Consider the following 524,010-nt stretch of genomic DNA (forward strand, 5'->3'; position numbering starts at 1 on the left):
GGTGGTCGGAGCACTGTTCCCCCTCAACCAGGAATTGGAGAAATTGTCGTCATATTGTGCTGCTCTCGCCAAGGTGTTCCCTCCACCTCGTTGTGAGTGTTAAGTGCGGCGGTGAAGGTTTCATCCCGGCCGGGTTCATCTCGCCCTCTTCCCCTCCCCCGGACAGCGGCGTAGCGGCGTCGAGCGACCCCAAGTGGCCGAGCGGCGTCATTACACGGCCGGCAAACCGGCTGGACAGTGTCGGAGTGGTCATGTGTTGCTGTCAATGTGTTGCATTCACGGCCTCAACATGTTTTGGGGATCAGGAGAAAGTTTTTTTTTTTTTTTTTTAATTAACCTCGTTCGCGCCGCCGTGCTGTTACACAGGGTATTGCCCTTTATATAAACGTACAGTAATAACTTAATTAAATAGAAGGTAAAGAAACATTCGTGAAATCATGATTAAGATTTTAATCTTAATCTTAATTAATCTTTGCGTCTCCACTAGGTCCCCTATACTCAAACCCACAACCAAATTTGAAATCTAACACTAGGCTTCAAATCCTAATTTGAAACCCTAACCTTGCCATGAAATCCTGTTTCGAAATCCTATTCCTGTATTGAAACCTTACTTTGAAACCCTAAACGTTGCTTGACACGGCCACATTTGAGCATCCCACCCCACCCCCTTTTTGCAAACAAAATAAACAAAATCAGCAAAGGTCTGATTGTCAGCTGTCACTTAATAATTATCTTGAGCAATTATCCTGTTTTGTGGTGTGTGTTGAGAGGGATTTGTCCTCCCTGATTTGCTTAGAAAACAATCGGGAGCGACTATTGTAAATGTTGAACGTGTTCAATATTTACGATACGAAATCCTTACAATCCTGTGACTGTGACGTAAAACAGAACGATAGCTTGCATTTAATTACTGGACACAAATAGAGGAGCTCCGAACATCTGGTTGCGTTGAATGTTGTATAACGTGTCTCACGAGACATTCACCACATTGTAAAATGACACCGGGAAGAATTTGCAAGTGGAATATCGCTACCAGACAAGCTAACTTATTCTATTTCTTCTGCCGTGACTGTTTTTTTCCTTTTTTTTTTTTTTTTTTTTTTTTTTTGTGGCAGTCTGGATGCCCTGTGGCACCACACTGCCCCTTACAGGTCAGTCTTGGTACTACGAAAGACATCGCCGTTTGCAGTTTGCTTTTTTTGTTATATCGAGTTTTCCCACCTTAGACCGTTACCTCGCCCTGGTGGACTTTCAGTTGACTATAAAAGTTTTATAGCATATGTTATATTTTCATTTCCGATACCGCTTATCCTCACTAGGGTCGCTGGTATGTATGTTTATATATATTCACAATTTGTAAAAATTAAACATAAAAATTGGCTTATTTTACCTTGAAGCCTGCTCCCGGAAGTGATTGGCGCGCCTTCAGCTAGCTTGATGCAAGACGTAGCCGCCCACTGTCACAAGTGTCAACGAGTGAAACAAACAGCCGTCTCGTATTTAAGTGAACTAAATGAACATTATTCGGTCGCTGTGTAACCGTTTGGACGGATGCTCTTTAACATATCGACCACCGCGTTTATATTTGTCGCGAGTTGGTAAGTTTGACCCTTTTTATTTCTCTCTCTCTCTCTCTCTCTCTCTCTCTCTCTCTCTCTCTCTCTCTCTCTCTCTCACACACACACACACACACATACATATAAAAACCACATGAATGTCAGCCAATTCTTGTTCGTTGCCGTTAGTTGGGCTGGACTTCACTTTTAGAACGACCCGATTAAGTTCTATTGTCAGAATGATGAGACATGACAAAGTTCATATGGAAACTAAGTTTGTTTGATGGTTCATTATTTCACCATAAAAAAAAAGCCTCATAGACTACGCATTGACTACTTAACAGTATTTTCTTGGGTGTCAACATTTTATTTAAATGTTTTTTTTTTTTTTACATTTCTTTATTTTATTTTTTAATATAGTTTGATCATCTTTTTGTAATGTTACTGTTTTTTTTACATTTTTAAATATAGTATTGTTTAATGATTTATCTTCATTTAAATTTTACATTTATGTTTTTGATTAATTTTTAGAAATGTTCATTTCTTATTTTTTTCTAATCATTGAATTTTTTATCTTGTAATTTTTTTGTATTATTTCTTTTATTTTTATTTTCTATATTGTTTTAAATTCTATCACCATTTTCTGTATTTTATAAAAAAAAATCTTATTCATTTTATTTTATTTTTTGTGATATGTTAGTTGTTTACCTTTTAGTTTTTATATTATTCATATTATTTTGATCAGATTTTATACTGTACTATAATATTGATTATATTTTCTTTTCTAGGGTTAGGGATCTTTTATATATTTTTTTTGATAACCTTTTCATAGTATTTTGCATTTTTACATTGCTTGATTATCCTAGCCAATCGCAGGGCATATATAGACAAACAAATGTGTGTGTTCTATTTTTTGATGTTTTGTTTATGTACTTTTATGCACTTGTGTCCTGCCTATGCATATATATATATTTTAAAACATTTATGCAATTGCATGCCACAATGACAACAATACACTCCAACCCAGTATGCCGCGCATGACTCGATTGTTCATTGCGGCAGATTTTTTTGGTGAAAGGTCATTGTTTTATTTTGGTCACAATCCTATTTTCCGCTTGTCAAAATTGTATAATTTTCTTCAACATTGATGCAATCCCTCCTCTCCCCCTTAGGTTCAATGACTTTTATGATTCATACATACACATTTAGTATCATAAACAAATGGACGATCCCCAGTCGCAGAAATTGTGGTCATCTACAATCTATCACATCCTGCTTTTGTGGTAACCTAAGTACAACTAAATATGTAGCATGTCTGTATGGTGTAACGTTATTTACCATACTCACTCAATGTTGTCCCGTGTCCGTCATCACAGTGGCGAAGGCCCAGTGAGCGGTGAATGCGTCCGGCGCCCGGCTGCAGGCGGCCCCCTCGATGGTCTCTCCCACCATGAAGGCGATGGTGGACGCCGTGTGGGCGGTGTGGAGCATCGGGGCCTCCATCTATGACTACATCCACACCAGCGCCATGGAGGATCGCATACACGCCCTGGAGAAGGTCACCACCGTCCACCAGTGTGCCATCGGGCTGCTGTCGGCGGCCATCTTGGTGCTCTTCACCTACGTCTTCCTCAAGAAGCTTTGAGAGTGAAGCAGACTGAGGGATTCTAACAGTTGTAAGGTGAAATAATATTAATAATCTCGTTTTTAGGAACAAACTGGCTGCAGGGTCCATTGAACATTTATTGGATGTATGATGTCACTCTGATATCCTACTTTTAGTCATTTTTATTATGGACACCTAACTTGCTAATTAAATACAATTAAAATTAACCCTTAGGGCAGGGGTGTCAAACTCATTTTTGTCAAATCGTAATCATGACTTCCCTCGGCGGGCCGCTACGACTGAACCCATATAAATGAAAGATTACCACATATATTCTAATTACATACAGTATACACAACACATTGATGAATAACCAGTTTTGAAATCAGAAGCCTATAAAAACATGTTTTTCAACTATTACATTTCTTTTCAACGGTAGGATTGGAAAAAATGCTTGCAAATATCTCAGTGGTATTACACCAGAACACGATGAGCAATTTTGATTTGCTTTCGCGGGCCGCATAAAATGATGTGAGGGGCCGGATCTGGCTCCCGGGCCACCAGTTTGACACCTGTACCTTAGGGGATCTTAACCAGTAGACAAAATGTTCAGTGGTGCCTTGAGATACAAGTGACTCGACCTTGGTGTTTTTTAGATAAAAGCCATCATTTTGAGTGTTTTTTTTTTTTTTTTTGCTTTGACTTGCGAGACTTGATTTATCAAAAAAGAAGCTTAAGTTGAGAGTTGAAGTTTACTGTCAAACTGAACATAAAACAAAGAGAATTACACCTTTGTTAAACAATGCAAAATTACATTGACATGCATAGTCAGTTTTAGAAGCAATGGGTATTTGAACACAAACAGTGTGGGAACACACACGCTACAGATAATATAAAAATATGCAGGCATATATTCTTTATCCTCTACAAAGAATGACTACCATTAGAGTATCTGATTGAGTAGCAGTTTTCTCCTTTTGTGTCTGCATGACTGTATTATAATGCCTGTCGGTGGCCAAGGCAGGCACCCCAAAAGAAGCAACACAAGTGGATTGCAGCATTAAATCATGATGCACAAACTGCTTCGTTCTTTACATTCTATTGAATCATGTTAGTACTCTCTTTAAAGTACTATGTGGCATTTTTCCTTATTAAAAAGCAAACCATTTTTGGGGAGGCGGGCCTGGAATGGCCTACAGTGGACCCCCGTGGATTCGGAGTTTGGCACCTGTGGATTCACTTAGCCGCAGATGTTTTTCTTTTTCATTTTTTGTTTAAATTTTTTCTTTTTAGAGGTGGAACCAACTCCAGAAACACTGATTGGTGGTTTATCCCCAATTATTCAAGAATGTATTCAGTAAATAAATTCCATCCATTTTCTGTACCGCTTATTCTCACGAGGGTCGCGGGCGTGCTGGAGCCTATCCCAGCTATCTTTGGGCGAGAGGCGGGGTACACCCTGAACTGGTCGCCAGCCAATCACAGTGTAAATAAATACATGAATGAATAATTTAATGCAATTATAATAGGTTTCAATTATCTGCCAATTTTTGCTATTCGTGTTCCGGCCCGGTCCCTATCCGCCACGAATAGCGGGGGTCCACTGTAATGGCATTTACATTAATTTCAATAGGGAAAGATGATTTTGAGTTGTGACTGTATTGAGTAACAAGTGTGGTCATGGGAAGAATTAAACTCATATCTCAAGGCACCACTGTATGATTTCTGCAAAGAAATATCGCGCGAGTCGTAAATAACATGTACACACAGGCCACAACACTAGGTACACTTGCAAAACTTTACAAAGATAATGCTCGGTAAGGCTTGACACGGTCAGAGGGGTATTTGTGTATTATGTTTCTTATTGTGGTTTTACTTTGTAGTGGCGTACAACTGCACTTTCCATTATTCTCATTGAGCAAAATGAGACAGAATGTAATTTTTTAGACAATAAACATGTCAAATGAATACTGTACCTCTGACAATGTCGATTAAAATGAACATTATGTTTTGTTAAGGAAAGCATTTTACCAAATCCCACTTATTGTGCTGGAGTACCTAATGTCAAGGTAATTGCATCATTTTAAAAGGGATCATTATTGAAATACATTGTTGCTATTTTATCTGCCTGAAGGAATGTTACATCTTAGCTTCTGCAAGATGAGGATGGTATGGAAATGTAATTTTTATCAGTCTACTGATGGGGGAAGAAACCACTGTATCACTAAATTCATCCTCCTTGTGTTCAATTTAATAATTACAATGTACCTAAAATGCTTAGTTAACTTTATACTCAAGATGCTGTATGAGGCAATAAAGTGTCCTTAACACTGTCCATGTTTTTTTTCACAGCGAAGACTTGGATTATTATTGTATAGCATGTATTTTAATAGATTGTTCACGGTAATTCATTAAATCAGGGGTTGGGATCATTTTTCACTGTCAAGACTCTGGAGCCATTTCAGTTTTCAGTGGGGGTCATATTAAATTTCATATTAAATTTATTTTTACCATTATATCTTATGAACACTTGAGGTTTCAAATGTTTTTTTTCCAATATAATTTCTCTGAGGTTCTATTTGCTTTTACCATCGTATGACAGTCTGGATCAGACATTCTCAGATCATATAGGCTCTCCCACACGATTCTGTAATATAACTGCTTTACAATGCTCATTTCTGGATCGAATTATGTTAAATTAGAAGTGGCTTTAAAATGATGTGTTAGTATGATAGCTATTTGGATTGACTTCACAGAATTTAAATTTGATATTTTTATTTGAACAGGATCAAAGTATGCCTTTTTAATGACAAATTCCACCGGCATCGTTTTCCAACGTCACTCTATATTGAAAGTGTAAATGCATCTGGAAACATTTAGCCCCACTTTTCAGAAGATTTCTCTTGACAACTCTGGAAGACATCTGGAACGTGGACATCAGACTTAGCAAAACAGGGTCAAACGATACATGCGTCCAAGGGAAGGCTGTGAAAACCAGCCAACGTCTTCATGTGTTCCCTCAGGCTGACCAACTCCTGCTGATTGAACATGCCTCAACCTGCACTGCTTCAAATTGGACTCACAGGTGTCCAGTCTGCAGGAGAGTGTATTTGGAGGTAAACCTCTCCACACTTTCGCCCTCCAGAAACTTCATGGCTCTCCAGTGGATCTTGCCGCAGTTCTCTGGCTGGCCGAGCGGCCCCATCTCCTCTTGGATGTAATCTAGCCACAGATCTTGCAAAACACAGATGTCAAGTGTGAAAAAGAACACTCCGCTCAACTCTCACGAGTTTTTCGAGACACCGGCTGTTGTTCGGCCGGGTTTTCATCTTGAGTTGCGAGCAACAATTTGCGCTAGCCGTGGTGGCAGCGAATTTCACAACAAGCGGTAATTTTGCAGATTGGGAACAATTCTTCCGCCCGAAAAAGATGTCAAATGCTTGCTTCAAGCTGTTTATTTGGCACACCCAATTGAAATGCACTTAAAAACTAAACATAAACAAAGAGAATCACAAGTTGCGTGTTAACTAGCTTAACGCTAACTCACAATTCAAAACGCCGTTCGAGTGTCGTGGTGCGAATAAACCTTCAGTCATATTTCATCACAAGTGGTAGCAACACATGCGGACGGCGCATACAACTCTTACACGCACATATTATTCTTATATTCGATTCATATTATTTTATTGCAGTCTTGTTTCATTCTACATGGAGTATGTCCATTATGTAATATACTGCCCCCTAACCAGAATGAGCAGCACAATGCCTATCGAATTATCATGATGCACGTGATGTATGCAACTGTTGCGGGGAAATTAACGTCACACCTCTGCCCCCTCACGTGATTAAACCCGGAAGCATACGCAGGTAGTCTGCAAACCTGTGGCTAGCAGACTCCCTGTGTATGTTGCGATTGTTGACATGATAGTTTGAACAACATATTAGTAAGTTCTTTAAATAACCTTCATACTAAATCATGGCATATTGCAAATAACTGTTTAGACTGATAATACTGTCCATCTTTTTGACAAGAACTCATCTCACCTTCATCAGAGGAGCCAAACTCTTGCAGGACCCTCTCATAGTAGTCCCTCAGATTGTTCATCTTTGGGCTCTCCTGCATGAACAACACTACATTAACTCAAATCGAGTGAGACTTAAAATTCAGCTCGTAGATTCTCAAAGTGTGATAAGTGTACTAACTAGAGTTACGTGAGCCCCCTCTGGTGGTATGTGAAGAATCACTGAATTAAATGTTCTAATTGCATAATGTCACAGTGACTTAAACTGTTGTCGTTTTGTTTTTTGTTTTGTTTTTTTAAATCTAGTACATTTGTTACGTACAATTCAGTTGATTTTAACATTTAAGTACAATACATTTGCATTAACTGAATAATAATTTATTTCCTCTATATTTAAGTGTTTATGTTCAACCTATGCATAATGTTACAGTGGCTTAAAATAATACTAAATGTAATACTTTTGTAGGAATAAAACCACCTCGTTTTTAAATGAGCATTCACGTCCTCTACACTGGTGTATTTTAATGTTGGTCATGATGGTGGTACTTAACTATTTTTTCAGGTGGAGTAAAAAGTTTGAGAACCACTGATCTAAACGATTACTTTCACAAGTGTGTTTCGCTTTTTGTGTTTTCGGTGATGTCCCCTCTTAAGAAGGGTGCCGGTGATGGCAAAAATCTGAAATGAACCTTATCGCGACTTAGTAAAACATGAGTGATGCAATTTTTTTTAAATACCAAAAGGCCACCAAAAACACTAGGTGAGAGTATGACTCTGCAAACGCCCTCCTGTTCCCTCTACATTGCGTTCCATTCGGGCCTCTTCAAAGGGTGAGTAGTCTTACTTTATTTTAGTTTCATACTACAGCAATTTCTAAAGTTATTTTTACACTTTTATGATAGTTATAAACGTTATTTAAAACATTGCCTGTAAAGGTTTTATGATGCTGACAGTTTAACTTGGAATAAATTGTTTTACATTATTTCCTTTTGAAATGAAAACAGCTTGAGAGGAATCTAACGAGCTGGACTTTGTAGTTTTCTCTGTATTTTAAAAGATCACTTTCTTAACTTACGACAGAGTATTTGATGCACTCACTTGTTCTTTCTCAATCTGTATCACTTTGGTGAAGAAAGGTTTGGATAAAGGTCGGTTCTCCTGTAAACTAAAACAAACACACATTATTTCCCCCATTATAGTCTTTAATTTACATGATTGAAAAGATCTCTTTACTTACCTTGTGAAAGTCTTTCTCGCTTTCTTGTAGCCTCCAGTGGAGTATGACCAATCAACGTAGCGCTCTTTCATCTCCACGGCAACCGCCGCCACCGCAGACAGCAGACCTCTCTTGGAACAAGGAGGGAGAACAAAGTGTCCGGCGAAAGTATTATTGTATTGTGTGGATACTAATGGCTGTTCAGTGTGGACTGCCGTGTCTGGTGGATTTAATTTGAACCTTGAAAATGGCTTCAGTCTCCTCTGGGTTCTGGTTGGCTATGCTCCACTGGACCAGCAGCCGCCAAATTGGTAAGCTCTCCTGGTGGCCCAAGAGGACACAGTTCAGGAAGAACCATCGTAATAATCATGCAGACACATTTATGATAATTTCATTTTCATTTTATATACTGCCTGTTTAATGTTCAGGCTCAAAAGGAAGCTGGAGTCTATCCCAGGTGACCTATGGTCACTTCTAGTAAACTACATCCAGATGCATAAAAATCAGCTCTGTGAACCACTAAAGTAGCAATTACGACCAAATCGACTCAGTGTGGATTATAAACCATTGTTGAAGACTTGTAATGCGCATTTGAAAAATGCAGGCTCATCAATACAGCAGTGGAGCCACTTCAAGATGCCTTGGGGGCTTAACGCCCACATAAGTTGCAGAAAGTGTAGTAATCCTCCTCACGCCGCTACTGCTCACGCCAAGTCTTATGAAACCCCTGGCACAACAATAACAAACTCATCTCTTGGGTTTATGAAAATGTCCATGACTGTCAAATTTAAATTTCAGTTATAATCATTTAATATTCATTTTTGAAGGGTCTTTTATGTTGCCTACTGCTTTCCTGAGGACTGGAGGAATCGATAGTGGAGGTTAATAGGATGGAAAGGAGGCTAATTGGAGACACCTCTATCAGAGTTGCTGGTGTGTGCGTACCTTGGGATGGATGTGCGTGAGCGCATCCTGGAACAGCCGCCCGACATCGTCCTTCCCCAACTGAACCAGCGTCTGCAAGGCCATGCTCCACGCCGACACCGATTGGCTGTAGCGCCGCGTGGCTGCAATCGCGACGCCTGCCGCGCCCTCTGCGTCTCCTGACGAGAGCATGATCTGCAGCTGCCGGAGAACATTGTGTGAAGTGGGACAGAGAAGGGAATCCCAACGTGAGGATACTCTAACACAATTGTACTTGTCTTACCCAGTTCTTGTAATAATCCTCTTTCAGCAGTGATGAGTCGTGGGCGCGCCGCAGAACTCCCAGCAGCCTCTCTTGTCTCTGTGACATGCAACTAGCATTATAATCAATTTTTTATTTCGCTTATCCCGCTCAGGGTTACAGGGGGCTAGGAGCACCATGAGTTGCTCCTTGATTACCTTGTCCTTCAACTCTTGGACGTTTGTCTTCCTTTTCACCCTCTCCAGACAAAAGGCAACGTAGGAGGTCCACATGGGTTCTGCAGGAGGTAAGACAACATCACAAAAGAGGCGTTAAACAGTCAAATCAAACCACCTCAAAAACTAATTCCTGTATTTCCTCAAAAAATGGAATAGGAAACCTCAAATAGATGAGTCTTTCCCCTACTCAGGAAAATATAGCTAAGTAGCATTAATTGACTTCACTTTGCTCGAATATCACTGTGTTGTGGTAGACGTCCTTACCACGATACAAGCCACCTGCATAGCAGACATGGCATCTGTAAAGCTGAAGTTTAAGGTGGACTTTCAACATTAAAGGCGGGGGAGTTCATGGGGAGGTTTTACAGTTTATTTACTTCAGACACACACACAACAGAGTCGTACACAGAAAGACGATTTTAAAAAAGATAGGGACAGATCTACCTTTCAGTTCATTTTAATTGTTTAACATAAAATGACAAAAAAAATATATGAATGTTCATCTGGCCTTTAGAGACTTTCTATAGCATATTAGTGGTGTGTGTGAATTTTTGTCTATTCATCTTAAAGAAAATTTGTGAAGCCAGAGGACACACAATCTTTTTTTCTTGTTCATCCCAAAGGTGTTTGATGGGCTTTAAGTCAAGTTCTTCCACAACAAACTCATCCAAGCAAACCTTTATGGACACTGCTTTGTGTTCTGGGAACTAACTAGGAACTTCCCTAAACGGTTCCCACAAAATTAGACAATTATCCCAAATGTCTTGACAAGATTAGAGTAAAACCTCTAATTGCTCAATCAATTAGTTCATGATTAACAATGCGGTTTGCGTAGGTGAAGACTCTTACCAGTGTTGATTTTCTCGAGTCCTTGCTCGTAAACCTGACAGCATTGCACTTCTCTTCGGTCAACCTCCGAAGCGCGGCCCTTGGCGGTCCGGAGCTCCTCTCCCGCTCCCGGAGCCTCCAGCTCCCTCTTGGCCAAGAAGTCCCACGTCACGCTGTGGTCCAGAAATTTGGTTTGTAGGCTGCAAGACGAGGGGACAGGAAAGTCCAGGTGAGCTTCACCTTGGATGTTTGGGACAGACTGGGTTTAGTCGTGACTCACTCCTGCAGGATGACCTCTTGGAAGTCTTTGGTGAAGTCAAAAATGGATGCGATGTTCAGGAGTGAGATGACAAACTCTGCCTCTGTGGGACAAAAGGATATAATGGTTACTTAATACCGATAATATATTCATGTGAGAACTTAAAATATGAACCATGCCCACCTTTGTTTTTGTCTGTGGCATCATTGTACACAACCATCGCCAGTTTTCCACTCAGGATCTCTGCAGAAAACTCATATTCACCCTATTCACCAATACAAACAATGGGACTGTTTTTATTTTCATCATCCGTCTTCTACAGTGCATCTGACAAGTTTTCACTTTTTCCTCCCTGTTACATTAAAGTCTTATTGCAAAGTAGATTTTTTTTTCTTTACAAATTTGAAAACATTTTCTTTAATATACTATCGGAAGTTGTGTGTAGAATTTTGTGGAAAAAATTAATTTACAGTTGTCCCTCACTATATCGCAGTTAAATTGTTGTGGCTTCATTGCATCATTCATTCATTGTGTTTTTTTTTTTTTTTTTTTTTTTTTAATTCCACTTAAACTACCGCTCAAAAATTTGAGAACACCCCACTTTTTCCGGCCTTATTTTTCAATTGAAATTCATGCAGTTCAATTTCTCATTTTACTCTAAAATGAAAGCACAGAAACAGAACAAACTACTCAAGTTACAAGCGAAATCATGGAATCAATCTTCAAACAAAAATGTATTCTAAACCTTTGACTCATTAAAGTCGCCATCTTGGGCAGATATAACAGCCGAATACACTTTTAGCATCATAACTAAAACGTAAATCAAATATTCCTCAGAAAGTTCTTCCCAACTCTGCTGTGGAAGTTCCCATAACTGTGTGGCACTTGTCGGTTGTGTTGCTATCACTCTTTTGTCCAGTTTAGAAGTAAACCCTTAACCCACGCTGTTTGCACCTATGCCAGACAAGTGAAGTACTACACCATCTGTGATTATTTTCAAATGTACGTTTTAAATAACATTACTGACATTATTTTATCAATAATATTTAGAATTTATAACATTTTTAACATTTTTTAAATGACATTATAAAGGCTGCGGTCTCGCCCGCAGGACCCAGATGAGGAGATCCACCTTTATACCCCAGGCTGTTCTCCTCCTGAACTCTGGCCTTGCCAACAAGGACGACACACTATTTATTCTGAGAATAGTCAGTGCAATAATGTAAAAATACATCCTGTATATTTTTCCCTGATTTAAATTATGTTGTGAACTTTGTTTAAATAACTGTGCCGCTCTCTCCTACCTTAAATGCCACACAGGGCTAAAAAAAACATTTTCTGAATCTGAATGAATTTCCTAAATTGTATCTTTCGGGATTGTTACCCACTCACTATGTCAATCTGAGCTTGTTCCAGCTCTGCCTTCTGCTTCCTCAGCTTCTCACAGTGCAACAGCTCCATCCGGAGGTACTGCAACACATTATGTAATTAGCTCAGATGCTTCTTGGGACATCAAAACATGTGAAAATGCCATGTATATTCTTGCTCCGTACCTCCTGGTAGACCTTTTTGTTGCCTGGGTGGAAGCGTAGCGCCCTGAGGAACAAATGTCGGGCACTTTCTGAGGAATTCCTCTCTTCCAGTTCGCTCTTGGCTGCCATGATCCACAGTGCTAGAGGCAAAAAGCAGATCACAGGCCAAAATAGCGTCAACATGTTTTGCTCATACCTCAAAAATGCTGATTAAAAGGGATGAAGCCAAAGGGTACCTGGTTTATCGGGATGGATGGCCAGCATGGTGGAGAACACCTTGCTGAGCTGCCCTCGCGTGGACTGACGAAAGATACAAAGATCGCTTATTTACACCTACGTGATTTAAATTAATTGACAATAATTCATTTGTACGTACCCATTTCTTACAGAAGGCGACGTGCGAAAGCCAAAGCTGCACGTCATCCTGCAAGGGAAAGGTGTTTGTTATGCATTCACTTATTTATTTTTAGTCTATTACACACTGCTATTACAATTATGAGTTGCATTTTATCATAATAATCTTGTAACATTACAACTCTTTTCTTTTAAAAATAGAACTATTCATGTAATACTACAATTTTTTTTAAAATAAGACTTAATTATCATGTGTCATAAAAATGACGATTGCAAAATTAGACCTTCATTCGGCAAAAATTAAATTTAAATCATGTAACATAACACTTGTAAAAAAAATTATTTTAGTAAATGTTTGACTGCATTCAAGTAACAGTATGACTAAAGTTGCATGAGAATGGTGTAATATAACTTGTACAAATATAACGATTTTAATTGTAAAACTTTGTTTCTTAAGACTTAATTCTTGTAACATTTTGACTTAATTCTAGTAAAAATGAAACTTTCCGCTCTTAAAATTACCTTTTCCACAACAAACTTTAACCTTTAAATGACATAAAAAATTATAATAGAAACATCACCATTCTTGCAACATTACGAAAAAACTTATTTAAATGACTATATTCTTATAAAAATACGACTTTAATCTTGTAAAACGAAAATGCGTTTTCTTGTTCACCAATGAACTAAATACAACTATACTCATATTACATTTTGTTTCTGCTTAGACATTTTCCCCTTCTAAAAATAAGACTTCTGAAAATATTGACTTGTTCTTGTAATATTACAGTAATTGTAAAATTACGTTTTTATTCTCATACAAATATGACTTTTTCCTTTATCCATGAGCTTTTTTTTTTTGTGTCAATATCTGACTTGCCAAAGGAATCATCAGTGCAACGTAGTCAGATAATATTGCTTTGGTGGTCCAACATGGCTTTTAATATTTGATTTGAAAATACCTTCCACTTGTTTGTGGCCCTTCTGAAGACACTGTTGATTCTGTGTATGATGGGAAACTCAATGTCTTCCTTCTTGAACTGGTAGCGTATGTGCTGCGAAGCAAACATGGAGATGAGAAGCAGTTTGACAACAGCACGGATGTAGGCCTGTATATTGTGATGCTAATCATAATGTCATAATTATATAATGCGTCCACCAACCGCTCTCCTCTTCTTGACCAACTCCAGGACGTTGATTTCATACTGCAATTTAACATTGTCCATCAATGAAACTTTTCAACATCAGTGACATTAATGTGAGTGAATTTGAGGTAAGATCCCTCAACCTGTATGTATCCTATAAAGTCATCTTTATTGACGATCAGCCTGTGAAGTTTGTATTCCAGTGATGTCACCCTCTTGATGATGGCTCTGCAAAACACAAAGTTGTGCTCAACTTATTCATGATGATAAGTAAACCACCACCTCCACATTGAAAACCATTCATAATTCGTGAACATTGTCCTAAGTGTTTTTTTTTTACTTGACTTCTTTCTTGGTGAAGAGTCCGACTCTTTCCAGTTGCTCCAACTCCGGAATTCTGTCCTCGATTCGCTGCTGAACGACCTCCGCCATGTTGGCCCCTCAAAAGCGTCAGATTCACCGGTCTTTTGGTTTAAATTAATGAACTAATGTAAGGTTTGTTAATGTACTATCATAAAATCAAGTTCGTACCACGAGACAGCTAGTGTTAGCAACGAACCACTTCGGTCACACATGTCCGGAAGTTGTGATGCACCATACTTCCGGGTGCCTCATCAAATAGCTCCGACAGGAAAATACGTACGTACATATGTAGTACCGAATAAATTATAATAAAAATAATGGTTATATTCATATTAATAGACGTCTTTATATAAACCAGTAGTACTGTAACTTTGTTTTATACCAGGTACCATCTTAACAACTGTTAGCTCCCCAAGTACCACCATAATAGCCAACATCAAAATACAGTAACGTTGTAGGCCTACATGTTCATTAAGAACAAGGCAGATGTATTATTCCTATTATTTGGAGGGTTCTGCTGGCCACAAGGTGACACTCTGTCTCCGTGAAATACCCACACCCGCCTGCTGGCGTATAACAGACTGGCCTGGTGCCCAAATGGTACCCTTATCGCGGAAGATGCAAATCAGTCCTCTTTGAAGACTTGAACCTCTGCTGTAAACCTTCTTCTTTTCCTTTGGGCTTGTCCCTTTAGGGGAAGCCACAGCGTGTCACCCTTTTCCATGTAAGCCTATCTCCTGCATCATCCTCTCAAAAATCAACTCCCCTCATGTCTTCCCTGACAACATCCATCAACCTTCTCTTTGGTCTTCCTCTAGCTCTCTTGCCTGGCAGCTCCATCCTCATCATCCTTCTACCAATATACTCACTATTCTCCTCTGGACGTGTCCAAACCATCGAAGTCTGCTCTCTCTAACTTTGTCTCCAAAACATCAAACCTCGGCTGTCCCTCTGATGAGCTCATTTCTAATTTTATCTAACCTGGTCACTCCGAGAGCGAACCTCAACATCTTCATTTCCGCCACCTCCAGCTCTGCTTCCTGTTGTCTCTTCAGTGCCACTGTCTCTAATCCGTCCATCATGGCTGGCCTCACCACTCTTTTATAAACTTTGCCCTTCATCCTAGCAGAGACTCTTCTGTCACATAACACACCTGACACCTTCCTCCACCCGTTCCAACCTGCTTGGACCCGTTTCTTCACTTCCTGACCACACTCACCATTGCCCTGGACGGTTGACCCCAATTATTTAAAGTCCTCCACCCTTGCTATCTATTCTCCATGTAGCCTCACTCTTCTCCCACCACCCCTCTCATTCATGCACATATATTCTGTCTTACTTCGGCCAATCTTCATTCCTCTCCTTTCCAGTGCATGCCTCCATCTTTCTAACTGTTCCTCCACCTGCTCCCTGCTTTCACTGCAGATCACAATGTCATCTGCAAACATCATGGTCCACGGGGATTCCAGTCAAACCTCATCAGTCATCTTATCCATCACCACTGAAAACAGGAAGGGGCTCAGGGCTGATCCCTGATGCAGTCCCACGTCCACCTTAAATTCGTCTGTCACACCTACAGCACACCTCACCGCTGTTCCGCTGACCTCGTACATGTCCTGTATTATTCTAACATACTTCTCTGCCACTCCAGACTTCCGCATGCAGTAGGACAGTTCCTCTCTGGGTACTTTGTCATAGTATTTCTCTAGATCTACAAAGACACAATGTAACTCCTTCTGACCTTCTATGTACTTCTCCATCAACATCCTCAAGGCAAATAATGCATCTGTGGTACTCTTTCTAGACATGAAACCATACTGTTGCTCGCAAATACTCACTTCTGTCCTGAGTCTAGCCTCCACTACTCTTTCCCATGACTTCATTGTGTGGCTCGTCAACTTTATTCCTCTATAGTTCCCACAGCTCTGCACATCACCCTTGTTCTTAAAAATGGGCAGCAGCCCATTTTCCCTCCATTTCTCAGGCATCTTCTCACGCGGTAGAATTCTATGGAAAAAGCTGGTCAAAAACTCCACAGCCACCTCTCCTAGATGCTTCCATACCTCCACAGGAATGTCATCGGGACCAATTTTTCATCCTCTTTAATGCCTTTCTAACTTCCCCCTTACTAATCATTGCCACTTCCTGGTCCACCACACTTTGCTCTTCTACTCTCCCTTCTCTCTCATTTTCCTCATTCATCAACTCCTCGAAGTATTATTTCCATCTATCACACACTGCTGGCACCAGTCAACATGTTTCCATCTCTATCCTCGCTCATATTTGTTTGCCAACGTTTTAACCCGGAGGCCCTTCCTGACGCAACCCTCTGCATTTATCCGGGCTTGGGACTCTTGCACTGGCTTGTGCCCCACATGGGGCTGCTGTAAACCAAAGACAGGTTATTGTCTGAGAAGAGAAGGGAAACCCTAATAAACATACAAATGGCTGAAGGAATTCCTTTGATGTAGAAATACAAAGAAAAGATGGTTGGCTTGAATACTGATCTCAAAACATTTGGTTCTCTCAGAGGAATTCTGACTTTGGTACTATTTCAATATACTACACATGAAAAGTAAAAAAATAAAAATAAAAAATAAAACAAAAAATATATATATATATTGTACTGGATTTAAAAAATAAACGGACAATATGCATACCTACAAGCTTCATTGTAATTGGTTTGATTGTATTTTGATTTAAATGTTGTAAATTCTACCACACTTCATTGATCACTGATATATAAATATGGTAAAAATCATCCGTCGGTTGTTTGATACTAATTTAAACATTTATTCTGATTGGTTAATCCATACCAATCGCATTTTTAACACAATAAAACAACTAAATAAATGCATGACGATTACATCCCACAATTTTTGCTTACTTTCCTGATTTTTAAAAAAATGTATTATATCTCAAAAATATTGCTGGACTTTCACACTCATGTAGTATGCTGACCAAAATGCAGTTATTTAAATTGTTATAGTGATTTAAGTCATTTAGCGAGCGAGTGAGTTAGTTACAATGTTTAAGAACGCATTGCGAGAAATTCTTAATACACATTACATTTAATTGACAATAAAGTCAAATGTGTAGAATAATGCACTTTCTTCTTCTTCAAGATATTTTGTCGCACTTTTCACAACATAATCCACCGATGATGTGACGTTCGTCCACTTGAATGCTCGCTCCGTTTCCCGCAAAATCGCAGAAACCGAGAGCGGTTTAAGCGTCACTTCCGTTTCCCAGTAGCCAATCACAGCCGTGTATTCGCACAGTCTGGCTCCCATTGGCTGACCAACGAGCAATGCTCTGTTGTTCATTCCAAATTGAAGGGACGCCGCACGGCAATAAATTACTAATAGATGTTGATGAATGTCATCCAAATTATTAAATCCATATCCTATAGAAGAACAATACCGGTGGGTGTACGCGGCAATCCGGGATCGCTACCGGTTCGTTTACCGGTAAACCATGCTAGCATCGCTAGCTAACTAGCCAACGAGCAGCTTGTCGTCGCGTCCTGTTGGTCTTGATGGGCTTCCGCTGTTGATTCTTCCAGACTTGTGCTGGGGGCAGCGAGGCTAACAAATTGATGCCATCCGCCAGGGTAGGCTGTCTTTATTCAAATCGAATACACACCGAGTTGAATTATTTCGTCAGTATTAGTTTCACGCCGGACGAAAAAGAACAGCGACCCCAGCTAACTAGCGTGCTAGCAATGTGCTCTCGCTAGCCGCCGTGCTAATCGTTCGCCTACTGGTTTGCTTGCGGCAACTTTTGCGACACAGCCATTGTGTGTCGGGTCTTTTTTGGGGTGTTTTATTGTGGATATTATGTCCGCCCCTAGAATTCCGGCCACATTATGAGCGGGGCGGGTTGCAAAGCGAACGGCGCCGTGTACCCCGCCTCGTCGGCGATGTTGAACTCCGTGAAGAAGCCGAAGATGGAGCAGATTCAGGCCGACCATGAGCTCTTCCTCCAGGCCTTCGAAAGTGAGACTTCAGCCTTTGATACGTCGTTGTTTACTTTCATTTCACTAATATTTTGAATCAGTACTTTCTATTTAGCTCTAAGCACTGTGTTTATTTTTTTTATTAAAACTCCATGTTGACATGCCTATTTCATTTGGTTACCATACACAGTTGATTGTTTTTCCTCCCAGGCCATAACTGAAAAGTAGCATCTAATTGTCATTGTTCTTTTAATGTCAAATAGTTTATTTTATAATAATATATACTAGGTACGTTAACTAACTTTTTTTAAACCGTTTGAGTTGGTTGTCTAAAAAAAAGAGAGAGAGAAAAAGAGGGCCATTACTTGTTTGTATGCTGATGACAGAAAAAATCGTGAACAACTTGCTCAACTTTATTACTAGGAGAAATGATATAGTATTTCAGTAATTACCTTTGCCCTTGGTTTAAATCCTTTAAAGCATAAGTTAACGTGCCTCTTTCATTTGGTTATCAAGACCCAGTTGATTGCTTTTACCACAGCTGCATACCTGTAAAATGGTTACAGCTTGTTCCATTTTTTTAAATGTTAAAATAAACTGGCTACGTTTACTGGCTGCGAGTTGGTTGACTAAACAGATTTGTGTTACTGATTAAGTTGTTTGGATGTGACAGTAACAGCATAAGGGAACGCTTGACTTTTCCACGCTGAGAACTATTGCTTTTGTCAGTTTTTTTGTTGTTTTTTTTTTACTCTCAAAAGCCTCTGTATTATTCCCTTTTGTCTAGTCTTGATTATTTTCTTATTTTCCCAGAGCCAACACAGATATACAGATTTCTTCGCACTAGGAACTTGATTGCGGTAAGTTACAGACTTAGTTTTTTAAAATTATTTTAATAAATTGAAGATTTAAAAACAATTGAAACCTGATTTCTTTCTTTGTAGCCAATATTTTTGCACAGGACTCTCACATTCATGTCTCATAGAAACGGTCGTTCAAATGCTAAAAGGTAACCCCAAAAAAATGAATCTCAAGTGTCTCTACTGCGTTTTGTTTTCTAAGCAAAATTCCAAGTCTGTCTTTCTTTTTTGTTCCCAGGAAAGCATTCAAAGTAGATAACTTGTTGCAAACTGTAGAGAAGATGAAGGGAGAGCAGGAATCTCCCAGGTAACATTGGTCGATGAGATCTTTCAATGTTACTACCAATAAATAACTACATTTAGCTTAATTTCCTCTTTTGTGTGTTTTTAGCTTGTCTTCACATCTGCAATTAACTTTTACCGGGTTCTTCCATAAGGATGGTAAGTAGTCGTACAGATGGACTCAAAAGGATTAATATGTTGGCTAGATTATGAATGAATGTGAATTTTTATGTATTGAATAGGTATCCTCTGACTGGAAATGACACATGAAAGAAAGTAGCGAAAGACACAAGATGTGATAGATATAGTAGCTGAAAATATTTGGGATTTGTTTTCTTTTTTTACATTATGAAAATTACTGTACCTCAAATAATGGCCATTTATAGTAGTGTCCTGCCCAAATTAGTTGCCGGGTGAGACGTCTGCTCAAGACAAATGTATGCCTTACTCAAAACGACGTCTCCTTTTTCCCTATAAGGAAAAATGGATAACAATTATTTCATTTCATAGACACCGCCTTTCACACACAGACGAGTAATAAAGAGCTGAGTCAATTTGAACTCGCTTGCAAACCAAAACAGCAGCACCCAGTGAGGAATGTAAGCAGTCTCTCAGATGAGTCATGATTCATGTCGTCAAAGGTTCCTGCGAAGTATTAAAAATGATCTTGCGTTATGGCACTTTTTTTTTTTTCATATTAGATCGTGATAAATGAAAATGATGGCAATGTGATTTTGTTTTTCCCACTTGTAGAAAAGCCATCTCAGAACTCAGAGAACGAGCAAAACTCCGTCTCCTTGGAGGTGCTACTTGTCAAAGTCTGCCATAAAAAACGCAAGGTACGGCGTCACATTCAGCCGATTACGTCCTGTCATCTCGTTTATTTGTTCACTCCTCTGCTTCTTGCAGGATGTCAGCTGTCCAGTTAAGCAAGTGCCTACAGGTAAAAAGCAGGTGCCTTTGAATCCTGACAGCCAGCAAAGCAAGCTGGCCTCCTGTCCCTCCTTAGTGGTGTCCAGCAACGAGTTTGAGCCCAGCAACAGCCACATGGTCAAGTCCTACTCACTCCTCTTCAGGGTGTCGCGCACGGGCCGGAGGGATGCCAACGGCCTGCCCAACGGTGAAGCCAACGAGAACATCGGTAAGAAGAAGCTGCTCAAAGTTGACAGTGAAGGCTTCTATGATGCATATGTGATACCGGTGTGTTTGTGTGTGTGTGTATGTAGATGTGAGAGATACTCAGAGTAGAAAGAAGAGGAACTCGTCTCATAAGGAAGAAGGGGACACAACAGAGACATATGTTGCTCAAATGACTGTCTTTGATAAGAACAGGTACATTTGTAGATACTTTTCGGCACATTGACACTCACCACAACAAAGTCTTTTATTGCGTATGCAATTCCCTCTAGAAATATATTTTGTAAATACATTTTAATTTGAATGAATACATAACAAATACTTTCTATTTCCAGTGGTTCCTAACCTTGTTGCAAGTACTGAACCTGACAGGTTTTATACGTGCATTCACAGAGCACTTAGTAATTGGGAAAAAAAAATCAACTTCAAAACATATGTATATGTTACATTAGTGCACAAAATGACCGATACATCAGTTTCACACAAAATCAGTGTTCAAAGAACCAAACCGACAAACGAGGAATTTCGCACATTAGACAAAATCTTAACTTTAGTGGATATTTACTTAAAATAATTGTACATTTTGCTTTTGCCTTACAGCAGTAAGTACAGGAATGCACAGCTGCACCTTGGCAAGTGCCACCGTTGTATCATATTCGAAACAAAGTGCGTTCTTTTCGTTTTTAAGTCCATCATCTTTGAAAAGGCTCACAGCGATCTGTTGTAACAAACGGTATGAGTGTCTCAGAGTTTTCAGTTGTTAAATTATTCATCACAAACAAACCGCCTTCATATCAGGCTGCTCAATCGTAATAGCTAGTATACAAGTCTGAATAACACGCTAGGGCTGAAGCCCCCCTAAAATAGGCCTCTCGACGCCACTGCCATTCACCATTAGTGAAAAAGATTATAAAATCTGTTTAAGAATTAGAAAGGCTTCATCTCTCAAGCCTTATTTTTACAAACTGCTTGTACAGCTGGTACAGTACACCACAGCAAACCATAATAACCATATTGTTAAATTGCCGCCCTGTCCGTGTCAATCCAAACTGAGCTTTATCTTTCGAAAGGCAAGCTATATATATATATATATATATATATATATATATATATATATATATATATTTTTTTTAAACTAGTGTGTGAAATGGGAAACAACATTTGATTGTTTTCCGAATGAAGTGACCGGTTCGTGTAAATGCCTGTGCAGGAGGTTGCAGCTGCTGGATGGAGAGTATGAGGTGTCCATGCAGGGGATGGAAGACAGCCCTGTGAGCAAGAAGCGAGCTACGTGGGAGACTATTCTTGATGGCAAGGTGAGCGTTTGGCTCCTGACGACCACATCAAGGTTCTTCTGATTTTCTTTCTCATATCTAAGCACTGACCGTCATGTCTCCCCCTTCAGAGACTGCCACCGTTTGAAACATTTTCTCAGGGACCCACGTTGCAATTCACTCTGCGCTGGACGGGCGAGGCCACCGGGAAGTCCACAGCCCCTGTGGCGAAACCTCTGGCTACCCGAAACTCGGACTCCTCGGGGCCCATGGAGACCAGGACCAGTCACCACAGAGCCACACCCTTGGGTAAGACCTGTTCTGATTAAGGCGCTTATAGAGACAAATCCTCTAATAATATGAAGGGCTCATTAGCATTTAAAAAAAAAACTGTTATGCAGCTCCAATCTACGTTTTTCTCATGTGAAAATGAAAAACTGTATGATGATAAATGGTGAGCACCAAAATACAAATCGATAAAATATTTATAAAATTCTGAATAATGGGTAATAAGACTAAATTGGCCGTAAGTGTGAATGTGAGTGCGAATGGTTGTTGCCCTGCATTTGGATGGCGACCAGCTCAGGGTGCACACGCCTCTCGCCCAATGTCAGCTGGGTTTGGCTCCAGCACATCTGTGACCCTAGTAAGCGGTACAGAGAATGCCTGGATAGTAATAAAATGAGATTGGCAAATAGTGAACAATTCTTTAAAAAAAAGTGGCTTCAAGCTGTTTGTTGTTTACCTTCAAACTATTAACTAAACATAAAATCAAGTGAATTTCACATTGCGTATTTAAAACGACGACCCATTTTTGCCTTTGGAATGTCTGCTAGCTTTATGCTAAATCACGATGCAAAACGCCATAGGCTAATGAATAGCAATGACGGTAGCAGTGTTATAACCCTTAGAGCGACGCAAGAGATATTTGAACACAGACAGTGTAGCAACATGTGTCAAATGACAATCTAAAAATACTCGCTGGCATGTATTATTCATCCGCTGCGAAAAACAACTATTGTTACTGCAGCTTACTGATTAAGTTGTGAAACCTTTCTTTGTTTGTTCCTGTCTGTGTTATACTGGCCCTCGGTGTCCAAGACACGCACACCAAAAGAAGCACAATGTTGTGCTGGAACTGATTAATGGCATTCTCATTCATTTCAAAGGGAAAATATGATTTGAGAGAACTGTTTTGAATTTCAAATTAAATTCGTATGTCAAGGAACCATTGTACTTTCTTTGACTTCTTGATCAAATCGACAAGTCTTTTTTAAAATTGTATTTTCCACATTGTGTGGGATTTATTTTGTTTCTTTTAACTGATAGAAAGTTACCCAAAGAGTACTTTCATGTTTCAGTAAAACTGACTACTTGGTACGGTGTAGTTCTGTTTGGGATGCTAACATTACATTTTGTTCAATTCGCTCTATAAGAGAAAAAGTCTCCTTACATTTCATCTCACTCACATAATCGTTAGACCCCAAACCTAATGTGTAATAACTGTAAATGCTGATCCAATGTAATCCAACCCACCTTCCTCACTATTTCAGCTTGTACAGTCACCCTTTGATCACAACCATAATAGTTCAGTGATTTCGGCAGTGACATTATGATAGATGATCACTTACATGGACCACAGAAAGAGTCATGTGGGCCATTATATCAAATAGAGATACTATTGAGAAGCCTCACTGTGTTTACATTTGGATAAAGCATGTGTTTTAATGAATGGTTGAACAAACTCATCCATATATTCCTTTTTAGCAGTGAAAGAGTCGGCCAGCACAGATATCCACACAAGGAAAGAACTCGTCCCATGTGAGCCACGCCAAAAGTTACGGATATTTTATCAGGTAAACACTTTTGACGTGAGGAGCCACCATCTTTATGGCTTTCATCATCCAATTACTGGACGTCTTGTGACCTTTCCCCTGGCTTAGTTCCTGTACAACAACAATACGCGGCAGCAGACGGAGGCGAGGGATGACCTTCACTGTCCTTGGTGCACGCTGAACTGCAGCAAGCTCTACAGCCTGCTCAAACACCTCAAACTCTCCCACTCACGCTTCATCTTCAACTATGTGGTAAGAGAGAACAACATTCGCATCATTTGTTGGAATAAAAATGAGTATTGAAAAGTCAATGGGTTTTTCAAAAAAAAAAATATACTGCATTCAAGACTTGTGAGTATCAGACCTCAAATGTTTCAGTTAAATATAAAACAGATCATGGCTAACAACTGCCACATGCTAGTATTTATGCTTGTGAATAGAAAGCAGTCTTACCAACAGACCCAATCCTTTCCAGCAGTCTTGATGCATTTTTCAAATGCATTTTACTGAATAACTTTTAGTCAAGGGTGTTCCCCACCTCTCGCTCAGTGTCGACCGGGATAGACACGAGCTCACCCGCAAGCGTAATGAGGACAAGACTAAAAAATCGATGGCTGATTAAAAAAAAAAAAGTGCATTGGACCTCAAAGATTAGCTTACATTGTGCTTCAGCATCTGTTTTGTCATCTTGTGATCGATCTCCAATGTGAGCTGGACGTCGGAGGTTTCCAACTTCACAGCTTTGTGAAAAGCACCTTAGGGCGCGCACTAAAAGAGCACACAAGTACAATTGGTTTTGTTGTCTTACTTGACGGCTATATTACAGTATTTACTTTTAGTTTGACGCTGATAAGCCAACAGTTTAAAATGTTGAAACAATTTTCCTCATTGGAAACATGACATAAAAAGTGTGAAAATAAGTTAACTATTAATATATAAACATTAGTAAACCTAACGGTCACGCACTGCAGTTTTTACCTGTTTTGATGGCGTATTTTTTCTTTTCTTTTTTTTTTTTTTTTCTCCAGCAGTATTAGAGGTCTCAACGTGGGCATAAAAAGAGTTCCCGCCTTCAGTTTTGACCAATTTGATGCCACTTTTTACCTTACGTGTGAATGCATCATTAAACTGTAATGGAAAAACTTTGCTCCATTGGGTGGAGTAACTACAGTAAACCCACACTATTTACGCGGGATAGGGAACAGACCCTGCCACGAAAAGTGAAAATTCACAATTGATCCCCCCCACCCCAAAGGAGGATCATAAAGCACCATCAACACATGTCTAGGATGTGTTAGAGTTTATTAAAAATTAATCCTCACAGTAGATGTTGAATTGAACCAAGAATTTAGAGTCAATGATTTTAACTACAAGAAAATAAAAGCATGCGTAAAAATAACCATCTAAAAATTCAAAGAAAAAAGCATCATAGTTTGTATTTTTTGGAGTTATAATCTGACTGCTACAGACTGCATGTAGCGAGAGAATACAGTCGCGGCTCTTGGTCTGTTCATTCCGCTCTGAAATGCATGAATGTTCACAGTCACGAACCCGTGTTACATAAACAACTGCAATCAGTAGTTCAAGTATTTATCGTAATTGTCTTCAGATGAGACTCATCAACACTATTCGCTAGCATACTAGCCTAAATAACACGTTGGCGCAAACTGACGAGACGTCACACATGAGAAAACCTGTATGCGCACCATACCTTTAGATAAACTAATTTATCCAAATTACCTTCTGGCATTTACAGACAATAATAAATGTTAGGGAATACAGGCAAATTGTAACAGCAAAGTAGACTACACTGGCAATCAATATAATAATTTAAAGTTGTAATTAATTCGCTAACACCGAACTGTGAATATGGGTGGGGGTGCGGGGTGTAATTGTACACTCTTTTTCTTCTACTTGCATAATTTTTCACTTTTGTCCATTGAAACAGTGCAGCTAGGAAAACATTGTTCTTTGTTTTCGCTTTTCTTTAGGCAGTGAGGAGGATATTGAAATGCATGAAAACAAAAATTGACTTCGAAGATGTGTTTGTAATATTGTTTTCCTGTTTTTTCAATTTGTAGCCTCACCCCAAAGGAGCAAGGATAGACGTGTCCATCAACGAGTGTTACGACGGCTCATACGTTGGCAATCCTCAGGACATCCACAGCCAACCTGGCTTTGCTTTCAGCCGCAATGGCCCCGTCAAGAGGACCGCCGTCACCCACATACTGGTTTGCAGGTAAGCTGTTGACCACACCGTGACACCGAGTAGAAGCCCTGGGATCGTCATGTTATATGGTTACACTGTGTATTTCTTTTGCAGGCCCAAGAGGACCAAGCCGAGCCTGTCCGAGTTCCTCGAGTCCGAGGACGGCGAGTTGGAGCAGCAGAGGACCTACGTGAGCGGACACAATCGCCTCTACTTCCACAGTGACAGCTGCATGCCGCTGCGACCCCAGGAGATGGAGGTGGACAGCGAGGACGAGCGGGACCCCGAGTGGCTCAGAGAGAAGACCGCCACGGTGAGGAAGAGCTGCCACTGCCAGACATTTTGCGCTATTACGGCCACAGACGACTTAAACTGTTAGTGAATCTCATCTAAGGTTGAGCCAAAAATGGTTCTAAAAAGATGTAACGATTAAGTGGTTGTGTTGTGGCTACTGTACAGTCAACCCCCATTATTTGCGGGAGATCGTGACCAAACCCTGGCGCATATAGTGAAAAACGGCGAGTAAGAAAAAAAGGCTGAAAAAAGGTTTGTAATTGTCTATAGATGCCATAAAGTGGCGGTAAAGGACTTTTTTTTTTTTATTAGACAGGGTTATGTATGGCCTGACAAAATGAAGCTTCCCCATTCACTTTAACATAGTTGCTTTACACTGTGATAGCACAAGATGGCGCTAAAGCAATATTATTATATTAGGCTTTCGCCTGAGCACAAAAAGGTGAGTTTGAGTTTTTCATAACAGAGGACAGGCTCCCCTCAAGTATTGCTGATTGCCGTACCATGAATATGCGGGGGTTCACCTTAGTTTATTTACTCAAGTACAGGTAGCTGGCGGTGTCTACGGGGACGCCTTTATTTGTGCGAACGAAATTTTGGAATAATACGTAACAGTACTACAGTTTAAAACAAGTACAAAAATAAATAAAGGGAGTATATTGGAGAAATGCAGAACACAACTTTCAGTTTTGTTGTTTTGGTCAGCAACTGAGATCAAACCGGCTTAGAAGTTAACTTCAATTTCTGTGTGTGAACAATGGTGTCGATGAGCTGAGATAATTTTACTAACATGTTTATTTCCTTGTGGGGAAAAGGGAGACATTTATTTGAGGGCGCTATTAGTTGATCTGAAGTTGATTGTGCACCCCTGTTATTGTGACAGCCATTATTTGAGGAAATTCCATGAAATTAATTTTGACATTTGAACTTGATTGTGTTAAGACTAATTTCATTGGTGCCAGTTGTCTTGATTTGACAGCTGTCCGATTATAGATTATTATTGATTTAATAATCTTTTTAAATACTCTATTTGCCCAGCAACTGGACGAGTTCACGGACGTCAATGAGGGAGAGAAGGAGGTGATGAAGCTGTGGAACCTTCATGTCATGCAGCATGGGTATGCGGACACCAAATCATCATGTACACTCAGCAGCCCCAACATTAATATACCGTATTTTTACAACCGTAAGGCGCACCGTATTTAAAAGGCGCAGTCTCCGTTACGGGGTCTATTTCTGTATTTAACACATACATAAGGTGCACCGTATTATTGGGCGCAGGCATGGTAAAACATACGGTAGCATCCAAGCACGCTAAAATTTTTTTTTTAAAAAGGCAGCGGGAGCAAAACTGAGTTAAGTTGTGCTTTATTCATGTATTTAACAATGTACTCACGTTCTTTTTTGATCAATCCTCATCCCCAATTCCATCAAAGTCCTCGTGTTCTGTATCCGAAATACAGCTGGGCAAGTTCTCCATCAAACACGCCGGGTTCCCTCTCGTCATTGTCGGAGTCAGTCTCGTTGCCGCGCGGCTCCTCAGAAATGATGCCGGCTTTTACGAAAGCTCGAACAACAGCGCAAGCAGACACGTTAGCCCAAGCATCCACAATCCATTCACAAATTGTGGCGTAACTCGCCCGCCGCTGCCTCCTAGTCTTAGTAAAGCTGTGTTCGCCATCTGTCATCCATCGCTCCCACGCCGCTCGCAACTTCACTTTGAACGCCCTGTTTACACTGATGTCCAGCGGATGGAGTTCCTTCGTCAAGCCTCCCAGAATGATGGCAAACTCCGAGTTATTGCCCTCAGTCGAATGGTGACTGTAGAGACGCTTCTCCCGGCTGTTCTTTGCTCATTAATCCATTGCTCGAGTTGGTCTTCCAACTCGGGCCACCTCGCCTTGTTTCCGCGGAAACTCAGCTTCGTCTTCTTGACTTGGCGTAGCTCGTTTTCCTGCTTCCTCCACTTGCGAACCATGGATTCGTTGATCTTGAATTCTCTCGCGGCTGCTCGATTCCCATGTTCCTCTGCGTAACTGATAGCTTGCAGTTTAAACTGCTTCGTAAGCGTGTCTCTTCGTAGGTGCCATTTTCGGGGGTCCTAAACCAAACCGATGTTGTTTTGCACAATGCACATATACCTACTGGGGGTGTGCCTTTAGCGTCCTCTTTCATGCGCACCATTCCCTCTTTAATGGCCGCATGCTGTCCTCAGCCATGTCTGCTTTTCCTCTGTATAAGCAGCGTGTCGGTAGGAAATGCTCCCAGTCAGTCAAGCGGAGCGCTCATCACACAACAACATTTATAGATTTTAGAACCCGGTGCACACATAAGGCGCGCCGCATAATAAGGCGCCCCGTCCATTTTGGAGAAAATGTAAGACTTTTAAGTGCGTCTTATGGTCGTGAAAATACGGTACTATACACAGTACACTATATACTAATAATTAGTTTTAACCTATTGGTTCTCAACTGTTGTCACACATTTTCCAGTTGTCGTTAATTCGCGACCCACTTAAATAGACGTCAGGAACAATAAAGAGAATGTATTGTTAAAAAATAGCCTTTAAAAACATTTTAACTACACATTCTTACATGTTTTAAGTGATTTTGAGAGCACCTTATAAAGAAACTGACGGTGAACATTAGACAACTGCACGCACAAAAAGGAATATCTGGAGATTTCCCAGACATGAAAGCTGTGGTGTGGTCTATGTGGCAGCTTCATCGCGGACAACCAGATGAACCAGGCCATCATGCTCTTTGTGGATGACTGCGGCGCGCACATCGTCCGCCGTAACCTCTGCCGCAACTTCCTCCTGCACCTGGTGAGCATGCACGACTTCAACCTGGTGGGCACAGCAACCATCGACCGGGCGATGACGCGCCTGAAGCAGATCCAGGAGGAGCTCCCGGAGGACGCCGAAGAGAGGCAGGAGTGTGTGCTCCTCGCGGCGGCGGGGAGCTGCAACGGCAGTGCGCCATCCTCCAGTGCGGGGAAGCAGGGCAAGAGGACAAAAAGTGCTCTCACGGACTGATGCAGGCTTAATGCACGGCGGAACTATTAGTTGTCACGGGGGAGGGGTTTGTTTTCCAGTTTCCTCCCCTTTCAATAAACATTTCCAACCTTTTGGTGCTTAGAAGTGGTCAGCAGAGCGTCTGACTGCAAACAGACCAATATACAAGGTAAAAAAGTTTTTACAACTTGAACGCAACCAAATACGTATGAACGATGTAGAAGTGAATCACCCACATCACATGACATGACTTGGGTGGGTGTGAACAGATTGCAGGGGTGGGGAACCCCGCCTCATAAAATTATTTGATGCAATTTACCATCCAACCCCAAACAAATTTTTAACCCACAAATGCTCCTAATATATAAAATCATGTTTTTTCTTTTCATACATTGAGGACTGGACCCTGACAGGAAAAAGGTTCCCCACCCTTGTTCTAGTGCGTCTCTCCTAATAGATGAGGATTATCAGAAGTTGAAACTCAACTGAATTATACACATACATGATAACCTTTTGTTTTGAAGAAGAAAAAAAATGACTTAGCTGATTATTTTTTAGCACTTGCCGTTTTTGTATTTAGAGATTTTCCTTTTTCATAACCTCAGAGCTGCACCCAAAAGAGTAACGCAGCCTTTTTTCAGTCATCTGTGGAGAATCTGAAAATGGTGTGTTTTAGTATCACAGTTGAGACTGAGTGCAAGAAATGTCAATAAGAGACTATGTTTGGGATAAAAAAAAAATCATTATTATTTTTTTTTTTGCAGGATAGTAGAGTTCAAAGGATCACAATTACTTTTTAGTTTCAGTTCCGGATTACCAAAGCGGTTGTCAGTATTTTGAGTTCTGTTAGTGTTTTTTGTTTTGTTTTTGGCAGGGGGGAGTGGTGGGTATAAACTGACAATTATAGTGCATTACCAATCCAAATTTGGTATATTTTTGTTTATAAGTATGATTTGGTTTATTATTTTCATCTGGTAAAGAAAGAAGGATAGAGGGAGACTTCATCACCTTTTATTTACAAAACACCCCATTGAGAATCATTTAAAGAAATACACTCTTGATTTAGGGTTTTTATATTTAAATAAAAACATTCAACTTCATATGGGCTGCATTGTTTTAGTGAGCTTCCTGTGAAAAGTTCCACTGAACGCTCAGCCACATCTTCCAATAATTTTTAAATAATTCTTCCATTGCAAATATGTCGCACTGACTGTTGAGTTTTGAGGCGACGTTCGTCTCCACAACTGTAGGCGGCGATAGTGTGTCAAATACCATTTCGCTTCTGCAAGAAAGGTTGATTAACAAATATGCATTGAAGAAAAATGAGACGTTTCACCGTAATTAATTTTTAATGTCACTTGTCTTCTACTCGAACACTTTCTATATATATTTATAAATTAGCTAGCGGTAACTGCTGGGTCGAGTGTATAAAACGGCTAATGCCTAGCTTGGAGAAGTCTACGGAAGGAGAATGTTCGACGTAAAGGCGCCATGTTCAAAATGCTTCAAGTCTTTTTGACATTTTGGCGTTTTTATCATGCCAAAAAAACTGAAACGGACCAAAAAGAGTCGACACAATGTTTCTTGTGTTAATGAAGAGAAACCTCGAGCAGTCGAGGTAAGGGTGTTAGCTTGTCTGTTTCTGTTTACAATTTTTATCCAGCTACCTAGCTAATCTAGCTACCTATCTGAATGTATCTAATCTATAGCAGGGAAGCAGTAGAAGGAACAAATGTGGGCAGACAGAGTCCCCTCCTCAGAGTGATGCTGACTTGATGGGAATGGGTGAGAAGGTGCCAACACCTTCATCATCCCTGCAGCCGGGGAGAGGACATGTGCCACCGCCGCCAACGCTGCACAGCATTTTGCGGGACATCCAAGCATCCAACACAGCATTCCCGGTCCAGAGTGTGTTCGGAACGCTGCAGAGGAAAGCCAGAGAGAGGCTACCAGATTCTGGAATAAAAGGTATAAATCATTTAGTTAGGGGGTCAATTTTGTTTTCATTGAATGCCAAAAAAACAAAATCAGAGCTCTGTAAGTACATTGGTTTTAAGGTTGACGGTCAGGACAGTCAGGGAACAAAATGCAAAAAAATAAAAATTTATCGTTTGACATAGATTTAGTGACGGATGAAATGTTAAAAACAAAAAAAATGCTCGAAGTAAATTCTCCACCAAAGATTCTCAAAGTCAATCCTTAATCTTTTTTTTTTCTGTTTAGGAAAATCCAGTAGTTTTTTTTTTAAGGCAAAGAATGATGCAGACATCTGCAACCATAAAAGTTTGAGTTATTGTGCCATACAAAAATTGTCACATTTGGTATTGCTTTTTTCATGTTGCACTGATATTCACTTTCAAATGAGTTAACAAGCACTGCCAAAAGCATATTGCTAGCCGTGATGTCCGCTAGCCAGAGGTTGGGCTGCACTGTATTTGATTACGAAGTACAAGTGTGGCTAAATTGCAAGACAGTTACACTTCCTGTCCCTTTCCTAATATGTTCCGTGCGGGATGTTGTACATATCGGTACCATACTGAGTGTTCCGTCCTGAAAATTCTGAATCAAAATCCCATCACATTACGTTATTTCCACTGCATTTGATTATCATCATCAAACAAAATTTGAACAAAAGTCAAGGAACAAATCTTATTGGTGGCAAACTTTTATTGGCCACCTCAGGTGAAGTGTAGGGTCGGATCTGGCCCTCAGGCCTGAGTTTGACCTGGATTTAGGTGTAGAAGATGACATTGACAATGTGATGTTATCTTACCATTTGCGTCTTTCTTTATTTACCTCTGAAAGGAGAGAAGCACCTGGATTTAAAGAGGAAACAAGAAAGCTCTGAAAAGGGCTCCAAACACCTAAGGTCTAATATCATGACTACAGAAACTGCTAGTTCCAACCTCTCAACGCAGTTTTCAGTTGAAACGCGTCCCAGAGTGAGCAGGCTCAGCCGCACCCGGAGGCTGAAGCAACAGGTTGCGAGTGAAAGCGGGGAAATTCGCACAGATATGGAAAAAACACTCAAAACTATCCAAGAAGGTAAAAGGTAGACATTCTGATCAGTGTTTCCAATGATCGGGTTTGTGTGGTATCAATAATGTGTGCGCTAATGTAGTGTCCAGTTGTGCGGATGTGCTGTGGACAGACAAGTACAGTCCTCAGTGTGCAAGTGAACTTATTGGGAATAACCTCCAAGTGAGCAAATTGCACCGGTAAGTGCACATAATTAACAGACGCACTTAAAACTCTTCATGTTGGTAGAAGATCTATTGCACAGTACTTTATTTTTCAGTTGGTTGAAAATGTGGAAACGGCGGTCCGACTGCGCTGAGAGTAAGAGAATGGAGCAAATAAAAAACGAAGAAACGAGCAGCAGAAACATTTCCACACAAGGTAAAAATGTAAAAGACGTTTCTATTTATAGCTGGTCGACCTCCGACAACACATTTTCCCAGAAGTGAAAATCCAAATAATCGGTTGCGGTTGTTGACCTGTTGCTATCATAAAAGCTTTCAGAAACGTACAGGCAACATTTTAATTACCATTTGTACATTCCTAACTGTCCTAAAAGTAAAAAAGACGTTAACTAGTCCACTACTTAAAATTTCGTCATGATGACTTTAAATCACGTCTCTGCTTTTTTTTAAGTAAATATAAAAGAAGAAAAGTACGACTATATGATAAAATATGAATATAAAAAGTCAGACATGTTATTTGAATGCAGACTCGTGGGATTGTGGAGACTTCCAGGGCGAGGCGGGCTCAGAGGACCACGGTGAGCCGCCGCCGTGCAACACCATGCTGATCACGGGGCCTCCAGGCGTGGGCAAGACGGCGTCGGTGTACGCCTGCGCTCAGGAGCTCGGCTTCCAGGTCACCATCTACAGAGGCGTCATCGTACAGCTTTTATAAGACTTTCAAATCCCTCTCTTATGTGAACCCACAGGTTTTTGAGGTGAACTCCTCCTCCCAGCGTAATGGCCGCCAGGTTCTGTGTCAGTTGAGAGAGGCCACCCAGTCCCACCTGGTGGAGACGGCCGGGAAGGACCCACTGAGACCGGCGTACTTCAGCAACTACGGCACCAGAGGATGCTCACCTAGAAGTGAACATTTAGCTGGTAGGACTACGTACCAGGAAAACTAAAGTAGACTCTTTTGCTGCTATCCGTTCATCCATCTTCTATAGAACTGGTCCTCATTAGGCTCGCGGGTTGGCAGAAGGCGGGGAACCCCCTGGACTGGCCACCACTCAGTCGCAGTTCACATACTGTCTAGATAGACAGACCCAAGCAGTTACATTATCAAAAGTCCTGTAATATTTGTTGCATTAATTTCGCTGTTTATTTTCCAAAAATTGGTAAGATCAAATTTATTTTGTATATATTTAAATTCATTCATCACAATGAATTATTGGTTCACTGATTTATTGTAAATAATACAATAAAAAAGCTATAAAAACAGTAACTTTTTAGGTTTGTTTTTATTAAATAATCGGTAATTTATCATTACAATCATTATGAATAAAACAATCAAATAGGAGAAACAATTACTTTATTGTGAAAATAATTTTACATACACATTTCAACTCGTTTTTCCCCCCCTCGTTTATGAATGACTTGGCCCATCTGTCCATTTTAAAAATCACGTATGGCCCTTGAGCACAAAGGTTTGCCCACTCCTACTCTATAAGAACAACACAAGTGTAACCATTAAACCAGCATATAGCTCATGCAATTATTTATTTCTTTGCATTCAAGGCTTCTTGCAGGGGTTTAATTTGCATTCTTTTCTTTCGGAGGCACATTGCCACCTGCCCAAAAGGTGTCCGTCAGCTCAAAAAAGCAGACGTTTGGCCGCCGCAGACCCACAGGAAAGGAGAAGCCAGCCGCTGTCACTCTGACAAACTTCTTCAAGATGAAGGCCAAAGCAGAACACCTGTGCGGTCTGCCACCAGCGAAGTCGCCGCACGACAAACTGAAAAAGGGGCCCGAGCTTCAAACTGCGCCGCAGAGGAAAAAAGGAGCCACGTCGCTAATCCTGTTTGAGGAGGTGGCACAGTCACACCTGCAAATTGTATTTATTGTCTGTGAGGCTGCATGCTGAAGTGTTCTGTCTGCTTTGTCTCTAATAGGTTGATGTCATTTTTGAAGATGATGTTGGTTTCTTGGCAGCCATCAAGACGTTCATGACGACTACTAAGAGGCCAGTGGTTCTCACCACCAATGGTAACTAAATACACACACAGGAGACAGAACGGCAATTATTTCCTTTCCATCTAATATGTCGTCATACATTGTTCTCCATGGGTCCTGAAAGTAGCCTGCAAACACACATACAAATGAATATTTTTAGTCTTATGAGAAGTTTATATTTTCTATATACTAGTGGTGTGCATGCATGCTATCTTGTCATTAGATCCTAAATTCAGAGAGCGATTCAGTGGGAGCTTGGAAGAAGTTGCTTTCAAGAAGCCGTCGGCGGTGAGATCCGGTTGCTCCGTGCTTTTGAGCCCCGCTCAAGTCGATCAGCTTTTAAAGCAAGGTGCCTCGCAACAGGCGAACGTCTGCAGCTACCTGCAGCTGCTGTGTTTGGCCCAGGGCGTGAACATGGAAACGGACGACGTGCGAAGCCTCTTCACCCTCACCGGAGGCGACGTCAGACGTTGTCTCCTGCAGCTCCAGTTGTGGGTGAACAGTGTTCAAGGTTGCTGTGCGTCTCATTTAAATTAGTCACAACATCGTTTGGCTGCTGAAATCTGTCGTTTATACTTTTGGTTTGAAGGCACTAGTGTAGAAGCAGAAAACACCAGCCTTCCCCAACATAGTACAGGCTGCACTGCGAGCATGCTGGGTCTTCATCCTGTGAGTCAAAACCATCTGCTGAACCTTCTGAAGGTATATTGCGCACATTCTTTTTATCTTTGTAAATGTGGAATTTTAATACACTTCTATTACTGTCTCTCATACGCATTACATTGTGCATGTGTACAAAGTACAATTTCAACTATCAAGTATTAGTTTGTGTGTGATTCTTCAGAATCCGACATGGACTGAAGCTGGAATGAACAAGCTGGTGGAGAGCTGGAGAAGAGATGTTTCTCTACTGTACTCCAACATGGAGATGCTCACACCCATCGGGTCCCACCAGGAAATGCTTTTGCTCCGGTCTAAAATGAAAGCTGCAGACATCAACCCAGTGAGGGATGGACTTGGGCTTAGCAACATGATGGTGATCGGATCCAGTTTGACACTCAAAGGACAAATAAGCCCCTATTGTCCGAAAACAAGGCTACATCACAGGACCGAACAAAGTGCGGCCAATGTAGACTTGACATGTTTGAATGCTCTGGCTGACTTCTTTGACGTCATGTCGTACATCAATGCCACATTAGCAACAGCAGAAGTGTTTGATCCAGCTGCTCGCACAAGGGACTTTGTCTGGACTGGAGCTGACATTAAAGATAGTGTGTTAGATGAAACGAGCGAGGAGGAAGGACGGAGTCACAGCCAGGAGAGGCTGTTGGAAATTCAGGCAGCTGTGGAGAGTTTGGGGTGCCGCAGTTGTTGGAGTCGCATGTCGTACGTTTGGACGGAGACGCAGACATGCGTACCGGAACTTGGACGAACAGTCTCAGGGTCTTCCAATGGGATACACTTCGCTTGTCAACCTCCAGGTGACCCAATGTGAGTGTTCTTTAGTTCAACGTCACACATATTCATGCCTTTTGTAATGTTAGCACCAGAACTAGCTCAAACCTGTCAGACGCCGCACTGCTCTATTTTTATATTATTAGAACGAGTCATTGACAGTTTTTAAAGTTACTCAGTTCACTGTCTTTGTCATTGTATGATTTCATTTGGTTCCACTGGTATACCTTCAAGTGGCCAGTGAGCGTATAACGGCGTGTGCCTGTATTCACAGCATGTGCCAGAGGCGGTACAAGATGAGCCAGGCCGTGCTGAGTAGTCAGCCCTTCGGCCTGCTGGGAAACAGGCAGGCTGTATGCGTTGACTACATGCCCGCCCTCCGTTCCATCAGTCGCTCTATGAGGCAGCCAAACAAGGAGCCGGACAGGTGAACAAACGATTATCAGCTTTATAGTTTCTGATTTGATTGTTTAATTTACATGGCTCTTTGGGTTGATCAATACTCATTTCAATAAATGAAGTCAGCTACAACTATGACAGGAACTTCCTGTTTCCCCTGGTGAGTATATATAATCTGGTGTCTGCAAAAATGGTAAAACAGAGGATTTATTGCAGTAAATACTACAGCAGAATACTGTAATTATTTATACATACATTCTATTGTAATATACAGTATATTTGTGTGAAAATTAATAGACCCCTCATACAAATTCCTTATACTTAACTCTTTTTAGTTAAATAATCGTACCTACCCACCATATGAAGAATTAGGTTTTTTTTTTGTGCTTTTGCTAATAATTTTCTAAATGAATGTCAATTTCTCCCCCTCACGTAGGTGTGTACACTTCCTCCGAAGCTTACACCTGGGCCTCTCCAAGTCAACGCTCCAACTCTTGGCCCAAGATTTCTCCAGCAACCAATCAGGCAGCCGAAACAAAACTACCTCATAATTTATTTTCCACTCAGGCTATTTAATGTACACTTTACTGTAAAGATTATTTTCAAAACAGTCAATGAAATCATGAGCAACCATGGAACCTAAATAAAGATGTTCATTTTTACAGTTCAAGCACTGATGTCAGTTTCCATTCTTGCACAATGGACAAAGAAGACAATAATAAAAGGTTCCTGACAAGAGGTCAAAATAAAGTAGACACTTTTCACACAGTGTTTCAAGACACCTCGTTTTGGGGGGTCGGTTCTGTGTCATGCAGTGTACCAAGTATGGCTTTCATTGTGACTACCAGTGGTAGAGATAAGGCATGGGACCAAGCGAGGGCTACTCTGTGTTGCCAACTTAGCGACTCTGTGCAGTACCCAAATTAGGCAATTTATCCAGCCCCCTCTAGTGAAGCAATGAGAGACTGGAGACTGAAGACCCCTTCAGTCCAGGCTACAATTGAAGTGTGCGTGTTTAATTTAACCATATAGATCCTCGTTTGGCTTCCCTCACCCACAAAACGCAGGCACCAATACACTGGCAAATCAAAATTTTCAGATGTAGGCAGATAAACAGAATGAGTACTTCAATGTGCACTTTCACACTTGATGGGTAGGCAGCCACTACACAGATCAAACTGTTATACAGTAGAAGGAATTAATAAGTCACTTTTCATGTCATCTTTAAATCAAAGGTGGGCAACCTATAACCCAATTTACTATATGCAGCCCGCAACAGCACTTTATCCTAGAAATAAATAAAGTCTTAGACAAACTTTGTTCTGAAAAGCCCAAAAACAATTAACCACCAAAAGCACATAGTATATAATTAACATTTTCTGCATTGTGTTTTGTGCATATGTTCTGAGGATAAAAACAGAAAAAATGTCGCCTGGTGTGGCTATACATGGTAACGTTTTCCACATCCCATTTTAAATGGTGTGCATCTTTTAGGTTGAGGAGGGAAAAAAAAAAAGTTCTGAAGTCCTCAGGTTGCCTGCCGTATGTGTTTTTGTGTCTTGCCAGATCAGCGACGGCTAAGCAGAGGATTCTGTGAGGAGTTCGTAAAAAGCCACGGCCTGCAGCAGAGCGTCGCAGAGCTCCTCTCCCCCGCCTCTTTTGACGCTCATCTGAAACCAGTTCCTGTACTTGACCAGCAGCTCGGGCGGAAAGTTTATCCGCGGCATCTTCTGAGTCACCGACTCCGTCATCAGCCGCCGCACCGTCTGCGCCCCGCTGGTCCGCGACTCGCCCACCATGAGTCCGAAATGGCGTCCCACGGCGGTGCGCATCATGTTCAGAACTCTGTGAGGAGAAGGTGTGAGTTTAGGTGTCAGCATTGCCAGAAAGCCAACCTCGAAGCCAAAGTGCCAAACCTGGGAGGAATGTTGGTGTCCTGTGGGAAATTTCTGGGCTCCAGTAGTGCGAACAACATGGCCTCCACCGTCCTCATGTGCGCCATGACCGGGAACAGAGCCGTGTTCTGCACCGAGATGGACGGCTTCTCGATGATGTAGAAGTCCGCCGAAGGGAGGAGGGACACCACTGCTGACACCTGATGATCACAAAAAACACAATTTTCACACCACAAGCTAGTTCACCAATTAAATTATTTGGTTGTTGTTTGAACCAGACTCACATCGTTTAAGTAGGCGGATGCCATGTAGGTGCCCTTCAGGAAGTTTGGACAGTCCAAGTGCTGCCAGTCCATGACGGTCATTCCTCGGCCCATGTGTGCCCACGCTATCCGGTTAGTGGCGCACACTAGTGAAACGATGGAATTGGCGTCCTAGATTACACAATAAGATCATGAGAACGGCTAACAATTGAGCAACAGTATCTCGCCAATTCTCTGAGGGAAGTGGCCACTGGGCTCAGTTTCATTAGCAGGTTGCAACAGAGATAGAGACTGGAAGAGTCACAGAAAGGCATAGAAGTGCACACCCAGTTGGGGATTTTACTATTCAGCTTTTGTTAGAGAACAGTAAGTTTTGCAAAAAGTTTAAAAAGATTGAAATGTGTGATGATGTGTTTACCTCCAGCCAGGACCTGTCCACCTCAGGCCTGATGAACTTGGCCAACTGGATGCGCACCTTCTTCTCCTTCTTCACCGGGTTGAGGATGGACGCGAACACCACGACGGCGCTCTTGTGCTTGAGCAGCGGCACATTTACCACGCTCTCCAGTGTCTTAAAGGGTCCGTGTTTGCTCCGGTAGTCCACGATGTTGACAGATTTCCGCCCTCGGAGGAGCTTGACGCCCGCTAGCTCGGCGACCGAGGCGTTGTTGAGCAGCCTCAGGATGGCGTCGCGCTGCTCTGAAGTGTAGCACGCATCTAGAGGAGCGTCGCGTTCCTCGTTGTTGTCGTCCTCTTCGCATGGCGTAGAGATGCTGGCGTTCAGGCTCTCGATTCCAGCGACTGGGATTCTGCTCCTCCAGCAGCATGTGCACTGGAGGTAGCGTAACTCCATCTCGGGAAGGGAGCCCGGCCGAGGGCGGCGGAACAAGCCTGGGTGACCAGCATGCTGACCTGCACACGTAACATGAGCGATTTATCAGTGGTGGCAAGAGGTAGAAATACTATTTTATAGGTATCTGAACTTGACTTTATTTTTCTGATGACTTTTTATTTTCACTCCCAAAATAGAAAAAACGATTTCTGTATTTTCTACTCCTTACATTGCCAAAATAGGCTTGATATTTTTTTCAACCTTCGTGGATGACGACGTGACATAAACAGAGAATTGCCCTTGGGATTCTAATTAATAGATTGAGGATTTGTAAAGGTGAGGGAAAAAAGAGGGCCAGGAGCAACATGGAGGAACGTAAACTAGGGAGCATTAATGACGATGGCGTTACAGATGAGGAGATGCAAGATATTCCCCATCCGTAGCCTTATTTAAGAGAATTGTTTGATGTTGATGCCTCCAATAATAATATCTTCTGGCCTTCAAAAATCCTCCGTCTAATCTGGAAAAACAGGAAAGCTGTATTTTTTTTTGTCACCTGTCATCATTAGCTATTTTAGCATTGTTATTTATTTATTTTAGTCAGTTCACAACGGACCACGGTTGTTGTTGTTTTTTTTTTTTACAGCATGAACGCCTGAGCGAACACAACCATACTTTATGTTCTAAATGCAGACCGTGAGTTCTTTTCCCACCACTATTTATATCCACAAAATAAGAGTTTTAATTTACATTGGATTATTTTAGACAATGAGCGAACGTAAAGGTTGGGAACGTTTTGCACGCAGGGTAAATTACGTGTGTGAACTAAACAGCAAATTATCCACGTAGTGCAGTCACACAACGAGTAAAAGAAATATAACGCTACTTACGACTATGTGCAACAGACGATAAAACTCGCCTGGCAACCCACATGTTCGCCAGTAAAATGTTCTTATCGTGTTAGTTACAATTTAATTGAGACATCGCATAAGTATAAATTGTCCTTTAGTTGTTGTCCGATGCTTTAAAAGGTCCGTCTTAAACAACGACATCACATTACGTTCCAGAGTTTTCCCCCTCACAATAGTGCCCTCTTACGTTTTTTTTCCCCGTCGGAACTTTGAAGATTTTTGTAACTTTCGTTCGAATGCAAAATTCATATAAGTGCAACATTATGTAAGTAACCGACCGTTTACAGTGAAACCTCAGAAACGTGATCACGCCTCTGTACACCGCGGGCGCCTCTCTCACTTCCTTTCCCTGTTATTTCTGGACCTCGCCGTTTTGTGTGCAGAACAATAAACGTTGTGATGCTGCGCTGCAAAGAGGAACCGCTCGGCCACCGCGACGAGAAAAGATGTTGCTTCATCTGCTCAATTTGTGTTGTGCCTGTGCACATAGTATGTGACTCCGTGGGACGGAGGGCAACAGAGCCTTCACCTATGGCCGTCCTGGAGAGAAACAACAAAATCCTGCTGGATTTGACACGGCAGCCTTGGAACAGCACGTGCGCCGACTGTGGGGCTCCTGGTGAGTTTTCATTTGTATAAATCAGTGGTGTGGAAGCTTTTTCTTATCAGGGGCCATTTCACTCTTTACAAAGCCCCCCCCAATGGCCTAACTAAAGTTATGAAAAAGTATTCGCCATCAATTAAAAAAAAAAAATACCACTTGGGCTACTAAAACTAGAAATCTGGCGTGATTTATATTTAATACAGAGTATTTATCCATTGTCCATAGGGCTTGTCCTCAATTCAATTTACTTTTAATGAAGAAATTCCATAGTGGGAATATTTTCAAATACATCTGTAAATTAACATGCACATAAATTAGTAGTGTAGGTATAGTAGTGTGCAAAATTCTAGCTTTGTGTTTTAGGACAATTCCATTTAGGGGTTTAGAGTTCAAATTGTTGTAGAATGTGTTACTTATCGTTACTTTTTACAATTTGATACTTTCATTTTGTTTTTGTGTTTTTTGTGTGTGTGTATTTTGAAAAGATAATGTTTACCTTAGGAATGGCACTAAGGTACATTTCATTGGATGCTATATGATTTGTGACAAAAATGTGAAATTCACCCAATTTGGAAGTAGGAAATTTCCGCACGACAGTGACGATATGTATGTGACACGTAAAAGTATTTTGAAGCAGGTCACACTAAATACTTCTGTTTTCTGGTTGTATTCCGAGAAAGGAACTATAGTCAAATATATTCTGAGTAAGTATATTTGGTCATTATTGCCTTGCTAAAACTAATCATCTAATGGTGGCCTAAGGCTTTTTTCATACAATACTCTACTGTATGAGCTTCAAAAACAGGCACGCTATATTTACAGTATTTATAGCCACACTTTGGTCACGTTTTATACGATCACAAGAGGAAACGTTAGCTGTGACCTCAGTGTTCCTCTTGGCTCTTATTGTCACCACTGTCAGGGTTTGTAATATTCAGTATGTCTGTGTGAGAATAGGTAGTAGTCGTCACATGGTTTTATGGTTCACGGTTCTGATTTGCGAGCTCACCTTTGTCTGTTTTTAGTTCCCTTACCAACATTGTTTGCGCTTTTGCAGAGCCTGATTGGGCCTCTTACACGCTAGGTGTGTTTTTGTGCGTCAACTGCTCTGGGATGCATCGGAACTTGCCCTCCATCAGCAAAGTCAAGTCCATACATCTAGACCACTGGCAGGACTCCCTTGTAGAGGTCTACATTTCTTTCTTTCTTTTTTCTAAGCATGCACTTAGGCTTAGGTACTCTCATATAATAAACATAATGAATTTATTTATTTTATTTTATTTCTTTAAATAATGGCCTCTGCGCCAATCAATATAATAATAATAATAGTCACCTCTTTTTTCCCCTCAGGGAAAGATAACTATGGCGGAGGTGTTTTAAATTTTATTTGTAGAAATACAATTTAGTCTGCGGAATATAATATATAATATTATGTACATCATTGTGATGCATATTTTATATTTTATTTTACATGATACCAACTGGTAAATTGTCTTAATAAACCGGCATTATATTATTAGAATGCAATGTATGATAACATACAACATTATAATATATTATGTACAGTATAAGCCATTATCTTGTTAGTCATTATTATTTTGTCATTTGATTATTTATTGTGTTTTATGTTCGATATTTATTATATTCGGCACTTTGTTACAGCTGTGGTTGTTGTCTTTTGTGGTGCTCTATAAATAAAATAGAGTTGAAGCAAATGTCATTGGTTAGGTGTCATTATTTATTGGCTGATATATAGTACTATTTTATAGTATGTCTGTACAAATAAAAGCCTCCTCTGTAATAAAAGCATAACCTCTAATGCAATTTATTCCATGATATTGGTGAATTATCTCCTTACATTCAATATTATATAATGATAATATTCTAATAAATGTTTAATGACAGTTATTACTTTGTAAACTATTAAACACAATACATATGTTGTTGGGTGATAAATGATACATGCATATATATTTATGAAATGCATCTGTACAATTAAAGATCCTGCCTCTAATGAAAGCCTTACCTCTAATGAATTCTCTACAGTTGACTAAATAAACACCCTCGCACACTATTTAATGAGATATGGTAATATTAATTCCTTTCCATTTCCCTCAAGTTCCTCATCCTTATCAGCTTTTCCATCTCTCCATTTCATATATTTCGAAAAGCAGCAATTTGCCCCAAAATTTCGAAAAGGTGTGCATTGAATAATACATTTTTTAAAATATATTTATGTATTTTATTTTTGTGTGTGTCTTCAGGCCATGCGTCAGAGAGGCAACTCTGTAGCTAAAGCCACCTATGAGAAGTGTGTTCCTGCTTTCATCTACCGGCCGCAGCCGAGAGACTGTCTGTACGTGATGAACTTGTCATCATTAGCTCAGCGGAAATGAAAAGTGAAGGTTCACCAATGTCCGATTACAAACGCTGAAACAGGAGAAGTGCAGTTCTTAACGCAGCGTGATGACAAGTCACCATTAACAGGTTTTATTTCCAACTGCCAGGGTTCTTAAGGATCAATGGATCCGTGCTAAGTACGAGAGGAGAGAGTTCACGGGAGAAAAAGGCTACTTTCAACAATCTTATGGTGCAGGTAATTGTGTTACCGATATTTCTCTTGTTTTTTTCATGTATTTCCATTTCTTCATTGCACGTGTGTGTGATGTGTTAGACACCATTGAGGCGACACTGTGGAAGAAGGGCAAAGACAACAAGCAGTTTTTGAAAAGGATTTTCTTGCTGTCCCACAAAGACTTCACTCTCAGATACTTCACCAAAGAGGATGTGGGTACTGAAAGTGTTCTTGACAGATTTTAGTAGGATTTTCGAATGCAAATACTGCAATGTAATTTCTGCTAGTGGTGTTTATTTACTAAACTTCATATGGGAGGCATCGCTTTGTACAAATGAATTTTTGTAATAATTTTTTCATACAGGTATCTATTTTTGCAATAGTTTGGTTAATGACGATTTATTATTTAAAAAATAAAAAACATTTTGGGACACAATTTTTTCTCCGTTTTTGGACTTTAGCTCGTTTTTCGTACATTTGAAAATGGTCCGTGCCAAACTCAGCCGCGTCGCCGTGCGACTGGGCCACTCATTCGAATCGGGCGCCCACACAAAGCATCTCGTTAGCGATTAATCAATGTTTTTTTTTTTATTTTTTTTTTTCAGGGCCGATAGCAATCATTAGTAGTCAAGGAAGCCGATAGCCGATAATCATTTGCAGTAAAAGGGTAAATATAGGTGTCAAAATTTTGAAAAATACAAACTCCAAAATTTAACTTATAGTTAAAATGCAAGAAGAACGTGTAGCAAAGTACGAAAATGGCGAATAAATATCAGGACTGTTTCCTATTACGTTCTCGTGACAAACGTAATAGCGGGCAATGATTTATGCGCACATACGTGTACGACTTCTCTTCCGATAAGCTCTGTTGTCGTTCAAACCAAGTCTAGAGTCCCTAAAGCTGTGATCGGCATGAAGGAGCTGAATGCGGTTTTCCAGCCCGAGAAGCTCGGACACGCTCACGGCCTGCAAATCTCCTACTTGCAGGATGTGCGGACAAGGAACATCTTCGTTTACCACGAGAATGGACAAGTGAGACACAATTGCTCAAGCAATTTGTATTTATTTTTTTTTTTCTTTACGTCACTGAAATTCACCTATTGAGTCACATCGAGTGCTGAGGTTTTTCGTCAATATTTACAGTTTTAAATATTAGCCCCCTTTTAATTCATTGTCTCACATCCACACTTCTGCAGGTCATTGTTTCCTTTTTCAATGCTATTCGAGCAACACGCTTGGCTTACCTCCAGAAGAAGCATCCCACTCTTCGACAAAGTGAGGTGAGATAAATATAGCGATACATTTATGTCATAATGATCAACAGCTGCGACATGTTTATTGTGTGTTTATCTGCAAAGTTAATACCTCAGATTACGAGATCCTGCCTCAAGGAGGGACACATGGAGAAAACTGGCCCAACGGTTTGTCGCCGACCGGAAATGATGTGTCAAAAATGTTCATGATGTTATTTGTTGTCTTTTAATGTGTTGTTATATATTCTGTTTGTGTGTTTTGCAGCAGCGGGAGCCATTCAGGAAGAGGTGGTTCACTCTGTGCTTAATGAACAGAAAGCTTCTATACTATAAATCCCCACTGGTAATGAATACAGAATTCTATAGTGTTTTTTTTTTTTTTTTCTTTTATATATAAACTACTGAACCCACTTGAACTATTTTGCTAACCAAAACAGCAGCACCAAAACACGTTAAAGCCTTATCCCATCATAAAAAAAAAACTCGACATAAATCGCAATATACTGATTAAAAAAAAATGTATCTTCCAAAAATGAAAATAAAGGATTCCCCTTGGATATATTTCTATCTGCAGTTGAGTGAGTTTAAGTTTTAACGCTCTGCTGTCTTCTCCCTTGTTAGGACGCCACCGAGCTTGGCGCCGTCTTCATCGGCACGCAGAGCCACGGCTACTCTGTATCGGAGGGCGGCAGGCGCAGCGGCAGAGGAGGCCGCTGGCACCGTGCCGTCACTCTGCAGACTCCCCAGAGGCAGTTTGTGTTCATGTGCGAGCAGGAACAGGAACAGCAGGAATGGCTGGAGGCCTTCGGGAAAGTCATCGGTCAGCCGATGACAGCGGAGGACTACGCAAGTAAGACCCAAAGACGAGAGAAAGTGGTGCCGTAACTCAACTTTTTCAATAAGGAAAATAGCCCTCTATAATGTACTTTGATAAGAACATACAGTAGTATAACAATTAATTAGAATGAAAGAATGAAACAGTTTATGCCATGATGATTTAATGCTGCAATCCAATTCATTGTGCTACTCCTTCACAGTGACTTCACAGTAAAAAAAAAAAAAAAGTAATATGGTAAGAAACAGAAAAGAAAACCAATGAGAGAAATAAAACATGCTAAGGACTAAAACAAAGAGCAAAAAATAAACAGACGAAAGAGGGAAATTCCAATAGTACGTACAGCCCTATGTTAAAATACAGTCCATGTTCACAAGCTTGTTTTTGTTTCAGCCAAAGCACCAGTTAATATTTCTACTGCTGTTTCTCTTTGTAGATGAAGCCAACTTGAGAAGGCGCAAATGACCTGAAGAAGTTCTTACACCAACTCGCACCATCATTTTATATGGACTCAAGTATTGGGACACCTGGCCTATAGAAGCCTTGCTACAAAGTTGGATGCAAAATGTCTTGGTAAGATGACGAATTGTCATTTAAGGGTTGGGTGGAACCGACCAATGGTTTGCATGGACTCTTCCCTCTATGTAAATAGTTGTACATGTGTGATTTTTGTATTATTATGATTATTATTATTGTTGTTGTTGTGTTAGGCTTGTGCTGTAGCATCAGTGAAAGGTTTGTTGAGAAGAGTGACATGCCTGTCATTTTATTTCTGGTGGCTCGAATAAAAGCAATTTATTTAAAAAAAATAATTAATTCATTAATTTTAGAACTGTGAGGCAGATGTGCCTACTACCAGTCCACCATTCTGTTTCTTTTTTTTCTTTTTGTGACATACAGTATTTGTTTCTTTTCAAAATGATATGGGAGGTGCTGAATGAATAAAAAAAAATAAAAATCCTTTGCCTGCTTGATGTGCATTAAATTAGTTTGCAGTATTTTACTTTCACAACAAGTACTTTTGCACTGTTTCTTTTGTCTGTGATATTTTTATATTCAATCTATATTTTAAAGTTTTTTTGTGTGTGTCTCAACCCACAATTTGAGAAACCATAAGGCTGGAGACTAATAAATATCATAATACTCTAATCCACTTTCTACGTAGCGAAATCAGGATGTGAAATCAGTAGAGTCCAGGTCACGGGTGGGCAAACTTTCATGCTCAAGGGGCCACATTTGTTTTTTTTTAAAACAGACAGATGGTTGACAGTTTTTAAAATTAACAATAAATAAATTATAATTATTTACTAATATAAGTAAATATAAATTACATGTATATACTATTGATTATTTTATTTTTTTAAGTTTAGCATTTACAATAAATTGATTCATTTAATAGTAAAATGAAGACAAAATAAATATAAATAATTTATAATTAAGTACTTGTGGGGGGGCGCTAAATTAATGCAACAAAGGACTCTTGATAATGTAAATTCTTAAAGAACAGAGCGTGCGAGCCATACTTTGCCCACCACTGGACTAAATTATATATGTTTAAAAAAAAAATCAAAATAGAAACTCGTCATTTAAATCGACGTAGGTAGTGACAGAAACCTATTTTCGTCAAGAGAGAGGAAAGAGGAAAAGTCTTGCACATGTGTCCTCGGTAAACGATCTTCGGTTCCCCTCTCTCGATCAGCTGACTCGGAGGGGCGTGGCCAAAGAGCCTAGCGCGTTACCGCCTGCTAATGCTGTCAGAGTAGATTAGCAGCAGAGTGAGCTCGCCGTACTAACACACAGGCTCCTTGTGACTTCCGACTCACCACACAAACAGCTTATATTACGAATAATTCATTTATTATTATTATTTTTTTTTTTTTTACCACTTCCCGTCTCATGTTTCACATTTAAGTGACATGGAGCCAACCTAGCGGCTAGCTAGCTAGCTGTCTTGCTAGCCGGGATGTGAGCATCCTCGTTGCCTGCCCAAGGGAGCATACATGTGCGACACATTGCACGGCCGCGGCGTGGGTGAACGACACACCGGCGACGATGCGCAAGGACGTAAGGATCTTGCTGGTTGGGGAACGTGAGTGTACCTTTTCATTCATTTCCCTGCTGTGTGACGTCCATCTGCATTCCTATACGGTAACTGGATGTCTTGTGCTGTCATCTATTTCTCACAAAACGTGGGCATCCTATTCACTATTAGCAGTAACAGGACATTATTTATAACCTTGAGGACATGATCACACCCAAGTTAACACGCCTTGCGAAGATGTTCTGTGCAAAGTTGGATAGCACATGACCTCTTCAGTACATTAATTATAAGTAGTTTTACTTTACTGTACTACGTGTAAAACAGACGAATTGTTTCATGCACTGTTGCAACGGCACACGACACTCATTTTGATTTGGTTGTTTATTGATTTCTGCAAGATTATTCAAAAATATGTGGACAAAAGTGCGCAAAAAAATTATTTTTGTACATGCAACCAAAAACATTTGAATTGCCATTTATTCTGGTGTTTTTCTTTTTCTTTTTTAAAAGAAATTCCTTTAACAGTCATCTTAACTGTACTCTTATTGTTGCTATTCAATAAAAAGCATGTACTCTATTGTAGGTCAATTAAAAAATATAACCGAAAGACAACAAAATCAGAATGTCTGTCGCATAATGAAATTGGGGTGCTTGGGAGATGAAATATGCTAAAAAAAAAAAAGATAAATATACATATGGCATTTTATGGTGTACCTCAATTTTCCAGGGGCTTTAAAGGACATTAGATTCACAATATGCTATTATGTCAAGTATGATGATGGTATTTGGTCCGTGTCCAAAAACTTCCAGGGCAACAGATGGTGTAGTTTGGTGCAATGACTTCTAAATCCTCTTTTGTATTATTTGCTTCACAGCCAAGGTGGGAAAGACGTCTCTCATCATGTCTCTGGTCAGCGAGGAGTTCCCAACTGTGGTAGGGATGAATAACTTTTTGGGTGATTTACACTTCACAGAGAGCATGTGCGGCCATATTGGAAGAGATCAGTCTCACCGTTGAAGTGACGTGAATGTGTTCTGTCAGGTTCCTTACCGAGCTGAGGAGATAACCATACCCGCAGATGTCACTCCAGAGAGAGTCCCCACACACATTGTGGACTATTCAGGTCATAAAAAAACTTTTATAAACCACACAGGCAATGTTTTAAGTAACATTTGAACATTCCTAACTGTCGTGCAATTGTAAACATCACTGTATAATATGGACTAAAACTAAAATAAAGTGAAACAACATACCATTTGAAGGCTGTAATGAAGAAGGAACAAGACGCAGTATGTCGGTAAACTTATCTGGTTATTTTTCAAGCTTGTTGTTCCGCTTCACGCTAAATCTATGCGTTAGCATCTGCTCGGTGAAATGAATTTACGCGTGTAATTAATATTGAATTAACTGTGCTTTATTGGTTGTATTGTACTAAGCAGCCAGGCTGTTTTGTATGTTGCTATAAGTTTCATTTCTGGTTTTATGTTATCTTTACACTCGTCTACTTTGCCATCACTGGTGTCCTTCTTCACTATACTGTTTATCTTCCACGTGCAGAAGCCGAGCAGACAGACGAGCAGTTGTTCCAGGAGATCACAAAGGTCGTCTTTTTTGTTTGTCCCGTGTGGAGTAAAATTTGGGCGTCGGCAGACACTTAATGGCCCGCCTGTTTATTTTCCTATAGGCAAATGTGATTTGCATCGTGTACTCCGTCAACAACAAGACGTCGATAGAGAAGGTGAGTTCTGCTCCAGGTAATAATAATATTGATCATGATGCTCATAGCGGGGGTCTAGTGGCTAGCACGTCTGCCTCAGACACTTTTCTTCTGGATGGGGCCACAGAAACTTTGTGTGCGGTCATGTGAGTTTCACTGGCAAAATGGAGTCAAACTTTGCTACTGGATAAGTTAGATCGGTGAAACAGTTACGTGACAATGAGAATAAACGCTACAGAAAATAGATGGATGGATGCTAGTCGTTTGTTTGGAAATGTTATTGATCATGTTTTTTTGTTCTCTCCATCAGGTGACAAGCTACTGGATCCCCCTCATTCTTGACAACACGGACAAGGATAGCAGGTGCACATTTTGGCGACGTTTTAAAAGTGTACTGCGTCATGCCAAGAGTTGTTTCTAATAGTTTGCGTCGCTCATTAAGCTAGATAAGGTAAAAAAAAAAAAAAAAAAAGGAGAAAAGGTTCTCAGTATAATGCTGTCCTGTTCTTTACCACACCAAACTACAAGCACAATAATAAGCAAACTTTTATTTAATGTTATCAATCAAAACTGAGCATTAGTATCTTGGTAAAGGCAGATTTTCTTTTAAAAACAGCTTTTGTATTGGAATTACAATAGATGACGAAGGTGTAGCTAATCTTGATGCCGCCAGTGAGTGTAAACCCACAAGGTTGAAATGTTTATTTAGTAAATGACCAGCCAGCATGAAGTCATGTCTTGAAATTGCCTCTTTTTATTTATTTATTTATTATTATTATTATTATTTTTTTTACAATTGACAGGTGGTGTCTTTTGTCAAAATACCACAAGGATCAAGAATTACATAGACTTTACACATTCTATTTCTTGTCTTGCTGAAATTAGCATGTTCCTGCGGGCTTACGTTACCATGGCGACCAGGGTCAGTGCATGAGCCTCGCGACTAGAGTGGCTTCTACTTGCTAGAGACAATGAAAGCATGTTCACAGCACTTCATACACTACACTGTGTGTATGTGGCGTATGGACATCAAAATTAGCCCCATTGTTGCGTAACAGGGGGGCCGAAGTGTTAAATGGCTCACTTGCACATTTTGAGAAATTGGCAGACAACAAAAGATTAACTTGGTTGTTTAATTTTACACTTGATGGGTGGGCAGGCACTCCAGAGACCCAACAATTTTTATGTAAGCCAATCAAAAGTCAACCTTTTGTAATATGTCTCCTTTAAAATCAAGTTTTCCCCCCATGTGTGTTACTATATGTCCAGGGTTCCTCTCATCCTGGTGGGAAACAAGTCAGACCTGGTGGAGCACAGCAGCATGGAGACCATCCTGCCCGTTATGAACCAGTACAGCGAGATCGAGACCTGCGTCGAGGTGAGAAACATTTCTCACTGACGAGGCAGCGCAAGCGGATAAACAGTATCGACTTAATGTCCACTTATTTGTGGAAATTTGCTGTTCAAGATCGCTTTCGGTCCCTGTCCGCCCATGATATGTGGGGGTCTACTGTAATTATCTCTCGAGAACACAAGGACGTCCCATGCTGGGAAAGCCACGTCTTTACAGACTGAGCTAATGCTTTTCTTCTGAATGCTGTGTTAAATAGTATACAAAAGGAACTCAAAAGATTTCCCACCTTCGGTTCATCACCTGTGTCTACGCAGACGGGATAATCAGAGGTGCTCAGACGGATCCTGTGTTTTTAATACACTGTCTGGCCTAATGCACACACGTGGACACACACAGGGCAAGATAATGTTTGCATTGCGCTGTCACTTTGTATTCTCCCCCATGCCAAGTCAAGTGCAATTCCGCCAGCTTTAAAGCCTTCAAGGCTTATTTACTAGGCTTAGTTCATGTGCTGCAAAACAGTAAGCCTCCCTTTGAAAGCATTGTTCATCATTCTTATTTTTAGTGCTCAGCAAAGAATCTGAAGAACATCTCGGAGCTGTTCTACTATGCCCAAAAGGCTGTCCTTCACCCCACAGGCCCCCTCTACTGTCCAGACAAAAAAGACGTAAGTGGCACCGTTAAGTAATACATAATAAGCCAAGACTATATAGTTTACAACAATAGTTGAGCTCTCCGCATGATACAAAAATGTCTGATTCTTTCATCATAACACATTTATGACACTGTGACCCTGAAGTTTTACTTTACCAACTTCCTTGCAAAGTACAGCAACTAGATTATTACTAGCTTTTCCCCAAGCTGTGTTCTGGGATACGATGTGATGTCTATCAGCAGTCGTTTCTCTATGGTAGGGCTGGACATAGTATGATCCACTCCTAGCAAGAGTCCTGTAATATTTGTTGCCTTAATTTAGCCGTGGTCTCCTAAAATGGGATATTTAAAATGTATGCATTTATGTTTTATGAATTTTTTAAATTAATTTATCTAACTAAATAATTGGTTCATAGATTTACTATATTGTAAAAAAAAATAAAATAAAATATGTTCACATGCGTAATAATTTATGTTAATTGCCTGATTGAAAACAATTACAATTAAATTGAATTATTTTATTATGACAATTATATTACATATTTGCATACACATTTTAACTTTAAACTGTTTTTTAAAAAAAAAAATTTAACAGCTATAAATGACCTGGCCCATCTGTCTGTTTTAAAAAAAATGAAATGTGGTTCTTGAGCACAAAAAATGTTCCCACCCCTACTCAATTGGGTTGACTGTAAATGTCAATTCATAATAAAGTTGTGTTTTGGTCCCAGATGAGGCCACTTTGTGTAAAAGCGCTGACCCGAATCTTCAAAGTGTCCGACATGGACAACGACGGTATTCTCAACGATAATGAGCTCAACTTCTTTCAGGTGAATACACTCTTGGTTGTTATTATTGAGAAGTTGCATGTTTCCGACGAGATAAAACAATGAAAATAAACATTTTATTTTGCGTCCACATAGAAAACATGTTTCAACATGCCACTGGAGCCGCAGGCCTTAGAGGATGTGAAAAATGTTGTGAGGAAGAATTTGAGTGATGGAGTGTGTGACAATGGACTTACTCTAAAAGGTTGGTACACAAACACACACTACGAGTAGGTTATTTTTACTTCTGCCAAGCACAAAGCAAGAGTCAGCAGGTTATGTTCTTTGTAGCATTTGTTTTATGTTACCAGCTGACTCCATTTAAAAATAAATAAATTAATTAATTTTGGAGGGATGTGCTTTAGCTCAAAATGCAAATGTGGAGATCTGAACACAGTCAGTCATACATTGGTTCTTGAACTTTTTAGACCAAAATGTACTTTGCTCTCCAAATACCACCATCCTGACAAACAACATTAATTATAACTGAACTGTACTTAGGCAGTGATTCTTTTATGTAGCACTAGAGGCACCCAGGATAACACTAGTGGTATGCATGCCACAGTTTGAAAATCACTGATCTAGTAGGTTATTTGCTGTTTCCGCCACTGAGGGTAAAAGCACAATACGAGATGTTTTGAGTTCCAGTCGTTTTTGGTTTATTTGTTAGCTCTCAGTTTAAAACACAATTTCAACGGAACGTGGTTTGGTGGCTCATAAGCCAAGGAAGAACCCATTTAAATTTGGTTTTAAAGTAGAGATTTTGCTTTCCACTTTTTGCCATTTCGGCAGGATGAAACTGTTCCGACCGCACCTCGTAGCGCAAATGGTGGAGTCCCATCCATCTAGTCGTCACATTTCGCTGATGTCGTTAATCTGCATATGAACTGTGACGCTTCTTTGACTTCCCACTCCAGGCTTCCTGTTCCTCCACACACTGTTCATACAGCGAGGTCGCCACGAAACCACATGGACGGTGCTCAGGAGATTCGGATACGACGACGACCTGGAGCTCAATCAGGACTACCTCTTCGCCCCGTATGTCTTGAAATTATCATGAAGGGGGACTACTGTGAGCATTTTGGGCCTTTAGCCCAGTGTCCACAATTCTCTCTGTCAGTGTGTTTAGGGCCTTACAGTCCTTCTAGTGGCGTGTCAAACATTAATTTCCACTTCATGACCACCTTGCTAGCGTTTACCGTCAATGGCAAATTGATTACAGATTACAGTGGATCCTTGAGATACAAGTATCCACAACCACATAGCCTCCACTAGCTCAGTGCTAACATACAATGGGAAACTCCATACACACTGAGTTCAGAGCATGGTCAAGGAATGCATTATACTCATATCCCAAGGCACCACTGTATTTGATGCGCATGTCCATGCACATGCTGTGAAGACTTCGTAACTTCTACTAACAACCCAGGCTAAACTTAGTTCCTCCCTGACATACTGGGTGCCATCTTATAGCGTTATAGAAAGACCAAAAAAGCAATAGATTAGTTTTTCAGTGAATATCTTGGGCTCCACAGAAAAAAACACAGTAGGTGAATTTGTGAACATCGAAATACGAATAGGGGAGTTTACTGTACTCATCTTTTACTATTTTCCCTGCCTTCTTCTCATGTACTTGTTTCTTTGACATTTTTTTCCCCCCCCAATCGTGATATCGTTGCAGGCTGAAAGTTCCTCCTGACTGCACCACAGAGCTCAACCACACAGCCTACCTCTTCCTGCAGAGTGTCTTCGACAAACATGACAAGGTATAATCCTTGAGCGTTTGCTCTGCATGTTGTTTCGCTGCTGAAAAGCTGTTCAGTCTGCATTACGGTCAAGGACCTAAGTACCCCCCACCTACTGCAGCCAGTGCCGACTCCCTGCTGAGGCTTGATTTCACTTGTTGACAGGAGAATTAGCAGCAAGCTTAGAGGGGAAAGTGCGACAGAAGTGAAAGTAAATGACGCGCTGTGCTCCGTGTCATGTCAGGACCGTGACTGTGCCTTGTTGCCGGAGGAGTTGAGGGACCTGTTTGATGTTTTTCCCTACACGCCCTGGGGTCCTGACGTCAACAACACTGTGTGCACCAACGAGCAGGGCTGGATAACTTACCAGGGTTATCTCTCACAGTGGACGTGAGTGGCCTCATTTCATGATGAGCTGTATCTAACGCAGGTGCGGGGAAAGTATGGCCTGTGGGCCTCATACGGCCCGCTTCATTCTTTAATCCGGCCCACCGAACATTTGACATGATCAAAAGTTTTGCAATATGTTTCCACTGAAACATTATTTTACAACATGGATTAATTCTTTTTTTTTTTTTTGGTAAGTAATAAAATACAAACATTTGTTAAAATAAAAAAATTATATACATTTGTATCTGCATTTTATTTGTTTTTATTTTATTAAATAATTTGTGGATTTTGTATTCTTTATTTTCTTTTTAAATATTTTTTTATTATTTATTAAAACTTTTTTTTTTTTTTTCTTTAACTCAACTACAAATGGCTTGGTCCTTCTGTCCATTTGAAAAATCAAATGTGGCCCTTATGCACAAACTTGCTTGCTCACCAGTGATCTAACATTATTTAAAACTGTCATCATTATTTGTACTAAAACAGACTTTATTGAATTTTCCGTGTGGTTGTTAAAATTGGCATAATAATAAAAAAAATTTTACTTGTCTGTTGTATCTATTGTCTTAATTTGTGAAAAATTTTTTTTTATATTAAAATAATTTATTTTATTAATTTTATATTTATTTTTGAAATTGTATTCACAAATGATTTTTTCAATGTACTTCTAGTTTTTATTATTTTCTTAGTGCATATATTTCTATGTTCAAAGTTACTATTTGTAGCATTTTTAAAAAATGTTATATTTAACACTTAATATTTTTTTTATCACAAATTGTTGTATTTACTTTTTAAATTAACTTATTAGCTAACTTACCTATATTTTCTTCGTGGAAGTCCCAGTATTTGTATTTCATATTCTATTTTTGTGTCTTGCTTTTTAAAGAATTATAAAGTACTGTAATTTGTTTAAATTTGCTGTTATTTATTTATTAAAGTGTTTGTCCAGGTTAACAACTTATCTGGATGTGCAGCGTTGCCTGGAGTATTTGGGCTACCTTGGTTATTCAATCATTGCTGAGCAGGAGTCCCAAGCAGCAGCAATTACAGGTAACCAACACATCTTCAGGTTTTTTTATATATATATATATATATATATATATATATATATATATAAAATACACACACACACACATATATACATACACGATTTCTGTGCCTTGTTGAGACTTGCGGGCATGTGACGTGCACGGTACCGGTCCGAACTAATCCTGTGATGTGTACGTGGCGTTTGCCCCTGCAGTGACCAGGGATAAGAAGATTGACTTGCAGAAGAAGCAGACACAACGCGGCGTTTTCCGCTGCAACGTCTTTGGAGATGCTGGCAGTGGGAAGAGTGGCTTCCTCCAAGCCTTTCTGGGGAGGAACCTGATGGTAAACCACAAAAAGTGTCAGCCATGAGAAATTAATAAATAATAATAAAAGCCATTTGTCACCGTGGCTTGACATTTCAAAGTAATCTCATCCATTTACGTTAATGTGACCTATGTGATTTTTCTTATTATTGTCGTTTCAGCACCAGCAAATGATCAAAGAGGAACATAAATCCTACTATGCCATCAGCACAACCTTTGTTTACGGTCAGGAGAAATACCTTCTAGTAAGTGCGACTATAAGATTCATGGCCATCTTTTCCGCAATAAATATCATAACATAGCCTCAAATAATGGCTGTTCAGCTGAAAGACTTAAGGCTCACACCGAGCGACACGGCCGCAGCTGACTGAACTGTCGCGTAGTGCGTGTGGTTTGTTTTCATTCCTGTTCTGTACAGTACTGCATTTTTACAGTACAGCAATGTTATTAAAGTGTTCAAAGATCATAGTCTGTAGTATTTTTATGGTCTAAACTATTAATATAGGAAATTATAGCTTTATCCCTTACCACAAGTTATATCACTTTTTGGGGGCGTCAGTTATACGTTGAAATTCACTTGCCTGGCTTGGTCCTCATCACCGCGAATAGCAGGGGGTCCACTTTAGTGCTTTCATAGAACAATTTGGGAACCAATCCTCAGTTATTTGCTGAAAATCTCGTCTATTTGCTTCGATTCAGGCCAATCGCTGATTTCTTTTGCTTTGACTTGCGAACCCAGACCTAAGGTACAAGCGCTGTATGATGGCAGTGAACTCAGCTCACTCACAATAAGCAGCACATTGTCAAATAGTAAACAGTTCTTCAAAAAATGGGCTTCAAACTGTTTGTTGCTATTTTTTAATTGAAGTTTACTGCCAAACTACAAAATAAATAAAACAAAGAGAATTGAGCCTTGTGTATTTAAACCAAACACACAGCATAGCCTTTCAGTTCACTAGCTTAATGCTAACGCTAAATAACATCTATGTTGTGGTGCTGTAACACTTTCAGCTCCGGATTTAACACAAATGGTGTAGCAACAATATAATAGTAAAATCATATATTCCTTATCCTCTGAGAAGAACTACTATTAGTGGTGTACTGAAGAGCCTGGAGGAGTTGAGACGTCTCAATGAACAGTATATCCGTCTTATGCTTTACCCAGGTGGCCAAAGCGGGTATACAAGAAAGAGCAGGACAATGGCCACTCAATTGCTAAAGTGTGTCAAAACCTGTTTAATTCTTTTTATTTCTACTTAATTGTCATTTATAATCTTTTTTTATTATTTTTTTTTATAAAGTACATTATTTTGGTTGACATTTTCCTCATTAAAATGCACATCAGTGCAACAGTTTTACTTTTTTTCGGGGGAAGGCTGGAACGGATTCCTGACATATCCATTCATTTCAATAGGAAAATATGTAAATGTCTGTTTAGAACAAATTAAGCGAAAGTCAGCACTTTTTTCCGTTTTCTCAGCTTCATGAAGTGTTCCCTGACTTGGACTACCTGTCTGATGCCGACCTGGCCTGTGACATCATCTGCTTAGTGTATGACGTCAGCAACCCATACTCTTTTGAATACTGCGCCAAAGTCTTCAAGGTACAGTTTCCATGCCAACTGCTCTTAAAAAAAACAAAAAAAAACAACAACAACAAAAAAAAACAACCCTGGTTTGTTCAACATCTGAACTGGGATGTCACCCTCCCTTTTCTAGCAATACTTCATGGACTGCAAGATCCCGTGCATGATGATCGCGGCCAAGTCGGACTTGCCCGAGACCAAACAGTTCTACGGCTGCAGTCCTCTGGAGTTCTGTCGGAGGCACAAAATGCCTCCTCCGCAGTCGTTCACCTGTAACACCGCGGGAGCGCCTGGCAGAGACATTTATACCAAACTCAGCACCATGGCCATGTACCCGTAAGTACGCCACCAACACGTGTTGAATTGCAGCACAACAATGTTGTCGTCTCACAGGTAGCTGACGAATCAATTGGTGGTCCGCTTGAATGAATAAACGCAGCTCCTCAAATAGACAGCCCCCACAAACATGTCGGCGATACCGCCATGTGTCGCAGTAGTAGACATCATTATCGCAAAATGTGCGTGCCATCTGTAAAGCTGCCCTTTCATTTGGAGTTTTCAGACAAAGTGGAGCAAAAGATGCTAAGCATTTCCACACAAGCACAAAACAAATGAAAGGTCTGAACGTTATTATATTTTGTATATTCCACCAATAATTCCTTACACCTAAATGCCTGGAACACTGCAGTCGAGTAATTAAACGGCGCGTCGCACTACATCATTTAGTTCTTCCTTGCTTTAATTCCTTTGTTTTTTTCTGTCCTTAATATATTTCAATTTCTTCTTTTCTCTTTTTACTCACCTTTTATTCCTTTTTCTTTCCTTTTATTCCTTTTCCTTTCTTCTTTCATTGCAGTCCCTTCTTTTTAAATTTTTCCCTCCATCTTTTTTGCCTGCTTTGTTTTTCATGCTATCCCTTCTGTCATACCTTTCCTTCCTTCTTCCAATCCTTTTCATTCCTTCCTTTCTTTCTTCCTTCGATCTTTTCTCTCGCTCTCTCACTCACACACCCACAATATTGGTAGAACACCCAGGACAGCCTCATATTGGGTGAGCACTATTTTCACCTGACACTAAAACAACCAAAGTGTATTCCTCTACATTGTTTTATGTTATATTACAACTTTGTTTTGATTTGTCGTTGTCCCAAGACCCTGACAGTTTTGTTCGCAAAGAGTTGTGTAAAGGTACATTATATTTCACAACTGTACGGGAAGCCCCGGGGCACAAAAAACAACTGCCTAAAGTCTGACTTAACGCCCAACATCTTGCCCTCGTGTGCGCATCGACAGCCAGATAAAGATTGTTTGTTCGGGCGTTGTTGTTGTTGTTGTTGTCACCACTTTGCTGCGTCTCTCACTTGAGTTGACTCACTTCACGCTTCGGCACGCTCTGCTGCCTCGCGGCAATGTTGCGTTTTCCCTCTCAAGCGCAGCAGGGCTCTCGATCGATCCCCGTGGCGGCTCCCCAGCCTGCAGCCAGCATCAACGCTTTCGTTGAACTGGATTTTCTTGGACTTATCTATAACTGATGTCTTTATAATTATTACCCTTAATTCCCTTCTTTTGGTTGCAGCGCTGAGGAAATGTCTCCATGATGGTGTTTTTAAAGCTTCTTCCTGTGCCGTGCGTGCGTGTCGTGTGTTTTTCTCCTCAGCCACGCGCGACTGCGCTGCATGTGCACTTGTAACCGCTGCACCTTCTGCTTGTGTCAGAACCTGCTCAACTCCGAGCTGCTGCAGACGGTCAGAGCCAAACTCCACGCTGTGGTTCTCCGCAGGTCCTAACCCACTATCTTCTCTTTACTCGTCCATACGTCATTCTTTGCTTTCACTTCCACACTTCCAAACATGTTACTTCGCAAGAGAGCCTCCGCCAAGGCTTAAAAGGTTAAATTAATCATTTTTTTCTGGATCCGAGAGAACAAAATGTAATGATCGCTTACAATCTGATGAGATCTGCCAGAGATGTGCATCATAATGTAACAAGAATAAAGTTGTAGTAATATGAAAATAAAAATGTAATGTTACTACATAATGTTAGAATGTTGCAGTGCTACGGGAAGGAAATGGAAATATGAGAATGAAGTTGGAATATGTTGAACAAGAATAAAAAGTCCTATGAAGTCCTAATATAAGAATAAAGATATGTTGACAAAAATAAAGGTCTTCCAAAGTAAGAAATTCAATCTCAGTTTCTGACGGGCATCCAACAATGCAAAATGGCTAACAGAAAGAAGTATTTAAACAACAATGAGATTTTCTGGAAAAAATATATATTAGTAGGTTAAATTAAATTGGGCTAATTACTTTTTGACTGTCCCTTGTATATGCAATATTTATGTATTTATTTTGCTGGTGGACCTAATACTCTGACCCAAATACACAGAATAATTTTTTTGAAAGGTCTGTTTTTTTTAAGGGAATTTTTATTTTTGCTGGTAGAACTAAGGAATGTGCATTTATTTATTTATTTGTTTTTAATTCATCCAGAATCCAAATCAATGATTAATCATTGTAGACAGGAAGTTGAACACAACAAACACAAAAACAGAGCCACCTTGGAGGGGGTCACCAAGTATTCACTGTTCACCTGAAATTAGCATTAATTAACAGAATGTCATGTTTTTCTTGTCGACCATCGCATACTCTTTCATTTGTCCTTTTCCTCCATCTTTTTTTGTTTGTTTTTTACTAAACCTTTTTCCTTGTGTTCCCCAGCCAGCATGTTGTGTTGAAAGTGTTTCTATTTTGATTCTTCCTTTTATTGTCATTAGGTTTATATCCTTTTTGTTCTTCTGCCGACTCATCAAACTGTACTCGACCCTTTCTCATCATTTTGCTTTTGCAACCTCATGACCATCTTTCATTCTTGACATGTCACTGATGGATATTTTCCTCCACGTCATCCTGTTTTGCGCATCCCCCTTTTGTCATACACCTCAAAAGCAATTCTCTGAAGGCTATGATGATGACATCATACATTCCCACGCTTCTCTGTCTTTTGTCACAGGCACGTGAGCCAAGCGGACCTGAAAAGTTCCGCCTTCTGGCTGAGAGCAAGCGTGGGCGCCAGCGTGTGTGCCCTGCTGGGTTTCGCAATGTACAGAGTTCTGCTCAAAACGCGGTGATGCCTCTCATGACCACCCGCAAACTGTTCTCGTACACACCGTATGTACAAAAGTATTGGGACAAGCAATCAGCTCGGGGTGCGCTTGACCCGTTTAGAGCCTTAAAGGAAACGTATGCATTTTTTCCCACAATTTACAATTATTTTCAGGTGTTTTAATAACATAGCTGTGACATGGTTTGGTAGAAATACCACAAATTTCAAGATTTGTAGGTCACTTTGTACACCGCATTTCTTGTCCTGCTGAAATCAGCCTGTTATAGGAGTCTAACGAAGCCCTCATCCCGCTCCATAGACTGCTGGACTAACAGTGAGTCTGGATTTCGTTACAATATTAACTAGTAATTGCGTCCATAAGGACAATGAAAGCATTTTAACTCGTGGAACCGGCAGTTTGTACACTTCACTGTGTGTATGTGGCACAAGGACGCCTCGCCAAACACAAATATCGCACCGCATCGACAGCTCCACCGAGCGATCGAGTGCTGCTTATGTGCTTACCTTGCACAGAACCACCACTGGTTAATTTAACCCAACTATTTGTCTACAAACAATAAAATGTCAATTTCCCATAACATGTCCCCTGGGGGTGGAATGGTTTTTGAAAACCCTTCGGTTCGGTTCATAACACGCGTAACTCATATTTAGCCAAGATGGTGGCGCATATATGGCGCGCGCGTTATGAATCCTACGGTCTCGGCAGACGCGCCATCTGCTCAGTCCTTTCATCAGCCAATCATATTGCAGCGGGGCGCATCACCGGCGTTGGTACAGATATAGACTCGGTAGCAGTAATAGGCTTATGTAGTACTACATTGTCTGTATCTCTCCATCGCAAGAGCTCTGCTACATATTACAGTAGACATGGCATTCCAACTCGCTGGAAATTGCTGTGTTTGCGACTGAGGTGTTTTGATTAGCGCAGAAACTTTGCTTCACCCGAGGATACGCGATGCTCGCTAAAAGGTGGGAGCCATATACATAAACTGTTCATTCCTACACCGTTTACCTGATTTGGATGTAAATACCCTCAAATTAAAGCTGAATGTCTACAGTATACATGCTTGGATGGCTTTGGTGTAGAAGAACCCCATCACAAATGGTCATTACCCCAAAACATGCTCCCAAATCTTCTGAAAGACTTATCAGAAGAGTGGAAGCTGTCATAGCTGCAATGGTAGCGTTGCTTCAATTCTTCCTGTCATTTTCACTGGCAAGGTGTCCCAATACTTTTGTCAATAAGTGCATCTGCAACGGTAGCGAGCGATGCACAGCTCCTCAGTGGGCTTAAAAAAAAAAGTTTCAATATTTAATTTTCTACTTCAAAGTGTATTTTTTTCTGATTGTATTTGTGTGTAAAAAGAAAAAAATGATATATTCATATCGGAACAATGTAACAGGTAGCTGCTGATTGAAGCGTATGAAATGCTATAAGAGTGTGTTCCAATAATAGCTTTTTGCGGTTGCCTGGTGACTGCACTTGTCAAGCTGTGTGAGAGATGCAAAGTTATAATTACTGATAGTGTAAATATTCTAAATAAGGTGTGTGTGTGTGTGCGCGCGCGTGCGTGCGCGCGCTTGGCCTTCAGACTGGCTGACATGATACTTTAGCATTGATCGAAACTTTTTTTTTTTTTTTTTCTCCCCCCTCCTCTTATGGCCAAATGTGGGGATGGGACATTTAACGTGTACGATGTATGGTCATGCTCTACTAGAAACTTGCATGTTTTATGATTTCTGACCACATTCCATGCATTACTTTCCATAATTACTGTGTAGTTGAAAATGGTCCTTTAGAAATCTGCACTGAACTTGCTTGTCGCAGAAGATGCACCAATGTCAGTCCGTAACGTCCAACTTCTTGCCATGAGGTGCAGTTGGATCTATTTACCACTTCCCGCCTTTTGGAAAATTAACAATAAATACATCTCGTCAAATTCTTCTCGTCTGGTTCGACAACGTGTATGAGTGATCAATGCATCGGTTTTCAACGAATCGCCTGAATGTGGGCGGAAGCCGGAGTACTCGCGGAGCAAGATGTGTTAACCACTAGTTCACCCTGCTACCATGCAAATCCATTGTGGTTTTGTGTAGTGAAAAATATAGATACACAAAGTAGTGTGTTTAATATAAATTTACAAAAAAATACATGATACACAAATTGAACAATCATTTTGGGAAATACGTTTTTTTTTTTAAACTAAGGTTAGGGGTTAAAGGACAAAATGCAAATTCCACCCACAGAAAAGCAGGAGAGGAGATTCAAACAAAAACCTCAGAAGTGACAGGCAGACATGCTCACCACTATTGCACCGTGCTGCCCATGCACAATCATAAGAACTCCCAATACACTTGCTGCTATCACAGAGGTATTCATTTAGCAATTTGTTCATTATTGTGGTAGTTTTCGGTGGTGTGGTGTACAACTGTACTGCATCACACTGCGGTTTCTAAAAAAAATGTAACCCCTGGTGTAGCTCCTAAATAGTCAAAATAGACCTAAATCAAAAATTGTGCATGTTTTTTTCTTTCCCTCCAACACCAGATGGCAGCATTGTCTAATGGGGCGGGGGAAAAAATGCCACTAAAAGCAAATCAATTTACAGGATTATGCTGATGTTAATATTCAAGTCCCTGTTCTGGAGAAACCTGCAATTTAGCACATTTGCAGGTTATTCCCGTTAAAGCTTAATGATCTCAGAAGGTTTTGACACTCGAACCCATGCAATCAACACCCTCACATGTCCCTTCATCGTGAGAAAGCAACGGTGGGCAAAAAAAACAAAAAAATGTTGATATATAGTAGTACACAGTTATTTGAACATTGCATCAGATTATTTTCATGTCTCCCTTTTCTGGTTAACAGAAGCAAACATTTTTAATTACTGAGTTATAAATTAAGGCCTGTCTTCCCATGCACTCTTTCTGTTGTTCTTGTTAGTCTTTTGAAAACTACACGCTACTGTGTTTGATGCAAAGCTAAACTGTGCATGCAAATGAATGGGCATGCATTGCACACGTAAGAAAATCAGTCTTACTGCATCGCATTACTTATGTCTTTTATCCCATTCAGACGCTACTATGCTGCCATTTTCAAGCAACAAGTGCTGTTTTTTTTTTTACAGCTAGAACTAGGATGTGGTGTCACTATGCCGGTGTTGATGAACATACACATTGCTGAGCCCATCTTCCGTGCAACCCCCACAGGCAGACGTGCGTTTCCACCCCACTATTATGAGTATGGGATGTCTCCAGTTAATATATGGGTGCTTGTCTGAACAGTCAACACTTCCGATCATTTACTTTTTTGGGTGCAGCACACCTGAGGGTAATTTAAAACCCCCTAAATAACCTGGAATTTACAAGGATGGCCCCTCCTTACCTTTGAGCTTCTAAAGGAGGATTATACAGTATATGCAATTTAACGCTGTAAACGTATATTTTAGAATTACTTCATAACATAGAGTGACGCTATGGATGTGGGATGAACACACGAATGTTTTTGGCAAATACAATCAGTATTTATTAAATAATAATCTGAACAATGACAACAAAATGTTGTCAATTGTATCTTTTTCTCGCATTAAACATATTGAAGGAAAAAAGGGGGGGGGGGGGGTGAAATTGTATTTGGGGCCCCATTTATGTTTGAGCCGGCACTGCATTTACTACAAATGTTTGGTCATCTATCTATGCCAGTGGCGTATAGTGACAGACACAACAATCAAATGGTCTTCCACTAGATGGCAGAAGGTACTTTTTGTGACAGCCATATAAAATGTTTGCATTTGCTCAGTCAACACTGCTTGATAACATCATTTGTGGAAGGCAAATAGGAAATGCAGGAGTTAGTAAGACTCCCGGAAGAGTACTGTATTGTAGTTTTGATAAGTCGTAAGATAGCCATTTTCTCCCAATATAGAAAAAAAAACCACACTATTATGCTATTTAATTCACAATACAACAACATTGAACAGCAACAAAAGGGCCAGTTGACTTCAAGTGAGCGTGTAATGTGTGAGTGTGAGTGACAGTCAGCTGATGGAAGAAGGGTGGTGAGGGGAAAGCCCCCAATCCCGATTCCCCATTCCGATTCCCTCCCCTTCTTCCTTCGTGTGCGGAGCTCCGGAGCATCCCGGAAAGAAACCAGCCGACGTCGGAGGAGGACGCCTGGGTAGCAGACAACCTCTCACAGTCACCCCTCGTGGGACCCGCACAAGGTGGAGAAAGCAGACCCTCCAAGCGGCCAAACACGTAACAAAGGTATTGTGACGCACTTTAAAAAAAAAAAAAAAAAAACAAACAAAAAAAAAAAAAGGAGCTTGACTGAGTGTTTGCGCAATCAACCTGGTAAAAATGGTTGTACTGAATGCTGAACTCAATTAGTGTGACCTGGGATTCGGAGCTGTATTCGATGATGTAATTTTTCTTTTTTTTTTCTTCCAGACTCCTCGCTGCTGTTGCGCAGCATCCTAAACTTGGACACTTGCCCGCCTCTCCTAAGCAGGACTATCCCGCTTTCTCTACCGCGGCTGTGTCAACTTCCTCCAGCGGATGTGGAAGTAGCCTCTTGTCTGATGTTTTCTCCCGTCACTTGAACTCACCTCACGACGATGGCGGTCAAGTGAAAGTGACGCCGAGGAAGGAGCCACAGCGGGCGGGCGGGGGCGAAAGCCATGCGGAGTCGTCGGTGAGGAACCGCGGCTGACCGGAGAGGATGGCGGGAGGCAACCGGGAGCTGCCGGTCACCTCCTCCCCGGCGGTGGCGGCCAACGCGGAGGGAGAGGAGATCGAAGTGTTGGAGAGCACCGACGTTCTTCCCGTGGCTCCCGAAGACGTGAGTCGGCGCCAACTTTGCACGTGCACAAAAGTATTGGCACGCGCTCATTGGCTCTTTAATTCTGGCTGTTCACAAAGTCACTCTGCACTTATATAGATTTTGTTTTTATTAACATACACGTTTCAATCAAGAATAAAAGAAATACAGCTATGACAATGATAATGTTGAAATTGACCAGTTTTCTTTCTAATCACGGCAATCTGTTGCTAGCTTGAAATAGACTCGGTTAATTAATGCTGCGCTTTTCATTATCAGTTGCTTTCAGTAGTTGGACCACCATTATTTTGTATGCTTTACGAGAGCTTTAATTTTGTCCTGATGGCCTTGTGAGTGGTTCCAAGATAAATATTGTAACTTTAATAACGATAATGCGATTGTTTTGCTCATGATTATTCATCACAATTATTCATCATATTTGGGAAAAAATCTATATTTTTCAACACAAACAAACAAAAAAATCAACAGTTTTCAGTGAAAGTTAAACATTAAAATAAATGTATCATTTTAGAATAAATAAGTAATTAAAAAATACCCTTTAAATAAAAAATGTACCAATGGGTAACTCGCTAAATATGCTATTATAGTGTTTCGTCTTTTGCCCTGAGTTCGAAACACGTCCAGGCAACGGATGTTGATCCCATGATGCTCCTCATGTCCAATTATTGCTGTAATTTATTCTCTCAACGTGACTCGCTCTCATCAGTCCAGCGAGCGACTTTCGCCCCCCGCCGCACGGTGCGCTCGCTTGTTATTTCGGCGGCTTAATCAAGCCTTACCGTGCTTCCGCCCCCTGCTGGTTGGCTGACTACTGGTTGAGAAAGTGCTTGATTAAGATACACAGCAGACCCCCCATCTTACATGTAAATATCGCCGCTGACCAGGTTAATTTAACTGTGGCAGCCAAAAATGGTGATAAGGATTAAAGTTTGGTTAATTGTGCAGCACTAGATGATGGTGGGCTCTGCGGCATACTGTCAGAAATATCCAACAGTTTCTCCTCCTATAGCTTTGCTGGCCTTCCACTGAGATTCCGGCTGCAAGAGAGGACACATTACTAATTGCGACATGATTTCCATTATCTTTAACAAATGCTAAAAGCAGATAGTTATTCACTGTCACGAGAATGTAGAGCAGAGGTCCCCAAACTACGGCCCGCGGGCCGGATGGGGCCCACCTCCACATTTGGCCCGGCCCCCTGAACAATACCAGAGATGCATTATGATTTTTTTTTTTCAGTCTGGTCACGCGATCGAGACGAATACACGAATAGAACGTGACATTCTAATTCCACCCTTCTGCAGTCTGTTCCCCTATCTGAACCCCCCCTCCTGTAAAAAAAAATCCTAGACTCACCACCTATCAAATAGAACAGAATAATGGTGAAAAGGTTAGGAAAGAGAAAAAAATATTTTAAATGCATGGTATTTAACTTGCAGTGAACAAACGATTATTATTATTTGTCTCATCTGTCGAGAGGCGGTGGCGGTATTCAAAGAATACAATTTGCGCCGACACTATGAATCACGTCACAAAGACAAATATGAAAGCTTGGCAGGCCAAATGCGAGCAGACAAACTCTCAAAGCTAAAAGGTGGATTGTTAGTTCAGCAGAATACATTTGTACGTACTTCCTGACTTTTTTTCTGTGAAGGGTTATTAATATTTGGTTATGTGTTGCTTTCTGGAAAACAATAAATGTTTATGTTTAGCCACACCTGCGACAAACTGATCACCATCAGAGAAGGGAAAAGTTATGTGGCCCTCACGGGAAAATGTTTGGGGACCCCTGATGTAGAGGGGTCTTTTGTGCATATTGGGCATAAAAAAAGTGTATGTTGTAAAATATAAAAGTAAAAATGTCTCTAAAGCTCTGACTCTTGAATAAGTGCATACAAAAGAATTTACTTGTAAAAGAATAAAAAGTGCGCGTTAATTGTATGGTGCAGAGCATGCCAAAAAAAAGAAAAAAACCCTACCATTCCAGCCCTACTGTAAGACACGTTTTACAGTTATTCAAACCATATTGGGGTAAAAATCTGAACTGTATAAAAAAATGTGTTGAGAATGATCAACGATTTTCCGAATAATTCCGTATAAGTCATCTTATCAATATGTTTTGTTGGCAATTCTCTACTTTGCCCACCCTGTTCCAGATGTATGAACAACTAAAATATTCCCTGCGACATGCTCCAAAATCTTGGGCGTCACGTTCTTTATTCACAGTTTGAGTTCAAATTTGCTTTGAATGTGATCGCACAGTGGATTTCAAAGAGTCAAATGTGTTCCAAAACAACTGAAGGGGTGACGCCATTTAATTTTAGAAGTTGGAGGCAATACTCGCCCAAATGAGAGCAGCTCCTTGTTGTGATGCGCTCTCATATTATGTTTGGCTGCAGCTCAGCGAACACGATGATTAGGTAATAGCCCAGTGCGCACAGCATGTTTAGGATAGTATTTTTAGTATCATCCTTTCCAAACAGGTACTCGAGCCTCACGTCTAAATTCCCTCTTTCCCCTTCTCTTTTCCCAGAAATGGAAGGAGCTCTTTGACAAGGTATGTGCTGCGAGATGGCTCAACTCTTGTTTGCATCACGTGTTGGCGTTCATCCTGTGTCTGACCTCTGTGTTATCTGCATGGAGCAACACGTTTATTTTAGCTGATGAAGGTCAGCAGTGTGTTGATTTAAAGTCATCAGACATTCAGATTGAATGCGCATAAACAAATAGCACATGTTTGGACTGTAAATAACTGGTGTTATATTTTCCAAATGGTACGTTTGTGTGAACCTCTAAGGTGGAACATCATTTGTTCGGGGATGCTGTTCAACCTTCGATTTGTTCTGATTTCAAACCAGCTTGTGGATAGGAAATGGAAATAGTCTGTAATTGCATAGTAACTCACGATACCACGTAATCACTATATTTTACCAATGATAAAGATAATATCACAATCCAGTCTCCTTAAAAGACAGTCTCCTTGTTCATTATGTACAACCCCAATTCCAATGAAGTTGGGACGTTGTGTTAAACATAAATAAAAACAGAATACAATGATTTGCAAATCATGTTTAACCTATATTTAATTGAATACACCACAAAGACAAGATATTTAATGTTCAAACTGATAAACTGTTTTTAGCAAATAATCATTAACTTAAGAGTTTTATGGCTGCAACACGTTCCAAAAAAGATGGGGGCAGTGTTGCAGCCATAAAATTCGAAGTTAAGTCAAAATCTTGAGAGGTTCCACTATACGTATACCGCAGAGCTGCAAGACATTTCTGTTCGCCAAGCGGTGTCGGTTGACTTCTTTCTCAAATGTGTTTAGGTCTCAGCTCGCTCTTGCTCCCTTTTCATTGAGTCTCATTAGGCAAATGTATTTTTAGATTAAAATTGTGCATCATGCTGCTCGATTTAAATCCTTCTTTAAAAGCCTGCTGGCTCGCTAAAAAGTGGAACCGGTGCTTTGACTTTAGTCAAAGCAAACTCCTGCAGTGAGCAGTAGCGGGGGAAACACACACACTGTGGCGAATTATGTGTGTGTGTTTTCGTCATTGACCCCGATAATGCAAATAGGGTGACACGCACGCATCGGCCATGCCAGTTTGGTAATAATCTCAAGAGAGGGGAACACAGACCAGCTGATGCGAGGAGCAGGTTGGGCTGACAGACGGCGGACGGACCCCTATTACCGCACACACACACACACACAAACATGCACACAAACAGTCCTAGCTCACCCTAGGCGGCTGCCCTGGCACCTGCCTGTCCTGGGGCCTCATACTCTCCCTGAGAGGAAATTGTATGCATGAATTTAAGTGTGTGTGTGTGTGTGCACATGGGATTTAAAGGTGTGAGTCAGAGGCCCGTGTGAGACTCGGCCTCACTCAGACGTGAGGTCACATGGGATTACAGGAAAGGCAAAGACGATGGTGGGGTTCCCTTGTGTGTGGGTGTGTTGATACTCCATGAGTACACAAGAAGTCTTAAGTCTTCCTTTATGTGCCTTTGACATAAGTGTCAGTGTGAAAAAAGTGTCCAAATGGCGAGGTCGACGCCCGGTCTGGCGGCGTGTCGTTTACAAATGCGCCGTCGCTCTTTTATTCAACCCGGCTACCCTTTTGTCTCGCAGTGACTTGCTTCATTTGTCAAAGGGGGGGGGGGGGGGAGCGGGTGACCCTGGTGTGGCGCCGTCCTCGCCGGCATCTCTGAAGCGACACAGGCCGCTTGCCTCGTGTCTCAATTGTGCCAGTGAGGCCAGATAAGACGAACAGGAAGGAGTTTGATCAAAGTTGACACAATGCTACTGTCATGAACATGGTTAGGGCGACGGCGAGGAACGCAAGGCAAGAACATGGTGGACCCAATTGCAGGGAAGCAGGGAGGCAAGGCAGGAGTGCGGGAATCTCAAAATAATAATATTTAATCACAATGATAAAACAACTGGCGACTATGACATGGCAAGACATGTGACAACGACAATGAACCGACAAGGACTGAAAGAACCCAGGGAACTAAATACAAACAAATTGACGAGACAACGAGGAACACCTGGACAAGACACGAGTGGCTGGAGAGAGCTGATTGGTCGACACAAAATAGACGACAACAGGTGGACACAACAACCTAATGAGCACACGACAAACATGGAACACAGGAAAACATGGAACAAAACTAAACACAACCCAAACCAAAACACAGACCATGACAGCTACAGGGTTTTTCCTGGCTCAAATTAAGCAGGGTTGGTATATTCCGATCACTCGCGCGCATGCGTATGCCGTGCCCCTCACTGTGAGAAACAAAGACTTTTTCACATTATTTTATGTGTTTGTGTTCTTACATACAGTATTTCTTTCTTAAATCATACAATAAAATTCAAAATACATTTCACTTCCAGAGGCAGGCCATGTAAGTCTCCAATTTTTCATTTTGTAAAATGTCCTTGTGCACTCCTTGTAGTCCTGATTTGGCCCATCGATGGCCTCTCTGCAACAGAGATCCAAAAGCCTGGCTTTGAGTCTGTTGGGATGGGGGACTTTCACATTAGAAAAATCTAACAATTCATGTATTACAACATTCAAATTTTTCTGATTCAAGCATGATGGTGTTTTTATTTTTATTTTTATTTTTTATTATATATGCTCCATTACAAGTTTGAGTGCAAAGTCTTCTTATCTTACTCTGTTTTAGTACCAACCGTTTCTGGTATGGTGTTGCATTACTAAAGTTAAAATGACAACCAACATAGTGCAACATTTGTCAAATAGCAGTTTTCATGATGTCAGGTCTTTTAGAGACAGAGATCGACTCTAATTTTATATTGCTGACCAGTCAGAAGTATACATTTAGGCTGGATTTCATTTACACTTCATGGTTCAAAGTGACCCAAGCACCAAGTGGTGTGAAGGCCCTGTTGGATTCCTTTTGGGGACCTCAATGTGTATTTTAGGGTCATCAACACACGACCCCCCCACACTAGCGGCCTCTGGAAAGTTTTTAAAAAGTGTTTGGCCCAGACACCCATCAGACTGATCAAAACAAAATTCACAAAATTGGGTGGAGCTATCTATCATAAGAGAATGCACGAAAAAGTCGTATTGACCCATGGCCAAAATTAGACAGAAAAGTCTACCAGTTTTGTTTTGACGCAGACATTTTGCGCAAATTCCAGAGCTTGTAATTTCCACTAAAACCACAAAAATGAGCCCTAATCGGAAGAAGGTAAACTAACAACCTTTTTTTTTCCTACGGCATTTAATTTAGCCAGAGCATGTTGGAATGTTTGATGATCATTTTGAAGATTTGAAACGAAAAAGGGTGTGCGAGGGCCCATGTGTTTCTGCTTGCAGCTTTATTTTCCTTAGTTTGACCTTGGCTCAAGGCTTCAGTGTACTTCAATGGATCATTGGCGTTGACCAACTGGAATGCGTACTGTAGTCTAAAACAAATGCAGTAAAAGCCAATCATTTCAGAGTACAATAAATTAATGTATTTCCAACTCCATTGGTCTTTAAATCGAACAAACTTGCCACATGCTACAATTGACCTTCAAGATAGATCTATTTATTTAGAATAAGATGTTCAATCAATTCCGATGTCCCCAGTGTGTCAGATGGAGAGCACATTCCTGTCTGGTTTGTTTATGCGGCAGAGGCAAGACTGAATCCTCTTTGTTTAGTTTTTTCCAGTGCTCCAGCTTCTTTGTTTAAAGCAAAATCTTCCCCTTACATACTGTAATATCATTTTTATTTTTATTTTTTATTTTTTTTACTGACTGCACATATAAATAGATGGGTTTTCAGAATCACTGATTCTGGAATCTTATGTGCTGTGTTGTGCTGTTTGTGTTCCACTTCACCCTCTCTTTCTGTTTCCCAGAGGAGGATTTTGTTACTTTATGTGCTAACCTCTGCATGTTGGAAGTTTGAACATGAGCTGATCACAGACAGAGGTGAGCATTTAATTCAGCCAAACATGCAATCCTAAAAACAAAGAAAACCTCAGACAAACTGTTATAAAAAGCCTAGAAACAATAAACCCACAAATACCCCATTATATTTAATAATAAACAGTTGTTAGACCATAACATCAATAAAAATGAAATGGCCGTACTTCTATTTTTCTGTATGTTATGCATCAATGCGAAAAAGAAGACCTCTTTTGTGGCGTGCCCATTATACGTACGTAGGTCCGACCTAGTTGTCGTCAATAAAGTGCTGTATCATGTTGTTTTTGTGGGGATTTCTGGGGATTTAAGGATGGACCATAGCTCACGTCCTGGATTTTATCTGATAAACCGTATTAAGGTTGTTTAGATCACACCACCACGTGAAACGGTTCTGCTATCCTATTGTGAGGGAAGAATCGCTAATGGAGTCCCTTTGCGACTTGACACTACAAGTGATCTCGTACAAGTTGCCTCTGCACAGGCACGCTCATTAACTCATTCACTGCCAACCTTCCCAGTTAACATGGATGTTTAACTTCTAAAGACGTCAATGGCAGTGAATGTGTTAAAAGCAATGGGAGTGGCAGACGTAACCTGTGTTCCCGCTGTTAATGTAGACTTGCAATAGATCCAGGTGGAGCCTTGGAATTAGGATTATTGTTTGACAAAAACGTGTGTGTGAGAGAGAGGAGACTCTGTGTGTGTGTTGCACAGTTGCCTTCGTGTTGACAGCCACCATGCAGTGTTGGAAATGCCCCAGGCATGCACCCACACAAGCTTAGTGATTAAACACTTTCACATGGCTGCGTGTTTTCCACGAAATGGCTTTTCTTGCTTGATGACTGAGAGAGAAAAAAAAGCCTCTGAGCGTGAGTTGAGACCTTCTAGGAGAGTCCATATTGAAGGGAGTCTGTTCTCACAAGAACAAGTACAGGTCATGCAGTTTGTTTTGGGTTACTGGTAAAGCTTTGGATTGATAGAGTTAATTGGTTTGTTATCAGGAGTATGCAATAACTATCAGCCATAAAGAAAGAGAAAGAAGTCATAAAATCTACTCAGAATGAAAATGTGGATCAATCAGTTTTTCTTGTTCAATCGTTTGAGTCACGACGGAACCATTCCGCTCGCCCCAAAATACAAATGGAAGTGGAACCATCCATCTAATCAGTCTGCAACAACTTCATGAACTTTTATAAAGAAGCTTCCTAATGAACAAACTATCGAAAAAACAAACACAAATTACTCATTTCCCAATTGTCTTTCCATTCTGGCCATTTAATAAATGGGGCTTCATTTATTCCTCATGTTTTACATCATTTTCTATGAACCAGGAACTAACACACGGACAGACAAACCAGCACATATACAATTTCCACAATTTCTTTCACTTTTTTTTTTTTTTTTTTCTAGATTTGCTCTTTGAGTCAGCGGTTGGCTGATTCTTCACTTTAATGAGAAGATTTGATTTTGTTAACCTCCACTAAACCTGCATTATGTAAGTCTGGCAGTTATGTTTTGACGACCATTTGTTAGTTATTAGCATTACGGTGTCTTGTACAAAGGCAGAACCTATTTTAATTTGATTGAAGGCGATCCAGATAAATATTTGAAGTGAGCACTCTATTTTCACTTTTTTGCTGTTACAGTCAATTTGCATTGCTGCCAAATTGGGCAGTGGGCCACTAGATCCAACAGATGCCATTGTGCGTGGCAGTTGCTACACACTTTTTAATACGCTTTACTGCCACCTACAGGGCTGGAGTGCAACAATATCAACCGTGTTGTCAAGCGATGCTTTTCCCTCGCCCAGCAACTTTCACATTTGCTGCTCTTCCCAATGAACACGTTTCCTCTTCATCCATGTCATCTGTGTCACGCTGATATGCTTCTCAGCATGATTGCCATTGACGTGTGCACAGATGGCGAGGTCACACTCTGGTGACCCGCTCATCCAAAATTCCCAGAATGATTGAGATCCCAATGGAGAAGCTGCAAATTACCCGCATGGTATTAAAAAACAACAACAGACAGCATTTCAAACTATTTAATTGAAAGATTTAATCCGAGCTCGTTGTTCTCTGCTGCTGCTCCTCCACAGGGCCCTAAATAGATTTCCATACTGAAAGGCCGAGTTCCAGCTGGCGGAGTGTGAAAACCGTTTCCGCTTTTATGCTGAGGTAAAAATAGCCGCTGCGCCTGTTGATCGTTAAATGGGAAAAAGACGATGTGCCAGATCGGCGGTAATTGGCTTCACAGTTGCAACTCACAGCAGTGGCGGCATGAAATTGAAACGTTGCGCTAGGTGCAGTAGCTTGAACGTCTTATGCTTTATCCCTATATAAATACTGGACCAGTGTTCTCATGATAAATTACGAGGTCAAAACAAGGAGGGTTGGAGGTGGCTTGTGATGAAAGCAAGTGTATGCTTCTCAGTGTGTTGATGTCTGATCTCTTTCTAAAATTTATCTTACTTGAGATGGGCAAAAAGGGGGAAGCACGGTGGTCTAGTGGGTAGCACGTCTGCCTAACAGATCTGAGGTTGTGGCTTCGAATCTCGACTCCGACCTTCCCGTGTGGCGCTTGCATGTTCTCGGCGTGCTTGCTTGGGTTTCCGGTTTCTTCACTTGTTAGGTGGATTGAAGACTCAAAATTGTACATTGGTATGAATGTGAGTGTGAATGCTTGTTGTCTATATGGGCTCTGCGATGGACTGGTGACCAGTAAATAATATGTAATAATTTGACCAGAAAACAACTGCTTTGAAACCATGTTGAGGTTGACACTGGAGTAGCAACTCCGCCATTGCCATGCCAACCCAGGAATACCGACACTCCCAGTGGTCTATGACATTTAGTGGACCAGGGCACCACACATTAGTTAGCGTCAATGTCACTGGAGCAGTTTGTAAAACAAAATGTTATGTTAATTATTTCCAGAAATAAGATAACACAGCAATGTGCTTTATTGTTATTTTTTTTTTTAAATAATGTACATTATTGGCTTCTTTCATCCTTGAGTTACAATCGCTTGAGTTTATTGATGATACTGTTTCAGCTATTTTCAACCATTTTGGACACATTAATGGTGATGAAGTTTAAAGTTACAGATTGTCAAGTGGTTTGAGTTTGGGCCAAAAGACAATGCACGCGTTGGTCCATTCACTGTTCACATTGCTGGAACTGTAATACATTCCCACTGGGCATCGTTCCACATCTGTTGACAACGTTGTCAGTGCATGTTTGTTTAGCAAAGGTTCAAAGTCTTCGAAGGTCCGCATGGAGCCGCACAAGCGAAAGCGAACACATACAACACCACACATGGACCGCAGACTGCCAATTTGACATTTTACTCCAGCGACTTGAAGCAGGGTATCCCAATTTTTTTTTTATTTCTTGTACCTCGTCAGGCAGGGTTCCAAGTGTAGTAACTGAGTATTTGGTTGATTCGGTTGATTTTAAACCACTGCTGGCCTCTCATCGGTCGAGCAGATTCATCAATGTTGTAACATTTGAGGATACACTGCTAGAACTGGCAACAATAAACTCACATTTGAACTTGAACGTACCTTGTCACCAACAATCCCCAACAGTCACCAACAATAATGTGTTTGTGTGTGTGTGAGCGCGCACGTTAACTGCCTCGTTTGCGGCCCATTAGTGAACGTTCCACCGAGTGTGCAATGTGAGGGAAGGAAGTTTAGTCTAGCGAGGCAGATGGAACACCGACAGTCACCTTAAACCGAAGCAGATAGCTACCGGACCCTCCACATTTACACATCTTTGTTAGATTTACAATGCCAGATACGCTATCGAAAACATTTGTGGGCTTTTCTGATTGCTTTGTGTTGTGCTCATCTGTCCATCAGGCTGCCTTCCAGCAAACTGCCTCACTGGCACGTCACTCGAATCATAAAAGACTTTGTGTTTGTTTACATTTTATGGTAGGCATTTAATTCCTTTGAACGAGAAGGATATTACCTATAAACGACATAATCTGCAAACATAAGAACATATCGTGTCTTGGCGTTTGTATTTACATGATGCCTGTAAATGTTTTGTGTGCAGGCTTTGTTTCTTGGCACAACGTCCTTCTTGTTTCTTTTGGCAGAGGAGTTTTGGCTCTGTCATAGAGCCATGATATCATGTGACAACAAGACCTTTGTCAGAATCCTCTATGCCAGTAAAAACAGTTTGTTCAACTACAGTATGAATCAATTTTATTTTAAAAGTAGGGTTGGTAAAAAAAAATAAAAATGCTTGCAATATCTCAATATTTTTAAAAGTGAACCCAATTTGGAATATTGGTATTTTAGCAAGAAACACAAAGTCGATGGACACTCTCGCGAGCCACACAAAATTACGTGGGGGGCCGGATCTGGCCCCCGGGCCACCAGTTTGACACCAGTGCTCAATGCACTGAACATTGCTCAGATGGAGCACACAAGTGGCTTCCATGCACACGTCCCACTTTCACGATCAGAGGGCCCAAAGGCGCTGTTTATTGAAATTGTGACTAATCAGAAAATGGGAAAATAGCTCTTATTGATCCGGAAAAAGATTGACCTCAGATGCTTGAATTCGTTTTGCATGGCTGGAAGCAGTGACATGCCATGTACAGAAACAGCAAATGAGGTTTTCTACTTATTTTGTCTTTATCTTGTCACTTAAAAGTTGTCAAACTGGACACTGTTAAGACTAGTGGTGGGAATCAAAGAGTAGCCTGCGCTACCAAATTATGCAGACAATGACGATAGTATCACAATACAGAGATTCTGCAATAGTACTGTATATGTTTGCAGGTGCATCTCAAAAAATGAAAATATTGCACTGATTTATTTCAGTTGGGAAAAAGTGAAAATGAAACTCATATATTATAGCAATTCATTAAACACAGGAAATTAGTCCTAAAATATTCCTAAATGGAAAAATAATTCTGATTAATCCTTATGTACTATTCAAATTTCTTGAAAATGAGTATTGTATTTTTCATTAGCTTTAAGCTATAATTACCAAATTATATATACAAAAATAGTGAAATATTTCACTCTGTGTCGAGAATCTATGTTTACTTTTTTGAATTGAACTACTGAAATAGTTTGTTTTCAAATGAGATTCAAATTTTTGGAGATTCACTCATTTATTGGAAGAAATCTATGACACTTCGCTATATGCTGTATGTATATTCCGCTATACCTGAAGATAATCAGGTCTTCTTGGACATGACGCATAAAAAATTGTAATGAAATTACACTTCAGTCATAAGTGTATCATAAAAATTAAAAGCTGTTTATATGTATTTTAAGCCACTGTGGTTAGTTTAAATGGACAACTGTAAACGTGTCCACGTTCTCCTCATGCTTTCCTTGAGGGGTTGCCATGTTGGTGACCCCTGCGCTACAATAACAAAAATCCTTGATGTCTAAAATGTCAACCCCCAGCATCCCCACCATTATATCGACCCCGAAGACAAGTGAGCCACAGTCGCCAATGATTTGTTATTACAAGCCAATTTGTTGACCGACACTATCTCTGCTTTTCCAAGTTCGCCCTTTAGCCCCATTAGACGGCAAATAAATCACTATAGCTTTGCTTAACTGCTGCGGTAAAGCTCGCTGATCGCACGCGGGTCCGCCGCGGCCCGGCGGTATCAGCACGTCCAAGGTGAGCGACAGCGCTTAGTCATGGCGGCCCGACCTTTTGTTTTCCGTTCCTGTATCATCTTACAGGACGCGGCTGCCAAAATCCGACAGCGGTGCCAAAGTGCTGAAGTAGCTGATACGGAGGACCCACAGTATAGTACACAATACAGTATATGATTTTGACTTGATATGAACCAGGAATGGCCATAATAATTGATTGGTAATTGGTTAATTGTTCATTACAAATTTGATTTGAGTATAGAGAATTAATTGTTGATTAGCAATCGGGGCAAAATAGAATGCACTCATGGAGTTTGCTGTCTGAAGAAGTGGAACTTCAGTCAACACCTCCATTAAAGCAAAGACAAAGACAAACTGGCATCCAAAGTTCAGAACCTCCATTTTCTGTATTCTTCTCCATGTGCAATACAAAATTGCATATTAAACAACCAAAGAAAACACCTTTTAAAGCGTTTATCTCCAGTAGTTGCCAGAAGCGTTCGTCTCCACGTCCTTCCACTCCGAAAACGTAGCCACTCATCATGACTTTGTTTTGATAAACCAAATGTCGACAACAACGTTCCTAATGTCATTTTTTAAATTTTTATTTTTTTTACTGAGCACAGTCTAACACACACAAATCAAGAATGGACGGCCTTTGACCTTTGTGATTGCATGTTTTTAATGTTGAATATTAGTGCAATGCGACAGTCGTCGGAGGTGGAGGAGGACATGCAATATGTAAGTCTTGGATGCCGCGTATTTTTTATGTCATTTTTAATATGAATACCTGAGTAACTACAATTCCTAGGCAAACAAAATTAAATAAGCCTCATGTTGAAAATTATTATTTTTTTAAATCAAAATTCCCAAAGCATTCAATTTTACGCACGATCCGTGAAACAACACACGTAAAGTTGGTCCAGCTTGTTGAATTTAAGATTTGTACAAAAAGTGGCCACATCACTGAAAATGACTAGCTTTCCCCAAACTACTTATTTTGAAGTTTCTTTTTTGGAGCATTACAGAAAGGCTTGTGCTTTTCCCTGTCATCTATGTTTCAGGCTTGAACAACTCCTTTTAACTGTTGTTTTATTTTTTAACACATCTTGCTAATATTTCAGATCTTTTGATCTGAAATATTAGCAAGATGTCTGTTATTAGACTGTGAAATGATATCACTTTTTTTTTTTTTGAATTGGTATTTGTGCTTTAGGTAGTGAGGAAATTTGAAATGACTCAATGGACAAAGCGGTGTTTCACAACCTTTTAATTATTATAGTCTATGTAAGACAGCCTTTAACAAGGTGTTCGGCCAATCTTTTGAAGGCAACCATTATCAACTGAGGTTTATGAGAATGCCACCACTGTGAACCATCTTTTTTTCTGGAAGTTCTCTTGAGTTTCCCGCCAATGTCATTATATAATTTGAAAGAACTGCGTTCCAAAAAAAGGACATGACATCGCTCCAAGGATTATGGGAAGTGTGTTATGAATTCAAACGGCACCCAAGTGTGGTTCTTGTCTCAAGACCCATCAGGAAACATCTCACAGCAACAACGCTGCAAGTGAAAAGTGGATGGTCACCCCCACGTCCATTCATCCCTCCAGGTAGCGGAGGGCTTTTTATTGGGGATTGACAGGCACGTCAACCCTGAAGGCAACCTTGAAAATGTTCCCGACAACGCCACTTGCTAGCTACCCCCCCAACATGACTCCTGCCCCCCGTTTTCCCTTCTCTTCCACATTTGGAGAAATCAAAGCAGAAGGGGGAGCAGACTGTCGCAGCTCCATTTGCCAGCTATTAAGGTTTCTTTATACTCGGACGCCACTGCGGCTGTCCCGCGCGCAGTTTGCCTTTATAATCGAGCGCAACCCACGCGCGCAGTTTTGAAAATGTACTACAGTTCACCTCCAAGTCGGGGGTGTCGCTACGGCTGGTATTGGCTAGGACACCACAGGGTGGAGTTTTCTCTGCATTTTGTGGGCCATTTCCGGTAGCTGTTTTTACTTTCCTTTCAGTAACAAGGAACAAAGCAACAACAATGGCGACCGTGGAACAGCCTCTGCTAGAACAAATGGACCTAGATGACCAGATGATACATTTAATTATGCTGCAAAATCGATCGAGAAGGCGGCGGCGTAGGGGCACGCTGAGTACGTCATCACAGCATGTGACTAAAACGGACCAATCACGAGAGATGATCTCCGCAGCGCTCGACGCGCAGCAACAATTTTTGCCGTGCGGGCCAATTCATCGCTCACATGATGCAACGCGACCGCGGGAGTATAAAGAAGCCTCTAGAGCTCATAAATATACGCTGAATGGAGCTGCTGCCGTTATTGGTGCTGGGTTTTGAAGGTGCTGTGAAGAAGGGGGTGAGGGGTGTTGACCTCAAGGCAGGCCTGGAGGAAAACAAACGATTGAATGGGAGAGGAAGACAGCCAGAGAACGGCTCGTTAAACAAATGTTTCTCCCCTCTTTTTGTTCCCCTTGTTCTTGTCGTATAATGCCAGCCGGAGTGTTTGATGGAATGTTCGGCCTGACGGCCCTCTCACCACGCAGTAAATGGGAGGTTTTGGGCTCTAGGTCACCGATGTGGACTTGTCTTGATGCTGACCCGAGCGTGCTCTTTGCCCGAGTGACGCGGCTGCTCCATTACTGCTTTGTTTATGCATGTGTGCCTTTTGATGCTGCTTTCACAGTCTCTGTGTCGGTGAGAGTGACTTCTATTGCAAAACTTTGCCTTTTCCGAGAGGGAGGTGTGTGCGTCTTAGAGCAGACGTCGTGTTTACGTCACGTGCGTTTACGAGCGTGAACGCTTTAGCAAGCAGCAGCAGGAGGTTAAGTGTTTATATGAAGACATGCTGAAGTGCCTGCTGAGAGGCGCTCGGCTCGGCTGCGCCTCCCTTTCGCTACTCCAGACACCCCGAGGGGCTCCACTCCTTGCTCTCTCTCACACCTCCTCACTGTCCTTCCAAACATCAACTATCAACTAGCATTTTTAACAGTATTGCCCGGGTGTGTTTGTTTACGCAACAAAATGTCATTAACACAATGATAGCTAGTGAACAAAGACCTTTCTTTCTTTTTTCTTAAGCACATGATGACTTGCTGATGTGTCATACTGCCACAGTGTAGCGCCATCTTCTGGCGAGGATGACTTTCTTGATGTCTTTTTTTTTTGTGGCTGGCATCGGCAGCCTGCTTGAGGCAGCGCGCTTGGAATGTTTTATTCAGCATAGATCGCTCAAGCAAGTGGACGGCGACATTATTCACAGTCAAGTTGTATGGTTGGGGCGCACAAGTCAGGATGCAAATGCCACATCTTCAGCTCAATACAATATACAGTATATTATATGGCTTCCAGTGAAATAATAATAATAACATTATTGTAGCTTTCACCAAAGTCATTTACCGGTAGTTAGTTATTTTTATTGAATACAAAAAAACTGTACCATTAACAAAGTAACAATACTAAATGGTTCATAAATTGGTTAATAACTAGCTGGTAATGCTATTTAAAGCTGTAAGAATGGCAGTAGCTTATACGGGTACAGACAAACAGACAGGTGAGCTGCTTCAACTTGATAGTTCAAATAAGCTGGTCAAACATTAACTAAGCTGCATGTCGCTTATGTGTTTAAGTGAATGAAGAAATGAAGAAAATAAAGTACTAGACGATACATAGACTGCTTTTGGAACCAATACAAAATATATGATTGGGAATATGTTAGTACAGCTAACAATTGCAACTACAGATACTGAGTGGAACGTCGCTGATGTGCGAATATGTATGCTGTAAACTGAGCAAGGTTTTATGACTTGCTTGTAATTTTGTGGGGATTCAAATTCACTTGTTTGATTTTTGCCATCGTAACTTGGGACTTGCATAAAACTTGAAGTTAAAAATCCATTTAGGACTAATACATCCAGTATGTGTCTGACTCCCACCTCTGGTGAGCCAGCACCTGTGCTGAAAATTGCAGTCATGTGTAACTATTTATGATTTACAAATAGTTTTTGTTATTTATAATTTACAAAGTGTGTTTTAACTTCACAGTAGTAAGTTGAATGTCCACCGATGTAACCCTTCAGTGTATCACGGGGATTAGTTACGTCTCCAAAAAGCATTTTAATGAGCACTTTCTCATTCAGTCACAAGAGCGTGAAGCACTATTAGCGCGGGGGGAAATGAGGAGACGCCACTGTGGTGTGAATGACATGAGCCTCGATCAGGATTTTTCAGACACTCGTGAAAACTCACTTGATTTTTAATGCACGCATGCTCCTGTGCATAAGAGAGCGGGGATTTAATATAATACCTCAGTGTCTGACATCCAACTACACATCTTCAAGTAGCACACGTGTCAGGTGTATATGTGCACATATGGCCGCTTAGGGCATGGCGGTTGCTTGGTTACAGACCGAGGAAATGGTGCATGTATGTGATGGCCTCAAAAGGCTGTGTGTGTGTGTATACTGTATGTATGTGCGTGCATGAGCTCTAATCTGTCAAAGGAGACAGGTGACTCTGATTGGCTGATTTAAATCCTGAGAGAGACACTGTCAATCATCTATAGTCACATGACACACTTCTCCCATGTCAAAAAGACATACTGCATCTGTCTGAGAGAATTATCATTACTATTTGAATATTCACATGTATTTTGCAGGTCCTAATAGCAGTGCTGTTTAATTTTGAGGAGCAAAGAAAGAAGAGGAGATGCTGTCATTCCGTCTTCTGTATAACATTACTTTGGTAAATTGTAATGTAGTAAGTGCACTTGAATGAAATCAGGCTTCATTTTCTTCTGCGTCCATGCAGACAGAATGAGTCCAACTTCAGCTGATTTACTGAGACAACCCTGGAATGATTTTAAAACTTTGAAAAAAAATTCTTCCAGTTTGGTGCTTCAGTGATGCCGATGAACACAGAAATGACGTTATTACACATGGGTCCTTGGGTTACGACAGCACCAACATGGACATTTTGGGGTCACGATATTCGCTAACTAATATGTTGTCACGTGGCACAATAAGGCGTTCTTAGTTACCACTGTTCCTTTGTCCTTTAGATTGTTTTATATTTCTGGCCTAGAAGGGTTTTCAGACAAATATTTACTGTGATTATGATTTCCGTAAAGGTAGGTTAATGATAGGCTACAGGATGTTCCAATTTATGTACAAATTCAAGTTAAATTGCCACTCCAGGGAAGGAACTCACTTTGCCCATATACAGTACCCTCTAGAACATCAAATGGTGAAAATGGGGCACAGCCCACGTTTTGTTCAAATCAAGCGTTAACATTCATGGAGATCTGTTCTAATCCTTGATTGAGTCATAAATTGACTGAAAGGTGGGTCTCAATCCTTGTAACAATTATACAAGGTGTGCGCAACTGTTTAAAAAGTCTCGTTTGTTTTCCAAAATTAACTATCCATAGAAATGTCAGGTCATCTTTAAATACGCTTTAGTTTTAGGAATTTGTAATTAGTCTGTGATCACCATGCAATACTAAATATAAAATAAATAGATTATATCAATTTATAAAAGCTGTAAAATAAAACTTGTTCCCAAATCATGTGATAAAACACTAACAATATGTGGGACGTCTACTGATAGTACTGGATTAAGCTTTACACATTTTTTTACTAAATATTGTGAGAAGAAGTTGCCGTGACCGGTAAAGTGACATAGGATGGATCCATGAATCTAATGTAAACGACGAAAGTGAAATCATCATATCTGTCTTGTAAATCCTGCTTGAATTTCTTGTGTGTTTGTTTTGCTGCAGCTCTCCTGACTGCACGTGTCTGAGGCCCTCGCCTTCACCTCCGCATTCTCTTGGTGTGTTAATTGTGGCATTAACCGGCGCGGCTGTGACATTTTGGGAGCTATTAGAAGTCTCGCAGAGGCATTAGTCATGTGACATGCGCGTGGTCAGAGCACCGGCCGGGCCGTTCTGAAGGGGATTGACTGTGGCGCGAATGGCGAGCTGCTCTTTGTGCGAGTCCAAAGGCTTGACCTTTTCTTGGGGGTTCTCCGCAATCAGAGAGGTGATGTCTGGGTAATTAATGATGTGAAGTCACGGCTGCTCGTCACATCCCTCCTGTCGCACGTTTCCGTCTTTCGAGCGGAGCGGAACAGAATATCAATTTCTCTCCGTGCAGCATTCCTGCATCTTGACCTTCTCGTCTGAACAATACTTCGTTTGTCGGGATTACTCTGAATCCACTCTTTGTTGGAGAACAATGAAACAGGCCCCACTGGCTGGCAAGTTGGCAACAGTGCTGGCTTGAGCCAGGAGCTGTCAGGTCAGAGCCGCACTGCGCATGCGGCGGACAAAGTAACGTGCGTACTTCAATTGTCAACTCACTTGAGTCTCAGAATTAGATCACCTAAATCGACTCATGTATTGCAAAGAAGAGTCCACTGTGACATCGTACATGCCATTCAAGGTCATTTAAATGGAGGAAATCACAAGTTGAACTTTTCCAAACATACCCTTTCAAAGTACTTGCATTTTTAACCATATAAAGCTGAAGTGAGCCAAACAACTTGGTACCTTGACCTATCATCAATTTATGAATTTTCCAAGTTATGAGCCGTCAGTCATTCATTTAATTTTTTTTGTGCGCCAAAATTAGAGGTACAAACTAGTTAGCCCCCCACCCCCAATAATGCAAACACCTGCCAGACCATTCACATACACGCATGTTGATCTCTGCCTCCAGTGGAAAGAAATGAGGGAATTTCAGCTGGATTTGGCCATGCCGGTGGAGATAAACGACTCCCATCCGTCCATGACAACAGGTGGCCTCACACATTTGCCTGTGTTCATTTAACGTCACCCACCCTTCAGAAAGACTGACTGCCAACCCCAGTCCCTCCCATTCAGACCCCCGCCCGCTGACAAGCTGTCGGCTCCATTCAACTTGAACTAGTCTGCTAAATGAGGCCAAGTCTGCTCGCCGGCCCGAAGATAAGCCGCCCCGGACCAGACCCGCACGTTGTCCCTGGGCTTACGACAGCCAACAGCACTGATAATGTACTCTCTCGGCTGTGACAGATAAGGTGACAAAAAGTGTGTGTGTCTGCGTGTGTGTGTGTCTGCGTGAGAGACCGAAATAGCAGCTTGGAGCGCGAGCACGGGCCAGCGTTGAGGGTGAAGGGGGCGATTAACACGAGAGGGCCAATGTGTGTCCGTTGGACCTGCTAGCGACGCCCCTTTGCTGCAATTAACAAAGGGAACTAGCCTGCGTCTCATGTGCTTTCATCCTTCCTGACCTCCTTCCTGATTTCCTGGTTTCCTTCCTTCCTTCCTTCCTTGCGTTAGAGTTGCTTTTTATATTTTTGCCTCGTTCTTTCCTTTCTTTGTTGAAAACCTTCTTTTTGCCCTTATTTCTCTGTTCCTACATTCCCTCCCTCCTTTCGGACCTCTTTCCTACCTTCCTTCAGACCAAGGCATCTTCCATCCATCCATCCATTTTTACCGCTTAGCCGAGGTCAGGTCGCTGGGTCAGTAGCTTTAGCTGGGACGCCCAGACTTCCCTCTCCCTAGCCACTTCATCCAGCTCTTCCGGGGGGATCACGAGGCGTTCAGAGGCCAGCCGAGAGACGTAGTCTCTCCAGCGTGTCCTGGGTCGTCCCCGGGGTCTCCTCCCTGTGGGACGTGCCCGGAACACCTCACCGGGGAGGCGTCCGGGAGGCATCTGAATCAGATGCCCCAGCCACCTCGTCTGGCTCCTGCACCGATCCGCCTGTCGATCTCCCGTTCCACACTTGGGGCAGGATCTCATCCCCGACCTGGAGAGGGCACGCCACCCTTTTCCGACTGCGGACCATGGTCTCAGATTTGGAGGTGCTGATTCTTCCCTCGGACCTGCTTTTTTATTCATGCGCCCTGATATCCTTCCTCCCTTCGATTAAACCTACTTTTCTGCTTTCCGACCTTCCGTCACACCTGTTTTTTATTCATCCTTCCTTCCATCGCTTGAACCCGATTCTCTGCTTTTTCTTACTTCTGTCCTTCCACCTCAGACCTGCTTTTTTAAAATGTCCTTCCTGCCCTCCTTCATTCCATCCCTCCTACCTTCCTTTATGCCTTTCTTCCTTCCACCTTGGACCTGCTTTGTTCTTCTTTTCTTCCTTCCCTCCTGCCTTCCTTACTGCCTTACATCCATACCCCATTTCTTCCACCTCGGACCTGCTTTTTTTCTACTTTCCTTCCCGATCTCCATCCTTCCCTCCTTTCTGCGTTCCTTTCTTCATTCCCCCTCCTTCCACTTCACCTGCTTGTTTCTTTTTTCCTTCCATCCCTTCTACCTTCCACCTCAGACCTGCTTGTCATTTCCTTCCTGTCCTCCTTCCTTCCATCCCACCTGCCTTTCTGGCTTCCTTCCCTGCCTCCTTCTGTACACCTCATTCCTGCTTTTTTTCTTCTTTCCTTCCCAACCTCCTGCCTTACTTTTTGACGTCCTTCCTTCGTCCCCCCCTTACTTCCTTGCACTTTTAATTTTACATCCTGTCTTCCTTTTTTTGAACTACTTTTCTGCCATCCTTCCTTTTGCGTCCATCCAGTATTGCTTTATAATCCACTTGTGCTTTGTTCTCTATTTGCCATTGTTCACGGTACCCTAAAACAAAAAAAAACTGTTTATTTAGAATGTGCATATCTACTTTTGGCCCACCCTGTATATTGGCAGTACACCCACACTCCGTGCGTCTTGTCACGCCAGTTGCCCCGGTGATTAGCCACGGTCATGCCTGCCATCCTGCATCAGCCTGCAGGGGGATGTTACTATCGTAACACGTGGCATTTCCAATCGTAAGCAACGCCACGGGCCGCTGTTTTGTTTTTATGCTTTGCCCGTCACACTTGTCATGTCACGCAAGCAAAATGGAAGTCAGTCAATGCACAATATTTGAACCTGGAGGTAACTAGCACGTAGAATGAGACAGGAAATGCATGTCGACAGTAAATCATGCCCATGGCTGCCATGCACAGTGTAAACTGGGTCCTGCAGAGCTCCCAGCATGCATCCTGTCTGATGTGGTCAAAGGCTTCAGGGATTGCATTTTTGGGCTTTTTCTGTGTGTACTGTCAGCAATGCAGCAACTGCTCTAGCACCAATCCAAATGTGTGTTGGACCAGAGCCGGTGTGTGCAAACATTTGTGATCAAGGGTCATATTTGATTTTTAAAATTGACAGATGGGACAGATTAAATGTAGATGAGGTAAAAAGAAGAAAAAGAAAACAACAACAAAAGAACTTAAAACCTGTATGGGAAAAAAAATAAAATGCTTTTTTATTTCATTATATAATTCACTCATTCACTGCCGTGGACGTTTATATTATATTATTAAACAAAAATATTGGTGAACTGGAATCCAACCGTTTAATGCCACCGCCGAATATATTTGTAATTTTTTTTTTTCCATCAGGTCGGCGCAGGTCTCTCGCCCAGCTTGTCTGTGAAATTCAAACTTCTACATAACTGTAATGACAAACATATGTCAGTAGGCGTCAGCGTTGCATCCCTTTTGATTTGAGCTCACCGCAGCTTTTGAGTTGAAGATAAAAATTAGGCGGTGAATCTCGGCGTGTCAGGTCGATTATGAGGGCGAGAAATGCCAACATGTTGAAAGTCGAACAATTTTAGACACTTGACACTCGAACAGAGTATGGATAATTATGTATGGTATAGAGTATGTATTGCAGTCGTTAGTAAAAATTTTGTCGTGATCGTAAAAAAAAAAAAAAAAGACAATCCAGAAAGTGGGTGACGAACAGCTTGTAAAAAAATCACACACGAGCGGTGATGTGAGTCACTCAAGACACGTTTCTCAGTTGTATGTCAAGTTAATTAGCATTTTACCATCGAAAGTCTTATTGTTGTTTTATAGTTTGCTTTGTCACAAAAGCAAACAAATATTAGCCTCAAAGTCACTTTTCTACTTAACAAGTTTCCTTCCACAAAAACTTTTTTTCTGGTCAGAAACCGCTATTTTTGTTGAAACCACCCCATGTTCTACTGCTGATTACTAAAGAAAAGAAAAAGCTGGAAACAGGCTGTTTCTAGTGAAATAACCGAGTCTACTCTTTCTTCTGGATTGCAATTTGAGGAACTCTTCTTTGAAAATGAATTATTATAATCAATTAAGCTTTAAAAAAAAGATAAAACAACGGAATTTCAGTCTGTAGATCCTATTGTTCACACACGGACATGAAAATAGTTTAGTGTTGGGCTCATTTGAACTCCATTGCGCCACAGTGGCTGGTCGATAACCAGAACAGCAGCACCTAAGCACATAAACTGTTTTGCAGGATTTTGTATACGAGTGCAGGATAAAAGATGGTCTCGCGTGATGCGCCGATGACATCTTTAAGGATAGTTAGCGAGTTCCAGTAGATTCTGACATGATCGCTCCACAATGTTGTGTTTTTTGTTCTGGTTGGAGCTACAACTCATTTGTTCTGCCACGTCTGCCATAATAGTAAAAAAAATTTTTTTTAACTTCAGGTTGCACTTAACACTTAACTAAGCACTTAACATTGTCGTTGTTACAAATAAGAATCTTTCATGATAGTCAAATGTTACAGTATAGAATAGAAAATAGTCTGCGTTAAAGAGAAAAAAAAATTCACTTCACGTTTTTTATTTTCAAGAATAAGTTTTCAATCTATGTTGGAATTATTGAGCATGAGGTTTTTTTTTTTTTTTTTTTTTTTTATAAATATAGTTTCACAAGCTGCTTTGATGTTTTTTTGTATGGACTCGGTCAATCACCCGGAGGCGAAGATATTAACATTTCTGGTTTTGTTTTTGTTTCCTTTCTGTGTATTTCATTGTCGGCTGGGGATTTCTTTAGCCTTAGGCAAGTCCTTAATATTTATGTTTTTTTACAATGAAAATGTAAAACACGCGGCATTGTCTTCAGTATGCAATCCCTCACTGCGACCTCCGCCCAACTGAAAGACCCCCAGTGACCTCTGCCTCGCCTCACTGCAGTTTCATTTCCCAGGCTACAGAGATGCTCTCATTATGAATGCTTATTATGTTCGTGAATGTATTGGGTATTAAATCTGTGCATCTTGTATGTGTACTTGTTTCAATCTGAGGCATTGACCTTTCAATGTTTTCTAAGCTTCTTAGGTCACAGACAGTAACTTTGTTTCAAATAACATTAAAATGCTTGCAACTACAAGCTCTTTTAAAATAAATTCTGCAGCCATGTTGATACTGAAGTATCTTTGTGAAAGTATAAAAATGATTATACTAAATTAGTATATACTGCAATAATAATATTCATTGATTTTGTATAGCACTTGTTCTCATTAGGGTTGCGGGTGAGCTGAAATTTATCCCAGCTGACTTTTGGGTGAGAGGCGGGGTACACCCTGAACTGGTCGGCAGCCAATCCCAGGGCACATATAGTCAAGCTACACAACCTGGTAAACCTCGCAGGAAATTGGCGTTATTGTTGAGTAGATCGAGCAGATCCAGCCTGCAAACCGGCCTATTGCCTCTTATACGGGTCTCACAAACTGTAATGTATGTGCGTGTGTGTGTGTGTTTTGTAAATAATGTATGGCTGGGCTGGGAAACTATTAGTGTAGATAACAGCCAAATGTAATCAACTCTTTAATTGTTTTGGTGTCTGTTATTTGGATGTCTGAGAAACATAGTGACTTTGATGCGAGAGCAAGAGTAATTGTCTTTCACATTAATTGTGTTTTTTTGTTTTTTTGGGGGGGGGGGTGTAAATTTAAAATAAAATAGAAATTCCAAATGTTTTTTTGTATTATTTATACATATTTTAAAGCTGTATGAACCTTATTAATCTTCCCCACACTCTACCATCCTCTAATAAACACTTTCTATACTCATAATAAACACCCTTTAAACTATTAAACAAACAGTAATGCACAGTAGTACTGTACACTATTTATACTTTATTCCTTGTAATGTGTTTTAGTAACTTTTTCCATTTGTTTTGTTTTTTTTACAGTTTTAATTAAGCATTTATTACCCCCCAAAAAATGTAAAAAATCAGCATATACTCCAAATCCCGCAATATCACAAATTATGTGGGGTATGAATATGATAAAAAAAAAAATCTGTATTATGTTTTGGGATACCGTGAAGCTGTGTGAAACACACACGGCAATGTCCCACTTAGTTGGGTTCTGTGTGAAAGAAACAGGCAAACAAATGGCAGCTCTAGGTGATGAAGCTTTTAAGGGTTATGAGTGTGTTAATGTTTGTATATTGGGGGAGGGAAATGGGGGAGGTGTACTGCGAGGGTCTTGGATTGAACTCTAATCCTTTCACCATGGTTGGAAATGACCCCGCGCAGTCTCGGGTAAACAATATGACAATGAGAACACGCAAACGCACGCACACACACGCACGCGCATTGTCTTAGTGTGCCACTGCTTACTGTAGAAGTTTTTTACTTCATCTCGGGAAAATGCCTGCAGCAGAAACTGGCTGATTTACTGATTTAGGTTGGTTCTTTGTGTGGAACAAATCTTCACTTTCACTTTTGCATCAAGAAAGTGTGTACGTGTGCGTGTAAAGAATCGATGGTGCGGTGTGTTTGGTGTACTTTCCCGGGGACAATATTGTGCGAGTGTTAAGAGATGCAGTGCAAGTTTAATCATAGTCGGTCTGCTTTTTCTCATTAGGGAGCGAATACGTACATTCCGCCTCCTCTGCAGCAGATGCTAAATGTTTTGCCTGCTGTCCTCATGCCTGGTACAAGTGCACTTGCTAAGTGTGAATTTATTATTTTTTTTTAAATGTATTTTATTTATGCATACAGCAACAGCAGCAGTACAGTATGTACATCTCCCACACAAGATCAACACATTCTGTTTGCTGCCTGGTGTCACATAACAAACTGTGAATGAGAACTGGTTCACAGTTGTCAGCGTGGGCGTGGATGATATGAATAGCAATTTATCTGACATATCAGGGTGGGATATTGGTACAGCTGAGTTTAATTCTTTCCTTCATCACGTTAGTAACTTCTCTCAAATCATATTTCTCAATTGAAATGAATGCAAATGCCATTAATCCATGACAGCCTCCCACCCAAAATAACTTTTTTTTTAATGAGAAAAAATAGCACGCTATAGTATTGTAGTTTATAAAAAAAGAACAGAAGAGAACGTGTGAATACAATTCAAGAAAATGAAACGTTTTTTGTCACACTTTCTCCTTCAATTGTGCTGCTCATTCTGGTTTACGAGCCTTGACCACCTGGGGGCAGTATAAGACAGACATTGTACTGAAGGCTCAGCTCCTCTCTGACCTTCTCAGTACGACAGTAATATTAGTCATTCTTCGCAGAGGATAAATAATCCATGCCAGTGAGTATTGTTATATGATCTGTCTCCATGTGTTGCGGCACTCAACAGCGCCACATAGATGCTAATTGTTAGCTTGTGTGCCTATGGAGTTTCCCATTGTATGTTAGCATTCAGGTCACGGAGGCTTTGTAGTCATTTTAAATATACAACTTGTAATTCTCTTTCTCTTTTCACGTTGGATCGACAGCTCGTATCGACCAAAAAACTCGTAATTTGGGTCATTCGTATCTCGCGGTACCACTATATTTTACTATCACAACCTCGTAAGCAAATAATTTTAAGAGTTTTCTGTTCCACCCATGTGGTGTCTTATCGTAGGACTTTAAAGAAAAAAATCCCTCTATGTTGCCTTTAACATTTTTGGTCTTTATTTTTCTCAAGCTGCTGCAGCTCCCCTTTGACAACATCTGTTGTAGCATCTGTAACTCTTCCACTTCGTTCCCAAACGCATTCATCTATGACCATATTTACCAGATAAAAGCAATCAACCAAAGACAAAGCATTTGAAAGAAGAGTAGCCCTCCAAAGGCATAGACCTCCCCCAAGGCGTGAACATTTGTCAGGTCCAAAATCAAAGAGTATTTGTGTGTGTACACCACTCCCAAAGCAATATTGGCGGTGTGTCAGCTGTTGCATTGAAGTTCATTATTTCAGTTAGTCTTCAGGGAGCAGAACATGGCTGCTTGCCAAGCTCCGTGTTGCTGCCCGTTGTCCTGCTGACTCTTTCTCTCTTTGCTTTATTTGTTGCACTTGAACTAAAACTGATTGTGGGGTAACCGTGTTGCGATGGTAATTGCTGACAGTGGTGACAGTCGTAGTTTTTACATGGAAGCTATGGCGTGTAGAACAAATGCTTTTTTTTTGTTTCATCTGGAAATAGCTCATTAGTTATTGTGGATGTCTTAATGATAATTCAATTCCAAGCATAAATGTCCCCTAGTCATACCTTTCATGAAAGCATATGACATATCAGCTCCTGTTAATCAATCTGCCTTGTCTTCGTATGTGGGGTCATCTAAAGTACGACCCGGACAGTTCGGGCTTCATCAGCACAGAGCGCTTCAGGGACCTGTTGGCGACGCATGGCTCCGAGCTCGACCCCCACAAGCTCGAAGTCCTATTGGCCCTCGCTGATGGTAACTCTGATGGAAAGATCTGCTACCAGGACTTTGTCAACCTGGTAAGACTGTATTTCCTATTGTATTTCCTAATTGGATATGCTCGGTGGTTCATTGGTCATTTAGTCGTTGAGAATGTAACTCCTAAACTAACCAACAAAAGAATACATTGCCGTAGTATCTCAATCAATAGGGGGAAAAAAGCCCACTGGTTTAGTATTTTTGCATTGAGCCTTTGGTATTCCAAATTCAGTTTCGAGGTCCAAAGACGGTGTAATAGGAAATGAGCTTCTGACAGATGATACATTTTCCGTCTTACCTCACACCTTGCCCTACTTTCACTGACCTTGAAACTGCTGCCAACTGATGTTTGTCCAAAGTCCACTTCAAGCCATCTCCAGGGTACCCAATCCCAGTACTTTAGTCAAACATGATTCGCTCCAGGAAGCTGTTTGACCTTGAGTTATTTCAGACTTTCGCCATAGGAAACAGAGGTTGGATTTAAGCTTTCGAATTATTTTAAAATGGTTAATTGTTGCAAAAGGGCCAAACGTAAACTAGTCTCCATCCATTTTCTGTACTGCTTATGCTGTTCAGTTGACTTTGGGAGAAAGGCAGACAACCTGGGCAGTCACTGGGTGATCGTGAGTGTGGCACTGAGTGAGAATTGATTCCCTCCCAGAAAAGTCAGCTATCTGAAAACCTTGAGAAAAGAAACACAAAGGTTATGGAGAAAATGCTCCACTGAAGTCATTTTGTCTCATCTCACTCCGTTGTCGTTCGAGCTCAGGGTTTTTGTTTGTCATTTGGATCAGATTTTCCTTGGACTTTTTGGCCTATACTGTTTTGTCCATCCATCCATTTTCTGAGCCGCTTCTCCTCACTAGGGTCGCGGGAGTGCTGGAGCCTATCCCAGCTATCATCGGGCAGGAGGCGGGGTACACCCTGAACTGGTTGCCAGCCAAACGCAGGGCACATACAAACAAACAACATTCGCACTCACATTCACACCTACGGGCAATTTAGAGTCTCCAATTAATGCATGTTTTTGGGAGGAAACCGGAGTGCCCGGAGAAAACCCACGCAGGCACGGGGAGAACATGCAAACTCCACACAGGCGGGACCGGGGATTGAACCCCGCTCCTCAGAACTGTGAGGCTGACGCTCTAACCAGTCGGCCACCGTGCCGCATACTATTTTGTTTAATAGCCGAAACATTTGCGATTTAGGGCTCTCTTTAAGTCAGACATGGCATGCGTGGAAGAAGGTTAGACTGGGTTTCTGTAATTTGGTAGATAAACTAAAAACGCATGTGTTGTACCGGTCCGCGGCCCAGTGGTTGGAGACCACTGGTCTATAGGTTAAAAACATCCATTACATCGAACTACATCCAAACCCCAAAATATTCCAGACAAAATTGCATTTTTAATAGGACTACACTCTGGTGTTAAAAGCTATCAAAATTAATATAGCTATACAAAGAAAGCGCAATCAAACACTGATGGACTGTACAATAAGTGCCCGCTGTAAGCCAAGACTTATCAGCCAAAATCATTCATAAAACGCTGATCTATGAAAATATAAAGGCCATACTGTGTGTTGTTAAAATACAGTCATCTGGCCAAAGAGTAGAATCTGACACCTTGCAAAGTATTGAATGGATTCGCTTAAATCTTTCACTGAATCAGGACTCAATTCTTTGTCTCATTAAAATCTGGAACTATGCGCCACCATTGAGTCAGCTCTTTTTGTGCTAAATAGACAAAAGTGTTGAGACAGGCACCTTTTCATTTAGGTGACTGGGCCCCAAGACATTTTTGACAATTCAAGGCTCCCCGCTTTGTGGGAACAGTTTGGAAAAGGCTCCTTTGTGTTCTCCGTGCACAAAGCAAGGCCTGGATGGAAACTTTTTACACCAACTACCACCTAAAAATATACCTAGCTCTCAAAGTACCTCCATCATGACCAACATACGCAGTAGGACTATGGGTCCATACAAAATGAGAGACAGATTTTATCCTTAAAAAGTATATTTACTATTATTGTAAGGTACTGTAACATTATGCAGTTCGAACATTAACTATGTGCTTTAATATAGCTTAATTTAAAAAATGCTTAAAAATTGCTCCAATTTAAATCTATCGGTTAAATTAAAATTTAAATTTCAAAATTAATATTTGAAAACTAACAGTTATAAAAGATTAAATGTAAATGTATTGTACTTTAAACTTAAATAAAACGGAACTGTACTCAAGAAAACTGTACTGTACTTCATTAAAAAAAAACAACAACATTTAAGCAACATTATGCTCAGTTTAAACATTTAATTCAGTACCACACTTTAAGAATCACTGACCCAGGACATGCAGTTACTCAGATATTCATACAGTATTTCAAATGATGAATTTTGAATGTTGAAAGGAAGCATATTGTGCCATTTTCCCCATAAATTAAAAATCTCAAATGTGTGACTTGGGAATTATCGTACAGCGACAACATGGGTGTCATCCCGCCTTCTGTTCAATCTCGAATGCTAACTATGACTAAGAAAAATTGGTGCGTTAACTTCATCCCTGCATGTCGGCGCTGCTTTTTTTTCTGTACAGAACAGCGTGAAAATGGCAACTTGTCAGGCAGCGCTGAAGATGTGAGTGAAATGTCTCTTTGTTATGCCTGAATCAGACTATAAGACAAATTTGGTCTTTCACCTTATGTAGCCTAGCAAGCTAGTGCTAGCACTAACGTTTATATGTCAATATGCCGGTGTTCTGCTGAATCATGCTTTAAATTTTCGGGAAACATTGGTTTGTGCGCGTGAATAAATGTTGATAACGGCCACCGAGTCGGTCACAATACGCAATCCTATTGGTCGACGTCAAGGTGAGCTGTCGGAGAGTTGTCGTTGATATGTCACACTACACGGAAGATATCCCAAAAATCAAACATGCGAAACTTTTCATTTTGGCGTCGTAGGCCCAAAATCGTTGGTCGTGGATTATGTCCCATGACAACAAGTTTTGTCGTTTCCGACAAAATATATCGGACCCGATCTGGGAAATCACCTGCGGTCGCTAATCGGCCCAATATCGGGGCTAAAATCCTGTAGTCTAATCCAGGTCAAAGGAAACCAAACCTTCAATCAAGCTAACACACTTCTGCTACTATCATATTTTCCATCTGTCTTCTATTTCTTGCTCCACCATTTTTCGCACCTCTTATGTGATTTTTGCTTCTTGAATAAGCATTTATCGCCTCTAACCTTTTCCTCTTCTTCCTTTTCCCCGTCTTCTTTCACCAGTGTCTAAATGGGGCAGAGCGTCACTTTTTTTTGTGTCGTGTACAATAAAGAGAGGAATTACAGTCACTTCACATGGGACATTGTGGCCAGTCCTCACATTTTGGCATTTTATTCAAGTTGCTAGACTTGACTTTTGAGTTACGGAGTGTGTTAATGAAGTGCAATGCGATGTTTTTTTCGGGATCGAAAGCCAGGTGTGTGTGTGAGAGCATCTCCCTGCCTGCGTTGTCGCTGTTGTTCGGCCCCAAAGCAGCCATGGTAACTCCTAATCATTTTCCCACACTTCTGTTCTCCTCACATAAAGGCGGAAATAATTGGCTTCTGCTAAACTTCTCCAAACACTTATCCCTGCCGAGACACTAAAAGTCTTATGAAATAGTGCCCGAAACGCTTCTTGACTTTTTATTACTTTTTTCTCCAATTTCCCCTCACAATTAGTATTTTTATTCGATACCTTCTGTATTATATTCAAGATTTATCATAACGGCACACCTTTCCAATGTCACGCTTTTATTTTTTACTAGTGCCACTTGACAATAAGTGTATCTTTTAACATTGTTTACTAATGATTCTAAATAATAAATGCCAAGGGGCCATTTGGAGCCACAAAAGAGCCAAACTATATTTATGAAAATATATAATTGATACATGTTTATTATTGTATATTATTAGCATTTGTGCATTAAATGTTTTTGACTTTTTATAGCAGTTTCCTCTGTTGTTTTATTTTTTAAAAAGTAGACTCATATGCTCTTGTAGGCCGTATACTGATTTATGACCCCTGATAAACCCTAAAATTAATGTAATGTTACAGAATAATTTATTTTACTGCTTCTATTTGATATGTTCCACTGCCCTTAAAAACAATTTCTACTCTCTGGGGGCACACAAAACAATAGCAGAATTGACTTATGGGCCATGAAATAGAAATAAGATCGCGATCATGGAAGGTGAGGCAGACTGCAGGGGAGAAGTGAGGAGGCAGTTATTATGTTGTCATGGACACCGTTATAAAACACTCAGCAAGTTCAGCTGCAAGGCACATTGACGACAGCAGCACTGCACATCCTCACGAGGAGAAAATACCGTCTTTGGTAACTAATTGGTACTTTCAGTTTTTTTTCCCAAAAAATGAATAAGTTTACAGAGAATCTATGAAAGCAATGGCATGGCTCCACTGCGTAAGACTCAGTAGCCCACCCCATTAAAAAGGCCATTTTTGTTTGGAGTTGAACTCCTTGGAGGCAGACAGCAGTGAGGGGAAGGGTTTTTGTTGGTTGCTAGGCGATGATAATGGCATTCTATAGTCTGTGTGGCCTGTGCTCAGACTGTCGTGTTATCAGGCTTCAGTCATACATTGATTGGATCTCAAATGTTGACTGATTATAGTCCCCTCCAAATGTATTGGAACAGTGAGTCTGATTCCTTTATTTTTGCTCAAGAAGGAAAACATTTGGTTTTGACACCAAAAGATGAATATGAGACAAAAGGTCCTCCAACCCCCACCTCGTGATCCAACCAACCAAAAATAGTGGTCAGCCAACATTTTAGTGTACAACTATTGTCCACTTCAAGGCATTTGCTCAAAAATATATGCTTGGAAAACTGGTTAAAGTGAAGAAAATTTGCCATTTCGGTCCAGATTTTCTGCAAAAATAATAACGACAAATCCATTAGGCAAGTAACTTGAAGTAGACATACTTTATTTGCTTTTGTGGTTGCTTAAGTGGTTCAAGGAATTATGTTGAAGTGAAGCTTCTCGACTGAGAGATTAGCTTTGCATGTCGGGGAGGAACTAACTTTAGCCTGGGTTGTTAGGGAGATTCTCCATTGCCTGTTAAACACACAGGGTGCATTTTTTTCCAAAATCAAATCATCTGGAAGCCATTTATGTTTAAGGGTAAGATGGAGGCGTCACAGCGGGCGACTGGTTAGCACAAATCTGGGCTCGGCCTTTCTGTGTGGAGTTTGCATGTTCTCCCCCGTGCCTGCGTGGGTTTTCTCCGGGTTCTCCGGTTTCCTCCCACATTCCAGAAACACGCATGGTAGATTAATTGAAGACTCACATTCACACTGTCACTGAGTGGGAACTGAAGCCACGCCGTCTGTGCCAAGATCAGGCGAGCGTACCACGACACGATCAGTGAGTGCATTAAAACACTTCAACTCTGTCCTAATGTGTTTTTTTTCTCCAGATGAGCAACAAGCGCTCTAATAGTTTCCGGAGGGCAATCCTGCAGGGGGGCAGGCACCTCAAAGGCAGCAGTCTGCGGGATGAGGTCGGTCTGGGTCTTTCTCAGCGCCTGGTCCGACACGTCGCTTACGAGACGTTGCCGCGCGAAGTGGATCGCAAGTGGTACTTTGACAGCTACAACTACTGGCCCCCGCCCTGGCTGATTCTGACCATCACCATTCTTGAGGTAAAACATCGAGTTAGAAATGAGGAGAGACGGACTGAAATGCTAGAACAGTCGTTCTCAAACCTTTTACACCAAGTACTGTACCACCTAAAAAAAAATACTGAGCGCTCCAAGTACCACCAGCATGACAACATTAAAATACAGTCGCATAGTAGGCGTAAGTGTTCATGAAAATATTTTTGCAAGTCACTAACATATAATGTGACACAACTGTGAAACAGCTGAACTGTACTTGAGGAGTGGTTCTTTCACCTACCACCAGAGTTAGCCTGCGTACCACTTGTGGTACTAGTACCACACTTTGAGAATCACTGTGCTGTAAGATGTATCTTACAAACATTGGGGGTTACTATGGTATGGTGGTGCTATTAGAGGGATGCATAACTTTGTTTGTTCACATGTCTAAACACTGGATAGGATGCGTTTTGTTTTCCCATATTAGCTGGCACAGGAATACCACTTAAATGAGGAAAGAAGTACAAGTGAATAAGATTACACCAAATGCAGTTATTTTGTTTTTTTTTTGCTATCCATTAACTACTATGGTGACTGTTTAATTGTTGTATTAAACAACAACAAACACCTTTAGAGTTTTCGTCCTCTTCTGCTTAAATTTCACCGATTTCCTCATTCGAGGTGTACCGGTGCTTAGATTCCAGCTGACACACAAGAGCACGCATTCCCAAACATTGTTAAAGTGCCATGAGAAATTAGCCAATTCATTCACTGCCAGCCTTCCCAGTTAACATGGATATTTGACTTCTAAAGCCGTCAATGGCACTGAATGGGATTGGTCCAAAAATGTTTTATTTACTACAAAAAAAATTATCCTTGTTCATTTCTCCATGCCAGCTACGTATCATGTCAGGCAGGACAATAAAATGGTCTCCCACTAGATGGCAGAAGGGGCAGTTAATCTGTGTATCCACCTGTTGCCTTTCATACAACCGATTAATAGCTTTGTGTTCGATTTAACAGGCCCAGATGTTAATTTGTGAGTAAAGTAAGATGAGATCATCTTTTTTTAAATCTATTTTTAGCATATACACTTTTTGTGACATTTTTGTTTGGTAGTGTGCCGTGAGATTTATTTCATGTACAATATGTGCTCAATAAAGGCTGGGAAACACTGCACTCCAGAGAGCCTGGAAACTCAAGCTATGATGTATTATGATGTACAAGCGCTGATGTATTTGTTTTCATCACTACTACACATTAAGCTAGAAGCTGCCATGTTACCATGCCTACTTACAAAACAAAGCAGTCGGATCTTAGAAATCATAATGTCGCCTAGTATCCGTCCGTACTCAGTCTGATTAGTAAGGGACTTAGATTGCACGGGTGCATCGCCATGACAACGAGGTGGTTTCACTGGGGTTTTTCACTGTATGAAGTCGCTGTCTGTTAGTATTAAGGTTGCACAGCTTGATAATATTGACAGGCTCATCAGTCAACTACTGGAGTTTGAACAGGTTCTTTATGTACAAGTGGAACCTCCAAAGTGGAACTAAGCCCTACAATTTAAAGCTCAACCACCATTTTGTGGGGAAAAAAAATATTTCACGCGAGACATCAAGATCAAATATTTTTGGCTATGTGAAAATTTAAAGGATTATCAATGTGTTTAGCTTTTTCTTTGGCTTTCGCATGATGCCACCACAGTAGATTCCACTCGTGATGGTCGATGTGATAACCACAGAACCAGAAATGGAACTTGCTGCGACATAGGAATGGGTATAACTGTACAGTGTAATTTGAACAATACAATTAATTAATAAATATCAATTACTAACCAGATAGTAATGTAAATAGCATGTAGCTAAATGCAAATGACTGAAGAAGCTTTCAAACAAACAGGAGATTTTCACTGTCGGTGAGGCATCATTGGTGAGTATTTTTTTAACCTTATTTTGGTTGACTATCCGAATCTTAAAATGTTCTACTCTGGGTGTTAGACTATACTACTATATTTATCTCCTTTTTTAAGCCAACCGGTTGAGGCATATGCCTTGACACTTTGCTTCTTTGTCAAGGTTTCTTTCTTTGAAGTAGAAGTGACCAATGTTTGTATTCAGTTGTGTCTTTGTGATGTATAAGGAGATTTATTTAATTACAGGTAATATTTTGGCTAATATCATTCATTGTCAAATAACCGCTGCTGCCTGTATTTACTGCCCTAGGTATTCGTTTTCTTTTATTATGGCTGTCATCTGGATCGGCTGGTTCTGCAAGTGTCCAGCCCATCATTCCTTAAGAGTCCGCTACCTTACCACCCCCAGCTCCGGGCCCAGGCCTGGAGATACCTCACCTACATTTTCATGCACACCGGGTGAGTTGCACATCATGCGAACTACAACCCTAATTCCAATGAAGTTGGGACGTTGTGTAAAACATAAATAAAAACGGAATACAATGATTTGCAAATCATGTTCAACCTATATTTAAGTGAGTACACTACAAAGACAAGATATTTAATGTTCAAACTAATCAACTTTATTGTTTTTAGTCAATAATCATTAACTTAGAATTTTATGCCTGCCACATGTTCCAAAAAAGCTGGGACAGGGTCATGTTTACCACTCTGTTACATCACCTTTTCTTTTAACAACATTCAATAAACATTTGGGAACTGAGGACACTAATTGTTGAAGCTTTGTAGGTGGAATTCTTTCTCATTCTTGCTCGATGTACAGCTTCAGCTGTTCAACAGTCCGGGGTCTCTGTTGTCGTATTTTACGCTTCATAATGCGCCACACATTTTCAATGGGAGACAGGTCTGGACTGCAGGCAGGCCAGTCCAGTACCCGCAGTCTTTTACTATGAAGCCATGCTGTTGTAACACGTGCAGAATGTGGTTTGGCATTGTCTTGCTGAAATAAGCAGGGGCGTCCATGAAAAAGACGTCGCTTGGATGGCAGCATATGTTTCTCCAAAACCTGTATGTACCTTTCAGCATTAATGGTGCCTTCACAGATGTGTAAGTTACCCATGCCACTGGCACTAACACAGCCCCATACCATCACAGATGCTGGCTTTTGAACTTTGCGTCCATAACAGTCCGGATGGTTCTTTTCCTCTTTGTTGCCACTGCCAGCTGAAGGTTACTGAAAAAGAAAACATTAAACAAAGAGAATTACACATTATGTTCTTAAAACAACCGCGTAGCCGCCGCTACCTGAATGCTAACATACACTGGGAAATTCCATAGGCACACAGGCTAACAATTAGCATCTATGTGGTGGTGTTGTTACTCTTTAAGCAAAGGATATCTGAACACCTATGGTACTGCAACACACATAGAAAGACCATATAACAATAATCATGGGCATATATTCTTAATCATCTGTGAAGAATTTCTAATATTACTGCTGTACTGATCAGCCCAGAGAAGAACTGAGTCTCCATGTAGAGTAGAGCCTTGTACTGCCCCCAGGTGGCCAATAAATGTTTAATTATTTTTAATTGGATTTAATTATGTCATTACTGTATGTTTTATAAAATATAATGCTATAGAGTGTTAATTTTCCTCATTAAAAAAAACTACAAACTACTTTTTTTGGGGGGTGGGGTGGTGGGGGGCTGGAACGGATTAATGGCATTTTCATTCATTTCAATGGGTAAAAATGATTTGAGATATGAGTGTTTTGAGTTAAAAACATGGTCAAGGAAAGAATTAAACTCGGGGACAAGGTTCATACACTTCGTGTCCAGGCGAGATACCAACCCCATGTCATCCACATCAGTCCATCGTCAGCAAATCTTGCGAGACCGAGGTTAGCTATCCGGTGACGTTTGAACGAAGTAAGCTAAATTAAATGAACTCTGTTGCGTGAGTCAGTGATACCAGTCATAGCGGTTTGGCCTTAGAGGCCATCCCTCAGTGTCAGATGCCGTTATCTGGCCTGGAGGTGTTCTTGTGGTTTTCAACAGCCCCCCCAACATGATTAAAACCCCCCTTTGTCTCCTCCCTTATCATTGAACCATCTCCCAGCTGGTTTGTCATGCACTAAATAGATTATTGGCACACTTAGTGGAAATTGTTTGCGTGCTTGTTTGCTGGGAACGTTTGCACTCATTCCTGTTTCGGCTCTTTGTTGTGTGCTCAACGCAGCCAGAACACGGCGCTTTTATGTCGGCCATATTTACTGCTGCTTCCGCATGCGAGTTTGTCATTTATCTCTAAACAAACTTTAAACAGAGCTGGAGCTTTAATTCAGACTGCGAAAGCGAGCAAGTGCGACAGAAGAAGAGAGGCTGGATTATTGTGGCAGCTGCGCTTTTGGTTTTTGGACACAGCTGTGTGTGTCTCTGCTGCTAAATGAGGTTTGGAAGGAAGGACACTGCCGCTATGAAGGACGAGGAAACACAGAATAAGTGTTAATATATCTCCTGCCTTGGTTTGTGTTTCCACGTTTTGCGTGAACATGTGTAAAAACAATGTTGTTTGTGCATTGTGGTGCCTGAAAAAGCAAATACTTGGCTGGATTTACACTGCAGTTCCAAGGGCAGAATTCCGATATTATATCATTATTATATCAACTTACATGTACGTTTCAAGGGAGGCAGAAACAGATGAGACAAGCCACATTTGCAGGCACCCAAATTGGACGTAAGTAACTCCACCAAGCAGTGACAACACCGAAGTAAACAATATGCATAAGTAATGCAAAATCTTAAATCATAAATCAGGATAACCTCCACATTGCCACTCTGGCCAACGTTAGTATTTAAAGGGGAGGTTTGCAATGTTAAAACTGCTTGCAAGATTTAAATGCAGCGTCACTTCACCGCCTGTCTGTGACCAAAGCCATGCCGCTCACGAATGTGCACAAGAGCGATTCTCAAATTTAAAGAAAATGCATATTCCGCTTCAGCAAAATAGCAGCGCTAGCAATAATAAGCTAGCGGTAGGACTCTAAACAAGACAACTGCTACATTAGTGTAGCATGACTTATTTGTAATGTTGTGTTGTTAATTCCGCGTCGCTTCTGAATCTTCACAGCTGCCTTAAGACCCTTCGCTTTGCTTCTATTTGCTAGACTCATGCAAACGAAGGATGGACATTTTTTGCATTTTCCGGAGGTGAATATTTAGTCAAGCTCCTAAAGCCCAGAGTAACAGGTTAGTGCGACTAAACCCTTATGTCCTAATAATTTTGTGTGTTTGTGTGTGTGTGTGCGTGTGCGATAGGATTGAACACCTGAGCCTGAACATGGCCATGCAGCTGCTGGTGGGCGTCCCTCTGGAGATGGTCCACGGGGTGGTGAGGATTGGACTGGTCTACGGGTGTGGCGTGCTGGCAGGTGGGTGTGCCAACAAGCACTAAATGAGTTTATAGTAATGTCCAACGTCCATACATGTTCTTTCTAATCGTACACACTTACTGTACATGCAGAGAGAAAAACACATGGAGCTCTGTTTTTGGGACCGGCGTAAATCTGTCCTCAGGCGGGTTCGACCGGGTGTTGGTAATTTTGCAGACGGGTGCAAGTGGCCCATTTAAAAGTGGGAGGTCTGCGCCGCTGTGGGAGTGAACACAGCCGATTTAAAATCACGTCAAATCAAAGCAACTCCTCTCATTCCCTTTAAATGTGGCGCAATGACAGTCTCGTATGGCGACATCTTCTGTGTGTAAGAGAATTATGCGTAATCACAGCCATCCGTGCGTGACGCTAAGCCGGTCTGGCAACAGACAGTGTGAGCGGGTACCCTTGTTAAATACAGAATGAGCTGATGATAACTCCAGGTGACTTAAATATGTCCGCGGACCTCATCTATATATCCCCACCCCCGATCATTTGTATGCCGCCCCCCATAGCTGTGTCTGCCTGTGTCCCGATCAAAGTCACCAAATTGCGTTAGACCAGCGGTCTACCTACTGCGCCGGACTGAGACATGGTCTCAGCTGGCATAAGTTTAGACCGACTTTCTGCCACCAAATTGTCACTACGCTGGGCGCGTGTCAAAGGACACACCCTCGTTGCGCCGGAAGGCCCAGCTTGGCGCAAACCGGTCTGCTAAATTGGCAAACACGAGCAGCGAGTCTTGCACTTGCTTGAAATCAGGATGCTGCAGTTTTTGTGCTGCGCCATCTAGGAAAATAGAGCCCGTGGTCTCAACTTTCAAGTCAAATTGCTCGCCCCATCTGTTTGATTTTCAGCTGCCTATCATTTTCCAACCGTGCGTGTGCGTGCTTGTCTTCTGGACAGATGGCTCCGTGTCTTTTGGGGGTAGGGCAGTGCCCTTTCGAAAGCACCCCTCGACATGTACAGTATGGCACTGCAACAAGAATCATAGCAAACAGAGCTATGTCAACCACACACAAATAATTCACTCAATCATAGCAAACCAAAAATGGAATTTCAAGTTTTAATGAAGCTATTGTCCCCACATCCTTCCTGCTTCATTATCCTTCAACAACCACAGGCTATTGTCGTCTGTATATGTGTGTGTGTGTGCGTCTGTGTGTCTTACTGAAGTAGGGGAAGTGCCCCAAATTGCTGAATATGAAATGCTGCATTCAGGACTTTGATAAATATTCATGCAAATTGTCTCCGTCTCTGAATATATCCCACTGTGGTTGCGTGTGTGTGTGTGTGTGTGTGTGTGTGTGTGTGTGTGCGTGCGGTGTGTGTGTGGTGTGTTAGCGCGGGGGTCAGTGACAAACCCCCTGTGGATACCAGCTGAAGTGGCCTGTACAGAATTAAGGCCAGAGTGAAATGAGGAAACGCAGCATAAATCATGCACACACAAATCAGCTGTTTTAATTAGATATCGACCCCCAGTGGAGACAATGGGATGGCTGCTTGTATTGACCGTAATGTTTTTGGTTTGTTGTGTCTTCCTCTCAGACATCAACATGATCAAATAAACAACAGGGTAAATGTGTCGTCACATTTTTGTGATGTTTACTAGTCTGTTATTTCCATTTTACATTACTCACTGACAGCTGAATTTGTCATCCAGCTATAAAATATAATGGGACAGCTTTGTTCATGGGCATTATTACGAAAATAATGAATCAAGTGTTTATTTAAAAAGTCATCCATCATCAGTCATCAGCCATCCATCAATTTTTTATGCCACTTGTCTTCATTAGGGTCGCATTTATCGCAGTTGCATGGTAGACAAATTCACACTCCAATTTTGAGTCTTCGATGAACCTTGTTTTTCCGCATTACTATAACAGTTGGGTCTCGTTTTTCCCCCTGTTTTTTATATTAATTGTAATTTTTTTAAATGTCTATGTAATCCCATTATTGAAAATGTCTTTTTTTTAAGCCTGTGATAAGAAGATCTGAACAAGGATGGTCAGCAGACAGAAGCTCAGCTGCAGGCACATGCGTACACTGGGGGTCAGGGCAGAGGTCGTGGGCCAAGTCATGAGTCATTGACCGATCAATGACCCTCTGACTAATGCGCCTTTGTGCGACTCAATGAACTTGTATGTTGACAGCTAAATCCTGGGCTGTAAACAATAAACAATAAACAATAACAAACAAACAAAAACGTAACAGTCAACTGATAATACAACACTTAAAGTTCTCGTGTGGTTGCGTTGCATGCACGCAATTGTATTTTGTTAGATTCACTTGCGAAAACAATATTTGTTCATATATAAAGTGTGTTTTGAAAAACAAACAAAACAGGAGAGGCCTCGTGGGAAGTGATGAGGGAATGTACGGCGAAATGTCCTCTTTTGAGTGTTTGTAGGGCACCCATGAGACATGTTTTAATTTCAACTCAGGAGCACGAAGAAATAATAACAACATGAAGTACCGGTAATATTTTCTTGATGACAATCGTATGTTGTGATCTTCACTGAATATTTTGTTTTGCCAACATTAATTTGTGTTCAACCAACGAAATACTATTGTGTGGCACCTGAAATTATGAATGTTTGTTATATCTTTTATACATGTGCATCTCAATAAGTTACAATAATGTAGAAGAGTTCATTTATTTTTAGTCATTTAATTCAAGCAATGAAACTCAGATTATACAGATTCCACAATGACACCCTTCCTACCTAATTTCTATATTAAGAATAATCTATATCTATCTATCTATCTATCTATCTATCTATCTATCTATCTATCTATCTATCTATCTATCTATCTATCTATCTATCTATCTATCTATCTATCTATCTATCTATCTATCTATCTATCTATCTATCTATCTATCTATTTATCTTTAGTGAACTGATATAATATAAAATTAAATTACTGAAATAAATGACTTTTGCACCATATTTTAATTGATTGAGAAGCATTTATGTTTTATTTAGCTGTAGTGTTTTGGTATCATTTGACGGACATATTTGTTTATTTAATACCTCGCTGACGGATGTCAATCAAAACTTAGCATTATTATTACTGAGCGGTGTACCTAATGAAGTGTCTTGTGTATGTGTGTATGGTGCAATATAGAGAGACTGCGGCTTCCAGGGTCAAGAATGAAGTCTGGATCGCTCATCTAATCCAACACTAATTCAATTAGCTTCATATAGCTTAGCTCGCTAAGCTCCTCAATATTTATTTTTCTATTATTACAAAATGGACAGCCCTTTACATTTTCTTTTATAACAGCTGTGACAGGCACTGATATTGTGTCGATTGCTTTGTGTTTTTAAGGTGCTCAGTGGCGTATCCGCAGACTCTAAAGACTATGCTACTTGTATTATAATTTACCGCAAGTCCCATTTTTCGGTATAAAAATAACCAGATGCAGTTGTCTCACATATGATGCGTCTGTTCTCTGCAGGCTCTCTGGCGGTGTCCGTGACTGACATGACGGCTCCCGTGGTGGGCTCATCTGGAGGGGTGTACGCCCTGGTGTCTGCACACCTGGCCAATGTAGTCATGGTAATGTGTGTCCACGTGTGTAGATAATAATTATGAAATCGTTCACTGCGCTTCATCATCAAAGCAGCTTCTTTTGGGGGCCCATCAGCAGGTGCGGCTCTGTCTGCACATGCCATACATTCCATGATGTTTTGTGATATGAAAAGACTGTATGTTTTTGTAGCATAATGGTAATGTCTTAGTCTGTCCTGTCTTTCTTTTCTCTTTTTTTGTAGAACTGGTCTGGCATGAAGTGTCAGTTTAAATTATTCCGGATGGCCATGGCTCTGGTGTGCAGTAAGTCTGATTATTGACGTAACATTTCCACAAATAGTTAATTAGACGGTCTGCCTCAATTAATCACTGGGTGTGTCCTCTAATTAAACAAATAAGTGCCTCACCACAAATAAATGCCAACTTCTTCCCCTCGGGAATCACATGGTGACTGTAATTACCTGTTGTACAGTCACGATATGAACGTGGCACCTTCAGGCATCTGGAAATTGCACCCAAGGATGAACCAGACTTCCTGATATTTTTTTGACTTTCCCATGATGTTACACAAAGGAGCATTGTGTTTCAGGTGTGCCTTGTTCAAATACTTCCACAGACGTTTCTCTAACTCAAATGTTGTCAATAGGTTGACAACCTATCAGAAGTTTCTCAAGAAATGACATCATCATTTGAGTTTTCTCAAATTGTTTGAAACCATAGTAATCTTACTGTATGTAAACGTCTGCTTTTGAATAAAGTCATGACAAATTGCCTAGAAAAAAAAATTATAGTCTTTATTCTGGCATCTAGCAAATAGAGCTAATTTTGAAAGTAAAAATGAAAACTGCCTCTCTGACAGTGATCTCAGTGAATGTATTTTTCAAATCAATTTAGTTATGCCTTGATCTTGCTCTAGTAACTTTTAGATATGAATATGTATACAATGATATTTGAACCAATCTTTGATTAACAAAAGCATGTTTTTCTGTGTCTTTTGCACACACACATGCAGTGAGTGTGGAATTTGGCCGGGCGGTGTGGCTCCGCTTCTACCCGCCAGCCTTTCCTCCTTGCCCCAACCCCAGCTTCGTAGCGCACCTGGGCGGGGTGATGGTGGGGCTCACGCTGGGTGTGGTGGTCCTGCAGAACTACGAGCAGCGGCTCCAGGAGCAGTCCCTCTTTTGGATCTTTTTCTGCGTCTACACCTTGTTTGTGCTCTGCGCCGTATTCTGGAACATCTTCGCCTACAGCTTGCTCGACGTGCGGTTGCCCCCGCCACCGTGACACCCGTTCGTCCTTCTGTCGGTCAAGCAGACGACTCCCCTTGAATGCGGGATCAGTCGCAGTGGTTGACCTGATCTTCATCCTACGGCCAGTGCGAGGATGCTGCAACGCAAATGTCCCTTTTCTGCATTTTCATTCACTTGCTGCATTTCTAGAAGCCTTACAATACCTCTGCATGTAAAATCATGTGACCACACCTAATCCTCATCGTCCCTTACATAGCAGTCTAAAAAATGTGAAGCCGGAAGGAAGTCCGCCACTATTTGTCGTACCAATTCTATAATATAATATAATGTTCAGTGCAACTAGAATTTCACGCATCGTAGAACTTCCCTGAGACAAACCGTCGGCAAAAGTGGAGAAAACAAAAGTCAATCCTGCAATATTCCGCCTTCTGAGGTAGTATCAGAGCCGTAACAGGCAGCGATTCAGCAGACGTGTATAAGCTTGAAGATTTGTTCACGTGACAAAGAGACATCTAGACATTTCACCCACGTCTTCAAACCTTCTTTTACATCCAGTAAAAGCTGGCATCTACACGCCTTTTTCCTCTGGTGCCATTCTGTACGAGGACAGCACATTGGATAAGGTCATAATACTTTGTTCTTAATTTGTTTTTATTTTTGACCCTAGAATTTTTTATTGTTTTATTTTTTTTAAATCTCCATTTGTCGACATAGTCTCTGCTCCTTGCTGCACTCAACCCAATGGTGCCTACTCATGAAACTCTGAAAGTATGTCTGTGCAACTCTTCCTTTTGTTGTCATTGTGCGCTTGAAGGTTCAGTTTAAATGTTATGGTCTATTATGTCAGTGTCCCAATAAAACATGCTTTTTTTATTTTTATTTTTTTGTCTAAAAAGAAAAAAAATAATAATACTAATTTGGAGGAGTTTTCCATTGCACATCAGCGATAAGCGTTAGGCTACTGTAAGATGCAACATTATGGTAAATTTCAAGTTCATAGGAGATAACAGTTCCGTTTTATCTTCAGGCTTCTTTGTACTCAATATTATCTGAACCGCTTACATGTGTCTTTGACTTTTTGTGTAGCAACTGCACCAAAATGTGTGTATACAGCTCAATACACAAGCACAAGTGCCATTCAGAATTGTAAGTTTTTAGACATGATGCCAAACTGTTGTGTTTAGAGATTGTGAAAGTCAGCAAAGATGTTTTAATATTGATGGTGACCTACTATCTGTATTGTTACAACCAAAACAAACAAGAGCACACAAGTGTGACTTGACTGTCGAAACTAGTGTCGGTTCACACTTAAGTATGTCACGATGAAAAAGTGCGAAAAGAAATAACTACTCTGTCTGTCCTTGTCAAAGCATAATACAGTTGTGTAATTGACTTGAGCTGTCAACTGTACTGTACTTGTAACCTCGTTACTCTGGTAACTGCTTTGGACACCTGATTATTGTGTATTTAAACAGATTAATGTGTTTGCTGTTTTTACTCTGAGGTATTGGTATGTTGTGTGCATTGTGTGGTCTGTCTGCATTGTGTATAAATCTTGTATGCATCCCATTTAAAAGTGAGTTAAAAATAGTCTGCCTATGTATTGTCAGGGCTGTGATATAACTAATATAATACTAATATTTTAACATTGTGGATATTTTGTAGATATGTACAACCCCAATTCCAATGAAGTTGGGACGTTGTGTTAAATAAAAACAGAATACAATGATTTGCAAATCATGTTCAACCTATATTTAATTTAATACACTACAAAGACAAGATATTTAATGTTCAAACTGATCAACTTTATTGTTTTTAGTAAATAATCATTAACTTAGAATTTTATGGCTGCAACAGGTTCCAAAAAAGCTGGGACAGGGTCATGTTTACCACTGTGTTACATCACCTTTTCTTTTAACAACATTCAATAAACATTTGGGAACTGAGGAGACTAATTGTTGAAGCTTTGTAGGTGGAATTCTTTCTCATTCTTCCTCGACGTACAGCTTCAGCTGTTCAACAGTCCAGGGTCTCTGTTGTCGTATTTTACGCTTCATAATGCGCCACACAATTTCAATGGGAGACAGGTCTGGACTGCAAGCAGGCCAGTCTAGTACCCGTACTCTTTTACTACGAAGCCACGCTGTTGTAACACATGCGGAATGTGGTTTGGCATTGTCTTGCTGAAATAAGCAGGGGCGTCCATGAAAAGACGTTGCTTGGATGGCAGCATATGTTTCTCCAAAACCGGTATGTACCTTTCAGCATTAATGGTGCCTTCATAGATGTGTAAGTTACCCATGCCATTGGCACTAACACAGCCCCATAGCCCCATGGTTCTTTTCCTCTTTAGCCAGGAGGACACGATGTCCACAATTTCCCCAAAAATTTGAAATGTGGACTCGTCTGACCACAGAACACTTTTCCACTTTGCATCAGTCCATCTTAGATGAGCTCGGGCCCAGAGAAGCCGGCGACGTTTCTGGGTGTTGTTGATGAATGGTTGTTCCTTTGCATAGTTTCAAGTTGCACTTACGGACGTAGCGCCGAACTGTATTTACTGACATTGGTTTCCTGAAGTATTCCTGAGCCCATGTGGTGATATCCTTTACACATTGATGTCAGTTTTTGATGCAGTGCCACCTGAGTGATCGAAGGTCACGGGCATCCAATGTTGGTTTTCGGCCTTGCCGCTTACATGCAGCGATTTCTCCAGATTCTCTCAACCTTTTGATGATATTATGGACCGTAGATGATGAAATCCCTAAATTCCTTCCAATTGTACGTTGAGGAACATTGTCCTTAAACTATTGGACTATTTTCTCACGCACTTGTTCACAAAGAGGTGAACCTCGCCCCATCTTTGCTTGTAAATGACTGAGCAATTCAGGGAAGCTCCTTTTCTACCCAATCATGGCACCCACCTGTTCCCAATGAGCATGTTCACCTGTGAGATGTTCCAAACAGATGTTTGATGAGCATTCCTCAACTTTCTCAGTCTTTTTTGCCACCTGTCCCAGTTTTTTTGGAACGTGTTGCAGCCATAAAATTCTAAGTTAATGATTATTTGCTAAAAACAATAAAGTTCATCATTTTGAACATGAAATATCTTGTCTTTGTAGTGTATTCAATTAAATTGAACATGATTTGCAAATCATTGTATTCTGTTCTTATTTATGTTTAACACAACGTCCCAACTTCATTGGAATTGGGGTTGTACATACTGGAGTACATTAAACTGTTGTATACATAAATACAAAAGACTCCACCCCAAAGTGGTTGCCAGCCAATCTCAGGGTACATATAGACAAACAACCCTGCCTACTCACATTCACACCTATGGACAATTTAGTGTGCCCCTTTGCTCGGCCACTATAGACTTTTTGAACTATTAATAAATTGCCGTTATAATAGCCTTTAATGTCATTCTAATGCACAAACGAAATTGGAATTCCACACCTTGGTGTGATACGAAAAAAGAGAGAAAAGGCAAACACGACAGTACTCTGCAAATTAAATTAATACCATCGTGCAAAATGCAGTCGAAGCAATTAGAAAAATAATAAAAGGAAATACAGTAAAGACTGTACCTGGAATAAACGCAGTATTGATTGGAATAATGTTTGCTCTAACTGTAGTGTTTGTTGTGCAGTATGATATAGTACATTGTTCCTAAATAGTTCAAGTCCTAAATGAAAGCACCTCTGTAACGTTGTCGCCATCAAGCGGCCAATCGACAAACTACATGTAATCTCGCGAGGCTCTGCTCTGCTCCGGGTTTTTAGACACGCCCATACTGGCAGAGGAAACAAAAATCGTGTACAGACGGAATAGTACAAATATTATTAAACTACACTAACAATAATACAAAGCGTGTATTTTATAATTTAAAATAAACATACTTTTGGTACAGTAGTTAACGTGTCTATATATATATTAGTGTATATACACGTGTATATATGTATACGTGTCTTTGTGTGTCTGTGCGCGCGCGCGCGTGTGTGACGTCATGTGCGTGGAGCGACACAGCCTGCTTGTATTTCCTGCGCCCAGGCGCCATTTTCGGCGTTGTGGTTGAATTACAGCATGCTGTTGTCAAAGAGATAATAAGAATTCCACAAACTAACAACTTGCTTTTCAGTACTCGTCTCAATCATGGGGAGAAAGAAGAAGAAGCAGATGAAGCCTTGGTGCTGGTATCCTTTTGAACGGAGATCCAAATGGCGATTTAGAAGGCGAAGCGGTTCCGACCTAGCTTGACAAAAGGCGGACGGGCCTCAAGCTAGCTCGGACGCTTAATCGATACGTAGGCGAAGCAATGCTTATATAACGTTATTGTGTGCGGCCCAGTTGGTTTGTCTGCCAGTGTTTATTAATTTTATAGTATAGTAATAGTCACAAGCGAGCTACTTAGCGTAGTTCAGCTCCGTTTCCGTTGTTTCGTATCACAAACCGATGTTAGCGAATAGGTTGTTAGCCTTGTCGACTGCATGTTAGACGACATCAACTGCCAGCTCATTGACTTCGCGTTAAAGAGCGTATTGATTCAAAGTTACTATTATTAAAGTCTTAATTAGACTAACCCCTCCTCCCCCCCAAAAAAAACATTCAAACAAACCATTCAAAAGTTAGCAATGACTTCCTCATTCAATAACTGTGTGCTTTGGATTGCATGAGTTGCGTAATTCGAGAGCCTTCCTTGATTCTCTCATCTAAGGTACTGCAATCGAGATTTTGACGATGAAAAGATCCTCATTCAACATCAAAAGGCGAAGCATTTTAAATGCCACATTTGCCACAAGAAGTTATACACTGGCCCGGGCCTGGCCATTCACTGCATGCAGGTGGGTTGGCCAGTTCTACTACTCTTGTTGTACTGTACATTATAAGCTCACTTTGCTTCCATTACAGGTACACAAAGAGACTATTGACAGTGTGCCAAATGCAATTCCTGGTAGAACGGACATTGAGCTAGAGATCTACGGGATGGAAGGGATTCCTGATAAAGACATGCAAGAAAGGAGACGGACATTAGAACAGAAATCGCAAGGTTTGTTCTCCTTTTGGTGAACATTTAAGATGGCATTCTAAACTGGTTGGAAAATCAAAGCTTAAACCACACACGTCGTATTCCTTCAGATGGCAAGAAGAAAAACCCGGATGACTCGGATGACGATGATGACGACGATGACGAGCCTGGACCGTCAGTGCAGCAGGTGGCCGGAGTGCCGCCTCAGGCGGGTTATGCTGCGCCCATGGCTCAGCCAGGTATCCCCCCTGTGGCTGGTGGACCGGGGATGCCTCCTGGTGGATATCAAGGTCAGACAGATCAACTTAAAAGTAATAAAACAATATGAGCAGCCTGTGCCTTGCATCCAACATTCCAGTCACTTTTGTGAATGCTCTTTCCCATCATTGTTGCAGGAATGCCTCCAATGATGCCAGGTGTTCCTCCCATGATGCACGGCATGCCTCCCATGCACGGAATGCCTCCAGGGTACGATCGCAATTTTGGATTTTGCGTTGAATCACACGTTCTGTCATAAGATGTTTCGCAGTGGAAAATTTACTCAACTGAATGTCTCTTGCAGGATGATGCCAATGGGTGGGATGATGCCTCCCATGATGCCAGGCATGCCTGGTATGCCGCCAGGTTAGTTGCCTTGTGGTGAAGTGTTCTTTAACTTGCTTTATTTCTGCAAATAGTGGCCTCTTCTGTTTTATCATCTTCATGGAGGCAAAGCGCATACTTCAGAAAAAATCTCATGGCACACTATCAAACAAATGTTGCAAAAAAAATGCCATTTTGGTAACTTTCATCTTAATTTACTCACTAATGTACTTGGTGTGAAATCTAGGCCCGTCTAATTGAGCCCAAAGTTATAATTCTGTTGTACAAATGTCAGTAGGTGGTGACAAAGGCTATTTGGAACTTCTGCCATCTAGTGAAAGAACATTTAATAGTTCTGGGATAGCGACATTCGGTGGTATTTTTTTTTTTTCTTCTTCTCCTTCCTTCCCCCCCAGACCAGTGCCAGTATGAGTATTGACTCTTGAGTACTCACCAATACAGAGTGACAACATCAGTAGTACTTTTGATACATAAAATCTCAGTTAACACAATGACAGGGTTTTGCTCACAATTATCTTTCTTTCTGATGCACACAAAGTGTGTTAAACTGCCGCAGTGTAGCGCCAACTAATGGCGAGGTGGACGGACTTCTCAGAAGTTCTTGTCTTAAGTATTGGCAGTCTTCACGATTACCTGATACCTCGAAATTACGCTGGTATCAGCCCGATACCTGGTAAGCGCCCATCCCCAATTGCTGGCATAGAGAGAGGAACAAAAATTCATTTGTAATAGGTAAATCATTTTCAGACTACCTTGGTGAAATTGGATAATGTCCAGCTGCACACACGATGGTCTCTTGTGGTACACTGTATTTTTCACAGTGGTTGGAATTATGACAATGTTCCTTTTCGTACGGCGGTGACATAACCTGAATTTGTTTGCAAGTCAGAACTCGCTGTGTTCTATCAGTAACCTACGATAAAGCTGAAGTTAATTCTTACTAACAAGAAATAGTTGTATACATGCAAAACAATCAAAGGAAAAACAGTCAGGACAGCGCTAACTGAGCATGCCTTCTTTTGCAAGATGACTTTTTTTTGCCACTGTGCAAACTAGTTACTCGCACGCTGTCAAAACGTGTGACGGGGCCGTGTAAATCGAGGGCCCCCTGCACTTGTAAGTTTCCTATTGTGTTACTCTATGTTGCTGAGGGATAAGCCCAATTTTTCATCTTGGGTCTATCTGCTGTGCTCTCAGGTATGCCTCCGCACATGGCTCCGAGGCCAGGGATGCCCCACATGACCCCCGCCCCCGCAGCAGGAGTCATACCCAGTCGACCAACGGTACCGGCGGCCCAGCCCGCTGTCACCAAGCCTCTTTTCCCCAGTGCAGCACAGGTTGGAACCCTTCAACACATCCACATATCTCTTACTTGAAATATTCTGTAATTGATTGTCATGTGGAGGTTTTTTGAGTTATTGCTCGCATACTTTTTCCAACATCCAATTTTCCACATTTAGTCAGCTCGTTTGCCCCCACCACTCCCCCACACTATTCATGTTTAAACTCTTGTGATATGCCAATGCTGTCATCTCCTTTTTACCATGCTGCAGATGGGCACAGCAGCTGTTTCCTCACCACCTGCAGACCATCAGTCTGCCTCCTCTCAGCTGCCCTTTCCTAACGCACCACAAGTACGCTCACAGATCAGACTGTGGCTGGCATCTAGATGCATGTCCCCCCCCCACCCCCCCCACTCCGTAACGTCGTAAGCCGATCGATAACGGTGTTTGCCTCATGCCTTTGCAGCAAAAGTAGCGCGGTGGCTAAGGTTGGTCACAGAATAAGCTCAGACAACACCTGGCTGTGGTCTTGGTACCGATGCATGAGCTTTTTTAAGACTAACAATGATACACTGTGACAGTCTGCATCATGCGGCCCTCTTTAGACATGCATGAATTCTCTTTGTATGAATACTAAATGTATGCATATATTCATTGCTGTATTGGGATTGAAAACCTAATTGGAATAAAAATTCATTACGAGGTAAGGTTACATATAAGTACAGTGAACCATGTTAATTGCAGGGGAAAGTGATGGGTACAAATCTGTGATATAGAGAAACATTATCGATGGCCGAAACGCAAAACCACCTGTCTGGATGATGAAAACGGGGAAGGATTCTCATATTTCGTCTGTCTACGAACAGAAAAGTCACCTAATCAGATTCAGTGGGAAAATTTTGAACCGCACCTGCTATCTGCATCATATCAGTTTTCAGAATGGTGGTTTTGCTTTTCGGCCAACTTGTATTGCTTTTCCTTTCCCACATGCTTAAAACATTTAAATTCATTAAGATGCACTTAATCTGATGAAAACACTTTTTAAAGTGTGACTTTGAGCCTTTCCTCACTTTTTCACGGTCAAGAAATGGGAGACTCGTAATATAAACAAAAGAGACTTATCGTAGTTCTCCAAATAAGAGGCACAAGCTTCAAGCTGTTTGTCACTCCCAGTTGAAGTTGGAAAACTACTAGAGTTCGACATTTTTCCATTTTCTTTACCGCTTATCCTCAGACATTCGGGAGAATATTCTATGGAAGACGAAAGTTGAACTTTTTGGAAGGTGTGGGTCTCGTTACATCTGGCATTTGTGTAACACAGCATTTCAGAAAAAGAACATATCAACAGTTAAACATGGGAGTGGTACTGTGATGAACTGAGAATGCTTGTTACTGCAGGACCTGGATGAATTTCTCTGATTGATGGAATCATGAATTCTGCTCTTTATGAGAAAATCCTAAAGGAGAATGTACGCCCATCAGTTTGTGACCTCAATATGACACTTACTTGAATTCTGCAGCAGGACAACAATCCAAACGACACCAGCAAGTCAACTTCCATCCATTTTCTACCGCTTATCCGGGTCGGGTCGCGGGGGCATTAGCTTCAGCAGGGACGCCCAGACTTCCCTCTCCCCAGCCACTTCATCCAGCTCTTCCGGGGGGATCCCGAGGCGTTTCCAGGCCAGCCGAAGGATGTAGTCTCTCCAGCGTGTCCTGGGTCGTCCCCGGGTTCTCCTCCCGGTGGGGCATGCCCGGAACATCTCACCAGGGAGGCGTCCGGGAGGCATCCAAATCAGATGCCCCAGCCACCTCATCTGGCTCCTCTCAATGCGGAGGAGCAGCGGCTCTACTCTGAGATCCTCCCGGATGACCGAGCTTCTCACCCTATCTCTAAGGGAGAGCCCGGACACCCTGCGGAGGAAACTCATTTCGGCCGCTTGTGTCCGGGATCTTGTTCTTTCGGTCACGACTCACAGCTCATGACCATAGGTGAGGGTAGGAACGAAGATCGACCGGTAAATTGAGAGCTTCGCCTTTCGGCTTAGCTCTTTCTTTACCACAACGGACCGATACAAAGTCCGCATCACTGCAGACTCTGTACCGATCCGCCTGTCGATCTCCCGTTCCATTCTTCCCTCACTCGTGAACAAGACCCCAAGATACTTGAACTCCTCCACTTGGGGCAGGATCTCATCCCCGACTTGGAGAGGGCATGCCACCCTTTTCCGACTGAGGACCATGGTCTCAGATTTGGAGGTGCTGATTCTCATCCCAGCCGCTGCGAACTGCTCCAGTGAGAGTTGGAGCTCACGACTTCATGAAGCCAACAGAACCACATCATCAGCAAAAAGCAGAGATGTAATACTGAGGCCACCAAACCGGACCCCCTCTATGCCTCGGCTGCACCTAGAAATTCTGTCCATAAAAGTTATGAACAGAATCGGCGACAAAGGTCAGCCTTGGCGGATTCCAACCCTCACCGGGAACGAGTCCGACTTACTGCCGGATATGCGGACCAAACTCTGACTCTGGTCGTACAGGGGCTGAACATCCACCCCCGGGGCCCTGCCACCGAGGAGCTTTTTAACTACCTCGGTGACCTCAAACCCAGAGATAGGAGAGCCCGCCTCAGAGAACCCACACTCTGCTTCCTCATGGGAAGGCGTGTCGGTGGAATTGAGGTCTTCCAAGTATTCTCCCCACCGACTCACAACGTCCCGAGTCAAGGTCAGCAGCGCCCCATCCCCACTATACACAGTGTTGGTGGTGCACTGCTTTCTTGAGACGTCGGATGGTGGACCAGAATTTCCTCTAAGCCGTCCGGAAGTCTTTCTCCATGGCCTCACCAAACTCCTCCCATGCCCGGGTTTTTGCTTCAGCGACTAACAGAGCTGCATTCCGCTTGGCCAGCCGGTACCCATCAGCTGCCTCAGGAGTCCCACAGGCCAAAAAGGCCCGATAGGACTCCTTCTTCAGCTTGGCGGCATCCCTCACCATTGGTGTCCACCAACGGGTTCGGGGATTGCCGCCACGACAGGCACCAACCACCTTACGGCCACAGCTCCGGTCGGCCGCCTCAGAGAAGGAGGCGCGGAACATGGGCCACTCGGACTCGATGTCCCCCGCCTCCCCCGGAACATGAGCAAAGTTCTGTCGGAGGTGGGAGTTGAAACTCCTTCTGACAGGGGATTCTGCCAGACGTTCCCAGCAGACCCTCACGATACGTTTGGGCCTGCCATGTCGGACCGGCATCTTCCCCCACCATCGGAGCCAACTCACCACCAGGTGGTGATCAGTTGACAGCTCCGCCCCTCTCTTCACCCGAGTGTCCAAGACATGCGGCCGCAAGTCCGATGACACGACCACAAAGTCGATCATCGAACTGCAACCTAGGGTGTCCTGGTGCCAAGTGCACGTGTGGACACCCTTATGCTTGAACATGGTGTTCGTTATGGACAATCCGTGACGAGCACAGAAGTCCAGTAACAGAAGACCGCTCGGGTTCTGATCGGGGGGGGCCGTTCCTCCCAATCACGCCCTTCCAGGTCTCACTGTCATTGCCCACGTGAGCATTGAAGTCCCCCAACAGAACAATGGAGTCCCCAGCGGGAGCGCTCTCCAGCACCCCCTCCAAGGACTCCAAAACTGCTGACTCTGAACTGCTGTTTGGTGCATAGGCACAAACAACAGTCAGGACCCGTCCCCCCACCCGAAGGCGGAGGGAGGCTACCCTCTCGTCCACCGGGGTGAACCCCAACGTACAGGCCGGGGGGGCAATAAGTATACCCACACCTGCTCGGCGCCTCTCACCATGGGCAACTCCAGAGTGGAAGAGCGTCCAACCCCTCTCGAGAGGACTGGTACCAGAGCCCAGGGTGTGTGTGGAGGCGAGTCCGACTATATCGAGTCGGAACTTCTCGACCTCACACACCAGCTTCCCTGCCAGATAGGTGACATTCCAAGTCCCTAGAGCCAGCTTCTGTAGCCGGGGATCGGATCGCCAAGGTCCCCGCCTTCGGCCACCGCCCAGCTCACACTGCACCCGACCCCTATGTCCCCTCCCACAGGTGGTGAGCCCATGGGAAGGGGGACCCACGTTACCCTTTCGGGCTGTGCCCGGCCGGGCCCCATGGGTGCAGGCCCGGCCACCAGGCGCTCGCCTTCGAGCCCCACCAGGCCTGGCTCCAGTGGGGGGCCCCGGTGACCCGCGTCCGGGCAAGGGAAAACGAAGTCCATTGTTAGTCGTCATCATTAGGGGTCTTTGAGCCGTGCTTTGTCTGGTCCCTCACCTCGGACCTGTTTGTCATGGGTGACCCTGCCAGGGGCATAAAGCTTCAGACAACTTATCTCCTAGGATCACTGGGACACACAAACCCCTCCACCACGACAAGGTGACGGCTCAAGGAGGGGCAGAGTTCGAGAATCAAACCTTTCTCAGTCTTACCTTCGTCACTAGTGAAGCTATCCGCCTACCGTTCCGCTCCGGAGCCAGCGCTGTCAACCTAACAAACAAGCGTGCTCTTACAAGTGGGTCTTCTACACAACAGCCAATCAGAGGAAAGGGGGTGGTCTTAGCCAAATGTGGACAGTCAGACTGGGTTAAACAGAAGTGGCTGTCAGAGGAGCAGTTTCTGGACGCTCGTATGACAAAACCAAGATGTTAAAATGAAATTGATGTTTTTATACTGAGTCACTCTATGGAGGGCTAAATCCCCAAAATATGGGACCTTTAATGCTGACATATAATGTGAAATGATGTTGGACTAACACAAGTTAACATAATGTTACAGTAATTATACATTTTCAAACTACTACTCCTTTGACAGACACAGAGCAGCAACACATACAAACGGCATCCAACAACATTCAGAGGCATATTTTCTCTTTGCTCTGTGGGAACAGCAAATATCAGTCCAGCTTAATAGTGAACCTTCTTGCCTCTCCATCCAGTAGACCTCAGTTGTTCTCGGCATTTTGCGACACAGCGTGACACTACACTGAATGTGAGCAACTTGAAATTTAGACTTTCCTGCGTACTGTAAAAACCCACGAAAAACAATTGCTTAACAATCTGCGGTTTTGCGGGGTTCACTGTACTGCAATTCCAATTGTAAAGTTCGGTCGGCTTTGTGTCAACTGTGTAGCAGTTTCCTGTTACGCTGGTCATTGACTTGTTGTGTCCACGCAGGCCCAGCAAAGCGCTTCAGGAACCGCAGCAGCAAACCCCCACAGCGCCACCTCGGCCTCCTCCGAGCAGCCCAAAGCAACATTCCCTGCATATACCCAACCCTCTGTCTCCTCCTCCGCTTCCACTTCCTCCTCTAACCCCTCTAGCAGCACTGTGGCCAAAGCCCTGGCCCCAGTGCCCACTAAACCTGCCACCCTCTCCGCCACGAGTGCAACTAGTAAGTTGATCCACCCTGATGAGGATATCTCGCTGGTAAGTTGCTTGAACTCTCTTTTTTGCCCTTTCCACAGTAAGTAATTGACTGATACATATAATAGTATATTTACTTAGTTAAGGAAGGAAGGAAAGTTTGTGACATATTTTTACTATTAATGCATGCTAATGACAGTGTTTATTCACATAATCATATCTAGACAAAATTGTGAACTCCTAGTTTGTCGTGTTATCGCTGAGAGTTTCTCTTGTGCGCATGTTGTAAGATGAATCCAAGCTTGAATAGCCTCAGTTGTGTGCATTTGTGAACGTTCATTGTTGTGTGCTGTAAAGGGCCATGGCAGTGTTTCTTTCCGTCTAAATATCTGCTCTGTCTCGTCCCTGCCCGCAGGAGGAACTGAGGGCCCAGTTGCCCCGTTACCAGCGTCTCTTAGCCAGGACGGCTCAGGCCCATCCGGCTGCTCCCCCGGTGGCGGCTGTAGGCGGCATGATGGCCCCGCAGCAAGGTCTGCCACCGCAGCAGCCTGGCATGAGGCATCCCATGCATGGTTAGAAGTCAACTGCTTTAAACACACACTGGAACGCCGAGGTTCAGCACCATATGTTGCGGGACCACCGATGTCCGATGGATTTAGAATAAAAGTTTTAAATGGTCAATTACAGTAGTCCTCAGTTACAACGGTCCCGACATATGACATTTAGTGACACTTGGTACGCAAACTAGATTGCGGTGTGTTGTACGTGGTCACACAACACGAGAAGCAACACTGTTACTTCCGTATTGACCTTTTTTTAATTTGTTTTATATTAAATTTATTATATATTTGAAGTGTTTTCCTTACAAATATTTTCTGTTATTATGACCCAAATTACTGCGTGAGTGTAGGTTAGCGATAGACTGGCACGTTTTGACTTGAGTAGAAATGTGGGTCACGTCGCCACCGAAGGAATGCAACTTCGTTGTAACAAAAACATGTTTAAAAAAAAAAGTTACTGCTAGTAGTTGAAGGTGGGTAGCAAATAGTTTAGGTGTGAGCAAAGAATGAGCCACAGGGGCCCCGCCCTGCATTTAGATTATCAAGTCCTGTTATATTTCTTTCCATATAGTTAGCCCTTTTATCCCCTAAAATTGGTTAGTTAAAACATATGCAATTATTTTTTTATTCATTCTTTAAAATATTGGTAAAACAATTTTACAAGTACATTCAATTCTTTAAACAAAATAATTGGTTGATTCATTATAAAAAGAATCTTAAATACAAATTTGCATCAATTATTTAACTTTTTTTTTTTTAGAAGTCAATGTTGCCTCTTGAGCACAAACATTTGCCCATTCCTGAACTAGCCAGTCTGCTTTCACATATCTGGTGACAGATACTGAAGTCTTGGGAGATTTACTTAAATCAGCGTTAAATTCGTCAAAGTTTTTGTGCCCTTATAAGGCATGCTTTTCCAGAAAAGTACCATTTGATTGTTGTCGTTGCCCTGTAGTTATTTTCTGTGAAGTTGAATGAGAATGAAGCTTCTGTCTTGTCGAGCGTCAACACTGATCCGCTCCCATTCCGTGTGTTCTCTCTAGGTCAGTACGGTGCCCCCCCACAGGGCATGCCAAGCTACATGCCTGGGGGGATGCCTCCGTTCGGGCAGGGTCCTCCTCTGGTGCCCCCGTACCAGGGAGGCCCTCCCATGGGCATGAGGCCGCCTGTCATGTCTCCTGCTGGGCGCTACTGAAGCGGCAAAGCAACCACCACATTAGGTTTGAGGTTAATACCTTTCTCATATCCTTGTACATTTTCAGACCTAAGAGCAGTTAGGCCCGTGGTGGCGAAGACTTAATTGTTGTTGGCAACACTTGGACATTTAATGTAACTACACAAGTTCCAGACTGCTTCTTTTCTTTGATCACATATGTGAAGATAAAATTCTTTCCCCTCGTAGGTTTCACTCAGGTTCTTAGAGGTGAAGTGTGTTAAAGTCATTCATATTTCTGTTGAAGCTGCTGGACTTACATGAGCGTACCAACCCCTTACAAAGGCAAGTTTATCCTGTAAACCATTTATTGAATTTTGTTTATTTTGTAGCTCACTGGAGCCCCTCACAGCATGCTTAGGTGCTGTTGGACTTGCGTCCCCAACCTTGGTTGGTGAGGGTCTCGGTGACGATTCCAACTTTGTAGTGTTACTTATCTGTGGCTCATGAGTCTAGACTTCTTATTTCAGGTTTGTTTTAATAGTTTCCGCATAAAAGGTTACCTGTGTGCATCCTTTGTAAATGTTTTATCAAGCTGTTGTAATAAAATCCACCTTAAAACTGCAGTGCTGGTTTGTTGTGACGTACGTGAAGGTGAGTCACGAAGGTTTGTACCAAGTTTTGTATTTTTACACGCAACACAAAGTTGGCCATCGTTTCATTTTGGTGTCATCCATCAGAATGACATCATATTCCAAAAGACTGAATATTGCCATTAACCAAAGGCTATTGGCCTTTAACCAAGATGGTCAACTTGTGGTCCATACTAGTGCATGACAAAACAACTGGAGATTCTTGCCATAGAAGTGACTGAAAGGTGCTGAGAATGTACACATACTATCACTTTATGCTGAATGCCGGTAACACCCAGTAATACAGGAACTGCAGCAAATACCAGCTAGTACATAATTGGTTGTAAGGTGCAACCATATTTATCCTGACCTATCCAATAGAGTACAACAAATGGCTGTTTCCAGAAAAGAGCTGCACCTAGCCTTATTTACTGCAGTATGCGTGTTCCAGGGTAGTTTTGCGCTCTAATTAAAATGCTTCCTTATTCATTTGTCATGTTAGCCACCTGTTTTCTGTGCAGGAGTGCAATCAGGTTGGTGAAGTTCATAAGGACTTTGTCAATTACTGTGGTGGATTAAAAAGCTCCCTCCGATCACTTAACTGCTTTGTATCTGTTTGTCGTCTGTAGCACCTCCCACTCCACTTTTCAGCCTTGTACCCACTCAGCTGGCGCTACAGGCCTTTTAAACCCAGTAAGTACCCGCTGTTCATTGTACTGTGGGTCTGTACTTTACAACTACTGTATTTCATTTCACAATGCTGTATGATTCAGACTTGAGTCAGATGGCACAGACAGATGAACTGCTTACTCGCATGTTAACTGTACAGTCATGGAATGGACTTGCATGGTAAGTAAATGTAAAAAAAAAAAAAAAACAGTATTAAAGTAAACCATTTAGAAGTTTCAATGCCGTATCAGTGCAATGCCAATTTGGAAAGTATTCCAACAAAATGAGATTCAACAAGAAACATGAAAAAGCCACTCGGGGTATTTTGTTGTAAACGTGTAATGGCATCTTGTGCAAGTTGTTTTAAGGTGACTTTCAAGCTCTCCAAATGTGAAGTATTTTTACGTGTTAAGACGCATTACAATATATATATATATATATACACGTGTCAAGACCATTGTTTTACAACGTTCACAAATAAACTATGAAAATGATTGCATTATTCTGCCTTGTGTATTTCATAATTGTGGATGTTCAATCAGTGTGCCGCCACCCAGTGGAGAATGGGCGGTAGTGCAACCGATTAAATCCATGGAAGACCACAATTTAAGATTTGCCCGGTTATACATACATGCAGTGTTAATGTACAAGAACTGAAGGTTGGTCTGTATGCACGTGTAATGCGTATATATAATATATATTAACCCTAACCCAAGGCCAGATGCAGTCCACCACATATTTCATGTGGCCCGCGAAAGCAAATATGCAACTTTTGCGAGTTTTGCTAAAATCTGTACCCAAATTCCAAAGTGTCATAATAATGTTGAGATATTGCATTTTTCTGTTACCAAACCCTTCTTCTACAGTAACTTAATACTTAAACTATTATCCTTCTGATTTTAAAAGTAGTTATCCCTCAATTTGTTCTGTAATGGTAATATGATTTGGTGATTAAACATTTATATGGTTTCACTGTTCTAACGGCCCTCTGAGGGAAATCATAACTACAATGCAGCCAGACACAAAAATGAGTTTGACAACCCTGGGTTAATGTTTTTTTTTCCCCCTCCCTCTTGAAAAGTGACTGCTTTGGAGGTGACATCATCCAACCTCCACAGAGCAGGAGGGAAGATTTCACAATGTACTGTTTGCAAAAGATTTCATCAACATATTGTACAAAAGCTACAGTAGAACACGCAAATCACTAATTTGAGAGAACACTAGGAGGGCCAGGCTGAAATTTTACCAGTCGAGATGAGCCTCAAAGATGACTGATGAGATGAAGATCAACCTTTGCCAAAGCGATAGGCCAAAGTTACCAATTACAAACAAGCTCTTCTAACACAGACAGTGGAGGTAAGGTCATGAAAACAATTACAGCCCCCCCCCCAATTATAAAATATTACAGAATCTGAACACTTTTTTTAAAGACTAATAACTTGTTTGCTCTACCCACAGACAAATACTTTTGTTACTTGATGGAAAATGGTTAACATTGTTTTACAAGCTAAACCTAAATCACGCACAAATTCGCCACGTCTGGAAGACGACACGAACGCAACTTAAGCTTTCATTTTTTAGTTTCACTGTGAGCACACACCTTTCAAATAGTTTTATAACAATGCACATTCCTTTTAACTCTGCACATGCTTTTGAACTTGACACCCAACCACCTCTAAAGTGGAAAATTTGCAGACATCTTGATGGCATCTTCTTTCAGATTTAAAATCTGCATCTCGATTCTCCCGTCCAGCTCGTCCATGGCAGCTGAAAGGGTGCCATACATAGCCTAGAGACAGAAAATAATGACTAAAACCAACCAACAGCCATGACACGTAATCATTTCTTGTGGTCGTACCTGAGCCGCCTCGGTCTGTTTGCGGGAGACATCTTTGAGGCTCTGGATCTGAACTTTCAGCTGCTGCGACTCTCTGGAGATCTCTTTTATTTGGTCTGCCTTTTCCTCACGCTTCTGATGTACTTGTTTACACTGTCTGGATTATAGTTAACCAAAAACACAATGAAATATTTTTTTCAAATTAAAAGGGTTAAGCTCTATGATCAATTATCTCTGGCTAATTTCTTTGGCGTCTGTAGATTGAAAAAAATTTGGTGTCACATCAAAGATGAGACAAAAGTACAACGATTCACCTCTGTATAAGGTACACAATTTAGAAGAGAGCAATAATTCTAACCATCCACATTTTAGATGAGCAAAAGAATTGTAAAAATACTATGTGAGCTCCTAGTTAATAGTAGGAAATAAGATTCAATGTTTAGTTGCAAATCAAAGCCTGTACTCGATTGACAAACGTTTGCATTCGTCTTTGTGATGCTTTTCCAGGCCTTCGCCACAGCCTCTTTCAGTTGTTTGTTTTGAGGTGTTACTCCATTCAGTCGCCTTCTTAGCAGTTCCAACCTTTTTCTACAACAGACCACTATCCATAGTTGTGTGCTACTCATGTTTGTAATTTTGTTTTGGTTGCAGTCATTGCAAAAAAAAAATCCGCTTTACAAAGATAGGCTGTTGGAAGTGGAGGCAAAGAATTCAGTGCTTTTTGCGGTGGAGGCAGTTTTGAAGGCTTCACTGCCGACATGTGCCAGTCTGATTTTCAAAACTTCTTACAGACGCTGATGACCAATAAAATAATATTTTGTTCAGTCTCTCTTTGCAGCCGGTATCAAATGACACCGTGGCCGCCGCCGGTTGGGGTGAGGTCTTGACCAGTCCCAAACCTTGCGCATCTTTCTCCCAATGACACCAACTTGTTTCATTTTTAATCAAAGCTTCAGCTTTTCAATTACTTTCCGAAAGGTTAGTCTTGTATTTTAAATTCATAAAACTTTCTCCCAGAATTTTTGAGGCTCCTCGCTTTATTCTTTGTCAAATTTCAGCTGGGCCTTCCTCTTCTTTTTGCTCAAGAGGGCATCTTTATATTTGTTCATGTACTTTCCATTTTCTCTCAGCTACACAATTACTAGACTTTACACAGATTTTATCGGGCTGATCGGCTTTGTCATAATTCGCAGATCGGATCAATGACGTCATTGATCGTCTCTGCAAAAGACATTTACTATAAAGCTTCTTTATTTTTAGCCTTGTCGCGTGTCTTTTGACGTAGTACTGTAAATATCCGACGGCCAATGAAGTTATTAAAAAAAATAAAAAATACGTCGGCGGTGTGGGACAGACAACACGTCTGAGACAGGCAACACGTAATTTCCGGATCAGACTACACGACAAATTTGCTCTTTTACGATTGCACTTTCAGACTACTGCAATAAAATCATGTATTCCGACACCACCGCATCCCGTTTTGTTACGATCATTGGACTTTATCTTGTCAACTCAAATGCGACCGGATACACTCGTTACCGTGGCGACGACGAGTAGAGCGCGCAGACGGTATTATAAGGACAAAATGGGCAAAAACGTGTGTTGGTGGTCAACGGTGCTCAGGAGAGGAGAGGACGTTCGTTTAAGGCTTGCTCGAGGTAAGTTAACGTATTTTTGATACGATACGGTTCACAAGCAGGCAATAAAACGTTATGTAGCCTAGCAAGCTACTGCTAGCACGAACGGTTGGACGTAAACATGCCGCCGTTTCGGTGTGGGTGAAGTCATTAAAAATAAAGTCATTTAATTACAGTAAGTTAGCACCCATTATTTCTGTCCTGTGATGTTGGTTTGACCTGACTGATTAGAATACACGATTTGATTTCCAACCTTTATGGAGCCAAGGAACATATTTTACAATTGAAAAATCTCACGGCACACCAACAAACAAAAATGTCACAAAAGTGGATACATTAATGACTATTTACTTCCTGCCATCTAATAGAAGACCATGAATTTGTTCTGTCTGTCACTATGCCTCAGTGGCATAAATAGAGGAACAAAGAAACATAAGTACACACAGTAAATGAACAGGTCATTTAAATAGACACATTCCTCCATCTTGTGATCAGATCGGTTATCATTTCTTTAAACTCGCTGATCGGCCCCAAAAATCCAGATCGTGTAAGCCTAACAATTAGCCTTTAAAATAATTTTTTTTTAAAAAATCCATAGAAAGACGTTTTTTTTATGCCGGTTACACCGCTAACCATTATTAATGAAGACTTTATCAAAAAAAAAAAAAAAAAAAAAGTGAAACCGAGTGGAGGCATTCAGGGCTATTTAATATTTGAATAATCATCTAAAAGGCCCACCTTTTGCCAAGGTGTCATATCTGCCAGTCATGTGAAAAATGCGTGAGTGCAAAGAAAAAGTATATTATTCTAAAATGTTTTCAGTCCCCAGCAAAAGTAAATTTGCCTCACTTTTCAAATACTTACTGAGGGAACTGTACGTGTGAGCTACATAAAGAGAAAGAGATACAGTTCCCAGTATTACTAAACAGCTGATAAATATAAGCGTACCCCAACACATTCTTGATATGCTGCTCCTTTGCCTCCTTCTCCTTTTGCCTGCGGATGTTTTGTTTGATCTCCTTGTCCAGCTTCATGCCAAGACTTCGCTTCAGCTGCTCCTCCTCTTTGCACAGGTTCTTAAGCTCCTTCTGCTTTTTCTCATCCTGAGCCATGAGCTGTAGACGCTGCAAAATGTGTACGGGAAAAAAATTATCTTTTTGAACAAGGTCATCCCTATTTGATTTGAAATGGGATATATCCCTCCGACGTATCCAAGTGCATGGTCAACGGCTGACATGTAGCCTCCATAAAGATTAATGCATGGCAAACTGCAATCTTTTAGGGTCAAGTAATTTGTTGTAATAGTTGTGATGACTGAGTTTCCATTCGCAACAAATTCAACTCATATCTCAAGGCATCCTATCTGATTCTCCTTGACTCCTTCCTCAGAGAGCACACAATTTTATTTCCATTGTTATGCAGACTATACAGATCAATTGATAGAAGTAAAACTGGTGCAGTTTGTGGGTTGAACCAAAATTTAACTGGTTCAGCGTGACCAGTGAACTAACCCGGCAGCCGCACTTTAGATTGCCAAACTGGCCTTGGTGGTTCCAGGGTTATTCTTGATTGACAAATTAAAAAACTAATCTCAAATCAACAGCTACAGGACTGGAATTTAGGGGATAATAATCCCAAACATCCATTACAAGTGGTTTTGGAAATGATAAATGGATAGAGTTAAGATTCTGGAATGTCCTTGCCACAGCCCTACAGAACATTTGTGCACTACGCTTAAAATACTGCTCCATGCCAAAGAGCAAATCATTTGTTTTTTTATGGCTACAAAAAGCGTCTAGTGGAGGTGAATATAGTATGTATAAATTTGAGCCTGTATGTATAATTCCGACCCTGTGTGGATTAGACAAAAATCCCAAATAAACAAAAACCTAACTACCCTGGGCGCACTCATTGTACCCTGGCAAAAAAAAAAAAGAAACTGACCATAAATAGTATTTTTTTTTTAAGGAACAAGAAAAAACAATTTAAACCAAACTAGTATACAGACAGCTTGTTTAGGTTTGTGTGTTCGTACCTCCTCATACTCCTGCTTTCTGTCGTTCATGCCGATTTCCAGTTCTTGCAGCAAACTGTACATCTGCTGGATCTCCAGATCAGTGTGGGTCACTCTGTGGACCATGTTCTGGAGCTCCACTACAAACTCATCAGCTTGTTCCTAACATAAACACCAATCATACTTTCATCCATGTAAAAAATAAAATTGTTCTCATGCATCAGTCAAAATCGATGAGATCTTTGTTTTGCTGCCAAATAACTATTCACTCACAATAGCGCTTTTGATGTTCTTGACATCTTTCCTCATCTTCTCCATTTGGATCTTCAGCTCTTCTGGTGACTCAACAATTTGAGACTTGAGTTTGGTTATGTTTTCTTTTGTGTTGTTTACATCCATCTTCGCCTGGGCCTACAACAAAAATGAACGAATCTTCTCTGATGTAAACATTTTCAGTTCAGTGCAGGCTGTAACTTTTCCCCTCATACCAGTTTCTGTGTTTTCTCGGCAACTTTTGATTTCCACTCTGTAATACTGTCATTGATTGTATTCTGAAAAAAGATAACTGGGTTCATTTCACCTTGACTGACAGCACAATAAATGTTATGAATGCAGTCCTGTCACCACTTACCACTTCCTTGTATTCATTCTTGATGATTGTGTTCAGTTCAGAGAGGGCAGCGTCCAGTTTACTAGCCTCAGCCTGCTGCTCCGGTGGGATAATACTGAACAAGTGCACAAAGTAAAAGCATCTTCAGATACGAGATCACATCAGAAAGATCAACAGTCAGACCACAGGCTGACATACATTCACAGGTACAGGCAAGTTTATGCAAAGTATTAAATAAACAGAACACCGTGCACTGCAGGAGGAAGAGAGAAACATTCAAAGAACCCAACCAAAACTTCTAACTCTACACACCCACCTCCAAGTCTTGGAACATTGAGTGATTAGGCCTATTCACTTCCCCTGCACCCGTCAAGCCGGTAAGGATTTAAGTCTGGAGATCCACTCGGCCTGTCTGAAGCCTTCCGCTTCTCTTTCCCAATGGTCCCGTGTTGTTTTGGCAGTGTTTGGGTCATTTTTTTACTGTTTACCCAGTAATAGGCCGTGTCAGCAACATATTGAACAAAATAGAACTATGAACTATTTTGTTTTTGGACCGGTTAACATTAGTTCAAAATTTTGAATTAAGAACTATGAACTGAACTTTTAGAGAGTTTGCATAGAAAATGAGCTTCCCCAACACTGATCCTGTATTATTTCACATCGCAATATATATTCAGGTTTATAATATAATTATAAGTAAAAAAAATAAAAAGCATTGTCATTTTTTTCCAATATTGTGCGGCCTTAGTGCAAACACAACATTGCTCATCACCAAAAGAACACCATACCTACAGTGAAGCATGGTGGTGGCATTCATTTGAATATTTGGTCCATATGATCTTTTGACCAATTACGTCAAGCCTGTTGATTTAAATAAGATTTGAAGAATGCTTTTCGTTGAGCATACAATCCCAGAAGTTTGAAAGCCCCATTCAAATCTGTTATTCTCAGAGTAAATCCGTGCAGCTCATGCAAAGACCAGCAATGTCACTGAAATTGAAGCATGGGTAACCTGTAATGTGCACACTCATGTTTATAATATACGTATAGTGGCTCCCTGAGATACGAGTTTAATTTGTTCTGTGACCATGCTCTTATCTCAACACATATTTCCCTATTAAAATGACTGGAAATCAATTCATCCGCTGCAGCCCCCCCCCAAAAAATTTACAATTTTTTTTTAAACAAAAGATAAAGGTGCTCCTTTATCTTTATATTGTAAAATATTGTCATTAAAACATACTGTAAAATAAGAGAACGTAGAGCTCAACTAGTTTTAGTAAACGCCAACTGGTAGTGACAATGTACAGCTCGATGCCTCTTTTTTGAAGAATATTTACTAATTATATAAACCAACGTGCTGCTTGTTGTAAAGTCAGTAGAGCTTCCTGTTGCCACACTGCACTCGTTTCTCAAGTTTGGGTTTACGAGTCAAAGCAAAAACTTTCCACCAATCGACGGCCCCTCGAAAAACTCGTATCTCCACTTGTATCTCAAAGCATCATTGTATATACACACAATGACTTACCTCAGCTTTGCAATTTTTGTCTCTGCTTCTTGGACTCTTTTCGCATAAGTTTGTTGCATGTCCAAAGATGCCCTCTGACAAAAAAAAAAAACAGTAACACCGTTAGTCATTGTGAACATAGAATGAATCGGTTATTTCCTCAGTAAACAAAATACATTCTATGAACAATGCGCTAACAATGCCATTCTAAATATCAGTCAAGATGTATTCATGATATATACCCAAAAATTTAACATACTGGACATAGATCGTGATTATGTAGGAAGAATTTTGGATCATGCAGAAAATAGTTATAGGAGTTATGGAACCTAGGAAAGTGGTCAAAAAACAAACAAATACATTTCAATCAAAATCATTTTACTTAAATTGTACGGTAAACTCCCGCCTTTTTGCAGTTTGCAAATTCACCTATTTGCATTTTTCTGCAGCACTGCAAAATAGTCTGAATTCTTTTTTATTTCCACGCTGTATGACATTATTTGCTAATTCTCAAATAACACACAAAGACAGCAAAATATCAATACAGAATACAATACCTTAATACTGTAAGCATGTGCTTTTCTTGGTTAAAACGTGACATCACCCAAAATGTAATTTTACACACTGTCCGAGTGTTTTCATATACCGGTCGACAAAGCCACATCAAAATATACGGTTCCCCCCGAGGCAAAAGGAGATTTAACTCTCTTTGCGGTCATTCAATGGACCGTACTGCTAATTTATCATCACTGTAATATTAATCTTCTTATTACATAGCGAAGTTGAGAGAATTATTGGTGTGTACTGTACACTGTATTATGTGCTTACCTATGAACTGTTTAATTTTAAGGGTAGCTCAATCTTCTAAGTTGTCTGGAAGAGTTTAACATGAGTAACGTGTTTTGGGATCATAGTTTTTGGTATACTTGCGGTTTAAACTATCAACATATGCAATTAGAAATATTTCTAGGGGAGTTACTTTGCATCCTTAACTGTTGTAGGTGTTAAGGAACGTGTAAGGTAAAAAGGGAATGGCGAGCTAGAGAAATATTACATACAATTTTGGTTTGCTTTTCCGCCAACACATTCAGCCTCAGCTTCCTGAATTGGAGATAGTTCATGATGGCGCTCAAAATAAAAAGTGTTCTCTGTTTCTCTGAAAAGGAGGAGCAAAAGTAATATCTGGTTACATGTCATAAATTCACAAATCAGTAAATACAAAGCAAATTTAACAAAATATTTACAAGTTATACAATAAAAACATACTTGGTGCTAGAAGGTCATTCAGTGCAAAGTCATACACGAAACACATTGGCAGAAACTGCCGCCTAAAAAAAAAAAAAAAAAGAGTTACCGTATAAGTATTTCACTAAGAACATTTCATTCGCCATAACTGAAATTACAGCTACTCATTATAATGACATCTAGTAGAGCAGCTGTATCAATAATGCTGCCTTTACAAAGAGAACGCCAGTAGAAAAGCACGGTCACATACGACCACATTGTATCCCAGTTTATGATACAGTATATACAATATATATATATATATATATATTTATTTTTGTTATTTTAGCGAAATGAAAGGGGGCAAACTATTAGAAATACTTCTGTTTTTGTGGCAAACAAATGACGCAATGCACCAGTAGTTTGATTTGAGAAGAGAAACTCACATGCGAACGTAGACACTGATGATACCCGTTACACCTTCTTGATATTCAGGATGCTGAATGTTTTGCAGAAGCGGAACCTGTTGGAAAATGGACACAAAACTTGGACAACTTTACAATCTAACGTGCTGAGCAATGTATTGATTCTCACTTTTAAAAGCAGCGTTTCATTGTATTTTAGAGTAGAGCTCGATACAGTATATCGCAGACATACAGTATAAAGTAGACAATATCATACAATACAGTCCTCTATTGTTTATATCGTTAGATTTACCTTGCTGCTACGGAGGGAATCCTGTAATTTCTCTCTCTGCTTAGTCATACTTTTACTGGATAAATGGCAGGGCATACTTGGTTACTTGAATTTTAGTTGTATTTTAACTATTTGCAATTCTATTGCATTTTTTGCATCCATATATCACAGAGCTCTATTTGAGGATGTGCTTTGCCGGTTATTTCAGTGATTACAAAATACATTGACAAGCACGCACCTAAAAAAAAGAATATTTAAATAAAGACATCTCATAGATTTATTTCATTTTATTTATTTTTTATTGTAGTTAATAATATTACAATACTTAAGCTAGTGAGTTTTTCATTTTTAGACATTATTTAATGTATTACAGAAGTTACTTAACCCCCCCAAAAAATCATACATTGGGTACTGATCATTGCGCAGGGCTAACAGTTTGATACACACTGCTGAAATTTGCTCAAATTTCCTTTAATTCTATATGATTAATAATGATATTAATTATATTAATGTGAAGACACTGATCATGTTAATAATTTCTATAATATCAGCAATGACTTAACAAGGCAGGAAATATAAATATCAATATACAACACCATTTCTATAAATATCTGCAAGTCATTACATTTTCAAGTGGCACACTTGGACAATCTTCCTAGGAAATCACAATGTCCCATCACCGGTGAGACCTGCGGGCTAGTCGTGTGGTCCTTGTGGGCTACCTGGTGCCTGCGGGGGACCATGTTGGTGACCCCTGGCGTTGCATATTGTAATATCTCAGGCTCCGTTAAGGGCGGGCGCGGTGATTGACGGATGTGACGTCGGCAAGGATGAAGGGTACAAAGGGACATTTCAGATGAAAAGGCAAAGGGACATTGAGTCTTGGACGTGCATTCTGTTCGCTTGCTCTTTCATCTTTGCTGACGTTTGAACCGCCAATCACCAGGCCCACATTCAGAGCTAAAGATATTACAGTATGAAATGTTGAATCCACAAGTAAAATCCCAGTTGTTTTTTTTAATGGGGTCTTATTTCCCCCGCCCCTCACACAGGGGGATATTTGAGGATTACCATGACCTAGATGATTTCAAATTGAAACAGCATTTAACACCCTATGTATTTGGCTTTACAGAGATCAAATAAAATTTATTAATCCCACAGTTGGAAAATGTTCATCGTTTCAGCAGCAGTATTGGTGAATACAGGACATATTTAGATGTTCATTCATTTCCCTCTTGGGATGAACACAGTATCAATTTCTTGTTGAAATAAGTGAAAAAAAAATTGATGGCGAGGCGGAGACAAGGAGACAATAAATAAATGAATAAATAAAGTACTTACCATGAAGTGACATTCGGGTGTGAAACGAAAGAGCAGATGCAACACTCTCATGTAGACTGTTTGAATTGCTTCTGGCTGTGAAAACAATTGTGAATTTGTCAAATGTATTTAGGAAGTTTAACAAGAAGCATCCGTACATTGCATTTAAATAGACTTCCAATTGAACTTTCACCGCTAAATGTTGACTTGAGAGTCTGTAAGCAAAAGGGTAACGAGCATAGGAAGAAAAGACATGTTTATTGGAGAGCGACAACAGAACAAAACGCCCACAATAACAATAACAGTAAAGAACATAATCCAACTGTACAGTAGCACAACGTCCCATTTTCGTTTTCCATTTTGTGGCTCATTTCGCAGACATTTCACTTTTGACTTTTTCCTTTGGGGAACGTCACATTAGACTCCAGACACTCTTCTTGATGCTTTGCTTCGTCTGAACGACGCTAATTTACAAGGAATGTTTTTTTAAAAGGTCCCAAATCCATAAGGCAAACATAACGTCTTTATGCTCCCGTTTAACAGTTTGACGAGTTCAAGCGGAGCGGACATTGAGTACCTTCGGAGTCGGAGTCAGGTCGCTCTTGGTCAAGTGCTTCGCCTCTTCGCCAGTCAGGACTTCGAGGCGGTAAAAGTTCAGTATCACGTCCACAGTGCGGACGGGAACTGCGTTTTCCGACATCGTTGTTTAGTTTGAGTGAGGAAAACAAAACACGACAACCGCAAGCACGAAGCTACTGCTGAAATGCCGCCCAAATTTCAATTTCTTCTTCGTCTTCGTCGTCGTCTTCGTCTTCTTGTTCTTCTTCTTTTAATGTTCTGGCACATTACGTCTCTGGTGCCTACCGCCACCTAGTGTACAGCAGTGTGCAAAGGCACTTGGCAGCCTATGAGCACAGTCTTAAAAACAACAGCAACTATATCCATTTAATTAAGCCCGTATCATCAAGAAAAATAAATAAAGATCAGATTCTATTACTCGGCAATCCCTTCTTCCTTAATCAGAATCAGAATCAGAATCAGAATCATCTTTATTTGCCAAGTATGTCCAAAACACACAAGGAATTTGTCTCCGGTAGTTGGAGCCGCTCTAGTACAACAGACAGTCAATTTACAGAACACTTTGGAGACATAAAGACATTGACAAAAAACAACAACAAACAACAATTGTGCAAAAAGATGCAGAGTCCTCAGTTCGAATGGCTAATATCGCAATAGTCCGGTGCAATGACCATTGTGCAAAGGGCACTGAGACTTCAAGGAGTGTATGCGGTTTAAAGTGACGAGTAGTGCGATAATCTGGGACAATGGTTGTGCAAATGTTACAGATACTCCTCAATCAGTGTGCAAATGGAGCAGATGCTACTCTGGCATGAGTGGCCACTATATGCAAATAGTGCAGCACGGCGAGACAACTACAGTGAGTGCACGAGTAATACATAATACAGAAATGTGACAACGAACTCAAGTCAAAAAATTGCCAGCTTGTTGTAATGGAATTGTAAGTTAGCTGTTTAAGAAGTTGATTGCAAGAGGGAAGAAGCTGTTGGAATGTCTACTAGTTCTAGTTTGCATTGATCGGTAGCGCCTACCTGAGGGAAGGAGCTGGAAGAGCTGGTGACCGGGGTGGGGAGGGTCCGAGAGGATTTTGCACACCCTTCTCTTAGTTCTGGCACCGTGCAAGTCCTCAAGGGTGGGTAGGGGGGTACCGACAATCCTTTCAGCAGTTTTGATTGTCCGTTGCAGTCGGAGTTTGTCCTTTTTTGTAGCAGCACCAAACCAGACTGTGATGGAAGAACACAGGACTGATTCGATGACCGCTGTGTAGAACTGTCTCAGCAGCTCCGGTGGCAGGCCGTGCTTACTCAGAAGCCGCAGGAAGTACATCCTCTGCTGGGCCTTTTTGAGGACGGAGTTGATGTTGGTCGCCCACTTCAGGTCCTGGGAGATTGTAATTCCCAGGAACTTGAAGGTCTCGACGGTTGACACAAGGCAGCTGGACAACGTGAGGGGCAGCTGTGGCGAAGGATGCCTCCTGAAGTCCACGATCATCTCTACAGTCTTGAGCGTGTTCAGCTCCAGGTTGTGTCGGCCGCACCACAGCTCCAGCCGCTCCGCTTCCTGTCGATATGCAGACTCGTCACCGTCCCTGATGAGGCCGATGACAGTGGTGTCATCTGCAAACTTCAGGAGTTTGACAGTCGGGTTCGCTGAGGTGCAGTCGTTCGTGTAGAGAGAGAAGAGCAGCGGAGAGAGGACACAACCTTGGGGCGCCCCAGTGCTGATGCTGCGTGTGGATGAGGTGGCCTCCCCCAGCCTGACCTGCTGTGTCCTGCCCGTCAGAAAGCTGTAAATCCACTGGCAGATGGCAGGTGAGACGCTGAGCTGGAGAAGCTTGGATGAAAGGAGTTCAGGGATGATGGTGTTGAACGCTGAGCTGAAGTCCACGAACAGGATCCTCGCGTAGGTCCCTGCACTGTCGAGGTGTTCTAGGATGAAGTGCAGTCCCATGTTGACTGCATCATCCGCAGATCTGTTCGCTTGGTAGGCAAACTGCAGGGGGTCCAGCAGGGGACCTGTGACACTCTTGAGGTGGTCCAGCACGAGACGTTCAAAGGACTTCATGACCACAGATGTCAAAGCGACAGGCCTGTAGTCATTCAGACCCGAGATTGCAGGTTTCTTGGGGACTGGGATGATGGTGGAGCGTTTGAAACAGGATGGAACTTCGCACATTTCCAGTGATCTGTTGAAGATCTGAGTGAAGACTGGCGCGAGCTGGTCCGTGCAGACTTTGAGGCAGGATGGGGACACGTGGTCCGGGCCTGCCGCTTTGTTAATCTTTTGTTGTTTGAAGATGCGTCTCACATCCTGTTCATGGATGGTTAACGCAGAGGTCAGAGGTGTGATTCTGGTCGCGGGTGCGGCCGGGTTGGTGTGTGGTGTGAAACTGTCCTTTTCAAATCTGCAGTAGAAGGTATTCAAGTCGTTGGCTAGTGTGCTATTGTTCTCAGCTTGGGGGGATCGTCGCTTGTAATTAGTCAGCGACTGGAATGCATGCCAGACTGATTTAGAGTCGTTTGCGCTAAACTGTTTTTCCAACTTTGCTGTATAGATCCTCTTTGCAATGTTAATTTCTTTGGTCAGCTGGTTTCTAGCTCGATTATACAGGGCCCTGTCCCCGCTCTGATATGCGTCCTCCTTAGCTTGGCGAAGCTGCTTAAGTTTAGCAGTGAACCACGGCTTATTGTTGTTGAATGTGCGAAATGATTTTGTTGGTACACAGACCTCTTCACAGAAACTGATATAGGATGTGACAGGGTCCGTATATTGATCCAGGCTGCCAGCTGAATTTTCAAAGACACTCCAGTCTGTGCAGTCTAAGCAGCTTTGAAGTTCCATCTTGGCTTCATTTGTCCACTTTTTGACTGTTTTCACTGTAGGCTTCGCACATTTAAGTTCTTGCCTGTACGTCGGTATTAAGTGAATTAAGCAGTGATCAGACGAGCCCAAGGCTGCACGAGGTATAGCACGGTATGCGTTTTTTACCGTGGTGTAGCAGTGGTCTAAAGTATTATTTTCCCTGGTAGGACAGTCGATGTGCTGCTTGTATTTAGGGAGTTCGTGGTTGAGTTTAGCTTTGTCTTCTTTGTAATATGGTCTTCTTCAACTTGGCAAAGAACACATAAGCCATTGCTCTTCCCTGTTAACCTAAGTGTACTATTGAGACATGTATTATACTTGTATACATACAACCTCTTCCCTTCTATTTAGACCTGATGTAACTTTTTTTGCGAACCGCATGAAAGTACCGAGCATTGTGTTCTGCCTTCCATTCATGTTTGCCAACTTTTATTTTGGCATTGGCTACTCCTTTCCCCATACAAATGTTCATTCCAATAGGTTCTTTTTGCAGTGATTTCTTAGCATTTCAGTCATCCATTTCATTGCCTTTAACCACAACATGTTATGGAACACAACAAAATTGAACTATAATTCCTAATATTCGATAAAATATGTCTTGTCTCTCCCGTCAAACCCTTTTTTTCACTGAATTTCCTGATTCAAAGACGAGTAAAACTGCCAGTGAATCAGTCCATATCACAGATCGAAGCAGTTTGACTTCTTCAATCCATCTCAGAGAAGTTAATAGTCCAGTAAATTCTGTAGTATAAATTGAAACAAAAAAAAAAGCTTAATCTATGTGCTTATCATTTTTTAAATTCTGAGATATAGATTCGAGCAAGTATACGGAAACTGTCGCGGCGACCCCGTGACCCGAGAGACCAAAATATGGATTGTGCTCTCTCACCGGGAAGCTGCGTGGGAGACCTCTCCAGACATCCGTGACTACCAATGCACCCAGATGTCCCTGATATACATTCAATAAGTAAATATGTAACGCATATTATCTGCGTGTGGGTGCTCAGCCAGTGGCGCGAACGAAGGCCGGGGCCTGGATTCAAACCCCTCCCCGACCTCAGAACTGTACGGCGGATGGGCCAACTTCTCATCCACCGTGCGATTCCTGTCGCCACGACACAGTAGAATGCTTTTCAAGATCGCGTGTGTGGAAGCCGACAAGAAAAAAAAAATGCACATGAAACAATAGTGTGAGCTACAAGCATCTTCCTCTTTTGTTCCCCTTGAGGTTAGAAGGCGGAGCTTCTCGGTCTTGTTTAGGGTCGTTCTTAAACCCATTTTGAGGCTCTTTCATGTGTGCCGTCACGACTTACTTCTCTGCCATCTTTCTGCATTTGTAGTGGGAGGTTAGGCACTAAAGTGAAGATGAGCGCCATCCGCAACCTCTGGACTCTACTGGTGATTCACAGCGTATTCGGTGAGTTCCACTTTGTGTTCAAGTCAAGTTCTTGTTCTTGCGATTTTGGATGTGACAGAGAAGGGGAGCGACAACTAAAAACAACTTGGCGGTTCTCGGTTGGAGAGGGTGCAGACACAAGCGAGACAACAAGAAGCAATCACAAAAAGAACAATCGCAATAAAATTGTCTGTGTGAATAGAAAAGAAAATAGACAACCAGCAGCAACAACGGAGAACTATTTAATCCACAATACTGTATAATAACGTCTTGCACTTAGTTTTAGAAAGCGCAAAAGAAAGAGAACACAATACGCTAGAACAACAACACCTCCTTGTTTGTGAGGGCGCAGGTGGAAAAGAAAAAGGAAAGAGATGACAAAAAGCAATAATGAAGGATGACAATCGGAATGGCAACGACTTAACAGAGTATGCAATTTGAGAGATGACAGACAGAAAACACACAACAAAATGCAATAACAAAAGACAACAATAGCAACAACATTTGAAACTAGCAATGAGATTGCTCAGTTGGTGAGGGGACAGACACAAAGGAAGGAGAGAACAAAAAATACCAAAGGACAAAAACATACACAATACATCATCACATTGGCATTTCGAGCCCATTGCTGAAGCAGCCCGAAAATGAACGCCAGCACCCCTTAAACTTCTGATCTTAGAATCGCCCCTGCGTGTTCATCTGAGAAGGCCGACCGTCGCGGTGACTTTCCAAGTCCGTCGTCTTTACGTGTCCTTGTTGTGTCCTAAGTGTGCGGCGACATTCAGTTCCTGGAGAGGCAGGAGGGTGATTCAGTGGAGCTCCCCTGCGCCATCGAGCCCAGGAGCCGCTCAACTTTGGGCTTCTACTTGAAGCGCACGTGGCTTCACCCAGGCTCAGTACTCTTCAAATACACCGGCAGCGATGCGCGCGTGAACGCCGCCGCCGACGAACGCCGCCTGGCGGTCGGAGGTGACCCGAGCAGCCACTCTCTGACCGTCACCTTGTCCGAGCTGACGGTCAACGACACGGACCGCTACTATTGCGAGTTTGTGGTGGCCAACCCGTCGTCTGAGGACGAACGCGTGCCGGGAGACACCGAATTTTTCCTCCTGGTCAATGCCGGTGAGTGACCTTTGTGTGTTTACCTCACGGGTGTCCAAATTTTGTCCAGTAAGGGCCTCGCACACACTTGGGGGGAGGGGGAGGGGGGTGGGGGGTAATTGCAGAGTTACAAAGAAAGTTACATTTTCACAATTTCATGGTTGTTTATTGATTATGGCAAGGTACAGAATATCAGTCAAAAATTGATAAAAACCCACAATATAAAAGACTCCATCATTTCCACTAACAACCCATACTAAATTTAGCTCCGACGCGACATCCAAAGATCTTCAGTTGAGATACATATTTCACTTCAACGATACTTCCTCAACATTTTTTGTAACCCAGTGTTATAGTTTAGAGCAAAAAATAAATAAAAAATCCCCACCTTCAGAAATTAGAATGTTACATGAGAAACGTTCAAAAGCACCTTTTGCAAATAGAAATGAGTCAAGAATTGGCCTTCTGAAAACATATTTTTGTGTGTGTTTAATAAATAAATTCAACTACTTCAATAAATGAAAGTCTCTACGATATTCCAATGAATTAAAATGCAACTGTATATTCTGAGCATTGGTGGGTTAAATGCGGTTGTAGGCCGGATCAATTGCCCATACATGGCCCAAAGGCTGCAGGTTCCTTGCAAGCTTTCGGAGAGGCAGCAGTGCTATCTGCATAGCTGCAGTCCCCACTGTGTGAAGTGACAGACTGGTGTCATCTTCACCTCAAAAAATGCCACCCGCACAATTTGAATGCATGACTTTGGTCTGTTCTCGCAGACACGGGAACTATTTAATCAGGGCTACCACCTCAATCTTAAAAAATTATGGAACAAGGGTTGCTATCTACGAAAAAAAAAAAGAAAAGTATTTCACAAATGATGCACTACTGTCAGGTTATAATTCCAGTTATCATGGATTTGGCTCAAAAGTCTTTTTGTTTTTGTAAATTACAAGCGGACTCTTTCAAGGTATTGGTAATACTAAATGAATTGTATTAATTGTAGCAGAAGTTCAAATGATTTTGGCCGCACGTACAGCTTCTACTATCATTGCTTCCGTTGAGCCCACCGAGTCTAAGTTTCTGCCCCCTCCCCGGCGGCTCAGTGGAAATAGGGCGTATTGAGGTTTGTGCGGGGGGCTCGGCCGTCATCTCCTGTCTCCCCCCTCGCGGCGAGGACCTTCCGGTGGAGGGCGTGAGCCTGACGCGGCGGAGGGGCCGAGCACCCGCGGAGCTGCTCTACCACACCAAGCGGCACCTCGGTGACGGGCCCGCGTCCGCCTCCGCCTCCTCTTCATCTTCGCGCTTCCAGCTGCGGTCGGCCCCGGGCCCCGGGGGCTTCACGTACAACCTCACCCTGCGACATCTGCGGCCCGAGGACGGCGGCCTGTACAGCTGCCAGCTCCTCCTACGCGGCCGCCCCGACACTCGCGTCTCGCTAGACACGAGGCGAGCCGTCTTTGTTTCGGTGGAAGGTAGGTGACGATGACGCAGTGGGACCTGAACGCCGCGCCGCTTCCAAATTAACAACCTCTTAACATTTACCAACCGCCGTGATCAAAATAACACTTTTACATAAACTGGAACTTCCAACGTCCAACGCAATTTGCTCCATCGTGGTGACTTTCAAATTTATTCAAGTCAATTCATTCGGACTACTCGCAGAACATCCCGGGAGGCCGAAATCTGCGACCCGTCAGAATTTGTGACCCCGGGGGGCGATGTCGGCCACGGCGTGCGTCTGAGTGTGTTTGCGAGTTCGCCAGCAAAAGAGAAGAACACTTACGAAAAATAACAGCGTAAACTACGTTTCGTCCAATTTGTGACCCCAGGGACGATATTGTATGACCTCTTATTAAACCCGCGTGTCTGCTTAACCACACCTAACCCTCACGAAACAAAAAATGGTTTACGCTCGAAGCGTTAGTATTTTGTTGAGAACTTAAATGCACGACATGCGCGACATTGCCACCGATGGTCACAAATTCTGACAGCTCACAGATTTTTCCGCCACATAGGAGCCGAAATACCAACATGCTTGCCCCAATTAAGTCATTTCATCGTAAAACCTTTAACCGTACAGGCAGTGTTTTAAGTCACATTTTAGCATTCCTAACCGTGTAAAGACAAGTCACCCTATATATATTTGCTGTATTTCCCCCCCCGATCATAACAAAAGTCCATTTCAAAATCCTATTTTTGGTAGCAATTAAGTGAAATTGTATAATTTCCCACTGCTTTAGTTGCCGTCTTACAAGATTTTCTGCCGTCAAACGGGAAGTTTTTCCGGAACACTTTGGTTGGGTGATGTGGTGACGTTGGAGGTTCCACGGTCCTGTCAGTCCGTTTTCTTGATGATTTTGATCTTGATCCGTTTGGATGTCACTCACCTCCCAACACGAATCATTGCGCAACAGCTGTATCCTCTATGCACCATCATCTGTAATTGAGCCTCAAACTAGGAAGGAAGTAACTCAGCGGCTTTTGCAATTCCAATGAACTCTTAACCACCTTTCTTTTGTTTGTTGTTGTTGCAATCAACGTGTGCGATTACTTCATGTGCTTGGTGCAAGCTAAAAGCCTCTTTTTGTCTTCTTCTTCTTCTTCTTCAGGAGGTCCATGCGGCTGCTCCAACTACCCAACTCTGCTGTACGCGTTGTCCTCGGCGGTGTTGGTCCTCATCGTGCTCCTCATTTTAACGCTCATCTATCACGTGAGTGTTGTTGTGTCGTTTGAGGTGCAGAGGTGGCAAACGCACTCGCAGTCTGCACTTAAGTACAAGTACTTGTGTAAAAAACAAACAAACAAACAAAAACAACTACTGGTTCAACTCCTTTGCTCAAGCAAAGTGAGGCTCAGCTCCTCTCTCGGCTTCTCAGTACAGCAGTAAAACAATATTAGTCGTTCTTCGCAAAGAAGAAAGAATATATACCCGTGAGTATTGTTAAATGGTCTGTCTACATGTGTTGCAGCAACATCTGTTGGTTATAAGTTTAACGACACTGCCGCATGGAAGCTAATTGTTAGCCCATGTGCCTACAGCGTTTCCCATCGTATGTTAGCATTCAGGTAGCGGAGGCTATGTGGTTGCTTTAAATACGCAACTCTTATTCTCTTTGTTTTGGTTGGTTTGACCGAAGGCATTACTTACCAGGTGTCAATCACACCCCTGCAACCTCACGCTGACCTGGGATCTGGTTCCACAGCAAAGCATCTTATTCGTAACGGAGTGTTACTAACTTACTGTGAGACGAAAAGTTATCGATGTGAAGTTTTATTTTTCTTTATTGTTGTTTTATGCTAAATGGGTGTGTCCGTGGCAAGGGTTCCCGCAAGTGCGCAACAAACCTCTAAAGTCAGGCCTTCTATCTTGATTGTTTTCCCTCAGGCTCGGTGGTTTCTTATATATCCAATTAGCGGCACAAGGTGCTGCCACAGACGGAGGATTTTGTTTTCACAGGTTATATTTATCATTTACTAATGTCAAGATATAATAACTGTTTTCACAAATATGACAAAAAGTGTTGTTTTTAAATTACAATCTTCCCTTTAAGTAAAAACCTAAATTTTACTCATTTGGATAAGTTGGCAAAATGGAAAAAAAAGTTTTTTTATTAAATTTCATAGTGCTCATACTGGCACGGTGGACGACTGGTTAGAGCGTCAGCCTCACAGTTCTGAGGACCCGGGTTCAATCCCCGGCCCCGCCTGTGCGGAGTTTGCATGTTCTCCCCGTGCCTGCGTGGGTTTTCTCCGGGCACTCCGGTTTCCTCCCACATCCCAAAAACATGCATTAATTGGAGACTCTAAATTGCCCGTAGGCATGACTGTGAGTGCGAATGGTTGTTTGTTTCTATGTGCCCTGCGATTGGCTGGCAACCAGTTCAGGGTGTACCCCGCCTCCTGCCCGATGACAGCTGGGATAGGCTCCAGCACGCCCGCGACCCTAGTGAGGAGAAGCGGCTCAGAAAACGGACGGATGGAGTGCTCATACTGAGGAAAAAGAAAAAGCTTATGCCATCAAAATGTGTTGTGAACTGACTAACAAAAATGCTAAGTTCGCTAATGATATCAACAGAAAAAATACACTCTACCTCTATGTTTTTTTTTCCAGATAAGATAATTATTATTTTTTTCTTAACTCTTAAAGCTTTAAGATACACAACACATTCGTCACAAATCGTTCTTGGATCTGACAGGATCTCTTAAAGATTCAATATTCAATTCTATGAAGTTTGTAAAGTGTCATCTGAATAATATGAGCATCTATATATTTGTATTTGGGTTACTTGCCGCCGCTGATGTGGGGCACACCTGTTTGTTACGAGGGCGTCGCCGGTTCCTCTTCCTCCACTAACCGCAGCAGTTTCACAACTGTTATATCCTCACAAGCAACTTCTACTATGTCGGGTGTGAGAACTCAGATTTTTTTTTTTGTTGCACAAGAAATGAATTGTTTGTGCACCTCACTGATTTTGGTTTCAGAAACGAGCACGCACCCGAGCCGCCTCACGCCCTCCGGCGCCCATCTACGAGGAGATGGCCGGCGTGAAGACCCTCAGCACCAAGCTGGATGATTGCGAGGTGTCCGAGTACAGGAACTGCAAAAGGAAGAAAACCTGCCCGGAAAACCATTACGAAACTCCCATTAGGTCAGCTTTCTAAATATCACGAGTTCCTGGTCGTAATATTACTACTTTTTTTTCTTTTTTAAAAAGAAATACACAACTCACAAAAAGAGAAAAAAATATATTCTTTTTTTTTTCCTTTTTAACAAGAAATACACAACTCACAAAAAGAGAAAAAAATATATTCTTTTTTTGAGCTTTTTCATCCATCCATCCATCCATCCATCCATCCATCCATCCATTCTCTACCGTTTATCCGGGTCGGGTCGCGGGGGCAGTAGCTTCAGCAGGGACGCCCAGACTTCCCTCTCCCCAGCCACTTCATCCAGCTCTTCCGGGGGGATCCCGAGGCGTTCCCAGGCCAGCCGAAGGATGTAGTCTCTCTAGCGTGTCTGGGTCATCCCCGGGGTCTCCTCCCGGTGGGACATGCCCGGAACACCTCACCAATTTAATTTTTCAATCATATTTAAAGTTGTCGTGACGACATTTAACATGGGAAGGACGCAATTTAAAGTCACGGTGATGAGATTAAAGTCATCATGATGACATTTAAAGTCAACAATTGATGCGAGGATCCCGGTTAACAGTGTTAACAAATAACATCAACAATTGAAAACAGGCGGTCACGTGGGACTCGGCTGCTACGCCAGGATACGCTCACGTCAATTGTTAATTTTGATGTTAACTTTACATTAACCAGGATCCTCATGTCAATTGTTGACTGTAAATGTCATCATGAGGACTTCAAATAGCGTCCTGTCGACTTTAAATGTCATCATGCTGACTTTTGATCACATCTCAGCTATTTTTCTCTCTCTCATTAGGTGACCCTAATGGGCTGTTGTACAATTAAGATCTTTTAAAACATTTTAAAATCTTCTTTCAAATATTTTACATGCACTGTACGTTCTTTTAGTAAGCTGTCTTTCATTTCTGGACTTTGTTTTTAAATGGTTTTTTTTTTGCTCAGTTTTTAAATGGTTTTAATCATGTCATGTCATATGAAATGCGCTATCTAAAAACTGCCTTGAGATACGAGTGACCAGTCGGGGCTGTGAACTCAACTCACGTCACAATAAGCAGTTGGCAATAGATGGTGAACAATTAATAATAATAATAATAAAAAGAGAGACTTTGAGCTGTTTATTGCCATTCCCAGTTGACGTTTACTGTCAAACTAAACATCAAACAAAGAGAATTACACACTGTTTAGCAAAGACAATTTTTTCAAATTTTTCTGTGTGTCTTGTCTATTTGAGTTTGATTTCATTTACTATTTGATTTGATATCAATGTGTACCACACTTTGGTCGACATTTGTACTGTAGTTTTAAAACGTGCTCATGAATAAACTTGACCGTGTCCAAGAAATAATCAGCTCTTGAAATTAATATCTTCAGAGACAATGTAGTGCCATTGCCAATTATCATTAATATATTATTATTATTAAATTATTATGACCAACAGTGGCACTGCTATAATGATTGAAATAAGACCGGCTAATGATGGCATGAACAACCAATGAGAAGCCAACCGGTTCCAGCCAGACTGCGAGAAAGTCGTGAAATGAAAACATGATCCACATCATCGTGGATCAATATCTGCCAACTTTTTATTCATTCTATATTTATTGTACTGTAATCATACGTATTTTCATTAAAGTGCAATTAATATTTGTTTTCAAATCCTATCTGGAAGGTCTTTAAAAGCGAGCAAAAAACAATCAAGACTTTATGTACAGCTGTAGGTGCTGCCGTTTTGGTTATCAACATAGTGTGAATGGGTTAACTCTGAACAATAGTGTATATGAACTGACGAGCTGCTTTTATTCTTGATGTGGTCACCCAGCGACTATTTTTTTAAAAGGGGACACTGAGGAAAAGACAGCTTTAGGGGCATTCCCTAGTACAGTGGTTATACAACTTTTTAAAACAATTGCCACCTAAAAAGGTACCAACATTACCACTAAAATTAAGTATTTCACATAAACTAAATAAAAATTACAGTACCTAAAGTTTCAAAACATTTCTTAATTTTCTGCCAAGGTACAAAACTGAACTGTACTTAGGTAGCGATTATTTTTTCTCTGCGTACCACTAGCGGGAGCATGCTTGTCATATGTAGTACCAGTACCACACTTTGAGAACAGTACATTACATGACAAGAATGTGTATATTAAAAAAAAAAAAAAAAAAAAAAGAGGACAACATCCATTAACAGCCAAGAAAATGTAATTTTTATTAATATCGTCCGAAAGAAGTTCCATAGTCCAAATGGAAACCTTCCCCCCTCCGGTGCATGTCCTTAACAATCACATTCTATGAGGAGAAAAAGGAACATTTAAAAAGCCACAACTTTGTATTTCAGTTAGACATTTTTCCATTCTTTTGTGTGTGTGTGTGTGTGTGTGTCAAAGTAAAGAGAAAAAGGCAAAGTCCCCCCACGTAATCCTCCTCAAAAGACAAACAAACAAAATGCAAATCATGGGCTTCTTCTCAGGCCCACCCACAGTGCTTTAAGCAGAAGGACAAAGCTCTCATTGGTTAAGAAGGGTTGCACAGCACGGTGACGTCATAAGGGTTTGCTAACGCACGAGATGATAACGTGAGCACATTTAGTCAAAGAAGAAGCCGACATGAAACCCTGAACCCTCCCACTTTTTTTTTGTGCATAGATCATGATCCTTTTGCTTGAAATCTCTCTGCTGCTCGAAAAGGGTCGCACGGACACACGGAGAGACGATTGCAAACATCCTGCACTCACAAACTAACAAAAACAAACAAACAAATGTATTTCCATTGATCCTTGTTTTCAAATGTAAAGCAATCTCTATGTAAGATTTCACATGTAAAGCACTTTTTAATTCTCATTTTTCAAAGTTGATTCTCAGTCTTATTTGGTAAATATGTCACATGCTACAATAGAAATGTGTTGTTGTTGTCATCGTCTTGGTTGAGAGTCTCCCCCCAAAAAGGTTCAGTGCTTGCTTGAGAGGGGAAACAACAAACAAACAAACAAAAAAAAAGGAAATGACAGAGGTGTTGGGATGTTGGAATTCTGGCCTTCCTGAGACAAAATTCATGAACGTTTGGACAACAAGTGTGCAAGAAAAAGAGCGAACGACGCAAACGAACATGCGGGCCCAACTTGAAATTGACGACAACACTGATCGATCCCAGAGTTCTGAAAGTAGCATACATATCCTCATTTTGCAAGGTTTTCACGTCCATACTGGACGGAAGAGGATTTTCTTATTAAACGCAACATTCCTGTCATAGTAATTCCTATTTTCTTTGAAGGTGACAAAAATGAAATGCTTGTAAACGACAGGAACACAAACAATAGGCACCTCTGAAATGACGTCGCCTCCCTTTTCTTTCCATTTCTCCTTGATGCTACACTAGTCCTTCTACACCTAGCTACGGCCTTGCCTCTTTGTCTTGATTTTTTTTCAACATTTTTCTATATTTTTTCTTTTTTTTTTCTCTTGTAATTTATCGGAACAAAATGGTGCAATACCCAATGATAACCCCGCGTCGGGATTATTCCACAATAAAAGCCACTATAAAGTAGATTATTTTTTTTTTGTACAGATAGAATGAAAACAAATGAATTCCTTGAGTAAACATGTACACGTGAATTGCCGCCGTCGCCCCTCCTGTACGTTTTGACTACGATTAGCTGAGTGAGGGGCACAAGACACTCAGTGCAACATTAGAAGAGAACCAGACACCAACAACAACAAAAAACAAAACAGTTTCTGGCACACATTCAAACATCCATCGCACGCAAACGTAGATGACGCTTGCATTTCGTTTTTTTTTCTCTCCAAAAGATTGGTAACTTAATGCAATACATTTTCATCGTCTCAATGTTAGCTATCAGACGAGTGAGACCTTTACTGACTTCACATTACGCTATCAGCGCTCTGTTACCAAGGATTATTTGGGCCATCCTCAAAAAGGGGGGGGAAATAAAATAAAAAATTATCCAGGGCTTGGTAATCCACAATGGTTGAACGAAGGCAACCGGACATTGCTTGTTTGTTGAAGACGTTACACGTTATTTATCCAAAAGGCTTCATCAGTCCTAAATTTGAAGTAAACAGAAGTTCTCATCAAGTTGCATTTGTTTTCAGGAAAAAAAGTCTACTTTTATGAGACTGGTCATAATCTTACGAAGATAAAGTCAGATGTTTGATTTTTTAGACTAAACTCATAATTTTTCAAAAATAAAGCCATATATATAGTTTTTTTTCAAATAAAAAGTAGTAATTTTCCAAGAATAAAGCTGTAATTCTTTTTTAAGGAAAAAAAGTTGTAGTCTTACAAGAATAAAGTATCTTTTCGAGAATAAAGTTGTACAGTGGACCCCCGCATACTCGCGGTTCAGCACCTGCAGATTCACCCATTTGCAGATTTTTTCCCCAATAGTTTTTAAAAACAAAAACAGGATATATATTTTTTTAGAATAAACAGTCTAGTGTTTATTGCAATCTTACGGTTATATAGAACATTCCGTCTGTTGTCATCTTAGGAAAATTGTTTGATTTTTCCAACAGTAAACTCATACTTTTACAGAATTTGTAATCTTGCTTAAATATTATCTTTAGAAAATTAATAAATTAATGATCTTAGAAGAATAAAGTTGTAATGAAATAAATGACAGAAACTTATGATCAAGTCGAGAGAGAAAACAGTGATAATTGTACATAGGTAAAGTTGGTTATCTTCAGAAAAAAACAGTGGTAATATTTGACTTAATGTTGTAAAATTCCCACTTGTTAAGATCATGTGTTGATTCTCAAAAAAGTGAATTTTAAAAAAACAAAGCCCAACGAATTGTTTTGTTTCCCCCCCGCTGCATTACTATTTTTTTTTCTCTTGAGTGTGGCCCAAATACTCACTCATACTCCGTAATTCAAGTATTAAAGTTCAATATTATTTCTATGTTTTTTTTTTTTTTTTTTGATATGTGATTTAAAAAAATCTTTTTTTTTTTTTTTTTAAATTCGCAAATGCGCTACGCTGGAGGGGGGCTAATAAACAAATATACGCACACATATTACAGTACACCGGCTTCAACGTATACTGCATCGTGTGGCTAAAAAGCATAATGTGCAGAAATCAATGTCTGATCAAGTATTAGTTTACAACCAAATTGTTTCCTTCGCATATTTGAATGCACGTCCGTGTGTGGGGGAAAAATACGTATTGCTCATCTTCAGTTCAACCTTGCGTACACAAATGAAATGTTGGCGAGGCTACCATCTGAGGTGTTGATATATATATACAATGTGTACACAATGTGTATACATACACACACACACATATATATATATATGTGTGTGTGTGTGTGTGTACATGCATATATATATATATATATATATATATATATATATATATATATATAGGCTGTCAACCGATTAATTTCTTAAACCAGATTAATCACACTTTGTGTCTGCTCGCTCATCTTTGCCCTGGCGTGCACATATTGTGTAGTTTGCATTCATACATTATTAATGCAATCATTTTTGTGATTAATCATATGCATTAACATGAATTTTGACAGCCATATATACAACCCCAATTCTAATGAAGTTGGGACATTGTGTTAAACAAATAAAAACAGAATACAATGTTTGCAAATCATGTCCAACCTATATTTAATTGAATACACTACAAAGACAAGATATTTCATGTTCAAACTCATAAACTTGATTGTGTTTAGCAAATAATCATTAACTTAGAACTTTATGGCTGCAACACGTTCCAAAAAAGCTGGGACAGGTGGTAAAAAAGACAGAAAGTTGAGGAATGCTCATCATACACCTGTTTGGAACATCCTACAGGTGAACAGGCTAATTGGGAACAGGTGGGTGCCATGATAGGGTAGAAAAGGAGCTTCCCTGAATTGTTCAGTCATTCACAAGCAAAGATGGGGCGATGTTCACCTCTTTGTGAGAAAATAGTCCAACAGTTTAAGGACAATGTTCCTCAACATACAATTGCAAGGAATTGAGCGATTTCATCATCGACGCTCCATAATATCATCAAAAGGTTCAGAGAATCTGGAGAAATCACTGCATGTAAGCGACAATGCCGAAATCCAACATTGAATGCCCGTGACCTTCGATCCCTCAGGCGGCACTGCATCAAAAACCGACATCAATGTGTAAAGGATATCACCACATGGGCTCAGGAACACTTCAGAAAACCATCCATCCATTTTCTGAGCCGCTGCTCCTCACTAGGGTCGCGGGCGTGCTGGAGCCTATCCCAGCTATCATCGGGCAGGAGGCGGGGTACACCCTGAACCGGTTGCCAGCCAATCGCAGGGCACATACAAACAACCAACCATTCGCACTCACATTCACACCTACGGCCAATTTAGAGTTGTCAATTAACCTAACGTGCATGTTTTTGGGGTGTGGGAAGAAACCGTAGTGCTCGGAGAAAACCCACACAGGCACGGGGAGAACATGCAAATGCCACACTGGCGGGACCGGGGATTGAACCCCGGTCCTCAGAACTGTGAGGCTGACGCTCTAACCAGTCGGTCACCGTGCCGCTCTTCAGAAAACTAATGTCAGTAAATACAGTTCGGCGCTACATCCCTAAGTGCAACTTGAAACGCTACTATGCAAAGCAAAATCCATTTATCAACAACACCCAGAAACGCCGCCGGCTTCTCTGGTCCCGAGCTCATCTAAGATGGACTGACGCAAAGTGGAAAAGTGTTCTATCGTCCAACGAGTCCAGATTTCAAATTGTTTTTGGAAATTGTGTATGTCGTGTCCTCTGGGCCAAAGAGGAAAAGAACAATCCGGACAGTTATGGACGCAAAGTTCAAAAGCCTGCATCTGTGATGGTATGGGGCTGTGTTCGTGACAAAGGCATGGGTAACTGTGAAGGCACCATTAATGATGAAAGGTACATACAGGTTTTGGAGAAACATATGCTGCCATCCAAGCAACGTCTTTTTCATGGACGACCCTGCTAATTTCAGCAAGACAATGCCAAACCACATTCTGCACGTGTTACAACAGTGTGGCTTCGTAGTAAAAGAGTGCGGGTACAAGACTGGCCTGCCTGCAGTCCAGACCTGTCTCCCATTGAAAATGTGTGGCGCATTATGAAGCGTAAAATACGACAACGGAGACCCAAGACTGTTGAACAGCTGAAGCTGTACATCAAGCAAGAATGGAAAATAATTCCACCTACAAAGCTTCAACAATTAGTGTCCTCAGTTCCCAAACGTTTATTGAATGTTGTTAAAAGAAAAGGTGATGTAACATAGTTGTAAACATGACCCTGTCCCAGCTTTTTTGGAACGTGTTGCAGCCATAAAATTCTAAGTTAATGATTATTTGCTAAAAACAATAAAGTTGATCAGTTTGAACATTAAATATCTTGTCTTTGTAGTGTATTCAATTAAATATAGGTTGAACATGATTTGCAAATCATTGTATTCTGTGTGTGTGTGTGTGTATATATATATATATATATATATATATATATATATATATGCGTGTGTGTGTATACTGCTGACGAGAAGAGAGCTGTGGAGAGGAGGGCCTCTCGATGCTGGTGCAGCATGGGAAAGCCCCTTGTGACTTTCTGGGCGTGGTATTGGTGGACTATTGGGTCTGTCTGAGCTTCTTGGATCAAGGCAGTTTTACAGAAACAGGCAATAGTGATTTTTGCTCGTGTGCTGCAGGACGCCGTGTCCTGAAAGGTAGCCTTTGTCCCCTTTTTCCTTCTTGATTTTTAAGACTTTGTACCTCTCACCGACTCAGATACAGTGGAAATGTACAGTTAATCATCGAGCCCGCTTTGAGCGGGATGTCAACACAAAATAAAAACAAGATAAATACAGCATCCACATTAGAACTAAACAAATGAAATTAAATGAAACAATAGGCACCCCAGTCATGGGTCTATTTGTTCTTGGTGTTAGCAGAACGCGACGACCGGAGACGTTTCAGCTAGAAGTGCAGAACTTTAACATATAGATCCTTTTTTTTTTTTCCATTTACATTTTTTAAGTATTTTTTAAAGATTTTTGTGACAAACTTCATAAAAATGATGTTAAAATGTGATTCGTAGGTTTTTTTTTTTTTTGGTTTTAAAAAAATATGTACCCGGGATTACCCATCATCAACTGTGCACTGTAGCAAATTGGAACACTCCCCCTGTGCTACGTTAGCGTCTGGTTTGTCCCACAAGCAAACAAACAAACAAAAGAAACACAGTAATTTCAGGGTGTGATGCTGCTGCCCCTGCCGCCCCCCTGCCACCCCCCAAAAACGATTCCTTTAAAGAAGGAACACAAGTGCTGTGTTCAGCAAATTGAAGTTGGCACACTACATTGGGATCTTTTCAATGTGTGAGATGTGTGGACAAGGGAAGTGTGGCGAGAGAGCGAGAGCTGCATGGTGGTACTTGGTGTGTCCTCCCCCCCCACCCTGAGATCAAGTCTGGACACGGGCCTTTGATAGAGTCTTCCCACTCCACTTTAGTGACAGTGTCTAGAGAAAGTGGCGGCCATAGTGAAGTTCACAGTAGGGGTGGGAGGACTGCTGGAGTGAGGGGGGGTCTGCATGCTTGTAAAGGGCCCCAGCTTCTCGTCTTTTGCATAGAAACAGATAGAATGGGCCCTCATTGGGAGGGGTTGGGGCCTACTGGATGTGGCTGGTTTTGAGGGGAGAGGGGTTTAGCGTAGCAGCTAGGCAATGGGCAACCTGTGGGCAGGCGGAGCAGCTTGGACCAAAAAGGAAAAAATAAAAAATAAAAGACAAAAATAACACACCCCCAGACCTGGAAGTACTACAGAATACTGTCCAACACAAAGCATGATCAGCTCAAAAAGCAAAAGACAATCAATAGTATTGATCCTTGTTTTGCATTCAATACACAGGATGAGCACACAGAGGCATCTCTGAGCGAAAGTGTTTCTGCATATGAACAGTGAGAGGCTCCTTCAGGCAGCCACTACGTATGTTATGTTCGCATTGTGGACACAAATAACAACGAGACACAATCCAGAAATATGACTAGTAGATCTTCCAGCTAAAGTGATCTTTGTGTTTTAACAACTGAGAAGGAGCAGGGTTGGCCTGGTTATTTCCAGACAGAGCCCACGGAGGAAGTGCTGCTGTCGGACACCCAACGGGGCGGGGCGGTGGGCAGCGGACCACAGCAGAGAGGCACTCGGTGGACGCCGCCCATCCCCAACACCCCGATGACCACCCACGCTCCGTCTCCGGAGCGAAGAAGGCTTGGACATTTTGGAGTAACAGTGATATTCACTTGAATCGTTCCCGTTCTTCATCAAGACGATTTCGGGTCAGTCGTGTTTCCCTTCGTCAGAGCTTTCGTCTTGTTTTGATTTCTTTCTTTATTGAGTCGAAGCCACAAGCTCCTCATAAGTGCTATGATAAGACGCCATCCCATGTTTGTCCACGAGGAACACTCGTAGGTCTACTGCATTGGGAGAACCCATACACCCACCCACCCACCCCTTTTTTAAAATTTGGTATTGTGCCAGACACCCAGAGGCATCCAATTGGTTCCAGTCTCTTGTTGGCTGAGGGTGCGGCACGCAGACAGGAAATGTGCATCGCAGTCCAAGCTGCTGCTGCTTCTCCTTCTTTGCACAGATTTTCCAAGAGCGCTCTGGAGGGAATCCATAAAAAACGTCTTTCAAGTTCCAAAAAGCGACCAGCTCCGATGGGACGGACAGAAAGTTCTACGGTGTATATTGCACAATGTAAACTGTCACGTTAAAAAGGATTAAAGCCCACATCCTCTTTCCTGCGTTGACACTTCCAGAAACGGTGTAGAAGATTCCACAAAGCACCAGTGAGTGAACTGCAGGTGACCGTGAAGTTCTCGTCAGTGATTGGCCGCCGCCGCAGTCCCTCAGAGCTTATATATTGGGGGACGGACATCAGAAAAACGAACCAGCTGTCAGCGTCTGGAAAAGTGAAGAATCCGAAGAGCCGGGCCTCCCCTGGAGAGTTGGTCTCCAGTCACGTGGCGCTGGCTCAAGAGGTCAACAACTGTGCAAGATTCCGTCTGCTTCTTCAGTTTATCAACAACAACAAAAAGGCGGCTTAGAAAGGACCCGGAGAGCACTTAAGGCTAATATTAGTGCTGAGAAACAAAAAGTAACGAGTAAAGGTCACCCAACCACATCATTGGCCACGGGCATGCTGGGAATGGTCGCTTGCGAGACTACTCTGTTTCGGATGATTTCTTCTTGGAGGGAAAAGATAGATGGCAGCTTTGATTGCTTCTCCTAAAAAACAAAAAGGTTTCTTTGTGTCGTGTTTGAGTTAGTTTTTTAGGTTGCAAAATAAAGGAATAAAAAGTAAAACATCAAAGAAACAGAAGGCCTGGTGAGCCCTCAGTCTTCCGTTTCCTAATTCACAGTTCCAGAAAGTTTTAAAATGGTGCTGATTATCGCCACATGATTTGCTTGGGTTTTGCTCCTGTTGGTAGAACCTCAATGTAGTGGTGGTGCGGTACTGTACTGTGGCATCCGCCTACATGGACTCCCCACTCAGCAGATCTCCAGGCAGCAGGGTGTTAATGGGGGTGGGGCTCCTGATCCCGCGGGCATCCTCCCCACTAGGAGGCCCCCACAGGCTGGAGTACTGGGGCACTCCCCCCCAAAGCAGGTCGCCTCCGCTGGCCTTGCCTCCTCCTCCGCCGCTGCTCCATTGGCCCATGGAGTGGGACGCCGCTGCCCCGCCCATTCGATTCTGATTGGTTCCTGGGTTGGCCTGCCAGCTGGTGGTGTTGTTTGAGGTCAGCGACTGGCCTTGTGCAAAGAAGCGGTTTACCTCCTCCTCGCCAGCAAACTCTGCCAGGATGGTGGTGTTACCTAACACACACCTGACAAAAAAAACAACAATAAAAAACACAGGTCTGTGAACGAGCTGGAAAAGTTATTCATGTTTTTTTTTTTTTTTTTTTTAAATCTAATTTTCATTTGACTGCGAGCACATGGGAAACATTTTCCTGTGCAAGTATAATGAATCCATCCATCCATCCATCCATCCATTTTCCTTACCGCTCATCCTCACTAGGGTCGCGGGCGTGCTGGAGCCTATCCCAGCTTCGGGCGAGAGGCAGGGTAAACCCTGAACTGGTCGCCAGCCAATCGCAGGACACATATAAACAAACAACCATTCACACGCACATTCACACCTACGGGCAATTTAGAGTCTTCAATCAACCTACTGTGCATGTTTTTGGGATGTGGGAGGAAACCGGAGCACCCGGAAAAAACCCACACAGGCACAGGGAGAACATGCAAACTCCACACAGGCAGAGCCGGGATTTGAACCCCGATTCTTAGAACTGTGAGGCAGACGTGCTAACCAGTCGTCCACTGTGCCGCCTTCAATGAATCCAAACCACAATTATTATTGGGTTTTCCTCAAGCCATTTCGGGTTCTGAATGGCTATTCCCACAGGATGAGACTAAAATGCTTGTTTCTGCTACTAGGAAAGGATCGAGATCACTAGAACCCACAAATACAGCAGAACTGCCAAACACCCCAAAAGTAGTACAGTTCAGTTCAGGCTTTGGGGAAAATCTGTTTGAATTTTTTAAAAACTCAAGTTAATTAAGGTTTTATGGTGACAGTTTCAGTCTTAAATAAAATAATTGACTTTAAAAATGTATTTTGAAAAACTTTGAAGTCAATCAATGATACAGAATGGATTTTCTTAGACTTTGGTGGTTTGTCTGTATTGCTTTTTCCTGTAGGACCTCCCCTTTTCAGTTTATGGCACATTTGTAATGATGTGAAAGCAGTAAGAAACTCCTTGTGAATTTGGGTGTGATATTCCCAAAGAGCATCTGGCACTTACATGTGCAGAGACTTCTGGGCCTTAGCGGCCTCATCCTTGGAGCTGTAGCGCACCACGGCGTTCCCTTGGGTCAGGTTGAGGTGGAATGTGATCAAAGGGCCGTGCTGCATGCACAGGGTCCGCAGGGTCGAACCGTCAATCTGCGGAGGCAACAAAATATGCAGGAATGTGGCAGTTAGAAGAGACGTGTATGTAGATTTGTTCAAACAGGCGACCATTTAACCCTTTACAAAACATTAGCCAAAATACATAAGACTCAAAATCACATGGTCTTGCGGCATCCATTTTTACTGAGGTTAAAGCTCCCAAATATTGCTCCTCACACCTGCCAATAACTCAACTTTAACCAATTGTTTAAATAAATGGTCAAACGACACACTTACTTGAGGTGTGAGATTCCTCAGCACCAGCCAGCTGCTGGTCCTGTTGGAGCTGTCCGTACTCCAGGTGGTTCCCTCTGTTAGAATGAGGACCAAAAGAGACTCAAGATTCAAAACATTTATGAACATACATTTCCTATGAATTTTCCCCAAAAAGTCACAAGTGACAAGCAAAGCAATTCAGAGAAACAATGTTGGTATGAGGCCTCTATGAGAGCCGGTAAACCTCAGGATGTCATTTCAGCAGTGTGTGTTCGTCAAGATAAGCACCGATAGAGAGCAGATGTGATCTGTGCTCTTTGACCAAGTCTGATTTGCATGTGACTTAAGGTTTCATAGTGATCATGTACAGGAGAATTTGATGGGGAGAAAAAGTAGTAATAGTACTATTACTCTTATTATCATATTTGTAATGGTGTGTGCTCTGTGAACTAGAGCTCCATAGGTCAAAGTCTCAAGGTCTCTATTTTTTAAAATCTTTTTGCCACGCTCCTAAAATAAAGATAACTGAAGACGACAACCTCTTTTCTCAAGTATTTTTTTTCCTCCTTTTGCTCACCAGAGGCGTAAGAGCCGCTCCATCCTTGAGCCAAGCCCAGCGAGTTGCCCCCCCAGGTGGAGGAAGGCTTGGTGTTGGTGAGGCCTGGTGGGGGTCGCGATGGGGCAGCGGACCCGCGTGGGCCCTGAGGGACTTTCCACAGCTCGTGGGTCAGAGAGGCTTGGTTCTGGGTTATGGACCCCGTGGACCAGGTGGACTTCACGTCAGACAGTTTGCCTTTAAGAAAGCAACGAGTAATGTTAATCAAACAGATAAGGAATTAGGCCAGAGAAGCAACAACCATCTGGTAGTGTTTTCTGCAGCATATTTAAGCATCACTTCTTGAATTATCCTATTTGTGAATTCCTAAGAAACATGCGGAAACTGCTAACTGACAGTTGAGGTGAGGTCTTCCTTTTTGTGGTTGACATTAAAGCGGTGCAGACGGGTGTTAAGAAAGTGACTCAAATTTTGTTTATGAGGAAGCGACCGAGATTAAACGTAAAGGACGTACTGTGTTGTGGTGGCGTACCATCATTTATGTATTGTCTTTATTTCATTTAAAACAAGTTGACCCTGTGTTACTGGCTGTGCTGAATAGAGACTAGGGGTATCTTGTGTCCGTACCGCCATTCCTGTCACGCAGCAGGTATCTGTTGACGTCATGGATGTTGGTGTTGATGGTGGGACCGCTGGGGACGCTGCCAGGGGTCATATTGGGGTCATTCTCAGGGTCAATGTTCTGAAGGCCTTTCCATGGCACACCTGGGCAGAATTCTGACGATGCACAAAAAAAAAAAAAAAAAAAAAAGATGATCACAAATACTGTAATATAAAGAGCCCTGCTGTTCATTTGCCTTTGTCCTCACCAGGGGGCCAGTTAATGTTGGTCCCGTTGGTGATCTTTTCATTGGGGTTCTTGCCTTGGCCCCAGCTGTCTGGGGGTACCAAAGAGTTGGCGGGGGAGTCCGAGTTGGACATCAGATTGTATGGGCTGTAGGAATCTTCCAGCTGTGAGGGCTTCCCAGGGGGCCCCAGGGTAGAGGCAGCAGATATGGCACCTAGTGCATGGAAAAACACACATGACTTAAATCCATCCTTTTTTTCCTCTGTAAATTTAAGATAGGAATGCTAGACTCACCGTGTTTGTTGAGGTTGTTCTCCAGGTTTGAGGTGTTACCACCGAGGCTGTCCATGGAGTTGGAGTGCGTCCACTGGGACAGGCGGGACTGGGGCTGAGGGGGCTCTTTCATAGACAGACCCCCAACCTCGATGCAGTTTACATTCATGTTTGGATTCAGTCCAGCTGCACACAGGACAGAAGAATTGAAAAAGACCTACTTTTACAAAACATTCACTAACGCAATATACAGAATATGGCATATACTAGTCGGGAATTGTATAATTCTGTATTATATTGCATATAAATAATAAACAGCATATTTCAACAAATAGTGACACTATGCCTCAAGTAAGTGTTAGATGTGTCATCCACTTTCTTTTTTTTTTTTTTTGCTTCAGAAAAACAAGCGGCGCTACTAAGTGGCTGTTATCACATTTACTGTCACAGTGGCCATCTCAAGCATACATTGCTTGCAGAGCAGACATGGCGTCTGCAAAGTTGACGTTTATGATGAAGGTTACAGAGAAATTGATCTGCTAAGTAAACTTATTATTTATTTTTATTTTTTAACATATTATTTATATTATTTATTCTACTGGATATAGGCCTCATCTCTAACAAATACCGTATAAATATTCTCTCTTGCTAAGTAAATAAACTTGACTACTATTTAAAGGAATGGGTGCAACAACCACTTCACCCACAGTATTTATTTATCAATCAATCAATACTTCATTTGTAAGCCATTTTCATAAAAACAAAAATGCAACTCCAAGCGATTTACATGAATTAAAAATATAAAAATAAATCAATCCCACCCACTGGTTGTCCACATGGACACAGACACGTACACACGTTAAAAATTGTACCGTAAGGACGTAATAACCTGAGGCTGAGTACAGAGCATCTAGGTGAGGAAACACCATCTCAGGGATCCGTCTGCACCATGACTGGACTATAGGCTATGGCTACAGGCCACCAGGATGGAAACTACAGTGCAGCAGCGCAGCGAGAGCATGCACACATGTCGACTAGAGTATTATTTCCATTTATTGTTCCATTTTATTGGCAGAGAGAAGCCAAAAGTAACAGCTGTAGTAACAAACCCCGGCTTTCTGTTACCATGGCTACCGAGGATGTTGCCAGACTGACAGTGACAGAACCAATACAAATCTTAATTTTCTCTGTTAAAGACTTACAAAGAGAATAGGGGCTGTAGGCGTTGGGTGAAGACAGCGGCTCTTTGGTGTGCAGTGTGTCGGTCAGGCCCGGGGCGTGATGTGGGCCTGTGAAAGGGTCCAGGGTTGATTTTGCAGATCCGGAGCCTCCGGTGGGGCCACCGGGGGCATGCAGACCAGCTTGCGAGGAGGCGGAATGGGAGGGAAGCTGCTGCTGCTGCTTCATCAGCAGCGCCTGGTAGAGCTGACGCTGGTGCTGCTGGATCTGCTGCTGCATGTTGGTGATTGTGCGTGCGACCTAGGAGCGGACAGATACACAGCAGTGTAAAAGATGACGATAGGGGCAAAAATAGGAATGTGAAAAGTATCATTTCTAAAAAGAAACATCACTCACACACAAGCAACTACTGACGTAACAATGACATGTTATCCACTCATGTTGTTACGGTACTGAATCGATTTTGCATTCAGGTCATGCTTCAAGAAGTGGGTCACATTGATCATCACAGGATTTTTGTGAGTGGGTGCAGTGTTCTGACTGTTGACATACTTGCTGCTCTTGTTGTCGAATGGGACCGGAAACGTTACGTTGCGCCTGCATCATCTGCTGCTGGATTTGTAAACGCTGGTACGCCTGAACAAAAAGAGAAGCAAAAGTACATTACAGCTGGAAAAAAAAAGAAACGAGTCAATTGTTGTACATTGTTCATTCTATAACATTGACTTAGAAATTTAATTACACAAATGTCAATCTATTGATCAGAGGGACCGACTCACCATTTGCAGTTGCTGAAGTTGGTACAATAGGGTCATTTGTTGAGGGTTTATTGGTGAGGTTAAAAGTGCAGGGTTCAGACCAATGTTTTTTGCTGCAAACTGCAAGAGCTGTGCTTGGACCTGCAAGGTGGACCAGTAAATTGTTTAGATTCACAAGTAAACAAAATCAGCTTCTAGCAGGAAAGAGCGGACTTTGTTACATACAGGTGTGCATAAGGAGGACATCTTTATACCCGTGGTACAGTAGAATACATGGTTAAAAGGTGGGATATTTTAGGTACATGTGTATTTATGTACCTGAGGGGAGAGTAACTGAGGCACTTGAGCACGTAGACTTGGCATGGAGGAGCTGAGAGGTGGCACTGGTGGCTGAGGATGCTGCTGCTGCATGGCCCGGCTTTGTGCTGCTCCACTGCTGCCAAACATTCCACTGGTTATCTAGAACACAAATACATCATTTTTTAAATTCAAATTGCCAAGGAAATTAGCAATTATATGATTCTATCCACCGGTTTGCTAGGTTGACCTATTCAACTGTAACCTTGACTTTGACTGTTAAAATCGGCTTTGAAATGGACAACATTTGAGGAAATTCCCTATAGACATTACATATTCATGAGATCAGGACGGGCACTCGGAAGGGATGGGCAACCCAGAAACAAAAATGCCTCTAGCTATGATTGTCACTAATGCAGAATAATAGCCGAATACATACACTTGAACTGGACGGCGGATAAAAGAAAAATCTAATCTATTTGCATAGTATACTTATAGAAACACATTCTATAAAACACAGCCAACCAATCTATTTGCAGCAATTCATATACTAAGTCAGAACCAAGCAGCTAGCTATCAGGTTATTATTTTTCATGAGGGCCAAAGAAATACAAAGCTGTAAAAAGGCAGCTACTTCCACATTTCCAATCTAAATACCACTTTTGTTTGAGCTTCAAGAGTATTTTCTAGCAGTGATACTAGACTAAATTTGCTCTCAAGGAGCACTTGAGGCAAGGTCATTAAAACACAAGCGAACAATAGAGTAGAGAATATGAAAATAGTAGAATTTATGGTTATATTGCTTCTTGACAATGCAGCGTCATTTAAATGTGGTAACAACACCTGTCTGTTGTTCAAGTTTTGCATGGCCAGCCCCGAGTTGCCCGGTCCCAGACTCTGCCCAGGAAGGCTACTGTTGGCCAGGGGGAGCTTCAGGCTGGGGGAAGGCATAAATGGTGATGGGGTGGCATCGTCGGAAAGAATGCCATCCTGGAGCAGACAGACAAAGGAGTGATGAAGGGGACAAATAGTGATGACAGTATAAGGAATTTGTGATTATGTGTAACAATTAAAAACACTTTCAGGTTGTAAGTGAAATTTTTTTTTTATAGCTATAAAGGCCATCCAGGTGGCTTAATACCTTGTCAAGGAAGGCGTTGCGGTCAGAGGGATCTTTAGAGAGCATGGATGGTCGACATATCAGTGGCTTGTTCAGACCGTTGCTGTAATCAGAAATGCTCATATTGCGCTTGTCCAGGTCAGTCTTCTTCTCCAGCAGAGCGCCTGAAAGGAGAAAGTGTTATTAACTGTATTTGGAATATATGTACAAAGGCACACCCCTCGCACAAAAAAATTAACTCACTCATGGCCTGGTCAAGATTCATGTTGTTGCTCTTCAATGCCTCCTCAGCAGGATCTCGCTGTAACAAATTGACTAGGCTTACTGTATATACTTTGCATGTCATCAAAATATTTGCAGAATAATGAATCACACCGGAAAACCCATGTCAGTGAGCTGTTTGATGAGACGATTCATGATCCAGGTCTCATCCGGCTTGTTAATCATCTTCCCCTGAGGACGCGAGTGAATTAATATTAATAGTCCCACAATCAATGTGTGTGCATGTCAACATGCATATGAAATGTGTAGAAATGTAGATATGTACCTTGCTCGGGCCCTTCTTGGGTCCATTTACCCAAGAATTGCAGGAGGAGCTGCTTTCCTGTGAGGTGGGGCTGCTCCACATGTCCCCGTCCTCAGTTTCCCACTGCCCTGTAGACATGCCCATTTCATCCCCTCCGCTCCCCCAGCTGTCTTGCATAGGTTTAGGACCTGACGAAAGAAAAAAGCGTGGGTCAAAATCAAAGAAGAAAAAAAAGTGAGAATTTTATTCTATTAAATTCACAAGCAAATAAATGTAATGGAACCCAATTAAGTACAGCAGGTAGTTTTGAACTTTACCACTTGATGGCACCGTTTTCATTTTTATGCAATGCTTAAGAGTCAACTCCATGCAGCACTCTGCACTTAAGTCACCAAAACCTTTTTATGTGTGAAATTTCGTTTGATAGCTTCAGATTTTTAAGCCCCATGAGAGAAGGACCAGCCCACTAAAACCTTACAGTGAGCACCAATGTGCAATGGCAGCTATTTACCAGGCTTGCAAGGTGCAGTACAGGAGGGTCCGTTGGCCCTGCCATAAGGTCCAGAGGGCTCATGGCCAACATCTCCCCATCCGCCGACACCCCCTGAAGGCTTGCCCCAAGCAGAGGTGCCGTTTTCCACAGCTGATGTTGGAGCTGCAGGCTCTCCCCAAGCAGGCTCCGACTTAGGCTGAACACTTGGAAGCTCTCCCCAGCCTGCAAAACAGAGATGGGAATTTTCTGAAAGGGTAATTCATAATACACAGCGACCTTAAATGCCATCACAATCAAGGGTCCTAATTGTTAATTTGGAATAGTTTCATTGGCCTACAATTAAATGTACCATTTGCTATGCTACCTTGATGAAGGAATACTAATTTTAGACTTTAACAGTTATAAATGCAGTCTAACTGATTAACAGTGAGGGCAATGATGTCAATCAAAAAGAGAGGGGTTAGGGTTTTGTAGTAAAAACACTGACATGTATTTACAAGTATATATGTGGTCTTTGTCTTCAATAAGACACATTGGAACTGTGTGCAATATATTAAAATAACTGGACAGACTTAATTATGCATGTATGGTCATTAAGAAGTCTCAATACCCATAAGACTAACCACTTAACAATCGCCACGAAATAATTACTTTAAGAAATAATGCTTGGAATACCTAACAATCCCTGTCGATAATGGTTTTAATAGTAATTTAGTCACGTCATCTATTAATGACTGAGATAGCTACGGAGCCCCCCTGGTGCCAAGGTATGAGAAAAATAAAATTTGTTGATAATCCGTTCCCTCAGTTTAGTAAACTGTATGCTCAGTTTAGTAAACTGTACCCTCAGTTTAGTAAAGTGTACCTCAGTTTAGTAAACTGTACCTTCAATTTAGTAATCTGTACCCTCAATTTAATAATCCGTACCGTATCGGAAAAAATTGGATGTAGGATATATCACGACATGAAAATGTATACACAGAATTCACACCAGTAAGAATATAACATCCAAACAGAACTTACTTCACTTGACAGATATACGTACGTACGTACGTATACGTAGGTATACAGAGTTTAGTAAACTGTACCCTCCGTACATAGATGTTGTACTTCATCTCTTTTATTATTTCAACTAGCTTTAAACCATTCTAAAGCTAATGAGACCATACAAGAAAGTCCATGCATGAAGTCAGATCATGCAGTCATATTGTTTTACCTGGGTTAGCGAGAGGAGGTCTACCCTGGGGACCTGCACTTGGGTGTGGGACACAACTGTTGGGTGGCCCACAGCTGTTTCCATGATGTTGATGTTGGAGATGGCTCGGCGCATTGCCATGGTGAGGACGGTGGTGCATTGGATTGCCGTGGTGGTGATTGTTGTTGCCAGGGCCAACGGAGTGATTGTTGTTGGGTGTGATCATGCCACCATTCTTAATGGTGGGTGGGCCGCTGTTGCCTGGATTATTGTTAGGATTATTGCGATCCCACATGTTGACGGTCTTGCTGTACGTGCCAGGATCTCCCCAGGTGGATGTTCCATCATCAATCTCCATCTTCCTGCGTATAGACGGAGGGGAGGGCTCCTCCCAACCAGTAGATTCCAAGCCTGGGTCCTGTTTGCTGACATTGCTCCAGCTGGAGGTGTTCTGTTTGACAGAACCAGGACCTCCCCAAGAACCAATGCTACCCCCTCCTCCACTACCAGTGCTGCTGCTACTGCTTTCAGTCGGCTTGGTGGAGCCCCAGGTGCCCTGCACTGGGCCGTTAGCACGGGAGGTCTCTCCCCAAGAGCTGTTATTCACAGAAGAAGTAAGCTTACCACCTCCTCTAATTCCTCCTCTCGGATTTTCCTTCCATCCCCCATTTCCTCCATTTCCCCCTTCCCCTTCCCACATGCTGCTGGGGGACGCACTGTTCTTGCGCTCTGGTTCTCCCCAATCCCTCGTGTTAGAACTGTTGGCACCCCCATTACTACTTCCCCAACCACGAGAGCTAAGCGGGCCCTCCCCCCAATTAGTGGACTGGCGTTTTGTCATGTCACTGTCCCAGCTAGGGGACTTGTCCTCAGAGCCCCAAGATGTCATGCCTACATTTTTAGGTCCAGTGGTAGGCATGGGGTCTCCCCAGCCACTGGTGGTGCCATTAGTAGCTTCTTTCTGTGAATGTGGGGGATCACCCCATCCTGATGCAGTCTGGACTTGCTGAGGTGCAGAGGCTCCCCAGCCAGATGATTCTTCACTTTCATGTTTTCCATCAGATCCATGCCGCGGATTGGTACCAATGCTGGGGTTGACGGTACCTCCGTTCGTGCACGCAGACCCTCCATTAGAACTGGAAGTTTCAAATGTATCCGAGCTGCTGCTGCTTTTCCCATCATCAGAATTTGCTTCCTCCATCTCCCACACTGTGTGCTGTCGGATGGGAGTCTGTCCCCAACCAGTGTTACTCAGCACCCTAGGGTCCAGGTCCTGTCGAGGTAACACAGGGGTATAATCCATGCTTGAGGACCTATCTCTGTGGTGAGAATGGCCATCTCTGCTGTCCCCACTACCCTCACTTGCTGGGGCAGTTCCTGGCTGCTTACCCCATGAGCCAGGTTGTTGCTCTTGACCTGAACCTGAAATGACAGCATCAACAGAGTCCCAGCCTTTCGATGCATCGCCACCTCCTGAAGATTTCCCCCAGTCACCCCAGCCACCACTTCCATTACTCCCACCACCACTACTACCTTGGCGGCCCCATGCAGAGAGACCTGCAGGGGGAGTTGCGTCCCAGCCTGAGTCCTTGGGGGTGTCAGCTGCCTTGGTTTCTCCACTACCCCATACAGAGCTGCCTGTTGTGTCTCCATTAAGTTGGGATGATTCAGTAGGCGACTGACCTCCCCAGCCAGTTAACCCATGGACAGGGCTCATAGGCTCCTGAGCTTGTTGCTTGGTGTGGTTTGGTCCATCAGTGTTAAGGTTAGTTTCCATATTGAAGGACAAACTTGTGTTAGTTGAAGGGCGCTGCTGTTCATTTTCATTAGCACCAACCATGCTAACCCAACTTCCGCCACAACCGCTTGTGCCTCCAAGGCTCCCGTTCCCAATGTTTCCATTCCCATTGCCTGGTGGGTGAGATGAGGCGGAGACCCCATTTGGGCTAATAACACCACCACCCTCGTGACCGAGAACAGGCCAGGCAGATGGGTTGGCACTGGGATTGAGATTCAAGTTAAAACCGGGTGAGCCCCAGTGATTGGGCGTACCTACTCGCCCACTGTTCATTCCATCTTGTTTGGCATCTGAGCCCCAACCTCTGTTACTAGACAATGTGTTGGCTGACACAGGTCCTGTCATCATGTTATTGTTAGATTTGAGAGATGTGTAGTGGGCCGGCTGGCCTGTGGCACCTGTGGCCATACTCAGAAAAGTACTGCTGGCGGTAGTGACAGCGCTGACTTCTGTGCTGAAGCTAGCTGAGCCCAAGGGGCATTCTGGTGCTGCAGGTTGGCCGGGGTCACTACTGCGGCTAATGGAGGGCCAAGCTTCAGTGTCACTTCCGTCAATATTTCCTCTGTTCCAGCTGTTTGCACTGGAGATGCTGTCAGCATGCAAGGAGGCTCCCCACTGGCAAATCTGAGCAGCAGAGACACTCTTGGGAGATATGTCTAAATAGAAAGGAAACAAATGTTGATATACTTTAAAAGTGGGGTCGAGGACAACAAATTGAAGGATAAATTTAGAGAATGGAACAACACGAAAAATCAAAAAGGAGAGAAAAAAGGGAATGAAAGAAGCCCGCTTTCAGGATCTGGCACAATAAAAACGATGCAGAACACAATGTAGACGCAGTCCACTGTTATGTCATGTCACCTGTTGTACATATATCGTTGCCCTGATACAGTCAGCCAAACCGAACCAACTTTCCTCTTTTTCAGTCTCTCTTTCTATTCCAAAAGATTAAAAGATTCTTTCCTAACTCATGGGCTGCCCTAATCTGTTTTTATGTTGTGATCATCTCTCCCTGTCCATGCATTTTATCTCCCTTTGTGTCCCTACCTCTTTCCTTATCCTAATTTTTCTCCATCCTCTAACACCGAGGCACAGTAGTGGCACATCCGTCTCCATCGTGGCTTTGTTAGCTGGGGCACTAAAGGAAAGCCCAAGTGGAATGGTGCTCATTTATCTGAATGAAACCAAGATGGCGTCTCATCCATCACACCCAACACTCCTACTCCACCCCCAGCACACAATAACACAAAAAGGAAACACTTTTCCCAAACGCCTACACATGTATGTCTTACCCTCTGCATACAACAGCAATATTTATGTTTATTCTTAATAAATAGCTCTAGTTTATACATATGTGGTCAGAAACAAACACTAGGGACATTTACTCCAAACAGTAATCAAATTTATTACCAGTTAATTTATATTCTACTGCATACTAGAAATCTCATTAGCCCCAATGGCACCCCATCAGCGGAGGGGACTACTAATTGATCAAATCAGTGCTATAAGAGGAAAATTAATCAATGAGAGACAGCTAATCAATGACATTGTTAATATAAGCGGCAGAGAGAAAGACAAGCTATTGATCCTGCATGCATACACCACCCAAGTCACTCCCCAGACAATGGGATGCTCTTCAAACAATACAAATTGCTATCATTAATTTAACCAACACACAGTTCAACCAAGCATATGAAGCAGGAATTCCTCAACGAAGAGAGAAAAAGGAATATGTATTATTAAATAAACAGTGCCAGATGGTGACGGTTTAAAAAATAATATATTTAACTGTTTAACTGATGGAATGCCAAACAATAGAGACCTCAAATTTTCTTGCGTGTGTGTGTGTGTTTTGTGTGCATGTGTGGCTTTAAGATACAGTACAACATACATCAGAGTGGCTAGGAATTCAGTTTTTGCCTGCAAACATTTATCTTCATTTCTCAGGCAGCTTTATCGCACAAGGTCATCAGACTGATGGCGCATGCATATCCCCTAATGCTAGTACGCAATCAGTTGCACTAAAGAAAAAAGAAATACCGATCTTACAACAAAAGCAATCCGTCATTACATCTGTAAATGTGTGAGTTAGTGAGCCAAAAGGGTTTACTCTGCCTTATGACTCCATATTTATTTTGAGAGAAAAGCATGTATGTTTAAGGAAATAGACCACAAAAGTAACCAACATATCAACTTCAATCACTGATTTGATAGTTGGCAGGCTGCTTTAAAATCAGAATGTACAGAAAGCAACCAGACATCACCACACAGCTGGTCTTTTCAATTACCAACCAGTGTCTTATAAGTCTTACACGAAGAGACGGCATCATTAACAGCTATTGATGTTACTACTGTCTTTGATCTGTCAACAGTGTCTTAGAGGAGCGCTATTTTATCACTCAGCCAACAAACTAAAGACGCTGCCTCTTGAGAGTGTTCCTTGGGTTCACCCCTAATCCTTCTCTGTTTATTTTTTATTGTTCTAGAATCATTAGCACATTTTCTTTCTTGAAGGATTTTAAAATTGGTTACATCAATTGATCATAATCTGTAAGGATGGCATTTTTTTAATCACTACTATCACCTACAAACCAAAGAATGAAACTTCACCATTGCACAGTATCAGCTCGCCTCAGGTCTACTTTCCCCGGATTCCCTTGTTCCACTTCCAAACAGTACCACTGTAAAGGATATGGTATAATATGAATAACAGCATATTTTTCCTTCACTTCAAGTCACCTAAATATTTTCTTGCAACTCCCTCTCCCAACAGTCAACTCTGTGTTAAATTATTTCCATCCATAATATGCAAGTAATGTGACAGTAATGCAGTGTTGTTTCATTTTCAGTCCAGCTAAGAGGCCATTCACTGATTATGATTTACAAAAATAGGTTAAAAAGAAATCTAAACAAAGGCGCCCATTTTATTGCTCCTCATGCTCCCAACTGGGAACAAAGCTGTCTGCTTGCATGCATGAATGTGCAAGGTCGTGCATGCATCTCCGTGCCTGTTCTCTGCTAACAATCTGCACCAAAGCTTAGTTAGTGATCACCTAAAGTCCTCGGATAATTAGAGGACTGCCAGTGCATTACAACAGTATACACGCAATGAAAGTAAACGTCAATGCTGTAATGTGGATGGTAACAGACTTCCAAAGTGAAAGCAAGACCTAAACAAGAGATTAATTCTGATAAGACAAGATGTCGACATAGAAATGGGCAGATAGCCAAGAATTAAATGCCTCTCAAATGAAATGGAAGGAGGGGTGACAGTGAAAGGGAGAGTGGGGTGGTGTTGCAAGAACATCCAGAGGGGGAGGGTTGGTACTTGCAGCAAAGGAAAAACAAAGGAGATTAGACACCAAACTCCTCTTGAGTTAATGTGAGCATTCATTGAGGAAAACACAGGTTAGATCAGTCAATGTGGTGTGTAGCAGGAGTAGAGTGGACATTTAGTAGTCTTTTGTAACCTAATAGGTCTGATCCATTACTCCTTGAGGAGCGCTTGGAGCCCACTTGGACAAAGGCGCCACACTTGTTTTTCCGGAAGCAGCGGTGGGAGGAATAGTCACACGAGGATTTAAAACTCATCATTCAAGTCTGTTTACCTCTGCTAGGCAAAAAAATAAAAAATAAAATAAAAAAAATAAAAGAGCACAGAGTGATGGTGACTTCTCCGGTTTCACTGGTGGAGACTGGATTAATGAAGCCACCAGGAGCTTGTGTGCCTCTGAGTGTGCGAGAGCAAAATGGGAAATAAAAACCACTAGGGCTTCTTTTGGACCAAGTACTTTTTATAGTTATTTGATGACTTAAATCAAGTCAAATAGTTATGCGGCACTTACATTATTTAATATTGGGGATCAGAAGAAGTGCTTTTTATTAACTGGTGCTTCTGACATGATTCTAATAATGCACTGATTAAAACAATACGCTTATCTAGTTGCACTAACAGCATCTACATCTAAGTCAAATTTCAGCTGTTTAGGACCCTTTAAGGAAAATTCAAATAATTACTTAAAAAAATAATTTGTGGAATTCTTTACAAAGTGTTTATTGTGTTTGTGGCTTTTTTTAATAACTTAGAATGACAGATTTAAGGATTAAGTATAATTTTGGAAAAAAGGTGCGCAGACGAGGCGGACTAGTGGTTAGCAAATTCGCCTGACAGTTCTGAGGTTGGGGGTTAGATTCCAAGCGCGGGACTTCCTGTGTGGACTTTGCATGTTCTCCCCGTGTTTGCGTGGGTTTTCTCCAGGTACTCTGGATCCCTCCCACATTCCAAAAAATATGCTTTTTAGGTTAAGTGAAGAGTCTAAATTATCCTTAGCTGTGAATAGTTGCTTGTCTCTATGTGCCCTGCGTTTGACTGGCAACCAGTCCATGGTGTATCCCGTAGTCAGCTGGGATAGGCTCACATGCCCACGACCCTAATCAGGATAAGGGGTATAGAGGGTGGCTGGATCGATGGACGAATGAATGGAGTGATGGATGAGATGAGTGGCTAAACTGGTTATTTACGTTTACATTCAAATTGTCTGGAATTCCCCCATTACGTAAAGGCTTATTCAAACCCGATATATGCTCACTCTAACTTAAGCCACCCAAACAATAGAGCCAAGGGTCCTTGAAGCGCCTTATGGCTACATGCACTGTCTCGGCTACCACAAAACAGCTGTTGGGCTCAAGTTCCCACAAGTCTTAAAAGACCCCCACTTCAGCACCTGCTACTGGGCAAGACAGTCTGGCCTGGACTACTTAATGATTCCCAGTCAGCTGGATAGACCAGGAGGTAGAAGAGGCAAAAGGGTGGGGGCTGGGTTTCTGGTACCAGGGTTGTTTGTGTGTGTTGAATAACCTTGAATCTATATGGTGGTTCCCTTTCAGCCTTTAAAGCTGTTGTGTTATGTTTGGATAGACTGTTGGAATATAAACACATACTCTAGGTTGGTCTTTTTTTATTGTGTGTGTTGGAAAAATAGGAACTCTACACAAAAGCTTGATATAAACTGAACCGTGTGCGTGTGTGTTAACTGGCTTGCAAGGCAGACACAGATCTGAGGCGACACAACTAGGTCAGGCTAGTTTTCCTACAGCTGCACACCCATAACAGCAATGCGCCCGTTCGTGTGTGCACAAGTAGAAGGTGTTGGACAACCTGCGTAAAGCTGCTGCAATCTAAAACCTTTTGAGTAATCACAACCTCATCTGGACAGGTCAGTGAAAGTGATGTCCCAACAACGTAGTCCAGAGATACTGCAGAAACACTGAGGCTAAAGCATTCGACCACATGAGCTTTACTGCTTAAGAACACAGGTTTTAAAATTTAGTGATGATTTAGCCTTGCTCCTCTTGTGTCAACAATGCCTGTATCCAAATTTAGCTGAAGGAAGCCTTTTACTTGAAAGCTGAGCTCAGCCAGGAAATATGCAGCAGAGACGAGACAAATCCTAGGTCAGTTTGCCATAGAGAGTTGATGGTTGCTTGTTTACTAGATAGCTATAAAGAACAGCTGCCAAAAGTGTTATCACTACACAGGTGTTTTTGCACTAATGAAATAAATGAGCAGTAAATGATCACAGAAAAGCACTGATTAAAAACAAGAAAGAGAGAAATGTAGTGGCAGCTCAAAGATGCAAACAAATTCACTTAATCTTGGCAAAATTCATCTGACGTTCTGTACCTGTAATTCTCCAATGTTTATATTGAATATTTCTTGAAACATTAATATCCATGCAGCAGTAAAAGTACACTGCTGGTTGTTATAAGTACAAACGCTACTGAAAACGGTAATGCGGTCGTTTTCAAAAAATCTCCACTTTGGGGCCATTTTCAAATGTTTAGAATCTTCCCCAATGTTGAGAAAATAAAACAAAAAAACATATAGCAAAGACACACAAAAACTGAACAAATCATTTTTTTATACCGCCACATGACAACCACGTTGAAATTTAAATGAAGAAAAATGAATTAGAATAAGTGCAGAGCTTTTAGAAAGTGTACAAACCTGAGTGTTGTTTCCCTGCAGTGAACTCTGCAGAGTCTGGGCTAGTGCTGCTGGTACTTGTAGAAGATGAAGAGTAAGGTAATGAAGGTGACAAAGAGGAAGAGGAGGGTGTGAGTGCACTGAAGGCTCCTGCAGGCAGCGGCTGGCCTCTCTTCAGTAGCTGCTTGTGCTCCTGCTGCCGGAAGCGCGGGGGCACTTCTCTGGGTGGGTAGCGAGTGCCGGCAGAGGACGTCAGGCACTGTGGCTGAGGGGCAACCGGAATCTGGAGCTGGCTACTGCAGGAGGCGCGCTTATCATTTCCAGAAGAAAATGAGAAGGAGAGCGGCAGCGTAGGGCTGGCAGGTTGGCGGTGACGGGGTGTGCCGGGACTGGGCTTAGTGGGAGCAGGCTCTGGCACTGAATGGATGCAATATACACCCACACACACAAACACATAGACAAGACACAGGCAGGAAGAACGATATTAATTCAAGCGTTAGTTAGTACAGATATTGAATTAACCTGGTCAGTACCAGAACCATAGTTTGCAACGTTTCCACAGTTTGTGGTACAATTCAGTTTGGTCTGCAGGGAACAGTTCAGAACTGCCTTTCCAAGGATACTGCTGATGGGATGATATAGCTGCATTAGCTACATGAATAGAATGATACTATCACCATTACCACAGTATAATTTGCCAATGAATTTAACAAAGAAGAGGAACGTGATAGTGCAAAGTGTTGCGTGCTTACTATAATTGTTCAAATAGTGGCTTCCACTCTAAAACATTATGCCTCAATTAAAGGTTGGGATAATCATCTACATAAATACATGTTTTGAGTCATTCAGTATGACCTTGATTTTCTTTATTTGACAATACTATTAAAACTATTCCAACATACCAAGTTAGACAAAAGGCAAAAACAAGGCTTTGAATCGTCGATTGTCATACAGTGGTGTGGAAGTGTTTCCCCCTTTCTGCTTTTTTTTTTAAATTTTTTTTAATTATTATTTGCATGTTTGTCACACTTTGTTTCCCATGACCAAACAAATTTAAATATTGTGTCAAAGACAACACAAGTAAACACAAAATGCAGTTTTGAAATGTTTTTTATTATTCAAGGAGGGGGAGGAAAAAAAAAACCTACATGGATGGCCCTATGTGAAAACGTAATTGCCCCCCTAAACCTAATAACTGGTTGGGCCACCCTTAGCAGCAACAACTGCAATCAAGTGTCATCCAACATCCAATGTCACAGCGCTGTGGAGGAATTTTGGCCCACTCATTTTTGCAGAATTGTTGCAATACACATTGGAGGGTTTTTGAGCATGAACCACCTTTTTAAGGTCATGCCACAGCATCTCAATAGGATTCAGGTCAGGACTTGGACAAGGCCACTCCAAAGTCTCCATTTTGTTTTTCTTCCGCCATTCAGAGGTGGACTTGCTGGTGTGTTTTAGATCATTGTCCTGCTGCAGAACCCAAGTTCGTTTCAGCTTGAGGTCAGGAACAGATGGCTGGAAATTCTCCTTCAGGATCTTTTGGTAGACAGCAGATTTCATGGTTCCATTTAACACAGCAAGTCTTCCAGGTCCTGAGATAGAAAAGCAGCCCCAGTTCATCACATTACCAACACTATATTTTACTATTGGTATGATGCTATTTTTCTGAAAGGCGGTGTTACTTTTACCTCAGATATAATGGCAGAGTATTTTCCTTTAAGTTTTGGAAATCATCAAGATTTCTTCTGGCAAAATCGAGACAAGCCTTAATGGTCTTTTTGCTCAGCAGTGGTTTTCGCCTTAGAAGTCTGCCATGTGGGTAATTTTTGCCCAGTCTCTTTCTTATGGTGGGCTGATGAAAACTGACCTTAAATAAGGCAAATGAGGCCTGCAGTTCTTTGGATGTTGTTGTGAGGTCTTTTGTGACCTCCTGGATGAGTCGTCCCTGTGCTCTTGGGGTAATTTTGGTCGGCCGGCCACTCCTAGGAAAGTTCACCAATGTTCTATGTTTTCACCCTTCGTGGATAATGGCTCTCACTGTGGTTTGCTGGAGTCGCAAAGTTTTAGAAATGGCTTTATTACCTTTTCCACACTGACAGATCAATTACTTTCTTTCTCATTTGTTCCTGAATTTATTTAGGTCTTGGCATGATGTCTAGCTTTTCAGGATCTTTTGGTCATCTTCACTTTGTCATGCAGGTCCTATTTAAGTGATTCCTTGATTGAGAACAGGTGTGGCAGTATCAGACCTGGGTGTGGCTAGAGAAATTGAACTCAGGTATGATAAACCAGTTATGTTTTGTGGGGGTAATAACCTTTTCACATAGGGCCATGTAGGTTTGGATTTCCCCCCCTCCCTTAATAATAAAAAACATTTAAAAAAAAACCTACATTTTGTGTTTACTTGTGTTGTCATTGACTAATATTTAAATTTGTTTGATGATGGGAAAGATTTAAATGTGACAAACGCGCAAAAAAAATAAGAAACCAGGAAGGGGGCAAACACTTTTTCACACCACTGTAGTTGTGCATCCATGCTAATTCAGCTTTATGTGTCACCATCAAAGAAGATTAGGCTGTGCCAGTTCGTATCAGTACTATCTGCTTGTGTATACCGGCCATTTAAGCCAAGTGCCTCTTGCAGCTTCTTTGTTGATTGTGTTACCACCTCCCTAGCCAGTCACCTAATAGAGCACTAGTGTGAAACGTGTCATTGCAGCTGCTGACAAAAACATTAAGGGAAACTGCCTGCTCTGAGGTGGAGAAACTCAGGAAGTTAAAGCGGATGATGTTTTCTACTTGATCTGCATTCAGCACTGTAAAATCTATATACTAGCAGTGGGCTGAAGCAGACTTGTGACATACAGGAAGCTGCAAAGAACAGTTTGTTGATCTGAGGGTAAACAGTCGATGAATAGTTGATAATGTTTTGTGTAGTCCCCAGACAGAAAAGACTATTCAACACGACAGCTGAGACTGCTTTCACTCAAGGGAGGAAAAGAATGTGCATGTGCTTACATGAAGGGAGAACGCCTTTGAAAACCAACACAGTGGAAAATATACATTAGTTCAGTCAAGTTCAAGTCTTTGACGTCATCTGAGAGCAGTAGCCACGCTAGAGGTTCAAGTAAGTGGAGAGTGCAGAGGCATTCATTGTGCCTGCCAAGACCTTTAATAAAAATAATAAATACTAAAAATACAGAAGCTCTCGCAACAAATACAATACTAGTCAAGATACAGAAGGAAGATTGGAGGAAGAGCAGCAACAACAAGGATACAGGTATATCTAATGAAGATATACTTGATACACTGAGAGGGAAGACATGGCATTTCCCCTGCTCTTCTGTTGGTTCCCTTCAATCTTTGTAGAACACATAAATATTCAGTGGGCACATGTTTGTTACCAACTCTCCCTCTCTGGGATTTTAAACCCACATGCAGAGAAAGTGAGCTTCTCCATTCCTGCCTCCAGCAGTATCTGGCTGGCTGTTGGCCTGGAACTGCAGACGCTGACGCACATCTCTGATTAAATTCTGCTCAGCCCGCCTGACACTCCCGCAGCCAATCAGGCCGCAGGATGGTGAACACATGCCACCCGGCCACCCTTCCTCTTCTTCCCCCATGTCTCTTGCATTTGCAACTACCTCCTCTTCTGTTTTTCCATCACAGCTACGCCATAACCCACCTGCTCTCCCCCTCTCTCTTTCTCTATCTCTCCATCACCATTATTTCTGCCTCAGCCTGATGCTCCCTGCGCTACTCTCTCTCGCTCTCTCTCCCTCTCCGTGCCTTCATCCATTTTTATCCCACCCACTGCTCTGTGGTGGAGCAGACTGCATTGACTAAACAAGAAACCGCACATTTCATAACTGAAAAAAAAGCTAACATTTTTATCATGCCGGCTCTTTGATTCAATGTTGATCCAAAGAGCAGAGAAGTCTCCGGGACACAGTTTACAGTGTATCCTTATGTTAACTAAGTGAAATTGGGTGATCCCGGTCTGTTTGAAGCCGAGAAGCCGATTCGGGGACTGATTTAATTATTCCGGGACTACTTTAACTGAAAAGTTAATTCTGAGCTACCTAAAACAACTAGCGGAAGAGGAGGCCTTTACTACAGGTTTCTATATGCATGTCCTTTAATTATTGGTTGTATAAAAAAAATGCAGTGAATTTAGCGATGGAACCAACAGTTCCCTTCTTGTTTCCTCACCATCACATTATATAAGCCACTGCCTGAATAATTTAGCTGAGGCAGACAAGTGCAAGGCTTTGGAGCAGTTGCAAAAATAAAAAGTTCTCTAAAGTAGTAAGCAATCCATGATGTAAGATTGATGCATTTTATTTTTAAGTCATTCCATTGATTAAGATAATAGCTATACTGTGATTCATGATTGCACTTGACTTGAGCTGGTTTGTCTCAAGAACAAACTCCTGCTTTGCGCACCACTTTTTTTTTTTTTTTTTTTTTTAAACATGTGAAGGTGTTTTCCATATAAACTATAATGAATTACAACCCCCGATATAACTTGTGGACTTGCCTGGAAGGCAGTATCTTTAAGAATGCACGCCCTTCTCCTGGATATTAGGTAGCCAGAATATGTAAAGTGAAAAAATAGTACCTGCGAGAGTAACATCTCCCCTCTGCCCTGATAAAACAGAAGTATATTAAGCAAGATGTGTCTTTAATTTTGAGGAAGACATATCTTTTCTTAATTCATGAGGGCTGGGTAAGTGCTTTATAGAGGCTGAGCATCGCATAAAAAGGCCACAAAGGGAAAAATGGAGGAGAGAATGGAAATCCCTCAGATAAGAGCATGTCTATGAAAGATTAAATAAGAAATGTGAAGAGTTCACTCATTACACTTACTGCCAGTGAACGGGAGTGAGATTCCCTATAAATGAGATTCTGTTTAGTAAATTAAAGAGGCTACAAGCGTATTGAATCTGAACCACATTGAAGGAATAAAATCCTCTAGTTGAGTCTCTAACGGTGAAGATTCAACACAGGTATATTTTCCTTCACTCCCTTTGTTGATTTGGGTCATTGTCTTGTTTATTTTTGCAGCAGACTTGCAGAACTATTCATGCGCTGTGGGTGTCCTATGGCCCAAATCATAAATGAAGCTTTAATAAATTATGAAGCCGCAGCAGCCTTCGACTGGTGTCATGGAGTGCAACTAAACTACGAATATCAGCCTTTATGATCACAGATGTCTCAAATGTCTTGTTATATGTGGAGATTATGGTCATTTGCAGTCCAAATATTTCACAGGCGCTTCAAAGATTACCACGTTCGGTCAAGAGAACAAAATATAATTCGAAGCACTATCATGCAAATACGTGCCCTTTGAACAATGGTCATTGCACCGGACTATTGCGTTATTAGCCATTCGAACTGAGGACTCTGCATCTTTTTGCACAATTGTTGTTTGTTGTTGTTTTTTGTCAATGTCTTTATGTCTCCAAAGTGTTCTGTAAATTGACTGTCTGTTGTACTAGAGCGGCTCCAACTACCGGAGACAAATTCCTTGTGTGTTTTGGACATACTTGGCAAATAAAGATGATTCTGATTCTGATTCTGATAAATAATAAATTCATCATACCGTATTTCTGTAAATGATGGCCTGAGGGTGTTTATTTATGCAAATGCAGATTGAAGTCTATGTTTGTAGATACATTTTGGGAATAATAAAGTGAAGTTTTTGTGCTTTGTTGGTGCTGTTTTGATTAGCAATGGACTTCAAATGGGCTCATCATTTATTTGTGGATGTCACATCTGACCCCCAATTGTGGCAGTGCCTCTAAGATGGGCAAAAATACGGTATTTGTTGAGAAGAGCAAGAAACATTAACAACTGAATGGTCAAGTGCATGGCGACACAGCTTTAGAGGAAAGAGCAAGTGAACATAGAGGACGAAAGAAGAACGACATATTGCAGGGCACAGGGTGGCACAGAACCTCTGAAGTCTGTGATGTGCCAGGCAGTGCAGGTTCCCAAAGCTCTTCTGTCTATTGTCTGCAAAAGCACTTCATTATGCAGCCATGTTTGTAATAGTGGGGGATGGACAACATGTACAGAAATATACGCCCAGCACAATGGTGCCACCCCCCCAAGTCTATGATCATTTTTGTGTATAAAATTGTATATTATAATTATATATACGGTATTTGAGTGTGTGTATGTGTATATACAGTATATATGTATGCATATGCACATACTGTCTATAAAATCGTTCACCATGAAAATTTCAACCTTAACATCGTTAGGAAAGCTTTTTAAATCAAGGTTAAACCATTTCAGACTTACTATTTCATTGAACTTATACATATGTATGTCTACTGTGGTGAGGTTTTAGACACACATGGGGGTAGGAGTCTCTGAGGTCCCATCTGTCTGTATTAATAAAGTAAAAACTCCCTAACACGCTCACACCACATTAAGGCAAAAGCCTTCTCACCCCTCACCCTTCCTATAAAAAAGGCAGTTGCCATAGAGACTGATACTGTTGCCTCCTGCACCTCCATTTGCTTCTTGCGGCCTCATATGACCTTCTCCCATGCCATGCCTCCTCCATCCTCTCTGTATAATTAGTGCCCCGCAACCCCAAGCTCCATCTCCATACAAGGACGCCCATTTCTCTCTAGTGGGTCTCACTTGTTTACCTCTTCGACATATGGGGAATGGGAGCTATTGTGTTAAAGTGAGCTTCTGTGATAAACACTAAATTCGTTAGTCTTGATCTAAAGCGTGAGCCAAAGCGTCCAAACATTGTAGGAGTGCACACTGCATCGTTATCTGAGCAGAGTTTTTTTTTTTTTTAATGAATGTGAGTTGTTTGTAGTTCAAATATGAAACATAAAACAGGGATATCACTATTATTATTAGGTTACCATGCAACATTATTATACTACATGAGCTATAACAAAAATGCTGTCTTTTTAGAGCTAATAATGCTCAGTTTTGACTTTTCCAAATTATCTGAGAAACAAAAATCTTGTTAGAGTCTTCAAATTTGGAGATACATGCTTTTCATGATTCAGCTCCACACATGATTATTCAATTCATAACAGTTTATGGAATTTATCAGAAATATGCTGACATCATGTCACCATTTAACATGATTGTAATAAAACGGGGGGGGGGGGGGGGGGGGGGGGACGGACAGATGATAGGAATCCAATGGTGCCGCAGGATGGGAAGTAGAGGAATAATATAGTTTGTAGAGCGCTGGCATTTCCTTCAATGTGGTCAAAGCCCGCGAGGCGTGAGAAGAAACAGACTGACAGCCTTTGAACCTTTTAAACTTGTATGCAAACATCTCGGCCCAAGAACATGGGCGGAACTGTTATTCGTAGCAGGTAAGCCACAACTTAAATAATCTGCCAGACTTTTGACATGGAGCGACCTCACTATGCGAGGGAGGAGGAGGCAAGAGAAGATGATGGGGTAAGGGAGGGTCCAGAGGCATCAAATGGCCTCTCTTGTCAGCAGCTTGAGAGTGATTCTGCCGTATGAATAGACAAAGAGCAACGCATTGTTTAGGTCTGTGTGGCCCTCTTGTTTCCTGTCGCACTGACCCCAGCCTCTCCCTTCATCTCTCTCTCTCCTCCGCCACTCCACATGCATGCGGGATGAGTACACAGCAGAGGGAGGGGGCCCCGGAAAAACAATTATGCTTGGCAGTCATAAATCCATGGGATGCAATTCGCAAGCAAATCACTATTAATTCTTTTGAGTGTTTATAAATGTGGGTAAGTGAAGAGAAGAGCGCTGTCGATGCTTAAATAAATTAGCTTCTAATTGGATTGCGATTCATGAAATTCCCTTGTTGTGTTGACACAATTAATAGCATAAGAAATTGCAAATTAATCCAAAACGGAAACATGCACTTCACTTGTGTTTATGTGCGTCCCTCACTTTGATAATCATTAATGGTGCTATCATTGCATTAATGATGTTTCTCCCTGGATGAACTGAAACAACAGGAAGTAATGGTGTGTGTGTTGAAATGGAAGGTCGCAAATCATGTTATATACATTCCAGTAGAGCCTCTAAAGTTGAATGCCGTGGCAGTTGTACAATTCAGACTTGAAACAATATTTTGGGGGAAACTACAAAGTCACACAAAAGTTTAAAGTTGTAAACCACCATCATATATAACATTAGGTGGTAACTCAGTAATCAAAGAATTCTTTAGCATATCTTGTAAGACTTCAACTTGTATCAAAAGTTGTTTCTTTGGCCTTTCTTGGGGTAGCACCATACTAGTAAAGCCAAAAAGGGAAAATGCAATGATGACCACAGAACAGGAAATAGACATGTCCTGCCTGCTCAGTAAAATGTGGCAAGGTTTACAGTAACTTGACAATAGTGTAAAGTTATAAAGTGAGTAAGGTGTAAAGCAATCTGCATTTAGGCAAAGAGTTGTAATCTCACTCTCCATGTTAATTACTGCTAAGGTACAATTTATGTTTTATATATAGAATATACATCTATATTATGTTTCTATAGTACAATTTCTATATTTACAGTGGATAACTCATGTTTATAGTTGTATAACTGTTAAGCATGTTAAATTGTTTCTTAAGGAATTCTTTAAAGAATTGCCTCACCATGGGATACAGATTAATTAAATGTCCACTGTGTTCTTTTTGTTTTTCTGAATTGAAAAGAGTGGGATCAGCAAAAACTGCAAATGCGGGTTTTCTGACAATAGATGTATGGGAATGTGACACATGACATCGAGGTTCTACAGCAACTACTTCACAAATTGAATTTTGCTTAAGTAATGCATTTGCATAACTGTGATTCCTGGCAGGTTACGAGCATGCTATGTGCAAATAATTCTTGCAAATCCACTACATAAAGCATTTGCTTGGAACTACTTAATATGGAGGGGAGCAGAGAGTACTGGTATATCTTTTAATGCTGTATCTTTGAATAAGTGACACAAGGTTTGAAAAACCACATGTTCTCCTGATTCTCATTCTCTATCCGTCCCAGAATGCTTTTGTCCAGGTTGGGGGTAATGTAAAACAGACTGACTTGATTGTGATTGCAGTGGTGGCATTGAGAGATTGGGATGGAGCTGCGTGTGTTCCTGGGCCTGAATAATCAGTGGAGGTAATGGGGAACCAGGACAAAGGAGGATGGAGCCCCTGTATCAGCGGTCCATACATGTGTGCGTGTGTGTGTGTGTGTGTGTGTGTGTGCGTGTGTCCGTGATGGGGGTTGGAGAGGGGCAGTATGAGGCAGCCTGCTGGATGGAGCCCTATGCTGGTGCGAAGCTCTAAGCCTAATGGGGGGCAGAGAAGTTAATTCCACTGTGCTGGAGCTTTATCACATTTTCATACATATGAACGCGTCCAGCCAAGATCGATTACCACAAACAAATTGAAATGCTTGAAGACCAAAAAGGCCTGCAGAGCGGTGAGCAGGAAAGACGGGATGGGGGGAGGTGACGTGAATCTATGTTGTCTATGAATTTCTGAATTTACCGATATGGATGGAAAGACACAAATCACCCCTGCATAATGATTGCTACCTTTCTATACACACACCTCTATTATTCAGCTCCATGCATGAAAACAACTCATTCCAGTCAATAATGCCTTCCTTCCAAGAGACATGAGAGATATGAGGCAATGAGCAAAATCACAAAGGTGGCTTATTGGGTGATTAGTCTCCAGAACAATCCTACTTTCTTGATGTTTCTTTTCAAAGACACACCCAATGACTTTCTCATCCTCTAATTAAAAATATAAAATAAATGGCAACGCAAACCCTTTGACAGTCATACCTTCATTGAGTGTTGTTTGTCATATTTGAACAGCTCACTGCTTTATTGTGTTCTTCTAGATTTGCCATCTACCTCCCCCTAGTAGGGTTTCCCACATATACATGTATTTGTGGCGGGCCGCCACAAGTGAATTTTGGCAACCACTAATACATTTTGTCGCTATTTGTTCATCCTCGCTGTGAATGTAGCGTGTCTATGGGTGGCGGTATGCATTACCTCCGCCAAGACGCGCAGCTTGGCCTGCCAGAGAAGAAGAGGGCTCAAGACGAAGCGGACTGCCAGCGCAACTCATGAGGGACACGAACAGACGAAGGTAAGAATGAAGGGAAACAAGTAAAGCCAGAAATATGTCGCCAAACAAGTCCAGAAGTTCAAACAGGTTGAATTTATGATATATTAAGCCGTTAACATAGCTAGAAGCTAAATGTGCATACACAGTAGTAACTCGCGCTATGTTTGTATCGCATGCAGCGGTTCTGCTCCTTAGTTGACGCAAATGACATGTTATTCACACAGATGACTATTGAAAATTATTTCAAGTGAGCCTGTAGAGCAGGGGTGTCAAACTAATTTATGTAGCGGGCCACATTGTAGTTATGGCTTCCTTCGGAGGGCCATTATGACTGTGAACCCATCTAAAATATTGATGGATAACTAGTTTTCAAATCAGAACCCAATAAAACACTTTCAACTATTATTACTTTTATTTGAAAAAAGGTGATTGGTAACATACAATGCTTGCAATATCTCAACATTATACAGTAAAGACACCAATTTTGGTATTTTCACAAGAAACATGAAGTCGACACGTGATTTGCTTTCGCCACATAAAATGATGTTGCGGGCCGGATCTGGCCCCCGGGCCACCAGTTTGACACCTGTGCTGTAGAGTCTGCTAGTTCAGAAGCAACAGGTGAGACTCAGCACTTAACACAAGGCTGGTCCCAATTTATTTTCTCTTATGACTGCATCAGCAAACAATAAACAACTACTGCATTTGACCCAGAGTGGCTCTGAATGCCTCATTTTAAGAAGTCATCATGGCAGTATGTGACACAATTTAGTAGCTGCATTATACTTTCTGTTATTAATAAGCGTGTGTTTTTTGTTGTTGTTCATTTGGTAATTTTATCATTGCCATGTTTTAGGGATGTTTTGTCGATTGTGCAGAATGCTAAATGCTCCAGTGAAGAGTGCGAATGCTGCAAGAAGATTTATCACTTGTTACTTCTTTTGATTTCTTACTTATTTTAGTTCTTTCTGTATTTAAGTAAGCCATTATATTTTTATTGGAATTTCCTTTAAATTATTTGCTAAGTGTTTGCTACTACAGTTTAGATTAATGTATTTGTATTCATAAAGGTTAGCGAATGTAATTTTGTATTGAATTTCTTGTTAGTCGGTGTTTTATTAAAACTCAACATTCATTTCTTGTTAAATTTACTTTATTATTAGCATCCAATAAAAGAAAAGTACAGTATTCTATTAAAATCCAAATCAACCTAAATCTAACTATTTTTTTGTTTGTATACATCGATGCGCAAAAAGAGATCTGCCTCCTTCCCCGAATGCCACTGTGGGGAAACACTGCTCTAGTCTGCGCAAACATCAGACTGATCCCTTTGCGACCTTGAAAAGCCTTTTCTGCGTCACTCCTTTCAGAAACACTGGATACACTTGTGGTATTACAGTATATAAAACCCAAATGGGGATCATTTGTTTTGAAAATAAATAAAGAATAATAAGAATGATTGCGTGACTATCAGGTCTAGTTCCAGCAGTGATCCAGAAGATCATATGATATTGCATGTATTATAATTCAGTACCAAATATTTTGTCATCACCAACTAGTACTGAAAAAAAAAAAAAAAAAAAAAGGCAGCATTCCAAAAGCTGTTATTGTTGATATTCATACTGAACTGGAAGGAAAACATTTTTCAAATTCATACTTTTGATCAAGGCCTCCTTGAGGGCTATGTTATCTTGTTATTCTGAACTGTCTTCCTTGGAGTTATCACCGTTCGCCTGCTTGGAGGCAACGATTTGACTGGGTGAGATGTGTCACATGGGAGGAGTTTTAATATATGTGACCATACGTATTCCTTGCATTCATACAACCCCAATTCCAATGAAGTTGGGACGTTGTGTTAACCATAAATAAAAACAGAATACAATGATTTGCAAATCATGTTCAACCTATATTTCATTGAATACACTACAAATACGGTGGCACGGTGCGCGACTGGTTAGAGCGTCAGCCCCACAGTTCTGAGGACCGGGGTTCAATCCCCGGCCCCGCCTGTGTGGAGTTTGCATGTTCTCCCCGTGCCTGCGTGGGTTTTCTCCGGGCACTCCGGTTTCCTCCCACATCCCAAAAACACGCATGAATTGGAGACTCTAAATTGCCCGTAGGTGTGAGTGTGCGTGCGAATGGTTGTTTGTTTGTATGTCCCCTGCGATTGGCTGGCATCTAGTTCAGGGTGTACCCCGCCTCCTGCCCGATGATAGCTGGGATAGGCTCCAGCACGACCGTGACCCTAGTGAGGAGAAGCGGCTCAGAAAATGGATGGATGGACACTACAAAGACAAGATATTTAATGTTCAAACTGATAAACTTTATTGTTTTTAGCAAATAATCATGAACTTAGAATTTTATGGCTGCAACACATTCCAAAAAAGCTGGGACAGGGTCATGTTTACATCACCTTTTCTTTTAACAACATTCAATAAACGTTTGGGAACTGAAGACACTAATTGTTGAAGCTTTGTAGGTGGAATTCTTTCCCATTCTTGCTTGATGTACAGCTTCAGCTGTTCAATAGTCCGGAGTCTCCGTTATCGTATTTTACACTATATACATTAATGCGCCACACAATTTCAATGGGAGACAGGTCTGGACTGCAGGCAGGCCAGTCTAGTACCCACACTCTTTTACTACAAAACCACACTGTTGTAAAATGTGCAGAATGTGGTTTGGCATTGTCTTGCTGAAATAAGCAGGGGCGTCCATGAAAAAGACGGTGCTTGGATGGCAGCGTATGTTTCTCCAAAACCTGTATGTACCTTTAATGGTGCCTTCACAGACGTGTAAGTTACCCATGTTTATTGGAACTAACACAGTCCCATACCATCACAGATGCTGACTTTTGAACTTTGCGTCCATAACAGTCCGGATGGTTCTTTTCCTCTTTGGCCCGGAGGACACGACATCCACAATTTCCAAAAACAATTTGTAATGTGGACTCGTCAGACCACAGAACACTTTTCCACTTCGCATCAGTACATCTTAGATGAGCTCGGGCCCAGAGAAGCCGGCGGCGTTTCTGGGTGTTGTTGATAAATGGCTTTTGCTTTGCATAGTAGAGTTTCAAGTTGCACTTACGGATGTAGCGCCGAACTGGTTTTCTGAAGTGTTCTTGAACCCATGTGGTGATATCCTTTACACATTGATGTCAGTTTTTGATGCAGTGCTGCCTGAGGGATCGAAGGTCACGGGCATTCAATTTTGGTTTGCGGCCTTGCCGCTTACATGCAGTGATTTCTCCAGATTCTCTGAACCTTTTGATGATATTATGGAGCGTAGATGATGAAATCCCTAAATTCCTTGCAATTGTACGTTGAGGAACATTGTCCTTAAACTGTTGGACTATTTTCTCACGCACTTGTTCACAAAGAGGTGAACCTCGCTCCATCTTTGCTTGTGAATGACTGAGCAATTCAGGGAAGCTCCTTTTATACCCAATCATGACACCCACATGTTCTCAATTAGCCTGTTCACCTGTGGGATGTTCCAAACAGGTGTTTGATGAGCATTTCTCAACTTGCCACCTGTCCCAGCTTTTTTGGAACGTGTTGCAGCCATAAAATTCTAAGTTAATGATTATTAGCTAAAAACAATAAAGTTGATCAGTTTGAACATTAACTATACTGTCTTTGTAGTGTATTCAATTAAATATAGGTTGAACATGATTTGCAAATCATTGTATTCTGTTTTTATTTATGTTTAACACAATGTCCCAACTTCATTGGAATTGGGGTTGTACATTCACTATTATAGTGATCAGAAAAGCAGGCAGAAAGGCTCCTGAAAAGCACCCAAAAGTTGAGCTTGTCAAATTACAGGTATCAATAACGACAAAGTCTGGGTCTGTATATACACAATTGGGATTGTCAAAAATACTATTTAATCCATGTATGTACTGCACAGTATGCATTAATCCACTTTAACTTCTCCCTGAACCCAAAGAGAAACCCCCTTCTCAATTAAAAGCCCACACAAATACCTAGTCTATGTCTGCATTTAAATACAAAACCAAGGGTAAGTGAGGACACTGTTTTTTTAACCTTCGTCCCGAGGCATTACACATAGCTGAACGCCTTTCTCCATGCTTCTCTCGTTTGCCTTCACCACTTCTCCCCACCGCACCTTTGAGCCACAACACACAGTGTTCTGTCAGGATGCCCTCACGCTCGACTGCCTGCTGCTGCGGGCACACCAGACGTCACTCTGGATTTCACTCCACTGCGCTGTGGGTGTGTATTTTTGAGACGTAGGGATTTGTAGCACAAAACTATGAACGTGTGCATACTGGACGTGTGCAGCAGGTTTGGGCAAGGACACCAACATCTGTGTGTGTTTGATTGTGCAGCTTTGTGTTAGACAGTTATAGCTGGTTATTGACTTTTAGAATTAAAAATCCAGATGACTTGTACTCACCTTTGGGTTTCTGTTCAGCAGCCTACAGGGGAGAGAGAAATGGAATTGCTTGAAATAAATGTGGCAGGTGGGATGTTTAGTAGCAGTAGAACTGGACCAGATATGGAGCTGTGCCATCCATTGCAGCTATAAAAGCTTACATTACACATGCTGGAACAGACAGTGATCTTCCCCAAAATGTCCCCACACAGTCAGAAGCATAGAATTCTCCAAAACGTGAACAATGAATAGTCAGCGACCTCAAACCCCGACTGAGTGTGTCACTACCTCTCTCTTTTTCCTCATTGCTCATTAGTTAGACAAAACTGTGAGGAGATTTATCTACTCATAACTTCATTGAATGTGCATGTAAATCACCTTCTTCTGAGCGATGTCCTTCTTGATCTTTTCTTCTTGTTTTTTCTTTTTCTTTTCTTCCATCAAATGATTCTCTTTCTTGTGTTGCTTGCTTCTCTCAGCTGTGGAAAAAAAAAGAAAAAAAATAATGTAAACAAATTGACACATCATGAAGGCACAGTGGCAAGTTGTCGGTGCATGCATTCCAAACATATTTGTGTAAACTGGAAGCCCCTTCCATTTGATTCGCATTTCCATTTGTGTCTATCTGTGTGCATGCGAGCTTTATGTGTTACGGACACATAATATTATGGCATCTTAAGGTGATGCTACTTCATAAAATCAATCCTCACCACGTGGTAGTAACATGATACCACTGGGAGTGCTTATAAATGTTTCTTATCCAATTGGCAACTTAATACAGTTGTATACCACCAACACCCTCAAAGGTCTACTTAACTACTAACATTTGGGGGCAAAAGATGCCTTAAAAAGTGATACAAGAGCTGACTCTTCCCAAGCCGACAACAACTACAACCACAATAACCACATTGAAGATTTTTACAATCAGCCGTGTCAGTTTAAAATTGTGAACGGCATGAGGATGAATCCCAGAAGAGGGTGCGGTCATGAGGTAGTACAAACCTATTTGTGCCAGCAAGAGATGCTGAATAGCAAGTAGTTGAGTTCAGAGGTCATACTAATTTCTGGGAGCATAGTCAATAGCAAATTAGCAATGCTAATGTTGGCAGATGTGGCACTGAACACGTTGGAAGCTTCAAGGAGGAAACAAGGTCATCTTGACTATGTTAGATGCAACCAAACATTGCATTTGTCAACATCTTGTATGTGGATTATGAAGAAAACTAAGAAGCTGGCTTTGGCGTTTACTTATTTAAGATGTGGTGGCAATTACAGTTGGTGAATATTGGTTGCTCTTCCCGCGTGAATCTGCGGTGAATTCCTGCCACATCCTGGTTGGCCTATTGAATGATTTCGACACCCATGCTGCCATTCACAGTTTGACCATCTTTTTTTCATCTGTCTAATCACTACGTCTTAAATGATATCCTACTTGTGATATAGCTTTTCAATCTGCTGCTTGTGCAAAACAAATTTTAGTGCACATGTGAGGGAAAACTGCCGGACTTTATTGCGGGTGTTTTTCTTTTAAATGTGACAGCAGGGGCAGTTGGCTTTTTAGCTGACAAAGTAAATGCCAGGGTAGGCTTCCTCGCATATCCTTACCTGTCTGATTCGCTCTCGGTATTGCTGACACAAGCATCTCATCAGTGGTGACCCAGTACTGCATACTTCTAATCTCATAAACTGTGTACAAATTCAGTGCAACCGCTGAGGTCGAATATGAATCCTTCCTGAGGCGACAGTCAACCTCAGATTTGTTCATACTTTGAAACAATGGAAAATGGAAACCAAAATAATCTGCTTCATAGTCAAAGGACATGAACGTCACGGAATTTCAAGTATATATTCTTGTTTTTCTCCTCTGATGTTCTCTTTTTTGCTTAACACCCCTTGTTGACGCCAATTCTTCTTTTTGAATAAGTTGATGCCAACAAATAGCAAAGAAAAAGCAAACGTCCTTTCATGCTCAATAAATGGGGGTCTCCAAAGGGACTGAGACTACTTGTGTGATGTCATTTATGACGCCTGTACCTCTTAGTGTTGTAAAAAAAAAGACAAAAAATGCCAACGAAAAAGGACAACTAGCAACCAGAATTGATGCTTTGATCCATGCTGATGAGGTTTCACATGACATCATTTATGACAGCTGACCATTGACTTTAGAAGGATATTCCCCCCCACCCCCCCGACTATTTTGGTTGTATTTAAGAATACACACACATATATACATATACACATTTACAAAAATACATACACACACATACAAACGACATACAAGATAAAATCAAATACAAAAGTTTTGACTATAGTGACTTTTGACTATATTTCCACATAACGTCACACAATAAATGGACATCCTGGGAGTCCTTGACACAGCTGTAGTGAATGCGGTATGACAATGACAACAGTCTGTAGAGAATGATGAGGCCACAGAAACAGTCAAGCCCAGAAAGAGGGAATGCTTGAGATAGAGAGACGGCAGGGAGGCGGTGTGTCTGGTGCCTGTCTTTCTGTCAGGGATGCTAGGGAAAGGGAAGAGAGGGGGTGAAACAGAACTAGAGGTGGGCAGATGAGAGGAGGGGGAAAAACAGGCGGCGGATGAAAGCAGACAGAACAACACCAATTAAGAACGACAGTCGCCGGAGAACCAGACAGGGAGAAAAGGGGGAGCTGAAGCTGGAAGTGGGAAAGACAGAAAAGAGATTCCTCACTGGAGACATTGAAGAGAAAGAAAAAAGTGAAATAAGCATGATTGAGGCTGGCAGACAAGGGGAGAGAGCGAGACAAGAGGCGGTGGTGCAGGGAAGCACAGAAATAACCATGTGCCTTGATTATTAATGTCCATAGGATGGCGGTAAGAAGAGCGAGACGGTGCACAGACGATCGAAACCAAAAAGACGTTCACTGCCAAAAACAAAGACAACTTAGAAAGGCAAATACGCTACAGGGAAGACACAAAAGCTTGACGCGTATTCAAAGGCACCAACCACAAAGCAAGGAGGTAACGACGACAGAGGAGTGAAGCAATGTGATCCACCATTGCTACACAATCTGGTAAACCTACTCGCCACCGCTGTGAACATTTAGCCAAGCCAGACATTCCTGTAGTTTACAAAACAAACAAAGCCATGACTTTTATGATTGAGCATGGACAGGGACAGTGCTTACCTGTGAGACTATTTTACAATGGGAACATCCAAAGCCAAAGACAAAACCATACTGTGAGACCGGTTGACTTTTGAGCTGCTCTAATTCCCCAATTTTTTTTAAATTTATATAGCAAATAAGTTAAGGGATTTAATTTGTTCCTGGTTAGAACTATAGAAATTGTGTCATTTTGGGGATGATCCACGTTACATTTGGCACTTTACTGATGCATGCTAGGGTGAGCTTTCAAGATCTCTGGGGGGAAAAACAAGCCTGTAAATTCAACGAGCAAGGTCGTGGTTTGTAGCATTCTGCACATACCAGCTTCGCCTTAAGCAGTATGTAGTAAAAGTATACTACATGCTTTATTGCCACGAGACTAGACTTGATCAATGGATGCTGGGATTTGTTGACGTTGCTGAAGGTGGGCGGATAGTTGCGATGAGGGAAAGAATAATGTGGAGTTGGTGCTATAAATAACATCTTTGTGGATTCTTGGCTGGGGAAGAAGCCAAGTTGACATGAAACTTTAACGCGGTGGCAGCTCATTAAGTAAAAGAAATAAAATTATAATAATACAGCACGAGACCGAGCAGGATGACTGTTGCTGCTGAATTTGAGGATGTGTCCTTTTGCATGTTTGTCCTTTTGGACTGATTTATGTTTGCAGGATCGGCATTTACTGCCTGCATATTTCACACTGTTGCCTGTACGCTGTATGGTAAAGTTTTGAATAATTACCAAATGCTGACTTTTTTTTATTGACTACGTGGAAAGTATTGAGCTGTTATTTATTAAATGTTGTTTTTCAAATATAATGGGAGGGGGAATTGGACAATCTGAAGGCTTTGAAGTCTTGTTTAGATTCCAGTAGGGCTGCCACTAATAATTATTTTCATAATAGATTGATTTTTTTTTCTATTAATTGATGAATCAAATCAAACAAAAAAATAAATAAAAAAGTTCCAGCCCTTTATTAAAAAACAGGACATTATTTCAAATTGACAGGGCAGAAAATGCGAAAACATTATGATTCAGTCACTAGTTTGGTCCATAAGATGTCAGAAAATAGGCGGTAATGTTGATCGTTTTCTTCCAGCGTAAAATCAGGTTTGCAAATGTCTTATTTCAATTAAACAGAAAGATAATCAATCTGCTTTCATGGAGGGCTACAGAAATGTGAGAATATTTACTGTTGAGAGCCTGAAATTCCGAGCATTTGGACAATTTGAAGTTTAAAAAAAAGCTCTCGAAACAATTAATCGTTTACCAAAATTGTTTAAATGACTAAAAAAAATAAAAATACATTTGAGAATCGATTAGTTGTCGATTAAGCGATTAATTGTTGCACCTCTAGATTCTATGATTTTATTGAGCAGAAAAATGCTGCCCGCAGGAATTGTGCCATAGCAAGATGTCGCTCAACTTGTTGTTCAGCCAGCAGACAAATTGACTCTGAATCAGTACGGCACTATATTTGGCCTCAATTGCCTTACATTGTTTCATTTACATGAATAAAGTAATTATTAATTCGCACTCAACGGATATGCTGTGTGATTGGCACGCTGCTCCAAGTAAATAAATGTAATTGTTTATAGTGTCCACAATACTTTGTACGTCAATTTAAGTCCTGAAACTTGTTTATAAAGCTGAATATAGCGTGAAATTTTGTCACAATAATGAGATCCAAATATGACAAAGACAAACAGGATGTGTGCCAAGACAAATGAAATAAGCAGCTGAGACAGACTTATCAAGGTTACTTTGACACAGCATCCAGACACCGCCCACACCAAAACGTCAATTGTCTGACAATTCACAAGTTGAGAACAATGCGAGCTATAATCAAGCGCCTAAACAAACGGACACAAGAGCTTTTGTTGATTTGTTATAAAAACGTACCAATTCATTCAAACTGACCATATTATTGGAAACTGATATATAAATATACATAAAATGACGAACAATTGGAGGGTGTCCGATGGGAGACATTGTCATCTACAACCATGCATTGCCAGTTAACTGCACGGATGTTGGCAAAAAGAATAAATAAATAAATAAATGAATAAATAAAACAAAGCAAGGACCTATAGCCATAACCCTAATACCAGTGTAAGTGCAGGTGCTATTTCGACGGCCTTACCCAAGGGCTTTGTATGTGTGTGCTGTGGGGCTCAAGTCCTGTTACATAATGAGCAAGGCTGTCTAATGTTGGTTTTGGAGTGAAGATGGGAACATTTAAATTGGATGTCCCGCATATTCCCCGTCAGGCTTCTTCCATGTGAAGCCATGCGCCTTCCCACCGTGTCTCCAATTAGCCAACACGAAAGCGAGGGAGGGAACGGGGCCCCAAATAAACCTCAGCACATTGAACATTCCCCTGGAGCCGCGCCAACACTCACAAGCATCAGATCGCCAGGTCCCAGCTGCCCCCCCCCTCAGCCCACTCCATCTCCCTACTTCAATGCTAACCTGTCTTACCCCTGATGGGCCCCTTAAGCCCCTGCCCCCTCTATTGGCACATACGCTGGTGAAGAAGGATGTATAAAACAGGCAATGAAATATTTAAACCCCTCCCATTGACAGAAAAAGTTATGTTCAGGCAATGGTGTCTCTAAAATGTGATTATAGTGGACCCCCGCATCGTCATGGTTCTGCAACCGCGGATCCACTTATTTGCGAAATTTATTTGGGGGGGGGCAACCCTGAAACGGTTATTCGCGGTATAGCGCCGCTTATTAATTCAACTTTTTTTTGGGGGGGGGGGGGGGGGTCAATGCAATTATTATTACTTTTTAACAAACAATATGTAAGTTTTCAGTTCAAAATGAATCTTTACATAACAATAATTGATAATTTCGTCAATATAGTGAATTGTCAAGGACTGTATGTCTCCGTGCAGGGATACAAACTGTAAAGAACTCGACAGTTGTGTTTTTCCTCTGTATTCACTCCCGGCCTTTTTTTCATCACGGTCAAGCCAGCTGAAAAGTTGAAGTCAAGATAGCCACTAAAACGATTGTTAATGGTGTCTTACCGTGACACGCCGCCTCTCCGCCAACGTGCTGAAAGGGCCAACTCCAAATTAAAAGATTCATATATTGGACATCAATGCCATTTTAGGCTTTTATTTTGAAGTTGGCACTGGAGCCCAGTGCAGGAGCTTAATGAAGCCTTAACCATGCATTCGCCCCCTGGTGGCTGGCTGACTACGTTGCGGGCACTGCTGCAAATAAAGCACTTTTCATATGAAGCAGTGCCTATTTTAAATGTAAAAAAAAAAAAGAAATCACCAACAATCAGGCTCATTTAATCGTGGCAGCCAAAATCGAGATCACAATTAAAATTCAATTAATTGTGCAGCCCTACAATTAAGTGTTACTTTTAGAAATGTTTCAAATGGGTTGAGGGAATCGCTCTATGAGTGTCCTAAACTCCTGTTTTGATGACAACGAGCAGAATTGCCATAGCAGATATCTGCATTGCTAATCCGTAGGTGACATCCTGTTGTTCTTCTGTAGACAGCATGAAGAATTTCAGGTTTTCCTTCTCACGTTGTTCATCACTGTGATTACTGAGAACAATCTAGCCCACATATACTCCTCAATTATTACAATGTCCATATGAAATTCAACTGACAGGCATCTATTAAATTGTGCCCCCATACACTTGAAAATAGCCATTCACAGTTTAGAGGACGAGGTTAATGGCTTTTGACAGCCACAAATTGAATCCAGCTGATTCCGCTGTCAATGCCCCCCCCAGACTGGAGCAGCACCCTGCAGTGGTGTTAAGCGTCTTATCTATCAGTTCTGTGCCAGTTGTTTGAAAGATTTATAATAACGGGTTTGGTAACCACCACGGTCAGGTCTGGGATAAGGTCAACGACGGTGGGGAAAAGGATATAGACGACATACAGTAAGCCACTTTTCTGTATCGAGACTAAGTGGGATTTAGTGGCGCAGAGAGAAATGTCTCAAAGCACTTTTTGTTCGTTGGAACTTGGAGCCTCTTAGGAAATTGGCTAAACACTGCCAAAAATGTACAGCGTAAGAGTTGTGGGATAGTGTGGCACAGAGAAACAAAGTCTACTACAGCTTCCAAGTTGGCACCGTGACGGGAACAAGGAAAGCAACCTGAGGACTACACGGGGTGCAGTGTATTATTGGTAAAAGGTCAGAAAATAGGAAACAAACCTTGGGCATTATTTTCAGCAAATTACCCAGTTGTGCACTGATAAAACACAGCAAATGGAATGTTTTATTTTTTCCTTGAGATCCTGAAAATATATCCAAACAGCCTTCAGCACTAGCATGCTGCCAAAAGGGGGAGGAAAAAAAACAAAAGTACACACAACTGTGATTGATCTCATTTTTAACTCAAACGTCTTAAGTGTGCAATAACACATGCTGCCACAAATTAATTAAGCAATATTCTCTAGCTGTATAGTTTACAAACTCCCACTGATGTAAAAAAAAACATGCAAGCCTATTCTCAGACTCTAGGCAATTTGTCAAAGGATTCAACTGATAGACATTAAAGGCTTCTTTATACTCGCGCGGACGGCGACCGACCGCGCTGACGTCACTGTGGTTTTCCCGCGCGTGGTTTGCCTTTATACTCGAGCGCAACCCACGCGCGCAGTTTTGAAAATGTACTGCAGTTCACCTCCATGTTGGGGTGTCGCTACAGCTGGTATTGGCTAGGACACCACAGGGTGGAGTTTCCTCTGCATGTTTTTTGGCCATTTCCGGTAGCCGTTTTTACTTTACTTTCAGTAACAAGGAACAAAGCAACAAGAATGGTGACCGTGGAACAGTGTCTGCTAGAACAAATGGACCTAGATGACCAGATGATACGTTTAATTATTCTGCAAAATCGATCGAGAAGGTGGCGGCGTAGATGGTATGCAGAACCGAGGGGCACGCTGAGTACGTCATCACAGCATGCGACTAAAACGGACCAAACACGAGAGATGATCTCCGCGGCCTTCGACGCGCAGCAACAATTTGTGCTGTTCGCGCGTCAAGCTACACAGAGGGCCCGCGCAGGGCAATTCGTCGGTCACGTGATGCAATGCGGGCGTTGTCGGCCGCGGGAGTATAAAGAGGCCTTAAGCTTCTGCTGGGGATGAGACCTGAGTACTGGTGCCCCAACACTACCACAGGTGGGACAACTCCAGATTTCATTCTTAGGTACTCTAAACTTAATCACAGTCGATAACCTGTTGGATTCTACCATTCCTGTTTTGAAGACCAAAGTGCAGTGGACTTCTTTGCTGCAACCAGCGGTTGTTGATAATTCAGCCTTAACAAGTCTGCTGTCTCAAGAAGTACATGACGTCAGCTACAGATGAGATACATGCACGCACTGACGCAAACCTCCTCTTTTGGGACAACTCCACCACGCTGCATTATCAACATGACACAGGCAGAGAAGCTCAGAATATTCAGAGATTAACCATCCCAATTAGTTTACCAATTTATCCTTAAATGATTTTATATTAAATGTCAAATGCCATTAACTAGCATTGAACAAGGATAGGAGAATGAAAACGGAAGGAATAAACACTGCATTAACTATGCCAGATTTCACAAAGATGATGATGCCCTACAGACAGCTGGAAAGTCCCATTTTTGAACCACTCAATGTCATCAAGAATGCCATAAAAAGGAGGACTGACATACCATAACGATCCTATGGTTACCACAGCCACTAAATTTGAGCTGCAATCATTAATCATAAAGGTAGGATTTTATTCCCTTGGGCGGCTTGCTCAAGTGGACGTTACGTATGCTTGAAATCCAGATTGTAAGGGATTTACAGCAGACTCCTTCTTAACACGCGTAAGCTCCATCTCCTCCCCCTATTCTCTAGTTTATGGGCAGCAGAGGGCTCCTGCAACATCTTTTCACAGCCACCCTTTTATTTGCTACACGTCAGCTTTTGGGAGAGACGGGTGGGTGTCGAGTTAGGAGGACACTTGACCCTCGGAAAGAAAAAAAATGTGTGCGCGTCTGTGAGCCAGCTGGGTGTTTAGGGGCATGCGGGAGGTACCTCATGACCTGATTAGCAACCACAGGGCATTAACCAACTGTCAGGACCTTGAGGTTGAACCAAAAATGCTTGCACATGCCAGTAAAACAGCAGTGAGGCCGGAGAAACGCATTCCATTTCAATACATGTTTGTGTGTGCTCGCTTTTCACACCATTTTTTTTTTTTTACTTCATCGCGGCAAAGGTATGTGAAGATTGAGATATGACAGTTCTGACAGAAGATGACAGAGGAAGGGTATGGGGCGGGGGGGAATCGGGTGAAATTGAACAGGAAATTATGTCCTTCAATTAAGACACGCGAGGAGATATTAAAAGCTGTACTTAGGCGCCTGGGGATGCAGGAAAAGGGGGGTTGCAATGCAATGGAAGGCGACAGTTCAATCAGTATCTGGAGTCAATGTGGGGGAACAGAGGATGGGCGGTGGGATGGTAATGTTTAATAATGTACTTGGAATTAGTGTAGTGGAATGTAAAAGATACATGATGTATTACAGCTACATGAACCACAGACAGATTACACCATTTTAAAAAAGCATTCTGCATAAAATATGAAGGCTGCCACCATGCCATTGCATTCAATGATCATCCCAGATAAAGTACCCCCCACAAAAAAGGCACTTACCCTTTGTACAAATGCAAGTAAAGTAATGCAATGCCCCCTTTGCTATGTGAAAGAAACCATTCACATGTGCACAATGTTCTCCAGTTCCACTCAACCAATCACGGAAGAGCTCTGATATAACGCTCAAGTTTCACGTCCAATCGCATCCTACAAATATGTATATGCATTTAATGTAGTGTATCTGTACATAATAATACAACTTCCATTCAGCATCACATAGTTTGTTATTTCACTGATTCACTGAACCCCTGGATTCCTTGAAGCAATCACAATCTGTGTTCGGGCGAACACATACAATAACGCAGTGCATAACAACGAGTTTAAAATAATGTGAGGACTTTTGAAAAAGGGGGATGGAAAGCGAGAGGTAGTGAATATAAACTTACCTTGCGTTAAACACGACTTTGGCAGTTTGTAATCATGCCCCGGTGTCCTCTCCAAAGTTACCCGTAAAGCGATGGAGCAGATTCAGTCAAGACTTGGCAGCTTCGCCGGCGGTCGCCGTAGCAGCTTGGTGACAGGATAGCGAGGTAAACAACGCCCCCCTCCTCAGCCACATACACAAAACCACGATTTTCTAATATGCGGCTTGAGTGAAACATTAAGAAAAAAAATGCACTTAACGCTAAAACGCTATATGCGACATATAGCATACATATATAGGGGCGGGGACGAGGAAGATGCGTAGGCGACAACAACAAAAACAAACGATACGAATAACAATGACCTTTAAGACGCAGCTAATTTGTTGCAGACAACGTTGGCTGATAGAAGTTGAGTCTCGACAACCCCCCCACCCCCCAAAAAAAGAAGGGAAAAAAAAGAATGGCGCAGTTCTTTTTGTCCGAGCTAGCCGACTACCGTCCGAAAACCAGCCGGTAAACTTGGTTTAAAGTGCAAAAAAAATAAATGTTTTGTTTTTAGGTGACCAGCGGGACGACTTGTGACGCGCCGGCTACCGCGAATACAAAGTGAGAAGCGACTCCGGGAAAATACATTCTGCGAGGGTCCAGACGGCGCAGAGCACGGTCATGGCAGGCGTTTCAGGGAGCTCTCGGTGTCAGTGGTCTCGCAGCCATTTTGTTGAGACTCGCAAACACCGCAGTGTCGCTTCTCTCCTCCTCCCCCGGAGAGCAGCCAGACCAGGAAGCGGCTGCGGAAACGTCACGTCCGCGCAGCCAATCGGGAGATGCGACGAAACACCGTACCCGCCCACAAAGCAGGGAACAAGCAGTGTTTGGATGGATCCACTGACGTTTTAGATAAAAAAAATAAAAATAAAACATTAAAAAATAGATTTGTAGGGGCACACCACCAGGGGAACTACAGTACATCCCAACTGTCTGGTGTGCTTTTACATTTTTTAAAATCTTTTTATTTATTTTTTTATCTCCATGTCAATATTAGTAATCCCAAACAACAACAGTAATCAAAACCTCATCCATTCATCAATCAGTTTTCCATATAAATTATGAGATGGGAGTAAATAACATTTGTGCAAGTCAAGAAGAGTCCCCTCTAAATTTCAAGCAAGTCGAGTCAACAAGAAACACTAGATTCCGCTTGCTAGTTGTATTTTTATCTACAGGTAATTATTGTTACTTGCATGATCTGTTTTTGTTCGTCAGAGACACTTGTGTCACATGACTCTCTTTTCACCAATCCAACGCAAGTACTAGTAATAGTGACTTCATTTGACCAATCAAACCGAGCAAGGCAGTCACATGACTGCACACAGTACACCGAAGAAAGGTTTTCAAAGTGACTCATGAAACATGGCAGGAATCTATATTTACCTTACAGATAGGCCCCACCTATAACCCAAGTGAGGATAAGGAGTATAGAAAACAGCTGGATGGACTATGAAAAAGAACAGCAATATCATGCGCTGTCATCTCTTTAAACCTAAAATGTCGGCATTTCAGTCTACAAGAACTCCACTTAGAGCTTGAGAAATTTACAAGAGGCTATCTCGGTCTGCGTTTGCAAAATGTAATGGAAGAAAACCAGCAGGTCGACCGCAGTACGTGAATGCAAATTGCAGTTGCGGGCATTCAAAAGAGGCAGGGAGAAAAGGAATCTGAAATGAAGATCGAAGATAAAGCTGTAAGTTGGCAGAACTCAAATTGTTGTTGAGTAATGAAACAGATGTCAGCATTGCTGATAAATGTGGGACAATCCACCTGTCAGAGTTCAATATAATAAAATTATATATGATTAGCCTGATGAGCCTATTGTGCTGTTTCACATGTGCAAAAAAATAAAGTTTATTGAAGACTATTTCTTGTGGGTGAATTTGCCTTAGTTAGTTATTTATAAATAACAACAACAATTTTTTTTTAAAGTGATAACCACATCAACAGTGGCTAAACCATGACTGCCCTGTAATCTTAAAAAAAACAAAAAATACCAAATAGTGGCCAAATTGGCGCTAAAGTTATTGTACATGTTTCATTATGTATTTGGTTTTTAAAAACAATATAAAAAATTTAGCACATAGTTTTGACATTAAAAAAGGACAAGCCTCAATATGCCAGTTAGTTATATGCTTGTTAGTTTAAATACATACATTTTCAAAATGTTTTCCTAATTTTATAGTTATAGAAAAGTAATTTTTTTTAATATATAAAATTATTGTTGTTATTATTACTGTCACACATGCATTGCATTGTATATAAAAATAGCACTTTAATTAGTGTTGCAGCTATTGTTTACAATTATAAAGCCAGCATGTCTTTTCTGGTTCACATACTGTTTTTGAAATGTTGTTTTAGTGAGGTGGAGGACATCTGTACAGACAATCTCACATTTATTTTCATTTGCATGAAATGGTGGCTAGGTGTCATAGCATATAGATAAAAATAATACCAATGTAATAATGGTCTGTATTTCACCAGATACAGTCAAAGTTGTAATATTTTCGGCGATACTTATCACGCAGTGAAAATCCCATATAGTAACGCCGCTATCTCTAACGCTGGTTTTACATCTATCCCATTTGTTGTCTTGATTAACCCTCATTTATCATCACAAGAAGCTGTTAATGATAGAAAAATGAACACATTGCAATTACATTTGTCAGATGTCCTGAAACACATCCTTAATAATGAATGCTAATGGCTCTCTGTGTTAACGTGACGTGTAAAGAGGGAAATGCTGGCTAAAACCATTTCACTACCTTTTGATGTGTACTGTATATGAAATAATATGTCAGTATACCAAGACATAGTACATTACATTACTATTAGTGAGATTTTGATATGTGCGTCGCTAAAGACTTTTATTACTCATATGTCTCAAGGAAGCTACTCATCCTGTGAAGGTCATTTTCAGAGACATATATGACCTATAATACTTCAAAAGCTTTTCAAGTCAGTAATAAATGATGCGGATATAGTCATCAAATACAAGTAGTTGTGTTTAAATGTGAATAAATGTGATTTTCCTCACTGCACCCTAGCTATTGTGTGACACAATACCACTAAATATTATATTTCCACAAATAGCGGCCAGGGGCATTTAATTAGTCAACTGCAGATGGGGGAGCCGTCTAATAGGAGACACCTTTATGTATATTACAATATTTTACGTTACAAGTGAAATCTGAAGTTTAAAACAATATTTCAGAGCTAATAAGTTGCGAAACTCCACAGTACATAAACATGGATGCACACAACATTGGGGAGTGTTCACATGTCAATTGTTGTTAAAGATGTCCTCTCCGTGCTTTGGAAGGTGATACGGTTTTGGTTAGCAACAGAGTTCTCAGACATGCGAATGAAAATATAACGTCTCCGATGTGAGATAGTTATTACCAGTTTCTTTTTCTGATGGGAAGAGTGCTCGAGTGGGTGATGCAGTCGGAGACTAATTGCAGACTACCAAGCTTGTGGCATTTCATGTGAAACCATTCCAAATAGCGGCAGTTTGGCTGTTCCATCCAGAACTTCAGATTCAGATCAGATTCAAGCAGTTTTTTTTTTTCCCCCCATATTGTTCCTCTACCCAAGGCGACCTTTGTGAAGAATGTCTTGATCAGGTGCTGTACAGAGACATGGGGCCATAATTCCTGCCTATTCACGACATGATGGACGAGGTCACCCTTATGCCCCCGCGATCGCGTCTGCACACATCCTGGAGAAAGAAAACGTGGCCCCTGTCTATTCTTTACACTCCTTTCTCATGGAAATGAATGCTCGGCGTGCAGACTACGCTCACACAGACAGACACACAGAGTGCAGTGGGAACAGGTCAAGACTGCGCATTACAAAGGGGATGGCTGACCAGTGAGAACTTGCTGAGAAAAGCTGAGGGCTCCTGCACATCACTCTTAGAGACTACTAATGAGAAAAGCCAGGGGCCCAGGCCAAAAGTTTTTTTCTTCTCCGTTTCAAGGCAAGATGCCCAAAGCTTTTCAGACAGCCAGCGCCAATAGAATGGAGAAAGCAGATGTTCCGCACTCGAGGTTAAGAAGGGTGAGAGCAGAGGGGAATGTCATCAGGAAAAAAATAAAATAAAATAACGCCTTGAGGCACATGTAGTTCGTCGTGGATCATAAGCTACGTCAGTGAGTGCAGGAATTCATTCTGGGGTTTGTACAAACCACTTAAATGCATTGTCATGTGAGTAAGCTCTAAGCACTTGAAAGTTGCAAGCGTCATTGAGCAACGCATTACATGCTGAGTGCACTAGTATCTCCATTAATTGTTATTTATATCGCCTTCCTTTGACTTAGTGGGTGAAGATGGAAGGCACTTAAATTATTTTAACATTTTAAAAAACCTTCCTGGGGATTAACTTGAATATATGAAAATTAAAGGAATTAAAGGGAATAACCTTCAAGTTGATAAAACTACAAGCTGGTCTACATCAGAGAAGTTGAAAGTACTGGAGTTGAAAAAAAACAAAAACAAAAAAAAACCACCACAAAAGCAAATTATCAACAGTCACATTAAAAATGCTGTGTATTTTAATCAACATGAATTTATTTTTGTTGTTCCATGAATAAAAGAGTCAATTACCCTAAAATGCCATACATTTCCCAGCTAAACTCCTATAAAGAATTTTGCCCAAAATGTTTTGATCCATACCGTTAAAAATCAGATAACAGGAAAAGAAAATTACTCTGAAAACAGCACTATGAAGATTATGACATTTAATTATATAGTACCTATTATAAACAATTGAAGAATGCTTGGTGGGCTATAAACTGGGGTCATCTACAACCACACATTTGTGGTTTACGTGCATTATTTCTTTGTACAACCCCAATGCCAATGACGGTGGGATGTTGTGTTAAACATAAATAAAAACAAAATATAATGATTTGCAAATCATGTTGAACCTATATTTAATTGAATACACTACAAAGACAAGATAGTTAATGTTCAAACTGATAAACCTGATTGTGTTTAGCAAATAATCATTAACTTACAATTTTATGGCTGCAACACATTCCAAAAAAGCTGGGACAGGTGGCAAAAATGACTGAGAAAGTTGAGGAATGCTCATCCAACGCCTGTTTGGAACATCCCATAGGTGAACGGGCTAATTGGGAACAGGTGGGTGCCATGATTGAGTAGAAAAGGAGCTTCCCTGAATTGCTCAGTCATTCACAAGCAAAGATGGGGCGAGGTTCACCTCTTTGCCAACAGTTTAAGGACAATGTTCCTCAACGTACAATTGCAAGGAATTTAGGGATTTCATCATCTACACTCCATAATATCATTAAAAGGTTCAGAGAATCTGGAGAAATCACTGCATGTAAGCGGCAAGGTCGAAAACCAACATTGAATGCCCGTGACCTTCGATCCCTCAGGCGACACTGCGTCAAAAACTGACATCAATGTGTACAGGATATCACCACATGAGCTCAGGAACACATCAGAAAACCAATGTCAGTAAATACAATATGGCGGTACATCCGTAAGCCCAACTTGAAACTTTACTATGCAAAGCAAAAGCCATTCAGCAACAACACCCAGAAACGCTGCCGGCTTCTCTGGGCCCGAGCTCATCTAAGATGCACTGATGCAAAGTGGAAAAGTGTTCTGTGGTCTGACGAGTCCACATTTCAAATTGTTTTTGGAAATTGTGGACGTCGTGTCCTGCGGGCCAAAGAGGAAAAGAACCATCCGGACTGTCATGGACGCAATGTTCAAAAGCCAGCATCTGTGATGGTATGGGGCTGTGTTAGTGCCAATGGCATGGGTAACTTACACATCTGTGACGGCACCATTAATGCTGAAAGGTGCATACAGGTTTTGGAGAAACATATGCTGCCATCCAAGCAACGTCTATTTCATGGACGCCTCTGCTTATTTCAGCAAGACAATGCCGAACCACATTCTGCATGTGTTACAACAGCGTGGCTTCGTAGTAAAAGAGTGCGGGTACTAGACTGGCCTGCCTGCAGTCCAGACCTGTCTCCCATTGAAAATGTGTGGCGCATTATGAAGCGTAAAATACGACAGCGGTGACCCCGGACTGTTGAACAGCTGAAGCTGTACATCAAGCAAGAATGGGACAGAATTCCTCCTACAAAGCTTCAACAATTAGTGTCCTCAGTTTCCAAACGTTTATTGAATGTTGTTAAAAGAAAAGGTAATGTAACACAGTGGTAAACATGACCCTGTCCCAGCTTTTTTGGAACGTGTTGGAGCCATAAAATTCTAAGTTAATGATTATTTGCTAAAAACAACAAAGTTGATCAGTTTGAACATTAAATATCTTTTCTTTGTAGTGTATTTAATTAAATATAGGTTGAACATGATTTGCAAATCATTGTATTCTGTTTTTATTTATGTTTAACACAACGTCCCAACTTGATTAGAATTGGGGTTGTAACTGAATCACTACTCTGCATTAAATATAAATGAAAGAAGTGACTTCTTTCCAAAACAGCACCATCTGCTGGATGTGGTGGGCCAAGAAAGACGTTCTGATAAGAAAAAAAAGACAGACACAATTTGTAGGATTTGCAGCGGAAGCGATTGTTGACGTTTTGCTGTTTTCTTCCAGATTGTTCTCCTGTCCTTTGTTTTTCTTTCAAGTCAGCCGCCGCAGTCTGCACACACGTGCTTCCACCAAAACCACACAGTCATACACCGCACACATTTTCCCATGTGGGTGGGTGGGTGGATGGATGGATGGATCTATCTATCTATCTATCTATCTATCTATCTCTCTCTCTCTCTCTCTCTCTCTCTCTCTCTCTCTATCTATCTATCATTTTGGTCTCATATTGCAGATGCACACCCTCAGCTATGTCTTCAGTGGTTACATGCATATTTAATGCATGTGCTCTCTGGCTACATTTTGTCATTTAAACACATTTCCCACAGGAGGAAGAATCCCTACCCAGAAACCTTAATAATCACACGCGTTCATAAAACATTACCAGGAAAATTGCACAAAAAGAATCCCGGGAGCCTCTGCTTTTGTTTGAGTCAAAACATAGTTCACAAAAGAACAGCTGAAGTTTAGAAACAAATAAAAAACACACAAGGTTAAACTAAGCGTATATCCTTTATTACCTGCACATAAAATGCTTGGACTAAAATATATTTTTAAAAATGCAACACAAGTATAAAGAGAAACAAATGCAATGAAACTAATGACTTTTATGTACCGGGAACAGGAGATTAAGGCTTTCTGAAAATGTGCAATTGAATCATAACGCATGATTTGAAAGTTTGCCGAACATTCGATGCCAGCACTGAGCCCGAAAGCATCACTTTGCATGTGAACAATCAAAACGCAGACGGCGAGCTACTGCCGCTTGGCTCAAAGTGACATTTCCACGGGCTGAACTTGATATATGTAAAAAGGAACTGGGGAAGAGGAAGCGGGTGAATCGGTTTCTGCAGTGTTTCCATTTTTCAAGATAGGTGAAGCTGACCATTAGAGTGCATATCCTTCAAGTAGGGACGCGCATTTGACTAGATTTCTTTGATCAACTATGAGGAAAATTAGCATTTTTCTAATAATATATCTTTTTATGGGATAGGAGGCTCTCAGAATGCTATGCTCCTGTTTTCATGTCAGTGTTCCCCATCCATCCATTTTCTATACTGCTTGTCCTCACTGGAGTGGCGGATGAGCTGGAGCCAATTCCAGCGACCCTTTGGGCGGTGAGGTGAAAGTTCATATAGACAAATAACCATTCTCACTCACATTCACACAATTTAAGAGTCTTCAATTAACCTGACATTCATCATTTTGAAAATGAGGAAGTCAGAGTACCCGGAATGGTTCAAAATCAGGCGGGCCCAAGCCGAGATTCAAACCCAAGACTGTTGTTGCTTGGTGCTCATTTTTTTTTTAACCGACCCACCGATCTCACTGGACGATCTTAAAGATTTAAAGCATGGGACCACAAGATTATCTGGTTTGGCGCTGTTCCCTAGGTCAGAGGTCAGCAGTCATTTTTTGCACCACGAACCGGTTTGACGTAAAGACATATAGTATATTGTGGCAATCTCCTCCATTAAAAAAGACAACAGAAAAACGGTTTGCTCAGTTGCAAGGCAAGATATGAAAATGTGCTGCACTGAATACTTTCATTGACTCTCATACAGAATAAATGACATCATCCCACAACAGAGAAGATCCAATATCATGTCTCCAGAAACACACTGATGCACACAATGCATGCAATAACTGTTGTGTTGTTAAAAAAAAAGAAAATAAAATGCAGTACGTTACTCTTAGATTATGACCTTCACACAAATGCAATGTAAATGTTTCTAATCCCTTAATGTAATACCCTGTCTCTGGATGTTATATATTACATTATATGTGGGGGCGGCGGGTAGGACAATCTAGAATAAACAGCATTGCGAAAGTGAGGTGGGGTAACACACAGCAAATGCATGCGTGTGTGTGTGTGCGCATGCCTGCACTGTCAATGTGTGTGCGTTTGCTTGTCCATACGAGTGTGTGCAGCGCAGTATAGGACAGCGATTTGGAGCTGTGGTAATTTCCCCTGAGACAAGCAAGTAGGTAAAGGCCAGCGAAGGAGAGAGGGGGGAGGATGGAGGGAGGCTATCAGCGAATAATGAGGAATGATACAGTGGCGTCTTCACCAAAGAGGCCAACGCATTCGCCAAATCCAATGCGCCCCCCGCAGAGTAAAAACAGCTCCACATCGACTTTATAATATATTATTTTTTCGATTCTAAATCCCTTATCTTGTTAATTAGCCTTTTGCAACACACTCATTGTTTTTGTAATGAGTTCATCTATTAATTACAAGTCCTCCTCTTCCCGATGACCTTGCTTTATTTTGTTACAGTCGCCTGACCTTAATATTAGCACATTAAGCCCCACTTATCCTTCTCTGCCAATAGGTAATGTGAAATTAGCACCCAAGGAAGAAGGGAGGAAAAAAAAGCATCAATGTGGTTTCTACATCAGGTTTTGCGTGTTTGTGGGTGAGCCCCCGCCCCCCGACACCCCCCCTCCCCTGCACACACACACACACACACACACACACACACATGCACACACATTCGACACCCACTCCCCATTTACAAACTCATTATCATATTCAAAGACCTGGATGGATTTGATGGTGTTTTGGGAACTGACTGCTTCATCAGATTTATTGCACAATTAAGTTTAATTGATTGCCTTTATGGATTCAAAATGACTAATTAAGAGCTAACAAGTCTACTTTCTGTTTCATCCATGTGCTAATGAACTATGGCAAATGAAGGTAGTGCAACTGTCAATCAAAAAAAAAAAAGATGTTGTTTATTCAAAACTGACGTGGAATTTGTGGGTGTGAAATCGATTACAATGCTTACCTTTATAGATTTGAGGGGAAAATAAGTACAGTAGTAGCTGTTGTGTTTGGCAAGCCACTCCGAAAGCGCCACCAGTTCAAACAGAGACAACATATCTCGACCTTCAGGTGATCTTCACCAGATCAATACTATCATCAGCGCAGAAAAGCGGTCACAAATTTACTCAGCCTCCTATAACTACACCTAGACCACCACCACCAAGCCACACAGACACACTCGTCTGTCTTCCATTCTATATCACACACACACACACACAGAGACACACAAACACACACACACACATCGTATCCAGCGAGCTTCTGCTGCTCGTATTGATTGCCCAGCATTGACCGACTCGTGCGCACAAGACCATCACCATGTACACCCTCTTCGCTTGTTGACTTTATTTCTAACCGCCAGGATGGGATTGCAAGCTGCCTTAGAAATTGCATGTGAATGCTGAAATATGCTGCCACGACAACCGGAATGCCAAATCATAATAATAATAATAATAATAAAAAAAAAAATGAATAGAGTACAATAATGGTGACTCATACCATACAGGTAATATCACACAGAATATCATTACATATATGACTAGCTACACTGCATTTGTGACCAATGTGGGGGTTGAGCAGTACAGGGAATAAAATCAGAGCAATCTGATTAAAACATCAAAAATGACAAAGTGAATGTGAAGGTGAGTCACAATTCAGTTTTTAACATTATTAATTATCACAAAAGAAAAAAAAAAAAAGAAGTGAACCACTCTAAAACTTCTCTCACACTTAACCGTTACTTTCCTAACAAGTGCAATCCGCATATTTCATGTAACTTCCTGTGTATGTTCTTCTTTTCTCTTGTTGAGAACGCTCCTTTTATTGATAGAAGAGTTGCAAAAAAGCCAAAGAAAAAGCAAAAAGACACCCAGAATTATAGATGCTATGCTGGGGTTTGGAACTTCATCCATGATGCTGGTCCTTCTGTTGGAATTAGTGTCACACAAAGCCAAAGAAAAAGAAAAATATACAAATTCTTAACATTTAAATTCTCCCTGAATCAAGGATGATGATGTCTGCAGCATATCTTGGGTAACGTCATCCATAAATGCCCCGATCGTTTGGAAAAAGCTAAACTAATGCAGATTTTTTTTGATAAAGCATGGTTTTGTAAAATTTGATCATGCGTAACGAACTTTGTAGTTTTGTTTGACTTTAGGTGCATATATTTTTCCCAAGAACTTTGGTACACATTCAGAGGGTTTGATGGCTGCAGCAAAAGGTTAGACGGTGTGAGCAGGCGTAGGTTTAGACCGACTTTCTGCCACCATATTGTCACTGTACCGGCGGCTGCCTGTTAACGGACGCACCCTCACTGTGGCGGAACGCACAATTTGCCGCAAACCGGTCCGCCAAATTGGCAAACACGCACAGCGAGCAGAAAATTTGGATATGCCGGCATTTGTTCCCCGCCGCAGATGCGCCGTCTATGAAAATAGAGCCCTTAGTGGAACTGCATAAGCAAGAATGCCTTACACAAGGATGGTTGTTTCTCCAGTTGCATATATATACTGTATGTAGGTTTTCCATTAAGAGAAAAGGGCACAGTAGAGGCAACACAGAAAGGCCGATATCAGTCATCTAACACCGCAAGTCAGTTTTCACATCCCTTGGCGCATTCATGACGTACACACACACACACACACACACACAAGCACACGTACGCACAAATGAGCAAATCGATATCTAACTATCTGCGCGTGGCCCGAAGGCGACTGTTTCAATTTCGTGTAAATGTTGGTAGCATAACCAGAGGCAAGAGTTGATATTTCCAAGTCCATTAAGAATATGCAGTGATGGGGTAATTCACTACGTGCTCCACACAGGCTTTGAGGCAATGCAAAGACAGGGAGGCAAGAGAGAGATGTATGATGTGAAAAAATAGGAGGCAAGAGAGAGATGTATGATATGAAAAAATGGGAGGAAAGGTGGAGAGATTTGAATAAAATGGAATGGAACGCTCAAAAGTTGGACAGAACGATACTGGGAGTTTTGTCATCCTGCATGACGTCAGTATATCCTTACTAGACCTTAATTCAGACAGCATCAAAAGATAAAATCTGACTTTTTTCCCACTTAGTTTTTCGTGACCCCCCCTCCCCCCGAGTGAAGACTTCTATGTTAGCTTCTCACACTCGCAATCCATATGGTTGTGACCAAAAGGAAGGGTGTTTCATTTGTGTGTCACGTCTAACGACATTAGTGGTTGACGTCATTTGATTCTTGTGTGACAGTTAATGCTCTATCCTCATTTGCCATTCACATTAAGATAATGTTTTAACCAATTATATTTCACAACTGTTCGAGTTCGACCATTGCCTGTACAGGTAACAAAGCTTTTATGATGATGACAGTTTGGAGTAGGAGGTACAAACAGAAAAGCGTGTTGCTGCCTGCTGTCAACCACCTCAGCCTGGACGTCACTTTGATTAATGTCGCCTTCCTGCAGCTGACCTGCAAGGTCGGTGGACTAGCGGGTACTCGGCTACTTCCATTCGCTGCTTGCGCCAAAGGGAGGAAGTGGTTTGGTAAAGGAGGCGTCCAAATAATTTGCTCCCCGAGAGGCTCATTTTCTTCCCCCTCCTTTTTCTGTATATCTCTCATTTGAAAGCTCTGTCTCCGTCTCTCCTTCAGCTGCCCTTGCTCGCTTCCGCCGTGTATCGCTCATTCTCATCCATCTCTTTCAGTCTAGTCGAGCCCGCTGTCCACCTCTCTAATCTGAAATGCAATCGATGGCCGCTATAATAAAAAGGAGTTTGAGGATTCAGGAACGAGAGGGAGGTGGGGGGGACAGGCCCGCAAGGTGCCACTGGGGTCACCGACTGAAGGTTTTGATAAACACAGACACATTAAACACATCACTGCAACGCTTCCTCTCCTCCATCTGTTCACAGCCTCATGAATTGAGTTGTCCTGGACCAACAGATTCTTGGCACAATGGCGCGCTTCCTTCAAAGGTTGCTCGTTTTGCCAGACGGCCATTCCTGGCACGCGCCCGGCGGAGAAAGCGAGGGCGGGTCAAGGGAGAAGTGATTGTTTTATCAATGCCAACTGTTACCAGAGTCTGGTGGACCACTTTGCAGTTTCCTTAAAGCACAGTTGTTGTTTTTTTCACGCTATAAGACAGGCCGTAAGATTTAGCGAACAACTAGTTCCACGGCAATAAAGTTTGGAAGGAAGAATTATCCATGTATTGCGATAATGTGTCAATATTTATTGAAATAAACTGACAGCCGGCTTTTGCCTCGATGGAGTTGAGTTTCCGTCAAAACAAAATAAAAGGAGTGACGACTACCGGAGGAGCCATCACTTATCATAAAAGAAGGATTTCATTGGTCGTGCTGACGTTACATAGAGAACACCGAAATTCCAGAGACAAACTCGTCATCGAGCGCTCAACTGAACATGCTTGAAAGTCAAACAGCAAAAGTATCCATAATTGATGTTGTTCTATCGATATTGTACCATGAGATGTCCCAACATAGTGTAAGCCGTTTCGAGTTTACGAACGGTGTGCTATGAACTAGTTTGTTGGTTTCTCATTTGATCGTTTTATATTTATGGCCCATAAGTGTTTTTCATTGAAATATTTACCGCCATTTTGACATTACTACTGCGTTAGCGTTAGTGTTACAAGACTATGGTGCATTTCGACTTAAGTACAAATTGGGTTGAGGGCTTCACCGCAGGAACGGAACTCATAAACCGAGGACCTCCTGCACAATGTAGTATTTAGATAATGATCTTTTGTCGCATCCCTAGTTAGAAAGATACAAATCTCGAAGAAAATGTCAGTTCATGACCTGGATTACTAAATATTACTTTTAATAGCTCCCAATGATCCACGGGTAGGATAATACACTGCCACACAGGCAAGCTATTTCCATTACTCTGGCTTGTTTACAAAAACATTTGCAGTATGCTGAAGTCCCTTATTGATTTTAACAACATGAAAAGGTACCGTATGTCTATTCCAGATTGGGGTTGCAACATGAAAGAGTGGAGGATAAAAGGACAGGTGCTCTCTTCCACTAAAAGCCATGCACACGATTATCTTTGTTTTTGTGGAGTAAACAGCGTGAAAATACACAAACTATATTTTCTTCTTTCTTTTCCATTTCTCAGATACAACAGCTTCCACTCTTCTGGGAAGGCCTAACGTCATCCATTCATCCAGGCAGTTGATTGAGACAAGATTGAATCAAAATGGCCACGGCAGTCTATAAAATAATAAAATAGAGCACAGAGAACAGCAGCAATATCACTTCATCCCAAAACAAAGTTTCCTAATACAAATGTGTGTCGGTGGCTTGATCTTAGCTACCAGAAGGTTGGATGCTGACTCCCTGTGGCCCCTCACAGACCAAAAAATAGAAAATACATAAAAAGCATTCACACTCACATGCACACATATGAACAAGTCTTCAATGAACCAAAAATGCATATATTGGGGATGTGGCAGGAAACCAGAGTACCTCGAGAAAAAAACCTGCAATCACGGGAAGATCATGAATAGGCCTGAGCCCAGATTCCAAGTCTGGAACTCAGAACTGTGAGGCAATTACATAAACCACTACACATTGGTGGTAGAATAAGTATATATACATATATAAGTACGGTAAATAAAAATGCAATTTTTTGCAAACAAACTGGTATATTTTTTTGTTTCCTTTAAGCCTGTCTGCACGAAACAACACTATATATGTATGTGTGTGTGTGTGTGTGTGTGTTAGAGCCCAGTAGTATAATCAGAACCTTGAGAGTAAGCCCTGCTGTGCTCAGCCTATTTGTCTCACATTCTGTACCTACTATACCCCCACTTTCTTCCCCTTTCCCCCTTCGTCTAAGTTCCCCTTTGTAGACATCCCTGACACACACACGCACACACATACACACACACACTTGTGCATCATGAATCTTTCATGCGAGAGGGCAGTATAATCCCTGAGGCGTGTTGCCCCCCCACACACACACACCTCCATCACCTTGCGGTGAGGTTGCAGAGGGAAAAAGGAGATGGTGGCAGTGGGGAAAGGAGAAGAGAAAGGAGGGAGAGAGGCAGTGCTAAAAGGCAAATTGGAGGTGTGAAGTAGGACCCCCCCCCATTAGAATTACCTTCCCTCTTTTTGCTACTGAGGGAAGGCAGAGCGAGAGGTAACAATGCAGAGAGGTTTGTTGCATTTTCTCTTGCTCGCATGGGACTGCAGTGGAAAGTCAATTGACTTTTTTGTATTTATTTTTTTAAACTAGAACTTGCTATTCTGATGGGAAAACCACTATATACTTTGTAACCCCCCCCCCCCCCCCCCCCCCCACACACACACCCTGAGCAATTTTGTCCTTTAAACTCCCTTAACAGACACGTTTATTCACATGCCAGGTGCAGAGATAGCCAAAGGTTTGTTTCAGCCAAATACATTTTATTAACCCAATAGAACGTTATACCAAGAGAAGGTTGAGCACAATCCATTTTGCTTTAATTTGATCGTATATAAAATAAAGAAAATCCCAAAGGAAATAATGGTACCCATTGTAAATCCTTTATTGGCTGTACAGATATTGTATTGTACATTTTAACATTCTTCACAGCCATAAATGTGTAAAAATAGGTACACTGCTGTATAAAAAAGACTAAATAAAGCGAAAGTACAATAAAATAAGTCACGCTTTCATGCGAGAGCACAGAAGTCAGAAGATTTCTGAAAAGGCAAGTCATTCATCAGTGTTGAAAAGTGTAAAAATAAGCTAACCGCTGCACTGTCCAAAATAAATGATGTGGGCCTAGTTTTTGTTTAATCATATGCACGAAGGATGTGGATGCATGAAGCGATGACAAACACAGGAAGATTACGGCGTGTCTTTCGAGATAAAACACAGTTGACCTCGGTGGACATTCTGTTCTCTATATACCGTATGAATATAGATTGCGTTTTATAATAAGAATTATATTTATAATTTCATATCTATGGCTAGAAAGCCAATCATGGAGAGTCTCTGTCGCAGAAATGCAAATGAAAAGTTAAAAGAAAGGCCTCTGAAAACATCCACACACTTTCCTTATTCTTGCCCATTTCCTCTTCTTTGTGGCCATTCGGTTCTTCCTTGATAATCGCACCATGTTTTTGTGGTTCGATAAAAAAATATTATGCAGTAGCACATTATATTGTACATGGAGGTTCAAAACCCGATACAGGGTTGTAGTTTTTCCGTTGTAGCGCATCGGTAGATGTGTAGTGCTCAATTGCTCGGTGTGCAGAGAAGAGTCGCCAACTGTCATTTTTGCCATGCAATGGTCGACTTCAGTCCCGTTCGGCCGGGCATCTAGACGTGTGACGGGCCTCACCCAGCAAATAGGACAGAGATGCAAGTACCGCTTTTCTACATTGCATGTCCATTTCCTGTTCGATGATCATCGTGAGTTTTTTAAATTTATTTAGTTTTTAAAAAAAAATATTTTTTACACAGGAATTAGAGCAGTGACATACATTAAAATGCCATTTACCATAATCTTCTGACAAAGATTTGTCTCGTCTTTAAATTTTCCATTCCACATAAAAAAAACTGAGGTAATTGTAAGTTATTGATTTTGATTTTATTTTGTAAAAATGTGATACATATTTTGGAATGGTCATCTTGTGAGGTGGCATCACCCCCCCCCCCCCAAAAAAAAATAATGAATGCAGGAATTATTATTTAAGATGTATAATATGGTGTCCTAGCAGTTTCGTCCTTTAAGTTTTCATTTTGAGCTCTTTCTCAGCAGTCAAATAAGTCAGTTCATTGTATAATGGTTCCGTTTCATTTATGGAGGATAAGCATCAAGACAGGGCCAAGAGAACATTCAGACTTAATGAGTGAGCAGGAAATCAGACCAAAACACGTCGCTAAAAGAAGCTCAGGGATAAGATAAGAAAAACATAATTAGTGCAGCTTTAATATCAACACATCTCTCCTTATTATTGGCAGGACTTATCCATATCCTTGGTGAAAGAAAGTGTGTGCAATTCTCACACTTCTACAAAGACAATTATAGATTTTTGTACTTTTATTTGTTATTTGATCCCCGTCACCCTTTATTATCTTTGAAACCTCACTACTACTTAGGATAGAGGCTTCACATGATCAGCACAGCTACGGTTGTTCCTTTAATTATCTACCTCCAACCTCGTCAACACATCAGCACGCAAACATTTCCACCAGTCAGAGGAGCTTATTATGCCACCCACTATTGCCCCCCAGGCCCCAGATTTACTACGACACTGATTAACAAAGCTGTCCAAGGAGAAACACACAAGCAAGTGTGTGTGTATACAGACATATGCCAAGTGCGCGACTGTATTCGTGCAAGAGTCGGAAATCATTATTCTACAGTCCGTGCATGTGAGGAGCAAAGGTGGTATTAACAGCTTGCCTGTACAATCATCAGCTCACTCATTAGGTAGGTACTCTTGCACAATCTGATGAAATTCAATACAAGAATGCTGCCTTCACAAAAATAATCATGCCAATTTTCCAGTGGAACTGACAGGGACGTAGTAAAAAATAGAATGTTTATTATTGTGGTTGTAGTTTTGCGAGTGTATACATTTCATAGGAATACGATGATTCGGTATTAAGCGTATTTTCATTTAAAAAGTACAGATGTAACATGCATGCAGAGTAGATGACCATGATGTTTTCCAGTTGTGTAAAATACTGTATATATATTATTTCATATTTGCATAGGAGGTGTGGTTTTGGTTAGCAACTGTGTTCTAATGGGCTCAGTAGTTAATTGTTTATATAATATATAATATAGTTACAGTTAATACCTGTGGTTCTTCTGATGGGAAGAGGGAGAGATCTATTTGAGAATCAGAATCAGAATCAGAATCAGGGAGGCGATGACACATCCAGCGACTAATTCAGACACTGCGACTATTAAGAGGTTTCAATAATAAGATTAGCAACAATTTCCATTTCTTGCATAAAATTTGGTAAAACAAGAATGTATATAAAACATTTTGGGGGATAAATTCTGATGTGATAAAAAAAACAACAACTGGTAACATGATGGTGATTGGAGTGGCGAAGAGTTGAATTGCGTCATACTGAGAGCTGTTTTCAAATTATATCCACCCTATTTTTATCCATGCAGATGTAATAATGTTTGTACATGCATGCGGACAGCCAACGTAACTGCCAGCAAATGTAACTGTTTAATTGCTGTATTTAAGTGCCATTCCTATTACTCACGTATATTTTAATGAGTGTATTTTTTTCCGAGCCAAAGGTGAGTTTGAAAGTATCATAAATGCATGAAGTCTTTCGCAGGGGGCCAATAGGTGGACCGTTCCCCTCCATCCAGTGTCTTGGCCTCACTCCACTTACTGGCTACATTTCATCATGCATACTGCGTTCCGGAGCACCACCTACCAAATACAATTAAGGTGAGTTATGGCCACTCCATACAAGGAGCAGAAATGGTTGGGTGGTGTGTGTGTGGGCATATGTGTGTGTTAATGATGCGTATATGAGTGGAGTGAGAATGCATCACTCGGGCACAGCAAGTACAAGCGGCACACTTTGCTCGCGAGGGTGGCCACACGAGCATGGCTACAGTCACAGCAGACGCGTTGCTTTCCTGGGTGGAACCGAGCGGAGGGGATAAGAAAGGGGCGGTTGGGGGGGCGGGTGGGGGTGTTGTGATGAGAACGGGGGCTGTGGGTGGTGGAGGGTACAGTGCCAATTTCATGCCTGTGCTCATTTCTGCCTCTTCCAGCTGCACGCTCTCCCTTTCTCTCGGCATCTCTTCCCCCAACTGCTCTATATGCCCTGCACAGACACACACACACACACACACACACACACACACGCAGACTCACAATCCGCAATAACCTCACACCTCCACACCAATCTTCCTTGCCCTTCCTCCACCGGCTGATATCTGACAGCGCAGGGGAAAGAGGGATTTGCTTTCAAATAACAACCTAGAGAACATTTTAACCCAAGCTACAGTCGGGGAAAATAGCGGGCATAACGAAGAGCCACATACCAACTCAGCTATGGCAGAATTTGTATTTTTGTACATGTTCGGGGGGGGGGGGGGGGGGGGGGGGGGCAACATGAAAGAGACCTGTTTTTTCCAACAGTGGTGTAGAGTGCTATTTTGTATAAATTTTTTTTTTTTTTAGAAAAAAAAGCTTATTCAATTTTTTTTTGGGGGGGGGGCGGATTAATGGCATTTCCATTAATTTCAACAGGGAAAGATGATTTGAGATAAGTCTTTTGCTTTACAAGCGTGGCCCAGGAATGTATTTAACTCATATCTCAAGGCACCGCTGAATCATAATTATTAATAATAACGTATAATTCATTTGAGAAGAGTTGTCATTTCAGAAGTATTGTCAAGCTGGTCGTCCTTCGCATTTGAGCCAGTACCCAAGAAGTAGCTCTCAGTTTCAAAAAGGTTGCCGACCCCGGCTGCCAGTATTCATTTCTGCACATATCTGAAGAATGACGAATTGCATGAGCCCACTGACCATGGTCGAAATCTTTTTACCCCAATACAACAACCCATAGACATACCAATTACTACTTTCCTATCAGCCAATTATGCTGTTAACTTCCACCACTGCTAATCGCAATCTGGACCTTTCTCTGCATCATCTTGAGACTTGCAGATAGGCGCGATTAGTTGTTTGTCAGATTCTACAAACAATTTGCATATGGTGAATAATGAATGATGCCATGGAGTTCTATGGCACATAGACGAACCGCCCCCGAATGAACAATGACACCTTGATTTACCTTCGCAAAGATAACATTTGTTTAAACCATGCGTGTGTGTGTGTGTGCTACTCTTAACGACCCGAGCACTACCGAAGCACGCTTCCTAATTAAACATTAATTATACGACAATAGTGCTCGCAATTAGAATGTGGTGATGCCAGGCCGACATGTTGCCACCTGGGCTAATGTCAACAAAGCATCATTACCGCGGCCGCCTGCTGCGACTACGGCTAATGTAGACCTGAAGAAACAATCTGCTGTTGCTATAGAACCAAGCCGTGAGCCTTCTCCGTGTGTTAATAGGTGAATGCAATGAGGTTTACACAAGCAGACATCCGGCGAGGAATCGTCGCTTTTGTAGTCGCTTTGTTTTATGGTCGTATTGGAGTGTAGAAAGACGATGACTGTGAGAACGACACATTTGTTTGCAGAGACAGAAGATAAAGCCGCATGGCGCACACAAGAAGGATACTCGGAGACGCTCGCCGCGCAAGGAAAGAAGAGTAAACAGATGACGTGCACAGATGAGAGTGTGGAAGCTTGCCATTTAGGCTAAATTAACACGGGAACCAAATGCATGTTTATAACTATCTAGCATGAATAAATGAAGGGAATTATTTAATTATTTAATAATGGGGGGGGGGGGGGGGGGGGGGGGGAAGAAATCCATCATCATTGAATAGGATGCCAAGAATCAAAAAATGCTGTGATTGCATTGTCATTAACATACCAAAAAACATGCAAGGTAGGTTGATTGAAGACTCTAAATTGCCCGTAGGTGTGAATGTGAGTGACAAAAGCTTGTTTGATTCTATGTGCCCACCGATTGGCTGGCGAGCAGTTCAGGGCGTACCCCGCCTCTTGCCCAAAAAAAGTATCAGTTTCGAGGAAGTTTAAAAAAGCTAGAAGTTCATCTATAAGCACTACACGTTACATTGTTAGTGGTAAAAGAACAAAAGTGTTACTTTAAAATTTGTTTTAACACATGAACGAAGATACATACAGAATCAGCCTGTGGGCTTTTTGGGCCATTTCCTTCATCCCGCTGAGGTTAAAGGAATTTTCCCAAAGCAAGAATACATTAGGGAGGGATCAGGGTAAAAAGGTACATTATGACTAGCAGGGCCATTAGGAAAGGAATCTGAGATTATCGACGGCCGTGTATCTGGAGAGCAATCTCAGTTCAGTGAATAACGTGCAATTAATCATAGGTCAGTTAACAAATGATGGCGCGGAACACGCTGCTGTGCGAGCCGGCCCATCGTTTGGTTGTCCCTTAACGCTGGATCAGAGCGAGGCATGTTGGCGGGCGGAAAAAGTGGACTCAAGATGGAATGGTGGCCATTGTTTTTGACAAGCAGACATGTAGAAAAGGCAAAGACTGTGGCAAAGCATCAGGTTGGCAGACAGAATTACTGAGCAGTTCTGAAAAAAAAAGTCTTTAAGATATTTATTGCCACTCTCAGTTGATGTTTACTGTCAAACTAAACATAAAACAAAGAGAACGAGGGCCTACACGTTGCGTATTTAAAACAACCACATAGCTTAGCCTTTAAGTCTACTAGGATAATGATAATGTTAAATATTTATATTTGCAAAAACATTATATAATTAATATATATTTGCTAACCAGTACACAGTCTGCTTGAGAACTGAATCATGTTGCTAAATGAAGGTGCACCGTGTGCTCACTAAATGATAACATTAGTCAAAAATGTCTGCCCTGTCAGCTGGGAGCTCAAACAATGTTAATTTCTAACAGCATAACATTTACTTCATACAATGAATATGACGTTCGGTTGAATTGAAAACATTTTTGAGGTGAAATGAGGAAGTCTCAAAGGCACCTTATGGCAATATTGACTCAAACAAAGGTTTCTATGATGGCAAAAGTTTAAAATTGGAATAGATTAATTTATTTTATTACCTATAGGAAATAGGAACCTCTGTCACAGAACACTTAAATCGTAAATTACCCTCAAGGGTTAGACATCCCACTATCACGTCATAGGAAATTTGTAGAAAAGTCTACTTGAGCATCAAAAGAGAAAGCTGCTTATTGTCACCGTGGTCTAAAGCACTCACTGGCTGGGAAAATTGCGAGCGTTTTCCGGAGACTTTTATTAGCCAGGCTGCGCCGCCTAATGGAGCTTAGCGGATGGATTTCACGCAGAATGGTGTTCACTTCAATAGGGCTGTAACAACATGTAACTGACTACCGCTAAGAAGAACTTGTCCCACACGCAGAGAGAAGCTCTACAAGTGCACGTACGTAATGTATCTCTGCAACCGATAGCGATGTCAGCTCACTGTATTAATTGTTCAACAATTTACAGGTGGAAGACTCCCACGTTGTGATGATAACGGAGTACGATGTGGATAATTGTGAGGAGATAAATAATGTGGAGACACGAGAAAGCTGCAGAGTTTCAAGAGTAAAATTGCACTGCGAGAAAAAAGTTGTGAGAATAAAGTCAATTATTATTATTGATATGATTTGCTCTTGTAATGAAGTATTTTTCCTGTGAAGACTTCTTCTTTCTTTTATTATTTCTTATTATTCTTTTATCCACTTAAAATAATAATTAAAAAAAACTCTTGTAATATTAGAATATGATTCCAATCAAATAATCCAACTCTGACTTAATTGTTGTACAATTACCATTTTCTTTTCTCCTAAATTATGGATTTTTGTTGTAAAATTTCAGCTTTTTGCGGGGGTAAAAGTTCTGCTTAATTCTCACAATTCTACGACTTTCTTTTATGCTGATTTTATTTAATTAATTAATGTATTTATTTTATGCGATGTGACTAATATTCGCTCCTCTCAAATTAGGTTATTTGAAGACTTGAAATTGTTGAATGGTGTGAATGGTTGTTTGTCAACTGTATACATATGTGCCTTGTTATTGGTTGGCAACTCGTCATCATCATCATCATCCCCGTCATACTTGGATACCTTCCTAATGTTAGCTGACAACGCTATAGGTTACACAGGTGCATGCATTTGTTGCATAGATTTTCTCTGCAAGTGCCTTACACCAGCGTTTTGAACCGAGCTCTTGCATTGGATCTCTATGAGTGTATTTATCTGTGAAAGCAACAAATACAGTTTATAGAAACAAGGCTACACTGAAAAATGTCTGAATAGTGTGTTGGCAGTGGTCAATTCATACAATACATGACATGGTTTCTGACAGTGTGCAATAAGTTTATATGTCCACTTCTTTGTTTACCTCGATGCTGCAAATTGGGAGATGCCTATCGTGACAGTGACAGTAAAGCTCTATTCTATTCTGTTCTATTGTAAGCGCAGATATATTTCACTGCTTGAGGCCTCTTCCATCTCTCTTCAAGGATAGCATGTTCTCATTTCCGAAAGATCCTCTAAAATCAGCGATATGCACTATAGAACCAACAAAGAGGATAAAGGAGCATAATCTGATATCTGATATAAAATAGAAAGTTAATCCATGGCTATGTGACAGAAAGGAAGGCAGGGGATCAAAGACGGCGAAGGAGAAAGTGCACGACAGAGGTGAATGGGTGGAAGGAGGGCGGGAGGGATACAAGCAATGGAAAAATTCACTTCCACACTTGGCTGATCTAGGAAATCCTGCAACCTCGCAGCAGGCAAAGAGCAAAAGCAGATGAGCCATGTCTCTTTTCATCTCATACTCGCCACTCATCTTCCTTGGCCTTATTCGCCACGAATTCTTCTTATTCCTATCACACTCACTCCTTTGTTCTCTCCTCTCTCTCACTCACAATGCGGAATATTGTCCCCCCCCCCCCCCCCTCCCCCTTACATTTACCACCACACTAACCCTGTCTGACCCTGCTTGACACATGCTCAATTCCCCCAGTGGACTGATTCCACACATTCAGGCTGGCCAGGCTGTCATGTCAGTGCACAGAAAAGTGGTGCTCTGCATCAGGATTCGTGCGGTGGACTGGAAAGAAAAGGAAACGCACGAGTCTATGCCAACCGGAGATACACCTTCACAATCGGAAGAGATGCAAGACAAGAGCTGTATCAGAACTTATGATGTTAAAAAGATGATCATCTTTGGTTTTTCAACAATATGCAATATATTGTGGTTGCAGTGGTGTAGATTAATTATATAATATTTATCCTTGAAATATTCAAAATATTAGTTTTTTTTTGTTTTCAAGAAAGGTAATATGGTGAGCGCCGTCCAATGGTGGGTGTATCAGCAGCCGCCATTGATTAGAATGCTGTTTTTTTTTGTTGAATTGCGAGTTGGGTTTGGTCGCTGACTGTGTTGCATTTGATCGTTGGTTAGATTGGGTTTTATCACTGATTGAGTTTGGGTTGATTGCAGGTTGGGTTTGGTTGGGTTGGGTTTGGTTTGTTTGCTGGTTGGGTTTAATTGCTGGTTAGTTTTGGTTAGGTGACTATTAATTGCTGGTGGGGTTTGGTTAGGTTGCCTTTGATCAACTGTGGGGTTGGGTTTGATCGCTAGTTGGGGCTGGTCCAGTTGGGTTTCTTCGCCAGTAGGGCTTGATATCTGGGTCGGGTTAGATCGATGGTTGGGTTGGATTTGAATGCAAGAAGTGTGTTATCAAAGGTTAATTGGGTTACGTTGATGTTTGTGTTTGATCAGTGCTTGGATTGGTTAGTCAGTAGGATTACACAAAAGCTAATTTCCAACTTTGTAGAGGAAAACCCATCAAGCATTTGGTGCAAATCCAAATAAAGGTCATGGGAATTTATCAAAAATCACTTTCTGTACTAACTAATGGTTGCAGCCCACTTGCATTGAAGAAATGAAGGGCAGTTACCCACCAGATCTACCAGATGGAGCTTTTGGGAAAAATATAAAGCTTGCTGTGTGTTGCAGTTTACATGCACATTACCGCCACTTACAGGACTAGAGGGGAACAAAATTGCATACATGGTTTTCTTTTCATTCACTGCCATTATAGAAGTAAAAATATCCGTGTTTACCGGGAGGACTGACAGTGAATGAGTTAATAAAGTCAGTCAGGTGGACATGGTGGCTGGGGTCTGTGCAATTCTAGTTATGTTTGTACAGCCAGAGACTTTGATACAGCACGTATTAGATCTCATTACATTAAGGCTCGAAATTTGTGAATGGTATTCGGTTGCAAGTGTATATTAGTCTTTGATGCTACAACGCAAATTGCCCGATTGTGGGTGCTCTGATTGTATTTCACAGGCAGCCTGCCTGCCACTTCCTCGTCATAAAGACAACACTGCATAATAATAACTGAATGAGAGTCTCACCCATTACAAAGCAGGTCAAGTATGGATGAGCATGTACACTGTGTAATGACTTAAATGGCCAACAACAAGGACAAATTGAGACGCTCTAACAAAATAATTACATCTTCTAATAAAGCCGTAATTGTGTTACATTACGGCGAGAGACACCGACAATTTGCATCATTTCGTCGAGCGCCGGCTGCTCCGCTAACCTCTGACTGGCTCAAACAATGCTTATTATGCTTAGGCTGGCGATCAGGCGTGCACACAAACACGTAGACAGACAAAGAGATTGGGGGAGTGTTGAGGCGAGTCAATCTCTCCATTGAGAACCTGTAATTATAGACCCTGCAAGATAAATCAATTAACGCCAACATATAGCTTTTAATTTAATCTGGAGCTAATTAAAGTGAGGGGGACACGAGAGGGAGGGAGGTGGTCGGTGGTGTTTGAGGTAAGGTGTGTGTGTTAGGGTGTGTGTGTGTAAGTGCTGGGGGAATCGTCTTGGTCCCCGGCTTCATCGGAGTACGGTGGAGATGATTGAAAAGAAATCCGCTGGTGCTCGAGGTTCAGCCATGGCTGATGTTGGCTCAACATTATAAAACATCACCTGCAGCGGCCCGACTAACAGGTGACACGTTAATTGAAATAATTGAGGTGGATCCTGAGGGAGAGAAGAACATGGATGACAATGTGAAGCTTCTCTCCTCCCCCACCCCTCTTCTTTATTAATTTGAACAAATACAGTGAAAACTGTTCTACCACTTTCCAGCATCTGGTACCTGGGCCTTCAGTGGAGACTTACTCGACTTAATCCACCTCTTAGTGCCACCACTATCACGTTATAATGATCAAAACCGTCAATATTACACAAAATGCGTATTATAACAGCACACAACTTTTCAACGTACATCATTTGGAGCGGTTCAGAATCAATATTCATCTAATATCATGACATAAACAATGACGCCGTAATGCGACTCACCTTCATAAATAAGTAAAAACTAAAACAATAAAAGGCTGAACCTTAACTTTGAAAACACTGGAGTGGAACTTCCGATGTTTCTTCTTCTTCTCCTGAAGTGAGATACAGCACACTGATGATTCATGAGACATTAGACAAATTGTGTTTTTTTTTCATATTTCAATGAAAAGTTTAGCTTGGGAATTTTGGAAATACACTTAACGTGTATTAAAGAGAATGCATTTTATATATATGTTAACTTTATTAATGAATAGTATAGTACCTACTCATGTTCAAAAACATGAACGGGAAGAGAAAACATGAATGAGTTTAGATAAAATTGTTTTGTCCTAAGTTTTTTAGTTTTTTTTTTCCCCCAGTAAATTTTTAATGCAAAGCCTCTTAGTGGCCCCTTCTTCCATGTCTTTAAGGACAAAATAGATGCATTTTTAACAACCAAAAAGACAGAATATGTGTGTGTGTGTGTGTGTGCATGTGTGTGATGAGTCTGATATAACTGTGTGCATGTACCGTGCGCACCCAAGCGTATCTCAGACATCCCCTCCATAATCACAAGCTGGGATCTCGGCCGCTTGCGGCATTAATTCTCACCCCTGACGGAAATTGCAGTGTTCTTCAATTTAGCATCTCTGCGTTTACAAGGTGTTGTTTTCCGGATGCCCTTGATCGTCTATTTGGTCAGCTCCGCCCCCCTTTCCGCCTCACGCGGCGCACGCCAGGCGAATTGACGCAGTGCAAATGAGACAATGAAGACATAGAGATATGGGGGAAAAAAAAAAAAAAGAAAAAAATACGTAGAAGCATCGTTTGAAAACTACCACACGAAACCTCAGTTCAGCGGGCAAATTAACGTTTAATGGGTTTTCTTTGTAGCCCTCAAAAACGAGTGTGAAGAGATGTAAAAGAATATACAGTGGTACCTAAACTTACCAATTTAGTTCTTTTTCCTTTGCCCTGAGAAATCCCTTGCAATCATATTTCAACTACAGTTGTGTCAGTTACTTGTAGTTCTAAAACAAATGTAGACTAAAAATGTATTTGACCTCATAATTCATATACACAGGGCACAACATAAAAACAAGGGTAAAAGAAGAAAGAAGAACAAGAGTGACAGCGCCAGCATGCTCATTAGACGACTCCCATATGCACACATCACCACAAAGGTGCTGTAACATGTTTGAAGCGTACATATTGAGCTTCAGCCTCCCTCTGGGTTGTCTGCCTTCACTTTGGCGCAATTTCAACGCTCGCTGGCTGGCTGGCATCAATGCCGAGCACATCATTAGGAGCGAGAACGCGAATGAACGTGATGTTATAAGCAAACAATTTTGTCAGTGATTAAGACAAACTTGTGACACTTCAGTCACGTGTTGATTAATTTTTTTCCACCTCATTTTGCTGCAACTCCGTATGTATGTCAATCAACTGTTTCAGTTCAACAACAGGAGATTCTGACGAATTCATAGAAGTGATTCATCTACCTGTGAGGCCCCATTTACACCAACTTGCTTGTGCTTCTTATTAAAAGAAAAAGTTGGAGTTTGACAGGAATAACCAGAACTTGCTCTCTTGAGAATGAATGTGTTTGTAATGTATTTGTTAGGTTACTCAAAAAATCTTTGTTTTTTCCCCACACTAATGAACTTTTCTGCAGTACTACACCTCTAAAGTGCATGACGCAGGGGGTAAACGAGATATATATATATATATATATTTTTTTTATATAGTTGACTGATCGATGACGTCATTGTTATTTTTCTCAACTTGCTGTGTTCGGCAATGTGAAAAATAAAAATGAAAAAATAAATCGCAGTGCAAACTCCAGTCTCACTCGCTCACAGTGGCTGCTGTCGCACAAATGTTAAAAGAAAAAAAATGTCAAGGCAGAGAAGAAAAGAAATGGAAAGAGAAGCAATTGATGGGGGAAAACGAGAGCGGCACAGAGCAATGCAAGATAAAAAGGATTCTGTGGCATCTGTCCATGGGAGCGTACAGTGTAGCACCAGCCAACATGGCTCTCGTCATTTAATTGCTCTCTATATCAAAAGCCATATGGACGCAATGTAGTGTAGGGCTGCACGTATATTTTTACGGAGCACATTGCCGTCCTGGAAAAGCCTTTTCTGACCTGGGGCTGAAGGGGTAGGGGGATCATAAAATGTTCAGTCATTCCTTAAATTAGCTTAAACGCCCTTATTGAACACCACCTTCATGATTATTTTTTTGCCTTATTATAGATTCCCTTAGTGGGCCGCTCAGGGTCCTGCCAGGTCGAAGGATTGCTGCGCACGTGCGTGTATTTTAAAGAAGAAGCAATGCAGAAGCAGACAGCCTCCCCACCACACCCCGTCGTTTATAGACAGGGGGCCGTTCGCTGTTGCCTTGGTGACGATTGCTGGCAGCAGAAGGGTGGGGGTGGGGCGGTTGTAATGGCAAATGCAAAATGTCAATTAATGCATGCTGAAGATACTGTATGTGGAGATGTGAAAAGAGAATGAGTTTAAAAACAAGAAGGGAACAACTTGTAAAGAAAAATACACATTTTGAATACGATCGGAGAGCAGAGACATTAGGAGGTTGACGGACAAAGATAGCACAAGGTTACGGAGGATTATCAAGGCGGGGTGGATTGTCCGCACAGGACGAAAACAGCGAGGTGCTGACAGAGAATATCGCTGTGCATCCATTATAACACCTTTCTTCTGAAGATGCTTGCGTTCATTACTCCCCCCTTTCTCTCTTCCTCCCAAGCACTCAATCTTTCTCGCCCGCAACCTTCAGCTGCAGACTGTCTAACTCTAACCTGATTAAGTGGCAGCGACGAGGTGGCACTGAAGAGCAAAGAGAGAGAAGACAAGAGACATTCTCGTCTAATGGCAGCATTGATCGGCTTAAGTGTGAGGCCAGGGGAGATTATGGGATGGAGTTTGGTGCATCATGGGATTTCGGAGTCGACGATAACGGCCTGTAACCACAAGTGCTGTTTTGTATTGTTTATTTAAACGAGAAGTGTGTTTTGGGGGCCTTGAAATGCAAAGATGATCTTTGTATCTTTGTTTATTTAATTATCTATGCCCATGACGTATAGTGACAGGTATAACAAGTAAATACTCTTACATTAGATGGCAGACGGTACAATAAACCTGTGTATTGCCATTCATAGGACAGAATAAGTCATGGCTTCCTGCAATATTATCAGCATTGTGTTCGATTCAACACTTCCGGATTACACACTAAGTAAGTCAATTTGTGAGTAAATGAAAACAAGATCATCATTATTTCAGTTTTCATACTTTTTGTGACATTTGTGTTTGGGAAACGGAAAATGGATGGATAGGCCATGTCCTAGCATGTCAACACGGATGACGTTAGCATGAGTATTCAGTCAGGCCTTTGCAAGCAAAACAACAATGGTGGAACACACTGTACAGGCATTTCTACTCTGAAATTAAAGGTAAAGTTTGCAGTTAAAAAAAACCAAACAAAACACTATTTGTCATATGTGTTAAAACACTCTGTATGACTTGATGGTAGAATATTATTAAAATGATCTTTTGAAAATGCATCCCTCTCTGGGCCATTTTATGCCTATAATTTAATTTTGATTATTATTTTACAACTGGGCAAAAATATATATAAAAAGTATATTTTCTGAAATACATATAGTAGTACAATTATGTTCTTTCTACCATCTAGTGGAAGAGCATTTAGTTGTTCTGCCTGTCACTTAGTGTTGCTGGCATTGATGAACAAAGACACATTATATTTTGGACTAATTAAGTAAAATTGGATAATTTCCCACAGCACACTTAATGATCTATCACCACAGTGGTTGAGAATCACTATTTCAACATCTTTGGTCATTTTTGCAGGTTTGTGTTTTCCCCTGTAATAGAGGTAGGCAATGTAACCAAGTACCGGTGTCCTTGGTTTACAACGGTGATTTAACCTGACTTTGTATGTAAGTTCTGAAGTGTAAAATCACTGACCTATATGTAAACTTCAACTTTTAAATAACACAATGGAAAAAAAAGATATTGTTACAATGCTGCATAAATGTACCTTAAGTCTGTTTGCGTGTGTATGTACAGTTGAATGCAGAGGTCGTCATGCATGCGTACCCTCGACCGTGCATATCCGTCGTATTTGTATGCGCACATATTCAGCAGACATTTTAGGTAAATATATGCATAGGTGCGAGTGTATGTTTTTGTGTGTGCATCGTGGAACAAGCACACGGGATTTGAGTGGCTCACCAGACCTAAGTTGAATTAATGCCTCCCTAGTCCCTACCCCCCATGCCCATTTCCGTCGGCGGTCTCTTGACCCTCCCTCTCCCGCAGATGCATAATGGTCCATTCGGGGCTTTAGCGGCATGCATTAGCGGGGAGCACGGCGACACGGCGCCGGGCTGTATTTCCATAAGACTGCGACACGTACATATATTAGCCTCTTTGTGTCTGAGGGGGACTCATGTGGCGCTTCTCAGCACCCACACGCAGGCTCACAGACAGGACGCATGACGATATTTGCAACCTATTCTAGGCACATACAGTAAATACTGAACAAAAATACAAATGCAACACTTTTGTTTTTCCTTCCATTTTTCATGAGCTGAACTGAGGCAAATGGGGGTCACATCAGATACTGATTGGTTTTCTGATTGCTCCTGGACACCCCAAAGGAGTAAAACGAAACATTTTAGAATAGCCTTCGATTGTGGGCAGCCCGAGGCAGAGGCTGTGCAATTATTATGCTGTTTTATCAGCATCTTGATATGCCAAACCAGTGAGGCTGATGGATTATCTCAGCATCTGAGAAATGCCGATCAACATAGATTTAGGCAGATTCCTGAACAATATTTGAACAAAAAAATGGGCTGAGTTCAGCTCATGAAAAATGGAAAGAAAAACAAACGTCTTGCATTGGTATTTTTGTTCAGTGTACACACGTAGGTCGTGATTGAAAATGCAGCACCGCTGAATGCGGACATGCACGTTGAAGCAGCCGTTATAATTTGGAACAACATAACAGCGTGACTTGCAGTCAACTTTGACTTTTCGTTATATATCATGCTAACTTGGAAGAATACACAGATACACACACACACACTTTATAATATACAGTAATTCTGCATCCAGTAGATGAATAGGCAGATCAAAGCAAACTAAAGGAAAAATGTCTTTGTAATCAAATGATTCATCTGTAGTGTTAAAAGAGGGCAGAGAAGAAAAAAATTGACTTTGAATTGTAGATGTTCAGTTTTATGGAATAGCTCTAATAGTCACAAGTGCTTCAATTGCGATCAAGTATTATTATTAGGGCCGGGGCCTTCATTTGCATCTGATCTGGAAGACCCTGGGAGAGAAAGCGAGCATGGTAATGAACATCAGCATGTGCTTTACTCACATCAAACACCGTGTAAATCTTCTTATACAACACACATGTACGTGTACATGCACACGCACGCACTCACTTGTCCTCCCAGTGCAGATATCGGCAAACAGCTGACGTCGCTCTCTGCTGACCCACTTCCCACCGCGTCCTCTTCAAAGCGAGCAATACAAGAAAAGAAAGGATTAAACTAAAGAAGTAATTGAAGGCGGTGGTGGTGATCGGGGTTCTTTATTTAAGTGAGTGCAAGGTGCAGGCGCTTTCAGAGTACATATACCATGGCTTGAGGTTAGCCAGGGGACAGAAATGCAAAACCCTTCAATTCAAATTCCCATTCGGTTACAATTTCCAGATGCAGCCACTTGTTTTCATTTGGGATTCACACATGCTTGCCTGTGGCAGACGGCCATTTCATCTCACACACGCACAGATACAATGCGGCCGACACAATAAGGTGGCTGTGGTGCATGTGTTAGAATGCATATGTGCACATTTGGGTGTAGAAACAAGTGTGGCGGAAGGCTAGCGGAATTCCAGTGGGATCATTATTCCACCAGAAGTGGGCCGCAGGAACATTTGGAGCTGATTGGTTGGCTGACAGTGCAAACCCTGGGGCTTATGGGTATTGTAGTGCTGAAAAGGCCCACATTCTGCTTGGTCACACAGTTTGACAGAGTCTGACTCCAGTGGTGCCTTGCGATACGAATGACTCAACATACGAGTCTTTCTGGATATGAACTGTCGTACGGCTGATTATTATTTTTTTTGCTTTGACTTACGAGCGCAGAGCTGAGACTTTGGCAAATGGTGAAAAAAATCTTCCAAAAAAGCAGCTTCAAGCTGCTTACTGCCACTCTCATTTGAAGTTTACTGTCAAACTAAATATAAAATAACATGAATTACACCTTGTGTTTTTAAAACAAACACATAGTTTTTAGCCTTTCAGTCTGCTAGCTTAATGCTAACGCTAAATAGCATCTATGTCGCATTGCTATAACCCTTTAAAGGTCAGATGGCAAAGATGTTATAGGGTCAGTTAAAATTCATATTTGCATTATGTGTTATGTATTACATGCATGTAACTTCCGTTTTCAACCATAGTTTAGCTAAAAATCGGGGTTTTATGACGCATATTGAGTCCTCCCCAAACATACCCGAAGCTCAAGACACCGAGGTGTGGTTACTTTATCCACCGCAAGGGCTACCAGAAGTGACGTTGCAATTGCCAAACACAGCGCGCTACACACTATACGCAATGGCGAGCAATGTGTTGGAATATGTGAAGGAGGAGGATTTCGACGTACTGGACCACCCAACTGAACTTGGCATCATCAAAGCGTACACGTTTGAGCCGATCAGACAGTGACGACGACGAGCAGCCAAGTAGCAGCTGTGCAAGAGAAAAAGAGAGTGGCCGCTGGCTCCGTGTGACGCTATGTCAAAAGCAGTGACGTGTGGTCAGGGTAGGCAAGTGAGGCAGAGCCTCACTGCCCCTTGGTGGTCTTTCCTTTCCACTGCATGTGAATAGTAAAAAAAAAACCTTATGATTACATTAAATTTTTCCACTTTAGTTCTATGGTCCGTGCTTTACATTGATTTTCTTTTTCAATCCAATAATTTCAATGATTTCATCATTAAAATTGCTGAATTTTCATATTTCCTGTTCAAATGCATAGGAAGCGCAGCGACGAGTCACGTTGAGTCATCGCTCCCATGATGCTTCAAGAGACCACGCACACATCCATTCAGGCAGGTTGTGATTGGTCCGTGGCTTCACACAAGAGACATTGGTGTTTCCTCCTTACATCGCCAATAATATACGTTTTATCACACATGTACTGCACTTACTGACGTTTAACAGACTGTCTAATATAGTTAATTCAAGTGTGTGACATTTAGTCTTTCTTATTGACCAGAAAAGCCACTAAAAGTGCACAGTGGAGTCCTGGTATGTACGATGCCACAACCAGCATGTGGCAGTGTTGAGTTGAGCTTCGTAGAGCTCCAGACGTCACCAGTGCCTCACCAATCATGAACCTCACCGCACGTCACTAGTCAAAAGCATGTCTTTTTATACGCTCATGGCTTGAAATAATCCCACCCCAGGGGTGCCAATATTTTGGATCACGACTATACGTATTATATATTCATATGTTTCAGTGACACGGCACTAGCTTTTACATAGGATGCCGTATTCTTAAATGTAGTGTGCCCCTCGCTCGAGTAGCGTTATAACACGCCACACACAAAGTCTTTGCTGAAAACTATGTTTTTTTTCCTATTCCCCAGTGCATAGTAACCATAATAGAGGAGTAGGTGTATACAAGGAAATCCTCACCTTGTCTGTGCCGCTTCGCTGATGCACTGTGGCGGCTGCGAGATTTAGTTCTTTTGCTAGTGGTTGCGGTCCCGATGGCCAGACGAAAAAAAAATAGTTGGCACCGCAGCTGGCTTCAGCCTCGACCTCTGTATCCAATGCTTTCCGCTCAGTGTTTCTCAAAACACGCCGGTTCGAGTTTGGAATGCTTGCTAGGGACCCATAGCTGACCACGTTTCTTCCCCTGTCCATTGACTTTGCCTATCCACTGGCCACGTATTCCTTTTTCACTTGGAAAGCCAAAAAAAAAATAATCTTGCCGCTGCCTGAACCATTTGGACAACCAAATGCCACACAATAAACCATTGTGACATTGTTAAATCATACGACAACAAATACACAAGGCATGGAACAACAGCATGGAACAATAGCACACAACGACGAATGAACAGGATGTTTGGCTTGTGTGACGTCACCGCGCCGGAAAGAGACGATGACCGGAAGGCGCATTCGGCATTATATTTATCGATTTAACTGCTGTATATCTGCTATATAATCACTTAGAAATGGCAGCGGTGGTTTGTAAAGGGCTTCTAGAGTTATCAAGAACATTTTTTAAATCTTTGTCCTCTGACCTTTACGCAACTGGCAAGGATTATACCAGAATTCCGCCCGACAACGAAGATATACAATATATACCGTAATTACTTTAGTACTGATAGTAGCACCAACACAACATGAGAGGTGGCCTGGCTGGTTCAATAATATTACAGCCCAATGAAGTAGGTGATGCACGGTTGCCATGGCAATGAAAGCTATGCAATCCTTCTTATCCAATCAACCATCAACATGATTTTGAAGCTGTTATTTTTCAAATTACTACATACTGTTGCTTGAAATGACGGTTCTGTACAATTTCTCCTGAGCTTATTTTTGAGAGATGGTAGTTCAGCCAACGGGAGAACAAATCCACTTTCCGGTATCAAAGTGAAGAGAGTCTTAGATTGAACCGTGGCCTGTGGCAAACTTCCACTTTGGAAGAAGAGTGTTCATAGTAGTACGAGTATGAGAGTTGCCGCCGCCTACAGTGTGCGCGATAATGAATTCAACTCAGTAGCGAGTGGCAGAAGGAAAAAGAACAGAGCATCCCAAATCTGCTGCAATAAACCTCAATCATACGCCACTTAGGCTGCCCGTCAGTCAGTCAAAACACAAGCGTGAATCAACGGATTACAAGGGAAAATATAGTTGAGTGAGGTGAAATTGGGAGAGTCATTTATTTAGTTAGTCGTTACACTTAAAATCCTAGTAATTGACAAAGTATGCCACCATCCAGCAGGATGCATTTAAATAGAGGGGGTCGGACTCATTCTGTGTATGTTCTTGTGATGGTGTTTGTAGTCTTGAGCTTTTTAGATGCGTTGTACAAGAAGAAGAAAAAAGAGACAAAATTGTGCTTCATCTGCACTTGTTGCTGAGCTCGTGCCCGCAAGCTATAGGCAATAAATAAATCACCGGGGCGCAAATGTGAGATATTACCTTGCGGCGAAACAAATGGCCAAAGCAGGGACCACAACTGACAAAAAGTTCAAGGCGAAGCGTCTGGAAAAGGTCGACTGGCAACAACGGGAAGGGGTGGGGGGGAGTGGAATGAGCTGGCTGTGAATGAAATGCTGTCGGGAACATTGTGTTCCCTGACCTCCGTTGAAGGGAAATTGCCGAACACCTGATTGAAGTAATATCCGAGTTGATGATGACTTGATGACAGGGCTGTAATTAAAGTGTGAAGCCGTCATGCGGTGGTCTGCTTCTGGGGGTATAAGAAGGATTTTTTTTCTTCCTTTTTTCTTGTTATTGATAAAGCCAGCAGTGTGTGAGTTCAAAAAGAAATAAAGCCTGTGAAATGAATAACTTTAGAATAATCACAAGTAGTGCGACTGCAGCTATTTATTTCTGAAACTGCATGGCGCCATCACTGTGGGCGTTTTATTGTGAATAATAACAATATTAGCGGTATATTACAATTTACGAAAGCTGTACTTTAATTCATCTAAGAGACAATTTACGTGCTTTGGTACTGCTGATTTGGTTAGCAACAGAGTTCAAATGAGTACGTCAATGTCAGTGTGTGAACAAGGCAGTCAGTGATTGATCCCAACTTCAAACAACAATAATTAAAAAAAATGTCCTTGAAGAAAAGTGAAACTATTCGTGATGCAGCATATTTGTATTTGTTTGTGCGTTTGTTTGTTACTTAACAGGCTACTGCTTGCATTATGACTCCAGCGACAAATAATTTACTCTAACAGAGGGGAAAAATTCTAGAGCATCATTTTCCGATTTGTTTCTCTGTCGGTTGTTAAGTTGGGTACACACATAAGAAGTTGGATTCAAATCAGTTGTGTATCTTTTGTGTTACTTGCCTGCTACGAAATAAGAATTAAGACTATGCCTCTGGCTTTGGTGCTTGGCGGAGGTCAAAAAAGCACGACCCCACTGTTACATAAATGATAATCCAAAGCTCTGATGACATGAAATCATAAACACTTGCTCCAAGTAATTAATCACATTCATGTTATTTACACTCACACACATACACACTCAACTTGCTAACTCTGAACATGATTTACATCATTATGATCATGAGTGCCGTAATTACGTGTGCCGTTATCCCTCTCATTATTGATAGCAACGGCAATATTATTAGGCTGTCTGCTGGCGTGCAGGCTAATTACTGTGTTGCATTGTCCGGGTATGATGCTGTTCCTCCAGTAGCTCCGAGGTCAGAAAAGCATCAATAAGCTCCCACATTTACTTAATTCTGCCACTCATAATCTCCTGTAAATGATAGAGAAAGCCTTAATTCTTTCTCGCTCGCAATTTATTAGTGCCTGTTTGTGCTTCCGGGACCCCAGCAGTGTATTACTGTCACGGCTAATCCAATTACTGCATGCGTGCGACTATCGGGGCCTGAGGGGAAAAGCGGGGAGCAGGTAGGGATGGCAGACAGGGAGACGGTGCACCCCCGCTGAGGGCGCAGCGCATTAGGGAGCCTTTTTATCACCCCTATGATGGCCTGATAATTGCCGTGTGATGAAACGGGAACGTGGAGCATATTTGTGTGGATGTGTGTGTGCATGTATTAGGAAGATATTTGCATGTAAGGGTGCCTGCCTGTATAGAATAGTATAGACTAGGGATGGGGGGGGAGAATAACTCGGCTAAGTCGACTCTTCAAAAATAGGTTTCTGCCTCGAAGCTCTGTCCGCACACAAAAAAAAAAAAAAAAAAAAAAAACATATATGCCAGAATCAATGTTTCACATGGACATTTATTGCAGACAGATGCAGTGTTGGGCCAATGATGAACTTCGCCAAAAATGACAAAAGAGCATCTGTAAGTGATTTTGAAGACCTTAGATGTGTAATGTATGTTAAGTATGAGTAATGTACATGTAACATGATTAAGTATGAGTGAGCTGAATGGTAGTTAGCCTTTGTGACCTAAAATGGTAATCGGAAACGCGCTAATGCTAATCACGATTGCTAACCATTTAGCATTTTGCTGTCTCAAATTCTGTACACCAAACTTATACCATCCACTCAGTACCAATATATGCAGTTTAAGGATAGAAAGTCATCCTTCATGAATGAGCATAAAATGCATGCTAGTAGTTAAAAAATAAAGAAATAAAAAATAGTTTCAAAAAATTGTAATAGTGGTAGATTATTCGATCAATAATCAGTAGGAGAATCAATTCTAAAAAGATTCGATCGTGACAGCCCTAGTAAAGACACTCTCACTAGACAGATGCGTAAAAATATGGTAACCACTTAAAATGTGATTCCGCTTAGTTATATTCTGGGGAATTATCTTGTGTGTCATCTGTTTCAGGGTCAAACTGTTGCTGTTATCACAAAACCTTTATTAACTGTACAAGCGAGAGGCGGGGTACACCCTCAACTGGTTGCCAGCCAATCGCAGGGCAACTATAGGCAGTGTTGGGGAGCAACTAATTACATGTAATGATTGCGCACTTTAAATATAAAATTTATGCAACTGTAATCCATTATAATACTGTGAAAAAATGTGTAATCAAATTACAGTTGCTTTTGGAAATTTCCATGATTGCAATTTTAGTTACATTTAAAAAATAGCCACAAAAACTCAAGATTTTTTTTTAAATATCACTTCCACCTTCTAAAACTGTCGCTTGTGATTGGCTCTCTCTGGTCATGTGCCATTCTGCTGTACTCTCAAACATGACATATTTTCCCAAATATGACCTCAAAGCTCCAGCTTGTGGTGCAAGCTATTAGCCTTGTCTGAGAGTTAGGAAATGTTTCTATGGTTATAATCTCATTTTTAGAGAACACATCTAAGAGTCCTGTTGATGCAATCATTCAAAATTAAGAAAAGTTCAATTTCCAATTCCATGGTTAACTTTAGACTGTTTCTCTCACCAAAATGGTTAGTTGGTTACAGTATGTGTGACTTTGAGAGGCGCGTAGTTTTAAGATATATTTTTTAAAACTTATCAATTTTTGTTTTTATTTTCCACCCTGAACTAGTCACCAGGCAGTTGCAGGAGTTCTGCTTTATTGCACTCATAATTAGTTGAAAAATCTAGACTTGTGTCACAAAGAGCTTGTTTTTCTCCCATCTAAAATGTGTTCCCTCCTCTCGCACAAATAGATCCACTAAATCACCCGCTTTGTTGTATTAATGTCACTTTCACTGGTTCAGCACAATAACGCAGAGTATTTGCAGCACTTGTGACAGCAATTACAGCCGAGGCTTTAATTAAAGACGGCAGCAATCACACTCACGGGAACAAAAACAAAACAGGCTCTCACTGACATCACGTAGCACCAAGCCACATATTTCATCTCGCTAATTACGCTGTGATAAAAATAAAAGTAGACTTGTTTGTAGCCTTTAGACAGTTAATTCTACAGAATGACGGTCATTTTTGGATTATTTCTAAAACCCCGGGTAATATTGTTCTTATTTGGAGGAGTGAGTTTAAAAGGCGCACACACACACGCACTTATCTATCAGAGGGCATTACCGCTCACGTGGAAGAAAAGAATGATTTTTTTATTTTTTTTTTTTTTTTTTGGGGTGTGATAATCGATGCATCCATTCTAAGGGAAAGGGAAAGAAAGAGCAGCCTTGGATATATTTACATATGTTGCTGGTACCTTATTTTTTAAAACGGTTGGACGAGTGCAGCACGGTGAACTAGTGATTAGCGCTACTAAACGACCAGTGATGTACTCCACTTGGAACTTGAGAAACATCCAAGAGGCTGTCTCGGTCAGCATTTGCAAAATGTAAGGCTTTGTGGAATAAAAGCAGCCGGTCGACCACAGCTTGCGAATGCAAATTGCAGTTAGTAGGACCCAATGGAGCTCTCTGTTCTTCGCTGCAGAAAGGTTTGCAGGGAGAAAACGGAATCCCCGATGTATGCGCAGCACTGAAGCTAAAGATGGAAGTTGGCAGAAGTCACGTTGTTTTGGAGTAATGAAAGCGATGTCAGCATTGCAAGATATGCGGCTGTCCGCAAATTCATTTGAATCATTCCAGGCGTGCATTTGTTAGCTCCAAGGTAAGCAACACACTTGTATTATCTGCTGTTACCTCAAAATGCTAACGCTATGCTACGAACGTGTGAGGCATTGTTACTAATTGTGCTGAGCTTAATCTGCTACACTAATGAGGCTAGATACATGCTCCTGGTTGTAACAGTTTTTATTTATTTATGTATTTACTTATTTAGCAGACAACGGACGCGGCACAATCTTGTCGAGACTTGCATTATAACATTCCGCATTTTTCTTTTCCCACTAAAAGCAAACGACTTCAAGCTGCTACTCAAACATCATGAGCCACTTCAGCAACTGCATCAGCGACTCAGTCCTGTATCCTTATGGTTATCGGTTACGAACAACATTCCGACTTGACGTCTTTTTGTCTTCTTGGCATTTCATCTTCAAAAAGGTGAGCTTGAAAATATCAAAATGCAGAGACAGAAGAGCTTTCTTTAATGGAGATGTGGTATTTTCAAAGCCATTCTTTTGCCTCGACTCAAATGACATGAAGTCCCTTCCATTAGCAATTATGACGCATTTCAGACAGAACACATGAGGACTATCACGCAGAGAGGATATGTCTGTTTTTGGTGCGGCGTCATTACTCAGGCGGCGGCATTTCCAGAGGGGGCAAAAAAAAAATAAAAAATTATGTGAGCGTCTTTCTGCTTTGTAGAGGGCACAATTCTAAAATGGACATATTTCCTAAAACAGTGAGCCATGGCTCAATTAATCGCAAGGTGCAATATAGAGGGCTACTGTGTTGCCTTTTTAGTTGGCGCTAATTACTATGACTGATGATGACTAACCATAGACATACACACCAACTGACATGGCATCTGCAAAGACCATGAAGTGATCATATAGGCCCAAAACAGACCCCAGCAAAACGTTGACTGAAGGAATTTATTTTATTAGGAGTTCAATGGGTATTCTTCCTACAGAAACCCAAGAAAGTGGCAAAAGACTAAGAAATATACTGTATAATGAAAACTAGTCGTCAATTTGATTTGATTATCTATATCCTTGATCTGATTGGATTATTTTGAGGAAACTTTTTTTTTTTTGCACCATTGTAAAGGATCCTGGTAAATTGATTGTAATCTCGAGCCTTCTCATCAACTATACATTTAGAACATTATACAACAGTATAAACCTATATTGAGAACAATCTTACACATGAACTTTTTGTAAACATTTATTTAAAAAAAAAAGAAGCTTTTGTCACTTTCTTGTATCAGAAAGGAAAGGAAACATTCAATGAAAAGAAATTCCTTACTCTAAATTTGGTTAGCCCCTGGAAAATCCTGGGCAAGGGATCTTGTGTCAAAACGTAAAAATCAGCAAAATATAACAGATATTAACAATGTGTTATTTGAAGCTACAAAAATACCTATTCAGTAAATACTAATAAACTTTAACTGCATTTGCTATGAATTACTTATGAACAATTTGGGTCTTTCATGGTTTCTATTTGAAAAATTACTTTAAAAAAAAAAATCTGCATTTGTTAAAAAATAAATAAATGCTATACCCCTAATAAACACCTACGTATTATTGAGCAGATCATCACTGCACTCACACTATTTGAGGAAAAATGGTCCATGAAGAAGATAGCATGTGGCCGTAATGCGTTTTTTTTTTGTTTTTGGGAGAGCCACGGCCACACGCGGCTGATTGTTCAACATTGTGAGAAGCGGACTGCGGGGAGGTTTGTACTGTTCCTGATCCCGCAGGATGTGTTTGTTCGGTGTGAGTAAAGGCTCATTAAAGGCACACCGTGATCCCTCAGGATCAAGCCAGACCGGCGTTGCAAGGCACGAGCTAACACAAAAACATGGGCGATAATGGCTTTTGACTCTCTCTCACACACACGCACAGATGTAGACAAACAGCAGCCCCTGTTTAATCGTCTCAGAGTGTTTTCCATGCTGGCGTTTACGCGTGTCTTTATTAACATGTGCTTCTGGTCAAACTCGGAGACAGCAATCTACAAAGTGCAGGGAGAAGAGTTTTCGATGATGATAAAAACTTTCGGATGATGGAGAATGATAGCCGAAGATAATGAGACGGAAAATGACTGGCCGATAAATGAGCAAAGCGTTCGAGACGCTCCACCGACAATCTTCAATCAGACCTCATTTTGAACAAAGGCTGTAAGGAGACTGGCAGCATGGGGATGTGGTTTGCATGTCTGTCTCATAGTCAGTAGATCTGGGTTCAAATCTCCATTGGAAGAATATGTGCTTGGGGTTAACATGTTCTCTTTTTGCTGGTGAGGGCTCCATCCAACATCCCCAAAATATTCTTCACATGTTAATTGAAGACTCAATTGTCTATAGGTGTAAAGGTGAGTGAATGTTTTTTTTTTTTTGGTCAATACATGTGCCCTGTGATTGGCTGCCAACCAGTCCAGGGTGTACCTCACCCAAGCGTGGAGTCTGTCAGGATGACGACCGCAGACGTCTCATCCATGTTCTGTGTCAGTGTTTTGCTCATTATCACTCCCCAAAAACTTTTAAGTCAAGGTAGCAATTTACAGACAAATCACAGGTCAACCAGCATTCCCTCAAAGGATTGTGTTCATCCTTAGAAGCCCCACTGTATTAGTCTATTCTGTCCTATGGATATAAATATAATTTGGGGAAATAAATGGCACAGCAGACCTGAGCAAAGTGCAAAGCTCAATCTGCAAAGTGAATCCGTAAAAGCAGGCAGTCAAGAGGGGCCACTAATGGACTGCTGCATCATTACAGAAGAAGAAGAAGAAGAAGAAAGAAGAAGGCTCCAAAAGCCTTCTGAAAGGTCCTTTTGAGGTTGATGAATAATGACAGTTTTTCTGTACATTCAAGGCTTGTGCTGTCCACTCTCGCAGATGCAGACGTGCAATCCCAGCACACGCACATACGCAGCTATAACCTCATTTACCGGCCTGGGACACAAAATGGGATTTGGGTGTTTGAGCAGCACACACACGCACGCACACGCTCAGAGGTGAAGGTTTTATCATCACTGATGCCAGATTGGCTGTCACCGCAGCATAAGTGACTATCTATCAGCGTGTGATGTGTGTGCGTACGTGCACGGGAGGCCTCCTTGGAGGCGGCTCAACTTCAGACGGAGCTGGAGAAGCCTCCTCCCTCTGGTCCACTTCGCTGCCCTGCAGGGGGCAGGGGCAGAAGGGGGCGGGGAGTCCATGCGTACACACACATACAAAGACACACGCACACACACATATCCATCATGCATACATGCAATACCCGCCCTTCACGTCAACACTCACGCGCGCGCGCTGGCAGAGAAACAGAAAGATGTGGTGATTTGCATTGCGTCCCCAATATCCCTCCCCCTTTTGGGAACATCACAGCAGAAGCCTTGGGCCTCCTCCAAGCCCTCGTGCACACACAAATGCACACAAACAGACACCATAACGTCGTAGATCCAGCATGCACTGCAGCACATCAGTCGCAGCACCAGGGTTTGTTGATTTAGAAGAAGTGCAAGGATGTTTTCATGAAAGAAATGGGTCAACACTCGAGGTGTGGGGAATCGCTCAGTCAGCTCAAAATATGATATCATCACGATATTTTGTTTTGTCAGCCATTACTGTATATTGTTTAATGTTCAAAATGTCCAAGCGGGCTACGTACTGTACGTTTCTCTTAGATTCGCCTTCCCACACAGCTTGTGATGTTAAAAAAATATTGCCTGGAAAATGTCCATCCAATTCATAGTTCCATGGCGAATTAACACACGATTGTGACGTACATCCATCAATCACCTTCAAAGGGAAAATATAATCAATCAGCAGTTTAAAAGCTTTATTTTTAAAGGATGTTCACACTTGCTGTTGTGAATCAAATAAAAATAGGACGTAAAGGGTTTGAAATTAGGGTTTCAAGACTGGGTTAGGTTTTGAAAAAAAGAGTTATGGTTTCAAACTGGGGTTGAGGTTACAAATTAGGGTATCATAAATTCGGTTTTCAAACCTTGCCTAACCAAGCCTTGGTTAGGGTTTCAAGACAGGATGAAATCTTCAAGAGAGGGTTAGTGTTTCAAATAAGGGATTCAAGTCTGGGTTAGATAAAAACCCTTTCAAAGGAGGGATGGGCTTCAAATCAGAAGTTCAAATTATAGTTTCAATATAGCAGTTGGGTGTCAAGTTAAGGTTTCAAGTCTGAGGTTAGGGTTTTAAGATAAAGAATAAAATAAGGTTTTCAAACAAGGATTAGGGTTTCAAAATAGGTTTTGAAGCTGAGATTGGGGTTTGAAATTACAGTTTTATATTAGGGTATCACAATTTTGGGTTTGGGTTTCAAAATAGGGTGTTAAGCCAATGTTAGGGTTTGAAATCAAGCCTCGATTACCGTTTCAAAATAGGGTTTGAAGTTTAGGGTTTCAAATGACGGTTTTAAGACTGCATTAGAGGTTTTCAGTCAGGGTTTGAAATTAGAGTAAGGTAAATAGAAAAGAGTCCGATCAAAATGTAAAATAAGCAATGAGGTTACAACATCTGATGCAAATATTCAACATCAAGTTTGCGCAGAACACAAGCAATGTTTGTTCCCCTTTGCCAAAGCTTGCGTGAGATTTAGCCTAGTTGTACATTTGCGTCTGTGTGCGATGACAAGCTAATGGCGACCGTGCGCACATGTCCACGTGCACAGTGTGACGCTCGTATACAAGTGTGAGGCTGCAATGGCAGATGCTAATCTGCGCGGCGAGTCATTATCTGCGTTTCCTGGGCCATTAGACTAATGCTACGGGAATAACACAGAGATGTAGATGAGACCCGACGCTAACAGGGGCTAATCACCGGGACCACTTCACACGGCGAGGTCAGCTATGACGCTAAACATCCCCGAGAGGCGCTAGCCCCGGGCGCCACAATCATGCAATTACAGGAGAGTGAAGCACTTTATTAATAACGTTCAATAAATTGTCTCAAATATTAGAACTAGCTGCAAAGAGAGCGCTTTGATTTAGCTCTTGAAGAGCCCCCGAAATGCTAACAAGCTCCTTTGCCAGTTATTTTTAGTAGCAGCATCTTCGATCAATAGATTTGAACTCCAATTAAATGTGAGAAGTATCCTTTCTTTCCAGAAACATTTACCAGTCAAATGAAATATTTTTCTGCAATAAAACAAAGGAGAGATCATGGATAGAAAACAATGTCACGTCAACGGCTCAAAACATAAAATGTCCAATTAGATTTTCTCGGCCGGCATCCCTACAATATAGCTCTAGACCATTCTTTGCAAGTGCAAGGTCACTGTTGGTTTCTTGGTACATTCGCCTGACTTTGGTGCAGACAGTGGGGGATTCAAATTAAGTGCTCAAGGTTCAAACAGTATTTTCTTTCAAGTAGTATTTTAGCATTTTTACCAATGTAAAAATAATTTCCCGCGAAGAACGACAGATTACAAGGGCACAGTGGCAGTCTGAGCTTGAATGGGGGCCTATGGGAGTCTCGCCTCACATTTCGCCAGTGGCTAGCTTGTGTGTTTAATTAACCACTTGAAAATGCAAGAACATACATGTGCGGCCGTGACACTTTCTTTCTACCAACAGCACGCGAACCTTAGCCCCTCCCCCAAATACGGAACTCTTCGAACAACGAAAATGTCGTACTTCCTTGACATCGATAACCTCTCACTTCAACGGGTTTCCAACAAAATCCTTGAAGACTCCAAATAATGTCTCCACAAGGGTGCGCAAATTCACTGTATAAATGCCAATGAGTTACATGTTATGAGGCCAATAAAAAGACATTTCCCATGGCAATTTTTTAGGGGTGCGATGAAATGCCGCCTTGTGTGGCCACACATATTGCACATACCAGAAACTGCCTCTGTGAGGGCGTAATGTGCTACGTAATGAGGAGTGTAAGTAGTACAGTATAGTGTCAAAGTGTGTCTCTCACACATCTTTTTACCAGTCATACAAGTGTAAAATCACAGGTATTAGTAAAAACTAAAAACTAAATTCAAACAAAAGTCCCCTAAATCATTTTATCAGTCAGTTTCTGACAGAAATATCTTTGCTCCCTTTGATATTAGCCTCATTAGTGTAGATTTCCCCTAGCAACAACCACAACAAAAAAACACCTGAAAACAATTGGAGCATGTGGAACAGGAGCATTTTCCTCGCCAGACACTTTCACAGCAGGGCACATCTAGTCTGCATATCACCTGATCCAGCCAATGGATGGCTCCCCAGTTAATCACTTCATGCGTGCGGGCAATCAAAAGCACCCAGCCAAGCTGCGAACCGGCAGAACAGATTACACCCCACAGAACCTCACAAGATCAAATGTTGAAGAGAGTCCTAACGAGGAGTCTTTCTGGAACCATCGTTTCTCTTTTAATGAGATGCTACCCAATGAGAGTGACACTGAAGCAGCGGGGTTACGCCGCAGCTTATTGAACGCACCCCCACGGAGTCATCAAGGCAATGGCGCTCAATATGAGACAGTCACAGGCACATATTTACCTAAGGTTAATTCGCCACAGTGGCCCGGGGTGGAATAAACTGGACTATATGGTAAAATAATGGGTGAGCCAAAGAATTTGACATCATTTCATGGTCTGATAACATAGCCAAATGAGCTCGAATTTTTATGAGATGTGGAAAAACTAAGGTTAATGTGAAACTTGATGATTGTTAAATGTTCTACTTTCTTGTTTTTCAGGGTGAAAAATGAAATTTCCTAGCAATGAAAATGCATCTCGTGCATTAGAATATGGAATGGATGGTCAATATCACTATTATGGACCTTTGGAGTCCTCATCAGAATCACTCAGTCATCATAAACATGCAGCAGAATAATGAAACTCTGAGGTCTTATTATTATAAGTGGCCAAACACAAGTACAATGATAAATCTCTTTAAATGGGTTTCTTTCATTTTATACCATTTTTCTCTGTTGGATGTACTAGATTTTGCCATGTCACGCACACACGCAAGGTCCTTCATTATAATTTTTATTCGTTGGTGATAAACGTAAGGAAAGATGGAGAGAGAGAGAGAGAGAGAGAGAGAAAGGGGAGCGTGGAACCTGAGGAGGGCAGAGAGGGGATACCTATTAGGGAGGTCTGTCACCTTTCAGCCGGCCTGGATCTCCTCATCATCATAACAAGCTGACCCCCGTTGTGCCTGAGGCTCATTAGGAAGTCAGACAGCGGGGGCCCGACTGCCACCTTTATGGACGGGATAAAAGCGAGATGAATCCACGGTATGGATGGAGGATGAGACCCGGGTTTGATCAGGAGAAAAGAACAAAAAGTGCAGCTTCTTTGGAGTGAAGAGAGGATATCTAGTGGAATGAGTGGTTGAGCGATGTTAAATCTGCCTAGTAACAGCTATTTAAGATAGAATGGGCAAGGAAAGCTTAAGTTTAACATTAGGTTTTTGCACATCTATTAGCATAAATGCCCTGGGATTGTATTTCATGGATTTGCTAATTGTATGCTAAAAGCTAACTCCTCTTACTTGCAGTCCTGTTAGTCAAATGAGGAGTTTCAGTACAATAAAACAATGACATGAAAAAAAATGAAAGTTGCCTGAGAAGGGACAGTAAAAAAAAATTGCCTCCATACCTTCAGTATGTGTATCATCCGATTTAGAGTTGAAAAAAGGCAAACAGTTAAGTATTACAACAAGCAAATGGCACTGATTCAGTGGAATGCCTCGTACCTACTTTTAGCTCAAGAAAAACATGTAATGGAGATGGCAACTGAAAAAAACTAAGATGTACTAGAAATCCATCCAAAGTTTGTTGAGATGTTTTGCTGTGAGCCAAATTAAGGCAGCCATCGGACAGCACACACACACACAACCATGTATGAGTTCACTCTTGCACCCAAATAGGTCCCGTCTGTGTACAAATCCTTCATCTGTCACTGCTCATAAAACCAAACAAGCGTGTAAAAAGCGAGACACTCCACGCGCATGATGGACACTCGCGCAGTCTAGCCATCGCCATCGCTTGGGACCATCTCGCGGGAGCGCTCGTTTTATTACATGCGGCCCCCGAGCTATCGATTCACCCGGCGTCCCCTACGCCAGACTCCCTTAGGACCCCACCCGGTCACGGGAGCAAGGTCAAGAGGGACGAGGTCAATGACCCCATCTGGTCTTTTCACTAGTCAACTATAACTATCGCTGTTAGCGATCGGGAGAGCACAGCTGACTGACCAGTAGGTTAAGTCGATGCCACGCGCCCTCCGCAGGGAAATCACAGCTGATGTGAGCATACGCAGCCTTGTGTCTGTTCAAAAAGAACAAATGTACTTCTTGCTAATGTTCCTTCCTCAAGTCTGTTGGAGGAAATCAGGAGGCTGCTCACATCAGTGAAGTTGATCGATCCTGCTGGGCCTTCCTCGTTCAAGCGTCCATTGACACCGCTTGACTCCTCCAATTAGTGACAAATCACATGGGTTACAAAAGAAGCGGAGAGCAGACGCGACGTGTACTGCCACTACTAGTAATATGCGGACACAATATTGTGGCGTGACAACGTCAAAGTCTACCGTAAGGCTAATTGCAGTGTCATCACATAATGTAAAATAATCCTTTTTCTTCTTTTTTATTGTGCAAAAAAACTGTACAAGACAGCAACATCCATCCATCCATTTTCTGAGTCGCTTCTCCTCAGTAGGGTCGCGGGCGTGCTGGAGCCTATCCCAGCTATCAGCGGGCAGGAGGCGGGGTACACCCTGAACTGGTTGCCAGCCGATCGCAGGGCACATATAAACAAATAACCATTCGCACTCACAGTCACACCTACGGGCAATTTAGAGTCTTCAATTCATGCATTTTTTTGGGATGTGGGAAGAAACCGGAGTGCCCGGAGAAAACCCACGCAGGCATGGGGAGAACATGCAAACGCCACACAGGCGGGGCCGGGGATTGAACCCCGGTCCTCAGAACTGTGAGGCTGACGCTATAACCAGTCGTTCACCGTGCCGCCAAGACAGCAACAACTGTGGAGAAATTTAACAAAAAGTGTGTCAACACAAACAACAGCAAATGAGCCGTGTTTTGATAGAACTGGGTCAGGGTAATACAAAAAAGAAAAGAGGAAAAAATACATTGAGAGTAACAGTAATAATGAACTAGTAGATACTGTATACAAATATCAGAAGTTGTGAAATATTAACCATTATCAAACAAAGATAACCTAATGTAATTCTACACAAGGGACTCTTTTACAAAAAGGGTCCACACTTTAAATCACCTGGTAGACTGTTCATATGCGTTAGTGCTGCTGTTTTGGTTAGCACCAGATTTCAACGGTTTACTCTTTGCTATCCTTGAGTGAACAATAGGATATGAACTGAGATAATTACAGCTAGGTCGTTATCGGTATATATTTTTTCGGCTATTTGAGGAAAGCATTTATTTGTCTCAAGTGGATGACTCACCCAGTGGCTCATTGAGGCACGACATCTATTAGAGGGACTGACATGTTTTCCCAATTCCACCTTTACGAATGTCAATGATGCATTTACTGATTTTAGGGTAGCCAGAAAAAAAAACCGATTCTTCTTTCAAATATCCAACATAATACATTCTTGTTTTTAGTACCCCATTGATTCTTTTTTTTTTTCAATTTAATTTGCATCAGCCACTTTTTCCTCCTCGAATCAAAAGACTTAACAGTTTTGCTTGAGAAAATATTAGCGTAACCTGACTTTTTTGTCCAATAATATTCACGTTACAAAAACAATTGGAGGCTGTCCAGTTGGTCGACAACACGTTTCTACTATTATTGTAGATATCAGGCTCAGTATCATGGGGATGAACACCGTGTGATGAACTTAACATTAATTGTTGAAATGAAAGCAAATCTTAGCCGACTACAGACAAATATAATGATTTAAACAAAGTGGGGATAGTATTTTGTGCCAAAAATGAAGGCAGTTTGACTGTATAGAGCTTGCTAAACAAATTCATCAAGCTTATGTTGTTGTGCTCATTACATGTTAATTGTGGTTTTATTTGCTTATATTTATTTATGTAAAGTATAAATGTTAGCACCAATCTTTGGTGAAGAAGAAATAATGTGTATGAAAATACACAGTAAGTCTGCCATTTTGTTAGAAGCTACCAAGTTGGAAGCCTTGACTAGTAGACGGATGGACGATGCTAAATTTCTGTCACGGCAGACCATGGCAGCAAAGTTTAACGACTCTCCATTAAACACAAAACTCAAAGAGAAAATGCACCTCCACAAGGTCAGAGTTTGACCAAACGTCTTGTGTGTGAGATTCATAGGTGCCCCCAACTGGCAGAAATGTACAGATGCAATAACTCAAGCTGTGATTTCCTTCAAGGAGACATTTGATGAGTTTTTTCAGAGTTTAAAAGAGTTCCCAGGGGTTTTCGGCAAAATATCCCGGTCGCGTGCAAGTGAGCAACTGTATAACCTGCCCCATATACTGATGGACCGAAGGCAATTCCAAATTTCCTCACCGTGACGACATTGGTTGGACTCTGCGTTACGACTGAAGTATCTTCTACTTGTGGCAGCCTCAGAGCCCAGAGTGTATGGACAAAATCCCGTGCCTGTAAAGACAATAAAATGACTTTAACTCGTGGCAGCAGTGTTTATACGCTGTATTACTTAATTTGTGGTCGCCAAACTGTTACGGCCCCTTCCGAGATCAGAGGAGATTGCGCTTTCTCATTGGAGTAATGCCGGAAAGCAAAACTCAATGCAGTTCTGTTGACCTTTTGGCATTATAGCTGGGGTATCGCACCCATGGGGGATGTGTTGTGTTGTGTTTCTGCATGATAATGTTTCAGACAGTGCAGCCCTGCAGCTGGATTTCTTTGAAAGTAGCTCTGGCTCTTCGGCCAGCTCAGCTGATTATGTCACGGGCGAAAACAAACACCCTCACAAAAACACAATCGTCGTTTCACAAATTTAAATGTATGGTCTTTGCATGCGGGCGTTTCATCATGGGAACCCTTTTGTCTCTCTCCGTCTCAGTCTGCTGTTTGCTTTAATTTGCCCTCCTCGGCTCATGGTTTATTCTGATAAATTGAAAAGGGAAGCCCCGCTAATAAATCAGAGGCCCGCGATGATGAAGAACAGCCTTAAATAGGATATTAAGATTTATATCGGAGGCTGCGCTTGTACACTGACAAGCGCACAATTGCCGCCCTCTCCTCGCTGTCTTCCTTTCCAGTCTGTCTCTCTCAAGTCAAATTGCGGGCCGCCTCTTTCACGCGTCTGACAGGGAGGCTTCTTATCAGGGCTGCGCAAAGCGAGAGCGAAGAAGAAAATGGGAAGTACAAGCAGAAAAGGTGGAGGAGGAGGAGGAGGAGGAGTGTGGCGGGTCAGGATCGGAGAACAGAGGGGGAGTTTCTCTGGTGCGGCCTTTTGTGTTATTGGCTCGTAGTCCAGGCGTGAATGCAACACGCAGAGCTTCATTACGCCAGCGCGGTGCTTAGATATGAGTGGCAGGCTGTGGCGTGGCGTGGCGTTGCGTTGCGTTGCGTGCACACGTGTGCGCATGTGCGGCTTCCACATTGCCACTGAGATGGAAGATTGAATTTGTGTGCCTGCCATGGGAGTGTGCATGTGTGCTTGTGTGTAATGGGTCTGCGCACACACACACATCTTCTCACAGTGACTTATTTACCTCAGAGGCGAGGTATATAGTTCCTCCCACAATAATTGCTTTTTTCCCCCCTCTTTCTCCTTTTCTTCATCCCACTGCGTCGCATCTCCTCTTTGTTCCTAAGCTGCAATAAGTTAAATCTATTTGCGAGGGGAGGAGTGCGTCCGCATGCATATGAACAAATAATGAGTGTGTCCGTTTGACTTTCTGCGTGCGCCTGCATGAATGTAAGAAGACATTTAAGTTTAGACAATATGATTATTGTATCCTGTTTGTTTGATGTGTATGTTCAGTGCCTATTCTTACATGAAAAATAAATGTACTATCACTTGACTTTTTTTTTTGGGGGGGGGGGGTACTTTAGTTGATCACTATACTATTACTACACTAACAAAAGGTCTTTTGAATTTACTTCAAACATGTACATCAGTTGCACATGATTAAAATGTGCTAAACTAACATACATTATTTGATTATTTTCAAGGAAAATGTGGGAAATGACGTCACTTTGCCACATTTTAATCATGTGCAACCGAAAATCAAGTACCCCCCGCCCCTCCACCCCCAGCGTAAACTAGACCTCACATGTATACTATGATAAAATATGCCCAAATCCTAACAAATGGAATCTGTACTGCACTGGAACCTCTATCCATCCAATTTGTTGATGCAGCGAACAGTTCTTAAAGACTCAATGCAAATGTATTGAACTCAAAGATTAAAGACTAAAATGTACTTTGGCAGTGATTCTTTTATGTACCACTATCACTATTTTAGGACTTAAAATGCCATCAAAAAATCCATTTACATTTGTTTTGCTTACTAAGAACAAGAAAAAGAATCTGGCGCAAATTTTTAAGTAACATTTTTAACTACACGGTCATTGAAAAGTGGAAGAGCAAATAAACAATGTCTTAACATTATTTAAGGCGGCACCATTTTTAAATGTAAAGTGTAAAAATAAATTAACTACTGCAAACCCTGAAAATTAGCACACAAATAAAACAAAACAACTTTGAAAACAGGTAAGATGTGCAATTGGTGATGTGACCTTTACTTTATATCACTTTTGGTGGATATTCTTCTTTTCTTCTCACAAGCTTCTTCCTCTGTACCGCAACTTGTTCAATATTGTCATTCTTTTGGATTAGGAGTCACACATAAAAAGCCAAAGAAGAAGCCAAATAGAGATCATCTTTGGTTTTAAGGAACTTTGGTTTTCTGTGGTCTTTTTTCAAAACAGCAAGGAATCTGCCTGTCTGTCTGTCTGTCTATCTATCTATTTATTTGTCTACCATCAATCCATCATCCATCCGGCCATCTACAGCCTCTCGCATAGAGCGGCTCAAGTGCCGTGTTGCAGCACAAGCAAGGCAGAGAACCCCCAGTTTGCCTGCGCTGACTGCAGGCAAACAGATATCCATCTTGTTGAATGCTCAGTAACAGGCATTAGGCAAATTGTTGCAATCTTCCTTTAAACACCATTAGTGCCTTTTGTAATATGCACGTCGTTATGTTAAACAACGTATAAGGAGCAAATCACTGACCACGTGTGTGTGAGAAATGAGACGTTCGGCTTCACAGAGAACTGTTCCAGTATCGGCTCGATTAGGCTGTTGACGAATGCTTTTAAGCGCCTTTCCATAATTAAAGCCGCTGTACAATTGAACACTCAAAGACGGGTTCCCAGCGTAATGGTTGCAATTAAAGGTCGCACACAAAGCCGGGGCTGCTTTTGCAGTCACCGCGTTTGATGCTGGCAATTAATTGAAAATGCAAATACGCGTGATGATGAATAAGAAGGAGAGTGCTGTGGGAGAAAAAAACGATTATCCACCGCACTTTATAAGGAAGAGGAGGTTTGGGGCGAGCTTTGTATTCCTTTCGCGGGGCAATCAAACCAATCAGATAGGAAACAGAGGGTGACCTTGCATAACAAACACACACGCACACACACACACACACACACACACAAACGCACGCACGGCGGGAATGACACTCACAAGAGGTGCCGGTCTCTGCCAAGGCCAAACTATCCCAATTTTGGAGCAACACCAAATTGTGCACCTTTTGCAAATACATGAATTTTTAATGTTCTCCTATTTCTTGACAGCGAGAGAAGGAAAACAGGCAAGCACAAAGAAGTGCTTTAAAAAGTGCGTTTAATAAGCTTAAATATTATTATCATTATATCAAGGGGTCAAATTAAATTGTTTTTCTATTGTTTCTCTAAGGCGATTTTTCACCTATCGCAGGTGGGTGTGATATGTATCCCCGCAATAAACGAGGTTTTACTGTAATCATCCACTTAGAAAACAAACAGCAGTGAACAGTTAACACGAGCCACTTAAGAGCAGGATCGTGGAAAAGATCCCATAATAACTTAATAACTAAAGTCCAGGAGCCGATATATATTGTTCACCCATTACAGCACAGTTGATTGTTGGTGCCCACAATATACTGCATTTCTGTAAAGTGATGGGTTTTTACAGTCGATTTATTTACTGTAATGCCCTCACGTGTGGGGAAAGAAGAGCCATCATCACCGATGCACTTTTCAGTAATCTATCGCCCGCTGGGTGAAGAGTAAAACGCAGTGATCAGGCAAAAGTGCAGAAGCTGCTTTTGGCCACAACTCACACCCAGACGCTCACACGCGGACTTGCTGATACATCAGTGTGCCTTAACAAGTTCAAATGTGTTTAAAGCGTGTGGGAGGGAAAATCTATGAAAAAAGGCATGTTTATCTACATGGTCTCTCTATATCGTAGATTTTCACCTATTGCGGGTGGGTCCTTATTATATTCTATTGATATCATCAGTATACAGCTCCACATGAACCCATTTTTATCAGTCAGACGCAGCGGAACGGCCCGATTAGTCACACCGACGCTGCTGCCAAGCTGCCGGCAACTTTACTCTGCGGAGAACTTTATTCAAAAAGCTGCAGTCAAATAAACATGGAACAGACAAAACGGACGCACTGTCAGAGCGCTGTGTGCGAGCTGTTGTCTTGGCGACTGAAAAAGGAAAGCGGCAGCCTTGTTTGGATGAGCGACATACGAAAGGGCTTGACAGCATTAAGAACCACGCTCATTAAATGCACCCGACAAAAATTCAGCCAGAAATTCGTTTTTTACATCAGCGACATAAAGTTGGGCTGTTATCGAGTCAAGTCAAATGAGCTTTCTGCAACATTTTTCCCACGAGTGTTTATTGCGACTCCTGATCAGCAATGAAATTCAAAATTGACAACTAGTAGCTCACAAGGGTTGACTTGCGTCCACTAAAATATTATATTTGATCTAGTTTGCCTCTGTTGAACAACATTGTGGCGTTTTTAAAAAAAAAAAAACCTTTGAACAGCGGACGTAAGGACCCGCGACCAGAATCACACCTCTGACCTCTGCGTTAACCATCCATGAACAGGATGTGAGACGCAGCTTCAAACAACAAAAGATTAACAAAGCGGCAGGCCCGGACCATGTGTCCCCATCCTGCCTCAAAGTCTGCGCGGACCAGCTCGCTCCAGTCTTCACTCAGATCTTCAATAGATCTCTGGAAACGCTCCACCATCATTCCAGTCCCCAAGAAACCTGCAATCTTGGGTCTGAATGACTACTGGCCTGTCGCTTTGACATCTGTGGTCATGAAGTCCTTTCAACGTCTCGTGCTGGACCACCTCAAGAGTGTCACAGGTCCCCTGCTGGACCCCCTGCAGTTTGCCTACCAAGTGAACAGATCTGCGGGTGATGCAGTCAACATGGGACTGCACTTCATCCTAGAACACCTCGACAGTGCAGGGACCTACGCGAGGATCCTGTTCGTGGACTTCAGCTCAGCGTTCACCACCATCATCCCTGAACTCCTTTCATCCAAGCTTCTCCAGCTCAGCGTCTCACCTGCCATCTGCCAGTGGATTTACAGCTTTCTGACGGGCAGGACACAGCAGGTCAGGCTGGGGGAGGCCACCTCATCCACACGCAGCATCAGCACTGGGGCGCCCCAAGGTTGTGTCCTCTCTCCGCTGCTCTTCTCTCTCTACACGAACGACTGCACCTCAGCGAACCCGACTGTCAAACTCCTGAAGTTTGCAGATGACACCACTGTCATCGGCCTCATCAAGGACGGTGACGAGTCTGCATATCGACAGGAAGCGGAGCGGCTGGAGCTGTGGTGCGGCCGACACAACCTGGAGCTGAACACGCTCAAGACTGTAGAGATGATCGTGGACTTCAGGAGGCATCCTTCGCCACAGCTGCCCCTCACGTTGTCCAGCTGCCTTGTGTCAACTGTCGAGACCTTCAAGTTCCTGGGAATTACAATCTCTCAGGACCTGAAGTGGGCGACCAACATCAACTCCGTCCTCAAAAAGGCCCAGCAGAGGATGTACTTCCTGCGGCTTCTGAGAAAGCACGGCCTGCCGCAGGAGCTGCTGAGTCAGTTCTACACAGCGGTCATCGAATCAGTCCTGTGTTCTTCCATCACAGTCTGGTTTGGTGCTGCTACAAAAAAGGACAAACTCCGACTGCAACGGACAATCAAAACTGCTGAAAGGATTGTCGGTACCCCCCTACCCACCCTTGAGGACTTGCACGCTGCCAGAACTAAGACAAGGGTGTGCAAAATCCTCTCGGACCCTCCGCACCCCTGTCACCAGCTCTTCCAGCTCCTTCCCTCAGGTAGGCGCTACCGATCAATGCAAACTAGAACTAGTAGACATTCCAACAGCTTCTTCCCTCTTGCAATCAACTTCTTAAACAGCTACCCTATAATTCCATTACAACAAGCTGGCAATTTTTTGACTTGAGTTCGTTGTCACATTTCTGCCGCATACACTCCTTGAAGTCTCAGCGCCCTTTGCACAATGGTCATTGCACCGGACTATTGCAATATTAGTCATTCGAACTGCTCTAAGTGCTAGAGGACTCTGCATCTTTTTGCACAATTGTTTTTTGTCAATGTCTTTATGTCTCCAAAGTGTTCTGTAAATTGACTGTTGTACTAGAGCGGCTCCAACTACCGTAGACAAATTCCTTGTGTGTTTTGGACATACTTGGCAAATAAAGATGATTCTGATTCTGATTCTGATTAAGTGTCATTTTACAGCTAAGGTTTTAATTTAGGAAAAACAAATGTAACACTATTGAAGGCTCTGAGGACACCTTGTGCTCATATCTAATTGTGACTCAAACTGTGAAAACACTTTTGGCAAAAGAAGTTCATTCTGCCCAGTGGGAAACGTTATGTTGAAAAGGGAACGCTGTGCTTCTAGACTTTCGGAATTTGCGGGATGCACAAAAGCACAGGGAGAACATGAAAACTCCACAAAGGAAGACTGAAATTCCAATCCAAAGCCTCAGAACTGTGAGGCGGATGTACAAACCGCTACGTCGCCGTGTTGCCCTGTCCCATCTCGTATCTGTTCATCTCCTGCGCCTTCGAGCCTGCGACACAGCTGATGACGAGCAGTTTGTTTTACTGCCCTCAGTTCATTGACTTGGCCAGCTTGCCACCCCTCTCTCTCTCATGGAGCTGACACATTTCCTTTTCATATCTCGGCACATCCGTCTCCATCCCGGCACTCTCCCTGTTCCACCGTGTAAAGTGAGAGGGGGACATGCTCCTTGGTCTAATTAACGCTCCTCTCCATCATTCTCCTCTCGGCAGGCTCACTCCAAGATCTTCATCCCTGAGACCTTACTCTGCCGCTCCTCTCGCTCTCTGACCCCCTTCTTCTCATTAGCGCCTCCTTTCTCCCTCTTCTTCTTTTAACGCCACTCCATCTTTCACCCTCTTCTACATCTCTCTGTCGTTACTCACTCCTCCGCTCCCTCCCGCAATGAGTTAATTAGGCTCATCCCTGGGACCCCACTGCCAAAGCTCGTGCCCACAGGGCCAGACGAAGCGCTGCGCCGCTGTCTCCTATTTTTAGAAGACGGCACAAAGAAGAGAAGCGGCGACGCGGTGAGAGACAGCTGAAGGTCATCTGGTTCTTTGGCTGTCTACTTGGCTCTCGAGCAAATTGTGGCTAGACAATGACAGACAAAAAGGTGCATGCACAGCGAAGAGTGAATGTGACACACACAGCATTTTGCGTTAAAGTAAGAGGCAATTGTGTGTCTTCTAAGTGGGAACTTTACATGCAGAATTGAGCCTCCGAGTTTGGTTCAACTGTGTACAAAACGTATTGTGAGTAGGAGAAAATGCAATTCCATTTATCAAGGGTAATACAATCCAGACCTATTTGCAATAGATGGATATCTGGGATGTGGAGAGACCATATATAGATATAGATTTGTTCTGTCATATGCTTTAAACACATTTAAACTAAGTAAAACACTTTTTAAAGTATCCCTTAGCATCTGTTTTCGCTCTCTTGCTCACTTTTTTTTTTGTCACTCCCAGTTGAAGTTTACTGTAAAAATGACACAAAACAAAAGAAACTTAACTGTTGTATATTCAAAAATCTTAAACCAAACCATATAATTTCACCCAGTGAAAGTCTGCCAGGTTAATAAGAACATAAATTTATCATGCAAACCGGCATAGATGGGCTAACAGTAATTAGCTCTGATATTATGGTAATTCTGAACCTAACAACTGCTGCTTTTAACACACGCGGAGCAGCAATACATGCAAACTGAGCATACAACAGAAGAAAATTAAACATATGTGAACATCAAACTGTGCAGGGTCTAATGAAAGTTTGATGCTAACATACAACGCGAAACGACGTAGATTAGCATCGATGCGACGGTAATTATTAACCTTTAAACAACGGCTACATGAACAAACACAGGGACCAGCAACACATACAAACTGAGTGTACAACAATCCGCGTCTATTTTTAGACTCCATCTTCGACTTCCGCATCGGGTGCCCGTTGCACCAATCAAACGGGATCATTAATGTCATTTGACTCCAATTCACCAATCAGACGACACAAGGCAGTCATATGACCGCGCGCGTAGCCTTCGCGAGCCAATCAAAATGACTCATCATTTTGGGGTTAAAAAAAAAAACAGCCACGCGACTGTTTATTTTACAGACTCCAAAAAAACAACAGCTTTATCGTGCAACTCTTAAATTGCGACTGCTCAAACTTGGACATTCCAGCACACGTCCAACTTGAGAAAACACCTTGCGGGAAGCTGCAGATGTTTCTATTGTTGTTTTGGAAATGGATATGGCAAAATTAGCACAGCTTCTTCATGAAGTCATTTACGCGAATAAAGCAAATAATGTTTCTGTAGGGCCCAATGTATGTGTTGTTGGTTTTTGGGCAGTTAAAAATTGAAATGGTGTCGACTTTCATATATTATAATTTGTTTAATTTTATTTGATGTTCGTGTTCTGATTTAAAAAAAATAAAAAATCAGAAGTTACTCACAAGTTACTCTTTACTTGAGTAGTTTTTACATTGAGTACTTTCTTGAGTCATATTGTTCTAAAGTAACAAAATACTTACTTGAGTACAATAGTTGGCTACTCTACCCTTCTCTGATTGAGTCCCTCACTAAAATGTAGTACAACCATGTACTTTTTCAGCTGAGACCCATTTCCATTCATTTTCTGAGCCGCTTATCCTCACAAAGGTCGCGAGAGTGCTGGAGCCTATCCCAGCTGTCATCGGGCAGGAGGCGGGGTACACCCTGAACTGTTTGCCAGCCAATCGCAGGGCACATATAAACAAACAACCATTCGCACTCACAGTCACACCTACGGGCAATTTAGAGTCTTCAATTAACCTACTATGCATGTTTTTGGGATGTGTTTTTGGGGAAACCCCATGCAGGCACAGGGAGAACATGCAAACTCCACACAGGCGGGGCCAGGGATTGAACCCCGGGCTTCAGAACTGTGAGGCAGATGCTCTAACCAGTCGCCCAACGTGCCGCCTCAGCTGAGACCAACAACAAAAATACACGCACAGATGTATTCTTTCAAGTAACTAAAATGTTACTTAAACCCTTGGATTTGGAGTGGTTTAAATGACCAAATTGCGTAAAATTGTGAAAACAACATTTATTCGTGGCTACTCTTACTGAGAATTCATAACGAGGACATATCCTACTGTTAGTCTACTTCTTTCGTTCCCGTTCTATGCTGCTGTTTGCTCAATGCTTTTTGGACAGAATGAATCATTCCCCATATGCAGACTGCAAATAACAAGGCCTCTTTTTCTGTGGAAGGACATGTGCCATACAACAACAACAACAAAACACGATTACTGTACAACTTGGCAAACATAACGGTATACTGAAAATAAATGTTAGCAATTGTATCTCATGTGGATCTAGCATGCGTTTGGGTTCGGCACAACACTCAGTGACAAACATCCTCACTTTGCCACTCACAGTCAAACTGATTAAAGCCTAATCCTTTCACATATACAACAACAACAAAATGTTACATTAACAAACTAGGCTGCACGCTACACAGACCTCATACCGTAAGAAGTTCATTTGCCTCTCACCCCCTAATAAACGAAGCAATCACTGACAGGAAGGCGCAAAATTATGAGGCAATTATGCAAAACAACACATTTTCCCACTACACCTTACACACTTGTTTCACATGGCTACTTCCCACCCCTTTGCATATTCATAATCAACCCGTCTTCTCCCTAAACACATAGCTACTTATGCAACATGTGATATATTCGCAAGCCAAACACATCGATTTTTTATTTTTTTCAAAATGGGATTCATGTTAACGTGAGTCATCACCCTCCCTCCGTGGAGGAGGTCTTAATTAGAAGCCCATGTAACATTTTCGTCAGTCTGACAATGAAGTGATTTAAGTGGGAGAGCAATGCGGAAAGATATTGCTGAAAGGTACAAGCATACAATATTTCGAGTGGCAGAATAAAGCTCCATGATAAGAGTTTTGTTTTTGTTTTTTGAGATACATACAGTGAAACCAAAAGCTTGAACACAATTCATGTCGGAAAACTGATCAACTTTCAATTTTTGCCTATAGGAAATAATGGGGTGAAATAATCTGTTCCGCGTCACACACATTTTCTCATAAAACGGTTATTAATTGTAAAGGCAATGTTTTAAGAAACATTTCAACATTCTTAACTACCGTCCAAGTGTTGAAATAAGTTTTCCACTATATAATTAAACTATGCCATACAAAAGTAGTCAACCTTTTGTAGATGTCACAGGTGTAGGATTGAAGGAAGTGGAAAGGGAGTTTGACTTCATGCATGACACTTTTAATATGTTTTGGTAATGGAGGTGGAAGCTGGAGTGCGCGGAAAAAACCCATGCAACCACTGAAAGATCATGAAAACTCCACACAGGATGGCCGTGTTTGCGTTTAATTACTTGTATGTCAGTAATTGGGTTGAAATGAAATAGCCGACTCAATCCGTGGCTTCACAAACGAGCGATTCATTTGCAGTCTGGACGTGGAGTCATCAACATCTCCTGACCTGGAGGGAATTGCGGAAATCTCCAGAAGTCTACGGCAACACCACAAAAAGTTTCTAGATTTGTTGCTAGTTATTTTTTCTGGAAAAAAAAAATGGCACTAGAGGGGTTGAGAAAAGCTGGTAAACATAGCAACAAAGTTGCGAAATTGGCAACACTGAGTAGCCCTCCCTTCGTCGTAGCGCCTTAGCTCCGCCCCCGTTCATGGTGGTTACAAAAGCCACATTCTGCAGTCGCATGAGAAAAACATGTCAGACAGATTTTATTATGATATCTCGGAACGCTTTTAAATGCTTCTCGAGACATTTTGCACAATTCTGCTTTATGCATCTAGCTATGTGGAACAGTCTTGGGAAAGCCCCAGTCTCGGATCTCTATCCTCCAACACAGCCTTCCTTGATTAAGCTTTTTCACCCACTGCTTTGTTGCCGTGCCAACTGGCAAGCCACCATGCCCGCATGGCTGGTTGGCAGAAGAAAGGCTATGCCTTTCACAGCCCAGGCATTACCATGGGCCACTCCACAGGGAGTGGGGATTCTAATTGAGAGGGGCTGAAAGTGACTGCATGGAGGGGCCCAAAAAAAAAAAAAAACAGGAGGGAGGAGTTGGATGTGTCCTGATGTCAAAGCATTTGATATTGGTGCCATACATCAGAGTTTACACAAAAGAAGAACACATTCTATTTGATTAAATGATATGTTGCAATCGGTCTCAGGTGGATTGAGGACTATTTTGAGGACAAATGGGGTCCGTTTAACACAAAATGAGAGGCTAGATTCCCTTGAACTCTGTTGTTAACCCGTGAGGCATCATGGGAGGTCCTGGGTTGAAAGGTGCAGCTTCTGCTTCCCACAAGCTGCCCTGAAGGCATCGCTCTATTCCACCGCCAGAGCTCAATTACAGCCCGCGATGATGAAGCACTTTGTGCTAACTGGGTTACAGAGCCACAGGGCTCCATGTCAGGTCCTTATTAATATTTCAGCTCCTTCCTTTTACACTGTATTTACCCTTATCCGCTCAATGAACGGCCACGTCACACCTCCGCCCTTACAACCCCTCAGGCAGCGACTTGTTTTACAAAATGGGCTCCGTCACACCTCAATGAGGGTTTTCCGATGAAGCAGGAGTTGATGACCTTGACTAAAACAGAGCCTAAATACAGTCCAGGATCCCAAAGTGTCCTAGACTAGCGATCTCTGCCAGGGCTTAAACGTTTGTCACGTGAATGGCTTTGATCAAGGATCTTAATAGCTAATAAAAAGATAGTAAAAGGTTATCCTGATGTTTTGCCCTTTACAAACATTGGGGATGTCTTTTTCTAAAGTCAGCAACATGAATGAATCCTTGAATATGGACTCCTCATCAAAAAAATCCAGAATTTCTTAAGGGGCAGCAGCTTGAGAAAAAGAAAGAAAATAACACAGTGACAATGTGCAGGGAGCGATTATATCAATATAATGGAGTGAGATTATAGAACAGACTGAGTGTGGAGCTGAACCAGTTTAAAAATAAATTCGAACAAATGTTTTGTTTTTCACAAAATACAAGGATGAAGGGGTTTCAATATAAACATACAGTTTTTTGCTACTATATGGGACAATAGAGAATATTACTGTATATGTTTTTAGATTACATAGATATAAGTTTGTTTTTCATGGTTGTTGGTTTTTTTTCATTAATATCTGAGATATTGCTGATTCGGATATGATAATTTGCACTATTGTATTCGTATATATGGGAATAAGCATGTGCTATATATTATTGTCATTTTATTCTTTTTATGATTATTATTAAAATTATTATATTGATGTTCAGTTAAAGTAATAGTTATATAGTGATCATAAGGAAGTAGAGACAGGATAGAAGTTTTTACCTTTTTCTGTGTACATCTGTTTGAATGTGTTACTTGATTTTGCTTGTAATTTTGACCGTTTTCTTTGGATTTCACTGTTCACATCCATCCATCCATCCATCCATCCTTCGTTTTTCCTCCACCTATCTGAGGTTGGCTGGCGGGGGCAGCGGCTTAATTAATCAGGGAAGCCCAGACTTTCCTCTCTCCAGCCACTTCGTCCACCTCTTCCGGGGGAATCCCGAGGCGTTCCCAGGCCGGCCGAGAAACGTCGTCTCTCCGGCGTGTCCTGCCCCGGTGGGACGTGGCCGGAACACCTCACCAGGGAGGCGTCCGCGAGGCATCCTGACCAAGATCTAAGATTACTATGTGCCTACAGAGTTGAGTCTTCACACACACACACACACACAGCTGAGTTTATGATGGACATTGAATGCTTATTTTACAACTGATGTCACCATATTGTCACCTCAGAGCAGCCAGGAAAAACATTTGTGTACCACTTTTGCAATGTTATTATTATTATTATTTTTTTTTTTTACTTTTAAGTCAATTTTAGCTAGTGTAATGGCAAAATTAATTAATTTTAAGTTCCCACGGTGACCAGAAAACAAAGTAGGAAAATCTGTTGTTGTGGGGGGGTTGTCCTTTTGGAGTAGGAAGCGTAAACCCAATTTATGTTCTCTGAGGGAATTTCCCAAATAGTGACAACCCGTGTCTAATTACAGTGAAAATTGACGCAAGCCACTTGCTCCATATTGGGTTGGATATCCTTCTTTGATGTATGGTAATAATCCCTACAACCTTGAAAAGGTCACTACACTGGTAGTGCTAATGTGAGATCAATTCCCACTCAATACTCCCTGAGATTGACTGGTGATCAGTCAGTCCAGGGATTAAAATGGTTTTTGCCCAAAATTAGACGGCATGGGCTCAAGTCTTTACCTTAACATTGGACGGGACTAACTGTATATAAATTGGATGAATGGAAGTGCTATGAATTGTGTCAATCTACAATACAGTTGTAGATGGCATCTTCTTCAATTTACTACAACCCAAGTAGTGTGTGACTAAAACCACCACTGCATACTTGCTCGAGGTTTGAAGCAGTATTGCCTGAGCTCAGGAAGATCTTAAACAAGATTACCCGGCGTAATGTAAAAGCCAGAAATAGACTTTATTAAAAGTTAAGAAGGATGGTCGCACATCCAAAGAAGAAATAAGCGCAGCTGCGATGGTCAGTAGCTGGTAGTTTATGGAGGGCAAACAGAAGGGAAGTTATAAACTCGTTCATCTCACAGCAGTCCAAGATTATCAGACGCAACAACCGCCCCTCCCTTCCAAAAACACACACACATTCTGTCGCATACCCTTCCTCCCGTTGGAACTCCTTGGCCTTCAATCACAACTTGCCGTGCCCATTTTTCCCAGCAGGAAGCTAATTCCGCTTTTATCCCCAAGTAATGTTGGCCTTATCACCCGCGCCACTGCATCCATGCCACGACTCGCTGAGCCACGAGGCAGGGGGAGCTGGTTGGAGGATGAGGGCGGAGGCGGTGGGGCATCAGACGAGGCAGGACAAATGTCAGCTTGGTGGAACCGATTGTGAGGCTGTTGCTCCTTTACGCACACACACAATTATATATAGGGAGGGACAAGATGGGTCAACTCCCCATGGATCTTTCTCGCTCAAGCCCCTTCTAAGACCTGCAATATTGCGACTGAAATTACAGTGGTGCTACAACACACACACACACACACGCACATAACACAATCATTATCATTCCATTATCATTCCTATCGCCTCCCGTCCAACATCCTTAAAATGTCCACAAACAAAGTTTCGAGTGGGGGGGAAAAAAACAGAACGCCCACCGGCCTTCACGATGACTACCATGTTTTCTCAAATAGCGTCCGTTCCTTTAATAAAAGTTCATAGATGGTACTGTTCTGACAAGGATGTTAAATAGTTAAAAAGTTAAAAGTTAACGCAGCAGTACTGTAACAGAGAATATAAACAGTCTTTCCGATAAATTAAAGTGTGGTGTCTTAGGGCATTTGTAAATGAGTTCACTGTATAGTATTAAAGATGATCTAATGTTATTTCCTAAATGTACCAATCCTGTACATTTTGTTATACAATGGTGCCTCGTAATTCACTATACTTGTACTGTTTCTCATCTTTCCCCATTGAAAACAATGGAAATGCCATTCATCCATTCCAGCCTCCCCAAAATAAAAAACAACAAAAATTGTAATGAGTTTTTTAATAAGGAAAATACTGTAGCATTCTATAATATTTTAATTTATAAAAGCATACAGTAATAACATACTTGGAATAGAATGAAACAGTTTGTGCATCATGATTTAATGCTTCATTTCATTCTACTGCTCCTTTTAGAGGTGCCTGGTTTGGCAACCAGGGGCCAGTGTAATACAGTCATGCAGACCAACGAAGAAGAGGAATATTCTCAGTGACTGAATAAGATGTAATGACATTCGTCTTTTTTTCCCCGCAGAGGATAAAGAATATATGCCTGTGAGTATTGTGACAGTCTGTCGACATGTGTTGCTCCACTGTTTGTATTCAAATATCCGTGGATTAAAGGATTCTAAAATCAGCACATAGATGCTAATCGTTAGCATGTCAATGGCTTTTGCCATTATATGTTCGCATTAAGCTTGGGGAGCCTTTCTTGAGGCAGTTTGTTTGTTTTAAATACGCAAGGTGTCCTTCTCTTTGTTTTATGTTTAAACTTCAAATCTCCACTGATAGCATACTTAGCAAGATGTCATCGAACGCAGCAGCCTTTTTTACCGCAACATACTTCACCGTGTTAAGCCCTCTTGTTTCCACCGTTACAGCTTAGACAAATGCATTGAGACAAGCTGACACATTACCCTGGCGAGACTTCCTGGTACTGAAAGCTAGATGTCACTAATAGATTAATTCTGCACACGCTATGCATTCAAATCATCCGCTGTGCCCCACACGGAGCCCATGACTTGAGTATTTCCATCAAACTGGGGGTATTTCCCTCGATGGCTCCCTGTGCAGTTCTAATGAAGATATATGGTACAGGTAGAGTGATGACATTTGCACAGGCAGCAGACAGCTTCCATCTGTACCACGGCTGTCTGCACAGTGATTTGGAATGTCCACGCTTTTGGGACACAATTAAGGAATTTAGGGAAATGAAGTCACTCGCTTGTATAATAGAACATTTTAACGAAATCATGTTTTTTTGCTATTGTTTGCTGGCACTGATAGGATTACAATCGCCTATATGCACATAACTTCATTAAATACTCATATTAAAGTTGTATTTTCTTATTCCGAATAGTAGTTAAATGTAAATAGTTAAGGGCTGTCACGATCTAATCAATTATCCTGTATCAATATTTTGTGTAATCGAGTAATTGTCGCCGACCCCCCCCCCCCCCCTCAAAAAAAAAATATATATATTTTTTTTTTACTACTAACATGCATTTTATTCCCATTTATGAAGGCTGTACTTCTATCCTTAACTCATTCACTGCCAGTCTTCGCAGTTAACATGGATATTTGACTTCTAAAGCCATCAATGGCACTGAATGTGTTAAACCGCATATGTTGGTACTGAGTTTATGGTATAAACTGTACAGAATTTGTTCCTCTCCTCTGGTGGTAGGAGCTGGGAGGGCCGAGCTGCTGCCTGAGTGATGGATCCGGCACGGTATCAGGTGCTACCTGGAGGCGAATGTTCCTTCGACGGTCGGCCGGCGCTAGCAGTCTTCCATGAATGTGTGTGTGTGTGTGTGTGTAATTTTAGAAATAATAAATACCCGTACAAGCAACAAGAAAGCCTCGAGGGCCGGCACCAACACACGGCAGACAAACACGTGCACGCGCTTTCCATTTGGTGGAATTAAATCTGGGCGCTTTGAGAGACGGAGCGAGTTGAATTATTTATGGCCGGCCGTCTCCGGGCAGGCAGGGCCATAATAAAGTTACGGGCGGGACTAATTTGCAGTTTGATGAGGTGGGCTTTTAGCGCTTGATTCTGGGCCAACATTAAGTACATATTGTTTTTACAGATTTGATTACCACTTTATTGTTATTGTTATTAATGCACTGACTGTGTGTGTGTGCATGTGTGTATCATCTAATAGAGGCTCCTCATTTGCTATAGTAGACAACAACAAAAAATTAGCAGAGATGAATAAGTGAGTAATCTGTGTGCGGGGAACCATAAGAGATATAGGGGAGGTAATCCTCATTTTAAACACACAATAAAGGTGGTAGTGCTACATCTTTTTACAGCAGCCTGGAGGCATTCTGTGTCTTAATACGTATTCGAAAGCAGTGAATCATATTCCTGTTTGTGCATAAAATCTCAAATAAGCACACAAACACACTCCGTGAGTGCCGAAAAGCGTAAGCAATGGCGAGCCAACGCCACACAGGTCACAGAGGCGAGAGTTTTACAGTAGGAATCACTTTGTTCAGATTCAAAACAATGCACACTAAACCTTGTAGCCTAATTTGATGTGCTGTTGTTGGGGCTGTAAAAATAAAGTACTTGAACACGCTTGTAAAGGTATAAAGGCTGTAAAAGCTGTTATGGAGATTAAAAGACAAGGAGAAATGTGGGCTTCTACATGCCCGGGTGGACCCTTTGGAATAGACAGCCAAACAAGACCAAGACGTAGTGCCTTTGCTCCCCCGTGAGTGCTTTGATTAATGACACCCTGCATATTTATTGCTTAACGCGTGGAACAGGAGCTGACAAGCCCAACAATTAGGTCAATTACAGGATGTCGACTTTGTTGTGTCGGGTTAATTACTGGGCTCTCAACGGCAGGAAGCATCCATTTGCACGTGTGTCGCATTTAACAAAGCATCCATGCAAATAAGCTCAGCTGTAGTCCAGAACATGTGCAAATATGTATTTATATTTATTTATTTATTTATTTTTGCCACGGATGATTATCGGTGTGTCATGATTCACTTTTTTGTATTGTTGACAAAGAGGGACTATTTTTCCCTGAGTCATTTATCACAGGTTGGGTTGCATGTATATATATTATGCCTCTGCTCCATATGCGAATATATTAGCCAAAGCTAAATATTTATGGAGCAGAGCCAAAGATAATTTATGTCTATTTCTAGTAATAGTTATATAGGTCCCTGGTGTGTAATGCAGGTCAAGCGCTCATTCTGTCGGTGGAAACGTAATAGAAAAGTGGGATACATGAACTCGTTAAAACCACTCCACATGGCCCATCATGTCTTCATGCACTCTCCATGCCTTGGAGTGGAGCAGATATGTGAAAGAATCGTTCAAATGCTGATATAAGCATGAAATCTGGTACATGTACTCATCAAATCCTGCTCTTTTTAAAAATACCACTGGCCATGCAAAATTCCAAGATGGCTGCATTAAAAAACAAAACAAGATGTATGCCTCAAAATGTGCAAATAGTTTTTCAACAAGCGAGTAAGTACCTCCCTCCTTAACTTGACCGTTTAACTTCATTTAAAAGAGACAACATACGTAGCAGTGGGGATGAAGGAGATTTTTCTGAGTACTGTAGGTGGACATGCGGCTATATTTAACTCATTAGCCCATTCACTTCTGACTACACTCAATAAGGCAGTTTTTTTGGGGGGGAGTTTCACGCAAATTCTGTTTGTTTTGAAGTGGAAAACCAACTGCCGAGTGGTGCTGCGTAGGTACCGTGCAGTGGAAAAGGGGCATTAAAAGTCACTTGAGTGTCGCCTCGCCCCTGCACAACGGCACTTTAATCAAAGCGCGCAGCTCGTCCGGCACGGCGCTCCTAAATGGCCCTGAAGCACCGTTTCAAACACACTGACACCCTTTTGATGCTGAAAAGGACCAGCTTTCATCCCCTTAAATAGCTTGTAAAAAGGCCCCATTGACTACATGAGCGGCCGTCACTTGCTTGCCTCCCCGCTTTGGGCGCTATTGTTTGCCAAGTGAATGAGTCAACTATACTGGGGGAACACTGCAACCCTGTTCTGCAATATCCTGTTTATCTTTTCCTACTCAATAGCTTTCAAAAGAGTGCGAACAAGATAAATATTTCTATTGACGGCTTCAGCTTTTATACCGCTAGGTGTAAAATCACCCACCCCCCTTTTTTTTTGTGCCAATTTTCTGGTTAAAAAAAAAAAAAAAAAAACACAAAGGCTGGAGGCAATAATGGACCTGCAAGACAAACAGGAACAACCACACTAGCATGTTGAGCACACTCGAGCTATGAAGCAAAGCAGCCCAGTGTGAGGGCTGCCATCCATCATGAGGTATTGCCTGTCCTCATTAGTCCTAATCCACTTGTGTCTGCAGTCTATTCAACTCGTCGTGCACTATGATGACTATAATGGGCCCAGAAAGCTCACTGCGTGCGCACACACACACAGTATATAAATAAAACTGCACAGTTCCCTTCTTTATCCATCTCCCCTGCTAATGGTCTAGGCGGCCTGAGAGCTGCAAAAGAAAGGTTGCCTCCACTTGCCTATTCCACAAAAAGTGACTTATAGTGCACAGACACAGACGGTTTAGGATGTAGAGTACCGTAAAAAGGTAATTGCCCCATTCTCAAATTCTTATTTTTTCAAGTTTCCACACGTTAATGTTTAAGATCATAAAGAATGAAAATATCAGACAAATGTAACCCAAGTAAACATAAAATGAAATTTTTAAATGGTGGTTTTATTTATTAAAGGGGGAAAAAACAATTCAAAGCTACCTGGCCCTGTGTGAAAAAGGCAACAAAATGCCGCGATCCAAAGAAATTGAAGAACAGATGAGAAATAAAGTATTTGAAATCTATCAGTCTAGAAAGGGTTACAAAGCCATTTCTAAAGCTTGAGGATTCCAGTAAACCACAGTGAGAGCAATTCTCCTCAAATGGAGAAAACATGGAACAGTGGTGAACCCAAAATCACGCCAAGAGTGTGGCGACAACCCATCCAGGAGGTCACAAAGGAATTCAGGACATCTAACGAACTGCAGGCCTCCCTTGCCTCAGTTAAAATTGTTAAGGTCAGTGTTAATGACTCAACAATAAGGAATAGACTGGGCAAAAATGGCATCCATTATAGAGTTCTAAGGCAAAACCCTTGCTAACTAAAGAGAACAAAGGGTCATCTTTTGCAAAAATTAAAAACAACAATAAATATCTGAATGATTCCAAAGACTTTTGGGAGAGCATTTTTATGGACTGACGAGACAAAAGTTGAACTTTTTGGAAGGTATGCATCTCATTACATCCTGGGTAAATGGAACACAGCTTTACAGAAAAAGAACATCATACTAACAGTCAAACATGGTTGTGGTTGTGTGAAGGTCTGGGGTGCTCTGCTCATTCAGGACCTGGACAACTTGCCGGGATTGACAGAACAACAAATTCTGCTCTTTACCAGCAAATACTGAAAGAGAATGTTTATCCATCGGTTTGTGACCTCCAGCTGAAGCGCACTTGGGTTCTGCAGAAGGACAATGACCTACAACACACCAGCAAGTCAACTTCTGAATGGCTTAAAAAAATGAAGGTTTTGGAGTGGCCTAGTCAAAGTCCGAACTTGATTTTAACGGGCTGTGATTTGTCTGCTAGCATCGCCCTCCAATATATAAGCAGGTGGAGACTTTTTTTTCCCCTCTATTTTTTTGAAGACCAAATAAATTGAGCATCAAGAAAAACCTCCTTCTTCCATTGTTGGGCTAAACCAGCCAGTTCTAGAAAATGGAGCTTGTCACCTCCACCAAGGAATTTGAAAGCAATTATGATTCAGGGCGTAGAGAAAGAAAATGTCAAAATTTTGTGGAGAGCAGTATTTGGTTAGGGGGGCTGGAGATCATTTATAAGGGGGCTAGGACAATATACCTTCGCCATAAACACATACTACCAAATATTTGGGGGGGGGGGGGGCTTGACAGGTTTTTAGGGGGGCTTAAGCCTAAAATAGGCCACTGCTGATGAGCGATATGGAATACGACCTTACATACATGTATCGACTAGTTGGTTTATCGCCTTTCAGCGCCGAGAGATTTCCTGCCGTAGCTAGATTAAGTGTCCCTGCATCACACGTGATGGGTGTGTTCCCGCGTGTGTTTGCGTGTGTTATCGGCCATGAACGGTAGAGCTCTAATTACAGTTGTGTTTTTGCACTTCACCTGTTTTCAAAGCAACTGCATGTGATGTTTTCAACTACTGTTCAGTATGAGTGGTAATGGGATGTGTACATGTGTATAATTGAGCAGAGTCTTACAGCTTCTCTCTCTCTCTCATTCTCTACAGTGTCCGAGTCCGCGGGGAGCCATTGTTTGAGCAGCGGCGGAAGACAAACAAGACTGCCGGCATATGCGGGAGCTCCCTGGGTAACACTTGAGACTGCTGCAGTCACTCAGTCGTCAACACACACGTACATATTTACATACTGTATTCAAGCGTTGACATCAAATTAAGATGCACACAATCTTGGAGGTTCTATTTGTAAAGCATAAAAGCATTATTATGCCCAGACTCATACAGAGATGATTATAGTGCACCGCTGCTCTTCTTTGTATATTGACCAAAACCACAAATCCAAAGAGGGGAAGGATGAGGACGTACGTTTACATACAAATTACACCCTGAGGGATAAGTTAGCCCTGTTACTACAGCGAAAGCCCACAAGGTGTTGGATGCTAATTTGGTCAGATGTGCATACTTGGATGTTTCCTCATGCATGTCACACAGCTCGGACAGTGGGGAAAATAGCCAAGGTTGCACAAGAGAAAGAGCAAAAAGAAATAATGCTTGCCCTTTTCATCTAACTTTATTTAGGCATTTACTGTAAGAACATATGGGTGGAACCCATTCATTCGTATTCATCTAACTGTTGGGCAGGCAGGTAAAGGTTGTGTTAGAAAACAATGTCATAACCTCAAAATGAATTGTTGATTTACTGCAGTATATATTTGTGAAGATTGGCTTGATTAATCTCATTTGTTATGCAAAATACTGTATGTGTTCAGGGATGGAAAAGTCTGTCACATTAAAAACAACAACAGGTCGTACGTCATACTTTCTGCATTCAGTGTCACACCAAAGCACGCTCAAGTATATTGACTTTTTTGCTCGGACGCTAGAGGAATATATACCAGCGTGTCTCGTGTGAAATCTGCAGCTATCTTCCCACAAAATAAGGCAATGAATTCCACATTCAGCATGAGGCAGAAAATGGGAAATGACGGTTATTCAGACGAATGGGGGCGGTGGCTGTCTCTTTGCTAACCTATGCGGCAGACTGTAAAATAGCAAGGGAGCCAACAACAGGAGAAATAAATGACTTTCTGGACAAAAGGCAGCTGCAAAGCATAAAGAATTTCTCCTGAGGCTAAAGGGGGAATGAAAGCGATGGAGGAGGAGGGCGTACATCACCTTGCGCAGTGCTCCATATCATTTGCATGCTTTATACTCTCCCAAGCCTCCACCATGCAAATGACTCATAACATGCAAATAGAGAGACTTTGGAGTCAGTGTCAGGAGTGAATTTATACGTGATTGCCTGACAGGCTCCATGTCCTAAATCATTTTCAATTAGATGACACTTTCAATATCCAGCCTCTGATTTAGAGATATTAAAAACTTCTCCACAGTTGAAAGCAGGCGAGCTTATCGGCAACCCTCTCTCACTCTCCTTCCCCTCCTCCTTTTCATCCCCATTTCTCATCTTCACCTTGTTAAAAAGGTATACCTCATAAGGTCGCTTAAAAAGTGAGGAGGAGGAGAGCTTCTTGCATTTCAATCGGGCGAAGATTTGCAATCCATTTCAAAGTCGCTGTTGTAAGCAAATGCAGCGCCGAAACAAATACACACACACACACGCACACACAAAGTCTCATTTGTGAGCAATTGACTTCAGTTCCAGTGAGAAAGCATGGGTGTAAGTCAAGACTGCATCCGTTTACAGAGTTTTTTTACAAAACGTTTTGTTTTTTTACTTTAATTTGGAATATATGACAGCATAGTGCAAGTCAGTCTTTGCATTATTAACCATCAACAAATATTCTATAGTGCTTGTTCACAGTCTGGGTCATGACTCACGGGTGAGCTGGAGTCTATCCCAGCTGACTTTGGGTTGGAGGCGGGGGATACACCCTAGACTAGTTGCCAGCCAATCGCAGGGCACATATAGACACTCACATTCACACCTGTAGACAACTTAGAGAACCTAAGACTCCTCGCACAAAGTGCGATGTGGTCGAACCCGATTGCAAAAAAATGACAGTTGGTGACTCACACCCGCACATTGCGCGATTGCATATATGGATACCCTGAACATAGCATACCATACAGCATATTGTACTTTCTCACCTTTATTAAACTATAAAAAAATAAGAGTCATAGTTAAGGAAAAAGCAAGCTGCTACAGAGAGGATGTGGGTGAGAATCAAAGCGAGAGTGTGGATAGTTTCAAAGAGAACATGCAAAATCTACCCAGGAAGGCCGCAGCAGAGATTTGAACCCCGAAACTCTTAAGTCCAAGAACCTTTGACCAGCATTACATATTGTTTCAGCATCATGAGTGCCAAAAGTATTGCTTCTGTTAAGGGATATTTACCTCTGTTAATTTACGGTTTCAGCTTGGGAGGTTACGACTTCCTATTTTTGTACACTTATCAGTTGCTTGATTAGACGTGAGCAACTTTTTTTGTGAATGGAGGACTTTGATTTGGCTCTCCTGTGACTGTTGTGGTGAATTTGAATCCATTTCTTTTTGGTGTTTGACAAGAAGAAGCACTGAATGACGATGTAGACTGCTACTGTATGTTACCTTCTCGCCCGCTTGGGACTTATGATTAAATGTATTTTGGAAATATTTTAAGTCTTTGTTATGTTTAAAGGTTTGAGCGATTTATAAAAGCCTCCTCATTCATAATTAAAGTTGACAGTGCTTAAATTAGAGTGTTTTGCTATTTTTAATGCATCAACAATCTAATGGTCATCTTCTGGTTATATTGCATGATAGATACTAAAAACATTGCCAGTACAGTTAAAAGTTTTACAATCATGACAGTTTGGACTATGTAAGAAATTATTGCCAAAATAATTGATCCCAATTGGATTTCTGTCTTAATCTGAACAATTCAGAGATGAACCAGGGTCATGGAACAAATTTAGATTGACTTTGGAGGTTCCACTGTATATCTCTCACCAAAATGTTACCCGATGGTGTTTGGCGATCTAAATAATCTCCAAAGTTCGGCAAAGCAGGTTCAAGTTGACGCTCGTACAGAACCGTTTTGTGCTCCACATCAAGCGAAGCGAGCATGGATCCTGAGTCATCCTCTCACATTGGCATTCTGCTGGCGTGGCCCTCTCTCTGCCCTTTGCGCGGGCAGCCTTTCAAGCATCGGCTGCAGAGCACTTAATGACTGTTGCGTGTGTGTGATAAACGTCTGCCCACGTGCGTTGAACCGAGAGCGCCGGCACGCGCCCGCCTCGTCCAACCTTTCTCCGAGGCAATAAAAGTGACTAGGAAGAGTCTTCAACAAATGCTTCACCCGCAGGCTCGATCTGTGTAACAATGCACTGAGTGCAGTAAACCTCTGCAACATGTTCTCACGAGACTTTAGTAACAAACTGCACTAATGGTTAAAGCTCCATTTTTAAATTCAGTAAGTCATGTTCCAGCACACCACCACCAACAAACTACCCTACGTACTCAACATTTGATTTGTTGTTTGACAGTTGCTATAGACCATATGCAATAACTACGATGCAGACCGATGACAAAATTGAACTGATAACAAAAGTGAAAATAAGAGTGGCATATTTGTGTCTCTATGTCTATTTATACTTTCTGGCTCATGGAAGATTTTGATTTGGGGTGTGTATAGAAAATAGTGTGCACCTTTATAAAGCTTCTCACCAAAATCAGCATTTTTATTTCTTTTTTTAGCGTAATGCTACTAACTGTATAAACCTACTAGTTATCATTGTATGATGTTAAAATGTCTGGTTTTGCACAGCACGGTAACCTTTCAAGCAATTCACTTGACAGTTATTTATTTCCAGGAGAAATTTTAGCTATTACACTTGATCCAGCCATCCTTCAAGGCAATAGAAGAGACGACGAGGAGCTTCACGAGCAAGCTGGATCCCGACAAATGCCGCCTTGAATCGCCCAGTAAACAGCTGGCCATTCTGAAGCAATAAAAGCTAGATGGTAATGGACGCACAGTAAGTGAAAATCCCATGTAAGCAAATAGCATCTCCTCCCATCACCATTACAGTCGACCCCGCAAACGTCAATCTTTATCCTCGCTGGCCTTTCCCGAAGCAATAAAACCAAAGCTTTGATGTCCCTGCGACGTGCTGCCTCCCTCCTTACCTTTTACATTCCCTTCATCCTAGCACCTCCTCTTCCATCTCGTTCCCTTATCTGCCCTCGCTTCTCCCCCAGCTCCCGTGTTCGCGGTGTGATTGCATGAGAGGGCAAGTCCTGCTGACAGGCCTGCGCTGCGCCGATAACGCCAGAAGCTGAACAATGGCGGAAAAATTGGATCGACTAATGGAAAGGAGCTGGAGGTGGAAGGGGATCAGAGACATAAATCAGTGCGCCCGGCACTGATGGGGCTCTTCAGCAGCAATAAGAGAGGCAATACCTCTTCGAGTCGGGCAGGGGATATAGCAGAAAGGACCTCCATACTCCTCCTCTTGTCTCAGATTGAGAGAATAACACAGGAGAAATGACCTGACAAAGAGACGGAGTGTGTAGAATGAAATGGATGCACAAAAACACACACGTGATGCACGTAGTTGCCTCGTGGATCGCTGAGATTTTGAAAAGAATATCGAAAGAGATCCTGCGCGTGAACAATCTAAAGGTGCTATGTTAAGTAGACACTGTGTCAATCTGTATAGAGATGGATGGCGGGTGGGCCGGAGGGGCCGGAGGGGGCGCAACTCGTCAAAAGTGATAACCAGCCGGGATGGATGAGTCACATTTTACCTTTATGGTGTTCAGCTACTCGCCGTGTAAAGATAATGGACGGAGCCGCTTAGCAATCAGAGCGGAATTAAAGAGCTCCTCTCATCTCCATTCCGACTAAATGCCTTTCTAGTGCCATCTCTCTCTTTTTTTTTCTTTGTTAAACCTGACATTGGTTTGCAAAAGTAAATTAATTTCTTCAACATTTTTGATGCAAGCAAAAGTGGGACTGAAACGTTCTGAGTGGCTTTAAAAAAAAAATATATATATCATACCTCACGAGGCCCATCTTGTACTTCTAATTTGATTTTTAAGAAACCACTGTGCCCGAGGAAAATCAACCAATCACAGACAGAAGGTGTGACCCATAAGGTGGTTTTGTGAGATACTGTAGCCACAAATTCAGTTTACGTCGCAGAAACATAATTCCCAGGACTCATTGTACTTTTTAGTAACGTACTGGCTCAGATGTGTACGTGACTACGTACAGTATGTAAGCTAAATTCTTGCCCGTGTTTTCTTCTCATTTTTGCATCTCTCCTCTGATGCCTGTGAATATTCTCATTCATCCACGTCATTTTCATTCTCAGGGCACTGAATCCACCGCAACTGCACTGTTCTCTTCTCTCCTCTGATCTTAAAACACAAATATTTGCTGAATTTATCACTGTAACTTGTTTCCTCATTGTGTTTCCGCTGTCCTGAGCAATTCTATTTATAGAGGCCCGTTTTGTTTGGGTGGAGCGAGAGTAGATCAAATCTTCATTAATCATCAACTTTCTGCTCCCGCCGCTGACACAGATAAGCGCTGGCTGTGAAGCTGGGAAAGACAAAGATGGCGAGAGTTGCCAAGAAAAAAAGGGGAGATCACAGACTTGTTAAAAAATAATAAGCTGCTACAGAGCCAGGAGCAGGGGACTTGGCGAGATGGGAATCGCTGATTAAATTAGAAGCTCATTAATCAGCCCTTGAACACAACTACTCCCCCGTCATATCTCTTGTTTGGCTATTCGCCACTGACCGCTCGCTGTTCTTCGCCAAAGGAGGAACCCCCTGCTAAAGGGTCAGGGGTGAGAGTTAACAAGAGAAAGTGCGGACAAGAGAGGCTTTCAAGATCCTCCTAGAATAAAAAGAGAAATTTGGCCTTGCGCCTCCTTGACTGCCACGCCGGCGAAATTGACGACGCGATCCGGGGATGCCAGCTCGGTGAGGGCGGCCGTCCACCGCCACGCCGACGCGATCGCAAAACAAAGCTTTGTCGGCGGGTGATTTGGCGGAGTGTTTGGCTGACTTTGTGAAACAGGAGAGGTGTGATTGAGGCTCCACGCGACATTCTGATGAGGATGATTAAGTGCTTTCGAGGGCCGAGTGGCTGATTCGTAATGGTGGTGATTATGCTGAGGTCATTAAAACTGTGCATTTTTTGCATCACCGATGTGACGATACACTTGCTTTATCGTCATTTCACAACAATTGACCACGGGTCCGCATTGGGGCCTTGACCTGGTTCTGACCCGGACTGCGGTCCACTATTTGAAGGTAGCCGCTCTAAATTGTCCTTGGGTGCGAAAGTGAGTGCGAATAGTTGTTTATCTAGAGAATGAATGAATGAATGAATGAATCAATGAATGAATGAATGAATGAATGGATGAATGGATGGATGGATGGATAATAGGATCACAGCGGCACACCAACCATTAGTTCCAATTATAACTCTCTTCACTGTTATTATCATCTTGGCTCTGGAAGATTTGAGCCTCCCCACAGTCTGTTGCCACCTCCTCTTATGGAGTGCGACGAGTAAATTGAGCAGGAATCCCGGACAGATCTGACAGCGTCCGCCTCGCTCCTCGGCTGGCCTTTCCTTCCCTCCGATGTCCCCTCTCTTGCTCCATCTTGGGGGGGGGGGAGTAATAGGATCTCTGGGCTATCTGACCCCCACATATGAAAAGGGCCAATGCACAAAGCAAGGCGGGAGTGGGGCACTTAAAAAAATAAATGGAAGGGGGGGGGGGGGGGAGGTAGAGAGTGTTGGGGGGTGGAATAAGTGCCTATCGATGTGTGAAAGACGTAATTGAAAATGTCAAAAGATGTAAGGAATGACAGCGATGTACTGAGCTTGGCGGTGCGGGCTGTCGATGACACACTACCTTCATCCGGAATCCTCGCACCAACTGAAAACTACAAATGCAAGCTTTCAGACCACCACGATGTATTCCAAAGGACATATTCTAGTTTCTCAATATACGAGTGGGCGAATCATGGCCATTTGCATTTCCATTGTACAACGCTCAGACATCATTTTTCCACGTCAGAAAAATATAACATTAAACTGCGAAAACCATGGACAAGATGCACCAACAAACAACAATAAGGGTCTTCTCTTTTGACTTCTCGGCATGTGGCTTTTGAACACGAGAAAGTGGAGACTGAGGGCAGCAAAAAGAAGGATCACTGCAGCAAAATGGTGACTGTGGAGTATAATATTATGGTGTGCTAGCATTTCTTTTACTTTTCTTCCAAGCCAGTCAGTGTGCTCAGAGTTCCATAGATTCCCCTGCTTTGTCTCTTACCCCTTGAAACAGCTTCTGGATTTTCTCATGGTTGAACAATCACAATAATGCCACAGCACTGAACCGTCTCAGCTCAAATCTACTCGCCTCGATTTTCGGATGGATGGTTTTCTCCTTCAAAAAAGCACCACAAATAAACAAGATACTGCAAAAACTGAGCCGCACTCAATGCATCAGTCAGAACAATAATAACGCGGGAGTAGGAGGGACGAGAAACTGAGAAAAGTGAGAAGCAACGAACACATCAGTCAGGATAGTAACAATGGAGAGAATGAGGGACAAGAAACTGCGAGACCCGAGCTGAACTGAACGCACCGGTCAGAACAATAGCAATGGAGGGGAACAGGAAAGTTTGAGAAACTCCGGAAGAAACAACAACAACAACAAAAACAAGCTGCATTGATGGCATCGCTCAAAACAATAATAATGGAAAACATCCATCCATCCATCCATTTTCTGTACCGCTTTATCCTCACGAGGGTCGCGGGTGTGCTGGAGCCTATCCCAGCTATCTTCGGGCGGGAGGCGGGGCTACACCCTGAACTGGTCGCCAGCCAATCGCACGGCACATATAAACAAACAATCATTCGCACACATTCACACCTAAGGGCAATTTAGAGTCTTCAATCAACCTACCACGCAGGTTTTTGGGATCTGGGAGGAAACTGGAAACCCACGGAGGCAAGGGGACAACATGCAAACTCCACACAGGCGGGGCAGGGATTTGAACCCTACAAAAATCGAGTTTCATTGAACGCATCAGTCAGAACCAAAACAATGGAGGACAACGAGGGTCTTCCAAGTTACTTCTTGGTATTTGGCTGTTGAACACTGTAAAAAAGACAAATTGCATATGACGGTTTGGGATTTTACTCCTCATAGTGTGGATGTTGTATTACGTAATTTCATCAACCTCTTGACGAATGTATTCATTCATCTAGATCGAAGAAGAAAAAGAAAAAAATAAACCTTTCTGAATTAAATTGTGACTTGTTTTCTGCACACACACAAAAATGACCATCAATGTGATGTATCCTGGTGTGAACCTGAGCAGAATCTGTCAGGCTGCCTCGGAGCAGATTCTCTTGGATGCGTTTTCAAACAGGAATGCCAGATCAGCACTTGACCTGAATGTCAGCGTTCCCATTTATACTCACCTCCATTTAACTTGCCCTTTGCTCTCGTCCTCTTCCTCCTGGCGTATCCCCGCCTCTCCTCATCTTTTCTTCTCATCTGCGAAGATGAAGAAGAAGAAGAGGACAATCATCACCTGCTTTGCCCAGGAGATGAAATAAGCGCGACTTGTAATTCAGCACATCTTCCTGCTATCTGTATTATTTCATCTTAACGACAGCGTAAGGTGGAGGACGGCGTCTTTGTACTTCTACAATGTTCACGCCACTCGAGCATTTCGGCTTGACTCATTGTCAAATGCAACATAATGTATGTAAAAAGCTTTCTTTATTAAAAACCTATTATGTTGTGCTGTGCAATTTGTCTGTAGGAGACCTTAGGACGGGATTAATACGCAAGAGAAATTGGATACAGGATATTAATTATCAGCTGAAAGGAGCAGAATCAAAAATGCATGGAAAATGTGCCCACCTGATTTAAAGTAAGCTGCTCTGAGAGGGGTGGTGGGGGGGAAAGAGCGTTTGTTAAAATTGTAGGCAGCAAGCGCTTTTCATCTCAAATGTGATTGTGGCGCTAATTCATTTATACAGTGTCGACCGCACCCTCTATAAAAGGAGTTATTATTAGTAAGTTTTGCATATTGCTAGTGGCAAAAAAACAAACAAAAAAAACAAAAAACAAAAACACTTGTTCCTGACCATTTGCCAAATGAAGCGCACTGACTCAATATATATAGTCAAATCATTTAATTTGAACATGGGAACATGAAGCAATTCATTGGCTTCCGTAGGTAGGGTTCGAATGGGCTTACTTTACTGTAGCATTAAGAGATTATTTGTTAAGAGAAAAATACTTTAACATTTAAGTTTTCTCTCTGCGCTTGAGAGATATTCGGCAGATTTAAAATTTGAAGTTGTGTCAAATCATCATTGCTCTAAAACAAAATGTGTTCAAAGGACAAGGTATTTTGTCTTATTAAAATGATGTCATCATTCTGATGCAGTAGTTGCAATTCACAGAAGCAAAGCCGCCATCTAAGTCGCAATAGATGGTCATTTGACCTGAATTCAAATCAAAATAATCCCAAAAAAGGTACATGAATTGGTATTTCATTGGCATCACAATAAGTCAATCATTGCCATTTAGGAGAATCTGCGTCCCCTTTTTTTCAAGGATTTTGCTCATAAAGGTTGAGGTGAGGTTATCAATGTCAAGAATGACACACTTCGTTGTTCAAAGATCTCCGTATTTGGGTAGCTCGTCGTTGGTAGAAAGTGACTTGGGAATGTCATGGGCCGAATACGTTTCGTGACGATGTTGAGTCGTAAAAGGAAAAGTTGTGAGCGCTCCTAAACCAGCTGGAGCGACAACGGCGCATGCGCGCTTGCAACAAAGGCACTGCAAATGTAAACAGTAAGGACATAAGCATAACATCTAACGTCCAATGTTTTCTAATATATCACTTATCACTCTATTGTGATTAGTGCTGTCATGAACAAATCTTTTTGGAATCGATTATCCTATAGATATTTCGTCTCAAGTACTGGATTTTTATTCATTTTTTTTACTACTAATATGCATTTTATTCTCATTTATAGGGGTTGGACTTCTATCCTCAAACTGCGTATCCTGGTACTGAGTGTATACTATAAACAACAAAATCAGCCTTTGCTAAACGGTTAGCATTCGCGATTAGCATTAGCGCACGAGCAATTACCATTTTAGGTTAAAAAAAAAACGCTAACTGCCCTTTACCTCACTCATACATCATGTTATATGTACATTCCACATCTAATTAGTGTCTTAAAAAAATTACTTACAGATGCTCCTCTGTCCTTTTTTGCAACGTTTATCAGTGGCCCAATACTGCGTCCGTCTGCAATAAATGTCCGTGTGAAACATTGGTTCCGGCGGCGCAAACATAGTTACGGTCGCAACATTTGTTTTTTTTTTTTGGTCCCAGTGGAGCGATACTATCGTTATTGTAAATATTGTAATAATCTCATATTTTGAGTTTCTCTGCGCCCCCCCCCCCCCCCTCCCCCCTACTGACTGCAGTGGCTTCAAAGTCAATTAACTACTATTTATTAACAACTACTAAATTAACTACTTAAAGAGTTCATTGGAATCCATGAAGCATTCAGTTGAGTGGTGAAATTAATAAAAGTAACTAAGTGTGATTAACAATTTAATACATTTATCATCTTGGTGGTGAAAGCTTATACAAAGAATTGTTGGTCCTTCGTATAAAATGATCTCAAAACAGACAGCTGGAAAAACAGAGTGAATAAGTGCGATGGTCCAGTTGTTTTAAACAGCGCGTTACGTTTTGTTCTATCACGGCACCCGTTCAAAATAGATAAGTGTTATCACTTCCAATTAAAATCCACAACAATTCTGCCTTGTGATTTTCCTCAGAAGAAAAAAATATTTTCTCAAGGCTATTAATTAAGGAGAAGGCGTATGTGCGAGCGTATGGAGATGTAAAGGATGTGATTTGCATAGCTTGATGACAGGAATGGAATTCATCGCGATACATAGAGACGCACGCATGAATATTCATCAGAATCAGAATCAGAATCATCTTTATTTGCCAAGTATGTCCAAAACACACAAGGAATTTGTCTCCGGTAGTTGGAGCCGCTCTAGTACAACAGACAGTCAATTTACAGAACACTTTGGAGACATAAAGACATTGACAAAAAACAACAACAAACAACAATTGTGCAAAAAGATGCAGAGTCCTCAGTTCGAATGGCTAATATCGCAATAGTCCGGTGCAATGACCATTGTGCAAAGGGCACTGAGACTTCAAGGAGTGTATGCGGTTTAAAGTGACGAGTAGTGCGATAATCTGGGACAATGGTTGTGCAAATGTTACAGATACTCCTCAATCAGTGTGCAAATGGAGCAGATGCTACTCTGGCATGAGTGGCCACTATATGCAAATAGTGCAGCACGGCGAGACAACTACAGTGAGTGCACGAGTAATACATAATACAGAAATGTGACAACGAACTCAAGTCAAAAAATTGCCATCTTGTTGTAATGGAATTGTAAGTTAGCTGTTCAAGAAGTTGATTGCAAGAGGGAAGAAGCTGTTGGAATGTCTACTAGTTCTAGTTTGCATGCTTTGTGTACGGCACCAACACACAGTGAACGCATCAAAACGAGATGCGCGGAGGGAACAGATCTTATCAGATGAACCCGAGAGTGGCACGCAGCGTTCAGCCGCTGTGCCGATCCGTGGAGAATTTCGCTCACATAAAAAGTTCAGCGAGTTTTCATTTTCGGCGTAAGCTGGTTGACGCAGCCATTTGATGACAAGGCTTAACAGAAATGTCACAGACGTCTTGCTTGTAAAGACTAACTTTGAAGGCCTTAGTGCGGGATGTGAGTCTCTTGTCGGTGGGAGTGCAAACATCACACAAATGGGATTTGACCACGTTGTCCTTGGAAGTTGAGCAAGGTAAAGGTAGCTTGAAGGCACAGTTCTCTTGTAACCGCCTGTGGATTGATATCTTCTTCAATGCTACGTGTACGAAATAGAGAGAATGTGATGAGACGTAGGAGAAGAACATAAAGGGTGGAAAAAAAAAAAAAGTGCGGCCAAAAGCTCTGAAGAGTTTAAAACTCAAATCAAACACCCAGAACAGTGGCAGCTACTAAAAGTAGATATGCACGGTACTGGGGGGGAAAAAAAAAAAAAAAAAAAAAAAAAAAGTTAAGCAGCACACCACCCCTGTATATGTATACTGTGTATATATAATATATATATATATATATATATATATACATATATATATTATATACATATATATATATATACACACACACGCATAAAACTAAGACGTGTGCTGTGTCAAGTAGAGCCGAATCCCCAACATTAAGAGCGGGAGACGCGGAGACCAGCACACAATGCTGCAATCTGTGTAATGGGATAAGTGGTGGGTTGCCAACGTGTCAACTGGAGTGTGAACAGCATGTTAATATGCAAATGAGGATGCACAGCTACCGGCTTGGCTTGGATGCTCTGTGTATAACGCGGCCCGAAAAGACGGCTCGTCAGATGTGGTCGTGTGGTGGCTGCAAGAGGTTGAAGCTGTAAATTTGACTTGATGGGTTACTGATTCCAACCGGGGAAGATTTAATTCTATATGTCCTCCTACTGTAAGCAAAAGGAAGAAAAATAACCAGATGGCTGGATCCATGCTGTACATTTACGCTACTCCTTAATGACAGTGGTTTCCTCATTTATTTACACGACATGAATAACAATCGAAGCATAGCTCAAGTCATACACACCTCGGGACAGTGTAATAAAGACATACGACTATACACACAAAGCCAGTAACATTAGTCATTCTTTGAGGAGGATAAAGAATATATGCTTTTGAGTATCGTTATGAAGTGTATTATCTATCTACATGTGTTGCTCCACTGTTTGTGTTCAAATATCTATGTTGCTTAAAGGGTTATAAGACCGCTGCATTGGTGCTTTTCGTTAGCCCGTCTATGGCGTTTCCCATTGTGCGCCAGCATTAGCGTACAGCCCCTACACAATATAAATGACTGGAATGTATTAAAATACGTGCAAAGCGGCTGCATTAAAATAACACGTCAGGTAATATAAGATGACACAGATTTTGTGGAATTACAACAACAAAAATATCTAAATAATACAAGTGCTAAAAATTAGATGATCTTTCACTATGGTGTAAGGCACAGAGTTAACCTGTGTATTGACTTTTTGTGGCACTCCTGCTTGGTGGTTTGCCGTGACATTTTTTTCCCCCAGGTAAATTATGTGCCTTGGCTCAAAAAAAAGGCGAAACATTCATCTAAAACCTGGTTGAACTGCATGTGAGCAACAGCTCTGGCACGCTTCAATGTCATGTGAGAGCGAAGTCCTTGCACACTGGCAATAAATAGCAAGGCCAAATGATCAAACTGAATAACCATTTTCTTTGCATACTAGAAAATATTATGACACGAGCGACCATTCAAAAGGTTTGGACTAGCCCGTGTTCTTTCTACATGAAAGAACACCACAATATCTGCTCCTGGGTGACATTTTTTCTCATCATTGAAATGACGACGTTGGGCAAAACAGCAACATGAACAGCACGCCGCTTCCTCCGCTTGCTGTTATTTATCTTTCTGATTTGCTTGCCTCGCATGCCCAGGAGTTTGTTTTTCATTTGTGTGGATAAACAAGCGAGGAAAGGCAGGTGCCGCGTCGCGTATGCGGTGAAGGCCAAAGTGGGAAAAAGCAAAAAGCTGATGAAAGTGAAAATGACCTGTGGCGGTGCCGGTTTGATGCCTCTGTGCGTCTAGAACACGTTGAAATAAAAGGCCTTAATGTTCACATTTCTTTTCTCTACATTTTTCTTTGTCCTTCCAAGCTCTGCCCCCCCTCCCCTACCTTTTTCTAATTTACCCGAGAACAGAGTTGCCTGCCTGCCTGCCTGCCTGGCACATGACATTGATTACCATCAGAGCTTGGAAATAACCTCAGAGCTGTTGCCAGGGCAACCCGCATCTACCTCTTTGCATTTTTGCATATTGTCTTAGAGAGCTTTTCTTTATTTTTTTTTGCCCATCGGCCGAAGCTTACAGAGAGACGGGGATGACAAATGCGCTCATGTAGAAGATGCAATGGCGGGGGATGGGGCTGCATTTGTGTGTGTGTGTGTGTCGGGTGGAGGAGGCGAGCACAACGATCGGGTGGGTGCGGAGAGATGGATGGCGATGCCAGGCGAAAGCAAGCAGGGCCATGGAGACCGTGGCACGTATAGCGAGCGCGTGTGTGCTTATGGGGGTGGGGGGTGTTATTAATGTCCCCTCTCTGGAGGCCGGTGGGGGCGGCCGGCGGGGATGGGTAACAATAAAACTCCAAAGCAGTGACACCGATGGACTCCTGCCTCCTAATTAACATCAGGATGAACATAGACAGAGACAAAAAGTGTGTGTGTGTGGGGGGGTGTGTGTGGGGGGGGGGGGGGGGGGGGGGGGGCATATGTAGCATATTGAAATGAATGGAAATGGCAACAATCAGTTCCAGCGCTTTGTGTTTGTGTTCTTTAATTAGGCAAATAGCACTATAATATTGCGCTTAATTAAAAAAAATGAAATCATTAAAATAGAATGTAAAGTATTAAACCGTTTCTGCATCACGATTTAATGCTTTAAGTCAATTCACTGTGCCGCTCCTTCTGGTGTGCCCACTTTGGCCAGTGGGGGGGCAGTATAATCAATTATTCTCAGCCTCATCTCAGGCATTTAGATTTTTTTCTGATCCCTATTTCAGGTGTTTGGTGATATTTGGATCCCTTTTTAGGATGCAGTAATCTGCTCCCTCTTTCTAAATTGTTACTAATAGTTGAGGCGTGTCACAAAATGGCTACCATTTTATATTTTTTGGGAAGGGGGGGGACATCTATGAAAAGGGACCCTCTTTTCCAAATTTTTGAGGGATATCAATGAAAAGGACGACTTTTTTAGTTTTTCAAGGTCCGCAGCTCAAGAGGCTCTGTGAGCAAAGTCAGTGTTGTACGCAGTGAAATCTCCTGTGCTGTGACGTAACACGGCATTCGATGCACACGGGAGTCGGCGTTACCAGCAGGAGATCGATAGTGTCGATAGCATGAGACAACTTAGCGCGGGAACCCAGCTTGGAGCGCTCCAACCTGGATACAGGTTACACTTGTCGGAGACCACTTTGGAAATCGGGGAGTTCAAGAAGAATTAAAAAATAATAATAATCCACCCGAATGCGAAAGGAAACCCACTTATTATCCAAGTGGAGCAAAAAAAAAGGCCCACTTTTTGAGTGTTGTGACTCCGAACGCAATGGAAAACAGCACTGCACTGAGTGGATGCACAATGTATTGTTTACAATGGGAGAAATCTAATGCAGTCGCACTAAAAGCTTGAATAAAAAGCTTGACAGCTCGAAATACACAGCATTAAGTATGAGTAAAGAAATAATATAGTCATGGGGAAAAATATTACGCCCCTTGTTTCTTCAGTTTCTTGTTCATTTTTAATGCCAGGTGCAACTAAAAGTTACCTTTGTTTGGACAAATATAATGACGACAACGACAATAGCTCATAAGAGTTGAATATAAGAGCTATCTAGCTGTAGACGTTTTCCATGGTTTTATTGATAATAACCAAAATTATATTTAATCATATTCTTCAGGTAAAATGATACCAGGTATTAAACTGAACAAGATATGGAAGAAACAAGGGCGGTGTAATATTTTTTTATATATCATACATACGATTTTATGTACATACAAACACACATATCCATCATATAATATACCTGTATATGATAACGCAGGCATCGATCTAATTTTTTATTTTTTTTTAAAAGACGAATGTTAAGAATGAGTTAATTCCATTACTGCGTTTTTTTTTCATGTTTTGAATTACTAAAAATAAATAAAGTATTTGAAGTCCTTTTGTTAGTTTTCATTCCACTGCTTTTACTGATGTTTTAGTTTTTTTTTCACATAATTCGACAAACAAAAGGAAGCGTGTTTATTTTTAGAAATACTTACATCAATCACCAATATTTAAGCTTCTTTAAGAAATAATACCTTATAATAATAATAATAATAATTTAAATCTTTGAAAATTTTAAGTTGAATATAATTATTTATTTTTTAAATTGTAATTCCTTATGATCACATTTTTATATGAAATCCCCGTTTTCACATAATTTCGTGAACAAAATGACACTCCCTAAAAGGACATAATCATGTTTCTTGTGTTGTATATTTGGAAAAAAAAAAAAACAATTTGAAACCATCTCTTATGCCATGTCTTTATTTTCTACTATTTGGTGAATACAAAAATATATAAAAGATAGCATCAATAAGATGTTAGTCTTTTGCATTATAGACTTCCGCCAATGTTTTCAACCAAATGGACAAAAAAAAGGAATCAAATCAATTTAAATTAAACGTTTTCACCTCTTTTTGCACCTCCGGGCCCTCTTTACCCTTTTTGTGGCTTTTGATGCCACTTTTTACACGATTTACTCCTCTAGCCGGGCGCTCCTTGTCAGGGTGATACAGATGTCGGACCACGTCAACACGAAGCCTCGGAAGCGGCATCTAAGAAACAAAAAAAAGAAGTGACCTGCTGTGGCGGCTCCTGATGGGACAAGCCAAAGTCACAAATGACACAGAATGTGAAGTCGTTCCACCTCTGGTTCTCAGTACTCAAGTTTTACCCGTAGCTAGCTAGCTATTTTAGATTAGATTATATTAATAGATTATATAGATAGATAGATAGATAGATAGATAGATAGATAGATAGATAGATAGATAGATAGATAGATAGATAGATAGATAGATAGATAGATAGATAGATAGATAGATAGATAGATAGATGGATGGATGGATGGATGGATGGATGGATGGATGACGCCCGAGCATCGTGGCGGAAAGAGAAGTAACACTCCTCCTTCTCTACCAGTTGGAGACAACGTGATCATCATCCCGCTTAAATTGGTCCTGGGAGCCGCTGCACAGAAACAATTATAGATAAGCACAACAACAACAGCGCTGATGGATGGATGGATGCAGAGATAGAATACTCTCACGTGTAGAGGGTGCTTCTGTCGGATAGGCCCTGGTCGGGTAGGCCCCGCCTCCTCCTCGACCGATAGAAGGCAATGTGATCATCGTCCCGGGAGCAGCTGCACAACAAAAAAAGTCAGGTGTCAGTACAACAACAACAAAAAAACAATCAAACAACCTTTCACACTTTGCACTCTCACTTGTTGCCAGGCAACAAGTGAGAGGATCAGCAACATTTTGTGCATCACAAGTATAAACTTGATACAGTACATAAATATGATTTTTGGAATAACTGGAACAACAGGATTACGTGCATGTATGTGTGCGTGCGTGGGAACGTCTACCAGTGCTCTCCATGACATTTTCTCCACCGATCTCCACGACGCCTTCTCCGCCGATCTCCACAAAGTCCTCTCCACTGATCTCCACAACATCTTCTCCACCGATCTCCACGACGTCTTCTTCACTGGTCTCCACAATTTCTTCTCCACTGACAAGGCCGGACACTTCCATGACGACGTGTGCGTTCACCCTGATGATGATGATGATCAGGGCATAAAGACTTGTTTTCATCTTCATCTTGACCTTGATGCTCACACACACGTGCTCCATCTGTTGTCATTCTTTCCCGAATGGATGCGAGTGTGAAAGGGCTGTTTAAATGTCATAAGGGCGGACTTTCACTCTCTGTTTTAAGTTTCGCTTCGTGTGCATTTTTTTTTTTTTGATTTTTTGATTTTTGATCAGGGGTGTCCAAACTTTATTTATTTATTTTCTTCTCCTTGGTAAAGTCCCACCACTGCTGGCAGCCCATCAAACGTCTGCATTCCTCAGACCATGAGGGCCAGTAGGTACGAAGGACAAGATATGTACGCGTCCGATGTCCCACAGCTTGCGACACTATCGGGCTCATGTGTGTTGACAATATTGGGCTCATGTGTGTTGACAATATTGCTCATTGACTCAAGCTACAAGGTTGCTATTCCGTTTATTTTTGCACATTCACTTTACTGGAAATAATAATAAGTTTAACAATATAATCTGAACAAGACCATGACGGAGAATGAGATATACACAAATTCACAAGATAACAATATTAAGAGTTACATTGAAATCAATGTGTATGTGTTTGTATTGCTGGGAAGTAGCCCGCTTGTTTCTAGTGTGTGTGCATGCATGAGTCAAGGTCAAGGTGTTCGGTCATTTGCACTTACAGCCCTGTAAAGTGAAGTCAGGGATTTGTTTCTAAATACATGTTTGAAGATAATTGCTGAAAAAAGTACAACGACTGAGAACTACTGTACGTAGTACTAAACTGGAGCCATATAGCGTTCAACTGTTTGTCACCATGTCAGTTTTCCTTGTAAAAATGGGCCCGATGACGCGCTTGGGTCTGGCATGAGTCCCCCTTGCCCCAATATTGAGAACTTGGGCAGCCTTAATTTTGCTAGGCAATTAACATTCCAAACTAAATATACTGTAGTTTCCCTTCACCTTCTCAGTCAAGGCGTTTTGTTTTTAAAATTTACCGTGTTGATTATGTTTGCAAAAATAAATATACTGCGGAAGTTAAATACATCCTGTGTCCTACTAGAAATGTTGACGTACAGCGGGAGGCGTTGAGGGAATGCGATATATTCCAACCTGCCTTCAACATCCCATCACGGGCATTCGGCTCACGATTTCTCTTCCGCATCCTTGTATGAACACGACGTGCCTCACCATCTTGAGGAATAAAGGATGGCCCTGGCGATATGCTGACAGAAAGCAATCTGCACCAGGGCATCTTTCTCCTTCCGCCAACCTCTGGACGCACATTACAGGACAGCGCATAGACATGTTAAGAGCCTGCAAAGGCCTCTCCTCACATCATCAAAACAACCTGACGGGGAAATTTAGAGGCCAACAAGATGAAGGGAAAAGGAGTACAGCAGAGAAAATATCCAAGGGTAGGCATACGCATTTGAGAAAAGAAAGATGGATGGACATTTCAGCTGTACATCAATCTCATGTTGTATATCCCTGTAGCTTCAAATGTCCTGATACGTCGAGAAGGACCGACAGCAAACAAAATTGATCATTATAAAATTCATGAGGTCCAGAAATCCTACATCAGGTCTTTTTCTCCCAGAGGGCAAAACTTTTTTATTTATTTATTTATTTATTTTTTTTTTTTTTATAACCTTCCTCCATCTCCTGCTACAAATCTACACACACTGACTAAGACGCGCGCAAAGGGCACATTTGCATAGCGTCTATAGGGTAGAAAATCTGATCATATAAATGTAAATAAGGTGAGCTTAGCGTATATTTTCCTCGAGAAAACAGCGATTTGATAACACATGGAGAAGGTGCACGCGAGGAGACGTGGGTGGAGCGGGGAGGTCTCGTAGGGCCTTGTGGATCAGTGTATGTATTCATGTCACCGCTGACAGACTTTTATTGATTTATTTGGACATGTTGGCAGGAGATGGAGATGCTGCTGCTGTGGATTAACAGCAGGGGGCAATGGTGCAGCACTAGCAGCACATCCATGTACACCAAGTACTCCTGCTTTGTCCACCAATTCATTCTGACAAAGTTCTTTTGGACATGATTGCAGATTATACGGTTTGATCGACAAAACAATCATGTTGAAACGAGCAAAGAACATTCAGAGTGCCCTGATCATTCTATTAAAAAAAATGGGAACAATAATTCATGTGAGGAAGTATAACTGTAGATTAGTGTTAGTTTCTGATAAGCAGCACATACTTGATTGTGGGTTGTGTTTGTGATGAAGTGCTGCCTTGGTGAGCGAAAATCTAAAGTAAATCAATACTTTAATTGGTGCTTGCACGCACTTCAGTGCATCCATTCTTCCCCCCCCCACTCAAGGCTCTGTAAGTAGCCGTCCATAGCTCCGCCCCTAGTCATCTTGGTAAGAAAAACCATTTTCCCATCGACACACCCCGCAGTAGAAGGTGTGGGGGGAATTCTTCTCACCTGGGAACTTTTTGAATTGAAATTTGTGGAAAAATGTTTTGTTATGTTTTGTTATGTTATGTTTTGTTATACCCCGGTCTAGAGTCCTCAATGAACCTAATGTGGAATCTGGAATTTTGGAGGAAGCCAGAGTGTACAGGTATTTGGAACTGAAAAATACAATATTCGCACTTTAAATTTAAATCCATTTTTTCAAAATCCATCCACTCAGGTTAGAAATGTATTCAACTTTGACTTTACGTTGGTGCTTTTTTTCATGATATTTTTTTGTTAGCGAGAACAGGTTTTACACAGCGTGTGAATAAAGGAAGTTCAACAAATGCGTCAAGCGCTTTATCGCAGCTGATGCGGCGCATTTGGCTGCGAGACCAACAAGGCATCCGGACCGGATGTAATTGTGACAGAGGAAAGTTCATAGCTGAGAAGAGATAAGACAAGCATTCTATTAGCCCGCTCGGGGACACGCTGCGCTACCGACAGAGAGAACGAAAGCACAATCTTTGGAGCTGTATGCGCACTGCTGGCTCAAATCAGATTATTCTCCCCACCTATTGTGCCTCCGAATTTGATCCGTGCCCAAACAAACACTCCAAATGATTATGCCAGTCTCTCCGCACGTGAGGAAAAACATCCAAAGTGATAACAATCGGATCCAGGGGTACTCTTTAATGTTTCCACAGAAGAACAAAATGTGATTCACATTACGGTGACCTCGGAAGAGGTTTCATCACAGGGTGACTGTGAGGAGGATGCCAACCCGGTCAATGGCGCATGAAACTGCTTCTTTTTACTGGCATGGCATTCAATCAGTTCCTCTTGGCTGTACGTCCTTGGCTGCTCGAGGAGAGGAGGACGGTGGGTGGGGGCGGTCGACCCATTACGGCGGTCCTGCACCTGCCCACGTCTTACTAGCCAATCCCTTTTAATGTCTCTCCCTCCTCGCTTCCATTCCCGCATAAATACAATCAAGGCTTGTCAAGAAAGGCAGAAGCACTCACTCTCGTCCGCCGCCGCCTCTGATTGATTATGCAGAGAGAGAAAGAGCGCCGCTCCGTCCTCCCGTTGTGCCTCCCTGTCTTTGAATTCCACCCCAGGCTGGCTGCGTGCCCACACATCCTCCCCCTTATCATTCATACCCAAACCTCGTGACCTCATAGGGAGTCCACCTATCTATGCATCACTCTGCCTGCCTGAAAAAAACCCAAAAAACAAAGACCTACAAAATGTACAAAATAAATGGTAGGACTATAACCTTTTGCAAACTAACACACAAACAAGATGGATTACTGTAATTTATCATGTATAATGTTTAGTTTTAACACTGCAGCTTTAAAACTAATTTATGTCTGTTTTAATAAAACATCTACTCATATAACTCATTTTACTGTGAAGGAATTTTCTTACTTTTACTATACCTATGTATAATACTATTGACCTTTGACCTTTTTTTGGGTGGAGGGGGGGGGGGGGGGGGCTCATTATTCACGAGAAATTACCGTAGATGGTTACTGCACGACATACAAACTGTTGAGTGGAAACAAATACTCTGGAACTATAGTACAGTGCAAAAAGGTCTTAGGCCAGGTGGTGTCCAAATAGAAGGCCACGTGGTCTGATTAGTCCATATTGACACTGATCCAGAATAATGGACTCGGGTACAAATGAACCGTTGCAACCATCATGACGAGTCAAATTTACAAGCCTGAGTGGGCAGCGTTATCTTCTGGATTAACTTCAGTTGGTCAAGTCTGAGTTTTGACTGTATTTAAACTTAACATTTTTTTCTTCTTAGCATTACTTGTAAATATATAAAACAAAAATTCTAATTAAAAAGTTATTAATTCATTAAAAAAAAAAAAAAAGCATAAGGAGCCTGTTGTGCAACTCCACTTGTGCAGCTAGCATTTTAGAATGTGACAACATAACACAGTCAGTTCGTGGCTGTGCGTTTAAAAGCTTAGACCGGACTAACTGAACTAAAATAAAAATAAAGCCACATTGATAGGAAACACAATTATTAACCTAATGCATTTTTTTGACAAATTTTGCCACTTCCAGTCATTTATTTTTTTTCCCCCCTTCAGTACTTGACTCAAAATGTGGCCGCTTGCAGATATGATTCTCGTACACCGGCCATGTGTCTCACAGTGCTTAAATCACCGCGCAAAACTGTTCCCAGACAAGCAAGCGCCCTAAATGAAGTCACGTTACAGCCGCACACATAGTCTACTTATCACCATCGTAATAAACTGGACATAAATTCGACGGTAATTAATAGCGCTCTGGAGGGCTAACGTTATGCTAGTAAGTCGCATTAATGTTAAACTGACTGATTTGCACGATGTTCATCTTGGCTTTTCCACCGCATTCTGTGTGTCTTGCTTGCGAGACGTCACCGGTGTTCATCTTTCTGCTCGGTCTGAAATGATCCCACACTTGCGGAATTTTGTCTTCTTTGACGTCTTCTCCTTCTTCTTTTGTTGTGTTTACCGGCCGCTTGGGAACTACCGCGGAGTCGCCATTTATTTCACGCTCCGCCTCCGCCACTTTTGCTCACGTTGATGAACGTAACCACGTTGTGCTAGTCCATCGAGCATTTTTCCTACTCTGAATACTCAAAACATTTGAGTACTTGTTGCAACGCTAATTACAACGACGCACTTTTTGTAATTATGAGCAGTCGTGTTTTCGTCAGACTCGGGATAAACCGCAAATATCCCCCTTTAATATTGGTTTTCATAAACATTTTGGTAGGAGGGCGTCAATTAGGTTTTTTTTCCGTTATTGGTGGCAGGGCTCGGTTTCCTACTCATCCCCGATTACTGGATTACCTTCCTAGCCAAACCGAAGCATGATCGCGTTTTTCAGTGTGCCACTGATTGACATAGGCAGCCTGCCCTGTCAGCTGCGGGCGGCATCACAGTCACCCGAGCGTGCCAATGCGCCTCGAAGGCTGATGCGAGCCTATACATCATCGTCAATTGCGGCCGGCTGTTAACGGCCGACGCGCATCCGCTCACGCTCCCCGTCAGTGCGAGGCCTAACTGATGTTGGCTGACATGCGGCACCATTAAGCACCGCCGCCTCCCTCCAATGCGGTCCCACGACAACCCTTTTGTTCAGCTAAACAGCCGCTGCGTCAACACTCACTCCCGCTAAACAACCTCGGCCTCCCTGGAGAGCTAGTTCTGTACGTCGTCTCCATCGACTCGTCCCACCTCCGCGGGTCACGTCAAAGAAATACGTGGCTGAGTTTTAATCAAGGAGGAGGGTGGGCCACACCCCTCCTCGCACGTCCCACCCTGGGGGCTGGCGTCACAGAGGCATGCGGGAGGGGGAAACAAACCTGAGGAGGAGGGGAAAGGAGATGCGGGAGGTTTGATTAGGGGAAAGGCGAGGAGATGGTGAACTTGCAGGGGCGGGAACATTGCTGAAAACAAGACGAGTTTAAATTAGTGAAAGGGATTAGATGGATTGTCTCATTTGCATATTGAGAACAACAAACGGTGATGCGGTCATGTCAGGAAGATTAGAAACAAGACTTAATGGACTGTGTGGCCATCAAAGAAAAGTCCTTGGACACGTGTCCATTACGAGACATGGGAGTAAGCAAATCACATACAGTGGGGATATAAAAAGTCTACACACCCCTGTTAAAAACACCTGTTTTTTGTGATCTATAAAAACGACACCGAGATAAATAATTTCCAAACTTTTTCCACCATGAATGTAATCTATAACAACTCAGTTGAAAAAAAATGTCACGTGAAAGTGAAAATAACTGAGATAATGTGGTTGCACAAGTGTGCACACCCTCTTTAAACTGTGGGATGTGGCTGTTTTCAGAATGAACCGATCACATTCAAACTCAAGTTAAATAGGAATCAGTACATATTTTCCACCACGTAAAGTGACTCGGATTAACCCCCCCCCCACCCCACACACGCACGCAAAAATTTGTACTAGGAGGCTTTTGCTGACATTGTTTCGCTTTCTGGCAGAAGCCTGAAGGTTTTGTGCTAACACTGACTGGTATTTCGAACTGTTCATGATTCCCTTCACCTTGATTGACACAAGAAGAAAAATAGCCCCAAAGCATGATGCTGCCACCACCATGTTTTACTCTTTTAGTGATGAGCAATGTTGTGTTTGCACCAAACATAGCTTTTGGATTTTCGGCCTAAAAGATTCATCCGACCAAAGCACATTTTCCCACATGCCCCCAAGGTATGTTTAGCGCAAATACAAAAGGAAAAGCCTAATATAGCAGCTTAAATATATTTGGAATTAATCAGGGGCACTTGAAATTTAATGGGAACTCGACTTAACTTGCTTAATTTTTGTCAAAGTAACTTCAGACTTGCAGGTGAAGATGAGACTTTCTTGTGACTTGCACTGTTGTTGTGTTTTTCAGTTTTACACGATATATCTTTTTTTGAAGTTGGAAACCAACCAAGATGAGTATTTTTTTTTAATTTTAAATATATATATAAAAGTAGTGTTTCCATAAAGTTTGTGATGTGTAGTTTTACCAGGTATTATGTCACAGTGATGGCAGACAACACAGTGCACATGGTAAACGAAAAGACTGGTGGGTTATTTTGGAGGCCATTTGTAGCGGAATATGCGCGCGCCGCACACTCTTTTGTTATCCGTTATTTGCACAGCAGCCAGACACAGACGCGGCGGGGTTGAGGGCTCGTGCAGACAGCAGTTGGCTCTCTCCACCATTACTGAATCACCATCCAGATGGTAAACCGTCTGAGTGTAAATCTACCGGGTCATTCGCTCGGCTGTCTGGCCGGCCCGGCGGCTCATTGGCTGTCTGATCAGGCAAAAATCTGCCCGGTAACGACGCCGCCAGTGAGCCAGTGAAGGTGTTTACTACCACCGAAGGTATCTTTTCTTTGCTAACATCTGCCCATGATTTCTTTTAGTGTTATTTTAAAAGAACAACCACCAAGACATGTCACACCTATTCAAAAAAAGAAAAAGAAAAAGAAAAAGAGGAGAACACTTTCCGGCTTTGTTCCGACGTTAAATGTTAAAGAATACGATTCAGCAGAGACTCGTAAGCTACCTGCTGTTAGATTTGGCGGGAGGGTCCATATCTTTGTTTCATTTTGTATGAGCACTGCAGTAGAGGGCTCCCGAGCATTAATTAGCAAACAGTTGAATTTTTCGCATGACGCTAAAACGGAAAGACAGACAGACACCTTAGCAGTGGGCCAGGCGATGCGCCAAATTATCACCTTGCCCTGGAGAAAGTCTGAGTCTGAGGGTGATAAACACATTTTCACACGCTGACAAATTGAAAGCACATCACTTTTATCTGGCTAGAAAAGTACGGGAGGCTAATTAATGAAGACTTCCCGACCGTTGGCAGCGTGCGATGCAGGTTGGATGGCGGCATTCTCAAACTGTGCAACACTACGAAAGAGGTTTGAAGTTTCCCGTGATGCCTAAAAGTACCGCTGACATCGTTATAAGGCGGATCTGCCGTGAGCTGATGAAATGAAGGAGGAGGCCAATTAGGGAATTTTTGAAGCTGCCGTCAACTACATACATGTCAATGTGAAGGAAGATGAAGGATACATCGGAAAATATGAAATATTGAACTGTACATCTTATTTAAAGATGAAAGACATTTTAAATCTTTTCCTCACAGTTATGAAAGAGTAGATAATCATGTACTCCTCGGGTGCACTTTGTGGGGGCTGGGCTCCCATTGGCTTCCACGTGGGGATTAGTGATCAATTAGGGAAGGGCATTACGCAACTCCTTGATTGAGTATGGGGGAAAAATTACATTCAGTTGTTAACTTTGTACATATCTCTAAGGAGATTTTTAGCTATGCTAACGATGCATTTCTTTAATTCTCAACCCTGCAAAAAAGTCAAATCTAACCAAGATAAAAGATCTCAAATAATTGTCTGCCAAGATAATTCTTCTTACCAGGAAGCTTTTAACCGCATTTCACTTGCTTCAAGTATCTTTTCCTCTCGCAAAAATCTTATGGACAACTTATTGAGATTGCATTACTCGTTCTAAGTTTATCTTATAGCATCATTCTAGGTAGTAACAACTTTATGACAAGTATGCAACCAAAGCATAAGAACAGATTTTAACCAATTTAAGTGGTCATAAGAAGGATTTGCCCTCAGATATTGAATTAAGACAATGCACAGAAAGTATCCCAAAATGACTTAACCCGAAATGAGGACAAGCCCAACAGAAAATGAATGGAAAGATAATTAGCTTAGGTATTTAAAATAAAACTAATTAAGCCATGACTAAAGGATACTGTATCATTTTATTAAGTATTTGGGTAATCGAAAGCTCTCTCCATGCAATTTGCAATCAAGACAACCAATGTTAAACAATAAAAATAATCTTTATTCTTTGAGCATTGCATATCAAAGATGAAACCTTAACTCTATTATACCATCACAAATAACAATTAACTATACAACAGTAAACAAAGAGTAACCCAATAACTCCCTTGGTTAATAATAAAGCAGCGCTGAAATCATTTCGGTGTGGTGATTCGATCATCTGATTGCAAGATAATTATGGAAATGTTGTAAAAGATGCCCGGTGCGTCTGTTGAATAAAAAGGAAACAGGAAAAAGCGGCGTGAAAGCCGTTTCTTATTTGAAGGAAGTCTCTTGGCGCACATTTCCAAATGACAGCAAAAACATGCGACTCAAACTCAACAGTTTCACCTTGTGATGTAAATGTCACGGTTTCTCAAGTCACGATTAGATGTACTTACAATTGACGGACACACACGTGCGCTTCACAAGCAGGTGCGGGCAACACGACACCTTCTTATTGCTATGAACTTGCCACACGCTTCTTGAAGTCAACAGTTGTAGTCCAAGTTGTGGAAAGAATGGCTTAACTAAACACGAATATTCTTTATCATACAAAAAAAAAAAAAAAAAAGACGTTAATATCGATTTACAGGCCAAAGAAATGGACAAAAGGATGGCACATGGCACAGTTTCCGCCACATCGTTTACAATATTGTCACAAGATGAATAAAAATACAGAGGTAAATGAACACTGTAAAATATGAGGTGACTGCTTTATATAGGAGAGAAGACAGTGCGACAATAAGGATTTTTTTTTTTTTTTTTTAAAGAATCACAGTGGGGTGGGGGGGGAATATGATGACACTTTTCCAATAGCTGTTCCACTCTCTTGCTCTCATCTCAATTTGCAGTGTGCAAGCGTCAAATTTGTCTTCACGTCCTCCTTAATACAATAAAGCTACTCTAAATATCCTGACACAGCCGAGTAACTAGACAGGACTATATGACAACACAAAAAGTAAACCAATCAGAGCTAATCTACAGTACAAAAAGCTGTTTGTGACCACCTTGATGATGTTTAAATGCCGTGTGAGATTCCTTACTGTCTACTGAAAATCAGGGGTGGGCAACCTTTTGCAGGGGCCAATGGTGAAGTACAAAGGGCCACGTTGAGAAGAGAAAGAAACAAAAAAAAAAAAAAAAAAAAGTGGTATTTTTCGGAGGGGAAAAAGTCATATTTACCAAGAAAAAAAAGTTGTATTTGGTTTGGAATTTTATTTCCAAGAAAAAGTCATATTTCATGATTCAAGTGGTATTCTACTATAGAAAAGTAGAGTGATCAAAGTTACAGAAAAATCTTATGGGAATAAAGTCATCACTATTTTAAATGTAAAAAATAGCATAATTTGATGAGAATAACATCATTTTTGGTGGAAATAGCATAGTATTAGCATTAGAATTTTTAAAATAAAAATAAAAGCATAATACTGGGTTCTTTTTTGATAAGGCTTTTTTTCTGTTTAGATTTTGAATCCCATAAAATTGTGATTTTCATTTTTGATTTATGTAAAATTACAACTTTTTCCCTTTAGCAAATAAGATTTTTTTCCTTAACCAAACACATATTTTCCAGCAAATATAACAACATTATTCTGTTTTTTTTTTTTTTAAACCCCCTTTTCTGGCAGGGCTCTCGTGCTTTTCTTTTTGTAATAAAGTCCTCTGAGGGCCATATTACATCTCTGAGAAAATTATGAGCATTGCTGCTTTGTTCGTGGGCTTTTTAAACAGTCCCTCTGATGTTTTTTGTTTGTTTGTTGTTATAATGGCATGGCGTCAGCATGACAGATGTTTACCACATCCCTCCTCACAGTTCAGAGGTTGGGGGTTCAAATCCAGGCTATGACCTTCCTGTGAGGAGCTGGCATGTTCTCCCCGTTCTTGCGTGGGTTTTCTCCGTGAAGTTTTTTCTGCCACCTTCCAAAAACATCTTCTGCATGTTGGGGTTCACCGAAGACTCAAAACTGTCCTCGAGTGTGAACGCGAGTGCTCGTTTGTCTACATGTGCCCTGCGATTGGTTGGCGTGCGTGTACCCCCGCCTCTCGCCAGAAGTCAGCCGGGATAGGCTCCGAAGCACCCGCGACCCTAATGACATTAAACAGTATAGAAATGGATGAATGATGGATCAAATGTTCTCATTGGCCGTCGGTTCCCCACCCCTGCTGTGTATTGACACAAAGCTAAACGTAGATTATAACAGAAAAAGTTTTTATTGCTGTGCTTTGGGTCATTTTTGCTTTTACTGATAAAGTTCTATTAGGGAAAACAAGATTTGCGTGCATAGAGCATGTGTATGCAAAAGAACCTGTTCATGTTGTCGTGTGTGCGTCTACATCTCGTGGGCGAGAACTTGATGTTGGACAGCCACTCCGTTGGCCTGCACGGCCGCGCCCGGCGGCGGCTCGGGTTGGCCGTTGGCCTTGAGCTGAGCAGGGGCACGCTCGGGCGGGTGAGGGGTCAAGCGGCTGTTGGACTCGTTGAGCCGGCGCACGCGGTACATCTCGTAATGGATGCTGCCCGTGATGTCCTTGATGTTCTGCATGTGTGTCCTGAAACATAACGTACGCTGCTCAAACTGCTAACTTGCAGAGCTGTTCTTCAAAAAGTCATATTACCAGAATAAAGTCACAATTACGAGGGGGAAATGAATCATAATAATAATACGAGGGTAAAGTCTACGTTTTTGAAGAAACGAGGATTTTGAAAAAGACTAAACGAATTGAACATAAAGGACGAAAATGACTGGCAACTACAAGAAAACTAATAATGGTATGATACAAGGCAAATTATTCTGGGGATGAAGTTGTCATTTTTGGATTTTTCTCACCATTTTCAAAGTTTTTAAAGAGCGAGAATAAAGGAAATGTAAAAAAAAATATTATATATGAGTGACTTCATTAAATCATCCGTAAAATATATTTTTTATTTTTACAAGGACACACTGAGACTAAATTCAACATTTATTTAGTTTCAGTATAAAGTTTGTAGAAGAAGTGGAGTTTAGCAAGGGGAAACAAATCTGAACTAAAAATGTATTTGTTTGATATTGTATTTATAAATACTTTTTAAATAATATTCTAAACAACATTAGTGGTTGTTTCGCATACTACAGATTTTAATTCTGAATTATTTCATGATTTTGTTTTCCAATTGTGGAACAATTATATAGTTTTGGGTGTCAAATTAAGTTGAAGTAAATGAAAACAAAAAATAGAAAAAAAATAAAGGACAAAATGTGAAATACCGTAATCAGAAATAATATATTTATTCACTGTTAGCCCTTAAATTAATGTCACAAACAATTCCTTAAGGAGTGAATTAGGAGAACCATGACTTGTGCCCTTAAGTATTAAAAGTCACATTTTGGATAGTAGTTCATACATATATAATCAATTTATACATCCAAAGTTACACTTTCACATAACATTTTTCATAATATATTCTTGCTCTAATCCGACATCATTACAATGTACAATGGACAATAGCAAAAAAAAGCCTTGTAGTCAATGTGATAATGACATAATGCACGTATGTATCTCACCTGATCAGGAGGTCTCGCAGGTAAGCAAACTCGCAGTGTGCAATGTTCTCCACTGCAAAACAAAACAGACTCGTACGTAAAGCGGATTATTTCCTCATTCCTCTCCTCATGCGCTCTAATGCAACCCGACGCCCACAAGCAAATCGAGCAAGCCGTTAACTACAAGCTATATAATGGGGAAATATTATATGGAGCTCCTAAATCCACGCAGCTCCACCGTTGTCTGCTCGGCAACTCGTCACCACGTGGTGGCAGTGTTGCGTGACATTTTCGCTGACAAACTGAGCTACGACAAACCATCTCCCATTGAAGATACGCTCTTCCGCCTTGACCGAGGAGGATTTTAAGTGACTCGTTTCCAGAAAAGTGCAAGTGACAAGCGACGGGTGCCTAGAGACGAGCTAACACGTGTTGGAATTTAGGTTATCTCAAGACTCCAAATGGGAGGAGGAGGAGGAGGAGAACGCTATTTATGTCGAGCTTTACAAATCCACAGGCACTCAATTAAATTCCCTCGGAGAGCAAGAGAGCAGAATATCTGCTCGGGGTTGGAAACGCTGATTCGCGACGCTGAGTGAACTTGTAAGCTCTATGAGCAATTCCCAAAATCTACCATTATAAAAGCAATAAAACACCGGAGGAACTGTTATAAAAAGAATCTAAAAAGAACATCGAATCTAGTAATTCTCAGAGGGTGGAAAGCTCGCTCCCTCTTGTTGTTTGTGAGAATCACCGCCTGAGTACAGTTCACTTGTATTTAACTTTTAAGATCAATACATTTGCATTTAGTCTTTTAAAAAAAAAAAAAAAAAAAAATTTAAAAAAAGGTTTGCTTTAGAAAAAATAGTCCCCCCCCCCCCCCCCCCCTATATCTAAGTGCAGTCGTGTTAGTGTTCAAACTGTGCATCATGTTACAGTGGCTTACAGTAATATTAAATATACTTTTTAGGAATAGAACCATCGAATTGTTTTATGAACACTTTGGTTCTAGTAAGTTTGCAAATGATCTTAAACATTAAAGTGCCGAAACTATGCAAAAATATAAGAATTTAAGAAGGGGGGCGGGGGGGCAATACTTTTTCACGGTACTGTATATACAAGATGGCAAAAATTGTTTACTAAGTTAAAGTAAGTGTATAAGACCATATTTCCTCAAATAGTGGCCGCTAAAATAATTTCGATAATTTATATTAATATATCCTATTTTTAATCACCAAGAAAATGAATGTGGAAAGTGTGGAGCATTACCCTCTATGGTGCCCCATTTTGTTCTCCTGCCCAGAATCCTCTTCCCGTTCTCCTGGTACTCCTGGTCACTGCCCACCACAGCAAAAGGAATCATTTCCTGTCCATAAAACACAGACACACACAGGGTTATGCTTTGTTGGTGATGATGATTGAATTGACATTTTTGATCACGTGTGACTTTACCCTGATTTTATCATTAATCATCCTGTCCTCCGCGTCCTCGTCGAACTCTTTCTGGGGATAGACATCGATGTCGTGGGCTCGCAACTCTTCCCTTATCTGTGCAGAACAGCAGGTTGTGTGTGTGTGTGAGGATGAACGGATGATAATAATAAAAGAAAATTTTAAAAAAATGGTCTCATGGGTTTCATTTGTGGCCACCGCGCTCACCGTCTGCTTGAAGTTGTCCCTCTCCTCCAGCGTGAGCGTGTCGGCCTTGGCGATGACGGGCACGATGTTCACCACCTTGCTGAGACGCTTCATGAACTCCACATCCAGGGGCCTCAAACTGCAAGGGGAGACCACGGACGATGAGACATTATAAGAACTTCAAAAGACACAAGCGTGCACGAATGTCCACTGTGCTGCTGCTGTTGATGTGAATCCATATCATCAACGCGCATTCTGACACAAATAATCATCCCATACACGTGACCATCCATTTTCTCGTCATTAAGGTCACGGGTGAGCAGGAGCCTCTCTCTCTCAACCAGATGAACGCCACAAACTCTGCCACGATGACGCAAAGCGGCCACTAGATGGCAGCCACGTCCCGCTCTCTTGTATCCAATCTGTTTGTTTTTTGTCCCGTCATAGAATACACAAGGTCCTCGGTTTACAATGGATTTGCATTCCTAATCTTATGGCACCTCGAGGACACCCAGGATACCCCCATTTATTTTATTTTTTAATTTTATTTTTTTAACAGCGGTTGTACTTATTCCCTTAGACCAGACTTTGGTATCTTGGAAAACCAAGTTAACATCCTGACATTGATCGCACACCGCCTTTCTCCCTCCCATTACAAAAAAAAAAAAAAAAAAGTCTAAATAAATGCATCTTGTAAATCATTGTAACCATGGCCAACGCGTGAATTAAAAAAATAAATAAATACTAGATTTTCAGTATAGCTGAAGGGCATTTGAGGTACTGGAATAAGATTTCGCTTTTTAGTTCAAAGTATTTATAAAGGAATTGCTTATATTCAACTATTATATTTTATGGGGGAAAAGCACATACGACCAACCCCGGGGGCGCATACACCACTGTTTGGGAATCCCTTTCCTCGACCATATGACGCATCATTAAAACACATTTTCTGCCATAACACCAGCGCATAGACTTAAGCCTAAAATTATTCATAAACAAGCCAAATTCTGAGTTAGAGGGAATTTGTATTGTGTTGCAACTCCACACAGGAAGGCCAGAGCAGGGAGTCAAACGTCAAACCTCAGAACTGTGAGGCAGACGTGCTAACCACTATTATTACTATACTACGTGCACATCCGACGTTCTTAACGTAGGCTTGAGTGCAATGTTTTTAACTGTGCTGGAAGTTACCAGGATCTTTTTAGAATCGTGAATTGTATTGCTCGTATTGTACTAAGCGGCCAGAAGGCAATAAATTCCATTTCCTATTCTTTTGTTCATCGTCACAATTTTCCTCTGTGATAATATTATGAGGGAAAATAATGCCAATTAAAAAGCAAAACCCACATATGGAGTCACACACGGTGATAGTTTAGACTGCAACTTTTGACTTTTAAAGCCTCCCCCCCCCCACCCCCACACCCCTCACAAAAGTTTTCATTGAGCCCCATATTGTACTACTTTTGTAATGTTTCATGCGCTCGCACCTTTCACCTCCCGACAACAAGCTCACACTAGCTGCAAGAAAGTAATAATTAGCGACAATGTTGCGACACACTGTGTTTTCAACTTGTTACTCGGACGGGAGGACGAGCCGGCCGTGCGCACGACAGGAGGAAAAACGGGAAACGAGCCACAAATGTGACAACAGGAAGTCGTGCGTTCAAACGCATGTGATGTGACGTATGCCCGACTAGGCATGCGTGTATATTTCATGTTTCTCGTATCCCTGCCTATGTTGTAAAGACAATGCATGTGCACAAGCAGATGTGCACCATCTGTTGTATACAGAATCACTCTTCTATTTATGTGGTTGTAAAAGAAAAAAAAGAACATGGTGAATGGAAAATTTATCAGCTACAATGCAAAACACTATATTTTATGTACTGGATCATAAAGCAGCAGAGGCTTAGCTATTATCAGTAATGGTTGCTGTTGCACGAGCGGGCTCTGCTTCAGTGACCGCTGCTGAGCCATCCAAAACCTCTAAAGCCAAATAAAAGGACATCACTGACATGCAAGTAAAATTAGAGCATGATGATAAATGGAAGTAACCTTCAGATAAACACAGTGCAATTCAAAATTGCGGAAGTGCCGGTCCGGGGCTTTTGGTTTCTTGGCTCCACAAACACATTTTCCTGCACGATCAACACAACATTGGGGAGCCGTCTTGATCGTCGAACGCGGCAATCAATACGAGAATGTGCTACGCGCATCCCTATTGGACATTATGAGGCTTCATTCATTCTGCAGCAACGATTCATATGTCTATTTAACATACATTTAAATCCATGTCAGCTTGGCGCTTGCCAAAACGTCTGCGTTTTCCCGCCTACAACTTTGATTGGCAGCCAGACTGCCAACATGGCTGCCTGACAGATGCTTGTAAGCAAACAATACGAACAGTAAAGCGGTTTGGCGGCCGCTTGTGTGCCTCGTGTTGCAAATCCGAGGCATCCACGTAGCATAGTTACAGTGTGCGCACATTCGCACATTCCAGAAACAACAGCTGAGGCGACATGAAAACACGAAGCGGGAGGCTGTCAAACACACACTGGCTCCTCTCAAGGGGAACGTTTTTGGACAAAGCTGGACGTCGGAAAAATGCCAGCCGTGAATGAAGAAATCACTACGAGGTCGCAAGATGACGTTAGTCCTCACAGTATCTATGTGATGTGTGTTTATAGCAGAGATTCTCAACCAGTGTGCCACGGGAAATGATAACATTTTACATAATTGCTCGAACATTTATTTCTTTACAAGAAATCTTTGTTCATCTATTTATGCCGGTGAGGTATCGTGACAGACAGAACAAATAAATGCTCTTCTATTAGATGGCCAAAAGTACATACGGTAATTAATGTAATTTTTGTTTGTTGGTATGCTGTGAGATTTTTCAATTGTAAAATATGTGCCAAATCATTGGTTTATAGGCATGTCGTGTACTGTGCAGTAATTATAAACCTCTGGCTTTAAAAGAATCATGCATTCAAAAAAGAAGATGTCATGAAAGTGTAGCACAGAAGCCACTACTAGCTTTTTTGATTTAATGATCCCTCTTCAAAAAAAGTCACTTGAACATCATCACACAGTGAATGCTAGTTCAGATCCAGTTAACTCCAATGGTGCCAATTTGTAGATCAGTTGTTTTTATGATTTCATTTGAGTTTGGCGTTAATCGTGTGCACGGATGGACGTTCATGAATCCAATGTACACCTCGTGTACCCCGGGTTGGAGCCAATACATAGAATGGAAAACTGTTGGAGTAATCCGTCAGTGTGACACAGCGAGCTTATAAAATGCTACAAAAGCCAAGAGCGAGCCCCAGCGAGTCTGGTTACTTTGTTGAAATGTGATTCTCCAACGTCCTACTTGAGTGTCTCAGAGGAGGTAACGACTTCCACATGTGGTCACAAGAGAGCCAGCTGCAGCACAACTGATGGATTTGGGAAAATCCCCAGTAGGCCTGCTTCATTTTGGCAGGAGCGGCGGGAGTGTGTGCGTGTAGTTAGCAACATGCTAGCCTAACGCAAAACGCCGTCGTGTGTGCTCACCAGTGGCCAGTGGGCGGGATGAAGTATATGCAGCAGTGCACCCTGGAGTCTGGGATCCTCTTCTTCCTGTCGATGTTGATCTCTTCCTGTAAGTAGGCTTCGTACTGGTTATTGATGAACTTCATGATCGGCTGCCAGCTGAGGGAAAACGTGGAGGGGGAGAAAAAAAATTCAATACACTAGTCAACGTCAGTCAAAATGGAGCCCTAATATAGCAGGAGTGTCAAACGTACAACCCGTGAGCCAGAAGCAGCCTGTGGGAAGAGACGATACAGTCACAGCATTGTTTCCAATAAAAGTAACTGCCGTTACCAAAGTTTGTTGACTGAAGGCCACGTCGATGACCACTTACCACTTAAATGACGTTCTGAAACTGGCTGCTGCTCACGATTTGACACCTGACATTGATGCACTTGTGAAGACTAAAAGATGGCAAGTTTCAGGAGCAACGTAAACCTAGTCATAGACTCAAATGCTGTGCGACCTCTGCACTACAGCTCTGGGGAAATAAATACCTCCTGAAGAAATATACTAAGAGATTGAGTATTAATTAGTTTTGCATTAGTTTGTGAATACAAACAATATAGAATAAAAAGATGACTTCCTTTGTGGAATATCTGAAGAGATAAAAACAACGAATAAAATTGCGGGGGAAATCCTGGACCCGCACGACGGCCTATGACAAATCTCTTTCCTAAAGTTTCATGCAATTTGGTTATTAGTACACGACGTTGTCATTTTACTCTTCATTTATCTCGAATTGTTCAGATTGTTTGTGAAGAAGATCAATATGTACAGAGTTGCACATGAGTTCCACACAAGCTTTGTTGTGCGGAAGTTGATGACAGATGGAAGACATTATTGTGATTTTGCAATGACAGAGGCCTCACCAGTTCTCATTGTTGATCTGATCCCCGAAGCCTGGCGTGTCGATGACCGTCAGCTTCATCCTCACACCTTTTTCCTCAATATCTGCATGGAGAAAACATGCACGGCAGGTTCATTGAATGCTTGAAATGTGTGTCAGTCTACATGTGCCATGATATTGACTGCCGATCATTTCAGGGTATACCCTGCCTCTCGCTGGACGTCAGCTGGGGTTAGGTTCCAGCCCCGCCCGTGACCCTGAACGGGAAAAGCGCTCTGGGGGGGGGGGGGGGGTTGGATGGATTGATGCATGGGAATTGCTGCAAGATGAGAGCGATGTCCTACCGTGACTGATGGACTTGATCTCCACAGTCTTTGGGATCCTGTCCTCCGCGTTGGGCTCGACCGACTTGCGGCTCACCTTCGATTTGAACAGCGTGTTCATCAGAGTGGACTTGCCCAAGCCGCTTTGCCCTGTCCACCGTAAACACACACACACACAAAATAATAATAATAAATGTTAGAAAAGGGCATCTGCGGGTTGAAGGAAGCCATATTTAAGACTTTGTTTAAAGACCATTTTAAAAAAGTGACATTTTGTAGTTGAATACAGTGAGCAATATTTGAATATGTCATGTGAATCTATTTTTAGAAGTATGAAGCATTTTACAGTGATTGCAGCTTGTGGCATTTATTTAATCTATTTTAGGAAATATACTTTGTCCTTACTCCTTACATTCAACCTTCAAACTACCAACAGGCCACTGGTGGAAAAGCAGGCGGCTAACATATGGACGGTGACAGATTAGTCTGGGAAACAGAGGACGTGCTGCAGGATGTTGCTTTTAAAGAAGGATAATGTCATTATTTTGTTATTACAATGATTATTTTATGTTCAATCTTTATTATGTACAGCGCTTTGTTACAGCTGCCGGATTTTTTTTTTTTTTTTTTTTTTTTAAAGTGCTCGTGAAATAAAGTTGACCGTAGTAGAGATAGGAAATAATGAAATGCTTTCTTTGTAATTGTACACGCCATTTTAAAGACCTACAAACGGTCATTTTTAAAAGAAAATTAATGCCTTAATATTGGTCAATCAAATGTAAGGCTCTTCCCAAGGATCCTTAATACACAAGTTGCTTCTCTCCAAACGGGCAGACCTAAAGAAAAATATCACTCAAGCGCGCACAACTTAATGGAGCATGAGAGTCGTAAGGACCTATGGAGGTCAAGAGGACACATGTAGTTTGTTAAAAACACACAGACTTTTTAATCAATCAACCATATTCGTCCATGTTTCATGCACTCCACTGCGGTGATTTACAAGGTCAGCTGGTGTGGCACGGATAATATAATCTTGCACGGCGGTGCGGATATCAATCAAGCACTCTTTGTGTAGTGTTATGAATAACAAAGAATATACAGCACCAAAACTCACAGCGTCTACAGCAAAACACTGCAATAGACTAGTTAACTCCTACTCAAAAATCATTTTAAGGAGGACTTCAATTGATATTTTCATACAGCATATTTTCAACACAGTGATTGATCATCTACGCAAGCGGTTCATTTGCTCTCAGGGTGATAAAGCAAGCTGATACATGTCGGCCTCAAATCTGTGAGTTGGCCCGCGTCAATGATTAAAATGCATCACATTCGGGACATCCGGCGTTCTGAGTCATACATTGCATCTCATACAGCTGACGTCGACTGTACTTTCGATATGTAAAATAAATCAATGAATAGATCCAGCTGTCACGCAGCAGGAATGCAGATGCGTTACCTCGTGCTTTTGTACATGCTAAAACCTTATAGGCCTTGAAATCAGAGCTGTCATGCGTAGCAGGCATACCGAATTAAAATCAAGTGAAATATGACTTTCCATTGTCTCCATGCGTGATTTTCTACTATAAGCGTGACACCGCGCCTCCGTGTAAAATTGATGCTCCTACATGCGCTTAAATTCACAATGGAACGATGATTGTCAAAAGGAATGTGTTCTCATGGTCAACAGAGGGATTTATCCAGACTTGGAACTAATTATTCCCATACGAAATAATGTCAATAGGAATAATGTGCTGTAGTGTAACATTTTGAGCTGTCGCACAGGTGTAAAAATAAGTTAGCCACTGCTAATTAAACATTAAAACAATAAAACGCTCACAAACACACGCTTAATGATGAGGGTGTAATGGTCGGGTGAGGAAGAAAACAATTGCATAACATGGCTCCTTTAGCATTGTTAATTGTGGTATCATTGTAAAAAGAAGTAGAAACGCTCAGCCTAGACAGCTAGCTGCTACGTGCGTTTTCACTATGTAATAAAAATTGCGACTAACATCAACAGACTCAACAACAATTCCACTCGCTTGCGCATCTCTGCCATCGGAAGTATTGGGAGATGCTGGAATCCTACAGCTTTGAATGAGAGTCTCTTCACTTCACATGTCCTCTCGCACTTATTAATTTATTTGTTTGAAATCCTGAATCAAGTCCCTAACAGCCCCTCATACTTGTGACATGATCGTCACACAAACCAAACGTCAACATCATTCGCTGAGTCGCTGTGCTTGTTTGTTTTTCCTGAGAGATGTTTTCAAATGGAAATTAAGCGTAATTGCATGCACGGCCCCACTTCTTCGGGCTCCACGCCAAAAACGCGGACGAGCGAGCGAGGAGACGAAAGCCGACGCATCCTGCCCTTAATTAAAAGGTATATTTCTTAACATGACAAATTAACCACTTACTTATATTTATGTCCACACTGCTGGTTCCGTGCAGAGTTGAGCACTTCGTGTTAGTAATTCCACCCTGAAGTTCATCCATAAAAAGAACTGCTTTGTTCCATATTTTGGAATGTGGCAGCCAAACCCCAAAAATATTCATAATGGTTACCATGTGATTGTCTTTATTGAATTGAGTGCTGAGTCAATAACTGTTGTAAACACATGAAAAAATTACAGCTTTGGGTTATATTGGAAACATGTGCGGCTGTTTCAAAGAATGACCCAAAAAAAAAAAAAAAAAAAGGACAGGACGGTCTGAAAGAAAGGTAAGCTATTTATTTGAGAGTAAGGAAGTGTGGCTTTTGCATCGGCTACGTGTGCTCTGTGGAGTCTGGTGAGCAGTTAAAGTCGTCTTGAATTATTTTTACGATAAATATATATGCCCCTGCCAACAAAAGCATGACCGAGAAACGAGGCCGGTGAACTCGATGAGTTATGGTCAGAGGCTGTTAATGCATAAAATGTTGACCCAGACGAGTGGTGCACTGAAAGCAAGCGTGACTTTACACTTCAGTTTTTACTGAACCGCCGTCACCACCGTACTTCCTGATCTGACATTGGCACGAATGCATGCAAATGCAAGGGAACACGGCAACAATGGGAACAGTTAAGCCACCGGTAAAAAAATAAACAGTTCATTTATCAGCCTTTTTCAACCTGTAATAACGGAAGGAATGCTGGCTATTTTTTTTTCGTGTTTCTCAGATGTATAGAATGTGCAATCATGCCTTCATCGAGTCACAACAAAAATAAAACAGTGCAACCTCCAAACTCAAATGCTCCAAAAGTCTGAAAATTTTTAAAGAACTTTCTGGAAGAAATATGGCACAGTCAAACAAATCTTGTCTGTCTCCAGTTCTGAAGTTCGGGGTTCGAATCTCGACTCCAGCCGTCCTGGAGTTTGTTATCCTATTCTAACTGACGCAGGGCAAGAGGTCACCAGCCAACTCACATTCATACGTCAGGATAATTTAGAGTCTTCAATTGATCTAAGAAGCATGTTTTGGGAATGTGGGAGGAAGCCAGAGTACTGGCTGGAACCCGCGCAAGTGCCAGGAGACCACGAAAACTCCACTCAGGCAGGCCGGAGACCGGATTTGAACCCCTCACCTTAGAACTGTGAGGTGGATGTGCGAACTGCTCAAGGCTAAAATGAGTGTTTGCTTTACAGCCACAGAGGTGAGACTCACCCACAACCATGATGTTGAGCTCAAAGCCTTGCTTCATGGCCTTCCTCCTCATCTGCTCCAAGATGGCGTCAATGCCGACATAGCTGAAGTCGCCGCCGTGCTGGGCCTTGTCCCCTTTGCCGTGCGGCGGGTTGGGGTGGTGTGGCTTGGTGTAGTCGGACATGTTGCCGTGGCTCAGACTGACTTCTGACCCTGAAGCAAGTATGGAGAGAGTGACTCGATGAGTAACAGACTTTCACACCAGAGATGGTTGTCTCGCATTTACATATCTCACTACAAGCAATTCAATTCAGTTTTATTCCCTTGAAACACTCCCGTCTGCTTTACTTTTACTCAATTGTACCTAAAATAATACATCAGCAGATGAGAATAAACCAAGCAGACATTACACCTAACATTTTTGAGTTACCTCTACCTTACAGGTGCGCGTCATTGAAGATTTATGAAGGCTCAACAGGCGGACGCTACCAACTACAAATCCCGCCTCACCTCTCTACTGAGGAGGAGCTGTAGCAAGACAGAAAAAAAACGAAATAAAAACGCAGCATACGGCATGGGCCCAGGCACTGTTGCAACAAGCAAAGAGAAAGATTCACAACTGGGCCAACTGCGCTGGTATGTACCACACGCTTGTCTCTGTGGGAGGAGCCAACACTTCCTGCGCGATGGCACAAAACGCCGCAGTCGTCTCCCAGTGCAAACTGCAGACTTGCACATTTGCATGGTATACCTGAAGTCGAATGGGCACAACACACAGTTTGTATGCGGTGCGTTTCTAAATTCAAATGAATCTCACAAAACCACCAGAGCCGTAAGTCAAATCCTTTTAATTGGAGAAGCCATAATATTATATGCACCCGCATAATCTTAATGAAGCCAGGCTGTATGACATTTTTGCCTTTATAAAGCTAATAATGCTCAGATTTGATTGACGCTATCACAGTACACAAACAGTAATACAGTACAGTATTACAAACACAAGATGATGGGAAGTACAAATAATGTGTTATTGTACCCAAGTAAGATATTCCTCATCCATTGCAAGATAATTCTTCAATGTTATCGGCGCCAAGAACGATTTATGGCAAATGCCTAAAAATCACCCGCTTCTCGTGTTGAAAATTCTCCACCGAATCTGAAAAAAAACCACTAATAGGATATTTTTTTTAATGCATTTTTGCTGCGTGGTGAACGACATTTGTAAAGCAGTGGCAACACATTGTTTTGATAGCATAAAAGTTTAGCCGATGGTAGCTAGCTCTCATCCAACAACATGCCATATGTAAGCAGAATTGTTTTTTTTTTTCTCTCTCAGTGAGAGCAGTATGCAAGTCTCGCTACTGAGGCAGCCAGAGGATCGCGACGAGTTGCTCTTTTTTCTGTTTTCGTTGAGTGAGATGGGGGGCTGAAATGAGGCTACATTCAAATCTTGCAAGCATTTTGACAACCTGCATCTTTCACTTTTAAAGTACCGAGTCTGATTACCTTTTGCCATCTCCGCAAAAAGCCCCTCGATACCACCATCCGAGAGTCCTATTAAGCCAACGGCAAAAACAGGAAGTTTCGTGCGCCTGTTAAAACGTTGAAAGTTACTGTTGTTTACAAGCCTTCAATCATCCACTCCAGCAAAGCACATCACACAAGAGTCAAAAACAACAGCAGAATAAGCCATTTGGAATTGGCCGGCAAACATTGGAACGTTTTACATGGGCGACCATCCCACAAATGCACGCTTCTTACAAATGGGGCATCATTTGAAATGGAAATAAGCAGGCTTGCCAAGCAGCTTTATTGGAAACAGCTGCCATTATGATGCGGTGCAGTTCTGCACGACTGCAAACTACAACCACAATAATAAAACTTATTGTTAAATCAATAAGTCTGACAGTTTCAATCAAAATTATTATCCTTGTAATGCAGGATTTTTGACACAGCTCTTGAATTTCATTAGATTGTGCAGGTGTACCAAATAAAGTCCATCATATATGACAGACGTGGCAACAGCACAGATTTGCAATATTGTTAGTTACTGACAGAAAGTAATATTCTAAAAGATTTGAGGGGCCCTATAGAGGCCTCAAAGGAACATTACAGTAAAGTATCAAATCGTGTTTTCATTGAGGCCCAAAAATGTCTTGCTGCACCCCTGTGTGCAGGCTTTGACAGCACAAGGCTGTTCTCAAGTTCCCTCCGCTCAATCCACCTTCGCTTATCCGCCAGTAAAAGACAAAAGAGCTGTAGTTTCAGAGCGTACACGAGGGTGCACCACACCTACTTGCACCCTCTGTGGCATCTTCCAACGCTTTTCAGCTCGCAACTCCCACTTGATTTGACCGCATGAATGTTCTCACTGTGCTTTGGCCAAATCCCAGTAAACAGAGATAAGCCGCAACCCAATGTATAATCGAATGCGATCCAATACAACAAACGTGATGGCCAAGAGGAAACGTTTGACAATATAACCATGGAGCCAGGAATGGAATTTAATGTGGTAAAATATGAGCCATGCGGGTCATCAGATATGACAAAACTTTATTTATTCCACCGATACCCCCCTTTCCGTTTGGTGCGTCTTCAAAGGGTGAGTACTAGTTTTAACTTTATTCTAGTTCTTTAGTGGTTAACTTCACTTTGTGCTTGTTTTAGAAGGATAAAATATTTAAAACCTGACATGATATACAATAATAAAGGTTCACAACAATAAAACTTAGGGTGAAACGATTAACAGAATAACTCCAATAATTTGATTACAAAAGGCGACGCAAAAATCTGCAAATTTTACTGCAGACCCACGCACCACTCTGTGTAGAAATTAGTTGGTACAATGATGGCGAGCCACTATGAAAAAGTGGTAAAAGAAGGACTTAAAAAGAAGATGCGGTGCAATGTGTCATATTAACTAAGCACTAGAACTAACTAGCGTATCATATCAGCACACACACACACGTCACTCACAGGCCAGGCCAGCCACACACACACACATTCAAAGTCACAAATACTACACTGTAGAATATGGGAATGGTGACCCCAAATGGACAAAAATAATACCTGCGCCTCACATACATATTTTGGATGGGTATTGTTGTTTAATAATGAAAAATAAATAGTATATATAATTAATTGATTCTAATGATATAATTCGATAGGTGCAGCCTTGATTATTTCCTTGTTGTTTAGAACTTAATAATAAGATCTAGGTGTGAAAAATTTCACAACCTAGATTTGCAAAAAACAACTGAAAACACCGCAATACACATGCCAAGCCAATAGTTTGTAAAGAAACAATATAAGCATTTACAAGAAGTGCGTGTCCTACCAAGTCTTATCCCAAACTGTATTTTTAATGTTGTTTGTCTTCATGTATTTAAGAGATGTAAGTGATGGAGCTGCATCAGGTACATAAGCAGTGGAGTAAATGGCAACTTGGCTAGAAAAGCACTAACAGCGTACGTACCAATTTCAGCATTTAGACCCAAACAATAATGCTGTCATTTTTCACAACGTTGGCTTTAAGAGGCATTTCCCCATTTCATACTCCAAAAGATCATTATGTAAAGAAACTATTTTTACCGTGCTTCAACTCGCTCGTGCTGGTAAATATCTTTAAATGGAACAGTTCATGGAGGACATTGAAGTCATAAGCAAAAGGCAATCCTGACAGTAGGGATTTCAGATTAATCCCCGCTGTAACATGAATCCTCTGAATAGTGCCTGACGGTGGCCCGGAGCTGATTTCGAGCCACGTCGCTATCCTCAAGGAACCTCTCGCTGGGGAACGTAGACGGTCAGATGGAACAGGATGAGATATATCATTTATCATTTATCTTCAGTGGACGTGACGGCCTATCCAACAGAATCGTTTCTCTGACCCCTTCACTAGACTGGTCGATCCCAGTGTCGTTAGTTGGCGAGAAGCCGCAAATGAGCTCTACTGACATGTTTCAGGTCTGCCGCCGAGCAGCCTCCTGGACACTGTGGCCATCTGCAGTCATAGATTTGTGCTTCTAAGACTCCAGCAACACTCTGGCCAGGACAAGTACATAAACAACAACAACGTGTGCAGAGAAACCAAGCACGACCTGTTTTATTTTAATTCTTTTGTTAAGGCTATTTTCATCTTGGAGTGGGCTACGATGAGCTGGCCATAAGCACCATCCCTCCACTGCCTAACATATGATTATGTATTTCATTAAGTGTCAAGGCTGCAGGGGCGTCTCATGAGTCACATCTTAATTAGAGCGTTCTAATGCGCCACAAAGACAGCGGCGTTAATGACCTTTGCCACACGGGCAGCCTTTCCGGATGAGTAATTGCGCGACAAATGAGCAGAGACGTAAAGCGTGACTCATTTTACCACTACTGCGTGACGTGCAAATCTCAACACAAGATTAAAACACACAGCTATACCACTTCATGGAGTAAAACCACTTGAGAGACTACGCTGTACCTACAAATAATGGAACTTCAAAATTTGAATAACAACTTGAAAAATCTGATTTGACTTGTTCGAAATAGCAGTCAGTGTTAACACAAAACCATTTAGGCTGCTGCTAGAAAGAAAAATAATTCAGGAAAACCTCTGAAATTCATTTTAGTCAGAGGCACTTTACATGGTGGGAGTTTGAATGGTGTAAGCTAATTCTGAGCATTGTGACTTCCCAGTTATCAGAGGGTGTGCACACCACATTATCTGCTGGACAAGGTTTTGCAGAGATTTATCTTGATCTCATTTGTTTTTTCAGATCAAAAACATGGCATTTGAACAGGGGTGTGTAGACTTTTTATATCTCCTTTATACACAGCAAAGTCAGCTGTTTTTGGTGTTTATGCGAAGAGATTCATCTCCCAGAAACACGCAATCTTTGCCTGTGCATGTTTCAAACCGCCAGCGTTTTTAAGTTTTATTCTACAGAGGTCAACTTCTTTATGATGGAAGCAGTTTGACTCCGGCACAGATGACTCTTATTTCCACCACTTCCTTTCCGGTCCACTGTATCATCAACACCTGACCCCTCACAATAAAATACATTCAAATATTTGACCCACTGACAACGTTATTCATTTAACTCCCTTAATGAAAACAGTGTGAATTGAAAGCAGATGTTCAGACTATGACAGTCTCCTTCCAATAAAAACATCATATCAGATGATTTCTGTCTTCACCTTGTGACTTGAAAGAGGATTAGCTGAGGCTAGAGCTCTGTTGGATGGCTGGAGATGAGTTCAGGCTTTAATTTGTGCACGAGTGGACAGATCCCATCAAAGACGATTCCACTCTCTCAATGAAATGAAACTTGGGTCAGGTTTTGGCAGACACCAACGTCCATACTGGGTCATCTTCTATCAGAAAATGAATGCACATAGTATATTATTCTGCTTATCTTTGTCCCACGCATTAGAAAAAGCCTTCAGGGAGGAAAAGCAGCAGCAGAGAAAAATAGAAAAAATGACTCATGGAATATACAACACGTCATGAACCCTAATGATGCAACTGCTTGTGTGTGTGGTATTGCGGTCGACGACTGGTACTGAACATTAAAACATTAGGGTGGGAGGATTTGTATGAGTGAGCAAAATGTCTTTTCTGCCCTTTTATTACAAAAGATGCAATAAGGTACCGAAATAGCCTAAATAGGAGCAATACGCAGTCAAATCAAGTTGGCCTCCAAGTTATTTTGCCGCTTGAGGCACATCAATTAAAGCAGTAGGCAATGAATGGCCCGTGGGCCACGTACAGCCCGTGTCGTACTTTCATTCGGTCCATTGAGCATTTACAGAACATTATCAAGACCGTTGTAATATTTTGGGGGGGCATTAATTCAGCCATTATTTTCTAAATAAATGAAAAATATGTATTACATGACAGAATTAGACAGACATCAGCTCGTCTCAGCTCCTTGCAGAGGATAAAGAATAAATGACTGAGTACTGTTATATTACATGTCTAAATGTGTTGCTGCACCGTTCGTGCTCAAATATATGGCCTGAGAGATTGTTTTTTGTGTTTTTCTTAAAAGACTGCAAATGGGCTCAGAAGCAAATGAGGTAGTTACAACCCATTTCAGAGGAACTTTATTTGCTGCTCGATTCACAATGGAATCATATCAATGGAACATAAACTGTTTTGGAGGTCTGCAATAAGTACGATTCTAGTTGGTGCTGTTCTGTGCTTGTATGTCTATAGTCCAAACACGTATTAGCCACATAGTGAATAAAGCCGATTGCGATGACGGTCAATGGTTTAAACAGCTCTGTCACTACGATGGATGCTTGTTGCGGTGTGGTACAATGTGACTGCAATGACATAAGATTGCATAAATAACTTTTATTCCCCTGTTCCAAATGAATCCCCTGATGGAGGGACGCTGAATGTTTGACCGCATTTAAATGGTTACATGACAAATGAGGGAGTTTTTTTTTTTTTTTTTGGTCGGAGACGGTTGCACAAGTTTCTTGCTCAAATGAGATTTCTCTTAATACCCATCCTTTTTCCCTTTTCAGCTTCTCCAGGCAGGTTAGGCTTATCTGCGCTTCCACTCAAATGGTTACTGACAGTCCTTAAACACTGTATGCACTTATAAGCGTCTGCTATTTAGAAAAAGAAAAAAAAAAGCATGGCTCTCATGAGAGGAAACCCCTGGATTTTTGCCCTGGTTCACCTTGACTGAATTTCCTCCTTTCCTGTAGGTGTACATGTACTGTTTATCTTGGTCTGCCCTCACATACAGTATCCCCCCTCCCCCAACTCTTTCTTTTACAATATTGGCCCACTGGTAGAACTATAAAAAGAAGGGAGGATCATTCCACTTACTGCCTGTTGAGAAAGAGGATGGATGTATTCAAAATAAAGAAGGAATAAATTATAAGCGCAACATTTTTTGCGCGTCAAGACTTGACTTTGCAATCATGCTTAAGTTGTTCGAAAGTTGTCCGAAGAACATAACTTGTTTAATTTTTCAAAAATTATAAAATCGTAAAAATTAATCCAACGCTGCAAATAATAAATATGATACTGTGTGTGTGTGTGTGTGTGTGTGTACATATAGATAGATAGATAGATAGATAGAGAATACTATAAAAATAACGATTATAATATTCAATATTTAAATAGAATATGAATATATAAATATAACTCTGTTTATCATTATACGTTTACGTTATACAAACTATAGATAATGCATAGAAAATTAAATGTCAACTATACTGATGATACTTGCAATAAAGCATCAATCTCATGTAACATTGACTTATCATATAAATATGAATAAATACACAATTATAGTATATGCATTTCATATTCAAATGTTAATAAAATTAATACTACTAATATTTTTTTTTTTTTAAAAAGGGTACACTTAGACTACTTTCTTCCTGCTGAATTCTGGTGAGATCATGGCTGTGTCCGAAATCACTCACTAACCATTATATAGTGCACTCGTGGTTACGGCATTTTGTAGTAGCATCCAATTGCTTTGGGATCAAAATCAGCGCGCTGTATAGTGCACTCCAAATTTCCCACAAAGCAAAAAGTAGTGACCCACCAATGGCCACTCACAGTGTCGTCATATACCATAATGCATTGCATCTTCAGAGAAGATGTTGGTGGGACGGTGGGGGAGAATTTTTCCTATAATTGTAAGTAACTTTTTTTGTTTACAAAATGCTCTCGTTTTAATAATGCGCTGCAATGCCGTGTAGTGTCAGAAAGCTGTTATGAATGAGCTCACTATATAGTGCACTATATACTGCAACCCTACTTGGGGAATAGTGAGTCGTGAGTGAGTGTATGATTTCGGACACAGCGCGTGTATTTGCATATGAGCGTTAATTAGTATTTAAATATGCACAATTAAGTACTCTCTAAACCTTTATGGTGTATTTTCCTCAGCGTTGTCAGGAAAGCATTTTTTTTAAATTGCAAGTAAAAAATGAAGGTGCGCAAGCAGATGAAATGCCCATTTTTCTATGACCTTTGTTGCATTTTCATGGAAAACGCTGATTGTTATTTGCGGTCTGAAGACAGCAGACCTTTTGTCAGATGGCCATTACAGCATTACTGTGCGTATTTTTCACAGAAAGGCAGCTCAAGACTTTGAATAATTGATGCTTCCGTTACCTTGGCCAAAGAATGATGAAAGTATTTCACAAAACAAAATGTCTTGTTTTGGAAAAAGCAGTGTAATAACTGCTGACGCAGAGGCGGTTGTGAACCATCCAAATAGCTTCACGTTTTCCAGTCAGAGTCACTTCTTGCAGGAAGGGACCGAAAGGTTTTGGGCCAAGCATAATTTCGAGGGCATTACTTTTAAATCTGAGAGTAATTGGCTCGCCTGGAACTGAATGTCTTGTAAAAACTTTTTTAAAGGAGTGCTATGTTTCTCTGCATCCTGTGACATTACTGACTGATTCTAGTGGAGTAAAAGCGAGGTACACACCGATGCTGCCATGCTGCCCTGTGCGATCGTACACTTCACACATACCAATTATTACCGCCACTGGTCAAACCCAATAAAATCCAAAGAACATGCTGATTAAAAATCCTGACGCGTTTCTAGACACCACGTGATGGGGGTAAAGGCTAAGAAGGGGGCCTGTCGATGACAGCCACAGCTGCTGCAAACAGACAGACATGGGCGCTTCAGAGAAGCTCCGAAGAATGCTCTTGGCCCTTTTCATCTTTCAGCACCACGTTGGCCCACAGAGTTTTCACCTCTGAGGGGTAAAGTGGAGCAAAGCAGATGGCGTGACTGGCTGGTGAAATCGTACTTTCCTCACTGAGGCAACACGGATAATGACCTGTCCTGCAATAGTTCAGCTGTCGATAGAGGAGTCCATGCAGAATGGAGGATGATGAGATAGGGGGGAAAAAAACACCACAATAACATCGAAGTAATGGACATTTGGATGCACATACTGAAGTTTACACAAAAACTGACGTTTGTGTTTGTACATTCGTACCTACAAAAAAATTCAATAAATAAATAGCCATGCCGTGTAAATCCAGCATTTGAGAACCACTCAATTGTTTGCTTTCCTTCAAAACACCATTGATCGACAAACACGCCCTAAACATTGTGTTTTTTATCTGTGTAAATAGCCCCTGAGAGAATGACAAAGCAAAGGCCAACATCGTAGGGAGGTCTGAGTGGTGCTGTGATTTCAGGCTTTCTGACAACAACTGTTCATATGTGAGACACATGGCGAGGGAAGTCCAAGGATACAGCCAGAAGTGGAACTATTAAACGACAAATAGCTCAGATTTAATGCAGCTAGAGTGCAAAGTAAATCATACAAACACCACGTATAAAGTAGGAAAGAGGCTGCCAAGGCTTGGAGGAGGAGGTTGTTCATCATAATGGAACCTATGCACGACCAAGCTTCCAAACGGATGTTAATTCAACATAACTTGCATGTGCAATAAATTGTCATTTTGCAGCATCTGGAAGCAACATTTTTCAATACTGCGAGAAATTTACAGTAGAACCTCAAGTCAATGCGATTTTTCCCCCAAAAATATGCATCCAAAGGTGCAAAAAAATCTAGACTTGAAACCACTCATGTATGACAATCACATGAAAAATCAGCATAGCTCAGTTTAGTGAGCATCAAGTGATTACGGAAGTTGGCTTTGTCTACGGCTTTTTGGCCAGACTGCAAAGGAAGGACCAGCCCTGGCAAGGGCTGCCATTTTTACGTTTTTTAGTGGACAACCTGTTTTGACATTCATTAGACGAATCGGAACTTTAAAAGTTCTCATACTGTGGAAAGACCCGTTGCATCTCAGTCAGTCATCATTTGTCATTAGAACGCTAGCGAAGTTTTATCATGTTTAGATTTTGCTAATATTAGTAGTTAACTTATTCAGAAACTTGTAGGACAGTTAATTTTAATATTTAAAATATTGCCGATACAGTTCATACAGGTGTTATGGTGATCATAATAGCAGTGGAACAGATCATTTGTATTTCCATAACAAAAAATGAAAGACAAAATTCCTGCTCTATGATTGTCCCAAGGCTGGCGACTTGGGCGACTTGACTCCAGTGTGTAGTTTGCAATGACCTGCGTTTGACTGGCGACCTGTCCAGGGTGCATACCGCCTCACTCCCAAAACCAGCTGGGAGAGGCTCCAGTTACCCAAACCCATAATGAGGACAAGCACTGGAGAAAATGGATGGATGGACACCCACATTGATTAAGCGGTTTCTTTTATGGCTCCTTGAATAATGAATGGGGGGAGGGGGGGGGGGCATAAGGTTTAGTGTGGGGAAAACTGCCTAAGGCCTTGTGGAGAGGATTTCACTAGACGATATATAGTATCCCGGCCAAAGCAGTTAACACCAGATGAAAATCTCAAATTACTCATTTCCACCAAATATTGTACAACTGCAATCCAAGTGTGAGTAGGAACAGATGAAGAACACTTTGTTTCTATCTTGACACTTTTTTTTTTGTACAGCATATGCTACCGTAATTTCTTGTGTATAATGCGCGCCCCCAAAGTTGACCTCAAAATTCTGGAAAACCCTTCTAGCTATGTATAATGCATTTTTACGATGCGTGATTTTGCTTCTACCCATATGATCAAAACAAAGTATTTTTTTCAAAGAATTATTCTGAAGTTAAGCACTTTATTTGAACATATAATACTTTTATATTTACTTGCTCTTATTTTGAAATTCACAGCCTTACTTTTATTTAGTAAATGAGAAAACACACAGTTGTGCTCATATGTTTGATTACCCAGGCAGAAAATGTAAGATGGGTACAATTCTTTAAAGAAAACATGAAGGGCTAGGCGAAACATTTAATTTTATTTTAATGGGATTCAAATTAAACTGTCAAGCATTTCAGAAAAGCATTATCATTAAACAAAACCTCAGTCATATTTAAAAAAAAAAAGGAATATTTCACAAATTCTGCCAGGGTATGTAAATTTATGAGCACAACTGTACATACAGGATATGCAGTCATACGTCCTCCCTGTCATATTGGAATGAAAGTGCAGGCTACACCTTTTTCATAACCTCTAGGTGGCGGCATACATTTATAAAATGTGAAAGCTTTTTCATTTTCCCCCTATACCCATGTATAATGCACTCTATTGACTTTTGACAGTTTCTTTGGGGGGAAAGTGCGCATTATACACAAGAAATTACAGTAACGCTTTAAAGCAGGCTTTCTGGACCCCATACAGGGAAGATTTTTATTTTTCATCAGCACTCAACTGACTAAGACGACAGCAACAAAAGGTTAATTATATACAACAGTGTAATTTGTCGCCTTCTTGGAACTTCCTTCTCTTTCCATTAACAGCAACTTGGATGGCACAACATGAAAATGGGAAATCCATGCCGCATTGAAAGTCGGAACGAGATGCTCGTATATTTATGTATCCATAGTAAGGAAAGCAACTTAATCCGACAGGAGACTGAGGGCAGCAAGTAAACGGACGACTGCAGCAAAGTTGAGACTAAGTACTGTATAATACTGTAGCGTCTGGAACTAATGCGCATCAACAGAGGTGCTAACAGCAAGAGAAGCTAACATTAGCGTGTGTGTTTATTTTTGTCATTTCTAGCCATGTATTCTCAAATCATACAATAATTCTGAAATTGTATTGTAGAGACTGAGTGTAGTAAGTAACGTACTGCTGCAGCAAGATGGAGAATGTGGAGCATAACATTGCAGGGTAAGCTAATGTTAGCATGTGTGTTTATTTTGGTCTTTACTCGCTGTGTATTTTGACACTGAGTTCTAATAGTCATTTAACCCAATCCATAAAAACTGTTTCAAACAGTGAGCACAATGAAAACAGAGGCCGAGTAGTGGCTTTGACGCCCGTTGAGACACACCGTAACGAGTCAATTGATGCTAACCAGAAATATTGAAGCAAGTGATGTCTTAATTGCATACTGGGAGTTTGGAAAGGGTTTCTTGCTCACGCCATTCACTTGTGGCTTGAACATATGAGTAAAAATCAAGTTAGAATTCGGCAACACCAAACTACGGACGCATTAAAGACGACTGGGAACCTAATGTGGTTCCGTTTGAACCGAGCAACCGAAGTGTGAGGGGTTCCTGCTGTGCAACACAGTTTGAACCAGTCAACTCTTCCTGAACCTTTGCCAGCAACATCCAGAGCAAGAAAAACTACTTTTTGAACGTGGCTCCATCACTTTAGGGTCTCAAACTTTGTTCTACAGCACAACTGTGGAGCCCATAAGAAGTAACCTCCACCCCCACACACACAGTGAAGCACGTTGATTACCCATGCATATGCACGACACAATGGGAGGTAGGGCTAAGGAGGGGGGTGGGTAGATGGGCTGGAGAGTGTGTGGGGGAGTACTGCTAGATATGACCCACTCAAAAACAAAACAAAACAACAAAAAAGCTCTCTCACACACAGAATGGGATGGATAGCAAAGGCTAAACATGAGCCTTTTCTTTTTACTGATCTCCTGCCAAACACAAGCTCAACTTGACCAGCACAGGGGACACCTGACAAGCCCACTGGAACACCTCAAAGCTCCAATCAACTTTACACTCCGCTTTTCTCTCCTCCTCCCTCCCATTCAAAGAAATCGCTCCCCGGGCTTTAAAGACGAACAAGCACACAAACGGCTTCGACTCACCCAACCCTCCTCTGCTTCTTCTTCTCCTCTTTCCTGCTCTTCCTCTCTCGCACACTCCTCAACGTGCACAAGCTCCAGCTGGTGACACTGCACTGCTGCAGCTTCAAGCCCCGCCCCCCCAATGCGGGGTCATGTGACCGCCATCCCAAGTGGTGGCGGGGAAAGCTTCCCTCCCTTCATTCAGAGAAAGTGAATGGGGAACATTGTGGATGTGTGTGCTTTACATTAATCACGAGACAGAACAGCAAGAGTGTGTGCATGTTCACACAGGACAACAGTTGATTTCTCCTTTGACTTGTCTTTACTTGTGCGCTCATCTGCTCTTTACCTCCAACCTGTGTGCACGGCACCGTCCATTGTTGAGAGGTCAACACAAGAAGAACGCGCGGACAAGGACCTTCATTGAGCCAAGGCACATATTTGGGGTGGCGGGGAACACGCTACATTTACTCCAGAACAGTAGTGTACTTCTCAGAGTACTTTTAATGCAAGATAGTTTTTCATGAAATATTTTCGTTAAGAAGAAACGGTACTTTTGCTCCGCCACATTGAGCTGTATTCCGCTCGCTTGGTATTATTGCTTGTGCAATTTCTCGGTTTTGCTTTGTCAGGTAGAACTCTGCCTCGGGCGCAGTCACGTGACTCCGCTTCCCCAATCCAGTGGAACTGCTCGTGACGTTTGACACCGTTTGAGCCACGCAACGTCTCTGCGGCCTCACACAGAGGCAAAGTTTTCAGAGTGATTTCTTTTTTTTTTTTTTTTTTTTTTAAACCTGGGGAAAAAAAACAACCGTATGTAATCTCTACTTTGGTGAGCCTATTGTGCTGTTTCCTGAGTGTAAACAAAAAGTTAATTGAACACAATTTCTTTGGGCAGAATTGCCCTTTTTTTAATGTTATTTTATAAAGACTGAATTCATTATTTTTTCAGTTAAAGTTAGATTGTTGGGCAATATCTGCATTTGGACATTCCCAGTTTAAATTTGTGTCAAGTTGATGTTCATGCTAGGATTAATAAAATACATCAGAAGTTACTCACCAGTTACTCAGTACTTGAGCTTTTTTTTTCTTCTACCCACTGGAAAAAAATCTAACAGCATGGCACCAAACAAAAATGTCACAAAAAGTGGATCTCCCTCTCAATTTACTCACACATTTACTTCGTCTGAAATTTGGCCCTTGTTAGTTGAACACAATTATTCTGTTGTCTGAATAGGAAAATGTGGACTAACACGTTAAGTGTTCTGCCTGTCACTATACATCACTGGCATAGATACACGAACAAAGATACATTATTTGCCATAAATAAATCCTAAATTTCGGAGCAATTAAATGAAAGTGGATCATTTCCTGCATCGTAGATACTTTCTTCATCCCATCAGAAAAATCGAACAAACCTATTATGAAGACAAGTCTCTTTTAATCCAGTCCCTTCACCCCGGGCAGGCCGTGTGTGTGTGTGTGTGTGTGTGTGTGTGTGTGTGTGTGTGCGTGTGTGTGTGTGTGTGAACATGAATAACATGTAGAAACTGAAAAAAAGTCAGAGGGAAAAAAAAACAACCTCAGAGTCAAAACCAGCAGGAGTACAATTTATGAAGTTGTGTTTCCAAACCCTAAATCTCCATTGGTCAGATCTACTTCCTGTGTGGTTTTGCACACCCTAAATGCGAACATTACTGTATGGCAGATACATATTTAAAAATGCAATACACATTATTACAGTATAAGTTAGATATTGAATTGTTTTGTTCCTGTGGCTAAGCTCCCCCCCACTCCTCCACCCATGAGCGCATATACACAATTGAGAGCAGTTTTCATAACATTCAGCACAAATGCTTCCTTCTTGTCAGTGTTGCAGTAAATCTTGTTCACACTCGGCTGTGGTTTCCGTGCGCATCCACACAGCACACTAGCAGCCCACAACGCAAAGGGTATTTCATTAATGTTATCTTTGCGGAGGCCTGTGTTCACTTAAAAGCATTTTCACATTCCGTCGGATCACCTACGTCAGTGGTCTATAGTTTTAGGGGACACCTTTCCTGCTGTGTTTACATGTGTGAGGCGCTAACATTAAGGCTATACTCCCTGCTTACATTCAGTCATTACTCGTAGTAGATATTATGACAGGGCAGATGGATAATGACCCCATTTGCTGCAAGGCAGACCTGCAAACAGTCAGTAAATAAAGGTGGCATCATTGACTGCAATGGTATTAAATAGGGAGGTTGTATTTGCACTTATATCAAAAGTCCAATGACTTTTACAACCCTGAAAATGGAGGTACAGTACTTAAACTGGCTGTAATCCCTAAATGGTGAATGCCATATTTTTGTGAAATATCTTGAATGAAACATGAAAGTGTACACTTTATCGGATGTTGATTGTATCATTTCAAACCCATGGCGGCGGTGTGAGGGAAGGCCATAAGAACTGTCTGCCAATGTCCACAACACTTCTGGACGTAACGTGTGCCGACCGAGAAAGTGAAGATTTGAATTTCCTACAAGACTGAACCCTTTGAGTCGTGGCATTCAAATGACACATTCCCACAGTACATCTCGCTTTCATCAAGGGGAATATTTTCCATTGAAGCTCTCAGGAAACAATTATTAGTATGAAACTCATGACCAGTGGTGTTTGACCTTACTATTTCTTTGTGGGAACTAAAGATCAAACGTGTCAGAGTGATTTTATTAGTCCTGGTAAGAGCCTAAAAAGCGTAGCGCTGAACTAATTTATGGAAAGCGAATTGAATTTGAATTCGAGGACGGTGGTTAACCTTGTGAGGGGGGGAAAAAGCACTCGCAGATGGCGAGGAGCGATGGATCTCCGTTTTCCATCGACAAATGTCAAGCAGGAGTCAAATGTTTTGAAAATGAAGTCATCTGCTCTCTCCTTGCTTGAAGACGTATTGGCGAGCAGAAAGACTCATGTGCGTTTTGATGCCACGGGGCCCCACGGTGGAGCACCGCCATTGGCCGCTCGCTGAGAACCAATCGGAGCGCGGAGCACATGGAGGTGATTAACACGAGCCACCTCGGTGACTCGGCCGACACGGTAACACTTCCTGCATCAGAGGTCAAAGGTTTAAAAAAAAAAAAAAGGAGACGTAGGCGGGACCTCTGGGAAAAGGTTGGAAGGGTGAAGAGCAGACATTGAGACGGAGGAAAGAGTAGGAACATCTGGCTCGGCGGGCATATCTCCAGGGAAGATAGCCGCGTCTGTCAGAGACTTCCTGTTGTCTTTTTTTTCACTGAGGCTGCGGTGCTCCCCTGTGGTGCAAATGGAGACAGCGTGTGTGTGTGTGAGCACTGAGGATGCTTCATCTCTCAGCACCCCAAAGAGGCTTCATCGCATTCTTCCATGGCTGCCAAGCACAAATAACCCATTCTCACTCGATCAAACTAACATGCATGTTTTTTGACTGTGGGATGAGGCCGCAAGCACGGGGCGAACATGCAAACTCCACACGGGAAGGCCGAGATTCTAACCAAGAATTTATGAACTGTGAGGCAGACATGTCTACCCTTTGCTGTGACATTTAAACACAACAGAGTGGGTGTTGGTTGTTAAACTTCCGGTTCGGAATGATTCATCTTGTCCTTGACTTGTGTTTCCGCAATGTCAGTTCAGTTATGTAACTAACATGACAGCATAGTACTGCCACACAATGGAACTTGCCAACAAAGAATGTTGGGATACGCGATGGGGGTCTACGAGCTTGCATTTCTAGTTTTGGTAGACCCTTCGCAACGAGTGGCAATGGAAGCTGAACAGGCCAAAAGTGTGGCCCAAGGTTACAACAACTCAGGCATTAGTACTGCTGCTGTCTCACTTTATTTTGCTGCGCTAAGAGAAAAATTCAAATTTTTTTTGCAACGTTGACCTCAAAGAGGATAAAGCAGGCAGGCTATGTGGCCCGACTGTTTGTTTTTAATGTACGCCCTCTGTGTCTCCTCATGTCCACTGAAACCCACCAACGCTGTCCCAGCTGGACTGTCTTGCATACTGAGAGGGAGTGCCAAGGCCATACCAAGACACAAAGTGAGAGAGTAGGTATCTATGCCACATGAGCATACTTGCCTCAGCCCCCCCCCCTCCCAAAAAAAAAAACATCATGCGCTTTCTCAAAAACAGGTACTCACACAGGGTTTCTATTTCATGGTTGTTGTGTGTCTCGCTGCAAGATGAAGCCATCTCCACTGTCCCCATTGCGGCTCCACTTCCTTTTGACAAAAGTCACAAATTTGATAATACCTCCCGATGTCGCCACGGCAGCTGCTGACTGAACTGACAGTGCCGCGCATACGCCACCGTGTCCTCGCTACTTCTGATGTTCCGCAGTGAAGTCCTTCCCTGATGAAGAGTAAATATGGCGACTCCAGGGGATCGGCCTTCTGGGGAATCCGTGGCCCCTTCCTGGATTAGTGGAGGGTTAGTTGCGACGGACAACAGAGAAGCGGAAGTCTGCATGTCTTAAGGCCCATCCCCAGTGACCCAGTTCTGATTCTCCAAATCTTCCATAACCAAAGACAAAGATGATCTTACCGATCATATTCCTTTGGCTAACCCAGAACAACTCCTCGACAAGTTGTACAATTCAGTTTAGTTGGGTTGCGAAGGGTATTTGAAGGCGCATGCCGTCACTGCGGTCGCGTACGTGGTTTTGGAGCCTTGCCAAAGCGTATGGCTCTTCCATGTCGAGTTCAGTGTCGGATTTTCAACCTAATAACCTGGCATATAGTTGCAGATGTGCAATTGGAAGGGAATATAGACCATGCTTGAGTGATCCTGCAGATAGGCGAGGCGGAGTGGGGCACCTGTGTGGTAAATGAGGGCCCCTTCTGGAAGAGGGAAGGTTACCTGACAGAGTGTGCGCAATGACTACAACCGCGCGCACGTTCTGGCTACCGTGCCGAAGAGCCTCGCTTGTCGGTGTCATGTTCAGTGTGTACAGTTTTTCAATCCCGTAGACCCGGAGTTCAGTGGCTTATCGTGTCAGCAGTGGGATCTGTGCTGTGTCCAGTTGGAAGGACGCTTGGGAAAGGTGAAACCTTTTTTATGACTGGAACAGAGCCTTTCTCTTTGTTGTTGGACAGGCTTAAACTCACTAAACCCGGGCTCAAATCTAGTTTGAATGGAAGTAATCCGAAGAATTCAGATTTTGATACCCTCCGGTGCGAACTGCAATGTTACGGTCCCCCACAGATAGCTGGACACACTGCTGCGATTGGTTAACAAACAGTCCTCACTCTTGTGTACTTTTAGCTTCTGGATGTCTGCCATTGATGTTTACTACTCTCATCTTTGCAGTTGTTACATTCAAAGGCAGGCAACACTATATTCCGTTGCTAGGATGTCACACTGTTATCGTAACCGACCACGCTATGACCTTCTCACCGATGCGCCGCGTCGTAGAAATGCATTCCATACAGTTCCCAATTGTAAGATTTCGAGCTGCGCTGAACTACGCTGCTCGGTTGTAACGTGTCCGGGCTTCTTTCCTCCCGAACGATGTTATCTCCATCCTGCCGTGTGATGTAACTCTCGGACCTCCGGGCAACAAAACTAGCAGAAAAGTGAGTTTCAGCCAACTGATGCAATGTTAAGACTTGATTGATTGATTTTGTCAGTGAAAGGCAACATGAGAATTATGGATTTATATTATTATTCCTTTACAGTCAGGACTTCCTATGGGGCACACAATTTATTATTACTATTTTTTTTTTATTGGCAACAACTATGTAGTTCACTTCTTTGGCGAGGCTAAACGTCTGCTTCGGAAATGTGGTGTGAAATGCACAATACAGTATATAGATTTATTTATAGGGTTTGTGAGTGTGTGGGTTTTTTCTTTATGTGTGTGGAAACATTTATCACAGCTCAGTCAGTGGACGAGGACGTCATCACGATCACACTATTAGGTGCACCTGCGCAATCTAACAAGGTCCCAAACAAAAGAAAGTCTTGGTTGACAGAGATGAAACTGTCGAAGAGATATTCATTGAACACGATGTTGTATATGTGCTGTGTTCTTGTGAGTGATGTCAACAACAAACGAGTGATGTCAAAGAGGAAGAGAATAATAACCAACAAATTGAACTTATTGTAACAAAGGAAAGGCTCTGTCTTCTTTGTACAGTACAGGACAATTAAATAAATATAATTCACATATACGTCATGGCCGAAAGCAAAAACGGCTGATGACGAGCATGAAAATGACTAAAGAATTTTTTTTTTTATGCCCTGAAATCATGTACACTATTCATCTTCAAAGAGTGAGTCAAACTTTGGAGGTTTCACTCCGATCTAAATGGAGCTGGTGCAAATACACGAATAATGGAGACACAAAACTCATTTGGGTATTTTAGCATATGTTCACTTCACATGTAGACACAGAGACACGCACGCACGCACACGCACACATGAATCCCCCTGCTGCCCCTTCATGTAGGCACAAGTCAGCAGATGGCCGAACAGCGGTGCAACTGACCATCTGCCTGCCTGTCCGCAAAACACACACACACACACAATTATTGTGTCTCCGGCATGTCCTCTATAGGGCCAAACATCATTAGCGGAGAGGGTCTGACCACACGTGAACTATCAACTTTCTACTTTGCGCACATCCCAATTTCATTATGACATGGAAATGCCCATTTGTTATCTTCTTTCGTTTTCCTGATGGCTAAAGAAAGATTGTATCAAGTGAGAGTAAATGCAAGCTTGTTGATTGACAAAATGGTGGCATTTTCAGCTGCTAGGACAACAAATGTGACTTTGTGCATGCTAAATGTGTGCAGGCGGGAGAAAGCGAAAGAAAGTAGGACTGTGGGGGAACGTGGGGGTGTTTGGTAGGTTGGGGATTTAATGGCGGTTCTGGGATTTGGCTAAATGTCTAAAAAGGACAAAGGTCGTGCAGCAGTGGTGGGAAACTTCTTTAACCTTTGACATCCCCCAGATGCTCAACGTAAACTTCAACTTCCGAACGCCTCATCTGGACTAAACCCTGAATGTATATGTGCGTGCGTGTGTGTTTGTGTGAGCCTCTCTTTATCTAAGCAATATATTTATTTACGTATAAAGTCTTCTCATAATATATCATATAACATCCCTAATAAGGATACAATTGAATATGTATATGTTTGCCTTCAGGCTGAAATGAGTGCAAATCACTTCTATGACACATGAACTGAAAGTTGCATGCGATGCATGCCGGTTGGCCGGTTTCACCTGTGTCACACCGCCCCCTGGTGGCGAGTTTGGAAAGCACACTTGCCAGATGACAGCTCTCCACTTGTTACAATCTGCAGGACACGTTTGACCTCGAAAGGCACATGTTAACTATCTGCTTGCTGACTGTTTGTTTATTTTATTTGAATTAGGCAGCCGAGCCCAAAAAATGTCACCATCCATCACCTTCAATCTTAATTCATCCATTCAAAAGATGACTTGTAAAGCAACAGACCTCCACAACAGCTTCTGTTTGTTTGGTAAACAGACATGATAGGTCCTTTCGTGTTAGCTATAGTGTTCCCTTATAGTGAGTTATAAAAGCCGTGGCTTCCGTCGTTAAGTAATTGTTAACTTAACGTCATGTCCGATGATCTTCTAATTACCTCATAATTCTGACAGAAAGAATGGATGACTATGATACTGGTTAATACAGTCCAGCAGACCGTAGCAAGAAAGTCCACCACAACAGTGGAACCTCCGGAGGCGAATGTCCCTTGGGTCGTACAGTTCGAAATCTGACTTTGGTCGCTAACGTCGCTTCAAGACGTCGCATGAAACCTCAGCGGAGGGTTAAGCTGTGGATTTCGCTTTTCTTTGGCTTTTTTGGCCACACTCCAAGAGGAGCAGCGGCAAGGAGACGTGTTTCAAAAATCAAAACAAAAAGCAGTTGTTCAACAAACAGCTTTCACACAAATGCTGCTAAAAGGTTTCTTCTAAAGGCAGTTTCTCAAACTTTTTACACCAAGTAACACCATCGAGACCAATATTAAAATAAAGTACAGCGTGGTAGGCCCAAGTATTTATCAAAAACGAGACAGAAGTTTTAGTTCTAAAAAGTATTCATTTTATTTTTTAGCCACTGTGCCATGCACCGATTTAACATTAACTTCTGAGAAAATATAAAACTGTACTTAAATAATGATTTAATCAAAATGTATTGCACACAAAGGTTAGTTAAAAAAGATAAATAAAGCTAAAGCTAAGCTATTGTTGTGCTCACTGGATGGGAACAAGTCGAGTAATTATAGACCACTGTGACCTCCACTCTGCACACTCGTGCATGTGTGTGTGTGTGTGCGTGTGTGTGCCCACGCACAGGTGCCCTTTCGTGACCTTCGGGCAGGCAGAAACTAATCACCTCCTCACTTTCAAAAGGTCAAAGCAAAGAGGAGACAAATGGCTCCACTTGTTGCCGTCACGACGACTCCTCAATTTGGGAACTAAATGAAGCACGAGATAATGTGTATATTTTCAGGTGTCCTTATAAACCAGATTAAATGTAGTTTTTACACATTTTTAGGGGGGCATTTTTCTTTTTTCGGAGGGTACTAATTATGAAACACTTATTGGTGGTTTCTTCCCGCCTATTCAAGAATTTTCTCTTGGGGGGGGGGGGGGGGGCGCGGGGGGGGTGTTTAAAAAAAAACTGTACTCCACTGTATTTTTTTAAATTTTATATATTAAAGTGTGTATGGTTTTAGGGGGTCATGTTTACAATGTTATTTTTACAAATTTAAGTTCAACCCGAAATATGTCATTATCTACTAATTACAAGACTTTCATTTCAATTACACACAAAATCTGGCAAAACACTTGATTGCCTTGGTCTTAAAGGAGACGAAGCCATTTGTTCAATTTGTGACATTATTCCCATCGTGATCATGAAGCGCACTGGATGACTGATGACAAGCGACATGTATTGTCAAAGATGCGTGTCAAAATCTATCCCGTGAATCCCTATGATGGAACATTTGGAACTTTTCATGTTGACCTTTGACACACACTTTGCGGCGTTCCTTTTGTGACGCTCCGACGGGATCGCGGTCGGAAGCTGACTAACTTGGATCACATGACCCCCGAGAGAGCGAGGGGAAGTGCTCCCGCGGGCGGGGAAACAATCAGGTTGACGTAACCCGGAAGGAAGGAAGCGCGCGTGTGTGTGTGTGTGTGTGCGTGTGTGTGTGTGTGTCAGGGACACATTCCGTCATTTCCTCTCGGCCCGGTTAAATGGTCAGAAGAGGAGGTAACCTAATAGAAGAAAGATAAACAGTATGTAAGAAAAATCTTGCATCGCTTTTGCATTCATGCGTTGGATAGTTGACAGGTACCAAACCTTCAATCCGTTCATCCCATGCCAGCTGTACTGTCCCATAGTGCTGTTTTATAGGTAGAGTGGGAATTAATGAGGGTATGACTATCTCTCAAAAAAAAGGCAAAGAAAAAGCAAAGCACTCTTTTTTTTTTTAGATGCTTTGATATTTTTTTTTCACTTTACACATGACTATAGATTGAACTGTAACTGATGTTTGACTCTATTGAGGTATATTTTACCAAGAACCTTTTGCTTGAACTCCAAATTGTACAATCTTTAGGTTATATGACTTTGGATGTTCCTCTGTAATCCCTTCTTGTCCCACAGTAGGGGGTATTTGAAGGCAACAGGAGGGGAAAAAATGGGGGTGAAGTAAGTAAGTGTGAAAGGATGTCAGGATTTGTCCTGGCGACCAAAAGGTGGCGGATTCATGACCTGCTTCAGGCCAAAATGTTTACTATTATGGGTAATACGACTGATTGCAAGTTGACCTCACAAATAAATCTTTGAGAAGAACCCCTAACGTTTTATATGAGAGGTGTGTCATGGTTTTGTTTTAAATATTTATTTTCATGTGGAGGGTGAGTGTTCGTACGTCTGGTTGCAAGTCCCCATAGATGACAGTCATGTTGTCTTCTTTCAATAGCAAACTAGTGGACAATGATTCTGACGCCACAGCAACGCTATCAACTCAAGTGTATCGTTGAAAAGTTGATAAAAAAAGATAGTTTTAAAAAAGAACAAAGCATTTCAGCTTGAGGCGCAGCGCCGCCGTGGTAAACGTCCAGCGTTGCGTTTGGAACGGCATGAAAAAGGCTTTTACTGATACATGCACGCATGCACGCACGATGTGTGTCGCGTCCTCCGTTGAACCCAAGCGACTGCCTCACCGAACCCCTGGGGTTCGATCGAACCCAGGTTAAGAACCACTGCTCGAGATCCTTTAAAGTTTGTCCAAAGAAGAAGTAGCAACGTTGCATGGTTGAGTCATATTGTGGGCGATCTAGTTCCTCATTTTGGGGAGTCAAACTTCTGTTTCAGAGTAAGAGGACGGTGTTCTTTAAATGTCTGGGCTAAGCTAAGTGAATCCAGATAAATAAAGGCTTTGCTGAAGCAAATGGTATCACTGACAGCACAGACTGATGTTTGCGGTGTCAGCATCTGACTTTGGAAAGCGGTATCGAGGCATCTTTTAACAACCTAAAACCACTAAAACCAACCAGAAGAGCTTTTAAAATTAAAGCAAGACATGGTTCAAACAGATATGTGTCTTTATACTGAGGATATTATATTCAAATAAACAACATGTGTCATTTTGTCATGTCAATAGCAACAGTTACTAATGACAATGGCAAAGCCTGGAAGCGACGTTGGAAGGCAACGGGCCTGCTGCATTCTGGTTATTGTAGGGCCTTTTTCACATCCTTGTTACACAACTCCTCTTCTTGAATAATGGGAATAAGCAGGCAAACGACCGCCATCGTCATGCTCAACATAAAGCAACAGCTTATTATAAAATACTTGGCAGCGCAGCTAATAGTAGGATGACAACACCAGCATTTATCAACCCCTTACGACAGCATTTTCAAGTGTAACTAATACTAATGGCCAAGGTTAAGCTTTCATAACATATCCTAATAGTTCATGGATTACCATAAATGTCAGACAGGCCTGCGAGGAAAAAAATAAAAAAATAAAAAAGACTTGCTTGCTTGTGTCGCTGAGGGATAAGCAGGCATCACATTTAACGTACTTTGTTACTGGCTTTTCTGGTCAGAAATGTGAGGCTGATTGTGCTGATGTGACGAGAGAGAGTGAGTGGAAAAGAAGCAAGAAGAAGTGAAAATGCAAGTAAAAAACTGAAGGAATCCACATGGAAAATGTGATACTGTTGTTATCCAGTGGGATTCAAACTTTCCTATCGCCCATGATGAAAAGCTACAACTTCTACTCAACTTCCGACTGCATGATTCATTTCTACTACTACTTTTTTCATTGTCACTTTTTTGCAGTTATAATCAACTTGCATAACGGGATGAAGGCGATGGAACAGCACCTCTACTATACAATATGACCTCGACTATGACCTTCTGGGGGAAAAAAAGTCCTTGGTATATCATTTTCTTCAATATTTTCATGGTTTGGTAATATTTCCAGCTTCAGCCAACAGTCTTGAACAGAAAAAGTTCCACTGGAAGAAGTCACCAACAGAGCCCTCACGCTGCCACTTTAGAGTTCTTTCAGGTTGAAAAGCATTTTTTGGCTTTTCCACTGTAAAACCTTGCGTTTGCGTGGTAATGGTGTGGTACAATAGTGGAAGGGTGCAGCGAGACAAACTGCACCGCAGTCCCTTGATTGGCCACGTTGTGTTGGTGGTTGAATTTATTGGCAGGCTTCACTTCGTTGCAGCGCTACGATGTCCAACTATTTACAAATCACGGCAGGGAGCCAAAGTGGTGGAAACACGACTATTAGGGATGGAAAAAATTATTCAATTTGCCTTTCACCCACAGTCAGCTTCCATGTGACTCTGAAGAGGCTCTCGTAAGTCTTGGTCTTATCTGGCACAATTGTGATTGTAACCAGAGCACGTCGTGGTAAAAGTAAGCGAGCAGAACAACACGTCCAAGAACAGCATTGAGCGACATTTTGTATTCTTCAAGAAAGACGGCATTTTTTGCAATTGCATGGAGTTGCTTCATCTGTACACTACTCATCAAAATGAACCTGAGATGCTCTACCTTTACAGGCATACTTAACTGAAACACTGAACACTTGTTATGATATGTGTTCAGAAGTTTAGAGAAGGTCAAATTGAGTTTATCTTTAAAGGCTATAGAGAATTTTCAGTTCATGCTGAAATTTCACCTGAAAGCCGGATATCATTAACATTTTGTGAGTAGTCTATATTAAATGTACGTACATCCCAAAAGGCTAAAGAATCTATGTGTTGTTATGGGAAAAGAACAATGCATTTTGGGTAAAATATTATGGTCAAGCACCGCAGGACTTACGGTCAGGGTTGGGGGATTTACGTCCAGCGTGGTTTGGTGAGGAGCATCGGAAGGTGGTGACGACAGTGTTGTGATGGGGATTAGGATGGTGCGGGTGGTGCACTGGCGGGTGGTGGCCGTTGTTCTCCACCGGAGCTCTTGTGATACTGATTTCGGGTTTGCGGATGTCCCCGGGGCTCGGAGGCTCAAACTTGCGGGTGTGACTTTGTTCTGGGGTGCGGCCGGTCCCGTTGGCGTTACTGCTGCCTTCATTGCGGCGCGTCCCCGGGGAGTCCGTCTTGGCAAACGTGACCTCCCTCTTGTGGCTCATTTCTGGAGTCCTGGAGTGGCCGAGGACCTCGGGGCGTTTCAGGGCGCTGTTGGTTGCGAAGCGCACGGAGGCGGGGCTTGTGGCGTCCACCTGCTTGCTGGGCGCAGAGCAGATATCGATGGACAGCTCTGAGCGGCGCGACACGGGCTCGGGGGTCTTGGAGCCTCCTCCGCCCATGATGGAGCGAGGTTGGGTGTAGTTGAGGTTGTTGTTGTTGGTAACAGAGGCGGCGGTGCCCAGGTCGCGGTAGTAGATGCTGGTGGGAGACATGGCGTTGCGGTGGGGGGAGTTGGTTGTGCGTCGAGAGCCAGGAGAAGAGTGAGCTGAAGTGTCAACATCCTCTACCTCGAAGGACCTCTTCAGAGCTGTGGGTGAAGGACAAACAAAGAAGATGCATAACTCACACATATAAAGTGATACATTAGAATTCAAACACACGGAAATCCATTCATCCGTTTTCTGTAGCGCTTACTTCGTCAGGTCCCAGACGAATCGGAGCCTATCGCAGTTGACTTTGGTTGAGAGGGGTGTTCAATCGCAGGGCAGATATAGACAAACTATTCACTTCTACATTCACACCTGTGGACAATTTCGCATCTTCAATTAACCTAACATGCATGTTCTTGGAACGTGGTAGGAAGCCAGAGTACCCCGAGAAAACCAATACGTGTGGAGAAGATGAGATGAAGACTCTCAACTGATATCGACAAGCTTTTTGTGAACAGAGGACTTCAGTTTGGATCTCTGCGACTGTTTTTCTGGATTTGAGTCCATCTGTTTGTGTTGCTTGACACGAACGGTCACGGTAAAGAGATCGATTGCTATGTTTTCCTCTCACGCTGGCTTGTTGCCATATGCTTGTCGCATGTCATCAGAAGGTAGCATTTTGTTTCAACGTTTTACATTACATGAGTGGTCAATTTCATTTTGGCCTTGCGTTATATTGTTTTTAACTTATCGATGCTCTACTTATTCAATTAAATTCAATCTGATTTTATGACATTTAACAATGTCAAAATGTTACTTGAAACATGACCTGTATACAGGTCTTATGATGGCATCTGTTTGTTAGAGATTTTGTCTTGAAAGTCAGCCAAATCCAAATTTGATTAGAATCACAAAGTGGCTTTTGCTTGACCCTTGAGGTACCACTTTAGTATGTAATGGCACTAGTTTATGCAGTCTATAAAATCATAGTGTATTATCAGGAACAAGCACAACATGAGGTTATAAAACTAACTCATTAAAAAGTTCATACCAAGGCCAATTTTCAAAGTTCTATGGCGGGATGTCTCCCATCACCCACAGCACTTTGTTTCAGGAAAATTGTAGAGTTGTTTTGTCACGACCTCAATGCTACATCTAGTGTAAGGCATTATAAAGTATGGAGTTTTATGCAAGAGCATTTGAGGCATTTTGTGTTTGCACACAATGGGCCAAGAATTGCTCACTTGCCCAGAATTTATGAGCAACACGATCGCGCATCCTTCCTCGAGGTTAGTTGTGACAGGAGCAAATAGATGCGCTGTATAAGATGATGATAGTGAGGAATGATGCGACTCTCCCCTTGGGTCGAGTGCACTCGCTGAGAATGAATGATGTGCCATGCCAGTGCCCATGAGCTGGTAACATAATGACACACAAGCTACTTAAGTCGTTTCCCTTAAAAACAGCTCCCACCCAAAATGTTGATTATTTTATCAGTTTGTGCCCCATGGTGCTTCTGTGCGTGCGTGCGTGTCGTCCTATGAAATGAGACGGACTCACTCATGTTACACCCAAAATGGAGAGGAACTTACGCCTTGTGCTACGCCCTCTGCGCAACGTTACCCACTAATCTAATTTACTGCTTTGAGACGCCTCATTCGAACTTGGTGGACGTTTGATACAATTCACCCTCTGACAAAAACAAGAGGACAAATCAAGGACACTCCCACTAAATGAATAAATAGATTTATACAGTAATGTACTTGTGCAGGCACAGCTACACTATCAAAAACAATCTGTTATGACATGATATTTTCTAATAAACACTGACTGATCCAGTAGCAAGGTTTGTAAGGCCATTGCACATCACTAATTAAAAGTACCTTTAGCATCAACGCTAGTGCTAAAATGCTAACACACTAGTCTCCTAAATATGAGTGAAAAATAAATTATTTTACTGTGACACGGGGAATCTTAGGTGTCAATCTGTTAGAATATTGTCTTCAATTAAATACGGTATCATCAACATATTTACAATATGAACACAACAGTTACCCAACACACACCATTAGCATAAACGCTAATACTTAAATTCTAACAGTCACCTACACCTGAATGTAAACAAATTGATTCCACTGTTATACGGTCAATCTTAGGTGCTATTTGGCTTTTACAACATTGTGTCTTCAACTGAGTATAATAATTAAGGAAGGTACAAAGCTTGTAAAACCTGTACACAGATCTAGAAATGAAATCAAAACTAGTACTAATTGCTAACACAACCATACACCATGCTAACACACACCTTAATTTGAATGAAAACATATTGGCTATAGCCCTGTCACACTGTAAATAAAAGGTGACATTTGCTGTTACAATACATTGTCTTGAAGTAACTGTCTTTATTTGGTATGCTACATGACAATGACTTTTTTTTTGAACAAGCAATGTTAGCACTAATGCTGATGTAAAACAAGTCAATTACAACCCCAATTCCAATGAAGTTGGAACGTTGTGTTAAACATCAATAAAAACAGAATACAGTAATTTTCAAATCATGTTCAACCTTTATTTAATTGAATACACTACAAAGACAAGATATTTAATGATCAAACTGATCAACTTTATTGTTTTTAGCAAATAATAATGAACTTAGAATTTTATGGCTGCAACACGTTCCAAAAAAGCTGGTCATGTTTACCACTGTGTTACATCACCTTTTCTTTTAACAACATTCAATAAACGTTTGGGAACTGAGGACACTAATTGTTGAAGCTTTGTAGGTGGAATTCTTTCCCATTCTTGCTCGATGTACAGCTTCAGCTGTTCAACAGTCCGGGGTCTCCTGCCCGATGACAGCTGGGATAGGCTCCAGCACGCCCGCGACCCTAGTGAGGAGAAGCGACTCAGAAAATGGATGGATGGATAATGCGCCACACATTTTCAATGGGAGACAGGTCTGGACTGCAGGCAGGCCAGTCCAGTACCCGCACTCTTTTACTATGAAGCCACGCTGTTGTAACACGTGCAGAATGTGGTTTGACATTGTCTTGCTGAAATAAGCAGGGGTGTCCATGAAAAAGACGTTGCTTGGATGGCAGCACATGTTTCTCCAAAGCCTGTATATATCTTTCAGCATTAATGGTGCCTTCACAGATATGTAAGTTACCCATGCCATTGGCACTAACACAGCCCCATAGCATCACAGATGCTGGCTTTTGAACTTTGCGTCCATAACAGGTTGGATGGTTCTTTTCCTCTTTGGCCCAGAGGACACGACGGCCACAATTTCCAAAAACAATTTGAAATGTGGACTCGTCGGACCACAGAACACTTCTCCACTTCGCATTAGTCCATCTTAGATGAGCTCGGGCCCAGAGAAGTCGGCGGCGTTTCTGGGTGTTGTTGATAAATGGCTTTTGCTTTGCATAGTAGAGTTTCAAGTTGCACTTATGGATGTAGCGCCAAACTGTATTTACTGACATTGGTTTTCTGAAGTGTTCCTGAGCTCATGTGGTGATATCCTTTACACATTGATGTCGGTTTTTGATGCAGTGCCGTCTGAGGTATCGAAGGTCACGGGTATTCAATGTTGGTTTTCGGCCTTGTCGCTTACATGCAGTGATTTCTCCAGATTCTCTGAACCTTTTGATGATATTATGGACCGTAGATGATGAAATCCCCAAATTCCTTGCAATTGTGCGGAGGAACATTGTCCTTAAACTGTTGGGACTATTTTCTCACGCACTTGTTCACAAAGAGGTGAACCTCGCCCCATCTTTGCTTGTGAATGACTGAGCAATTCAGGGAAGCTCCTTATATACCCAATCATGGCACCCACCTGTTCCTAATTAGCCCATTCACCTGTGGGATTCTTTTTTGCCACCTGTCCCAGCTTTTGTGGAATGTGTTGCAGCCATAAAATTCTAAGTGAATGATTATTTGCTCAACAAAATAAAGTTGATCAGTTTGAACATTAAATATCTTGACTTTGTAGTGTATTCAATTAAATATAGGTCGAACATGATTTGCAAATCATTGTATTCTGTTTTTATTTATATGTTTAACACAACGTCCCAACTTCATTGGAATGGGGGTTGTAGGTACTTGGTCTTATTTCAATCAAAATATACACCAATATAGTCTTGAGTTGAGTAGAGTTAATATTTACACAAAACATTTACGTGTTAGCAATACGTTAAAAGCAACCTTTTCTTTCTCTCATTTGCGTAATGAACCTCTCTCAGTTTGTCATCCACTCCAGCGCCGTAAAACAGATTTGAACGCCTTCAAGTGGATATTTGTTCAAGAACTGTGCTAATTCCCCTCGCCCGTGTCCTTCTCACCCTGGCTTTCCTTGTATTTTCCCAATGTTGAAGAGGAATCCCGTCCAAGGTTGTGGCTACTTTTAAATCCGGCCAAAGTATGTGTTTGTCTGCCAACATTAGGCTGGAGATTATACAAGCAGCGGGAAGGTTTCAGACACTTTAATGGCAAGAATTTAAGATCATTTGAAAGCCTTACTAAAATTGTGAATTTATTTAATTATTATTATTTTTAAACTTCATCTCTAGGAGTTGCGCTGATAATAGGAGCGGTATCGGGATGTATTTTCACATGATTTGTCACGGAAAAGCAGCTGAACTGAGTGGCCTGTTCCGATGAGTATTTGTGTTCTTGGTTACGTTGTGATTATACGGCCTCAGGCTCGAGACTAAAGCGCAGGACTTGAGTGCTTGACTTTGTATTTAGAGAGTGTGCAGTGAAGTGCACATGATTTAGGAGAAGATGTGGACTGGAAGCTGTGCACGCTTTCATGTTTGGGAATATAGGCAAATGGAAAAAAGCACGAAGAGCATCTCCAAGGCAATCATTCAAATCCGGCAGTATGTTTCCCCCAAGGGTTTTTCGATGCGGTCACCTAGATAAACATGGAAATAGGTTTCCAATCATGCGAGCATGAATATTACAAATCCAGTACACAAGTGTGGGAATGACAGATCAGATGAAAGAGTATTGTTCCCAGCGAAACGACATTCCCAGACTATGAGCTGGAATGGAACGGTGCGGTTCTCGGAGGAAGCTCATTAACAACACGGCGTTGGACTACCTCTCACCAGTTTACCGTGTGGGCGAATAACGCGGCACAGACAGTTATGCTACGGTTTAGTGGTGCTGCCAAAACAAAGATGGAGGGAGCTGTGCTTTCACCATACTTCACGGTTATTTGTCGTAATACGCCCCAGGTGTTAGGGGAGACCGCTCCTTTATCATCGGTGTCATCTTGTCCTCTTTAGGACGTCCCGACCCGTTTATATTGTTCGACTGTATTTATAATTTCATATGTAGATGTTGCGAAAAAGCAAAGCATGGAGAGTCAAATACATGAGTGTAGTCAATGGGGGCTACCATACACAACAACTTCGAAAACAACTCCAGTCTCACCTATTTCCTCCCGTTGTATTATTACAATATCCATAACTACAGCAGCCAGGGTAATGCGCTTCTTCCTTAACAATAGCGCCATGTGGGTTGTGGTTCAATAAAGTACTACGTATATGTGCCACGTTCAGTTGCAACTAACAGCTGCGATTTTCCACAGAGACTCCCATCTTTTACTTCCTTCTTTCAGCAGCCTCATTGCGTCACAGTTCTACTGTATTTCTCCTCATTTTTGGAGTTGCCATTTGTTTGTATTCAAGGCAACCTTTCAGCAGCATTAGCTTGCACTCCATAACTCCTACCTCCTTCTTTGTTCTTGGCAGCAGTAATATTGGCGACTGAGAGTGGAATCACTGTTATATTGCACCTGTAAGCATCAATGAAGGGGCCCTCGCACCCCCCTTGGTGCAAGTTATATGTGCCCCTGAGAGTATATAGACTTTGAATGCTGGGATTGGCTCCAACTCACCCAAGATCCTTATGAGGATAAGCACGACAGAAAAGGGATGGATGGATGTTTTTGGGGTTTGTTTTTTTCTTAGACATTTTGGTCCGCCCTACCGTGAAAGACATGCCTACCAAATTTTAACAGAAGTGAAATTTAATGTGCCAAAAATTCCAGGAGGCACTACTGAGCTAATTTTGACCTGGAAGAATGATTTTGGAGTATTGGAAAGCACTCAAAAAGGCAAATTATTATTTGGCCGGATAAAAATCACAAGAAAGAAACAATGTAAAAGTTGGAAAAGAAAGTGTTTTAGTTGAGGTGAACATTGCTTCGGACCAACCGTAACTCGAGATATCAGGCGATGAATACGATCATTCCCTAACTACTTGTATACAGTGAGTTTATGCCCAAAAGAGTGGGCAAATGTGGTGAAAACCATCAAAAACAAACAGTATTTGACAAGCCAAGGGCAGGCCATCGAAGGTATTTCCCTTTGTCAGACGAATCCTTGACGCTATACCATCAAACACACATTCCCGCGCAAACTACGCACTGATGATGTTGAGGAGAACGAATGCTGAGAAGCCACACGAAAACATTTGTCCATTTCAGTTGACACCCAGAAAGGAATTCTGGGCATGTTCTGCACGAAGATGGAGGACACGTGTGGTAAGTTGCGTGCAGATCTTGGGTCAAGTCCCTACAATGTTTGTGCTTATGTTGTAGTAGCAGATGTTTAACCGGAAAGTTTAAATCACTGAGGGGCGATATCCTCACTGGTGGAATTTTGACACACGGTAACAAGGTAATCCAGCCATCTGTTAAATGGGGCCTGGCTACAGGCAACAACCTTGAACAGGTAAAGCCTTGTTAGAAACGCCAGGCTCTTCTATACATGCGAGTTTAAAACACAACACAGAAGCAAGCACAAGAGTCTAAGTACGTAATCCATCGTGAAGGGTTGGCTCAATAAACATCTTGAAGGAGACAGAAGTCAGACCATTTGAGTTCAATGATTATAAAGACGTGCAGTACTTCAGGTAGAATAGTGTCGCTGTTCAGGGTCCATTTTGGTTTCTTGCCATATAAAGGACTACGTGTCATTAAAAGGAAAGTGAAAGTGCTCATTTTCATACATTGGCTGATAAATGATCAGAATTTACGAAGACGGGTCAGTTTTATGAGAACCGGAACAGTTTACTCCATTGATTTGCTAACATTTAATCTAGTTGTCCAAGACGAAATGTGTGTTTTGTTTTGTTCCCCCCCCCACCCCTTGTAGTCCAATATTGTTTGTTTTTAGTCAAAATAACAAAGCTGCACAGGTCTCAAAGTGAGCTCATCTGTTGATGAAGGCATGAACGGGTGACTGTGATGCTTGAAGAGCAGCTGGAGGAAGCCAGCACGGCCGGAGGAGGAAAAGGAAAAAGGTAGAAGAGGGAGAAAGAAAAGAACAACAATGACAAAAGGAAACTTTGTCTGTTCAACAAATAAAGGAGACAAATGTTGTGACTTTTTGTAAAAGAACAGGTCGTTTTAAATGAATACATAAATAAACCTTATATACAGCTGCTCTTTCTTCTCTTTAATGGTAAGATGACACATTACTGTTTACGTGCTGTCTTATTTCCTCTTACTTTTGCTTACTCACACATACCAACTTTTTTGTGTTTATTAAAGTAGACTTGGTCAACTTGGCATCCGCTATGGTTTTGTCAAAGCTTGACCGTGTCCGAGTTGGCCATCAGTAGCCAAACGTGACCGTGTTGGGTCTCGTTGTAAACTGTCACAGTGTTGACGGTAGCAAGAGTAGTGATTTGTTAAAGGTAAGCTAACCACACCCGAAGCTTGGTGGCGACACGTGGGTGGGGGAGCCTCGTGGGCAAAATGTCGACTGTACTGTTATTATATGGCCCAAGGTAAAAATACTGGCATTGGAAAGCATTCACTTCCAACATGAAAGCCGACACTTGGTTTTTCCCAGACACGGGAGCATAAATGGAGAAATGACCTGGAACAGACCGAGATGAAACTGTTTGCTCTATCAGTTTAGTTTAGTTTATACACAGTAAAACCTTTTCGATTTCTACAGAGTCGACGTACTTTTACCATATGAAGCTCTTTAAGTACAGTGGAACCTTCTATTTACCAATCCATTCTGGGACACTGCTTGATTTCGAAACAACCTTCCCATGGGAAAAGAATTCCAGGGTCAGACATTCGTCATCATAAAACCTTTATTGACTGCCCTGGCAATTTTTTCAAGTAACATTTAAATATTCTTAACAGTTACACATGTATCAAAATAGGTTGAAGTCCGGGTTCGTTGGTCACATTGTGGTTTTGCGCAATATAGTTCATCTCTTGACGTCATGCAGGATGTGCAGCTCGAACTCCAAATGTTTTGTGCCACTTGAGAAGCGCATTTTATTTAGTTATACATTCCACATTGAACAAACTCAGGCCAACTCAACTTTAGAGGTTCCACTGTATGAGATTGTCGTTAAGAAAAATGTTCTGCCTAATGCAATCAAGCGATAGAAGCACAATGCAAGCAAAATATGCTAATGCTACATGCTAAGCAAAAAGCCAGAAGGTATGCTAGGGGTTAAAGCTCAGAAGATACCTCGGAAACTTTCAAATCTAACTTTTGATGTCCATTACTTAGATAGCTAAGTTAAACACAAATAAAATATTAAAATATGTTATTTGTAATGTTCAACTAAATGCAAAATGAAGAGATCTTCTCAAGACAATTCTGCACATTCATAGGAACAACAATATATTTCATCATATTCAGCTGAAGGCTTTTCGGTACTACAGTGCTGTGTTTATATCGATCATTGATGGGATTGAGACAAATTTCAAAAATATATCTCAAATATACCTCACACTCACGTGCAAATTATTCCTATAAATGTCAATTATGAAAGAACACAAACCTTCAAAATCCAAAATAATTCCCTCCAAGTGTGGGTTGACTCCCGAATCCGACATCTTCCTAATAGTGGTCACAAGTGTCCAAATAGTGGCAACACGTGTCACACGCGCACAACTCTGCTTAACTTTGCTGGACTGGCCAGAAAGTTGTGCATTAAAACTATAGATTTAAACTTTGGAGAATGAACGTGCCTGCCTCCTCCTCCTTCCCTTCCCTGTAGCAGAAGACACACTCCCCTCTACTCCCTCCATGTCCTGTGTGTGTGTGTGTGTGTGTGCGTGCGTTTGTATGCATGTCTCGTCTCAGGTTTGATTTCCTCCTCGGACCTCAGAACAGCCTTTGAAGTCCAAGAAGCATTTACACTGCAGCGGCCCAATTATGATTCAACGTCTATATCCGATTTTTCTATTTACATTTACATTTCAAGTGGCACATATTCGATGCGACATGAATGGAAGTGCCATTAATCCGTTCCGTAAGACTTGTAACATTGTGTTTTTGATGATGGAGAAAAAGAAAAAAGAAAAAAAAAAAGCGCTCTACATCAAACTTCATAAAAACATACAGTAATGACACTTAATTTGAAGGAGGGTAACTAACTCATGACTTCACTACCCGAGGTCAACAATGCTTTTCTTTCCCAGCTGACTTCGGACAAAAGGCAGACTACATCCTGGACTGGTTGCCAGTCAAACACAAGACACATAAGAGACAAACGTTCACGCTGACATTCACACAATCGATGAGTGGAAACTGAATCCACGTGGCCTGGACCTACTGTAAAGACACACGACTTCTGGCTCACTACACCGTCGAGGCCATTGAATCGAGTACTGTACAGTGGTGTAAATTCAGCCTTATACAACCTACAATCAGCCAAGACCTTGAAGTCCTTTAAGTACTGTAATGTACAGTTCATTTAAGTGTCACTTTTGGCAAAGCGGCCCCCCCACAAGCCGCTTGGCACTTTTAATTAAAGTGCGCTCACTTCAGCCGTCACCACGTTCTCGTGTGTGGCAGAAAAACCCGAGTTGACTTCCTGGTGAAAGTTGACATTAGGAAAGCAGGACGCCGCCTCTGGGCAATCAGTAGTATTCCGGCACCTAATCCGCCTTCTGGAAGAGCGTGATATCAGGAGAAATGGACATGTTGAGCTCGAGGGACACATCGCAACAGGCCATCTTGGACCACTGCCATAACTCCTTTAGGGTAGAAGATGCATGGCATGCAAGTAGCACCTTATCACACTTTTGTCTTATCTACAAGCCTATTCCCAATATGTATTTGGGATGCGAACTGGAGTCATGGAAGTAATGTAAAAATTCACAGGAGAAGCCTTACACACAAACAACAACTTTGATATAATCACACAAGTGAGCATTATATTTTCAAAGAAACATTGTTGACACGGGTGGTTACACTTGCTCTTCTTGATTCAGGCGATTCAATGGAAAAAGGTAGCTGGTATGACACAAACATAATGCACAAAATGTCATTAAAAAAAAATAAGTATCTTAAAGTAGCAGTAACTTCCTTTTCGCTACATTTAATGCTGTTTGTGTAATTTCCCTTGAAACCACTATCATAAATATAAATGGACAAAGGTAAATATGCAAGTATGATCGACAGACATACTCTGAAACTAAAGAGGGTTTGGGTTAGGATTAGGATTTGAGTAAATGTTACGGTGTTAAAATTAGGGGTTCAGGGTTCGGCATTTGCTATTATAGCTACGATATATTTTGTCTTTGCAATGCAGCCCCTGTGTGGTGTCATGTTTTTATTGGTCTCAGTGGTCATGTAAACTCTTCGTATCAGGAAGTCATCATCACGTAACCTACATAACAGAACCCTAACCTACAGAAGGCAAGCCAATAAATGTGCGAGTGTATCAAAATATTTCTACAACTTGTGTCACAAAAGATTTTTTATTTTTTATTTTTTTAAATCCAAACTGCACATTTTCCCTTTTGAAGTGATCACCCCCTTGATCTTGGGAAAGAGGGAGGAAATAAATCAATCAATAAATAAATAACACAGAGCCAGGCCGGGTGAGTAGCGAGGTTGCTCCAGCACGGCGAAGTTCTTCTCCGCCGGGAACTGTCGGATGCTCAGGGCGTTGTGAGCACGTGCGTTGTCATGGTGAAGTAGCCACGGTTCGTCCTGCCACAACGCAACTGTGTATAATGTTACAATGGTTTAAAATAAGAATTTAAAAAAAAAATAAAATAAATCTCCGCCTCATTTCTGATAAACACCTAGGTCCACTACATTACTACCTTCAAATGTGGGGTAATGATGGTGGTACTTTATTTTTTTTCAAGTGGTACTTGCTATAAAAATTGAGAACCACTGTGCTCATAACATTAACCGTCCGTGTTATCAAACTGATTATTTTATTGTGCGCTAAAATTATCCAAACACAATACAATACAACACTCAACTTAGTACAACAACATTTGCATTGATGCTACGCTAACGCAACATGAGCGGTGTCCTGGCTGGTCCACCAATAGACCATTAAAGGAGGTGTTCTGGTTTCCATTGCGATAACAGATCATCCTAATGATAAGCATGTAAAGCATCAGCAAAATTGTTGAGATGTTAGATTGAGGTTCATTTATTCCTTAGCTGCTTAGTGTTGAAAAATCAAAAATGCTGACTAGCTTTATATGTCATTCAGGGGCAAAAAAAAACAAAACAATGTTTTTTAAAAAAAAAAAAAAAATCTTGATTGCGCAAATGAATTTAACTAACACGTAAGATCATAAAGGGGAAGTCAACTCTCAAAGGAACTCAACAGCCCCCGCAGTACAGGAAGCAGTCCTGTCCACTCCCAGACTGTGATATCTAATCTCCATTGATTACACATCACAACAGCGTTTCGAGGGCAAAACCACACAGCAGTCACAGCTGGTGCTTTAACAGGCTGCAAGAACGCTTTTGAGCCAATAGCGCCATTCTAGTGGACGCTAATAAGACGCCAAGTCCGGCCTACAACGCTTGAGAGGTCAACGGCGACACAGGAAAACATTGGGCGTTTATGACGCCGTCGCTGGTGAGGTGTCACAGGACGAGGAACAGAAAAAGGCGCAGGGTAAACACGCAGTATTTGAGATTATCCGGAGAGAATTAACCACTGTACATTCAAATTGTTGACATTTTGCTTTTTTCTTTATTGGCGTGCACATACAGTGCACATTTATAGTTTGTGCATTCAGGCCCGCACACTGCACGTGCTAGCGAAAACGTAGTAGACAACATTGTCACATGTATATAAATATAATTTTATAAATACACACTGTACTTAGATGCATCGGCGTGTGTGGCCCATCAGCAGCAATGCCGGCTCAAAGTGAGTCGTGTTGTAAAAGCTGCAACCGCAAACTTCTGTAGCACACAATTAAACCAAAAAACACAGTGTGAGAAATACACACTATCGCACGGCTTGCGTATTTACGTCAACATGGACACACACGAGTGGCTGCAAGGCAGTGCTGAGCGAGAACGAGGAAAGGTTCCAAAACAACATCTGGGGATGTGCGCGCGCGCGTGTGTGTCTGTGTGTGTGTGTGTGAGACAAGTGTGCTGCTGTTGTGTTCAAGTTTCCGATGGGTGAATCTGCCAAACCAAAATGACTTCGCATCATTTTGCCTGTGCTCCGGAATGACACCAGTGTTAGAATATGTATGTTTTTATGTGTATTTTTAAAGTACAACATGATCTGCTCTGGCCATCAGCTCCGTACTAAAATTAGGGAAACGACATATTTCGATTCAAGGTTTTCAGGATGTTGAACATTTTTGTATCAGGATGAAAGGATTCCAGTTGCATTAAAAAAAAAATCATCACAATATTACATTCAAATTCATGCACAGACTCCAACATATCCACCATATAATATTTTACCTAAAACAATTCCCACAATTCCAAAGCAGATTTGAATAGGATACAATTATGAAAAATGGAAACAATATTTTGTTAAATGCATTTTTTTATTAATATGTGATAGTATTTACATATTATGTTTTTTAATAATTCTAAAAAAAAATATATGACAGTATCCCATGTTTAGGCTTTATTCTTGTTTACATATATCATATTTGAATAAATAGATGATATCAATGTATTTGTTCGAAGACACCAGCCATAAAGAAAACAACATTTTAGCAAGTTCGTTCATGTAGGCATCATGTAGTTATCGCAATATACACAAGAAGTCCATTCACTTGTTCACGTGACATTCCGCATACGGCAGATAAGCTATAATAGACATAATTACCATGGAGGAGGAGTGTACTTCTATGTTACCATATACTTGTATTATTATTATATATATATATGTATATTATCCATCCATCCATTCATCCATTTTCCGAACCGCTTATCCTCACGAGGGGTCACGGGTGTGCAAATTCATTCCACTCAAAGTGTCTCGGACAAATTTGAACTGACGTTTCGTGCATGAAGCACATTTAATGCACTTAAACATAAATGATATGGAATAATGACATGATTCACAAATTGGCTGCATTTGGAGTTTTCTGGATATTTTGGTCTCGCACCTTCGGCACCGTTGCGGTCAGTTGAAGGCGCTCTCCTTACATCACTTGTTACACATACACGCACATTGCTTTACGGCCACATTACTCCCAATGTTTAAATAATGAGCTGCGAAATAAATGAATATGAGGCAGCGGGAGGGCGAAGGCACAAGTGTGAGGCGTTCACCTCTAAAGGATATCCTCTACACCTCTTCTATGGAACATGTTGAACTTCCTTGATTTCCTTCACACTGAGATCACGACTGTTCATGAGACGCTTACGTGGAGGCTGCAAGTCTGGAATGGTGCCTCCATTTATGTTAGTGTGTCCATGAAGACATCAAGTGTGGCTAATGACGGGTCTTTTGGCCTCAGGAACAAGTGACTTTAGTCATGTACAGCTCAAGGCAATGTGCAATATGCATGAAAAAATTAAAAAAAAAGTTAAATCCTTAAATTGTGGCCTCTGCAATATGCCTCAATTAATCCCCAGGTTCTTTCCAACTGAAAAAATAAATTCCACACCCCAAATATAGATAATTTTTCCACCCTAAGGAATAAAATAGCAGGTGAGAGTTACTTAAAAAGTGGCTGGGAGGCTATATTTACACAACTGCAGATGGGGGGGGGACGGAGGCATTGATTGAAGTAAGTCAAAACACTCAAATCACCTTTTGTCATTGAAATGAATTGAAACACCATTAATCTGTTTCAGCCCAAAAAAAAAGAAAGATAAAAATTTTGAATGAGAAAATTAGCACTCTGTAATATTATACTTTATAAGAACATACTGTGACATAATTAAATGAAATTGAAAATAATTAAACTGTTTTTGTCATTTTGTTTTTGTGCTGCTTATTCTGGTGTGCGCACCTTGTCCACCTGGGGGCAGTATATGACAGACATACGGTTACTGGAGGCTGAGCTCCTCTCTCGGCTTCTCAGTACGGCACTAATATTAGTCGTTCTTCACTGAGGATAAAGAATATAGGCCTGTGTGTGTTTTTCTACTATCAGTCTACATGTTTTGCAGCACCTTTTGTGTTCAGATATTCATTGCTTAAAGGGTAACAACACCGCCACTTAGATGCTAATTGTTAGCCCGAGTGCCTTCGGTGTTTCCCATCGTATGTTAGCATTCAGGTATCACAGGCTATGTGGTTGCTTCAAATACACAACATGCAATAATTCTCTTTGAGAGCGAGGGTGGCAATACACAGCTTGAAGCCTCTTTTGTGAAGAATATCTACTAATTACACCTACCAAACTGCCGCTTGTTGTGAAGTGAGTTGAGTCACCTGCCCCCTACTGCGCTTGCAAGTCAAAGCAAAAATCACCTGATCAACAACTTGTATCTAGAAAAACTCACATCTCAAGCCCCCACGGTATTCTACTGCAAGATATTTTACACGATTTGAATTTTTTGGGGGGGGAAATGTAGTTGAAAAACATGAAATTATTTACTATATTACAAATGTTCACTTGTACAAATGGATGCCTTATGGTCATCTCTGCACCTGGAGGAAAGCCAACCAAGTCCGAACATGCAAAGTCCACAAAGAAAGACCTGAGCCAAGATTTGAAAAAACCAAAACCTCTCCACTGTCAGTCTAGCCCACGACAACCACAATAATATACATGTTGTTAGATTAACACATCTTCTACAGTGTCAGTAAAACCTGAACATTATATTGTGCAAGCGTACTTAATGTTGTTAGTGAGTATTGATGTCCCATTGGCCACATTAACATCTATTAAACAGCAAAGTAAATTTGAGAGTATAATGTTGAACTACAGTTAATACAAATTGAACATATTACAAATATTTTACAAAGCAACCAGTGCTGCAGAAAGTAAGCGCTTCTGGTACTGCAGGGGCGTTGTCATGACAACAGGTCCAACCAGTGCAGCAGCAAAAGAGCAGCACACCGCCTGAAATTCAGGAAGAAGCCTAGCCCGAAAGAACGATATCATGGGAAGAAACGCCCGAGAGAGAAATGTAAAATAATAATAATAATAATAATGCAAAATATGAATCACGATGGTGGCTACTACAACACTGACACCATGTGGACGTTTCGAACACACGTGACAGACAGGATACTGTACATGTGTCGTTGTCTGGCCCAGTGACTTGAGCTGCTTTACTCACAGCTGAATTAAAAGCCAATTTGTGCAGTGTCACTCAGCGGGACATCCGGAATTAATCTGGCGAATCATCTAGATTAGCTCTCAACGCAGACTAGGCCGCTCTTCCATTGACCCTCAACGAACAAGCTTTTAAATCAATACAGAGTTCCGGTTTTGATGGCACAAGCAAAACATCCCAAGATCCAGGACGTGCATCATCCTGTCAAAATCAGCTGACATACGCTCGCTCCACTCCAGCCTCCTTCGCATCTTAAAATAAACCATCTGCGTCGGTCACAATGAATCCAATCTCCTATGGAGGCGTGGAGCCGTCGCACCGTTCATATATTGACAAGCACAGCCGCCGCCACTCTGCGCAAGGAGATGAAAAGTTAGCTGGTGACAGGCCATCACAGGCGCGTTACTCAGCGCCGCTCTACATGTGCTAGTTATTCGGGGATCGTGTGCATGCGCTTCTTGGGATCTCAGAGGGGAAAGGAAACATCAGCAATAAAGTGATCGGACCAATCAAAAGCAATCAGGACGACGAACAGACTCACTCCTCTCATGCGGATAGTTAAGAAATGAACTGCACTTACTGGCTATTCTGGCTCTCTCCATAATTCCACCTCGAAGAGCCACTTTTGGTTTTCAACTCTCCCTCCTTCCCTCTTCTCTTTTTCATGAACAACTTCCCCTCTTCATGCCCCGTCACCCGGTCTGCCCCCCAACCCCACGTTCCACCCTCCCCTCTCTCCTCCCTCCTTTGCTTTGACTTCCTCCAACTTTTAATGTCTTCAGTCTGTCAGGGTAACAACTGACGTCGGCGGGCCATGTGCGACTCATATGGAGTCCTTTTTGTTGTTGTTGCTTTCTTTTTCTTTTTCTATACTCAACACCAAAATGGCTTCCTGTTCACCTTCCGGAATATTCAACCTGGGCTTGATTATCCTTATAGATGCAGAATCATGTCAAGATGTCAATGTGGTTGCTGACCGGCAGCAGTGGATGGATGGTTATGGACGACTGCAGTGTACAGTATCAAAGTATAATACAGTATAGCAGCGGTGTGTCAAACTGGTGGCCCGATGGCAAGATCCGGCCCGCCGCATCATTTTTTGTGGTCCGGCAAAGCAAAACAAAATTGCTAATTGTGTTCTAGTGTAATAACGTTGAGATATTGCAAGAAACCAATTAGAGGCTTCTGATTTCAAAACTGGTTAGTCATCAATTTGTTGTGTATACTGTATGTAATTATATGAGATGAGCATTCAATTACATGGGTTCACAGTCATAATGGCCCATCCATCCACCCATTTTCTGAGCCGCTTATCCTCACTAAGGTCGCGGGCATGCTGGAGCCTATCCCGGGCTATCATCGGGCAGGAGGCGGGTACACTGGTTGCCAGCCAATCGCAGGGCGCATACAAACAAACAACCATCCGCACTCACATTCACACCTACGGGCAATTTAGATTTGTCAATTAACCTACCGTCATAATGGCCCTCTGAGGGAATTCATAACAACTACTATGAGGTCCGTGACAAAAATGAGTTTGACACCCCTTGTATAGTACATTGGAACCACCGAAATTCCCAGAAAGGCCCAAAAAGACAACCAACTACAGTGTAGATGACACACCAGAATTAACTTTTAGAATTACAATTAAAGTCCATGTAAAGTGAAAATGTCTTCTAAATTTGACACGTCGCAAGGAAGAGTGTTGTTAACAATCCTGCCACATTTGAATGATTACAAAAAAAGTAAATAAATCACCAAGTGTATAAAAGGAGGCTTCAAAATTGTGAAAAATCAAGCCAGAATCCACAATCAAAACCAGAAATAGAATTTACTGTGACATAGGAACGAATCTGGCTGCTCAATACAATTAGAGCAAACACAATTAATTGATTACCACAATGCTATAAAATGCCAATAGGTGATTTATTAATCTGTACACATCTCCCTGTTCCCCCTCCAGTCTGTCAGGCGTCTTCAAAAGGTGAACAGTTCTACTTTATTTTAGTTGTAATTTGTTGTGTTATGCAGTGGTTAAATTGTCTTTATACCTGCACAACAGTTAAGAATGATCAAATGTTACCGAAAACATTGTAACGAATGGTGCTTTCTAATTTTTTATTTTATTTGTATTTTTTTTAGATTGACGGTGACCGTTCGAATATATATTTATTTTACGTTAGGTCCTGGGTGAGCTGGAGCAGAACCCAGCTGAATTTGGCCAAGAGGCAGGGTACAACCTGGACTGGTTCCGAGCCAATCACAGTAGAGCAACTGGAAACGCTCTCAGAGCTACATAATTGCTACGTCGGGCTACTCTGCCCTCAGGCTCCGCTGCATCACATAGCAAAGAAATAGGACAGGGAAAGTTGGCTGGAACACAATTAGTCAAAAGTCACAGTAAAATAGCACTACAGGTATTATGAGACAATTTTATTGATACAAAAAGTAGGATTTTTATCATTTCCTTTTGGTGGAACCGATGTGGCAGATGTTGCCTTTATTGCAAAATCGCCACTCGGTGATTTTTTTCTGTGCGCGTAGCAGATGAAAAGTGGCGATGTCATCACTTTTGTGGTCTCTGTAGCCTCGCATTGAGGAAAAAAAGAGGAAATGCGCACTGACAATAGTATGCAACGAAAAGGAAATATTAACTGAGCATCTTGAAATCTTTCAGTAGTTTAGCAGTAGTAGAGATTAGTAGAAAAATACACCACTAAAGTCGCACAAAACTTTGAAATGGTTGATTGTGAAATTTGACAGCTCAGTGTACCTCAGCTCAGTGAGTAACCAGTGAATAACTCGTGTTTTGCTTTTTCTTTGGCTTTTGCGGCCTTTCGACCCAACATAACGTTGGCCCTGCGGAGGGCTAAGGTTTCTGTTAATCATGACTAATATCGAATTTGTGGCCAGTTTTTACGATGGCGGCTCGTACCCCGAAAAAGTTGGGTCACTCGAATCTCAAGGCACCACTTAATTTTGCATCGTTGTCTGAGAATATCTGCAGTGAACATTCAAGCGGAGATCATGCGTAGACTCGCTCCATGACCCGCAAGCACAAGCTGTTTTCGGTGGGAAACACACTTGTCGAAGAAAAAGACACAGCAGCTTCTTGCTTCTTCCTCCTTTCAGGGAACATTAAAGCCAACGTGTTTGAGCTGTACAATTACCGCTCCAAACATGTGGGTGTTTAAGAGTGAATCTCACAAACTGAAATGGTATGAAGACAAATGGAGAAGATCAAGCGAGATTTCGCATTGAAACAAGACCACCCCCACTAGTCTTAAATCCTGGGGCTCATTCAGACATCAGAGCAGTGATGCGAAGCAGAGCAGAGGAAGCAGATTAGGGATTTTTTTAAGCGTGTGCATACGTATTTGTGTATGTTGTGTGTGTGTGCATATGTGTGTGTGTTGTGTGCGTGTGTGTGTTTGTTGTCAAACCCAGATGATGACCGCAGGGAAAGCAGCTCAATTCTCATTTGCAGCTACCATTGTTCGAGTGTCCGTGCCTACAATTACAACAGAAGACTGCTGTTCAGTTACTGCACGCGTGTTTGTTTGAGACACGACTTGAGTGTTGACATTGTCTTTAGCAAGTGTGTGTTGTCACAGTTGCTGGTGTGGCCAATCAGCTTATTGTGCCATGCTGAGATCATGGTGAGCTTTAACAAAGAGAGAGATAGACAGGATTTATGCTTGAATACTGTACAAATAGATGGGTCTCTGGCGAGCCTACCCATTTCTAAATTGTAAATGTACGGTAAGTATGCTAAATCTTTTTGTGAGCTGCCTAATTGCGAAAATTTGTCTGTGAGCAAGCCGTTTCTGAATTGCCAACTTGTGACATAACAGTGGGTGGGGTTTGATTTTGGCGATGTCTCCGCTGCATGTACAACATAAAGGGTTGTGCAAATAACCTGAGACGTTTAATTTGGGGCATGGTGATGGAGAGCTGACTATTCATTCATTCATTCATTCATTCATCTTCCGTTCCGCTTTTCCTCACTAGGGTCGCGGCCGTGCTGGAGCCTATCTCAGCTGTCTTTGGGCAGGAGGCGGGGTACACCCTGAACTGGTCGCCAGCCAATCGCAGGGCACATATAAACAAACAACCATTTGCGCACACATTCACACCTACGGGCAATTTAGAGTCCTCAATCAACCTACCACGCATGTTTTTGGGACATGGGAGGAAAACCGGAGAAAACCCACGCAGGCACGGGGAGAACATGCAAAATCCACACAGACAGGTGGGGCCGGGATTTGAACCCCGGTCCTCAGAACTGTGAGGCAGATGTGCTAACCAGTCACCTACCATGCCGCGAGAGATGAATAAATGAGTGAAAATACAGAGGGGGCTTTTAGTCATATTTGTTAAAACTGTCAGTAAGCCCTAACAGTAGAGTACATGAGATAAATAATCACTGAAAAAAATTTTGTTCCAGCTTGTGCCTCCACTTTGATTTGCAAGAAATCACCATGGTCGAGGGAAAACAACCAATCAAGAGATAGAAGGCATGACAGACGAAGTTCCAGCCATTTATTACGCACTCACAGGCACAAACCTGCGGCCTCGCACTGACCTATTACCTTGGGCTTCAGGAGCTTTGCTCAAACTACGGTGTAATTTTCACCTCCGTAAAATAAAATAAATGCCCATCTCTTGTTTGCCAACAACTGGGCATAAAGACATTAGAAAAAAATAAATTTCAAACTAATAACACTAATACTAAACTAATAACATTACAAATAAGTCATGCTACCAACTTAGCAGCTGTGGCTAACGTCAACTTGTTTACAAGTGCTAACGCTATCTTAATATTGCTAGCACTGCTATTTTGTTGAACCTGGATATCCGTTCTCTGTGACTATTTATCATAACTACACTGTTATACAGCTTTGACACATGGGAGTGGTCAATAAAGTGAAGCTACATTCTTGCTAACAGTTTTAACACTGCAACATCTGCACCCCCCCCCCCCCCCCCCAATGACCCCTTTAACAGACAGTAAAATACGGCGGTTGCTCACTCTTGTAAAAGACGTAATTCTTACTCCCTCTCACATACCTTTCATCACTTGTACGCTCCATCATCCCAACCAGATAGCGGCACTTACTAGACACACGCACAGAATGGAATGGTTATGAACACCCACTGACAAATAGACACGCACATATACATTCAACTCACATGACTTGACAACATATTCCTCATGGATGAACACACACACACACATATATATCATGAATGCACTTTCCCGCACATACGCTAAAGATGTAGCCTATATTTTCAGTCACTGAGGCATATGGTCATGAGGCACAGACAGTCACGTGTGTTTGTTCACTCATGCAAACACACACACACACACACACACACATCCTCCCCCTAAAATGGGCTGCGTACCACACACTGACTAAGACTGGATGGTGGGCCCCGGGCCGCACATTCATGTAAGCCGTCACTTCAGAGCACAACCTACAGCCTAACGTGTGACTCCAACATGCTATATTTAGTTATGTAAGAGTGGAACAAAACAACAACAACAAAAAGTCACCAGCGCGCCAGCGCACACTTAAGGGATGCCTGCCGGCGACTGATGCACAATGAAGAAGAAGGAAGAGTGGGAAGAGGGTGAAAGATGAGGTGGAGGGGCAAGCAGAATGAGCATTGGAAGTCTTGAAGGACGTTAGTGGGGGGCCGACAAAGTACTTCATCCTCGGGACATAAGGGGGCAAGACGTGGAAAATCGTAAATGACTGTGTGCCAAGCATCCATCCATTTTTCTTATCGTCAATAGGGTCACGGGTGCAATAGCCCCGGCATCCACTGAGGGATGGGGTATCCAAACGGGGTTTTGGGGGCATCAAGAGGCAACTGCCTATAGATTATCCCGGCCAAGCATTGTTAATAGGCACCCAAAAATGAATTGGTTAGGCATTTCTTTTGTTAACCGGGAAGCTAATTCCTGGTTCTTGGAGATTGACACAATGAGCTCTATTTTCAAGAATCTAAATCCAGCGCTGCGCATGGCGCAACTCTGCCAGGAGGCGAATAAGATCCGGTATTAGTAATTTCGTGGACCGTCTTAAATCAGCCCATTTAAAAGTGGGACGTCTGCGCTGGTCTGGCCGTGTTCACACCCTACTTCAGTCCTGTCCAATCAAAGCGGCTCCTCTCATTGCCTTTAAAAGCGGCTCAACAGTCTCACATGGAGACGTCTCTATATACGGAAGAGAACGCAGAGATCCGTGCATTGTACGTTAGCGGGTACCCTAATTAAATACAGAATGAGCTGGTGAAAACCACGGGCGACTTAAATATGTGCACGGACCTCATGTATCTATATGGCCACCAACGATTGTTTGTGTTCCCCCACCCAATAGCTTAATAAAGAAATAAAGAAATAATGTGTTCATTGAATTGATTTCTACAATGATTAAGAGGTTTGGATGCCCATTGATGAAACAAGTCTGGCGCTGATACGCCTAGCTTGGCACAGACCGGTCAGCCAAATTGGCAAACACACGTAGCGACCCTTGCGTTTGCACGGAAATCAAGTAACGTCAGTTTTTACACTCGACCGCAGTTACGTCGTCAACGAAAATAGAGCCCACTATGTTGGGAGTAGACGGACAACGCATATTTCTGCTACAGACCGTTTGATCAGAACAGAGCAGCTTTAAGAACCAAACTTGTACAGGATCTGATGAGGAAAGAAAGAGCACGAGCAGCGTGATGCAGTGCAGCCAGCCACCGTCAGATGACCTCACCAGAGCAAGATCCCTGCTCACCTCCCCCCGCAACCCTCTTCCGCGTCATCGCCATACACCGCCACGCACGTGCTGCCAAAAGAAAGAGAGGGAGGGAGGGAGCGAGCGAGCAACGGAGGCGCTGTCCTCCTCGTTTGCTCCAAATCCAACCTGGGGCATGTACAGACGACGACAAAACTCTTCACATCACTCATCCACTGAAAGCCAAATTTAGAAACTGACCCTGTACGCTCATGACTGTGTTCCCATGAGGAAACAAGTTCTTCATTGGCTTCACAATTCCTTTTGGTGCTATTATGGCAGATTTATACACAATCTGGAATTGCTTTTGATGAGACATTTTCCTAATTGAACATGACGTACCATCAAAAGTAAGCCCAAATGCAATTCAGAAAGTAAGTGCACCTCATCTGAGTAATCCAAGAATAATGAGGTCTGATTCTGTCGCTATTTCCCAGTCAGACCTTCCACCTGACTGACGACAGTTGCACAATTCCACATTTCGGGTCAAAACCAGGGATAGACCACACCATGAGTAAAAAAAAAAAAAAAAAAAGCCAAAAAGAATAATAAATAATAGACCCACCACAGCACAAAGAGCCAAACATCAAATGGATGGACACAGAAACTCAGTCACACTCTGAAACAATTTTGCTTGCTTCAAAATTAATGGCAACTGTATGGCAATGTGTCAAGCCCCATCATAGTGGGCCTTATTAAAGTTCTGTGACAGATACTTTTACAATGGGGGGGGGGGAGGGTTTTGGCAATGATGGATCACCCCATTCACTGACTAAACCTGTGCATTTTGGTGACAAAGAATCTCTGCACTTTGGTTTCCAGCAATTGGTACACAAGAAGTTAACAATATACGTAAGTATTATTGTAAAACACAATATATATACTGTTTTGGTATGGCTTGGTGGCCGGTCTCGCTTAAACTTAAAACCTGGAAACATTTTATTTTTTTCCGTGAAAGCTCATGTGCATTTTTGATTGGCTGTTACATCTGGGATGTTGCGACATGGTTCACCAGCGATTCAAATGACTGACTCGCAACAAAACCAGTGGCCAACTGTCAGCCAATCGTGAAAACTAGTTGCTGGACCCCACGCACTGCACGACATTTCAGTTGGTTTCGGCCGCGTTGTTCATTGAACTTCATACACCATGCATTCAAGTTGATGTTAATTGGAGCAAAAACACAAATGCTTTCGGCCGCGTTGTTCGGTGTGCGGCAGGCCTTAAAGTAGAGACCACAAAAACATTCACTGCCATTGACGGCTTTAGAAGTCAAATATCCATGTTAACTGGGAGGCCTGGCAGTAAATGAGTTAAGGAACATTGATATTCTATATTATAATGACAGGAAACATGTATGTTCTTGATGCGCAACAGCTTTACTGTGAATGTTGAAGAAGAAACATGGATAACCAAGATAATTACAAGCAGCCTTTCGCAGAAACAAGTAAAGACATTTCAGGGCTCAAGTCAGCAGGGTGAAGAAAGGCCACATCATTGCTTGTGTTGAGTCAGCAGCTGGCACCGTGTCCAGTCTACGCCGAAGCCCAACGAGCCAATGCTGGGAAATATACAAAATTATAACCAACTCATGAACTTGTTATTCGCTACACGCTCTCACACAATACAAACACAGTGCACACTCACGCGGCATATCTAATCAAATCCAGTCGGGGGGGGATAAAAAACGGCATCTTTTTAAGCCACAACTATAGGCTCTTCTCTTCCACTTTGCTGACAATTGAAATCCCACCATGAGGTCAGTTGGACCGTCGAGCCAGAGCGTCGGTTCATCACAGCATGGCCGTGCTGCAACTGACATATTTCTCTGGCGCCATACGGTAACCATTAGACGCAAAACGGAGCTGGCAGACGACTGCGTAAAACCTCACTTATAAGATTGAGTAGATTGAGTATGTTATTGAAAAGTAGGCCAACACCATTGTGGACATTGTCACAGGCCCAGTTTGCGTTGGTTCACAACGATCACTGATTGCTGTCATCCTTCGCTTTAGCAAAAAAAAAAAACAACAACAACAACCAAAAAATCCTCACGGCACACAACCAAACAAAAATGTCCTGCCATGTCAATGTATGGATAGTCAACCAATTTCTTGTGCTAATCCTGTTCAGGGCCACGAGTGAGCTAGAGTCTATTCCCTATACTAGTCGCCTGTGAATCGCCGGGCACATGTAGACAAGCAAGCATTCGTACTCATATTCACACCTGCGGACAATTTAGATTCCGCAATAAATATAACAGGCTAACTTGGGAATGTGGGAGGTAACCGGGGTACCCGCCGGAAAACCACACAGACAAACACCAGACAAAATCAGAACTTTTGACTGTGAGGCAAAAGTGTTTACCACTTGTACGGCGTGCTGCCCTGATATTTTTTTGCTCCATTACATTTGGTAAAACAAATCCAATGTAGGGAAAGAAAAATTATATCCATGCACAATACACAGTATCTGCTTTCACTCACCACCAGTGAAGGACGTACAATAGTTATCGTACGATCGTATCGTGAGTACTATAATACAGGAAGGCAAAAGCCCGATCTTTTGAATGTTGGACATATTTGGTTTCACTTTATGTTTAGCGTTTTGCCCTGGGCCAAGAAAATTTGCCACAATTAGCCCGATACTTTTGAGACCCCTGTTTTTGATTTCAAAAGATCTTCACCCAAGTAAATGTTGATTCTCAACGATCTTCACGGTAAGTCCGGATGAATCGATGAGATTTTGAGAGATACACATTCCAAGATGCTTGTGGTAGCGTCATGATTTAGGTCAGTGCTCTACCGGTTGCCAACTGGTTGTTACCTAATAGCAGTTCAGACCTCTGCCAAGGCTGAATAATCCCAAAGATGTCCATGTGACTTGTTTGATCGTGCAAAGCCTCCTGTTCCATTCCAGCCCTGTTGGTGCAACGCCATCTGATGAATTTGCTTGGTCACTGCCCACACTTGCCACCAATGCAAGTGGGCTGTAACAGCAGAAAGTCAGAAACTGCCCCTCCATGAGCATCGTCGTTAAAAATGGATCCTTGCTCGACACATGGGACACCCATCCGCAAAGTTTCTCGAAAATCGGTTGCATAGTTTATGCATAATCAAACAACAAACTAACCAACAAACAGTGATCAAAACCATTTTTTTGTAATTGCGCAGAGCTGACGCCGCCATCGCAATTCACCACTTTTAATTAAAAAAGTCAGTGTTCACACATCAATCTTGAGTCTTACTTTTGTAATCCCAAACCTCAAAGTTTAGCTTGCGCCTACAAAAATTGCCACATCAGCACGAGGCCCCACCGCCTTCACCTCCAACTCTGCAAATGTGCCCAAAAATGAACACGGGATGATGATGGAAAAAGAAAGAGAAGAAAGAGAGAGTTCCTGTGGCTCCTCGTGGCTCCGGAGCTCTATAATCAGCATGCCAAGCCCCTGATGTCCAAATCCACCACTTGGACCCCGACAAGCTACACACATGCAAAAACACACACACACGCTGCAGTTCGACACATGTGCCCGGGGGCGCGCACACATGCACAGTAAGCTCTGCAGTCATCTCTGCTCATGTGGAGCACGTCCACAACAGATGGTTTGATGAGCGTGACAAGGAAGTGAATCAAATGCTTCGACCTCGGCAGTGACCGCATCGGAACCCGATTGAATACCCGAGGGAGACTACGTGAAAACACGAAGAAGACGAGGTTTTTTTTATTCCGATGTGTATGATGTATTGGAACTATCCTCAAATATCACAGTACGACACTAGGTGTTAGGTTTCTGGACAGATGTTTCTCCTGCTCCTCCCATTTTGAAGGTCACAGCTTCTGCTACATCTGATCTAATTCCTTCTTTCCGCCCGGGGCAGTGATCTTTTTTTTCCCCTTTGTTCGCGATGTTGCTGTTGTTCCCGGACCACCGCGATCTTCGTTTCCATGCCAGAACTTCCATATTGGATTGGAACTTTCAGGTGTTCATTCTCAAGTTCCTTTGGCATTTGGACATCCAGGTTTTCCATTCTTGTTGTTACAAATGTGGATCAACTTGACTGCAATGAGAAACGACCCAAATTTATGGCAGCTTTCAGTTTCAAAGTATATGCATAATGAGCTTGCCAAAAATTAATCATAATACATTATTTCCATTAATATTATTTAGAACCGCAGTATATCTGTTTGCTTCTGTCTTCAGTCCTTTGGCCATTTTGTTTTTTCTTGAAGGCCATGATTTTATGATTCACAGAGATGAACCCATGGCCTTGTTCTTTCTTTTCAACAGCTTCACATTCTACACCTCATTCTTTAAATTTCTTGTTTGGCTCATAATCACCTCTACTTTGGTCTTCTCTAGAGGAAATTTGGCTGCTGCTGACGTCTTTGGTTACTATCGCTGTTCTGTTTTTGCCAGTGGGACGCTATACTGCAAGTCCACTATCTGATCTGAAGTTTCTGTCCAGACAACTGCAGTCTATGAAAAAGATCCGACAAATTGTGCAGTCTTCCAATCCCCCAAGGCATTTTATTCGGAAGAAGCTCGAGACAAACGCACCAAGTGAAAGGGTGAGATAAAGTACTTTGATGTTCATAACTTCATACAGCACGCATTCAAGTTGATGTTAATTGGGGCAAAAACACAAATGCAGAGGAACAAGGACGCCCTCGTTTCGATGGCATCTGCGTGGAACATCAGGTGTTTTGTCTAATGAGCAAAGTGCTTCACGACTGGCTGGCTGCTCGTCACGCTAAGCAGCAGTGACGTGGCCTGTTTTCATCCTCATGTTAATTACACGCCCAATTTTTATTTTTTTTTTTTTTTTTAAACGTCGGAACGTCATCGCCCACCCGCTCTATTTTTAGACACGGTGGCACATGATGTCATACTCGCATTTGCATGCGTGTGCACTCAAGCTGTGAGGATATACGAGACGTTTTATGACGGATTGAGAGGGATTCTCCATGTGTGTGGCGTTCAAAGTAGCAGTCGGGAATCGTTACCTTGTGCAGAAGCAAATTTGATTGTCATAGAAAATAAAATAAAAAAACTAGAATACACTTCGGTACAAATCTAGATAAAACTTGGTAATGGACAGGCGATTAGTTCATTGTAATGTTTGACATCTTATCTTTAATGGGAAGGGAGTATCTCGGTATGTATTTTAATTTTTTTGGAGCAAATAAATGCTAGTTGTCGCGGCATAACAATGTCATACCATCAAATCACACATTGAGTCACAATGGAACATTTAACCCCACTTTGGAATGTCCTGACAGTCTAATCCTCACATCAGTTTCTTTAGCCTCTTGAGTAAAATACCAATAGATGAAGAGAAACAAAAATAAAACAAATCTAGAAATTCATAGAAAAAGGACAAGAAGTCATGATCCTAAATCCTAAAAATGCTTATTAGCAGTTTATCCCCGCTTATTCAAGAATTTTGCAGGTTAAAAATATATATATTTTTTTTTTTCCCCCAATGCAATTATAACGGCCGTCAATCAGCCGCAGATTTTCGCTATCTGTGGCCCTGTGTCTATCCCCCCGCGATTAGCGGGGGATGACTGTACACCGCCTCTCAGCTGGGATAGACTCCTGCTCATCCGTGACTCTAATGAGGAGAAGCGCTAAAGAAAGTGGAAGGATGGTTCATAGCCCAGTATGAATCATATTATCTTAATAAGAGCTCGACCAAATACGATGTGTCATTTCCTGCAGCGGGCCGGAGAGGATTGAGATAATAGCTGAGCAAAAAGTTATCAAGTGGGGATGAATGAAACTTTTTTTGCAGGGATGGAGCTAAAGTATCTACAGCAGCAACACAATGAGCTTTTTGAACTCGCGGCCGACAAAAGCAGACCGACCGATAAGAGCAGCTTAATCCCGGTGGATGTGCTCAAGCACGGGAGGTTAAGGTGATAAGAAGAATTATACGACCCGTCTAGCTTTGGCAGCTTGACTGGAGATGGTGAATCAAATCGGAGGGAGTAGAACGCTCGTGTGGTGGCAACGTACGGCCAATGCGTGAGTCACACTCGAGAGAATGCAGACATTGTGGAAGAGAAATAAAGAGCTGTATTGACTCCTCTGCGTCCGGTACTGCTCTGGTAGTTGCTGGCAGTTTTAACATTGCAAACTTCCTCTTTAATAGTTTTACGCGTCAATTAAGGTTATTAAAAGTCTTTTTTCAACAAAAAGTGAGTGTCATTATTGTGTTATAATGGATTTCAAGTGAACCTGACACACAACTCTGAGTTAACGTGATTTGGTACTGCTGTATTGGTTAGCAAAACTCTTTAATGTGCGTATGTGTTAGCATTAGTGTCTATGAACTGAGTTAACCTTTAAATTACCTTGTATGATTATTCATAAATATTAATTCATATAGAATGGTAAAGCAAGGATCTTGATTAAAACACATTTTAAAGAATATAAGCATTATTTTCAATTTGAAACAAATGTTTGTTTTTAATTCAGGCAGACAATTGCTAAATATAATTCATTATAATTTCGTATGAATACATGTGTGTTAACAATAGTGCCTCCCAACTGACACAACTACAGTTAGTTCTATTTTGTAACTTAATATAATTCATTATAATCACAAACTCATATTTAGTAAGGATATTCTATTCAAACCTAAACATATATAAATTACTATATTAAATGTTATTTTCAAAATATATCAAATGTGATTAACAATCATTTTGTATTTATAGTATTTTTTATCAATTAATACACCTAGATTGAATCATCAATTTTTCAAGTGAAAGTAGCTGAATTTTTAATACAATGCTTGCACTGGACGTCTTTAGATTGCTCATGTGTACCTAATGTTTGGGCCATTGTCATATTGTATTGTTTTGTTTTTTATTATATTTTACAATATATATCTTTAGTCATCGTCACGTAGTAGTGCAGCTAACTTTGAGTCAATTTTCCATGCAAATATCTTTTCCACTGTCGCCACATTATTTTTGCTGCAGTGTTCACTTGAACCTGCAGGTCAACATCAAGAACCCTCCCCTGCAAAATGGAATAAATCCTCATAACACGCTCCCGCGGGCAAACGTCCAACAAAACAAAGGAGTGTATTGAAAGATGAGGACAGGCCATGAGAAGATATAACGCAGTCGACTGTGATCTCTCATGCGTACGAAGTTATAACGGTGGAGTAAATTAAATAAATAAAGGGAACAGTGCATTCACCCGGCGAATCTCCCGGTTTTATTCAGGGTCGCTGGAATTGAAAGTGGAGAGGAACGCGAGTCCATTTAGCTCGTCAAGTCCAACCTCCTCCCCATAAAACATCGCAGCAGAGTTTGATTGGTGTTCGAGGAAAGCAAGTGTGGAGATCAGGTCAGTCTATTTATTGAGATTTGATTTATAAAAAATAAAAAATAAAAAGAGAGAGAAAGAAAAAAAAAAGGTATGAAATTGTGTTTCGAAATAACATTTTGACTTGACCTGTCTGTTTACATCCCTCCTTGAATTCCGCCGAGCAACAAGTGATGCTGCAAAAAAAAAAAGTCGCACGTCATCACAAAAACGAATCGAAGCAATTATTAAAAGGTTATTCAAGACAGATTTATCACCTAAATATGGTTAGTTTTATTTCATGCATTTATAAAAGCAGAATAAAATGTGAAAACCAATAGAAAATAATATCTATAGATCTTTTCAAATCAATACAGTGAATTCAGTTGAAAAAAACCAGATCCAAAATAGAATGTACTTTAGTAGATAGTAGAACAACGGAATTAAAAAAACATATTAAGAATAAATACAAATATTTTTAATAAAAATGTACTTCTTTAAAAACGTGAAACCAGTCAACGACATTGATGCACTCCTGCAGTGCCTTTAGAGCAAACTGGCAAAAATAAAAATAACCGAAATAACAATTAATAAAACAATAAAACATGTAATAGAGTTCATAAAAGTTTTTTAAAAATTCATGCTTCGTAAATATAAGTTTAAAACAAAGTATTTTAAAAGTAAAACAAATTTAATTCATACTCATAATCTCAATTCAATAATTTTTTTTATTGAACAACAACTACATTTAAATGTAATGAATTATACAAAATAAAACTTATTTTTAAAACATGTTAAATGCAACACAATTCGACTGAATAAATCAGATAAGTCAATTCAATAAAAGTTGTGCTGTCGAAGCTCTTTCTTGAGAGAACATTTGACGCCTTGCGGTCAAGACGTTGAGCGTCCAACCTGCTTGGCAGGACTTCACAGCGAGCGCATCGCCTCTGGTCTCATGCTTCCTCTTTGCCACAATCTAGCGCGTGATCCAAACCATCAAAGTGAACCTCCGAGACAACTCAAACACTCTTTGCGGTTCTTCTTTTCTCAAGCCGACAGCTACTGATGAGTCTCCTAAAACGCATCCCAAAACTCACCACCTCTCTGACCTTTATGTTCCCTAAAAAGGTCAAGAAGAGATTCCTTGAGGCCCCGCACTGCTGCTGTGTATTTATTGCATGTGACTGCACACCAAACGTGCGTGAATGAGTGGGCAATATTCTCTGGGCCTGGATTTCATTGTGCCCTCTTTGCGTCTGCTTGTGCCCGTTTTATCCGGAGTGACGCTGTTTTTTAATTTTGTTTTGTTTTTTCACCCCCCTCCCAAGACTCTTTCCTCTGTGGTCCCAAATGTTGGGACCACATACACGCAGATGGGACTCAGAAGAGAGGTCGTTCTGTAACATGTACACCGGAGCTCACAAATCTGCTTTAAAACACTTAAAAATCACTATTTACATTGTTTGGCTCAGGCAAAAATGGAATGAACCCACTTAATAACTCTAAACATGTCGATAAAAGCATCTCCAGGTATAGTAGGTAGATTTTCGTGGCGATTATTCTTGACCTATCTTTAATTTTACATTCAACAAGGGCAAAAATGAATTTGCAAAAAAGTATATCGAGTCATATGTCAAATAAAAGCCATTCATGAGTGCTTTCCAGATATGTAACTATTTTCACTATGCCCTCATTTTATGACGCATTGGCCCAAAAAAACTTGCTCATTTGCTCAAACATGAAATTTCTACCGTTGGTTTAAAATCTGTTGTTAAAAATAAATACATAAATCTGCTTTTAACAAACCATATCGTCATACCTCATATTGAAGACCTGGATGAGGGCTTTCCAGATTTCTAACTATGTTGCCAATACATCCTCAAATGATGATCCAATAACATAAAACATTAAATGTCAATCTCCACCACTTGTTAGGTCCAAAATTTAATTTATAACCGAGTATATCGACTCATACGTCAAATTAAAACCCTTGATGAGGGCTTTCCAGCTATATAACCATTTCCCATTATGCCCTCATCTGATAATGTAATAGCCCCCCCAAAAAATGCTAGTTTGCAAAAATCTACACCGTTGATTTAAAGTAACTCCACCATAAAAGTAAAACAAATATTTTTTTATTAAATTGATGACAATTACATCAATAAAAAATAAAGTAAACATTTTTGTCACACTTCATCAATTGAATGCCGCTCCTTCTGGTGTGCCTGCGTTTGGGCGGTATAAGACAGATAGATGGATATACTGTTCATTGATGCATTATTATGGATCCTACTTAAGTTCTAGGCAGTTCTGCTTGGATCCAGTAGTCAATCATATTACAGTGGGGCACGTCCTACTTACAACTCAAGTGGGGTTAATTTAATAGTAACACTTATTTGAGACATCTCAACTCCTCTCTCAGCTGTACGACACTAATGTTAGTCATTCTACACAGAAGATAAAACATGACTGTGACTACTGTTATATTGTCTGTCTACATTTTGGTGCGGCACCGTTTATGTTCAATCCATTGTTTAAAGGGTTACAGCACCGCAATAGATGCTAATTAGCATTAGCATTCAACTAGCAGACTGAATCTTCATTGTTTTCTGTCTAGTTTGACAGTAAACTTCAATTGGGAGTTGCATTACACAGCTTGATCTTTTTGAAAAATGTTTTCACTTTTGCCAAACTGCTGCTTATTGTAAAACGCTCTTGCCTCAAAAAAAAAAAACACTCGGTTGACTCACGTGTATCTCAAGACACTGGTGTAATTCATTATTATTCTCAATATGGTCTGATATTATGACTAAATGGCCCCAAAAACAACTTGTTTTGTTTGAAAATGTCAACCACCTCCATTTGCTTATTGAACTCACAAATCGAAAAGAAAACACAGGATAATTATTAGAGCTTTTTAATATCCAAACCTTCAAAGGCAAGGTCACATGCAAAGCCAAATATGACTATAAATAACCCCCAAAAATAATTATGATGGAATATTGTATGTCATATTATATAAGACCCATTTAATAATATTAGATTAGGACAACTTTGAATCTTTTACCACAAATGCCATGTTAGGTTGTGCAGGTGTACCTAAAAGTGTCTGCTGACAATGAGTGTCTGCACACAGCCCCCCCCCCCCCCCCCCCCCCCCCCCCACTCCTCAAAAAAATATATAAATAAATAAATAAACAATAGCAGAGCACTGTGGAGCACAATGGGGGCAGAGCCCAGAGGGGGCTGGTGCATCCACAGAGAGAAAAAAGGTCATGGTAAAAAAAGGACATCTGAAATGAACATCTGACTTGAATTGCCAGGGGACCCAGAGGTGCACCCTAGGGTGCGCCTTCATGCTCAACTGCACTCCAAAACCAGCCCAAAAGAGAGACACTGGAATAAACTTTAGAAGGCTTTACTGTAGACATAAATCTATAAGGTAAAAAAATATAAACTAAGCTTCACAAATAACACATTGCTATGCACACACACACACACACACACACACATTTCATCTATTAAATAAAACACTTGCAAATGTCCTCACCTGGATTTGGAGTTTTCTTCATGCTAATTGTTGTCCACTCGCATGCGTGAAGCAAAGGAACGAATCTTGTTCACTTTCCACAAACTCGACGGTCTAATTAGAGCGCGACTCGGTGCCACACACAGAGCGGGATGCGTGCTTGCTGATTGGCTGTGCAGTGAGGATGCTGGGATGCAAGACAGCACGCGCCTATTAAAGGGATGGGGAGTGGGGGGGGGGGGGGAATCCCCCCGTGATGTACACGTAGGAGGTTTTAGAGGAGGGCTTTCATTACAGTGATACAGCCTCGGTAACCTGATATTAATAGTATGCCAGTGGATTTTTTTTTAAATGACATTTTATGGAAACTTGACTGTTTACCCGCTTGTATAGAAATACAGTGGTGCCTTGAGATATGATCTGCTCCAGCCTTTCACCCCCCCCCCCCAAAAAAAAGGCTTTTTTTTTTTTATTTCAGTGAAAACAATAGCACTTCATAATATTAAAATTTTAAAATAATTCAACAGTTTTTTTTCACACTGCATCAATTGAATGGCCATTGTGCTGCTCTTTCTGGTGTGCCTGACTTGGTCACCTGGGGGCGGTATGCGACAGACAGATATACTGTTTATTGAGACGTCTCAACTTCTCCCAGCTCTTCAGTACAGCATTAATGTTAGTCATTCTTTGCAAAGGATAAAGAATATATGACATAGTACTGTTGTACTGTCTGTTTACAGATTTTGCTGGACTGTTTGTGTTTCTTAAAGGGTTATAGCATTGCAAAATGGTGGCTATTTAGTATAAAACTAGCAGACTGTAAGGCCAAGCTATTTGGTTCTTTGAAATACACAATGTGTCACTGATTGTTTTATGTTTAGTTAAAAGTAAACTAAACTTCAACTGGGATTGGCAATAAACAGCTTGAAGCCTCTTTTTTGAAGAATTGTACACTGTTTGCCAATTGGTATTGCAATGTGAATTGAGTTGATTACCGCAATACAGTGCTCGTATCTCCAGCTTGTAAGTTAGAGGAAAAAAACAAACAAATAAATGAATTAAAAAAAATCAAGTGATGGCTTGTATTTAAAAAAAAAAAAAAAAACTCTTAAGATCTCTTTTCTATTTTTTTAATATCACAAAAATATTTTTAACAGGGCTGTGTGGACTTTTTATCATCATTGTACACTGGTCCACACAGTAATTGACAAGTGGAATTAAGCGACTTAGTGCTGCCTCCAAGTATGAAAAAAAGAATGCGTGCATATTTGTGGGCCTTGCATATCTGCAAAATTCATCCAGCCACCGCTCGCTCCGGCCACCAGTCGTCAAGGTTACGAAACGTACTCGCTGTTGGTCCAGCATTATGTGGGGTGGGACGAAAGCTGGCTCACCTGCATGAGACGGGGCCTGTCCCTTTAAAACTCATTCCCTACCAGCCCTCCCAGTTAACATGGATATTTGACTTCAAAAGCCGTCAATGGCAGTGAATGAGTTTGAAACAGGTTAATTTCAGCATGACAAGAAATAGGGTGTGTAAAATGTAAAATTATTCTCGATCCTTAATTAAGACGCCTGGGCACTGTTTTAAATTGTGTGTGGGGGGGTAAAGTGTCTCCGTTAGTGATGACAAGCAACGGGGGTCCCATTTGAGCCAGAAATTCCATCTCAGCTTTGAATACAAATTTCTAGCCTGAGTTGGTCTTCTCCCCAAAAGTACTGTCAGTAGTTTTAATATGCCACTAAAAATGAGGCGAGGCTATAGCCCCCCCTAAAAACTTGTCAAGCCCCCCCAAAATATTTGGTAGCATGTGTTTCAACCAATGCTAAGCCCCACTAAACATCAAAACCTACCGACGCCACTGTTGTATTTTAAGATTTTGAAAAGAGCTCTTTGATTGAAATCCTACATTGTTTAGTTAGCAGATACTTCCTGGTGGCGATCAAACTGTAAAACGACAAGAATGAATTATGTTTTATCATTGAGTATTTCTCAATAGGACTTCTTTGAGATTCTTAATACAACATCCCCGGCTGAGAAAACACAAAACACTATTTATTTATGAGTGTGACCGAGAGATTAAATGTGACATGTCAATATTATTTTGAATCAGCTCTTGGGAGGAGAAAGAAGGGAGCAATATCAGTTTGTAGTTTACGATTCTGGTGTTGAAATAATGACTTCACTCCTGCTTTTTGGAACACCAACCATTTCTGGATGTAATTTGTACTCATTTGTAATGAGTGGACAAGACAAGAAGAAACGTGTTCTTACCAATGATGGTGCCGACGACGACACTCGGAAACACTTGAGACGCACAAAGGTATTCAAAGTCGTCTCCAAGCGTTTTCAAGTCCATTTGCTGCCCAATACTGCTCCCTGCTGGCTCGACGACACCTCATACTACTTGGCAAGTTTTTGCCTCCCACCGAGGATGAGACATGAAACCAACAATCCACTTCCGTTGTACAAAAAAAAAGACGTGAGACGCAACTTCCGCTCTTGACCAGGGGCTCCTCGGTTTACGGTTTACGATTATCCCGACATACGAGGTTACGAACGGCGCATCGACGTAAAGATGACGTCGTCACGTGTCACCCCAAATTGTGACGTATACCTCAGGATTACCTTTCACACATCACAAACACTACTAGTAAATTCTCATACACGATGCGGATTTTTTTCCCCCTCGACCCAACTTACTACTAAAATGCTCTCGGAGTAAATGAAAAAAAAAACGATCAGTCGTGTGTATGATAGCATACAAGTTTTTCATACAACTGTTCTTAAACCCTCTTAATTGGTTTACATTACAGTCCTTGTTCATCATTAAATTGAATAATTGGCAGTTGTTGTTTAATTGATATTTCTGTGTTTTGTTTCATTCGTTTGCGCTGTCATTTTTTTCCAATGTTGTTACGGTTGTTTTTTTTATGGCCACCAGATGGCAGTCTCGAATTTTGCTGAATTTGTTTGAAAAGAGGGATCAAAATCCCATCAGTGGCTTTCTAGTCCCAGGTTAAAAACAAGCAAGATAATCATTGTATGGCAGGAAAATCATTTTAATACACAAAATAATCCAAGAGCGTTAAGAAACTGGTTAGGGTTACATACATGACATTTTACATCCCATGCATGTGTTACCTTTTCCAATAAGGCACAAAAAAAAAACACATTTCTGTTATTACAAATTTTGCATTGTGATGTGCATATAAAATCAAACATCAAATTTAAAACTCCATAGATTGCAAACAAACATGCACAAATAAACTTTCATCCTGGTGGGGAAAAAAAGATTAAAGTACACTATACAAATAAAACAATAAAAAAAAAAATAAAAAAAAGAAGATACAACAAGATAAGGACTATTTCTCTCCATGTGAGCGTATGTGATGACTTTTGCTTTTGCTGGGAGAATTAATAATGGAAAACGAAAATAAAACCAGGATCTTGGAAATTCCCAATCTTTAGACTGGTCTGGAACACAGGACTGGAAACATTTTGATTTCTTTACAAGTGGTGCTACATATATAGTCATGAAATGCTGAGCATCGATTCACACACACACACACACACACATACACACACGCACACAAATTGTCATAAAGTGTCAAGATAGAATTAGTAGTGTGAGTAACAGGCTTTCTTTTTGGTCTGTTTATCATCTGGGGTGAGTTATGTAGAAAGTGAAAGAGAATTCAAATTATGCACACGTAGACACACACGCACACACACACACACACACACACACACAGGTCCTGCCTGCTCCTCAACGAGTCCAAATTAAACAAGGAAGCTACATTTACTGCATACATATCCTGGAATTTATTTATTCCAGTGAGTGTAAATGTTTCCACTTCCCAAGTCAGGTTCAATGTTTTCTCATTGGTTTCTAACTGACCCTGCAGCCAAAGTGGTTCTGCTACTCTTTGCGTACGGGTAATTAATCACTTCACTGGCATGACGTCAACAAATGCGAGCAATGGAGAGCGTTCTGCTCAGTGTTAATGCTCAGAATTCATTTACAACACTCTCTTATGTAGAACCCTCGTCCTCTTTTAACCACCCAGCCTCAATTTACTGTAGCTTGATATCATTCAGTGATTTAAAAAGTTGCGGCTCAGATGAACAATCATTATAATACTTTACAATTTATTGGGTCCAAACAGCAGTCAGTGATGGACAGGGAAAAAAAGAAATGCTGACTAGTGATTCCGGACGGTAGGTCATGCAGTGTCGCCTAACAAAAGAGAGAAATGCATGAAAAGCATCATTGTCACTAAACTAGTAACTAAGCAGACATTTAAGTGAAATAAATACCTCACGCCTTGGTCTCCTGGCTTTCTTGGTTCACCAAAGGATGATCCTGTGGATAACCTTTATTGAAGAACGTAAAACATATGTGAGAATGAGCTAAATTGTTGTTTCATTTAAAAAGAGTCACATCTGCGCAGGTTTACCTTGCTCTGGGTCTGTTCCAGGTTGAAGAACCGGTTTGCGGTTTCCTGAAACAAAAATAAAATCATGAATACTGAGAATAAAATGTTGGGATGTAAACTGGATTAAGCTAGAATTATCGCCAAATCAAACCACAGAAAGTTAAATGTTATAACCCAGAATACTACATACAAATCGTTCTGAATAAACCTGAGGTTTAACAGTTCAATCATAATCAGAATGTAAACTGACTTGAAAATACCCCAAATTAAAGTGTCCAAACCCAGAATATACCTTAACCCCTTACATTGCCTAAAAACAGGACAAGTCCAAAATAGACATCCTGAATATAACTTAACCCTATGATCCATACTAGACTAGACACACTGACAAAAATATACCCAAAACTAAAGTAAAAGTGGCCTAACCCTAAAATCAAGATACTGTATAAACTGCAACAGTCCAAAATAGACAGTGACCCTGGGGTGATAAACTGGAATAACCCTGTGAGCTACAATAAAAACAGACCAGAATATACCACAATCCAAACCCTGGGATGTAACCTGGTGGCTGTACTATAACAGATGAACGCTAATCCAAACTGGACTAACTCAGAAAATAATCCGAAACCGAACCCTAATGTGCAAGATGGAGAGGGTCACCCCCCATTTAACCACATGTATACATCTGAGACTACTGTGGGCTGCTAGTTGGGGATTCCACTGACAATTATCAAATCAAGTACAACATAGCCAAAGTTGGAAGCATGTTTGAATTAGCATGGGATGAGATGGGGAAACCGGTCTGTGGCTACAACATGAGCTAACCTGCGGACCTCCTCCTTAGACATTGTCAGTGTTACTAAGTTAGGGCTGCATAGTATTGGACAAAAAAATGACATTGTGATTTTATATTTTTTTTTGTTAAAATATTTATTTTCATCCCCAGTTATACTGTATAGTCAGCACTTTCCTAACACGATTCATTTGTTTTTAATTAATCTATTTTACACATTTTAATATTATAGATAGATCGATAGATAGATATAGAGGCGGCACGGTGGGCGACTGGTTAGGGCGTCAGCCTCACAGTTCTGAGGACGCGGGTTCAATCCCCGCCCCCGCCTGTGTGGAGTTTGCATGTTCTCCCCGTGCCTGCGTGGGTTTTCTCCGGGCACTCCGGTTTCCTCCCACATCCCAAAAACATGCACGAATTGGAGACTCTAAATTGCCCGTAGGCATGACTGTGAGTGCGAATGGTTGTTTGTTTCTATGTGCCCTGCGATTGGCTGGCAACCAGTTCCTCCTGCCCGATGACAGCTGGGATAGGCTCCAGCCCGCCCGCGACCCTAGTGAGGAGAAGCGGCTCAGAAAATGGATGGATGGATATATATATATATATTTCTATCATCTCTATACACTGCAATCCAATCCGTTGCAACATGCATTCGTTCATTACATTCTGAAGTTCAAAACTGTAAATGCAGGCATGTAATTGTTTCCTGTGTCCTCATTCATAGTTACAGTACAGTGTTCCCTCGTCGCTTCAAGTCTTGCGGCTTCATTGCTTTGCGGGTTTTTCCAAAATATTCATCAAAAACAAATAAATAAATAAAAATGTCATCAAAAAATAAAACTGAAAAAATACAGGCATGTCACCAGGCATATTGCGGAAAGACGTGTTGTTTCATGTTGATGCACGAGAGAGAAGGTTTCCCGGCATGCCAAACAAAGAGATGAGTTGACTCAGAGGCTTTGTACATGCCTGTACTGTACTGTACATGCCAGGGGCACTCAGACAAGGCGCGTGATTGGTTCCCGGCGCGACCAAGGAGAGCACGAGTGGATTTATCCCGTGAGCTGATTGGCTGCGCGTCATCGCAGCCTCACCCAGCATCTTCCCTTGTTGTGTCTCGCCAGTCTCGTCCACGATGTTGACTGTCTTGCATACTGTATCTTAGTGTTGTGTTCGTGACAACTTTTAAGCGCTGTGCCCCTGCAAAAGCTTCCCCCGGGGCGCCCAAGCAATAGATATGATCAAAGAGGGCAGAAGTTATGCATCTTTGGCACGCCATTATGGCGTGAATGAAACTACAGTGCGGTACATCAAGAAAGAGGAAGCAAACATCCGCAAAACTGCTCCAATAAGGAAGCGAAACGTGCGGTAACGCCGCATAATAAGAGCCGGGGTGGTGTCCATGTACAGGGGAATTTTGCAGCAAAAGAAAAAAACAAGACAACAACTACCCATCAGCATTATTTTCTCCAAGGTAAAACCCCAGCGACACCATCAGCGCCTCCAGCAGAAGAATCTCCGCGTGAACCTAAAGCCTCTCCGAGTCAAGTGAGAGCCTCTCCTCCGCCGCCAACGCAAGCCTCTTCGCCTCTCTCAGAAGGCAATGTTGATGAATGGTAATTACTGTATAAGGTTTTAGAATTCAAGATTTAAGTAAATATGTGTACTGTTGTAATCTTTGTCTCAAATATGTAAGGTATAAATACTGTTTACATATTTTAAACATTCTGGTACCCACATACACATACACGAAAATTCCTAGGGGGGTGGCAAATCCTACTTCGCGGTTTTTCACCTTTCGCGGGGGGGTTCCGGTCCCCATTAACTGCGAAAAACGAGGGTTCACTCTATCATAAAGAGAAGTGTACAACACTCTGGGCTGCTCCAAGTGTGTAGTTTGAAGGGTCATAATTTACCATAACATTGATAACATTGAAGTCTTACTAGCGTTTCCAACCAGGTCCCTCTGTTGGTCACTTATTAATATTACAGTTGATTCACTGCATATTAGTACACCAACATTGTAGGACCCTGCGATGTGACTATTGTGCACATGTACTACATTGCGATGACGATGCTCAAACGATATACTGTATTGCGCAACCCTACTTACGGGCAGGATACTTCTTGCTTAGCACCAGATAGAGCAGCAATCCGATACCCAGCGACCCGATGACCACCACTGGCGCCACTACTTTGGTAGCCAAATCCAAGCCTTTCTCTTTTGGATTTTGTCCTTGCCCTAGAGAGATAAAAAATACAAAACATATTTAAAGGTTTGGTGCATCTGGGTAGGGCAGACAATTACTGGAAAGAAAAAAATCCTTTGTGACACAGAAACAAAACAATTGTACTTTCTCTTTCTGTCTAGAAGATGTTTGACTGGTCACACATTGTTCCAGGAGAGTAATTTCTCTTTTGACAGGGAAAAATATAGTAGGTGGCGCCAGCTCAGATGTAAAGTGCATCATAACTTGAAAAACATCCATCCATCCATCCATTTTCTGAGCCGCTTCTCCTCACTAGGGTCGCGGGCGTGCTGGAGCCCATCCCAGCTGTCATCGGGCAGGAGGCGGGGTACACCCTGAACTGGTTGCCAGCCAATCGCAGGGCACATAGGAACAAACAACCATTCACACTCACAGTCATGCCTATGTGCAATTTAGAGTCTCCAATTCATGCATGTTTTTGGGATGTGGGAGGAAACCAGAGTGCCCGGAGAAAACCCACGCAGGCACGGGGAGAACATGCAAACTCCACATAGGCGGGGCCGGGGATTGAACCCGGGTCCTTAAAACCCACGCAGGCACGGGGAGAACATGCAAACTCCACACAGGCGGGGCCGGAAAAAAAAAAAATTATTAAATTTTTTTTTACCCCTGCTACACACTTTAAACACATTTAAACTTATTAGAACACACTTTTTAAACACTTTGTTAATGTATTTGCACACACAAAAATTGTTTTATTACTGGACGTAATGTAGTAGTTTCTGTGTGTTCGGCAATTCTGCGTGTGACTTTCTGGGTGTGAGCTGTGGCTGGCAGCAGCTCCTACGTAAGTGTGCTCATTGTGTTAGTGTTTTACTGTTCTCCCGGCGTTCGATAAAGGCTGCAAAGTGCATCGGCGACTGTGGCTCTCCTTTCCCACATGTGAGCGCATTACAGAAAGAAAGTATACTGTATAAACCACGGCAAGACATGTCAGAAAAGCACAATCATAAAACAATAAAATAAATAAAGGAAATAATGAGATGATCAGTCATAGTTTTGCCAAAATTGGCAATATTTCACAAATTCTGCTATGCACAACTGGATAAAGCGCATATTTTGATGATACAGTATAGTGTGGATTTCTGCAACAGATACAGTACGTTCCACAAAATAACTAAATAAATAAATGCGATATTGGGGAAACACTAATGCAATTTAAGATCACGTATTAAGGTTATGACCTTGTTCTTGTGAAACTAGTTGAGTGACATGATAGGTGATAGGATCACACCTCAGCCAGCATGCAGCTGATTTTCTTTTCTTTTGTTTAATTCGAGTTCCATTGAAAGGTTAGAAGGAATCTGATGTGGAGATGCGATGCGCCGCAGTGATACAGCACATCAGATGCGAAAGCAAACATAACAAAGACAGCAAGTCACAACAATCCGATAAAACTGTGACGGTAGCTTTCATCTCTTATGGAACCGCCGTTGTTTACGAGTTTAGGATTTTGTGATATCCAAGCCCCGTCCACCGCTGTGGCATCTATCGCCACTAATAGACGCGCTCAGTTTCTGACGAGCCACCTGTCTGGAACGTGGAAAGACTGATCGGCGAGATTACAAACTTCAGTAACTCGTAAATCTGACTAATTTGCCAGATTAGATTAAATCAAGATGCTCGTCATGTTGGCAAGATCTAAAAACAGATACTTTTTTTGTTTGTTTTCAATGAACCAGTAACCAGTTTGCTGGTTCATTTCTGGCAGGACTAGTTCCAACTTCTCTTTCACTACCATACAAACCTTGTTTTGCCTCCGAAGTAACATTAACAACATTTCTTCTCCTGTCACGCTCTTCTCCTAACACCCCTTGTGAAGGCTGCCCCTTGTTTTGGAATAAGCCAGCGCCAAAAAAGAGGAAGAAAAAGGAAAATGCGCGGAATTAGAAGATCATTAATAATTGCTGATAGAACTTCTTCCCCATCAAAGTGCATTTGTCAGTGGTGCTAGGTGGGGGGTGCTGAGCGAAAGCCCGCTTACGAAGAGGACCGTCCGCCACTGGGAAATGCCAGAGATGGGCTAACGGATAGCATCTATCTGGCGGTTTCATGACGCTTTAAGCAACGGATATTTGAACACAAACGGTACAGCAACACGTGTAGGCAGATAATATAACAGTACTCACAGGTGTATATTGTTTATCCTTTGCGAAGAACAACTAATATTACTGCAGCTTACTGAGCAAACGTGACTGTCTCGATGTATATCCGTATGTCTGTTATACTGCCCCCAGGTGCCCAAGGCAGACACACCAGAAGGAGGAGCACAGAGTCCATTGAATTGAAGCAAAAAATAATAATAATGTGGCCCAAAATGTTGAATTCTTTACATTCTATTTAATTGTGTATTTAGGCCCAGCTACCAAATGCACAACCTGCCACTGCTTTTGTGGCATATTTTTAGTCAGTGTAAATGGTGCGATTTGTGTGACTCGAGAGGCGTTGGCCTACCTGCAGACCTGGCCGAGTCGGGTATCGTGAATGCGGCCTCGTCGCCTTTGCCGTCGCTCGCGTTGAACACCACGCAGGTGTACTCGGAGGCGACGTGCCCCACCGACAAAGTCAGCTCGCTGGACAGGTTGAACAGCCCATTTCTCATCACCTCGGCCACGGTTCCAGTTGTTCCGACCTGCCGCGCGTTCGGACCGACAAACCAGCCCAGTCGGCCCTTTGGGTAGCCGCCGTCGGAGCGACAGGTCAGGGTGACTTCCGAGTTGGGGGTAATGTCTGCCGGAGTGGCGTGGATGCTGGGTCTGCTGTATTTGGCTGCGAGGGACAGTGAAAGTGACGATTACAAGACGCAATTGTATGCACATTTAATTGAAGACAATTAGACAAAAACATAAAAGTCTATGTCAAAAAAAGTCATTACAAGAATAAATTCAGAATATTTAGGAGTATAAAGTTGTGTAAAGTTATAAAGTTGTAGTACTGCCAGAAAGTTGTAATTTTACAGGAATAAAGTTTTACTACCAGTATATAAAAAAAAATAAAAATAAAAAAATATATATATTTTTTTGTATTCTGCTTTTTTGGTACTCAAAGTCACTTTATGAGAAGAATTTGTAATATTGCACGAAAATGTTTTTTTCCCCCCAAAGAAATTGGCAATTTTATGCAAATTTTATTGTAATATGAGAAAAAAAAAAACATGTTTCAATTGAGAAAAAAAGTCAATAGTTTTAGGAGAATAAAGTTGTATGAGAATGAAGTTGTACTGCTCCAAGAAAAATGTAAGAATCTTGCAAAATAAAGTTGTAGTACCACCAGAAAGTTGTAATTTGACACAAGAAGTCATAGCATATAAATCCTAGTTATACGTTACTGGAAAGCAGGCATACATTCTATGCGAATAAAGTTGTAATCTTACAAGAGTAAGGTTAGATTTTTCCCCAGGACAAAAAGTCTGAATTGTAGTTCCAATGAAAATGAAAGATTAGGCATGTAGAGTAATTAGTCGCCCGCGGGATAACACGAGTCTCACCCGTGACACGAAGGCTGGCTGAGCTCCTGTGCGAGCCGCTGTCCGACATCACCAGGCACGTGTAATTGCCGTGGTCGGCCACGGAGGTGTCGGCGATCCGCAGGGACACGTTCAAAGACTTGTTGTTCCAAGACGGATCCGCAAACGAATAGCCCGGGGTGGGCTCCAGTTTGTTATTGTGAAACAACAGCAGGCGCACGCCGTCTTTCTTCCAAGTGACGGTAGTCACGGTCAGATCTTTCACCTCCTGCAACGTCTTGATCACGCAGTCCACCACTGATGGTCGACCGTACTGGCCCACGTTCTCATTCTGGCAGACCACCTGCAAGAAAACTGTGGGGAAAAAGAGGACATTTCACCGTGACGTCACACGTACGTCTGCGTGGCAAAAGCCCCAGCCGACGGCACCTTTAGAAAACAAACCCGAATATGTAATTTGATCAAGTCGAAGCGCTTGGGAAAACAGGGTTAATGGCTTGAATGATGATTTTAGCCTTAGCGTGAGGTAAACTGCGTGAATTGCTTCTCTGACGATGACTCATATGAGATGACTAAGGTTGGGCATCGAGAATCGCCAACTAGCCAAACTAGCAACTTTACATCACAATGAATTGGGACAAAATTCACATAAGCGTTGTCTCACAGTATCACAAACACTGGCCTTGTTCCTCATCGGTAGGAAGGTAAAGGAATCAACGTTTTACAGAGCATTTGGTTCCATTCATTACTTTTTCATGCCGTCTCGTTTTACTTTTGTTTTCACCGGTGTCGTGTGAAGTCACCATTCATGCCAAAATGCTGAGTTCCGGTGCGTACCCTTCAAAATAAAAGGCTACAAGCTTAAAACAGGACGTCAAGTTAAAACTTGCACATATAAACCATTGGATGTGATAAAACAGTCGCAAATAACTATTTTAACAATGCTATATTTAACTTTTAGAACTCTGAGTCAAATATTCATTTTAGTCTATGCTGCGGGCTGCTAAGAAAATGGATGTTCATAATTTGAACTTATTTAAACAATGCAAACTTTTTTGACTCAGCCCCCTAAAAGGAATCGAGAATCGTTTGGAGCGGGAATCGAAATGAGGAACTGCTCAAATTCAAACGATGCCCAAGCCGAGAGATGACAGATGCTTTCATATTTATAAGAGCAGAACTCACCGCTCAGAGCATTTTGCCCGCTGACGCAGACCACCGTCAGCAGCCACAACCGGATACCAACTGAAGACATCGTCATTGACCTGCAAATCGAAGTCATTTCTTTTCAAGACAGCCACATCATCCGTGAATTGATGTCAACGGACGGAATTCACAAATCCTCTTGGGCGCCATCGAATCCATTTAGTTTTGATTCAGTTACTCATCTGAACAGGTGCGGACTATAAATAAAGACCAGGTTGATCATTTAACAGTGCACTAAACCAAATTAGCAATTTGACTCAGTTGAGGCAATTATTCCCAGTCTAAACACCAATTCTACAAAGATCCCACTGAAAAGAAAAACAATATACTTCACAAATTCAATTGTGATGTTAAAAGAAGTTTTTCAACAATATTATGCTGCAAATAGACCCCGGCCTATTTGCAGCATAATATTGTGTGCTGTGACCCCACATTGTACATATTGTATATTATTTTACCCCAATTTCTATCTTTCTTTGTGCCTGCTCTTTTGTAGTTTGGTGGGATCCGAAACAGACCACCCTTCCAGCTATTGTGAGCGTTTACTCAATCTGATAGCTAACTGTTTTCACTTTTCTTTTCTGAAGCACGCAAATTATATTTGCTCATGCAGAGAGTGAAAGTCCTGGACTGTGGACCAGCTTGTTAACCAGCCCTCACATTTGCCCCTTGGACTGTTCCAAAAATGATAAACGTATGTATTTATGACATCTACGTGACAATTGGTTTGTTTGCAATGTTTGCTGTTCCAGTTTCAAAATGACAATAGGCACTTTTTAATGACAGCCGCTTGGGAGTAGTAGGGGCACGCTTAAGATTTTTATTTCTCCTGAATTACAACTTAATTATTATTTTTTTGTGATGCAGCCACAGATGGGACCAGTGAAAGCGAAAAGCAAAAGCGCGATAATAACCACTGAACAGGAAATGGGCCGCACACTTGTACATTCACAATATGCCTACGAAAGCGACAAACTATCAAAATCTACTTGTGATTATCCATTTTATTACACTACTGTGCAGTTAATAAAGGTTGGATTTCACTCTGACATTATGACACTAAGCGGCCATTTTTGTTGTCGGTTAGCGTGTCTCGTTCTGACCGATGCGGTCTGTTTTTTTGTGTTGTTTTTTTCCCCACACTGTAAAAGCAAAGTAGGAGTAGTGGTGTCAAAGGAGCGCAGCTGTGAGGCCCGTCGGGGCTCAACGTGGGAACATAAGCATTCCCACATTCTTTCATGGGATTAAGTACAAGTAGAACTAAACAAACTGTAAAAAAAATGAAATAAAAAAACTGCTGGCAAGTAACCAGTGGCATGTCAAACAACAACGAACCCTCAAGGGGGTTACCGTATACACACACTATAAAAATACGGTTGGTCAACGTGTGATTTACTGCACAAGCAAAACTGGTTATCAGCAGTTAATTTTTCATGATTCACTTCACTAAACAGGTGACAACAAGTCCGGATCGCATTTGTTTTTTGGGGTTTTTTTTTTCCCTTGAGAATAAAACCGCCGTGTTGGCATTATTAGTGTGACAAAACGGGGCGTGGTGTTATGTGAAAAGAATGTGTAGTATTGCCAAAAGTCGTAGTGTTGCATGAAAGTCGTGTTTGATGAAGAATACGGTATTACTACAAAGGGGGGAAAGTCGACGTTATGAGGAAAAGAAAAAAAAACGAACACAGGGGATCCTCAGTTGACTAGTCTCGCTCGACGTAGGAGGTTTCAAGGTTATGAACGGCACGCAATGAACGCTGAATATGCAGTCACGCAGCACAACTTTTAAGTTTTTTTTCATACAAATATTTACTGTATATTATGACGTTACTACTGCGTTTGCGTAGGTTCGTGAGAGACTACGGTACGTTCAGACAAATGTGGGTTGTGTCACCACCATAGGAACAGAACTTCATAAACCGAAGACCTCCATGAGATAAAAAAAAAAAAAAAAAAAAAAGAAAAAAGGTGCCACATTATCAGGAAAAACTACATAACAGGGAAAAACACAAAAAGAACGTATTTTTTTTTTTTTTTTTTTTAGAATAAACTCATAATGGTTGTAGAATAAAGCCCCAGTGATTGAAAGATACATTACACTAAAGAACAGTACGGGTGGGCCTGGAGAAGAGAAAACAATGACTGCAAGAAGTAAGTAAAGGCAGCCAATCACAGGGCACATACAGACGGGGGAAAAAAAACTTTCATAGTCACCTCTCACGCTGTTTTCTCATGTGCGGTTCCAACAACAGGCAAAAGCAGCAAAATAATTGCAGCTTGGACAGCACATACCTCGGGTCAAACGTTTTCCAAATGAGGATAAATCACTGCTTTTGCAGCATCTTTGGAAATGTTCAGCGTAATTGGCTCTGCGATCGCCTTCAGGGCTCCTTTCATGTCATATGGAAAACAATGTGAAAATGATTCCATTCGTATTGTATGTTTCTTAGCAGGAACTAAAGTCGCTTGTCACTTTTTTTTTTTTTTTAAACAATAGTCAGGAATGTTGCTAAATATAGTGACCACATTGCCTTTGCTTGTATAAAAGAGCTCCTGTCTGTTCGCAGCCATGTTGTGAGTGGAAACAGTGCACGCCAGCGAGTGACAATGGATTAATCCATTCGGCAATTTTCTATAGTTGACCGGGGGCCACCGTGCCGTCCGACCCCCCCCCTTTTGCACGCCACTGTCTACACAGAAAAGTCGGAGCCCGGATTCGAACCCACAACCTCGGAACTGTGAGGCGGATGTGCTAACCACTCTTTCGCCATGTCACCCATGATGAACAAATATTGCATTGAACTCACTGAAAAAGTTACTTTCTATTAAACAGGTCAAAGATTAATACTGAAATTCACATGGTGGATACGCTATAATGTTTGGCATTGGATTATGAGAGGGTCCCAGAAGGTTTGACCCCCTCTGGTTTAATCATCACAATTCATCTTTATGATGACTTTAATGGGATGACGAGGGTTACACATTTACAGAAAAAAAGAAATTGCTGGAATTGAGCGCAGAGTGAGAGGTCAACCCGCCCCCCTTACACATAGACGATCGCTACTGTACATCAATTTAACTACATTGTGGGTTGTTCCCCCCCGTGAATGGTCGAACTGCACACTCATTAAGTGAACATGATCTTTAAAGCCAAGCGAACATAAATGGTCAAACCCACATTGAAAGTGAACATGTTGACTCACTTAAACCATATCGTCGGTGGGTTGTTGTCAAGATGGACGCTCCAGGCAGGCAGTGTGTGGCGGACGACGGCACTCTCCTGTCCTGTCCTCTCAAACAGCGGCTCCAACTTCCACAGACTTCGTGGTCGTCTCCGGGGGTATCATTGGCCGAATGACTATCAGAAATTCACCGCCCGCCTCTCTCCCTCGTTTGGTTTTTGCTTGCTTACTTATTTATTTTCACTTTCGGTATGAGCAAGCACACTCGCCGCGCAACGCGTGGGCGGGAGGGTGAAACCCAAAAAAACAATGCGGGCCGGTAACGACGCGAGAACCAGAGTAAATCATTAATTGACCAACACCTTTAAATCCCAAAATAGTCTGCTCGTTAGTTTTTTCAGGTGCAGGTGTTTATTTTTCCAACGACGTTTCCTTTTACCTCACAGGCTGCAGTGCATTTGAAATTAGTTTGAGCAAATAGTCACAAGATTACAAGAAATCACATTTTTACGAGAATACAGTTGTAATGTTGAGAATAAAGTCACTTTTTATTTTATTTTTTTTAAAGCAAATTCATGTGCCGTTCCTGCAAGTAAATGAAGACAAGCAGTCATGGTCTAAATTGATTTTTAATGTTGATTTTCCACTTGTGCCATTTCTTCAATTCATACGTCTGCAAGCGACTTAACATCCAGCATGAGGACGAAAAAAAAATAAAAAAACAAACATAACAAAAAAACAGTACACGATGCCACAGGTAGTAGTTGTAATGACAGTTGGATGTCTATTTTGCCCATAGAAGCAGTGACACAATGAACATAAACATCTAGAGAAGAAACAAAGGCTGAGCTGTGGCATAAGGTCACTTGTCAAATGCAGGACAGGTTGTTTAACATCAGGCCCAACCACATTCTGCTGGCTTGCAATGTAAAGGACAGCGTGTCGCTGCTTTACACGTGTCCAGACAATCCAGCCTTGACAGAGTTTGAAACGCAAAAAGGAGGCACACTTAGCTTCAGAGTGAACATGAGCGGTAAAACATCAAATGGTTAGCCACTACAATTCAAAAAGGCAGGATTCGGAATACCGGCGATCATTGATGTTCTTCCTGTGTGGATTATTATTATTTTTAAATACCATAACCAGTAGAAAGGTTCAAATGTCCATGCAGTCACAATAACAAACAACATGTTTCCACCACAGAAAAAGGTAAAAATATTGTTTTTTTTAAAGTTTTCACAGTAAGTTTCTCATCACTTGTGATTCAGGACCAAAAGGTGCATGCAAGGTGGTTGAAATCAAAATTCAAAAGTGACAGCTTTCTGTTGATGTTCGCATCGTCGCCTGCAGTTTGTGCCGTGACATTGGAAAGAAATGAGGGGTGAATTACCGTACGTTGATGGCGGGGACGGGGATCCTTGCGGGCTTCTCTGCGGGTGAAGATAAGGACCAAACGGCTGACTTGCAAAGACATAAAGTGCTTCTGTCAAAAAATAAATAACAACAGTACAAAAATGGTTCCGACAAGGAGGTATCAAAACAATGCACTTGAGATGTGGAGGAGGACCGGCACTAGGGAGACATCAGAGGGGACGTTCAAGGTACCATCCCAGTTTGAGATGCGTGGGGGAAAGGAGGAGGGCGGTGGGGTTAGTTTGGCCACGATTCAACCCAGAATGAGGCTGGACTTTCCTCCTGGCGGATTCCTGCGTCCAGAGGGTGGTCCCGCTGCCGGATCTTCAGCTGGAGGGGCGACATCCTGACGCTCGGGAGCTGCTGCTGCCTCAGCGGCGTCACTGCCTGAATACACACATAATTATTACACATAATTATTACGAGATGAACGAATGAAAACACCTCAAATCTGTTCCAGCCTCCCAAAAAAAAACAAAAACAAAAAAAAAACACTTTTCTGGGTAATATTTTGGCACTCTATAATATTATACTTTATAAAAACATAGTAATGACATAATTAAAAAGACTGAAACAGTTTTTGTCACACTTTCTCCTACAATGCCGTTCATTCCGATGTATGTGCCTTGGCCACCTGAGGGCAGTATAAGACATACGGATATGCTGTTTTTTGAAATGTCTGAACTCCTCACAGCTCATTAGTACAGCACTAATATTAGCTGTTCTTCGCAGACAAAGAATATATGCCTGTCAGTATAGTTATATTGTCTGCATGTGTTGCTGGACCATTTGTGTTGCGATATCTGTTGCTTAAAGGGTAACAACACAGCAACATGGATGCTGATAGTTATTGTTTTATTGTATTGTTAAAATATATTTTATTAATTTTGTTGCATTTTCTATTTGAAATATGTTTCATTAAAAAATTGAGAAAATACAAGGGGGAAAAATGCTCTTAATTTCAAGTAATTTTAAGGCAAAATACTCATCAGGGACCATTTTTCTTATCGTGATATGGGATAGTGTCAGTATCACACAGTACTACACTGTTTTAAATTGTGGAAAAAATGCATCATGTCACCTTTAACATGAGTTATAATCTACAGCTTGGGACCCCACCTGTTAAGATCTTATGGTTGGCCGTTTGACCCTGGAATTTTGACAGTATTTATTTTCCATAGAAAAATGTGTATTTATTTGACAACCTCCAGATGTTCCACTGTACAGCAGATAAACGCTCAAAATAGTCTCAACTAACTCTTAGTAGCTTTTATCATTACTAGGCAGAACTATACAATCTGTATGCAACAAGCAAAACCAGTTTGTTAACATGACGAAGAAAATAAATGTACTTACCATTGTCGCATACGGGCGTGTCTCCATCCTAAAAAAAAGAAGGACGTTCTGTCATCATAGACGCATGGAAATCCTTACCGTACTCGAATTATAAATAGTAAGGGTGCAAATATTATCATCTGTCTCATCAATTACTGCTCCATTTGGTAATGGCTGCTTCTTTTGGCATAAATGGGAGATCACACTTAAATGTTAATCAATTGTAATTTAATTACTCTGCTTATTGAAACATTTAATAATTTGCACTTAATGTCACATGTATGACCTGAATCAATCGCTAACTTTCACACCGTTGTTTTGCTTCCATTCTTGGCAATAGGAGAAGATGAAAACAAATGAAAGTTTAGCAGAGCTGAAGCTTGTGGATTTCACTTCTGTTTTTAGTTCTCCTTCCTTATATTTACTGCAACGAGACTACTAAGACTTGTATTCGAAAGTAAACAATATACAAATGTGTTGCAGTATTTCTTAAGTGTGTGTATTCGCGATGAAATGGAGAGGGAAGTACTTGTGTACTTCTGCGTTTTCGCCGGCTCGGTCTGCATGTTGCACTTCCCTGTTGCACCTCATGATCTTGCACCCCATGATGTGACCTTTACCATTGAGGGAGCGTCTGCCGAGTTTGCGGCGTTGGTGGCTCCTCTCCTAAGGGGGGCTGACGACTCACCGCACAGGACCCCCGTCGGCTTTCCGCCTGGAAAAAGAGGACATGACGCACACTGTGACAGACCGTCAAGCAAGCGACTAGCGTCGTACGCAATGTCTCTGTTGCGATCTTTATGCAATCATTTACAAGAAAAACCGGGAGCAGGGCCTGTCGGGCAGTCACGCAAAAATAGACGCACTGCCGGCTGGGTCTCGCTAGTTTAAAACCCGGAAATTTATTTTCGGAGTGTGTGAAACCGCATGCGTAACTTGATTGGCTATATGTTGGCCGACCGTCAGCCACTCATGAAAACTGGTTGCCGAACACCGCACACTGCGCCAGAGTTCAGTCGGGTTTGGCCGCATCCCTCCTTGTGCCGCGGGCTTTATTTGGAGAGCCACAGCTGTGGGAATGCCAGAGCTGCGCCCGCAACCTAGTCTCAAAACACAATACAGTTCTAAAAAAAAAAAGAAACTAACTTTTGGATTCAAACATACACGACGGCAGCACGGAATGTCCCCGGAGTAAACGGGATTGTGTCAGCAATCTCTTCATTCTCGGATCCAATCAATGACGTCATTGATCGCTCAGTGAATTTAGACATTACAGCCGATCACAAAATTTGTAAAAAATGCAAATTATTGGCCAATCTGATCAAGCCGATCAGATCGATGTAAAGTCTGGTTGTTAATGTCGTGCTGCCTTACTTGGACGAAGGAACCAGGACCAGCAGTGAGCTTATTAACAAACTTTTTATTTTTAAAAATAATTATTAGTGTCGACCGTACTCACGCCAAAGGAACATTCAACGACTGTTATTGTATTTCTCGCAACCGTCTGCCTCAGTGAATCTGACTCACTGTACACACACTCTCTCTGCTTCATCTCCCCAACCAGTCACAAATCATACTCGGTTAGCTTCATGGCCTCCCAGACAATCGGAAATTACATCACTCATGAATGGCTCGCTGCATGGTTGCGAGTGCGACAATATTCAATGATTATTTCGTGTGCCACCAGAGGGAGCCCCGCATACCGCCAGTGGTAGGTAGCACACTTTGAGAATCACTGAGCTACAGTGTATGTGCCCTACGATTGGCTGGGGACCAGGGTGTACCCCGCCTCTCGCCCAAAGTCAGCTGCGATAGGCTCCCGCTCACCTGCGACCCTAATAACTACAAGCGCCATAAAAAAATGGATGAATAAAAATAAATACTGAAAAATGTAAATATTGGTGCTGATTCTCTACTCAACAGCCTGCGCTCTGACGAGATGTGTCACGCATGCGCTTTTCACATAAGCGATAAGCATCATTTGGTAATATTTATCTGATGTAAAATTGCTGAGAAAATATTGTTTGCCTTGATCTTAAGAGGCAATTACGTACTCCTACATTGATGACCATACTCCTGGTTACAAGCGGGATGAAGAGGAGTTCAGTACCTGGCGGGTTGTTCCTTCTGTTGGCGTAGGGGTCTTCCGGCTCAGCGAAAACGCTGGAGGCCATCTTGTCTTTGCGGACGGGTGGTTTGTCCTCGTCGGCGCCGAATGAGATGTTGGAGGCACCGCCGGGAGGACGCAGAACCCTGTAAGAAAGATGTACAGAAATAGTATCGGGTCAGTTGAACGACGATGAATGTTTAGCTGATAGCTACAGGTTACACAATTATGATATTGTACTATATGTACGTTGTAATGACATTATTGATTATCAGGACAATAACGTGGACCTAACTTCTGAGAGCTGCAGTTGCACTATTATACTGTATTGTACAATACTACAACTGCCAACAGCAAATTAGTATGTAAATTCATAAGTGTCTGCAAAAAAAATAATAACGCAATAGCCGCACAGCACCTAAGTTTGTATTGCGATATATACTGTTCCAGTGAGGGAATTCAATTATATTGTGATATAAATTTAAGACCTATATTGGCCATTCCGAGTGCAGACAAAATATCCATGTCAATTTGTCGTCTTTAATGATACTGTACCCGTACACACCATCATATATTCATATTGCCGCTGCCCTATAGTACGCTTGATCAGCTTATGATGTGGATCTATAAATTATGAAAGAAAACATTTTGTACTCATTTATTCCCTTTATTTCTTTCTGTATGATTCATGCACATGAAGGCTAATTTTTCTTAATTGGTTTAACGTTGCCATGTATCGTTTATGTTATTGGTTCAATATATTAATTACGGCCTAATGGCTATATCGTGATGTTATTTGTATCTCTGGAAAGATATCTACATATAATATAGTGACTCTTTTTCTGGCCTGTTACACACTGTCCTGCTACTTTCATGTCACACTATTTATGAAATTCATGCAGGTACATAGTAATATGCCATCGGCTACACTTGACGCTAACCTGAGTGAGTGTAACAAACTAAACACGACCACCTTGTGGAAAAATACAGCAAACTAATGACAATATGACACATTTTGTTATTAGAAGGTGTCTATTTAGGAAGAGGTGTTTACTGTTTCTAAGTACAATGAACTTACATGTACCACCTTGTGCAAAGGAGGCTGTGCTATAGTTCAGTGTTTCCAAAAACATTTTATACACAAAGTACCACCTAAAGAAATACTTAGCTCTCCGACTGTCACCATCATGACCAACATTAAAATACAGCAGCACAAATAACATTTTATTGCGTTCATTATCACGCCATCTTTTTCTGTTGTGTTTAGCAAGACTTACAATGATCGTAAGCTTTTGATAATCAGATAAATATTAAGTTATGAGAGCTTGAAACTCGTATTTAACAAAAAGGTCACGCCTAAAATCTTGACCCCCATTGCAATTACTATTACAGAGAAATTGGTGCATTTTCACCGGGTCATAACTTTTAATATTTATCGTCAGAAAATAACACACATCACAGGAATAGTGTTTAATCGGTATCTGCTTACGTAACCTCTAGCCAGCCATGACAATTGTAGATAAATGAAGAAATTGCTTTTAAAAAATAAAAAAATGTAATCAATGTACCGGTGGATGATTTTGTCGTAATGTTCGTTTCAAAACTGTAAAGTTGACCTCTTTGTTGCACCTCGGGTGATGGGGAAGCCCGCACGGGTGGCCCCACCCTGCTGGAACGCATCCCACCCTGCGCAGCCAACACTGTCGTCTTTTTTTTTTTTTCCGTTTCGGTTTTCATGACACTGGATCCAAACATTAAAATGGGTCAGTCGGATGTGTGAATTAGCCAGTTGTACTCCAAACGAGCTGCTGCGTTTCATCAGTGGCTAGCTGACTGCAAGGTGTACAAAGGGCCATGTGCTACAAAGCTAGCTAGTTTCGTTGACAAACGGCTCGTTTGTGAGGCCTTCCATCTCGGCGGCACGACTACGTTCTGAATTCCTATCATCTTTGTGATTCGGAACAAATACTGACCAAGATTTCACAACAAGAATGGGACGCTGAACATTTTGAAGATGCTAGTCTTGTTGGCTAATGACATCATGGTGGCTACCAGTGATGGAAAGCACGGAGACGTTTTTTTTTTTTACCTGGAGCTGTTCTTCGCACCGGGCTCCATCCCTTGATATGTCGTCGTGGTCGTCATTTTAACAGTAGTCGCGATTTAAAAAAAAAAAAAAAAAAAAAAACCTAGACGGCATAGACGTGAGGTGAATTTTGAAGTGTGTAAGTATTTCACCGCCTCATCTTTGTCCGTCCAAAGCGGTGCAACTTCGATCAACCTGTCTCCGAATCTACCCTGTGATGAGATAAGTTCGAGACTGGAAAAGCGGATGTCACTTCCGGTGCTACCTTGAAAATAAAAGTATCCTCTCCGATAATAAAAGTAACTACATCCGCTTATTACGGGTCCGTGCTCGTGCAGGATCTGATGAGAATTGTGGCAGGTCACTTATCGAACAAAATGTGTTTTATGCTATCCATCATTATACGTGGTATTGAAAGCATTTTGAAACAAAACGATGAACCTACGGACTTCTATTTTAGGGTGATTCAAAGGTGCACCGTATGTTGTCAAGTTTTTAACCCGGTTTTCCTTACTACACTCGGCTTTACCTCACTAGTAGTTAATGAAACTGTTGTTTAGAATGTTGACAATTTAAGAAGGAATCTATACTTTGGAGTCACCGATGGTGGAGCAGTTCCCGTGCCACTTAATGATGGTGTGAAAGTGAGAGGGCATGGTTTTGCGCTACGATTGCCTGGCAACCAGTCCACAGAGTAGTCCGAAGTCAACTCCAGCTCACTTGCGAACCGGAACAGGATAAGACGCAATAGAAAACGGATGGATGTCTGCTTTGAATTTCAATTGTACCATCCTTTATTTAAGATCTGCTGTATTATCTCACTTAAAAACAGAGGCGGGTGTTTGAGGGGAGAGGAGAGAAAAAAAAAAAGGGAAAAAAAAGACTCCATTTATTCCAATTATACATTTTCCTAACGGAGAGGATTCAAATTGCAGAGTTGCTTGCTTTATGAATACCAAAAACTCCACCTGAAACCATCAATGATGGAAGTATAAAAACTAAGGACAGTACATTTTGCCCCCCACAACTGCTGAAAGAACAAGTTAACATTTGTGTAAGAAGCTACAACAACTGCTGCTTGTTTGCTTGCTTGCTGCGTGACACGAGTTCCACTGGCTGGTAGCATATGCACGACGAAAACCGGGTCAGAATGAGGACGCTCAAGGACACGGAAAGGGAGGTAGAGATAGACACAGGAAACAGTCTAAGGAAAACATCCTCCGGTTTGCTGCTGGAACACGTCGATCGTGTCTTCGTCCTCCATTTCCAACTGAAAACAAAGTTTGGACGTAAGATGAGAAGTTCAAGACCCACAATCCAATTAGATTGAACGCCAAATGTCCACCCCGGCTGATTTTGGCAGGAGGCAGGTTACATCGCAGGGCACATTACTCTGTTTAGTTCGTATTCCACGAACGCAGTATTAACCACAATACCTTGTTTTGATTAGTGGTGGCACATGCAATGTATTCTTGCAAAAAAAAAAAAAAAAAATGTGAGTGTCCTTCCCCTTTAAGTATCAGTGGCTGGTATCGGGAGAATTCACGAGTACCCAATAAGGCCGATATCGGTACTCGCCCGCCCATACTACACAGGAAGGCGTGAGGCGAGATCCAAAACCAGAACGTCTCTGTGAGTTCTTGTGCTAGCCACTCGTATACCGTGCTGCCCCAAAGGCTAATGTATGAATTGCAAACAATGCAGCACCACTACACCACTGAGAACTACATTCACGATAAACACACTGTTAATTGATCACCCAAAACTGAGCATTTGTTTTAATGCACTGCAAAGGCCTAAAATATGCCCCCCCCTGGACAGCATCATAATTAGACTTTACACCGATTTCTATGGGCTGATTGGTATCGGCAGATATTTAGCATTCAATGCTGATCGGCTTTAATGTCATAATTCGCAGATCCGATCCACCGCAAAAGACATTAACTCCGCGTCGCCGCGTGCACAGTATATTTGAATCCAAAGGCTAGTTTATTTTTAGCCTTGTCACGTGTCTTTTGACGAAGTACTGTAAATATCTGACGGCCAATGAAGTTGTTTAAAAAAGAAAAAAAAACGGCGGTGTGGAACAGGCAACACCTCTGAGACAGGCAACACGTAATGTTCGGATCAAACTACAAGACAAATTTGCTCTTTCACGATTGCACTGTCAGACTACTGCAATAAAATCTTGTATTCCGATACCACCACATCCCGTTTTTTTATGATCATTGGGCTTTATCTTGTCAACTCAAATGCGACCGGATACACTCGTTACCGTGGCGACGACAACAAGAGTGGAGCGCCCGACTTTGTATTATAAGGACAAAATGGGGAAAAACGTGTGTTGGTGGTCACCGGTGCTCAGGACAGGAGAGGACGTTCGTTTAAGGCTTGCTTCAGATATGTTGACGTACTTTGAATACGATACAGCTCGCAAGTAGGCAACAAAACGTTATGAAGCCTAGCGAACTAGCGGTACCACGAACGGTTGGACGTAAACATGCCGCCGTTCTGTCGAATCATGCTCTAAAGTTTCGGTGTGGGTGAAGTAATTTAATTAAAAATAAAGTAATTTAATTACAGTAAGTTAGCACCCATTATTTCTGTCATGTAATGTTGGTTTGACCTGACTGATTAGAATACACGATCTGAGTAGAGCAGTGACTTCCAACCTCATGGAGGCAAGGAACATATTTTACAATTGAAAAATCTCACGGCACACCAACAAACAAAAATGCCACAAAAAGTGGATACATTAATTACTGTATTTACTTCCTGCCATCTAATAGAAGACCATTTATCATTTGTCTGTCACTATGCCTCACTGGCATAGAGTAACAAAGATGCATTATTGATTGTAAATATAATTTTTTGAGCAATTAAGTACACAAGTATATATAGTAAATGAACAGGTCATTTAAATAGACATTCGTTCCCAAAACTCCTGATCGTGTAAAGCCTAATCATAATTGCACAACATAATGTGGCTCGTTGTCCAAACAGGATCTCTAAATATTCCGGAATGGGAAGGTAGGAAGAGTACAAATATTATAATTTTTTGAATGGACTATGAATGAATAATTGACTTGTCTCGGCAAGTATCATTTCTCATTTGTAGCTTTAAAAGCTTCAAAGTTTTCTACTGTGAGGGATCAATATTACTCATAAATAAAAAAAGATTGCCATACCTTCGATGGAGTGTCCATTTCATTGATCGGCTGGCCGTCAAACCGAAATCGTATCTGCCTCATTGATAATCCCTGTGAAAAAGGAGACAGAAATGATGTTCCCAACTAACCCTTGCGATTTAGACATTGATTCCAATAAAACATAACACAGCAATGGTATGATAATATGTACACAGTGGGAGAAAACCGTAAGGTTTTTATCTCATCTATTTACTCCTTCTAAGTAGTCCCTCTAGTGCTCACACTGAGACATCACAAATGAAATGCCTTGTTATAGGCCGCAAGTGAAATGTTCGGGAATTTTTATTTATTTTTTATTACTAATGACAAGACGTTACTCTAAAAAGTGTTACATTTTAGTGAAACTTACACCGTATTCAAGAAAAAGTTTTGTTTTTGAACATTTAGTTTAAACATTTTCATCACAATTGCAAGATGTAATGGTATAATCAAGTATCAGTCCTCGGTATTCACGTGAACATTAAAAAAAATAATAATAATTGTAGCGTTGTAATTGCAATACTGTGATACCATGAAGCCACGTGAACATTAAAAAAATAATAATAATAATTGTAGCGTTGTAATTGCAATACTGCGATACCATGAAGCCGCAATATTTTTGGTCACGGTTATCATACGGTCAGAATGTGATACCCACCCATGCAGAGTCCCGTTACGACACTGTGTCGTAACACCCGTCGCAGTGCAGCACGCAGCTCTACTATGCTACAAGCGTGTGGAAATATTGTACCGAAAAGGAGACCGGTAGCACTTGTAAAATATGCAAGACTACCGCCCTCAAAAACAATAAAAGCACATTTTGGAGGCTGGCTATGATGTCCCATTGCTGATATAGAGGGTTGGCATTACAGGCGCCGCGTCTAACCTGCCGTTCGCAATAAGCTTTCATCAGTTTGTTGAGTGGGGTGTGCCTCTTGATCTTGAACTGCACCACAGAGCCGTCCTGGCCCGCCACCTTCAGGTTGATGTGCTCGCTGTTCTCCGTCTTCACTCCCTCCTAGCAGACACAAACAACCGACTTGTGTCACCAATGTGTGGGTACGTATGCATCCGCCACTGACGGGCTTGTCGAAAGTGGTCGCGTAACAAGCCGCTGAAAGCACATGTTGTGGAACCACAGTTTTACGTGTTTCACAGCGGCCAAAGACGTGTCCTAGTTTAAATCACAATTTCAAATTTCTCAAAAAAGACTCGGACAACATTTTCTGAATTTATAGTTGACAACCCCCCTCAAAAACCTCTAGGTGACTAAGGGCATAAGCACATCTGTATTATGTATTTTTTCTATGCTTCTGCCAAGGTTGACGTAAATTGATTTGTCCACAGACATTTTATGGATGCACCACTGGGCACCCACCACGATGGCTCATATTTTCCGTCGCTTCCAACCATAAATTCCTGAATTTTATGCTTCTTAACTCTGCTATATTTTTTCCTTGCTATGAACTTTTACGTCTTAAGTGTTTGTTCATTCTCGGCTCTCAATTTGTGTTTTATGCATGTTTGAGTGCCAAATTAAACCACACATCGCCTGACTGCGATCTGCAAACTCTGGATTTGACCATTATCTTGTATATTTTTTTGTGGAAATTGGCTTTCTACAATTACTTTAGGTTCATCATTATTATATGTTGTTATTTTCTGTGTTTGGCAAGCTTTTCAATGATACCATACATGAAAAAATAGGATAGAGATTGAGATAGTCATGGAAGTCTGAAGCTCAGATTCAACAACAACAAAAAAGGTAACAGCTACTTAAACTCTCGCTCCCATCCGATTGACTTGGTTTTAAAGAGCCATAACTTCCTTAATATTTGTCAATGGAAAATGATACTTATATCACTGGAATGCTCTTTAACGCGGTTGTTTTTTTCCCCCCACACATACTACAATGTCCTCCCACGTGGCCCGCGGGCCGTAGGTTGACCATCCCGGCGTTGTAGTAGAATGGCAGTCAATGGCCCGGAATTGTTTTTGAACCCTTCAAACACTCCCGCCACTATATTCAAATCAAAAGAGACGCGATTGTGATGTTTCCGTGAGGGTTTCAACGCTGATAGTAATTATTACCGTATTCTCTTCTGTTCCGTTAGCCTGCCTTGCTAATTGATGCCGCTTGCTCGATTGTGCGTTAGCGCCGGCTCCTGTGGTTTCCCGACTTATTTGGCTCGGCCCCGATACTATTGTTTCGTATTATCTGTCTGGTGGCTAATGAGCACACAGCGAGGGTACATTAAAGGCACAAAGGCGGAGATATAAGTCGTTACCGTGGGTTTCTCGTCTGCCATGGCTGCTGCGTTGTCTCTGCCGCTCTGTATCGTGTCTTGTTCGCTGAGTGCCGCCGCTTGGCCTCCCCCGCAAGTTACGCAGCGTTAGCGCCGCCTAGCGCACTGGAGAAGAACAATACAGCAACCGCTTCCCTGAGGTGGGTAGTAAGTAACGAGCTATATTTACTCCGTTCTATTTTTTAAAATAACCTTTGGGGAATTCTACGTGTACTCCGTTATATTGTCTTGCTTGCTTAGAGTAGATTTACTTGAGGGGAAAAACAACATTTCACTGTTGCATTATTAACCTCCTGCCTTCTTTTTTAAAAGACATTTATAAAAAGCAGTTAAAAATATCTGTTTAAACAGGCATTCCAGTATTATTCAATTTTTTTTTTGTATTGACTTCCTCTGTATTTTAACTATGTAAACCTCTAATTATGCTCATTTTATGGCCATGTACAACTTTACTAACGCTAAACTGAGTAATTGCTCTTTATGATCGTGATCAAATAGCATCTTTAACTGCAGTGTTTAAGTTAGGCAAATTATTAGCTCTTTTTTAACCCTCAATTTCAATTTGCTGATGTTCTCTTTACGTTCATTAAGGACCAATGTTTCCTGCAAACCTTGCTTGCAAGTAAAAAGTGTGGTTTCCACCCCCTGCCCACTTGTATTGATTACAATTGAGAGGCACATTAATCCAGGTATTCTATAATTACTGGAATTTCCCTTGCGATTAATCATAATTTAGCTACAGTATATATATAGTATCTATATTGTATATCCATGTAGCTATAGTATCTTTCTAAAATATATCTATATCTGTGTCTCTACGCGCTGAAAAATGACAAAGATCAGAAATTTGTATCACAAAGATATTCCTTACATTCTTTATTTTTCATGGAGTGAAAAATTATTTATTTGCTTCATTTATCAATCAGAAAAAAATAAATATTCCATAATTAAGCATTTACAAAACCCACCAGAATAAAAGCCTTTATCTTTAAATTTGCTCTTCACATAGGAAACAATACAAAGGCAAAACAAACTTTAACCATTAATTAACTTAAAGGAACAGGTCATAACTCATGAGCTTCCTTTGACACAGTGAAAAAGACACCGTGTCTTTGAAGGAAAAAAGTTATCGTTGACTAAAAATATGACTGTCTTCATGATGCACTAGTGTGTGCATGGCGACCCTCACTCATTCCCTGTACATGTAACAGCATCTTCACAAGTAAACATGTAATCCTTCCAACCACTGAAAATCAATAGTGTCAATAAATAATCAAGTACAACACGAGGGGATTCATAAAAAGCAAATATTTTGGTCAACACGGTATGAGAGCAATAAGAGAGTGAATGCTTTGTGATTTGTTATTCCAATGGTGGCCATGGGAATTGTCGTGAAAAATTCAGCTTGAATGAGGGCAAACACTGCATCGAAGCGTCTAATCAAGCGCACCTTCACCTTCAAGGTCCATTTCAGTTTGCATTAAATGATACACAAGTACAGTATATCCTCAAATACTCGCAAAGCTCTAATTAAGGTTGGATTTACACTGCAGGTTCAAGTTCCCAATTCTGACTTAATGCGTTTATCAGATTATTATTTTTTTTATCTCAATATTTTCAAGTGACACATATGTGATATGGCTGTGTTTACACTGAAGAAAACATTTAAACAACCTAAATATGCAGACGTCTAACTTGCAAATAACTCCACAAGTGTCAACACCAGGAAGCAACAACGCTGAAGTCAACAACGACAAATAAATACAGCGGCGCGGCGGCGAACTCAACTCACTTCACAATAAGCAGCAGTTTGGCAACTAGTAAACAATTCAACAAGTGGCTTCAAGCGGTTTAATGACTCGCAGCTGATGTTTACTGCCAAAATAAACAAAACAAAATGAAATTAAACCTTGTGTATTTTAAAACAACCATGGCATAGCTTTGCCTTTGGAGGATCTTTCTGTTCTCGTCGGGAGGGGGTGGTTGTCACTTTACCCCCGTTCACAAACACTTTTGCCTTTTTTCATTACAACTTTGCTGGCCAAAACAGCAGCACCTACCAAAACACCAGTCTCCCAGATGAATTATATTGTGCGGTGTTAGGGGTGCTCTCCTAAGATACGTAGGCACCATCTTTAACGACTCTGACACATGATCGCTCCGCAATGTTGTGCACTTCCATGTTTTTGGGGACCACGGCCACTTACTCGTTCCACCCAGTCTGCTTTGATTCTTGCAATTTCTTCATAATTGTCCTTTGTATTTAAAAAAAAAAAAAAAAAAAAAAAAACAGCACTTTAACTCCACAAGATTTGCAATATACTGTAGCAGTGAGATTCCAAAAATGCCACCCCCTCTCCATCTGCAGTTGAGTAACGCGGATGTAAGATAGTCCCGAAAGTCGTTGCTTTCTCATGACTTGCCTTGTTAAATATTTTTTTAAGAACTCCAGATGGGGAGTTTATGCAGGGGTTATAGGTCCCCCCATCTGTCAGGCGGCGGAAACTCGTTCACTTCCCCGACGTCCGTGTAGGGCTGCTCATCGAGCGTGAACGTCAGTTTATACCTCATCCGCACCTTTTCCTGCCAATTACGTACACAAGCGTACACACATTTGCACAAGGTTGACATCTTATATTGAAGTGCAAAGCCAATTAATGGTGGGGGGGAGGGAGCATCCTCAGGCTAAACACTTACCTTGTGAGGATTTGCAAGCAGCACGACCTGAGTGATGGCAGCGGGGGGCAGAATGGGGATGAAGGGAGCTAGCTGTTTCCCAGATGGTGGCTGCAATTTCACTTTCATAGTCTGTACGGGAGCGCACACACACACACACACAAAACACAGCCCAAGTAAACAAGGCAGCTCGCCTCATATTTATCAAGTTAATCAATGCACGGTTTTTGACTGATGCTGTCAGAGAGACGCTCCAATTAAGCGAGGTATTGTTTCGATCTTCCCAAAACACAATTGACTGTGGTTGGCTTTTGTTCATCTATAACAATTACTTTTGTAATCTCTCAACCTTCAGCAGAAAAACACCAGAAATTAAGCACAAAATTGATTTAACCTCCTCGCTTTTTAAAAACTCTTCCATTTTTATCCAGTCCTTACCAAATTCAGTGGCCATATACCAATCAGCCACCGCATTACTACCACTTGCACAAAAATAATGAGGTCCAATACAAGATCACATAATCCGTCTTTACAAAGGTACTAGTGCTGTTTTGATTGACTCTAGCAGAGAGGTATTTATTTCACATGTATTTTCATCCTGGTTGTAATTTGCAGTGTCGTACTGCCTCATACGGCGAGACGTTCACAATACTTTGGACGCATGTAGCGCAGAATAGAACAGAACTATTGTCACTGTGACAGGACCAATGGAAATCAGGTAAGCAATGTAGTTGCAAACCCTCACCTGCTTTACACAGGCTGCAGCAGTGGTTCCTTTTTATATATAAGGCTGTACTTTAGAAGCTTCCATGTTATATCTGCTCGAAGTTCGTGAAGATTCTATGAATCTCAGATCCAACGCTTTGGTGCATTTTAAAGTGAGGCCAGTAGGAAAAGTCTATTTTACTTTGCCCATGTCCTTGAATGATGTTCAGAGTTGACTCAAACTAGCCTTGTTGGGCTCTTTGTGTCATTTGAATTTAAAGTTGCTCCTGCTCTGATGTGTAGCACTTTTCTTTGTACATTGACTTTGTTGATCTTCCTCACTGGGTCGTGATGCGCTGGACTGGTATTTTGTTGTGCTTGCATTTTGTACATTTGATCAGTATTTACTGCTCTCCGTCCTGGGTGGATGATAGTCTATCAAAGTAGTTTTCTGTTTGTGATTGTACTGTGTTTGTTTATGTATACACTGTATTGTTCTGTGTGACTGGGGAGAGGGAAGTGTGGGATCCCCGCGACCCGACCCCAGATAAGCGCTAGCAACATGTTTTACCTTGGGAACAGCAGCCTGCAGTACAATGTCCCTAACGGGAAGTGGGGATGTGTTCAGCATCGAGGCCACAATCACCAACACGTCAGGCCTGCCGGGTGGACAGTCACTCGCGAAATGCAGCAGCACGCGGACGCCACCCTTGTCGTACGCCGTGACGGGACACATCTTACCTACAATAAAGCAATTCAAGTTTACTTGAAATGACTTTAATTAAATTGCGTGTATTAACCTTGTACCTGGCAGATGACAGTCCAATCATTTGTGCAATTTTGTTCTGAGATGGTAGAAGGTACATACAGTAATTAACCTCTGTATCCACCTATTATCATTGATAGGACAGAATAAGCCATGGCACACTCGCACACTGAGTAAATACATTTGTAAATAAATTGAGACAAAAATCACAATTATTTCAGTGTGCATAAAACACCCAGTAACACAAACACACTTGCTTACTTGGTTTGACAGCATCCAAAGGTACGAAGACGTCAGCCAGAGACGTGTCCTCTACCCCGTCGAAAGAGGTCTGGCTGTGGGTGAGGACGGGGGGCGGAGAGTGTAACAGAATGTGGTCGGCTACACTTCCAGCCGGGGGGCGGGTAGACGCAGCTGGCACCCATTCTTGGCGCAGGAGGTTGGCGGAAGAACAAAAACCGCCGCGCTTGTCTTCTGTGTTGTCAAAGCGCACCCTGGGGATGCTGTGGGCATAATCACACAGACCGTCAGATGTGTACTGCTCTGGTGGCAAAGATAAACATAATAAGAGGCCACAAAAGTGCAGTCATGATTACTAATTTATGTTGCACTTGTGCAAAATGACATTTTTAACCACTGACATTTGGTGAAAGGGCTCCAAATTGCTCTTTACAGTGGACTTCGCACGAAGGTTAATACAACAAACAAATATAACGAATGCACGGCCATCCGAAAAGGCACCCGCTAACGCGAGCTAACCAACAGATTAAAATCCTCACGTCAGTCATCAACGAATTCACCAAATGGCCCCTTGTAAAAAGGAAAAGAGAAAAGACAATACTATTGTGACTGCTAAGACGATGAAATGAAGGCAAGCGGTTGGTCAAGCAATAATCTCTATTGAGAAAATTTATGTTAAATGGAACCATCAAAAAAAAAAAAACTCCACGTTACTCTCAAACATCAGCTTTCATTCCGCAGTGTTAGGTTATACACGCTCACCAGCCTCTTCCTTTTTCTTTTTTTTTGTATACTACATTTATTATTATACTGTATACCGCAGCAAGTCGTGCCCCTGCAGTTGGTTACGTGAATTAGTAAGAATTTTACAATTTCCGACTGTATGTGTGACAATGGTTTCCAAATGTAAACAAGCGAGTGTAGGAATGTGGTTGGTTGAATGGGTAGGGGGTGGGGCCTGTGCAAACCAGGACAACAGGGAGAGTGAGTTTGCGAGCCTGTGTTTGGAAGAATGGAAAATATATCAATGACATCATCGGTTAATCAAAGTCAACTCGACTATCATCGCCTCAGCGTCGACAACAGAAAATCTGAAGTCGTTCAACCCCTAGTTAAAATACCCTCTGCTACTCACCTTTTAGGACTGCCTAAATCAAGCAGGGCTAGGTCTTGTAGACTGTGATCCAGAGGAGACGGCGCCCACGGGGAATGCTGTGCAGCGCCAGAAGAATGTGGCGAAGTAAGCGGGGTGGTTGACAAAAGCGGAGCCACTGGGACAGGGGCACTCCGGACTGGGCCGATGGGCGTCTGCTGGAGCGTTAAAGACAACAACGGTGCGGCGAACCCTGGGCCGACGTTTGAGATGGACTTTGCTGGACTTGCAATTGAAGTGGTGTCTAAAAGTTCCACTTCCTGAGTGCAATTCTGCATTGAAAAAAGAAAACAATGAGACACTACTTTCTATCAGTAAAATATCAATATACGTAATTAAATGGTTTTAATGTACCTGGACTGGCTGCAGGTAGTTGCTTGTGCTCGTAGGTGGCGCTGATTCACTTGCTACAGGTCCACGAGAAGCTATGATGAACAGAAAACATAAACATTTCCTGCTGCCTTGACAAACATAAAAAAATAACAAAAGCCGCAAGCCACTCTAGCTGCAGAAATGTGTGGTTTTGCGGAGTGGAGATTAGCAAAGATGCCCCTCGGTCAGCTCTGTTGGGTAAATCTTTTATCACACCAAAGCCAGCCAAGTATAAATCAGCTTTTTGAAGTTTTTGCTCGGCCCTTATCAGAGGGGAACCGAATTTACAAAGTAGCGACCATGTCATGCGGTATGCCTGCACATTTCATTCAATAGGATTAAATTTGCCAAAATTCAGTCTTTCATACATAATAATGCTGAATTTTGATTTGTTTTTGGATTGGTATTCATATCACAATTTGTTTATTGTTCGGGTTGCAGTTGTAGCAATGCATCCTACAGAAAGGGGTTACTAATATGTACAGAACAAAAGTTGTACAGACATCACAATAAATATATCATTCATTGATTTAATATTTCACAACTCAGCATTGTTATCTTTGTAAAGAAAGATTTATGGCAACAAATTAAATGAGATCTAATGCCTCATTCTTCTCAGCTCGCATCGCGTTGAATGGAGAATATGCGGCTGGCCACAATTTTGATAACTTTCATTATTTTTATACATTCATGCATTTTCTATAGTGCTTGTCCGCATTAGGGTCGTAAGTGTGCTGAGGCCTATCCCAGCCGACACTGCGCAAAAGGCGGGTTACACCCTGGACCGATCGATAACCAATTTCGTGGTACATGTAGACAAAAAAAAACCCAACAACAAACATTCATACTCACATACTTATGGACTATTAACCTAAGAAACTTGTTTGCACTGTGGGAGGAAGCTGGAGTACCTGGAGAAAACTTTAGTATGGCCCTTGGAGGACTTTATAAAAACTGATATGGTTCACAACCCCTGGCTGAAGTTTGTTTTAAATACCATTTGGTAGACTGTACTTCTCTTGGAGGAACGCGCATAATATTTCAGTTTTCTCAGGCAGAGTGTCATGTTTTTCTTGTCACCCACTGACAGCAGTTGAAGTCACTTGCCTCCCTCTGGCTTTAAACCCTGACAGCACCGCAGTGAAAGTTACCTAAAGTCAGTAGCTCCTCATCCAGCAGAGAAAACGACACAGGCACTTCGCCAGAGCTTGCAGAGGATGGTACAGCAGCAGTGGATCCACATAGAAGATCAACATGAGAAAACATGGAAGATGTAGAATCTTTCTCTCCTTGTTGGGAGAAACCTGGGACGTCCACATCTGTCAAATCAATCAGACTCTCTGACTGAGTTGAGCAGCTGGTGCCTATTGCAAGGAGGGGAAAAAAAGTTCTGTAGGTTTATCTTCTGAAGTCAAGTTCAAAAGGTCAGTTCACACTTAAGAAAAATAAATCAAAAATATTATCACAGCGCATCAGAATACTTTCTTGACTGTCACCAGTTGCATGTGAATTGCACAGAGAGAGAGAGAGAGAGAGATTGGCATGTTGTTCGGGCTACAGAATTTCTGTGTGAATGGGAATAGACTCCAGTAGTGAGACTATATTATGCATCCTTCTCTTCTACAAATCTGCATCATAATTGCAAGACTCTCCACTTGTTAATTAAACAGATTTGGAGAAATCTTCTTACATCATTGTTTTTCAAATGTCAGAAAATATATTTTGTTGAATAAGTCTCAACTAGTTTGTCTGAAGAAGAAATACAACCTGTCAGCTATGGGAAGTTAAGCTCCACACAAAATATGGCACTACCTTTCCAGACAGCATTCATCAGCGCTATACAACACTGGCATAGTTCAGCTCATTTAGAGCATTGTTTCCGAAGCTTTATTAGTCCAGGCACCCATTTTACATTCCACATACAAAAGTCTCACACCACACCGGCAAACAAAAATAAGGAAATAAGGATCAGCTTGTCTCAATTTACTCACAAGTGTACTTAATCAGTGTGAAATTTGGGTCTCTTTAATTGAACACAAAGCTCAGAGCCCTACTGGGTTTATATTCCATTAGCATTTCATTCATGTATTCAGGACCTAAACCGTTTAGTGATTTATAGACCAGTAGCAGCACTTTAAAAACAATTCAGGAGGGGTCCAATAACTGACCCTTGAGGGATTCCATAGGTTATTGCCATTCGATGAGATTGAACACTTCCAATGGTTACAAAATAACCCATTTCCTTCAGGTAGGACCTGAACCATTTAAGGACTGTTCCAGTTAGTCCTACCCACGTTTCCAACCTGTTCAGCAGTATAGTTTGATCTACCATATCAAAAGCCGCACTTAGGTCCAACAAGACCAGAATGGACACCTTTCCCGAGTCAGTATTCAACCTTATATAATTTAGCACTTTGATAAGAGCAGATTCTGTACTGTGATGAATTCGGAGCCCTGATTCAAATTTGTCAAAAAGTCCATTTAAGTTCAAGAAATTGCTGAGTTAAAAATAACTTTCTCGACAATCTTGGCTATGAAAGGGAGATTTGAGATGGGTCTATAGATTGCGAACATGGAAGCGTCCAGCGCTCTTTTTTTTGGCGTGGTGTGCGTTGGATTCCAATATTGAATAGTCTTCATCCTGTCCATCACACCTAGCAGAGGATTTAGGCTAGTAGAGAGTGAGTTTTGCATTGGGCTTTGCTCTAATGTGGCAGGGAGGGGTGTGGGAGATTCAATGTTCTGGCTCATCTCATTTGTCATTCGCTCCTCCGATTGTTTGGATGACCCTGATGAATCCGTCTGCGCCTCGTGTCGCCTTATCTCCTGTTCCTCTGATTGTTTGGGAACAACTGCATCTTTTTGTCCTTCACCAAGGCCAGTGGGATTTTTTAGGCCGCTGAATGACATACACAGTAAAAAATGTTGGCAGCCAATAACTTAACCCTTTGTCTATTTAGACAGAAACCGTCTGCCTTGTAAAGATCTCTGCGCTCCCAAAAAAATGCAGAAATTGTTAATGAAACTCACGGATAGTGCCGTACACACTTCTTTGAGCCACTTATTTAATTGACTGGGCCTAGAGAAACGTTCATCTCCAAATCGTACAAATGGGAGAGGCCCACTAATAAAAACCTCAACATCCAAACATTGCACTTTTGTTAGTTGATCAATAAAATCTCGTTTCAGTACCTCTGATTGCTGCTTGAGAACATCCAGGGCCCCCGTGAGTATAATGACATATTTCACAGTTGGTTGCTAATTAGTGATCTTCAAGATTTTTTTTTAGAGATATCAGACACAATGTCAAAGGTAAAACACAGTACTGGTGGTATTCTCATTACAAAAACGTTTCACATCCTTGACAGCTCCATCACCAACTATTAATGTTTGGGGTGCCATTTTTTTCTCGTATGATTTAGTTTCATACCTTTCAGGGCTGGTGGGGGATGAGCATTCTTGGCCAGGGTCTTGTAAAAGTGGCTCAAATCTATTTGTAAGTCGCTGTACCGACCATCCACGGACACTCACTCGGCGTTGAAGCAGCCCGCAACGCAGGCCAGCCGGATTCTTCGGTAATCTTCTGGTGTTGTGTCTTCCCTTTTAGATGTTGTCCCATATCTTTGGGCTTTGCTCCCAGTAAATTCCAGGGAGAACTGCTGGATGGTCCATTACCGTTTCCACAGTCCACATCCGTCCTCTTTGTTGAGATAAGTGGCTGTCTGTTAGCACACTTCTGCTGACCATTTTGAGACATCGGTAAAGTGGTTTCATTCCCCGACTGTCCATTTACATCCACATACACTTCAAGGCGGTGGATTTTCATTTCCAGGATTGACTCGTCTGCAGCAGTCCGTGATAGTCCTCAGTGGAAAAAGGAGGCATCTTGATTGCTGGTCTTGTTGCTAATAGCAGACTTGTGCTAATTAGCAGGCCACGCTCACGTAATGGTGAGAGGGTATCAGAATATATTGGAATATAGCAACAACTGACTGTAGCTACAAAAAAAGTACAGTGCCACAGGTTTTAAAATATCCAGGAGTCGCTGCTTCTAATTTTTGTTTTTTAGAAGAAAAACAAGCTTATCAACAAGAAAAAAATGTAAAAAGAAGCGAAGCAAGCAGAGCGAGCAAAAAAGTGTCTGCACTGTACGAGAGCGAGTACACATTTATTGTACGTTGTGCTATCTTAATGGAAGAACATTACATTTTTCTGTCTGTCACTATGTCACTACATCACTTGCAGATAGGTGCACACATGCACAGTGAGAATATGCAAACTCCATACAGGAAGGCTGGAGCCGGGATTTGAAACCCAAACCTCAGAACTGTGAGGCAGACATGCTAACCACTAGTGCACCGTGCTTCCCTAGTAGGCACCATGCAGTCGAAAAAGAGCCCATGGCAGCCCACAAATTAAAGACGATTGACAAAATTATTAGCGTTAAATGAAAATAATGCACATCATAATCTGTTCCACTCTGTACCTTGTTTGACTGCCGATGGTGATTTAGTCGCTCCATTGATGGACTGGGTTTCCACAATTTTCTTACAAGAATTAATGACATTGGAGAGGTCATCATTGGCCTGCAAGATGTCTCCTAGTTTACATACAGGAGAGATTAACATGTGCTTTATGTCACTTAAATCCCAACACCCACAAAAACAATTATAATAAATACACTGTCAATGTGTGTGTGTGTGTGTGTATGATGTTAACGTGGGTCATGGCTTGAAAAGTTTAGGTAACGCTGTGCCAGCTTTTCTGATAATATAATATATAATATACGATCTTTTTACCTTATGAATGGTGCACAGTGAACTAGTTTGCGCCACGTCACGCGACAAGAATGTACGCTCAGTGAACGCCGTACTTGCTGTTTTTCATTTGATTGTTTTAGATTTATAGCCTAGAAGGTTTTTTTTTTTTTAATGCAAAAATTTACTGTGATTATGACTTTACCGCTGCCTTAGTGTAGGTAAGTGATGACATTGCGGCGCAGCATAAGTATACATTGCCAAGCCACACACGAAGGCACGCTCATTTACCAGCGTATGTACCGTAATTTCATGTATAATGCACATTTTTCCCCCCAAAATGTGTCAAAAGTGTGCATTATACATAGGTATAGGGGAAAATGAACGCCCAAAAAAATAAATAAATAAAAAAGATGTACATGTATGCCACCCCCACCTAGAGGTTATGAAAAAAGGTGTACACTTTCATTCTTGTATGGCACCGCCACCTAGAGGTTATAAAAAATGTGTAGCCTATATTTTCCTTCCAGTATGACAGGGGTACGTATGATTGCATATATGTACAGTTGTGCTCATAAGTTTATATACCCTGGCAGAATTTGTGAAATATTGTTTTTTTGTTTGTTTGTTTTTTATAAATACGACTGATGACTGAACAACAACCATCATTAATTTCTTGATGGTTATGTTTTGTTTAAGGATAATGATTTTCTGAAAAGCTTGACAGTTTAATTTGAATCCCATTCAAATAAAATTAAGTGTGTTTCACCTGGCCCTTCATGTTTTTAAAGAATTGTACTCATCTTACAAATTCTGCCTGGGTAATCAAACATATAAGCACAACTGTGTGTTTTCTCATTTATTAAATAAAAGTAGGGCTGTGAATTTCAAAATAAGAGCAAGTAAATAAAAATAAAGTATTACGTATTCAAATAAAATGCTTAACTTCAAAATACAGATAATACTTCATGTTTTGATCTTATGGGTAGAAGGTAAATCATGCATTGTAAAAATGCATTGTACATAGGTAGAAGGGTTTTCCAGAATTTTTAGGTCAACTTTGGGGGTGCGTATTATACATGGGTGCGCATTATACTCAAGAAATTACAGTATGTGGTTGTTTTGGCCTCCACTAAACATACGAGGAAGCAAAAAGCATTATCATCACACTAAACTCGAAGGACTTCTCACCCAAGTTGGTGTCATTATCATCCGTCTCTGTAGCAAGCTGACACACTGTTTGCCTCAGCTTATCGCAGTCGGTGTACAGCTCCTGCAAAACATCATGCTGCTACTAACGAGGTTGAAGTGTGAAAAGTGAGTCGAACGTTTGTTTGTCACAGATAGATGTTCAAGGCCAGGTGCTGATATTTTGTATGGGCAACAAACCCTAATGAGATCCTTTTCACCATCAGTAGAGTCTTCGGGGCTAAAGTAAGCCAGCAACTCATTAAGGAGTCTGACACTGTTATTGACTGCCTCCAGTGTGCTTTTCTGCTTTGACATTTTCTGTGACCTCACTTCGTCCTGCAACAAGGGTAAAGTTACACGGTGCTTATTAAACTGCAAACACTTTATGACTCTCTAATTGATTTCAAGGATGACAGATTCACCTCCTTGACCATGTTCTTGATGAGCCGATTTGCTTCCTGCAGATCTGCCGGCTTTTTGCTCTTGAGCAGCTCTGCCAACTTCTGCAGTGGTGAAAAACAACAACATGTGGGACCTGTCAAATGCTGTCCCCCGAGCCATAGATTACACACACACAAATCTACCAAAAACCCAAGATCCCAGATTGTCACCATAAATCAAATTCACAGTGAGAATACTGTTTTGGTGTGGCACCAATTACAAGCAAGAGGGAAAGATCAAATTGAAAAATGCAAAGCTACAAAGAGACTGCATGAGACCCTTGCAAAATATTTATGATTTAAGGTAACAATTGGAACACAAAAAAAAGCTCAAGAAACTTTAAAGATAAAAGGAGATGGAGAAGTAGGATGACGAGCTCAAACAAGCTGGGTGTGAAATTATTAAAATGGTTCCTATTACTCTGTCTTTGTGCTCGTCATCAAACACGGGATTCTTGGGCCGCTGAGACGAGGGCGTTGGGACTAATGTCGCATCCAGAGAGATCTCTGGGTCAGCTAACACAATCCCTGGAAATGTGAATACACACATTATATTTGATAACACCACACCACCTAATAAAAGGTACATTCATTTCAAGCATGTACTGTATCTATTATGTAATATCATTCCATTGTATTATTACTCACCTTGACTCTTCAACATCTGGTAAGCCTCACAGATTTTGGTTTCCTCGGGGAGATAAATGGTCCAACTGTAAATCATCTCAATCACTTTTGACTTCACCTTGCCAGACACTTTGTCTCCTAGATACTGAAGGAGAAAAAACTCTAGATGACGCCGTTATTATTTAAAAGTAATAAACCAATTTCGGGGTCACTCACTTTGGGTGAGATCACTTTAACGAGCTCGTTTAAAAAACGGAATTTCCCCACTTCGTTCTGAAACCTCTGGCCGCAGTTCTTCATGCAAGCCTCCAGAACCTACAATAGGAAACAAAAAACACACATTTTTCAAAATTAACAGCAAGAATGGGGATGTTAAACTCTGAAAGAGGGAGTTAGCAAAACAATCACTTATTTTTCATATTTCTTAAAACTGTCAGTAATAACCTGACAGAAGTACATGAGTAGCCTCGCACTGACTTATTTCCTTGGGCTTCAGGAGCGTTGCTGAAACTTTGACGGAATCCACCTCCGATGCGGGACAAACGTTGAAAAAGAGGGAATTGGACTTATCCCGAGACAAAACAAGGGTGAACATAGAACATTTCAGCTCGACAGCTAAGTTTATCAGAAGTTTAGAATTTTTAATTAGAGTATACAGTCCAAAAAACAAAACTTCACGAGCAGTGGTATTAAGAGCTATATTAAGTCGGGTAAAGTCTATCTGAAGGCCCAGGTACCAAATACACGACCCGCCACTGAGTTTTTGTATTCAAAAAACATACAAATTTTGAATGTATTTTGAATTAAGAAGTTCCACTGCACATAAAGTTATAAAAAATTATGGCATACCATCAAGGCTTGTTGCGCCTCCCATTCCTGTGGTGACTGGATCTTGTGTACCAACAGTCTTGTGGCTATTTGCGGTCTGGGAAAATGCGGCGAGACAACGCAAACATTTACTATAATAATCACATAATACACAGCTGACAATTTGCTGTGTCAAGCAAACTGAGTAGCCACATTGTACGGGTGCGCGTCGTCATTGTGGGAAACATTTGCACTGATTGCATCAACGTGATCTTACCCCTCGAGCTCCTTATTGATTTGGTCACAGAATCCCATAATATACTCCCAGTCTTCTTGTCTGTTGGAAGGATTGGTGGCTTTGTCTGAGGGGGAGAATAGGAGAAAAAAGTATGAGGTGGTATAATGATACAGGGGTGCAGTACATAATGTAATAAACACATTACAAACTTCACAACAAGCAGCAGTTTGGCATATGCTGGACAATTCTTTAAAAAGGAGGCCAAGCACTTGTAAGCTGTTTATTACCACTCCCTGTTGAAGTTTACACTGTGTATTTAACCAAACACCACATAACTTTGTCCGACTTAATCCTAACACACAATGCAAAACGCCATAGACGAGCAAAACTAGGATGTTCCAGTGTTATAACCCTTTAAGCAATGGATATTGGAACACAAACGGTGCAACACATGTAGGCAAACAATATTACAATACTCACAAGCATACAGTGCTGTGAAAAAGCTTTGGCCCCCTTCTCGAATTATTAGATTTTTGCATCGTAGATCGAACCTTTCTGACAAAATGAAGTCGACCAAAAGAAAAGCTGAAAAAGAAAAAAGCTGCAACAAAATGCCCTGATCCAAAGAAATTCAAGAACTTGCAAACAGAAATTACTCCAAGAGCACAGCGACGACTCGTCCAGGAGGTCACAATGGAAGCCAGGACAACAGCTAAAGAATTACAGGCATCCATTGCTATGCTTTTTTTTTTTTTTTTTAATTAAAAAACACATTACAAAATGTTCGTGTTTTATTGGGTGTTGGAACAGATAAATAGCATTTCCATTCATTTGAATGGAAAAGGATGATTTGAGATACAAGTGTTTTGAGTTACGATCCTGGTCACGGAGCAATTTGAACTCCTAAATTAAAGCACCATTAAACTCTATTTTCCAACGTTAACGCAACAATCTCAAGCTAAGGTAGTCATCACTACTCTGTTAGCAAACAGCAACAGCTAACTTAGCACTAGCTAGCAACATGCTTCTAACAGCAACAGAATTTTAAAAAAATGAAAAGACAGGTGAAGATGCAAAGTACAATTTTGGATTATGTTACTCAGAAATATTATTTGTGCAAGGTTATTTTCTCAACTATACCAAATTGTTGTGGTCTATTTCAATAATTGATTTCATATTTGATAACTTAATAGGAGAACAATAGTCACATCTGCAACTATAATACATTATTTGATTTTTACACAATTATGTTAATAACAACAGAGCTGTCACTGCATTAGCCCATATTGCAGTGGTGGTAAGAAGCATGATTATCCAAACACTTGAAATGTATGAAGTGTTCATTAGTTTAGCTTAGCTTGCTACAATTCTCTGGTGGGTCGCTTCAGTGTAGTGAAGCTTCATTTGATGTCGACTAAAGTGAATAATAGCTCAGTGCAGTGCTTCTCAATTGTTTTCTGTTACGACCCCCCCAGGAAGAAGAACAAAATTTGCGACCCGCAGCCCCCGCTAGTACACCTCTATATAACATTGTATATAAAGGATAATCTTATCTAATCCTTACAAACATTGAAGAAAATACAAAAGAAGGAGATATAGACTGCCATCTAGTGCAGTGGATGTGCAATTACAATTTATTCTCGTACGGCAAATCATGTTCTTCAGGGTATCACACGCCCCCCCCCCCCTTGGCATCGCAACGACCGCACTGGCCTTAGTGTGTGGTGACAGCGGCAGAATGAATGTCTTGTAATGTACTTTTTGAAGCTCCGGGCTAGCACAAAGCACAACACAAAGCTGCAGTACTTCCCCCATTGTGCTGCTACTGCTGATGATGATGATGAGAAACACAAGCAACTTGTCAACAGCTGTGCGTCACAACTTCTTTTCTGTCAACACTACGCCCGAAACTAATCAAACATAAGTTTAACTTACATTTCGGTCGAAGCACCGATGAAGCTTTGACACAGACACGTGTATTTTATCCGCATACTAGTAACTTTGTACGGCTAAAATGGACTTTTAAAGTGTACTTACTAAGCCAGGACTCCAGCGACTCGCCACCGGCGGCCATTTTGGCGCTCCGATTCAAGCACAACAACGCCTTATTGCCGATGCGTTCGCTGACTGGGGGACAAATGAGTGACTCTAATAGTTTATGTTATTGTTGTTGGGTTTTTTTGTTTTTGAATTACAAATACTTTGTGAACATATGCTGTGATTTTACTGTTACTCTTAATTTAGTCGACAAAGTAAGGATTTACCCAGCAGGTTTACACTATGACAGTTTCACGTACGACACTGGCAGGGGTCCGCGAACGTCACTTTTTTTTGAAGGGCAGGAATGCCACATTAACAAAATAGCAAAAGATCAAAAGAATAATTTACTATCTTAAAAACGGATCGTACATTACGAGCTTTGGGTGAAATTATACGGTGTGGATATATGTAAAATAATTAAATACTTAAGGAACGTGATGTGACCATCTATTTATTTTTTATAATTTATTGAGACTCCATTCCATGAAAAGTTCGAAAAATGATTGACTTGCAACTAAATAGATTTAACATTTAAGTTATTTCACTTTACATATGTGAGTCACTATCCCAGAGCCATTTTCCTTCTTTCCATACAATCAACAAGGCTCATAAAAGGTACATTGATACCCAAGTTTACCTTTTTTAATGTACATAAAATGTGTATATATTGATAGTTAGAAAAAAAACTAATAAAACAAAAGTAACACCTAGCATTTTAAAAGAAGGAGCATGTAGGAATATATTTGTCAGTTTCCAAGGTGATAAAATATAATAAAGCAACACCACAACAACAACAACGACAACAAACTTCACCATCATGTCCGTCTTTCCGTTCCATGTTCTTGTCCTCCAGTCGGCACTGGAATCATTCAAGAGGCCTTCTTTCCTGAAGGTCAGGTCCTGTTCATCGCGTTGCTCAAAGTCGTAGTGCTCCTGCAAATATATGACCTTTGTAAAAGACAAATGGTAGAGACATAATTACTATCCACAAAGTACTGATATTCAGTACATCAACAATAATCTACAGTAATTCTTTGCATCTAACACAGATGCCAAGCTAATTTTCTTGCGTTATACCGTTAAGTGTATATCAGTGACAATAAAGGTGGTGTTCGGTTCTTTACAAAGATAATGGTCAGTTTTGATAGACACTGTCAGCGGTATTAATTTAACAATATTTTGGTTGTATCTTGCAGTGGTGCGGTTGACGATACTGAAAACGGTACAGTTAATACAGATTTTATGAGGGCCATGGTTAAACCCTAAAACATATTATTTGCATAAAACCTTACTTCATTTTGCTATGTGAGAGGGGCAAAATATTAGAAACAGCTGCCAGCATGGTACAGTGTAGTTCTACGCCACAACGGTCATAAACACAGTGTCAAATAAATCCCTTTCTGACAGTGTCAAGCATCATTTGTATTGTAAAAACACAGCCGTTGGATTGGATTTGATTAGATGGTGCAGGTGCTGTGGCTAGTGAGCTGAGAAGGATTTGGGACCGGAATCGGCCAAATAAAATAAATTTACTCTGTGTTGTCTGAATCACAAAGTAGAATTGATTAGAGCTAGGTTATTTGTGGCTCCCATACTGTTGCGACCCTTTCCAAGATCGGACGAGATGAGGCGGTCTCATTCCAGTATGGCCGCAAGCCACAGTTCACTTGGCACAGCTCAGTGGGACGACGACCAGCCTATCCATTGTGTATGTGACGCCTGCACGGACGGGTTCGGTTCCTGCTGTGAGGGAATGCATACTTTAATCCACTGCCAGCCTTCCCAGTTAACATGGATATTTGACTTCTAAAGCCGTCAATGGCAGTGAATGTGTTTAATTGAAACTGAAATTTTGATGGTGTCAGCACACGTAGACCGGGACTTGTCTACATGCCAGCGGTACACAGACAGCCTGTAGAAAAGGCCCCAAAGCCATTCATTGTTAGGGAAAACATGTTTGTGTCCATAATGTAGGCGCTTTCATTTGTATATTTGTTATATGAACTTTGTATGTCAGGATCAGCGTAAACCGAGGAGCCCCTGTAGCGGATGCAAGTGGATGAAGGTGCGAGCCACTCTGAATTTTCACATTGACATGTGAGACTGATGCAAGCGCATGCATCACTGCCGGGAGTTGTTTATCCTTATCCTCCCAGCCCGTGATTATCAAGCAGAAATTGTGCTCCAAAAAAATATTCAGGGAAGAAGAACGCAAACAAACAATGCGGTTTTGTGTTGTGAGTTTTTATACAATGAACTCTGTTAACTTGTTTTCTCAGAATACTTCAATAATAAATAATATTTTTGCATAAATCAGATACCTTAGAGTATTTCCTCATTGCGCATGGACAAACATCAAATTCTTCAGCAGTTTACCATTGACATTTATTTTAATCTCCAATCTCGAGTTGCACATGATGCAAGAGCACAAGAGTATTCAATGACATTGATTTCCAGATTGACCTTTATCAATCTTAGTCCAAACTGAACTGTGAGGTAAATGTCACATTTCAATTGGGACTCTCTGGCAAGAGGCGATGCGGGTTGAACCTGAACAAATGTGACATTTGAAGCTAGCAAGGCACACGTCAGGGACATCGGCGGCTGATCGAGACAAGAGTCAGCTTCGAGGATCTGGGCTTTGGGTCACCACGATCCAGAGATCAGACGATCAGTCAATACATACAGTGGCGTCTCGAGATACCAGATGAAATCGTTGCCGGTGAAATAAATGGAAATGCCTTTAATCAGTTCTAGCCTTTCCCCAAAGAACAACAAAAATTGTTGTCAGATGTATTTTTAATGAGGAAGGCACTCCATAATACTGCACTTGATAAAAATATACAGTAATGACACAAGTAGAATTAAAAGGACAGTACAGTGCGCTCTGGTGGCTGACAACTCACAACTGGCACTTTGACGTCACTTTCGCCCAACATGGCGCCTCTCTTACGTCGATTGAATATCTTTGAATTCTCATTCCACAAATGCAATATTAATCAGAGTGCCGTATGACTAGTTCTGACACATACATTGAATTTAAATATTTTTGTGGGGTCAAGTTGGGAGCTGAGCAATCTTAAACCTCTGATCCTAGAATCGGCACCTGACAACCATCAAGTGAAATGAAATGGAATGAGGCCTGATCTTCAGCTCCGAGGCATCGCTTGCTTTCATCCCAGACTTACGTTATGAGCGTTTCTATTCACGGCTGCTACATTTTTATTTTATTTTATAACATGTAAGCAGGCACGATTGACGCGCTTCCAGCCATTTGGAAGGTTTGGATGGTACATTTTCAGAACCGCTAAAAATAATTACAATCCTGCAGATTGGCAACACTTCTAAATCTTAATTCGATATGTGTGGGGATGAATGTTAAAAGTTTTGGGAATTTTTCTTGTTTCCAGCCAAAGACTCATTCACCCAAAGAAGCAACTCTCTGTATAATCCATCTAAATTTAGCATTATTGTCACTGCAGAGGCAGACATTTTAATTCAGCGCTTATAATGAACGATTGATTCAATGTTTTATTTTGAACATGCAGTACAAAAAATTAATAAATTACACTATAACTATCCCGTACTGAATCGCCATGTTTAGGATACTGGTATGAAGAAGTATCGGTAGGCTGAAGTGAAAAACGTATTCAAAACATACCCCTTCATTATTACCTAACATAAATTATCCATCAAGAAGTGTAATCTGATATACAATAATTCCAACCGCCATTGCTGGGATTACGTTCCAGACTAACCCTAACCACAATAAGTGGGGGAAAAAAAAAAAAATAATAATAATTTTACAGACAGTTTAAAAAGATAGAGTAACGACTGTGTTAAAACAAAACAAAACAAAAAACAAACAAAACAAAAAAAATCTGCGATATAGCGGGACCATGAACCGCGATACAGCAGGGGATTACAGTATATAATATATGCCCAATTTCCACATATATACACACACATAACTATACACTTACTGTATATATTAATTAATATGCTAAATTAGCTTCTGGCTAAGTAACATGCTACATTGGTCAAACTACAGTAAAGTACTGGGCTCTATCATTTCAAATATACTGGACACATACAAGCAAATACATATATAACTCATCATACAAAATTTCCCTCAAACTAAACAAAACTCTTGCAGTAAAATCTACAATTAATATTTTGTAGCGATGAGCTGAAATGGTTTTGGTGACGCTTCCTTTTCTACGCCATTTAGAGACGCCAATTTTTTCCTGCTGCACCCGGAAAAAAAACAATAAATCTTAAAAATGACACTTGAACCAAAGCTGAAGTTCATTTTTTTTTGCATTTGAAGTACACGGTTTTCTGTAATTTGTACGTGACTAAAGTTATGTTTGGAGCGATAGCAAGGTGCTACACTTAGCTTGAGAAGATCCCCACGACAGAAATAGAACTTCTCTTCTGACGACGCCGTAAAATCTGCAACGACAGTGGACTCCGTGACCTAAACTTGCAAACGAACATAATATTAATTTTTTAAATTCTACAGTATGTTTATAGTGGAAAATTCACAAACAAATATTGCATTCAATTGATTTTGATGTGTTTTACTTAAGTGCCCAAGTGTAAAATAACAAACAAACAAAAAAATGCATCACAGAATTTTTGCTACTTAGTAATAGTTTAAATGCAGTACAATATTTAAAAAAAAATAAAATAAATATTAAACATATTGCTTAATTATGACCTCTCGCATTTATTTGTTTGAGTGGAAGTCATCAGATGAAAATGAATGGCAATCAGAATAAAAGGGGTTGCAAAATAAAAAAAATTTGTGTGTGTGTGTGGGATTACAAGGGAAATGTGAACAGCCTTGTGTGTGTGTTGCTGATAACCCCGCGGCTCGCGCGTGTGACACATAATGGCTTATTTGAAATAAAATGTTCATATCAAGTGTGTTGCACGGAACGCGCGATCTGTTTAATATTACTTTTTGTTCACTGGGGGGAAACTTCTGCCTGATAGAAATCTTGGCCGACAAAGACAAAGCACACACGCACATTGACGCAAGCGCAACACAGGAGTGAGACTTCTCACGCATTTTAAGTGATGTTGCTAAGCCTCCGTTTCATCCTGTCATCAGCATACATTTTTAATAAGCATGAGACAGTCCACTCAGGGGGATGAACGAGCTCAGAATTTTTGTGGCTGGCGCAAATCAATTCATTGATGTCATTGGTATTTTTATTGCTATTGTTTCAGTTGACAACTTGCTGTAACGCCTGCCCTCCTCCTGAAAATGAATCGCATTAGTTTCTATTCAAAAAATGAGCCAAAACTCCTTAAAATGTGGACAATGTGTGGTACACTTAAAATGGGGTCAGATACATTAAGAGATCATCCGGGTACAAAGACATTTCATGTACCCGACCACCTCTCTGGGTTCCATTTTTCGATGGCTGTGATTATAGCGGGATATATAACGATTCTATGGCCAGAGCAATTAATAAGGTGGCGAGAAAACCCAAAACGTTTGCGCACATTCAGCGTGACGAGATACATCAAACCCAAAGATTTTGGAGCGCTCACAAGTGTCCAATTACATTACTTCTCTGACGCTAGTGAGAACGGTTACGGCAATTTCGTGCCTGAGACTGGGAAAGAGGTATTCGTATGGTCAGAAAGCTGTTGAACTCAACACTTCATCAGCAAACTATGGACTATGAAGGACTGCAAACACCCCCCCCCCCCCCCCAAAAAAAATAAAAACAAACCCTAATGATCTTGAACCCTTGACTCTAAATCACATCCTCTGGTTTAAAATCAAATCTGCTCCATCACCTGGGTTTTGTTGAGAAGAGTGACTTATAAATCAAACGATGATGGAGGCAAGTTCATTGCTCCCCAACACACTGGCCAATCACAGTGATCATTTTAGGGGCAATGTGACGATTTAGACGCAGTCTGGAGCCCCGAAATGTCTTCGCAATCAACCCCAAGCGGCCTTGGGGTTGACATCGTGTTGATTGTCTTGTTGAATTGCCACTACACTGTATTTGAGTAGTTTGACAGTAAACTTCACCCGGGAGAGGAAGAATGAAGAATAATTCACAATGTGCCAAACTGCTGCATGTTGTGAAGTGAGGACTACCCTTAAGTGCCCGAGGTGATACAACAACAGCAGCATCTACCAAAACATCTCTCAGATGAATTTAAGTGTGGAGACTTAACGCACGTTGTAAACAGGATTCATGCGCAGTATCAAAGAGGATCTCACATTATGTGGAGATGGCATCTTTAACAACTGATTTGCATTCACGTAGATTCGGATCACTTCACACTATTGTGTGATCTGCATTGTGAACAAAATGCGTTTTAGCAATTGAGAAACACGGTGTCGGAATACTTGGATCATTCAACACATTGTATGAACGGAAAGGAAGAAGATTTTGTGATGATTCTAATGTTGAATTAGGAGAACTTCAAGCTACTTCTCTTTTTTTTATGTGATTCATACTTTGTTCATTTAAAACAAATAAAATGAAAAAAAGTCCTGAATCTGATTTTCACCGGGCGTGCGTGTGCAGAGACAACAGCGCCACTGGGCGGTTCTGAAAAAGAGCAAGCGAGGGCGCGAGAAAGAGAGAGCGAGGCAATGTGTGAGCACCGAGCAGCCTCATCCTTTGAGTCCTCACCGCAACTCCAACTGAGCTCTTGGATTAACTATGAGAAACGACTCCTGTGTATGAACTGCATTTTTCTTTATCTTACCTGGTGTAACGCGCTCACACTTGGGATATCAGCGATGGATTTCCTCAATGAGTCCAATTTCTCTCTAGGATACATCAATGCAACATTAGGTGGGTGAACAACCAGTTATTTTTTTGTTTTTCGTATTGTTCAAGCATGTTTTGTCATTCTTTCCATCTAAAAAACAAACAAACAAACATGCTTTCATTTCCTGCAGCTGCCTCACAACATCCCTAATATAGAAGAGAAACATCACCATCCCTATCACATCTTTTTTGTTTCATGTGGTAAGTTTATCTTCATTGATGTGACTTTTGTGTCCATCTTGTGCACTTTTGTTCTTGACATTGTCAGAAATAGCAGAACTACTCTTAGTTTGTTTCCAACTGACTGATTCCCCTGTAATATCCGACTTCATTCGAAAATCCGATGGCGTCAGTTTGAGTTGCTGCCAACAACCCTGTTCCAATCCTGCCTTTGCTTTTCTGCTTCCTCTCGTAAGTGCCATTGTTCAACCGACTCTTACCACTGGAACTGTACATTCGAAATTACAGGCCTGTCACTGCAATGTTGAAAAAAAAACCTGATCCCAGTAATTTCAGGGACTTTCGCCCCATCTCTACAGTTCTCTGTCTCCCGTTTTCTCTCTCTAATCACGACACGATTATCGAATTAAAGACTCAATGAGACACAAAAACACAGTATAACATCATGCAACTGTCCCATGTACACCATCCAGAGCAATTCAGAATCAATTTTTGTTCAAGCCTGTGAGAACATATTTGAGATATTATTGAGAAAAGAAACTGTCCAACAGCTAATATAGTTTAAATTACATTGGAAAGCGCTAGTGATTCTGATGAGATTGACATAGCAGCACAGAGTCTGAAATCTGATTGGACAAACAATCAACACATTAAAAGCAGCGCAGCCAAGAAAAATGCTAGAAAATAAAGAGAATGGACTGTTGAGAATAAATAAATACCATTTCATGGAACAAATATCGGAATTTTAGTTCTAAATTTAGGTCAGAGCTTCCGATAGTGTTTAGACCACCAGAGAAGGCCTCGTTGGCCCTGAATACTTACCAGTTGTTTAACACCACTTCACACCCGATGCTCCTCAGTATGATCTCCTTCATTAGCCCCATAGTTGAAATCTTTTAAATCTAACCCTCTCTTCATTTATTGCAGGAGTTCCCCAAGCCTCTGTATTGGGGCCTCTTCATCACTTACTTCCCCTTGGCATTTTCCGCAAATGTAATTTTCTTTTCCACTGCTTCGCGGATGACACCTAGCTGGCTACTCTCGCTCTACTCCTCTTCGCGTTGCTTCAGGTTCAATAGCCTCAAATCAGTTGGTGTGCTCCGCACTTGCTTAAACAACCAAGGTAACTGCGCTTTCCCAACAGTTGCTTTCAAATTGTGGGAGGTGTGCAGAGGTAGGTGGTGTATTGAGGTTTTCAGGAGGCAGTGGAAAATTTCAAAAAAGACTTGAAGATTTGGCTTTTCAACACAAAACAGGATAATCAACCAGGATAATCTTCGATAGATAGACACTCGGTCCTTTGCTGACTTTGATTTCAAGGGAGGGAAAATGCTCAAATTGGGGCCGATTGTTGGGTTAGGGTTAACCACCACATGGCTGCTATTCTCGTCCACAGTCACATTACCTTTCGGTAAATCGCTCTCATTTTTGGCCTGAATGAAATCAGAATCGCTAAATTCTTATCAATACCCACTCCTAGCGATCACATGGAGCAGCCCATTCCGGTAAAATTTCCGTTCCAATGACCGCGTTTGTCCTGTCCGCTGCTTTGTTGTGTCTCCAGCTGTGGACAGTCCTACTCACTGCAGCACCATCCTGCTGGTCATCTTTGGCGTCATCTTCCTGTTCGGCATCCTGGGCAACGGCATCGTCATCTACACCATCATGAAGAAAACTAAGTGTTGCGCCAAGCAAACCGTCCCGGATGTCTTCATCCTCAACTTATCGATCGTGGACGTGCTTTTCCTGCTCGGAATGCCATTCCTGATCCACCAGTTGCTAGGCAACGGCATGTGGCGCTTCGGGGCCACCATGTGCACGGTCATCACGGCGCTGGACTCCAACAGTCAGATTGTGAGCACGTACATCCTCACGGCCATGACGCTGGACCGCTACGTGGCCACGGTGCATCCCATCCGCTTCAACTACATCCGCACGCCGTGCGCGGCCTCCCTCGTCATCGCCGTCGTCTGGGCTCTGTCGCTGATCACCATCATCCCCGTGTGGATGTACGCCGGCCTCATGCCCCTACCCGGCGGACTGGTGGCCTGCGCCTTGCTCCTGCCCAACCCCGTCACCAACACGTACTGGTTCACGCTCTACCAGTTCTTCCTAGCCTTCGCCATCCCTCTCGCCATCATCTGCAGGGTGTTCTTCAAGATCCTGCAGCACATATCCACCAGTGTGGCCCCGCTGCCCCAGAGGAGCCTTAGGTTCCGCGTCAGGAATGTGACGCGCATGGCGGTGGCCATCTGCTTGGCCTTTTTCATCTGCTGGGCCCCCTACTACATCCTGCAGCTGGTCCACCTGGGCGTGCAGAACCCCAGCGTGGCTTTCTCCTACGCCTACAACATCGCCATCAGCATGGGCTACGCCAACAGCTGCATCAACCCCTTCCTCTACATCGTCCTTAGCGAGACCTTCAAGAGGCAGTTCCTCCGAGCCGTGCGGCCGGCCGACAGGAAGTTCAACGTCAACTCCAGCACCGCCGGCAGCGTGAGCATGAGGATTGTGCCCGAAGGGGCTCACCTTGAGCCAGCAGCAAGGGAGATGCCTTCGAGTGTTGCGCCGCAGTGAAGCAACCACGCTTCCCCCATAGAAAACTATCGCTAAAGATCCATTCATCCATTTTTGCTACCTTATTCAAGGTGAGCTCGAGTCTATTCTTTGGGGGAAAGGCAAACAGCACTCTGTATTGGTAGCCATTCAATCACAGCGCACTCATTTGGATAAAACATGATCAGTGTTTGTCTTAAACTGATTTATTACGGTCCTGCATGGAAAGAAATTATGCTAACAATAGGGTGTTGGACAAAAAGTATGTTGAATACTACATTATCTAAAGTGCCTCATCAACAAGATTGCTTTGAATATATTTCCATCAATGTTTATCCAGGTCCTCGTGGTGGTGCATTGTTTTGTTTGTCTCGTATTTGCAAAACAATACTTTAAAATCATTTCAAAACACTGCAAATCTCACTGAGGAGAATTAGGGCCACCATGGAAAGAAAGAAAAAAAATGCTACAAGTATGTAATTTTGAAAGATATAAGTCATAAAATAGAAGAATATTTGTAGTTTATGACACGAAAGTTGCAATGTAATTTCTTTTCAACAAATAATGTTACAGAATTAATATATGACAGGTCTCTTGAGCAGTCAGTGGCAGTGTCTTAGAATGTGGTATTTGAGTCGGAATCAAATTTTGACTTTCACATAAAATTTTGACAATTTTTGTAAAACTGAAACTTTTCTAATCAAAATGACATTTATTGTGTAATATTACAAATTTGTCACCATTTTACATTATCTTTTTGTGTGGCTCCAATCCAGTGATTTCCAACCTTTATGGAGCCAAGGAATGCAGCCCTTTGGGGGGCACAAGCCAGTGCAAACTGTAGCCCGGTCCCAAGCCCGGATAAATGCAGAGGGTTGCGTCAGGAAGGGCATCCGGCTTAAAACTTTGCCAACCAAATATGAGCGTACATCCAAAGAATTCCATACCGGATCGGTCGTGGTCCGGGTTAACAACGTCCACCACCGGTGCCGTTAACCTGCAGGGCGCCGGTGGAAATTCAGCTACTGTGGGTCGAAGTCGAAGAAGAAGAGGTGGAAAGCGGGCTCTTCGGCAGAAAGAGAAGAGGAAAGCACAGAGCCTAGAACTGAATGTGGGGACTTTGAATGTTGGGACGGTGACAGGAAACTCTCAGGAGTTGGTTGACATGATGATTACGAGAAAGGTTGATACATTGTGTGTCCAGGAGACCAGGTAGAAAGGCAGTAAGGCTAGAAGTTTAGGGGCAGGGTTTAAATGATTTTACCATGGTGTAGATGGGAAGAGAAATGGAGTCGGGCTTATTTTAAAAGAAGAGTTGGCTAAGAATGTCTTGGAGGTGAAAAGAGTATCAGATCGAGTGATGAGGCTGAAACTTGAAATTGAGGGTGTTATGTGTAATGTGATTGGTGGCTATGCCCCACAGGTAGGATGTGACCTAGAGGTGAAAGAGAAATTCAGAAGAGTACTTGGTGTATCTTCTGGCAGGAAAGGAGAGAAGAGGACTTGGTGGTGGAACCTCACAGTACAGGAAATCATACAAGGAAAAAGGTTAACAAAGAAGAAGTGGGACACTGAGAGGACCGAGGAGAGGCGAAAGGAATACATTGAGATGCGACACAGGGCAAAGGTAGAGGTGGCAAAGGCCAAACAAGAGGCATATGATGACATGTATGCCAGGTTGGACACTCAAGAAAGAGAAAATGATCTATACAGGCTGGCCAGACAGATGGATAGAGATGGGAAGGATGTGCAGCAGGTTAGGGTGATTAAGGATAGAGATGGAAATATGTTTGACTCGTGCAAGTAGTGTGCTAGGTAGATGGAAAGAATACTTCGAGGAGTTGATGAAAATGAGAGAGAAGGGAGAGTAGAAGAGGCAAGTGTGGTGGACCAGGAAGTCGCAATGATTAGTAAGGGGGAAGTTAGAAAGGCATTAAAGAGGATGAAAAATGGAAAGGCAGTTGGTCCTGATGACATTCCTGTGGAGGTATGGAAGCATCTAGGAGAGGTGGCTGTGGAGTTTTTGACCAGCTTGTTCAATAGAATTCTAGCACGTAAGAAGATGCCTGAGGAATGGAGGGAAATTCCCATTTTTAAGAACAAGGGTGATGTGCAGAGCTGTGGGAACTATAGAGGAATAAAGTTGATGAGCCACACAATGAAGTCATGGGAAAGAGTAGTGGAGGCTAGACTCGGGAAAGAAATGAGTATTTGCAAGCAACAGTATGGTTTCATGCCTAGAAAGAGTACCACAGATGCATTATTTGGCTTGAGGATGTTGATGAAAAAGTACAGAGAAGGTCAGAAGGAGCTACATTGTGTCTTTGTAGATCTAGAGAAAGCCTATTACCGAGTACCCAGTGAGGAACTGTGGTATTGTGGCAGAGAAGTATGTTAGAATAATACAGGACATGTACGAGGTCAGCAGAACAGCGGTGAGGTGTGCTGTAGGTGTGACAGAGGAATTTAAGGTGGAGGTGGGACTGCATCAGGGATCAGCCCTGAGCCCCTTCCTGTTTGCAGTGGTGATGGGTAGGCTGACAGATGAGGTTAGACTGGAATCCCAGTGGACCATTATGTTTGCAGATGACATTGTGATCTGCAGTGAAAGCAGGGAGCAGGTGGAGGAACAGTTAGAAAGATGGAGGCATGCACTGGAAAGCGGAGGAATGAAGATTAGCCGAAGTAAGACAGAATATATGTGCATGAATGAGAGGGGTGGTGGTGGAAGAGTGAGGCTACAGGGAGAAGAGATAGCAAGGGTGGAGGACTTTAAATAATTGGGGTCAACCGTCCAGAGCAATGGTGAGTGTGGTCAGGAAGTGAAGAAACGGGTCCAAGCAGGTTGGAACTGGTGGAGGAAGGTGTCAGGTGTGTTATGTGACAGAAGAGTCTCTGCTAGGATGAAGGGCAAAGTTTATAAAGCAGTGGTGAGGCCAGCCATGATGGACGGATTAGAGACAGTGACACTGAAGAGACAACAGGAAGCAGAGCTGGAGGTGGCAGAAATGAAGATGTTGAGGTTTCCTCTTGGAGTGACCAGGTTGGATAAAATTAGAAATGAGCTCATCAGAGGGACAGCCGAGGTTTGATGTTTTGGAGACAAAGTTAGAGAGAGCAGACTTGGATGGTTTGGACATGTCCAGAGGAGAAATAGTGAGTATATTGGTGGAAGGATGATGAGGATGGAGCTGCCAGGCAAGAGAGCGAGAGGAAGACGATTGGTGCGATTGTCAACCAAGAAGCCGATTGCCCTGGCTGCTGTAGCTATATTATAATAATATACAAAAAGAGGAAACGGGTGAGAAATAAAGGAGACAGTAAGGCTGTTGGCCCTTCATTGATTGCACTCAATGAACAGCCTTTTTAAGCCATAGGTAGGTATGCAATTCTAAATAAAGTATAATAATAAAGTAATAAAGTATTATTGTAACACAATATATATGCACTGGAAATCACCGAATTAAATGTTCAAAGTGTGCATAATATTACAGTGGGTTAAACTTTTTTTTAATCCACTATAGTACATTTGTTAAGTACAGTTCAGCTGTATTTAACTTGATTTGAGTCATTAATTAATTAAGTAGTTTTTCCCCTCCATATTTAAGCGTAGTGTTAATGTTGAAACTAAGCATAATGTTAATCGGGGTTACAATATTATACTTGCAGTCTATACTAACAATATACTGTAACTTTTTAGGAATAACGCCTCAGTCTAGTTTTTAATCATGACGAAGCTACTATATTGTGATGTTGGTCGCGTAGTACTGGTAAAAAGTTTGACAACCGTAGTGGAACTTTTGTACACGTGTAGTTATTGTGCTGGCCTCCCGAAGTGCAAAACAGTAAATATGAACAAAATGTGGCAAGAATACAGCAAAAAGTACTACATCAACTGTACACAAAATGTTTGAATGAATAAAATAAATATTCATTTGTAAACATTTTGAGCAGATTCAGTTTTTAATAGATATAATGGAAAAAAAAAAAGGTTACTATATAATTTCTATAGTCACCTGACCTAGGAATCATAAAACAATTCAACATGATGTGATGTCATAGAATGTAAAAGTATAATAAAAAAGTTGCACAAAAATAGTGAAAGGATGCAAGGTTGTCTTCGTGGTTGCTGATATTGACTTCAGCTGGTTTTGATTGGTAAAAAAAACAAACAAAAAAACCAAAACTGATTTGAACTTTGTGTTTTATCCAAAGCGATGAATATAGTCGCTCGGATGCCTTTTTCCTGGTGGAGATTTGCCTTACAGGCACACAGCTGGACGAGATGGAATAGTTTCGGAAAATCCGATTCATTTTTCAGCCTCAAACTGTGCACAGACCAAGAGGTCGTGCTGAAAAAAGAGGGAAAGGATGAAAGGCTGGCTTTTAAGCGAGGTTGCTCTGTAGATTGATTTTTTGGGCTCCAACTGTGTAAAAGCAAAGGGGATAAAAGTTTCAAGGATTTGTACGTGAAATACATGCGACGTTTGGTTTTGGAGATGTACAATAGATGCTTGTATTGGCACATTTTTGAAAACGGACGACCTGTACCCTGGTAAGAATTGTATTTTTTTTTTTCCAGGATTTTAGGGGACCTGAACACAAGCCACCTGGGTGCCCCCCGGAAAGCTTAAAAAAAAAAAAAAAAAAAAAATCAGCTCCTGAAACCATTTTCACTGCTTGACTTGAAATTGGGTGCACACGCCCATCATAACAAGACACCCGAAAAAGTCTCAAGTTGAACAACTTTTACAAAGGAGTTGACCTGATTGTAAATTTGGATTTTCCCCTGTACTGTAGGCCACCACGTTGTGCCGCAACATACTGGCCAGAACGCAGCTCTACTGGATGCAGATACATCATCACAAGAAGAGGCAGAACAAAAATAAATATATATCAATAAATTCAAAGAGAAATAATATACATATATTTTTATTCATATTAGTGGAAAAATAAAGTTATACAGTACAACTCAATGTGATCCTCACACAGTCAATGACAAATCTAAGATCTGTACAGGCTAGAGAGCTTCACACTTTAAATTACACATCCACATTTAATTACATCTCCCCCGCACACATGATGTACAGCAAATCTGAATGATGAGAAAAATAAAATAAAATACAAATCTTGCATATTAAATGCTTGTGTTACAAAAGAAGTGCCCAGCTTGTAAACAACGTGAAGCGTACAATCCTTAACTGGGGGACGTGGGGAACTTTGCTGGGGCCATTTCACTTACTTTAATGAAGACCATTAATAGAGTTGCAAAATTCTGCCAAATTTCATAGTGTAAAAGTAAACTTTCATGGGAATTATCGAGAATGAATAGGAATTGGCAATGAATAATCCATTTTCCGAGCCGCTTATCCTCACAAGGGTCGCGGGTGTGCCGGAGCCTATCCCCAGCTATCATTGGGCAGGAGGCGGGGTACACCCTGAACTGGTCGCCAGCCAATCGCAGGGCACATAGAAACGAAGCACCATTCGCACTCACATTCACACCTACGGGCAATTTAGAGTCTTCAATCAACCTACCACGCATGTTTTTGGGATGTGGAAGGAAACTGGAGTGCCCGGAGAAAACCCACGCAGGCACGGGGAGAACATGCAAACTCCACACAGGTGGGGCCGGGATTTGAACCCCGGTCCTCAGAACTGTGAGGCAGACGTGCTAACGGTTAGAGCGTTAGAGCCACAGTGGACGACTGGTTAGAGTCTATATCTTGTTTATAGCGCTTGTCCTTATTTGGGTCGCAGGTCCGCATTAGCCTAACCCAGCTGACTTTGGGGGAGAGGGGGGTACACCCAGTGTGCATGCCTTGGCCACCTGGGGGCAGTATAACAAGACAAATGGATAGACTGTACATGGAGACGGTCCTCAGTAAGTTGCAGTTGTATTTGTTGTTTTCGGAGAGGATAAAGAATATATGCTTTTAAGTATTGCTATATTATCTGTCTACTGTCAAACACCTGGAGTCGGAGTCCCATTGGTTGCACATCTCTGGAGGCATTTGGAAAAATTTTATTAGAGCGATTGTAGTGCTTCAGCGGATGTTGACACAGGGGGAGGGGAAACAAAAACAAAAAAGGCTGTGCTGGGAGTCTGAATGACAGTTTTTGTCCCTCTAGTCACTTGGTGTCATTAAAAAGTAAAGGACAGTACAGTAATGGGAGAACAAAGTCACGGGGGGTTCTGGTCCCCATTAACCGCGAAAAACGAGGGATCACTGTATCGCTGAATAAGACAAAAGTCTAGCTCAAGGCACCACTGTATATATCTAATATCTATATTCTTCTCATTCAGGTCACATGTAAGCAGGAGCCTATCCCAGTTGACTTTGGGGCAAGACACGGGCGGCGGTGTACACCCTGGACTGGTTGCCAGCCCATTGCATATATAGACAAACAAGCATTCACAACCACATTCACACCAGTGGACAATTTAGTGTTGTCAATGTACCAAATGTGAATGTTTTTGGAAATTGGGAGGAAGGCGAAGTACCCGGAGAAACTTCCCAGAATGAAGGCCGGGGCCCGCATTCAATCCCAAAACATCAGAACTCTGAGGCAGACGGGCCAACCACTAGTTACCGTGCAGTACCTAACACATTTAACAAATAATTCCCTCTGGCGAAGTGACGTCAATGATGGTAGCGGTTGATAAATGTAGTTGGATGATTCAGGGATGGAAAAACATGGCCAGGCCGCTCGTTAGCTTGAAGGTGAGTGAGCTAAAATGGGGCATATTTGTCAAGCTTTGACATTTGAGGCACACATGCACAGCGGAGACAGCTGTCCAATCAGCAGTTCAATGAAGGGGAAGTTTAGCAATCTGTCATTCAGCCTCCACAGCCATTAGTTGCTTCTGTGGGCTTTTCATGTAGACAAGCGTTTGACGAGCGAATGGTTTTATCCCAGTGAAAATATCCTCGCCATTTTGAGCAATGAGTCATCTTCTAATGGGACAAATCATTCACTTAAAAGATGTTCAGCAGCAGCATGAAGAAGGATTCAGTGAAAAACTGAAGTGAGATTACTTGGCTAACATTAGCTGCATGGTCTAGCCGCTACACGTGAAAGGTCACGCAAAATTGTTTTTACAGTTTACATTAGTGGGGTACTTGTCTTTTTTTTTTTTTTGGTACCTTGCCATACTGAGGAAAACTGACATTTTAATGCCCGTGAATTTAAGCAACCAAGTCTGTATCTGTTTCTTTCTGAAAATGTGTTTGTGTTAGGTGATGTGTCCATATACACACAGTGTAGTGTAAGAAACGCTTTCATTGTCTTTATGGGTTATCGCTGTGGGGGAAAAAAATGCATGTCTTAAAATATTGCTTGGACAGTTCACGATTGGCCCCGTTTAACCTTTACTCCCATTATTCCATATGGGAGAAATGTTTTTCGGATCCCCCAAAAGTTTACTATGGAGGTTCCACTGTATAAAGTGTGGTGTAATTAATAAAAAGGCATGACGTGTAAGTGTTTAGAAGTGGACAAAAAGTATGAGAATTCGGGCGTAAGAAAGAATATGCTGCGCCTGAAGACGGTAACACACAGTGACAATTCTTAAAATAAAGCACACATGCCCGCCATCGTTTGTTTGGGAATGCAATGCAACGTCGTCACTACTTGAGAACGAAAGCGTTTGTCGAACCAACAAGGAGTTGAAGTTAAATAGCCGTGGTCAATTAGCAGCATTAAAGTCATTGTACATTCTCTTCATTAAACACAATCAGTGTGCCGTGATTGCGAGCAAACTACACTAATAGAATTTGGATGAAGTGGACTCAAATAATAATAAGACACATATGTGTTGGGTCGGTGGATCTGCTATCAGTGCGGTGTGCTTCCAGTGCTCAAAATACATATCAACACAACACATTGTCTCAACTGCATAGAAGTTGCTCAGGCACTTTTCGAGTAGTCTACATTATGTCATTCTGCGCTTTGTATCAAAGAGTAGAAGCTTTGCGTGGTCCATTCCAGTTAATTTGAGTCGATAATTGTGCTCTATTGCTTTGACTTTACAGACCTTCAAGGTCCTTCGAGGCGTCCTCGTCAGAAGCTGGACTCTGGAACGTTCTTTTTGCGTCCCAGAGAAGTGGTGCTGTAGGAAGGCCTCGGCAGGCTCCCGTAAGACGTCTTCGGGTCGGTGGGGCTGCGGATCTGTGTCGAGGGCGCCGACGTGCCGTTGCGCTGCAGCGACGCCGTCCTGCGGGCGCTCTGCTCCGTCCTGGCGGGGAGGCTGGACGAGCTCTGCGAGCGCTTGATGTCGGACGAGCTCCGCCCCGCTTTCCCGTTTGAGAGTTCTTCGCCGTGAGACTTTCTCCGCTCGCCTCCGGCCGCTCCGTTGGCCAACCACAGCCCGGACCTTCTGCCGCCGTCCTCGGACTTCCTGGAGTCCTTGTCCCTTCTCAGGAAGTTACCTTTAAGGAAAGACAGGAGTCCCTCGTGGCTCTTGGGCTTCGCACCGCCTTCGTTTGCACCGCGGCGTTCCCCGTCCGTTCGGTCGTCTTTCTGTCTTCTGAGAGTGCCGCCGAGAATGCTGGAGGTGCTCGAGCTACTTTGAACACCAGAACTGGATGCTTGCTTCATCTGAGCTTTGGAGGAGCTCTGCCTCTTGGAGTCTTTTCTCATTGTAAGAGTGTTACTACTGCCTTCCTCTCTTGGCGGGTTCTCTTTTCGGCGGCGTAAGCTGGATGTTTGATCTGATGGCCTCCTCTGGCCCTCTGGCACTTGTTTGGATTCATCTCCTGCTTTACCCACACAACTGATCCTTCCCACACTAGAGGATCTGACCGCTCGGCCACCGTTCGCTTCCTTGATGCTTCGAGGTTCGTTCATTAACGACTCTATCGGATCCTTGGTGCAGCGAGGCCGTCGACCGGACTCCAAATACTGGACCAGCTCTACTGGCGCAGGGTCTCGAACGTCTGGAGGTGACGTGTCAGGTTTTCGTCGGTCTCTGGAACCAAGCGACCACCGCAGGGGTAGCACCTTGTTTAAGGTGTCCTTGTTCTTGTTGGGTGCCCTCATGCTCACACTCCTCACCAAAGTTCTGCTCTCAAAGCCCCCTTAACAGTGACAACAGAGAGGACAATACTTTAGTACAAGCACCAATTCGAGACGTTATTGAAATAAAGTGCCCGGTACCTTGACTTACAAGTCCCCCAACTTCCAAGTTTTTCATAATAACCATGTTGCTTGGTTGATTTTGAAGCCAAAATCTTTGTCACGAGCAAGCGAGCTTCAGATACGCCGCCACACGAGTGAAGTAAATTGGTTGTGTACTAGATGTAGCTGCAGTTCGATGCCCTAGTGCTGTTAGCAGTAGTGGTGGCGGTAGCTGGAAATCTGGCGCAAGTATTTACGCGTGAGGGCTCGCAGCACTGGATGAGCCAAGTCCTTGAACAGATATGTATCAAACATCCGCCAGGAGTTAGATTGTTTGGTTTCAGACAACCCTGGATGGTTGTGTTCGCCAGTGTTGTGCCGCGAGCTCGGAGAGGCTGCAAGGACTAGAAGCTCGGGGGCTAGCCGCGATTCGGTAGAAACGTAGAACAGCGATCTGAATAGAAGTGAATTTTTGACAGATACACTTTAATGGTAGTCAACTGGAAACTGTGTTACAGTGGAATTTACAGTCAGGTTCCGAAATATTGGGACATGGACACAAGTCTTATCTTTTTGCTTCTAAACACCACTACAATGGATTTGAAATGTGCTTCAACTGCAGACTTTCCACTTTAATTTGAGGGTATTTGACTTAGTTGTACCATATGTTCTGTCCCAAAACCGATGCTCGCGAAATGCTGGTCTTTTGCTGACTCAGAGAGCCAGAAAGCTCAAGGTTTCTCCTTTCCCCAATTGAGGGGAAATAAAGTTTTTCCTTGCCCGATTGGAGGGTTTAGATTAGGCGATGTCATCAGTCATTGCCAACTGTGGGCCTGTGAAGCCTTTTGTGATTAATGGCTCTACAAATAAACTGGACATCCAAATCAGCTCAAGGTTGTATATTTCCCACTTTTTAAGGGTCCAAAAGTAATGGGACAAATTAACAACCAAACCAAACAGTCACTTTTTAATTCTCGATTACAAATCCTTCGCATTCATTACAGGCTCTTGAATATTATTTGAATTATTTACCACAACGCACCACACATCCAGAGCAGAGTTTGAATTTTGAAGAGAAAGTGATGCTGTATGCAACCCAGAGCCTTCCTGAGCACACTTGCTAAACATTTCAACATTGATCCAAAACTAAGCCTCACTGGAGACATAAATGCCCATCAGTAAACACCTCCCCGCTACTTAACACCTGGCACTCTCACCTCCTTCCTCTTTAGGAGTGTTCTCCAGGAAGACGGGAGAGTCAGGGGAGTCGGGAACGGAAGACGGGCAGTTGGTGGACGAGCGTGACACCAGGCTGCCTCTCTTGCTCTCTCCTGTCAGGCGGATTAACCAGTGGTCTGACACTGAAGAACTTGTCGAGCCTGAGGGGGGACAACAAGGCAGTGAGGGAGGAAAGTGTGACAATCCTTGCTGGAACATTCTGCACTTGGAATTATACTTTGGAGACTTGAGGAGCGGCTTAAGGTTTAGCGACATTATGTTTATGCGGGCTCTGCGCCGAACGTTTGACACCAAGTACCACCTCAAACTACACTTGGCTCTCCAAGTAACACCATAATGACCAAGATTAAAATACAGTCGTGTTTGAAAAGAAACATATTTAAATGATTAAATGCAAATGTACTGTACTGGATTTAAAAAAAATTATTGCAGGCATGGTAATATGCATTGAATTCAGTCATTCTTTCGCATACCACTAGAGGGAGACAGCGTACCACACTGAGAATCACTGATCCACATCAAATCATGAGCCATAAGACTAATTCACACATTTAAAATAAAAAAATAAAAATAAAAAAATTAACAAAAAAAAAACCAAACGCAAAAATACAATATTTTTATGCCGAGAAGAAGGAAAATACACAGGGGACCCTTGTTGTACTCCATTGTTGTTGTTTATGAACGTGTGCTTCATGTGCAAACTGAGCTCTCCAGTACTGGGAAGTGGAAGAGTAGCCTTAGACTGAAGGGTTTCAAAAGAAATTTGAACTCTGATCGGCAAAACAATATTTGGCTGTTAAGCAAAGAATTTGACCTTAAAAGACAAGGTACAGTAAATAAGGAAATGAAAAGCTTTACTGTAAATCTTATGATATTTGCTGAACGCGAGTGCTCATTCCAGAATTTTAATTATGTCCAAATTTTACTTTGCATATTGGAAAAACAGAGATGCGCAAGTGAATTAGTCACATTCACATAAGTATATGTCACATATAGTTTATCACCCTTTTTACAGAGAAATGCGTGTGCAAAAACATAATTAAAAAAACAAAGATTGTCTCAAAACTAGTATAGTACCCATTAGTAGCTGCTAACGTGTGCGGAGCATTGTGTGTTGTGTACATCAAAAGGTCAAGAGTCACAATAACGTCAGTATTCGTTATTTGGGAATATTCAAAGCTTTACCACCAGCAGTGATTACAAATGAATCAGGGAAATGCATTTTAACTCATGTTTGCATCCGGTGTCAATTTCAATTTCGTACAGTATGCTTTTTTCCCAGCATTTTGTTTGCATTAAACAGAGTCACACAGCCCTGTCGATGCATTTTAGGATGTGGCAGCTTTGATTTGCTTTGATGCACGAAAGAAGGACCAGTATCTTAGCAACTCACCGGCGGAGACTAGACAACTAGTGACTACTTCCAAAAGAGACATAGCAACTGACTTATGTTCACTCTTAAGGCATAACAAAGTAGAGGTGTATTGCAATTTTTGTGTTTCCCCTCATTGAAACGCTTAGCCATTTTGAAATAATGGACTTTTTCCTGCACGAAAACGCAAGGTGAGATTGCTACAAAGCAGTGAGGTCACAATGCCATGGTGTTTACTTTCTCAAGTGCAGACTGGGGGTGGGGGGTATTGTTTTTTTTGTATATAAAAACGACAACAATAGTAACAGGATGTTAGAATTGACGTCGAGTGGAGTTTAAAATAAAACATATTTTAACTTATTGTGGAGAAAATTGTGGGGGAAATTCTGATTGCGATCTCAGGAATGACTTGGCATTAGAATTGTTGGTTAAGCGGATGGAATTCGATGGGGTAGTCCAAAGCATTCTAAATTGAAGTGAAGTAAAAATCCTAAGTAGGAAGCCCCACCTCAACAACCCACAACCCTCAAATACATCGTTGGCGTTACTTAGCTATCGGTTTTTAATGTACGGCTTGAATTAGTCTTTATTATTGGTGTCCAATGGAAAATTAAGAGGAAAGACCAGTTGGTCAAGACGCACACGTACGTGGACGCCCCAACTGAATGAGGATTTTAGGTTTTATTTGTAACACTGAGGTAATGTACTTTACAACGGTGGCTGGAGAAATTATAAGATAACCTGAAAATAATCTAAAAGGGGGTGTTTCCCTGTGGTGTCGTGTTTATTGCCCTATCAATTGAATCGCTCTTTGGGGGCCAGTAAAATTTGAACGCAAGGGTCTCAGTTTTTGATGTTAGTAATAGATGTTAGTCAGTCAGCGTATGCGTAGTATTATTCATAATAAATACACGGATTTTGAAATGAGTTGAAAAATTAGAAAATGTCATCGGCACAATAGATCTATCGTTATAACGCAGGATTTGTCAGAAACACGGAAGTCATGTTTCTGCAATTACCAATTGTCCATTATAAAATACTGATTTTAAAAGTTGAGGGGGAAAAAAATAAAAGTCTAAAACCTTGAATAATGGTATGTTAGTAAGTCAGCACATACGAAACCTAGCCTCGAATATGACCACGTTCTGTGCAATTCAGATGGTGCTATCGCACCATCTGAATTGTTTTCTTGGCAAGAGAAAACATCTGCTCACTCCTCTGAGCATGATGAAATAAAGCTCATTATACAGTTCAAACCGGATTTCAATTTCAATTCAAGTACTATGAATGCAATGGTTGGAGTCGATTACTCTTCAAGTGGTACAATTAAGAGCTCCATCAAAATATTCTGGAAGCGTATGCCTCTCAAAGTTATACAATAAGGGCCAACCATCATCATCATGTGGCGACTTCAACAAATCCTGCAAGAATTTGGCTAAGGAATAACTTTCAATTGAATTTTGTCATTTTTCTGTATTATGATCCTAAAACAGAAGGGATGATACTGATGACCAAGGGGAAAATTGTGATTATTATATTATAATTATATATGTGATTTTCTTATCACATAGCGCACCTCAGCAAATCACCAGATCAACAAATATTTTGCATGGTCAGGCTCGCACATGTGATGTTTTGGAGACAAAGTTAGAGAGAGCAGACTTGGATGGATTGGATGCATCCGGAGGAGCGAGAGTGAGTCCAGATATTTCCCTTTCCCGCGTCAGTATTCAACCTCCTATCATTGAGATGACTGACTAACATCTAAGAGCAGATTCTGTACTGTGATGAGTTCGGAAACCTGCTTGAAATTTGTCAAAAAGTCAAATGAAGTTCAAGAAATTGCTAAGTTGGTTAAAAATAACTTTCTCGACAATCATGGCTACGAAAGGGAGATTTGAGATGGGTCTATAGCTTGCGAACATGGAAGCGTCCAGTGTTCTATTTTTTAGCAGAGGCTTAATGGCAGCTATTTTAAGAGCTTTAGGAAACTCGCCTGACTGAAGTGAGCCATTGATTATTTGCTGCACAGACTTTGCAATAGCTTTCAAAAAGTCAGATGGTATCGAGTCAAGACAGCTCGTTGATGGTTTCAGCTGCTGAACCGTTTCTCTACAGTTTTTTGGTCAACTGTATCAAATTCAGACATTCAGGTCGCCTCAAGATTGTTTTAGTTTTAATAGGAGCGACAGCATTCATGATATTTGAGATTTTACAGGTGAAATTATCCAAAGGTTCATCAACTGTCTCAACATTCACAGTTTGTGGCACAGCAATGGTCTCCATAAACTTAGTGGCGGTACTCTCATTTATGTACCTTTTCTTAATAGACATAGAGGTGGTCTGAACTTATGGAAGAATCTGTAATTCAAAGAATACACAAAAATGGTCAGAAATAGCCATATCCTTAATGCCAATTGATAGAATTTCAACATCCTTAGAGATGACCAGGTCTAAGATGTGGCCTTGAGTGTGGGTTGGACTCTTAATATGTTGAAAGAGGTCAAATGTGTCTAGTACAGCAGAGAGTTCTTTAGATTTTCTTCCCCCATGTTATTGTCAACATGAATGTTTAAGTCTCCCGTTATGACAAAATAGTTGTAGTCAGTACAAATAACTGAAAGCAGTTCTGAAAAGTCCTCCAAAAAATTTCTATTGTATCTTGGAGGCCTATAAATTATTAAAACAATAACCTTTGGGTCACCTTGAACTGAAAAACAGACATATTCAAAAGAGCTAAAATCACCCAGTATAATTTCTTTACACTGAAATAATGACTGAAGAATAACAGCAATACCACCGCCTTTTTTCCCTCGTCGACACTTGTTCATAAAGTTAAAATTTGCTGGTATTACAATGGTATTACAGCTACTTTCTGTTAACCACGTTTCATTTAGTAACAAAAAGTCCAGATCACAGTTTGTCATGATGTCATTAATCAACATTGATTTATTACCCAGTGACCTGAGATTGAAAAGGGCTCGTCTCACAGCTAGTCTCGCAGAGATAACTGGAGACAAGTAGTAGTTTTTGTATGAGCGATTTTGTAACAGTAAATGGTTTCAAGTGGAGAGGAAATAGACTGAGGTAGTGTGACGACATCGGCTTTCTTGTTCTTAAATCACACAATATTTCGCAAACCGTTATGGTTTTATGGACAGTTTTTATGCCGTTGACTATTTTCAATTATGATCCATAGGAATAGGATAGCATACCTCTGATGGAGCTGCTGGCCGACCATGGAGGAATGATGTTTCGTCTTTGGTAGAAGAGAATATAAACTCCTCTGGTGCAGATTTCCTGCTCCGGGACCAGGTCGACACTGCTGTCATCGTAGCTGTACCACACACCGTCCACAGAGTTCCGGCAATAGGCTGGTGAGGAATATTAGGACAAGTGTGTTTATGTCATAATCATAAAGTGCGATTTGACTTGGGAGTGAATAAACAGGACGAATTTGCTTGAGCTCAATCTGTAATGACATTACCATTAAGTTATTTTCTATAGTCCTTCTCCTCAACAGGGTCAGGGGTGAGCAGGAGCTGACTTTGCGCGAGAGGTGGGCTACACCCTGGACAGGCAGCCAGCCAATCCCAGGGCAAATATTCATAACCATTCACAGCCACATTCATACCGATGGACAATTTAGTCTTCAGTTAACCTAACATATATGTTTTGGGAATATGGGAGGAAGAGGGAGTACCGCGGAGGACCTGCATCGAACCATGACCCTCAGAACTGTGGGGCAGACGTGCTAACCACGAGACGACCGCGCTGCCAACATTAAGTCACTGGGACGCGAAGAAATCAGCTTTGAAGTGTAAAACATGCATGTAGTGAGATCGCGTTCCCTTTGAAATGTGCCATTAAGTCGTTCTCATTAAAACAGTACAAAACAGTGCGCCTTTTTCTACACAATTGTGCATTTTGTAAAACGGGTTGTAAAAACCATTCACTTTTGAACGTAAGTACAGGTCTATACTTCATAACAACTAATAAAGGACGTGTGCACCCGCTGAATTCAAACAGAATCGATTCGAGCCCGTTTGGATCTTGCTTGGATTTGAATTCATTACAGGGCAGAAACAATGGCGATGAAATTAGTGAACTTTTCCATGATTTACAGGTAACAGTTTATTGTATGGTTCATGTCAGTGCAAAAATATGTTAAATAACTGCAGTTATTAATATACATTTAAAAATAAAATGTCTGACACATTATATGGATTATGCTTTTGGAGAATAATTTCCTGTTTTAGTTTAATTGTCATCTTTACCCTTTTCTTTAATTTTTTTTATTAATAGCAGTCTGTCATGTGGATCTCCAAAGCTTTAAACATGCTGTCGTGCAACTCTTGCTTAAGAAACCTGGCCTCAATTGCAGTTTACTAGCCAATTTAGCCAAGTTACATTTCATTTCAAATATCCAGGAAAAAAGTTGCGCACACTCAGTTGAAGGCAATCCTGGATGAACATGATGTCCTGGAGGTCTTTCAGTCTCGTTTTAAAATGCTGCATAGCACAGCGTCAGCTTTATAAAGCGTTTTCAATGACATCATTCTGGCAAATGACTCTTGTCTTGCTGGACCTAACTGTAGGGTTTGATAATGCAGACCACAATATCGTAATGGCTCAGTTACAGCACCTTGTGGGAATTAGTGGGAGCACTCTGAATTGATGTAGATCCCATCTGACTCACAGAATTGTGTGTGTCAGCCTTGGTAGTTCTGAGTCCCGCTTTGCTCAGCTATCTTACGGGGTTTTACAGGGTTCAATTTTAGGGCCACTGCTTTTCTCTTTGTATTTCCTGCCCCAGGTAATCATCATGAAAAAGCATGGGTTTATGATGATGACAGTCAGATTCTTGTGCCATTAAAACAGATACATGCCTTCTCCTTAAAACAGCTTTTTTTGTCTTGAGGAAAAAGTCTGGATGGCCTTGAACTTCTTACTGTAAATCGTAATGAAATGAAAACCAAAGTGATGTTTACTCCCACTGGCCCTAAGCACAATTTTAAAGTTTTTCCTGGGGCAAACAACATTTTGAAATGAGAACAACTGCAGATACAAGCAGTGACAGAACTGCTATCATCAAGTAGCTAGTTTGGTGTGGTGTATGTAGCATTAGACAAGCTACCGGTACATACCAGTGTAGTGTCCCCCGTGCATTCCTCCATGATGATTGCACACGGCGTAGAGGTCATACAGGTAGTCGTGAGGGAGGGTCATGTCTGTAGGTGGGTGGTGTTGGCCCGAGGACTTGGGCCAGGATGTGGGCCACGGCCCGCTATTCAGGTTACGCGTACTTTGGCTCCTCTTAACAACATGGGGGGCCATGTCCAAGGCAGTCAGTGGGAAATTCACCAGTGTTGAAAGCTTGTTCCTGCGCTCGCCTACCTGTTGGCAAAAAGACATTTTGTACCTTATTAAGCTACCTGAAAGTAACATGATACAGTTCTACAGTAGTGCAAATGCCAGTCACAATAATAAAGACATTATTAAATGACCACCTCTCCGACTGAGGCTTTATTTGAATGGAAAAGCAGTTTTCGATACAATGTAGTTCTAACGTACGGTACTTACGTACTCATTAGTTTATGAAGGTGTGCCGAATATGGCAATTCATTGTATACATTTCTATTCACTAATTGGGTTCATTTGAAGTTGCAACATGATGAGAGCTAAAAAAAAAAAAAAAAAAAACAAAAAAAAGCTATAACTGCAGAGAATATTAAACAGGACAATATTGAATATGATTTAAGCTACAAGGACCTATTTCTAATAACTTATGTGGTTGATGATTGATTTAACTCTTCATAGAGAGCTTATCCAAATACCTTTTTTAAAATGAAAGTTTAACAGTTCATTATTATACTTTTTTTTTTTTTACTTAGTTGTAGCACCCTTTAAATCGCTTTTAATAAGGATAATATGAAGACATTCATTGCTGTCAAGTAAGTATGTTGAAGTGATACATCCCAGCTGTTTTAAGATCTTTGTATGTCAGGGAGGAGCAAATTTTTCGCCGCATTTGTATGTTTTAAGCTAACAAATGGCAGCGATTTCATAATCGCGCCTTGACAACCAGTTAGAAATCAATGTCAAAATCAAGGGAGCTTGTTGTTCACACAAAGCAAGAACTGACAATAGATGATGGCCAACTTGCTGAAACTGAAATTAGTTCTTGACACTCATTTGAGATTTGCTGAAAAACTGATTTTATCGTTCAGAAATGCTCACAGCGACTCAGTCTTCTTTGAAGATAAAGCTGTCACGGTGTGTCAGTCCACAGATTTCAGAGGTTGTGTTTTCTGCGCATGTTGAGAGTGCCCTAACATTTCATATGTGCGCTTGGTTTAGTCACTGGAGTCACAAGTGTAAGGGTCAAAAGTTAAACAGAATTGTGAAGGTAAAATAGTGGGGAAACCCTAGAAGCTTACACGGACACGTTTCCACGGACAGGACAAAGCTCGGAGAATACTGGCCCACAGCTTTTTTCCTCTCTCCTTTCAGTTTGAGCTTCTGAAGTCTGGGAAGCTCTATAGAGCTCCTCTGGACTTTTAAACAACAACAACAACAACAACAACAAAAAGTACTTTATACCAAATACCATTGCGATCCTGAACGATCGGTAAAAGGAGCAATACACACATGACTTGAGCAGCTCTACCTCAATGTTTTACTTATTTTACCTTACGTTTATTGATATTCTTATTATACCTTACCTCTGTTTTCTAAATGACAATATCTGTACTTTATCTGACAATTTTATACCTCGGCGGACAATAATAAAACAAATAATAATAATGAACTATTTTCTTTTACTCAATTCTATTCTTTGATAGAGTTGAAATGCACTCCACAGTGACTGTAACTCTCTTTAATATAGATATTATATATTTTTAAAAGTACCATTAAATATGGTTCCTCACCCTACAAAGGACTAGTGTTAAATGGGTTTGAGCTGGCAAACCGGGGAAATGTGACTGATTGCTCAGTGACTTGTGATGCTTGAAGAGATGTGCAATTAAATGTTAGCTGGTGTGGTGCGCCGCTTCCGTCTCGCGTACCTGTCGAAAGCGCTTGAGGTGAAGGATGAGTATGTCGGGCAGCGTCCACAAGCTCATCTTCACCATGCCCTGCTGCAGTTGCTTGCAGTGAGGGCACTTCCAGGCGTCATCCGGAGCCAGCTGCAATCAGTTCAACACAGTTGGGTCCAGAAGTATTTGGACAGTAACAGGGGGTTTTACCATTTTATTCACCACCGCAGTGGATTTTAGATGCAACAAAGGAGATGCCCTTTTTTATGTACACTTTCAACTTTAATATGAAACGTTTCACAATAATCTGACAATTACCATTTTGGAATGACAGCCATTTAAGGAAGACTACTTCAATTTTCAAGGCTGAAGAGCACTTGGAGAAAGTCACATAATTGTATATACAACTATAATATTTAATACTTTATAGTCAATGGCTGCCTGAAGACTGGAGGCCATGGATGTGAAATTCTGAACGAATAGTTCTGAACCTAACTATAGACATTGCAAAAATGCTTTAGACGTGATAATTTTGGACAAAAAGATAATTGAATAAAACTGAACTTTTAAATTCCATTCAGTCCGGGTGTCTCCAAGCAGGAAAAAAAGTAATTTTAATTAAACTAATGCATGACGGGCGGCTGATTAGCACATCTGCCTCACAGTTCTGAGGACTGGGGTCCAATTCCCGGCCCCGCCTGTGTGGAGTTTGCATGTTCTCCCCGTGCCTGCGTAGGTTTTCTCCGGGCACTCCGGTTCCTCCCACATCCCCAAAATATGCATTAATTGCCCGTCGGTGTGAATGTGAGTGCAAATGGTTGTTTTTTTCTATGTGCCCTGTGATTGGGTGGCGACCAGTTCCGGGTGTGCCCCACCTTTCGCCCAAAGATAGCTGGGATAGGCTCCAGCACACCCGCGACCCAAGTGAGGATAAGCGGAACGGAAGGTGAATGAATTAATAATGTATGACGACCTGTTTTAGCGCCGAGGATTTGTCTACTGTTTTTGTCTACTGTTCTATCCATCCATCCATTTTCTACCGCATATCCGAGGTTGGGTCGCGGGGGCAGTAGCTTTAGCAGGGATGCCCAGACTTCCCTCTCCCCAGCCACTTCATCCAGCTCTTCCGGGGGGACCCCGAGGCGTTCCCAGGCCACCCGAAAGACGTAGTCTCTCCAGCGTTTCCTGGGTCGTCCACGGGGTCTCCTACCGGTGAGACGTGCACCTCACCGGGGAGGCGTCCGGGAGGCATCCAAATCAGATGCCCCAGCCACCTCATCTGGCTCCTCTCGATGTGGAGGAGCAGCGGCTCTAATCTGAGATCCTCCCGGATGACCGAGCTTCTCACCCTCTCTCTAAGGGAGAGCCCGGACACCCTGCGGTGGAAACTCATTTCGGCCGCTTCTTTCCTATGATGGTAGGAACGTAGATGGATCGGTTAATCGAGAGCTTCACCTTTAGGCTTTACCACAACGAACCGATACAAAGTCCGCATCACTGCAGACGCCGCACCGATCCGCCTGTCGATCTCACGTTCCATTCTTCCCTCACTCGTGAACCCCAAGATACTTGAACTCCTCCACATGGGGCAGGATGTCATCCCCGACCTGGAGAGGGCACGTCACCCTTTTCCGACTGAGGACCATGATCTCAGATTTGGAGGTGCTGATTCTCATCCCAGCCGCTTCACACTCGGCTGTGAACCGCTCCAGTGAGAGTTGGAGGTCACGGCTTGATGAAGCCAACAGAACATACGCTACAACACTACTATTCTTTTTGTCTGATGATGAGTATGATAAACACTTTATCTAAATGTCACTTGTCCCTTTAGGCTAGTTCCCTAAGAAACCGAAACAGTAACTGCTGCTTTTGCTGAATGCCCTTGGGAGTTCGTAATTCCTCATTTCGACCTTTCAGAAAAACAAAAGGCCACACTCTGATGAGCTGTCAAATATAATTTCAGCATCAGATGGTAACACAGTCAATGCCTTCAGCACTGTTCAATTTGCAAAATGAAGCTCCTTCTGCGGTATTTAATGGTAATATTGCCCTTAAATGTTGATCATCTCAAAGAGTGCGGGTGCATTTGTCACATAATGTGACAATATGTTAAGAGAAATACTGTGTACATGCTAAACCAGCAGACATCATTCACCTGTTAACGATATGTGCCATAAAAAAAAAAAAAAGTTGAAATCATGCCTGGACGTTCTAGCGAGCAGATGCAAGGTTGTTGGACGAACAGAGCATCACACATTTGTATTAGCGTCTGCTTGTCCACTTATGGAATTCGGCTCGACAGTTTGAAGCACGTTATGTCCCGAGAAATGTAAAAATTAGGCAACGTCTCGATTTCCGGAAGAATTTTAATAACGCAAGTGGCAGAAAATACAATGAGAGTGGAATCGCTCTAACTAGTGGTGAAGCTGGTGTTTCATTAACACTGACAAAATACGTCATAAACCTGACATAACTGAAGGAGCTATTTCTTTTTGGAGCTCTATAGACCTATATCAGTAATGTCATCAATATAACACTTTTTTTTTTTTTTTTTTTTTTAAATGAATTGAGTTTTTATTTTATTTCATTTCAAAGTAAAATGACTGTTTCCTGATCTAGCATTCTGATTTATATCATTAATTGTTGCAGGCGTCTCGTGTTTAACCTTAAAGTTTTACTTCAATACGTCCATGTAGGTTTTGAAAGAATAAATGAAAACTGTGGGAAAACTCACTGGTGGTATTAATATTTAACCACATTCAATATTTTTATTTTATAACCTGTCTTTGTACCTATGTCGATCAAACACCTAATAATAGATTAACTGGGGAGAAACAGGTGGCTGAAAAATCCATAAAAATAATCAAATAAAAAGAACATGTTTTCGCCACAGAAGTTGTCCAGTGTTACTTAGCTTTCCGAATGAGGACGAAATAAATCAAAATAAATAAATAAATAAATCTTTTAATATTTCATATCATGTGGTTTTATTTTGTTGTATTGCTTTTATTTCATTGCTCTATTTATTCATTTCTCACAACTGGTCCCGTAAACTATTTGTCATGTCCTTTACGACATTTGTTTGTTGACGCTGAATGTGTATTCAAACTCAAACAAACTGCGCTGGGATCAATAAAGTTGTCGGAATTTAAATCTAGGTTTTTGTCTTTCAATAAAATAATAATAATATAGTAAAGTATAGTATATCCCGAGCCTCAAAACCTGACACGGGGTCGCAGTTTTTGTGTTGCAGCGCGTCGGTGGATGAGCGGTGCTCAATCGCGCGGTGTGCGGGTGCGAGTCGCCAACTGCAATTCTTTTACGATGTTCCACTTCGGTTGTAATCGGCATAACATCACCATACACGTCGTTGCTTGCTGGGCAGCATAATCCTATTCCAAAATAACAGGACCAGGACTTATTGGGCTAAATTCGGAGAGTGGTTCAAGAAGAATGAGATGATTTCAAACCACCGATTAGCTACAACATAGTCCAGACCTGCTTAATATCATTATCTACCAAACTATCCGTGGTCAAGAGAGGAAAACAAAAGCAAGAGGTGGACTAAACCCGTCAAAACAATGACATGCTTGGCTTTGGCAGGAAGCGAACTACAGCAGAGTTCAAATGAATTTGAAATGTTGACTTGAACATGCTGTTTGAGCTCACCTGCTCTTCTTTGGTATAAAGCTGGAAACACTGGTCCAGAGTGCAGCTATGTTGCTGAAGATGCTGCTGCTGCTGGTTCCTAACGCTTTCGGCATCTTGAACAACTTCCTCCTGCATGCTGCCAAACAGACTGGAGCAAACACGTGTTGTTGTCACACTTTTTAAAATTTGTTCTCAGGCAGGCGAGGATGCAAATCGGTGATGAACATAGGCTGATGCTTGCTATAGCATCACATTCTACTTCATGCTGCTTACCAGTCTTTAAGCTTGCGCTCCCACTCGATGACAACCTTCACATGTGGAGGACCTCCGGGGCCACAAAATTTCAGTGCTCTAAAATGGAAACGCAGAAAAAAAAAAATAGCATCAAGTTAACAGTGGAACCTCTAAATTTGAACGCCAGAAACGTCTTACTATTTCAAATTCAATAAACATTTCTGAGGAAAATATGCCACAAAGGTCACAGAAAAAAGATTTTTTTTGGGGGTCCTTTTTGTTGTTAAAAATATGGATAAAACTCGACACGAGATGTTAAGAGGTTAGTGTCCCTAACTTTAGAGGTGAAAAAAGATTTTAAAAAGTCACCACAAAATTCTCTGGATGGGTCATTAAAATGGTAAATTGAGGGAAAAGTGATGGAACTTAAATCTTCAAATAAAATTCAAGGGTCTGAGTGAGATGGTCGAATTAAATTTAAAAATAAATGCTGCCCTTGCATCTTTAACTGCCTCCTGATAATTTTTCATTGATTCTTTTCAATTATTGTAAAATACCTACAGCACTGTATTTTCCGTTTCCTTTCATTTCTTCTACAGTTTCTCTTGAATGTGTGTGTGGCTTCTATGAGACAGGGCTGCTGACTTTAGATGACTTTATATATAAAAAAAAAAAAAAAAAAAAAAAAAAAACGGTTTAAAGACGCAACAGAGTCAAGGACAGATTTGGAAAGGAGCTTTTCTGCGGTAAGATCTGGGTTGAAGGAAATAAAAGACTCAAGTGTTAAAAAGCTCAGAAAGCCTGCTAGCTGACGTTGCAGAACACGAAGGAAAACTAGCGTGTCGTTGAAAACTCTTGGATAAAAACGTTAGGTTTGGGTGGTCTGTAAATTATTCAAACTAAAAGGACCAGAGTGTAAGTGAGTAGATACCCAAGAAATGTGCATAGTTATAAGCAATTGACACCGTTTTTGTATGCACAATCACCCCCAACACCCATACACAGTTCCAAATGAAAGGTTCATAAACAAAACTTTTTGGATTTCAAAGAGAAAACCGGCCTTGTACCACACACAGCACCGTTGATTACATGCTGCTGCTTTCACATTACGAATAAATGTGCACCAGTTTGATGATGAGTCTCGGCGACGGGCGTCATATTTACAGAGCAGAGCCAAGTGCGATTACTTTGATCTCAGGTAGAAAATATACGGCATCCGAATTCTACAAGAGTCCAATTTCATCCTAAATCTTCTTTGATTTTGGTAACTTCCGGCAGACTGTCAGTCTTGCCAACTTCAGAGGACAATTTATTTGCTAGTCTGGTTCAACTATGCTTTTGACGTGCCAGTACTCCATGTCGGGATTAGATCCCTGGTTTAACCTTCAGAACAAAGAAGATAAATCTAACAGTCTGTCAGAAAAGTGTCCCAGAAATATAGTCAACAAATACTTTCAGTTAAATTAAATCATAAAGCTGTAGAATTGAAAGCTCAATCAAAGGGTTGGGACTAAAGTTGTGACGTTTTAAGAACAGACAATCTGTGAGGCTCATGAGAAAGAGACTTCTATTCCAAAGAATACCAATTAGATGTCTAGACAGTCTTAGATAGCGCGGTCGATTACATCAAGTCTGGATATTGACTTTATTTTCCCACAGATTTCTGCACATTTTGGGTTGCAAGGAAGAAAAATAAACACATCACAACCAGCCTCATGGTGGAATCAATCTTGATACGGTTTCAGATTGAGAATCCAATGACAGGGGTAATCGTGTCCAGCGTGCAAGGCGTGCAAGGCGAAGGGGGAAACGTTATCATCTGGATTTACTTATATCGGTCAAATTTGGCTTCATATATTAAACGCACCTCACGGAAGCTCAGTTCACCGACCATCAAAGGACTCACTCTGAGTGTCCTTTACATTTTCTTTGGCTTTTTGCAACTTCTAAGGTGAGAAAAGAAGAAGAACATAGAGTAGATGTTACAGATTTAGTAAGACTCCAACTGAGCAAATGGGCTTATTCCAAGACAATAAGGCCGAGATGCATTGGGCTAAATTAGTGAGAGAACCACAAGACAGAATTTTTCACGCCATGGATTGGCTATAGAAAGTCCCGGCATGCAAGAGAACAGTTGGACTCTTCCACCATCAAAACAAGAAAAATATTGTTGAATTAAAATGGAAAGAAGCATTTGCATCATCAAAATGATGCCGAGGTCGTAAAAGCTGTAGTATGGATCGATGTAGTTTGTATTGGGAGCAAAATGGAGAAGACAATCAGCATCGTTATCACTATTTAGGGTTGCCATTTCGTCGGCGTAGAAAAATGTTGCTCCTAAGGCTGCGTGCAGTACTCTTCAGGGCCTGAAGGGATTTGGTAACGTTGACAAGCTCATTCAATTGTAGATTGGCACGGTCCAAAAAGTTACCTTATGCTACCTGGAGTGACAAGTCGTCCTCATCCGTCTTGACTGTGTCATATCGGATTCTCTTTCAAACAAATTCTCCGGCTGATAAGTTTGCTCAAAAACCTTTATGCCTCAATGTCAAAGGAGAAAATTATGTCTAGCAAATCCTGACGATCAGTCTTACATCTCAGAAAGTGTGACCTCCGTGCTGTTTGGCTCCTTAACTCGTTAGCTCGCAGCCGAGTCGTTAGCTCGCGAGCTCGCTCGTTAGCTCTCGAACATAACAAACAGTTAACCTTCCCTTAAGTGCCTCTGTTGTCTGAATCTAGGCGTTGCACATGGAGCAAGGCTGTGGAGTATTGGCCAGAGCTAACACCGGCAAGAGTGTACACCGTCCGCCGGCGTTCCATGAGCCCACTAGCGGCTAATGACACAGCCGTCCAACTCGCTCACTGTTTGTTCGCTCATTCGCACGCTGGCTCACAACAACCACGACAATTTATCGAGTCCGGAAAAACTATCGCGTTCCATTTTATTTAACGAACGATAAGTCGATAGACTCATTACCGTGACATTTTCATATTGCAAATATGCTTCACAACAGCCGCGGTTCCTTGTAAGACTGATTCAACATAATGCTAGAAAAACTCATCAGAGATTTTTGTCAAAAATGTGCGCTATCTACAGATCAAGAAACCGGTTTGAGATGAGTCTTGTGACATGAGATGGCATGCATTGTACAGTAGTCCAACAGTAAACAAACCTCCTACAGCAGCCTGGGCCAATGACTCCAAGCAGGATGGATCCATGTGTTCATGTTGTTTATTCCAATCCAAATGCAGAAATTGGCAGTCAGCAAAGCAAAAAGTGTTGTTGTTTTTTTAATCCCTTGCCCAATATTACTGTTGCAGCCCATCTCCTCCGGAGTATATGAGCTTTCTAAAGTGTCCTTTGTAGTAGGGCCTACTTCAGCTCGAAGAAGCAGTCAATTTATTTCTCTTTTTTTCTGCTAGTGCTCAATACAGTCAACAAGCTTGGGTCACCTCTACTGCCTCTTCAACTGCCGCTTGGGTCAAACCTCAACAGATAAGTGAAAATCTCAGTAGATATCCAGACTGCAAAGGCTCAGGCCAACAACAAGGTCATGCACAAAGTTATTTCTCCGAGTGTAGCGACTAGGGATGTACATCGCTGGGTTTAAAAAAATAAAAGTACTACAATGGAAAGAAAAATATTTTGACATTTGCACATTCAAAATGATGCTGTGGTAATGGCTTGTGGTAATAAAAAAAAAAATTAAAAATTAAAAATCAATCCACGCTTCCGTGGATGTATTCTTAGCCAGGCGGTGTGCATTCCTTACTGAAAAGCCAACAAATGCATTGCACTTGGGAGGAAGATTGAACATGGTCAGCACAGTTATCGATAAACTAATTAAGCTATTCAGCTAGTCATTCTTTTCTAAAATACTGTGGCATCTCGCCAGGGAAGAAAATTGTTAAAGCTGCAACACTCTCCAGAGCCCCCTGGGATTTTCAATTGTTGACAAGTTGATGAAACTTTTAAAACAAGAAAACACCTCTTGAACAAATAAAATGTTCTCTTCTGCCCCCCCACACCCCTCACATCACAAAAAATAGGTTGGAAATGTAAATATGCCAGAGTATACACACACACACAAACATTAAACCAGTGTTGCCAAAATTCTAACTTTTTGATTATTATTATTATTTATTATTATTTTTATTAACTTAAAATGATATTAGGCATGGGAGAATATTCAATAAAGTTATTATTATACATTATGTTTTGATAAAATGAAATACAAATTTGCCACAGCAGTTCAGCTACTGACCATTTTTAATGAAATTCTTGAGCAGCTGCTGGTATTTGTTAAGCCTTGTTTGGAAAAAAAAACCCCAACAAACATTCAAATGAAAACATTCCATCCATCCAGCCATCCATTGTCTGTACCGCTTTTTTGTGTCCTCACAAGGCCAATCCCAGCTATCTTCGGGCGAGAGGCAGGGTACACCCTGAACTGAACGCCAGCCAATCGCAGGCCACATCCAAATTCCAGTAAAGAAAAATATTCATCACAACATGGCGATGTATAAAAACCCGCACACGTTTCTCTTTTTTTCTCGCGGGCGTATTCTTTGGCTGCTTTAACGTTCTTTGCCAGGGAAACAAGAGGCTCAACGTTATCCTCGGTCAGCCGAGTACATCTCGGACGACAGATGATGGCTGATGTGCTGAACGCTCATTCTTAAAGCTTGAGACTGAAATACACAGATCCTGTTTGCTAAAATGTGAAGTCTTCATAGCACATTTGGAATGAATGAACGAATAAATAAATAAATAAACAACTGACATAATGTGGTTGCACAAGTGCACACACCTTCTTATAACTGGGCATGTGCCTGTGCTCAGAATTAACCAACCACATTCAAATGTTCAGGTTAAAAAGGATTCAGTACTCACCTGCCACCATTTGAGGGGTCTTTGATTAAACGCAAATAAAGTTCTGATGTTCTAGTAGGCTTTTCCTGACATTTATTTAGTTTTTCTTTGAGTGCTTTAAAAATGTGACTACATACATGTCAGGAAAAGCCTACTAGAACAGTGTGTGGAGTTTGCATGTTGTCCAGTGAAATCGTCCACGGGCAGCACAGTGCACTGAGTGGTTAGCAAATCCGCCTCATAGTTCGAAGGTTAGGTTTTTTTTTTTTTTTTTTTTTTTGAGTACTCGGGCCTTCTCCCACATTCCAAAAACATGCATGTTAGGTTAATTGACTATTCTAAATAATCAATTTTAGGGGGAAAAAAAAAAAGAAAAAAGTTTTCGTGTCATCATATGGGTGGATGTATACAAGTGGTGTGAGTCCTACCTGTCAACGGCAGGGTGCTGCAGCGGTCTGCTGTCTTGAGGTGACAGGTAGCTATAAGATGCCGAGCCTCCCACCACTCTGATCTTAAACAGCACCCTGGTGTTCTGCAACGAGATACATAATCATTACAACGGCTGATGCGTAGCAGGCCATTCCCGATCTGAGGGTTTGCCTGGAGTCAACAAAATTTTGCCTGGATAATTGCGCTTGTTAGTTGTTATTGTGCTTCAGAGCAGCAAGACTAACAAATGCACACACAACATTTTTTTATTCCATTTCTAGTGTAGATCAAGGTGCACACACACTGTTGAAATGATTAAATTACCTTCTGCAAGACTGAGTCACATTGCATACACTATGGGTTTTTAAATTCACTATAACAAGCATTAAGTTTCCATGTTCAATCCAATATCACGTTGGGTTGCAACTACAGTAGGGATAATTATATTAATCAATAAACAGATTTACTGCCGTGTTCGTTTAAATTCATCAACGGGAATCCCATGTGCCCCCCCGTTTCTGCCGCCTCTGGATCCCTCAATTTCAGCCTGGCACACTAATGAAAGGTGGCTATACAATGAGTTTAAACAGGCTCAAATCTAAAAATAATATTGAACCGGTTTCACATTAAGACATATTTTGACATACCGGCATAAAAACCCTAAAGGCTAAAAGATTTTAATGCAGCCGTAGCTTTGTTTAAAGTAATAATTTTATAAAATTAAACACTCCACCTCGCATTTTGCTAAGGTTTCGTGCACAGCATGAACTACTCAAAATTAAATGAAAATTATGCTCTATTGTCTTGCACTGTATCTTGCAGCTTTTCTCTTTGTTTGGTGTGAGGTGCTATATGCCCGAGTACATTTTTGATTCCTTTTGGTAATTTATTCTGTACAGTAATTTATCCTTCTTTAAGGTAATTATCAGCCTTTTCCACAGCCAGACATGATTCCGCCATCCCTACTTTGTTGTTGTTTTTCCAATGTAGTGCTTTTTCAAATGGCAAATTAACTGATTTACACCATTTTTTAAAATCGGTTTATGACTTTTTGGGTAATGATCTCGTAGACGTTTTATATTGTTCTCTTCGGACCGTCACAAGGTCTTTCCATGTGTTTTTTGTGCAGTCATTATCAGGTGCCCTTCTGAAAAGAAATAATTAGTGTAAAACAATCAGTGCCAGCAGCAGTATATTTCATGTTGTGGATTCAGAAATTAAAACAACCAACCTAAACCTGAAGTTGTAACACCTCAAGAAAAACTCTGGGTGGTGCCACAACACCTCAGAAACCAGAAGGAACCATGCCCAGAGTCAAAGCACTACTAACTAGTCCTGACTAGCCAAGTGAACTGCTTGGTAGCAATGTGACAAAAGCACAAGTCCTCAATAAGTATATCAACAATAATTTAACAAGATGGGAAACAAACAAACAGTAATTCAATAAAGAAATAATTTCTGTAAAGAATAGCATCTCATCAACTAACACCGACTTCAGATGTGACTAATGTTGATCGACATTGTTCCTTTATATGTGCCCTGCGATTGGCTGACAACCAGTCCAGGGTGCACTCGCCCAAAGTTAGCCGGGATAATGATCCTAGTCAGGATAAGCGGTGTAGAAAATGGATGAACGGATGTCATCGGATGCTACCATGTGCTGCGGTAGATGAAATGACTGTGTTTTACGCTTCCGTCATTTGTACAAATGCCATTTTATGCTATTTCCTGGTATTGGTAAATTATCACAAGATACCAGAAGAGGCCTCCTTTCTAATAAACACTTTCCGCCTGACTCTCTGAGTACACAAACCTCCCTGGCCACAAAAAAAGAGGAAATGCAGTATTATTCGTTATGGATTCATTTCTAAAATCAGATTTAATCATGCTAATATATAGTCGACACTGAACTACAATAAGTAACAACTGACATGATCCTGTGCCAAACAAATAATGTGACTGTGGCAACCCCTGTTGGGGCAAGCCGAAAAAGACACAACTTTGTTAGAGTGGCTTTGTAGTAGATGGTGACAGGGTAGTTAAGATGCAAGTTGCTTTTTTGTTCATTTTGCAGGAAAAGAAGGCGTAATGCATTCAATAAAAAAAAAAAAAAATAATAACTAAAAGTCATTTAAAAAAAAAAAAAAAAAACATTACAAAGTGAAAATCTATGTTTTGTTTTTGCTTTGGCCTCGTTTTTGTACAGATCAAGATGTATGATCAAAAGTAACTTGTTGATGCACTCATATGACAACTAACTAGGCTAAAATGCGACTATTTTGAAGTTTGATGACGGCAAAAAACGACCACAGATTTCATTCATCTAAACACGTTGCTTTAGGAAATATCGGAAAAATAATGACTCCTTTACAGCACGAGAGTTGAACTCATTTTTGTCGCAGGCCACATTGTAATTATGAATTCCCTCAGAAGGCCGGTATGACTGTGAAACAAATTGATGGATAACTACTTTTGAAATCAGTCAAAAAATAACTATTTGTTTTAAAAGGGAAAATTGGTTAAAAAAAACTGTTGTCATCATAAAACCTCTTAATCGTACCATCAAAGCTTTCTGTAACATTTTAACATTCTTAATTGTCACAGCAGTATACAAATTTGCTAAACAATAACGCTATTCAACTTTAACTAACACGCATGCAGAGGTGTCTGTCTTCACGCGTAAAGACGACGCACCGCTTCATTTTCGGTGTTCATTCCATTCTTCGTCTCTTTCTGAGCAGCCAGGGCAGGGACGCGTAGTGCTTACTAAATTTACAATGTGCTCAATTTCCATGGTTATCATCAACCCTTTGGCGGTATCACATAAAAAAAAAAAAAAACTTCCCTGAGCTAAAGTCGCACAAGATTAACTGTATTTTTATGTAACTTAATATTTTTGTCAGCCAACTGTACCACCTCAGCGGTATTCCACTCTCACGGTTCTATTTTTCTGATTCTGAAAAAAAGCAAAGATGGCCAATTGCATTCAAGTTTCAGGAGTGTACAGTGTCATTGAAAATCCATCACACTTGTTTTCTGGCTCCAGTGAGCCTGGTGGACTAGCGTCTACTGGAGCTGATGGCATTTACCTGAGCCTGAGATCTGTTCAGCATCAGATAATAGAGCTTGGTGAGGATGCTCTGCTGCAGCTGCTCCCAAGAGATGCTCCTGTCTTCCAGCATGAGAAATGGCGGTCCGAACCTTTTCAGAATAGGAAAAAAAAAGAGCAGATAAACATCGCCCTGAGGAATATAGAACTCATGTCGCAGCGAAAAAAAGAAAAAAAAACAGCAGACCTTTAACCCACACGACACCTCAGAATGGCTGTTGACGCCATGACCTTACAAGCAAAGTCAGCAGCCAGGAGAGTCAATGCTGCATTCAGTTAACATTATCAAAGAAAAATGGGATGTGGAGCACAGAATGAGCACATAACTGCAAACAATTACTGTGAGCAGTGTGAGTGAAGGTGACACCTTGTTAAATCCATCACCCACAATCGAAAAGGACAATAGCATAATGGGCCCGAAGGGGAAATTGCACAGTAAAGTGTACACAATCCATCCAAATATATGTCCTGGCTTAGCACTAAAATACCGGTATACTGTACTTGTTTTTTTTTAAAAAATTTTTCATTTTAATTTAAAGACACACAGCCCCATTTAAATGATTGAGCACATTCCGGACCACAACCATTCAATTTCGATGAGTTCAGCGATGAGCAAAGGGCTCATCATTACCTCCTAAAATTAATGACGGGCGTTTTAAGAGGGACATCTCCGACATTCCCGTGAAAATATTGCTGCTTCGTTATCATGACAGCCTGAGCAAGTTGCTTTTAAAATCTACAGCTCACCTGACGGCCTGCTGACCGCATCCGGACGTGTTGCAGAGGAGGAGCAGAACTTTGGACGAACCGCCTTGATTCAGGTACTCAGTGGAAAGTGTGCCGGACGATGGTAACCTCGCAGCCGAGGAGCTGTAGGGGGAACTGGGGAGGCTGTGGTGATACCCTGAGGAAAGACAAGTAGAAGAGGACAAACTATTATAGGATGCTACTGTGTAATAGGATGTGTCCTTAGGATATATATATAAATATAAAATTGTAAAAAAAATAAAAAACAATGGATAACATTTTTCTTATTTTTTTTAAAAAAGAAAGGGGACTTTTTAAAATCTCAAGGAAAACAGTAATGAATGAATGACAATGAATAAATGCATTACAGTCCGTTCCTGCTGTAAAAGTAGAAAGTTAATGTAACACAAAAGAATACAATTGAAAACAATAATAGCAAAAAAGAAAAAATATATAGAACATAATATATTAATACACACATGGATTGTGCAGGGGTACCCAAAGAAAACTCCAGACTGTCTCGTGTTGTCTTGCACAGCAGTGTAATGTTTCCCAGTTTACGCTTCAATAGTCACTGCAAAATTGCCCTTTCTATTTCCACTGTGTAGAACAGGAACATTTGTTACAACAAACACTTACATGCACCTCATACACACAGTGATGGAAATTTGTTAATAGCTTGAGGCGACGCAAAAGGCCAAATGTCTTGTTTTCTTGAGAAACACACACTTGGACGATGATTTCATTATACGACGCTTGTTTAACGCCTCCGCAGCGATCGATTAAAGCCATGTTCTGACATCTTAAAACAGAAAACACACACAAACATGAGACACACAGAAAACTGGGGGTCTATTTTGAGTCATCCATCCACAGCCATCTATTTTCTGTACCGCTTATCCTCAGTAGGGTCGCGGGCGTGCTAGAGCCCATGCCAGTTATCTTCGGGCGAGAGGCGGGGTACACTCTGAACTGGTCATTACTTATTTAATGCACCCACTTAAAATTAAATCCTTAATTAGGTGTCCATCCATCCATGCCATGCACGTGTTTTGTCCTAGTTTTGTTGTCGTAGCTATCTTTCAAAGACCGCTGACCTGTTGCAATGCAAGCGCGAGGGCACTTGTGCTGTTAATATTAGTCGACAGCAGAGGGCAATATTGGCCAACATGGCTGCCACTTGGGATCGGTGAAAACTGCTGACTTTATCTGATTCATTCTTATTCCACGAACGCAATATTAATCAGAATACCGTGTTTAGACTAGTGAGGGCACTTACAACATACTTGCACATATGTAACTGACTGCCACCTCTGCTATATTGTAAAGATAATTTCTCTCTGACTGTCCCCTCGCCATTGTTATACTCACTGGACACAGAAAATATTCTCTCTTTACAAAATTAATGATGCTGACTTTTGATGGACACTGTCAGAACAGTGTTCATTTTACAACATGTCTACTATTGTGGTTGTAGATTATTACCCATTCACTGATCCCTCCTTCCATCGAAACACCCATCAATGAATCCTTCCATCCATCCACCAATCCAACAACCCAAAAAACATCCACTCTTCCATCCATCCACTCACTTTCTCCCCTGGCCATTCATCCATCCTTCCATGAGTACACACGTACCCACCGATAACTCCACTCATCCTTCCCCATTCACCCTTCAATTAATCAACCTCCCATCATCTAATGATACCCTCATTCCCAGCATAGTTGTGCGTACGTGCCACAAAAAAAAATAAAAATAATTTTAACTAAAAAATGGAAGAGAAAACATAAAGATTGGATGGAAGAGAGACTTCTGGCATGATGTGCGTCAATAACCTAGTGAGTGACCCCTATCACTAACAATGTGCACACTGGCTAAAAATACCCAGAGGGCTGCAAAGCTTAAACCTGCATGAATCAAAGGTCGTGACTGTAAACAAGCATCAATGGCCACAGACCACCTGAGCTCTCTTGCTGACTGTGAAGAAAGAGATTAGGCAGAGGAAAGAAGCCAGATGCACCCTTCTTCCAGTTCCTTTTTGGTAATTTTCCATCGCAGCTACAACAGCTTGTCCTCCATTTTTAATACAAACATATAAGAGTGCAATATGTCTTTTAACCCCCTAAAATGAGGAGGTAAATGCACAATGTACAATCAAGGTCATTTTTCATCAGCCAGGTGCATCTCCATCTGATTGTGAGTGTTTATCAGAAGAATGTTGGTGTGATTGTATATACAAGCATATTTACGTCTCCAAATCCAAGCTTTAAAATCCCCCAGAAAGAACGGCCATAAAATTACATGGCCGCCAATTTATTGAGCTATATTTTGAAGTGTATTTTCTTTTTAAATGCAGCATAAAATGAATCCTCAGGCCAATATTGTAAGCCTTTAAGTGCTTAAAAGCAAAATAATTCCAGCATGCTCCCCGCTGACAGATTCTGCTTTACTTGCTAACATTAGCTGAGTTTGAGTTGTCTGTATTTTTCATTTAAGGGGCAGGGGACATCTACCCAACCACAGAGAGTACCTTGCATCCTGCCATCTACTCACCCTCCCCCCCCCCCCCCCAAAAAAAAGAAACAATTTAAAATCAGTTTTTGTCATATTTATTAAGAGCCATGACTAACCCCAATAAATGTATAGTATTTTCATGGAAGAAATTATTTTTTTTTAAACTCATTTAGCTTTTGTATTTAATTACTGAACTTAATATATTTACAGTTGTTTTTGCAGGAGCTCATTCAGCCAAGTTGCTGCTGGAGTAAAAATAAAAACAGTTTTGGATGAGGTCACGTGACGCACCAGGCGGCGTTGAGGCATTCAGGCAATCAAAGGAGCTGCGGCGCTCATGCTTAAAGAAGCTCAATGCACGAATGTGCAAAGCGGGCTTGCAGACACACAAGGCTACATGGCAGTTTCATGAATCGCAATGTGTCTGTGGGAATGCTCGTCAAAAAGAGAGGCAGAACAGGAGAGCATTTGGATGATGGAGGGAAATCTGGGCTGGAGATGATGATGATGCATAACCTGTTGCCATGGGTACCTGAGTGTTGCGCAGAGCCTCCACGACCGTGCAGAGGCGGAGCTTGGAAGGCGTAGATGACGTCGCTATCAGCGATGGCTGTCAGGTCATCTTCGTCTGAGAAGGAACGCTGGAATCCGGTGGAGTACAACTCGGCCAGGATGACCTGTACCGGGAGAACCAGATGGACAACACATAAAATACCAACGCACATTCAAATTCTTCAGCTCTTAATTTGCACTTCGTAGGCTGAAGTTAATTCTAGCTGTACCAGTGCTAAAGGGCTGGGAAGAGCTAACACTGAGCCTTTGTTCAGGCAAATGGAAAAAAAATAAAATAAAATAAAATAAACGAATACCTGGTCTGGAGAGATGCCTCCCTCCTCTGCCACCATGACTCTCAAGCTTGATAGTGAACCAAAGAGAGGCACGGCGAGCCCGACTCGTAGATATCGCTGACTCTTGGTACTGAACACCAGCGTCACACACATTGGCCTGCAAACAGAGACGCATTGAGGCCTTTATTTGCACTACTATTAAACAATACGACGGATATGTTACACTTGAAGTGAAACAGGATTGTAGAGCAATTCAGTGAGGTACTGCCCAGCCGAGTGGAACAAATAAGTCCCGTAGCCCACTCACGTCACAGTCTACTGGGACGCTAATTGTTGTTTTAAAAAAAAACAACAACAACACCCTCTCTACATAATGGAGGATCATATTTAATACTACATATACACCTCGTTCACAACATGCGGTGATTCTCCACACTTTAATTCATCAGAGAGTTTTCTTTGGTGCCGCAAATTTACTTAGCAGCTATGTTCATGTTCACGTGTCAAAAAAGAGCATCGAGTACATACAGTCCACGCCAGTAATTACTAAGGATGCGACAGTGTAGGTAACCCACAGTACGGTTTGATATCGGTATATGGTTTGTGCTTGAAGAGAACAACTTTTTTTCCTCACAACATTATTTCTTCATTTTGCTCGTCTGCAAACTCGGCATTCCGTAGTGTACTGAATAACAACAGTTCAAGTTAACTGTTTTTAACCAACCTTTTTGAATAGTCACCCCTTTCAACGCTTATTCCTTGACTACTTATTTACACGTGACGACACTAGTATAAAATATGTATAATATACAAAAAGAAACAACCATTTGCACTCACATTCACACCTACGGGCAATTTAGAGTCGTCAATTAACCTACCATGAATGTTTTTGCGATGTGGGAGGAAACCGGAGTGCCCGGAGAAAACCCACGCAGGCACGGGGAGAACATGCAAACTCCAAACAGGCGGGGCTGGCCGGGGATTGAACCCCGGTCCTCAGAACTGTGAGGCAGACGCTCTAACCAGTCTCAAACCGTGTCGCCAGATGCGCACCTTTGTACATTTTAATTTGGTTTGATGTGTAACCCCTTTTTAGGGGGAAATAGTTGATTTGTGGTGCTGTTGTAGGAAATCCAATTTCACCGGGACGGATAATCTAATTTGTCTGAGTGTGACTTCATATCTAATTGGATTATTCTCCCATCTCTTCACAGTTCAACTGTAGAATGTGTTAGGAGGGAGGAGAGTATGTGTTGTTGTTTTAATTATGTCAGATGCGGCCGGGTGAGACAGCAATGAGAAATAAAATGGGATGAGAGTGCAGGATGACTGTTGAGAGCAACAGGAAATAGAGACGTCATCTTTGAACACCTTATGTCGCTTTATCACTTTGAGCTGGTGAACTAATACTGGAATTTATCACACCAGTTGTTTGTTTCTGAACATGCCTTGAATGTTTAGATTCATATATTATCCCGCCTCACATGCAGCTATTTGTGCAGCAAAGTATTTTCCTATCCTAAGCTCCTAAATTCATATGCATTACTATTTTTTCTATTTGTGGACTTTTGGAAATGATTTAGTTTCCAGTATATTCAAAGTCCCAATTTACACTAAGCATTACAGTTTGGTTCAGGATATTTTTTCTGAATTGTATTACTGGTATTGTTTTTATCTGCAGCACACAGGCATCGGTGTCTTGCTGCTAGCCTGCTCATGCTGGGTCTTCCGGGACGTCAGACTCAGCAGGCCTTCTGCTTAAATACTGTTGCAGCAGGAGCATGGAATCACCCCATCTTGTGTGTTTTGTGTAATGAAAGGGACCGCATGCTGTAAACACAACTCTGTCACTCCCAAGTGTGGTCTGTCAGCATGAAATGTGAAACAAGGACATATTTATTAGGCATAAATGGAGAAATTTGTGTAACATTGTATTAGTCAGCTCAGCTGTATGCATCTTGTAGCTACATTGGCCAAAAAAAAAAGTAATGGAGAATGACTCGCTTGAATCATCAATGTACTTTGAAGTAGTAAGCCATGATGCATAAATACAGGATTTAACAATTAAACGCAACATAGCGGTTAGTTGGCCTGGGATGACTCTTTCCTCCATTGATTTATATGAGGGGAACCTCTACATTGCCTATTACTTTGCTTATTCAATGATCGACACACCTCTGATGCATCATATTTTCATTTTACAGTATCTGTGTGTTTGCTGTAGTTTAGATTTACAGTGGGGGCTTGTGTTTGTGTTGTTTGAGCAGACGCAGGTGTTATACATCACTAATCGATATATTTCAATGATGTCAATCTTTTGATGGGGTATATCCGATTTGTGCATTTACGCTGCACTCACCTTGACAGATATGAGTGTCCGATTTTTAACCACATTTAGAAGAGGTCTGATTCCAATACAAAGATATCCGACTGCACGCTTCTTCTTTTTTCTATTTACACTACCGTGATGGCGCATACCTGAATTGTGCCACTTAAGAGTAAGTACTGAGCCTTAGTACCGAACCATGAGGTACACCACTCATACTGTTTGCTGTTGTAGCATGTCCTTTATTTAAAAGTGAATGAGGACCAAGATAATTAAAGATTTTGAGCCATTGAGCATCTGCATTATCAGCAGCATCACACAAATAGTTAGGATAGAATGGTGTGAGTGTTTGATCTTTTTAACTAAAAATGTGTTAAACCCAAATATTCTAAATGGCGAATTGTGTTTTTCCATACATTACCTGGTTTGTCGCAGAGGGATGGGCAGGGAAATACATAAAAAGGGGTCGAAGGTGTTGCTCTGCTTAAGACAATGAGGGCAAGTCAGAGATGACCTGCGGAGAAAAGAAAAGAAAATGTGAGCAATATTTGGCTTTTAGCTAAGAAAATATGAAACATTTGAATCCGATAATTCCATTAGCCTCACTGTGTGTGTGTGTGTGTGTGTGTATGTATATATATAAATATATATATACATATACATGTATGTATTTATTTATTTATTTTAACGAGGAGATCTTTGCAGGGAACTTCTTGAAAACATGAAAACAAACACAACAGAGGCATTTCTTTGTCGTCGGTGGATGACTCACCCAGCGACTAATTGGGACACGTCATCTATTAAGAGGGACAACCACAATTTGAGGAAATCTTATATTGTAAAATTTTTATTTTTCATAACACCAATTTGCCATTACTGTACTATATGACACTTTTTAAGTGCATTCGAGTCTACTTGTCACAAGGCTCCTTTAGCTCTTGCATAGAAGTGGCCATTAGAGGGGAGAAATCGCTCGCATACACAGTGTTGGTCTGATGGACCAAGAGGTATGAAGTATCATTAGCACAGACAACAAATCCTCTTAAGTATGGCATCAGTGTGCAAGGCACAAGTTCAAAGTCTGGTCATTTGCATGCAGCAGAGTGTGGATGAGAAGTCTTGAATTAGGCCATCTGGATATGGAGTTAAGCAACCCCCCGCCCTCAAAAAATAAATAAATGGGGTGCTGTTCAGATTTTAAGCACGAAATAAAAACAGGGTCAGATGATCAGTTGTATCACAGTGACAAATAAATTCTGGATGATGAGGGCGGCAGCGGCATCTAAGAGCTAAGATCGATAGGGAAACAAAAGCGAGTGAGCAAAGAGGCAAAGGGAGTGACAACAAAGTGCAGGGGGCCTCAGCGGGGGGGATGCATTAAATATCAACACAAGGTCGGGCACGGGACAGCCAAGTTGACAAGAGAGAGAGCAAAGACGAGAGCGCAATAAGGACGGAGAAAAGGGCACCAAGAGCAGCAGTGAAGCTCTTTACACCCACGGGAAGCAAACACGCACACAGATATCAACACTACCATCATCCAACTTTTATTAGAAAGAGCCACAGTAATCAGTGATGGAAACCTTACTGAATAAATCACTGCGGGTTCATTAGAAATTGAGATTTTTACAACTAAAATTCAATCGACAAATTGAATTTTAGTTGTAAAAATTGAAAATCCTGCAGACTTTGATAGGATAATTTAGAATGATATGGGGGTACTGTAAATAAGAATAATATTAAGATATATGTAGCACAATAAAGTTCCCAGGTGTCAATTAAAAGGTCTCCAACATTCTTCTTCAAATCACTGTTCTGTATTGTGCAAATGCCTGAGGGATCGAATGGCACTGGAACTCAATGTTGGCTTTCGTCCTTGCCGCTTACGTGCACATATTTCTCCAGATTCTCTGAATCTTTTGATTGAGAAACGTTTTTAAACTGTTGCAGTTGTTCACAAAGTGATGACCCTCGCCCCATGCTTGATGGTGAGCAACTGAGCCTTTCGGGAATGCTCCTTTAATACCCAATCCTGACACCCGTTTCCAATGAACCTGTTCACCTGTGGAATGTTCCAAACAGCTGTTTCTTTTTTTTTAACATTGCTCAACTTTCCCAGTCTTTTGTTGTCCGCGTCTCAGCTTTTTTGGAACCTGTTGCAAGCGTCAAATTCAAAATGAAAAACAATAACGTTCATCGGTTTCAACATTCAATATCTTGCCTTTGTTTTACACAACTTCCCAACTTCATTGGAATTGGGTTTTGTAAAATGTAATAGCTTGTGTTGCCGCTTGTTGGTGATGTACTTGAATGTTTTTTGGTATGGTTACAGCTGACTTTAGCCAACCATTGTCTCAATAAAGAGCTTGTTGAGTGACTGCTCGTCTACTTTTCATCATGTGAGTAGACTGTCCTGTACCGAAAAATACCAACGAAAGCGTCAACTTGACCTCACCAAATTACCGTTGACTTAACAAAAAAGCCCAAGCCGTGCAACCCGTAATATTTAGCTTCTTTTCTGACAATTTTCAAAAAAGCCACAAGCAGCAAATCTGGTGACTTTTTGTGGTATCATTGGAGACTCCAGAGGAGGAGATGTTCACCCCTCCATGTCAAGACCTCAATTGAATGGCGCTTGCGCAAAGTCAACACTGGCTAATTTAACCATATCCCCCCACCTATAAAGCCATCGCCCGTAAAGATTTGATTGTATTAGCAAATTAAGCTGATGAATTACATTTTGTCAATTACTGTGGCGGGTCCATGTGGAAAACATCGCCAAATACAAATACCCCCACACATTTTTTGCCCAGTCTCTTCCTTGTTGTTGTGTCATGAACACTGACTTCAACAGAGGCAAGGGAGGCCTGCAGTTCTTTAGAAGTTGTCCTGAGTTCCATTGTGGCCTCCTGGATGAGTCATTGCTGTTCTCTTGGGGTAATCTTTGGAGGCCGGCCACTCCTGGGAAGGTTCACCACTGTTCCGTGTTATTTTGCTGCAGCTTTTTTCGATCTTTTGTCCAACTTGATTTTGTCGAGACAGATTCTGTTTAAGTGATTTCTTGATTGAACAGGTCTGGAGGTAATCATGCTTGGGTGTGATCAGTGAAAATTAATAAAAATTTGTGATTAGCCACAATTAATTTATGATTTAACAAGGGGGGTAATTACTTTTTCCACATAAGGCCAGGTAACTGAATACTTATTTTTCTTAATAAATGAAATCATCATTTAAAAACAGTTGGGTTACATTTGTCTGATATTTACATTTGTTTGATGATCTTAAACATTGAAGTGGGGAAACTAGGCAAAAGTACAAGCATTTGAGAAGGCGGCCAATACAGCACTCTATAAGCTCATCCATCATATATGTTATATAAACTTGTTTAGAGCTAGGCGGCGTCTCGGAGACAACAGGCCATTAAAAATAGACACCACAAAGTCAGGGTGACAGACAGAGAGGAGGAGCGAGGCCCCGACAAAGACAAAGATTCAAACGCGAGCGTAGCAACACGGGCGACGCGAGCGCCGTTTCCCACGACGGCAGCCCAATGCACAAGACAGCACGGGCTCTAATCGCAAACATTTATTCAGATCAGAGAACTCCTCCGACTCCCTCTGAGGAGCATCTATGGAAGATATGAAAGAAATGGGGGAGGAAGACGAGAGGAAGAGAGACCAATTTAACAAGAAGGAAGCGAGTGAGTGACAGTTGCAGGTCGACAAACACGACACAAACAAAACCCAGGAAATGAAATTCCTCTATTGTTACTAATGGCCAGCTATGACTGACGATCACAACAGCGAGATCTGTTGACAGCAAAGGTTTAGTGACAAGATAAAAATCAAGTAAATTCACTTGTTATCAGTTGCTGGGCGTCATGAAATTTAGCGGGGCGGCTTTATTTACTGATCTTGTTGTTTGAATTCATGGCTTCTTGTCACCTAAGCTATTAATTGAACAAAATAAGAAGCTGAAGACGTAGCCTAGCAACGGAGACAGTTCGTCCATTATTGTTCTTTTTTATTTTATTTTGTTTGATTCAGTGATCGCTACATGGGAACATTACACTGTCTTTTAGAACAGCTTTGTAGTTGAATTATGTACAACCCCACCTTTCTTGGAATGTGTTGCAGCCATATAATTCTAAGTTAATGATTATTTGCGATAAACAAAGTTTATCAGTTTGAACATTAAATAGCCTTTGTAGTGTAGTCAATTAAATAAAGGTTGAACATGATTTGCAAATCATTGTATTCTGTTTTTATAACGTCCAACTTCATTGGAATTGGGGTTGTAAATGTGCCAGACGTGGCCTCATTTTCTCCAATTTGACAAAAGCATGCGTTATTCTCACTGTGACACACAAAAGACTCTCCAGTACATTTGCCCAAGCGGGCAACGAGTACACTGGTCCTTTCGGACCCCTCTCAGTCAAGTAGAGGGGTGAAGAGACATCTTTTTCTTCAGTCCAATATTGCGAGTCTTGCAGTTGCACGATAAGCTCGTTAGCTGTGACGCTACGGCAGCTAATCAGTGACAGAACGTCCAACGGTTGAAGCACCAACTCACTGGCGCTGTGAACTTTACAAGGGCTGTCAATCAAACAAGTGATTACAAACCCATTGTGTGTGTGTTGCTCCTTTATCTGATGAGTAAACACCTACAAGGTATTGGATATGATCAGGAGGATTCCCCCCGCCCCTGACTCAAATGTGTCTCTTAAATTCACGAGCATTTGTGTTCATTCTTTCGGTGTGCCGCTCAAGGCTATGTGGCTTCACTTCCAATAGAGGGCATCGGAACCTTCGATTAATACCAAGTGGCTGCAGAAAAAGAAGACGAGGGCCTTGGGTTCGAGTAGGAATTGAGTGTGTGGAAACATGAACACATGAGACGATGGACATATTGGCACTCAAAATGATGAACATCGTAATTCATAATGTCGTACTTAACATAAAGTAATTAACCAATATCAGGCGAGGAACCTATTTAGTCATATAAGCGAGTGTCAACATAAAGTAATTAACCAATATCAGGCGAGGAACTTATTTAGTCATATAAGCGAGTGTTCAAAATGGACCTTGAACGCCCCATGGTGAAGTGACAGAACCTTACAGTGAACCACCGCATATTTGCGGTTTGTCATTCGCAAATCTTCCTCAACGTATCCCCCCCTTATTCGCCGGAAAACTTGCCCAGTCATCACTTTTGTTCTCAGGCCAAAGCAGTAACAGTATTACTTTGGCTCTCATTTAAACACTTAAACATATAACATGAAAATACTGTACGCATTGTAGCGTCTGGGTGTTAGAGACGTGTGTGCCTTTAAGATGCGTGTCCTGGTGGGGTTGCGGCGTGTTCGCTCAACTTTAAAAAAAATAAAATAAATAAAAATAAAAATAAAAAACAACAACAACAAAAACTAAAAAGTGCATCGGCAACGGTGGCTCTCCTTTATATACATATATATGTCACAAGTCTCTGAAGCCCCATTCCTTGATGGAGCTAAAATATTTCTGGATATAAAGGGAATTAATATAAAAGCAAAAAGAATTAACATTGCCCTTTTCTTGTTTTAAATCAAAACATTTTCTTTTAGGCCTTCCTCGGTCCTCAACTCTTGCCTGCCTCACAAACACCGCCTCACTCCACTTGCAAAGCTGCTCTGAATAAACAACCTGATTGACTTACTTGCACCATGCTATTGCAAGTGTGCACGTATTTAATGCTGTGATTTATAAAAAAATAAATAAAAAAATTAAAAAAAAAAAGCTGCCAGTAAGCTGTCGGAGTCAAAAAGATTAAAAGTGAGACTATTGTAAAGATACCAAAATTACAAGCATTCTACAAAAGGAAACAACTGCATAAAAAGAGAAATCCTCTGCATGGTCTCACCTGTGGGCGACTGGTTAGAGCGTCAGCCTCACAGTTCTGAGGACCCGGGTTCAATCCCCGGCCCCGCCTGTGTGGAGTTTGCATGTTCTCCCCGTGCCTGCGTGGGTTTTCTCCGGGTACTCCGGTTTCCTCCCACATCCCAAAAACATGCATGAATTGGAGACTCTAAATTGCCCGTAGGCATGACTGTGAGTGCGAATGGTTGTTTGTTCCTATGTGCCCTGCGATTGGCTGGCAACCAGTTCAGGGTGTACCCCGCCTCCTGCCCGATGACAGCTGGGATAGGCTCCAGCACGCCCGCGACCCTAGTGAGGAGAAGCGGCTCAGAAAATGGATGGATGGATGGATGGTCTCACCTGTACTGGGCCTGGAAGTGCTCCTGGACAAAACTGTTGCGGCCTCTGGGCTGTTGCGTGTTGTTCAGGTCCTCGAGTGAGCTGGGTCCCTGGAAACACACACGAAAGCAGAGGTTTAACAGTTTAACCTCTAGATCCTCTACAAAAAAATATTAAGGTAACTATACAAAATACTGAACAAAAATATGCAGTTAGAAACAAAAAAAGACACATTTCAGAAAATGGGAAAGTATTAGATGAAACATAAATATTAAAGAAATAAGTGCAGCTATTAGCTAAAAATGCACAAATATGACAAAAATATTGGGAAAAATGCACAAATATTAGATGAAAAATATAAAATAATAGAAATACAAAACAAGAATATATTAGATGAAAAATACAAAAATATTGGACAAGAAATGTGAAAATAGTAGCTGAAAAATAATAATGTAACAAAGAATACACTGATATTGTAAAAAATAGTCAAACAGATGAATACAATTAAAAAATACTAAATAATAGAAGAAAACAACAAAACAAAAATGCTACAAGATAAAAAAAAATACACATGAATATATTAGATCCACCCTTCCATTTTCTACACCGATTATCCTCACCTGAAAAATAAAATATTGGACGAAGAAATGCACAAATAGTAGCCGAAAAATACAAATCTAAGAAAGAATACACAGATAAATTGAAAAAAAAAATCAAACATAAGATGAACAAATTATAGGCAAAAACAATAAAACGCTATGCAAAAAATACAGAAATATGACACAATATGAAACTAAAATTTACGCAAAAAAATATTATAAAATACAAATTGGATAAAAATATACAAATATTGGGAAAAAAACAAAAATGTCTGCTCTGTTGTCTTCATCTTCTACAGTCTTTCTGTTTCTTTGCTGCTAGTAGCTGAAAGACAACTACTACACACAAAGACACAAAATTCATGGACATATATACTGTATTAGCGAAAATTACAGTTTTAAATTGTAATACCAACCATCCAAAATGTTATCACGGTTTATCAGTAAAGCATAAATCATTTCATCCCTACAAGGGATTAACTCTTAACTAGCAATTCACCTTTTTGTTTGGCTTTCTACAACACATACCGAAAGACAGACCACTCTCAACAAGCACGGTTAAGAGAAGGAATTTAAGACGAAGCGCTTCATTCTTTTAACGTCTCAGCATCTGTTTTAGCCTGATCCAGAGTTGATTTTACATTACTGTTCCAGGACATCTTCGTGACGACCTGGCTGATATGACAGACACGGATCACGCCACAAACTCAAGTTGCAGACGAAAATACCCAACCTGCTAGCGCACACACTGGCTGGTGTCACGCCATGTGTCACGTTTTATTTAGGTCAGTACTTTTATGAGATATTTCAATCTTTAGGTGTGGAAGCCTATATCGAAAGTGTCCTCTCGACGGAGACATTTTTAGAGAGGAGTCATACGTGTTAATAGATGAGTCAATGGCGTGAGTACTGCTGGATTCTCACAGTTTGTAATGTTAAGCGGGTAGCCTGGCAATGTAGATACGCCTTAGTGTTAGCTTAGCAAAGGAGCTGGCTCAGGCATTGAAAATAGTAGTAGTTAGGGGGCCAATACTTTTTAACTAGAGTACATAAATGCACTGATATCAACAATGAAATGAAAGCTTGGACTTGTCTGTCTTGACTAGAGATTTGGAAAGCACTGACAGAATGATCGCTTCCCTCGGGGGATGTCGGCACTCGCTTTCCTCACACAAGAACATATGTTCTTATCAAATCCCAGCTGATTCCCTGCAGCGGGCGTTGATGTGGGACACTGATCGGCGCGCCTCTGCAGCTCACTGGTGACCGCGTGGGAGTCTGGCGAGCAGTCAGGTTGCGTAATTGGGGGTGTCTATGTGGCACAATAAATACGAGAGCCACGTTGGCCTGGAAATAGACCAAAACGAAAGCCTCCAGAAACAACACTTGTACTCAAACAGACTTTAAGCAGTGATTATGGCGCTCGCCATGAATTCCGTGTTAAACTGTAGCGCTAATTAGATTTTTTGGTTTGGTTTCCCTTTATATACAGTACCTCAAGAAAATGTCATTCCTAGTTAATACTGCAAAAATATTATTACAATAAAACTAAATTGATTTAAGAAGTAATAACTTACCATTTCGCAAAAGCTGGTTTCTTTCCACATGACGATAAACTAGATATTTTTTTTTTTTTTTTAACCACAGTACACAATTACTTCCTATTTTTACAGCCTTCATCACTACCACTCTGGGCTAAAAGGCACATGACTTTCCTCGCCACATTACAAAGGAGATTAATAACTTGCGCTTTAAAAAGCAAAGTCCAGATGAATCAATTGTTCGCCAAAAGCTTGAGTGATGGTTCTTTCTTTTCAAATTGAACCCTTTGGAAGTAATAAGCAGGACTGATCTTTTTAAAAAACGTTAATTATGCTAAAATGGGACTGGAAGTCTCAGGCAGTTGAAGTACAAAGGTTTTGATCCTTTTTTTTTTTTGTTATCAGCAGTAACGTGACAAGAAGCACTTTGAAAACAAAGCACCAATTATAAATTGTATATTGACTCTTTTACAGTTCGAAAATGAAATGTATTTTGTTAAATACTGCATTCATTCAAAGTGTGGATACATTTTTTGGGACATCTCAAACTTATATACAGTAAATGGAGTGGGAATCACAGGAAATGTTTTATTTGATACACTATTACCATATTTAGCCAAGCGTAATATCTTAATAGGGAGATTAGGAGAACTATTGGAAAATGCAAATTATACTTAATTTAATTATTAAAAAAAAAAACGGAATCTGGTCTTTTCTCAACTCTTTGCTCTTTGTCAAAACACCATGAACGGCAGAGCAAGTAGCGGACCAGCAATTGTGACAATGAAACAATTTTAATTTATCATTTTGTGCCATGTTGACAATACATAAAAGGAGAGTAGCATTAAAATGCCAAGTGCGTTATCAAGTGCGCAACTGCACATACAGTATGTGGACGTTGGATAGCGACAGTGGAGCAGCAACATTTCATTCAACCCATCATTTGCTACCCGAATCCTAACCCTAACCCGAAACCTCTTACAGTTTAAGCCACAGTGGTAAATCTGTAAAAAGATCAAAGGTAAACTTGACATTGTCACAAAGGTAAAGATAAAGGCTCGTAAACGCCTTTGTGCTACAACATCGTCTCTCTATAATGTGTGTGCAGCAAGGTTAGTACAAGCGCCGCAACACGAAGAGTCATCCTGGCTCGACCACCAATATTATAGAGCCATAAACGTTGGTTATCCGAGGTCGTCATGGCTATTCTCTTGATTATAAGTCAGCGAAACATATGAGTGCTGTCAAAGCCATTAGTTTGAGGTAAAATCTCACATATTGTGACATTCAGCTCTTGCTATCAGATGATTTTGGTTTCCTGCAAGTGAGTTATTTCATTCCGGGTCCATTCACAACACAAGTGGAAAAGTATTTGGTACACCAGACTTTGTCGCCGAAGATTTGCTTTATTACTATTATTTGTCACCGTTTCTAACCTGCTTCGATCAAAAACATGCATGTCTTTATCGTATTTTGGCATTAGCAGTGCAAGTCAAACGACAGAAGTAGGAGATAGAAAAAGAGAAGGAAATATGGGCAAGCACTGGCGGACAATAACAATGACGAGAAGCACAAGGGGAGACGATTGCACAGCTCGGAGAGATAAGAAGATCATTTGGAGGCAAGCGGTGGGACAAGCACAATGCTCAGGAAAATATGTGGACCCAGCAGTGCTTCTTTACTAAGCAGACTGAACAGTCACACTAATCACGTCCCCAAAGAGGCAGTAAAACAACATCGGACAAACACGGTGGCAAAATCAATCATGTCTCTTTTAATGCTCTTATTTCAAAACGTAGCTTTGCCAGATGTGCGTTATTAACATTGTTGGTTTAATATGGATGACCCAATTTGCTTTGTCCCCCCCCCCCCAAAAGAAAATTATAATTAAATGTGAAAAGATTACATATTACGTGTACTACATCAGCAACTGTGCTGAAATTATTATACATAGGCTGGAATTAAAGATGTTGGATTTTTGTGGTTTTGTTTGTTAAATTTTGGCTTAGAAAAGAAGATGAATCATACTGTTGAAAATGATTAGTTCCATTTAAAATGATATCTGACAGAGCACCGACAATTACTGTTTGTTTCTGTTTTGTTGTTTTGACTGTGTGTGTTTTTTGTCTTCTTCTTTCAAGGCTGCATTGTGGGATCGAGTCTCTGCTCCGGCCCGCCTGTGTGAAGTTTGGGCCTTCCCACCGTGCTTTATGTGTGTTTTCTCACAGTACTTTGGCTTCCTCCCACATTCCAAAAACAAGCATGTTAGGTTCACTGAATCTTCTAAATTGTCCATAGGTATGAATGTGAGTGTGAAGGGTTGTTTGTCTATCTGTGCCCTGTGATTGGCTGGAGACCACACCTCTCGCCCAAAGTCAGCTGGGATAGGCTACAGCTCACCCGTGACCTTTTCGTCAGAACAAGCGCGATAGAAAATGGATGGCCGGTGCTTCACTTCCCAGTGTTGATGGACAGTGACTGAAATGTGGGAGAAAATCATTACGATGTGATTGTTTAGTAATGCTTAATTTTTAAACAATGGGGGACACCGTGTCAAGAAGAGGAGGGGAGGCTGTTGCCGGAGCGGGTGTGGTTGGCTTATGGGGCGTCATAGGTCGGTCTCCATCCATTCAAACAAAATGCTGTCGGGGGCAGTAAAGCGGCTGACTCACAACAATCTTTTCAGTTGTGGACGGCTGCTGTTAATTCGGTCTATTCATGAGGGGCTTACGGGAACAAGATGGCCTGTGAGATAATGATGGAAAGCACAGGCATTTGAAACCCGGCTCTACGTTCTGGCCCGCTGTGTTCTACTGGTCCATCACACAATACATTTCGATATTTATAGACTGCACTTGTTAAGACAAAAGGCAAATAGTGCCGCCGCGCATATCTCCTCTTAGGTGCCATTTCTCAATCAAATATATGTGCCAGTTCCATTTCAGAGCAGAGTGCAGGGAGACCTGCCACTCTGGCCGTTGCCATGGAGATGTCTGTCTGGCCAAAAACAAAAGGCAAGAAGAGATATTAAGCAGCCTCAGACAAGAGTGACTGGCAGGGCTTCAGGAGCGCCAGAGCTGGCTTGGCAAGCACTGTAGAGAACTGGCCCCATGTGGACCAGTTCATCGCCAGCCAGCTACAATGTTTCAGAACCAAACGAACTGATGACATTAGTTGTGACGAGTGAATAGATTGATTAGCCTCTCAAGCGGACTGATCTAACTGAAGTGTGTGAGTTGGGCTGAACTTTAAGCTACAAAAATAATAGAAAGCAGCATTGTTGACAGAGCCAGAAGGCATTGACGTTGCCTAGTTGATCTTCATAGATTGTCATAAAAACGCACTTGCGATGCATCACTCGTCAGGGGCTTAACAAGTTTTGTCAGCGACCAATAGTCTCAATTCTTTCCCAATGCAGGGCGCTTGAGCGCTTTGGCGACACCCGATAGGGCAGCTTTCTGGCCCCCGTCAACAGTTCCTTGGTGCTGGGGTCTCAGTAGCTCCTTAGCTTCTTTGGGGTTTGCCTTGCTTTTAGGGGTGGAATAGGCTAAGCACCTTCTTACATTGGCGAATGGTTGACTGCATGAGCCTACCCCAACACATCAGCAACCACTGCAACCCAATCTTCAGTACTGGTTGGGCCCAGAATCGGTGCTGTCCAAGTGTTTTCAGCCACAACTAATCTATGTCTGGATGTGAGGACTCTCAGGTTTTAGGGCAGAAGGGGATGCATTTAGTACAATTTAGTATATGGTGTATCACACCCTTTCAGGAGGTAGAGGTTTTAGTTTAGTCCCTATCTCCCGCGAATAGCAGCGAACATGAGTAATCACAAAGAAGTGTGTGACAGAGTAATGCATCAGGGATCAGTCTTGAGCCCCTTGCTGTTTGGAGTGGTGATGGATAGGCTGACAGATGAGGTCAGACTGAAATCCCCGTGACCATGGTGTTTGCAGATGACATTGTGATCTGCAGTGAAAGCAGGCAGCAGGTGGAGGAACAGTTAGAAAGGTGGAAGCATGCACTGGAAAGGAGAGGAATAAAGGTTAGCCAAAGTAAAACAGAATATATGTGCATGAATGAGAGGGGTGGTGGCTGAAGAGTGAGGCTACATGTAGAAGAGATAGCAAGGGTGGAGGACTTTAAATACTTGGGGTCAACCGTCCAGAGCAATGGTGAGTGTGGTCAGGAAGTGAAGAAACGGGTCCAAGCAGGTTGGAACGGGTGGAGGAAGGTGCCAGGTGTGTTGTGTGACTGAAGAGTCTCTGCTCGGATGAAGGGCAAAGTTTAGAAGACAGTGGTGAGCCCAGCCATGATGTATGGATTACAGACAGTGGCACTGAAAAGACAACAGGAAGCAGAGCTGGAGTTGGCGGAAATTAAGATGTTGAGGTTCGCTCTCAGAGTGACCAGGTTGGATAAAATTAGAAATGAGCTCATCAGAGGGACGGCCAACGTAAGAGGTTTTGGAGACAAAGTTAGAGAGAGCAGACTTTGATGGTTTGGGCACATCCAGAGGAGAGATGGTGAGTATATTGGTAGGATAATGAGGATGGAGCTGCCAGGCAAGAGAGCTTGAGAAAGACCAAAGAGAAGGTTGATGCATGTAGTGAGGGAAGACATTAGGGCAATTGATGTTAAGAGGGGAGGATGCAGGAGATTGCACGGAGAAGGATAATGCGCTGTGGCGACCCCTAACGGGACGAGCCGAAAGGAAAAGAAGAAGACAGTAATCACAAAGTACAACGTATAAGGAAGAGGCTAGGCTGCATTTCACTACCCTGTTCCAACTGTTCACAACCATCGAGAAATCACAAGCATTTAAGGAAGACAAACCTGGAAATGTGGGTGTGGCAGGAGTGAGTAAACAGTAAACAAAGCAAGAAAACCAGTCTGCATCTTTGAAACAGTTGGTAAGCATCCCAGCAGGACCAGTTCTGCTATCACACCGGAGATGACTGACAGTAATGAGTGTGGAAAATCTTGCGAGAAATGCCTCTTAGGATTTGTGGATTCTGCCTCCCTCTTTGCTCTTTGCCTGTCACACAAAAAGGTAGAAATAAAAGCCAGCAGGCTTCTTTATCTCTGCACATATCACACCAAAAACACAACTTCTTGGATAAGGGCTGATGATATATATATTTCACAAAGGGTGAGAAGAAATCGGAGTGCCTGGAGAAAATCCACACAAGCACGGACGGGTAGAACATGCAAACTCCACATGAAAGCCAAACTGTTTGGCAGATGTGCTCACTAGTTTTTCACATGCCTCCCTCAGAAAAAATATGTTGCACAAAAATAACCCAGGTCCACATGAGCGTGGGTAAGATGATTTATCAACTATGATATGGAGGGAAATGGAACTGTCGTCACTAGATGAGAGCGTATTGCATCATATCCTTCACCCGAAATTTGTGTTTACATTCCTGCCGGGATTCAGGTAGAACCATTCCATAAAGTAGCAGCAAGCAGAAAAATGTTGCCATGTATTTTTGGAAAGACTCACTGGAACACCATATCTGCAGCTGAGTAGTAACTAAAAATACTTCATTTCTAACTCTATTTTGCCATGAAAAGATCACGCATATCTGTTATGCTTTTATAATTCATTGCAATGCCTAAAATGTCTTCAAATAAAGGATGGGGGGGTGTGGGGGAAAAACCAAGAAGAACCACAATACCAACCCCCATCCACTCTACTTTCCTTTCAATCAAGTCTGTCGGCTCGCTCTCGTTGAGGACACACAAGGTCATCTTTCAAATGTCGATTGAAAGAAATAGCAATTGGCCAAGTTAAATATTTCCTTACTGGACTTTGCATGATCCATTAAAAGCCTTTTCGAGTGGATGCTATTTGGCAGTGACGTGTCAGTGATGCCGACTCTTGCAGTGGCCATGGTAACGGGGTCACATGTATACATGCATGCGTAGAAAATAACCCAGTAAAAAAAGCAGGACAGTGCAACACACACACACACACACACACACACTCCTTAAAAGGTTCAGAACTGTAGTCTGTCATTGTTCTTACTGGAAAGGCACAAAAAAAGAACTGCTGTCAAGACCTCTTGCAGTGAAACAAAATGTATGTCATGGCTGATGATCTCTATGAGACCTCGAACTGCCCCAATATTCCAAGTTGCAACTTCCCAGTTTTCTAGTATGCAGCATAATCTTCCATTTTTAGTCGGCTAGGTATCCCCAAAATGTCTTGGGGATTCTTGGAGCATGTTACAAAGGGCGCCGTCACTACGGCTGTGTATGTTGTTTGACTACTAAAGGGTACAAAAAAAAGGTCCTGGCCGGAAGGACCCTTAGGACAGTTGAACCCTGTATAATTCACCCCTGAGACACCCCTGACTTGCATGAGCATAATGGGGCCAACGTTTTGGGACATGGCCCAGCCTCCAGAGGGGAAAGGTACAGTGACCGATTGCACTGTCAATTTTGTTGTGGATGTAATCTAGCTACTAGTGTTGCATGGTATACCAGTACTAGAACAGTATAGCGATTCCTCTGACCACTACCAAAGATACTGGCTCTTTAGTGTCATGTCAGTGTGCTAGGTTTTTCAAACCGATAGATTTAGGTTCACATCCAGATTGAGGGTACTCCTCCTCATGACAGCTCTCAATAATCAGTGTTGATTGATCATAAAGATAAATCCAATGATTGTGTTTAGATTCAGCGAGCTTAGGTAAAAACAACCCAACTGTCCAAGCTTTGCAACCTTCAGGCAACACAGATGAGCCAAGAACTTTAAGAAGCATTTAAAGGGCCTCACCCAATATTCACTAGCCTGACAAGAGGCTTCTCAAAATATCAGCTTGAACAAATAAATTAATACTCACTTTTGATTGACGGAGATGTAATATCTTTTATTGTATCGTTTATTATACCAGCAGCATGTTGCCGATTAAGTGTTCTCTTTAATTAATCATTTCCCGGGGAGAGAAATTTGTCTAACTTAATTAACTTTGAAAAACGACTTCAGCGGTTGGACAACAAATCCTGCCAGAGAGATTATCTTGTTAATTGAACAGAAACCCAAGGAGAGCGCAATTAAATGATGCAGACCATTGGCTATTATACCCGTCATTGATGCTTAATGAGGCTTATTTGTGCCTTAAATGCTACACAATTGTTTCCCATTAGATGTATGTTCACTTCAAGGAAAAGATAGTATCAGTCATTGGTTTTAATTGGCTTAAATGTTATTACGTTTATTTCTGCAGTGGGAAAGAATAAAATGGACACTAACGTCACACACCTAGTACAATATGTCCTAAATGTATGACACAAAATGGCATTCATACACTATTTAACGATGACATTTGAAAAGTACATTTTATCCTTGTAGTTTTAGTGAAGTTCCTCAGTATGTTACCCCCAACAAAGGTATAAAAAAAAACACAAAATCAATCTTTGAGATTGTTGCTACTCAAACTGTTCCTTCTCTCTTTTCATCAGAACAGACATGTTTAATTTTTCATACCTCCCTGCCGTGTTGGCATTTCATCGACAGCGGGAGGGTCGGATCTCTGCCGCTTCAAATTCCTCCATTCTGGTTACAAATATCAGTTTTGTTTGTCATTAGTAATATTTGCAGTGATTTACAAGTTTGTCCAGATCACACTTCAAGTCTGGTTTACTTTTAATTGTTTTTAACCACAAATGATCATGCTTCACTTCTCCTGCAAATTTTAGACTCGGGTAACCTTCTAAATTAAACATGCGCATTGAGGTTTATCCTCATTGAACAGAAACTATCTTTGCAAGAGCTCTTGGAGAAGACAATGTGCATCTTTTAAGTTTATCAAAAAAGATTTCAAACATTTATTCTGGCCTTTTTCACACCTATTACCTCAACCAAAAAGGTCAATTGAAATCCATGTGGATTGTTTGATTTTGTTTCACTTTCGGTTGCTTATAACTATCAAATATCATCAGATAAGGTAATGGCAACTTTCTGTGCAATAAATGAATCTCTTGCTTGCAATCAAATAACACACAACAACAATGCAAAACCCGCATTTGCTTCCATCCCACACAGCTGCAAAGCAGGCAGAGTCGCAGGCAGTGATGGTCTGAAGAGAAGCACTCAGTCATTCAGCCCTTGGTTGAGACATTACACCAGGCAAGTAGGTTTAAAAATAAAAAAATGAATGGGCTAAAGTGAATCATGGATGAAGCCAGAAGGCAAAAATGTATCCTGAGAATAATTTAACAAAGTTCAAGTTTTAGTTGGAAGTTTCTTCCAGACTGGTCCTTGTTTAATCCCTTAAGAACAGGGTATGAGGGCATTGAGGAGGGGAATTACATGACCTGTCCATTCCGGGTAGAGACTGTTTCACAATGATGAAAAGTATACAAAATCTCCTTCTAAAAGCTGCCTTTTGTCACTCGTGTTGTAAATGTGAACAGCAGTTTGAAATGTTCTTTCATTAGAACAGCAATACTCTTTTCGAGGTGGGTTTGAGGCTGGGGGGGAGGTATTAAATATACATATACATATATATATATATATATATATAAAAAGAGTCTTGGTTGTCACTTTCAAGTATTCTCACTCTCCATCTCTATCTGCAGGAATTTGTGGCATCTCAGAAATGCCACTTGCTGTTAAAATCAAGTTACTAGCCAAGTGTGAGGCAGGGTTATGCTTCTTTGACTTAACCTGTCTAAGACGGCGGTGGGCAGGCATTGGCTTGCTTGATCAATGGAGCAAATTTGAAAGCAACAGAATACAATAGCACCAAAATCGTTGTAATGGTACACTGGATTGTAATAAGGAGAAATGTGTCCGTGGCATTGCCACGGTCACCCTAAATCGCGTATTTTAGTGGTCTAGAATTCTGTATCGGTAGACTAACCAGGACACTTTTCATGTTAGAGCTAATGCTAGTGGTCAGCATTATGTACAGTTTTGCCACACCAAGAATGAAAGGACAATGTATTATTTGAGATACAATTTTGTTAGCTCTGTTTCCTTTGCTTGAAGTTGATTAGCGGTTACATAATATAAATTCAACAAATGATCATTCCTGCGAATAGAACACTAATATGTAGTATTACGGGGGTTGTCTTTGAAACAATAGGCCATAAAATCATCCTTTTTTTTTTTTTACTATTTGGTAGCCAGTGTCGGTTGATTTAGCTCGTTGATGCGTTTATAGCTTACAAGCATCAGCACCCACCAGTATGTAAGACTGCTGCTTGTCAGCTGACGTCTCATTCATCGACATTTGCCCTCTCGCCTTTCCCTGCCGTTCCCTCCCCTGGAGAACACGGGCCAAAATCTCATGGAGAGCTATCAAACTCACTATTTCTGTCCATGTCGATAAGAGGCCTCGCTGGCGGTCTCTACTGCGTTTTTCACTGACCCGATTTCAAAGTCTTCGCAGTTGGCTGCAGTCGCACCATCCAGTCACAGTTAACCCCACTGCGGCAAAAAAAAAAAAAAAAAAGGGCCAAAGCACTATCGACATTTAAAACAGAATAATGCATACATAATGCCTGGACGCTGGTGGGGTGTTGCACTGGCAAACCACTGAGCTGTCGGCGGGATGAGATGGAGCAGTTCTCAAATGCACTCACTTCAAATAGAACTCACGGAGGACCTGAGGGTGAATGTAACTCTTCTCTGTGCTCACTTTGTGGACGCTATGTAGAGATCTATGCTACTGTCAAACAAACAAAAGCAAACGTTCCCTGCTCTGTTCTCCCAATGATGTGAGGATATTTCTGCCAAGTTTGCTTCCACCTGTTTCAAAGATACATTCCAGGCTTTGTGGAGCTGCTGCAGTCTTGCTGAATATATTTCTTAAACTGGAATGACACTCTGTAGAGCGCCGACCTCTGCCAAGACCGAAAAAATCCTTGATTATGTCTGAAATGTTGTTTGATTAAAACATCCTGATGTGCCTGGCAAAATCACTGTCCCACTCCGGTCAGTAGGTGACAGTAATGAGATCTGTATTACAGCTAATGTCCTGTCTTTTGTTGTCTTCTCTTCCTATATTATTTAGATATCGTTTCACTGTCTCTCCCCTTTGTTTTTTTCTGTCACTCCCCTTTAAACTTTGTCCTGTCCGGCTGAAATTTTCAATAAAAATCCATCAGAATACAAAGAACCACAGTGGCATCTTAAAAACTTCACTGCGGCACAGTAAAACTATTCCGGCATAAAAGGGAAACAGATCCTGATTTTTGTTTGACCTAACAGCCGAACAGGACAAAAGAAAAGTGTGCAATGTTTTTGTCCTCTGGTGGCCCCAATGCAAGCAGAATGAACTCCAGATTATCCGCAACCCTAATGAGGAAAAGCGCTAAAGAAAATGGATTGATCAAATTTAATGCCAGGTATTTGTGATATAAAATAATGAGACCAAGGTAAATTATTCAAGACGAAGCTAAATCGTTCCAAAACTTTTTCCACCATTAATGTGACTTACAACCTGTGCAACTCAGTAAAACCTCTTAAAAATCCTTATGTTCTGGTTGGCCTTTCATGACATTTTAATTATTAATTTTTTTGCTTTCTAGCAGAATCCTGAGGATCTTATGCTAACACTGACTGCTATTTCGAACTGTTCATAATTCCCCTCCAGTTTGTCTAAAGCCCCAGTTCCAGCTGAACGACAACAGCCCCAAGCATGTTGCCACGACTATGGTACACTGAAGGTTTGATGTTTTTTTGTTGATGAGTCTAATGTTTGTTTAACCTTGGTTTACCTTCGACCAACATTCTTACATTTTTCGGTAAGCGACCTTTCAATGGAACATTTTTGTAAACACTAACACCAATCAAAACCTACCTTCCTACCTTGAGCAATCAGTGATTGGGGAAAAAAAAAAAAATTACACTACAATCAAAGAACAATTTGAAGCCTACTCTTTCTCAGCGTTTGCATGAGCTGTCACATGCTGGCTTTTGGCCTCTTAATTATGCAAATGTCAAGACATAAGTGGCACCACTGTTGAATGATGCAGTAGTGACTGACGTGGGGATGATGGGGAGCAAAACCAATTTCATTTTGCACATTTGTTATTCTCCGTTTGACATCCGTGTACCGATGTGGCGTCACCACCACATAGCCGCAACATCTCAATTACAACCTTATCAAAGTTAGCAAAACATTTATTTTATTGTGTGCATTGCCCGTTCGATGATAGAGGCCTCGTTTTTGTCAGGGTTATGAGGAAGCAGGACTCTATCCCAGCTGACATCGGACGAGAGGAGGAGTACACCTTGGATTGATCGCCAGTCAATCACATGGCCCAAAGAGATAAACAAATGTTCACATTCACATTAACAGTCACTAAAACAAACTATGCCCCATATAATTAAACTCCATTTGGAAAGAAGCACACTCCTGCAAATTGTATTGTAGAGAAACTCCAGTACTTGTTGATTGTTTCGGATATCGCTTGATATTTATTGTGCCAAGCTGTTCTAATTTTGAGAGTGACGGAAACAACCGGGTGTGCATAAAGCAGTGACCGTGTTGCTGTCTGACGTCAGCTCACTAAAGAATGCTACATATGTGGTGCCAGGCAAAGCAGGGGAGAGAAACCAAGCAGGTTTGGCAAGGTCCCGCTGGAAGGCATATTAACATTACTGAGCTGGTTTTATGCTTGTTACATAATATCGAGCTGTGAAACTGGTGACACTGCTCCTGTACCAGGTGCAATACGTGCAGCTTAATGCAATCCAGCACTGAACTATCAAACCGGTGCACAGATCAATCTCAGACAGGCTTAAAGTAATAAATCTTCCTTTCACTACATCATGTTTGATACTATTTCTTTGACGGATGACGATAGCGCAAGTGAATTAAAATGTCAACAGTGAGCCGTGACAATATTAGAACATTATAGATACTGATCAACACCACCAATCACTGAGTCAACCCTAGATTCAGATAAATCATTACATCCATCCCCATCCATCTTTTCGCTAAACGGCTCATCACATTCAGGCTCGGGGAGGTGGGGCTGGAACCTATGCATGCGTGCTTTGGCAGAAAGGTCGCATACTCCCTGCCCAGACTGCTCACACTTCGATAAAACGCAGATCAACACTTTTGTACCCATTCTTGCACACCAGCGCAATTTAATGCCTTTTAATCAACTAGGGAAATTTAAACGCAATCATTTCCTCACATCCCTAAAGAAATACTTGAAGAACAAAATTGACTGAATGTGTTCCAATTCAAGGAAAACCATTTGCATTTTACAGCGGAAGGTGTCACTAACTTCTAAGTTTATTTTTTGCAAATAAATAAATAAATAAAACCCTTTCCTGCATTAGGATACCAAACTAAATGACGAGGAAATTCTAATTTCTAATCTCCAAAACTACCAGAGTAGAACACAAGCCCTCATTTTTCATTTTTATACCTATATTTATAAATCCAGTGAGGGGTGCACATAAGTGGTGCACAGGTGCACGTGTGGTGAAAATGAAAAACGCCAGATCAAATGAAGAATGACGCGGTTGCGTATTAAAATAATAATTCAATTTGGGGACACATTTAAAAAAGATAAGAAAGTAAGTGAGGAAGCGATTTCACATTTTTATTGACGGTCGATTCCATGTTGCCTTGGGCACTTTTTTTGATTGACTACATGCCGTTTCACGTCACAGTTCAGGGATTCATGACTCGAGAGTAGTCAGGTTTGCACACACACAGGAAGAGTTTTGGTTGTAAACATTGAACACGTTTAATATTTAAGATGTGTCTTGCTGTCACCTGGTTATTACCCAAGTTTTTCTTTGTTTCCCAGTCTTAAGCGCGGCATGCACACCACAGAGGCGCCAGATCGTTCCTCTAGTTTATTTGTTTGGAGTTGTTTGCCGTCTGCATCCTGTCTCGCTCCAGAATCTATTTTTTTCCGTAGTATTTGCACTTTGTTTTAGTACCTGTTCCATTTGGTTTGACGTTTTCCTGGTGACTCTCCTTGCTCCCTCGTCCCATCACCGTAAGCCATGTTTTTCTAGTCTTTGCTTTGTGCCTTGCACCATAGTTTTCAGATTGTTTTTTTTTGTTTGGTAGCACTTTTTGTTCCCCAGTTTTTCCACCTTTTTGTATTTTACAGTTTTGTTATTTAATTTTTTATTTTTTAAAGAAAGACTGTTGAACAAGCAAGCCGTATGGTCTGTTCCTGCTTTGGGGGTCCCATCTGTCACAAACCGTAACAAGGTCAGGCTTTGAAGATCAGCCAAGGTGATACAAGACTTTGTAATCCACAGATAGCAGGTCAGGAAATGCTCAGATTTCACTGTTGTCTTAATCCACGATTCACAGAAAGCAGAATTTCCAGCAGCAACTGGAACAGGCAACTTGTATCTTCGTTAAAACACTCTTTACAGTGATTGCATCATCAACAAGGCCTTAACTAGGTTGGTTTCACTGACTCTGGCTAGTAGAACGTGATTGGCCGACAGATTGGCTGTCTAGTAGACTGCGATTGGCTGAAATGTGACAGAAGAAATGGCACACTGTGACACTTCCAATAAAACATAGTTTCAAATGTACATTTTATGTAGATGGACTTGCAGTATTGGACTATACATGTTAAAAAAGCCCAGCGGTCAGCACCCTAACTCCTCTCTTTCTCTGTACCAAACCAAAACATTTTGAGGCAAACGCAGGTGGCATTCATTAGGCACTCACTCAGACCCAGTGAGACACCCACACATACACAGCTCCGTCCACACACAGACACACTCACACCTATTGCCTCTAGTGAAAAGTGGAGAAACACATCCCTGCCTCTACAGTATTTATATTTAATCTTCTCACTTCTGTCCCCTGTGCATCACAAAATAATTGTATGTCATTCTGACACCCCAAAAAATTAAATAAATCAAATATTGAAATAAATTCTGAAATAATGGACTTTAGCTTGTATTGCGCTTTTCTACCTTTGAGGTATTCAAAGCGCTTTAACACTATCTCCTCATTCACCTACTAATAATGCCAACCCTAACGGAAATAATTAAATAAATACTGAAATAATTCAATACTTAATGACAATTTGTGTATTTATTTAATTTGGGCACTCTTGGTCCCCCATAAAGGCAAGAAATGTGATAATAAAAAAAAAAAGAAACATACATCCATCCATCCATTTTCTGAGCCGCTTCTCCTCACTAGGGTCACAGGCATGCAAGAGCCTATCCCAGCTGTCATCGGGCAACACCCTGAACTGGTTGCCAGCCAATCGCAGAGCACATACAAACAAACAAACAACCATTCGCACTCAGAGTCACACCTACGGGCAATTTAGAGTCTCCAATTTATGCATGTTTTTGGGATGTGGGAGGAAACCGGAGTGCCCGGAGAAAACCCACGCAGGCACGGGGAGAACATGCAAACTCCACACAGTCGGGGCCGGGGATTGAACCCGGGTCCTCAGAACTGTGAGGCTGACGCTCTAACCAGTCGGCCACCGTGCCGCCAGAAACATACAGTAAATGACAAATAAATAAAAACATACCTACCAATGACAATATCCAAAAGATAGCACTCAGTAGAGAGCAAACCTCTGCCAAGGCTAAACAATCACAATTTGGATCAGTGTCTTTTTATGTCAACTCAGAGAGATACACATTTATCTAGATCTGCACTAAAATTTAATGGATTGTTTCTCGGCTCATTAGATTTGAAAACATAAACAGGACATTTACTCAAATGCCCAGTCCTAGTGTTCAGTATATAAAGGTTACGGGCAGATCACTAATGTTTACCCATAGCACTGAGCCAGCATGAGGGTCCAAAGCTGGAGTCCCGACATTTGTCAGATTATCAGCAGAATACGGACAATGACCCTATTGTATGATACAATGAAATCTGTTTATAAAGCGGATAAAAATTGGAAAAATATGAAAACAAATCTGAGATGATCCTGACTATGAAAAGCTCTATGAAAGTCTCTGCCTGGTAAAATCAGCAGAGGAAAGCCGGCTTTATTATAGCGCTGGCAGCCTAATGACAGGCACGGCTTTAAGAAGTCTATTTGGCATCAAAAATACAAACAAGGGAGGAGGGGTACCCCTTACGATGATGACAAACTCACACTCCACAGCCTCCCTGGTAAGGCCTATTCAGGGGTGCTGGAGAGGAGGGTCCGTTAGGAAGTCAAATCTCAGATCCAGGAGGAGCAGTGTGGTTTTCGTCCCGGCCGTGGAACAGTGGACCAGCTCTACACCCTCGGCAGGGTCCTCGAGGGTGCATGGGAGTTCGCCCAACCAGTCTACATGTGTTTTGTGGACTTGGAGAAGGCGTTCGACCGTGTCCCTCGGGGGGTCATGTGGTGGGTGCTTCGGGGGTATGGGGTACCGAACCCCCTGATACGGGCTGTTCGGTCCCTGTACGACCGGAGTCAGAGTTTGGTCCGCATATCCGGCAGTAAGTCGGACTCGTTACCAGTGAGGGTTGGACTCTGCCAAGGCTGCCCTTTGTCACCGATTCTGTTCATAACCTTTATGGACAGAATTTCAAGGCGCAGCCGAGGTGTAGAGGGGGTCCGGTTTGGTGGCCTCAGTATTGCATCTCTGCTTTTTGCAGATGATGTGGTTCTGTTGGCTTTATCAAGCCGTGATCTCCAACTCTCACTGGAGCAGTTCACAGCTGAGTGTGAAGCGGCTGGGATGAGAATCAGCACCTCCAAATCTGACACCATGGTCCTCTGTCGGAAAAGGGTGGCGTGCACTCTCCACGTCGGGGATGAGATCCTGTCCCAAGTGGAGGAGTTCAAGTATCTTGGGGTTTTGTTCACGAGTGAGGGAAGAATGGAACGTGAGATCGACAGGCGGATCGGTGCGGCATCTGCAGTGATGCAGACTTTGTATCGGTCCATTGTGGTAAAGAAAGAGCTAAGCCGAAAGGCGAAGGTCTCGATTTACTGGTCGATCTACGTTCCTACCCTCACCTATGTTCACGAGCTGTGGGTCATGACCGAAAGAACAAGATACTGGATAAAAGCGGCCGAAATGAGTTTAATCCGCAGGGTGTCCGGGCTCTCCCTTAGAGATAGGGTGAGAAGCTCGGTCATCTGGGAGGGGCTCAGAGTAGAGCCACTGTTCCTCCGCATTGAGAGGAGCCAGATGAGGTGGCTGGGGCATCTGATTCGGATGCCTCCCGGACACCTCACTGTTGAGGTGTTCCGGGGACATCCCACCTGGAGGAGACCCCGGGGACGACCCAGGACACGCTAGCCTGGGAACGCCTCGGCTGGCCTTGAGGAGACCCCGGGGACGACCCAGGACACGCTAGCCTGGGAACGCCTCGGCTGGCCTGGGAACGCCTTCCATGCTTCTCAAGTGTTGCCCTCTCATTTTAGAACCTCTACTGAGAACAGCCTTATAAAACAACATTGACCTGTTCTCCAATCGACAGTGTGGTGCCCTAAAGAGAAATATTATTGTCAGTTGGCTTGTGTCGTGATAAAATTTCTCAAACAAAGTCATGATGTGTCTACCCGAGTCATTTGCTGCATTAAATTGAGCTCCTCTCAAAGTTCAAGGTGACGAGATGGAAATTACGCAGACACCTCCAGCATCAAGAGAAACCATTTAAGAAAGTTCTTCATTAAAGCTCTTATAAAAGCTTTTCTTAATAGACTTAGTAGGCGGAAAAACCAAGTGAAGCCGGTCAAATTGTACTCACCTTGACATTGGCTTTGGTGTTGTTGCTACTGCTGCTGCTACAGTTGTTGTTGTTTGGGTTTTTGGCATCTTCGTGAACTCTGTCCAGAAGCCAGAGGAGGAACTCCAGGGCATCATGCTGCGAGTTGCCCCGAAACTGAGAGCCATATTTGGCCACAATGCTCTGGAAAACAAGGAAATCATCAGCCAGTCAATGTTGGTCATTTGTTGTTTCATAACAGAGCAAACAAGCAGAGACCTACATTTACGTTGGAGTAACTGGTTAAAGACTAGACATTGAAAAGCTACTGTAGGCTTGTAGGACTAGTCAAGAGCACATTAACAAAAACCAAATCAACACTGAGACTTTGAGGCGTTGATACCAAGTCAAGCCCAAGACTGAGGCAATGAGACAGAGTCAAGAACTGAGAATAATTGCCAAGTCCCTTTTGCCCCTATGTCAGAATCTTTGAAGACTGGTCTTAAGACCGTCTCCAGACCAAAACTGACATTGAAATGCCACGAGATATGCAAATACTTAAATATGTTCTTTCCTGCACCACTAGTCACCAAACTCCAATGAAAACTTAACGTCCTTGGTGGAGGTAACTTCAGGTAGAATTGATGGGTCAAAAAGAGGAGCGCAGGTGCGTCACGCATCTGACTGTCTCATGGGATCTAAATATAAACACTTGGAGGGAGAAACCCCCCACGTGCTACCTGACAGCCTGCAAATAAGCTTCACAATCAGGAAGAAACCCTGACTGAGTGGATGGAGGGATGTGGGGGAGAAGAGCCACACAGAGATTTTATTTAAAGACCTAGTAAAATGAAGTCAGAGATTTCTTTCTCAGTACATACACGTTTGAAGATATTGGCTGAAAAGGTGCAAAGACTGAGAACTACAATATGTAGTACTCAATTGTGGCGATTTATCATTAAAGTGTTTTTCACCTTTTCCAGATTTTTTTACTGCTTTTATTGACGCAAAAATAAGCAAGAGGTATGTGGAGGGGGTGATAGTCCATGGTCGAAAGAATCACGATATGACTCTCAACAAAGGTAGGAATAATAGATTATTTTTTAAAAAACACAGTAATCACACTATTGGCAATAACAACAAAACAAAGAAAAAATAACTACCGGTATACAATACAAATGTTTTGTTTTCCTGATATTTTTGGGGCGTGGCTAAAACGGTGCCTAGTGACGCACTTCAGCTCGGGCACGAGTCCCCTCTCCCCCAATATAGTATAAGAACTTGAACAACTTCATTAGCATCAGTGGTTATTGCAAGTTATTTAAGAATTATTTGGCTCGTTTCTACCACGACAGCATGCAGTTAGCTAGCTAGCGATGCTTACCCCCCAAAAATGCATCTTTCCTTAATGCCAACAATTTACAGAATAGCTTGCTGTCGTTATTTAAATTCCCAAGTGTTATGTATTTTGTTATTGGGGCTACCAAAAGGCATTGGAACTAGCAGAAAGTATGTGCTCAAATATCTGTTGTGAAGTGTGAGCCACAGGCTGAATAACGTGCGCACCATGCTTGATAAACAGAAGATTTTTTTTTTCTGAAGTGTCTGTGTTCTGTGGACCCACGCAACGACAACACCACCAAGCAAGGCAGTGACGCCGCGGACGAAACCGCTGCCCGTCCGTCGGCAGAGAGGAGCCCCGCTTAGCTCGCCAGCTAGCGGCTCTCGTCGTGGCTTTAAGGAGATATATTTTTGCGGCTCAAACATGGTTGTGTGTAGGTATAAGAAAGATGCCTGGTGGGATTCCAATGTTGTCGTTTACACCATGAAATTCTCATTACCATCTTGGAAAGATTGAGCAGACTTCACTGAGCAATCAAAATGAAAGAAAAATATGACTTTTGTATTAGGCCTACCAGGTCCAGGAATGAACATGGGTGGCTTGATCTGAACCGGGTCAGGGTCATGTCTTGTTTGATAGACGGTAACACCACCCCAGCTTATGATTGTCGACAACATGCCGCCTTGATAATCAGGAGCATGACATGTCAAACAAAAGTGGCGGTATCAAGTGTGCTGCTGTGCTGTGATCCCCTGACAATTCTGTGATACGGCTACCTCCGTCGCTGTCTTAACAGTGGAACATTCCGTCCCTCGATTTCGTCTCCAAGCGATTTACATTGACAGCAATGTGTAACTGCTTTTATCACAACACAACTGTCCAACAGGTACAAAGGCACGATTGCATTACTATTAAATACTGTTTTGACGTTCAAGCCAGAAGCGACGTGAAGCTTTACTTCACAGTTTGTTTGGTTGCCGGTTGGACAAACTAAAGTACAAGACTAAACGGGTGTTGATGTGTTTGAGTGTGCGGTGCTTGAGTTGCGTCGCAGCTGCTGCCGGGCTAAGTGAGACCATCTGCTGTGCCTGTGATAGAACACCATGTGAGTTTTATTTGCCGCATTGAAAACGGGCAAAACAGATGGAAGATGGAATGGTCTTTCGTCAAATTAATACAAACCCAAGGGGAACACACTAGACGAGGGCACCGATTGCAGTGTGTGTGTGTGTAGGGTGGGGGACTTCTGTTTAGTCCCCTCATCATTTTCTTCACTTGTAATTTGGTTCATTTGGAGTTCACACTGCCATCTTTAATATGCATAATGCATACCAATGAAGGCATATTTAAAAGTGGGAACTGTCGGGTCAGATGTTTTTGGGACCCTTTGCAATGGAAACGCAATAAAATGGGCCTTTGCCTTTTTACACAAAACCCCGCAAAATATTGCCACAACTGTGTGTGCTTTTTACACATCGACTTGGCAACGCACAATCAGATAATCACGCGTGACAACGTCAGCTCTTGCACCCGGTGTGACCAGTCAAATACTTGTGAGACATCAACAAAAACAAAGAGACTACCTTTTTATTGGTTTCGGTGTGAAAGACACAAGCTAATAAATGCCGGCTCTATTGTCACATCTCTGATGTGGCAATTCTTCCGGGATCTTGTTGTGAAAAGGGCTTTTGCCTCTGAAGTTGAGATTCTTCCACACAATTATCACTTATGTGGCTTCCATTTCATTATAAAATAACAATTGCCTGATTGAAGTGATCTAACCTTGCTAGGCTCCAAGACAGCTCACGCCCAATCACGCCTTACTTTGAGGACCACCTGTCTTTTTATGAGCCCTCCATTGGCATTCAGCTCACTTCTTCTTGTGTTATCCAGCGCAACGTTCGGGAATAACGGAGAGCATTAAACTGCATCTTAAAATTAAATTAAAGCATTAAAATTACATCTTGTGCAGACAATGTAATCTGAAGGAGGTTACCGACTGTAAGGTAGTGGTAGGGGAGAGTGTGGCTAGACAGCATAGCATGGTGGTGTGTAAGATGACTCTGGTGGTGGGGAGGAAGACTAGGAAGACAAAGGCAGAGCAGAGAACCATGTGGTAGAAGCTGAGATAGAACGAGTGTTGTGCAGCTTTTTGGGAAGAGGTGAGACAGGCAAGTGAGTATTTGCGAGCAACAGTATGGTTTCATGCCTAGAAAGAGTACCACAGATGCATTATTTGCCTTGAGGATGTTGATGGAAAAGTACAGAGAAGGTCAGAAGGAGCTACATTGTGTCTTTGTAGATCTAGAGAAATCCTATGACAGAGTACCCAGAGAGGAACTGTGGTACTGCATGCGGAGGTCTGGAGTGGCAGAGAAGTATGTTAGAATAATACAGGACATGTACGAGGGCAGCAGAACAGCGGTGAGGTGTGCTGTAGGTGTGACAGACGAATTTAAGGTGGAGGTGGGACTGCATCAGGGATCAGCCCTGAGCCCCTTCCTGTTTGCAGTGGTGATGGATAGGCTGACAGATGAGGTTAGACTGGAATCCCCGTGAACCATTATGTTTGCAGATGACATTGTGATCTGCAGTGAAAGCAGGGAGCAGGTGGAGGAACAGTTAGAAAGATGGAGGCATGCACTGGAAAGCGGAGGAATGAAGATTAGCCGAAGTAAGACAGAATATATGTGCATGAATGAGAGGGGTGGTGGTGTAAGAGTGAGGCTACAGGGAGAAGAGATAGCAAGGGTGGAGGACTTGAAATACTTGGGGTCAACCGTCCAGAGCAATGGTGAGTGCGGTCAGGAAGTGAAGAAACGGGTGCAAGCAGGTTGGAACGGTTGGAGGAAGGTATCAGGTGTGTTATGTGACAGAAGAGTCTCTGCTAGGATGAAGGGCAAAGCAGTGGTGAGGCCAGCCATGATGTACGGATTAGAGACAGTGGCACTGAAGAGACAACAGGAAGCAGAGCTGGAGGTGGCGGAAATGAAGATGTTGAGGTTCGCTCTCTGAGTGACCAGGTTGGATAAAATTAGAAATGAGCTCATCAGAGGGACAGCCGAGGTTCGATGTTTTGGAGACAAAGTTAGAGAGAGCAGACTTGGATGGTTTGGACATGTCCAGAGGAGAAATAGTGAGTATATTGGTGGAAGGATGATGAGGATGGAGCTGACAGGCAAGAGAGCTAGAGGAAGACCAAAGAGAAGGTTGATGGATGTCGTGAGGGAAGACATGAGGGAAGTTGGTGATCGAGAGGAGAATGCAGGAGATAGACTTACACGGAAAAGGATGACACGCTGTGGCGACCCCTAAAGGGACATAGCCGCCCCAAAAAAAAAGAAGAAACTGAACGACAGCATCCCATACGATGAAACGTCTATAATGGGCATTGTCTTCAGAAAGCCGCAATGTGGCAATTCAAAGCAAGCGTAACCTTTTATGGAAGAATTAAGCATCGTATGTCAGCGATTGTGTGGATTGAGAAAAAGAAAGAAAAATTAAACCTGCTCAGCTAATTTGAGCTAGATTGTAGTATGATAAGAAAGGTGACTGGAGTAGGGGTATTAGAATTTGACATTTGAAAATAAACAGTACATTTGTTTATATCTGCTATTTTTATTGGAATGGAAGAACCGTTTCACAGATGTTCTGAACTCCATTTTTAATGCAAGTAAGCAGAAAAAAAAATAATAAGAATTTTTAAAATAAAAATAAATAAATTTCAGAATCCAGGTGCCGCATATCCACCACTAAGATTAGTGTGTGCAAACATTGTAAACATCCTCAGTCATGAGAGGTTCTTGAAGGAGCGGGAAGGCAGGATGAGACAAACCATCTATCAGTGTTGCCCTGCGTCAGTGTCACACACCTCCTGTGCCCCCCCCCACCTCCTCCCCATACAAAGGAGACCACTTCAAACACCTCTCGTCATCTCCCTCGCCTGAGCTCCTCGAGCCTCGCGCAGCCGTGGCCCTTCAAGCGTGAAAAAGATGAATCCACGCCTCTCTCGCCACAGAAACTCTCACAAGAAGTGCCTGTGTTGTTAAAAACGCTTTGGGACTGCCGGTGTTTTCAAGTCCTATTAATGTGCACCAACACTTAACCAATCAAAGGACACGTCATCTCTCCAGATTTAATCGGCATCAAACGTGCGGTGAATTGACAATGTCAAAGTTGCACATTTTGGATCTCTGGGCATACTGTAACAGTGTGGATGCATGCAATTTGGGAGTATTTCTACCCAGAGGAGCATGATTATGTGAACTAAGGATGGTTCACGATGTCGATTATGTGGAAAATCATCAGATCCACATTGTGATTATGATGCGTAATAAGTAATGGTTTTTACTAAATGAGACACCAAGCCAGCCGGAGGCCTGATTCATGTAACTGGCTCAAAGCCTTAACATGATGCACGAAGAAATCCAAAGTGAAGCATACGAGCAAAATTCTAGACTAGATGTGACGTTTTAGCAATCCTTTAATGACGATTATAACGACGATTTAAAACTACAATGTGACACAAGGCTGAACAGTTAAACAAAATTAAAGGGAAAAAATGCATTTGAATTTGTTGGGGGCCTCAATTATGACTAGGGGGTGGGGGGGATGTATCTGTTTTGACACATCCACACTTTTATCCAGATACTCACCATTATGTAATGGTCCTTTCTTTGGCCTGTGTGCCCCTCTACAAAGCTTTGCGTAAATCGGCTTTGTATTTTTTGCATAGCGCTGCTAACTGTATCCTTCCTACCATTCACTGTTTTTACCATGTCAAAATGGTAGATGTGAAAAAGGCCAACAAAAACAATACAGTGGCATCGCTCAACCTGAGAATGTTGACATTTCTCTCAACAAAAGCTACTATCATCTTATTTTGTTTCAGTTGGCTTCTCTATTTGAATGTGAAGACCTTTAGCTCAGAGATTCAAGTTAGGCAGCCTTTATGACCGATTTTTGTCACTTTTGGTCAAAAGTTGCTGTCTATTATGAATGGATCTCTTCTAGGAGTGAGGGTGGAAAAAATATGTTTATTTTGTAGCATCAGAAATATTAGCCGACCTGCTCATTAGCCCCAAGACTGCGGTATTGAGGCACACAGGAGCTTGTTACAGAGTTGCAGCCTTGTTTGCACACTGTAATAACATGTTGTTGACAACACAAACCTACCACTTTCTCTCAACCAACTTGGTTACACTGTGCCATCATTACATAGGCTTTTAGGCTAACAAGAAACAAATAGTGCCTGTTTGTGAGCTTTAACGTATGACTGGATATCAAAAGGATCTCATGAAGAGGCTCAGGAATTACCAAGCAATGTTGCCTCCAAATCAAGAGGGGTTCGGGAACAGAACTTTTCCACTTGAGGAATTAGGGCGGAATGTTGCGGTAACAAGCAGCTTTCACGGATGCCTGTCCTTTCTTTACCATGGAGACAGCACAGGGAGGACCGTGGTTTTATTTACAAGCGATGCCCCCCTGCCCCTCCTCTCGCTCTTAGTATACACCACTGGAGACCTCTCAGCATGGGGCCGCCTCTTCCTCCTCCTCCTCGCCCTCCAGGCTGGATGCACTCGCTACAGTAACGCTCCCTCCAGCTTTACTCAACGTGTGAGCAGACACACACAAATCACAGTGTCCGTGAAATGGGGCGAGGCCGGGCAAGAAAGGGGAAATGAAGGACATGTTTTCTTCAGCGATGCAGAGGAGAGGCCCGGCGGGTGCGGCGCCGGTCATCCAGCCAAAATATCCATCTCGGTGCGGGACGAGACGTGACTCATGCACTGCGCGCTGTTAAGTTCAAATGAAATCATCTCATTCTCTCCTTCGAATAAGGCGGTAATTTCCATCTGGGAAATCTTCCACATCCTTGGTCGTTCTTTATTGTAGCCTACGGTAATGAGAGGATCAAGTGGGTGCCCCCGTTCAGGCATTAAGAGAGAGAGGTAATAGAACTGACTCACAGTAACCACCATTTTGTCACAGTGATTTAAATGAGGTGCACCGAGGTGACGAGGTTAGAAACTACGACACGAGCGTGCTCACTGCACTGATGATCAACCTTCTTCAACATAACTGCGGAGCCTCCAAAGTCCAACACAATCTCGACCTCCGATTTGTTCAGATTTGGAAACAGTTGGGTCAGTTTCTGTATAAAGTGCTTTGTTTTGGGTCATCATGAAGATTTAGCGATGAATGGAACTCAGGTCTTTTTATAAGTGGCCAAATGTTTGCATACATTACAATGGTAAGTCTCTTAAAATGTGTTTCCTTCATTTTATGCCATTCCAAAATCTGTAGCTGCATAAAAATAAGGTAACCAATAACCATATCATAATCACTGTTAATAGCGCAAAATGCAAACATCCCTTTTTTAACATTCTTATTAGTCACAGTGTAAATGGAGAAGTTAGACAAAAATAAAATGTAAAAACAATAAGACAACTTAATGCACATGGTGACGCTGGCTTGGTTTGAAGCTGAGCTTTCATTTTCCCGAAAAAGCCAACGAAAGAGCCAAACGCATGCCCGTAGTTAGTTTGATGTTTTGAACATCTCGCAAGATTAGCTGACATCAAGCATATTTTGTGCAATTTATAAGGCCGACTTTTCAGTTTTGTTCGATTGTCGAATTTGCCCGAATAATCTGAACTCAGTGTTGTATTGAGCAGAAGGAGTTGTTGTAATGATTAAAGTTTGACTTTGGAACACTTCCATTCTTTCTCTCTCATGGAACGCATCGCGTACAATGGAAGAATGTCCAGCGTATATCCGACATATTCCTCTTCCCACACCTGAGGTTGCGCGAGTGTGCTGTGGCTCCCAGCAGTTCGTGAGTGAACTGTCATCCAATAAGACCAGAGGGTGGCAAATTTCACAGCCCAAACAAGACCAGCTCTTTGTTGACCACTTCTTAAATGTCCTCAAGTTTGAAACGGACCCTTTGTGTTGTGCGCTGCGTAGGCAGTCGACTCGTAGGAGTTGATGAGTGCGAGGTTCCTCGCCCTCCACACGACTGCCGAGGAATGCGGCCTAACCACCTCAGCATGCCGGTTAGGCGCCCAGGTGAGTCAGGCCCGAAAGACACACCGGCTGTGTTAGTCAGTCAAGGCAATGCAAATTAGTTAAGTCATAAAACATCATGTGAACGACAACACATGACCAAGCCCCGCCGTTGTAACACGACCTCTGTGCTCTACTTCTCAACAAGGAAATAGGACCGAGGATGTTGACAATTACATTCAAAACAAACTTGGCCTCCGAGCAACAGTAGTGGATTGCACATCTGTCTCACAGTTCTGAGGGCTGGGGTTCGAATCTCAGCACAAGCCCTCCTGTGTGGAATTAGTGTCTCCCCAATGTTAGGTCCAGCGAAGATTCTAAATTGTCCATCGGTGTGAATGTCAGCAAGAATAGGTGTGCAGGTATAGATGTGCTGATGATGATGATGATGATGACTGATGGATGGATGGATGTTTTCCAAGCACAATGTATCCCTGCAGTGCCTTTAAACACACTATTGCATCACGCCCCAGTCAATTAGGGCTTTTTGTTGAGGTAAACACTTTTTGGGTCTCGTGGCTAACTGGGGAGTTGGTATGAAATGCATCTACCTTTAAGATTAGAACTGCCTCATTCTATGTACATAGTGGAAGTAATCTGCAGGGAGCCCTGTGCTTTTGGGTCCCTAATGGTCATCCGTCCCTCTAATAGACGCCGGGCCCCAATTAGCCGCTGGGTGCATCATCCACTCAGACAAGCAAACACCTCTCTCAATAGATGACATCGTTTAAGACTATTCCAAGTGTGTTAAGGCCTATCCCGCCCATTTGTAGTTGAGTAAATAAAAACCCTCACTCCCCCACCCACATAATCAAAGACAATTTAATTGAATACCCTGAAGAGGAGCAACGCTCATTGATGCCCTGACTTGACGTTAGCTCGTGACACAGTTGCCTAGCTCCCTTGAGGCTCACTGTTTCCATTTGACTGGCTTTTATTTGCACATGTGCATATGAAATGGCCGATTAATCACTTAATAGCGAGTTAATGACACATGATGGAGGGGAGCCTTTTACAACCCCTGGCCCTGCTTCGCTCGTATTGTCGACTGCCCTGACAACTGACTCCAATTAATATAGACATTGAAGCACTAATAACTTTCACACATATTGCAGTCTGATGGGAAATTTTGCTCCTAATAAGAAACATGCTTCTGGTGGTGTAGTACACTTTTGGAACCGTGGCTATTAGAGCTTGGGAACATGCATAGACATTTGTGGACAGGGACAACAATATATAACAAATTTAAAGTTTGGCTCAAACTGAGGTCTAATTAGAAATTGACTATGTTGTACCTTAACTTCTGAGGGTATAAAAATGCGCAAATATGCTGTTGTATGACTGTGTTTTGTGAGATGTACCGATTTATAACTTTAAAAACATTAGTCATTTAATGCGACGACAAGCTACTAGGGGTGGTTTTACATTATCATTCCATATGCACTGCGTGGGACAATATGGCGTTTTTGGACCACAATTTCTCAGTCCATCTATTTTCATGCGAAATGATTGCATTCTTCACAAGACCCCTCAAGACATAAAAGTTTCCAATGTCCAACGTAACCACTAGTGACGCTTGAACAGCTTAAGTGTCATTTAAATCAGTGATTCTCAACTGGTGGGTCGGGACCCAAAAGTGGGTCGCGGAGCCATTTTTGGTGAGTCATGTACAGGCAGTAAAAAAACATTTAAAAAATATATTTCAAATATATATATTCAAACTGTTAAAACTGTTGCACTTTTCTTAAAAGAAAACTGTTTCTTAATAATGTGCTGTTAAAGGTTCTTTGAACATGTGAGAGTACGATAACTAAATGCTATTTTCGAACAAATACATTTCTTTATTGTTCCTAACTGCTGTAAAACTAGGTCGCGACTTGGCGACAATAGAACAAGGCGGGTCACAGAGTGACAACAGTTAAGAACCAATGATTAAGTTATTGGTAAATCTTGTCACATTGCAGTGTTTTGGGATCATATTTTTTGGCATCAGTAACGTCGGTACGCCGACGTATTTTCGGAGGGCTTTTTTGTTTAAAAAAATGTATAAAAACTCTGAGCTTCGACCACCCCCCGTAGATGAAACGTAGCGACCACACTATAGTGTTTTATGATGGACGATAGGTTTTCCAGCGGGGTGCCCTGGTGGCCCTGACACAATATTTTCTGGGTGCAACACTGCTGGGGGGGGCGAAGCCCCCTCAATCCATAAAACCTAGTGACGCCCCTGTGTGGCAAACTTATCACTATAAGCAATTATAAACATTTTTAAGGAGGGGGGGGCGTCAATTACTGCAATACAGTACAGCAGTCCTGCAGGTATGAAATTTGTTGATTTGAATTTTCTGGAATGTAGTTGAAGGTAGAGCCGGCTACTTCCTGCTTTGACCACGCCCCTTCCATCCCGACCCACCTGTGGAGTCTCGTGACTACTACTACGCACACTGAAGACAGTGGACAAATATAAAAGATAATAAAAATCCCCTTTTATGCGACGGCTGGTGTTGTATTAAAAGTTGAAATATGTGAAAAGGATAAAAGAGACACTCACCTTGAAGTCGACGGAGAGCTGCGGCGTGTACTCCAGCGTCCACAGGGCTCGAACCAGCGACGCCAGCTGCTCGGTCACCTCGGCCCTGGCGGCCTCGCCGCTCACCCTGCGGGCCAACACGTCCGGCTTGTAGCGCTCCAGCCCGAGGTACTCGGCCAGCAGGTCGGTGTTGCTGAGGCACTGCACCACGGCGTTCATGAAGCAGGTGTTGCCGTGGTTCTTGAGCCCCAGAGCCCCGGGCGTCTTGTCGCCGTAGCACCACGACAGCCGCTCCTTGACCGAGCCGTGAGGGGACAGCGCGGAGCTCTTCTTCGCGGCGCCGTCCCTGGGAACACCCGCCGGGGCTTCGTCTTGAAAGCCGCCGGCGTCGCTTCGCCCGAAGCCGCCGTCGTCGTCCTCCTCCTCCTCCCCGGGCTCCGGCGGCCGCCCCTCGCCGAAGTGCGCCAAAGTGCTCAAAGTTTTCAGAATCCTGCCCATGAAATGAGCGAGAGAACGAAGAGACTTCCTCCGGGTGAACGTGCCGCTCCGGTGCGGCTTCTCTTTCCGCTTGGTCGTTTTGGCTTTCATGGGCTTGAATCGCGGCTTCTCCATGGCTGCTATGCCTGCACCTGACAGAACGAACACTCGCTGTGCTACTGGAGAGGAGGAGGAAGAGGAGGTGCACCTGTCTGCCAGACAGTCTAGTCTTCCTCCTCCAGTCTTTCCGCAAACATCGCCGCCGCTAAAGGGGCACCCAACCGGCACCGGGAAAGCATGTGGTTCGCTCCTCGCTGCTACTACTGCTCCGGTGCTCCCGTCGCTCCCTCCGATGCCCGCCCTCCACAACCCACCCGGCGGTAGAAAAGAAACGCACACGGAGGCCACTTCATTAGGTACACCTGCCAACGACAGCCGGCCGGGAGTTGCCGTGCCTTGAGATACGAGTTCAACTCGTTCCGTGACCACGCTCGAACTTTTTTTTTATTATTTTTTTTTTAGGAAAAACAGCGCACTATAATATTGTACTTTATAAAAAAAATAAAAATAAAAAAAAGATGTTCTCCCCGTGCCTGCTCGGGTTTTCTCCGGGCACTCCGGTTTCCTCCCACGTCCCAAAAACATGCGTGCTCGGTTGATTGAAGACTCTAAATTGCCCATAGGTGTGAATGTGAGTGCGAATGGTTGTTTGTTTACATGTACCCAGCGATTGGCTAGCGACCAGTTCAGGGTGTACCCTGCCTATCGCCCAAAGATGGCTGGGGTAGGCTCCAGCACGCCCGCGACCCGCGTGAGGTACAGAAAATGGATGGATGAAAAAAAACAGAGTAACAACATACTTAAAAAGAATGTTTGTGCATCAGGATTTAATGCTGTCAATCCAATTTATTGTGCTGCTCCTTCTGGTGTACCCGCCTTGGCCACCGGGAGGCAGTACTGTAAAATACTGTCATGCAGACACAAACGAAGAATAAACTTCAACTAGTTGCTGTAATTTTAGTCATTTTTCATAGATGATAAAGCGTATATGCCTGTGAGTATAGTTATGTCTACATGTGTTGTTCCACCATTTGTGTAAAACCGCAACTATTAATGCTAACTCTTAGCATGTCAATGGAATTTTCCATTATATTCTAGCATTAAGGTAGCTAGCCGGACACAGTTTGGTTATTACATATACAACGTGTAATTCTTTGGTTAACGTTTGGTTTGAGCGCCAACTTCAACTTGGAATTGCATTTACTGTTGAGAGGCAGAAATTCTGAGGATTTGGACAATTTTAACAGGGTCTCGAAACAATTAATTGATCATCAAAAATCATTATTGATTAATTTGATAACCGTTGAGTTGTCGAGGAATCAGTGCGCTTCTAGGTTGAGCACAAACGGTGCAACAACACATGAAGACAGACAGTATAACAGTACTGTCACTCTATCCTCTGTGAAGAACAGCTAATATTCGTGTTGTACTGATGCGCTAAAAGGAATTGAGACGTCGCGATGAATGTCATTACTGTATGTTTGTATGAAGTACAATATTATGGAGGGCAAGTGTGGTCACAGAACGAATTAAACTCGCATCTCAAGACACCACATTAAATTGGTTTATTTTGTCACAAGAACCTGGCATATGAACAGGGGTGTGTAGCCTTTTGATATCCACCGACTGCCTATATGGGCATCTCCAAATCTCCAGCCGCACTGTCGTTAGCGTGAAACACCTTGTCTAAAACACACTTGACGACGGAGCCTATAAATAACTTCACTCACATTCAGGCTGCCGTTGCTGAAAAACTCCAACAAATAGAAAAATGGAGCTTTTGTGCACTTCTGGTTTGTCGACGGGAAGCCGGCATCTGGCGCATTCTACTCCGATTCTAATCATTCGAGCCTTAATTTCACAGCTCACCGCCGCCCCAAGATTGAATTTAGTGGGCCAGATATGCTGATTTATTGGAACAGATAGTCAGGGCCGACGTTTCCGTAATTTCCCTAATGCTCTTACTTTGCTATTGTTGGAAAATGCACAAAGGCAGTACATAATAAAGGGGAATGTACTAAATCTGCTCAGTAAACTTTTATAGAAGTTTGTTCGGTTGCCTTTTAGGAACGTGAACAGGGGAGTTGCTAAAGTCAAAACTCCCCTGAGGTTGTTTTTTTTTTCTTTTAATAAAGCAGTTGCTGTACATTGCTTCCACTAATAGAGAAAAAGAGAAGAGCTAGTTTACAAAATCGTTATTAACTAACGATTCGGTCTCGAAACCGAGCCACTTTATTTCCATCAAACAAGCAATGTGAGCGGAAACATTTTCACATTGGAAAGGAGCAGAAGCAGTCATTTAGCGACATGTTGGAAACTTTTGTTTACACGTTGCAAATATTTTGTCAAGGTCGCTTTACATCGCCTGTACAGCTCTGCATGAGAAATAAGAATCTTGAGACAGGTGGAGGGACAGCAGACATATGGACCAGCTGAGCCACACAGTTTGATGGCTCATTATGTTATATTGTTGAACATTTGAAGTATACACATTTTGACAAAAGGGACATTTTTCCAACACGAAGCACTCTTTTTAATATCTGTAAAGAAAAATAATATTATTTCTGTGGACGTTGATGCAAGTTAAAGCGTAAACAGTTTCAAAGCTTGTTTGGTATCAGGAGAAATAAAGCAATGTGATGGGAAAATAAAAAAATCTGATAACCACAAAACCGGAAATTCAGGTTCAGGTTATTTTATTGATCTCCTCCAGGGAGAAATTTTTCTAATTGAAATTATTACGACGTAGCGCTCGGATGGTCAGTGCAAGCGTACCCGTTACAGCGATTTAAAAAAAAAAAAAAAAAAAAACACACCAGGTGACATGCTTGGAAGTAGACCCTGGAGTTAGTCCATTCTAGTTCTCGGTGACTTATGTATACAACAACGCCTCAGGGCAGTGTAGCGAGTGTTGCTCGTCTGGCTCGACACACTCAATCACTCCAAGATCGGGTGAGGGAACCTCCAGCGCATGATGGCTCCGTCCGAGCTGGTGCTGATGAGGATCCTGTTGTTGCAGCAGATCTCCACGCTGGTGATTCCACCGCCATGAGCTTTTCCGACATGGGTGATCGTCCCGTTCATGTAGTCCCACACCCTCACCAGCTTATCATCGCCGCCTGCCACACAAAAGTCAGCAAATATTATTTTTAATTGAGAGAAGAAAAAAAATCATCCATTTTCTATAGCGCTCGTCTCGCAAGTCTCATTCACACCTATGAGCAATTTAGATTCTTTACTGAACCTAACATGCATGTTTTTGGAATGAAAATAAGAGTGTTTGATGAACAACGAGGGAGACTGCAGTCGGCATGCATTGCTCCACTCTGCTTTGGCTTGCGCTTCAATTTCAATCAGTCCGATTGTACTATGCAGTGGTTGGCCGACAATTCACTATGCATTCATAGGATGGCCTCACATGTCAATCATTGTAGCGGTACCACAGCTGATGTCGTTGAGACTTCATAGAATTTTTAATATTATGCAGGTCTGAGGGAATAAATCCCACATAGGACCAAACATTGAATAGAAGGATTTAATTAAATTTGAATATGGATTTCATGTAATTTTAGATTATTTTTTCCATTTAATTTTTAGCGTAATTTCAATTTCAATTTATAAGTAGATTTTTCATGTATTTTTAATGTAATTTAAAATTTATTTTTCATTTGTTTACATTTTCAATTTAATTTAGCTTCTTTTATTTTGTAGTTATTTTAGTTGTAATTCTATTCATTTTATTTAAATTTTTGGCGATAACTCCAGGGTATAACCAGCTTCTCAATTCATTTGAATTGTATTCTATTGTATTTATTATTTAATAATTATGAGGAAAAACTAACAAAAACATACAAGGTAGAATAAAAAATAAAATAAAATATATAAATGATAACTATAACAAATACATAAAAACATATAACGTAATACATTGGTGCCTTGCGATACGAGTGTAATTTGAACTTCACCTAATTCTGAAATAGCAATACCAGTGAAATAGCAATACCAGCAGATACAAAATAAAAATATTTTTTCAAATATATTACATTATCTAATTATTTAATATAATAATTACATATAATTATGTAATATAATATAAGTATATATATAATTATTTTATATAATATATGTATTAATATATTATTATTATTATTATTATATAGGTATTTAAATACATGGCTATTTAAGAATTTTTTTTAAAAGGACTTTAATTCAATTCTAATTATCAAATTTAATTCAAATGAAATCCTCTTTTATGGTGAGCAATTCTCAGCATTGTAAGAGCTAATCAACGTGCAAGACCTAACCCTCAAAAGTGTTGACAGAAATATGCACACAAACAAAGAAATCCACACGACTGAATCAGCACAACCTCCTCAGTGAAGGCACGCAGAAAAAGCAAGTAGAAATGATTTGAAATGTAAATAAAACACACTAGACAATTAGTGACAGCATTTTCAATCAGTGCGCGTCGCACGACAGAGCGGCAAGGGAGTGAGCGAGCAGCTGCGTAACGGTCCACATTACCTGTCACAAAGAATCTGCCGTCGTGGGAGATGTGCATGCAGTTGATGGCCGACGTCTGCGTGCCCTGCAGCTCTCTGATCGCTGTCCCGTCGTGCACGTCCCAGTAGACGATCTGAACAGGTAGCCCGCAGTTATTCATTTGAAAGCGGCAATAAGGAGACAGCTGGATGAGATGTATTTGCTCTCTCTTACTATCTTTTCAAATTCCGATTTCCTTTTCCAGTAGTAGACATCAGACATTATCGACAGGAGGTATGCTTGGCCGCATTTGCAAAAAATAACACATGGTAGTAGTATGATGTTATCTGTCTACATGTGTTCTCCACCGTTTGTGTTCAAACATCTGTTGCTTCTAAAACCGCCACTCTTGATGCTCACCGTTAGCATGTTAATGGTGTTTTGCAATGTTTGATAGCATTACGCTTAGCGGACTTTTCTAAGGCAACACTGAAGTTGTTTGGAATACACAATGTGTAATTTTCTTGGTTTGATGTTTAGTTTGATAGTAAACCTCAACAGGGAGTGACATTAAAAAGCTTGCAGCCTTTTTTTTTTTTTTTAAATTCATTGTTCACAATTTTTTTTGTTTTTTTACAATACCTAATTCACATCATTGAGTCACTAAACTGTATGAAAACTATAAAAAATATATTATTTTGGTCTTCGCTTACTCAACAGCAGTATATTCGAATTATTTGCACACATTTTTACATTACTGTTTAATCATATTATAAGTGCTGTTTTAGTGTCTTTTTTTCAACAACGACAATTTAAATAATATAAAATATTTTTTTTCCCATGTAGTGTATATTGCATGTATTCTATATTACTGCATTTACTTGATGATTATTTTTTTCCCTCAGAGGATGAAAGGGGGTGTTTATTTGAGGTGCCGCACTTGTTTGCTCAAGTGGACAATTCAACATCCAATTAATTTGGGGAAGGGCTTTTATTGAGCTGAGGGCATCATTTGAGGAAATGTGGCATTTGTAATTGTTTTTTTTCCAGACTTGCACGGTTACAACCATTACCATTACATTTGTTTTATGTGGCACCTCATCAGTGCTGTTGCGCTATTATTGTTATATTATCTTCTCTCAATACTTTAGTCGGATGGTATATAAATAAAAAAGTGTCATCTTCTACCATGTCAGCCTGTATAAAATGATTAGGTTGAAATTATGTTTGATAAACAGGAGCCAAATTTAATAACCATCCTTGAGGCTTTACAACTATCAAAGTACGACAAACGTCTGACAAAAAGGCAATTGTTGTGTGTGGTTATTTATAGCAAAGGTGACAAAAACATCACCGTGGCGCACACTAAAGCATCCTTTTTTGTTATTTAGGGCACCCTGATTACATAAATGAAAAAAGGGTGGCGTGATGGGATTCATCGCATAATGAAAACAGTGTTTAGCTAAAAAAAAATTAAAGTTAATGTTAATATCAGTCTGCTGTTTTAATAGTGCAGCCGTCACAGCATTCATTTATAGGGGACATTATGGAAAATGGACTTCGTTAATTGTTTGTATACAAATAACTGTGTCTCTGCAGTGCCTGCCCACGCATAAAGTGTGAAATTAAACGACGAAGTTATTTGTTCACTGACCACGCCTAAACTTAAAACACATCTTAAATCGTCTTTTCTCATTCAAAGGAAGGAAAATGCTATTAATACTGTACGTTCCAGCATTCACCCACCAAAATAACAAAAATTGGTGCAATGTGAATTTGAATGACGAAAAATAGCACTCATATTATTACTATTACTATAATACTTAAATATATAGAGTAATGACATAATTAAATAGAATTTAACACTGCGACAACTGATAGGCCAATGTGCCGCTCCTTCTCGTGTGCCCGCCTTGGGCACCTGGGGGCAGTATGAGACAGACAGAGGTCTATACTGTTCACTGCGACGTCTTAACTCTTCACAGCTCATCAGTGCAGCACTAAAATTAGATGTTCTACGCAGAGGATAAAGACCATATGACAAAGGGCCCAATCCCAATTCTACCCCTTAGCCCTTCCCCTTCGCCTTAGCCCTTGGTTTTGCGCGTGCACGAGAATTAAGCGGTATACCATTTCCTGGGGGAAGGAGTAAGACGAAGGGGTGTAGGGTCCTTGAAACCAAGGGTGGTCGGGGAGCTCACTTGAAAGCGAGGTGTACGGGACGGCGGAACGGACAATGAAGTACATAAATGTAAGTGAGCATAATTATTGATATTCGTACGAATGACACTCGTGTTTTTTATCATCGTAAATATAATCCATGTTTGGAATTGTTGGTTGAACGGCTCGTTATGACGAGCTCGCGTATCGCTAGTCTACCGTCAGAGTACGGTGACTCATTCGCAGCCTACGCACTTCACTACAAAGTACTGGATTTTATGAACGATTAGAAAGAATTATTAGACAGCTAAGTCACATTCAGAAGCTACGTAGCTAATGTAGTAGCATTGCTAATAATGTTGCTTCTGAGTATACTGTGACGTTCGCTTTCCATTGAGTTAAGATGGAGCCTCATATGTAATGCAGTAATTAATAATTTCACCGGCGTGAAGCCATCAGCTGTGACTCCCTGTGAATTTTCTCATCTGACATCGGCTTTACTAAACACAAATGAGGTCAACGTAATAAATAACCGGACGCCTCCAGAGGGACGCGACAAGGCAACCGTCTTTTACAACAGCACACGACACTCCAGAACGACAAGCCCAGTGCCAAAATGGCAACGGACACAAAATGCAATTAAAAAGTTCCTTTTAGAGGAATATGAACAAAAAACGACATGAGATTGAAGCAAGAAATATCTTGCTTTTACACCTTTCCAGTTAAAATGTCGATACTGTATTTAAATGTTGTTTATGTTCTTAACATTATATTATTTCTATTTTATATTATACATGAAATAGTATATATTACATATAGTCTTTATGATCAAATATTCTATACATTTCCCATATACATATTTCAATATTTTCAAATAAAAACATCTACATACATATACATACCTAAATGTAAATAATCACACTATCATATCATAATATGGAAATTTTCTCAAGTGTCAAGTGTGTTCTGTAAATAAGTGTGTCTCTGTGATACAGTAATTTTGCCCCTTCATCTTGGCCTTTCAAACGAAGGGCTAAGGGGAAGGGCTAAGACAAAGGGGAAGGGCTAAGAGGGTATGAGTACTGCTATATTGTCTGTCTACATGTGTTGCTGTACTGTTTGCGTTCAGATTTCCGTTGTTTCAAGGATTCTGGAATACGGTCCACTTGAACAGCTTTTCATTTATGAAATGTGCACGGCATCCTGTATCACTCCACTTCATTTGAAAGACGTCTAATATTGTTAATGATCAAGTCATGAAATGAGAATTGAATCCTAATGACAGATTGCACGACTGATCTTTATTAGTAAGGGAGAAGGGAGATGGCAGCATGGTGGGACTAGTGGTTCGCACGCTCTTATCGCAAATCTTTCCCCAGTGAAATGAATTCAAATGGCAAGCCGTTCCAGTCTACCCCAACAACAACAACAACAACAACAACAAAACGCAACAAAAATGTAGTGTAGTTGGGAGAAAATCAAGCTAAACCTTGCTCCTCACTTACATGTGTTCCTATCCATATTGTTATGAGTGTGTACATTAGCTATTTGTCAGTCTAAGGTTGGTATTAGGGAATTTCTTCCATAAAACTATGACTGTAGTTTGGGTTTGAAACAGATAAGGTACTAAGTAAGGTTTCTTTATCTGCTAAGAACAATAGCCCAATTGACCGTCTGTGAGTCAACTGCGCTGCCCCATTTAAATCAGTTGGTCAGTAAAGCTGACTGTCAGAGATGTGCGGGTGAGTAATTGCACTACAGTAACCTTAAAAAATATGCACTGAATCTACAATAAATGAACTGTGATATTGTGAGGGATTTTTAATGATGTAATGAACTAGAGTGAAACGAATGAAACAGTTTTTGCAAATTTTTTGCTTCAATTCTTTGGAAATAGCCACAGAAATATGAGTCATTCTTCGCAGAGGATAGAGAAAATGACTATGCCTGTGACTATTGTGAGATGATCTGTTTAAATGTATTGAATGTTAAACTTCTCGATTGTCAAAAGGGGAAATGTTTTAAAATATGCCCAGGTAAATCTCGACTGCGACCTTTTGTTTGCATGTTCCCCGGTGCATCCCGGCTTCCTCCCGCACTCCAAAAACACGCGTGTTAGCTTGAAGACTGGAAATTTTGCGAATGTGAGTGTGAATGCTTGTTTGTCTGCAGGTTCCCCGCGATTTGCTTAGGAACCACTTCAGCACGTACCGCCCCTCTCGCTCAAACGTTAGCCGGGATAGTCTCCATCTCACCCGCGACCCTAATGAGGACAAGCGCTATAGAACATGAACGGATGGATGCCCAGGATAACCCTCTAGCTTCAAGGCAGTGAATCGGATGCACCATGAGCTCTAATGACTTCAATTTTGGGCACAATTCAGTCGTATTGCGATATTCAACTGGACAGCTCTCACATCTCTTTAGTGTATTTCTAAAGCATTGAGCTAAGCAGGCCCGATATGGACGTATTCATCCCCCCCCCCCAGGCAGAGTGCCTGTGTGCCGGGATGAACAGATGGTGGATTTGGCTGGCGTCGGCACATCCGTGCGCAGGAAGGCACGAGCGCTGCCCTGCATGCATCCTTCCTCAGAGTCGCACTAATTAGCGCGAGATATCGTCACCTCTCGGCAGTGGCGGGAAGTCATGAAGTCCAAACAATTTTAAAAAACATTTGCCCAATGTAACATGCATCAGGTTTCTTACATCTCGATGTGAAAAGTACAATTCCGATTTTTTTTTTCCCTTGGAATTCCCACAAACGCGTCAAGACGAGACCTACACGAGGGGGGATATTTACTTCCGTTAACGCACGGCGCTCATGCGTGTGTGCATGCGCAATGTGATGTCACAGACTCATTCCATCCACACTAGTCACATTTGTTTTTATAAAGTGAACGACTACATAAAAAGATGCTATTTACCAAAAAACTCTGAATTGGGCGTCATGCCCTGCAGTGTGAACGTAGCCTTCTTTTTACACCAGTATCTGTACTTACACTAAAGTATAGTTTGTGACTACTTTAATCCACCTATGTTTCTCGGCGCGTCTGATGAGAGGAGTGTGTGCTCAGGTTAAAGGGGATGTGGATGAAGTGCACACACCTTCGGGGAGCGAGGACAAAGCCAGCATATTTACGACGAGCCGAGAAATACGGCTTTTCTAACTAATCTACGGACGTGCGTTTGTGTGTGTGTTATTGTGCAACTGGCCGCCGTGGGAGGCTGCGCTAATCGCAGCACAGCAGCAGGCTTCTTGCTTCTGCTCAGCTCAGCGAGTGGAAAATATTATGATGCAATAATGAGCCATTTAAATTAGCGGGCGTGTGTTTACCTACGATTTATTTCTGTGTCTCAACATGACATATTTTGGCGGAAAATAGAGTCAGTCCATTGCTAAACATTGAGGGGGGGAATGGAAATAACGTTGGCGAAACTAACCTTCCTGTCAGTGCCGCTGGTGACAATCTGGTGTTCTTCAGGGTGGTAGCACACGGTCTTGAATGACGAGTTTTTGGTAATTATCTTCCGAATCCGCACAAATTTTCTACACAAGCAGGTGGAAAAGAACATTAATTGCTTTTGAATATTGAGGGGGAAAAAAAAAACAAGACAGTTTGATAAAGCCTTAATTCACTAAAAAAAAGACTTAACTCTTACACATTGGTCGGTTGAAATATGACCCTTTTTAACAGCAATAACAATACCCTAAATAGTATTTTTCCACTGAAAAGTGTTGACTAAAAAATGTTGTAAACTCCTTCTTTTGGACAGCGACAAAGTCTGAGTGCACTGAAGTTGAGTTAAATCAATGAAAATTGTGGTAATGGGAGTCTTGAAACTGTGCATGCAATTAATCTGACAAACATATATGTACTGTTTATCTAAACTCCTCCCAGCTCATCAGTACAACACTAATATTGGTCAATCTCTGCAGAGGATGAAGAATATATGACTGTGAGTATTGTTATACTGTCTGTCTACATGTTTTGTGCAGTTTGCATTCAATCCGTTGCTTAAAAGGCCTATAGCACTAAACCATAGATGCTAATTAGCGTTAGCATGGAGGTAGCCGACTGAAAGGCTACGCTTTGTCGTTATTTTAAATACACAAAGTGCCATTTTCTTTGTTTTCTATTTAGTTTAAGAGTAAATTTCAACTGGGTGTGGCATGAAAAAGCGTGAAGTCTCTTTATTGAAGAATTGTTCCTTGTCTGCCAAAGTCCTGCTTGGTGTGAAGTGAGTTGAGTTCACTGCCACCATACAGCGCTCTTATCTCACGTTTCCGCTCACAAGCCGAAACAAAAAAATTAAAAATTGCATCTCGAAAAACTTATCTCAGGTCATTTATATTTCAAAGTACCACCGTAGTGCATTTAAGCTCCATCGTGTAATTCCACCTGACGGCTGAATTTCCCACACATTTTGTATCGTGTTTGTATGTGTTGGTCGGTTGTGAGGCAACTCACACAATGTCCCAGATGATGCAGGTTCCATCCATGCTGGCAGTGACGCTCTCCTTGTCATCGCTCTTGATCTGGACACACTTGACAGTGGCTTTGTGCTCCGTCAAGAACGCAAGCCGTCGGTGGCCGTGCTTCAGCAGCTCCCAAACGCAAACCTATATCAGATTCAGGGAAGTGATTACGTCACTTGAGGTTTAACAGACCATCCATTTGCTATACCGCTTATCCTGTTTCAGGTCACCGGGGAAGCTGGAGTCTATCCCAGCTGACTCGGGCGAAGGCAGACTACTCGATACATTGCCCCCCATCCAATCACAGGGTGCATATATTATGGGGGGCGTGGAACAGAGGGTAAGTGTACACCCTGCAGCCAGAGGATCGCCATTTCATATCCCCCGCCTGAGATTTGAACCCAGAACCTCCAAACTGTGAGGCAGACGCACTACACACTCGTACGCTGTTCCTCCGTATCATGGGCATATTAAACTGCATCAATTTAACAATCAACTAATCAATTCTTGTTATTGTTAGTATTCATTTGAACCCAGAACCTCAGAATTGCAAGACACTTTGGTCTGAGCACAAAAACAGTGAATAGGTGATTTTTTTTTTTTTTTTGTTTTGTTTTTTTTTTCCCCTCAGCGACTAACAGAGAACAGGTTCCCAAAAATCTACAAAATTCTCATGAATACACGGGGGTTACTGTATAAGATTAGACTCAACTTTTCTGATGTCTAAAGAAGCACAACATGACATCAGCAAAGGTAAGCTGAGCTATCGCTACATTTTGGTTACCAATGCACAACATTGGCATGGAAACAGGAGTTGAGAAAAAATCATCCCATTCAGAAAAACATTTACAAAACAAAGAATCAAATAGTTGCGAATTAATGTTCCCCATAGTTCAATTTTGTTAAATGTCAAGGTTGGAACTTTACTTTGAAGGCGACTGCCCCCAATATGACAGGAGCTTAATATTTGTATATATTTTGTATATACAGTAATACAGCCATTCGCTGTTCCTATCCCCCGTGAATAGCGAAAATCTGCAGATAATTGACGCCCATTATAACTGCATAGATTTGTATTTTTATTTTTTTTAACTCAAAAGATTCTTGAATTAGCGGGGATAAACTGCCACTAAGTGTTTTCAAAGTTGGTTCTTCCCCCAAAAAAGAAAAAAACTTTTTGGGGGTTTTGTTTTCATGTGATTTGTGTGTGTGCGTGTGTGTAAATCCGCAGTCAGGCGAATCCGCAAATATGTGAGTGTCCACTGTTCGCAGTATATCTAGATTATAATGTATCATCATCATGCAAGACTGACCGTTCCCTCTTGCCCCCCGCTGACGATCTTCTTGCAGTCCGTGGACCCTTTGATGGCCGACACGCCGTTCCGGTGCGCGTTGTGAATGATTAGCATGAGGCGGCCGCTCTGCGGGGCGAAAACGCGAATCTTCCCGTCGTTCCACCCTGAAAAGAAAAAAAAAAACCCACTTGATGAAATGCAATTTTATCGCCCACATTCCCAAAACAAGCACGTTCTTTGGACACGATTCAGCACACAGTCGTTCTACTTGTGTGCCCTTGTCGTTTTTATAATCTGCTGAATTGCGCTCAAATAAATTGATATCAAATAAATGTTCAAACGGCTTTCCATATGTTTGTCTACAGCAGTGGTCACCAACCTTTTGAAACTGAGAGCTACTTCTTGGGCTACCAGTTTGAAACACACTTCTGAAATAAGTTTGCGCAAGTTATCTTTATTTAAATGTTATTGTTCGTGATTATTCATCTATGTGAAGACACTGGTCATGTTAAAAAATTCTCACAATACAATGCAATGTAATTATCACAATGCTTTAGCAAGGTAGGAACTTATTTGTATAAATCTCTGCAAACGTTGACATTTCAACATCACACTGTCCCATCACTGATGAGCTACTTATGTAGGCCTTGTAGGACCTCTGGGCTTGTGCTAACCACCTCACAGCTGTTTCATTTGGATTGCTACCCGTGATGATGCTGTGTCCGTCAACCATCAGGTATACAGAGTGACAGGTAAGGCAAGGTTCCGGGATCCTCAGCAGCTCTTTGGACTTGTCGATGTGCCACACCCTGATGTCCTCCTCTGACCCGGTGACAAACAACTCTGAGGAGCCGCTAATGACGAGAGAGAAAAAAAAAAAAAGCAACAAAAAGGTGGGGATGAATATCTATAGCTGACGACAACAAAATCTGAGACGATGCGTTATAAACCTTTAGGTGGAAAAGCATTAGGTCCGGCTGACATTCCTTGTCGTATGTAGTTCCAATCCAAATATAATCACGATTTATGACGAAGTGCATTTGTTTTGTTTATAAACTAATTCTACAATTCCAAAAAAGAAACCATATAGTAGTGGGTTAATGTTCTGTAATAGTTTACGCAGAATATAGCGTTATATATTTATGAAAATCCACTATAATAAAGCTACAGTCAAACAGGATGCAATCAGCTTACAGGATAATAAAAAATTATTATTTAAACATACAGTGAGTACGGGAAGTTTTCAGACCCCCTTAAAATGTTCACTCTTTGTTATATTGCAGCCATTTGTTAGTCATTTAAGTTCATTGTTTCCCTCATTAACAACACCTCATAGAGTGACAGGAAAAAAAACGGAATTCTTTAAATTTTCGCTGATTTATTAAAAAAGAAAAACTGAAATATCACACAGCCATAAGTATTCAGACCCTTTGCTGTGACACTTGTATTGAACTCGCGTGCTGTCCATTTCTTCTGATCATCCTTGAAATGGTTCTCCACCTTCACTGGAGTCCAGCTTTGTTTGATTATACTGATTGGAAAGCCACACCCCTGTCTATATAAGACCTTACAGTGCATGTCAGAGCAAATGAGAATCATGAGGTCAAAGGAACTGCCTGAAGAGCTCAGAGACAGAATTCTGGCAAGACATAGATCTGGCCAAGGTTACAAAAAAAAAATTCTGCTGCACTTAAGGTTCTTAAGAGCACAGTGGCCTCCATAAGAGCCTTGGTGAGAGAGGTAGAGAAGAACCCAAAGATCACTGTGGCTAAGCTCCAGAGGTGCAGTCGGGAGATGGGAGAAAGTTCTAGAAAGTCAACCATCACTGCAGCCCTCCACCAGTCGGGGCTTTTTGGCAGAGTGGCCCGATGGAAGCCTCTCCTCAGTGCAAGACACATGAAAGCCCACATGACCAAGATAGAAATTGTTGGCCTTCATTCTCAGTGTCATTTGTGGAGAAAACCAGGCACTGCTCATCACCTGTCTAATACAGTCCCAACACTGAAGCATGGCAACATCATGGTGTGGGGGTGTTTTTCAGCTGCAGGGACAGTGGGACTGGTTGCAATCGAAGAAAAATGAATGCGGCCAAGTACAAGGATATCCTGGACCAAAACCTTCTCCAGAGTGTTCAGAACCTCAGACTGGCCCGAAGGTTCACCTTCAAAAAAGACAATGACCCTAAACACACAGCTAAAATACCAAAGGAGTGGCTTCAGAACAACTCCGTGACTGTTTTTGAATGGCCCAGCCAGAGCCCTGACTTAAACCCAATTGAGCATCTCTGGAAAGACCTGAAAATGGCTGCCCACCAACATTCACCATCCAACCTGACAGAACTGGACAGGATCTGCAAGGAGGAATGGCAGAGGATCCCCAAATCCAGGGGTGAAAAACTAGTTGCATCATTCCCAAAAAGACTCCTGGCTGTATTAGCTCAAAAGGGTGCTTCTACTAAATACTGAGCAAAGGGTCTGAATACTTATTGCTGTGTGATATTTCAGTTGTTCTTTTTAAATAAATGAGCAAAAACAGTTTTTTTTCTGTCAATATGGGGTGCTGTGTGTACATTAATGAGGAAAAAATGAACTTAAATGATTTTAACAAATAGCTGCAATATAACAAAGAGTGACAAATTTAAGGGGGTCTGAAAACTTTATATACCATATTACATTATATTAAATCAATGTGGTTGATATCATTTTCAATGTGATTCTATTCTATTCAACTCATTATATTGCATTAGATTAATGTGGTGTGGTTGTCGATCACTCTATCGGTCCATTAGATAAAATGTGTGCTTCTACCGCCCTCTTGTGTGGATAGCGGGTACTGAACTCACATGCTAAATCCCACTGTAATTTGAAGAACACACACAGGGTTGTTTTTTTACTTCCTGTAATTTGATAAGGAAGAAACTGTCTTTAATTAGCAGCCCAAGTTTACATTAGATGAGTCACTTCAGGTCTAATCAACATGTTCTTCAGTGCAAATCGAAATGGACACCCATGGTGCTTCTTGGTATATAATACGTATCATACAGTCATTGAGACTATAGCTCCTTTCTTTTCATTTGTGACTTTACCACTTACAAAGCGATGGAGACGTCCTTGACGGCGCCGTGGTGACTGGTGGATACGAGCTCGGCTTTGAAGTCCTTCAGATCCAGCCAGTAGATCTCGGACGCGTCCGTGCCGGCGAAAAAGTGGCGGCCGTCGTCTTTGAGAGCGATGGAGGTCACCCCGTTGTTCATCTGCACGTGTCTAATGTGGAAGAAAAGAGGGAAGGAGTCAGTCAGCACCGATTCCCAACCACTGCGCTGGAAAATGATCACTTCATTAGTTGGAAAATTATTATTTACTACAAATAATGCATCTTCGTTAATCTATCTATGCCAGCGACGTGTTGTGACAGGTAGAACAAAATTAATGCTCTTCCACAAAATGGCAGAAGGCACACTTAACCTGTGTAACCCCCCTGTTGCCATTCATACAATATAAATTATTTACAGTGAATCCCGGACATTTGTGAATTTGCCGATTTGCACATTTTTGGGTGGGAACAGATGCTTCGTTAGTCGCTCAAAATCTCAACCTATTCACAATTTTTGTGCTCGGGCCAAAGCCACATCTAATAGTGGCATCTTGGGGCCGAGGCAATATATAATAAGCAAATAGGGGGAACGTCATTTAGTCCTAAAAAGTGCTTTGCCACCATCTTGAGGCACCTATAGACAATTACAAAACTTTCTGGGTGTCAGTTACTCATAGGTTTTTGTGATTTGCGGCAGGGCTCGGTCCCTGTCCCCCTTCAATAGCCGCAGAACAATGTACGCTACTCGGAAAAGGTTAGTGCTAATCAGGTTTGATGGGAAATTTCAGGATGAACCGAAATAAAAAAAAAAAAAATGTTTATTATAGAGCTTCATCAGCAGGTTGCAACAGAGAGACTGGAAGAGTGACAGAAAGGCAAATAAGTGGATGTCCTTGGAAATGTTTAGCGATCAAAAAATTGTTGTTCATTTTACTATTATAGTCCATCCTGAAAGCCCAATACAGTGGATAGGGACCCGACCGGGCCCCACCACGGATAGCGAAAATCCGTGAACAATTGACGTCCATTGTAATTGCATTAGGAAAAAAATATTTGTTTTAACCCCAAAATACGTGAATAAGCGGGGATATACCACCAATAAGCAATTTCGCGAAAAAAAAACGGCCGTTGGTTCCCCATCCCAAAAATAAAATTACAAAAAAACATTTTTTTTACAATGCGCAGATTGCCAAACCGCAAATATGCGGTGGTCCACTGCCTGTATCCTTAATTTTTACTACCACCGGTCTAGCATACCACTTGTAGAAATAAAACTCCATGTGGACTCACCTGAGAGCTTTGAAGCTGGTCGTGGAGCACAGTGTCAAGGTGCCAAATCCGGACCCAACAAGTAGTTCACCCGTACTTAACACCTTTAGTACATTGGCCCCCTGTGCATGACAAACATTCAAAACCCTAAAAATGAAAAATGTTCTCCAACCTTCCACCAGGACTAGAGTTTCATACACTGTGGGGGGAAACTCACCAGGCTGTGTTTAGTTTTCACGGGACCGTAGTCGTTCAGAGTCATTGTCTTGGTGTTGATTTTCAAGATGTCTCCACTAGAAGTGCCGCAGAAAATGAACTCATCGTCCGGTGCGAACTTGTTGAAAAAAAAGAAAATAAAAAAATGGTGCCAGCCAATCACATGGCGCAGACAGACAAACAACCAATCATATTACAGTCAGTTATCTCGCAGACTACACGGACCTGAACGCCACTCTCACCGATGAGTTTTGTGACATCATCTCTCTCGACTGTTTCACGCAATGATCCTATTTACACTCATTTTCTAGCACAATCGAAGCTCGATTAGCAGTGAGTTAACGAGAAATAACGACGACCTAACTATTGTACGTATGGACTTGTGATTGGTTTCAATGGAGGAACTGCAATAAAAGGCTTTACAGTGCTCGTCAGTTTCTGAAATAACAGCTTTTTTTGGTGGATTTCACATAGGAGTTGTTTGGTTTTGCAGGGCTAGAAAATGCAACATAGAACGGTGCCGTTATAAGGCAGTCTCCTCGTAGGCATGGCTTTATTTCTGTCTAAATGGCGCTTGTCATACACACCTCGATGCATTTCACCGTCCTCTTCATCTTGCGCATCTTACAGTCTGTAGGCTTAATCTTGTTGAATTCGTCCAGCTCCCAGAGCTGCAATGTTGCCCTGCGCAAACACAGCAAGACAACAGCTAGGAAAAGCTCACAAAATTACAGCGCGTTGGTCATTGTTTACAAGGTGAAGATAATTCATAATTATGACGGCTCAAGCGCCGTCTAGAAATCTATCTGGATGAGAACAACTGAAGCCAAAACTCAAAACAATTGATTTTGGGGGAAAAGCCTTGAAGATCTTTGCATTGATGAAAGAAAATTTGGGGGCGGGGGGGGGGGTTTATTATCCAGATAAATTAAACCAAAAAGAGAAGATGGACATCGTTCACCCACCTGCCGGCAGAGACGAATATGTTGTCGTTGGTGTTGGAGTACTTGACGGTGAGGCGGTGACACAAACTCAAAGGTAACGCTGGAGCCGAGCAGATGGCCTGCTTGGTCGTAAGGTTCCACAAGAGTATTCTGAGGAAAAAAAACACAACTGTCAAATGCTACAGTGGGATGAAATTATCCAGTGGTGGGAAAATTCTCGATTCAATTGAGCCAACTTTCTCGCTAAAGTCTCAACAATCAAAAAATAAATAAAAATTATATACAGTGAACCCCCGTATAGTCGCAGATTTTTGGGGGGAGTCTAAATATTTGCGCTAATATACAGTACCTATGAGGGGAGGAGTCTATTGTCTCATAGAAAAAAAGTGTTTTGCCACCATCTTGTGGCATCTATATGTAATTACAAACCTTTCTGGGTGCACATCAATTACTCGCTGATTTTCGCTATTTGCGTCCGGGCTCGGCCCCTATAAGCCGTGAATAGCGCAGGTTCACTGTACTGTGGTGCCTTGTGATACGAGTTTAATTCATTCCGTGACCACGTTCATAACTCAAAACATTCGCATCTCAAATAATCTTTTCCCATTGAAGTAAATGGAAATGCCATTAATCCGTTCCCGCCTCCCATAGAAAAAAAACAAAAATTGATGGAATCTCTGTTTTATTCTCTATTGTACTTTATAAAACCATACAGCAATGACATAATTAAAAAAATTGAACAGTTTTTGTCACACTGCCTCTTTTTGAATTAAACGGCCATTGTGCTGCTCTTTCTGGTATGGGCGCCTCGGTCACTGGGGGCAGTATAAGGCACACAGACGTCTATACTGTTTATTGAGATGTCCAAACAGCTTCAGCTCATCAGTGCAGCACTACGAGTAGTCTTTTTTTTTCCAGAAGATAAAGAATATATGACTGTTCGTACATGTGTTACTCCACTGTTTGTGTTCAATCTGTTGCTTGAACAGTTATAGCACCGCATCATAGATACTATTTAGCGTCTGCACTAAGCTAGCAGGCTGAAAGGCAATGCTATGTGGTTGTTTTACATATACATGTAATTCTCTTATTTTATGTTTAGTTTGACAGTTAGCAAATAGCCAATAAACAGCTTGAAGCCTCTTATTGAATAACAGTTCACTATTTGCGACTTACTACATACTGTGAAGTGAGTTGAGTTCACTGCCACCATACAGCGCTCGTATCAAAAGAATTGGCTCAACGACGGCTCGTATCTCGAAAACCCCATTAGACCAGTAACTCGTATCTCAAGGCACCACTGTATTTTTATGTTTCCCTTATTTTCCACGGGCAATGTTCCGATTCAAATTCAAACTCATCGTGAAGAGATTTCATATAATTGCATGCACACTTCAATGTTAGACAGCCCCACATTTCCTCCATTCGACTCAACAAACATGAGATTTGCCTTCCATCATCTTGACCCCCGAGGGACACCAGATACTTGTCATTGGGAGAAAAGGCCAACGCCTCCACCTTGGATTCGTGGATTACAAACTTAGTGTACAGGCATCGCTCCGCGTAGTCCCAGACGATTATCTCGGCCTAGGAAAATACCATATGCATGTTCAAAGTGGGAATTAAAAGGGAATTCCAAAATGATTTTCGAAGGAAATACTGTAGATATAAACTCTATACACCCCTGTGTGAATGCCAGGTTTTTGTGATATCAATAAATGAGGACACAGTACACCATTCCAAAACTTTTTCCATCATTAATGTGAACTACGACCTGTACAACTACTTTTTTTTTTTTTTTTAGATATCTTTTTAAATAAGGGCAATTAAAATAAATGAGATAATGTGGTCACACAAGTGTGCGCACATGGTTTTATCACCCAAAAAATGGCATTGAACAGGGGTGTTTTACTGTCTATGATGCCTAGAAATGACATAGTGGTGTTGGGGAAAGGGGGCTACCTCAAAGTCATTGTAATTGATTTGTCCAGAGGCAATATACACCCCACTTTTAGACATGGAGACGCAGGATACATCGCTGGTGTGACCGTGCAGGAAGACCCTCTTGGCGTCTTTGATCCGTCTCAGGACTACGGTGCATCCCAGAGGGTAGATGAGGTGCTCTTTGTCCGGATGAAGTCTCATGCCAAAATGTACTTGTCCTGAAATAACAAAGGGAAGCACACGGATCATGTTGCTTGACTTCACTTATTCTCATTTCAAAACATTATTTGTTTTTTTTAATAAATCACATTACACTTTTATTTACAGTACATGCATAGTATACCAGTCATCAGATTAGTCTAATGAATCCAGAGACTTATCCAGTGTAATTTAAATAGAATACGAAACTAAGATGAAATAAAATAAGATGAAAAAGAGAAAATACTTATCTACAGATGTGGGTGTGTACGAAGATGCAAATGCAGCGAGGATGTGGACGCAGTGATAATACAAATGGAATAGGCTTCATGTCAGGGCTACAGAGCACTGTTTAACAGTCTTCTGAAAAGAAGCTGTCCCTCAGCCTGGTGGTCCTGCACCAGATGCTCCGTAGCCTCCTGCTCGAGGGGCGAGGATGGAAGAGCGAGTGTGTGGGCTGGGTTGACTCTTTGACGATGCAGAGGGCCCTCTTTCGGCATCTGCTGGTGAAGATGTCAGTGGTGGTGGGAAGTCCACCAGATGTTCTACTTCCTCTCTGTACTTGGATTCATCATTGTCCGTGATGTGTCCCACTGCTGCTGTATCGCCCGCAAACTTCATTATATGATAACTCGGGAGTTTCGCGAAGCAGTCGTAGGTCAGTAGAGTGAAAAGGAAGGGGCGCCAGGCTGAGGCTGATGGACGAGGAGACGCTGTTGTGGATCCTGACAGTCTGCGGTCTATTGATCAAGAAGTCCAGGACCCAGTTCCCCAGTGATAGCCTGAGCCGTAGAATGTCCAGCTTTGGCAGCAGGGTCTGTGAGATGTTGTTGTTGAAGGCGGAGGTGAAATCCAGGAAAAGCAGGCGCTCGAAGGAGTTCTTGTTTTCCAGGTGGGTGAACCACTGATGAGACAGCATCATCAGTGGAACGGTTCTGCCTGTAGGCGTACTGTGAAGGTCCACGGTGACGTTGACGGAGTTTTTGATCTGTGCCATGATCAGTTTCTCAAAAACTGAGGAGCGTGTCATCGGATGGCGCTGTGAGTCTGGCGCCCGGGGGTGTTGTTGCTGGGGTCCTCAAAGTGGGCAAGAAACTGGTGGACGGCATCTGCCAGGGAAGGGTCATTGTTCATTCTTAGTTTTGTAGTTTTGTGATGCACTTGATGCCTTTCCATGTGCTCTGAGGGTCATTGGAGCTAAAGTGACCATGGATTCTCTGTCTTCTTTCGCCCTTATGTGGCTAGAATACAGTATATGCCACCCAGTTGTTCCCAGTTGTTGGGACAAGAGCCGCTAGCCAGTGACCAGCTAGTTTACGGGCTAACACGCAGATTGGCGGCGGGCACTTCCGCGATGTCACCGTCAAACTTGGGATTTTAAATAACGACACCAAGCTGTTGTGTAAATTGTAAATAAATAAATAATAAAACTTAAATGAATTTTTTTTTTTAACTATATCTTCACAATGGTGTACCTACTTGTCTTTTCCTGTTTTCAGCAATTGTATCATGTAGAATGCACTTAAAAACAAATAAAATACATAAAATTTTCTCTGTTGGAGAACTTACCGTTGAAGCCGGAAACCGCCGCCAGTTCAAGCTGTGCAACATTTTTGGGTTCCATCTTGTCGAAAATCCAGTGTACAATGACTGATAATGAAATAGGATTCAAATTAAAAATACAATCTTTTATGTCTCTAAAAAGGCCTTAGACCATATATATATATATATATATATTTATATATAAAATAAAGTTATATCCATATATCTGTATATATATATATATTTCCACAGGTGGAAGCCAATGACTTTTTTTTACTCGTAAACGCGGTCCATGTGACGTCCCTAAGAAGCTTCTGACGGCGATAGGAAGCACGTCATTTGGAAATAAAAATGACGCCGAAGTGAATCCGGCTTCTCGGTGATGTTTATATATGTGTGACTATTCATCCGAATGCAACGTCATGTACGTTTGATCCCTTTCGTGGAGCGAAATGACTGGAAAGACTATTACACCCCGCATTGCAATTCAACATGACAACCACAATACATGTTCCAAATATAAATCCTGCACCGTACTGTATTTTAAAGTCTTTTTTTGCATGGCCATGATGGCTACTTTTGTAACGTATATGCGCACATTTTGCGAATTACTAGCCGTACAACTTTCATTGGACGTTTACCGTGCGCCTAAATAAGCTCGAATAACTCAAAATACGAGCCGCTGAGTGCGAAGTTGTTGCAAATCAACTTACCGTTCAGTCACCAAACGCCTGGAACTCAAGTGAGAAAAGACTATGTTTCAAGTTAAATGTTTAATTTGACATGTTTTCCAGAAAGGGCGTTTGTGAAAAAAAAATAATAATAATAAAATAACGTGGTCGTTGTCTATGACCACTAACAAACGTTGCCTAGCAACGGGCGCCCTGCTAGTCCAGCCCCCATCCCGTATTTCCCATGCTGACAAAATGCATCTATTTTCTAGTTATCCTTGACTTACAACTTTTTCCAATTTGCAAATTGTCTTCACTGTTAATAATGTTGAGATACTGCAAGCATTGTTTTTGGTACCAAACCCCTATTTACAAAAAACATAAAATAAAAATAGCAACAATGGAACATACTATTTTACTTGACTTCTGATTTGAAAACGAGTTATCCAAAATGTGTTTTGGACGTGAACATTTTGACAACTCATGAGTAACAATGACAGGAGGATATTGGTTTATGTTAAATGTCTTCGTGATCTTTCACTAATATATATAACTTGGCTTAAAACAGAGGTACGGGCCCAAAAATTTTAATATCGAGGGAAAGTCCATTTATTTCAATTTTTTTTCTTCCAAAAACTCAAACTTGTATGTTATATCAGATCACCACACACAAAGTGAAATATTTCAAGCCTTTATTTGTTTCAATTTTGATGATTGTCAGAAAGACAAAAAAAATAATTAAATAGAGTATTTCACAAAATTGAATTGTAAAGTAATATGCATTGATTACAGCATCAAGGTGGCGTGGCATGGAGGCGCTCATTGATATTGGCCTTCAGATCGTTTGCATTTCGGGGTTTCTGTTCCCTCATCTTCATGTTGTTGTTTCTTGTTTTTGGTTCAAGGAGTAGCTTGACGCACGGAATTCTCCAGCTGTTGCCCATGTCGTGCAGACGTCTGTATGTGGTGGTTCTTCACTGGATTTGTTTATTTTTGTGAAAAACAGTTTCCCGCTATAGCTCCACAATTCGGTACTACATAGTTTGCAGTTTTGCACATGTTCAGCAATTATCTTCAATATGTGCATAATGTAGTTAGAACTAAATCTGAATTCAGATTACAGGGTCGTTGATGATTTTGGGCATAAGCGTTAAGCTTACGGCCCGCGGGCCACATCCGGCCCAGCGTACAATTGTATCCGGCCCGCGAGATGATTTGAAATTGTAATTATTAATGGCCCGGCAATATGAAGCGTTGATAATATATAAACTACAGATCCCATAATGCAGCGCAACAGCTGCAGATAGGCCAGCGGCGCTAGCCGGAAACAGTCCCTGACCAATCAAGTCGAGCGTCTTTTCCGCAGCATCAATTTGAAGCTAACGGTTAGCCCCAAACAATGGCGAAGAGAAAAGTTTACTCCGAAAACAGAATCTTCAAAACCGATGGGAGGCTGAGTATATGTTTACTGACATTGCCGGTAAACCCGTGTGTCTTATTTGTGGAGCTAATGTTGCTGTACTTAAGGAATTTAATCTAGGACAGCACTACCAGACAAAACATGAAGATAAGCTGAAAAACCCAGGCCACAACCTGAAGTGTTCTTTGAGTTTCAGCCCCATGTGCAATTGAGTTTGACACCCCTGATCTTGGGCAAACATGGGTGGGTTAAGCCCTATATTTCTTCAGAAAAACCCTTGACACTCACTTCTGCGGCCCAGTTGTGATGGAAACGACTATTTCTGTTGGAAAAGTATAAACTGATATTAGTCATGGACATGTAGTCAAATATCAGTCTCTACTTGCACTGCGCATGGTGGCACTGTCATGCTGGAAAAGAAAAGGCCTTTCCCAAACTGTCCCATATAAAATTGTGCAAATTATCTTTATTACTACTTACTACAACTGAAGGGAAACAAAGGGGTCTCGTGCAGCCAAAAAGTTAGTGCTTGTCTGGACCAGTTTTGCGAGGCCAGTGCCAGATCAATGTTCAACTGCACGGATCCTCAACGAGCTCTTGAAAATCTTCTAGGCTTTTGGCCGCATTGCTCAACATCTGCTTGTGAGCCTGAGTCCTGCGGTGTCTGCACAGGCAGTGACTCCAGGAAAAGCTGCAACCGCACAGCAGGCAGAGATAAGGTGTGCACCCGTTGGTGCATGTTCAGAGACTTGTACCTGGTGAATGTGGCCCCGCATTTGTTGCAAACGTACTTGCCGGACCTTACGTGGACGTTCTTTTTGTGCTCCTTCATGTTACCCAGCTGCGCAAACCCTTTGCCGCACACGGGGCACAGGTGGGGCTTTTCTCCCGAGTGGATCAGGAAGTGAATGTTTAAATCCTGACGGGAGTAAAATCCCTTGCTGCAAGTGATGCAGACGTACGGCCGCTCGCCCGTGTGGCTCCTCATGTGTCTCCTCAGATTCTCGGAACTGGCGAAGGTGATGCAACAATCGCTGCACTGAAAAGGTTTCTCCCCAGTGTGCGTGCGCTGGTGTCGACCGAGTTCCGAGGCCCTGAAGAAGGACATGTCGCAGTCGGGGCAGCGGTGGGGCTTCTCCGGATTGTCATGGTGCGTCTTCTTTTCGTGAGCTTTGCAGTGACCCATCTCGGAGAATCCCTTCTTACAGAAGGAGCAGGTGAAAGGCCTCTCGCCCGTGTGCGTTCGTTCGTGACGGATACGCCTGTAAAGTTTATCGAATGTCCTGGAGCAGAAGGAACACTGGTGGGGCACCTTTGGTTTCCTCGCGTGGATGCGTTGATGCCGCGCTAGCCTGGAAGGCTTGTTGAACACTTTATTGCCGTCGGGGCACGGGTGCTCCTTTTTCCGGTTGTGGGTATCCTGGTGTCGTAACAGTTTCTCTTCTTCTGTGAAAGTCTTCTCACAATGCAGACAGGTATAGAGAGTCTTTAAGGTCTTTGGCCTTATGTGTACAGATTGGTGCCTGTTAAGTTTGGAAAGCCTGTCCAATATTTTGTTGCAAACTGTGCAAGGGGGGGATCTTGCCTTCCTTTTACTTGGGCTTTTTGTTGTCCTCAGGCTCAGTGGAGGTATCCGATTCTATGACATACTCAATGTCGAAGGCTACGTCACCTGTTGAGCAAACACATCAAAGTATCAGTATTTAAATGAAACGTAGCCCATTTATTTTCAACACTGCTCATCCTGTTCCCAGCTGATAAAGAGGTAGAGCCAAGTTCAGTCTGGACTGATCGCCTGGACAGGAAAAACCAATATATTGCAACAAACCAATAATGCTGCTTTTACATTGTGCTCTCGTAGCTGGTTTGATTTGGGGTAATTTTCCGATTCAAAATAGTACTAAAAAAAAAACAAAAAAAAACGCCACATCAGTCAGAACGAGACAGACAAACAACAATGGATAGGGAAGGAGGGTCTCCTGCAATTCCTTTGTCACAGTAAGGTTTTATTCAAGAAGAGACTGAAGGCAACCAAAAATGAAGTGGAGACTGTCTTGAGTGGAATACAACAGGGTCCAGAGCTGGGCAGTCAACGTAAGCATCTTTTTTTTTTTCTGTGTATCTTCTGTGAAAATAGCAGGAATGGCCAATCTGTGCGACTAGCGGTGGTTTACACATAGTTTCAACACAGCACAAATGAAACCCTACCTTTATGACCAGGTACTGAGAAAAGTACTTTGGTATACCTAGTTTTACAGAGTAGGGCCATCTCGAGCTGAGTCAGTACCGTGCAGCGGAAAAGTTAAAAGTGTAAAATTATGATTTCGGTATTCCATATATTAACTGATTCAGAGATGGGCCACAATAAAACTGCAGACATAAAGCTGAATCTCACAATGCCTAAAGCTAGTAGATTTCATATTTATCCGAACTGTCCTCCGGTACTGTTATTGACATAATTTCAAAAATATGGAAATACAGACAAATTGCTCTGAAAGTTAATTTCTAAAGGGAGCTCTGAAGTCATAGCCATAAGAGCAATTTTACTAATAATTGGCATACATTTATTATTAATAATTGGCAGATTTGAATTATTTTTATATTTTAATCATTGCATATATTTTGCATGAAAAGATCTTACAAATAATGTTTGATTGATAGATAATTTCTTTCGGTGTTCCGCCTTTCTGTTTTCGGCTGTGGGCTCCCCCATTTCGGTTTTCAGTTTCTGCCAAGAATTTTCATTTCGGTGCATCACTAATACTATACAATATAGGTACACCTCAATAAATTTGAACATATCTATTTTAATTTAGGCGGCACGGTGGCCGACTGGTTAGAGCGTCAGCCTCCCAGTTCTGAGGACCCGGGTTCAATCCCCGGCCCCGCCTGTGTGGAGTTTGCATGTTCTCCCCGTGCCTGCGTGGGTTTTCTCCGGGCACTCCGGTTTCCTCCCACATCCCAAAAACATGCATGAATTGGAGACTCTAAATTGCCCGTAGGCATGACTGTGAGTGCGATTGGTTGTTTGTTCCTATGTGCCCTGGGATTGGCTGGCAACCAGTTCAGGGTGTACCCCGCCTCCTGCCCGATGACAGCTGGGATAGGCTCCAGCACGCCCGCGACCCTAGTGAGGAGAAGCGGCTCAGAAAATGGATGGATGGATATTTTAATTTATTGAGATGACGTACCTACATATATTGTGCAACAGAAGCCTGCAGATGACTACAGATGTGATTTATTATCTGGAAAATGCAATCGGGACATAGCCTGAAGCCTCACACAGTTCCACTACAAACTTGAGAACAATAAATGGCGCTGAATGTCTTAAAATTAGGCTTTACACAATCTGGATTTTTGGGGCCAATCACCAATCAGCAAGTTTAAAAAAACGATAACCGATCACAAGATGGAGCAATGTGTCTATTGACATGACTTGTTCATTTATTGTATATACTTGTGTACTGGACACAGAGTATCTTAACGTATTCTGTAGTATCAAGTATTCTCATTTTAGACAAAAGTTAAAACATTGATGACCTGGCATGCTCCTCGTGTACATTCTTCAGGTGCCTGATCAAATTTGCTGTGTTGAAGCATTTAGAAGACGTCCCCCACGACGTACGTCAGTTGTGCACAGACTGCAAATAACTTGTGTGCTGTTTGTCTGAGACAATCCCACACCGACTATGTGTTTTTTTTCACCGACAAGATTGAAAAAACTTTATTGGACGTCAGATAGTTTCAGTACTACGCCGCAAGACATGTGACAAGGCTAAAAATAAACTAACTTTTGGATTCATACGTGATGGCGATGCGGAGTAAATGTCTTTTGCGGAGCCGATCGATTACGTCATTTAATGGATCGGCGAATTATGACATGAAAGCCGATCAGCATAAAATGCTAATTATTGGCCGATGCCGATCAGATCGGTGTAAAGTCTACCTAAAATACAAAAAGGTGTCAATACTTACTTTCGTCTGAGGAGTGATCTGTCACAGATGAACTGTCTTCCTCCATGACTGGGGCCTTGCAAAACACCACAAACAAATTTAAATATAACTGAAATGTTAATCTTTCACTTATCTTTGTTTTACATTCAAGCAAAAACAAAAAGTTCAGGGAATTCCCAGTGTCAGCTGCATCTCTTGTAACGTTAACTGAAAATGTTAATAAATAGATCTCTTAAGTTTAGCTTGAAAATATCACTGGGGAACACAATTTTTGTTGAGTTAGGTCTGACGGCTGTTTTTAACAAATTTTTGGGTGTGGAATCCAAAACTGGTTTCAGTTTTTCCTCAGTCATGTCAAGTTTCTGAACAAATATATATATATATATAAACAAAACAATTGGTTATCGCCCATGGTTACGAGGTTAAGAGAAAAGCCAGCACAAGCAAGCTGTAGATGAGTCCAATCGTAATCACCTGGCAAGTCTTACCACAGCTAATCAGTGGAGAAAAATTTTTTATGTGACTGTGACTGCAATTTTGGAATAAGCATGCCAATTTTAGTTTTAATCAGCCTACAAATCTACCTCCAGAGAATTTTTTTTCCAAATTGTTCCCCAGTGAATCTATCTGGGGGGGGAAAGCTAATGGCGAAATGCGTCAAAATACTGAATATTGGTACCGATAATCAGACCGGCTGATATGTGAATCGAATAATAGAGTTAATATCATAATGCAACAAAGTTACCGCTCAAATTGTACCATTGTAAACAGTTTATCTCTTCTAATTGTTTGAATAATGTTAAACTAAGGATGCAATTATATTGCTTTAGTGTAGTTTCCCAAACTGTCGATGGTGGCGCAAAATGGGTCAAATTTCATTGGGTTGCTGATTTGTCAAAAGTGAAACGATGTATGCTATTTCTCATAGATTGTGAAGCAGCCACAGGAATCACGTTTGTGTTGTTGGAGTTCTTTTTCGCATCGGTCAAAATTATGGGAATCACTCAGATAATCGGCGGCGATGCAAATCAAATTGATTATACGGCAGAAATTGGATGTTTAATAAACTAAGAAAGCATATAGTGATAGTCCTCCCTCTTCGCAGTATGAAGTACAGGTTGTTTAAGTATAAGACCATACAATTAGAACATTTAACGTCTTTTGCGGTGGTAAGGTAGTTATGTGAACCTCGCCGAAAAAAAGTTAAGACGTCTTTGTCGTATTTAGGTGACACCGGCCATTTATACTAACATGAAAGCAAAACAAGTGAAAAGTAGCGTTGAACTCCAACGAATCACAGCAAGCCCTCTATGCACACTAACACCTTTTACAACCCAACAGGTATTTTTGAAGACTGACGTTTACCTGTCTCCTCGTATGGGAACAATGGCGAGTATGTGAGCGGAGTTTGTCCTTTTATGTGCAAACACGTTCGCACGAGGTGACATGCTGTTAGCATTTGCTGCATTCAAACCAATAAGCTAGCAAGCTAACCTCACCACACCGTTGAGAGTCGTGAAACAAAAACACTTCCCTCTCTATTAATACAGTAGTGCAGAGGTTATAGCATTATGTTTAAACTGGGTCTTGTAATAGTGAAAGTTGGCGTGGCTAAAGTGGAGGTGTTACTGTTCCGAAAACTATTTGTTTTTAATTTACGTGTGTGGGTGTTTGAGGAACGGTCACTGCTGTGGTGCGTTTACATGCTCCGTGGAAGCTTGGAAAATTCACATACTATCACCCCGAGACACACTTGGGACAGACAGTACGCTTCAACCTGAAGATTTCCAACTGACATACCGTATTTTCGCGACCATAAAGGTGCAGTCTCAGTTACGAGGTCTATTTCTGTATTTAACACATACATAAGGCGCACCGTATTATTGGGCGCAGGCATGGTAGAACATGTGCTAGCTAAAAACATACGTTAGCATGCATGCATGCACGCTAAAACATAAGCCCCGTTGTGCGTATCGCCACCGTGCTGGTCCCCTTCTTCTCTACAGTGTGGTTCACTGGGATGTCGAAATTGAGCGGCACCTCGTCCATGTTGGTGATGTGGTCGGGCTGGATGTGTTTGTCGGCAATCTTTTTACTGCAGTAGGAGCGGAAGATGGCAAGTTTTTCCTTGTAATCCGCCGGAAGTTGCTGCGCCACGGTAGTCCCTGCCCGGATGGATAAATGGCGCCGTTTCATAAAACGAAAGCACCAAGATGGACTTCCTTGAAAATGTTCGATTTTCATTTCTTCTGCAAGCGCTATTGCCCTCAGTCGAATGGTGACTGAAGAGACGCTTCTCCCGGCTGTTCTTTGCTCATTAATCCATTGCTCTAGTTGGTCTTCCAACTCGGGCCACCTCGCCTTGTTTCCGCGGAAACTCAGCTTCGTCTTCTTGACTTGGCGAAGCTCGTTTTCCTGCTTCCTCCACTTGCGAACCATGGATTCGTTGATCTTGAATTCTCTCGCGGCTGCTCGATTCCCATGTTCCTCCGCGTAACTGATAGCTTGCAATTTAAACTGTGCTTCGTAAGCGTGTCTCTTCGTAGGTGCCATTTTCGGGGGTCCTTCGCCAAACCGATGTTGTTTTGCCCAATGCACGTATACCTACTGGGGGCTTGCCTTTAGCGTCCTCTTTCACGCGCACCCTTCCCCCTTTAACGGCCGCATGCTGTCCTCAGACACGTCCGCTTTCCCTCTGTATAAGCAGCGTGTCGGCAGGAAATGCTCCCAGTCAGTCAAGCGGAGCGCTCATCACACAACATTTATAGATTTTGGAACTCGCCGCGCCTTTGCACACATAAGGCGCGCCGCATTATAAGGCGCCCCCTCCATTTTGGAGAAAATGTAAGACTTTTAAGTACACGAATACAGCAACAATATTATCATTCTCCATATCAACAATGCAAGACAACTCAGCACCTGACACTTTATTTGATATATTTTATTTATTTTGTCACTTCAGTGTTCACTTACTGTTCTATCTACAACCCCAATTCCAATCAAGTTGGGACGTTGTCCATCCAGCCATTGTCTTCCGCTTAGCCGAGGTCGGGTTGCAGGGGCAGCAGCCTCAGCAGGGAAGCTCAGACTTCGCTCTCCCCAACCACTTCCTCTAGCTCTTCCAGGGGATCCCGAGACTACGTCTTTCCAGCGTGTCCAGGGTCGTCGCCGGGGTCTCCTCCCGGTGGGATGTTCCCGGAACACCTCACCAGTGGGGTGTCTAGGAGGCATACTAAATAGATGCCCCAGCCACCTCATCCGGCTCCCCTCGATGTGGAGGAACAGCGACTCTACTCTGAGATCCTCCCGGATGACAGAGCTACTCACCCTCTCTCGAAGGGAGAGCCCGGACACCCTTTCCAAAGTCCGCATCACTTCAGACGCTGCACTGATCCGCCTGTCGATCTCCCGTTCCATTCTTCCCTCACTCATGAACAAGACCTCAAGATACTTGAACTCCTCCACTTGGGGCAGGATCTCAACCCCGACCGGAGAGGGCACTCCACCCTTTTCCGACTGAGGACCATGGTCTCAGATTTGGAGGTGCTGATTTTCATCCCAGCCGCTTCACACCGAGCTGCGAACCACTCCAGTGAGAGTTGGCGATCACGGCCTGCTGAAGCAAACAGAACCACATCATCTGCAAAAAGCAGGGATGCAATTCTGAGGCCACCAAACGGGAACCCCTCTACGCCTCGGCTGCGCCTAGAAATTCTGTCCATAAAAGGTATGAACAGAATCGGTGACAGGGCAGCCTTGGCGGAGTTCAACCCTCACCGGGAACGAGTCCAACTTACTGCCGGACCAAACTCTGATTTACAGGTACAGGGACCGAACAGCCCGTATCAGGTGGTTCGGTACCCCATACTCCCGAAGCACCCCCCACAGGACTCCACAAGGGACACGGTCGAGGGCCTTCTCCAAGTCCACAAAACACGTGTAGACTGGTTGGGCAAACTCCCATGTACCCTCGAGGACCCTGCCGAAGGTGTAGAGCTGGTCCAGTGTTCCACGGCCAAGACGAAAACCACACTGCTCCTCCTGAATCTGAGATTCGACTTCCTGACGGACCCTCCTCTCCAGCGCCTCTGAATAGACCTTACCAGGGAGGCTGAGGAGTGTGATCCCCCTGTAGTTGGAACACACCCTCCGGTCCCCTTCTTAAAAAGGGGGACCACCACCCCAGTCTGCCAATCCAGAGGCACTGTGCCCACTGTCCACACGATGTTGCAGAGGCGTATTAACCAGGACAGCCCCACAACATCCAGAGACTTTAGGAACTCCGGGCAAATCTCATCCACCCCCGGGG

General features: G+C 41.7%; 19 protein-coding genes and 3 long non-coding RNA genes across 61 annotated transcripts; 9 read left to right on the top strand and 13 right to left on the bottom strand.

Annotated features, from left to right (window-relative positions):
- The first annotated feature begins 1,148 nt into the window (after positions 1-1,148).
- LOC133477149 (uncharacterized) lies at positions 1,149-5,495 on the top strand. Its single transcript, XR_009788252.1, has 2 exons — positions 1,149-1,598; positions 2,933-5,495. It is a non-coding gene; the product is annotated as an uncharacterized LOC133477149 (long non-coding RNA).
- Positions 5,496-5,920: 425 nt separating this feature from the next.
- Positions 5,921-14,534, bottom strand: utp6 (UTP6 small subunit processome component). The gene is made up of 19 exons (XM_061771568.1): positions 14,263-14,534; positions 14,066-14,150; positions 13,941-13,982; positions 13,740-13,832; positions 12,800-12,847; positions 12,660-12,723; positions 12,445-12,563; positions 12,284-12,361; positions 11,075-11,156; positions 10,913-10,994; positions 10,654-10,832; positions 9,784-9,863; positions 9,608-9,685; positions 9,346-9,525; positions 8,641-8,721; positions 8,422-8,531; positions 8,283-8,349; positions 7,207-7,279; positions 5,921-6,396 (listed from the first exon to the last, which is right to left on the bottom strand). The coding sequence occupies exons 1-19, from the start codon at positions 14,352-14,354 to the stop codon at positions 6,242-6,244; spliced, it is 1,788 nt and encodes a 595-aa protein (XP_061627552.1). The 5' UTR covers positions 14,355-14,534; the 3' UTR covers positions 5,921-6,241.
- A 3,024-nt stretch (positions 14,535-17,558) lies between these two features.
- On the top strand, positions 17,559-30,250 carry suz12b (SUZ12 polycomb repressive complex 2 subunit b). The gene is made up of 17 exons (XM_061771574.1): positions 17,559-17,898; positions 18,139-18,283; positions 19,057-19,103; positions 19,188-19,252; positions 19,342-19,410; positions 19,495-19,544; positions 20,139-20,224; positions 20,295-20,526; positions 20,612-20,717; positions 21,733-21,838; positions 21,928-22,105; positions 23,564-23,652; positions 23,740-23,883; positions 25,713-25,870; positions 25,955-26,153; positions 27,173-27,252; positions 28,856-30,250. Exons 1-17 carry the CDS (start codon positions 17,884-17,886, stop codon positions 29,169-29,171), a joined length of 2,085 nt encoding a protein of 694 aa, XP_061627558.1. The 5' UTR covers positions 17,559-17,883; the 3' UTR covers positions 29,172-30,250.
- On the top strand, positions 29,181-36,872 carry atad5b (ATPase family AAA domain containing 5b). Of its 4 annotated transcripts, XM_061771570.1 has the most exons (15): positions 30,415-30,768; positions 30,860-31,118; positions 31,956-32,195; positions 32,272-32,368; positions 32,449-32,549; positions 32,881-33,029; positions 33,103-33,274; positions 33,955-34,205; positions 34,288-34,381; positions 34,572-34,636; positions 34,712-34,859; positions 34,938-35,050; positions 35,193-35,839; positions 36,078-36,230; positions 36,639-36,872. In XM_061771570.1, exons 1-15 carry the CDS (start codon positions 30,688-30,690, stop codon positions 36,751-36,753), a joined length of 2,685 nt encoding a protein of 894 aa, XP_061627554.1. In that variant the 5' UTR covers positions 30,415-30,687; the 3' UTR covers positions 36,754-36,872. The 4 variants fall into 4 exon arrangements, with proteins under 4 accessions (XP_061627556.1, XP_061627554.1, XP_061627553.1 ...); XM_061771572.1 differs by lacking the exon at positions 30,415-30,768 and adding an exon at positions 29,181-29,319 and having other exon boundaries at positions 34,572-34,859; XM_061771569.1 differs by having other exon boundaries at positions 34,572-34,859.
- Positions 36,873-37,556: 684 nt separating this feature from the next.
- On the bottom strand, positions 37,557-40,564 carry tefm (transcription elongation factor, mitochondrial). Of its 2 annotated transcripts, none has more exons than XM_061771584.1 (5): positions 40,382-40,564; positions 38,779-39,272; positions 38,382-38,531; positions 38,119-38,297; positions 37,557-38,047 (listed from the first exon to the last, which is right to left on the bottom strand). In XM_061771584.1, exons 2-5 carry the CDS (start codon positions 39,211-39,213, stop codon positions 37,780-37,782), a joined length of 1,032 nt encoding a protein of 343 aa, XP_061627568.1. In that variant the 5' UTR covers positions 39,214-39,272; positions 40,382-40,564; the 3' UTR covers positions 37,557-37,779. The 2 variants fall into 2 exon arrangements, with proteins under 2 accessions (XP_061627568.1, XP_061627567.1); XM_061771583.1 differs by lacking the exon at positions 40,382-40,564 and adding an exon at positions 40,083-40,258.
- Positions 39,223-46,331, top strand: LOC133477152 (arf-GAP with dual PH domain-containing protein 2-like). 7 transcript variants are annotated; one of them, XM_061771578.1, is made up of 12 exons: positions 39,223-39,313; positions 40,594-40,722; positions 41,765-41,895; positions 42,972-43,063; positions 43,215-43,303; positions 43,382-43,494; positions 44,168-44,314; positions 44,479-44,562; positions 44,641-44,703; positions 44,801-44,878; positions 45,157-45,385; positions 45,807-46,331. In XM_061771578.1, exons 1-12 carry the CDS (start codon positions 39,265-39,267, stop codon positions 45,833-45,835), a joined length of 1,233 nt encoding a protein of 410 aa, XP_061627562.1. In that variant the 5' UTR covers positions 39,223-39,264; the 3' UTR covers positions 45,836-46,331. The 7 variants fall into 7 exon arrangements, with proteins under 7 accessions (XP_061627562.1, XP_061627564.1, XP_061627566.1 ...); XM_061771580.1 differs by lacking the exon at positions 39,223-39,313 and adding an exon at positions 39,391-39,888; XM_061771575.1 differs by lacking the exon at positions 39,223-39,313 and adding an exon at positions 40,214-40,368 and having other exon boundaries at positions 40,487-40,722.
- A 764-nt stretch (positions 46,332-47,095) lies between these two features.
- Positions 47,096-62,104, top strand: rhot1b (ras homolog family member T1). 2 transcript variants are annotated; one of them, XM_061771585.1, is made up of 20 exons: positions 47,096-47,459; positions 48,287-48,345; positions 48,454-48,535; positions 48,970-49,013; positions 49,097-49,150; positions 49,440-49,492; positions 50,399-50,507; positions 51,049-51,150; positions 51,869-51,967; positions 52,061-52,169; positions 52,882-53,002; positions 53,646-53,730; positions 53,954-54,099; positions 55,049-55,149; positions 55,343-55,473; positions 55,616-55,699; positions 56,935-57,057; positions 57,173-57,375; positions 58,696-58,818; positions 60,051-62,104. In XM_061771585.1, exons 1-20 carry the CDS (start codon positions 47,423-47,425, stop codon positions 60,166-60,168), a joined length of 1,983 nt encoding a protein of 660 aa, XP_061627569.1. In that variant the 5' UTR covers positions 47,096-47,422; the 3' UTR covers positions 60,169-62,104. The 2 variants fall into 2 exon arrangements, with proteins under 2 accessions (XP_061627569.1, XP_061627570.1); XM_061771586.1 differs by lacking the exon at positions 58,696-58,818.
- Positions 47,368-55,378, bottom strand: LOC133477158 (uncharacterized). Its single transcript, XR_009788253.1, has 3 exons — positions 55,246-55,378; positions 48,424-48,527; positions 47,368-48,340 (listed from the first exon to the last, which is right to left on the bottom strand). It is a non-coding gene; the product is annotated as an uncharacterized LOC133477158 (long non-coding RNA).
- Positions 62,105-63,769: 1,665 nt separating the features above from the next.
- rhbdl3 (rhomboid, veinlet-like 3 (Drosophila)) lies at positions 63,770-109,352 on the top strand. Of its 2 annotated transcripts, XM_061771593.1 has the most exons (10): positions 63,770-64,430; positions 64,614-65,004; positions 67,538-67,561; positions 91,502-91,660; positions 97,092-97,316; positions 99,497-99,645; positions 102,507-102,619; positions 106,083-106,183; positions 106,399-106,459; positions 107,169-109,352. In XM_061771593.1, exons 2-10 carry the CDS (start codon positions 64,885-64,887, stop codon positions 107,438-107,440), a joined length of 1,224 nt encoding a protein of 407 aa, XP_061627577.1. In that variant the 5' UTR covers positions 63,770-64,430; positions 64,614-64,884; the 3' UTR covers positions 107,441-109,352. The 2 variants fall into 2 exon arrangements, with proteins under 2 accessions (XP_061627577.1, XP_061627578.1); XM_061771594.1 differs by lacking the exon at positions 91,502-91,660 and having other exon boundaries at positions 63,783-64,430.
- Positions 109,353-111,412: 2,060 nt separating this feature from the next.
- znf207b (zinc finger protein 207, b) lies at positions 111,413-122,040 on the top strand. 4 transcript variants are annotated; one of them, XM_061771588.1, is made up of 12 exons: positions 111,413-111,602; positions 112,124-112,250; positions 112,318-112,456; positions 112,546-112,725; positions 112,831-112,903; positions 112,998-113,059; positions 114,236-114,375; positions 114,592-114,672; positions 119,513-119,764; positions 120,117-120,273; positions 121,305-121,488; positions 121,664-122,040. In XM_061771588.1, the coding sequence occupies exons 1-11, from the start codon at positions 111,562-111,564 to the stop codon at positions 121,454-121,456; spliced, it is 1,404 nt and encodes a 467-aa protein (XP_061627572.1). In that variant the 5' UTR covers positions 111,413-111,561; the 3' UTR covers positions 121,457-121,488; positions 121,664-122,040. The 4 variants fall into 4 exon arrangements, with proteins under 4 accessions (XP_061627572.1, XP_061627573.1, XP_061627571.1 ...); XM_061771589.1 differs by having other exon boundaries at positions 121,305-121,481; XM_061771587.1 differs by having other exon boundaries at positions 111,414-111,602; positions 121,305-122,040.
- Positions 122,041-122,897: 857 nt separating this feature from the next.
- On the bottom strand, positions 122,898-134,389 carry nuf2 (UF2 component of NDC80 kinetochore complex). Its single transcript, XM_061771592.1, has 13 exons — positions 134,138-134,389; positions 133,582-133,656; positions 131,991-132,067; positions 131,587-131,648; positions 131,379-131,476; positions 130,342-130,415; positions 128,835-128,928; positions 128,692-128,754; positions 128,477-128,614; positions 128,225-128,365; positions 127,138-127,313; positions 124,574-124,709; positions 122,898-124,504 (listed from the first exon to the last, which is right to left on the bottom strand). The coding sequence occupies exons 1-13, from the start codon at positions 134,258-134,260 to the stop codon at positions 124,391-124,393; spliced, it is 1,371 nt and encodes a 456-aa protein (XP_061627576.1). The 5' UTR covers positions 134,261-134,389; the 3' UTR covers positions 122,898-124,390.
- Positions 134,390-138,227: 3,838 nt separating this feature from the next.
- Positions 138,228-145,270, top strand: cd7al (cd7 antigen-like). Its single transcript, XM_061771595.1, has 5 exons — positions 138,228-138,418; positions 139,166-139,519; positions 140,605-140,973; positions 142,111-142,211; positions 143,984-145,270. Exons 1-5 carry the CDS (start codon positions 138,367-138,369, stop codon positions 144,161-144,163), a joined length of 1,056 nt encoding a protein of 351 aa, XP_061627579.1. The 5' UTR covers positions 138,228-138,366; the 3' UTR covers positions 144,164-145,270.
- Positions 145,271-153,652: 8,382 nt separating this feature from the next.
- On the bottom strand, positions 153,653-276,390 carry tnrc6c2 (trinucleotide repeat containing adaptor 6C2). 4 transcript variants are annotated; one of them, XM_061771596.1, is made up of 23 exons: positions 276,330-276,390; positions 274,533-274,608; positions 186,280-186,380; positions 185,923-185,944; positions 171,422-171,817; positions 163,638-166,070; positions 162,440-162,643; positions 161,950-162,116; positions 161,778-161,855; positions 161,646-161,703; positions 161,424-161,566; positions 161,126-161,272; positions 160,304-160,444; positions 160,007-160,126; positions 159,780-159,863; positions 159,251-159,527; positions 158,070-158,234; positions 157,798-157,989; positions 157,556-157,705; positions 156,950-157,165; positions 156,394-156,467; positions 156,011-156,150; positions 153,653-155,026 (listed from the first exon to the last, which is right to left on the bottom strand). In XM_061771596.1, exons 2-23 carry the CDS (start codon positions 274,606-274,608, stop codon positions 154,675-154,677), a joined length of 5,736 nt encoding a protein of 1,911 aa, XP_061627580.1. In that variant the 5' UTR covers positions 276,330-276,390; the 3' UTR covers positions 153,653-154,674. The 4 variants fall into 4 exon arrangements, with proteins under 4 accessions (XP_061627580.1, XP_061627581.1, XP_061627583.1 ...); XM_061771597.1 differs by lacking the exons at positions 274,533-274,608; positions 276,330-276,390 and adding an exon at positions 196,117-196,661; XM_061771599.1 differs by lacking the exons at positions 274,533-274,608; positions 276,330-276,390 and adding an exon at positions 181,422-185,832.
- On the bottom strand, positions 214,210-229,579 carry LOC133477355 (uncharacterized). The gene is made up of 3 exons (XR_009788313.1): positions 229,317-229,579; positions 227,061-227,131; positions 214,210-214,391 (listed from the first exon to the last, which is right to left on the bottom strand). It is a non-coding gene; the product is annotated as an uncharacterized LOC133477355 (long non-coding RNA).
- Positions 276,391-292,463: 16,073 nt separating the features above from the next.
- septin9b (septin 9b) lies at positions 292,464-364,875 on the bottom strand. 12 transcript variants are annotated; one of them, XM_061771602.1, is made up of 12 exons: positions 340,352-340,576; positions 331,003-331,677; positions 306,023-306,214; positions 302,392-302,520; positions 302,070-302,151; positions 301,180-301,317; positions 297,646-297,763; positions 297,439-297,534; positions 297,256-297,352; positions 296,008-296,059; positions 294,772-295,015; positions 292,464-294,551 (listed from the first exon to the last, which is right to left on the bottom strand). In XM_061771602.1, the coding sequence occupies exons 1-11, from the start codon at positions 340,404-340,406 to the stop codon at positions 294,796-294,798; spliced, it is 1,854 nt and encodes a 617-aa protein (XP_061627586.1). In that variant the 5' UTR covers positions 340,407-340,576; the 3' UTR covers positions 292,464-294,551; positions 294,772-294,795. The 12 variants fall into 12 exon arrangements, with proteins under 12 accessions (XP_061627586.1, XP_061627588.1, XP_061627587.1 ...); XM_061771604.1 differs by lacking the exon at positions 340,352-340,576 and adding an exon at positions 364,715-364,875 and having other exon boundaries at positions 292,464-295,015; XM_061771603.1 differs by lacking the exon at positions 340,352-340,576 and adding an exon at positions 347,624-347,753 and having other exon boundaries at positions 292,464-295,015.
- A 2,860-nt stretch (positions 364,876-367,735) lies between these two features.
- On the bottom strand, positions 367,736-380,373 carry zgc:174863 (uncharacterized protein LOC100136852 homolog). Its single transcript, XM_061771614.1, has 8 exons — positions 380,075-380,373; positions 376,848-376,927; positions 375,684-376,016; positions 374,651-374,965; positions 372,040-372,168; positions 369,155-369,199; positions 369,015-369,071; positions 367,736-368,934 (listed from the first exon to the last, which is right to left on the bottom strand). The coding sequence occupies exons 2-7, from the start codon at positions 376,921-376,923 to the stop codon at positions 369,016-369,018; spliced, it is 954 nt and encodes a 317-aa protein (XP_061627598.1). The 5' UTR covers positions 376,924-376,927; positions 380,075-380,373; the 3' UTR covers positions 367,736-368,934; position 369,015.
- Positions 380,374-380,663: 290 nt separating this feature from the next.
- Positions 380,664-392,610, bottom strand: LOC133477163 (small ubiquitin-related modifier 2-like). Of its 4 annotated transcripts, XM_061771616.1 has the most exons (6): positions 391,069-391,200; positions 390,183-390,254; positions 384,912-385,054; positions 383,422-383,516; positions 382,823-382,850; positions 380,664-381,853 (listed from the first exon to the last, which is right to left on the bottom strand). In XM_061771616.1, exons 2-6 carry the CDS (start codon positions 390,203-390,205, stop codon positions 381,720-381,722), a joined length of 423 nt encoding a protein of 140 aa, XP_061627600.1. In that variant the 5' UTR covers positions 390,206-390,254; positions 391,069-391,200; the 3' UTR covers positions 380,664-381,719. The 4 variants fall into 4 exon arrangements, with proteins under 4 accessions (XP_061627600.1, XP_061627599.1, XP_061627601.1 ...); XM_061771615.1 differs by lacking the exons at positions 390,183-390,254; positions 391,069-391,200 and adding an exon at positions 386,998-388,196; XM_061771617.1 differs by lacking the exons at positions 380,664-381,853; positions 382,823-382,850 and adding an exon at positions 392,471-392,610 and having other exon boundaries at positions 383,416-383,516.
- A 739-nt stretch (positions 392,611-393,349) lies between these two features.
- On the bottom strand, positions 393,350-408,572 carry gga3a (golgi associated, gamma adaptin ear containing, ARF binding protein 3a). Of its 6 annotated transcripts, XM_061771621.1 has the most exons (18): positions 408,498-408,572; positions 406,500-406,584; positions 406,265-406,340; positions 405,632-405,730; positions 405,437-405,560; positions 405,210-405,316; positions 404,771-404,851; positions 404,547-404,684; positions 404,349-404,430; positions 402,887-403,000; positions 399,552-399,764; positions 398,383-398,453; positions 398,011-398,300; positions 396,897-397,138; positions 396,441-396,610; positions 395,186-395,296; positions 394,912-395,071; positions 393,350-394,743 (listed from the first exon to the last, which is right to left on the bottom strand). In XM_061771621.1, exons 1-17 carry the CDS (start codon positions 408,532-408,534, stop codon positions 394,961-394,963), a joined length of 2,151 nt encoding a protein of 716 aa, XP_061627605.1. In that variant the 5' UTR covers positions 408,535-408,572; the 3' UTR covers positions 393,350-394,743; positions 394,912-394,960. The 6 variants fall into 6 exon arrangements, with proteins under 6 accessions (XP_061627605.1, XP_061627604.1, XP_061627606.1 ...); XM_061771620.1 differs by having other exon boundaries at positions 393,350-395,071; XM_061771622.1 differs by lacking the exon at positions 408,498-408,572 and adding an exon at positions 408,396-408,444 and having other exon boundaries at positions 393,350-395,071.
- A 6,709-nt stretch (positions 408,573-415,281) lies between these two features.
- mchr1a (melanin-concentrating hormone receptor 1a) lies at positions 415,282-418,216 on the top strand. The gene is made up of 2 exons (XM_061771977.1): positions 415,282-415,331; positions 417,049-418,216. The coding sequence occupies exons 1-2, from the start codon at positions 415,282-415,284 to the stop codon at positions 418,067-418,069; spliced, it is 1,071 nt and encodes a 356-aa protein (XP_061627961.1). The 3' UTR covers positions 418,070-418,216.
- Positions 418,217-422,964: 4,748 nt separating this feature from the next.
- Positions 422,965-492,304, bottom strand: usp43a (ubiquitin specific peptidase 43a). Its single transcript, XM_061771626.1, has 16 exons — positions 491,520-492,304; positions 480,601-480,762; positions 461,806-461,894; positions 455,973-456,065; positions 453,247-453,382; positions 452,910-453,054; positions 449,863-450,019; positions 449,096-449,207; positions 446,006-446,109; positions 440,744-440,821; positions 440,489-440,618; positions 436,850-436,969; positions 434,927-435,176; positions 432,995-433,153; positions 428,386-428,547; positions 422,965-427,128 (listed from the first exon to the last, which is right to left on the bottom strand). The coding sequence occupies exons 1-16, from the start codon at positions 492,108-492,110 to the stop codon at positions 426,113-426,115; spliced, it is 3,504 nt and encodes a 1,167-aa protein (XP_061627610.1). The 5' UTR covers positions 492,111-492,304; the 3' UTR covers positions 422,965-426,112.
- Positions 492,305-493,899: 1,595 nt separating this feature from the next.
- cfap52 (cilia and flagella associated protein 52) lies at positions 493,900-514,504 on the bottom strand. Of its 2 annotated transcripts, none has more exons than XM_061771627.1 (15): positions 514,370-514,504; positions 513,684-513,764; positions 511,935-512,134; positions 511,423-511,559; positions 509,994-510,122; positions 509,616-509,712; positions 509,030-509,146; positions 508,834-508,934; positions 507,543-507,713; positions 505,156-505,304; positions 504,469-504,614; positions 503,148-503,299; positions 502,120-502,225; positions 496,560-496,671; positions 493,900-495,154 (listed from the first exon to the last, which is right to left on the bottom strand). In XM_061771627.1, exons 2-15 carry the CDS (start codon positions 513,736-513,738, stop codon positions 494,973-494,975), a joined length of 1,854 nt encoding a protein of 617 aa, XP_061627611.1. In that variant the 5' UTR covers positions 513,739-513,764; positions 514,370-514,504; the 3' UTR covers positions 493,900-494,972. The 2 variants fall into 2 exon arrangements, with proteins under 2 accessions (XP_061627611.1, XP_061627612.1); XM_061771628.1 differs by having other exon boundaries at positions 511,935-513,223; positions 514,370-514,437.
- Positions 514,505-515,002: 498 nt separating this feature from the next.
- LOC133477172 (zinc finger protein 239-like) lies at positions 515,003-521,707 on the bottom strand. 2 transcript variants are annotated; one of them, XM_061771640.1, is made up of 3 exons: positions 521,067-521,707; positions 519,723-519,777; positions 515,003-517,419 (listed from the first exon to the last, which is right to left on the bottom strand). In XM_061771640.1, exon 3 carries the CDS (start codon positions 516,931-516,933, stop codon positions 516,334-516,336), a length of 600 nt encoding a protein of 199 aa, XP_061627624.1. In that variant the 5' UTR covers positions 516,934-517,419; positions 519,723-519,777; positions 521,067-521,707; the 3' UTR covers positions 515,003-516,333. The 2 variants fall into 2 exon arrangements, with proteins under 2 accessions (XP_061627624.1, XP_061627625.1); XM_061771641.1 differs by lacking the exon at positions 521,067-521,707 and adding an exon at positions 520,953-520,977.
- Positions 521,708-524,010: the final 2,303 nt, after the last annotated feature.

The sequence above is a fragment of the Phyllopteryx taeniolatus genome, chromosome 4 (genome assembly GCF_024500385.1).
Source record: "Phyllopteryx taeniolatus isolate TA_2022b chromosome 4, UOR_Ptae_1.2, whole genome shotgun sequence".
Classification (NCBI taxonomy): Eukaryota; Metazoa; Chordata; class Actinopteri; order Syngnathiformes; family Syngnathidae; genus Phyllopteryx; species Phyllopteryx taeniolatus.

Bases quoted from the DNA above. Each gene is read 5' to 3' on its own strand.
- tefm (XM_061771583.1), bottom strand. From the start codon at position 40,125: ATGTGGGTTGCCAGGCGAGTTTTATCGTCTGTTGCACATAGTC. The intron at 39,273-40,082 runs GTAAGTAGCGTT...TTACGTGTGCAG, and splicing joins ATCGTCTGTTGCACATAGTC to GTCAGCATGCTGGTCACCCA. The intron at 38,048-38,118 runs GTTTGGCACTTT...TTCTCCTCACAG, and splicing joins GACACCAACATTCCTCCCAG to AGTTCTGAACATGATGCGCA.
- suz12b (XM_061771574.1), top strand. The intron at 20,225-20,294 runs GTACGGCGTCAC...TGCTTCTTGCAG, and splicing joins TCTGCCATAAAAAACGCAAG to GATGTCAGCTGTCCAGTTAA. The intron at 20,718-21,732 runs GTACATTTGTAG...ATGCCTGTGCAG, and splicing joins ACTGTCTTTGATAAGAACAG to GAGGTTGCAGCTGCTGGATG.
- atad5b (XM_061771569.1), top strand. From the start codon at position 30,688: ATGCCAAAAAAACTGAAACGGACCAAAAAGAGTCGACACAATGTTTCT. The intron at 33,275-33,954 runs GTAGGACTACGT...TTTCTTTCGGAG, and splicing joins TAGAAGTGAACATTTAGCTG to GCACATTGCCACCTGCCCAA. The intron at 35,840-36,077 runs GTGAGTGTTCTT...CTGTATTCACAG, and splicing joins CAACCTCCAGGTGACCCAAT to CATGTGCCAGAGGCGGTACA.
- rhbdl3 (XM_061771593.1), top strand. From the start codon at position 64,885: ATGGCGGGAGGCAACCGGGAGCTGCCGGTCACCTCCTCCCCGGCGGTG. The intron at 99,646-102,506 runs GTGAGTTGCACA...CGTGTGCGATAG, and splicing joins TACATTTTCATGCACACCGG to GATTGAACACCTGAGCCTGA. The intron at 106,184-106,398 runs GTAATGTGTGTC...CTTTTTTTGTAG, and splicing joins ACCTGGCCAATGTAGTCATG to AACTGGTCTGGCATGAAGTG.
- utp6 (XM_061771568.1), bottom strand. From the start codon at position 14,354: ATGGCGGAGGTCGTTCAGCAGCGAATCGAGGACAGAATTCCGGAGTTG. The intron at 12,564-12,659 runs GTACCCTTTGGC...TTTTGCCTCTAG, and splicing joins CATCCATCCCGATAAACCAG to CACTGTGGATCATGGCAGCC. The intron at 11,157-12,283 runs GTGAGTGGGTAA...ATTGGTGAATAG, and splicing joins AACAAGCTCAGATTGACATA to GGTGAATATGAGTTTTCTGC.
- LOC133477152 (XM_061771575.1), top strand. From the start codon at position 40,340: ATGCAAAATTCATATAAGTGCAACATTAT. The intron at 44,704-44,800 runs GTTTGTCGCCGA...TGTGTTTTGCAG, and splicing joins TGGAGAAAACTGGCCCAACG to CAGCGGGAGCCATTCAGGAA. The intron at 45,386-45,806 runs GTAAGACCCAAA...TTCTCTTTGTAG, and splicing joins GACAGCGGAGGACTACGCAA to ATGAAGCCAACTTGAGAAGG.
- nuf2 (XM_061771592.1), bottom strand. From the start codon at position 134,260: ATGTCGGAAAACGCAGTTCCCGTCCGCACTGTGGACGTGATACTGAAC. The intron at 132,068-133,581 runs GTAAGTACTTTA...ATTTTCCAACAG, and splicing joins CACCCGAATGTCACTTCATG to GTTCCGCTTCTGCAAAACAT. The intron at 128,755-128,834 runs GTAAGTGGTGAC...ATCTTTTTTCAG, and splicing joins AGAATGAATACAAGGAAGTG to AATACAATCAATGACAGTAT.
- rhot1b (XM_061771585.1), top strand. From the start codon at position 47,423: ATGCGCAAGGACGTAAGGATCTTGCTGGTTGGGGAAC. The intron at 49,014-49,096 runs GTCGTCTTTTTT...ATTTTCCTATAG, and splicing joins TGTTCCAGGAGATCACAAAG to GCAAATGTGATTTGCATCGT. The intron at 55,700-56,934 runs GTAAGTGCGACT...CCGTTTTCTCAG, and splicing joins GTCAGGAGAAATACCTTCTA to CTTCATGAAGTGTTCCCTGA.
- septin9b (XM_061771602.1), bottom strand. From the start codon at position 340,406: ATGTCGGATTCGGGAGTCAACCCACACTTGGAGGGAATTATTTTGGAT. The intron at 331,678-340,351 runs GTTTGTGTTCTT...CTTCACCCACAG, and splicing joins AATTATTTTGGATTTTGAAG to CTCTGAAGAGGTCCTTCGAG. The intron at 302,152-302,391 runs GTAGGACATCGC...TTCTCCATGCAG, and splicing joins GATCAAGTCCATCAGTCACG to ATATTGAGGAAAAAGGTGTG.
- gga3a (XM_061771621.1), bottom strand. From the start codon at position 408,534: ATGGCCGCCGGTGGCGAGTCGCTGGAGTCCTGGCTTA. The intron at 404,852-405,209 runs GTAATAGGAACC...TCACCACTGCAG, and splicing joins ATGACGAGCACAAAGACAGA to AAGTTGGCAGAGCTGCTCAA. The intron at 397,139-398,010 runs GTGAGTAGCAGA...TTATGCCCACAG, and splicing joins GATTTAGGCAGTCCTAAAAG to CATCCCCAGGGTGCGCTTTG.
- cd7al (XM_061771595.1), top strand. From the start codon at position 138,367: ATGAGCGCCATCCGCAACCTCTGGACTCTACTGGTGATTCACAGCGTA. The intron at 139,520-140,604 runs GTGAGTGACCTT...CCGGCGGCTCAG, and splicing joins TTTCCTCCTGGTCAATGCCG to TGGAAATAGGGCGTATTGAG. The intron at 140,974-142,110 runs GTAGGTGACGAT...CTTCTTCTTCAG, and splicing joins CGTCTTTGTTTCGGTGGAAG to GAGGTCCATGCGGCTGCTCC.
- mchr1a (XM_061771977.1), top strand. From the start codon at position 415,282: ATGGATTTCCTCAATGAGTCCAATTTCTCTCTAGGATACATCAATGCA. The intron at 415,332-417,048 runs ATTAGGTGGGTG...CTGCTTTGTTGT, and splicing joins CTAGGATACATCAATGCAAC to GTCTCCAGCTGTGGACAGTC.
- tnrc6c2 (XM_061771596.1), bottom strand. From the start codon at position 274,608: ATGAGAAGAAAAGATGAGGAGAGGCGGGGATACGCCAGGAGGAAGAGG. The intron at 161,856-161,949 runs GTACATATCTAC...TCGCGTCCTCAG, and splicing joins CCAAGAAGGGCCCGAGCAAG to GGGAAGATGATTAACAAGCC. The intron at 161,567-161,645 runs GTGAGTTAATTT...TTCTCCTTTCAG, and splicing joins GAATCTTGACCAGGCCATGA to GCGCTCTGCTGGAGAAGAAG.
- cfap52 (XM_061771627.1), bottom strand. From the start codon at position 513,738: ATGGAACCCAAAAATGTTGCACAGCTTGAACTGGCGGCGGTTTCCGGC. The intron at 510,123-511,422 runs GCAAATCTCATG...TTTTTTCCTCAG, and splicing joins GGGGGTCAAGATGATGGAAG to AATACTCTTGTGGAACCTTA. The intron at 504,615-505,155 runs GTAGCAATCCAA...TTTTCTTTTCAG, and splicing joins CGGACACAGCATCATCACGG to GGTGGAACGACGGGAAGATT.
- LOC133477172 (XM_061771640.1), bottom strand. From the start codon at position 516,933: ATGGGTCACTGCAAAGCTCACGAAAAGAAGACGCACCATGACAATCCG.
- LOC133477163 (XM_061771615.1), bottom strand. From the start codon at position 387,053: ATGACGACCACGACGACATATCAAGGGATGGAGCCCGGTGCGAAGAAC. The intron at 383,517-384,911 runs GTACTGAACTCC...CTCTTTTTCCAG, and splicing joins CAGAAGGAACAACCCGCCAG to GCGGAAAGCCGACGGGGGTC. The intron at 381,854-382,822 runs GTAAGTACATTT...GTGTGTATTCAG, and splicing joins CACGCCCGTATGCGACAATG to GCAGTGACGCCGCTGAGGCA.
- usp43a (XM_061771626.1), bottom strand. From the start codon at position 492,110: ATGGAGAAGCCGCGATTCAAGCCCATGAAAGCCAAAACGACCAAGCGG. The intron at 480,763-491,519 runs GTGAGTGTCTCT...CTTGTTTTCCAG, and splicing joins AGCTCTCCGTCGACTTCAAG to AGCATTGTGGCCAAATATGG. The intron at 450,020-452,909 runs GTACCCATGGCA...GTCTTTCCTCAG, and splicing joins AGGCTCTGCGCAACACTCAG to GGTATCACCACAGCCTCCCC.
- znf207b (XM_061771588.1), top strand. From the start codon at position 111,562: ATGGGGAGAAAGAAGAAGAAGCAGATGAAGCCTTGGTGCTG. The intron at 111,603-112,123 runs GTATCCTTTTGA...CTCTCATCTAAG, and splicing joins CAGATGAAGCCTTGGTGCTG to GTACTGCAATCGAGATTTTG. The intron at 119,765-120,116 runs GTAAGTTGCTTG...CCCTGCCCGCAG, and splicing joins CTGATGAGGATATCTCGCTG to GAGGAACTGAGGGCCCAGTT.
- zgc:174863 (XM_061771614.1), bottom strand. From the start codon at position 376,923: ATGACGATGTCTTCAGTTGGTATCCGGTTGTGGCTGCTGACGGTGGTC. The intron at 376,017-376,847 runs GTGAGTTCTGCT...TTTTCCCCACAG, and splicing joins CGGGCAAAATGCTCTGAGCG to TTTTCTTGCAGGTGGTCTGC. The intron at 369,200-372,039 runs GTAAGTAGGGTT...TTTTTGTTTCAG, and splicing joins AAGCAAGAAGTATCCTGCCC to GAAACCGCAAACCGGTTCTT.